Source organism: Caloenas nicobarica, chromosome 11 (assembly GCF_036013445.1).
Source record: "Caloenas nicobarica isolate bCalNic1 chromosome 11, bCalNic1.hap1, whole genome shotgun sequence".
NCBI lineage: Eukaryota > Metazoa > Chordata > Aves > Columbiformes > Columbidae > Caloenas > Caloenas nicobarica.
The window spans coordinates 6515372-7085586 of record NC_088255.1 but is presented as its reverse complement, the minus strand read 5'-3'; the positions used below and the strand labels follow the sequence as shown (position 1 = coordinate 7085586).

Here is a 570215-nt window from a genome sequence, read left to right as displayed (position 1 = left end):
TATAGCAACCCAGTTATCCATGCTCTCACCCTCTGTCAGTAACATTTACAATGTATGCATAGTTTCCTTCATGATATTTCTTCTGTTCAGATAATTTTTACTATCTTCACAGAAATTCCACATACTTCCCTTAGGGATCTTATTAATTTTCACCCAACCTCCCCAGCTCCAAACTGGGTAGCAACCAGAGAAGGCGATAGTAGCCACATCGGGATTGGACCAACGAAAGCGTTAACAGCTCCCCAGAGATGGGGATAGGGAGCATAATTTTAAAATCAAAGTGAAATACAGTTACGAGGCAATTTTATTCTCTATTAACCCAATCAATGGAAGGTTCCCATAAACCATTAGCAGGGAGTTCAGATGCAGAAGGTGTCATGTGGGGTTAGATAAAGATGTTTCTGTGTTCATTAGTACTGACAGCTCAGGGAAAGATAAAGAAGGAGAGAAGAAGGGTGAGAGGGAGGAAAAGGAAATTCAGGATTGGGACACAAGGGGAAAATAAATTACCTATCAACATTAAAATTGTATAAAATTCCTGTGCAGATGTGACAAGATATACTAAGGCAGTGTATTAAGTCACGCATTAGGGGCAGGGAATTGTGTGGGCCAATATCCCAGGCCTCACCCTGCTCAGTGGTGGATTTGGGGGTGACCTTGCCATATCAAATTCAGATTGATACAGTGTAAGCTGTGGTGATGAAGGGATGACTGCGCCCCTGCTTGTGACCCACAAAACAGTTGGGCAGCCCCCAGCAAACACCAGTTCACCCAGCACACAGCAGAGTGATCTGTACCAAAACATATCTTCCCTGGTAGAAAGCCTCTGGGAGAGGGGCTGAGCTGAAGCAGGGAAAAGGCCTCTGCAAGGGTGTCCTGTCAGCCTTTCTCAGTACCATTATGTAGGTCTAACCAATATTATCTAGCAGTTTGTAAGTCTTAAGATTCACATACAATGGCAGCAGCAGTCAACAAATAACTCATTTATAAGAGGAAGTTCAATTGCATCATCCATCCTAAGTAAAAATTCAACGTTTCCCAACACAAGTGGTTTTAATTTAATGAATGGGGAAATCATCCCTTCTCTACTTCCTAGCACACTTATTTCTTCAAATGGATCCAGCATCATTGGAAAGCAGACAGAGAAATGTTAACAGAAATGCTGGGAACTACTTCTAACACACCCTGGAAATCATCCTCAAAGGAGGAAGAAGATAGTGTGAGCACCCCCCTGTTCTTCCACAGGGTGTGGGGTGCTCTGCTTGTAATCTGAGTCTCCCTTTCAGTTCTATATTTAATATTCTCACCAAAGGGGAGACTCAGCACAGTTTCCTTCCACTGTGGAAAGAGGCTAGAGGTGTGTAAGGGCTCTGTAGCTGGGAGAGGAGCTGGAGGAAGCCTGAAGTGATGCTGGTGGTGAATAGGATGCGGCTGGTTCTTGGAGAGATCTCTCCCTCCTCATCTTCCAGAGTTGATGACACTGCTGTAGATGTCCCTAAGGAGACAAGACCTGTCCTTGGCCATCTAGGTGTGTTTAACTTTCCTGGAAACCTTCCTTTGCCCTCCTGAATCCTTTCAGCTCTCATTAATGGAGCCTTCCTGTGCTGTTTACCAACCACATGCAGGCAGCCATTCCCTGGTGCTTGCTCGGGACATTAATAAAATGCCTGCCCACCCATGCAGCCAAACACGAAAGGGGCTGCTATTGACATCTTCCTTTTGAAGCGAAATCCCAAAGCTTTCATTTGGTTCATGTTCCTCCCTGATAAAACTCTCCTGTCTCTGCCTCAATATGTCTCTGCCTCTCTTATCTAGTCTCACTTGGGGGCAGCAGAAGCTCCAAGGCTGATCTGGGGGGTGCTCTCCCTCCCCTCTGGTGAGGAGGAAAAGCCAGTGACCACAGCACATACCAACCAGATGTCTCAAAGGGGACATACAACCATCATTATTGTCAAGGCAATAAGGAATGCATATAGTATATCAGAAAGGCAGGGAAATAGCCAACCTACAGATGCAGGGAACCTTTTGAATACCCCTATGATCAGCTTGCAAGATGAATTTTGGAGACAGAGATCCACAGACAAATCCTGGGCATTGCAGTGCAGCTTTGGGACATGGCAGCATTACAGTAAATACTAAACTACTGTGTTCTTTTGTGAGATAATGTGTTTACACAGACAAACAGACAGATAGATATGCTTTAGGAGACTGACACAACTCAGAGAATCATATCCAAACATTTTCACCTCAGTTTCTGATGTGGTAGTCAGTTCTGCAACTATAAGGCATTCATGTTTCTCAGTATTGCATCTAAACCTGTAACGTACTGTCTGTACAGAAAAACAGCTACTTTGTGAGGCTGGGGCAGCCTGCTGCAGAGGACATGCACACTGTGCTGGCTCTCACCTGAAGAAGTTGATTTTTAACTTTCTTGTTTCCTTCTCTAAAGATTGTGAAATCCTCCTGGTTCTACTTTGGCAAGTGGAAAACCAGAAGAATGGCATCAAGGCACATAGTCAGGACCCGCTTTTTTGTAAGACAGTGCTTTGCAACACAAGGTGTTGTTTGGTAGCATGTTCTATCGGGCATACACTGGAAGAGAACAAAAGATGGAGAGGAGGAAAGAAACCACTAGTTACATTTTCTTGGTACTTCACCATGATCTCATTTCACTTCACTGATGAAAGCAAGTAGACAGAGATCTCTAAGGGATCCTGATCCAGTTCAACAGGAATTTGAACGTCAACACTAGGAAAACTTCATTCTCCATCATAAACACACATGATGTCATTGCTAGATGAACCGTGAAAAGCCCATTCTGGGAATAAGGTGAACATCTGAGACATGCCTAACTGCCAGGGAAAAATTGTGACTCCTTTTAAGGAATCTTGATCTTAAAAATCATTAATACCGTCCATATATTTATGTAGTTGCTGGTAATTTACAAACAGAAGTTATCAGCCCTACTCCCAGTCATTTCCATTCCCAAGATGCCCATCTACCAAAACATGTACCTAACTTTCAGGAAAACTGCAGTTAGTAAGAAGACTTTAGCTGGAAATTCACTAAAAGAGAAACTTGTTTTTAACAAAACCAGGACACTGTGCTATGAGGAACTGAGAGTTGGTGTGGAGTGTCCCAGCCTGTGAACTCGGGAGGAGCTGCCGGGATCCATTCCCACCTCCTCGCCTCGGCACCGCTCCTGTGCTTCAGAAACCCTCCCTGAGCACAGGGAACGTGCTCTCTGATGGGTTGGGAAAGGGCTCTCCGTTCCTACCATGCTACCGCGGTTTTGTTCTTCCCCTGCTGAGGCTGGGTGCATGTTTCCATTGAGTTCACTGATTCAGCAAGATCGAGCCCTTGGTCTTAAATAACTAAAGACTGCAAACTGAATATTGTAGCCATGGCAACAGGCAGCTCAACTTTAAACTCTCTGATATATAAAAAGGCAATTTTCTTTATTTTTTTTCTCTCATCATTTTTGTATTTCCAGAACTTACAATGGTAATAATGGCCTCAGGCCCTAAGCTCCACCAGCCAGCCATTAACTTCATAGAAATGCCTTCTCCATCAGCCCCTATTGTCGACAGCCAGCACCATTCCACAGAAACCATAGGGTCTCACCACACTAACACGACTGGATGTCTCAGCTGTGCCACAGCCCTTTGCAATCCTGCTACAGACCTATTTCCTGATCATGACAAGTGAACCGGGACCCCATTTAGAGAGGCTGCGTGACTCTGCTGTGCTCTAACTTCCACTTGGAAAATGGGGAACAAAATGTCTCTCATCAGACTGATTGCCATTGTGTCCTGCACCCATGAGCTCATGGGGAGATGCACATGCCTCTGCCTTCCCCCTCCACCTCCCGGGCTCATCCCAGTTGAATCTCTCCCCATCCATCTTCCTCTGAGTGGAGCGGGAATACTTTCATGTCTCAGATTTATTTGGTTTCCTGTTTGTGCATCAGAAGCATTGTCAATGCCATCGAGAAAACACTGGAAGCAGTGGAAACAGTTCTTTGTTAGCTGCTGCTAAAGCACAGCAGCCAACAAAGGGAGTTTTTGCATTTTAGGAAATTATTTTACTTTCTCAAATTCTTTCCGAAACTTTCCTTCAAGAGCTAAGGCTGGATTAGCAATACGAATGAACTGTTTAGCATGTGCAAGGTATTGCTTGCTATTCATAACAGGAACAGAGAACCTCAATCCTACATGTAATTTGGTCCTTGACTCTGTACACAGCAAGTGGTTTAACCTCTTTGCGCCTCAGTTTCTCCTCCTGTTAAAAGGGAAAATGATCCTTCCACCTCTTCTAATTGTCATGAGATTCATTTCACTAGTAATGTCTGTGTAGTATGTAGAGACAGCAGGACAAAATGCAATGGTTGCAGGTATTATTATATATCACTCTCAGCAGATAGCAATTTCTACAGTAGGTTAAATTCTGGCCCAAAAAGTACTTGACTGTGTCCCTTTAAGGTCACAAGCTATTATGATGTTGAAGACTAAAATCCTTTGTATATGATCATGAATAAATGAATTGGGTATCACTGCCCAGCCATGTGGGATATGGAAACGATACTGAATATCATCAGCCTGAACTATCAACATCCATCAGCTTTCCCCTTGCTCATCTCTCAGCTGTCGCAATATGAAACCCACTCTCCTCTGGGATTTCAAACGACTGGGGCTAAACAGCAAAAACATTCGGTGACTAAATTTGCCAGAGAAGGTCTCAGTCACGAATGACTAAAAACAAAATTATAGAGCAATCTCGGCTGACTGAGAGCAGAATGAAATGTGATTCATTTTCATCCACCCAGCAGGGACTGCAGGGAAAAAAAAAAAAAAAAGACTGGATTAACCCCTTCCCTGCTAGCAACTCATGCTCCCTGGGCTGATGTGCATGCAGGTTGCATTACTCAAATATTAGGTCTTCTCCTTGTTCTGTAAGGCAACTCATAGCTTTTATTACTCAGGTGGACTAGACCAGTAAGTGCACTGTACTAAAATCATTTTGTGTGGTGTACTTTATTATCACCACATAGAGTATATAGGAACATTACACCCCACTGTCCTCTACCAAGCAAGCCATCACTCCTTGCCCCAAAAAACTTCTAGTCCAAAAATGAAAGACAAAAGCTGGACAATGCCATATGGTGATGGGATAAAATATTTGTCAGGAAGGCAAGCAAAGATGTCAGTGTTGCCTCACCTTCTATGAGATACAGGAGAGTTGTAAGGTGGGGAACAAAAGAAGATAATGACCTGGCTTTTTGAATGCTTACAGGAAGCACCTCGCATGTGATGGACAGCAGAGAAGAAAACACGGAGATCATAGTTTGAAAGCTTGACTAGGAGACGATAGAGACTGATCTCATGGGGATCCATGTGGATGCTCTGGGCAGAAGCCATCATTGTAGGCTGCCTCTCCCATCCCTGCTGCACTCACAGCACCAGGATCACCACTGGGCTCAGCCGGAGCCTCTCTGAGGAAACAAGACTACCAAGGGCGCTGAGTCCCCTTCCTTGTGCAGGAGTCTGGGGCAAATCTCCCCAGGCAATTTCTGCCCATTATTGGAGGGGGGCAGGTGAGACAATACTGGAGTTTAGTTCCTGTCATGACAAACACCATCACCGGATAGCTGTGTGGTTAGCCATACGCACCAGCTGGCTCTCCATTCTGGCTGACCACCTGCTCAATAAACAGATTAAAAGTATATTTGTTGTCCCTAGCCCAGAACAGCTGTTTAAAGAAAGAAATCAAAGTGAAAAAGATTACATTTTTAACAGTAAACATCACAGATGATCTTTTCTTCAGCATTTTCTCTGACACTTTTCTAAAACTAGAGCAGCTAAAGACTGACAACATAGCAAAAAAAAAGAGCAAACAATTAGTACTTTATTAACAAGTCAAAAGCAAAGGTTCTGAAAGGTCATACAGTGATCTCTCCAGAAAAAGTATTCAGGGACATGTCAGTAAGTTGGCCTCCCTGAGGCAGCATTATTCCTGCAGTCAGAGACTGAACTAGGATACGGCAGCTTGTGCAGGGGTCGCTCCCTGGGTGTCCGAGACCCTCCGCGTCAGCACCGCGCTGTGAATCTCTGGTATAAGCACAGCAGCAGCCAGAGTCATGATGCAGCAAGTCAAGCTAATGGATGACGCACGTGATACTCAGAGTGAAGTGGCAGCACAGGTGAAGTGCCGGAGCAAGAGCAATTTACTCGGAGCTGCACAAGCGCTAGACAGAAGGCAGACTTCCCCTGCCATGTTTTGAGAATGCTAGATAGAAAGCTCTCTAAACAACTCCAAGATTAAATCAAGAGGTCAAGCCAGGGGCAGGGTGACAAAGACCAAAGCATCAACTTCACAAATCAACACAAATCAAGAACGTCGTACAGGGTAAAGTAATGGCCTGAGATAGGCTTGGCTGAAGCCAAGTGGTTTCTGCTTTATGCACGCTGTGGTACAACTTCTATGCTTGATTCCATTTCCTTCCATAAATGGAGAAAGTTCTCACAAACCTTAAAAAACCTGTTTTAAAATCGTCCAGGTTTACTGCTGCTTTAATAAATATATAGTTGGTCAGTTTAGTCATATGACTGTGTTTTTCAAACAACATCAGCAAACTCCTTGATTTTTTTACTATTAGCAAGCGGTAGGAGGAAAAAAGATTAAAATACCAGGATTGTAAGTATTTGGGTTTGCTGGGGTGTTACAAAGAACAGAAACCTGTTAATATTGGAAGGTTATGGTCTGCCTGGGCCAAACAAAGCACCTCAGCAGGGCTGTGAGTCTCAGTGGAATCATCAAGGCTGGGCTGGTTCTGCTCCATCAGAGGGCGTAGGCAGAGCTGGCTCAGGGTTTGCGGCTTGGCATGGGGGAGCTGTGCATGGACATATCCAAAGGTTCCCACAAGGCATTTCCGGCTCAAAACTGGTTCTTTTCTCACCTCTCTCTTAAACTACCTTGTTGTGTTGATTAGATCTAATGAAAAATATTTTTTTTCTGTTAGCAAAACACCAACATGCCTCTAACTAAATAATAGTAATTGGCCAAATCCTTACACCAATAAAATGCCTCCTGAACGCCACGATGGTTATCTTGTTCTCTGTGATACCCAAACAAACCCATTAGCTTCAATGGAGCGGCACTTCTATAATGGAGGGGAAAAAAGGAATTTGGCCTAACAAGACTCTTTCAAGAGAAGTGACTGAGTAAAAGGACTGTGAATCTTGCTGATTACTAGTTATTTTAGGAACCATATGCACAGGCACTTTCTGACTCATGTTGCTGTCAATGCAGGGCAGCTGTGCTGCAGCAGACTGAGTCCAGGAGTCTCGTTCTGCATCCGATTCACCGCGTGACCTCCTACAAACCGCTTACCTCTGGGGTCAAGACACGCTGTGTGAAATAGGGTCGACAGTATTGCCCCTCATTATCCAGCGCTTACAGATCCTTGGAAGAGATTGCCATGCCAGGAGTCCCTCAGAGAATTTGAAGGGGCCGGGTGGCACAGCCTGGGCTGGGTTTGACGGTGGGAGGTCAAACATGGTATCCTCTACATAGTAGGAGACACAGTAATAAAAAAAAAAAAAAATCAACAAACACTTCCTAGTGTTTGGCTTAAAATGAAAAGGTATTTGCAATTTCTAAATATATATAGCATTTGCTTTGGTTATAATTTGCTTCGCTTGCTTAAAGTAAAGCCAAAGGATGTAATTAGGATTTCATGCAGATGAAGTTCCGTTATGTTTTGTAAAATGAAATTCATTTCCTCGACCTGGAACCACACACCAGACAACCTGTTCACTGCATGAACAGAAGTTGTAATAGAAATTGTCAAAATAACACCCAGAATCACAATCAGCGTCAGTTCCCCTCACTAATCTGCGCTGGATGGATATGTGCTGAGTAGCATTACTTGACTAAGTGCTTGTTATCCAAAGGGAAAACAAGCAGAGAAGGGCAGTGACCTTCTAGGACCACACAAAATGCCACTGGCAGACAGAGGAAGGGGCCAAGGTGTCCCAAACCCTCTCTAAGAGTCCTAGTTTCTGCCTTCCCAGAAGAAATATGTCACAATTTTTCCTGTCAGACAGTAAGTTTGCACAAAATAATATTTTAACAGAAGATTAAGAGAATAAAGCTATTGATGAGACTGCACTGAATTTGCTGAGAGTCTTCAAAATGTCAAAACAGTTCATTTTTACATCTTTTTGTACAAAATGTTTCTTTATTGCTTTAAAATACGTTTTGCTGAAGAAAACGATTTGAAGTAAAAAAGAAAGGGTGAAAAAACCAACCTAGGAGAAATGGACAAATAACCTGAAAACTAAAGAAAAATGTTGATTGGCTTCCGCAAATCTGAAATTTCAATTTTAGTGTTCGTTGGTTGAGCCACAGAACCAATAAATTCATCATCTTCTCAACTCTGCTCCTGACATTTTAAGCCACGTGCCCTCCATTGCAGAGACCAGTGTTATGAGCTCCACAGCACTGCACGTCCCGTATCCCTAGTGACAACACTGTGCTTGGAGCATCCTGCATGCGAGCTCCTGTGAGCACAGTTCAGTCACCAGTCCCTTCATGGGCCTCCTATGCTGCAAGGAATTAATATTTTCTAATATTTATTAAATAATTATTTTTCATCCACAGCTCACGTGTTGAATAAACACATGGGAAGATGGAGAGCAGCTCCTTCTGATGTCCAAGAACAACTGTGCAGCCAGGTAAACTCTTCTCACATCCTGGTTTCTTATGGACCATGTCAAACTCAGCAATACCAAAACCACACTTGTGCTCAAAAACCACTTGCAAAATACATGGAAACTTGAAATCCAAATGCAAGAAAGATAACCAAAGACATAAAAGACTCAATCTCTCTTTGCATTCAATCTGCAGTCCCAGGGGACCCCAGTCATTTAATTACCACATGAGACTCCAGTGAACATGTGAGTAGAGGCACGCAGTTCCACTTGAAGGAACAGGTATGTGCTCCGAGGACTGAGGACAGGCCACAAACTTAAGGGAAATTTTCAAGACACGCTGCAATTCCTTCCTCTTTGTGCTTTTTCCAGTGTCAAGGCAAACTGTTTTTGTGCAAGGCACTGCATCATGCCCTAGTTAGAAGAAAGCCAGGTAAAGGTGTGATGGCATGGACCGTACACATCCATTCTACAAGTCCTAAACATGAATTTGGGCAGCTGCCCTACTTTGTACCCTGTACTGCTGGCATACAATCAAGGTTGCATATGTTTGCATATATACAGCAATTGCACCTTACATTGCAGATATGCCCTAAAAGTGTTGCCTGAATCATACAAGGCATATCACACCATGTTATGAATGTGCACAAGCAGAGCCCTGGGCTGCTCCCAGGCAGGCAGAGCTGACTGTAATGTCACTGTCAGCACCACTTGGTGCAGCACATACACACCGTGCTGCATTTCTCCCATATATCTGTATCTATATCATCTACATCTATATCACAGATCACACACAAGCCCAGACTACGGAAAAGCAGGACTGTGCCCACGGTACGTGTATATTTATTTCCACACTTTGGGCCCAAGAGTTTAACAGCAGGGATGGTGCAGAGCAAGGGCATGGCAGTGAGGAGAGAACTGAGTCACAGAGGAGGAGCTTGCTGGTCTGACTGGTCAGAGCCTCCTTCTCTCACTCCACCTTGCTCAGAAAATATGTACTTAATTAAGAGCCCTGTATCGTGCACACCTCTCCTGAGAGACGGGCTGGAGCTCCCCATCCAGCCATCGGGCATTTAAGGAGCAGAGGGCTTCGGGAGAGGGATGGGACTTGCTTACTGTTTCACTACCTGCAGCATTTCCATCTCAGACTACCTAATTTAAAGTGTTTCCAAGCCTGTGCTCTCTGAAGGCCTGGCCCCATTCAGTTCACGGACAATGGAAAACAATTTAGGTCTTCCAGCTACAGCAGAGTGATGCAGCTGATAAGAGAACTTCAAGGTTAAATAAACTGTTCCATGGGCAGAGGACTGGGAAAGGATCTCGGCAGAGCTGAGGAGCAAGGTGGGGCAGCGCAGGCAGTGGGAACAGGTGGGATGCAAACGCTTCCCTGAACTCAGAGAGACTTGTCCAAGACCACTGCAAACAGAGGGCTTGGAGACCTGATCCACAAATAAAACACTAGTTTTTGTCATTGCTGTTGTGCTTTCCATAAGGGAAAACACAATACCATTTTTGTTTGGGCGGTACTGTAATAAGTGAAAGGTAAATCAAAGATTTTTTTAATACTTTAATAGCATCTTCCACTCAAAAACCTTGCTGTGCTTTAGTCCTTTCATCTCAGTGATCTACTTGTAAATTAAGGGAGATGCCAAAAAAAGCACAAGAGTGAAATTTCCGTATGAGAGGATGTCTTCTCTGTAACATATTGCACAAGCTTTGTCACACAAAATGACATTCACCCTGCAGGCAGGCAAACAAACCCTTTCAATCAAACAGTCCAAATGCAATGGCATTACATATTTCACGTATTTGCATGCCACATCTACTAGAACTTCTTATCAACCAGTACTATCTCATCACACTACTGTCCACGAGGAGAGTTTATCATCCTCATGTCACGTATAAGAAAATTCCTGAGGGAATAAGCATATTGCCCATGATCTACTATAAAAAGCCTGGGAATGGACCTTACGGGTTACTGCCCAATTCTCCCCTCTGTCAGATATTCTTAGATCATGAACTGTGTGCTTGTCTCTGCTTAACAGGGCCAGATCCTAGAGGAAGGCAAATCCCAGTTTTAGCTGTTATCAGTCACGTAACTTCAGCTGGTCACGGAAGAGGAAAGGCGGATGGTGTACTTGGTGCTTTGACACTTGTCTTAAGACAGCAATAGGGATTGAGCAAGCCTGTATTTTCATATAGCCTGTAATCATGCTATTGCTATTTCTCATTTGATACTTGCTTGCTGCTAGCGAAGAGTAGAACTCATAAGGCACATCCATTCTGCAGGCAGCTGAGATGGAGTCTTGCAATTCAGGCCTCTTGCTCTGGCAGAAATATCATCAGTGTTAAGGAGTCTGGGACTGATACTAGATCACCATTCAGGTGATCCCTGGATCCCTTCAGACAGCTTCCTGGTTTTGTTAATTTTCTCATACTATTATTTTTTTTCTTATAGAGACTCTGATGCAATAACTTGGTCCTTGAGACTGACAATTCGCTAGGTTACTTTGGCACTACATTTCCTAATAAAATTGTCAGTACATTACCTAAAGTGACTATACAATAACTCCTGCAATAAATGAGTCAGGATGATCACTGGCACTGTCCCCACAAGACGACAGGAGAACCATGAGATTGCAGCCTACCCACGGGAGATCTTGCAAATTGCCATAATTGTGTATAAATGGAAAGAAATGCAGAGGCAACTGTCAGTCGAGGTCCTGCTGACTCAGTGCCACCTTGTGTTGTTACCAGGAAGCACAGAAGCACAGGGAAGATCGTCAGTGAGGGGCACAGAGGGTTTCAGAGTAAGAACTCAGCCTACTTTCATCTGTCATGTTCTGGATTCACTCAGAGCAGCCACTGAACCAACCCAAGACGCCTTTCTCCCGCAGGAACGCTATGGCTCTCTGCCATCCAAGCCTTCCTGGAGAACAGCTGGCATCTCTGGGGCACAATGAGCCACAGAAAGGTACAAATTTTTTTTGCCCAGCATCACAGCCAGTCAGTGGAAATCTTTGAAGCAGGGCTTTGGTTTTATAATGGTGACCTACAAAGTCTAACCTCTACTCCAGGCTCCTTTGAGACAGAAATATGTAAGCAGCATTAGTAAATGTCATTACACAGAATTACGAGATGCTACACAGAGAAGAGTCAACTTGTCCATGTTCCTTCCTTTCTTCTGAGTGGTTGGCTTTGCAAGAAGCAGCCCAGGAGGGCCAGAATGCTGTCACTCTTCAGAAGCCCTGCTGTAAGCAACTGAATCCCTTATTTCTCTGCTGGGCTTCCACTGGGGTAGGAACACGCTAACTCAAATGAGAGAGACAGAACTCTATCTGTCTTTACTTTTGTCTTCCCCGAGGAGGGGATGGCTTGTGCAGTCTCACAGCACCGTGGTTCCCAGGGGATGCCAGGTGGTGCTGGGAGGGCACCCGCACAACTCACATCTCATGGGCGAGCTCTGCCCTCAGTAGCACGGACAGGAGGCTCCTGGTAGCCTCCGTCTGCTCCTTAGGTCTTCCTAAGTCACAGATAAAGGAAAAGAAGCTGGGTATCAGCTTTCATTTCAGTTCCTCTCCCCTCTAATTCTTTTAAAAATCTTAAATAGTTTCCATTTCAGCATTCCGATTGTTCCCCTGGGTTAAATTTGCTTCTTCTGAAAAGAAGGATCTGATGACTTTGCCTGGAACTGCCCAGTGCAGGCACCTGTGACTCCTGCCAACATTCCACAGCCCTGGCCCACGCCGTCCCATCGCTGGGCCCACCGTGATCTCCCAGCAGCTCGGCCAAGGTCCTGCACGCAGTGTCCTGACCCAGAACTGCTCCTGTTCTTCCCCTCCTGCAAATCTCCACCCAGCTTCCCCCATACTTCTCCTTCAAAATCTGAATGCAATCCTCCTGTTTACGAGTAAAAAGCCTGCATATGAGTTATGTCAGGTTAGTAAAAAGCCTGCATAAGAGTTACGTTAGGTTTGCTTTCATTTTCTAATATTTTAATTTTACAAATAAACAGAGATAGCTGTAGAGATACAGATACATAAATATGTATCCTTATTTCTTTGGAAAAAATGCTACAGCATCTTTTCTAGCCTAACCATAGCAGAGACCATTAACAGAAAACCTCACTTTTCCATTTAGTACACTTCAAGTACATGGGACCTCTCCCCAGAGTAAGCTTGCTGAAGTCAAACAGGGCTTACAGCAGAGATGAATTTGGCACTCTGTTTTTACTGAGCTTTATAGCAGAAATTCAGACACCTTGTCAGGCAAGTTTCCCCTGAACATGCTGAAAGCGTGAGGCCATGGTCAGGGGAGAAGTCAAAATTCTGCCACCATTTCATTATTATATCTTTTGGATCAGCCCATCTTTCTGACGTGCCCTTACCATGTCATCTTTTCAGTAGAACAGAGAACATTAGCAACTGTCTGCAGAGGAGGATGAGGACACATCTTCCTCACTGTAAGGCAAGGCATCTATGTTTGCACAAAAAAATTGAGAAAACACAGGATAAAACAGTCAACATGAGAAAGACACCCCCAGATCACTGTTTTCCACAGGTCGAGGCCAAGTCTACACAAGTTAGAGCCCAGCTTACCAAAACTCTGCACATCCTTAAGACTCACCCAGGCCCCAATCACCATTGGGATGAACTCCTTTACTACTGTAAATCGCTAATATACATTGGCTTAAGCTAAACTCCCAGAGAGACACCTTGTCTCTGCTGAAGCCAGTGGAAGCTTTGGTATTAGTTCCAGTTACACGAGAATTCCATGTCTCACACCTGGTTTCCGTTCTTCACTGTTATTTGCTGCCAAGGTGCACAGGATGAGAAGCTTTTCACTGAATAATTGCTGCAAATAAGTTGAACCCATAGGAATAGTCCCTTCTAACTGCAAAAGGAGCATGGGGACATGAATAAAACCCTGTCTGATCCTGTTCTTGTAATATTAATCTGAACTCAACAAGTTTGAAACTGGCGAAATGGATCTGAACACTCTGGGTTTTCTTATGTACCTTCTTTTATACAGTGGTTTCTTATTACAGATGCTAAAAGTGAACCTTTCTGCTATGAAACACTGATTTCACGTAGAACTTTCTGTCCATGCAAAAAGAGAAGCTCATTATAATCACCTGAAAAAAAATTCTCATCTGAATTCTGATTGCTCTTGATAATTTCATTTAGTATGTGCTAGTTCATTAATTTACCAAATACATATATTTCAAAATTGCATTTCATCAGGCTTTATATTTTGTCAAGCTGCAAAATAAATTCATAACAGAATCAATCTGCCAAAATGCTGGAGATGGGGTACAAGCCCATTTCACCCAGGGTCTATGTGTCAATGGGATCTCAGCTCAACTTTACTAAATATAAAGAGAGCAGAATGGTCTATGTGCAATATGCCAGCAATCCCCATCTAGCCCTTCCTACAAAAAGATCTATACCAGAGAAGGCCATCATCAAAACCCAAGAGTAGAGAGACTGACCAGGCCTTTAAAATACACCTATCAATTCACCCCTCCAGCAGATACCTCTAGTTCAGGAGCAAGTCACGTTGGAAGAAGAGATGGTGATTGGGAAGCGTCTCCTGTTCTTGTCCATGATGCACAAGTTCTGCCACTAAATAAAGAACTTCATTCCCCAGAACCCTTCAAGCCAGAACCTTTCACCCAAAGTTAATCAATTTTTTAAGTTGAAAGACCAACTTCTAGATGGAAAGGAGGGTTTAAAACACTATTTCATTCGTTCAAGCTGTGCAACAAATGGCCAGCACCTAGGGGGAAAACATTAACTCCCAGGACCAGTGAAAAGACATATAAATCACACAGGGACACATCTTGGCCTAGTGGCTACTAACCCATTGGAGATAAATCTAGGAAAAATCTTCTTGGAGTTTTGAAGATTTTATTTTAAGAGAGAAGAAACAGGGGAAAGCAGTTTATTTGCTGGTTTTTCTTCCAATTCAGCAGACAATATGTCAGTGTTATACAATACACCTTTCACTACATCAATAAACCACCGAAAAATTATCATATCCCTTACATTACACTGTAAAGCTGTTACAGTATTTTGACATTTCAGTAGCAATCTTGTATTGTCCAGGTTTGCATTTACACCTCCTAAGGGTACGAGCTTAGCAGAGTTAGAGGAGATAGAGTATGCAGATAAACTGCAGAGAAGAGGGCATCTAGGAACGCTCTGGGGAGAAAAGGCAGAAAAGTCTCTGCCCAGTAGCATAAATTTCCTTTCAGAGCCCAAAATATAATCCAGGATTCAAGAATCTCACTATCTCCTGTTGTTAGCAAGCCTCTGTAAAACCCAGATGCAAAACGTTTGCCTCATTCTCCTCTGTATGCTGACCTACGAGGAAGATAACCATGTACTCCTGCTATCAGTTACTCCCACAACCCAGGTAGTAGAGGTCCATACAGCATGTATAAATGTTCCCACATTACTGATGAATCACCTACGAATGAATCTGAACTCACATGATGGAATTTCTGAAGTTTCCATTTGCTTTTTTTTAAAAACACATGCACAGGCACATAGATAAGAGAAGGGACTGAAAAAATTGCTGATACTGGTAAGTCATGTATTTAGAAGACAGGAAATAGCAGGTGCAAATTTAACATGAAGACCTAGTAAATCCCACTCCTTTGAACATATTTCTGGTGATCTAGTCCTTTCTTATCCTATCACATACTATTTGCCGACAGAAGACTGACTTACATATTGCACAAGGCAGACCTATTCATCCGCAGAACAGGAGGTTATACTGAAAGAGAATGCTGTCTTCAGGATCTCTGCTCATTTGTTGCCAAGGTGGGAAGGTGTACAGTAAATGAAGCAAGGAACTGAGAGGAAAGGAGAGATGGGTCTCAAGATTAATGTAGCTGAATGTCTAGAGGGATGGATTTTCTCCTGCTTGCTAATACAAATGTCATTTGTACAAATGTCTTGGTTTAAGCAAGACACTTAAACCAAGTACCATGAAAGGTCACTCACTAACTGACTATTCCCTGTTTTCTTGATTCCTGACTTGAGGCCTGCACTGTGATTTACAGACATCCTGAACAATACCTGTCTACAACAACGATGGGAGCTGTTGGCTAAATGTGTGAAGTGCTTCAAAACTCTCTACCGCAATGTCTCTGCCTCAGTTTCCCAAACAGGAACTCAATACATCATCAACCAGAGATGTTGTAGTACTAAGTTAGTTAATGTTTGTACAGCAGTTAGCCGTTATATTGATGTGTAGTGATGTGTGCCACAAAAAAAAGTCTGTGAGAAAATTAATAATTTTCTCTCCAGAGTAGGGTTTGAATTGTGTCCAGCAAATAAAGCCTGGAGCCATATGCCAAACAACAAGAAGGAAATAAAATATTGACTAGCTGCATATTCATAAAGCTCCATCTATTCTGTGCACTGTCTTGAGACAGAACTACTGGGTAAAAAGTAGTATGGGGAGATATATTTTAAAAATTTATTGTATACACAAGAGAAGACTCACGCTTGTGTTTGCCAACTTTGCATTTGACATTGCCTAAGATTTGAAGCTTCCTTTGCAGTTTTTAAGATGTTTGTAGAAGAGCAGGTACCTGTGTGCAGGAGTGTTTCTGCGTTACCCTGAGCAGGACTATATTCAGAACTGGGTCTTGCTTTTAGATTTCAGCTGCATTGGAGTCTATTAATAGTGGCAAACTGTTAACGGTGAGAGGCAACTGATAACTCACTTTAAAACCACAGGTGCCTTCTGCAATCAGGGAAAAATACCCCTTCTCCCTCTGAATTCCTGGCCAGATCTGCTGACAAGGCAGATAAATGCTTCTGAGGGTTATCTGAGCCTCTTTGCCTCCCTCCTCTCCTCAGCAGAGATCCATGTGTTTTCCATAGGAATGCTGTCTGTGCAAGAGAGTTAGAAATCCAAGAGCAAAGGTTTCAGCTAACCAGCTGTGTAATCTGAAGGACAAGAGGTCAGGGTCTCAGGAGGGAATACAGAACAGCACTGAGCATCTCCAGGGAAAGCAATGGCAAGACCTGCACTCCATTTCTGTGCTCCTGACTTGAATGAGCTTTGCCAGCCTCTGTGCTTCCAGTCTGTTGCCCCTTGGACACAGACAAAGGAGTACAGTTAAAGGCATTTACCTGCTGCCTCTATCAGAGAAACAGGCAAACTGCAAACAAAGAAACTACAGCCTGGAAACAGAGAGAAGAAGAAACAATTGGTTGTCAGCTTCTAATTAATAAATTCTCCTCGGACTGTTTCTAGTTCACCTGAGCCTGATCAATATCCATTGGGGAACCTTCCAAGGGGACCGACTTTTAATTTATCTCCCAATTTCCTCTCCAGAGCCTAAGCATCAGATCTAATTACTGTGCCTGTTCACTGGTTTTGCTTTTCTTCCTCGCCTGAATGCGAGGAGGATATTTTGCTTCTTGATGGGGAAACAAAGATGTTACAGTGCAAAGGAAGTGCTCAGTGCAAGAGCCCTGGATGCCATTTCTGGCCTTCCTAATTAAAGGTGAGGGTGCAGGAGGAGAGCCAGAGAAAATGAGACACCAGAGAGACGACACCAAGCATGAGGAGACAAATGTGATCAGACACTAGGAAAGCGCAGACAGGTGTATGGAAGGAAGGACACAGAGAGAACTAGGACACAGAATTCAGTTCTTGGGACTCGTAGACTCAGAGACAAGAACATAAATGAGAATGAATCATATTAAATATGATTATATCATGAGTCTACCAGTTGTTCCTCAATAGCTTTTTCTTGAGTTGTTAGAAGTGCCTGAGCTACTGAAATTCTGGGGTATTTGAGAACCTAATTCACTTAGTTCCCTTCAAAAATCCTGGCTACAAATCTTTACTCCCCCATGTCTCCATGTAATGCATAACAGGGACACTTTCCCTGTGAATACTGTAGGGAAGGACTAACCCATTGAACTGTAATGAAGAAATGAATAACTGACCAGGTTTCATTGTCCTGGCAGTGATTATTAACGATGTGGTATGACACACTCACTGGTGCTTCAGAATTGCAGACAGCTACTCGTTGTAGGACTTGGATAAATCTGGGATACACCATTTTATAGAAGAGGTAACTTAAAAAATTATTTTTATTTTTATTGTGTACAGCTAAACTGAAGCCTTTACCAGAAAGCTGAACCTGCCCACATGTCAGATTTACAGGACCGCTGCACCTTGCCCTTCTTACTTGGGGATTTTCCAACCAGGAAACCAGAAAAGATGCATTATAAACTATGTGGCAAGCGGATGTGGAAACAAAGCAGAGCATTCAGAGTGCTACAGAAGGCCTCAGAGACGTTAGTGCTTTAGCCCTAGTAATGCCAAGGGACCGCTATTTGCAGCTCTATAACCCTCCACTTCAGCTATGAAGCAGTGCTTTTCCAGAGTGGCAGCAGCAGTATTTCCCCTGTATTGTTCCCGTGCTGCTATTCTCGTTCTTTTTTTCATTTGTTGTCTCATGCTGTTACTCCTGTAGCGTTGCTCTCATGGCCTCGAACCTGCTATGAGAATCTGGGACCTCATCGCTGCCCTTCCTGGCTGGTCCCCGAAGAGGGTTTTCCCCTTTCCTTTTCTCTGTTTTTTATTCACTCCTAAAGTAGACTTGTTAGAGCTGATGTATGCTATCAGCTGCAGACCCTGCTAGAGAACATTGTGCATGTCTCATCATACTTTCTGCAACAACAGCCATGACTGAAGTGCCACTATCATCAAGGGTGGTTACTGTGTCAAGTAACTCACCAGAAAAGCAAAGAGCAGTTATCAATAACAGCAAAGCCCCCAGCTGGTTGGGGAGAAAAAGAGTACAAACACAAGCTGTACATGTACTCTTTCTTAATTCATGTACCACCCTGTTGGAGGTGCAATTGCCAGATACCTGCTCAAACCAGACACTTATGGTTTCCATGTTCGAAACTTGTTAAATAGTATCCATTAGTAAGTAGTATGATTTTTGTATACTAGCTTAAGCCTGTTTATGGAGGCTGTTACACTAGCAAGGAAGACCACACAATGAAACGAAAAAAAATAAACAAAAAGATTTGTGCCTTCTTTCATATTCATTTCATTTGGCAAAGAGTTAAAAGGCCTCTTGGGAAAAGCGCTCTTTTACCTGTGCCTACATAATCATGGTATGCTGGCACAATCGCTCTTGCATGATGTTTTCCAACAGTTGCTACAGCCCAAGGTGCAAGAAAAAACATGCTGCTGTCCTTCTGGACCTGGCAGCAAAAGAGCTCAAAGTCTCCGGAGAACACGGAGAACAAGGATGCAGCTGGTGAGGATCAGACAGAGCAATAAACAGATTAAACAGCAGGCAGACAGAAGCTTACCTGACAAACAGCAGCCTAAAGGAGCTGAGAATATGAAAGACAAGAGGTTCATTTCCAGCTGGGAGAGGTAGAGAGGTGTGGAGAGGGGTGATATTTGGTGGTGTGGCTAAATGGCAGGTGCTGCAGAACAGAGCATGCCTGTTCCATAAATGATGAAATCCAGATGAAAATTCAGAGAGAGGGAGAGATGCTGAGCAAGATGGAAGAGGAGAGACAGACAGGGGGAAAAAAGATTTTTAAAAAGTTACTGAAAACAAAAGACTTCATCTAAACCCCACTGAATTTGATCGGAGTGGTGTTCATGCTTTTATCTGAGTGCAAACATGGAGTGAAGACGTCAGCACTCACGACACTGGAGTCTAAAGAACAGGCTTAGTTTCAGCGCAAGCTACTGGAACGAAGAGACTTGAACTGGAGAGAACAAGAACCTACAGTACAAAGCAACCAAGAATCCTGGCCCATCTTCCTCCTCTTGAGCTGATGTTGTCTACGTTTTAACTCTTGGTGAAAAATCATTTTAGATGTCTGAATATCAAGCAGAGCCAGACAGAGCCTTGGCTAAAGGAGCCTTGGGTAAAAGCTCCTGCTTTATCCACTTTGCTTTGCAGCATTTTCTGTCCTCCTGATCCCACAACTTTTACCATTCCATGTCTATGCACATAATTTAGAGATTATGTCAGCAACAGAAAAAAACAAAAGCAAGGCAGGAGGCATGAATGTCTGGCTGGAAGTGAAACGCTGTATTGAAGCTCCTTGTGGATCTCTGTGCATCATCAACAGCAGAAGAAGCTGTTCTTGTAATTAATATTACTGTTTAGCTTACTGAAAAGTGCTGCTTTACATTTATGCATAAAAATGCAGGGTAAGGAAAAGAATCTAAAGGAGGGAGTTCAGAACCTGGCAGAGAGGATTAGAGGTACTGTGCAACAGAAGTAATTAGCACTTGTTAAAAGTAACAGTTGAGTTTGCTCAGCACTTGTACCTAAGTCACCTGAATAACTCATTTAAATAAATACGATCTTAGATTTCTACAGCATCTTTCAAGAATCTGAGAGAATTTAATAAGAACCAATTAATTAAGACTCACAACCCTCTCATGTGAGACAGGCAAGTACTGTTATTCCTAATTTACAGGCAGGATTTGAAGATTTTCCAAAGCATTGGTGGGGATGTAGACACATATTCTGAATAATTTCACCAAAAAAACCCCCGCAACCCACTCAACTAATTGGGGTTCTTAAGAAGTGAAGCGGTTTGGCCAAATGTATGCAGCTAAGCTACGATACACAAAACAGGATGTAAAATTGAGGCTGCCCAACTCTCCAACCTGTTTTTATGGTTTCAGAACAGTCTCTCCTGCTAATGTGAGGGCAGAGAAGGAAATGGAATTTTCCTCCCACAGGGAATTTCAGAATAATTCTTCATTTCAAACTTGAATAGAAAGTCAAAAATCTTGGGAAAAGTATAAATGCTAAGATCTAGACATTTTATATCAAAACAGAATGATCCAACATGTCATTCTGTTACAGCATTTTTAATTTTGAATCAACATTTTGAAACAAACAAAATGAGAAAGTCATTTTATGTTGAAATGTCAGCCCCAAACAAAATATTTTTTTTATGTTTCTCCCAGCTGGAAAACCAATTTTTTTTGTCAGAACTGACATTTTCTCATTGCAAATTTCAGTTTAGGTGAAACCACATTGTCTGATGAGAAAACATTTCTGTGAAAAAATGTTAATCAGCTCTGGAGTGACTATGTTTTCTGTCAAGAAAAGGAAGACATAAAATGCTGACTTTAAAACTCTGAAGAACAGAAGTGTTTGAACACAAAAGATCTGGGAGGCCTCTGAGCTGGACTGACATGCTGATTGGGAAGAATAAGTAAATTGTCCTGAAAAAGAAGTTCTGAATGAAGCAGAATCAAGTAGCCAGATAACTGAATGAAGAAATTAAGTGTCTTTTTTGTAGCTATATAGAAGTTACTTTTTCTACAGTCTGGAAAACAAGGCGGAGTATATAACTGGAGAACATGCACTAGGAGGGAGGGCTACCAAAATTGTTTCCTGGCTCAGAGAAAGACAGCCCCTCCTTGTAACGGACATTTACGACATGTACAAAGTAAATCTAGTAGCTCCTCTTGGTCTTGAACCAGCAGGTGTGCTTCATGTTTTGAAACATACAGGTTTATACCTCTAATGTATCAGTTGTATACAACATAGTTCTTACTCAAAATGCAACTTGAATTTGTAATGATCCAGGTTTACAGGTTGTGTTACATAGAGGCTCGTTAACAGTAATACGTGGTAGTAGTGTTAATTGCTCACTGCCCTGAAACACCTTTTCAGGTAAACTTCAGCTGCTGTTGGGCTGCTCATTTATTTGTTCGGTTACACAACTTTAATATTCCTCTTCATCATCTGTGGTCGTCTCAACTCCGAATCGCTTGCTGCGAATTGAGACTCTTTTGATCACCTGGCCTGCCCCTCACAGAGAAACACAGAACAACGTGGTTTCCATTATACAACCTGGCAGCTCCCTGCTTCTGGAAACCTTTTTAGGTTGAAAATTAATAAAACATTTTATGTTGACCCTTCTATTTTCTACGCCTTATTTTTTTTAATATGCAAGTAAATTATGTTACTTGGTTTTCCCTTGCTTCATTTTTGCAGACAGGAAAGTGAAAATATGGTTGATTGGTGAAGCACGGCTTTTCTTTGCATGGTGAAGTTGCTTTGTCTCTGTCAAACTGCTCTCCCCTACAAAATTTATAATTTTGCTTTTATTTGTTGCTTCAGTCAATCTACTTGGTTCTCAACTAAGGCAGAATGCGATAATGCAGTCACGAAAAAAATCAGTCTGGATGCTCTTATCGTGCAATTCACTGAGTTTGTGTCCTTTCCCTACGTACACTGGCTGTGAGACCAGAGCACAGCAATTCACCGGCCATTGAGTACAGTTCCAAATATTGCCCACAACCAGAACAAAACTCCCTTTCATAAATTTCTTTTTAATAAGTAACACCTTAAATGTAGTTAGGTTGTTTGGCCCCATTACTTATACAGCTGTTCCCTCAGTCTTTTCTCAATATCTTTGTGTTTCTAGCTTCAAAGCATCAATTGCGAGGTTATCCCATTTCTTCTGGTGTTGCCATAGCTTTTCTCACACTAGTATACACCACCATGTATTTAAAACTGGTTTTCTATCTTCTTTATTATTATTATCACAGAAGCATCTAGAAATTCAAATAATACCAAGGATCCTCCAGGCTGGGAATGATCCTTTTTCTTGTCTAAGTAGGCAAGACAATGAGTGACACTGCAGCAAAGCAGCAGGTCAAGTGAATCATAAAACAGATCAGTAGTGGTGCCAGGAATCCCCAGTTTTCCAGCACCTGCTGCATGTTCACTGCTTTCAAATGCCAACAAATTCCTATCTGCAGTTTCTCAACTTAACTGACCCACCACAAACCACACCAGCATGCACAGATGTACGTGTCAGTCACATCCACTGTCTTTCTACACAAACAAAACCCATACTTTGGCTTCAACACACAAAAACTGCCCTTCCATTTTCAAGGACCACCTGGGTGTGATACAGGCCTAAGGCTGGTTCTGCATCTCCTTGCCCAATGTCAGTCACTATCAGTATCTCCACTGAGACTAAGGAGGCTCCAGTGGCTTCATCAGCATGCAGCCATCTCAGTTTCTGAAACACCCTTGCACCTCTCTTATTCATGGAGAGACTTTCACTGAGTGAAAAAATATATTTTTGCTGTCATAAAATGAATCACAAACTTTATTTATTTTTTTTAAGCCAGGTTATTTAGATGTCCTGAAAATTGCAGCACTTCCACACGTGCATTCCTCCATTGGAGACATGTAAATATAAAACCCATCAAGTGGAAATGCATGCAGTCAGGTAGAGACAAGCAATTTTGGTTTGTCACACAATATCCAGCTCCAGGCTGTGAAATCCTGTCAAGCAGCCTCAGCTGCTTTCTGCCCTCAAGGACTGGGCCGGGGGTTCTTTCTGCCTGACACGCACCCACCACTCCTTCCAGCTGCACGACAGATTTCCTCTCCAGCTCCTTATCATTCATCCAAATAATTCTAGCAGAGCTGGGAAAGCAGACACGAGTGAGAGCTTTCTCCTTTAATACTGCAAAAATATAACTAAGTGCACGGACACACAACCGCACTGTATTGCAGTCTTAATATATGTCTCCTTTTGTGGGGTCTGTCTTCCTTGTTAACGTCAAGGAAATGCATATCACTTGGACTTGTCCTTCATATTTCCTCTGCTGGTTCCTACTCTTTGTTTCCTCTCCTGTCCTTTTTAATTGGAAAAAAAGAGAGAAAAGCAGATAATTTTAAGCACAGGCCTATCCGATGGCAAAATGGTTGGCTCAACAGAGAGAATATACATCCCCCTGCAGAGGCACAGATCTTGTCTCCTAGTATAGATCACAACAGATAACCCTGCAGAAAGGTTTTCTTTCTAAGCCTCTGTTTTGTTTGCTTAACAATTTAATATAATTTTTGCTTATTGAGTGCTTGTCTCCAAGACAAATCGTGCTCAAAAGATTAAAAAATACATAGTTAATTATTTTATAGCTTTATCTATATCTTCTGAGTAATAACAAGATTCTATTGTTTTTGGTAAGAAAAAAGGTAAAACATACCACTTAAAAATTATTATTTTTTAAATTTCTGAGCTTTCATTTAACAGCTGTGCTAAAATAGGAATACATGGATGAGCCAGCACTGAGGGATCCTGAGTTCATCTCTGATAGTGTTATGAATGACTGTTTTGGTCTTTAATAATTAGAAATCTTTTAAATAATGTCACCCGCTGTGCTCACCAAGTTCAATCTTTAATTTTTTGTCACAGTTCAGAATGTCAATAGGCCACACCTATCAAGGCTAGTCCTGATCTAGCAAATCCCTTCGGCACACGCACAGGCTGAGTACGGATTGCAATAGTAAATTTGGTTTCTTTTAGTGAAATTTTAGCAAGTTATTACCCTGCTTTAATACCATTTCATATTCATTATCTACCAGTAAGAGGAAATCAAGAGTTTTCCATTGGTATCTGTCCAAACAGTGCTGTTACAGCATTTTTGCTCCTTTCTTACGTCACACCTCTCCCAAACTCCAAACACAGTAGGTAGGAAATGTCATTATAAGATACATATTAGAAAACTTTTAAGAATGCATGGCTGAACATCTGAAACTCTCAGATTAAGTTCAAACTATTTGTGTCAATTCTGATCCAAGGGTATAAATCATGGTATGGCCTTACCACAAATAACGGGTTATTTTTCTCTAGAAATCTTGGGTATGCACATAGGATCTGGTGCTATATAAACTAGTCCTGTCCAGTGGAATAACTGATGTTAAAAGTATGAAAAGTATTTGCCGTCCTTACTCAGATCACATACTATCCTATTCTGTGAGAAATCCCAAGAGGAATTTATAGGATTATTCAATGAGTAAGGTACTATTCATGGTGAGTAAAGGTGGCAGAATCAACTTGCTGCTGATTATGAGCTGCTTTTCCTCACTTACACTGCTGTAAATTTAAATTAACTCCACTCAATCAATGGCGAATAATTGATAGAAAATCAGAGTAAGAGGAGAATTAGTCTATAAGTATGTCTAGAATGAATAAACAGTGAAAATTTGCTGGCATATATAACTCCCCCTTGAAGCTTTGCTGCAAGGTTACTTTTATAACTGATTGTTTCATTCTCAGAAGTGCTGTGCTGCTGCTCGAGAAGAAAATATATACCGAGCTTCTGCATGCTAAAATACCCCATGGTTTCCGTGGTCTCGTGTTCTCTTGTATGGCATGAAAACCCCACCAATCCCACTGAGCTCGGTTCAGGCTATGGGCCATACCCTGGCTAGCAAGGGCTTTCGGTAGCCTGTGAGGTACCCTGGTGTGCCCCATGGTCTGTGGCTGGGTCTTGGATTTCCACTGGAAAAAACTGGACAAGCACAGGAGTGGGAGTGATGTGAACACGGTCCCTTTTTCTTCTCAGCCTATTCAGCAGATGCTCCATAAAAGCAAACAAAGGAGCAACCCCTGTCTGCATCATGCTGAAGCCCCGTTAGGGTCCCATTGCTTCTGTCTTCAGCTGGGAGCTGCTCCTTCCTTTCTCCCCTCTGCTTTATCATTTTTTTGGAGCAAGAACTATCCCTAAGTATATTTGTATAGTAGTTCCCACAACAGGGTTTGGATCTGGTCAATGTCTCTAATTACTACCACAACACTACTATTATTTAATCTGCAGAGACCTCATGATCCCTTTTGGGTAGCAAGATTTTTAACACCCACGACTATTGCCTGGATATTGTTTAATTTTAGCTCCACACATCAGATTTAGAGAATGATAAAATTGCCTTCCTCTGTGATGCTGACCCATCTCCTGTCCTCACCTAAACTCCCGCCATTGCTTTCCCTGGTCCACTTCCCTCATGGCTCCCATCCGCAAGCAGCGGGTCGAGGAGGGCGCCATCACCTCTGGAACTAGCAGATTAAAAGGCAAAAAATTGACAGTAAACTGCCAATGGCTCATTTACTATTGACGGTGAGTCAATCAAAATCCTGCTTTCCCACTGCTTCCTGGCTTTCCCATCTGTGTGAATTCATGACCCGATTTCTGATGTGTTCCACACTGTTACTTTTTTCCCCTCAGAGTTTAATTGCTTCTGTTTCACATTTGGGTGCTGAAAAATTGACAGAAGCTGCACAATTCCCTCCAGCAATCCTATTTATATTGCTGTAACCTATGTTTTGCGGTGATATGATTAGTAATAAAAGGAAAAAAATGAAACAGGAATTAGCATCTCTTTGTATAAAATCTGGTTATCAACCAAGTTTTACTCTAAGGGTCACAAGACGTGTTAATGTTGTTAAAGGCCCACCACACCGTAAGGAATACATCAAGTCCTCACACGCAGGACATTCTGGGAGCAGAATGACAGCAACTTGCCTTACGCCAGATGTAGCATTTACCCAAGTAAATGTCTGTCGCAGGATTGAGCATTCTCAGGCACAGCACACACAGAAGGAGGGAGCGCAGGAGGAGGAAAGTCTCTCCCCAGAAAAGTCATCCTGTCTGTTTCTTCTGTTCTCACTGAGCACATCTGGCTCTTTCCCCTCAGCAGAAGTGCTGAGGTAACAGCGTGTGTGAGGAAGCTCTGGGGAGGACTGGGAAAGAGCTGTGGATCCCCAGTGCAGGGGCAGAGCTGCCCTTGGACGGCTGGAGCGCTCTGGCACCAGCGGGGCCGGGCTCCAGATCCCCAGCAGCCACCCCGGGGACAGGGCAGGGATGCAGAGACTCCAGCCAAGCGCACTCAGAACGTGCTGCTTGAAATGTGGAGAGAAGATTGTGGCAGCAAAGTTGTTGTGCTGTGAATATCTAAGGATGCCAATAAGGCTAATATGTTTTAGAAGACCAATCAGTAGAGCTGAAAAAAATAAAAAAAATAAAAGCTTTTGGGCACAAAAGCCCATCTTGAATGACATTTCAATGCTCTGCTTCTTACACGGTTTGAAATAGACCCAGTTCTTTGTCAGGAGAGTGCCCATGACACCTTCGTCAATACTTTTCTACGATTTTTTCTCTTAAAAACACACCTGAACTTTATTTCCTGAATACTATACATTTAGTAAATAAAAATGGATATATACAATAATCAATTTTTTTTTACTAAAACATATTCATAGTGCATAGTGCACAATTATTTTTATATTATTTTCATAATTATTTTAATTTCTAAAAAGTTGATTGAAATGACGTGGCATGATTCATAACAAATAGGAAGCTCAATAAACCTTGATGGATGGATGTTTTGTAGAAGGCTCTTTTTTTATAAGTCATTTTGCCTGGGAAACCTATGCACAAGGCACTCTTGATCCACTCTACCAAGATAAACTCACTGCGAGAGCAATTCTCCGAGCTTGACTCAGCCTTTCCCGCAGCCACCATTGACTGGTTGATACCTTTAATCCTTTTGGGCTTGCTGCAGAACGCTGGACTCTGCTGAGCTGCATTGTAGGACTGGAGCAGAGCAGGGCCTGTGACAGAAACTCAGTCCTCCAGCCTTTCGAATGTCATTAGACTTTCCCCATATAGATGAAGACTTTTATGAGCAGACCAAATGCTCCATTTTTTTTTCAGTCCATAGGTAATTTTGTCACATAGTAAACCATCATGTGTAGCTGGATAATAGGCAACATGTCAAGACCTGCTAACAAGACCTGCCACTCAGTCAGCATGGTACTGGACATAGGCAGCTTGAATAAGGATGTCCTAATGATGGCCAACCCAGACAAAAGCTCTCTGAAGTGGAAACAGCAGGGGTCCCACACTGGTGAACACTGGGGAGACCAGGCTCGACTGGGCACACAGCTGTGGTCTGAGTATGCCACAGGGATGCCATCAACTTCTGCGTGACAACAAGCACGGGCTGGGAGACACCTTGGCTATTGAGCAGTGGAACGGTCCTTACCATCTTTACAGAAGTTGCAACAAAGTCAAATAAAATAATGAAGAATTGTTTTCCAGAAAACATTCCTTTTCCTGTGAACAATTAATGTTCCTCGCAAACCAACTACCGCACAACTCCCTGCCCTTTTTCTTCCCACAGCTAAAGAGAATCTCTTAGTTGCTTCCTCTTCTACCAAGTCCCCATGAATGAGGCAAATGTCCAGCAAGTCCTCGGCTTCCAGGACTGGAATGGCTTTTTTATTGCTCTGATCAATTTATTAGGAAACATCATTGTCCATAATCCCTCCGCTAAGAAACTGCAATGTAATGCTAATACAGAGCCTAACTCTCTCCAGCAGGCAGCTGCTCCTAAAGGGGAAGAAGCAGATTTATTCTGCCACCCACGGCACATCCCAGCAGGAAGCCTGGATACTCTTATGATTCTATCAGCCTTTTTTTAGCTCTCTTTGCAGACAGTATTTGCTGTGTCATCATGTTTGTGTATGGCTGTATGACCATGCACGTGTCTGCATGTGTCTGTGACAGGCAGACACGATGTGCCCAGGAGCTGCTGCATGTCACAATGGTGACACAGTAGAGCACATTTGCTCCGCCTAGAGCAGTTTTGCTCCTTCCCGCTTCAGCCACAAGGATCTTAATACATGTAGGTACAAAGCAGACTCCTCACTTCATTGCCCAGTAACGTAACACATCTCTCCAACATCCTGAATACAATTTCACTCACAAATGTACAGGTGGACATCCTAATTTACCTTCAACAGATGGGATCTGAGCAGTCTGTGAAAACTTTTTTTCCCCTTCAGAAACAAAGCAACATTACCCACATTGACCCAATTAGAGAGGGATGAGATGGGAATGGGATGAAGAGTCTTGTACTGTTTGGTAGAAAATCAGCACAGCTCAACATGTCTCTGCAAATATTGATACCTGGCTTATGATTCACAGGCATGTATGTAAAGAACTGACAGTATCATTCCAGTTACTAATAGATAGATCTTTCCATTAAAACTACATTGAATATTCTGTGAAAGAAATGAAGTCAGGTCCTGTACAGGAAAATGACTCAATTAGTAAATTATCTGGTCTTTGGTTCTAATGAAGTCTTTGTTTTTAAATCAGAGGTTCTGGTTTCATCCTCCTCGGATGATGACCTGGCCAGGGAATGTCACTACAAATAGACCATTAAGAGAGAATCCTAAAGGTGACTCCTCTAGGCCAGCAAGGCAATATGGTGCAGTAAAGTTTGGAAAGCTTGCAGTGACATCGCCAAAGGAGTGCCAGCTCGAAGCGTACTGGCAGGACTTCAGCCTTCAGTGCTTCCAACCTGGTGCCAACTATACTAAGGAAAGGATATTTTGTCTATCAGATTTTGTGACAGGACTGATGGAAACTGGATTGAAAATCAGCAATTCAGGCAGCTTATAGGTATAGCCCAGGAAACAAAAATCAGAGGTTCAAACGATTTAGAAATGAAGGGTAAGAAAGAAGATCTAATGCTGTCTTTCAAGAGCTATGGATTTCCCCCCACTTCCTTTTTAAAGGCAAACTCCTGTGGCAAAGACAAAGGCAATTCAATGGTTGCACATCCTGTTGCATGGAACTTTTTGCCCCTCTACAAGGGCAAATATTGCAATTTTCTCTAGAAGCATGTCTAATCTTGCAAGCTTTTCTAGAAACATAGGTGTGTTAGTGCAACATTTTCTATTATCTTACTACCTCTCCTTCCTGATATATTCTGATGCACAGATACATCAACAGCACAATTTTGACTTTTCAGGGGCTACAGTGGCACAGCATATAGCCCCCAAGGAGTTGTGAAGAGGTAATGTCACCTTTTCAAAAGATTAGTGTCAGATTGGCAGCTTCTGGCTTTTGTTACATTTGTATTGTTGTTTTAAAGGCTAGAGTTCAGGGTTCTTGTGGGGTTTTTTGTTTGATTGTGGTTTGGTTGGTTGGTTTGTGTGTGGTTTTTTGTTTTGGTTTGGGTTTTGTTTGCCGTTTTTGTCGGTTTTCAGGGCTGAGATCCTGAAAGCTACTCATTCACACACCCAGAAATTCTGTTGGGGTTTGAATGCCCTACAAGGGATGCATATTCTTAACTCTGGAAACAATGCAGTCTAACAGAGACTTTTCTGGGGAAAAAAGTAAGCTGCCAGTAAAATTCACAGATGTGTTCAAGATTCCCTCTGTGAATTTCAGCAAGTAACTTCATCTACTCTGTGCTTTTTTTTCCCTGTTTTTGAAATGTAGGTGATGCTTCACCAGGCTGTTTTAAAGGTAACATTCACAAATGACTGATGTGCTCAATAAACCATGATTGAGTAGTAGAAAACTGACTGCTAATTAATCTGGTCCAGCTTCTGCCAAAGCAAGATTTCCCTGTACACTACATATATATGGGGTTTTTTTAGTCCTATACAAAAAAAAAAAAAAAAAAAAAGACAGATACTCTTTAAACACTGATAACCCAAAGAGTGGTAGAAGTGCTTCTTAGAGGCAAAGAGCAGAAACTAGGACTCCGGGGTTCTATTTTCAGTTCTGCCACTTACTCACTATTTGACTATGGACAAAGCAACTACCCTCCCCACACTTCATTTCATTAAAAACAGATCAAGAGGGTATTGCAAGGTTATTATTTTTCTAATTACCCCAGAGTCCTTGCATTAAAGGCCTTTCAGGAAAGAGATTTTTACAGAAAATAGTAATCCATCACTTAGTTGCCAAGAAATTACTAAACTCTGCAGACTGAACCATGAACAAGCTGTGTCACTGACGCTTATTTCTACTTCTATGTGACAAACACCTGAGCAAATCAGCTGTGGGAGTAAACATAATCAAAGGTTATTAGTTAATAAGTACTAATCTCCCACAAACACTTGTATACTAAAGCACGCACCTTCCAAACACAGGCTCCATCGCAAAAGGAATTTTTGCTAAACGAAAGTTTGTTTTTTCTTGCCTATGGCCCAGTAACTTCCAGTTGGTATTTGAGTATGTGCTAGAAAATATACACCAGGACATTCTGTCAAATCAAAATTCCTTTTGTTTATGTTAATTGTCCCAATTGCTCCAGCACTGTTCAGGAGCAGTGGTGGGTTTGATCTGCTTGGATGACACCACTCATGTGGTTAGTGCTGCTCAGTTTGCTGTCAGCCACCCTGGCGGGCTGAGTGCTGCTTCCCTGTCACAGAGGATTGGCAGAGGATGTGACTTTGGTAGGTCTTGTACCAGAATGCCACATGCTGTGAGTCACTCATGCCCATCCCATCCATCACACTTTACCATATCCTCATTTGTGGAACCATCTTGTTCCACAACAACATGACTAACCTGTATCTTTTCAATGATATGTTTTACACTATGTGCCTCTGAAAACCTGTACTGGCAAAGGGGATTGTGTACAGCACAGCCTGGCATACAGTGATTCTAGGTGTGAATGGCATTTACCTTTTCCAACCCTGAAAAGAATGGGAGTAGAAAATGCTCAGCACTGTGGACACTTCATTTAGGCAACAACTTCCCTCACATACATGTTCTTTCCTTCCCCAGTCCCCGGAAGCAATGGCTCAGTGACCCAGTTCTGCATTTGATGTCCCCACTGTGTGTCTAGTACGTTGACAGTACACCCATGGTCTGTGTGAGGAGGATGCCATGTTAAAACTGTTGAACGTAACACTTTTAAGTTGGTTGCTTCATCATGTTAACAGTTGCACTGCACCTTGTATTGAGAGGCATTCAACTACAGCAGCTGTGCTGAGTCCTTTTGGGGTATAAGATACGGCACAGAAGAATGCTGCAACCATTAGCCAGCACACTTGCATTTACTTCTAAGAAGTTACAGTATCAAAGACACCTACTATCAAACCCAACAAGAGCAAAGGGGTGGTTAAGTGCCAGAGGGACATGGAGGCTTGGGGTAGATGTTATGAAATCTGGGTTGAAATTTTCAAAGTAATTTGAAGAACTGCAATGCCACTGAAATCTCATTCTTGAGCATCTCCTCCCAGTCTTCTACTGATGCTGTGTGCTTCTGGGATATTCAATGTCTAGAGAGAGTATTTTTGCTCACCTTTGTTCGCTATTTGTACAAATAGGATTTTACAAATCACTACTGGAGTGGCAGGTTGAAGAAGCACCGAAACACCTGCCTTTCTTACAGAGCCTGTAGTCTCATTGAAGCTGACGGGGCTACTCACACACTTCAAGTCAAACACACACTTAAGTAGCTATTATGCAAAGTCCCACCACAACTGAAGATTGTGTAAGTGATGGAGTCACCCCTGAACTCCGAGTCTCAGGCTGAAACACTCAGTTGCCAACAAATGTGGGTAGTTTGGGAATTAACGCATCTAGCATCAAATGGATTTCATTATCTTTCCACAAAATGAGATGATGCTAGTGGGCAGTGATTCTAATGCCACTTACCAGCATTAGTTTATGACCATGTGAAAATCTCCTTTCTTGAGGATTACAGTAAATCAGAATTTGTCAGAATTGCAGAGAAGCTGGGGACTTCTGCTTTTGATTTCTGATCACAGCTCTACCTTCCTCCACCAATGAAATAGAAAATGATTAGTCATGTAGTGCCTATTGATTTAGTAGTCTTCATTTTAAAAATTATGTTTCCCAGTATTGTTCTTTTTTTATTATTATTACTGAAGCAAATTGTAACACACTGAATTGGAAATTGGTTAACTCCTTCCTATCTCTGCTTTTATAGCTCATTTTCTCTCTGATTGAACAGAAGCCATAAACTGAGAAGTGTTTTCTGTAAACATAGGAAATAAAAGACAGGCTTCATAAGAACATGTCTTGCTCTGATTACTTGTGCGTCCTTCATTCTCACCATCCACTGTAATTCCTTCCCTTCCTTCCCTACTCTTTTATCATAACCTCTCTATGAGAATATCTATTAACAAAAACACAGAGTAGATAACTGCTGATAGTGAGGTGATTTTGCTAAATTGTGACAGGAAAAATGTTTTCTATTCCTGTGACAAGGAGTGGAATAACAGTCTGGTTTGTGCCCTGGATCAGAGGCACTAGCTAATCTCACAATGTTGCTTCCCCTCCTCTACAGGGACCGTCTTGCTTTTCAAGAAGTATTGGGATAACGTGCAAAAGGAAATCTCAGTCTGTGTCTATGGATGTATAATGATTTCTGGTGAGGTAGGCTCTGGAAAAGGAGAGAACACCACTGAAAGAGAGAAAGTCTGTAAAAGTCCCTGGCCTACTTTTAGCCCACCAAAAAAAGAAGAAAAACGTTGTACAAACAACAGATGGATCTCCTAGGTCATGAAATCCATTCCCTCAAATCATAAGTAATATGTCATAGAAATCTTCTTAAAATCCTTTGACTACCTCCCCAGAAACCGCTTCATTTTCCTCCCTTGAATGATCTATATGTAGTATCTCTTTCCTGCAATATCAACAACAATCAGGCAGCTAAAAATATTTGGATGGGAAAAAAATCAGGACAATAGGATGGCTAATCCGGGCTTTGTACTGGGACAGTAGAACTCAAAAAAGTAAAAAGAAAATAATCTTCATGGAACTAATATGTGCTCGGGGCACAAAAGATAGTGGGAAACACATGGATTTACTCACAGATTCTTGAGGCAAGATGATGCAAGTTCCAATCCATCTTGGACTGAAGGGGTGGCAGATGCTGCCCAGGAGAAAGGAGTGGTCCCCTGCTAGAATGCCACATAAAAAAAATCTGAGTAATCACTACAGAGCCAAAGCGAGTTGGTATGGATGGAAAAGGGCTTCCAACTAACTTTGTGAAAAGGTTGTTGTTTTGTTCAGAGATCTAGGACTGTGGGGATCTTAGAGGTGAACTCTAAGAACAGCAAAGGGTGGCAGAGGAATAGTAAGATGAAGGGTTTGGTTGTGTTTGTGTGCTGAGTTTCCAATAAAACCAGACTCCAAGAAGGATGAAGGAGCAGAAACCTGCAGAATGAATACTGTGCTCACCCAGTGCACTTTGCTGGAGATGAAATAGTTCACCAACAGGTATTAAATTGCAGTCATTGTCCTGGATATTTGTTCAAAGCTTTGTTAAGCTGTTTTTCTTCTTTTCAGTCTTTGCACAGTAACCTTCATTTAGCCTTTTTACAGACAAGGCTGGGACAGTCAGGCATATATGCGCTAACTGGTAAAGCTAAATAGATTTATACAATTGTTAGGTCTGAATTGCATCCACAGCATGTGTGCTCTAAAGATACACACTTTAGCTCAGCCAGAAGCTATGGGCTTGAAACAGGAATTTCTGGGTTAAATTCACTGGCCTATGCCGTGCAACAAGCCAGACCAAATGATCTAATAGACACTTCTGGCTTTAAAATCTATGAATCTGTAAAAACAAGCCATCTATTCTATGCTTTGCTTTTTCTGCAAGCCCATTATCTCTCTAGGCTATCTATATTCAGCTTCCAGTAGTCTCAGGCTTGAAGAGTTTCAGTAATTTTAATTCTACCCCTGTTTTGCACCTCCAAAGCTTTTGCAGGGAGACCTTCAGGGACTGGAGCAAGACAAAGTCCAGTTGCAATTTCAGTTTACCAGTTAAATTGTAGGCTGGGTGACTGCAATGGTATCTGTCATCAGCATAGAATGACAGACAGAGTTGCCTCCTGAGAACAAGCCACCATGGAAACTTGTGTCACTAATAGCTGAAAAAGGCATCAGAAATCTGAGAGGTCTTAACAGCAACGTCAGGCTGTAGCTTCTTCCATTTTTATTTATATATTGTGCTTTTAATTAAATAGGCTTCCAGTTCACCAGCATCTTAATAACAACTCTGTTATCCATGCCCTCCTTAACCCCTTGAGCCAGATTCTTACTTAAACCTGTGACATTTCATTGTCTGCACTGGGGCTACTTGAAATTTGCATACACCTAAGGGGAGAATCATGGGCCTCTTCTCCTAGTCCCTATTTCACCCTCACAAATGCTAATTTGTTATTATTTGTTTAATGCTCTAATTTAACCCAGCCATAGTTTCCACTGCCTCCAGAATCAATATTTTCTCTGTCTTTTGACAATTTTTTTTATTTTATTTTTACATGTGGTCTCCAAAAGGGTATAATTTACATTTAATACCGTGCAATCAAAGACAATGGTAGGATTCCTGTGAGCAGAGCAATCCTGGCTTGCTAATCGTGGCTCTCATGCTCTACAGAAAAATTACAATCCTGCTCAAGGAACAGCGAATACCTGTTCCCACAAACACATGCAGCTTAGTGTTTTAAAGTTGTATCGAAGGAGGAAAATCTATGCCTCTCTTTGCTCAGAAGGACATGACTTCTTAAAGTCTAACCCCCCTTTGGAAAAGGCACCACAAGAAAACAAGATTCCCCAGCTGGGCACAGCATAGCCCATTCTGCATTTCTGCGTTGTTATTTGTGTTGAGAAAGGACAGCTTTAGGTGAGCAAGGTCATTTTCAGCATCATTTTGTGACAAAGACCAGCCATGTAGTGACTTCAGTGGGGCCCTGCCTTGCTAGGAACTGATGCAAGATGACTAAATTCACATCTCATAGTCTGCTGAGTAACCATTATACACAGCAGAGTAGTAACACGAAGTGTACTTCCTGCTATATTTTCCACACTCAGGAGATGACTCTCACGTAATACCTCTGACTTTAAGAAAACAAAAGCAGAGAAATAAGGCAAGGGCTACTTTGGTTTGAGGTGATTCTGCAGGGCTCAAATAAAGGGTAAGCACTTTTGGTGGAATTTGGAGGAACTCTGAGGAATTTGCCCTAAGACCTAGATGAACAGAACACACAACTTCAAACTCATGTGTGAGGACATCCCTAAAACACACAGGTATGTGCGTGAGGCTGTTGGTATCTCCACTGCTGGAGAGGATGAGAGGGCTGAGCTTTCAGATTTGGTGAAAGGAATCTGGGTCCATCACGGCACTGATGCACTTTGCTCTGCATTATTCTCTCTTAAGCACTGTCTTTCCCTACTTGCAATGGCTTTGTTGGAGGACAATTACCTTCAATAAATGAAAATGACCATAATGTGTTAAGGGTCAAGTAAAAAGCAATATACAAAGCAGCCAGAAACAAAGGAGTATAGGGTAGGGAGCAGTCCAGTTCTTCACTTTCCACGAGAACAAAGGCATTTAATCTGCTGCTGCAGCAACAGCTATTCCACTAGTTGTGGAGAGCACCAGTGATGTTACTTTTTCACAGGATGAGACCAAATGGAACAACATCAGGGCACAGCATTAGGGTGGTTTGCTCAACATGTGAGGGCTTACATGTCACGTACATTCACTTGGCAAATGGTTGGAGTTTTGTCAGTGGCTTCTACTCTCAAGCTGTTTGCCACTCTCCCTCTGCCAAAGGTAGCAAGGTTTGCAGCAGAACTGGTGGGAGCTGCTCAGCCTGTTACAGAGCAAACCTCTGGACTTTGTGCACTTTAGGCGGCTCTTAGGCAAACCTGCTGGACTTCACCATGTAAGCTGCGGTGGCAATAATTCTTGGAAAAGGAACCATAAAGACAAGTTGGACAAACTTTAGTATCTTATTTTGCTCCACTCATTTACTAAGTCAACTTGTGTCAAAATGAGGTCTTAGCATATCTGGGAGTTTCTGTTCACACATTCTGAACTCTTTTGCTGCAACCAGTCTTTTCTCAATGAAACCAAAGTTTTTGAATCTTCATTTGCAATTCTCCAAAAGTATGAGATGCCATGCCTTTTTTTCAGTGTCCCAGTAACAAGAGAAGGTCTTTATCTCCTGCTTTTAACCAAATATAATGTGACCTAAAATTGTGTGCCTCCTTGGATTTTCCTTTTTATGTACTCATAGGAATTTACAGAGAAAACAGAGTTCTACACATCAGAACAGACTGTTCTCTTACAGCATCTCATCAAATGGTTGTCAGGGGAAAAAAAAAAAATCTTGGTCCCACCTCAGAAGAGGCTGTCAAGCAATGAAGATGCACTAGCTATTTCCCCTAGTCTTACTGTTCCTGTCCCAGACTCTCTGTCAAGAAGCGTTTACATTGCAAATTGTTGAGAATTGGGAGAACATACCCAGAAAAAGATCACTCAGTATATGCCCTGATTCCTGTATTATTCCCTAGCAATTTGCTACAGACTACTGGCAGGGAAGAACCAGTATCAAACACACACAGAACTCACATTAGGTAACACAAGGGAGATGTAAATAAACTGCAGAGAATCCAGAAAAGGTGCAGCAGAGTTGGTGCAAAAATTTGGAGCTCCTGGCTTTGATATGAGTTTCAGGGAATGGAAGAGTTATCTCTGAGAAAGACAACCCAGGGAGAGAGGATAATGCTCAGTATATAGTGCATTCAAGAGGAACCGAAGGGGAACAAAGGCATGGCCAACAGTGTATCCATGTGCTGCAGACAGACAATTACTCTATCAATCACAGTTAAAGGAGATCTCTACTAGCCAGCACTAACCACAGTCCCTTACCTTCTCTGAGGGTCAGCCACTGTGATCACAGGTAAAGCCGGAGATTTGGTAGGGCAAAAATTGGTATACTGAGACAGATAGGCCAGCATCAGCCCTAACCTCCAAGATCACAGGCTCCTGAAAAAGTCGGGACATCTCTCCTGACTAAAGGTGCCTCGAGGGGACAAGTTCTAAAATTGATGCAGATTAGATGATAGGATACCTGACCTGAAGGGGGGTGGCCACAAGGGCATAATGAGCTGTTCTTGAGAAACACAGGCTGAACCACTTATCATGATGGTTTCATTGCAGGGAACAGTCATGCACTATTAGTGCTGAAAGATTTCCCAGCCCTAACAGCCAGGATTTTAAGAATCTATTTAACTTTGATAGTGTATAGCCCATCACTGGGAGTTTGCTTAAAGGTGTGATTGCTCTTCTTTGTATTGGAACTGCTGACAGATCCCTAACTATTATGGGGCTTACCAGCAGTAACCCATTTAAATAGAAAGAAAGAGGAGAGTGTAAATGGCTTCTGTTGTTTGAATTTGATTTACCCAGCAGCAGAAAAAAGTTCCATGTATAGATACTTGCTACACTATCCAGGCCATGAGTCTGTCCTGCTCTTTGTATACCAATATACTATAAAGTTAGAAAATGCATTATCCTGGAGGAAGAATGCTACGATGATGGGAATTTTGGTGATGGTTGTTTTTGAACTGCAATATGTGGCATTGTAATTCTGTGTCAGTGATTTAAATGCACTGACAGAGTTGGTGACAGCTTAAATGGCTCCAGCCCCCAGCCTTCCCTCACCCCTCCTCCCTGCCTGCAGTTCGTCTCTCTTGCGGATGGAAGGCTGACAAGTTCTGTGCAGGAACAATGGAGAGTGGGAGAGTAGGTGGAGAGACTGGTAATTGTTTAGGGTGGGGTTTTTCTACTGTTGTTTTAAAATATGAGCAAATATGGAGACATTCCACCTTTTTTTGTGCTGAAGTGCAACCAGCTGTGAACCCCATGAGAGACTGACTGCATGGCCATGCACCCTATTGCCCCTGCCCTCCAAGTGGGAGGAATGAAGACAGAAAGAAGGTGACTGAGTGGCCCTACAGGCAGCTTTCATCACCCTGTACCTGCTCTGCAGTGACAGGCTGCTGACAGCAGACAGCCATCTCTCTAAATCAATCGTCTGCTTTCTTGTTCCTTATTCCCCTCCCACCTCCTGCTAGTACGCAGCAGTGCCCAGCACAATTTGTGACAAAAGAGACCCGCAGATGCTGGTTTTCCCCGCCTGTGTTACTGAAGGTTACCCAGGTGTGCTGCTCTGTCTGCTTGTTCAGAGCCACTCCAAGGGATGCGATGGGTCACTACCTGGATCTGTAGGAAGGCTGAAAGACAAAGAGGGCAACTGCTACTGCAAGTGATATAAATGATCATCCCTTCTTTTAAGATGCTTGCAGTGAAGGCTGTCACTTCAACACCAGAGGGGCAAGAAGACTGGCTGGAAAAACACAGACACAGAACACACACTGCGCAAGACTGAACCCCACTGGGAAATAAGGTATCAAAGCATCTTGTTATCACCACACCTATTAATAACACCAGCGACTTCAGGTACAACCTCAGCAACTCTGGAATGGTCTAAAAATACTGAGTGATGGATGGTGCAGGACCACGCTGCTCATTTACATGTGTTAGAAGCAAACATCCACAACTCACTGAGAGTAAATATGTGATGCTGTCATCCCTAACTGGTGGGAATAAAAAATGTATTACCCTGCTCTTTATCATGTGCCCTGACTCTATTTACACTTTTTCTCTCTCATGCATGCTGATATAGATATAATGGAAATGGAAAGGGTATGGAAAGGATATCCATCAGAGAGGGGAAAAGTCATTGACTCAGGTTAATCTTGTATCTTGAAAAAGTCAGTGGTAGGTGAGTTTACTTTGGACATCTAGACCTCAGCACTTCATGGGGTCACTCCTAGCACAAGTTACATACTCAACTTCTTTGCATTAGACAAGTAACTACACAGGTACTGGGTGAAACACAGATGCCTTCTCTAAGACAGATGTAGGAGACTCATGAGTCTGCCACTGTAAGCAGCAGCAGATTTCCAAAGCCCAGATTCATTACATCTAACTTCAGCTACTTAAATTCAGCATCTGAGATGGAAACCTTATCATGTTAGGCTCCTTCTGCAGTCAGGGGAGAAAGAAACACCTCCAGAGTGTAAAGCAGATCTTTAATAGCCTCTTGCTTTCCATGGACCATATAAAGAATCTAGGACAACTATACTAGTAGTTGAAACACCTCAGGTAAGTGTCAGAAGTTACTGGGATGAATCTAGACTAGTATTGCCTGATTTCACCTTGCAGGCTACCTTCTCCATCACTTCTAAAAGGCAGAATCTCCCCTCTGGTTAGTCCACAGTGTCAAAGCCCACCACTCATTCACTGTATTTACAAGCAAGCTCCATATTCCTTAAACTTAGGAGCAAGTCTCCATAGACATCCAAAAAGGCGCATAATCATTTTCCATCCAATTCCTTCTGTTTCAAGCTCTAGGTTGTCAGGCGGGTTAGGCTGTTGTGATAGGGTGACTGCTGTTGACTAACTCCATATGAGGAAAAGTGAGCAGGTCAGTGATTTGTGCCCCTAGCAGAGGGACAGCAATGACTTCCAATGGAGGGCAGAAGGGCTCAGAAGCCCAACAGAATGGATAATGTGGTCAGGGACAATTCTCAGCAAAGGATGACATGGGGAGGCTCTGGGGGGGTTGAAGAATGGGAGCACACAGCTGACAAGGGCTGCTTCTGCTGCATGGACAGGTTGGGGTTACAAACTGCCGCAGACCGAGGGTTCAGCACCTGGCATGTCGAGTGGGGTGGGACTCTGGCCAACCCTTGCCCAGCCATAGCGCTGGGGCAAGAAGAGCTGTACAAAAAAAGCTCTGCCAAACCACCTTAATGAAAAGATTGAGATTAGTGACACTCCCAGCTGCTTGTTTAAAATGACAATGTTTTTATTAGTGCTAAAATAGAATGGGAAAGAGAAGGAGTGTTGTGTAAAGTGTGTGCTGGCCTTTGTGCCTGCTGCTGGGGGTGTGATCAACAACACCAGCTGGCAGCTCTTTGGTTAAGAAAAAAAAATAATACAGTCCTGGAGAATGCAATGTGAACAAGAGCATGCAGGGCACTCAGCGCAGGAAAAACAGCTGGCGAGGGACGCAGGCTGTCAAGGCACAAATTGCAGTCAAAGCCAATAAGAATTTCCTCCTAATGTGCAGGAAGTTCTCTCCATCACTCCAGCCTCCCCACACACTCCTCCTTGGCCCCCCACCACCCTGCTTTCAGTAGCACAAAAGCAGATCCCTGTGCATTCAAAGTACTGGGAGACATGCTGTCCATCCACACTTTGGCCTGGAATACAACCATGGGGTAAGGAGTGCAGAGTTTGGTGGTTCATGCAAGGTTTCAGACTCGGGAACTGGTATGCTGGGAAAACAACCTGTAGAGCAGAAAAATCTCCATGGTCCTGTCCTGCAGACCCTCACTGCCATGGCAGCCTCAGGCTCCCATCCAGCTCTGCAAACGCATTTCACACACTCAGGGCTTTACCTGCCATTTCTGTCCTGCAATCAGATGCAGCTCAGCAGATTTCACTCAGCTCTGCCCTGAAGCTTTCCCTGGTTTTCAGTTCTGCATCACGTACATGATGTAAATCCAGTTCTTCCCTGTAACACCCTCAAGTGTTCTAGAAGTCATTTTATTTTGATCAAAGCCAGTCAGCTATGGCCAAACTATGCAGTGTGCTGTTTGCAATACACCTGTACTGATGCTTTCACAGCATATTTATCACCAGAGAAGATGAGCAATTTTTTTCCCTTTGATTTGAGATACTAATTAAACCTATTTTTATAGAGATTGAGGGCATTCAAAGCCTAAAGACCATCTTTGTTTCCTAAAGCCTACAAGGTGAGAGAGAAGCATGCTGTAAAAAGAGTTTATTAGCTTGGGAATGAACCCCTTCTCTGATACTGACCTACTCTATGACTTTGAGCATCTTACTTTACCATGCGTGACAAATACCAATTAACTTGCTGCATACGCCACTAAGAAGTTGTTAGCATATACTGTGATGAGAAATGAAATGCGAGAACTTCGAAAAAATAAGCTGGGAGCTGAGATCTGGGCTAGAGTGTCTACATGTATCTTTAACTGAGTGATAACTAAGACTTTGAAAGAAAAAAGGTGAGCTTAAAAAATTAAATCAAGAAATAATTGTGCAGCCTTTAGCTCTAGATAATGGCAGCGTGAGAAGTGGGATAATTAAATGATTGATATGATTTCAGAAAGAAAACACACTTTTCCTGGGCATGCACAAGGTTATCTGTGTCATTTAATTAACCTGCATGCAGGAGAGGAATTCTCTGCTGTTATCTCTTGATCCCAGTCCTGTGATGTCTGCTGGGGCTTATTTTTTGTTTTGTTTTCAGAGCTAGGTTGCGGCTTGGGGGTTTTTTTTGCCCCTAGGGAACAGCAAGAGCTGAAGAGATTGCTATGAAACAGAAAATAATTATCTTTTAAAGATTCTTTAGTATGGTACTAACTGGGAATGGTTTATATCAGTTGCCTTGTGTGGTGTACTGATGAGGTTGCTGCCTCAGTTCCTCTCCTGTTGTGGGCAAACAATGACATTTTGCTAGTTCAGCATTGCAGGTAAGGAGGAAGAGCGATCAGTGCACTGTCCTCTGAGCTCCACGATGTGAGCACCAGCTCCCCTCCTGCTATTCACTGTGGGAATCCTCTCATCACCAGCGATCTCGTTCAGTCGCTGCCATGCTCCCTGGTTTCAGCCCTCTCCTACCTAACTCCTCATCCTGCAGCCCTTCCTTTTCCCCAGCACCATTCCTGAACAGGGATCTGTGCTTCTCTCTAGAAACAAGCTCCACTCTTCCCTGCAGGCTGCACCTCTCTTTTCCAGCCTCTCCTCTATCAGGCTTTAGTTTTAGTTGTTCTTGAACCCAAATATGCAGACAGAACTGTGCCTTTTTACAGAGAGAAATATGGGAGTCTCTGCGGAGAGAGCTAGGTAAGTAGGGAGCTGAGGAAAGGACTCTAACATGCAGGTCTGGGCCACTGGTCAAGGCATCAGTCTTCCAGTGAAGTATTGCAAAATTCAGAACAGTCCCAGTCAAACCAGCACAACTCCTTTGCTGTCATCATTAGCAGAGATGCCAATGAACACCTGAGCCATGAAGGCTCAGCTTCCTTCTACCTTCCCTGTGCATGATGGAGGCTCAGCTCTAAGGTGGCATTGCGTGACATAAACCTACTCCTATAGTATTTGTTGTGTCCAAAACTCTGATCAGCCCAATATTTACCTACAAGAAAGACAGGGAGCTCAGGGATTGCTGCAAGAGTGGAAGAGTCTGCTTGAGATTTGCTTTCAAATTCAGCCTTTCTAAAACACATTACAAGCTGTGCATTCTACAAGCCAGAACGTCTATTGAAGACATTAAGTAGCAATATAAACCGTGAGTGTGATGAGTCTATAGACAGTAGACAGGCATGTATAGGGAGAAAGGGAATAAAAGAAAGGGAGAAGACAGACAGATAAATGTGTGCTGTAGAAATGTTTCCTGGAAGAATTTGAGGGTGCTCTTCTATCCTCGTCAGCAAAAACAGGAATACAACTGAAAGCTCTTATATAAAAAACTCCCTCTCCAGTTTAATATTCACCTCTGTGTCTTCCTGTTAGGTGTCTACATAGACTTAGTGGCATCCTGTATTTTTATACTCCCTAACTTTGGTGCATCAGCTCTCTAAGCAAGCCACAGAAATCAAAGGTTGCTTCTGCAAAGTCTCATTCACAGTAAAGGGAGCCAGAGATCTGTTTAAAAAAAGTGACCCCTCCAATCTAGTCTGAATAGCAAGGCAGTGCTGGACTGAGAAGTGGTGGGGCACAGGGCTGTTCAGCTCCTGTTTGTGAACTTCTGTTCTTATTTAGAGATCTTTGTGATGTCTAAGCTTGCTAATACTTGCTTTGTGCCAGTACAGAAACAGTGATGACATCCTTTTGGACATGGTCATCAAGGCTGAGGAATGGCAGTACTAGAAACAGTTTTCAGTGTTTAAAAATAAAAATTTGATGCTATATAGTACACATTCATTCTGGGAACATTTCTTTCTCATCAAATGACTGTTTTTGATGGTGAATTAAAATCAGATCACTGAAATGGTTATCATCCCCACCCAATTGCAGAGTCATTCTACCTTAACAGGCCAGGATGAAAATTGGTGCTTCAGGAGCTGATTCCAGAGCTGATTTGGGAGCAGATGAGGCACCTGCGCCTTGGGGGCAGTAATGTCGGTCACAGGAGAAAATAAAGACAGTTGAGTTAACCACTTAGAGTTGTCTCATCTTAATCTAGCATAATTCTGTCACACTCTTCAGGAGAACCTGTGTTGACCCTCTTCAAACCTGCAACAACCTCTCAGAGGCCAGAAGGAAGCTGAATGTCTTGACAGACCAAGTGTTGGCAATTGCTGAACAGTTTTTGTGGTGAGTGAGGCAACCCCACCGTACTGGATTTTGTATCAATGAGAAGAGTGGGCTTTTCTCTAGAAAGGTTAATAAATTTAACAGCTGGATAACAGAAGGGAAACAGCTATGCAGTGATTTTTGCAAGGGCATGTAGCAAAACAGTAGCAGGGATGGAGTTATAATCCAAGCTTCCTAAGCCCCAGTCCCATCCATTAGAACACATTGCCTATAATCTAAGTGTAGTGCAAACATCCAATTGATAAACTTTTTACAACCTAGATGACAAAGTGCAAACTATAATCTCTTGGATATGTTGCTTTGTGGCCAGGAGAGGATTCTGTTGTATTTTTTTTAAAACTAGAAAGATTAGGCTGCCTCTCCTAGAATAATAAAATAGAAAAAGAGGACAAATTATATTTGTCAGCTCTGTCCACAAACCAGACATCGTATTTGACCTCCCTGCCCCTTTCCTGGGTCCAGGAGAACTGCAGGACTTGCGTGGGAAGTATGGTGAGAGGCAGCCACAGGAGTGCTGCCAACAGTGAACAGTGTGTGACATGATGGGGACTCATCACAACTGTCAGCAGTGACTTAGTCCTGCGGGGCCAGGCTTCTGATGGAGAATGGAGCGAGTCCGAGCTGTGGTGACTTTGCTGTAGCAGGCCCAGTATAAATATGACACAAAGGCCTACACGACTACATAAGACAGGTCCTGATGGAGCCTTCTCCCATCCTGGCAAGCCTGCCCAGAGACCAGTGGCCACCCTTTTGCTTTCCACTTCAAGAAAGGGGCAGAGGGACTGTCCTAAGGCACGAAAGGACAGATCAAGGTCAAGTACTTTGCAGAGCCAGATGAGGCAATGGGATTATTTTGAAAATTCATTCAAGAATCCAACTTATGGATATTCTAGGGGTGACATCTACAGATAAAATCATTGTCTGCCCTGGAGAACAGCAGTCAGGAAAAGGATTATCAAGGAAGTGTATATGAGCTACACAGGCACATTTCACTGCCATGAGATCTCGCTTTCCAGTTCACATGTTCCCAAGGGCTATTTATTCTTTTTAAAAGAATAGTTAGTCAAAACTGGGAGCCTACAGAAGGGAAGAAAAATTACAGATGCAATCAGCTATCTCTTCTGCAGTTGCTTGTATTTACAAGAATAAACAAAGTCCTGAATGTTAAAGGATGAGAGGATCCAGAAAAACAGAGCTGGGGAAAAATTTTCACCTGAGCCTCAGGTGAGATGGAGGATTTTCAGCAGGATTTTCCTGCAAGAGGGGTGCCCCATTAGACTGCACACCCCAAAAGCAGCACAACCCTTTGTCTTCTCTTTCACCCTGAGATCTCATTGAATAATTTCAACTGTCTGGCAAGTCGTAAACCTGCCACAGAGCAGGAGATACACAAAGGTGGTGTGTCGCAAATGCAAGAGATACAGATTCAATGACAGCAGCGCATGAGGAGGCCAAACAAGTGACACACACAATGTGCATGACCTGACACTTGTGCAGGGTGGTGTTCTGGAGAAGAAAAGGCAGACACGTTCAGCCTCCAGCATCCCAGTCGCAGCTCCTGGAGGAGCTGGTTCAGGCTGAAGCACTCACTGCAGAGCGCCTCTGAGAGAAGGTGAGGGGCTTGCTGTTTCACAGTGTATTTCTGAGTTACTGAAATGCTAAGGAAAGAAAAAAACAGCAAAATATTTTACTCAGACTTGGAGATGGAGAGGTAGCAAACATCTCTCAGTTCTATCCCTGCTCTGTTTCCCCCCAGGGCACACCCGTGACATGTTTCAGTGACATCGACAAGCTGGCAGAGCCCGAAACCACCTCCCTCCAATCACCAGCGCTTACTCTCTCAAGCTAGTAGAGCCAGCAATGTTAAGAAAGCAGCTACAGAAGAGCACATGACAACAGAATATAGTTAATTTGCTGCAATGTGATATTTAACCAGAATAAAATAACAGAGCAAGGTCCTAGGTTTTGGATTATTACCCACAATCCCTTACACACAACAGCAGTGACAGTGTCAGCTTCCATATGCTGTATTTCAGTGACACTTAACATGCTAAATGCTGATTAGAATTAAAATGGAAATGACATCTATGTGCATTACTCTGCCATTAATCTTGATGCCCTACGTTTTATGTTGACAGTGGGCTTTTGCAGGCGGAGCCTGAAAAGACATGAGGTTGTAGGGGTTTTTTTCTGGTGGTTATTATAAAAGCAAACAAGGTTCTGAACATTAGCATAACACAGTGAATTACAGGATTCTTGGTATCTCAGAAAGACGACAAGATATTTGTTCTGCCACTTGTTGGACAGAGAGCCCAGTTTCAGAAAATACTTGTATGACTGCGTGTGCAGTAAATTTTTGCCACTAAAATGGAAATTTGATGTGACGTTATCATGCATTTATTCAAATATTTGATGCAGGTGCCTGCAAATCACATAACTACCTTACGCTGTTACTGCCTGTACCATAATTGTGTACACAAGTGATGTTCACAAATGGAGCGTGGTTGATTAGAAAATGAGACCTGTGAGATGAGATTCTTCCTAACTGCAGTGGAGTGGCTGAATAGAGAAGTTCACTTTCAGGAAAAGGTGTGCATTGAACAGAGTATTGCTCCAAGCCTATGGAAGGGCTAATTCACATCAAGCATCTCAGGATCTCAGAGGAATGCTACAGCAATGACACAAGCTCTTTCCACTCATTTTAACAGTGCTCACCCACCACTTTAAAGCTAAGCCTCAAAGGCAGGACAAGAACAGATCCTCTCTTCTCTGGTCTACCTCCTTGTTGACTTCTGCTGAAAGTCCCTTTCTTGGAATAACACCATAAATGCCCCTTTCAAGGGGAGCAGACGCTTTAAAAGCTCATTAATCCTTTAGTGAGAGGTTATCTATCATCCACTGCAGAACTGGAGTGGCCAGAACTCATCCTGGCTTAGACTAGGGCCCGTGTTTGAACTTGTCTCTGCACATCAAGTATCCTCAGCCCTCCTGCAGAATCACAGTTCAGAATGGGGAGTGGGAAATGTTGAAACTGCTTTTGATTTTCCTGAAATCATCACCTCTTCCATACCTTACACTGCCAATGCAATTTTTTCTTTAAAAAAAAAAAAAGCAGAAAAATTGCAAGGCAGTTTGGGTTAAAACTAAAATAAAATTCAGCCATTTTTCCCCTTTTGTCAGTGGAAGATCTGGTCACACAGAAAAAGGCAACAACAAATCTAATGCACTACTATTCCATGAAGGAGACATACACTGTCTGGGTTAAGCGTTGTGCCATCAGGCTTCACCGGGACCAGCTCACACACTGGTAGATCTCCTGTGCTCCATCAGGAAGCGGTGACATGGTTACAGTATTGGAGCCATTCTCCAATCTATCTGCTTGTCCTTGCTAGCAGATCAAATTCAGGAAAATATTTGCACCCCTGCTTCACTTTGCCTGCTCCTGTACATACAGGATGGTGATTTAGGTGCTCAGGTATAAGCACATATATATGCTATTTGCCAAATCATGGCTGAATTCCAGAATCAAGTCTATAAAAATCATCAGGAAATGTTCTGTCAAACTTCCCACGGCTCACCTGAGCTCTGCCCCAAGCCCCTGGTCTCTCTTCTTTCTACAGAAGAATTCCCACCCAGGCTCCAGGCCTGATGGATAGCTTCCCTCTCCCTTATCTATCCCCACAGCACTAAGGCATAATGAGGGGCTTGGAGGGGAGGGAAGAAGATGCCTGTAGTGCCTGTAAAGTTGAAGATAACATTTAAGCTTTGTTACACCGAGGAGGTTGCATTAAGCTTCCTCGACCTTGAGCGAGAGCTGCAGCTTAGGTTCCTCTCCTAAAGACTTTAATAAAGTGAAAAATTGTTTCAATACAAAATGTGATATTGGGACATTGTTCGTGCATATATTGGGCTTAAGTCAAATATTATGTGTCCTCAAATCCAACTGATTAATAATTAGAAGCAGAAATTCTGTCTTTACTCTAATGTGTTTAGGAAAACTGATGGATTTAATTTTTTTTATCAGCCAAACGTAAGAAAATGTAATCTTTCTTAAAGTATCTAATACAACAATGCAGAATAATTAGTTTCTATGAAAACAGGCATAATGGGACAGAATAATAAATCACTTTCTGTTTTGTATCTGTCTGTCTGATGGAGGAGAGATTTGCTATACTGTACAGTGCATGATGCTGTAGGAAATATCAGGCAATAGAAGAAACCTATGCGGGGATAAAGTATTTCCAGCTGGGCATTACAAAGGAGCGTTTCATCTCGTGACAAAGCCTCAGGGATAGGTCTAAGGAATTATCAGGCAAAAAGAATCCCCTCTTAAGATTACAACTTGCCAAAATATGTTGGCCCCTAAACCTCCAATTCTGCATCCTCCATGGCCATTTACTTCAACAGACCTATGTGCTTACATAGAGTTTTACTCTACCCTTTTCTTTCATCTCTTTTGGTGCCTTAGACACACCAATGAACTGCCCTTCTCACTTGGGCAGTGTAAACAACATTTTGTATCCAGACAAGTCAAGGCACAGTGAGATATATTGGCATAGCCAAGGCTATGTGACAGGTAGCTTGCTGCCTGAGCCTGGCTCAGAGTCAAGTTCACTGCCAGCAGACTTAACCCAAAGCCCTCTTAATTTAATTGTGAAGAATAATTCTCAAATCTCAGGAGGAAGTGGGATTCTCCAGCTGCTACAGCTCTGGTTTATTATTCTAACTTGTAGTTTTTCTTACTTTTCTTCAGCTTTCTTCTAGAAAAGGACTGGAATGAAAGCAAGGAGGTTAATATCTTGACTCTTCCCCAGGTACATTCATGAGGTGTCCAAAACAGGCTTGTTGCTGGGCATTATCATTCTACTTTCATTGCCTGCTGCTAGAAGAACATCTCTGTGCTGATTCTGTTTGGGCTGAACTCCACAGGTATGATTTAGTCTGACTCCTTTTACTGCAGGTGAGTTCATTCTGATTTGTCTTGCCAAACCAAACCAGAATCTCTTCCTGTGGGTTTAGTCAATACTTGCACAAAGAGTGTTTTCCTTTCATCCTGGCTTCTGCTGCCCTTCCTGGAAATCATTTTGAGATCAAAAAAGATGGTGGGAAAGACAAGAAATTGGACAAGAAAAAGTATATTTGATTAGCTTCTGTTTGGAGGCATTCCCACAGAAATAATGATCTGAAATACAGTCACATGGAGGAAGCTGTGTGGTTAAATCCAAACCTGTAACTTTCCTTACCCAGCTTGACTCAATTCATATGGAAAGTCCAAGGTCTAGGTAATTCTTGCTGACTCCTCTGGAGCAAAAGTCATGGTACATTTCTCTTTTGCTTGATGGTAAATGGTCTTTGCTTTTAGACCACAACACTTCCACAGACTTTTTTTTTTCCCTTCAAGAAACAAATGCATGCAAGAAGGACTTAACCTAGAACTGGTATGAAACTTGTTCTGTGGTGAAGTACGACATCTGTTTAGCAGTACACAGCAGCAATACACAACAGTTTAGGACTAGAAAGAAGAAAAATGAGCCACCTCACCAAAACCAAAGTGTGAATATAAGTAGATGAATACAAACATTCACAGCATACCCATGTATTCACTGCTATAAGAATTAATCCAGATATTTTATTTCTAAGCTATAAGACATCTCTTCAATAATACATCACCCTCTAGAGATCCGATTTGGTTTCTATTCAATACAGAATCACTCAGGCCTATGCCTAATACTGTATTATCACTCCCAATCCCACCAAAACATACTACTTTTTTCTGCAGTCCACAGCCCAAACCTTTCCCATTTGTAGAGGTCATCTGGGATTTACCTTTTAAAGGGATGCAATCACTACAAACAGCACTGGTTAAAACATCAACAATAACGTTTCCTTTGCAAATAACCAGCAAAGTAATCTAATCAGAATACCTCTGCCAAAAAAAGTATTAATTTCTTCAAAATCCCATGAAAAACAAGGAGAATAGGAACTACGCAGTGACCACACCCCCTAGAAACAAATACCACCTCCAGGTCAGTATAAAACTCCCCACATACACACTGGATAAAACCCAGACAGATAAACCATGTGTCAAAGGTGCAGCACAGTCTGGACTCTGTGCTTCCACAACAGCAAGTCAGAGCATCATTTGTGCTGCTCCTCTGCCATTTCTACTCTGGAGTACCTTCACAGCTTTGAAGTGCCCAAGGTAATAGAGATTTACTTGTAACTGTTTTCTGATGTTACAGATTTCCAGTGTGAAATATAGTGGTTGGGACAGACTTTTCAGAATGTTTCCTTCACTTTGAAGGACCTCTCGCTTTGTTTTTCTTTCTCACTCCCAATGGGAGATACTTCTGGCCCAGACTTGGACTTGTTTACACTTTAAGCAGTTCCCAACTCATGGTAGCTATTCTCAAGCTGTCACAATCATTGTCACAGGAAAATTACCACATAACATACGTGACAAGTCACACCTACACTGCTCAAAAGGCAAAATTATGCAGTGATGTGTCAAATGGATCATATTCATGTATCACCCAACACGTACAGTTCATAAAAACTGACATCTCTTCAGCAGCCAAAGGAAATAATAAATTACAGAGCATGCAGGCTGAGGAACTGACAGCTGTAACAGTAGTTACCCCATTCTCGGGGCACAAAACCAACATCTTCCTTTCTGCACAAAATCTATAGACTCTCTAACTTTAGGTTGTGACAGGTTGTAAAGATCCCAAAGAACATATCCAAGCGTCCATATCCGCAGGTTGTCCCTCCCTCCATCTCTGGATAACTACCTGATCTGCTGTCTCTGAGCAGTTCCCCCAGTGAAGCAGAACTGCTAGAAGAGGCAGACAGGCAGGCTGGGGGTTGATGGCTGCTGAAGGTCCAAGCCTGGGACTTCACAGTGCCAGTTCCAGCTCTCTCCTCTGCCACTGGCTGTGTATACTTTGGTACAAGTCATCTAGACTCTGTGCCCCAGCCCTCCCTCTGTTAAACGAAACAGCAAAACTGTCCTGCCAAAAGAAGTATCATGAGAATAAGTATGTTAAACAACGCAAACACTCATATATTCTAACTTACATTGATGCGTTCTAGCTTAAGCACCTTAGACAGCCCAATAAAGGCTTTACCAAGTATTTGATTAAATCAATAGATGCCCATGGATTTCAGCAGGCAGCGGTTAACCCCCTACAAGATAATAGGTGGTGTCTTCATTGCCTGTACAGCAAATAAATGTTTGTTGTTGGACTTCTTCCTTGCACTTTTCTCTTCCCAAAATACACCTTAAAATGTAAGAAGGATCTCAATCACTAGTAGCTTTGAACCTAGAACTAGGTAGCTGTATCAAGAAAGCGAAATAACAAGCTGCAAGCAGCAAATAGGGGCAAGAAAATACTAGGCTAGAGTAATGGAGGTCTGAGTTCAGTTCTCAGCTCATTCACAGATTTCCTGCATAATCTTAGATGAGACATTCAGTTTCAGTATGCACCAGCTACTCATCTGCAAATCGAGGATGAATAATCATTCCTTTGCCCTTGCTTTCTATTTAAAGTGTACGCTCTCAGGGGTTGAAGCTTCCACTTATTGTTGACAACTCTTCATCAGCTGTGAAATGTTTATCTGAATTGCAGAAAAAACGTATTATAGAGGCAGAATATCTCTACTGTTTATAAACAGTCTAGCCTAGGTCCAGAATAGCCACATGCACTGAGCACAGCCAATAAGCTCTACTAGACCCTGTCACAGGCACAGTAGTTGAAGCATAGCATCGTATTAAGGAAGGAAGATCGCTTCAGCAGCAGATTGTCGCTGTATATTTGGGTAGAGCTGTGCCCTGCTAAACGAGATCCCCTTGACCCAGATGTACTTGAGAGGGTAGTGCAGCAATGCTGGAGCTAGCTCGGTGAAAGTCAGCTCATGTCTGGAAGCACTGGTATTATTTAGGAATTTCAGAAGTCTAGATCATTCTAACTCTCTCTTGCTCCTGATGTGATTATGCAGAGTGCGAGCAATGAGCCCAACCAGGATGCTCAAGAAATGTCTAAGTAAAAGTAATAATGACTACAGAGAAACTCCCACACACAGGGTTAATCCCAGTCTGACGACAGCAGGGAGACAGACATCACCCAAACATTCTATTCTCACTCCCTTCATGACTCCAAGAGACTCTATTCCAGATCCCTCTCTTCCGATAGGAAGACGTAGCAGAGCTAAAGTAAGATGTATTTATTAAAGACCATATAGAACTAAGGAGCCACATCCTCACAGTGGATTCAGGAAGATCGGGCCCATCTATTTCCTGAAGATGGGCTGCATGAAGAAAAAGGAAGCGAAGCTTGAAACACATCCTGTGTGAATGCAGGGTTGATCATGAGCATCAAACCATTTCTATTCCTCTACTACAGGAGATGCAAGAACAAAGAAATGGATCCTGTGGGTGGGTTTAATTTTTTAACAAGTTACCATGTGGCTCTTGTTCCAAATTTTGGGTGTTTATCTTTGTAATGTCTATTGCAAACACTGTAATTTTCCAGCAGCCAGGTGCAATGAAGGCGAAAGTACTAATAATGTGACATCATTATTTTTGTTCCATAGCAACATCTCCCCCCACACCCCTTACACAACAGGTTATAAGTCTGTAAAACTCTGCATTTTACAGTGCTATAAAACTCCTCCAGCTGTTATAAATATATCGTTTTAAGTACTTGCATTTAAAAAAATGAAACAGAAAAATACCACTGAAAAGTTCAATGCTTTTTCTTCTCTGCATTCAATTGCATTAACTTTTTCCCTGCTGGTCTCCCAGACCCACTGCTGGGCTGGCAGATTTCCACAGAAACCAGGGGAACATTCAGGATGCAGGCAGACTGTTTGTTGGTACAAAAGCATCTGTTTTACCATGAGAGACATCCAGTGGGGGTGAACTTTTACTAAAAAGATGCATCTTGCTTGTCTGCCAATATGGCAGGTGAATGTTATCTAGTCAGATCCACAGCCATTGGCAATGGAATTGTAGAGACGGGATCTATTGTGGTGCTGTAAGATGGGAGGATAATATAGTCACTGGTATCAATATAGCTGTTTTCTAATTGCAGGCAAAGGGGGACTGGTGCTGTGGCTATTGATTATAATTCCACTTTATGCCCCATTAAATTTCTCAGTGAATCACTTAATCCCATGGGGAATCTTTAATTTAGTCAATTGTTAGGTGGGGCAAGTCTTCACTGAAGCAGAAGGCAGGGGCAGGGGAAGAGGCAGTGGCTATTCAGCAGTACAGGTACAGGTCTTCTCTAAGGAGTGCACAGGTGCTACCAGGATGGGGACTGGTAGAGTCTGCCTTGGGACAGCATTGGCATTTGCTGATCTCCTTGTTTTCAGTGGTGCTTGTATTAAAAGAGCTCTTTCATTTCTGTTTTGGGTGTGTTCATTCAACTAGTGTCTGTAAAATGATGAATTAAATATGGACTAGTTGAAACCAATGAAAGTTTTGCCACCAATTTAAATTTGGGAAACACACTTCAAGACCAACAGGCATCCATTGAGTCTCTTTTCTGAGCCCAAAGAGAGGAAAATCTCATCCTGAGATTGTGCATTCAGTGGAAACAGAAGCTAACTGTAGCCCTCAATCATTGATGCCTCCCAGAGTGAAGAAAACCTAGTCCCTGGAAGAATGTCGGCTGTTGTTGCTTCTGCTTAAGCTGAAACACTTCAGAGCAAGGACTGGCTCTCACTCTGTACAGTGATGAGCATACTCAGCCCTGATCTCAGCTAAAAATCTAAAGGTGTGGTTAAAACATAAGTAAAACTGGTATTAAATAACTGCAGGTGAGTTCTGCCTGCCACCTCAGACATGCTCTAAGCTGGGAGACTCGTTTTACTGGGCTGTGGATTTTACCATCACCAATCAGGCTTCTGGGGTTTTTTTCTCTTTTTTATGCATGTTGTTATTATTTATATTTTCCTTGCCAGTGCTTGAAGCCATCATGACAGTGTATTGGGTAATGACAGGATAATTGTTTGTTTTATTGATCATTATAAACCATTCTGCATCTCTGCGTGATTTATAGCATTTAAAATACTCTCTCCTTTCCTCTCCATCCCCCTGCGGTGGGGGCAGCTGAGCAGATCAAAAGCCCACTGGCTATGAGCAATCCAATTAACAATGACAAAAAAAAGAAAAACCTTTGGAGATGAACGAATTCTTACACCATTTCTTTGATGGTTCCCTATTGATCGTTTCAAGCCACAAAGTAAAATATGTGAAGCAGTGAGAATTATGAAGAAACGACAGTGCAGGAATAGCGAGGAAGAGGATGGAAGGAATGCTGCCAAAGGGTTTTTTCATTCAGGTTCAGACTTTACCATCCAGATGTTGTGCTGACATACCAGGATGCCAGTGTTAGGTTGCTGGGTCAGGACAACAGGCACTGCAGTGTGCTGGTGCTCAGCCTGCAGTCTGACAGCAGGGTAATGTCCTGCCATGGGCAACATCCTCAGGTCGATTCATCAGAGCAGCCGACAGAGGCAGAGCTCAGCAGCACAGCAGCCCACTGTGACACCACCTCCCTGTCCCACAACAGAGAAAAAGCCAAGGCTATCCGTTACAATTGCAGTTTTATCCAGCCATTCATTTTCTGACAGCTGTACTGAGATACTTTTATTCGTGAGTGTGGCTAACGTTCTAGACGCTTTAGCTGCAGTTTACCCAATGGGCACTTACTCAGCCACCAAATAACCCCTCCAGCTTCCCACTTACACAGTTTTACCCCACTCCTCCAGAAAAAGCATCAGGTACCATTATAAAGACAGTACAGTATTGACACCAAGAATTTTCATGCATTTATACCTGAAATTACAGCAATTTTCTCTGTAGAACCAGGGTTTTCAGCTGCAAGATGTAAGTAGATGTCAGCATGTCATAAGCACCCTGCTATTCACACACTGCTAAACAGTATGAGGTGTTCCAGCAGAATGAGAAGGGGATCACAGTACAGAACAGGCATATAATCATTGAAATAGGTGATGCTTGCCTGGCTCCTACTTGGAAATACCTGATGAGACAGGAATTGGCTCATTTACATACTTGAAAAGTCTCAAGAGTGTTCTGGAGCTGTTGAGGAAATCACTAAGAAAAGAACAGTGTTGGCCATTTTTTGCAGGTTACTGAGCCGCTAGATAGAAATCCAGTAGCGCAGAAGAGTAAGGCAGGGGAGAGCTCTGTGGAAGAGCCCTTTCTCCACCTGATGTTGCCATGTGGATGACAGAGTTGGGGCGCTCCTAGGCTAGTTCCTCTCTGCAGGTATGTCTACAGTGCAATCAGAAGTGTGATTGCAGCACGTCCTGACATCCTTCAGCGAATTCAAATCTAAACAGCATACATGGCAAAAGCGATGCAGACACAGAAGCACAGAATGGCTTTATCCCAGGCAGCATCTCTTTATTAAAGATTAGAGCTTCCCGTGAAAAGCCTGCAATGTGCCCCCATTTTGACTGCCATCTGGTTGAAGACGGCTTGGTTATACCTATATACCACTGTCAAAAGCAGGGAAAAGATTCTGGATGGAGCCTATATATTCACAGCATACACTGAAAATAAAAATAAAAGCTTATCACCACTTTCATTTGACCTTCCAGGATGTGCCACCATAGCATGTCAATATATACATATTGGCTCGTTTTGAACACAGCTCTTAGCTCCCAATCACCCTTATGTTCAGGATGAACATGTCCTTATATGGGTTTAATTGACAGTTCCTAGTGAAGCATTTATTCCTCTCAAGCACCCATGATCAGGGTCAGTCCTGATTTTTCATGTTCCTTTACATTCAAAATAATTTTCTCTTTTTTCCAAGGTTTAATTTTTCTGCCATGAGACACAGGCATGACATAATCAAGAAATCCAAACTGAGCATCTGACAGAAGATTTTCTCTGAAATATAGAACTACTTTATAGCAATCAATAAAGCACTAGAGTAAACCCAAGCCTGCAGTGGAAATTCCTCCAGCTAAAATTGAGCTTACCATCAGCTCAGATGCCATCACTGGAGGACTCAAAAGTAGACATCAGAGAAGAAGGTGTTCAGGTATCATTACACCGATTGCATCTGTCTCTGGTTGCCTTTGAAAACTCCAATCTGCTAAATATTCCATGTCCATTGTTTGTTTCCATCTCCTTGCCCAGGAATTCAAGAAAGAGAAAGGACAACAAATGTTTTTTAATTTCTACAGAGCAGACATATCTGCAAAATCTGCCTGTTGAACAGATGTAACACTTAGCAGCAAAGTGAGCTGATGCCATCAAATGGGAAGAAGCTTTGGAGGGAAGAATCCCAAGCATAGAAGACTCATCCAATTTATTCGGTTGGGCTACTTAGAACAATATCAGAGTCATAGAGAAGTCTCCAGAAACAGCATGAACCAAACCCTGTTGGTTTGAACTCAGTGGAAGAGAAATTTCAGTCCCTTGAATGGCTTCATAATGCATCAGGACACATCAGAAGCAAAGGAAACAGTCTGGCAGAATTACATTAATTTTCATGAACCCAGCAGCCCTAGAAAATCATGAAAACTGCAACATAATGAAAGCCTGGAAGGGAAAAACCTGCACTCTTCTTCACTGCTGGAGAATCTGAATGCGGATTCCATCAAAGGAGAGAGTCTGAGAAACCACAGCAGGAATAAAAATTAACCCTTTGGCTCATGGGACTGCAGGGTGGAGGAGTCACCATTCTCCTAGTTACCAGTCTGCCAAAAGAGATAAACTCCTGTATGAGGGCTGGCCATCTCTATGCAATTAGACCTTAGCACTCTGCGTGACACAATGAACTGCTGTCAGCAGGAATTAAAGAAGACATTTTCCTCTATCTTCACAGTATTCATCTTCTGCCCTCATTTCTCAGGATCTGTCACACCGATTTTAGCAGGAACAGGATGCATGTGTTAGATTGATAAAGTCCTAGATAGGTGAATGATGCTCCCAACAAAACAAGCAAACAAAAATATAGTTCCCTGTTCTTATGTGAAGTGACAAAAATCAGCCCCATGTGCAAACTCCTGCCAGATTGTGTAAATGGGCTTATCCTTTCAGATATTTCAATCCTGTGTATTTTATTCAAAAGTTACATTCCCAGACACAAAAAGCAGGAACCGTCTACATATTACCACTATTGCTCCTGAACAGAAGAATAACTTAAATTCTGAAAACTATCTTAACACATAGGGGTTATATATTAACTTCTTCATGCCTACTTTGTGCTACTGTGTTACAATGAAGAAATTTGTGCCACTGAATGCAAGCTCAGATTACAGTCTGTAGGACCTACAAGTGTACCTTGGTTTCATTCCTGCCGTTGCTGGTTGTGAAGCAGCCAGCAATTAGCTAACAGCAGTAGCTCTTCCGGGAGCTTTGCTGACATCATCTCCAATGCCAGGGAACAAACAAAGCTCTTTTTGCAGGATAAAAAGCACAACATGCATTGAGGTTGTTGTTGTTAAACAAAAATAACCAAGCTAATTTCAGCTTCATTTAAAAGCATGGGAAATAATCATTGCTCAGTGAATGGGAACAGGACAAAATCAGTACAGAGAGAAATCATTTGCGGGGTCATGAGAGACTTCTACAAGCAACGAGTACTGCAACTATTTTTAATATTACTCAACAGTGCCCTTTAAATATCTGCTGCTCCCTAGTACAAGGTTTCGGGAATCTTTCACTTGAAAGAATTTCTATATATGAATATTTCTTCTATTTTCTCCCCTTCATCTCTTATATAACTAACATTTACAGTTAAATAATATCATTATTTATAAAGCCTTGATTGATCAAATTATTTACTCTCCTCAAAAATTTTTAGCCCCCTTGGAAATCCAGTCAGAATGGCAGATCCTTACAGTGCTAGATGTCATATATTTACAAAGAAAGAGACATCTCTGATTTAACTGGCATAGTAAAAATTTTGCAGATGTGCAAGTGAGACACAGAGAAATCAACAGCCTTGGTCCGGTTTGTGTAGAGTGCCAATCACAGAGAAGGGATTGTAGCCAGTCACTGAGCCACTGTCCGATGCCTTAACCACAAACTCAATGTTTTTATAAGACTTTGATCTTAATAACACTGGAACAAGTCCAGAACTACTCTACTGTCTCAGTGCAGCATCCTTAGAGATACCACTGTAACCCTAAAGATCATTTTGTTCAGAATGATCAGCGTCCTGCTCACCACAGCTTACCTCATCCATTTTCCTCCTGGTCATGGCATTTCCCATCTGCTGACCTCCAGAACTGCTTTCCCAGGAGCACAGCGATGGGATTTCTCACGACCCCTGCATTACAAGCAGAAACACTCCTCACAAACAGGTGCTGGCCCTGAGAAAGGGGTACAAAACAAGGCCTCTCTAGACCTCCCACCTGCCCACAAAGCAAGAGTTAGACTCAAACCCTCCAGCAGTACAAAAACAGAGCATGGCCTTGGCCATCTGAGCTACAGGAACACCCTCAGACAGGGCAGGGCTCACAGAAAAATTGTTTTGTCTACAAGCATAATGGCGAATCTCACCAGACAGTCCAGTGTGACTATTCTCCCACTTCCAAGGAAGGAGTGGCTAACCCTCCTGAGGGATGTATGGGCTGCACTCATTTCTTCTCTTAGGGTGACTACTGCCCCTTCTTCCTGCAAAAGCCCCCACTGAGCCTTCCCAGCCAGGGCCCTCGGCCCTCTCCATGCACCCAGCCCATGTGGGGCCAGGGGACTGTCCCCCCAGGGCCCATGTCTGGCCACGCTGCCTTCCCTTGCCGTCCCTCCTCCCAGCACTGCCACCAACTCACGTAGCCTGGCCAGCTTGTCTTCTGTCACAGGTACCTCTGTCTGTCCTCTCCTCAGGTGGTCCCAGGGCAGCTGCTCTCCTTCACACACCCCAGAGCTGCTCGCTTCAGAGCTTCTTTTCTGAAAAGAAACACTCGACACGCAGCCTTGGAGCTCCCCTGCTCTAAAGGGCCTTTGTCCTCACGGCCTCGGAGCTCACGTCTCTACAGGGCCCTTCCCCTCAGAGCTCTCCCTGTGCGGCTGCTCCCCTCACCGTCCTGGGACGCTCCCCTCTCCCAGGGGCCGTTCCCCGCACGGCGCCGCGGCTCTGCCAAGCTGCCCCTCACTGAGGCGGGAAGGGCGCCGCGGCTCTGCCAAGCTGCCCCTCACTGAGGCGGGAAGGGCGCCAGGCGGCTGGGCCCTGGGTGCGTTTGCACGGCGGATTAACCCGAGCGGCCCTGGCACAGGTGAGGCCCGAACGGTGCTGGGCGAGTGGGCAGGCGGGCCACCGGGAGACGGGTCCGGACGGGCTGTGCGGCCTGTGCGCTGAATGCACAGGGCAGGTGTTGGGGGAAAATGACCATGTGTTTATGTAATCTTATGCAAATCAATGTATATTTATGCAGATTTGTGTTAAGTAGATTCTACTGATGCTCTGGTTTCAAATATTGGTAGGTATGTGCTAATACATATAATACATGGTTAGAACTCTCCAGCAAGCCACTGTGACCCGGTCGGTGTTTTATTACACATATAGACAACATGCTGTCTTTTAGGTAAGACAGAAAACGAAAATATCCACAGCTGTTCAAGGCTTTAACAAGGCTGTTAGGTGTATTTGATCTAGTGTTCTGGCCAAATTCCAGTGAGTATAATTATACCTTGTCTGCTTCCTCCAGCTCTCACACCAGCTTTACCTGGTAAAATGTTTTCCTCTTTTCTTTTGGTCTGTGGTGTTAAATATCTATTATTAACCCAGAGACTAATGCATGGGTTAGCTGTTCCCCACGTCTTGAATGCACCAGAACTTGACCTGGGGAAGTTTTGGGGAGCCTGTGTTTCCATCTCTGTGGCTGAAGGAAGATGAGATGTTCAGTGAGATGTTTACAATTTTAATCTGCGTGTTGACTATTCTCCTGCTTCAGTGCTGTCAAGGTGCTCAAAGTTGTTTCTAATTTGCAGGGGAGTTTATGTTCTAAGCCTAGAAATGTTTCTGAATTTGATTTGTAGCTCAATACATATGTATAATAATGCCTGCTTATATGAATGTGTGCAAAACGTAACCAAATAATCAATGGATGTTGTTAAGTTATTGAATTAAGGTTGAGACAGAATTAAGGGGGTAAGGAAAAGCTCTGAAATTATTGCTGTGCTAAATACATGTCTTGAAACATGCAATGGAACTGATTAGAGCTTCCCTTCAGAGCTGGGGCTGACAGGTATCAATATCTAGAAGGTATCAGGAGCTGGATGTGGCAGAGGGCTACAAAAGACTCCATCAAGTTTTGTTGAAGGTGATAGCAGCAGAGCACAGCCACTTGTAAACTGAAGAGAACCTCTCTGCTGTCTCATCAATTGAGGTCGAAATAAATTGTAAACAATACTGAGTCGAGGGATTTGATTTGATTCAGAGTTTCAGAGCAAATATTAAATAGCCTAGAAAGTGGAGTGTATGCCATGTTTTATATTCATAAGAGTGTTTTTCTATGTGCATTAATTTAGTCGCATAATGAGTGACTAAAATCTTCCCTTTCCCCAAAAGCACTTTCAAAAATTGCTACTAAATTTCCAGATATTCCTATGTGCTCTCTAAAAGGAAATAAAAATGCAATTAAAGGGACTGCTAATTTCCTCAGGCCCAGAACACACAGGAGGATGGATCACAGCTCTGTATCTGCTCCCAGTCCGTATGGTGGGTCTGGGCAAATCAGCTCTCCATGCTTGTTTCCCTTTTTGTAAAATGGAGATATTGTCTCTAACCTTTGTAAGGCATTTTAAGACTTAATGGTGAAAAGTGTTGCAGAAGTGTTAGATGCTGTTGAAAGTGTTCAGGATTTTCATTCAAAATTAAAAACTACAAGAGTTTAGATATTAGAAAATAAAGCTGTACTGATAACTTCAGATTCTGTGTCAAGCACTTCTTTTATTTTTCAGAATGGCTTATAAAGTAAACTGTTCTGATAGTATATCTGCAGTGTGTGAATCAGGGCAATGCTTTCCAACAAAAAAATGAGAAATTAGTCTTTGTTTCCATGAATTTCTTCACTGCTTTAAGGAGATACGCTTTGGGTTATTTTCCTTGGGGAACAATCTTAAATTACTTTTTTTTTCGTTGTAGATTTCTTCTGCATCTTTTTGTTGTGTAAGACATTCTTCTAATTTAGAGATTTTCACAATCGGCATTTTATTCGATATTTTTTTAAATCACCTTTTTCAGCTTTTGAACTTCTATACTCTGAAAACATGTTTAAATGAGCCAGAATCCACTGATGCCATCTGAGCAGCTCTCTCCTGTGTAATGGCAATAGAGAAACCCTGAGAAAGGTATGGATTACCACAGGTCAAAGAAGGCTCATTTTCCTGTCTCTACTAGATAACTGGAAATTTCCGATTAGATCTATAGCACTTTCTTCACAACTGAGGCAGGATTTGGGGTAAAATATTTAACAAATAGTCATTGGTATTGACACTTCTCATCATTTTATTATGTCTGGAAATATTAATGTTTTTCTTAAATTGGTATAATCTGGGGTAATTTGAACCTGAGCTTTTATTTTTTTAAGAGATCATATTTCTAAACTTTATGATAACAAAACAAGAAGCTTGCAGATGTGTTCAGCATGTACCATTAGACCTTGGAAGTTAGAAAGTGCTATAAAAAAGCTGTGGTATGTGCACACACATGTGTAACAATTTTGCAACAAATGGAGTTGGTCCCCTGGAAAAGTAAGCTCTGTATTGGTGCTGTGTTCCGTCGTCATGTTCTCTGCCTTGGCTTGTACAACCATATTTGCCTTTGTGCAAGAAGTCGGGGGGAGCTGCAGCATTCCCTGGTATCATCTTGGATGCTGTGGCCTCCCCAGACTCCTGCCCCGGGGATTCTCATCCAAAGGCTGACAGGCAACTTGAATGCTGCTAAGATCATTTTGCCATTTCTTCGCTGGAATAATTTTCGCAGCGATTAAAATACTCTTGCAGAAGTCATATTCTTTTCTGAGATTTGTCTTGGATTACTGCAATGATATGCAATATATTAAAAGGATTTGCCTCATATTGTGATTGGCCTCCATCCTGGCCAACACAGCAGGGTCTGAGCTTGGTTCTCTAGAATTAAAAACTGTGAACTGCTGTTGTGTGAGCTTCAGGCGCTAACAAGCCCATATTCTCTGTGGCTGGGCACAGAAGGGTCTTGTAACAAATGCTCACCTCTAGGTTACACCATGACATTTTGTTTCATCCTTCCCCCACAGGTTTGTTCCTTAGACATTCCCAGGTGTTTACTCATGGAACGGTGTTGCCCTGGGGTGTCATCTGTGACATTTGGGTTTGCCGGAACAGGAAAATGGTTCATTTCACAAGTTTGTCCTTCCAAGAGTTTAAGGACGTACATGTATTAAACGTGAATCTGTCAATCAGTGTGGAAAAGAGTAACACTGAGATGATAGTAATGGTATGCTGAATTTCACTTGGAGCCGAGACCCGGAACCTCTGTGATTCTAGTTCTTTGGCCAGTTCTCTAGCGTTACCTTGGATGAATCACTACAGGCTTCCTCTCTAGCCTAACACACCAAAACATTTGGTGTGGGTCCCAATGAAAAGCAATCGTCTCCTTACATCTTTCGATCTGCTTTCTGAAGGCATATCCCTTTTGGGGTAGAATTAGGAGATGATCATCATGTCTACATAAATCCATTGGACTTGCCTTGGTGTCTAACTTGCATCCAAAGTCTGCCGTTGAGAGCACAGCTTCACGGTACATGGGGTGTGGGTTTTCTGCACGTTTCAGCTGCAATAGGCACATCCATGTTTCTCTGGGTCATATTCTTCCTTGTCCTAGTACAGTTCACTCCTTAATCTCCCAGCCTCATTTTGTCTCTTTGTAAAATCTGACATGCCCCTACTCTGCTGTGGAATGCACTGAAAAGACCTAGATAAAGAGGCTAATAATGCTCTTTATTTTACTCACCTCCCAGGGGTCTAGGAGAGTTAATGTCTGCACAGTGCCTTGGCAAGTGTAAAAGTGCTTAGCTTCATTATATATTGATTTATGTGCAAGAAAACTACACAAAATAATAAAACATGCAATGTACTTAAAATGGACTGTAGGCAGAAGAACATTAAATCTAACCTCAAAACATGGCACAAGTCATCGGAATGAACTAGAGTAAGGGGGGCTTCCCACCAAATCTGGCACAAATGGGGAAAGGTCCTATATTTGGAAATAGCACAGGGCCCAAAGGGGGCTGTGTCTAGATGAGAATTCCCATGTGGAGACAAAGACACGAATTAAATTAGAACATATATTAGAGCTCTGGGCCAGATTCATATCCTCGCTGCAGCAAAGTAAACCAGAGAAACACCAGCAAGTCACTGATGTAACGCCAGCATGAGAGAGAAGAATCAATCCATAGGTAATAAGAGCAGCATCAGTGCCTGCCTAAGGTTTCATCCTGTGCTTTGTCCTAATTATGAGCAGATTAATGGTGTGCTAAAATACAAAACAGATTTATGATCCATTGCCATCTCTCTCTGCATTGTTGTACAGCTGACTCAACAGTGTTCTTGCTCCTTGACTAGAAGGTCAACTTAGGTTTTGCTAAGATAGGGCTGCGGCTTAGATTCAAAGACCTCCTACCTTACTGAATGCTGCTACTAGGATAAATGCTGTACCAAAGTCCCATCTGCTCTCTCTGTGTCCTGTCCAGATGGATATTTAAGACCCCACAGCACATCCTGAATAGAGGATAACCCTATATATCTAGCCAGCATTCTTCCTTCATTAGGAAAGACCCAATCAACTTGTATTTGAAGTCAGTAGAATTTCTTCCATGTTTTCTCACAAAAATAGTATCTTTCCAGACTGAAAGTACTGAACTTGGAATGGGAAAGGAGCGATGTGTGAAATGAAAGGGGCAATATTATGTGCTGATCATTGAAGAAAACAAGGAAGAACACTGGGATGAGAGTACTGCATGCTATTGCTTGAAGAGTATTTACTGGATGCAGTATACATGTAACAGTGCATTGCCTTTGGAGGAAAGAAAACGGGATGAAGCACAGAGCAGATGATCAGCCACAAGATTTCCTGGTTTCTTAGTGTTGCCACTAGTGGACAGTAGGCAAGTTCTTTCATCTCTCTGTGTCTCCATTTCATGACCTATAAATAGCAATAGTAATAATTTGCTGTTTTTCAGCCTGGCTGTGAAACTTGACCTGCCACTGTTAACAAAATGTTTTGACATTCTCAAGGGGGAAGATGGATGGGTTCGGCTGCACCTTCACTCTGCATTGCCAGGTGCCAGAAAGTAGAAGGGGGTCTCAAGAGGAAGATCACATGATACTTCTCTTGCTTCTTATGTATTTCCTCACCCCCACTGCAAGCAAGCAGTTCTGTTCTAGACCTTTTATGCTATACTTGGCAAAAATCATAATATCTTTCTAGCAAAACCTTATTGTCCAACTTTCTTCATCAACCTGTACAGCTCTTTCCTCAGTAGACACTTTTCGTCTTGAGGAATGATGCAGATTTGCTTTGCTCTCTGCATTCATTGCAGCAGCCTTTCTTGGGGCAAAATTCTCATTCGCCTTAAGCAGGAATTTTCTTGAAGAGCTAAGTCAAGAGTCTGAGAGTAACCCATCTGAGAGGAGTTTGCATAGCTCCTCTGAGAAGAGAGAACATGCCACTGGTCACTGCTTTAGGAGTTAGTACCTCGGGGCTGGATCTGTTAGTTTGTCAGTGACTTTCTCAGCCTCCACCAGAGAAGATGCTGGTTGGATAGAATTGACAGTGTAACTTTTGCCCTATGTATAATCCATATATTGTCCCAGAAAAACTTCAGGGTGATGGCAGTAACACAACTTCGTGATAAGTTTTTCTCCATTCTTCTGCACTGCTGGGCTGCAGGTATAAAATCACTGAGCCTCTTTTACCCGATCTCTTTCTTTTTGTGGGACATCAGATGTGCATCATAATGTTCGATACCCCTGATAGTTATATCCACATCTTTCCCAGTCATTTTTGTTCTGGGCTCAAGGTTAACTCAGAATATACTTTTATTTTAGGGACAGTGCGGGGAAAGTAGATGTGGGCATGGCATCCGCAGCCCTCTGGATCCAACACCTGAAACCTCACGTGTCCGCTGGCCCCTGGTCCAGCTGATAGACTGCAGCACGGCTGCTTCTCTTGGCTTCAGCATCTCCCTGCTCATTGCCAAAGCTGGAGCTCTGTAAACAGATCTCATCCTGGCATATGTTATATTGCCATACAGGCAACACTGTTCTAACTGATTAATAACAAGCGGCTTGATAGGATTTGGGGAGGCACTGGAGTAATTAGTAAGATAAGGCCAGGTTTCTTTGTGCTACACTTTCACAGATGACAAAAGCTTTCCCCCTGAAGAGTTTCACTGATAAATCTGTATATAATAATAATAATATTAATAATAAAAGCTTTTTGCTAAAATGCAAGTTAAATATTCCTTTAGGGAATTAAGAGGAAAGGAAGTGTTCAAGCCCTGGTACTGATGTGAGGCCAGGAGAATGGAAAAGGAGAGGAAGATATGTCAAAACCATGCTGCTAGGAAAGGACCTGCTTTTCCATCTGTGCTGACACCAAGGTTTGGGATTCGATCTGCTAATAGCTAGCACATTCATCTTGGCAGGCACGATGGCAGGGCCGACCACTCCGTGCTTACAGCCCGGGCTGTCCGTGCATCACCAGGGCACAACGTGCTGATTTCCTCTGGCAAGAAAATGAGGCGGATTGCTGTTCTAACTTCTGCCCTTCCACAGAGTCACTCCCACTCACACTGATCCATAGATCAACAACATGCAGACTGTGTGGGACAAGTTTCAGCTTCCATGTAGCTGGGTATTTAGCTGCTGCTGGCAGTGGGGTCATAAATACTGAATATTCCTTATTCATCTTCTCAGCAGGCATAGTTTGTTAGCTATAGTGAGAAATTATGAGTATGGGTTTGACTCATGCAGAATAAGTGACCAAGTATCAAAATTTAAAAAAAAAAAAAAAAAAAGACTAAAAGACTACAAATGTTGCCAAAGTGACAGCTGTTCATTTACTAAAAATATATTTTAATATTGCTGGAACTTTTAAAATAATCTAATTTATATGGAATATTCCTCACTAATTGAAGCTGTCTCTTTTTTTTATTAAATAGAAAGGTTACAAAAAAGTATATTGACGTTTTGAGAGCGATTCCTCTCAGGAGCACATTGACGGTTATGAATAGGATTTTACATGATGCAAGCCCCAAAATGCCAACAGCGATATGAGGAAACCTGCAGATGCTTGTAATTGTAAATGCAGTAGGCAAAGCTTTGGGCTATTGCATCCCCTTTCTGGAGATCGTTGTTGTAATGCTCAAAGTGTTGTTTAGCCCTTGGTGTTCTCATTTATTTCCACAGCTTTTTCTGAAAGCAGAAGTTTGAAAAATGAAAGTCTTTCAGGAATAATCACTCTCTAAACACTTAATGCTGCTGTGACAGCACTGTCTATCACTCAAGATTTAACTTTGGAAATCCACATAACATAGCGAAAAAAAACCTTTTCCAATTAGCCGAGACTGGAGGCAGATTAGTTCTCGAATGCAGCACTGAGAGATGCCAGGGTGTATATTAATGGACGACAGGAGCTGACTTCTGACCATAATTCCGACTGCATTGGGTGGCGCATAAAATGAATACAGCAGCTCTCCCGCCTCAAGATGCAGGACTGGCTAGTTAATGTGAGCTACCCTTGGGTATACCTCGTTGGTCTTAGTGATCTACAAACCTGTCAAGTACAAAATATATCATCCTTATTCTTTTATATAGATGGGAAGGTGAGGTGTGGAGAGGTTAATATATTGCCCAAGGTCATACCGTTCTTTTGTCAGACCTAGGAACAGCACCCGGGCCTTCTGTCTAATATTGTGGACATGTGCGCACGTTCAAGTCCAAGCTGCAAAGTCTGTGGAACAAACTTTTCCCCTTTTTTGACGTTTCGTGACTGCTCTTCTGGGATTTTGGAGGTTATTTTTAACCTCAGTATTTTGTGGCAGAGGAACGGGAAGAGTGAGAAGTGGTCTGAGCAAAGGACCAGGGTCTAGGAACTCACTTTTTCTAACCCAGCTCTGAAACAGACTCTCACTGCATCCTGGCCTGATCACTGAGCTTCAATGTCTTCAGCTTCCTCGGTTTTCTGAGACAGCAGCAGCAGACTTGATCAAACCGCTGCAGAAGGGTATTGCACTGGGACTCATTCATGTTAAGGAGGATGACACTATCGCTTTGGCTTCTCCTGCTGATTTTGATAGGAAACATAGTTATATTTTGCACCTCTGCTTGCTTCCAAGAAGCTATTGCACTGCTGAGCAAAGATGAGCCTGCAGTCCCTGTGCCTACTGTGTTGCTTTTATTAGGACTACTACATTAGAGCCCTGGTGACCAGACAAAAAATAGGGCAGACCTGAAATGGTTCCAGGGAAAGGAAGTGTCACAGAGGAGATAAGAGCAAAGCAAAGTGTAGATTCTGGCTTTCACATGTCTCAAGCTACTGTTGTAACTACTGGGCCAGATTCCCAAGCTGTCTGCAGCCTGTTTTTCTTAGGAATGCAGGAACAAGGATTGAATTAAAAGCTGCTTACCAGTGGGAGAATATAAGTCACCAGGCCAGTGGTTTGATTTGTTTTGTTTTGTTTTTTTGGCTGAAGTCTTAACCAGTTTTATACTGATGAAAGATGTGGGATTTAGACTTTTGGATAGTCCACTGAATGGGTATAAATAACATAAACTGTGCAGGTGCTACTTATATAAAATCAGAGAGACCAACTCAAAGAGCACAAGGGCCAGTTTGAGTTGTGTGCATTCCATAATTTCTTGTAGAAAATGCCAGTAAAGACATCAGATAAAATACAATTTTTTGTGTGAATTCTGATTACTGCAGACCAAACTACAATATATGGGCCACATAAAACTGTCATAGAAAACCATCCAAACAGTAGAGTTTTCATTAAATTGTTTGCAGGTGGTTCTGGTGACAGTGGACAGAAACATCCAGGTGTTCTTACTCATCTCTGAGATGGGGCAACTCACTTTTCAATGACTTATTTTACATATTTAGTTAGTATTGCAGTTTCTCACACCACCTGTCCAACATTTACCTTTTTTTTTTTGTTTTGCTTCAAGTTACTGCTTGAGACTTAATCGCAGCAGGCAGTCTGCAGACAGGGTACAGGAACAGGCATTGAGGTATATTCAGGTTGGTTCTCACTAGAACAAGGAAAATTCTCCTCCCCAGTGCCAGGAATGCACACAGAAGTAGCAGACTAATGCTCTTACATTGCCAAGGAGAATAAAAGAAGAGCACATTTGCTGAGAGAAGAAACGGTGATAAATACTACAGGGATAAAAGTATAGTCTAAGGTTAGGTCAGAACATTAGTAGTTGGGCAGTGTGGATCCTATTAACCACTGAACATTTTACAGTAGTTATTACGCATGTCAAAACCGTCAGCTGATTATAAATACTGCCTTCTTTTACACAAGAAAGCTGCTGTCCAACGCTAATATGTTCAAGCCATCAAGTCCCAGTTAGAGCTAGTGACTGTAAAGGTTTAGGCTTAGACGTAACTGTTCTTGCTTTGAGGGCAGGCAGTATGCTAGGTGCTCTCTCAAGTCTCTTCCAATCTTGCTTTCCAAGACTCAGTGGTGTCAGTGACTTTACAATGGGAACTTTCTTGAGTTTCAACAGCAGCGAAGCTGGCACAATAATATTTACATTTCCCAGGGATATAGCAAGAAGCTGAATGTAATATCATCAAGCCTTGCTATTCAAAAAATGTTAGAGCTCTGAATTTTACCAGCTTGGGTTAAAAATGACAAACTCTTAGTTCTTCAGGTTTGCCTGCTGGGTTCTGAAACTGTTAAGTTCACATGGCTGCACAGGAACCCTGGGAATGAGGAAATTCCTTTGTTCCCTAACAGAATCCCTAGATACCACGCAAAATATTACAAAAATTGCTACCACTGTTTGTGCATAAAGCAAATCTGTAAGTGAGGTAGTAAAGAGGTGTAAGTTATTGTATCTAACAGCTGCCATGGGACTGTGGGGGTTTTGGCACATCAGACTTTCCTTCATTCCATCAAATGGCCTGGACAGTGAGTTCCGAGTGCCTGTGGAGGTGCTCTGGGCACCTGCCTGCACAGGTTTAAGGCAGACTTTCTTTGTCCAATGTTCCCCTGAGGGCAGCCAAAACTGAGGAGGTTTGAACCCCAAATCTGGAGTGTGTTACCCACTATAGCAGTTTTTAACCCTGCCAAGAGAGGTGGTCCAAAAGAGGGACATGAAAGTGGCATTCCAGCTGAGATCTTTCTCATGTCATTCTTCCCTGTACAGGTGTCTTCTTCAGACTCCCAAATCCCAGGCTGCAGTCCGTGTCCTCTCGCAGTATGACTGGTCTCCTCCACTGCTTCCCACCCAGCCTTGTCCCACAGCCAGTTCCCAGAGGGCCACCTCCATGCAGTCGCTGCTCCTGTAGGAAGCCATGGACAAACTAAGACAATAGTTGCCAAAGAGCAGATTGTTTTCCAACAGTTCAAGAGGGTGAGCAGTAATGAGACGACCTGTTAATTACTCTTTGATTTTATTTTTGTCAGGAAAGTAGGAGAGAAGGAAACAGATTCATCTGAGCTAGTTTGCAAACATGTGGCCAGCTGTTGTCTATAGCCTACGTATAGTTCACAGAGCTCTGGAGCGAGATGTCTTCATGCCTTGGAGACAACACCATCATGAGCTTTGTACCTTAACCTCAGCCTGCCAAGTCCCATCCAGGTAGATGATGCATACTGGGAGCTGGGCTCTTTTCAGAATGAACATCCCTGCCCACTTTTAAGCAAATCTCTTCATTCACCTCCAGCGTTGCTCCTTAGACAACTGCAGAGGAGCAGTGTGTAGCCTGTTCCTGTCAGCTGTTCAGAAATGTAGAAGTGGGAAAGTACAGTTAATTGATAAAAACACCGTAACTGAGAATATGCAGAAAGATGTCATAACCCTTTTGGAGGAAATCTTCGTGAAGTCTATTGGTGCAAGAAAGGTGAATTTGTGAGAGACAGGAACAGAGTAAAGTTGCGTTAAGGAGGATGGTGATGATGACTAAATAAACAAGCTGCACGCATGCACAATGGATGAAGGTGTCACTGGCTTTTCATAATTGCTGTTCTATAACACCGGTCGGGATCAGGATCCCCTGAACTCAGCTCTGCAGGCTGCCCTTGCCCTGATGAGTTTACAAGCTGAGAAATCAGGTTTGTGCTGATTATGTTTTAAAAAAAAGTGGACCTAAAAAATTACCAGGTTCACATAATTTGCATTCCAGTGGTGTAAGGGAGCTCCCAGTTTGCTGGATACTGACACCAAATTCATCCTTTCTGCAGTATCAGTAACGGGCATAAGCCCAGTCTCTCTATGCCATCTACAACATAAGATTTGCGCTTCTTGAGTGGCACCAGCATTTTTTTTCCTCTCATCAGACCTTTTAGCACTACTCCTGCTAGTTCTCCCTAATGGCTCCTAACTGTGCTAATAAGCATATTGTGTGCAATGTGGCATATCTGCCTTGGGATATTTGAGGTACATAGTAGATGAGGGGCAGCAGACCAGCCAGTGTGAGTGTAATGCTTCGTGTTGCTAGAATTTGTTTGTATTAGAAGAAATCTCATGTTAACCTGGCTTAAAAAAAGTTATCAACCATGTAAGCATCACTCATTTAGTTTAGCTTCAATCTTTGACAAAATTATGAGGACTGACTCTAATCATCAGGACCATGGTTTCAAACCGGGGTGGCAGCATTCACCAAATATAAACATTCCTGACTTACCCTCCTGTGAGAGGAGAGCTCAGCCCTGTGGAGTCTATTATAAAAGACAGTTTGATGGAATAGGCTGAAATAGCAAGATTTATAAATAAAAGAAGATCAAGAGAACTGTACATAAAGCAGCCCATACCAAACTAACCTAATTACTCTCTAAGGTGAGGTCAGAAAGAGAGCTGATAAAATGAAAGTATATGACATTTCGATGTGTTTAGATCTTAGAAAGCCATTGATAAAAATCTCCTATCAAAAGCTTGGACTCTTCGGCTGCTGAAGCTGGATAAGAAGGTCCCATGCCTTGAAACAGAGATGAGCAATGAGGAGATCATTCTTGGGGCCACCAGGTTCTTACAGGGGCAGGTCGCTTGCAAAGACCTTCAGCATAGTTTCCCAGCTCCCCAGCAACTAAGAGCGAGGCTGCACGCAGACTAACAGTGGGTTTTGTGACACATCGGAAATGCTGTTAACTTCAAAGAATCTGCTAGACAATTCCTTCGAAAAGCACAAAATATGTGAAGGGAATGGGCCAGAAAATGGTTGATGGGATGTAACATGGAAAAATGTGAAATGAAGCACTTGAAAATCCCAAGATCACACAGCTGGCAGTGTTTGGAGAAGACATGGAGTGTTCTAGCACTCTCTGGGGCTTGGGATCCTAGTTGGTAGGAGCTAGAGCAGAGCAAAGAAAGAAGAAAACATATTTCGATAAATATTCAGCCATGATGTCGTGAAGCCTAACAGCAGACAGCAAAAGGGGCAATTTGCCCTTGGTAAGAGGGTACGTGCAAGCACCCATGTACCACTTGAGCTTGTGGCACCAGCTTTTCTCTCGCTGGTGGCTTATGCTGGCATATTTTACCTTGCAGCTGGGGGCAGAGGATAGGAATGTGCACACGGCTCAGCTGACGTGCAGGAATTTGTTCAGTCTCCATAACCTTTAATTTGGAGTAAAAGCGTGCATGCACAGCATTGCATAGAAGTGCCTGCCTCCTAAACAGCTCCACACTTACACAGGCCACAAACCTTGGTAGGATTTAGGAACAGAACAGTCTCCCTGATATATCAGTATCTCTGTAGAGCTGCCAGCTGATACTGGGACATAGTAGACCTCCAGTTCATTCCCAGCTGGCTAAAAAATCCTCTCAGATGGAAATGACTTTCATACCAAAATTAACCTGGGCTGGTTTCAGACCAATATCTTAAAGGCGTACAGATTTTCTACTACCCTTTGAATCATCTAGTCCCCCAACAGGGAACTTTAATGCCAGTGCAGCATCTGCTGTAGAATATTTATATTCAGGGCTTCCTGTGTGAAGCTCGGGATGGATGTGATTACTGAATATGCTGGAAAAAGGACAGTTTACTGCCTGGCTTTTATTTCCTGCTATTTTGTATTTCTATGCAAGGAGCTTATATGCCATGTTGTAAACGGCTGGTTTTCTTGTATGATGTTTCTTTTTTTCTCATTCTCTTAATGGGCTTCTCGCTAAAACTGACGTTTCAGCAGCATTCCCATTATTAGTTATGATGCCAGCAAATGGAGGTCTCAGTAGTGGGTGAAATTTAAATTGGGTTTGAAGAGCATTCAAATAATTCAGCGCTTTACTTTCAGTTGGTGGTTCAGTTTGCACAGTGTATGATTTAGTTATTCACATTTTAGTTACTGTGTTGATGTTGTTTAGCAAAGACCTTGTTTTGCCTGGGACCCGACTACAGCTCTCAGCCAGTCTAACATTGTTTACTGTAGCAAGCATGAAACTAATGTTTTGTTCTCTGGATTCCTGTTTGATGTTATAAGCCGAGTCACACTAGCCAGTGCGGGAATCATTTCCATTTTGCTTTATACTGCTCACATGAAAAACAGCTAGCAGTGGAAAAGGACCTATTTCGGAGCATGAATGTTAGGTATGCTTTGCTCTGTTCAGAGTTTGTAGCTGTATAGTATCTTGGATAGGGCTTTACTTTTCATTGCAAAGAGCTATACTAAACCGCAGCAATTTATTTGAAACAGGATATAAGAGATTAAGCAATCAAAGTCTGTGTTGTGAAAGAAATCTGCAAAATTTACACCTTTCACTTGGACATCTTCAGTCATCCTGTGAAAAATCCAGACTGGGAAGAAGTTTTCATAACTGAGGCTTATGTGAGTCTTGGTAAATACCTCCCAGAAAAGAATAAACTTAGCAGTAAATATTAGTCAGCATGGTCTAGACGCATTAGGTTGTGATTCCAGATGTTGACAATAACTCTGTGCATTTATTTTATCAGCTGTAAAATGAAGACGTATATTCTCATTATCCCAGTCCAGCCTGGGAGAAATCCCATGCAAATTCTGGCTTTGTTGGACCAAGTCATTTCCACATCTGCCTTAGCTGTGTGCCAGGGGTTTCATTCAAGACCAGGCTTAGCTAAGCCAGCTGACACAGCTGTGATGTCAACTGCAAGCTGCAGCGGGCTCCGTTCCTCTGACTGGTGACCTGAGTGCATGTGTCAGGTAGCTTCTCCTGGTGAGGAGGTGCCGTCACAGCACAAAGTAATGTCATCACATCACATGGTGCTGTCATGGCATGATGACATTAATTCATCACATCATGGAGCAATGGCTGTTTATCATGATGGAGCAGTATCTCAGGAGAATGTCCAATTACCTCCATATGTACATCAAATCCTCCTGTCAGGTCTGAGATTCTCCTGAATATGGATGTTAGATTATACCCTGTGATATACATGTGGGAAGCACAGAATAAAAATAATCAAGCCCAAATGACATTCGGTCCCATGTATCCACTTCTCTTATCTGAACAGAAGCTTGAAATAGAAAAATTAAATACCATGGGTCTGATTACTCTTTCATTTATGTGCACGTAAATCAGAATGAATTCCACTGAATTCAGCAATAGGTAAAGCATCTGTCTATGAGAGTAGAATCGCACTCCTGAAATGCTGAAAAGATATGTTTTAACCTTTACATTAACACAAAGGGTATCCCAAACTATTAATAGGTTGCATTTCATTTTTGCCCAATAGCCTAATTAAGAGCTAACTCAGACTCACGGAGAAAGGGAAGCAATTTGATTTACAGTATCTTATGTGATTAAATCACCAGGGAAGAGAAAGAAGAATATGAGGTGGAAGCGGGGAAGTTTTAAAACGTATCATTTGTGAAGAATGGAATCTCTTTCTTCTTACAACCCTTTTGCCCCTGTGCTCGCAGCTTACAGAGGATTCACTGACTTTTATTTATTTGCCTAAACTACTGATTTTTCATCTTGCAGGGTGGCTTCAAAATCCAATGTGGACATTTGAAGGCACCTAATGATCCATTCTATTATCCCCCAGGACAAGGCTAGTTCCAGTGATTTCATGGGGAGCTGATTCGGAAAATACCCTTTTCCTCCCTTGTGGTCTCCTAGGCCCTTGAATCATGTTGATATTTGGATGCCTCTTTTCTTTGCAACAGTGTGGTGGCAGCCACAGTCAGCAAACAGGCCTGGAGTGAGGGTTGATTGGGGAAATAGATTCACACTGTATGCAGCCCAAACAATGTACCTATGGAACAGCTCAATTTCTAAGCCAAAGATGAGACCTTATTGTCAGGTAGTTTTAAAAGTAGTACAGAGATGCACAGGATTCCTTGCCCTTCTATCTCAGCATATAATACTGCCATTTTTTAAAAAAATCCCTCCTTATTGATTTTCATTTTGCAATAAACACACTTACAAACTTAGGTAGACTTGAGAAACTGTAAACCAATACCAACAGAAAGTGTCACAGGGCTTATAAAATAGAGTGTTCACAGATATTGTTGTGGAACTAATAAAGAGGCAATTCAGAGTGTAATAAAGCATTGCAAACTTTGGCCATCAACTTCAGTCAGAAGTTGGGCATGCATGAATCTTCGTGAGTGAATCGTGCCATGTGATGACAGTAATGTTTTTCATCTGTGCATCTCAGTGCTTTAGAGGTGTCTAAACATTTTACTGACTGGAAAATTGTGGCACTATGTAACCAAGGAATTTGCCTAAGGAAACGCAAATAATTTCTGATATAATTAGGGCCAGAAATAAGGTCTCCTGATACTCTTAGCTTAACCATTAGACCTATTATCTCTCATAGCCTAGTGCAGAGAAACTATCACAGCAGAACTGCTGCACCCTTTCTTCCTAAAACAACACTACCAGAGCCTAATCCCATTCCGCATCTGTCTGGAGTATCTCTTCCAGTTCCTTTTCTGCAGGATTGAGGACAGAAGGGAAAGTGAGATCCCTACTCTTTTTCAAATCCTGTTTTTCTCCCCTCTATTGCACTACAAGCCAAAGGGAGCTCCATCCCAGCTGAAACCAGGACAGACTTGAAGGCAAAAATATGTCAGTCACACTGAAAACTCCACTCTGCTTTCCTAAACTCCAGGTAGGGCAGGATGTTGCTGTCCCATTGCAGGAATGATGTGGCACAGGAAGAGGATCTGGGTTCTGCAGAAAGAGCATTGCCACCAGAACAGAAAACCCTGTAGCCTTCACTGAACTATGAATCTGGCAAACTTTGAGGACTGTACAAAACAAGTGGTTACCTCTGCCGGGAAGTGGCAGGAGCCATTTTGGCAAGGTGGGAGATTTCAATAAATAGAATAATTAGCTATTTAAAGGAAAGTAGTAAACATATGCTCACCTGAATGCTCATTTGTTGTTCCAAATTTTTCACTGCTGTGACCTTACTTTCATTGCTAGCACCATTACTTAATTTTGCCTTTGTCCGTCATGCAGGCACTCTCACCAGTTTGATGCATAGACTGTGTTACGGCGTGGCAGTGGGTGGCATGGGCACTGTAGAGGGAAGGTGAGATTAGGCTGTGTTTCTTTTTCGGTGCATATCAGTTCTTGCATGCTTGATGCTGCAATAGGGCAAGACCCAGTAAAAGCTGGAACGTGTTTAGAGGGCAAGAGGAGTGGCTGGGATGGTTAAACATGGAATGTACTCACTATGGTGTGCTGGTAACCGGTATTTGGCTTTGTCTTTTCATGTCCCTTTTGTGCCCCCTTACACTCCCAGACATGGAAGGGCCTGACCCACCACTATTCTCTCTGGTCTTTTTGCTACATTTGACACTTGAGCCCTGCCAAGCACTTGCTACGTTAATCCTACGGCTGTGCTTGAATCCTGAGCTACCTTGGCCGTAATTCAGGGAACTGTGGCAGATGTCTGTCTTCTGGAAAAATGCCACAGCCACCCACAGCTCATGAAAGGATTAACCTCGGGAGATGCATGCAATTGCACTAAAGACGTGCAGTGCGTCTCCTCCAGCTGTAATAATGTCCAGTATCCCCATGGGAGGATGCACCTTTTGCAAAGTGCCTCTTTATGGGCTTCTTGTTTAGTCCACATTGTAAGGGTTGCTTCAGAGGTGATTTGACCAGTTTTCAGTGTTCACCGTGGAATATTAACATACAAAATAATGACAGTATGTTGTTGCTGCCCAGTGAGCTGCACACACTGTGATTCACCACCCTTTAGCTTGGAAGTGGGGTGCCCCTTGAACATACCCTTCTCCTTTGGATTTTTCAGTGTTTGCTGTAGCTGCCTGCTTTTGCTGTAACGCTAACTGGGATGAACAGGCTAGAGATATTTTTCTGTCATTTTGGAATAGCCTGATCGGTAGCACTGAGAAGATCGAAATGACATAAGAAGACAAAGACTCTTGCTTTAAAGGAGTATTTCGGATGTAGGAACAGAGAAAAGTGGAGAGAAATAATGTTGGGGAGGAGAGAGAAAAAAGGAGAGAGAATTTGGCTTGGTAGAGGCAGAGAGACTGAGGGAAAGATCCAGGGAATTTGAGGGAAGTCAGCACTGTCACCTCATCTTCAGACTGAAGAGATCAATAAGACAAGGAAGAAAAGGGAAGAAAAGATAAGTAATGGGAGGGAGGATGCAGAGGGATAGGATACAGATTCAAAGGGGAAAAAAGAAGTCTCTCAAAATACCATAGAATTCACAAAGTTTAGGTTATATCATAAAATCAGAGAATTATACAGTTTTCACATCTCGGGAATGAGTAGTACGATAGATTCCAATCCTTCAAATACTAGGTGTTCAAGGATCACCTGTATGTGGCCAGAAAATAAATCAATGGTCATATCAGAATATGTCAACAGTACTAAAATATGCATGGTGAGAAAGAAAGCAAGCTGGCTTGTACATAGGGAACAGCTGTGCAGAAACTGCCTTTGTAGCACTGTGGAGAAGCACCAAGACCTCTGGTTGGGAATGCAAAGAGTCTGCTTTGTAAACCCAGAAACAGAGGCATGTTCTGATTTAGGGCTACTGCAGTTCTGCCTTGATGCTTACCACTTCCACCTCGAGGGGAAAAAAAACAAGTGCCAGAATGATTTAAAGACAGAATATCAACCCACACTGCTGCAGGCTTGCTTTCCACATTTTCTTGCTTTTATAGTTTTAGCTCTTGTTCCAAGAGAAGGACTTTTGTGTGCGTGTGTGTCTGTGTGTGCATTTCCTTCCCAATTCACACGCAAAATCAATGATTGAAATTATTAAGAAAGACATTGCTAGAGATTTTCAGAAGCTTGTGAAGCATAATATCCCTCTTAACTTCCCCCCATCAAAAAGGTAGCACTTTGTAGGGAAAATTTGCTTGTGTCACTTGATCTTTTGTGTCACTTTTCTTTCTAACATTTGCATTCCAGCCAAATACAGAAGGGGGAAGAAAATCTACAATATGAGGCAAACTTCTTCAGAATCGGAAAACCTTCATTTAGTCTCCTGCTGTGCTACAAATGTCTAGTTTGCCGTTGGGAAAATCACTTTGTGTGCCCCATATCTCAGTTTCCTAACCATAGTGTGGGAATTACACTTCATGTTGTCTTGGAAGTGGTGGGAAGATAAATCTGTTAAAGAGTCTGAGATTCTCAGACACTATGATGTGGAGATGAACGTTATTCAAACATGCAAACAGAAGGCCTAACAAATCCCTTTCCATGGATTTTATTCAGACCCCTATCTGACAAACAACCCAAGGGGGGACATGCAAGTCCTGATTTCTGGGTGGGTCTTTAAACTGATGTTGAAGTTTAAGATCAAGGCTGTAGCATGACAGTGACAGAATTTTGCTTTACAGGCAAAGAAGCACAAAGCAGTGCCAATGTCTTTATTTGAAAAACTCACTGATACATTTCTAAAACAGATTTTCTGTAAAATCTGTTGCATTCACAACTACAGAATGTTATGATCTAGCACAAAAGTTTTTATAGCTAGTCAAATATAACAGAGGAATCCCAGGCTCAGGCATATAAAGCCTTTTATACAACAGCCCTCCTTTACAGATTTCCTATGTACAATTCCTGCAAACCAGCAGCTATTTCTGTATCAATTGAGCACTTAAACATTATGCAGGAATGTTGGCAATGCTGTTCTGGATGCAGTAGTACCTATTTGATTAATGGATTATTATTTTCTTGCCCTATAATTGAAACTTAATTAAAGTATTGTTTGGGAGAAAAAATTTGAAACACATGGATGAAGTTTAAATAATTACCACTCACATGTTTAGTTCCAGAGAACAGTGCTCTTTTTTTTATAATGTGCTTCTTTATTCTGTCTCCCAGCTATGTTGCAGTGTGCTCTTTGCTGTTTTACAAACTGTAACGTACAAAGATGGTCATTACTATTCATAGATTCATAGAATTTAAGATTGTAAAGGATGATTAGATGATCTAATCCAACCTCCTGCTTAGCAAACACCAGACATTTCATCCGTTTACCCCCGTATTGAGCCCAGTAACTTGTGTTTGATGAAATTGGATCTTCCGGAGAGACATCTACTCTTGATGTGAGGAATTCAAAAGGCAAATAATTCCTAGATAGCCCTTCCAGTATTTAATCATCTTTACAGTTAGAAAACCCTCAATTCTGTGCTTTGTTTCAAATTTTAATCTTCTGGCTTTAAATTTCAGCCATTGGTTCTTGTAATATGTCTTTGTCCACTAGATGAAGAAGCCCTTTAAAAACCCCTGTGTTCTCATGATAAAGGTACTTATATGATCTAATCGAGTCACCTTTAGGTCATCTTCTGAATTTAATAATAAGAAAAATATATTTATTTTGTAAAAGCACTTACAGTCCTATTGTAGTTTAACCCCATCTGGCAACTCAGCCCCACGCAGCCGCTCACTCAGTCCTCCTTGGTGGGAAGGGGGTGAGAGTCAGAAGAATAAAAGTGAGAAAACTCATGGGCTGGGATAAAGGCAGTTTCATAGGTAAAGCAAAAGCCACACACACAAGCAAAGCAAAACAAGGGATTCATTCGCCACTTCCCATGGGCAGGCAGGTGTTCAGCCATCCCCAGGAACACAGGGCTCCATCACATGTGACGGTTACTTGGGAAGACAAACACCATCACTCCAAACATCCCCGCTTTCTTCTTCTTCCCCCAGTTTGATATACTGAGCATGATGTCTTATGGTATGGAATGTCCCTTTGGTCAGTTGGGATCAGCTGTTCCAACCGTGTCCCCTCACAATTCCTTGTGCCCCCCAGCCCACTCGCTAGTGGGGTGGGGTGAGGAGCAGAAGGGTCCTTGACTCCGTGTAAGCCCTGCTCAGCAGTAACTAAAACATCCCTGTGTTATCAACACTGCTTCCAGCACAGAGCCAAAAGGTAGCCTCATACCAGCTACTATAATGTGAAGAAAATTAACCCTATCACAGCCACAAGCAGCACAAGGCCCTGATGACAGAGCAAGGTCCTGAGGAACTGACAATTTCTAGGGCTCACACCTTAGGAAACCAGAGTTCACTTCTCCTCTGTCACAAATATCTGGTGTGTCCTTGGGCATGTCACTCGGCTCCTTTGTTTCTTGGGTGCTCACCTACAGGAGCTTAACTACCACAAGTTTCTGGGATGCTCACCTACCACAAGTATATATACCAGGAGTATATATATAGTCTGTGTAATAATATGTTAACAACTGTAAAGTGCTGGGGGAACAATATTAGTCGCAGCACTGAGCACGGTAGAAACACTTGACAAGACAGCAATTCTAAATCATTGTCCAACTAAATGAAAAAAAAATCACGTTCGTGTTAGATACGGGTCAAGGTTGAGTATCTCCTGTACTGAACTCTGAAACAAGTGCTGATTACTGTTGTGAAGTAACCATGTTTTAAATTAAAGCAATAGTGAGGCATGACTACATTAGGTAACTGAGTGCAATGCTCTGTGACTTTATACTATGCTGACCTCAGCTGTTTCACCCTCACATCATGCAGAAATATCATTTGGACCCCACAGATAAATGATTCAATGGCAGATGACTTGGAATTGAGCTGAACACGCAGGTTCAGATAAAAGCTGGAGAAAAATACTGTCTTCACCTGTCCCAGCTGCCTCCAAAGTTACTGTAGGACTATTCCTAATTTGACATACTGGCCCATCAGCCCTTTGGCAATGAGGCTAGGTCTTTACAGAGCTGTACAAGTTTACAGTCATGGATAGGGCTTTGCATCCGTGTACTGAAATGAAAAACAAACATGAAGGAAGCCGTTGCAGTTGTGGACTCAGACCGGGCCTTTGCCTTGGCATCAGTTTGGGCAAAGAACCTGTATATTTCGCTAAATATACACTCTGCAGGCCCTCTAACATAAGGCCAGCATAGACGCTGAAACATGCAGGTAAGTGCTCCTCGGAGATGGATGGGAAAGGATTTTGGAATAACTTTAATCTCATGCCTGTGCTGTTTCTCTTTCCCATCTACAGTGGTTTCCTCAGGATGCATCTTTGCTCTGACTTCTTACTCACTCCAGCTCAGAAACTGCGAACATCCGTGATGCTGTTTCCTTTCTCCTTGGGCTCTTAAACACAATGTGGCTTTCCATGACTTGTGGTAAGTGCAACAGTTACTTATTGTTTTTATCAACATTAAGCACATTCTTTTCTCCTCTTTCTGAAACACTAGCATGTGGCACCAAGCAACCCTATACATCCTTAGCTGAGGAGCTCGGGTTTAAGAACCCTGAATAGGAATAAACCTCTGAAGTCAGGATGTGTATTAGCTATTATCATTTGCTCACTCTTAATTACCTCTTCCCTTTATTTGTCTCCCTTGAATGGTATGTCAACAACATTTTCTAACCTCTCACTCAGAAACTGATTTGTCAAGGCTGTAGGTACACATTTGCTTCAGCTACAGGCACGTACTTAGCCATGGGAGGCAAAACTGCGCTAGCAATTACAAGTGTGGATCTGGACTAACTCCATGAAAGTGCTTCAGGTTTAAATTGGCATATTTGTTCTGCTGAACTACTTTTCATGTACCAAGCCAGGTGCTTGTGCCAGTCTGCCTAAAGTTGAAGCCTGTGTCCTGGGACACTGACGCACCTTTGTGGGGGATCCTGTGCAGAGCTGTGCTCCGCTGGGCATGCTGGAATCTCCTTACCTCTGCCCATCAGAAATACATCAGCAGCATTTCGCTGTATATTGCTAAGAGAGGGAAAGGAGTAGCCTGGCTGTCTAATTCCTCTCATAGTGACTCATTCTGCACAAAGGGGATGTGCTTTGTGAGGACAGTGTGGACAACTCTCCCTTCTCACCAATATCCTGCATGAAAGCGCAGGGGAAGGCTGAACTTGGTTTACCTGAAGGAGTAAGGAAAGAAACATGTCTGTGCCGCAGTTATTGACTGCAATGGCTTACATTTTTCCTGTGAAGTCACCAGTCAGGGAAGAGTTAAACTCACACCTTCTCTAGCATTTACCTACATTTGCAAATAAATCAGCCATAAGAACAACTTAGACAGCCTCCTCCTACATGGCTTCTCCACTAAAAGAGTGGGAGAATGGCAGTGGTGCTGCCTGCTTTGCTGCAACCCTGTCAGTATTTCAGGAATTTCGCAGGGTCCTGTATAGATTACACAGCTTTCAGTACAACCTTAGGCTGATATACACTTGCTCTGAGAGCCTACATGGACATATTAATATTGAAAGCTGCTCTGGAGGCTATGGCTGGAACTCCACATTCAAGCTCAGGTTTGTGTGCCTCAGTGGTGCCTGGTGCTGCAGGTTAGACAGTGTTTCAAACAGGTCACAGTGTAGCAGTGCGTGCTGCAGAAAATGGGAAGGATACTCCATGTAGCCATCCTGTCTTTCGCGTCATTCTCAACAGAGTATCAGGTAGAAGATGACTCCACTGACTTGCTTCCCTCCCTTTTAGGGCAGTGTTAATTTTGAAAATCGTTGGCATAAGGCCTTTGTGTTACATAGTTTTATGCAGGCCCTAAACATTTCTCTCTCCTGTGCACAGCTTGGAAAATAAACTTAGAACATTTTAAGGGTGGTAGTAAAAGGAGCCCCCTGACAAATCCATATAACATTTGTGCCCTGAGAGGTCGGCTTGGTTGTGAGGTGGCTGAGACACTCTAACAGCCTGCAGGTGTGAATCAACACTTTTTCCTGCCATGAATCTTGGCTAATTCCATGATTTTGCCCTTTTACATTTAAGACTGTTTCCAAGCGGCTTGCTGCTAACCAGCCTAACCGGGTATGAACTGTAGAGATCACAGCAACAAGTACGACGTAGTCAAAAGCATTCGAAATAACAAAGGAAAACAACCGTGACAAAACTAAAACAAAATGTCCATCTCAGCAGTGCAGGACTGTTCTTTAAAAGTGGGGACATATCTGGCAAGGCTTTACTGTTAACCAACCCAAACAGCAACATTTGAAAGTAATTACTTGACACCTAGAGGTCGGCTCCTATTGTAAGACTGCAAGGTCAAATTTTGCTCTGAAGGATATTGGTACCTGGTTTAAAACAAAACAATTGTAAGGATTTCAGAGTGCTGCGTCTCAAAGAAATAAATCACCTGTGCCATTCTGAACGTGTCGGGTTGCTGTGCCTGCGACAGAGCATTGCTCTGTACACATGCACAGTTCAAGCACCACAGGCTGGACACTCCAGCACTGGGGCTGCTGCACACGTGTGATGCTTTTGCAATTGTAGAGCAGCCAGCTGTTGGGTGCCAGGCATTTGGAAAAGCAGTTGATAGCTGTGGCAACACGCAGTTGTGTTCCTGAGTTTTTCTTACAGGACAGAGGATCAGGTTGCATAATGCAGAAAAATCCTGTGTTATAAAGGATATCTGGCAATTGCAATGTTGCCTCATGGACCCTGGGTATCCTGTTAGGATAGGAACCTGAAATCTGGACCCTGTAGGCCTATATCTTGAGTTAAATTTTATCTATTAGACAGATTCTAACCCAGATCCTCTGGGAAAGAAAGTATGGATGTAACAGACAACAGAATTGGTCTTTCAAGAGTTTGGAAAGCCAAATTCTACACAATGAAGTGTTTACTATCTGCTGCCAATTCTGCCAGCAATGGACAAGCTGTTTATTGTATTGTCGCTTGTTTCCCATGTGTAAGCTAGAGATTATCCACTTACCACTGCTGAAACACACTTGGAGGTTGTGAATTGTAAATTTCTATATGACAGGTCAGTAACTGTGATTTCAACTGTAATAGCCCATGGAAACCTGGCTTAAGCTACAGGCGGTAGGTGCAGTTGAAATACAGGATGCAAAACCAGACCGTGTCCTGAAGGACGTGCAAAGAATAGTCACAGTCTGCACATGGTACAGGAGCTAGAGAGGCAATACTGACGTGTTTCTTAATATTGTATTGAAGCATTAAGTTATTGCACATATTCATCTTTGTGGTGAACACATCAGGTCAGTGTGATACTTTTGCAAGTCCAGCTTTCTGGATCTGAGTGTGGGTTTTAGTACTGACTTCCAACATGAGTTGGGAATGCCATAGTATTTCTCTACCTCATTAAAAAAAGAATTGCCTCTCTGAACCAGCTCGAGCTGGAGTCAGTGCATCAAATCTTCATTGATTCCAGTTATGTATCAGTGCTTCTCACTGCATGAAATTCATGGTGGGTCTGGATGCAACCACATGAGTTAGGGCATCACTTTCGGTGCTCCCAGGATACCAGAAATCTGAGTATGGGTCTGTGTCACTCCAAAATGTTTCTTTTTCCCATCAGAAACAAAGGATGGAGGCAATTCTATCCATCAGCAGAAGAAAACCCCTCCCGCAAACCAGGGCATGCAGTGCTACAGAGAAACAACCTCCCCATGGTAATCTTATCCCCTTCCCAAGCTGGAAGGCTCTTAAACCTTTGTGCTGGAATCCAAACTGCCAGGGGCTCCTGTCCTGCTGTTCTAGGGGCAGGACTGAGGAGGCTTTTCATCTTCAAAGTGCTGAGGTACAGTGTGTGAGGCTCTTCCTCAAGAGATCTGTCCAGACCCTGGCAACCTTGCTAATATCACACCTTTTTTGAACTTAAAGAGGGAAAAGTGGTGCTGGCTATAATTGTCTGGCCCGTGATTGTCCAGGTGTAGGCTATCTGGGGAGGGAATTGGAGAGCATGTGCATGGCATTCCAGCGTCTCCTTTGCCAGCTGTCCCTGTGACTCCCAGTGGTCGGGCTCACCGAAGCCCAGCAGCATGGGTTTGAATTTAGCAAAGATGAAATTCCACTGCAGCTAGCCAGAACACAGCGTTGCAAAATCCAGGCCTTTAGAAGTCTGGCTCAGAAACTCTGGTGATTTTGGGCTGTTTATTAATTCCTTTATTTTGAATTTTTAGCTTGCCCTTTTGTCATGCTCATGAATGCTCCCCAAAGTCATAGCACGTTTTAAAAAAAAATTAATCATAGCTGCTGTTATTATAGTTTAACATAACTGGAGGTTCCCATGCACTGATGTGTCTCCGGGAGGTGGCCCCGGAGAAGAACACGGTACCCTGCCAGAACGGCAGTGACAGATCCGCGGGGGGCAGCACCAGCGGGGGAGATGCGAAGGAGCCCACCGGCTCCCTCGTTGGTCGGGGCGGGGGGACACCCGCCGCGGCAGTGCCCGGGGAGGCGCCCGCGTTTGCCCCCCGCCGACGGGGGACGGGGGACAGACCCCGGGCAGGGGAAGGAGGGGCGAGAGACCGCGGCCGGAGCGGCCCAGCCCGGTGCCCGCCCGCACCTCCCCGCGCGGGGCCGGGGGCGGCGGGACCGGCGGGGGGGGTGTGCGGGGCGCATGCGCGACGGCGGCGGGGCGGCGGGGGCCGGAGCGGCGCGGGGGGCCGGAGGGAGGCGGGCGGGCGGGGAGGAGGCTGGGCCGGGCCGGGCCGGCTGCCTGCCCGCCTATTTGAGGGAAAGTAGCGGTTCGCGGGCGCTCAGTGCCGGCCGCTGCGGAGAGGCAGCGGGCGAGCGGCCGCCGGTCGGTGCGCGCAGCCGGCGCGGCGCTGCCCCCCTGCCGAGGACTGCCGCGCTCGTCGCACGAGTGGCGGCGGGGGGAGCCGCCCCGCGGGGCCGTCTCTGCCCCTTCCCCGCCGCGCCGTTAATGGAAACATGGCGATGGCGGCTCCGACCGGCAGCGCGGCGCCCGTCGCCCCGGCTCTTTGCGGCCACCTGGCCCTGCTGCTGCTCCTCGCCGCCCCCGCCGCCCACGGCTACAGCTTCCCCCAGCAGCACACGTAAGTGCCGCCGCCCCGGCCGGGACCCCCCGGCCCCGCGGCTCGGCCCGGCGCGGTGGCGCATCGCGGGGCCGCCCCGGGGCCTGCCGGCGCCGCGCGGGGGAGCGGCAGCGGCGGGCGCTGCCGGTACTGCCGGTGCCCGCGGCCGAGCCGTGCTGTGCCGTGCCGCTGCATGCGGGCGGGCGCGGGGGTCTCCGCCCGCTCCCTGCCGGCCGCCGGAGCGGCTGGGCGAGAACGGACCCAAAGTTGCTGGAAAGCACAAACTTCCCCGGCGGGTGCCGGTGTGCAGGGCGGCTGATGGAGCGTTCATGTGGCGAGAGGGGGGAAAGACGAAAAAGGACTTTTTTTTTTTTTTTTTTTTTTCCCCCCCCCACCCCGGTTTCAAGCACACAGTGTGGTACCACAGCCGGCCGTACCCACCGGAGTTTGAGTATAAACTAATAATAGATGGATAATTCCACAGGCTATCCGAGCTGGTGGTTCTTCCGTTCCCTCCGGACCGACAGAAATGGGCTGTAATCTATTGAAAGAAAAAGTCGGAAAGCAGCTCGTTTGGGTGAGGGGGTGGGGGACTGGGAGTCGCTGCAGGAAGGATATAAATAGATTTTTTTTTGGAAGAAAGCGAGCATTTTGGAAGTTAATGTTTGGGAATATTTGCTAACACGTTCGGCTGTCTTGCATACCGTGATAACCCCGAAGCCCTGTCCCCTTCCACACAGCCAATGTGAAATCTTGCCGAGATGTATTTTAAGAGGCTGTCATCTCCGTTATGAAATGCTGAGTTTTGTTGACACGAAACTGAAAAATCCAGACGATTCAAAGTAAAGGCTGACACTGTGTCCTTACAGTCTGCGTTTCTGAAGGTGGGGAAAGATTTCAATGACATAGAGTTAATAATAGCAGTGTTGCCCTTAACTTTGTGCTGCCCCAGTGGATGTGCACTGCTTTATGTCACAATTTTCTTGTAATTTTTGATTTGCTTAAGAATAAAAATACTTTATATATATGTCATAGGAAGTATTTTTGAAAGCCTTTTAGGTTAACATCTTTGAGCTCAAAGTACATTTTTATAGGCATGTACTCAGGCCTTCTGAAAAGAAGGCTTATCAGCAGAAGAAACAACGTTGTTTATTTGAGAGAGCTGTAGCTTACCCTGTTAGTATCTGGCTTCACCAAAGGCATGGTTGCTTGCACTCCTTATTTAATCAGAAATAGCTCCCGTTGAAACAGATTCTTTCCGAATTCTTTTGGGTCTTGTATCCGTGTTTCTAAATATCGTTGACTTTTGGGAGCCGATGGGTTCTCTTTCCTTGCTGTCACGTAAATAAGGAAATTCTTTGGAATCAGACCTTGAGAAATGTCTGCCTACAGGAGGAGGAGGAGAGGAAAGGGAACGTGCCGGTCCTTGTCCGAGTACCACAGCCTTATGGCCTGATCCAGTGTTGCTCTTCCATGAATAATCTTTATTTCCATGAGAATCCCTGTAGAAATAAAGGGGGTTATGTACCAGGTGAAGCACAGATAGAGTTTGTGGGATGTTTTTGATATTTCAGCAGCTTTTTCAGGGGTTGTAAGTTGTTGCTTTCTCCTCTTAAATTTGGAGTGCAGAATCATATTATGGAATAAATCTCTTCTAGGTACAAGTTTACAAGTCAGAACTGTGATTTATTTCTAACTGCAGAAAGTTGTATGAGAAGGCTCTTGCACCATGAGACACATACTCAAGAGAGGCGTATAATTTGTAAATAATGCATTGGTCTTCCCCTCCCCTAGTCTGATTATTGTCTATATTGTTCTGAAAAGCTGGTACTATATATTAGCTGAAGCGGTTTTCTTCCAGATAATTTGGTGGGCTTTACTAGGATTTAGTTAGCTCTGTGTTCGCTTATCAGTGGTCTTATCAGAGTGGGCCTGATCCTGTACTGAGAGATGTATAAAGATATATAAAAACTGAACCCAGTGGCAAAGATTCACAATTTCTTGCAAATATGAAGGTATGGTCCTGAAAAGGTCACTAATAATGTGTGTACCTCTGGTGGGAAGCAAAACTGCCTGGCTGCATCGGCAGAAGAGACACAGAAGGGATGCAATCCCTCAGCCTGACCCGGTATCTTCTTGCTCGTTTTATCCCCCTTATGACCTGTTTTGTGAACCCAGAGAAAAGAAGGGTTATGAATGGATATTTGATGATGATGCACAATTGCTGGGCAGTGGGTTAATGCTGTAACATGTGGGCTGAAACGCCCTATGATTTCTGCCTGCAGGCTGGTTGATTGTTTCTTGGGAAGGAAATATTTAATGGGAGTAAGGAGTGCGATGGGAGCTGGCACCAAGGCTTGAACAACACTCCTTAATTGACTCTTCCCCCTATCTGCACCCTTCTTGTTTTTAAAGATGCTGGATATAACTTAAATCTTTTTGAGAGGTTTGTCAGTCAGAAGCTGAGTTGAGCTGATGATATGGGCTGCTAAATTCTTCCTGTTATGAGCCAGTTTTTCCTTAGTTTGGATAATGCACCCTTCTAACAACAGTGAATGATTCAGAGCATTGATTAGAAACCTTGTTTGTCTTTGGAGATTTTTCTCTGTAGATCACTTAAGTCATCTCTCACTACAGGACTCTCAAAAATGAGGCTGCTTTTTTAAGCAGCCTCAGAATTGTTTTGTTCTGACGGGCAGCAGACTGAGTGATTAGGATATTTTGCCTAAGGGGCGGAAGAGAAGAAAATAAAGAACAATTATTTTTAAAAAAACCCACTTAAATTATTGTATTAATTATCATCAGTGGTTCTGTGTTTTGATTTTTGGTTCCATCCCTGATAAATCGTGGGTGTTCCACATTATCTCTCTCCTCCCGGACAGTGTGGTTTTAATCATCTTACGCTGAGCTAAGGAAGGCTCAACTCAGCCAGTTGTCCAAAGGGGTATTTCTCATTGAGATTTAAAATGCAAAATCCCAGATTGGAAAAAAACCCCATTGGAGCGGGTGCGTTAGGTGGTGTCCACTGACTGACAAGACTCCTGTTAGGAATGGTCATGTACAAGAATGTCCATCTGTGTGGTCAACAGGATTAATGGCTGTGGACAGAAAGGCTGTTGGTTGCAGTTAATTTTTTTTTTTAATAGTACACAGAGGAATTCCTGTGGCAGCACAGGAACCACCTCTGCTTGAATTTCTGAGAGATTTGGTATTAGATGATTGAAAGCCTTGTCTGTCAGGGGAGTCCTGCACCTGTATTGCCATTGCTTCCTGTTAGTAGGGATTTTGTGCATGTGAGTGCTGGAGAATGTGGCTGCCAGTGCCACCACCGGGGAGTGGAACAAACCCCCTCCTGGCTTTGCAGAAAGGCTTTTTGTCACTTAGACTTGAAAGAAAATTGCCATCTGCTAGAGGGTGGCGAGCCATTTGCTTCTTGTGAGGAAGCAGGTGTGTGCAGAATTGCTGCGTGCCCGCTGGTGAGGCTTGGCTTCAACACTGCCCTGCAGGGCATCCGTGACCAGCCAGCCAGAGGAGAAAGGGATGTCTGCAGGGGAAGGCACCAGCCTGGGGACCAGGGTCCTGTCCTGCCTCTCTGGCGTGACATTTAGCACTTGTCAGGTGCAGACAGGCGTTTTGGGCAGCAAGCTGGAGGTGTTACCAGTGTTCCTGTGGGACACTGAGCTGTGAAGGTTCCTGCTGAGAACAACAGGTGCCCATCGCCACTGGAAGGTGGTCTTGAGGCTGCCTCTACCAAATTAATTTCTTCCTTTTAGCAGGTTTTGATTTGTACTTGTGTCATTTTACCCCAAATGAGGTTAATGATGCTGGTAGTGATGGCACATCAGGGTTAGCAGGGCTTGAGATAAATAGCTTTATTAGGACTGGATGTTTTGGGGTTTGTGGGATGCCATGTAGAGGAAGTTCCTTGTCTTGTTCTACTGCTGACCCGCTGTGCAGTCAGAAAATCTCTTCTAATTATGGTTTTGATGCTTGGGAAGGGAACTTGTCTGGAAAGGAGCAGAGAAGAAGTGGGGAGATGTCCCTGCTACACTTGGCTAAGCAGAGTCAGCTCCCTGGGAGGGCAATCTACCCTGGTGAGTGACTGGCAGATAACATCGCTCCATCCCTGTGAGGGCTGAGCAGCCACCATGAGAACTGGTACTCTGTGGAGACATAGACACCCAGTGTCCCTGCATCAGTGGCAGAATACATTTTGGGGTGCGCAGAGGCACCCTGAACTGTCCAGAGGTAAAGAACAACCTCAGGGAGAGGACCAGATTTTTTTTTTTTTAAAGCCATTTGCAATATTTCTTTGGCATTTAGAAAATTTTTCTCTATTTGTGTTACTGTCACTGCATGCTTCCTGCTCAGGTATTGCATGGGAAAGGGGCAGGCATGGCAGAGCAGGGCAATACTGCTTGCTTGCTTGTCCTTGTGACACCTCAACCCTATACTCTGCCTGCAGTGATCCCATTCAAGATTGTGGCTTCAGGAGTTTGAACGTTTCAACTGTATACATTGAAAAATTGTTAATTTAAGTTCTCTTGGGAGGGCATGTAGGTTCCCACTGAAATCAATAGTGTTCCTGCACATAGACCTTAAGGTAGAAATGGGCTCGTGTTTGGTGTTTGACAAGCAAGGTTGAGATGCTTCGTTGTAAAGAAGCTTTGTTTGTGTTGTGTGCATGCGTGCAACAGCCCCTTAAAAGCTGAAGGTGGTTACATAGCCTCTAAATGGAAACCTGAAAGTTTATCCTTGAACGAGCTTCCTGGTGTTTGACTTTAAAAGCTATCAGAAAGGCTCTTGAGGGCTCAAGTGCTGGGGCATCTGCATGCTGTAACATTGTACATGTGCACAAACTGTACAATTTAGACAATGCTTTTTTCAGTCAATGAAGTACTCAAGTGGGATGATATAAAAGAAAAAGTCATTACCAAGCAAAATACTTGAGTGAAATATTCAGCAAGAAAGGACAGTATCTGAATGTTTCGATATTTACTTTTCCAGGAGCCTCTTGAAAGCAAAATATGTTTTGTTAGCAAAATTATGTTTTCATCTCTGGGGTGTTGGTAGTACTTTGTTTTAGAGCTGTTCCTGTAATCTAGCCTTCATTCTCAAGTTTATTATTGTTGGGTTGCATGGGGATTGGAGTTGTACAAACTGTTGTTACTGGAGAGTTGGTTTGTATCAACAAGCTGTTGGCAAGGTTTTCTTTAGGCTGAATTGTCTGATCTTTCAGAGAACGCACATGGGTCTTCTTCATAACTTCTACGGTTGTCCTACGACCTTTCCAATTCTGTCTCAGCTGTTATCTTTTGGTCATAAATATCACAAGAAATAAAAGGTATTTACCCAGCGAAAAGGATTAATTTCCCAGCTGTAAAGCAAAGTGTTTCTCGCATTGACGGATGGTGAGTGATTGGGATCTTTAGCCAGATCAGCTTGTGAAGGGGCTGCAGGGCAAGAGACACAAGGATCTGAATGGCAGTCAGGCCAGACAAAGGTTGCACGGTCTGTGGTTTCTGTATCTATTCATTAACTCTGTGTAAGGTTGTTATTCTTGCCTGTGATTAGGCTGCTGTGCCGCCTCCTTAGAAGCTGCTTCCCAGCCTGGTGGGGACGGTGCGGGAGCTGTGGCACAGCACATCTCCCCCAGCACTGCCTGAGCTGCCGTTCAGGAGAGCCAGGATCAGGTGTTTTCCCCTTCTAGTTGAGGCTGAGAACTCCAGAGAAGGTAATTGCTGATAGCAATCAGACTGGGTGCTAAATAGGGATATAAACCACTTAGTGCAATAGCTCTGATGACAAAGCTTTGGGTGCAGTTGCCAAAACAGAAGTTGAGTTTGTATCTCTCTAATGAGCCAAGTGCCTTTGTGCAGTAACACCACTGAAGTGCATGGAATTAAACCCAAGAAGTACAGGATACAACATGATTTCTAGCTCTGATTTGTGTCAAAAGTCCCTGAAGTCCTTGCAGTGAAAAGGAGATCTTTAATAAGAGTAAATCTTCTCCTACTCAACTGTGAATCTTCTTTCATTGTCCATGAAGGGTGGGAATGGAGCTGCTTTCCCATGGACCAGGCTGGAGCTACTTTTGCATGGTGGGTATATCCTGTGAATGAACTGGAGCCCTGGGCAGACTTTGGATTTCTTTGGTGCCAAAACTGTTTTGCTACCCTGTCCCACACTGACACTTGGGGAGTTCATGAATCAATATGGGTTGTGCCAACTGTGCGTAGGTGTATCACTGTGATAGAAAACCTGGATGATAGATTACAAAAGGCACGTTCATTTACCTGACAAGGTTGTCTCTCTTGAATTATATATGAGGCTCCACAGCACGCTAGTAGATTTTGTAAAAGCAATGAAGTCCTGGTAATGTGAGCCTCTTCACTGCAGCTTCTGTAGTGGAGTTTTGCTGAGAAGGTACAGGAGGTGGGGGATGGAGGAGGAAAGGAAGAAACAGGCAGCGAGTGGAGGGATGGAGAGAGACTGCTGTCTTCACGTGCAAATGATGAGGTGTGCAGAGCAATGAGGTGCAAATTAGTTAGATCATGCTGTGCGTTGGAGCAAAAATCTGTGTAGCATTAGAAAGCAACTTATGCTTCAGGGAATGGTGGGGGGAAAGGATGGGGAGCACAGACACAGGGGTGGGGAAGGGTGAAAATCTCATTACCAAAATGCTGGCAGCTTCCTGTCTGTAAGACTGTTGTTTGCAGGGGTGGTTTCTTTAAAGTGTGTACTCATTTTGTTGAAGTTTTCTTATTTGAGTTCCACCAAACCAAGGATTAAGCCAGAATTGGTTGGAAGGCTCGTGGGTGTGCTGCCCTGCGAGAGGAGAGCAGGGGGTTGCTGTGTCTGAGCTTGTCACTCAAGCTGCTTGAAAAAAGCTTGTTCTTCTGTAAGCCAAACTTTGCTTGGGGCTTGGTTGCTTCCTTGGACTCCGGAGTCTGCTGGCACTCTGTGAGCAGAGCATGTGGCTGCGGACCAGAGGGGTTTGCTCAGGATAACCTGGAAGATGTGTGGCCCGCAGGAGCATTAAATCAGTGTTATCCAACAGAGAGAGCCAGGGCCATAGGAGCCCAAAGCATGGCACAGTGTGCCGGCTTGCCTTCATCCCTGCTGCAACATCATCTCAGAGCTACAAATCAGTGATGCAGGAGGCATGGGACAGGTTCCTGGTGTAGCTGCCACTGCGTACCTGATTTGTTGATAAATAGAGCCTCCCCCACGCTTTCAGGCTGCCAAGCCTATTGGCCTTCCCAGCACAAACAAAGTTACCCCTTAAACTGTTAAATTGGTGGAAAGAATTGAGAAAGTGTTGTATCCATCTCTATTGTGTCCTCCTCCATTGAAGTGATAAATGAGGATATGATTCTCCTTATAAACACCAATGCGTTTTGACTCATAGCAGAGCTGGGTCCTGAAACTCATCGCCAGCTGCCAGTCTGTTTGCTGTCAGTCTGTTTCTTCTCCAGTGGGCACTTAATATTCTTCAGTCCAGAAGAATTCACTATTCAAAGTCTGAGTTCAGATTCATCCTCCAAATAAGAAAACAAAACAAGGGGCATATTTCTAAACATTCTTCAGAGCCTACCTTGCATAAGCTACTCATGCTTCAAAAATGTGTAAAGCTCTCACTGATCTAATTTCTGTTGAATCAGAGATATCATTGTATTTGAATTCTCATCTCTGATAGATTTTTATGTCATAATATCTCTTTATTGTTGCAAATGAACTCTCTACAGCGTGACACAGTGAGGGTCATGAATGCAGTGCCTTGTCTGCATTTCTAATGTATGGTGGGTTTCACAGTCAGGTTTTTTGCAGCAGTAACATGTACACCAAAATAGAGACAGACTTAAGCCAAGCGAAGCACCTAACGTTCAGCTTTATCAGGTGTTAAAGATTGAGTCAGATGCTGGGCTGTGAGTGGTTGAATGTCTTTTTATTGCTCCATAACTAACGCAGCAGACCCAGGAGGAGCCAAAGTACCATTTCCTCATGTCTGAGGTAGTCTTATAAATCAGAGGTCTCTACTTAAATGTTCACTGTAGTGTCACATTCTTGGGATCAGCAGGGAAAAAAAAGTGTTGTGTGGGCTCATGTGCTTCCAGGACCTCTGCAGGGGGAGGGATGCCCGTTGCCCAGGTGAAAGTAAACCTTCTGCAGCAGCATGTCATGCATACCAGCGGGGAAAAAGGGGTGGAAGAAACAGCATTTAATTATTCAAGAGCCACAAGCTGAAAAGAGTTTCAGGACAGAGCGCCAGGCATGCGTTGCAGCTTCATGGGCACTCTGCTTTCTAGTCCTCCTCTGCCTGCTCTGGGAAGGAGGGTAGATTACATGAGTATGAAAAAAAAAAAAAATCAATATTTTTCTCTTCATGCAGCTCTTGGTTTTTATTTATTCTGGTTTTGTTTGCTGGGAGATCTTAATTGTCTATCAGTGACCACACTGATGACATTATTTTGCCTCCCACAGAATGGCAGCACTTCCAAGAGCACAGGCCAAACGAGCATCAGCCCCAAAGGGGCCCTCTCTGCCCCTCTCTGTGCACAGGTGGGGATGTTCTCCTCCCCTCCTTGGCTCTGTGCTATGAGGCTGCTTGTCGTTGAGCCATTCTTCCTGCTGTTGGGTTTGTTACCATGCAGAAGAATTTGCTGTTGTCAGTCTTGCCTGCTGTACTCTGCTACAGCTACGCTCGGTTTAAAAGCTGAGAAATACTAAAAAATTTTTTCAAGATACTGGGCCAAATTCACCCAAAATGTAATGATGCTGTGGGATTATGCTGGGGACAATTTTCAGGCCTTTGTCTTTTAACTTTGAAATATTGTGGTGGTTGTGGTTGCTTCTGATGTGATTTTTATTGTGAGATGGAGAAAAGAAATGCATCTAACACATCTGCTATCTGCTCATGCTTTGGTCCCAGTTTCTAAATAACCCCATTTAGCACCTGCCTGCCTGTTTGACCCAGCAACAAAAATGTTGTGTTGGCATTTCTGACATCAATACCGCCTTTTTACCCATCATCTTAAGGCTCAATTGAACCCTTCTGTGTCACTTGCTCCTCTCTGTATTTGTTTGTTTTGTTCTAGTCTTTACTTTAGAGAAAAATCTAACCAGCTCTGTCTCACTCCCACCTCCTGCTGGGGGCTGGGGCTCTCCTTCCTGAGAAGCAGCTCCTTCCACAGGTGAACCTTGTACACCCAGCTTCCCCCGGCCTCCCCGTGCTCCCAGACGTGAGGATGGAGCAGCTGGGTACCAAAGGGCTCCTACAGCTGCATCTTGGCACGAGGTCTCATTTCACCTCTGTGGCTGCTGAGCTGGCTCGGACCATTTCCCCCTCTTGAGCCCTGTCCTGGCAGCCTGACTGGTGCCAGCACGGTGTCACTGAGGCATGGTGTCACCCAGCCAGAGGTGAGGCTGCAGCCCCAGTCTGGGGCTCTGCGGGAAGCATCGCCGCTGGCAATGCTGCGGTGTGGGAGTCTTTTCCTGCCGTTCTTCTCTTGATACCACTCCAAGTAGTGGAGTCTTTTGCTGAAAGCATTGCTGGTTTGTGCCGTTTATGAATGTGATTGTGTGCGCGGAAAGCTGCCTTTTTATTTTAAAAGGGCCACTTAATAAACGTCACTTATTTGGTGATTCTTAGGCAACTGAGTGCATGGCCACCCTGGGAAGTGGCTGCCAGAGCTCGTCCTGTTCTCCAGAGTCACAGCTGGCTGGTGGAAGACTAGGTTTGCCATTTGCCAGAAAAAAAGATGTGGTGTTTTCATGGTAGCTTGTGTAGTATTCAACCACCATTCTTAGTTAAATCTGCTTATTGCTGTGTTTGGGCCATTTCAGTTCTTATTAGATCCCACAAGATAGCACGAGGGGTTTTGTATGTGAAGTTTTTTCTAGAGAAAACAAAGCAGCTGCAGAAATGAAAGGTTTAGTAAATGGTACCTGTCCTTATGAAGGAATACCAGAGTGATTGCAGTGTGGTGGTGGTGAGCTGAGAAGGGACCTGCTAAGGGCTGCGGGTGAGATGCTCCAGCTGTTGCATTACCTGAGGCCCATGTTGGGGCTACAAGTAATGCGTGTACCTGCGGTTTCTTTACTAAACAATGTATGTCCCTTGTTGGGTGAAGGATTCATGTGCAAAGCCTGCTGCTTCAGGAGCTGGGTGGAATTTGTGGTGAGAACGCTGTTTCGTCCCGCACCACAGTGGCTAACCTGCTGTACTGGGGGAGCTGCAGTTTGTTGAAATGTTCTGACGTTTATGACACACACTGCACAAAGTCTAGATCCCCCGTGCAAAGCAAGAACTATTCTAAGTATATAGTATTTTTTTTGGTCTAATTTTCTTCTTGAAGCTAACCTTGCTTCCCTATTTGGCTTGGCTACAATATTTATTACAATGTCATTCCTTCTCATTTTTTTTTCAACTGCTATGACGTTCAGGTTTAATATTTATCTTCTAATAGTTTCTGAATAGCAGAGTGCTTGCATTACTGGCAGTGACGTATAGTTAATCCTGAGCATAGATAGCTGAGAGGAGTCCAGACAGAGACTTCAACCCTTGGTGACATGCTTGTGACTGAGGAAATTAGCTTGGAAATTGTTGTTTGTTAAAATTGCTCCTGTGTTAATCTTGCTGTGATACCACAGCTTCTGGCAGTATGTGGGTTAGCAAGATGCTGGTGGCTGAGAATGAGGTCAGGTTCTCACTTTGGAAGAGTCTCAGCAAAGACCTTGTCTTACACCTTTGCTTTGAGGGGGTTTACAGTGAGGAATTTGGCCCACTTTTCCGTTGCCAGGCCTATCTTCCAGGTGTTCTCTTATCCCCAGCTGATCTTCTGGCCTACTTTCTATCCACTACATGTTAAAAAGTGACCCACCTGTCAATCTTGGCTAGCATCAGGAGCAAAGCTTGTGTGCCTCAGGCTTGTTCCCTGGGGAGACAAGTAATTCTTTCATGGTGCCCTTTGGATTGTCTCCCATCCCCATCCCTCCCCATTGCTGTATGAGCATCTTGTCCTGTTCTCCATCTTCCACTCCTTATAATGGTTTTATACATGCACTTTGTAATAGCACTTGCACTTCCCTACTGATCATTTTGCTCATGAAACTAAGGCTTCAGAGACTCCAATATGTCAGCAATGGAGCAGGAAATGCAACCCAGATCATGTAATTTCTCCTCCTCTGTTCCTCCAAATGAATCCAGGCTCTTTGTTTCGGGATGAATATTTCTTCTGCTGTGTAGTAACAAGACATCAAATTCAACTGCAAGAACAGAGATGTGGCCAGGAGGATTTGGACCCCAGGGACAGTATCTGTCCCTTTGGTGTTGGGGGAGTGGGAACTGTTCTTGTAGATGAAAAGCTCCTCTGAAGGACACTATTCTCTGGCAAATGCCTGGACATCAAAGCCTGGGCAGTGCTGTTCTCTGTAAAGTTAGGCAGAGGGTGACAGGACTTGCTGCTGAGTGCTCAGCATGCTCAGCACTGGGCTTTTGCAAATTAAATGGGTGCCCTCTGCTGCATAAGCCCTACGTTGGCTGCTTATGCCATGTAAATTACAGTCAGGCACCTTTCCCAAGAAATGCTCTCTTTAAAATTGCGTTTTTGTGCTGATGATGCACTCATTTAGAATTGGATCTCTTGTGCTCATTGCTCCCTTGTGGCAAGCGCTCACTGGTGGGATAGGCTACTTGGAGAACTGTAGGGCAGTAGCTCCTGACCATCCCTTGGACATTTATCCCCTCGGATGGTACCTGAGATTCATCTGAACATTTCCTACTCCCTCTGGGTGTCTCAGAGAGAATTTCTAGAGGCCATTAAGCTGGGTAATTTACATGCTTCTTGAGCCTGTGCCTAGGGAAATATATTTCACAGGTAATTTCAAATCTCTTGGCGTGTGGAAGAAGTCATTATTCTAAATAGAAAGGGGCTGGTGGTGTCACAGGTCCCATTGAGAGGACCACATTAGAGACTGGGATTTTTCTCTCTTGCAGAAAAGAGTCCAAGGCATTATATTCATAGGGGTTTTGGATGTCAGATGGTTTTGGTTTTAATGTTAATACTCATATAGAAAATCTGAAAAGAGAATTATCTTGTAATGCTAGATTTCAGTTACATATGAGCATCTTGTGTGTGAGGGCTGGGAGGAGACCTGCTTCAAGGTATCTGTAGGTGTATGAGTGCTTTGGTGTTTGAGTGCTGTCTTCCAAGGGCAAACATCAAATTTAGCATCAGGAGTTTTGAGTTCTAGTTCTGAATCTGCTCCCAAAAGTCTGTCTGGATTTGAGACTGTCTTCACCTATGCAGCTTCATTCTCCTCTCCTGAAAAAACTGAAAAAAATTGTCAGACATACTAGGAGGATTTGACAGTTCAATGTTGACCCGTCCCTTAAAAATGATGTTTGATGGGCTGTTGCACTATCTGTGCTTTAATTGTGATATTGCAATGGTGAGGGCATGTGGACAGTAACTATGGTCATTGCACAGCAAAGTTGTGAGTGCACCGCTGGCTTATTAGCTCGAGGCATCTGTGCTCAGGCTCTAGTAGAGTTTCCTGGTGACCCTTCACTTTTGAAAGGAAAGACAGATGTTGCACAGTTGTGTTTTCTTGCAGCAAGAGGAACTCCCAAGATGCTTGGCACAGCATCCTCATTCTTAAAGATGCTCCAGCACAGCGTCCTCCTTCCCTGTGGTCCTCCAGGACAGGAGGTACATCAGTTCTGGTGTGAAAAGCTGGCTGGGGAAATTGAGCCTGATGGACCAACATCTTGAGCATGTAGTGTAAATCCTGTAGTACCTTCTGAGTATTTCCATTGTGGTTCACTCACCTCCACTTCAATAGGCTTGTGTCCTTTTCAAAGGAAAGGTGGTATGTATGTGCTTTTTTCCTGTGGAGAGAGTCATGTTTGTCCCAGCTGGACAGGGAGAAGGAGAGGGGAGGTGACCTGTGAAAGCTGATAGTTTCATCCCTGTTGCTGTAGCACTCTGAGTGATGCAGCAGCACTGGAACAAAACTGAACTGGGCTTCATGCCTCCACTATCCCTGTATTGAAACGTGTCTGGATGCCACCTAACAACAGGAGAGGTCTTGCGGACAGCTTTTAGATGTCTATCACAAAGTAGTGAGGTAATGGCATAAAAGGCAGTAAACTTTTTTTTTTAACACTCTCCACCTCCACCCCTTTTTTCCTTTCATTGCTGAAAGGGAGTAATACAATGAAGAGCTTCTGCAAATGAAGGCAACTGCATATGAAATAACAGGGTTCTGGGTGTTTGGCTGGTGAGAGATGCGATGAGTGAGCATCACTAAGTGCTTTATAATAACAATGATTACAAAGCTCTCTTAGGAGCCAGGAATCTCTCAGGTAGGGGGATGGTGGGGAGAGGGGTTGTTTAAGATGGGGGGTTTAACTATATAGACATCTAGTGACAGTGACACCCAGAAAGCCCCTGAGGAATGTTGCATAGATGCTGTTAGAGGCAAAAACCCCAGGAGACTTGGATTAACATGGTTAGTGACAACGGATGCCCCTAAATAGCCCTTGTATTGTAGCAGGAGGTCTTTATGGCAGAGGTTAATGACATCTTGATAAGGAGAGAAGTTGTAGACACAAATTCAGCAGAAGTCTGAGGAATCTGTAGTCCCCTATCAGACTCCTTGATATGGCTTGTGTCTGAGTCATCAGATTATTCGTTGTGTGCCTCATCTGTTTCTGATCAGCTGAAATCTATAACAGGAACGGTGGATGCTGAAGCCAGTCCTCAGGTGTCCTGTGGCCACTAAGGGTTACCCCATGTGCCATTTTCAGCTTGGCCATGTTCGTGTTTTGCTGCAACTCTCTGTAGCAGCTTGACTCCCCCTGGCAGTGGGAGCACCATTGCGTGAACAAGAGCACACTGGGAAGCTCGTTCTTGTTGGGGACTCTAGTCAATCCTTTATTTCCTGGTTGCCACTATGGCACAACGTCTCTCCCTCACCCTTTAAACAGCACACTAGAGAAATGAGAGACTACTACAGTGTACATATTCACAGCTCCAGCCAGCCATCACATGACACTCTGTTATCATGCTTTGCCCCATATCTTGACCAAACTCTACAGAAATGACCCAAGCAAGGGGAACTGTTTTGCTTTGTCCAGTATCTTGCAATTTGCGTAGCCAGGAGATGGTTGTTGTGAACATCTGAAGTCTTGCAGGAGCCTACATCAGCTTGGATAGTCCTGCTGTTGCTCAGCAATGATACAGTAGCATGGGGCAACTCATGGCATCTAATCACAAAGCTGTTTGCATATGCTTTAGATGACAGTGTTCTGGTAGCACACAACAGAAACACTACCCAGACTGTCGTCTTCTAGCCAGCTAGCCTGATGTACTCAAGTGACAGTTTCACTATTTCTTCAGGCTGTGAAAAAAAGCTCTCCCATATCGAACCAAAAGTGCAGATTCTGCAAAGTGTGGCTGTTTTGTCTTCTGGGGTTGTTCAGCCTTCCATCTGGTGATGAGGATTTACTGGAATGAACAAGAAGATGCAACAACTATCCTACTTCTGTCTAGCTCCCAAGAGAGTCATGAATTATACACAGAATAAACAAATAACCTGATATGTCTGTCATTATATCATAAAGGACTTTAATAATTCATGCAGCTTGCAAAATCCTTACTAAGACCTACCCTCCATAACCTTATCTTTGTCATGGGGGATGGGATCTCTTTAGCTTCCGTTCAGATTGTATCTGTAAAACAGAAGGAGTTGGTGAGGAAGAAGGTTTTATCATAAAACTTCATCTGTATAGTGGGCTGCAAAGTGACGTGCGAGAGTTATCAGCCGTTGGGGTCTTGAGGGATGCTGACAATGACAGGTGGCGGGTGAAATTTATGCAGGTAGTGTGCTTCATAAAATTGACACCTATTCACTTATTTATTAATTCATTATGTTTCAAGTCCAGATTTGTGGCAGGCTTTGAGATCAGGAGCCCGGTTCTGATCTTCTGCGATGAGAGTTGCAAACATGGTGGAACCCACATGCTTCTTTTGCTCCTGATGCACATCAGCAAGTGTGCCATAGAAATCTAGTTTCAAGATGCAAAATAAGAGCATAGCTTTCAGAAAAGCAGGGAGGCTAAGGCATTAGGTTAGCTTTGGCTCTGAACAAAACAGTTAGTTGTTTTGGGTAGCATGTTGCTGGTATCGCCAGTACAGCTGCAGTAATGGAGCCATTGCCTTTGGCTTATTTTGCTGGTGTTACAGTCCTGGAGTTGTGTGCTGGTGCTTCTGCCACCGTCACATGGGAGGTCAAAGCACATGAGCGACACACTAGTTCCCATTTGCAGGATGATCCCCATAGCAGCAGGAACAGTTGATCTGGATCTCCAGATGTAAATTCAGTAACTTTATTCCTGTTGTAAGGCAACAAAATTCGGTTTTGCTTATGCAGTTGGTAAGTGGCTTGATTAGACTCTCTGCATGGCAGAGGACTTCTTGCTGGACTTGTTCTGTCTCCCAGTTGAAAACAGCCAACCAGTGTACCATCTCGAGGCGCCCAGTTCTGCTTCAGCTTACAGAAGTATGAGTTGGTGGCCATGTGATGAGATCAGATTTACCCTTTAAGAGTGCGAGGATTAATTCTTGCACATATTCAGTATATTCATGGATCCTCATACGGAGAGCCACCAAATAACTCTTAAAGTCCAAGTATCCATTGCAAGATGGCTGTGTCATTGGGTGAAGTCCTGCAGATGAACTCTGGGCTGATAATGATGGGAGGAACTCGGTGACGGGGTTCATGGGTGGAAGAGCCTTTTGGGAAAGTGCTCCTCTCTGACGTACGGTCTGCAGAAGATACTTTCTGTGGTGGCTTTGCTACTCGTTCTTTTCATTGCTGTGCCAATGAGAGGTGCATGCCCGCGTTTGGTCAGAGTGCAGGGGAGCATTGCGCAGCACTGCCAGGCAAATGTACCAGCTAAAACACTCAGTGACTTCTCCTTCCTCTTTCTGTTGGCAAATCATCCACCAACAGATTGCAGTTTTCCTCAAATCTACTCTTAGGCATTAAATTATTCACTGAAATGTCCTCCGGCTTCCAGCTCCTTTGCATATCAAATACTCCAAATCAGCTTTTTGTAAAGTTTGAAATTCAAGATATTTTGATTGGACACATAGCTCTCAAAGAATAGTTATCATGGTTTTTGTCATACTGGGAGGGCATTTCAAGTGGGGTCCTGCAGGGATCTGCCCTGGACATACTTTTATTCAATAGTTTTATTATTAACTTAGGCAATGGAATGGGAAATTTGCTTATAAAATTTGCAGGCGACACTGAGCTAGGAGGGGTTGGATGCAGTTTGGAAGGCATTATCAGAATTCAAAATGATCTAGTAAAATTGAATGGTGAACTGGATATCAGCAAAATGAAATTCAGTGAAAACAAATGCAAAGTGCTGCACTTAAGATGGAGAAATCACAGGTACAAATACAGAATAAAGAATATATGCCTGGGTAGCAGTGTGGCAGAAAAGATCTTGAGCATTATCATGGATCACAAACTTTTGAATCGATGAAGTGCTGTCATAGCAGAAGGGCACATTTATTCTGCAGTGTACAGTAGTTTCTTGGACAAGACTGGGGAGGTGATGTTTTCTTCCTCATAGAGCACTGGGTTTGGCTTCTGTTGGAGTACCTGATCTCACTTTTTGGCATGAGCCTTTGGAGATGTAGGTAAACTGTAGAGAATCCAGATCATGGCAACAAAAATGATGAAGTGTTTAGAAAACAGTGCAAAAGAGGGAAAGCTGGAAAAAACTGTATTTGGAGTAGAAAAATAAGGACTTGAAGGGCAAAGGACCCAACAGAAAAATGATCGTCCAGTTCTTAGGAGCCTGTCATAAGAATTTTTCAGTGTCTGCTGTAGGTGGGATAAGTGGGAAGAGGTAAGTGAGATTTAGGGTGGATAAGAAGGGAACTTTTTTACCACGTGGTGAAAAATGGAACTGGAAAAAGGTCCTGTGGAGATCTTGAGTTCACCTTCAGCTGAGGATTCAAAGAACAGATTAGTCAATACTTCATGCAGAGGTTTCAGGTGTTTAGATGTCCCAGTGCAACTAATGGTGGAAGAGGAATTCCTGGAGCCCCTGTCATTCCCCCATGTCTGTGAATGACTGAACACCTACTACATATTTGGTTTCTAGGTGGAGTTAGACTTTAAATCGTTAATGCTTCTGTTTTCCAATAGAGATATGGTATTTAAGGAATAATTTTCCTATTGCCCTAAATGTCATTGGTGGCAAGTTTGTGGTTACTGTTGGTTTTCCCACAGGTACCTGCAAGAATATTTGTACTCGAGGGCTGTTTATGAAACACAAATTTTCTATGTAATTGTCAGACTATTTTCCGCCACTTTTTGCCCAGCTGTATCAGGTTGGCGAAACTCCCAAGTCATCCTTTTTATGGTATTGTAATACTTGTTAGGGCATCAAACTGGGATCAGGATGGATCTGGTAGCAGGTTTGGCAGTTGCACTTTTGCACTCTTTTCCCTTTTTTTTTTTTCCTTTTTCAAGACATACCCTGCTGCAGAAAAATATAAAGATAAAGCAGACAAAAGATAGGAGAGGGAAACAGGTGTGGAAAGTTAGTGTTTAGAATGAGGACAACAAAGTAATTTGGTGACAGAACTGAATGTAGAACACACTATGCTACTCTCTTTCCCCTTCATGTTTCTTAAAAATCTTCCTTGGGATATAGTTTTAATAATCATTTGTCCCTTCCTTCCCTACTATAGTAATGTCAAAGATGCTTTCTTATTATAGGGGAGACCAGATGGTAGAGGTGAATAATGTCTTGATAAATATTAAGAAAAGACTAGTCCAGCAGGCAAATTTTTCCCACCTCTCCTGTATATAAACACCTGTGTGCATACTTAAGTTAAAAAGGAGTCATAAAATGACAGTGTGGGAGGCTTGATAATGTCTGAAAGCATGGTCAGTAAGTTGTTTATTTTGAAGGAAACAGGTGCTCTCTGGAAGTTGTACCTTAAGAAAAGAAAATAGGCAACTTGTTTTTCCTTGATGGATAAATATTGGCTCATGTGGGGTTTTACAGCCTAGGTATGTAAGAAATTAAGAAAAGTCAGAAGGGACATGAGCATCCACATACACGCATGCACGTGTGCACACTGACACGCTCTATTATAGTTAAAGGATTAAGCATCTTGAAGGAATAAGCCAATTATAAGAAGTTCCTGCACAGCAAAAATTAGACAACACAGTAATTAATAACCTTATTAAACAGCAATATTTGGGCGGTGAACCAAAGCGTATGAATCAGAGTGAAGCATTCTTGGCTGAACACACTGCATGAAGTGTAGACACTTGTACAGAACACTTTCTGTGTAGAACCCAATAAGCTTTGAGACAGTAGATCTGCTTAGCAAGTAGGTTTTTCCTCTTGTCCTTTCATGTTTGTGTGAAACTTCCTCTTAGTTTTTGGGCCAGGAAGGTAGCAAGAGAAAAGGACTGAGTCTCCTATTATTTTTCATATCCCTGCTTGCAGCCAAACAACCACTAAAAAAAAGAAGTGTCCTCAAGCAGCAAACTAATTTTCTTTCCTCTTCTCCTTTCCCTGTACTTTTGCAAGAAGCTGCTTGCAATGAGGCTTATATGCATTAGCAGTCTGTGTAAGTGCCTTCCCCATCCCAGGCTAGATGTGCAGAGGTGACTGCAGCCTGGGAAGGGTCTGTCCCATGTACCCGGAGCCACCAAGGGGCAGAGGGACCCTGTGCTGAATGGCAGTGGCACGTCTGTGTGGTGCTGGCCACGGGCTTGTGGTGCCCGCCTTGTGCTGGTGTCTCGTCTGCAAATGTTTTCAGCGTCTGTGCAGAAGACCAGACCTCCAGGCTGCTGTCTGTTGCGTGCACCAGTGTGGGAGGATGTGGGCCAAGAACAGCCTGTCTTTCCAGGCAATCCCATTTTCTTCCGAAGGCACGCAGCTGGGGCAGTGGTGTACCCCCACAAACCAATGTAGACAGAAGTCCCAGCCACTGCTTGGGTCACCTGAAGCATGAAATGTGCCCTCGCCTTAAGGACGGGTTGCTGGGAGCAGGGGCAGTGCACAGGTACCCACTGAGCAGGAGTGGGGCAGGCGGGATGCTTTGCCTTCCTGGCCCCGACTGCAACGGCAGTGATGCATCTCCTGATGTGCTGCTCATCACAGTAAATATTTTTGAAGCTCTGCTGCTGTTTTTAAGCCTACTTTATCTCATCTTTAGGAAAAATCAAATATGCAAATGCTGAAATCAATTAGCATTTTTGTAGTTTTCTTTGGAGAGGCAGTGATAAATGGTGTTGTGTTTTCAAAAATCATTTATGTCCCTTGTTAAATGTTGCATGAGAGGCTGTAAAATATACAGGGAAAGGAAAGAAAAGTTGTTGTGTGGTTTTTTTTTCTTTCAATGCAAGAGCTTTTTAGTATATAACATGAATGTGTGTGATCAGGCTTGTGCATACAGTAGTGTAGAGATGTAGGTTGGCAGTCTTGTGGAGACTCCCCAGCAGAACCAGCTGAGGTGATGGTGGGTCCCTGGGGTGTGCTGTACATGTCCCTGCTAAAGAGGGGACGGGATGACAGGGCTGCCTTGCCTGTGGTTTCTGTAGGCACTTGGTAAAGTATGATCCCAAATACTTGAGCTCAAAGTTTTTCTCCTCGCACGCATTAATTCACGCTAGAGGACACTGAAGTGGTGGTCGGTTTAAGGAGGAGACCGCGCACGTGGCTCATAAAGGGGCCCTGGTGCCGTTCTGTGAGCAGCACGACATCCATGCTCGTGGCTTCCCAGGCTGTGCATCAGCTGTTTTCTTTATGCTTTATTTGTAAATGCCATTTCGCAAGAGCAGTAGGGCATTCCAGGCTGCGTGTTTTGAGGAGTTATTGCTCCTCAAGCCCTGTAACGCCACCTGAGGCGTGCAGTAATGGCCCAGGAACGCAGTGACTGTCATGTCTTATTGCTTACGGCTTCCATAGGAGACACGCTTCAGAGAGAAATCTCTATGTTCATAATGGGCTATCAGTTTCTTTACCCTCTTCATCCTTGCTATGGTCATCTTACATAAAATTTGAGGTGCGGTGGCCGTGGGAGAGAAAAGAGGCAGAAGGCCAACTGAGAGAGAATAATGATGTTTGTTTTGTTTGTTTGTGGTTTTCTGTTTGTTTTTTTAAATGGTAGCTTTCAACCCAGCATATGGCAAGTGAGATGAAACCTCCAAATTCCAGGATACGGCTCACTCTGAAGACCTCTGGTCATGGACATTAGCAGGGCTAGAGGGACATAGTAATGGGTCAGATACACACAAGGGCTTTTGCCAGTGGTGTGGGTAACAGATATGCTAGCTGGAAAAAAGAATTTTTACTACTACTGGCAAAAGCTCTCATATAGCCATACTACACCAAAAAAAAGCTGCTTCTACTATTATGTTTTTTAATCTAGAAACTTGGTGTCAGCTGTGCAGAAATCCGCTCCCTCCTTTTTTGATAGTGTAATACCTTGTGGTGGTGGTTGTTTTAATGGCAGTATCTAAAGTATGTACTGCAAGGCTTAGCTGGACTTTCTGGGAAACTGCTGGTCTGTAAGGTTAAAATCCAGGTATCATAAGGCTGCACAATTAAAGGGAATTGCAGTCTTTCTCATCAATGAAAAATCTAGCAGCTTTTCCCTAAAATAGTAGTACTTCTTGGGGTGGAGGCAGGGGGTGGAATAAGTTTATTTTTTTTTTAAACAAATTTGACTAAAATTAAATTTTAAATCCCAGCCCAACTGAGCGCTTAGTGTCTTTTTTGCATATAGCAACAGAGTAATACTGATGCCTCTGTCTTCCTCTATAACTGATCCTCTCTGAAGGCTTGGCCATACGTGACATTTATGCGGATATGAGGAGCTGTTAATGTTGATGGATACAGCTCAAGATTGACAGTGATTTCTCCCTTGCTGTGGGGGTGTGGGTGTTCCTGGAGGGAGCTGACACAGTCGAGTGTCACTGATCTTGCACAGAGCTGGAAGTGAAGGAAAGGTGTCAGCTCCAGAAGTCCTCAGTGGTGTTTCTTGGACCTGTGGCTGAATACGGGCATATAATTGATTATTTTTCGGTTCACCGGACAAACTCTTGGGGGGGAATCAGTTTTGGTGTTTCAAGGCATTTTTTAAATGAATAACTTGTTTAAAAAATAATATTTGGTGAAAATATTTAAGGTGATTTATGGGTAACTTTGGACACCCTGAATAAACCTTTGATAGCGTATAAAATGTTTGACTGAAAAAGCAAAGAAAAAAAAAGTGCAACCCAAACCCATACTCAGCATGGTTTATGGCCCATTATCTTTACACTGGCCATCCCACAAAAGGCTTTGCTTTCCCTCCTTTGGCAGAAAGGTGGGTTTGCAGATGTCGTCACCCATTTCCAGCCAGGCCCCCATGGGAGAAAAGACAGTGTTACCTCTGCAGGAATGTGGGAAATAGTGTAAGTTATGATGTGAAAGATTTGGCGTGCTCAGCTAAAACTTGTTTTCATCCATAGCCTCCATGTTATTAACTGGCATGAATTTTGCCTGTGTGAGTAACGCGTGTCTGTCTACCAGTCCCTCCCTCTGTCGCCCTTCATCCCCCACCCCTCACAGATGATGCTTTAGCTCGTCTCAGGCATCTTTCTGCTTTGATATTTCTGCCCAGCTTTTGGGCCATGCTGTGTAATTCAGAATCTGCCATGGCTTTGCTTCTTAGCGGGGTTTCTTTGCGCCTTGATCTCCAGCAGAGCCTCTGCCATGGTTTTGCATGTGGTGGGGAGCGAGCATGTGCTGCCTAGGGAAGGTCTCTTTGCATGAGGAATTAAATCACTTTGTGAACCTAAGCCGAGTGCTAAACCCCCAAGCTGCTCTGCTCCCCCCGCCATCACTTTGCCATGATGCTGCCTTAACCTTCCACTCCTTGTGCTCCTTTCCTCTGTTCCCTGGTGGGGCATTGGGGGGTGAATGTTGCTGCAGAAAAAGCACCGACAGCAGCGCCAAGTGGTGTAGAGGCTTTTCCAGGTCATGTGGGAGATTTGACATTTGCGTGGCCAGTGGCTGGAGTCAGGAAATCTCATTAAAAGGAGAGTTATCAAGTTCTGTGGATTTAGAAGAAGGGTTTTTTTGTTGTTGTTTTAATTTGATGTTATTGCTGTTAAGCGGAAATTTGCGTGGTTGATTAATGGGTGCTGGAAGGGCTGGCAGTCAGCTCGCTTGCGCTGCAGGGGTGAGGATGGAGATGCCATCGGCATCTCCTGGCCCTTTCTGCTGCCCCGGAGGTGGCTCTGCCCATGGTGGACCTGGCAGAATTGGTACCTGACTCAGGCTGGGCTTAGCTGAATGTGCAGAGCAGCTGGGCCCGTGGGCACTGGATGCCCCATGCTTGGCTCCTGGCTCTGCCCAGGTCCCTCCTGCAGTGCCGCAGTGACAACCCATAGTCGCAGCAGGACGGGCACCTCTGGCCCTGCCATGGCTCTGTTTGCTCTCTGCCACAGAATCCCGCCGAAGCAGTAAGCTGTTTTCTGTATGCCGCAGCACTTCGACCTTGTTAATTGCTCTGGGCTTAAATAATTATTCACTGCAACTGTTTATATAAGAAAGGGGGAAAAAAAAAAGTGCCTTGCAATTTTTGCTGTACCTTTTTTCCCCGCTTTTCTCTCTGTGGCACCTCGTGCCTAAATTTTGAAGCCTTGAAGTTTATAACCTGCCCTAGCTGTAATTCCCAAAGCCACATGTTCTCGGTATTCTGCAGGCACCCAGTGCTGCAGAAAGAGAGCAGTTACCTTGGCTGAGGGCACTAATTTCCTCCCTCTCTCTTCAATTGCTTTGCTTATCTGCAAAGTGTCAGGGCTCTGACTCTGTCTTTCTCTCCCTTTCTCTTTCTCTCCGTCTCTTGCAGTATGCAGTACTGGGCCAGGAGGCTGGAGCAGGAGATTGATGGAGTGATGAGGATATTTGGTGGAGTCCAGCAGCTCCGAGGGGTAAGCTGTCTGTCTTTTACCTGTGCTGCCTGCCTTGGGGCGATGAATGTTCTCATCTGCAGAAATCACCTGTGTGAACACTCCAATAAGTCACCTTCTCACCTCCCTCCATGTGCAGGGTCATGGCTGGCGGTGCTTCTGGTTGTTGGTCAGTTTGATGCATTTATCAAGTGTGTGGGAGTGTGTTTTGTATCTGTCTGTCTCTTGGGCTGCATGTTGCTGCTATCTGAGCATGTACCTGTGGTTTTCTTTCTGTATGACACACTAAATGCATCTTAAATCCAACTAACCTTTCCTCCAGGGACTGAAGGTAGTTTAATTTGTGTTGTAATTTTAAACTTCTGTTGACAAAGCAGGAAATGTTCAAAGGATGATTTCACTAGCTGTTGGAAGCTCTGTGTTTTTAAATATACATTGCAGGTAGAACTGTAATTCTTGTTTGGCTTCTGTTTGCAAGTGCCACAAACCAAAACCCTGATGCTGGTATCTACCTCCTGCTCCCTGGCTGCGCACCAGGGCCCAGGTACGGCGGGCTGCAGATGCCAGACCTCCTCTTCTCCTGGCAGCGAGGCTCTGGGTCAGGCTAGGGCACTTACAGGACTGCTTCGTTGTGATTTATTAGGTTTGTGCATCAAAGAGTCTTTAAGACCCTCCCTATTTCCCCTTCCCAACACTGTTGTACTGATCGGTTGTTTTGAAATTTAATAATTTGAAATTAGGATTACAGTGTTAATCTAAAGAAAATGAGCTTCTCTAGCATGAAAAATTTGCTGCCCCAGAAAGAAAACATGGAGTGTATTTGTGTTTTGTTATGGTAGTGGCATGTTTTTCTCCAATACCAATGATTTATGGGTCTCTTACTGTCTGTCTTACACTAGTAGCTATGATGGCTTCAACAGGACTGTTCATGTTTTATACTGTGGTTGTAACCCATTATCTAAACATGGAAGTGGCACTATTTTCTTCTAAATGCATTTCAAAATTATTTTCACTGAAGGCTTGCAAAACTCTTCATAGTTCACCCATCCATTTGCGTTCATATTTAGAGCTCTAGAATGGTGTATTTGGGCTTTGCTTGCATTCCTTTCAGCTAAACCTCAACTGGATTGGTAAAACCTTCATGTGCAGTATGGAAAACATATACACCACTTTGGTTTTAATAATTTTTTTTGGTTGTGTCTGTGTGTTTATGCATATTGGCAGGACCTTAGAACTGTAGTCAGGGATGCAAGTTTTCCAGGCAATACACGGGTACCACAGCCAGCACGCTCTTTAGCAGAGCACATTTTAAAAAAAAAAAAGACTGCTACTACATATTGTACATGTCCTCTCTTACAATTTATTCTTATTAGCTTTGATTTTGCTCCTTTGCATGTTAAATAGGTATATCATGTAATTTTTTTAATGCTATAATTAAATACAAATTAGACCTCCAATTTGCCAGCACTTGACTCCTATTGGCCAGTCAGTCAATTACAGGTAAGAGAGCTTCCCACTTTCCCACTTTTTCTGTTTAATTCTTTTGACAGAACATAGTGCATCACTTTAATGGATTAATATCAGATAAACTGGCTGCAGAGGGACTGAAGGGTGGTTTTTTTTTTGAAATCTGTTTTGGAACTTTCTTGTGAAGGACATGAGCTGTGCATGACTATTGTATCTGGTGAATGCATAAACTACCTAAAGCCAAGATATGAGCTGCTGAAAATTCCAACATACAGCCACTAAAACACCAGAAAGGACTAGCAGATGCTGTCTGTGGATCCTCAGGTGGGAACTTGGGATGTGGAGTTCAAGTTTGACTCATAACTGCAACATCAAGTGAATGACACTTCACTGGCTTGTGCGAACTAGTGTAGCTTCACTGGTGTGAAATAGCCCAGAGCGCTTCATCCTGCACTCACAGAAAGTCCTCTTACCCACCAGTTGCACACAGGTCCATCTGGGTTGCTGAGTGGAGATGTCTAATGTCATAAAGTGGTAGTGTACCCACTATGAGGCATCAATTAAAAAAATAAATCCATATTCCACTGCAACCACAGTGAGAACTTGGAGGGGGGCAAATAATTATTTATGCTGGGGCTTGGTCCATGCTTCTCTTCTTGTAAAAGGGGCACCTGGGCATGAGTTGGACTTTGTTGCTCACCTCGCTCCATTGTCATGCTGGTTTGCAACCAGGATGCAGGTGCTGGTGCCCAGTACCAGCCCGCAGAGCTGGTGTGTCCTGACGGCGCGTGAGCAGGCGCAGGGGAGAAGGGGGAGCTGAGGAGCAGTGGGAGCTGAAACATCCATGTAGCTGGGAGTGAATCGCACCCCTGGGGTTGCTCAGAAAGGTTTATTGTTAATATAGGTCCACATAGGGCAGGAAGGATCAAGAAAAACAGGGCAAATAGATCCTGATTTTTGCCAAAAGTTGCTGATGCTCTTTGGGAGTGCTCCAGCATCACTGAAGACAAAACTGGCCCGTCTGAACTTGGTGGTTTCTGCCTTGGAGGTGGTGGGTCGCACTGCCAGCTCCTGTGGGTCTGTGAAGCCTGTAAGCGCTGGGGGTGGTACTGTGCCAGAAATGGATCTTCCCTTTCCAGTTTAGGCCTGTCTATCATAGTGACAGACCAGTAAATAATGATAAAAATACCCTCCTCTGAGGTTTGTCAGGTTTACTTATTAATATATTTTTTTTTCTTGGGTTGCTGTGAAAGGATGTGGACCTGTGCTTTGGTTATTGACTGAAATCATATAACTGTTGTGGCATATGAGGCATGAAATTTATTGTCAGAAATATGGTGTCCAGGAGCATAATGGTGCTGAATATTTTATCTTTCTGGAGTGCTGCCCACCCAAGAATTATTTTTATTTTAACTCTTCAGTCATTTCTTAGAATTGGGGTACTAAATGTCAAATGCCCCTGCTTCCCTCCTCTCCTGTGGGCTGGACAGGCAGTCACCTCGTACACTTCCCATGGGAAGATTACCCAAGCTCATACCCTTCAGATGCTGCCTTGCTCAAGTGGAGTGTTTTTCTGTAGCAATTACAGAGAAGGATGAGAAGCTCTGAGATGCAAAGGGCTGTGAGGCACCACCTCACTTCTCTCCTGAAGTCCGGAACCTTGAAAACACTGAGGTGTAAATATCCCCCTCAGTCAGATCAGCTGTGGTGGGGCTACCCATGTGTCTGAACACGGTGGGTTTGGGGCTGCAGGGAGGACTGCAGCCTTGCGGAGTTGATTCTCTGCCCAGTGAAGTCAGTGTTCAGCCCTCAGGGTGCCTGTGCTGCAGCATCGTGCTGGCTGCCCGTTTGCTCCAGGCGTGACTCAAATCCCAGCACTCAGAGATTAGGGCATGTTGCTTTTCCTCGCTGTCCTTGTCTCCCTCGTGGCTCACCAGAGATAATTGAGAGCACAAATCATCGCTAATTTAACTATGACTGGCACAATGATATGTGGAACCCTGAAATGCTAGTTGAATAGGTTGAAATTCTTCAAATAATTATTTCTAGAACAATGGCTATTGCACTAAGAATCCAAGTCCTTGACTTCTAGTGACTTTCTTTGTGGCTACAGTGGATTCTTCATCACTTTGCAGGACAAGAAAATGTTTGATTTCGACATTTCCTGCTACACTGCACTAAATTTCTGGGTTTTTTTCCAGTTGTTTCCAGTGTTTTGGCACAATAACAGTTGTTGACTTTAGCCAAAAGTGGACGAATTTGTTGTGTTTCCAGCCTAGATGGTTTCTTCATGTTGAAAAACCTGCTCCAGGGTAGACTCTGTGGCCGAGAGGGATTTCCCATGCTGGTGTAGCCCTGTCCCAACCTACCGCGTCCTGCCGTGCCGGCGCTGGCGGCAGGACCCACGGCAGCAGAGCTGTGTGTGCCACTGGGTTTTGTGCCTCGCCAAGCAGCTCCCCTGGGTGGTGCGTTAAACCCTCCTGGCCGCAGAGCAAGGCTGAGGTTGTAAGTGTCCTCTGGCTTGTTGTCTAACTTGTGTTTGATCCTGTGTCTCCTGAGGTGAGCAGCTAGCTGGTCTGACCATCTCCTCCTCTTCTAGTACCTTTTGTCTGTGGCTGCCTGTTTATGGGCTTGTTTATTTGCTGAAAATTACTGAGGAAACCAAAGCTTTCAGAATGAGATGGGGGGGGGGGGGAAACTAAGCAAAAAAACCCCTAACCCTTTTCTGCGCTGTCTGCCTTTCTGCTCTTCTCTCAGGCTGTTTTTCCTGAGGACTGCTTCAGCAGCAGGGATGAGCGCTCGTCTAAGACATTACAAGCAGCGATGCAGCCTTGCCCTGTTCGGTGGACAGGCTTTAGCAGGGGCAGGGGGAGCGGCAGAGCTGGACCTGTGTCGCTCTGCTCTCTTCTCCATGGTTTGGGTGAACAGAGCTTCAAGTCTAGCAAGCTGGTTTTGTTCCCTCCTCTCCTTTCCTCTGGGCTATTGAGGGAAGTCAGGAGATAACGTCTGGATCTGCCTCACCAGCGTGTGACTGGAAGGTATAAATTCTGCTGGCCTTGCTGAGGAAACACCCAGCCCATAAAGGTCCAGATGGCCCCAAAGCAGAGCTCAGGCTGGGATGCGGGGAGCAGCCAGCTGGTGGTGCTGGGTGGGCAGCGAGCCCCTGCGAGAGCCGTGCCTGCTCCGCAGCCACGCGACTGCACCGGGGGAGCATCAGCCCAGGGAGAGGGAGCCCTTTGGGGCACAGCCTGCTGCGCACAAGGCTGTGAATGTGGCAGAGCAGAAGTGGCTGGACTTGGTCCTTGTAATCAACATCTTATTTTACCTCAGTGGATTTTTCATTTCTCTGTCTTATTTTTGCTTGTTAATTTCTGCTGTTTTCTCAGCGTTGTTTTGCCAGTTTGGCATCTCTGCCTGGCAGAAGTGCTGCTGTTCATTCATCTGGTCTTCTGTGAAAGCAAACGACAAATCCTGCTGGCCAGGGTTTGGGGCAGAGTGACCAGGGTCTGTGCAGGTGTCCCCACCTTTGTCTGCCTCGTAGCATCACCTGCAGCCTGACTGACCCTTCTGCTCGGTGCTGCATCTCTGATACATCACCTCTTCTTTCAAAGCATGGCCATCCTTGACATGAGGCAACCACAGGTGAGGAACTGTGGTTGAGCTGTGCACAAGCAAGAAGTTGGATTAAAGAAAAATAGTATATTAGCAGAGTTTTGGCTTGGATCTGAAGAGCTGAAGTGGCATCCACCGTGTATATGACTGCACTCACTGGCACTCCTGTGATGGGGCCTTTGCAGTACTGAGTATTTCATGTGGCTGTGTGCGTGCATCCCTTACAAGACTGCTGGTACAGAGCTAGAGAGTCTCTTTAATGCCAGCACTAGGAGGTAGGACATGCTCTTATCAAAGGAGCTGCCAAGGTTTGCTGTTCAACTTTTTTGATCTTGGGTAACTACTGGCATAATAGTAACATAGCCTATATCTTCCAAGTTGCTGTGGTATTACATGATGTTTAATTTGCTCTTTTGTTTTCTCTGAGTATAGAAGCACCTGCTTATTCAGCAGGGCTGGAGAATTTGGAAAGTATTATGGGATTTTAAATGAATGATGCTAGAGAATCAGAGCCCCCCACAAACACATTGCTCTGCATGCAGTCTGAGGAGCCTGTCCTCTTGCAAAGGGCTCTGTCAGATGGACCGGTCATTTACAGGAGGACAGTGATGTGGTCCTTAAATGTGGCGGAGCTGGCAATAAGAAGCTAATCTTCTGATATGAATCCAGTGCTATAAGCTACAGTTTGGACTTCAAAACACTGTAGCAAAGTGCATCTGGCCTTTTCTGAGGAGTCAGCCCCAGCCTCTGGAGTGGGAGACGAGTGATGCCCAGTGACTGCGCTCAACAGAGGCAAGAGAAGGAATGTGAGCCCAAAGCCTGGGCAGCACACACAGCCAGCTGCTTCTGCTACAGCAGCGCTGAATGTGCCTTCTTCCAAATGCTGCGAGGGAGAAAGGACCTAATGGAGTTTTCCAACAGCTAGTACCCATCTGGAGGCTGACCGAGAGTGTGGACTCTGTACCCCACTGAAATGATGCCTGGCTCCATGCCCCTGGTTCCCCAGCTCAGGCATTATCTGATCCTTGCAATTCCTCCCCCTCCCCTGCCAGCGTGCACACAGCTTGCTTCTGCACGCCATCGCTCTGCCCTCCCCTGCTCCTCATGTTTGATAAGAGGAAGTGTGCGATGCCAGATAAACACATTCCTCTTCCAAACTGCTTGGGTTTATTTTAATCCGCCTGGGCCGTTCAGCAGCCTCAGCGCTCTGCTCAGCACTGAGTGCAAAGCCAATAATATATTATCAAGGAGGAGCATTTAAATGTCCTCAGCCTCGCAGCAGCTTGGTTGGAGACGGGAGATCCTCTGCCACTCTTCGCTTGGGCCAGTGTCTGCCAGCGTTAGACCCTTATACCCATCGTCTCACTTCTCACTCTTTCTCGCTACTAGAACCATATTGTATCCGTACTGGGAGATGTCAGAGAAACATATGCTCCAGCTTTTCGTACATTTGCATAATTAGAGTAATGTGTATGAATAATTTATAGCTGTATGTGGCTGCTCAGTGTGTGACGTTAGCACCCCTTGCTAAATCCCTTCCAGTGGGTGGTGCAGATCTTGCACCAGAGCCATTGTGCTGCTGCAGTGTGCAGCCTGTCCGCAGATGCAGGAGCCCAGCTTTGAGATATCGGGGTGCACACATATATGTGTGTGTGTATATATTTATCTGTCTGTACCTTTTTTTTTTTTAATGAAGAAAGATGGGCTTTCACAGTTGTAGGGGAAGAGCAGGCTAGATGTCTCAGAGGCTGAAATGCCTTAGATTCTTAGGCTCAAAACTTGCTCTGTTTATGCAGAAGCTGTGAATTAAAATGTTCTGCAATGTTTGGAAGCTGAGGCAAGGATTTTTCCAGCAGGACTCAGGTGTGACTGGTTTGTTAGTTTGTGTGCCAGGTTTATGGGGTTCTTTGAAATGACTTTTTCAGATCATAAAACTTAGCAGCTTGTAGGGGAGAGGGATGAACTTGGCCGTACTGTGTCATAGAGCCTGATCTCAATCAGTCAGTCAATAAACACTAGCAAAGTATTGTCTATGCACTGGCTCACTATTTACCAGCTCTTTGGTGTGCAAGTTCTCATACTGAAAATCCCAATGTTCCAGGTAGGTTTTCTAAAGGAGTGGTCAAATTCTGGTATTTATGTTCCAGTTAATTTTATCTTAAACTATATTTGGTTCTTTCCAAATGTTTGAGCGCCTTGGCTGGAAATCGCTATGTAAACTGGAATGAAGTGCAGGCGTGCACACCGACTAGCTCATTAGTGTTATCCACTGGGAAACTGAGGCAGGTGGTAACAAACATGTGGTGCAGCCTGGGCTGTCCTGCATCGTGTGCATAGCCAGCCTGTTCTCAGAGGGATGTGTGTTTAGAAGGGTCGGAGCCATAGTAATAGTCCTTCAAGCCCTTGCTTTGAACCTTTTCGCTTTACAGAATTACTTTGTATAGATAATACACTTGCAGCTTAGGTGGTGAGTTGGCAGAGTCAGAGGCAATTGCTGTTGAGTTTTATGGAGTAATTTCTGATTTGTATTCCTGTAAGTGACAAGCTAAATGAGCCCAGCATTCCACAGTTCAGGTGCAGGCATCTCCTGAGTGTGCTGCTCTGCACTTCATGTCCAAGAACATAGCTGCTGTACCAAACCAGTCAACAACCATCTTTGTAAGATCCTCATGAATATTCAGTGAAACTCTTATAGTTGATGGTGTTACCTTTACACAGCCATGTGAGCCCATGTGAATGATGAGTCCTTGGTTGATGTTTCTGGAAACTGCCCTCAGCCAGGTTGTCCTACCCCTGACCAAAGCAGCCTGCAGGTCTCCACGTCCATTCCAGACTCAATCGTTCCCTTCCGACTGCATTTAAAAACAAAGCAAGGCAAAATCCAAACCAATATCCAAACCAATCCTGCCAGAATGCGGGATGAATAACTATGTGGAGATCGTTAAAGTTTGCCTCCTTAAAAACATACATAGATTATTCTTTAATGGAAAGTTAACTGTTTTATTATTCTCTCCAGATGGTTCTTTTCCTTTACATTCACAGGGGAATTGATATAGCCTGGGATTCAGTCTCCTGTGAGCAGAGCTGATAACCAAAAATGCAATGCTATTGCTGATCAAGATACAAAAGAGTAGAAAATAGGTATATATGTATTCCATCATAGTTTCAGGTTTTAAATGTTATTTATAGGCTGTAAGTGCCCCCTCAACTTGAAATGCTGCAGACTGTGGAGTTTGCATTTCTCTTCCTGGTAGGTTTGTCAAGCAAATACTTGGTATTGGATGCTGCCAAATCCTGGATTTCATGTGGCTGATCAATTGCTTCCAAATCCTAGACTGTGGAGGAGCCCGCAACTGTCAGTGCTGAAATATGCAGCTGTACTCAAAGGTTTAAAGAAGGAAGCTGTTCTTGGATAGTCTGGGTTACTGTACAGAGGATGCAATAAGATGTGTCGCATCTCCTTTGTTCTGTATGTAGAAATGCAGGAGGGCTTGGGAAGGTGGGGAGAATGCAGAGGAGGGAACTTCTCAAGGGCACACTTGTGGTTTTTATGCTCTAGTGTGGCTTCAACCTGGTGGATTGCAGCTGTGAGCTTGCATGTTAAGCGAGCGTATTTATCGCTTCTCATTACAACAGATCACCTTTGACATACAATGTGAATAACTTGAATGGGCCCCTGATTTCAAACACCCAGTCATGCTGACCTGTTGGTCTGCAGTGATTCAGCTGGGTTTATGGGTATTTATTTCCTTTTAATTATTTAGAGTTAAAATATTATTGTAAGGGAGGGAGAGAGAGTGGAGTCTGATATTAGATCAGCTTTGTCTTCCTTATTGAAGTCCAGGTGATGTGCTTATATTGGTGAGCTTTGCTCGAAGACTGAGGACCTGTGCTATGATTAAAGCTGTTCTTTGGCCTTGCTTCATGGAAAGAGACGTCTCTGCTTTCAGGAGGAAGAGTCTCCCAAGAGGCCACAGGTTTTGGTAACCTTCAGGGTTCTGTAGCTTTCCAACACTTGTATCTTTTGCAGCCAACTTTGATGCTGCATACAATGAGCTTGTAAAAAAACCCCACTCTTTTGTGTCTTAGGGATAAGCCAGTCCCTCTCATAGTTTGTGAGGTTGTATCCAAAGCAGAGGGAATGGAGGGAGAGAGGAAGATGAACAGGCTAAGGAGGAAATGTAGCAGGAAGGTGATGCTAATGGTTATGGATTCTCCTCTCCCTTCTGTTGCTTTCAGGCGGATCAGTGTCAACTAATGTAATTGGAGAATCTCGTCTTTGTTTGGATATATTTTGGAGGATTTCTGTTTCATTTTGGGGGATTTATATTTGTGTCTGGTCCTTGTGATTCAGTTATTCACTGGGCTTCAGATTTTATTGACTCTTTTCCCTTTTCTAACTGACCTTTCTCACCTGTGAGCATCCAAGACAGATTTAGTATGTGTCTGTTCAGCACCTACCATAACCAGTAGTGTCATGCTTTTTGGACACTGACCATGGTATAAATATTAAATAGTAAGTAAGAGCACTGTGAAAAATCCTGTCTGAATGAAACACGAGATTTGCCTGTGGGAAGAGAGGCTATGAATGAGAGGCACAGCTATTTCTATTGGGGCAATTCCCTAAATGTCTGGGCAATGTGTCTTGGACTAGTAGCAGGATGTAGATGTTTGTGTGTCAGAGTTGGCTCTAGGGATTGTTTAAGCAGTAGTGTTAGGGATCATCTGTTGGATGCCCAAGCGAAGCCTTTGCTTGTAGCTAGGAGGCAGAGAGCAGATTTTCAGTTCCCTGCTGTGGCTGTAAGGCCAGGTAAATAGAGAAAGAGGAGACAGCAGGAGGTTTATGTGACTTGAGGAGCAAAGAAGATTGTAATGGTAAATGTTGGATTACTTTTAAAAACAAGTAGGTCATTGAAGATACCATGGTTGGTGAACACAAAAAAGAAAGACAGGCAGATTTATTCCTTGTTCTGCTAAAGATTTGTTACACTGTAAAGCTCAATTCACTGCTCAGCATGCTGTCATTTTTGATTGTGGAAGTTCTTTCTATTTTTGTCAGTGGTCCGGCAAGGATGATACTGGACCTGAGATTAGGGACCTGGGATCTTCGAAGGTGCCTTGGTTCCCAGTTCCCCTTGGCACTGTGAGTGGGCTGGGCCTCACCATAGTGCTTGTTAGGAACATCAGCTGTTGTTTCCATTCCTTGCTCTAGCGGGGATTTGCATGTGACCCTATGGTGCTCAAGACAAAACATTTAAAATTCAAACTGTCTGTCTTCTGCCCTTTTTTTGCGGAGTGCTAGCATGCAAGAAAAACATTCTTCTCCATACCTGCCTTTTGTAGAAGGGAAAGGATGGCTACTTTACATCCAGTGATAATTATTTGATATGTGGTATCTACATAGAGTATTCATAGCATCTATGTGGTGTATGTCTGATTTGGAGTATAAGTGATAGTTCCAATGTATTCTTAAACTCTCAGCGTCTTGGTGTTCGTTGAAAAATAAATCATAGCATGATAATACAGTTCTTACATCTAGTGCATTTCATGGCTGATTATTAAAATTACTTGCAAACAAGTTTGCTCTCACATCTCCGTACAGAATAGAAGGAAAACATCACAGTCCACTGTAAGTAGGTAAATAGAGGCTTGGGTGAAGAAATCCTTACTCTGCACTGTGAGTCCAGTGGAGGGCTGGGGAGGGAACCTGTGAATCCCCACTGCAAGGCTTATCTTCCAAATGTCATCTTCATAAACAACTGTTCAGTTTGTCACTTCTACTTCATTACTACACTTATTCACACTGAGCAACGGATCCTAGGAAATACCAGTGAGAGAAACAAACTTTTAGCTTTGAATTCTCCCTTAGGAAACTTATTTCTGGCACGTTTCACAAGCAGCAGCATCTTGTTTATATTCATTGGGTTTATAATGCGGTATTTGCTCTTTGGCTCTCCCCTCAGCTCCCTCCCGTGAGCAGGTGATGTGCCTCTGTCCTTGCCTTGCCTCTGCTGTCGGTGAGTGCGAGTTTGGAGGAGCTCGAGCAGCAGCCGGTTGCTGGCTTTCCCTCCGCCTTAGATGCGTGCTAGCTCTCAGACAACGTTCTGAGGTGCCTGAAGCATTCTGTGGAAGAAAATTAATTGGTTTTGACAAACCACAGCAGTCCCTTGGGTGCTTGGGAGTGCAACATTTATTGAAACCAGACAGGAAATCAAAATGCTCTGATGTTCATTCACCTCCACTGTAGCTGTACCAAAAAAAAAATCCTTAACCTTCCTCTGGATTTTTTACTCTGACATTTGGATTGCCCACTAACTTTCTAATAAAACCTCCTTTTTCTTTTAAAAGTGAGTTTAGTGGTCATGAAAGATGCCCGCATGACAGCCCAGGGAGTAGATGGTGTCTGTTTACCCACAGAGCAATTGCAGCATCAGGGCAAACATACTTGCCGTTATATTTCCACCTTGACCTGCAGCGTCCCAAAGGACAGCAGGGAGCTGCAGTTTTTCGGCACTTCTAGACTCGGCCTCTCTGCTTATACAACTCAATAAGGAATCAGGCTTCTCCTGCTATTGCAAAACAGTATTCAGGAAGGATATTTCATCACAGCTGTAGATAAAACAAATTCAATGCAAACTTCAAACTGAAAGCACTCTGCTAGCAGAAAGCATCTCCTAGCCCTACTCTTCCAGGAGTCTGGCCTGTCTTCCTAACATATTGGTTACAATATGATTCATTTCCAAAACATATGCTGATATCTAGTGCAAGTTACAACAATTCTAGCTGTCAGAAGATGATACCTATATATGTGGAAGGTGTGTTAAGGTGCACAGCCCTGGCTGTGACTGTGCCTGCAGCGATGGGGATGCCCGTCAGTTGGACACTGGCCTGAGGTCACTGGTCTGCTCCTCACAGACTTGCTGATATGACTCATTAACTTACCACCACATTTGAATTCCTGCTGGTTCACCTTTAAAAAAAAAAATAACCAGCAATGTTTTTCATATGACTCTGAAGGCAAAACTAGGAAATGAGCGTAGCAGTTTTTAAACAAAAGCTAGTTACTGCCCAGGTACAGCCACAAAATAGGACTGGTTTTGGTTTTACACGGCGTGTCCCCCTTTCATGCCTGTGGCATGTGATTTCTGATAGGACTGTGGAATATTTTTGGAGGTATTTTGCTGCCTGTGAATATCCACACGAATGATGTTAGTATGGGAAACCATGAGCTTTTAGCCTGTAGGATTAGAGTTATTGCGGGTCCTAGCCTCACAGACGGGAAAGAGTACTGGAGCCACAGGAAAGGATTGGGGTAAGGGTTCACAGAGAAATGGTGGAATGGAGTTACTCAGCCTTATTGCAGCAGATTTTGGAGGCTTTAGCATGTGTTTTGGTTTTTCCCTGTTGTCTGTCACCACAAGATTTATATGGGTGTAGCAGGGATGAGCACTCTGAATTCCACAAACAAGTATTTGGGGGGAGCTGTGTGTTAGGCAGAAGGTCCTGAGATCCTTGTGTGTGTTCTTGGTAGCTGTGAGTGCCAAATGGAGGTGGAACACCAGGCTGAGAAACCAGCCATGCCCCAAGACTGGTTAGAAACCCTGCTGGTGGATTGAGGGTCCTGCCCATTGCTGGGGTGACAGACGTGGGGAAGCCATGGGGACAGAGGAAGCATTTGCTTCTACAGTCTTGCTGTGAATTGGTTCTTTATGCTTATTGCACCCAGAGACGGAGCAGGGATGTGTGGTGTCTGCAAAAGGGACAGATGGGGACACCAGCCTCAGCAGGGCCTTGAGACAGAGCAGGAACGTGACTGCGGCAGCAAGCGGAGGAGCGGGGATGGCTTCTTGCTCTGCGTCATGGTGAGACGGTGAGAACTCCTTAAGCAATTAATTAGTGCAGCTGGGAAGCTGAGCTCAGTGCTAAAGGTGATCTGTAGTTTTACCAACAGATATGCACACAGGCTTTATTTTTCTGGCTTGGGGATCTAGCTGGGGGCTTGTCTTGGTGGTTGTTCATTATTAGCTTTTAGAAGCATTGCAGTATCTTGTAGAACAGCTTGTAGAAGCATTGCCTTAAAAGCTCAGTAATGTGGGAGGCCACAGAGGGGGTCATCAGAGATCCTAAATGCAGCTTGGGCAGGTATGGGTACTGCAGGAGAAACGCTCGTGTATGTGGGCCATGGCAGAGTGGTGCTTCATGCTGTTGGACCGCACCGTCCCACCCCTCTGATGTGAGGTCACTTGGAGGAGATAGATGGGCACCAGCACTTGGGACCAGGGTCAGGGTGTGGATGTTCATATGGACAGGGGTGTTCAGAGGTTTGCACTAGAAATGACTGTGACCTGAATGCTGGCAGAAGCACGGAGTGACAGCATTGCTCTCTGGAATTACTGCTTGGGTTTCTTCTTTACCTTTTTCCTCTTCTAATGATTCTGCTTTCTGGAATAACAATTATCTACTTTGGATATCAATGTCTATAGGAAACTGGCTCTAGCTAAAATTCTAAATTAACTGCTTTAAAGCTTATGTCCCAGATGTCAGTCGTGATGGATACTGTTGAGTAGTTTCTAGCTAGAAAAGACTTTGAGCAGTGTCATTTTTCATGAGAGAACTTCCCATATGCTTCTCCAAGAGCCTTTTCTGGGCAATTAAGTGACATGCTGTATGGAGAGATAACATGGATTCAGAGAGCCTTTGCATTTCATCTTCTGTGACATATCGTACACACAATGAAAGTGGTCACTGTGGGTTTGGCCCTTGGTCTCAGTTACCTCTACAGGAGCAGGGTTTGCCACTCCAGCTATCACACAGAACCAACAGGACTCCTGCAGTGTTTCTTGTATCGGCATGACACACCGTGAAGTGGGGATGTGCGAGGATCTCTGGCAGGGGGATCTCATCCTAAGGACAAGGGAGCTCATGGGAGGGCAGAGCACTCAGCCTTGTAGGGCACCAAGGCCCTTCAGCTCCTGAGCCGGTGGAATGTCTGGTAGCAGAGACAATGCTCAGGACAAGGTTTAAGTGTCACAGGAATGGAGATCCTCTGCAACTGAATGGCACCTCCTTTTCCTTTCTTATTTAACAGACTAATAAGCTCTTCTCACAACAAGCCTTTGACTGCGTAGGGAAAAACAAAGTGTGCTGCTGCTGCTCACATCTAGAGCAACAGAACAAAAAACATGGGGGAAAACTCGGTGAAAAATCATCATTCTAGATCCATGCAGGGTCTCTTGCAGCCCTTGGCAAAGTACAGCATGGATTTTGAGTTGGGAGGCTTTTAGCCCCCCACAGAGAACATCTTCTGGTAGCACTGGTAGCTGCAGTCAGTTTGGGACCAGAGGTGGGGGCTGCCTGGGTCCCTGGGCAGCTCCATGCCCCGTGCCATCTGCCCCTGTGCCCCCTGGGGAGCCGAGCCCTCTGTTTGAGATTTTCTGTGCTTGATTCCTCCATGCCAGTAGTCCTGAGGTTCCTGCTGCTTTGCATTACAGCCCCGTCTCAAGAAATCCCAGCTCCTGGGGTCAAGTGCTGAGCGTTTGCTTCTTTATCAGATATTTACTTAGGAGAATTTCATTATACTGAATCTACTAGCTTTGAATAAATTCACATGCAGTAAATTTATTCTTGTTCTTTTTGAAGGGACTTTTATGTTAGAGAAAACTTTGAAAAAGACCATTTGTAGCAAAAGCAATTACTTTCCTGGTAATTTTGTATGTATTTTACTGCAGATACTGCATTTCTGTTTGACTATGAGCTTTCTCCCAAGTGCCACTGCTGTGCTGGTAGTGGAAGAAGTTAGATGCCTGAATTTGTGGTGCCCCAACATGTTCACAGATAACACTGAATGTATTTGTCTGTGCACTCGTTTGAACAAACTACAGCTGGCTGAATAAAGCAACAGGTTGATCTTATCAGAGGCTGCTTGTGGTTGCTTTCTGTGGAGTGTGTAGGGGTTGGGGTTCTTTTGGGGAGGTTTGCTTGTTTCTTGGCCTTGGGTGTTTGGTGTTTGTGGGGTGGTTTTTTTTGGCAAGACCAGCATGTCAGCTTCTGGTTGCTGGATTTCTTTAGCCAGATGGTAGAGATGGTCTAACACGACACGGGAGTGGGTACCTCCAAAGCCTTGTCACTCAGTTCACGACCATCCAGGAACCGTACTCTGCAATATGGATAAGCTGAAATATTGACAAAAGGACCTACTATATGATTTGGAATGATAACTGAATCCGTTTTAAAAAACCCAAAACAAACTATCAGCAAATAACTTTCAAACGTGTGGTAGGGGCAAAGGTGAATTCTTCACTTCAGCAGCCGCTTCGCTCCAGCAATGTGCTGTAATGCTGTATACACAGGAACCCTTTCTGGTGCCCCAGCTGCAGCCCCCTGCACACAAGATCATCTGCTGCTGCCACCTGACCAACTTCAAAACAAAGCAGGAGTAAAAGTAAGAATTTAGGAAGTTTGGTTTGATAATCCAAGTCTTCTCTTCACTGGTTTATTTTGCACATTGTGCTTTAAAGGAAAGAAAACCACCAGGTAAGTCATTCAGCACCTCCATGTTGAACAGAATAAAAATACTTGGTGGTTCCTATGATTAAAAAACAATGCTTTGGGGCTGAAGGCTTGGTTTACCAAAATTACCGGTTGCATAGATATTGATGATGTGATAATAGCTGTCCATCCTCCATTTAAATGTGCTCTTAGCATTTCCAGAGTGCAAGCATGTGCATGAATCCTTTTGAAAATGGACAAGGGAAAATTGGGAGGATATGCAGAAAAGAGAAGCATGTTCACACTAAAATCCAGGAGAGCAGAATTTTTTTTTTTTGCGCAACATGAATGTCTCATTAATAAGATTTGTTTTGTTTGGAAGTGGTTCATTGGCTAGTCTAAAAAATAAGAAGCAAAACTAAAACCTTGAAGAAGTGTAGGTCCTTGTTAGCTTGCCAATTCTATATTCCATGCTGGATTATTGGGGTTTTTTTGGACAGTTATAGTACACATGTCTACATAGTTCATCAGAAGCCAAATATTGTTTTTTAAAGGGAAGCTATTATACAAAAAAAATCAATTAATTATAAAGTATTGCTGTTGCAGTATATAACACTTGTGCAGAAGCCCAAATCTGAAATGAACAAGAAACTTGTCATCTGTACAGTCTTCAACATCCCAGCCTAAGCTTTGTGGCTAGCTTTAACTATTGGAATAGGCTGAAGAGAAAAATCATGTGGTGACTGCCCTATTATTGCTCTCATGAGGTAGACCAGAAACATTTATCTGAGTATTTCTATGGTGTGAGAACATCATAGAGCTCTTTGGGCTGTTCATTATCCAAGCCAACCACTTGCATCTGGAAGAATTACACATCCCACTTGGTTTTTGACCTTTATTCCTCATGTAACATTTGGTTTAGGATTTTGTGACAAATAGAAAACTGATTTCTGGATCAGTTGGTCTGTGAAGTTTCAGTTAGTCCAGACAGGGCACGAACTTGAGCTGATTTGCTGACTTTTGTGATTTGGGCAGAAAGTAATTGGTAAGAACATCTGTTGTTGGGTCCTGTCTCTGTCTTGAGCTTTTTCTCTGAGTCTGAGTGGGTCCTTGGCCTCTGTCCATCATCCCGGTGTGGAAATATATTAGTGGACTTCCCTCCCACAGTGAGGATTTCTGAACTCATGTTTGATGAATGCTAGCAACACCTGCCACAGAGAAATCTAGGGACCAGTTGCATACTGTTGGTTATTTTTAAGAGGAAACAAAAAAAAACCCAAGCACACTGTGAGCGTTTTGTAATTCATGTTTTGAAGTTGACCCTCAATAGGTAGAAATTAGCCTGAACTGAAAGTAAAGAAAAACTTTGGGCACAACAGGGCTTTGCACTACTTTGCTAGTATTCATAGAAAAGTACATTTTGGCAGATTTCTAGTTACAGCTTCTTTGTGAGCTATTATAACCCTCTTCACAGAGATCCAGCAAACCTTGGAAAAATCACACATGTGAACTCAAATTCCCCCCCACAAGCTTCTAAATGGGGGTTTAAGGCTCAAGCTGCTTCTAGTTGTTGTGATCTTCCTTAGTTTTCATTATTTTTCCTCATGAAAGACTGAACAGAAGTGAAATTGGTGCTGGAAAAAAAGGTGTCCCTATTTCATAAGGACCTTAAGAGCAGCTGTTGAGGACAAACATCAGCCTAAGGAGGTCTCCAGAGGTTGGCTTTGACTGAGGTAACCTTTCTTGCAATACCATTCCTAATGTGGATCTCTGTTGGCTATATGTAGTAATTTCTTCCTTTGTATTTGTTCTGGTACATCTCTAGGGCTGCTTGTATGTGCTGTAGAATATTTACCATACTTCTTCCTTTCCATCTATTTTGCCATGGTTTTATAATACGTATTTGTTGCAGATCTGTTATCTTCTAAATGGGTGGTATTCCTCCTAGTTTCTCCCATTCCCCTTATAGCAGGTTTTTGTTTCTCAAATGTCCTTCTCTGAGCGTTACACCTGTGAGCTGAGGGTACTTGAGCTGCATTTGCAGTTCTTCTCATGGTATTTGCAGCGTTGGGAGCAGAAGGGGCAGGAGTGGTACAGCAATGGTTGCCTCAGTACCCTCTGATTCTCACTGGTGGCTCCTCTTAGACATGTCTGTTGTCCAACAAATATTTAGGAATTTAGCTACGGTAGCTACAGTCTCAAGCTTGTTGCATGTGGTTCTGGCATATCTCCCCAGCGAATCCTTCGTGTTTGCTCTTCATTTCTTCTGTCCTGACACAAGCTGTTATCAAGCAGCATCTTGATGCTCTGAGATGTCTGGAGGTGTTTTAGGAATCTTGTTACTCCTACTTCTTCATTACATCTCTTTTGCTATATAGGTGATACCATAGTAGAATAACACCTCATGGTGGAGACTGTTGATTGTTTTGGCGATTACCACTTGATGGATTTGTCGTTGCTTTTTTCCTGCTTATTTTTTCCATGCTTTGGATTTACATTAAAATGTTTTGGTCAAATATTGAGGCACCCTAAGCCATGGCAGAACAAGTCTTCTCTAAGAATAATGTTAGAAGTCTTGTTCAAATCTTCTTCTACTTCTGCCACCCCAAGCCCCTCTTGGCCCCTGTACCACCCCACCCATTTATATGTGCAACTCCAATGTTTCTGGTGGCAGATAATTTCTTTTATTTGTCAGCTAGAGCTCTCCTGCCTGTCTTGCCTTGGGTCTAGAGAATCTAAGTAGCTTTTAGGCTGGTCACAGGAATTCCATGGCACTGACTTAACTGAGAGGTGGGGGACTTGTCCTCATCTCTGACCTGTTGTTTGCTCCGGCCCAACAGGAGGGTGCAGCATTCAGGACAAGTCTTTGTCACGTCCGTGTGTGCAGGGGAATCATTCTTGCATCTGTTCTGCCACCTCTTCTGATGGGCAGCTCACAGCCATAATTTCTTTAAGCAGAGGGCCTTGGCAAGCGGTGGATCAGCAAGATTGTCCACAGTGTCCTCGGGATGTCCCTGGGTGTCAGCCAGAGCCAGACCCCGCTGCTTTCCCGGGGACCCGGGGCCGTGACACCCGCCTGCCGGCCCTGGGAAGGGAAGAGATCCAGCTGACCAGGCTCAGTTACTTTGTCAATGAGGATAAATAAAGATCGTAGTCCAATTGTTACGGCAATTCCAATGCAGCAAACTTGAGGCACCTTTCCAAGGCTTCTATGTTTATACCTCACTTGTTTAAAGCAAAAGGAGGCAGAGCAGCTTTTCCCAGGCTTTCCGTGTGTCCCGAGCAAAGTCCCCCGCCAGCTCAGACAAACTGGGCTGGCTGATAGGTGTCAGTAGGACCATCCCTCATGCTGTGTCCTACTGGTACACTCTGTGTCCAGCACCATGGACTGAAGGCTGGTAGTGGCTTATAAAATAATAAATATGTAATAAAAGAATAATAAACACCTTCTTGGCACTATAGATCCTATGTGTACAGCATTGACTTCAGCCCCTGTACAAAGCTTTAGCCAACAGCTACAGGCGGTGATCCCTTGTACCAAAACTATGGGAAATCAGAAGCCTTTCATTAAAAAAAAATTAAAAATCTATGTTCATAGTCTTTTTAATGTGAAAATACAGCATAGCATCTGAGTTTGTACTACTTAGAACTATGGATGAAGGAATTTTCTGAAGGTCTGTATGCATATCTGAACAAGATTGTTAATCATCAGGTCCTTTCAGGAATTTCTTTTTTTTTTTCCTGTGTTCCAATTGATAACAACAAGATAATGAAGACAGATTTTCCATAGATGTAACTCAAAGCTTGGTACAGGCTCTATTTGAGGCAACCAGGTCATAGTTTGGTTAAATTATTAAAGACTGTTGCATCTAATTACTTGGGTACAACCAAGTTAAGTCAGCAGCATAGCACCTACAAAGCGGGGCCTAACCTTATGTTAGACCTCTTCTGCAGGTAATTTGTGTGCACCGTGTTTGTTGTCGTGACCGTCGCAGATGAGGAGTGTTCCCTGGCTGCTTTCCCGGGGGGCACATGTGGCCGTGGTCTCTGAGGCAGAGCTGCCGTGTCCCAGCGCTGAGGAGGGAGCTCCCAAAACACAAAGGTGTCGAGTCTCCAGGACTGAGCTCTCCCTTGTCGCCTCCTACACACAGACCTGTGTTCAGCTCACTGCCAAGTCATAAAATCAATTACAAATTAAAGGCCAGATTCATGAGTTCACTTCAGCTGCTCGAGTGGTACAAACCAGCTGCAAATTCAGCTTTTATGCTGCTGTTACTTCCCCCAGCTTTTATATGTTTTAGTAGCTTTGCCTTTAGAAGTGTTTTTTAAATGGTTTGAGATTGATGTGTAACTTCAAAGTACTAACAATATTGCATTGCAAATTCCTCCTTGGGCTAGTTCGTTCTTTTTTTTTTTTTTTTTTTAATAATTTTGAAAACAAAGCATATTCTTCAGGGAAATAACTGTGCTGAAGTGAATGATGTTTCAGAGCACACGTCAGTGCAATTTGTACAGAGCATTTCAGTTCCAATGGTCAGTTCTAAACTCAGGATTTGCACAGTTAAGAATGCCATTATGATGCATGGTTCTATTAGGTTAAGGAGTTCTTGGATAAAAACAAGAGAAATCTCAATTCTGCCATCTCGCAGACTAGTGCCATTTGTCTACACAAGTTAGAATTCATTGAATCATGTGAGAGTTTGATTTTTTTAATATATATTAACTGTGATTATTTCATTGTTATCTTCATAGTGAAAGTTTCTCCTCTGTTGTTGTCTTTTAATAGCGTTAAGCAAAAACATAACAATTATCTTTAAGGTTCAAGAACCCAAATTAAGTAACATATTTCAAAACATAATATATATTTTTTTAAAAGTCCCACATTACATAACTACTACAATTTAATTTTTGGATGGTTTCATTGTGCATTTCAGATTGCAGATATTGCTAGCATTTCTAGTGTTAAAACATCACATTTCCTGATTTCATTGTGCATGTTCTTGGACAGTTGCTGTTAAATATTTCATCCAAACTTACTGATGTGCCTGCTCTGCTTTATAATGCTTTTCTGGGGACTAATGACAAGTCCTTAGGATATGTAGGGCTTTTCTCATGTTTAAATTGGTAAGTACTCTTCCTGCTTAGCTCTACCTTAACATCTGTTTATTGTAACTGAAAGGTTGTAGTGGGCAAAACTGCCCCTGGGTCTATAGTTTCTCCAGCAGGTCCTTAAGCTGTTAACTGGTATTAACCCGCAGTGTCTGGGGGTGTGTGGGTAGGTAGGTTGGTGTTTCTGTAGGCCACACAGCGACATCGAGAACACACAGCCCTGCACAGACCAGTGCACTGCTTGCCTGAATTGGAATGGCTTTTCTCTGGAAGCATCCTAGCCGTGGTTTGCAGGAGTTTATAAATGTCTGTCTCCATATATCTGTGTAAGTCAGGTATAAAACCATCCAACAGGTCAAATCAGAAATCAGATACAGAGAGTGGACAAGGGAGGAGAGATTGTATAATCCTCTTTGCTGGAACAACTGGAAATCTCACTGTTTTCCCCGAATAAGCAGTATGCTCTGTCAGCACGACAATAAAGTGCGCGTGCATATTCATTACAACCTGTATGACCATACATTTGTATAATTAATCAGGATTGGGGGAAAACACATTTGCATCTATGCAAATGGTCTTCCGAAAAATGAAGCAAGGCGAGATTGTTCCAGGTAATCATGACAGTTCTTGCTCGGTGCAGCAGGTTGGCTGTCGGCACCGTGAACTTCCATGGGGCAGATTAAGGAAGGGGATTTTGCAATTAATTGATGAGTCCAACAGCCTTTGTGCGCCAGCGTGCCTGTGCCCGCCCAGGGCAGCGGTGCATGGTTGCAGGGCAGGAGGTACTTGCGTGCCGGCGGTGGGTTGTGTTGATGGTTGCTCCTTTGCTCTCGGGAAGATTAACCTATTTTTAGATCAAACTGCTGGTGTGAGGCCACAAGAAACCTTCCATCTTTTAGATATATGGAGGTTGCCAGGCAGATCTTGAACACTTTCTCTAAGCTGCGTTTATTTGTGTTTTGGCTTCTTTTTGGAAGCCGAGTTCCCTGTATCTCCTTGGATAGGACCCTCAATATTGAAATGGGTCTGGAGTTTGTCAAGTAATCTAGTTCATTCAACATTTGGAATTGCCATGCTAAAAAAAAGTAATTTATTTTCTAATTATTCCCTGTCTTGCACAACCGTGCATCGCTGAAGTGTCGCTATTTAAAATATTTATCTCTCTCTGCTGCGTGATCTGCTTGAAGGCCATGAAGGGGCGATGAAATAAAAGCACTCATTTCCAACGCAGGCACATTACTTTGACTTGTCTTGGGCTGTTTTGATGTCTCCCTGTAAATACATTTATTTTTCATCAGGATGTTTCTGGGTTTGTGGCATCCAGGAAAGCCAAAGCCATTATGCTGTTCATCTGTTACAGGCAAAATGAAGATAAACAAGTGTAATGAACTCCTGCCGAAGCCATTTCTCTGTCTTTCCGTTCCTGCAGATGTGTGCGTGTGCGGGTACAGCCTCGCTCATGCAGGCGGGATGGGTGTGAGCTGCTGTTGGCACTTGCGTTGCTCGTTTGCAAGGAGGATTCAAGCTCCAAGTGCGCTGTAGCCCTAAGGCTTTGCTGTTGCGTCTGGAGAGCTCAGGTGTGGGGCATCACACGCACCAGCCTTCAGGGACCTGTGGCTTTTAGCGTGTGATCTTGCTCCTGCAGCACTTCCCTCCACCCCTCTCCAGTGTGTTGCAAGGATAAATACATCGGAGATGGAAATGTGAGGATGTAGTGTCTGTGTGCTCCAAGTAGGTACTGATGGGGTTGGTGGTGGGGATTGGAGGAACCTGCAGAAGATGACTGCTTACTGTGGGGGTTTGATGATTAAGGTCAAGTTGGACGGGGCTTTGAGCAACCTGATCTAGTTAAGACCTCTCTGCCCATTTCAGGGAGGGGGTGGACTAGATGACCCTTGGAGGTACCTTCCAACCCAAACCATTCTATGATTTCTTGTGCAGGCTGGATAGCCTGATCCCAGCGATGGGCTCCAGAAAACTATCAGAGACTCTGTGCCATGGTAGCAAATACCCAGTACCACTGGAGATTGGTGGATAGGGAGTTAAACACAGAGACAGGAATATTGTTTGGAGATCAGGGAAAGCTTGGAAAGGATAGAAAGTAAGCTGCAAAGAGGCATGAAGATGAGAATAAAAATGAAAGCGAATATTGAGGTTTCTAGGGTGGCAGATATGCTCTTTCTTCTTCCCAGTCTTTCAATTATTTCGCATTTGTTTGAGCCCTTCCTCCCGCACCCATCCCCACCCTCCCAAACTAACTTGCTCATTGAGTCTGAGTGAGTTTATGCTGAATTTTAAAATAACTTCTTTTTCTCCATCTCTAAACTGCTAATCTCCCAGGCTGAGGAATCCTGGGACAAAGAGAGTCTGCAGAGTGGAACTCTGTAAAATTAGCTTTTGCAGCATTAGTGTTTGCACAGTTACAGGCTGAAGACCTTGCGCCCCCCCACCTGGCAGCCTGCCCCCTTCCCTGGGGAGACTGCACCGCAGCACAGAGCGAGCTGCCCCCCTCCTCTTTTTCCTCCTCCTCCTCCCTAGCAGCCATCCCCCTGCTGCAAGAGGAGCGGAGAGGTTTGCATCCCTTCAGAGAAAGGTTTAATTTGCATTGTCTCTGGCTCATCTGCTGATACTGGAACGTGTTCTCTCTTAAATACAACATAAAATTGAAATTCTGGTGCCGGTGTCACATCGTGGGGGTGATTAGTTGAGAAGGGCGGGGGATGTTTTGGGGGTGAAGGCATTGAGCTGAGGCTTGGTGCATGTTGTGCATTGCCGTCTCGTGCTGTAAGCCCCCGTCTGATCTTGGGCAAGCGATTTGATCTGGGACCTCTCCGTGCAGGGTAGGGGCCGTTTTGGGGCCGAGGGAAGGTGCGGAGGTGAGCGTGGCCAAGGCTGGTGTCCCGCTGTGGCACCAGGGCGGTGGATGGATGCAAGCGGCTGCAGAGCTGCCCAGCGCCTCTGCCGGGGTGCCTGAGTGAGCAGAGAAGCCAGAGCACCTCCATCCTCCTGGCTTTATGCTCATAACCGTGAACCGTGCATTGTCTCAGGCACCAAGAACCCCCCCAGTCCTCTAAAAACGTGGCCCTCTGGCTTTTAGAGAACTAATGAGACTGTGCATGTGTTTTCTTTTTATGCAATCAATGGGTGGTGCCCTGAAATCTACCTTTGAGCTCCTTTTGACCATTTTATGTGCTCTCTTATGTCCGGTTTTGGTATAAGAACACGCCTTTCGAGCAGCTTCCACCAGTTCTCACCTCTTGCTACTTGCTCTCTGCAAATCACCTGCTCAAACCCCATCTCCACTGCCTGCGCCTCTTTATTCCTCGCTGCTGCTGCTGTTGTTTATTAACTGGCTCTGCATGGCATCTGGGGAATTTGTGCATTGGAAAAGCAAAATGAAGTTGTGTTACAGCCTAACACATGTAGTAAGGTACTCACAGCCTGCCAGGCCTGGAGCAGAATCCAGCGCTGCAAACCCTCCCCGCTTCCTCTCCCAGCCCCGCTCAGCTGATTGCCTTCTATTTTTCCTTGTGGTGTTGTTATTAATAATCATATACCAATCTCCTCTGACAATCACAATCATTTCCTGGGAGAGAGCAAATCCAAGTCAACCACATCCAGCGCCCCAGTGAAATGATGCTGTGTCTACCAGCCTGATGAATGCCGCTTCTGTCTGTGCCCTTTCTGCACGTGGAGCACTTGATGATGCTGGAGGTTTTGAGCTCCATGTGTTTCTCAAGCAAACTGGCTACAGGGAGTAGACATGGCTGCCAGAGGGATTTAAGGGGATGGTGGTTTTGGGGGAATAACCCTGAGAAATAACATCTGGCTGTTCTCCTGGGTGCATCTGTCTGCAGAGATTGGGTGCGATGAAAGGGCTGTTCAGGGAGCTGTGTCCTCAGTCTGTTCTGTGTGGTTAAAGTCTCTACCACTATTGCATGGTTGTAATTGGCTTTGCAAAACGTTTTTTGGGAATAGGCTGAGCCGCTGCCCTGTGTTTCCCCTGTGTCTGTTCCCCCAGTCTCCATCCTCCTGCAAGCCAAGTCCAAGGCAGCTCTTGCTCACAGGTTTCCTGCTGGAAGAGATTTCCAGTGGCAAAATGGGGGTGAAAGCTTTTTCCCAGAGCTCACCAGTTTCTCAGTTAGCCCTCTCTTGCTCTCAGCTTGGCTTTGTGGGCTGCCAGGTTTTTCTACCAGAGCAATTTCCCTTGTTGCAATTCTTGACAGCACCACTTTTTCTCTGAGAAACATTGGGCTGCTGAACATCTAGCAAACTCAATTGGCCTGGATGGATGGGATGAGACAGAAAACACCCTTTCTCAAAGGAGTCACTACTAAAGAAAAGGTGGCGGCTGCACCTTGCTGGGGTGAAAGATTGTGCTTGGGTGGGAGGGAGAGCAGGGTGGGGAACCGAGGGCTCTGACCTGGGGTACCCCTATGTCTATGGCTCTTCTCCAGGAGGCCTTGCTCTGCAGCCTCCCTGGCTCTGTCTCTTACTGTGTTTCAAGACAACTTATTGTCTTTTTGGCTGATGGGATTAGCACAGCTGTGCACCATGGGCAGCTGGGGTTAGTGGGCACATGTTCCATGTGCAGGGGGCTCGCCGGGGGCTCGCTGAAGAGAGGTGCGCGGGAAGGGCAGAGCTGGGGGGTGTCTCTGGAAATGAGGTCAAGAAACCCTCAGGAGCTCAGCTAACCACAGAAGACCAGGGTGAACTGGGGCACCAGTTGCATGACTGTTTGGCAAAGATGACAGCCTGTGGCTTGCTCAGTTTGCTCTGGGCTTAGAGAGTCTTCATTTCTTTTGCCTTTATTTTTCGCTGTTTTGTAGTTGGATTCGAAGTAGAAAGCCCAGACCTGATCTCCCCAGGCGCTTCCCCTGTGACCGAGCAGTGTTCCTGCGAGCAGAGGCCACGAGTGGGTGCAGGTCGCCGGTGCTGCTCCGCACCCTGCACACCAGCAGTGCCCTGGGTAGCGTCTCCCTGGCCACCCGGCTCCTCTCCTTCCCCTCTTGTTCTCTGCCCAAGCAAACTCTGGCATATATTTGTCTTTTCTGTATTTCCTTGTGGATCTTTCTATGAAATATTGTGAAGTGGGTCCCGTTTTATGTTACAAGCCATTTATAATGAGATTGGAGAGAGATACAGTGTTTGACTGCAGTGGCTGTTAATTTTAATATACTATGAATCTCGAGGTAGCTTTTTTTTTTCTTCCTACATTGAACTTGCACACTGCTGCTGCTGCAGTCTGCATGGGGAACATGTCATGTGAAACAAAAAGGCTTAATGAAGGACAGAGGGAAGAATCGCATCAGTATTTTATATAACATGAGTTTTATTTAAACATCTAGAAATTGTGATTTCTGTTTAAGATTCATGATTTAGCAGCTCTAAGAAAAAGTTTAGCAGCAGTAAAAAGGACAGAGGGTGGTTGACAGAGGCCTTAAAAATGTACCTGACTCTGCTGTGCAGAAGATGAAGTGCGGTGGAAAATACTCGTCCCTGCCGCTCTGAGCAGACAAAGTCCTTCACAGGTGAGGGATGGAGGAGAGAGCACATCCACAGCACAAGGCCACGGATGGCAGGTTAGTGCTACCGAATATGTTCCTTAATGCTTGCATGAGTTGGGCAGAGAGCAGTGAAATGAAAGCGGAAAGGACAGGGCAAAGCGCTCAGGACGTGGAAAGGAGAACTCCGAAACTCTTCAGAAGATGCTTCCAGTAGATTCTTGCCAATGTTGTAAACCAAAATAAACTGAAAGCCTATGTGTGTCTAAAAAGCATGAGCTGTAGGGGAACCCCAAAGTGGTACTGAAAGGTTCACAGCGGGGATCTGAGCAAGCTCTCCGTGTTCACTTGGCTCTGAGAAGCAGCTTCTGGACTGAAGTTTACTGAGCTCTGGGAGTAACAAACAAGGGGGCTTGGGTTTGTTGTTTTTTTAGGGATATGTTTGGTTTTTATTACAGCTGTTGAGCTGAATGCCTGCTCTCAGACTGCCTTTTAATTCAGAGAGGGAATGTCGCCATTTGTGTTCTGTTTGTCGGTTGTCCGTGAGCAGCAGACTGTAGATGCAGCCGCATTTGATCATTTGTCAACTTTTCCTTTTGTGCTGAATATCTGATAGCATTTGCTGAAAACTCGTACCATTTATGCTCGTTTGACTAGCTGCTGCAACAATTGCAGGTGATGAAAGAAGGGAGACTGGGACATGGCTACCACACATCTGCGATTGAATATTTGTCAACAATAAGGTACTCGCTAGGTTTGCAAATAACAGACATCGGGGAAAGAGGTGGTTCCAGTCTTCACATGCAATTACTGGTTCCCTGAATCTGTGGGCAGACTGAAAGCATATTGAATTGCCTTTGCAGACCTGCGCTGGGAGGTGTGTTTCCCATCAGCAGCTGCCTCAGAGGTGTCAGATCCAGAGCAGCCCCACACGTCCTCAGTGTGGTGGTGACCCCTGGAGCAGAAACCCTTGGGCAACGTGTGTGGGATCTGGCTTTGCTGCTACAGCCGTTGAGGATTTTCATGGAAGAGAGATGGGAAATAGCAGGTCTTTTCTGTATCCAGTTCATGTACTCTGCATGTAAAATTCAGCTCTACTGAACTCACCCGCACGGAGTGCTGCTGGCAGGGGGGTTCTGGGTTTGGGGGTCTGGGGAAAGGTGGCCCCACTTGATGGGAGAGGAGGACCCCCTTTCCCTGTCTCCTCCCTCCTCTGCTCAGAGCCTCGCTGGAGCCTGAGCAGAGCTGTGCTTTGACCTGGTTCCTGCTGTCAAATGCTTCCATTTACTCTGGAAAAAAAAAGAGAAAATCTTCCTTACTGGCTCTGAGAATCAAACTCCCAGGAGGAGCCGGTGACTGTGATGTCTCCTTGCCCTGCACAGGACTTGCATGCTCCCCAGGCAGACCAGGCTCTGTGAGCAGCAGCGAGGCAGAGGTTTTTTTGTAGGGTGGGTTTGTGGGTTTTTTTCCCCCCACTTTTTTTTTCCTCATCAGAAGCTGAGTAGCGTGCTTGCACATGGCATATCAGGCCTCTTGCAGCACACTTCATTTAAAAAGCTAATTTGTAATTGCAAAGCAATACACATGCTCCAACAACCCCCTCCTCTCCAAAGCAAACAGAGGAATGCCACAGAGAAATAAAATAAAATGGGATGAGAATTATCCATGCTTGCTCTACTCTGCTGTTTGTCTGCTGGGGGAAAAGAAGGGGTGAAGCAAAGTTGCTAAAATAAATATAATAAAGAAGAAGAATAGAAAACCGGCCTCTAATGTACTTAGTGTTGCAAGTTGAGATGGAGATTAGCCCCGCCTGTCTTCCCATGTAGCACAGTGGGATCCCAATTGCTGAGGGATCGAGGTTGTCTTTTTCATACTTACCCTTGTGCAGGCAGGTGTGGGTGGTGGCAGGAGGGGGTGACACAGGGGTGACACCAGCCTTCCCGCCCTGCAGCAGGCAGCTGTCAAGGACTGAGCTGCCGGCCAGTGCCCGGCCAGGACCGTGGTTGAGCTCCTGCTGCACCCCTTGGTGTCCTCAGTGTATTTTTTTAGAAGGGAGCAAGTGTTTTGTTTTGCCGTGTGTTAGACTGAATCTGCCCCTCTGGCTCCTCAACGGCCTCCGCTTGCATCCATTGTGTCCCTGTGCCCTTTGCGAGGGCTTTTTTGGACCGAGGAGACCAGCTGTGTCGCGGTGTTAACAACGCAGCTGCCGCCCACCTCTGCTGTCCCCTGCTCCCCGGCTCTCGCCGTGCTGTGCATCCTCCTTGCCGAGCCCCCCAGCTCCTGCTGAGGGGACGGCAAAGGTGAACCTACTGTTTGGGCTTTGCTCTGCGGAGCTGCCAGCTCCGATTTTTGTCATCTCTGCTCTGCCTCTCCGAGTTCAGCGGAGGCATTTTCAAAGGCGTTTGTCATGGTTCCCAGCACAGGTTGGAGGGGCAGGGAGCTGAGGAGCCAGCAGCTCTTGTTGGGGAGCGTTTCAGGGTGGAGATGTGAGGTAGGGGCCAGTGCGTGCCAGGATCCTGTCACTGCCAATATCTTTTACAGCAGCTTTTTTGCAGCATCAGAAAAGCAGGGTGGAATTAGGCCATGTAGCCTGTGGTACGAGCTCTGCTTGTTGGTATTGTTAATGGCTCTGCTCGGAATATGCTGACTTTTTCTGAACAAAAGCTAAAAAGCAGCCTGTACAAATTAATCATTATGAATACTTTGCACTTGCTTAGCTATGCACACAGCCGTTCAGGGTGGTAAATACCAATTCCCTTGCTTGATCGCTGTGGAAGCTCAGCCTCTCTTGGATGGCAGCAAAACCTTGTACTGGGAGCTCTGATGTTTGGGGGCAGCCTGGGAAGTGTGGGACAGCAGCTCTTCTCTCTTCTCCCTCTGTTCCTACTCAGCCTGACTCATCTCTCCCTGAAGATCGTGTAAAACACAAGTAAACCATTTGAAGCTAGAAGAAGTTACACGGATGCTGTGCTGGCATGACTAAGATGAACCCGGGGAGTTCGTCTGATGTCACTTGTCACTGACTCTGCAGTTCCTCTGTTATTTGGATGGAAGGCTGATTTACAGAGAAGTTTGCTCTGGCCCTATGTTTGTCTGACTCTAGTGAGGTCAGGAATTTCTTGTGATTGTGAACAGAAGTTTATGCCTACTAAATTGGTGGTAATGAGGAGCTCTTTGCGTCTCAGGTTTTGAGATCTCCTGGCAAGGTGGAGAGGCTTCGCGCAGCCCAGCCAGCAGGAGAGGACAGTGTACTGGTCCAGCAGGAGGTTGTCGCAGGTCATGGGTATTTCATCTGGCTGAATTCAATGGGAATCCAGCTCTGACACTCCGGGTGCTGGGCCCCCAGGAGGAGAGCAGGACTGGTGCGACAAGCACCGATGCAAGATCTCAGCCTGCTGATGTGCACGGCAGAGTGTGGTGGTGTGCACGTGTGGTTTGCAGAGCACGTGGAGGTGGTGGGTTGGGTTGTCTTCTCCTTGGGTTGCACCTTGTCTGTGGGTTTAAGTGCAGGAATGTGCTGCCAGATGACTGGCAACAACCAGCCCCAGCAGCCTGGTACCTGCTCTACTGGCATCCCTGGCTACGTGGGGCCATGAACTGGGGGGGAAATACTCATCTCTTACTTGTGAATTTAGTCTCTCAGCCACCAAGTTCACTAGGCATCTCAAAAAATGAGTTCTCGGCCTTTCCATATTGTGACTTCCTCCACTCCAAGTACTACCCGTGTAATCTCCTAAACATTTCAAAGCTACTTGAAACAGCTTCTTGCTTTACTGCTTGCCAGATTCCCCCCCAGCTGCCAGGAAGAGAGTCAGCAGCCGCTGCCTGTTCTACTTGAGAAATTCAACTGCCAAGTGGTTATTTACGGCGGGCAGAGGAATGAAAATGTTAAATGAAATCAATTGCTGGCAATGTGAAAAAAGGAAGAGGGGGAGAAAAAACCCCAAACCCTTACAAAATCAGGATTATGCTGGTTGCAAGCTGCAGCCACCTCAAAAGGATTGCAGACAACAAACAGCAAAATGATGATGACAGAAAGCCGTGCCCATGTTAACCCAGCTTTGTGCTGACTCCGGCTTTTGTATCTATTTAATCTCCCTATTCTTGTCCAGTTTTGTCCCTCTCTTGGCAGTTGGTGGGGAGATGGAAGAGTTTTGTGAAGGAAGTTAGATTGTGTTAAAACAGTCGTTTCTGTTCATTTCAACATCAGGCTCCCTGCCTGGATTCAACCTGGAGGTAAATGAAAAATTAAAAACTAAATGAGCCCTATCTCCCTGATGAACATTGAATTTTGCCTTAAAAATAGGAGTGTCTTTACTTCTCCTAACTTTTGCAGGATGGTGGGAAGGTTACCAGGAAAAGCTGCTGGTTGCTTTAGTTTTGGCTGGATCACGAGTCAACTTTTTTTTTTTTGGAGTCAATCCCTTCCTTTACACGGAAGCCTCAGGCTTCCCTGCTGCATCTCTACAGAGACAAGTGAATCACAGCACTGCATTGGGCAGCGAGGCAATTAATCAGCCATTAAAAAGGAAAACCTGCTGTCTTATAAACCAATTAGAAGGGAACCGGTTGCTTGTGTAACTAATGTAGTGGGGTTACTAGTAAGTTAAAGACCCATTGTGGAGACAGGAGCTGAAATATGTCTCTATTACAGGGATTTAAAGAACATGTTGAAACTACCAGAGCACCAGGTCTTCCTCGAAAACAGGAATCTCAACTTGCAGCCATACGTTGCAGTAAACGCTGTCCCTTCTGCTGGCCTTGCAGTTGGCTGAAGATTTTTAACTTGTGATGATGGTTTTAAAATTCCCTGTTCTCTTAAATCTTCACCCAGTTTCTGGGTGCAGGGGTGTGGAGAAGACGAGGAGGATGTATGGTGGTCTAGCTCATGGAGATCACCTCTGAGTCAGAGTACAAGAGCTGAAGCACTTTTTCAGGGAGCTTTGCTGCCAGCCAGAGCGGGGACAGGGAACAATGCAGGGATGAGGTCGCTGAGGTGCTGCAAACCCTGAACCAGGTTTTGGTGCTCTCTCCGTTAATGCAGCACCTTTTTTAGCTTGTTTGCAGTATGAGACTGCTTGCAGGACATGGGCTGATGCTTTTGCATAGCACTGCCTTTGTGTTGGGTCAGTGTTGGCATGGGGCAGGGTTGTCATCTGTGGGCATGGTCTGTGTCACTGAGACAGCACGTGGCATCTGTGGCTTCTGCAGGGCTTACTCCAGCAGCCACTGGAGCAAACCTCAAGTGTTTAGCTGCTTGCATTGGGCTTTCAGTTCTTGGCAGTTCTGCTAATGTCCTAATTTGAGCTGCTTTTTCCTGACACCATACTCAGTCTGCTGGCTGCTGAGCCAAATAGAGCAGGGGGGTAACCTCAGCCTGCTACCTGGGAGCACTGAGCTTGGATTTTAGGAGCAGCTCCATGCTCCATCCATCCTGGCAAGGACCCGCAGGGGTGGGACGAAGTGGGTGTCCCAGCTGCAAGGAAGGAAGCTCCATGGTGAGAACATTCTCAAGCCAATCCAGTAGTTGCCTGTTCAATATGTTCTGCTCTTAGAAAAGGTGTGATTGCCATCACTGGACTGCTAAAGTAACAAGATGTATGCTTAACTTTACCTAATATACTGTGCGCAGCTACTTAGGAACAGTGCAAACTAGATAAATAAATCATGTCTTTGCTTCAGTCCTAGATTTTGCTTCTGCTCCATCGTAACATGGGGCCTATTAATTTCACTGGGAATGTGGGACTTGGCGTTTGCTTACCTTATGCTTATATTCAACAGCATTAATGCGCAGAATTTTAACAGATCATTCTAGACCAAGGTAGTTGTTGCTAATCTGTTTTTGCAGTTCTAATATGTAGGAATAATTTTAGACTCTGTCTCGCTGTTTGTAGCATAAAATGTTGGAAAGGCAGTGTGGGGTGGTGAGAAGGGCACTGGGTGCTCTGAAGCTTGGTGACAGTAGGCAAGATGCTTAACTTTTTTGTACCTCTGTTTTCTTGGCTCACATCATTGCATAATGTGTTGGGGCAGCGGAGGGGGCGGGTTGTGACTTTTCTTGAGAGCAGTTATGATGACTAGGAACATTAGCCTGTCCTGCCCACTGATACCATCTTGTACCAGTCTGAGTATGTGGTGGCAACACAAGCTGTACCTGTGCTTCATCAGCGATGCAGTGCTGCGCAGGTCAGAATATCAGTCTGCGACAATAAGATCCCTTTGCTTACTCCTGAGGAAATTCTGCATTTAGGACAAGTTCTAGAAGAGCTTTGGGCTGGTCCTGGCCCCACAACAGACCACACACTGTTGTGTAAATGCTTCACGTCTGGTCAAGCAGAGTTGCTTCTTCCTCTCCCTTGCTTTCCAGATGAGTTGACCTCCTGTTCCTGATGTAGCCTACGATTAGGTCAGGAGCTCCTCAGTCCCAGTTCAACAAATTGCATCCTAACCAAACAGAAAGTTAGGGCTTACAATCAGCAGGGCTGGTGTGTTTTGCTGAGTCAGGCCTTTAATTATGTCAAGCTTATGGCAGCGCTGCATCCTGAGCGAAAGATGCCCTTGTGATCCATCCAGCCCTCAGCTTGTCACCGGGGAAGGCGTTCGCTCCAGTTGAAAGGCACCTCAGCTATAGTTGTCTGAGCCAACCCTCAAATTGAGTTTGAAGTCATTAAGTGGAAAAGAAAATTTTTGTGACAAGTGATTTCCCTGAGCAGGTGACAAACGATAATGAAGTGGGGCGGTTTGGCTGGAAAGGTTTATGACAGCAGCTGTGTTCCCTGCCTCTCCTGCGAGCAGCCTGGGCGGGAGAGGATTCGTGGAAAACTGTCCATGTAGCTGCAAGATGTGTATGTTGGCCTTGGATTAACTTGCCCAATTTTTTCCCCAAAATGTTTCTGGAGATCTTTTAGGAACAAAGACAGGATGGGTGACTATTTAGTTGCCATTTAAGTTGTACTCTTCTTCCCAGCAAAGTAGTTGGTTGTGAAAAGCTTGTGAGCAAATGGCACCCTTGGAAAATGGTGTAATGTGAGGATTCCAAGTTATTTAGATGCAGTATTGTTAGTTATATCTACACAATTTCTATCTCTTGCTTTGGTTCCTGTGGGACAGACACAGCCAGCGTGTGTCTACAAGAAGACACTGTGTACGTTGGGTACATGGCAGTTGGCACAGCTTTAGCAGGTGGCTGTAGAGATTCATTGACGGGGACATCGTAGCTGCCTACAGAGCTCTTCCCAAAACAGTGAGATGTTGCAACGCTGCCCCTGCTCAGAGCCAGGGGAGAAAAGGTGTGAGCAAGGGCACCAGGACTTGCAGCATAGGGCGAGGTTTGGGTAGAAGAGCACCGAGAAGCTGGTTTTAGAAAGCCGAAGTTATGCAGTGTAAGAGCTGCTACTGGCAGCAGGACAAGCAGTTGTATCATATTAATGTGCAGGTAACCGAGTGTGACAGACCACAGCGACAATGCTTGGAAAAGTGGTGCAGGGGGTGAGGAGAAGGCTGTCCTGGCTGAGCAGCATGCGGGTGTCCTGGCCAGGACAGTGCCTGGCTGTCTTCAATCCCACTTCTGTGCTGTGTAGGCAAGAGATCTTATCTTGGCAGCTAGTGGTTAAAAATTAAGTCCTTAAAATAACAGAGATTGGGGGGAGGTAGTGGTTCTTAAAGCAGGTGATGTTTGTAGTGCTCTGCTAGCCAAGAGGTTTTTGGGGCGTTCCTCGGAGGTGGCGGGTGCCCTGCTGAAGGTGAGGCTCGGAGACCTGCAGGCCAGATGCTCCTGATTTCTTTTCTTCCCCTGATTGCTGGTTATGCAGTGTGTGGGTGGGTTGTTTTTTTTTTTTTTTCTTAGTACAATGCCAACCGCTGGCTGCACAGTGTTGCGGATTTAAGGGTGATGTGCTGCATGGGGGTGCTGCTGGTCCTGCCCAGGAGGACCGGGCGCATTGCTGGGAGCAGCCACGTCCTGCGGGTTTGCTCACTTGTTGCAGAGGAGCCTGATCTCTGTGCCACCTGCTCAGGGTGAACTGTCACTGACCAGCTCCTCACCCTCTGGGCTTCCACAAAAGGTTAGTGATGAATCACCCAGGCTAGACACTGCTGTCTAAGGCCACCAGCTGCTGACCTTCAGGACAGTCAGATTTATACCTCAGAGTAGGCATTGAATTCCTGATGCATGGAGCAGTGCTGAGCTGGGAGCTGCTTGGTCCATCTGTCCTGTGCCAGATTGAATTCTCCATCTGTCCACTGCTGCTCACATAGGCTGGGATCTCCAGCAGCATCCCACAGGTTGGGGAGGTGAGGGGTGATGACCAGCTGTGGGAGCCTCAGTGTGATGATGGACCTCAGTTGCCTTAACCAGCCTCACCTGGGACCCACACCCACTGCCCCAGCCTCAGGAGCTTCATTTGAGCTCAGGTCCCTGTGTTTTTCTGAGCTATGTTGGAGGTGTGCTTGTCCCTGGTGTGCTGGCTCCTTGGGTGGACCCCAGACCCACATTGCAGGTCCTGGTTGCAATGCTGCCTCTGACTGGGTCTCCTGGATGGACCTGGGAGTGACACTGCAGGTAGCCTGGCCTCTAACTCTGTCTCCTGGATGGACTTTGGACCTACACTGCAGGTAGCCTCTACAGTTTCATCTCTGGCTCTCTTTCTTCTTGCTCTTGATGGAGTTCAGTGGGTGGACCCTGGCCCTGACTTGTCACCTTGCCTTGCCTGGGACTGTCCATGGGACCTGTCACCACCTGGCCCTGCTCAGATTTGGTGGGGCTGTGCTGGGTAGGCAAGGGCTGCCCTATGGTCACCTGTGGTTCCTGGCTTGTCCCCTACATTGTCTTGTATGTGTAACATCAGGCTAATTCACTGCTGCTGTTGAACCCTTAGCAATCTGATTTGAAAACTTGCTCTTCTTGAGCTTCCACCTTCACAGCTCTCCCTTGTCCCTGGCCAGGGTTTCTGGGCTGCTGGTGTTTAGAATGGGGTGTAGAAAGGCTTCATGTTCTGGTTGGAAGGTGTCTCCCGGCAGAGGAGGGATGAGGATGTTACTTAAAGGGCTGCCAAAGATTTAATACGTGAACTAGGAATAAAGAAGGGATAATTTATTGGAGGCACTAGGTATGCATAGCACTGATCTGCACACAGGGCTTGAATGTGGACTGGGGGAGGGATCAACAGGAACGAATGATGCCAGCTGGAGACACCAGAAGCTTTTTAAAAAGAACTTGAAAGCAACACAAAACCCAACACACTTGCATATTCCAAGCGATGCACGTAAGCAAGACTCACTTTTACATTTTTCAGAGCAGATTAGCGATTTTCTAATTAGGGAAAGAGCCGAATATTGAGCACTGAAATGGATAAGCGACTTTAAAAGAACACAGAAAATTGCAAAGTGAAATCACTTAAATCAACCTTGTCTCCTCCTCCCTTCATGCTTGGTATGCTGTTTATCTTGGCAAATGGGGAGAAAATAAATTCCCTGGAGGTGGCACGTACACATCGCTACCTGAATGCATCAGACATATCTGTGCAGAGAAGTAAAAGCCCTAAACTGCAGATTTTTGAATCAGCCTTCTGGCCCTGCAGAAGTATGAGGAGGGCTACATCCTGGGCTGGGGCTTGGTCTGTCTGTTGTACTTGAGCAGCAGCTGTTTGCTAAATTTTGATCTGGCTGTGGATTAAAGACATCCCGGTTGTTGAAGGTTGTTTGGCCCTATGGAGTGGTTCAAAGCTGGGCAGCGTGTGAAAGGGCAGAACATTGCTTGGGTTGTGATTCTGAATGAGCTCCTGGCGCAGCCTCTTCAGCGTCTGCCTGGGTGCTGCCAGGCGCAGATCTTGAGACCCAACATGTTGCTGACGCTGTGTGTCTAGAATGAAACATACTTTAAAGGTTTAAAGCTTATTTTCCTTGCCAGGTCTGAAGCTCTTCACCTTCTCATGCCTTAGATTCACCATCCACAAAATGGGGCATAGCAATGGCCAAAATTGGATTGCACCAGTGTGGGTCATTGGAAGGGGCCAACACAAGGTACTCTGGAGAGGTGTAAAAGACAATTTACTCCAGGAAATCTTTCCTTAGGCCCTTGTTATCCCAAAGATAAAGGTTAAGGACATGTTACGAACTGTGAGGATGCGTGGCAGGGAGTGTATCTTGCTGTGCACACAGGCAGCACTCGGTGCGCTGCAGCCACTGCTGGACCATAAATAAATGTTAGTGGGCACTCTCTCTCCCAAAGCACCTATCGCTGCTGCTATCCATGTGGAAAGAGAAAAGTAAATAGATTCTTGGATTGTCTTAAAGGCAGAGGGAATAGGATAGGATCAGTCTATTGGATTTGTTGAATAAACTACAAAACCCAAGATATAATTCTCTGCAGACACAGGGTAATGGACTATGTTGTATTTTGCATTTCAAGCACCAGAGCATTCCAACTGAGCTGTCAAGAACTGGTGGGCTTGTTTGAATTAACCATGGCTTGAACTGGGCGCAATATTTTTATGACTTATTTATGCTCCAGTAGAATTTATGCCTGGCTGCAGCACATGTGGTGCGTTCCACTTGCCCAGGGAGGTTTTCTCTCTGCCCCACGGTGCTTACAGCAAGAATTACATACTGGGGAGTCAAAAAGCTGCTTTTGTCTAAAAAGCTGACTGTGCATCTTGGATTACATCAGTGGTATTGCAGAGGAAGGAAGGTAGGTTGCTCCAGCATAAATCCAGCCAAGATCACTCCTGTGTTTTGATTAAAACTTCTATCCAGAAGCCGTGCGTTGGCGTGACCTGCTTTTTTGGCAGCTCTGCGGAGGCTGAGGACACCCCTCTCACCCTCTGGTTCTTACCCCTTGTCTGGATGAGATGCTCAGGCGGTAAGATGTTACAACCCAGAAAAATCAGTGTTATGCTGGCATTGATGCTGCTTGTCCTCTTCTGTGGTCTGTGAACACAAAAGCGCTGTGCTCAGTTTTTCCCCTAAGAGGGTAAAAGGCATCAGGAAAAGGCTGTGTGCCCATTCAAGGGGCCCTTGGTACTGACCTTAAAGATAAGAGGGATTTGTGCATACCCTGACAGCTGTGGAAACTTTTCCTTCCATTCTCTAGATGAAGATCAGAGGTCATGAGATGAGAGCAGAGAGGCTGGCGGTGGAGCAACCTGTTGGTTAATTCATGGGGTTGGCATTTGGGGAATCCAGCTTCAGTTCCTACGGGGTATTAGTAAGTATTTGGCTGAAAGAAAACATAAAGAAACTGAAACACACAAACAACATGAGAAACAATCAGCCCTGCAACAGGCTGTAGTTTTAAGCCATCTAAAGAAGTACCATTATACCCTATGGGTTGTATCCAAGTTGGAAAACCTTTGCTGTACCTCAGCAGTTGCCTCATGTGTACAGAGCACATAGCACCAATAATATAGGTAGTATCTTCTTGGGATCTTGTAAATTAGGAGGGTCTCAGAACAGTGCAAATTCACTCTAGTGTTTGTTCCCATTTCCTGCTCCAAAACAGCTTGAGAATTGAAGATTTCAGCTGCATGGTTTGCTCTCTGATATAGGGCTGCAGTGGGCACTGGTGTTACTAGACAGCTACTGTCACAGTGCGTTTTGTGGACAAGAGAGCATGTTTTAGTTAGTTGTGTTTTCCTTTGTCTTTGGGAAAACAGATTTACAGTCTTTGTGTGCTGATCCTGGCAGGTAGCAAGTAAAGTGGTACTCGCTGTTGAAGGCCTGTATCTCAGGTGGCCTCCAGAACAGCTCCTGTCAGATTTACACCCAAGATAGCTGCTTCTTGCCGTACATGACTGGTGTTGCTTTAAGGAAAGGTCAAACTGTTTCACGAGCTTCACATCTGTCCCCTTTGCTCTTTCTGCAGAGGAAACACAGCAGGTGGGTGCATCTGCTTTGGGTTTCATTTGTGATCTGTGAACCCTTTGAGGCCATGGGTTTGATGCCCTTCTGCTAAGTACAGCTTGCTGGAGCACATGTCTGATGCAGCCTTGGTCATACAGACAGGCCCTCTGGTGTGGGCACTCAAGAGTCCATGGACTAAAGGACCTCTTTGTGTGTGCTAGTCCTCACTACCACGCATAGGGTGTATGCTATGGGAGAGGGGACGGCTTCTGTCCCACAGGAGGTGGCTAGAGGGACTTGGGGAGTGTTCCTGGTGGGGCAGCTGTGCCTCAGCTGTGTTCCTGGGTGTCCCTTGCAGGCACAGTGAAATACTGCAGCTCTGCACATGCCATGTTGTAAGTGCCCGGCACCAGGAGCAGGATTCTGCTGTGCTGGCCTCAATAGACCATGAGCCACGTGGCAGGAGATGTGGTGGTTAGGTCAGGAATGTAGCAGGGCTGAACAAAACCCTGAGCTGCAGCAGAACTCTTGAGCTGTAGCAGCCTGCCCTGTCAGCCTGCCTTCTCTGCCACCTCCAACCTGTGGATTTTCATTAGATATTATATCTGTCCTGATACATAAAATAAGCCAGTGCCCATTCTCTGGCTCTGAGGGCAAGTGGCATCACATGGTTCATGACTTCATGGCTGACCTTTCCTCCTCCCCGACAAGTAACCTCATCTAGACTTGTCTGTTTCCTAAAATGTACTGGGGAGGGGGCCAGTGGGTCTGGGCCATGACTGCTCTGGTGTGGTTGGTGGTGGGGCAGTGCTGCAGCCTGTGCCGTGGTCCTCTTTAGCTACTGGTGTAGAAAGAGCCAGCAGCTCTCCAGCAGTACTGAGTCAGCAGGTTGGGGTGAGCTTCTGCACATCAGCAGGAGAAGACACCCTCGTGGCTGGAGGTGCAGGACTGGGTGCTGTTCAAAGGTGTGCCCTGTGATCTGCAGGACCTTACGTTGCAAGGATAACCAGTGTCATTTTTCTCCAGTAGCTGAGATGCTGGCTTGCAAAAATCAGGAGAAATATGGCACGGAGGCGTTCCAGCAAGGTCTTGCCACCTCTGTCAAGTAGCAGCCAACTTGCCCGACTCAATGCCTAGGCAGGAAATAAACTTGCTAAATGAGTATATTTACTGCAAATGAATTTCTACCAAATCTTGTACATGCAGCAAAATCCTCTTAGATGAGCATCTGATAAAGGATTAAAACTATTAAATGATTAAAAAATCCCCTCTGCCAAATGGTGAAATATGCAGATTATACGGTGCTTTGTTGTTTTGTTTTTCCCCTTGGCTTTGCTATTCCCACCCTCCTTGCCCTGTTTGAGGGGAGGGAAGAGAGGGATAAAGGGCTCTGCTGCACCCCTGAGGCACAAGGGATGCCAAAGAGGCCTAGGGTGCTGGGGGAGTGATGGAAACTCCATCACCCTGCAGGAGGAGGAAGAGGGAAAAGGTCTCAAATTTATCCCAGCTGGGTGCTGTGTTCTACTTTTCCAGGAAGCAGATGGATTTCTCCTTAGTATAGAGAGCTTTCCTCGTGGGAAAGACTGGGCATACTGGGAGGCTCCTGGGAATTTGGAATCTAAAACTGATTAAGCTGGTTGTGCAGGGAACGAGACTAAACCCTACACAAGGGCTATTCCAGACATGTCCACATGGGTACAGTCTCATATGTAGTCCTCCCTTCATGCAAAAAAGGAGGATTGCTTTCGGGCAGCCCCTGAGGTAGCCCTCTTCACCTAAGCTGGCAAATCTCTGGAGAGGAACTTCTCCATTCATGGGTGGGAGGACCATCAATGCTTCCTTCAGCTTCAGGATGTCACTTTCCTTGGTAAGCTTGTCTGCAGAAATGTCCTGGAACTCACTAGCCTCCTATTATTTGTAAGATCTGGGTTGCAGGTACTGGCAGGTGACCTTAGTGGAGTTGGATGGCAGCAGGCAGGGAAGTGTGAGGCCATTTGCATTGTCAGAACTTCATTTGGCTGTGACAAATGCATGTCACTGGTCACCTCTTGGGTGGGCATCACCAAGCATTCAGGGCTTGCTAGGAGTTGTCTTAGCATGCAGTTTTAAGGCAATGATTGGGGCAGCAATCAAAGACCAGATATCAGAGGAACAGTGTCAAATATTCTATTCTATGAGGGGTTCAGCTAAAGCTCTACCTGATGCTCATCATGTTCACAGGGCTTGTGTCCCTTGTCCTCACCCTAAACTAGAAGGTGTGAGAAGACTGCCGTGTTATGGTCGTGTGTCTGGGGTAACTCCTAGTACCTCTGGAGAGGAATGTTTGGTGGGAGAAGGGGTTGGGGCAGCGTACAGGCCACCATTGTGACCCTGAAGGTTGAAATGAGAATGAAACATCAGCCTGTCTGCTGTGGAAGGAGCTCTGCTGTGGGCTTGCACAGAGCCAGGACTTCCCTCGGGCTGCCGAAGGCTTGTTTTGCACTGAGGAGTTGGACCCCAGCAGCCAAGGGCTGCTGCCCAAAGTACCTGTTGTGTGCTGGGTATGGGCCCTGTGCTGCTGAGGAGGTTTTGGGGTCAGGCTGGATGAGAGAACCACTTTGTTAATGTAACCCTGATTAGGCAGTCAGGGAACCGCTTCGGAGCCCAAGTCATTAGGAGCTGTCAGCAGCTGAGCGTTCAAGTGGAAGGATGGTAGAGAGGGAAGGAAGAGCCAAAGGGGCTGTTGCAGCAGTGGTGTCAGCTCAGTATTTATGAGGGGAATAAGCCTCTGTTGTTTTATGGCCCGTAATATGCTGTTTTCTCTGGGTCTGTTTGATTAGATAGGATTATCTCAAGGGCTTGGATAGCACATCCATTGATTCCTGCTCACTTTCATGGGGATATTCAGCAACCCTAACCTACAGCCCTTGTTTCCAAAACGCTGAGGGACGGCCTCTGCTGGGGGGCAGCCTGTCGCAGGAGGGGCTGTCTGGGAGTGTGCACCCCCTCTTTATTCTGACTCCAACTCCCCCGCTTCCCTCTCAGTGGCCTCTGTTTTGATTCCTTTTGGGCCATCACTCACTGTCTCCCAGAATCAAGAGCTGACAGGATGATTCTGTATTCTGGATGTTTTGGGGAGAGCTGGACAAGGGCAGGAAAGGAAAGAGATGGGAGAAGAATTTAGAAGCTCTGCGGGGTGACAAAAAGACCAAAAGGCTGCCATTTCTAGCTGGTGTAGCACCGTGGGAATGAGTTGTGGTCAGAGACATGAAGAGGTAGGGACCATATTTAGGATTATTGGGCATGTGATGGGTTTTCCAGCTTCCTGTGCCCAAGTCCTTATTTAGCATTCATCACCCATGTGGAAACCTTGTAAAAATCCTGTCCCAAACCCTTGGAAACTCATCCTTGTGGGTGCCAGAGTGCTCTGGGTAAGGGCAATGTGGCACTGGCAGCAACATCAGGTGGATAAGCCTGACCAACGTGAGTCAAAGTATTTGAGGGCTCCAACAGAGACCAGCCTTCCTCATTTCCACATGGTAGCTGCTGGGAGAATCCTGGAATGAGATGGTAAATTGCTTTTTAGCTGTTGTCCATATAGATTGGAGGCTGAGGGGTTACAGAACAGACCTTTCCAACAGGGTTACAGTCTTCTGGCCATGTGCAGAGAAGGGTCTTTGTGCTGTGGAGGCTGAAAACAGGGCAGGAGAAAAAGGAGCATGAGAACAGGCTTTGCTTTGTCCTGGACTATTAGACATGAGAGAAACCAGTGCATCTTCAGCAGTGTTGGAATCAGTTGCCATGAGGAGAATTGCAGAATACTTCATGTTGCTTAGCGCATGAGGGTGAAGGCAAGGACAGCACAGAGATGTGGGGGTTGAAGGGACTGGAAAGGGTTTGGGCAGTGATCTTGTTGGAAGGATCTTGGCTTGTGTTTCGGTTCGCGCTTGCCTCAAGGCATTCACCGATGGGCGGGTATCTTCTGCCCCTTCCCTGTGCGTGGGTGACAGTGACTTGTGAGCAGAGGAGCATCCAGACCTGGTGGCTGCCGGCGTCAACAGAGGGGCTGTCTGCAGGAGAGGCTGGCGTGAGCTGCTGGGGCCAGCAGCACCTCTGGGCATCTCTGGTAAAGTTCAATGACTCTGTTCCACTTGGCATCACAGAGCTGATGAACAGGGGGCTCTAAAAGCACTGTCTGTGTTAGCTGGTCTCCTCTGGAAGTGGGGACAAGGAAGAGCTGGGAAAGAGGAGCAGAGTGCCCACGGCATGGCAGGAGGAGGGATGCGAGTGGCAGAGAGCTACTGGGTTTGGCCTGAACTGGAGACCTGCGGGCAGAGGAGCTGGTGCGGGCAGAGAAGCTGGTACAGGCAGATAGCCGTGATGCTGCAGTGCAACTTGAGGTCACGGAGCAGAGTGTGGAGGAGCAGGTGGCAGGACCACTCAGACCATGGGGTTAACTGTTCTTCCCTTGGAAGCTGCATTCCCTTTAACCTTCTGCTTCATTTTTTTGGAAACCTTTGAAGCTTTCTTCCCCTCTAGCTCATCTGAAATGGAGATGCCTTTTTTTTTTTTTTTTTTTTTTTTTAATTCGGGGGAAGTGCTTGCACTCGACTCCTGCTGGGGGAAAAAAGTGGTGGAGCCCCGTGCCTGCTGGTCCCCACTCGTGCTGTGCCCTGATTAGCGACTTGTGCCGGAGCACATCAGCACATGGGGCAGGGCCCCTTGGGAGCCACAGAGAGAGGGAGGGGACCATGGAGATCTTGTCCCTCGCTTTAGGGAGACTTGCTGTCTGGTTTACCAGTGCTGGCGGGGCATTGGGGCTGCAGTGCTTGCTGCCGGCTCTGCCGTGGGTGCCTGCCTGTGCCCCGCTGCCTTGCCTTGGTGTGGCTTGCCTTTCACAGCTGGCTCTGCTGCCTGGGCTTCTTTAGCCTCTTTTGCTATAGTGGAAGCAGGAGCCCAAGCAAAGCAGGCTTTTCCTTCCCTCTACCTGTCTGCCCACGTGGGCTGAGGAGCTGGTTTCTCCCCTCGGTTGATGCTTGTGATGCTGCCCAGATATTTCTTCTGATAGTATTCAGAAGGTGGGACTTGGATCAGACAGAGTGAACAGATTGGGAGTTAAGCTGAGCCCTGCCAAACTCATTTCAAGAAGGCCCTTGAGGTGCCATCAGCAATGTCCAGCCTGTCCTAGCCCTTCGGCGTTGGCTGAGGAACATCCAGGGTTTGCCACTGCAGTAGTAAAACCTCATCTTAGGCTCCCAGTCAACCCCTTAAAGCACCGAAGGTCTGGAGGCAGTAAAAGCAACTGCCAGACTATTTCAGAACTCACAGTATAAGCCGGGGGCTCAGATGGACACCAGGAAACCTGCATCCAGTTCCTGCAAAAGAGTTCCATCCCCAGGGAACGAAATAATAACCTGTAAAATCACTTTACTCCCAACCATTGTGAATGTTTCTACCATTAGTACTAAAAATGGTCCTATAGCAACTATAGGCCACCTCCTTCTCCTCACTTCCACTTCAGTAATGAAAACACTCCTTTCTCTGTATCTCTCCATCCTGAAGAGTTTTAATCAAATAAGCCTGGCACACACGCTCCTGAAAGGAGGATCCTCTCTCAGCCAAAATCTATGCCTGTTCCATTTTCTTCTGATTTAATTTTCCAGAGATTAAGATCCTGCTCATCTCCACTCTCAGAACTTGGCTGCTTTCGTTTTGTTTGTTGGTTTTACTTTCTCTCAGTGGCTTTGTTTTGAAAATCCTAAAACCCCAAGGGTGCTGATTCCCAGGGACCCAGCCGGCTGTGAAATCAATAGGAGCTGCGCCCGCAGCTCCTGGCACTATCTCGCCTGCGCTTGCCCTCCGCTCCTGAGAAGGGGCTCGTTGTCTTCCTCCAAAAGGGCTTTGGCTTTGCCGGCACATGTTGCTGCTGAGGAGTATTTCTTGTGTGAATGTGTTTTCTCATAGCAGGGGATGTCTCCTGGCTGCTGTCTCCTGCTTGCTCTGCAGAAGGTCTCTCTTTACTGCCACCTTTGGTTTAGCAACTACGTGTAGCCTTAATGGCAGTAAAAGTTTCACCCTATTGTGCTAAAGCTGGGGCAAATTATATGGATTTGGGAAGGTGGTTGAATTGCAGATTAGAGTGGTTGAGGCTGGCAGGGACCTTGGGAGATCGTCTGGTCCAACACCCCTGCTCAAGCAGGGTCACCCAGAGTAGATCACTCAGGACGATGTCCAGATGGCTTTTGAATATTTCCAAGGAGGGACACCCTACAACCTCTTTGGGCAACTTGTTGCAGTACTTGATCACTTTCACAGTGAGAGCAAAAAACATATTAAGTGTTTCCTTATGGTTTGATGGAACCTTTTGTGTTTCAGTTTGTCCATTGCTTCTTGCCCTGTCACTGGGCACCACTGAGAAGAGCCTGGCTCTGTCTTCTTTATACCCTTCCTTCAGGTATTTATAGATTCCCTCTCAGCTTTCTCTTCTCCAGGCTGAGCAGTCCCAGCTCTCTCAGCCTTCCCTTGTATGTGAGATGCTCCAGTCCCTTAACAATCTTAGTGGCCCTTTTCTGGACTCTCTCCAGTAGTTCCATATCTCTTTTGCACCCGGGATGCTAGAACTGGACTCAGCACTGCAGGGCTGGGCTCACCAGTGCTGAGCGGGGGGAAGGATCCCCTCCCTTGATCTGGTGACTCTCCCTAAGGCAGAACTGGATACTGTTTGCTAAGAAAGCTGCAAGGCACATGGCTGACTCATGGTCAAGTTGGTGTCCACCAAGGCCCCCAGGACCTTGTCTGCAAAGGGAAGGGGAAGGAGTAAGGGCCATATCTTTGAAAGTCACTTCTCCAAAGGGTGGAGCTGTCGGTCTTATGCCTGGAGTTCCCCTTTGGCTTCCACAAGGTATGTTTGATGCAGAGAAGACTGTGCACTCGGGGGAGAACACCTCTTCCATGGGAAGACTCCTGTGTTTGTGGTGATAGAGCATTCCTAGAGCTGACCCCTAGGCTGGCCCTGCGGCCTGTTGTTTGTGAGGAGTCTGGAACGCCCAAATATTGCCAATGCTCTTTGCAGGCTCTGCAGATGTCTGGGGTCAGTGGTGACAAATTATGTAGATTCCTCCTCCTTCCCTCTATCCTTTCTTGTTTCCATTATCTGCCTTTTGTAGAGGCTGTAATTTATTGCATTTTGCAACCTTGTAATTTATGGCTTTTTTTATAATTTTTTCCGAGCTTTCAGAAGTAACGGCTCCATGTACCCCAGTGCATTTCATTGTCACACTTGAGGCTTTCCCACCTCCCCCTGCACTTCCACTCTTTTCTTGTAACTTGCCTGTTTACTTGCTAAATTATTATTGTGCACTCAATAAAAATTGCATTTAAAAAGTGATAACTGAAATGACATTTAACATGGAAAGCACTTAAACATAATTACACTATATGCATTACATCATTTTGTGACAGTTAATAAAAAAAAAAATCTGAACAGGGTTTTTTTGTTGTTGGGGGCTGTAGGGAGTGAGTGCTGGCATTTCAGCACTTCTAGAAACATTTTTTTTTTATTTTCACTGGAGGGCTTTGTCGTGGGTTTTTTGTGTCTCCTCCTCCCTTGCTGCTTCCGCAGGTCTCCTGTATCTGGTGCAGTGGCGTAGGGCGAAGAAGTCAGTCCTGTCCTTTCGAGGGGTTCAAGCTGGTACGACATGCTCAGGGTTTGATGTGATTTATTCCCAGCCAGAAGTTTTGATAGGGCTGGTTTGTTTAGATCAGTGACTCGAGCAGACCTGCTGCAGAACTGTGCCGTTGCTTGTGTCAGCACCAGGGCTGTGGTAAGAGGGGAAAGGGTAAAGGTGACAGCCCCACAGCAGTAGCAGTTGCATGCTGGCCTGGTGGTCCACTTGTGGAGGTCAGGGTGATGGTGGTTGTCAACAGGGCTTCAGCTCCTGATCGTGCCCTGCAGTGATTTCTTCTGAAGGAAGCTGCTGCCGGCTGTAGCTGAGAGCTAAACAGTTAATGTCCTTGCTTTATACTGTCCAATGACTTCTACAGAAACAGGGGAAGTGTGCCAACCCCTCGTGACCCCGTGGCTCATATCCTCACTGATACGAGCACTTGATTATTAGATTACCTGCAAATCGCAGCTCCTTGACCATCTGCTGTGCGAAACTCCTCAGCTCAAGCCCAGCATCTGTCCAGCCCAGCCGTGCAGACTCTGCTGAATTCCTGAGCAGACCAGCTCAGCTTCCCAGCCCTGGTTTCTTCTGCCGTGCCTTGTCCCGTCCTTTTCCTACCTAAGTGCTGCAGAACTTCTGCATATGAAATGCTTCATGGGTGATCCTTATTACTTGCTCCTCTTCTCCAGAAAGCGAGATGAGCCTGGTCAGGCAGTCATACGGGCTGCAAACCAGCTCTGTAAATCAGGTCCCTATCTTGTGTGGGGAACTGCAACTGGAGATGCCGACTGGAGGTCCTGCATAACCAGGATGGCTTCCCCAGTAGGAGCTGTGGTCTTCTTCGTCTGGGAGCCCTGAGCTGCCTGGAAAAGAGGTGGTGGACCTCTTTCTGCACCACGAGCGAGGTGAAGAGATGGGAAGAGGGACCTCAAGTAGCAGGTCGCGGGGAGATCTGAAAGAGCATTTGAGATGTAACAAACAAATGATAGGAGCCACAGCACTTGACATTTCCAGGCTGCACGTGAGAGGGTTTTGGAGCAAGTTGAGGTAGACAGCATGTATTTTCTGCAGTGCAGAAGAGTGGTCTTTAGGAAGCAGCGTCTGTGGCAGGTTTTGGGTACTGGTCTGCGAATTGGAAGGGTAGTGTGCTTGTGGGGAAGTGAGCAGATGACAAAAAGGAAACATGCCTTTATTTAAAAAAGAAGGGGAAGAAAAAAAGAAACAGTGAGTACATTAGTGGCCATAACTCTCCACCGTGTCTGGAAACTGTGTGTTGCTTTTCGGTGGTGGTGGTGGTGTCACTTGCCCTTCAAGTTAATAAACTGCTAATCACTTCATGGGTCATTTCATTCAAAATGTTCACTGAAGCATCCTGAGGTTGAGATAAAGGAGTTTTGTGAACTCAGGCATTTTTTCCCCTTTTTCTTCAAATGCACACATAACTAGAAACCATGCAGAGGCAGTAATAACTACTATAGCTGGGAAACGAATCTCCTGGAGAGATTACTCTATGCTTTTTCAAGGAGGAAAAGGCATTTCTGGTTGCTTGTGTCTTTTTTTATTATATTTCTGAGTTGAGCATGAAAAAAAAGAGGAAAAAAAAATCTATCGATAAAATCCTCATCTGCTTGACAATCAGCCTCATCTGGGAACTACTTGGTGTTATCTTGGCTTAATTCATTAGGAAGAATAAAAAAGGCATTAAAAATGGACATCTCTATTGAGAGCACTTAATTCTTTCCAACAAGAGTCAATTATGTCCTATTGAGTAAGCCCCATGCAAAGCCACTTACTGGTGAAATTCCTCAGCCTGATAACAGGCCTGGAAAAATAAGGCAGAAGGAGGGCAGAACCCTGTGCTAGCAGGAGACGTGAGAAATACATGTTTCACTGTGGATTTACCCATCGCCTGAGGTAGGAGGCTGGGCGGGAGGGCTGGTGACATGAGGTCTGTGAGCTGCAGCTGGGTCTGTCGCAGAGAGAGGGGACAGCAATTCTCCCGTGAACTCAGCAAGTGGCTGGGAGCCCACTTTAGCTTTCCTAATGGTTTTTATGGCCAAGAGCGTGCTTTTTTCTTTTTCCCCCCATTTCTCTTGCGCTCGTTTCAAAACAGCTCTTCAGTTTCTAAGGTAATGTGGCTGAATGCTCCTGCAACGCGTGGCAGAGGATGCTGCTACACTGTGGGCAGTCTGCTTTCTGAAAGGAGACTGCACTGGGATTTTTGTTGTTTTGGTATGGGGTTGTACTGGACCCCTCTGAGATGACAGCATGTTCTCTGCCAGTTGGCCCACGTGCTCAGGACGAGGCCACCAGCACAGAGTCGGGGCACCTAGCTGGGGCAGGGAGCTGTGCGTGGGTTTGATACTGAGAACTGCCGTCCACCTGTACGAGACCAATTGTTTTAGTCCATGGGATGTTGCTGAGTTTCTCTTTTCAGCAGGAATTAATTCCAGCAGCCCCGTTGCCTGTGTTGTTCAGGAAATCAGGTACAGGTTCCTCTGGCTGTGTAAGCCATGGCACTGGGTACACTGGAAACGCAGCATCAATCACTCCAGGCAGGGGATTTTTCTGATGACAACAGAAGTTTTGTTAAGTTGGATGAGGAGGCTTATAAATGGTACAAAAAATGAACAGCACAAAAAAGAGAACCAAATTGTGAAGAGTGTTTCCTGCCACAATTTTTGTGGTTAAAATTTGGCAATGCTTTAAGACCATATGTCGATCATCCAAACACACAGATATATGTGGTCTATATAATCACCTAGGGTTTATTTATGACACAAAACCAAGTCAGCACTATTATTTATGAATATAATTGCAAACCTGCTTTTCTGCTAGGTGATCAGCTAAACTCTGCTGCAAAGCTGCCTCCAGGGTTGCCCAGGCTGGGGTGCAGGGATGTGCCTCAGGACCGCAGGAGCGAGCAGGGTGCTGCTGCCGTGCTCTGGGGCTCGATCTGTGATCCACCAGGCTTGGGAGAATGAGCTGCAGGACAAAACCCTGACATTTGGAATGTGAGGTAGAATCCTATGGCCCTAGGAGATGGTAGTTTGCTTTTTAGAACTCGCTCCCCAGTTTTAGGAGGAAAGTTGTAAGGTAGCATTAAAAAGCACCTGCTGCATCGCTATCAGATGTCTCACCATTTGAGTTTAAATGTCTCATCTGAAAGAATTCTCAACCAGGTTTCCTTTAAAGCAATTGAAGCTGCTTGGATTTCAGCTGTTGCTGCTGCTGTTATAGTCATGCTAATTAACATTCTGGGCAAAGGAGCAGAAAGTGGGGAAGGGAAATGCTTATGATTTGTAAATGCCACTTTGCTCTTCTGGCAGTGTCCCTCCAGGGAGAGGATTTCTTTCTTCTTGTTCTTGTTTTCCTCCCATCCCTCCCACTGTCTTGGAGTAAAGCAGGTGGTTGGGCATACGTTTTGCCTTAAGCATACACACAACTTTTTACTGTGTCTACCTGTGTAATGGCGGGTGACTCTGCATGGATGTGAGGGCACCCGCGTGCGTGCAGAGCAGGGATGTGTTGCTTTGAGCGTACGTCAGCCTGTGGCTGCTGTGTGCGTGAACCTTTACCAAAGGAGGCGGCATGCGACAGGCTTGTCCATGCTACAAGTTTCCCGTTCCCTTGATGATAAGCTACAAGCAAATGGGGATGAAACCAGAAATTGGCAACATGCTGTCAGGAGGGATTAATTTCTATCCCTGATTGACTTTATGCTGGAACAGCAGGAGTCTAATACTTCACCGTACACAGTGCCTGATGCAACATTTTCTTACACCGAGTAGATCTGGATCCACCCCTGGTCCTGCTCTCCCCTGGTTGTGTTATCTTAGATCCAAGTGGCAGGGCCATTTCTCTGGATGCATAATGACAGGCTGCATATGCATTTCCTAATACTGATGGAAATTACTGATAAAAATCAGGGCTTTGGGGGTCTGGCTTGAGCCGTATAAGGGTTTTGTTTCTGCTTGTAGTAGTTTTGATGCATTGGTCAGTCCCTAGGGGATCCTGGTGGAATATTAATACTCTCCGTTCATGTGCTACATTTCCTCTAAGGGTTCCACAACACTTTGCAGAAATTAACAATAAATTCTTTCAAAGCAGGTCAGTGAGACCATTTGCACACGATCGCGCAGGCAGGGTAGTGCAGTGTGTGTGGCAAAGGGGGAACATGGACCAAGTCCCCTTGTTCAGCCATAAGTGCCAGATAACTGCTCCCTGCGGATGCCTAAAGCTTAATTAAGACGGCACGCTGTCCTAGGGAGAGTGCAGGCCTGGAGCTCAAATAGTGCTTTGTGTCTACGCACAGTGCCCCGGCAGAGCTGTGTGGGGACCTGTTCTGGAAGAACAGATGGGTCTGGAGCTCAGTGGTGTATTTGTGAGTGTGTGTTCGTGTGCAGGGAGAAGGGGCTGGGGTGGCAGGGACTGGGGACCTCCAATACTGGGAAAGGACTGGAGAAGGAGAGGACAAGGCAAGTGGGGATGCAAGTGTGTGTGTGCAGATTTATGTGATGGTGGTTGAACAGATCCAAGCGAGTACTTCTGGGGTGCTGGCTCTGTCTGGCTCGGCTCTGGCTTTTGCATTGTGGATGCTTCCCTGCACCCTGTTATTCCTGGGGTGCAATGGGGACTTGGGAATTGAGTTCCTCCCCATCTGTGGGACAGACCTCCTGCACTCTTAGCAGCGTACACAGGCAGAGTTTGTTGATCACTAGGAGTGATGCTAGGATTGCAGAACAACCTGCTGTCTCCTCTTGGGCCATATGGAGAGCAGAAAGTCACAACTCATATCAACAGGCTTTGCAGAAGCTGGTTTGCCTGGCCCCATCAGAGAAAGAAACAGCCTCTCCTGTGTTCCCTGTCCCAAGCCTGTAACAAATCTCCTGGTGACTCATGTTATTTGGATGGGTCAGATGGATCAAGCAAAGGGTGGATGTTTTCCTTTACCTGGGTCCTTCTCTCATGTCAAGGATCACCCTTCCTAGGGCTGAAACTGACTTGTTCTGGCTGATAGTAGGGAAAGGGCAGGAGAGCCTGTGAGTCCCCTCTGCACCTTTCAGGGCTGATGGAGGAAAATTTTCCATTGTTAACTCCAGAAAATGCTGACCAAGCAAGTAGTGGCTGGTTTGGGAAGGAGGGCGCCCAGGGAGGTTGGCGGGAGGTGGCGCAGCAGGGAGCAACTTCTGCCTACGGCCGGGCAAGTGAGAAACCTTGTGGGGCCTGTGACGGGTGGATCCATGGGACACTGACCATCTGCTCCCCGTGGAGGATGAGTCCATGTCTGGTCCTTCCCACGATGACAGCAGGCAGCCCGTGCCTTGCTGGCGTGTCACAGCCTCAGCCAAATGCGCAGCTGACTGAGAAGGAGGCTGGTGCTGGGGGGAGGGCGATTTGCTGCTCTGCTAAGAGGTCCCTGCTGTATTTTCTCTTTCATGCGAAGGGCTTTTCAGCAGGCTGTCAGGGCTGGGATGTCAACACCTGCATGCCGTGGGAGACTGCGTGCTCGCAAATCCTGTGCGGAACAGCCTGGCATGGAGGGATGCTGCAGCAAGCTGGGTTTAGCAGTTGCGTCTGTCTGACAACTGCAGTTTTTCGTTGGCATAATCACATATTTTAGAGCTTGTGAAGATGAGGAAGGTGGAGGAACAGGAAAGGGTGGGGTGTAGGAGAGATGGATGTCATGGATGCCCTCCATTGCTGCAGTTTTGTTCTTGCACATTGCTGCTGATCTTTGCCTCCTGCTCCATTCCAGGGCATGTTGCAGTACTTGCTGCCCTGTGCTCGTCAGCAATCAAATCAGGACCAGGGATCTCAATATTCCTCAAATCTGCTCTTGCAATTCCTGTCTGAGCACTCTTGTGCTGTCTATTCTGCCCTTCCCTCGGAAATTGTGTGCCTTACTACGCTCAAGACTTGGGCACTGGTTTTGCTGTGGTTTTTCACTCCACCTCACTCCTGATCTGTATTTTCATTTCCTACAAAGTTTTGGTTTTGGGCATCTGATCAAAAGTGTCCAGCTTTGACCGATGCCTGGATATTTTGGGACTGTTTCGAATAGCACCCTGGTGAAGGCTATATCAACGCAATTTCCGAATTGTCACCTTACTTGTAGTTTAAACCCAAGACACTTGGGTATGAAAAGCATTAACTTGTGCAGAAAGAACAAATGAATTTTCAGCCTACAAGAGTAGAAAGTAAAGTTGGGCAAATCTTCAGATATATAATGAGGCACAGTAGCACAAGGGAGAAGTGCATGTTCTTCATTAGTTCTGGATCTTTCCACCAAGAACATGGTTTTAAAATGCGGCAAGGAATTATCAGTTTAGGCATTGTAAAAAGTTTTCAAGTAGGATTTTGAAGTACTGAAGCATTTTGTCTTGTGAAGCATCAAAATCTCCATCATTGGATGTCTTTAAGAACAGGTCAGTGGTGCATGTTAGGAATGAGAGAACTGTGATAATTATGTTAGGAATGACACATCCATGATACTACTTTCCATGGGGGGTATCTGAGCAGGCTGGGACCACAGGAGCTGATGAGATACCTCCCAGCCCTGTTCTCTGTGATGTGGCAGAGGTTTCAGAATCTTTTAGCGGAGTGTCTCCCTTTGGATGTCGGATCTCTGGAGGCTGCCTTCAGAAGAGGCATCCCGTGCGATCTGCGTGGGTGCGTATCGGTCCTGCCCCTGCGCTGAAAACAAACCTGGGCTGGGTTTCCCAGCTGGAGGGTTTGATCCTGCTGCTCAAGTCTTGTTGGTGAGTCTTTGGAGGTGGGACAAAGTTGAAAACAGCCGACAGGGCTTTGCTGAGGGTCAGCTCTTTATTAGTATCCAGGCATGTGGTATATTTTGTTAAAGTCTCAGTTTCTGGACCCCACTGGCTCAGGGAGCCGGAGGCACTGGCAGGAGCAAGGGTGAGTGTGGAAATGCATGGAGGAAAGCTGTCTGCAGATCTGTTCTCCATATCCTCTGGGGACAAGGCAAAGCTTTATGAGCCTGTGCCATAACAGAGAGGACTTTGTATTAAACCTAAGTAACAGGCTGGCTAGGAAAACCCTGGAGGACATCAGCCAGGGAAGCCTTGGCTCTCCACCAGCAGTGGGAAAGAGGAGGATTTTGAACAGCACAGGTTAGGTGGATCCTGCATGAGCCAGAGGGATGGGCTGGAGTAGTGGGTCTCTTCCAGCCTTGCTTCCAAGGAGCCTGTGCATTTACAGAAATGCAAGCAGTGCTTGAGATTAGGGAGAAAAGCTTGTAAACGTGAATCCCTGAAGATCAGAGAAAGCCCCAAAAACCTACATCAGAAGGTAAATCAAGAGAATTGCAAAGTTGCTCTTCTGAAAGTTCAATTTCTTTAAAATAGATCATTACTCTGCAGAAAACTGTAGAGGTAACCATTGACAGTGCTGACTTTTGCTGGCCTAGATTTCAGTCGCTCTAGCTCTAATAAGAGATTTAGTTTAATTCCATGTCAGTGGAGTTATCCCAAATTTGCATCACTGCAGCTGAGAGCTGAATTTGGCCAGTGGTAGCCATCAGTAAGAATAAAAGGCAGTGTGAGGTAGTTGTTACTCTTTTTCTTGTGTAGTTAGAAGGAAAGCTTGAAAAATATGTCTGGGAGCTTTAGTGTTAGAGGCTGCACAGCCTTTTTCCACAGCCCTTCTTTCAAAAAGCAGCAGCTTTTCTAGCACAGAAGATAGAGCCGTTTGGAGGAAAAGGCCTGGTTATTTATTTAAAGTCAAGTCTCTGAGGATCTGAGAGTCTTGCATCGGTGAATGCAGAGTGAGGGAGGGAGCCAGGTGTGCTTGCAGGGCTGGGGGAGCAGCCTTCGCCCAGTGGCAGCCCTGCCGGGGCACCTGTGGTGTCAGGCTCTGGCACAGGAGCTGGGTGAAACACTTTCTATCTTCTCTCGGAGCACCGGTGGTCCCAGCCTCATCTTCCTCGCTGCCAGGGAAACTGAGTCTGGTGAGATCCCACTTGGGCTCTGTATTAGCTTTTCTAATTTCAGTGTCCTAAACATTTAGCCTTGGAAAAGAAGCAGCACAATAAAGGAAAACAGAGTTCTAAACCATCTGGCAACTGTGAGAAAGGCAGAACGGCAGCCACACAGAGTCCAGGGATGATCCAGAAGGCAGAGAAGTTTCTTGCTTTATCTTCCCCTGACCTTCTTCATGTTCTTCTCCCATTCATCTCACTCACGTGCTCTCTGAAGGTATCAGTCCCAGTGCAAACCCTCCCTGCCTACCTGGGCATCCTGCTCCATTCCCCCTCTCCTCTGAACGCTTGTAAACGTGAATCCCTGAAGATCAGAGAAGGCCCCAAAAACCTACATCAGAAGGTAAATCAAGAGAATTGCAAAAGTTGCTCTTTCTGGAAGTTCAATTTCTTTAAAATAGATCATTACTCTGCTCCTTCGGTGTCCCCATCCTCCCCACCCCTGTGCCTGTCCTGTGGTCCGTGTGTGCTGCAGCAGCCTGTGCCTGTCTGCCTCCGAGACCACTTGAACCTCTTTCGGTTACACTGACGAACCATTCCAAAATTGATTTTAATCCTTGCTTATAGGTAAACCAGGGGGAAATTGAGTTCTGTTGAACCGATATAAATCAAGCATGTATTTCTGGAAGAGCTTCACGTGGCAGGATTTGCACCGCTGTATCAATGCAGCTTTTTTGCCTGACCTATCCCTTGCTTTGGTACAACATAATTTAATTCTCTTAGGCACAATGATGATCCATAGTGCGAAGGCACTGATTCTGATAGAAATAGTATAAAGATGAAATATAGCAGACTTGTACATCTTTATCTGTGATGACATCCCTTCTAAGGTATTCTAGGTACAATTTTAGTGATGCTGATCTGAAGTACAGCTGTTCTGTATAGGCATGACTTAATCAAACTGGTTAAACTCTTCTGCATATATCACAAAGGAATGCAGTTGAGGTACCTTTTAAAAATACTGTTTTCCTTATTAAAGCTTTTGTTATGCTCCACATAACCAAGAGAGCAGCCAGAGTCAAGGATCAGGTTGCGGACTTTTTTGTTTTGTTTCTGTTTTACTGTTCAAGAGTATATTTTGAGAGAACATGTGATCTCTGAATGCATTTGGGTATTTGTCTGAACTGCTGTAGCTATTCTCTCCCTCTTATCCATTAGCCTAGCAGGCTTGGGGGGCTTGTGCCTAGACCCAGCAGCGTGACCCGTGCCATCCAGGCAGCTGCGGGTGTGCAGAGGCAGTTCCTGCCCTGTTTGAGACCTTATGTTTTCAGCTCTGCAGTGGTTTATTTTTGTATCACTTTATCTGAATAGAGAAGGCTAAGTTTGAAGTTCTGTGGTATTGAATTACCTTGCAGAAGATTCACTCTCTGCAGACACCCAGGCAGGTCTGTTTCTTTGAGAGCTCCCTGTACAAGGGTTTGGGCTGCTGAAGGCTAAAAGCAGCTTTCCAGGCCAGGCCAGGTTTTCTATAATCCAGGCTAACCATGCATAGCCCTTTATCCCTGCTAAATTATGCATAGCAGTCTCAGGTCTGCTTTGGGGCTGGCAGGCCTGAAGTCTTGGCTGCACAGGCTCTCGATACTGGGTTGAGCGAGCAGAAGTCCAGCCGGTTCCGGAGATGTGAGTATCGGTGCCACACAGAGCAGAATGGGCAGCACTGGAGCGGCTGGCACCTCTCCATCCCTGGCAGAGCAGGCTGCCTTCCCTCTCATCCCCTACGTCCTCTGTGGTCCTGCTGCCTTCTAGCAGGCTCTTTAGTGAAGGAAGGAGACCGTAGTTCTAGGGTTTGTTTGCTTTGATTATAGCTGACCATCCCCAAGGAGCAGCTAAACTGCGCGCTACCCTGTCCTGCTTCTGCAGGAGAGCTGTGAAGAGCTGCTGAGGGGGTGCTTGCGTTTTATTAGGGAGATGGGAGGAAGGAGCGTGGCAGGGAGATGGCACTGCGCGAGGAGAGAGGGAGATGGGGTTAGCAAATGTCACGCTGTTTGCTCCTGCGCGCTGGAGCACGTCTGCAGGCCGTGGGAGCAGCGGCTCTCGCCGAGGACATGTGGAGGTTGTGGCCAGGTCAAGGTCTGTGGGATCTGGCTGCTCACACTGCTCCTGAGGGGCAGCACGATGGGCGCCCGGGCTGGGGACTGTGGTCACAGAGCCGCATCCTCAGGGCTGCTGGTATCCCTGGTACTGGCTCTGGGAGCTGCCATGGGGTAGATTTGCAAAGCCCTTGCTGGACTGCGGCACCACTGCTCACCTGCTGCTGCTTCCCTTTGCCTTCCCTCCTCTGGACTCTTCGACAGGGAAAACAGGATCTGGCACCTTTCTGGCTGATGGCTGCTTCACCAGAAGGCCATCCCTGTGCCCTCTGCCTGCCCCTGTCCCCCTGGTCCCTGCAGTGGGGTGTGATCTGCTCTGTAGAACGCAGTACGGGCAGCACCAAGTGTCCTGGCGAGCTGTCAGCTGGGCCGGTATCGCTCTTACCACTGCCTGCTTGATTATCCCTGACGCCGCACCGAGGCTGACATCCTCCTAATGTAATATAGACACCATGATGATTACCATCATTGCAAGAACTATAAGCACCAGACGATGAAATTTAACAACAGTAGGCGCAGCAGGGATGAAGGGCGAGACGGGAATCGTGCTGTCTCCACTCTCTGCCTGTGGCCCTGAGCAGTCTCCATCTGCCAGCAGCATCCCTGGGGTTTTGCACTCCCTTTCCTCCTGGCTGCCCAGCCCCAGTGCTCCTTGCTTGGCCTGGACCATCTCACTGTGCTCTTGTCAGTCGCCTATGTTACTGGGAAATCCTTCTCTAGGCTCCCTCTTTGTTGGAGGGATCTGCTCTGTGTACTCAAAGCACAAGCAAGTCTGCTCCAGGGTCCCTCCTGTTCGTCTTTAGTGGTACCCTGAGCTGTGGGGGGACGGCAGGACACCACTGTAGGTGAGACAAGACTCAAAATGGGCCAGACTGGTGCTTGTCTGGTGGAGACCAACAGATGCTGAAGCTCCAGAAGCACTAAATGAGCATCTGAGCAAGCAGCACTTCTAAGGGCAGGTATCCTGCTGCAGCATTTGTTGTATCAACAAATTTCCTTTGCAGAGACCATATCAGGTCACTGTACAAAGCTGATCAGCATGGGCTTGGCTGCAGGAGCTTGAAGTGTCCCCCTGAACAGAGACCTTCTCTGCCCCCCATAACAATGCCAGGTGAGAAAACATTCATTTTCTTGGTGACATGGCACAGTCCCATCTCTGGGGCACGAGGGGTTGTCTCAGGTGTGCAGGACTGTCATGCCTGCAGAGGTGTGGTTTGGTCTTTGGCCTCATGCACCTGCAGCCACCCCTGCTTTGGGCTGCGACGCTCTGGGAGCAGGAATGCAGCCTGCTCTGCTGCTGTACGTAGTACTTTGCTCTTTCGCAAACATGCCAGGTTTGCACTGTGATTAAACACTGGTGTTTGGACTGCAGCTGTCCAAACCAGGTGTATTGGATTCATACAGGGAGTAAAAAAGAATAATAATTTCTGGAAGATGACTGTTAGCCAGACCAAATGCCTTTGCAGCAGGAACCAGAGTGCCGCAGCCTTTCCCAGTGGGGCTTGGCCCTGAGCAAACCTCAGCTGGGGTCTGAGCTGTGGGTACAGCCTGTGTCCTGGCCCTGTGGGGCTGAGAGCTGCTGGGGTTACCTGCTGCCGGGTTAGGGTTCAGCCTTCTGGTGGTTGCTGTTGTTTTGAAGCGGGGTGGCAGGGAGAGTCTTGGCATGGAGATGGTGCTGCGCTGCTCCAGTAGCAAACTTTTGGGGAAGGGCTTCTTCCTATGGGATATGAAAGGGAAGAGATCTGGTTTGCATCGCATGTGTACACGTGCACCATCCTAACCCTCCTGTCAGTGTCCCTCTCTTGTCCTGGGCTAGGAGGCTGGAGACTGGCCCTGCCGCTGTGCACGGGAGGCCAGCAGCTGTGGGAAACGGTGAGGCTGGGGCTGGTCAGATAACTCGGGCTTTCTAGGGGTGCCCAAAGGCACACATGTTGATGGTGCTATACAGGGAGCTCCCCAGGGTTTAACGATTTTCCTTCATGTTTTGTTGTCAGACACTTTGACCCATGGGGAGGTGCTGGGTCCTCCTGTGGCGGATTGTCGAGTGGTGGTTCCTGCGCTCGTGGGAGCAGTTCCGCACCCTTTTCTGTTTCTTCTTGGGCTGCCCGGTTTCATGATGATGGGTGTGCTCACAGGGAATTGGGGAGCAGCAAATGCTTTCTCTGAACCCTGGCAGCTCCCTGGATTTATAGGCACAGAGGGAATTAATAGCAGAGAGGAGCATCATTTGTTGTGCATTAGGAGCAAGGCAAACAAGTGAATTTAGAGAATGGATGTTCTAAGGCAATATCAGATCTGCCTCTCTGGTTACACAGTTGCTTCTGTGAACCTGTGTTGGCAATTGTTCGTGTTACCTGCTTTTGAGCAAGGCTACTTAGCACTTAGTCACTGTTTTAGGTGATCTTCTCAGCTGTTTATAATTACACTATGCATAGAAGTATTTGGGATGAAACTTTTAATGTTGCAGGTTTTCTTGAGTTGCATGATTTTCTTCCCCCTCCATCTGCCACCTTTTTTTTTTTTAATTTCGACACAGTACTTTCTGTAGTTTTGCCTGTGTTAATATTTCCCCTTGCTCTTGCCACTTTACTAGTTGACTCACAGCATCTGCTACTGGACTCTTCTTCCCACTACCATACTTGCATCTTCTGGCTTCTGCATCCAGCTTCACCGCTTCCCAGACTTTTTATTGAGGTTTATAGTTCGTACTTTGGTCTCAATCCCCATCCCCTGCATGCAACAGCTTCCTTCTCTGTGCTGCCTGAGGGTTAACCCCTCTGTAGGTAATTCAGGGACTCTGTGCAGCCCCTCTCCTGTCCAGTAGCATCAAGTTTTCCAACCCTGTTGGGCAGACCTAGTGCAGGGGCATTGCTTCTTGTTCTAGCATGGCTGGAGCATTGCAGGATTGGGCTTTATCTTTGTGTTCCTGCATTGCTTGCTCTGCCTGTTGGGGGGTACATGCAGACTGTGAGGGGATGGGGTGTGTTCACAAAGGGATTGCAAAGTTAAACCCAGTCTACCAAGGGCATGCAACCTGCACCCCCATTCTCCCCAGAGTGCTGGTACAGCTGTGTGTGAGTGTACCTATGTGGAATCAGAAGCAGCGGTTTCTTGACTCTGGGGTCACTGCTGTTACAAATTTCAAACCCAGGTCCCAGAACACTGGATCACAGGAGAATTTCAATGAGAGTGGCTTTCTAATCTGGACAAAACGAAGGGCTTTTGCCATTGCTGAGGAATGGTTGGGATGTCTTTGGCCAGAAAATCACCCCTTCGATTCAACCTAAGGAAAAATCCAATATGGGAAATGTCACCTTAGATAAGTAAAATCCTGCCAAGTTCTGAACAACTCAAAGCAAAATGCTACAATGGAGAGCACGAAGCTGTCTTAATTGCCTGCAGCACTACTGTTCATTCCCCTGCCTGTCTGGTATGTTCTTGTGCTCGTATGGTCACTGTTAATTCATACTGGATTGTTCTAATTAATGTCGATGAACTGTTCAGCCAAGAAGACTGTGGAGCTCTGCAGCTGCAGAGAGGGCTGGAGGAACATCTCCTGGGTTATTTTTCTGTCTTTTCCTCCCTTGTGGACAGGCACCGTTTCTGCCCATAACCAATAGGAGCCAATTTTCTGTTTCATAATAGGAAAATACTAATGTCAGGACGCCCTCCTTACCCAAAGCTTTCTCCTTGAAGATTGTTCCTCTTTGCTTTCCTAGTTGCCACTGCTCAGCTAGAGGTAGCACACATCTTCCAGACACATTATTTTGTTATGCTGTTACTTACCAAAGGGAAAAAGGTGTATGAGAGAATATTGCTTTGTGTTGAGCTTTCCTCGCTTTAACCCTTTCTGTGCTGATGTGGGGTGTTTTTCTGTAGTGCAAGATCTTTTGTTGTTGGCAATAGATGCTTTTCGGTCTGAAGCTTGGGGAGTGATGGAGCTCTAAAGTGAAGAACACCTAGAAATCATTTCTGCTGGAATCTGGGGATGCCTCTAAAATGTGTCCTTTCACTGAAGCATCCTCTTTGGAGTCACTGTGCTTACATAACTATCATCTCTAATGAGAGAGGTGTTGCTGAATTGAAGTGTGGGTGGTTTGGGGTTCAAAATTATTTGGGGGGAAGCCCTTGAAATCAGGTTGGCTGAAAACTTAGTGCTTGGAGTTGCCCCTCCTTGAAAACTGGCACGTCAGGAGCCTGTGAGAGCAGCCTTTTGCTTAGTCTCTGAGTGTACTCCTGTGGCTTCGACCTTGGAAACCACTTTGTTTAACCATGAAAGGAAAGGGAGAGCTGTAGTGGGGGGTCTCTGCTCTTGAATTCATCCCCAGCTGCCTTTTCAGAAAGGGGGGCATCTCCTGCTCCAGCTCGTTAACATCTGAAGAAGAAGGGTAGAATAAGTTACTTTCCAATGTATTAGGAGGGTCTCATGCTTTTCTTGAGCTGTGCGATGTGGTGCTGTCCAGATCCTGGGCACCCACCTGCCCGTAAAGCCCTGGGTTTCACCACCTTTATTTGAGCTGGCTCCACCAAGAGAAGCAGTTGTGGTGTCAGCCTGGTGAGTGTCTCTAGCCAAAGCTCTCCTTAGTCCCGCCAGCACAGGGTGAAATGTGATGATTTTGGAGGTATGCCCTTTTCCTAGGGAAGCTGGTTCTTTACTGGCTGCACGTGGGTGCTGCTCCACCATGAGAAGTGGTTTCTACACCATGTGGTCTTTTCCTTTGTGGTAATGGTCAGGTGTGCAGCAGACCAGCAGTTACAGGCAGAGTATTCCACCTCTAATGATGCTCTGGCAAAGAGGGAGTTTTTGTCCCATGGGAAGCAATGATTCAGCTCCCAAGGATCATGCAAGCTTGGGCAGGTGCCAGACGTGCTTAGCATGGAAATCGCAGTTAAGCATGGAGTCAGCTACCTCCCTGGGGAGGTCCAGCTCTCCTTGGAGGGTTTTCTGCTGCCGGATGTCTCTGGGTCTGGAATTGCAGGTATTTGCAAGTAGCCTGAGGATTCAGAGAGAAGCACAATCCTATTTGCTCTGTGGTTTTCTTTATGTATCTTATTTAAGAAAAAATAAGGTGTGAGGATATTTTTTCCCCTAATCTCAGATGGTTGGAAAAACCTCTTTTACCTGGTGTTGGATGCACCCGAGCTTGCAGACAGACCAAGTTCACAAGTCAGAAAATTATCTGAGGATGTGACTGGGAGGTTGGTGATAGCAAAGTCTTGTGCTGGGACTAAACCCTTCTTGTTTGGGCAGCGCTGATGCCACCAGCCCTCCCCTTGGGGCTGGCTTTGTCCCCTGCAGTTGTGTGATGTGGCTTGGTAGGACAGGCCCACAGGTCACAGCTGCACGTTTTGGGTGCCAACATTCAAATCCAGGTAACTGCATCTGCCCTTTAGGTTAATCCCAGTACAGGTCTGTGCCTCTCCCCACCACAGCCTGGCCAAGGTCTGGACTGGTTGTAGAAATCCTGATTTCCTGAGGGTGCCACATTACTATATTTTGCTTAGAGATGAGGGTTTATCCTACTTGATGTGATCCCCTTGCTCCCGTTCCTGGTCCCCGGTGCTGCCAGGGGGGGCGGGCAGCGTGGTGGGCAGCTCAGCTTTTGCGCACAAGGAGGGATGCTTGTAGTCTGCAAGTGTGAAGGAAGGCAGCTATAAAGCCAGTGGTGTGGGTAGCAGGTCTAATGCATCTTTTTTTCTGGTTGCAAAGCTTTTCTTCCCTTTTCCCCCTCATTTCCAAAGCTTATATTGTCACCTAATCCACATTGCTAAAATTCTACTGTGTTAGAGGATCAGCTTTTCTGTGGGAAGTCTGCTGCACTTCTCTCTCATATTGACTGTCCTTCTTTCTTTTGTTTTCCTCCTTAGATCTACAATGAGAACAGAAACCTGTTTGAAGTCAAGGAGAATGTGCCCAGGAAGTTGGTGGAGAAGGTCGCAGGGGACATTGAGAGCCTCTTGGCCAAGAAAGTCCGTGCATTAAAGGTAAGGTGATGGGCCTGTGTGCCAATCTTTTGTCTGATATATTCAGTTCAAGGAAGAGGGTTTATGCTGGTGTGGTGTTATGATCTCAGCTTCGAAGTAAATTCTATGTTTGTATGTCCTTTCCTGGGAACTCTATCCTGCAGTTGGACAGATGCATATGGAGTATGTCTGAGGTGTGAGGCAAGGATTTATCATTTAAGGATCTACTATAGTTATTTTCTTGGTTTGTTTGTTTTTTTTTCTCCTTCCACCATCATGTTAACACCTGGGTTGCTACTTACAAGAGTATAAGTAACAGCAAAAGCCCGGCAGCAAATTCGACCCAGTCACTTAACTGGGGTGCGGTGAGTGGGAGCAAACGTGCTGCAGTGTCTTTGCAATAGCTCATGGGAGCGTTTCAGACAAGTAGGGCTGTTTTCCTGTTTAGGAGAGGATGCACTGAGATATTTGTGCTGGTGCCTGGCACTTGAATCCTATGATTGAATGCGTCTATGAGTTGCCCTCGTGGGTGCCTGCATGCAGTTCCAATCTATTGTCCTATTTTATAGCACTCCTTTAAAAATGAACTCACTTTATCTGTAGTGGAACAAGGTAACCTGCTCGTGGTGTTGGCTCAGTAAAACCTGGCAATGACTGTAACAAGGTGGCATCTGCTACTGGGACAGAGACAAGCAATTGCCTTCCTGGATGCCTGGGTTGGGGTGTGGGAGCCATGTGAGAGCTTCACTTCCAGGAGCTGGTGTGTCCTCTCAAATACCTGACAGTAGTGAGCAGCTCGAAGTTGTGCAATGGATATCTGGCAGTACGGCCAACTGGACATGACCTGCTGCTTGATTAACTGGAAGGGCTTCTGCAGGGCTATAGGCAAGAGGCAGGCTCGGAGCAGGTAACATAACTGTCGTGTCCACGTAGGGACTGTAGCCAAAAAGACTGTCGGTCATCCTTCAACCTGATCGGCAGGAATGGGAGCACAGGAAAAAGTATTGTGGGGAGGGAAGGGGATTGCAATAACTGAGGTGTAACTGAGGTGTAACTGAGGCATGAGAGTTTCCACGTGACCTATCTCCATGGCTGGGTAAGAAGTAGTAGCTCAGAGAAGGTACACAGAAGGAATCACAAGACACCTATGTGGGCCAGAGGGGTCTCAAGACCTGACAGGATCTGAGTCAAGGGTGGTCAAAGGCTGGCCTGAGTGTCAGGATGGTATGGGGTTGTCCGCAGTGACTGACAGAGATGGGAACTGTAGGGATTTGGGTGAAGAAGATTGTTGTGTATTCCGTTCTTGACTTTGGGCAGTAAAGATTAGGCCTACTTGGGACTCAGACCAAGTGTTTTAGCTTGAATGGAGGGAGCTGAAGTGGGACTAAATGTGTGGGCATATTGTCACCACTGCACTTGGGTTTGTGGAAGTGAAGAACAGGGAGACCAGTTCTTTTCTGACCATGAGCTTGCATCCTGTGTTAGTATAGTTTGCGTGCGTGCTTGAGCATGCATATATACGTGTGTGTGTATATATATACCAGCTATTAAATGTTCCAAAGTTGTGTGCCACCTATAGATGCTGCAGAAAGACATGGGTGACAGAAGTCAGTTGTGAACTTGATATGCACCTGGCCAACATGTGGCTTCTGTGGGACAGGCAGGGTAATGACACTGAGTTACACAGCGAGACTGTGCTGAGTGGTTTCCACTCTGCCATTTGAATTTCAGCTGATCAGTCAGTCACTGTGGTTTTTAATGGCCTTTGCTCTGACTCACACAGACTTGCAGAGAATTTGTGTACCTTCTGGTGCTAGGTCAAGGGTAAGACTGCTGCCTGTGGTACAAATAACCTTTTTGTCTTGCGATTTGACTTCCTTTTCTTAAGGTTTTTGGGCAGGACTGGTCCGTGTGTTGTTAAGGGCTTATTTGTTGCTGGACTTGATGCAGAGGGGAGATTCGGGCAGCACTGGTTAGATTACAAGCACTTGTTGCTGTTTTATTTTAGTGGAAACGATGATCTGTTGACCTGAATTAGTCCCTTCAAGAGGACTCCTTCAGAGCTCAGTTGTTGGATGGAGCAATCTCTTACATCCAGCTTGCCTAGAGATTCTTGGCATCTTGGACTGGAGGTACCGACAAGAAAATATGGAAATGGAGAAGTTGATGGGAGGAGGAGAAATAGGATCTTCTGGATTTCTTCCACCTTGTGCTAAGCTCCTTTGAAGCATGGGACTCCCACAGCTTCTTCCACTCTCCAGCCTGTGTTTTCTTCTGTCTCAACTCTCCCCTTAGTTGAATCATCTCTCCTGGAGTAATTTCTTCCCCTTCTCTCATGACTCACAAGAGTGGTGATGACTTCTGGAAATATATTTTTCAGCATCTGAGTCAGGTGGGACTCCAGGTATCAGCAAGGGCAGGTGAGGAGGGAGAAATGGATCCTCTCCTTGAAGTATCATATGAATTGCTGCGTCACTCATGTACTCACCCTACTGAAAAGATGCCTCCCTGTCTCCTCTGCTGCAGGAGAGAGAAGAAATACTGCCTGTGCTTTGGTGGGACTTTGTAGGAAGGTGCTGGCTGGCCTTTGGGCACACACGATGGACACATGCCATTCTGATTAGGTGGTGATTCAGTCCAGCCATGAAAGAGCCAGTTTTCCTCTAAGTCAAAATATTAATGTGTCTTTATTGAACTGTGTGCAGAGCACTTATCAATAATACATAGTTTCTTACCTTGTGTGTTGCATGTCTAAGAAGCAGAAATCAAGCACAAGGAAACGAAAAGCAGCTGTCTGGCACTGACAGCCATGGTGTGGGCTGTGGCATCGGTCTAGCACTAGCAGGACACTCTGGTTTTCCATGTGCTTTTCGGAGGAGAGCCAGAGCTAGGGATGTGTAGCAAAGAGGATAATTGCTTGCTAAAATAGCAGTCATCTACAAGGGGCTGGTTATTTGGATGCTTTCCCTCCCGTTTTGTTCCAGACCATCATATCTCATGACAGTCTCATCATGGGGCAGAAAAATACCTAGGAAGGATTTTCACAATCCCCAAATGTTCCAGCTGGCACTAGAGGAAAGCATCTACAGCTGGGTCCTGGGGGACTTTACCCCATGTCCCACACAGCAGCCTCTATGTGACATGGAATTTTATCGCCACTAACTGCTCTTCTCCCCAGAATCCTCCGATGTCCGTTCTCCATGATGACTTCATTGCTTCAAGCCTGCCCTCAGAGTCTCCTTTGGGCTCTGTAGTTCCAGCTGCCTTTATTCCCAAGCTTTGCAGAAAGGGAGATAGAAGAGGTGGTGTTCAATACTAAAAGTACAGCTGCTCTTGGTTGAAATGGAAGTAAAAGATATTGCTAAGGTGGTGTAACTCCTGAAGGAGATTACACTAGATTTGTCCAGTGTATTGCATGGTGGGGAAGTTCCAGGGATCTCACTCCAGGTGAGGTGTAAGGAAACAGTACGTATGTTTCCAACTGGGTAGAAGTTTAAGGGGCTCTTCTTGTCCACACTCATGAGCTTGCCCTTGTTAGGGCTAAGACAGACATCTTCCTTCATGTGTGGAAAGGAGTGAAGCAGTAGGTTGCCAAATGACTACAGATCCCTGCTGTGTTTTCCTTGTGCTGGGAGTCACAGCTGACTGGCTCGTGGATCGACAGCAGAGACTAGAATTCAACAAGTTGGTTGTTTGCCAAATAGATTCTTTGCCACTTCTCTTTTTTAACTTGAATTTCCTATATCTTCTTTGATCTTTTGGTGTGTTCAGACCCCTGCTTGCCATTGTATATGCCCAGAGAGACATGTGCAGGCTAGGACTTCTTGGGGAGCTTGTTTAGGAGACCAGCCATTGGAGTTTGCTGATGGTGCAGTACTGAGCGAGCCAGGGCAAAGCCATCACCTGGACGTGAGCATGGGGCAGCAGCCGGCTCTGGATTTCCAAACCCCATGGATGTTTTTCTTTCTTCCTCTTTTTCTTCTCTCAGCAAAGTCTGTCTGGGATTCCCCGGTTCACCCATGGTGGTAAGACCTTCCCTTCCTCTAAAGCCTCAGTGGCTTTATTTGCTAAGGCTGGTGAAGAGGAGCCAGTTCTCTGTAGAAAGGAAAGGAAAGGAAGCAGCAAAGATAAAAGGCACTGGAAGGAGCCTCCCTTGACATCGCATCCAGCCCCGTGCTTTCTCCATGAACACAAGGGCAACTCTTCTTCCTTTCCCTGTGCTGTTGGCTGTTTTCACATCATGCTCTGCCTGCAGACCCAGGCTGCTCCTCTCTGCTGCTCCTGGCCACCAAGGAGACCTTGGCAGCCCAGCCCCGCTTCCTCACCTCTGCTGGCAATGTCAAGTAGCGTGGATTGAAGTGAGATGAGGCTGCTGAGGTGATGAAAAACTTCAGAAATGTCAGTTAAAGCAGCTGAGGGGTTGCTGCACCATTTCTGCTGTGCAAGCCCAATGCCTCAGGAAATTCTTCTGTTGCTGCAAAAGCATCTCTGCAGTGAAAAGGTGGTGGGGAACAAGAGGAGGTCATTGCTTGTGGGGCAGGATCTAGGAGGGTACTTCCCCCTCCCGCTCAGGTCTATGGACACCCCGGATCTGTTTCTTTTATAAGATGAGGTGAAGTGCATGAGTGATGCCTCTGAGTCTATTATTTCACAAAGCTTTGCAGACTGGTGGAGAAGGGAGTTGTGATTTGATGAAGGAGGAAGCTGAGAGATGGAAATTTTAGATCCTGGGGTATGTTTTAGGCTCGTTTCTGCTTTTTATACAGTTCTTGTGAAGGCTGCTTTTGGATGCTGATGGCTTCATCCTTCACATATTTAACCACAGACAATTTGCTTTGCCTCCTGCGAGCAGCACATCCAACAGTTTACCGAGTGGGTTATGCCCTGAAGTGAGCTATTTATGCACCGTGACTGGTCTAAAGACTTGCAGTCTGTGCTGGTGGTCTTCCCCATCTCTAAAAAGAAGCCTCCTGATCCATAAAACATGGTACGAATGTCTGCGGGCTCTGGTATTGCCCCCATGGGATGCTGGTGGCATGGCCGGGCAGGTATTTTTTCCAAAGAGCTGGTTTAGTTTTGCCTATTGTACATCACGGGCAAAATCCTTTGGTTTAAGGTGAAGTTCATTATAATTCATAATATGCATGTATTAAATATATTTATGTCTATTTTATATGCATGTGTGTATATACGGTAGATTGGGTACACCTTGTGTGACTCTGGTGATGAGAGAACTAACAGCACTTACCAGTAGTAGAGAAAGGTTTGTGGAGTTTGTTTATCCTGTTCTTGTGGAGTTTAACTGTATGTTTTTGTTGCTATGTGCTTAGCTCCAGTGCGGTATGAGCATTTGGGGGAAAGGAGGGCTTCGGTAGGAGAGTTCAAGGTTCCTGTTCCTTCAGATAAGGTGTAGGAACTCACAATAAATTTCACTGAAGACTTCCAGGTTTTCTTGTAACAAAAGTAGGAAAGGCTACGCTTGGCATTCAACTTTTTCTTTTGGCAGAAAAGTGAATACAAAGGACAAGACTGGGATCATCTTTGTTTTGAAAGCATACTGCAGGGGGGTCTGGCTGGGTGTCCTGTGGCTGTGAAGACTGGGTGAACATTGCTCTAGGATTTTGTGGCATTCCCATTTTCCTTTGCCTTGGATCCTGAGGTGACTGGAACCACTTTGGTGCATGGTTAAGATGGTTGATCTGGAGATGAGAAAGACTTGGGCTTTTGTACTGCCTTAACAAAATTTCTCAGTTTTGTCTCTAATTTCCACCCCCCACCCTTCATTTGGGGTTTTTCCATTTACTGGTGTGTTTTCCTTGCACATTCCTTCTGATGACAGTGCAGTTAGTACTTAGCTGTGCTTTAGGATCCTCTGATGGGAAGGCAAGGTGGGAGCTTGCGTTACCATGAAGTATTTACCAAGCTGCCTTCTGGGGGCAAGAGTTGGTCAGCGGGGGCACCGCAGGAGGTAGGAGCTCAGGCCAGTTGTGCATTACTGCACAGTGCAGTAATGTTCAGCTGGGACTAGTTCCAAGCTCCAATTGCATCTGGCACAAGCATGTATCAAGAGTGCAGAGGGGATTTAATTGGACAGGTTTATCCCCTTAACGATTCTGATAGCCCTGAGATTTCCCTTGCAGGTATGTGGTGAACGAAGTCTTTATCAGCTCTTCTGCTCCCTGATAGGGACAATAAAGGGTTTCACTTGTCTAAAGAGCTGCAAAAATCGGCGTGTAGCAAAGCATCTCAGCTCAGTTCAGAGCATCTCCCTGCTCCCTTCTCTTGGTGATGGAGGCGCTGACCTCTGTGGTGGTGTGGGCTGGTATGAGACGGGCAGTGCGGGCACGGCAGCTTTCACTTCCCTCCGACACTGTTGGAGTGTTGCTGTCCTCTGGTCTTGGTGGCACCTGTTCCTCAGTGTGGGCAGTGAAAGGGGTCAGCATCCAGCAGGAGCAGCACTGGGGTTGTACTGGATTTCTCCTCCGTTGCTGGCAGTGCAAGGTCCTGTTGCCATCTCACCACCACGCTGAGCTGTCTGAAGAAAGTTCTTCCAGGCCAAGTCGTTGATGTGTTTAAGTAGGGAGGTCCCAGGGCAGTGTGACAGAGCCCCGGATTTTACCTGGTGGGCGACTTCTGGGCATGCCAGAAGGCCACCAGTGGCCATACCCTGGCCTGCTGGGTCCCAGACCAGTGTCCAAGCTAAGGGACATGTTACTTGTCTTGCCTAGGCAGCAAAATGGGGGAGGAAAGAGGGGAAAAAGCATAGTTCAGGTGAGCTCAGATGCAGCCCGTGTTTTGGTGGGATGTGGGCTTCATCGCCCTGTTCCAGCCACACAGCCACGGACAGGAGCTCTTGTATTCGTGAAGGAAGGACCACAACCAACATCAACCTTGCACGTTCTGAAGTACAAAACATTTAAAGGTATGATCTCTGTGCTTCGTTAATTCATAGTGACAAATCCACCTCTTTTCCTGCTTCTTTGCTAATTGCTGGTTAGTGGCGTTTGGTTTTAATTCTATTTTTAATTTGCTCCTAACCAAATCCTGGCCGACTTGTCCCCATTTATTTATTTGTTTGTTTGTTTATTCATTTGCATTTGTGTGTATGTGTGTGTCTTCTCCTGCCTCATGATTGTTCTTGTGCTGGACCTGTTCCAGTAATCCAATTTGAGTCCAATCTCCCAGGTCTGGAATTCTAATTTACAGATTGCAGAGGGGAGCCGAACAATGCTCACACACCATGATGGGGCTTTATTGTCTAATCTAATCAGGGACAATCAGATGTTTGTAACAAGTCTATCAACACTGTATTGGGCCAGTTTGCCGAGCAACGTAACCAGCTTTCGTAATAGTGCTAACGCGATTTAGGGCTTCCTGCACTTTCATGCAGATTATGTTGAACGTTTCCCTTTCTTCTCCCGTGGACGCTTGGCAGCAGCCCAGCCCAATGAGCTTTACAACTTGGTAAGCTGCTTGGTGCACCCTGCGCTGCAGGGGCTGCTGCTGCCCCCCCGGCACTGCTGGAGGCTGGAGGGCTCCTGGGACAATCCCCTTTGGGGTATCCGTGCAAGGTATGGACTCAGCATTGTAAATGCATCTGGAGTCACGGATAGGGGAGCAAAAAGCGATAGCCCCAAGCTGTTAAAATATTTGGTAAATCTCCATGGCAGGTCTATAGCCCTATACGCACGCTGTCAGCCTGCAGGCGCCGGGGGCTTGCCTGGCTCTTGGTAGAGAGCAAATGAAGAAACCTTTGTCCTCTCTTGCCCTTGGCAAACCAAGGTGGCTGTTTCTGGGTAGTCACTGTAAGAAGTCTGGGCAGTTGCTGTTCAGAGGAGATCTCTCTGGGGTTTTTTTGGGATGCCCTCTAAGGGCCTGGAGCAAAAGAGGAGGCACAACTAGTTCTGCAAACAAGCTGATGTCTCTTAATGCAGCTCTCCAACCCAGAGCAGAATTTCTTTACTTTTGCTGTGCAAATAAATAGTTTCCTGACTTTCCCCTTCCCCAAAACTGAAATATCTCTCTGGTCCCTTACCCTCACAGCTAGCTGTCAGCCAGGAGGTGAACTTACACTGATTGTCATGCTCCACATCTGTACCACTTAGCTCTGCGCCCAATGCCTTTGCCCAGGGATTTATTTTAGTCTTACGGATTCTTCCCTGCCCCAAAGCATCTTCCCTCTGGCAGGTGCTGTGTGCAGCAGTCGTCCTCGAGGCAGGCACCTCGCTGTGAGGAACCCAGAGCCTTCTGAGACCAGGTGAAGAGAAGGATGAAATAGTCCTTAAAGTGTGTTTTACTTCCCTTCCTAAAACTGTATTGTGTATTTGATAGCAGTTTGCATGTTGTTTTTCAGTTTTTCCTGGTTTCTCCAGTGCAGGTAGCAGAGGTGGAGGTAACTAAAGCCATTAGTGTTGGCAAGGGATTTGCAGCAGTTGTAGCTCTCGGCTGTCTCAAAGATTGGATCTGTCAGCTTGGTCCTCACCCCCTTGAGCTCCTGAGGCCTGTTAGGGCTGCTTCATTCTGTGCACTAGGGCATGCATTTGGGGTTGGTTGAAAAGGTAAAAGAAGATGGGTAAGACTTGCTGCTCTGGCTGTATAGACAGATATAGACATAAAAATGGTGAGTGATGCAATAAAGGGGTCTCCGAGGGAACTGGTTCTGGGGAAGAGAATTGCCATTTAATTCTTTATAAAGCAACCTTTAAACATGGTTGGGAAGAAATGTTTGCAATGATAGCAAAATAAAAGAAACCATGTCACTGAAAAAGGGATTTATTTGAATTTCCTTGGTTAGTTTTGGTGTGAGAAAGTGCATTTCCATGGCAGTTCGGTAGCTAGAGTTGCTTCTGCACCCTGTCCTATGGCTTCATAATCTGTGTATGGTGGCAGAGGGTGAGGATCTTTATTTTCCTGGGGTTGCCTGCAGTTTTGCAGGGAGTGTGTACCCCTGTGTTTATGGATCTGTTCAGCCCCTGCCCTCCATGCTGCTGTACATCCTTGAAGAGCCATCTGAAGCCCAAGATCTTGGGCAGAAAAGGCTCTCACCTATTTATTTTCTTGTTTTGTGCTTTTCCCCGTGAATGTTTGAAATGGAACATCTGGGATGGAAGGCTCTTAATATTGAATACGAATAATTGACCTGGGAAGAAAAACGGAATCATTTTGAATTCAATTCAGGTAGAATGAGGATTTTTTTTTTTCTTTTTAAGGGTTTCATCCCCTAGTTGAACTAAAATTAAATTATTTGTATAGCTTTGTTCATGGACAAGTAGCAAAGTTAAAGACTCTAATGACTGAGGGGGTGGAGGTTTGGTCCTGTAGGTTAATGAACTTGCATGAAGCTTTTTTGTCTCAAAAGCTCTCCAAATCCCGCCTTCCTTTCCTAAAGAAAGTGGATTTGGCAAGTCTCATTTCTGCAGCCCACGGAACGCAAATCAGCCTTGGCACGGTTCACCTCGGGGGGTCTCTGCAGGAGAGTCCTATGACCTGAACAGCTGGGGTGGCTGGAGGTGAGGTGACCATGGTGTCACGAGCGTTCAGCTTGGCTCTGGTGCTGGGCTTTTACACCGGAGCAGCACACCGGCCTGCTCGTTGTCTCCTAGTGCCGTATCTAGCAGGGACCGTGCTTTCTGTTCCACACAGCTTTGCTTTGCATCCGCTGCAGCTTTAATGGCAAGAGCCTGAAACCCATCAGCATCCAGCCCTACCCCATAGTAAGGAGCTATTATAGATTCCCGGAGCAGCTGATGTCCATTAAATGTTTGAGTGACACTACAACAATGTGTAAAATATCTGTGATAAGGATGTAGCAAATCTTAATAAAAAATAAAAAGGCGACAAGAATGTAAATTGCACATACTCTTGTGATAAAGAGCCAGAGATAACATTAAAGAGATTGTATCAATTTAATGCGAGTTTAGTGCCAAAGCTTGGGATCCGCTCTGTAAAGAGGAGTTGTTGGGAGCCCATCGTATTCCAGCAGACAGTGCTCAAATTGTCCTGGTCCTCGGGACCAGCTGTCCCTGCAGCCACTGTGCTGCATGGAAGCCGTCTGCTTGCAGGGGATTAATGAAAACCTTTCCTGCCTCTATAATAAAAATAACATTCCTTGGAAAAAAATAAAGTGCCCTTCTGCCTGCTGGCCTTTGGGTCCCTCAAAATGCAATTAAAAAGCAGCTTAATACAGCCTTGTGATGAGAAATCTGTCAGCGTCCACAGGCAATCTGAAGTGAAAGCAAGATGAAACAGATGCGAGCAAAATATTTAACCGTGCGCCTGCCCGCCTGCCTGGCGGCGCGTGTGGAGCAGCCGGCTGACCTGGGACGTGCGGGGCTGGAGCTGGGTCAGCTGGGGGAGCTGGGCTGCAGCAGCGCCTGCGAGGGATGGGAGCCCAGCCTGGGCTTTGCGTGTCCCTGCCTGAGCCCCCCATCCTCTGGGATGGTGTTTCTGCTTCACATCCTCGCTTTCTGCCCCTCCTCTACTATTGCAGATTTGTCCGGCCCTGAAAGTGGCCGAGGAGCGCGGTGGTGAAGGCTGTTTGTTGGAAGTGCCCTTACAGGGTCGATGGAAACGGCAGCTCCCAGTGCCGGACGCCAGCAGCGCTGCCTGTCTGTGCCCGAGCGCTGTCTTTGTGCTGCAAAACGTGCCGTCGTCTTTGGCCGTCATGGGTTTGCCCTGTGTGTGCTGCTACTGGTAGGAGGCGCGAGTTGAAATCCCACCTCAGCTCGACACAGAGCTGCTGTAGCAACAACAGCTTTACTGGAGTGGTGCTGGGAGCCGTGGTGCGTGGTGCACGCCAGTAGATGGCACAGCTTTTATATCCGCTAATTATTGAGGGAAAGAATGTCGGTTCGTGCCGTTCCTGTTGCTAATCTTAGCTGTGCCTCGCTCTTTGCTTGCACAAATGAAGAAGTCTCTGCTGGTGTGCCTGTAATTGAGGAAGTCAGGTGAGATTACAGGAGAAGATGTGGAACTTCGCAACATTGGGGGGCAGCGGGCAACTACGATGGGGAGGAGGAGGTGAGCAACCGTGTTCTTGGTTGCGCGCAGAAGCAGATAAGCGCACTTCAAGGTGGTGGTAGTTTGGCTTCCCAAGCACATTCCAGCAAGTGATGAATTCCCTTAGAACAGATATATTTGACTGCTCCAGCTTTATGTGTGGGGAAACTGAGGCCCGGGGAGATCACACTTTGTCTTTGATAGCCCTGGGAACAAGAGCTGTGCTTCCTAATTATGTTCTGGGACTTTCAGCTACAAGGTGTCCTTCATGCACGGTTACTACAATAACATCTCCCTGAAGCTCAAATCTCCTTCTCTCTGCTCTGTTTGGGTTTGGCTCTATTGTTCCCTGGCCTGATCAGGCTTTCAATGTGGAAATTTTTTTAGCAGAAAATATAGAATGCGCCTTTCTTAAGGGAGTACCAGTTGAATGGACCCTTAAATCTTCTCCCTGTGTGATGTTGCCCTGCTGTTTTATACCTCCCCTAAACCAAAGCAGCGCTCTGGCCCATTCAGACTGGGCACGTGGACCTTGCTGAGTGGTGGCCACTGGAGTTGGGAGAGTTGCTCGAGGGCAGCAAGACAACCGTGAAACAGAGAGGGAGGCTGCTCGTCCCCCTGTACCCCTGTCCTGGGAGATGTGCAGAGACCCTGACGTTAGAAGCAGTCTTTCTTCCTACCTGCTGCCTGCTCAGGAACTTCTTTTCACGGCTGAAATTGATTTTTGCAAGTGGATGGAAAGGACATATCCCAAATCTTGAGGGTCTGGAGTGCGTGTGGAATATAAACCAGAGTGTATGTATGTGCTGCTGTAAATAGAGTTGTCACTCTAAAAGAAATGGGGTTTCTAATGCTTGTCAGATCATTTTAAAACCATTTTTATTACTAGATTACATTATAAGATAAAGTTTATTGTAGCAAAAAAGAGGGAAGGTGTAGGATTTGACTTCAGATTTGGAAACACACTTAAATTATGAAGAGTCTTTGAGCCTTAGCTGAGGGCATACATTCTGCTTCAGGGTGTTACTCCAGGGCATCTCCTGCCCAGCGGAGTTAAAGGATGATTTCCTGATTTCAGGGCAAACTGTCCCTTAGCATGTCACCTTTTATAACCAAGCAATGACGTGCCATGTGGACATTGACACAGAATTTTCAGCTCACAAGTCTGTGTCCTACTTCTGAGGCAGAAACCCTTCCAGGGCATCTGTCCCAGCTGGGAGGTCCTGGGGAACACCCCATTCCTGGAATGTGCCTTTAAAACAACAGCCCTAAGGATTTCTTGTCAAAGCTGAGGATCAATCCTGGTACATGTTGACTTTATTTCCTTTCCTCTCCCCCGTGAGAATTGCTCCTAAAACATTTTGCTCTAGTTATGCTCTTACTTTTAGTGCTAAGTCTGCAAGCAAAAGAAAACACTGGGTATGTGCCAAGTCTTTTCTTAGCTCTTCCTTGCAGATACCAGTAGCATCCCTTCTTCTAACTCAACGCCTTCCATATTTTCCTCCAAGGTTTACCTAGTGATATCTATCTACCTTTGATAGATATCAGTGAAAAAGTTGTTCTCTGTTGCCTCAGCTGTTCGTTTGATGCGGCATGCCAGAGAAAACAGCAGTCTCCTTCTCCCACTGGAATTTGACTTCAGAGTTCTGTTGTTTCGCATCTACCTTCTCCATCCTAGTTCAGACAACTACAGAGCACATCACAGACCAGATGCTGGAGGAAGCAGTTGCTTTGCGAGCACCATCTGAACGCTGTAGCCGCTCACACTGTGCAGAGCGAGCGTGGTGCTGAGATGCAAAGAGAAGAGTGATCTGCGACTGGGGAGGGATGTTTGGATGCAGCAAACCTCCTGCTTCCAGGCCAGCTTGTGGGTTTGGTCAGAACTTGGCTTTTTTGAATGTTGCACAAATATTTGAAAGTCACTCGGTGTCTGGAGTGGTGAGAAGATTTTAACCCTTAGCTTTATGTGAAGCTATGTTTACCATAACCTCGGCCTCTGCAGAACCAGGTTTATTTTGCATATAGACTAACGCTGATAGTCCTCACTGCCTTGATATTAGTGATTTTCTGTCTCTCCTATCCCCCTAATCAAACCTAGAACCTCTGCAAGGTCCCATTCTGAGCAGCTGCTTCGCTCCTTCTGTGCGGAGCATCCCTAAAACCTGAGCTGTAATAGCATCCCTGCTAATTATATCACTGCAGATTTATTTCATGGTAATATTATTACTGGCCTCAGGCATCAGCACTATCATTGGGAAACATCGAATGATCACAGCTCCTTAGCTGCCTCCATTAAACCTGAGAGAAGCGTCTGGGCCTGTTTATAAGTTTGTCTTTTGATGAGAGCCAAGGATTGATGAGCTGGTGGATGCGAGGTTTGCAGAACGTGCCCTGGAGGGATGCTTGCCTCGTCATGGCAGCCGCGAGGTGCAGATGGCAGGATCGCTAGCTGAATGCACACGCAGCCTGGGAAGCGGGGAGCAAGGCAAGAGCGTCACCTTTATCTCTGCAGGGCAGACCTTGTCCTCTCCCTGGCAGCCGCATCCGGGGCGGCTTGCGCTGCGTGCGGGACGGCTCCGTGCTCCGGACCAGCGGTGTTGGTGGGAGCTGCGCCCGAGGAAAGGGTGTGGTTTTGAGTAAGCAAGTTGTCTTGTGATGCTTTCTGCTGAAAGTCTTGGAGGTAGGGCAGAAGAAAAGGCAAGAATATCAGTGCTGGGTTTGTTTTTTTTTAAAAAAAAAAAAAAGGGAAAAAATAGTTTAGGAGTTTTCTCTGTTTTTCTTTGCTAGAAATAAAATACTGCGGCTGGTGTGCTGGGTGCCAAGGCGTTGTGCTGAGAGCTGTAGCGTGCAGTGCTGTATCCCCAGGGCTGTTCTGTTCCTGGGACCCAAGCGCGTAGCTGCTTGGTGCTACGGGCTGCGTCCCTGCGGAGCACAGCGGTGGGATGACGGTAGGTCTGTAGAGGGAAGCAGGTGGTGCTGAATGCCTGATATGCACGCTCTGGCTTTTGGAGGATATACTAAAATATTTCGGAATATGTCCCAGTACCACGCAGATTTATTGCGAGAGAGTTTTTGTCTGCACCTGAAACCTGGTTTGACTTGCAGGGATGGGGTGACTGTCTTCCCCCAGCCAGTGCCTTGATCTTCCCCATGGATGCCTGTGATCCCCATACAGGCCACCTGAGAGAACAGCAGAAGGTTATCGCAGATCCGAGTTTTAGCTGATGTGGAGAATGCAAGGAGATAACTTATCAAGGTCCCTTTCAAGATCTATAAGAGTAGATCAGTTGTTATTGATTTTAATGTGTCTGTCTGTGAAGTCCTTTTTGGTTAGGGTGTGAAGTGCTCCAGCATGGGGAAGAGTGGGCCAAAACTTGACTGAAATGTGGTCAATAAATTACATGCAGACAAAAGGCACTTACATTCAGACTGCATCAAGTCTCCTGGTAATTTCAGCAAAACAGTTGGAGCAGAAATATGCTGATAATTATTTAAATTAGGCTCTGAGCATTGAATTTTTTTTCTTCAAGTAACAGCACTTCAGCACTTGTCCAGATGAGTGCTAATTCACCCAAATGGAAAGGTTTATTAAACATGCCAGCCAGTGCTTTAGTAATATTTAGGACAGCAATTTTGCTTTATTATATCTCTTAACAAAGAGGACACAGGCTTCTTGATCCAGCATCAGAGCAGTTGGGGGATGTTGGGCAAGGTCCATGTCAGCTCTGCCTGGTCTTCAATTAAGCTGCATCTTTTTTGCTTCAATTTTGCCTTTTTGCCAAGTGCAAACCTGGGACCTTACTTGAAAAAAAAACTTCACTGACTTGATCAGACTCAGGGGTTCTCAAATTCTAGATGTCTGGCTTTGGAAACATTAAAAGATTAAACTGAGTTTGCTCCAGAGAAATGGGCCCTGAGCGACGTGCTGAGGAAGATGAGCTTCAGCTCCTCCTGCTGCCCCTTGCTCACTCTGGGACACATTTGACAACTGTGTCATTTTGTGGAGAAATTCAGGTGCACTAAGACAATCCCAGACCGTCATTTGCTTTCCCTCACTGATGTGTCACACGCAGTTCCTGGTCTCCACTGTCACCATGTGTGTTGTCACACAGATGTGTGTACAAACTGGTAGATACAGATGAACCTGAGCTGGAAGCTACCCAGTGCGTTTAGCACTGTTTCACTACCAGGGCTCTATCTTGAGGTTGTACCATTGTGGTACACTGGCTTTGCTGTTACCGTTAGCACACTATTTGGTTTATATATTTGAGAAGATGCTTCACAAAGCCCAATGGATTGAGATTCTGCTAAGACATCCAGGAGAAGGCTTCTGCTTCTGTTTGTCTGTGGGTGCAGATGTTTGGTTCTGTGGTTTCTCCCAGGACTCAGCTGGGTAATTAGGATTATTTGCACGGATTAGAGATAATATAGAAGTGTCTTAGTCTGAGAATTTCCTCACAAAGGGGATGGTTGTATGGTGCAAGTGCTCCTTGGAGATCCATCCAGGAGAGAATGACTTTTAGGTTTTGAAATTTCTCTGTGTCCTCCAGAACAAAGACTTACTGCCTCCTGTGTGTGTGTGTGCTCACCAAGGGCATGAGGACAGAAATACCATATAGCGTAGCAAAATCTGTGTTCTGCTGCTTGTATCTTTAAGACTTTGTCCAAGGCAGAGAGGCAGGGACAGGATTTTGAGAAGGACTTAGTTTTGCTGCCATCAATGTTTTAATAGGGGTTGAAGGAACAGTATCGTTTGCGTACGTCATGTTCATTGATAACGGTATTTCTCCATCCTCTGATTGTTGGTGGGAACTGTCATTTTTGCTATTATATAGTAGATGTCTTTTTCTTTACTGGAAGTTTTTCTTCCTTGTTCCTCTCATAAGTATCTTCTTTCTCTCTGTCTCTTTCTTTTATCTTTTTTCTCCCTAAGACTGCTATGTTAAGTTATTGTACTATAAATCTTGGGAGTGTCTGGAGCTCTGGCTGTTTGCAGAAGATTTGGCAAGGGAGAACCTATTAGAGATCTGGGTTGTAAATTCTTCCAGAGCACAGATGTGGGGTGCAGCCAACAGTGATGGGAACATTTTGGATGGATTCCAGGCACTTGGTCTGGTTTTGGTACCGTCAGGTGAGCAAGTGGTGTCAGAGCAGTGAGTGCAAAGGCTGTGGCTGCTCTCATGTGCCAGTGAAGGTGTTGAATGTCCCAGAGGAGAAACAGAGAAGTGAATCTTCTCTTGAGTTGATGCAGAGGCTCTCTAACCTCTACAGAGAGCTGGAGTCACCTCAGACAGGTCGAATACTGTTGTGTCCTGTTCTGCTGGAAATGCAGAAGAGATGCTTAGAGGAAACATGCGTTCTCCGCTCCCCAGCGTGGGTGGGCAGGAGGCCAGGTCTTCTAGGAACTGTTGTTGATTCCCATCCTCCTTGTGCTCCAGGAAGGGCAGAGCACTGTGCTGTCACAGCCCATGAGGGGTGGGCAGTGTGCGCCTGAGGGAGGGACCTGGTGCAGGATAATAACATTGCGTGGAGGTGGACACCTTGCTACTTGCAGGAGCAACAGTACTGCCTTATCCAAATGTTTGGTGAGACCAGAGCCCTGCTCTGCTGCTTGTCTGCCAGCTGCCACATCCCACCAGGCAGCTCTTCTCTTCTGGTAAAGCCTACTTTCACCAAGGTTTGTGAAATACAGCTGCTGCAAGGTGTTTCGGGGCAGCAACCAAGATAGAACCCAGCCACGGCTATTGATTTCCCGTCATGCTGCTATTCACAGTCCTGCCAGTTGCTGGTAGGGATATGAAATTTTTAGAATGAGGAATATAGGTAGAAGTAATTTGAGAGGAATCTCTCGCTCTGCATTATTTACAATATGTGGGGTTTAGGGTTTGCTCTCCCGTAGAGAAGTGCGCTCTACTGGAGCCCCAGTGTGCCATGGACCGGCAGCCAGTCTTGTCCATCCACAGTAACTGGGATGTGGGGAAGCAGCTTAGAGGAATCCTCCCAGCTTATCCATCTTTAAAAAATGCAGAGAGACAGTCTAGGGTTCAATTTTACTGTTCTACCACCTTTCTCACCACCCTGATTGGAAGTGCTTAACCTTCTCTTCATTAATCAGTTTGAATTTTATCTACAATTCATCCTCGATGAAGACAAATTAGATGGAGTCTGCTGCTTCTGTCTTGGGCTGAAAATGATGGCAGAGCATGCAGAGTGTCGCAGGTTCATGTGCTGCAGCTTGGATCAGAGTGACGCTGTATTTTTGGTGGCTCTGTACTGGCAAGGCTGGAGGAGTCAACCATATCTTGTGTGCTCGGTTCCCAACAGGTGCTACAGGCAGGACTGGCGCATGATGTTGTACCAGTGAATGCCAGGTGACATGTAGTTGGGGCGTCACAACCCAGAACATCAATACAAGTCAGTCACCAAGTCAACGAGGTTGGCAGGGACCTATGGAGATCATCCAGTTGAATCCCTGCTCAAAGCAGGGTCACCTGGAGGAGGCTGCCCAGGAAATAGGCTGCTCTTAGCGAGGTTGCCACCTTCATCCTCATTTTACCAACAGGGAGAGAAAGCCCTGGGTAGTGACTTGGCTGAGATACCTGGAAGGTGAGTGTGGGTGAGTGGGGTGATGGTCCTGGCACACTGTTGAGAAGGTAAGAAGGCCTTGAGGCTGCAAGGCTCATACTTTTGTGCTTGCTGATCATTTCATGAGCTCGTGATTGCAATGGCACTGTCTTTCCATTTAGGAAATTTTTTCAGGAATCTGTAAGACTTGAAGAACATTAAGATCAGTACGCAAATGAGTTGGAGAGGTTTGTCGTCTTCTCTGAAGAGCTCCTTTACTGTTGGATGGTTTTGTATGGGGATGAGTGGAAAACAAGGAATAAGGGGGATAAAAGGCAGTGAGCTGTTTGTAGAGCCCTTGGCCCGCTCGTTACCGGAGAAGGTCACCTTTCTACTGAGATCCTCTGTAACAAGGACTCTCGAAGTTTTTTTCCACCAATGATCTGCTGAAGTTCAGCAGATAGGGTTGCTTACATGGTCCTGATGAGTGCATGGCCTCCTGGTCCATCCTGCCTTGTCCATAGACCAATCTTACAGCTCCTGCCACAAGGTTTCCTGGAAAAATTGGGTGAATAGCTGGGCACCCTGTTAGAGTCCAGCCAAGACACCTTCTCCTGGCTGGATGTGGAATGAGCATCCCACTGGGGGTAGCTCTGTCCCAGCCAGCCGGAGAGCATCTTAAATATCTGATGAATCTTTCATGGCATGATTTCAGCCATACCCTTTCCTGGGAAGACGTAATGACTGCAAGGTGCTCGCTTTTGAGCTCCTTCATCTATCCAAAACCTGCAGGCCTTCTGGATGAGACTCCCTCCTGATGGCTGTGGCTGACGAGTCGGGGAGCTGGGACTGATTTGCTCCAGTATTGCAGAGAGCTGCCGGCTAATTTACCTAATCCCTAGCACTGAGTTAAAACGCAGAAGTGCCGGCTCTCATCACTCTGCAGCTGCAATTTGCATTGGGAGGGAAAGGGGGGAGCACGCCTGTGAGAGACGCACGGCTCTCCACTCCTGCTCTGGGTGCAAAAGAAATTATAATCTCACATTCTGCTTTATTTTCTCCTGTTTGTTTATTTCTTCTCTCTCTCCCTGGTGAGGGCAGATAGCATAAGAGTTAACCTCCAGAGGCATCGGTGACTCCCTAGCAAGAAAACACCAAGATTTGCAAGCTCCTAATAAAGTGAATTTCAGCAGTAGTGACAATACCTGGAGAACCTTGTCTCTGTTAGGACATAGACATTTTGTAAAGTAAGCATCCTGAGTCCCCGGTGTGTCGTCGTCTTTGTGGACCTGGAAGGTTTTTATAGCCCAAATCCAACTCCCCCTTGCAAAGCACCTCGCTGTGCTTCTTGTGGGGGGTTCGGGACCTGGTGTGTGAATCTGTTCTTCACATGGGGTTGCTCGGTTGATCCATGGCAGGTTAAAGGCTTCTCCTGCAACTCATGAAAAAGAGGAACACAGTGAAAACCAGAACAAAACAGATTTTGCTGCACTGCTTGAAACAGCTTGTGAGCTGGAAGTTTGTCCCTGCAATCCTTTATGGTTGCCTTCTGCTGTGACTGGGACAAGAGCGACTTGGTGTCATGGAGCAGCTCCATAGATGAAGCCTTCTGGCAGTCTGGACCTGAACCGCCTTTGCACTGCTGCTGCTGCTGCTCCAGTCTAGCTGCTTAGCGAATACTTTGGCACTTGCGGGTTGCCTCATTAGGAGGAGGAATTAATGATGGAACTGGTGATGCACTTCTCGCTTCAGAGATCGCACACCAAGACTGATTTTGGTGATACAACACCTTTGCTCACGGCTGCGTGAAATTCTTGCTGGAACGGTGCTCAGGAAGCTGTTCTTAAAATCCTGGGCAATATAGCAGGGTTCTGGTCTAACCCCCTGCACGAAGCAGAGATGGTTAGATGTGTTGGTCAGAGTCTTGTCTGTTGGGTTTTGAAGATCTCCAAGGGTGAAGCTCCTGCACTCTGGGTCCCTGTTCCACTGTTGACCCACCTTACATGATTTTTTTTAATAATTTGTCGTGTTGTGTCCGCTGTTTTTTATCCTGTCCCTGTGCACCTCTGAAAAGAGTGTGGTTTCAGCATACTCTAGAGGCATGTCAAACTGCTCACACTCTGCTATATTGCCCTTCCAGCACCTGCAGGAGTGGTTAAAGCCCTTGTGAGTACCAAAGCCTATCTGTTCTTCTTGTGTAGAGACTTTCCCTTGGGTGATCTCTTGCTTGTGCCTCTTTCTTCCTTTGTTCTTTGGCTCCTTTACCCCATTAAACCCGTGGTTTTGAATTAACAGCCAGTGTAACCCTCTGCCCACATACTTCCATTTCTGGCATGCCCTGCCTACAGAGCCTGTGTTTTAGGTGATGCCCTATCTTATTTCCATGTTCCTGCTCCAAAGAGATTACTTCTCATCCTCCTTTGAATCAGGAAAAAAAATGTTATGCAAATAGCTTCAAGCTCAGCCTTTTGGCCCTGGATTGCAACAGGGAGCTGGATGTCAGCGTGGACTTGGGCTGGGCAAGCAGAGGACACTCCTGCCTGGTGCTGATGCTATGGAGAGACCCTCCTGCCTGCTCCGGTGCTCACTTGTCACCCGGGGAGATGGTGTAGCTGTGCTTGAGCACTCCTGTTGCCCGGTGTTGGGGGATTGAACACGGGAATGGCTTGCCCAGATAAGTAGTTGAGACTCCATCCTTGTGGGTACTCAGAACTCAACAGGACATAGTCCAGTGCCAGTACTTGGTGGCCCCATCTTAATGAGGACCAGGACTTGGACATGTGATGGTCTTTTTGTCTGAGAGAACTAAAGTGGGCTTTCACACTCTGAACTGAGGAGGGAGGGTTGGTGGTGGTGCAGGAGTGGTAGAAGACAAGCTGTGAGTGGTATGTAGGACACCCACTCCCGATTTCCAGCCAAGCCGAGCTGGAGGAGGGAGTCTTGCAGATGACTTTGTTGCAGTCATCAGGAGAACAGCACGTTTCTGACTTGCTTGAGAGGCCTTGTGCAGATTTAATGTGCCAGAGCTAAAATAATACTTGATTTGTTAAGCTGGCTTTTTTCACAGTTGTAGGAAATAACCCAGCCATTCAGCTAGAGCGGCAGAGAGCGCCGATCAGCATTGGCAGGGTGGGCGAAGCTGACTGCTGTCAAGATGCTGTTTCTGAGGAGGCTGGTGGAAACAAGGGAGTCGGGGTGGTGAAACTGCACCGTGCTGGACCACACTGGGCAGAGCAGCCACAGCAGGGAGCGCAGGGAAACTCAACAGGAGCACAAGCACTGCCAGGCTGGTGACAGTGACCTGTAGGATAGCGTGTTAGAGAAGTGAAAGAATCAATCTGGCTGATTTTTCTGGTAAATTCGAGAGATGCCTCCAGCATATAGGAGTCACACCAGTGTGGGTTCACCTGGCCTTTCTGGTGGGGCATCTGATGGACTCAGAGTATTTTCCCCAGTGGACTGTGGCAGGGTGTCTGCTCTTTAGGCATGGAAATTTATTTAAGATTTCCTTTACTGCTTTGCTAAATCCAGAGCTTCTGCTGTAGTGAAGAAGGGCACTTAAAAAAGAAAAAGTCATAAAATTGAATTGTGCAGAATCTGGAATATAGCAGGAGTAGCCACACCTGATCCATGGTAAAGAGGAATTTTTCTGTTCTCTGACAGGCTTCCTCTGCATGTTCATTCTGCAGCTGAAGTGAGCTCTTTTTTGCTGTCATTCCTTGTTGTAGTCTCCTAATTGGGTTGTTACGTTCACTCCTCCACCGCTGCAAGCATTAAAGTGCAGCGAGTCCCATTAGATAGCCCTTTTCCATCTACATTACCTACTTAAGCGAATTTCAAATTAAGGTTTTGGTTTTTTCCTACAACTTCAGCCTTTCTGATGTGCCAAGTAACTTGTGTGTTAGAAACGCTGGTCTCATGGGTGGGGGGTTCCTGACCTCCCTCTCTTCTGGTCAAGGCATGGAGAAAGGGGCAGCTCCTTGCAGGAATGCATTTGTTGCATCCCGCTCTGATTTGGTCCTTTGGACATGTTTCGTATGGCAGTTTTGTTGTTATAACGGGAGGATGAATGATTCATTGCTGTCTCACAGCAGAGGGGTCAGTGGTCACCCACAGACATATCTTATAATCATCTGGAACTTAGTCTGCTGAGGTATTGCTAACCATCTGTAACACATACTGCTCATTTCCATGCCATGCTCATAACCCCTGCTAATTATTTATAAAGGGTTAATTAATAGGATTCTGCTCTAAACAGTGACCTAGTGTTCCTTGTTTCTGGTCCTTCAACTAAAGTAACAACACTCTTACTGAAAACAACAGTAATTTATTCTTGAACAGGGGTTTTGAGGTGCTGTGTCAAAGCTCCACGAAAAACCAAATGTGATGTCTTACCTCTTTCCTCTGATCACTGATTTTGTAATTTTATAAAAGAAAGCAATCAAGTTTGTCTCATTAGATTGGTGCTCATCGTTCAATTCCATTATCTTTTTAGGCTTTTCTCTTAATGTTTGTTCCACTGTTTTAGTAAGGCTTGAAATTAGACTAATTCCCCAGATCACTCTTCTTTGAGTTTTAAAATGTAGATGAAACGGATTAAGATTTTTGAGTTCTGAAAATCAAAGAGACAAAGTAGAACCATTAATGTGCTGAAAGAGACCGTTTACCTGGTCCTGTTAGCCCCTGCTCCAAAAGCAAGAGCAGGGGGCACCCAGTATAATTAAAAGGCAACAGGACAAGGGGTGATGGTTTTAAGCTAGCTTCAGGCTGGACATGAAGAAGAAATTTTTTAAACTGATGGTGGTGAGACCCTGGCCCAGGTTGCCCAGAGAGGTGGTAGATGCCCCATCCCTGGAGACATCCCAGGCCAGGCTGGACAGGGCTCTGAGCAACCTGAGCTGGGTGAAGATGTCCCTGCTCATGGCAGGGGGGTTGGACCAGAGGAGCTTTAAAGGTCCTTTCCAATCCAAACTATTCAATGATTTTTCCGATTCTACTACAAGTTAAAGGAAACGCTTTTTAATATAGCTTGTAGCTAACTGATAGAATTTGTTGCTCAAAGATTTCAGCAAAAAAATCTAGCAAGATGCAAAAAAAGAGGGGAAGCTTGTTATAAATAAGCAATTAGCTCCAATTCTGCAGTTGGTGTGATAAACCTCACTTGTGTAGTGTTGCAGTTGTAACAGCGGGTTTTCTTGAGTGATGGAGGCTTTCAAGATCAGTGTGAATATCTGTAAATTGAGCTGAGGAGACAACAAATAGAATCATAGAATCATTTTGGTTGGAAGAGACCCTCAAGATCGAGTCCAACTGCTATGCCAACACTGGCACTAAACTGTGTCCCTAATAACGTCATCTATGCATCTTTTAAACCCCTCCAGGGATGGTGACTCCACCACTGCCCTGGGCAGCCTGTTCCAATGCCTGACAACCCTTTCTGGGAAGAATTTTTCATAATATTCAATCTCAACCTCCCCTGCTGCAACTTGAGGCCATTTTCTCTTGTCCTATCACTTGCTACTTGGGAGAAGAGACCAACACCCTCCATGCTACAACCTGTACATTTATACATTTACATTTATCCAGTCCTAAAATGACATTCAGCCCTTTGAAGGCAATTGTGAGGCTGATGTGGCCCCAGGTGAAAATGAGTTTGACACCCCTGCTCTAGAGGACCTCCCAAGCAGGTATCTCCTGCTTTACTGAACTCTAAACTGCTTTGTAGCTATGAAGTAAGATTGGCAGGGAGGAGGAGTATATTTTATTACATCTGCCTTAGTGGCTGAGCCCCATAGCTACTCTGCCTTTTCAACTCTATCAGCTATTTGGATATAAAATATACATTTGTTAATCACTAATGGGAAGATGAACAGGAGAGATGAGAATAAGCCTGTTGCTCTAATGGGAATTTTAGGCATAAGAGATGTGCTTGCACATCTTCAGTGCTGCTTCTCTCCTTACACTTCATTATTTCTTTATAAGCCTTCTCCTTTACAAATGAAACAGTTTCTTAAACAGCAGTAGTTTTTCATGCATTTTACCCATTCTGTTTATCAAAAGATGTTGACCCCTACATTTCCATCTTTTGGGATAAAAGTAGTAACTTGTGCCAATTTGGTAGTCTGTGTGTGGAAATCAGTGTGTCTGTGAAATGCATATTCTCTTTGATTGCCTGCATTTAAGCCTGATTATGTTCAAATCACCCAAACATCTCAAAGTGCTATGTGAAGTATAATAATCTGTCATCAGAGGCAGGCAGAGAGAAGGGGAAACAAGCCTTTAGGTTTCGGTAGAACCCAAAGAGTTTTCACACATCAGCTTTTCAAACACCAGCCTGTTGGGAACATCGTAGAACCAAGAGCCTGGGTCCTACTTGACAAGCACCAAATCTTGCAAGTCTCTGAAAGGGGTGAGGCTTTAATGCAAGAATATGTTTTGCGTTTTAGCAGATTCACTTCAAGAGTTGCTAGTGTTGCACAATTCCCTTGCGTGATGCCAGATTCCACCAGTCTTCACTGATATGAACCATGTGACGTTCCAGTTGGGTGCAATGAAGATGGATACAGGTCTTTTGCTGGCCTCCAAAGAAAATGAAGTCATCCGCCAGGCTGACGCCTGAGTTGCTGCTGGGCGGTGTCTCCCAGAGACCCTGCACTTGGCCTTTGCCAGACAGATTTCTTGATCCGTTTCCCTCTAATAAAAGCATGTGGGATGCTCTAATCATGGTCAGATGGGGTAAAAACCCTCCTGCTGCCTTGCTTTGTCTCAGCTACAGTGTATGTGCTTCTCAGCATCCCTCCACAGAGTTTTTTTTTCTACAGCTCTCCTTGCCTGGGAGGCAAGTTCTGCACCCCTAAAATTATTGCCTCGGCTTCTAGCCCAGCAGTCCATGGCCACAAAATCTAAATGGCAAATAAAATAACTTATTTACTCTCTAGGTTGTGACGCTGGCAGTACCTGGCACCCATCAGGAGGGGACATAAGGGCACTCTGTTATTCCCCTCCCCTGCAATCCCGCTGTGGCACAGGGATGCCCTGGGGGACTGCTGCATCCAGACTGGCCTTGAATGTCTCCAGGGATGGGGCATCTACTTGGGCATTCTCTGTGGGCAACCTGAGCCAGGGTTTCACCACCCTCAGCATAAAAAATTTCTTCCTCGTGTCTAGCCTAAATCACCCCTCTTGTAGTTTAAAAACATTACCCCTTGTCCTATCTTCCGTAGTGCTGAGACTATTGCATGCAGAGTCCCGTCAGGATCTGGGATCCCTCGATGCGCAGGTACCATGGGAGAAGGAAGGGCTGGAGTGGGAGCTATAGCTCTGAGTCCCCGTCCTCCCTCTGCATTTGTGTGGCTGCTGGCGATTTAAATTGTCAGCTGAATGCATTCATCCATTTAACTCAAAAATAGGTTTGAAGAGAGGAGGAGGGTGAGGGCAAAGCCCTTCCCTGGAGTGGGATGTTTGCCTTGCAGAATTCCGGCTTTATCGTTTCCCAGTTAAGGCCCAATCATGTTTTCAGTGGATGGGAGTCCCAGTCCTGCTTTTGATCAGGCTGGAAGGCCTCTGGGTTGGGAGCTCTCTCCTGCACACGTGTGTGTGTTTGGCTGCACGGACACTGCCTGGCACAGCAGGTCTCCAGCCTGGGGAGCTCTGGGTGCTGTCACAGCACAGAACCAGGGCAGCACTGGTGCACTGCGCGAGCACCACGAACGCTGCCTGCTGGTCTCCAGGCCGCTGTGCCTGGAGGTTTTCTTGTCCTCTAAGAAAGCACAGTTGTTTGCAGTTTTAGGGCTGTGCTCTCAATCTCTTAAGTAAAATACCAAGAAAAGTGGCTGGTGCTGTTTTTTTCTTCCTGTGCTCTACTGATTCTGTTTAGGGCTATTGTGCTGGATTTTCTTGCTTTTATCCTTTTCTTTTTGAGTATGTCTGCCTTTTTCCTTTCCCTTTATATTGAGATTAGTCCTTTCTGTTGTAGAAATTAAAATGCCACATCCCCGCCAGTCTGAGACTGAAGCAAAACTGAGACTAGAGAATAGTTTGTCTAATTGAGATTTGAAAAATATTCCTCAATAATGCTTTCAGCTATTATGCATGGGAATATTTTGATTACATGGTATGACAAGCCCACATTCTGCCATTGCAGGATCAGAGGACAAATGAGAGCAGTATTTCCACCAAGAGGTGTCTATCCTGAAGAGCAGGTGGCTTGAGGTGGAAGCTGTGTTGCATGTGCACATACATCACTGCTTGGTGTGGAGATGTCTACCATGATGTAAGACACTGTCAGGTTTGCTTACCCACACTGGGCTTTTTTTTTCTTTGTGCTTCTGTAGCTTTTAGCACTGCTGAGCTCCAGCCCTTTGGGGATTTTCTGAGCAGCAGGGAAACACCCCCAGTGCCTTTGCACCTCTTGCACTGAGGGTGCCTGGAAGATGAACTGAAGGTTTTCAGCGTGAGTCTACAAAAGACAAGTGAGAAAAGCCAGCCTTGTATTATTAAGCTTAAGTTCCCTGCCTGGAACACAGAGCTCAGCTGGAAAACTGGTAGGAGTCTATAAGTCAAAAAAAAAAGGCTGGAAAATGCTGCCGCGGTGCGAGTGTCCAGCATGGGCAGGCAGAAGGGGAGAACTGTCAGCAGGAATATTCTGGGAGTATTCATGGAGTTAAACATGCTTTGTAATGTCAAAATACAGACGGATGTGGAAAGACTAAGCAGCTAACAGCTATCTCAGTTGTCCTAAATCTGCAGTTGAGCTATAAACGAGCGAAGCCCGCTGTCCGTCGGCAGCTTGGCTGGGCAGTGCCTGGCGTCCGCGCACGGCTGGGCTGGGCAGTTAGCGGCGGCGGCAGCTGGCTCGGGGAGCCAGGACTCGCTTGGTGACAGACAGTTAATGGTGAGGCAGCTCTGCCATTTGGGCAGAGTTCAGATGGGTACCAACCCATGAAAAGAGCTAAATTCAGAGAGAGAAAAGAGCGTCTGGTTTCTTGACACCATCAGGTGCTCTGCAAGGGACAGACAGGAATGGGGACTGGTGAGGAGAAGTGAGTCCGCTTAGGTTTGAGGGTGAGATGCGGCTGAGCCATGGCATCCCGGCACTGTGATGGATGCAGGGGGTGACAGGGAGCCGCCTTGCTGCCCACACATCACCCATGTCCCTTTCTGCTCCCTGCAATGGGAGAGCCATCAGCTGACAGCTCATAGGCTTTGACAGCTCCCTTGTCTGCTTGTTATTTTTTTCCTGAACATTTGAGTGCGGGTGCTACTCTGGACATCAGGGAGTTAATTTGTGTGCGAATGCAGAAGAATAACTAAGAATCTGCTGGAGGCAGCCCCTGGCAGAGCTGAGACCAGAGCCTCGATGCCTGGAGTGAAGACCTGCAGTCCCCAGAGTCAGCTGCCTCCTGGGCGGCTGGACCAGGATGATGGGCTTGTGTCTCACGTCTGACACCAGCCCCTCTGGACCCTGCAGCTTAATCTGGCATTTGTTAGTGCTGCATTTTTGCTTCTAAAACCAGCGCCTGTGCATGCCTGCCTGCCTCTGCCCTCCTGGCAAGGCTCTGCTGCATCCAGGTGCTGTGCTGCAAAAGAAGAGGCTGAGGGCTTGCAAGCCTGAGGGCTGAGCAGTGTTGGAACCATTTCCCATACACTCTTTAAAAATAAATGTACTTGCATGTATGGATTGCATTCTCTTATGGAAAAAAGTGTCCTTAATAATAAGTGTCTTTTTTCCTACATCTAACTGTCCCAGCGCTGTGTGCCTCCAGGGTCCCCAGCCTCAGCCCTTAGTTCCTCTCTCCAATGCCTCGCTTCCTTGCGGGAAAGCAGAGATGGAGTTGTCGTGAATGCCACAGCAGGGAGCACTAGTGCCTGCGCTGCCTGGTGGGTGCAAGGTTGCAGACCCCCCTCTCCCCAGAGCCAGGCCTGGCACTCCTCCGGTCGCCCCAGCGTTGTGCAGGAGGCAGCACGGGTAACGTGCTCAGCTGGGCAGCTGAGAATGAGTGAATCCATGATTTTTGCCTCCTTTTTTTTGGCTAAAAGGTCAAATTTACATTGAATATATTTGCGTTCCACACGGTAAAAACAAATGTAACTGCTTGAGTGCATGCAAGGGGCATTGCTGCTAACTAGGGCACTCAGAAGAGCACTCACTTATGTCTGGAGGCAGGCAATTACTCTCAAGTATTGTTCTTTTTCGAGCAAGCCTTTGCAGGGCGAGCGGAGGCGGGCACTGCAGGGAGAGGGACGGTGGCAGCACAGCGGCTGCTGCTGCAGCGTTCAGCTGCTGTGGGGTGGCAGAGCTGGGGCTGGGCTGATCAGGAGGCCACCTTGGGGGGGCTGGAGGTCAGTAACCCTAAAACACAGTGATGGGCAAATGGCTGAAATCTGCTGGAGCTGCAGGAGTTGGGAAGTGCTGAGCATCATCAGCTTCTACTCCAAATGAGGCCTGTGAGGCTTTTCTTTTTGACCTACAGGCATTTGAAAAGGAGCTGCAGGAGGATGCCGGAAGAAAGAGGGATGTCGCAGCCATGGGGAGGAGGCCAGGGTGCAGAGCCAGAGGCAGCCGCATCTCGAGGCTCTCCCCAGATCTTCAGCTCTGCCCTCCTGTGTCACTCTGCAGCCCCTGCTCTCCCAGCTTTCTCCTATTTGCAGCTTTCTCTCTCAAATCATCCTGCCTGCCTCAGAGCATGGAAACTCATCCTGGTCAAGGAGTGCAAAGCCACCGTGCCCTTGTTGTTCAGGTCTCCGTGGAGAGTTCAGATGGAGATGGAGAAGGGGTGGCTCTTGCCTCTCCCCCAGCCCTGTGTGTGCATGAGTGTTCGGCGTTCCCGTCCTGGCAGGCATCCCTCAGCATTGCCCCCTCCAAACGTGGGTTTTCCTTGCGCTGAGTCTGTCTCCCTGCCCACGCAGCACCTGACAGGCTGGAGCTGAACCAGAGCCCTGAAAATCCCCGCTGGGAGCCGGGCTCCGGCAGGCGTTAGCCGTCTCCTGCTGGGCATGGCTGGTGGACGACTGGGGGCTGTATCTGTGGGGCCATGCTGCTGCCCTGTACTACGTGTCTGAGTGCGGAGGGGTTGGTCACCAGCCCAGGGGCTCTCCTTGGCAGTTTGGGTGGCCGTTCTGCCCGCCGTGCTTTGCCTGCCACAAGCACAGCCCTGGCAGTGCTGGTTGTGCAGCCAGGGAGGAGGCGACAGGGCTTTTCACACGCGGAGCACGGCTATGTGATGGGTCGGTTATCCCTGGTGCTTTATTGCCTCTGTCCAGCTTCAGCCGGGATACAGCCATGGATTGCACATACTCATCATATGCCTCCACTCACCTCACAGAGACGTTCATTGTCCATGTGCACCAGGGCTGTGGTTTTGCAAACAGCTAAACTCACGGGTATTTGCCAGTAAGCACTAGGTACTGGCCAGCCAGCCTGAGCCCTCCTCGCGCTGGTGGCCCCTTCCCTGAGCTGCCTGGACTCACCAGCTGAATGGAGGTGCCCCTTGATTTTTTTTTTTTTTTTTTGCTTGGATGGTTTTCTTCCAGCCAAGCACACTGGATCCTTTCTCGGAGGCAGCATGTGGACGAGGCCAGCAGAAGGGGAAGGGAATGGGATCATCCCTTCTCAGCAGCTTTTAAGCCATATCCATGTCCATAACCAGCTCAAGAGGGATGAAGAGAATTTCGCTGCTTATTAAAACAAGGAGACAGGCAGTGGTGGACCAAGGAGGTGGCATCTGCTCCACCAAATGTATGTTTGCATCTCCAAGGAAATGAAGCTGTGTTGCTTATAATGTAGAGCCAGACTATGTCCTGGGTGGGAAAGAAAGGGAAACTATTTTGGGAAAGAGAGAGGAAATCTCTCCACCATCCTCAAAGGACTTAGGACAGGAGATAAATGCAAGTAAGTGTCGTAGAGGGAGAGGCAGACTTCACTGCAGGAGATGAAGTGTAGTTATATTTTATTTCTTCACCAGTACCTTTTATAAACCCTCCTAACTGTGTTTCCTCTTTTTGTAATTCTATCAGGGTTTTTCTGTTTTATCTTAATTTGTCCAAATTAAATGTGATTTCCAGATAAATGAGTAAAAACAAATCATTCTCCATTCAAAACTGTGGCAAATCTCTGAACCAGAGCACTGAGGACCTGTTAGCAGTGTGCCCTGGTGGGAGCTGCACAGGTGAGGTAGAGAACTGCTGGTGCAGGACCAGAGGAGAGGAAAGAGTCTTTTGGTGAGCGGGGAAGCATCTCTGATGTGCATTGAGGTGCTCCATGCTGCTAGATGCTGGTGATGGCCAGCAGGAAACCCAAAAGCTTTTGAGGAGTTAGTGGCTGTGCCTCTGGGCCAGGTGTTCAGAGACCTCCACCCACCTTTTGGTGTTAGTGGCTGTGGTAAGGAGTGAGCTCTGCAGCTGCACCAGTCTGACTCCAGTGCTGGGTCTGGCCATGGAGCACGAAGAATGTTGTGCCAAGTGCTGCAAGGCTTGTTTTGTGTTAACCTTTCCTCGCTGTTGCTTTCATGCTTGTTTTGCACAGTCTCTGACTGCTGAACAGACGCCGGTTACCCCCCGGGACCCCTCTGCGGGCCCAGGGCATTGAGCTGGGATACAGGTCTGAGAGTGGAAGCTGCACCCCAAAGGTGAAATGAATGACAGCAAATGTTCCCAGTGCATGTTCTGCGCTGCATGTGCTGCTCTGCAGGGACAGGTCTGACCCCAAGGCAGCTGCAAAGGGAAAACCTCCCTGAGAGCAGCTCCTACCTGCTTAGCATTAAGCGATGTGGGTCTCAGCCCCTCTTCCCCAGTCATTACACAATGATTTATGATATGTGCAATGTGCTGTTCTATGGATAATGCCCTTGCTGCAGTTCAGTGAGTTGTTCGTTGGGTTGATTGATTGTATGATACTGTCTGGGCGCTATTTGAACCTGAGGATGCTGCTGATGCTCCTCTGTCGCAGACCATTGAGAGAAGGAAAGCTGTTCACGTGCTGGCGGTGGCCATTTCACAGCACTGGCTGTGGTTTGAGGATCGGCACGTCACTCAGAGCTGATGGAGGTAAAATCATGGGGGGATAAACCCATCAAACGGGGACTGCCTGGCCCTTGGTCGCAGCGCTGTGCTGGGGAGCCGTGGCTTGGGTCCTGGCTCTGCTGCTGCCTCCCAGGCAAACTTGTACGTGTTTCTATATATATAAAGGGGCCTTGGAGAATAAAGCTCTCCCCTGTCCTCTACAGTGAGGATAAATTCGTAAGTGACTGAAAATTTCCAGCCCTGCTGTGAAGGACCTTGGAAATACCTGGAAAGGACAATAAATTTCCAAGCTGTGAGCATTGCTTAACCTAAGCTGCTTTCCATGGTCTCTGCACTGCAACGCCGTGGTTTCGGAGTCACTCTACCATTTGTCCTTCAAAGAGCACAGCAAAGAAAACAGTTTCTTTCCCAATTCCAGCATTTATTCTGCTGGCGATGGTCTGTTCCACTCATTTTAGATAGCGTTTCTGTGCTCCATCTATCAGACCTCTGGGTGCCCCAGAATCAATCAGGAATTCAAGCCTTGTGCCGGCTAATTGCGCGGCTGTTTGGTGGCTGGGAGCTCTTCCAGCTGATGGATGGTGTGCATGGAGGTTTTACTCCATCTGACTGACACCCTGTAAGCAGCACAACCATGCAAAACCAGATGTGTTGTGGGGGGTGCGCCCTCGCTGCGGCTGGGGGAGCGTCGGGCTGTCACCGTGGGAGCTCTGCTCTCGAAGGTGTGCTGCGGGGCCCAGAGCACTGCACAGACTCGTGTGTGATGCCGAAATGCCAGGACGGACCCTGCAGTGGTTTGGTGGACTCGGCAGGGTGTGAGGAATCAGTGGTCCTCTCTGGTGGGAAGGCAGCGAAGAGCAGGTGTGCCCTGACAAAACTAATTTGCAGCCATCCACAAGATGCTGACCGTGATGGCAGAGGGGCAATGCCCAGCTGGGTCCATCTCCCAGCCTTTTAGAAGCTGGGGTCAGTGGCTGGACTCAAAATAACTCCGAGGTCTGCATGGCCTCCAGGGCTGCCCACAGCTGCCCTGACCGATCTTCTCATAGCCCTGCATGGCTGGCTGGTGGTGATGGCCCTGCCACACCGTAGAAACACCTTTTTGCTTCTGTACACAAATTTGGATGGGAGCACAGAGCATGCCCAAGTGACAGATTTACCCTTCAGAAGAACTTCCATTTTACAGGTTTTACTTGATGTGTCAGGCAGCTCCTCGGATTGTAACCTGAAAGGGTGTTCTAGGAGATGCTGTACTCCAGGTGACGTTTTTAATCTTTCATCTCTTCCAGCTAATGCGTTTTGCTGATCAGTTTGCCAGGCAGAGTGGCCTCGCTGGCAATGCCAGGGCTGAGTTCCTCTCCTGTCTGCCTCTCATTCTGCACACGCTGCCACCCAGCTTAACAATTGCGCTTTTCATGAATAATTTGTTCTCTCTGCATCAGGCAGTCGGTGTCACTCTGCAGCCGCTGGCTTTGCGGAGGGAAACAACCGAATGAAGGGAACAGCCGGCCATGCCGGTCCAGGCCAAGTCTGCCCTGTGCCTTCCTGCACTCAAACCAGAGGCTTATTAATTTCTCCTTCAAAGCAGTGTCCTTTGCTGCGTGCACGCACACGGTGTGCATCTCCTTCTCAAGGGGTGATGTTTCAGTGTCAGCAGGTGAGTCAGATGTTGTGCCCTTCCCCAGGAGAGTGCCTGGCACCCGTTTGCTCCTCACCATGATGCATCTCTTGTGGCGGTGCATTGGAGGGCAGTGAGTGACTGAAACAGCCCTTGCTCCTGTTGTCCTGGCCTGGGAGTTTGCTCTCTAGTTATCCTCCAGGTCCCAAGGCTGACACAAATTGCCTTTTGAGAAGGACACCCACTCTGACACCCCGGGGTGGACACTTTGCACTGGATGCTCAGCTCTCCCAGGTGCAGCTTTCCTTGGGGAGATTTCTCCCAGCTACAAGTGAGTCCCATTGCTGTGGTCCCACCCGTTGCTGTCTGCACAGCTTTCCTGGGGATCAGCTGCATCCCCAGGCAGCCGAAGGAGCTAGTTCAGCCCTCATCCTTCAGCAGAGCAGTTCACAGCTTCCATGAACTGTGTTGTTTGCCCTGGAAAATTCTTGTTAGCCCTCTGCTGTTAGCAGAATCACACAGAATTTGGATGTCGGTTTTGCTCCTTGCAGTTGTCCGAGCAGCTTCCTGGTCACAGCAGAAATTGATTCAAATTCTCGTCTTTGCTCAGAATAACGGGGGAGGCAGCAGGTCAGGCAGGGGGCTGGCAGGGCTCTGGGGGGATGCTGTGCCTCAGACCCTCAGGGTACAGGTGTTGGGCAGAGCTGTATCTCAGAGGGACATGGTGCTTGCCAAGTCCTTTATTAAGAGACCAGCGCAGAGTTGTTTCTCCCAGTGTGTTTTCTCCCTTCTTGTTCTAATGTTTCGTCACAGCTGGCCTTTAGAGACATTCTTCCTTCCAGAAATATTGGAATTAGCCTGTTAAAGCTACCACCTTTAAACAGAAAGGGTGGAAAGTAGAGTAATATTCCCCTGGAGTACCAGCGCCTGCCTCCATCCACGGGAGCCCTGTCTCTGTCCCAGCACTGCCTGCCACGCATCGGCACCCGACCCAACATCCCTGAAAGTTGAGATGAAGATTTCCCATGGACCTTCTGGGCTTCCAGTTGGGCCCTAGCTCATTTGTGTAAGTGTGGCACTGGCCAAATGTGATACAATCATGTTTTTACAGGTGGAGAAACTGGGAGAGTGGCTGAGTCGGGATATGGATCCAGGCGCGTGGGAGCTCGGTGCCCAGGCTCTGCACTCCCCAGGAGAGGGAGCTTTGCAATCTGGAGGGTTGAGGTTTCCTTCTACCATACAGGGCTTTGAACCAACAATTTTGGCCTGAAAGCCTTGCTCTTGCCTTTTCGATGACCTGAGCTGCTGTGGTTGTGCGGCTGGTTCGGAAGCTCAAAGGCAGCCCAGCGCTATCGGATGCTTCTTGGATAACGGCCCGTGGGCTGTCATGTCTGTTGGCTTGTGATACTTGGTGCATGTTTTCAAATACCAACTGGAGTTGTTTGCAAATGCCTGGTAAATCCCAAAATAGCCCCAATTTGCTGATTTTTGTGAATAGCATTCAGCCCACTCCAGTGACAATAGCAGCCTGCTGTTGTGCCTCGCCGGAGCTCTGCGGAGGTACAATAGTGAGAGGGGTGACAAGTGAGGCTGGGCGAGCAAATGTTATTCTTCCAGCTTGCTGCACAAACAATGGATGCTATTTGTTTTGCTGGCTTCTAGAGCATCTTATTTGTATCGGCTCTGATTCTTTCACTGCATTCCTTATTTTTCTTTTGTGGCTTTCCACTCTTGAGGATTCATTGTCCTGGTGAAGCGTGGTCCCGTTTGGCTGGTGCTCTGGAGCTGGAGGACAGGTGCTGGGGTATGAATCACCTCTGATCGCCCCCCTCCTTGTGCGTGGGTGGGATGTGGGGGAGATACGTCTGTGAGCATCCCTTCTGCTAACCCGTAGTGGCATGTCCCCAGCTCCCCGGGCTCCCTGGGCAGCCTGGTAAAGCAGGGACTGCTTTCTCCTCTCGCCTCAAGCTTCTCTTGCTATGCTGTTTACATGCTGGAAAGTTTATCTGCTGCCGTTTCTTCCCGGAGTCCAGCAATGCGATGCTGATGAGGAGTGACAGGAAGGTCACAGCGCAGGGGAGGAGAGGGTGGGGGACGTGCCCCGAGCTCAGCTCTGTCTCCCCAGCCCTGCTCTGTCTCTGCTGGGCACAGCCTTGCCAGGGCAGTGGGGACATCCTCAGCTGTCCTTGGGGCTGCTGGAGGTGGCAGCCTTCCCTTTCCCCAGGGTCTGCTTCATGTGAGACAGCTCTTCATGGTCCTTTATTTATTTATTTGGTTTTTATTTCTCATCCTGCTTCTGAGTTGGTGGGTGCGTGTGATGAGCCTGAGCGAGCTGCTGGGGACAGGCAGGTGCCAATAACTCTGGCTCCTCTCCCCTGAGCGGCTGATTTCCCTGTCCCACCACTCGCCCCGTAGGTCCTGTGCTTTCATTTTCATAGCGACTGCTGCCAAGTGGGGTGTGCTGCAGAGGAGGTGGGCAGAGCTGTGCTCCTCCTGATACTTGCTGAAAGAAACGGCATTGCTTGAGTTGGGGAAGCGATTTGGGGAGGGAGGCAAGGCTTCCCATGTGCTGCCCCAGCCATTGGGCTCGGCAGAGCCAAGAGACTGCCAAGCCACAAACCCCGTTGTGACCATGGGAAACGTGTGAGTGTGATGGAATGGGTCTTGTGCTGGGGGTCAGGTGAAGATGGGACCCATCACAAAGCCCTGGGATGCTCAGGCTTTATTTATTTATGATGGGAAGGGAGTGCTGTGCTCCCCTTCTCCAGCGCCGTCTGAAGCCTCAAACCATGAGTGGGATTGCAAAGGGTAAAATTCATTAGCATCTTAAAAATAAAAACAAAAACATTGCTGTCTCTTCAGATTTGCTGTAGGCTGATGGACTGCTGGTCCGCACCAAGTAGTGGCTGCCCAGCGGAGACCTCTCTCCGAGGCTGGCTGCAGTAATTGCAGGGCATGGTGCTCAGCATTCATATCCAAGCTTGGCATCTATATCGAATCTGAAAAGAAGTCACTATATATTTCATTAAACCAGCTGCTGCTGCTTTTATTTGCTTATTTTGAATGATGCTGTGTTCTGTTGAAAACCAATTTGTTTTAGAAAAATGGTCTGTTTCTGTTTGGTGCCCGTGGGCCCTCCTGCCCCATCCCTCCCTCCTGGGAGACTCTCAGTAGTGGGGGAGACCCACCATCCACCCACGCTGCAGGGAACGAGACAGGAGGAGGTGGCCCTGTGGGTGACGTCCTGTCCTGGGACACACATCTGCATGTCCTGGCTGTGCAACAGTCTGTGACCTTGAACAAATCGCCCACAAATGGTTCAGTCCCCCCGTTACCTGTCTGTAAAGGACAGATGGAGCAGCAAGTTTGGAGGTCCCTGGGTTGCCATGAGCACCTGTGGGTAGGTGGGCTGTCAAGATTGGCCCGTAATTTGGCCAAGATGAGGTGAGTGGGCTGGCTTCACCACTTTTCCTGCTGAAAAGCTGCCTACAGTAATTGCCTGGCCTGCCGTGCTCAGCTTAGTTAGGTCTCTCTGACCATGACACGGTCTCAAAACAACAGCAAATGAAACCTGTTAACTTTCCAGATATAACCCTGCCCCACCTCACTGAATTCTGAAGTTGTGGGAATTGTGTTTTAAAGCTTCATGCCACAACTGTGTTAGCAGCGTATTTTCCTTGTAAAGTGGAAGCTGAGATTCTCAGATCATCTCATGGCCAAGGACTTGTTGGTTTGCCGAGCGAAGCCCCCGTCCTGGGCAGGATGAAGGGGATGCCACCAGCTTGGATGGGCTGGAAGGAAACCTCCGACAGCCGAAACCTCGCATGCTGGTTACGTGGGTATCTGTTAACATACGGCAATTAGGAAACTTATTTCCAGCTCGCTGTTTGCTGTGACAGATTCCTGAACCCCAGCCAGCGCTTTGCAGGAGGAGCTGTCGTGGAAGAGGATGTAACGGGAATCTCGGGCTTTTTATAGTGCTACCCGTTCTCTCTCGGCTGCCTGCGGGGAGCCTGATGTCCCCAGCACCCCATGGGGTGGGTACGCACTGCGGGGTGGGTGGCTGGCGCTGGGGTCAAGGCGGGGGACCTGGTGCTCAGGTCAAGGTGGGACCTGGCTCCGGAGTGAGGTGGGAGCCAGTGTTTCTGCTGGACGGCAAGCCACGAGGTTGAACCAAGCTGGTTGCCCACCCATCCAAAACCTGCCTGTGCCAAGTTGCTCTTTCGGAGGGTGCTTCCCCATCCTCGCAGCCGGCAGCTGCCCGACTGGTTGCTGCCTGTAAGGGGAGCAGATATTTGGGAACTTTTAGGAGTTGGTGGTGATTTTGATGCCTGAGCTGTTAAGCAACTCAGCTGGAGATGTGCAAGCATACCTGTTCTCAGACTGAAGTAGAGTTCTGCTGGGCACATTAATCCAGGTCCTGAATCACTCGATTGCCCAAAAGTTTCTAGAAAAGTCTCATCCTTGCACCTGAGTGAACAACAGAGAGACTGAAAATTTTATTTCTTTTTCACTTTAAGGCTTTAGGACTCTCCCAGCTGGCTGTGAACACACAACCAGGAGAGGAAGAGAAATCCTCTTCTTTCCCAAACAGAGTCTGTCCCTCCCCACTCTTACTGTCTGCTTATTCCAGTTATTCATCTCTTGGATACCCCCATTTTTTTAAAACTAGCCCCTTCTTTAAGCCTTCTGCCCCCCAGGCAGGGCTGGGCTGGAAATGGGCAGCCCAAGGGCAGGAGAACAGGAGCAGTGCTGGTGGGAATGGGTCAGGAGCTGGGGCTGGGACCTGCTGCTGCAGGAGCTGAGCAGTATGGACACACGTACAGGAAGCGGCAAGGTGGGAATTTAACTGTTTTAAGATTTTTTTTTTACGATAACTTAATTTGCTACAAGAGCAAAGGCTGGGTAGCAAAAAAGGAGAGGAAGCAGATCTCAGGCTCTCAGACTGATGATGGGAGGTGGTTTTGGTGGTAGTTGTTACTCGCATGGCGCAGCACTGTCTGGGGAAGTGCTGTGGCTCGGGCCAAAAGCGTGGTCAGGTATTTACGGGGAGGATGGATGCCTGTGGATCGTGGGTGTCCATGGATCCAGGTGTGGGAGTGAGGAGGAGCTGCTGCTGGAGACCAGCAGATCTCCTGGGGCAAATCAGGAGCTCAGGGCTGCAGGAGGCGTCTCAGATCAGACCTTCCCTGCCTTTAGATGCAGCCTCCTGGACTGGGCGTGCTGCTGCTAATCTTCCCTGGGGACAATGCGCTCTGCAGTTTTGGGAGAGATGAACCCAATTTGATATCCCCTGTTGTCCCTGCCTCCTCTTGCACACAAAGATATGGTAACATTTGTGAGAGAGAAACAAAAAGCATGGTCAGAGTGTGGTCGAAAAGTCCCTGGCCCTGCTCTCCGTCCTCTGCTTCTTTCCATGCCTTTTCTCTGCACCTCAAGGTCATCAGGCTGTTGCTTTCCACAAATTGCGTTTTCCATTCCCCCTCTTGCTCTCGTGTTCAGCCAAGTCCAGCTGCTGCACAGCCGCCGTGATTAAAGCATCCAGGCTCTCGCCGCGATGGCAGAATACCTCCAAGTGTTGCTCTCCTTAATGTGCTCAGCCTTGTTGCCCAGTGAGAAGCCGATTGACGCTGCAGATCCTGGTGGGCACCTGTTAAACACCCCCTTGTCCCAAACGCGCTGGATAACGAGCCCTTTCCCGAGGGCATCTCCCCCTTCCGCGTGTCTGGTTGCACTCTCGTGTTCTCCCTTCCCCTCGGAGCGAAACCTCCAGAGTGCGAGCACGCACCATGTGGTCTGCCCTCCATTAAAGCGCATTTTCCTGTTGATATTTCAGAGATGGAAATGACTGCAGTCCAGAGCATTTAAATTAGGAGTGATGGTCTAGGAATGTGCTGTCATGCTGGTTACTGAGGGCTTTTTCAGCATGATGCTGAGATTCAGAGATGCCGGTTAAAGAGCGTCCCTCTTTCATCCTGACTTTGTGTGGTGAGGGCATGGAGAAGAGCAGGCTTTACTTGGCAGAAAGGCAAAAGGGAAGAAATTGTGGGGGCTGTATTTATTGCTGTTAACTCAGTGTAGGATAAAAGACCAGCTGGATTCATAAACTCTGTGTAACCCACCTTGGGGACAGAGACATCTTGGCTGTGGTTCGGGAGGGAGTTTTCATTAGGAGTTCATAGTTACAGCCAGAAGCTTGTGAGACCAGAGCTCTGCTGTTGCTGGTGCTCTGTGACAGGGTGACAAGACGGGGCCTGTGCAGCTCTCCTCTGTGCTTTCTGGGGGTCCCCAGAGAGCTGAACCCCATCACATCAGCCCTGCAGCACCACACTGGGGCCGAGGGGATGCCAGCCCGTGCAAAGCCCCAAACCCTACCAACCTCTTCCCTCTGCATCCTCCGGAGGGTAAGAACCCATGGTTAATAAAAGTGAAATATAAATTGTCATTAATTGTTCTGGTCTCCATGACTGAAGCATAAATGTTGCAGTGACATCTGTCTGAGCCAGCAGCTGGCTTTCATATAGGGAAGGAGTGGCAGCAGTGTTTTGGGAGGGAGCTGCTGCTAGATCCGACTGGTCCCCCTTGCTGGGGAAGCTCAGCATCCCCCTGAGTGTCCCCCGCGTGCGGCACGGGAGGATGGGACCGACAGCCCTGGCAACCCACAGCGAGGCAACTGCTCCAGAAGCTCCTCCATACTTCTCTCTGCAGCTATGGTAAAACAAATTAATAGTAGCAGTCGTAATAAATGCCAGCCGAGCCATGCAACAATGTAGGGCATAAATCCCAGTGCCCTTGCTGGGCTGAAACTGCTGGTGCAAAGGTTGGGAGCAGCCCGTTAAAATGCGTATCCTCATTAGTGATGCAGAAGTGGTGTGGTTGTAGCCTCTTATCCTCATTGTCTCCCCTTGTATTATAACCAGAGGGCTGAGTGTCACCCTCCCCGCCCCAGGGGGGATGGAGCTGACTCAAGCGGTTTTGGGGAGCAGCACACAGCTTCCCAGAGAGGCAGGGAGTGCATCTCATTCTCAGCATCCCAGCGGCACAAGTTGACTGTACCCATCGACAGATTTCCTTCCAGTAGTCTGCAGTCTTTTTGCTCCTTAGCACTTTTCTTTGATTTTCTACAAGGTTTCCTTGATCCACACCCCAGCTTTCATTATGAAATGGGTGCTTTTCTATCCAGTGCTTTATTTTTGTGACTGTGGCATGCACACTATTGCTCACTTAGGAGTCACTAGTGCTTTTGGAGGGGGGAATAATCAAGGTTGAAGGGTGGAAACATTTCTTTGTTCCTTTTTTTTCCTTCTGTATTGGTAAGGCTCTGCTGAGGATGGTGCTGGAGAGCCGTGCCGGGCGGGCGCTCCGCGTGCGGCCGTGCAGCCTTCGCCCCGGCGTGCAGCCGTGTGTGCACCGGGCTGTGCGTGCCGCTCGCTGCACGCTCACACAGCTGAGCTTCTTTCTGAAAGGCTCAGCTGCTTAATAGCAGCTGCTCCTGTGGTTGGAATTGTTCTTCATGCAAGAACAAGCCCTGATCTCCTGCTAGAGAAGGTATTTAGTGGCAACTGGTTTTTGCCCAAAGCCTTATTTGTGCTACCTGTGCCTGGAGACACCGAGAGCAAGGGCTGCTGTTTTACCTGTCTCTCTGAACACCGTCAGAGAGCTTTTTGCAGAGGTAGTTCCCTGAGGATTTTGCTAAGTGCTGTTCTTCCCAATAATTTTCCAAATGCCATTCGTACTCCAAGTAGGGTTTTATTGCAAGCATTAACAGCACAAAGAGAGTACTGTGGCTCTTTCTTGAGTTAACTACAAGCAGCTGTTCTGGTTTGAAACTCAATTTCCCTCTTTTATGCTAAAGTTGACCATATTTCTTAAGAAGATCTGCTTCTGCAAGGGAAAGGGTGTTGGGGAGGACCGTACTGTTCTGTACCCATGTCTGGGCAGCCTGTTTCTCTCTGTGCCACCCCAACTTGCCATGCCCAGAGCATCAGTGGGGCAAGAAAGATGAGTCACATTGATGAGTGGGTTTGTTTAGCCTTTTTTTTGGCTAAGAGCTGCTTTGACTCTCACCAGCTTTTCAGCCAGGCACAAAGCATGGCAAGTGTCACTGACATTGTCCTTGCTGACCTGAGCTGCTCCCACCCCATCGATGTTCAGGTGGAAGGCTCTGCAGCTGGCGGCTCTTCCCCTGGACTCTGGCTGCAGCCTGTTACAAGCCTCCTCTCTGATTAGTTTGCACTATCTTATTTTTGTTAAAAGTAACAAAAATTGAAGCCCAGTCCCTGTTCTGCGATGTGAGTAGCATTTAAAGTTGATGATGATTGCAGTTCTTTTAGCCTCTTTTGTTGCATAGGGTGGTTTAGTATGTTTACCCACAGTATTTTTGGCGTGTGGGTTTCACAATTTGTTTAGCAATGTCAATACCATCTGGAGCATCATCTATTTAAAGTACATTAGAGAGATGAGGAACAACCTATCATATTTTTCCATAGGGTGCATCAAGATTGGAAATGAGAGTCATTCAGAAAGGTTTAATGGGAAAGAGATGTTCGTTGCACTGCACGCTCATCTCTTATCGGGAGCGGTTACGGCTCTGGTGCCGTTCCTCCGCTGCTTTCCCTGATTGTATTGTGCCGCTGTATAATATCTGCCTTGAAAAGCAAACAGAGCTGTCTTAAAGGTAGGAGGAAGGGACGGCGCCTTTGACTTATTCCCCTGAATTGAGTAGGACGGTTGCAGGGGGTTTATCGGTGGAGAGGATATCAGACGTGGTCCGTGATGAAGGCTGCGGGGGGGTCTGTTCCTCCTCTGCTCACGGAGGTTAATGGGTGCAGTGCAGGGATTTGATCCCAACTGTGCTTCTGGGATGCTCTGAGCTAGACCTGCTGCTGAACAGCTTTGCTGGTGGCTGTGGACCTGGGAGAGGAAGGGGTGGGCTCCCACGTCGCTCATCTATGGGCGTGAACACCGAGCCCTGGCTCACGGTGAGCTGCGGCTGCTGAAATGGAAAGCTCTGGTGCTTCTCTGTTGTAGATCCCCTTTGCTTTGAGTAGCACCAGGGTTCAGCCCTTTTTCGGAGGCACTTACAGAGCTCAAGGGACCGTGTGGGATTGGGATGGTGCTGCCTGTCTTCACCAGCAGTGCTGGGGATGCAGAGAGGGTCTCGGCGATGCTGCCTTCAGGTGTCCCAGAAACCCTTGGAAACACCTTCTCTGTCTGACATGGAGGTGCTGCCTGTGGCAGCTTCCTCGGGAACACACACCTGGGGCTCTGCGAGCCTGCAAGTCTGGCGTACTTCTCCTGGTGCTGGGACCACATTTGGCAGGGGTTAGTGTCACCGTCCTTCCAATTAGATCATGGTCTCTGATCTTTACAGTAGCACCAGTGGGACTGACAGCCCCAGCCCAGAGGGGAGGGAGCGCAGCGCTGGGCTCGGCTCTGACGGCTGTTTGGCATCACTGACAGTTCGGTGACGGCTGTAATTCCACCCTGTGAACCCTCGTAGGGTGTTGCGGGAGGATTAGCATGTACCTGTTATTACTGACAGTGAATCATTTGCAAGCGTGAACCCTCCTCATCACACGCTCCCATTCCCATTAACTTGGGGGATTTGCAGGGGACAGTGAGGCTCCAGATGCAACTCATGTCCTGGCGAGAGGAGCAAAGCCTCCAGAGGAGCTGGGGACAGTGACCTGGGATTGCTTTTAGGCTCTCTATCTTAAAAAGCTGGAGATGATTATTTGACACCTATGCATCATTAAACCTGAGCAAATCCAGGCTGCGGGGTCCCTGCGGCACGCTGACCTGTTGGGTGCCTGGTCCCAGCTCAGCGAGATGCGGGCGCTTCACCATCCCCATCACCTCTCTGCTGCTTGCAATTCATAAACCACTACACTGCTAAAGGGCACTCTCCTGCTCTGCATCAAATGAGAGTAATTGAATTTCCCTTTCCCTTTGGTATTTAACATTATTTTCAGGTCGTGTTGGCATTAACGAGAGCCTGGATGCAGTTTGCATAAGGATATTTATAGGCCCCTATGCAGATGAGAAGCTTCGCCTCCTCGCATCGTGTGCCCAGCTCGGACGAATAAATTTCACATTGTTACTTTGAACTGGGTCACCAGAAACTTCAAAAAAGATATTCCTCTGATCATTTTGATACAGGTTACTTAGCAAGGGAGATAAACTAGTACTTCAACGCAATTGTAGGCAGAAATGGATTTGCAGAGCCCGAGGCAGTGTTGGGGTGGTGGAAGCTGTTCCGATACACACTCTTCAAAGCTTCCTGTATTTTGCCAGCCTTAGCATTTTTAGTCATTTTGCTGGCTGGCATTTGTCTGGTAAGAGTATCAAAGTGCTCCTGCAAACGGGCGAGTGTTTTGCCACAGCCATTCGGTCAATCCTGCACTTGTCAACCTCTTCCTCTTCAGGAGGCTGCAAAGAAAAATCTTGGGTGTTTTAAGCTACAGGGGTTTTGCTCTCTTGTAGAGGACAGGCTGCAATTAGTTCTTGCTGCTGGATTTGGGGAAGTCAGTCTGTTTAATTGAGGAACTTGGGTTAGACCTTTACCCTGGACGTTGTGGCTCCAGCCCGAGGTGGCTGGCAAGGTGGGAGTGCCAGTGGCCCACGGGAAACCTCCCGGCTCCTTCTCCAGCCAAAGGAAAGTCAACATCCCTGGTCTGAGGAAAAGTATCCATTAGCCCTTGCACGTGCCCGCAGAAACCCTCTCCTGCATACCTGCATGCAGATAAATACCTGCCCTTAGGTGGAAAACTGAAATTGAGATCCAGGTAGTAATTAAAATAATCATATTGAGCTTAAACAGAATGGTGACCCACTGAAATCTTGGCGTGCCGGATGCACATTCATCACCCCGCAGCCTGAGGTCCTTCTCATTTATTCTAGCACTGCCAGAGTGTGACAAATCCGTGTGACTGGAGCTGGAACGCTCGCCGGAGCAGGGGGGGCAGGAGCCAGCGCTGCTGCACCCGCACCCCTGTGCATCCGTCTGTCTGGCTCTGCTGCCCGAGGAGGATGTCTGTCCTCCAACCTCATCCACTCCTCTCCTGTGGCTAAAAAGGTGATCCAAACCATACTGTGATACAATCTCTCAAAACACTTGTTAAACCATTAGTGTGCCTTGGTTTTATTTTGGGGTTGTGTTTTTTTAACGGCTTACTGAGATACTCAGATGATTCCATCCAGATCCCAAATTTCAGCCTTTTTGCACAGCTTAAAAGCAAAAAATGACAATTTCGAAGTATAGCTGTAAAGTCGTGGTGAGGTATCAAATACAAAGGCCCCTCCGAAATGAATTATGCAGATGCAGATCCTGCACTAAGAAGGCAGAGCAGCACTGGGAGAGGGGGGGATTGCTTTCCTCTTGTCCAAGAAGGGGAACAACATCCCCAGGGATTAGATGAGTCACCCAGGTCACCCAGGGGGATGAGAGCAGAGCAATGAATTAATTCCTGGACTCCCAAGTTCCAGCACTTTAATTAGGAGACCATCTGACTAGGATTCAGTGCTCAGCCATGGGCAGGGCTGGTGAGGGTGCAGTTGTGTTTTGGAAGCTGTTTCGCTCCACAGCTTAGCTTTCGACACAGCGGTGTTATCTAGTTTTGAGGCCTTTTGCCTGGGATGGGATAATAAATCATGGTTAACTTTAGATTAATCATTTCTACATGTCTCTGCGTGAAGATGGCACAAATTTCCCCACTGGGTTTCTCGTAAGTTGAACCAACTGTGTGAAGAGAATATTTTCCTATCAAGGAAGCTAAATAGTTCATCTGTGCCCCTGGCTGTCCTAATATGTTTGAGAAGTCTTTAAAAAGCCCAAGAGAAATAATTCTAGATTATTGAAAGCAATTTGTCTTGTAGAAGATGAACGTGCCGGCATTTAGCCGTGTCTCTGTATTTTGTGTCTCTGATTTCTCGGGATGTAATTGTAAAATCTCGTTTCCATCCTGCCTGCTCGGAGCTCCCTGCCTGTGCGCTGCCGTTCTTGCTGCCAGCGCTGAAGGATGAGCCATCGCACAGGAGGTGATGCCTGCATGTGAAACGTGTCTGTCCCTGCCCCAGGACAGAAAAGATGAGTTGAGTGCCACAAAAATGATGAGAGGGATGGAACACCTCTGCTGTGAGGACAGGCTGAGAGACTTGCAGTTGCTCAACCTGGAGAAGGAGAGGCTCTAGCGAGACCTTATTGTGGCCTTTCAGTGCTTAAAAAGCACCAATAACAAAGATGGTGGCAGACTTTTTAGCAGGACCTGTTGCAATAGGACACGGGGCAATGGTTTTAAACTAAAAGAGGGAAGATTCAGGCTGGACATGAGGAAGAAATCTTTTAAACTGATGGTGGTGAGACCCTGGCCCAGGTTGCCCAGAGAGGTGGTGGATGCCCAATCCCTGGAGACATCCCAGGCCAGGCTGGATGGGGCTCTGAGCAACCTGAGCTGGATGAAGATGTCCCTGCTCATGGCAGGGGGGTTGGACCAGATGAAGGTCCCTTCCAACCTAAACTGTTCTATGATTCCATGACCTCATGGGCTGAGTGCCAGGCTACTTTCTGCAGCCGTGCACTGACGCACTGGCGAGATGCATTTAACACTGCACCTCTTGGTCTCAAGCCCATCACATTGTGCTGGACGGAGGTGTGTGCGTCAATGTCCTTCCTCTGGGAGCACATCGAGCTGCATGATTTCTGGGGTCAGCTCCGACCTAGCCGTCTCCTCCCAGAGGGCAGGGTCACTGCCACTTGTATCTGCCCATCCAGAGGAGGATTTACTATCTTTTCCCACAGACACAAGCAAGGCAGGAGCCATTGCTATGCCCAGCTCCAGGACCTGCCCCACTTGCTCAGCTCCAGCTCCCTTGGCATGATATGAGCTGTTTGTTTGGTCCCGTGAGGAGATATTGAATTTATCAGGACAAGCTCATTCCCCAAGCAGTGAGCTGAGGGCTGTCCCCACAGGTCCTGCGTCCCCTGCTGTGCCGAGGGACATGGTGAGGGTGGCCTGGTGGCAGGGCCAGCCCTGCTCTCAGTGCTCGCCGAGGGGACGGGGGGCTCATCTCTCTGACTTGTGCTGTACAAGTAAGTGCGGATGTTTGAGGTTTTTTTAAAACATGTTGCAATGGGTGTTCCTGTGGTGTCAATCAAACAATGACATTTTCCCAGGGCGAAGCTTGCTGAAACACCACTGGCGAGCAGCAGCCTCGTGCAGAAGGGTTGTTCTGCCTGGTTTTAAACAGCTACATGTTTAATTAATTAATCTTTTATATCCAGGACAGTACAGTGTGGGCAGCAAAAGTAAAACTTTGAGCTGCAAGCAAATAAGTAGGTTTCATGTCTGGGGACCCACAGGAGAGAGAATGGGATCAGCTGGTCTGAGTCCTGCATCTGCATCTCGGTCCGAGATCCAGCATCTTGGTTCAAGGTTCAGCATCTCGGTCCAGGCTCCTCTGTCCTCGCAGTGCCTGTGGCTTCAAGGCCAGGCTTTGTGGAGCCGTACCCAACTTCTTGGCAGGACCGTGTCCTTGCAGGCTTACCCAGATCACAGCTCAGCAAGCTGGTAGCTTGCAGTTTGAGAACAGCCAGAGACTGGCAAAGGGTCTGAGATGTTCCTGTAGGGAAGGTTCCTCTTTAAAACAAATCTGGGAACATGCTCAGAGAGTTAATATCTGGTCTCTTAAGAAAAAAATAAAAAACCAAAGAGGGCTCGCTTCTTCTCCCCAGCAGACTTTAATGAAGGCTCCTACAGAGTGTGGCTTAATCGCTGTGAAATTATCGCTTCATCTGTGTGATATATCTCTGTGTCTGTATCAGATCCCTCTGAGCGGTTCGGCTGTCATGTCAGCTCCGCCACGCTGCCGGTTGTGACTCGTCCGGTCCCCTCCCTGCTCCCCCCTTGCGCTTAAGATGACATGGAGGGAATTTTTCAACAGACATAAGATGGTAATCCATGAAGATGGATTTGTGTGAGTCTAACAAAGGCCGAGACGTTGACAAACGAAGGCCTTGCCTACATGAGGACTGGCTGCATTGGCAGTAGAGCACGTGTCCTTGTGGGGATGCTCTGGCCCAGGGCAGAAGCTGGGCGTCCCGGCAGAGGTTGGCCAGTGCTGCCCGTGGGCACGAGCCCTCCGTCCTGCTGCAGTGAGGGGCTGCACGGCTTTACTACCAGCAAACGAGGCTTCTGTCCCAAGCTCTTGGCTATTCTCATGATATATGGCATGGGAACACAGCATGCAAATCTTATGGGGCAGCAGGGCAGGCTGGAAATAGGATAGAGTTTCTGCCCTGCATCTGAATTACTTTGCTGTAGTCACTGTAGCGTTATTTTTTTAATTCTTCTTGGCTGTGTGCAGCTATACGTCTCCTGCTCAGAATAATCCTATTTGTGTTGCAATAACAATAGAATTACTGCAGTGAGCATCAAAGCCTGTGTAGGTCATAAGCGTTTTGTTTCATAATCTCAACTTGGTGATGATGATGATGACCTTTTGCTGTCTGCGTTTCTGTGTACCTGTGTCTCATTCTTATTAAATATCCTTGCATTGAAATCTCTTGCTAATCTAATCTCCCCATGCGGCTGCTATGTAATTATCTCATTTTGTAAAATATTGCATCTGTCATTCTCCCCCCTGCCACACTTTTGGAGCAGAGGGAGGGTGAGGGAGACAGGGAAGAGAAGAAGCTGCTGGAGGAGGCAGTGCTAATCCCACTTAAGCGACAATTTGCACATTATCGGTTTGTAGCTGTGGCCGTGCATGGCACTTCTGAAGGACCATGTTCCCATCACCGCAGGAGGCCAGAATGGATGGCATCGAGCAGGAAACATGTCCACTGCGGGGTTTTGCTTGTTTGGGGGTTTTTAATAGACTTTCAGCTTTCTGGGTTTGTTCCTGCCGTGGCAGCTGCCCATTGAAGCTCCGACACTGTTTCCTCGTACGGTTCCACAGCGAGGATGGAGAGCAGAGCTGTTCCACACTGACCTTCCTCTCCAGCACAGGTTTGGTGCCACCTAGAGCTGCCCTTGGCTACTCAACCCTGGAAGGGACTTGATCCTCCCTGAAACACTTTTCAGACTTCTTCCCTGTAAGAGCCTCTTGTGCTGGAGCCACGAAGCTCCTGTGCTGCTCTCGGTTGAAATGAAGGTGGTTGCTGACCCAGCGCTGGAGATGGGCACCAGCAGCCCAGGACCCAGAGGCCCCCTGGGAGGTCATCTCTGCAAGGTGGCACAGGGCCCATCCATGCAGAGCCACCCACTGATCAACAATGTGAAATAAAAAAAGTGAATGCACAGCCGTTGTGTTCATCAGGAATAACACAAAGCTTTGGGGAACGAAGAGCCACGGGGCTCCGCTTATGTAAAACGTCCCCAGGGAAGGACCAGAGCGCATCTGCTCTGGCAGGTCCTTTCTAGAAATAGCAAGTTTAATTAATCATCCTGTTTTCTTTTCTTAAACTATTTAAATTCTTTTTTTCCCCCTCAAGGGATAATATGTTGCTGCCTTTTAAATAAGTGCTGCAGTTGTAAACTCCTGCCATACTTCTGTCTGGGACCACATCTGTCTCCTGGCTTGGAGCACATCTGTCTGTGCCTCCCAACCCATGGCTCCCCCATTGTTCTGGCACAGTGGGAAAATCTGTATTTCAGAAAGGAATCACATGAATACTTCCAGGCTGCAGAGGGTGTCAGATGCAGAGCCCTTTATCTTCTAAAGCCCCTTATCTTTTAATTCTGAGACATTTTTGTCTGACAGTTCATAAATTAAAAATGTTTCTTAGGTGACTTTTTGCTCCTGTTTCATATGTATTTCATGTAAAGACTTCCCAGGCATTCGAGTTCTGTGAAGAATTATGCAAAATGAGAAGCTCTGGTTTAATGTTCTTATGGGATGCACTTGGCATGCTACAATCCATGACACTAAAATCAGTGACTGTGCACTTTAAAAATATCGAGCTCTTTAGGGGGAGGGTTGTGAAATTTTCCTGTAGCCCAAGTGTTGCCTTGAGAACACATCAGATGTGTTGATTTGTCACACTGAGCTCTGAACTTCGGTGACGTTCATGTTCTGGCCCCGACCTCATGCTGCACTGTGGTGGCTAAGGGCAATTTTGGTGTCGCAGTGATCTCTCTAATGATGCGGTAATACCTTGAGTGCTGGCTAAGGACATTCGCACCAGATGTCACAGGTGTTAGCGATGTGTGCTGGACACGTGGGTTTATGGAGAGGTGTCTGTAGTACACCTTGATCATCTCTGCAGCGATAGACCTCTGGTACTTTGCCAAAGGGGTGGCTGGGAAGCAGGTGAGATGCTGCAAGTGCTTGGGTTGCATTGCTGTGCTGCTGAGCCCCAGGTCTCCTCTGGTGTGCACTGAGAGCTGGGCCCCTTGGGGACATGCTGCCTGGCACTGCGTGGGCCACCACCTCTTCCCCAGGGCGGGGGTGATGGTTACTGCTCCGGGCACGCAAGGGTGAGTCTGTCCATCCACGACCCATGGCCCATCTGCCTCTCCAGCAGCTTCTCCAGTGCCCATGCAGTTGGGTTTATTGTTGTTTTTCTTGCTCCTCTCAATATTTTTGTTGTTTCTGCCTCCTTCTTCCCTCTCTACAACATGGTCACAACCTCTGGTCACAGATGGTTTTCACCATCACCTTCTTGTACTGAGGTTTATTTTCAGGTGCTACGTGCTCGTCTGTGCCCCGTTTCACCTGCCCAACCTGCCTATGTTGGACATTTCCCTTCCCCATGCCCTTCCCATGCTTCTCCCCCATTTCCAGCTGTCACTCTGAGAGTCACTCTCCTGCCGGGCTGCTGCAAAGGCATTTTATCTCTTCTGTCTTTGCAAATTAACTTCTCTGCTTCAAAATACCCCCTTGCTGAGGCCTTCTGCTGCTGCCTTCAGGTTTCCTCCTGCTCCCTCTGCTCTCCCCGAAGCGCATTGCTCCATCTTGTCTTGTGGGCCTACACCAGCCCCAAAAAATACTAGCGGAGCTCTTAAATGACTCCTACCACTGGTGGCTTTTTGGCTGTGCTGTTTCCCTGCACAGCACGCCAAATCCATCTCCCATAGGCAGCTTTTTGCACCTCTGTGAGATTTCAGGTAAAATATAGCTGCATATATATTGATAAGACGTAGGGAGCAGAGAGGGCAATTGAATTGCCGTGAGTGGAGCATGCATCAGTGTCCCTGACAATCCCATAATTAGCTGGCAGAGGAGAGCGATCAGCAAAATGAGCCCGGCAGCTTGTTTGCAGGCGTTAGGGGCTGACTCCCATGGAGTATTTGCTTTCTGCCCTGACATCTGGGTCTGTGAAGAGACCTGATGGCTGCTTCCACCTAAAGTCACCGTCACCTTGGAGATCACTAAAAAGGAGCAAACGTGCAGGCAGCAAATCCTGGCGCAGGCACTGGCGGTCCTGACCTGCGCAGAGCGGGGATGGGACGGGGGGTGTCCCCACTTCATGGCTGTCTCACCCCTCTCGCTCTCAGCTGGGCTTGTTTGCAGGTTTGGGGGGCTCAGGCTTGCAGCACAGCAACAGCACCCCAAAAACTCATTATTGGAGACTCTGGGTCACTCTCCTTTCCTTTCTGTCATGAATTTTCTGCGTCACTGGCAATGTGTGTCTGTGCTGGAGGTGCCTTTGCCTTGGAGCAGGGTTGGGGACACAGGGTAGAGATGTCCCCACCCACCATGTGGGGCAAGTGCAAACAGACACGTCAGCAGACACGTGTGCAAGTGGGGTACGACAAGGAGGGGTTTGCGCAGCATTTGTAAATGGGGGAAGGTGGATACTCTGGGTGAAATATTCCTGCTTGGGTTGTCAAGAGCACTGTGCTACAGTCCCTCAGCACTGTGGAATAAGAGAGATGATGTACAATTGGGTGAGAGATTAAAAGGTACACAGTACGTTTTCTTGGTGCTGTTGAATTCCCTGTAGCATCAGTCCTGTTTGGTGTCTTTGTATATGGTCTGGGAAGGAGAACAAGACACCAAAGGAACCTGGTGCTCCCGGCTTGTCCTGGGTGGTGAGAATGGCTCAAGTGCAAAGAGTTGCAAAGGACGTCAGGTCGCGAGTGGCTGCCTGGTAAAACAGCAGACAAAATCCAGCATCATTGAAGATCGAGTGATGCACGTGAGGAGAAAAGATCCTCACATCCGTAAGCAGTGCCAGGCTCTGACCCACTGCTGCTGGCAAGGAGTCATGTCTTGGAGTCAGGATAAACACTTCCACGAAAATATCGACTCAGTATACCATAGCAGTCAAAAAGCAGATTGAATGTAATGAGTTTTTAGGAAACAAAGGGAAAATGAAACCCAGAAAACAGTTACAGACTGCTGCATAAATCTACAGTGTGTCTGCATGGCAGATAAATACTGTGTGCAGCTCTGATTCCCTGCTGCACAGAGCAGCGGGGAGCCGGAGCAGGGACGGAGCAGGGTGACAAGGGCGATGGACATCCATACAAGGTGTGGCAAGGTCAGCGATGCTCAAAAGCTGTGGAGGGGTGTCCAGGCGAGCGTGGCCAGGGCTGTGCAGGCAGGGCTGGGCGCTGTGAGGTCAGCAGGAAACTACTTTTCTTTGTTTCCGCTAATCAGATGCTGGGGCATCAAATTAAATTAATAGATGACAGGAGCAGAGCAAACACACACGGCTCCTCTATAGCAGGTGGAAGAACAGCAGAACTGGCTGCCAGATGAGTTCAGAAATCTTCCAGGAGTAATTAGACAAATTTGTAAAAGGAAAATACCATTGAAAGTATTGCTGGCACTGCCAGTTGTGAGCTAAATCTCTGCACCACAGGATGCGGGAGGTCAGGAGGATGCGGGAGCATCAGTGGGTGCTTGCGTCACCACATGACATCCCGGTGGCTGTGCTTGGGGACATGGTACTGAACTGATTGAAACTGGTTCATCTCTTCGCTGGGTGGCTTCCCCCTGCTCTGTTGGGGATGTTTGCGCATGTTGCACAAATGGAGCAGCAGGTTGGTCGCCTGCAGCGCAGAGAGCTGAGCTGAGCCAGCGTGGGGCTGGGACAGCAGTGTGACATCCTGCTGGCATGGCTGGGAGTCCTGCTGGGGCCAGGGTGGCTGGTGGTTCTAAAATCCCGGTACCGGACAGGTGTGAGGGTGACAGTCACAGGAGGAGTGGGGGTGTGGAGGTAGTTGAGCTCCCAGGAGGTATCTCTGGAGAGAAGGCACCACTGGAGGAGCTGTAGGTGGAAGTCGGAGCTCTGCGTGTCACCAGGGCGGCACTCAGTGTCCCTGTAAGGCTGGAAGGCACGGGTTGCATCTCAGGGAAAGAAGGTCATTCATCTTCTTGTTTTCCTGGCTTTGTGAAGGTGTGTTGGACGGTTAACTTCATGTGAAGGAGCTGGATAGTCACTGAGAGAGCTGGAGAATGAGAAATACCACATTAGCATCTTCTGTTGGTGGCTGTTGGTGTTCCTTGGCCCTGATGTCCCGCTTGGTGCTCGGTCAGGTTGTCACTGCTGCTGGCATTCCAGAGGGAACAGGAATACCAGAGCTGTGCAGGGAGGGGGAAAGCAGAGCAAATAAACAAGGATCCCAACTTAAAATCTCTCCAAGTGTGCAGTGTTTTGTGACTAATACTAACGTAATTGCTGTCATGCTTTTAACATAATGCTTTTATCTCCCAGATAGATTCCTTCTTCTGGTCATTAATCTCCAGGGTTTCTAAGCGAGCATTGCAGAGGTGCAGCCGTTGTGCAGAAGTGCGGGCAGAGGTGTGTGGAGCATCCAGGAGCAAACCCGGGACGGGGGCTGCAGGGCACCTATGGGGCTGTGCTCCAGCTTCGCCCTGAACCCATGGAAATCCTGGGGCTGGACAAGGCTATGTGTATTCTTTATGGTTGCTTTTCATCTCCATGTTGCCCTACCCTGCTGGCCCATAAACCCACTGCAAAAGCCATCTGACAGCTCCCTTGGTGTGCCCAAGATGTCTCCATCCTCTGCTCAGCATCCCTCCACCCCTCTTTAACCTTAAGGAGCAGCGCTCAGCAAACAGCTTCTCCCTCTTTCTTGGTTCTCTGAGGCTCGTAGACACCAAGGCCAGGAGGCACAGTTGCAGCCATCAGCTCTGACCTCCTGCCTTACACAGGCCAGGGAATTTCACCCAGTAATTCCTGCCTCGAGTCCATACCCTCTCTTGGAGCTGGAGAGCACCACGTCGGTGGGCCTGGTGGCGATGTGTCTGTATTTGAGATCACACTGGTCTCCTGTGGGATGGCCTGCTGGGGTTTTTGCTTGCGGTTATTTTCCCTTTGGGCTTTCTGGCCTGCTGTGAGCTGGGTCAGATGAGTGGAGGTGCAGCTGTGCTGAACCTCCTGCTGCTGGGGGAGGACCTGCTTGCAGAAACCTCCTCCTGGAAGCTCCTTCGGGTGAGACCCTCCGTGTTGGTGTCACTGAAGGCTCCAAGCCCCATGGAACGGCTGCTCCGGCAGTGGCAGAGCTGCAGAGGGAGAGGTGAGGAAACCCAGGATGATTTCCAGGAAATCATCTTGCTGCCTCATTTATTTACTGCAAAGGTCTCAAAATATCACCTGGCTCCCTGAGATGCCCTCCCACGTCAAGGGTGAGCAGCTTCCCTGTGGTTTCGTGGCTGCTCAGGAGGAGCAGCCCTTGCGAAACCGCAGCCTTGCCCAGCGCTTATTTAGTGTGGCAGTAAGTAATGCCGGTGCCAGCCGTGCTGCATCCTGCAGCACAGGGATGCACTCAAGACATTGGCAAGTCTGAGCAAGGCTTTGACTGTGAGGTCTGTCGTACCTGCTGGGCCCGAAGCGATCCGTACGCTACCTCAGGAGCAAGGCATGTCATATCCCTGCCTGCAGGCACTGCGAGGGCAGGGGCTGTTGGGGGCTGAGGTGAGAGCTAAGCACACAGGGCATGGGGAAGGCAGCTCAGCTGCGTGTGCCCATCCTATTTGCTGTATGTACTGCACGCTTCCTTGGACTTGCCTGGATTTCAAAGGAGGAAACCAAGCCAACCCCAACTTCCACCTTTCCCTGCTCCCCCATCACCCATGTGAATGAAAGTCTGGGGTGGTTTTCCCTGTCAGGCGGAATCTCATCCTGCACACTGCTCCCAGCATGTCCACAGCCGGCTGTGGCTCCGCACCGGGGCGGTGCCAGACCCGACTGAGGCTTGTGCCGGAGGCAGTGATACACTGCAGAGTATTTCTGACCTTTCTGGCCTACAAGTTTTTCCCTCCTTCCCTCCACTCCAGAGAGTCGAAAAGGTTTCCCCTTCTTGAGTCCTTCATAGAATCATAGCATAGTTTATGTTGGAAGGGACCTTCAAAGCTCATCCAGTCCAACCCCGTAACATGAGCAGGGACATCTTCACCCAGATGAGGTTGCTCAGAGCCCCGTCCAGCCTGGCCTTGAATGTCTCCAGGGATGGGGCATCCACCACCTCTCAACCTGGGCCAGTGTTTCATCACTCTCACTGTAAAAAATTCCTCATGTCTAGTCCTTCCACCATTTGGAAACCAGCCATCCCTGTGGATCGCAGCGAGGGCACAGGGATGCAGAGCAGACACCTGCCCACCTCCGTCCCCGGGGCTGGTGGCTGCAGGGTCAGGCCGGGCTGTGCTACCCGGGGCTGGCCGGGCTGGCAGGCACTGGAGACAGCTCTCCTCCTTTGATGGAATGCTTCCGACCGCGCAGTCAGAACGATTTTGACATTTTGGGGAAGGAGAGAAATCTCACCCGGCATTGTGCATGGTTGGCAAAACTGTTGCTGACAACATGAATAAAGGTGGACGGTTCTCAATCAGATTCTCTTTGCTATTTATTTCTAATTTGGACATATTGTCAGCAAGCCATCTCTCAGATCAGTTTGGACAATTCTGTATGTGAGTGTCACGTTATGCTTGAGCTATAATGATATTTGTGGCTTTCAGCATGTTGTGGAGCAGGAAGGTGAGTTGTCTTCTTAGCCTGCAGAGTCCTGCAGGGATCATTACCGGCATCACCGCTTTTTTTTTGGGTTTTGGCAGCTCTTTGTTCCTTGCACTGCAAATACAGCCCATGCCCGAGGGAGTGGAGAGCCTTGGGGGCTGTAGCGGCAGGGGGATTTCGAGCACTCTGCAGCCCAATGTGCTGCGAGGGATGATGTGGGTAGGTGGGAAGTGGATCCTGGGCAGCAATTTCAAAGAGGAGCAACTTTTCCAAATCTTACTGGGTGTGACAAAGAGAGGAGGTCTTTGCTTTGTCTGTGGCCATCGAATGGAACATTCAAATATAACAACCTTTACAAGGCAGATGTCATTGATGAAGCACCAAGAGTTGGTTTTGCACTTGTCAAAAGGCCAGTCTGGCCATCACTGGGCATGTTAACAGCAGTGGGGACGTCTGTCCTGCCCCATGCATGGACGCCCTGACAGATCTGAAAGGAGGTTGTAGCATGGAGGGTGTTGGTCTCTCCTCCCAAGAAACAAGTGATAGGACAAGAGGAAATGGCTTCAAGTTGCACCAGGGGATGTTTAGATTGGATATTATGAAAAATTTCTTCCCAGAAGGAGTTGTGAAGCAGCATAACAGGCTGCCCAAGGAAGTCGTGGGGTCACCATCCCTGGAGGGGTTTAAAAGAAGCGTAGATGAGGTTCTTAGGGACATGGTTTAGTGCCAGTGTTGGATTAACAGTTGAACTCTATGATCTTGAGGGTCTCTTCCAACCAAAATGATTCTGTGATTCTGTGATTATATGTCACACTGCTCTGGGGTACTGGTCGCAGCAGCCACCCCGCTTCCCCCTTTCACTCTTTGATGTGCAGGTGGCTATTTCACTGAAGTGGGAAGCGGGCTGGGAAACACTGGGCTGGGAGTGCGCTGACCTTTGTTTTCAGTAAGCATCCCTGAGACTCTGTTATCCTGACTCTCCCTAATGCTCTGAATTAATTCAGATGAGATGGGAGCATTGTCCAGCTCTGTGCGTGTCATTGGGATGATCCCCTCCATTGCCTGCTCGAGCAGACAACACCCCGGTCACTGTCAGATGTGACAGGTCGCTGTCAGAAGGAAGGTTTGGTTTTAGAGCAAGTGGGAACTCGTTGTCCCCTGCCACAATTTCTACACCATATGTTGAAGTGCCCCACAGGAGACAGTCAGGATTTAAGTGGCTGTGAGCCTGTCCTATCCAACACATCCCTGCATGGACCCTGTGAGGCCACCAGTGCTCAGGCAAGCCATCTACTTCATCATTAGACACGTGAGGGGACAGGTCAGGGGCCCTGCCGGAATGGCACCTGCAGAGAGATGCTTTAGATCCTCTTGATTCCTGTGTACGGGTTTTGGCTTCCCCACCTATAAAATAAGGGTGCTTTCCTTTTTTTCCCCTGGTGCTGTGCTATGTTAAGGGTCCCCCCTATGGTGCTGCAGATAGTACCAAGTGGTCCTCACTGCTGGGTCTGAAAGGGTAGGAAACCATCACCTTCCTCTGCGCTTTGGCAGCGGTTTCGGTGCAGAGGGGGCCGGGCATCCATGGCCCCCCATATTGACAGCCCAGCCGCCGCAGCTGCTCCCCCCGGCTCATTCCTCTCCCAGGGCTGCAACAAGTGCATGCTCCAAGGGGGTGATTGTGTTGAGTATTTTACTTCTTCTTCAGTGTATGGTGCCATATGGGAGCATGCCATCAGTCAATTACAGCTTCTTTTCATATCTAAATAAAATGATTTGTTAATCTGATTGAGTGATCACTGCATGGCCGGGATGCTTTTCCTGCAACGGTGAACAGCTTGCACGCTCGCAGAGATGGATGCTGAGCCAGTGCCACTGGATACTTTCTGGGGTTGTTTTCAATTTAGCTGTGAATTGAATGAGAAGAAAAATGTTTCTCTTGGCAACTTGATAGGCGCTAGCTCTTCTGACAGATGTTGGAGTTTATTATCCCACTGGGACAATGTTTTGTAGTTCAGAATTGCTAATTGCTCCGAAGGCTCAGTGCTGTGGGAGGTGCAGGATGTGGCTGTTGGCAGGTTGGATGCCACCGGCACCTGAGGACCTGGGGTGACGGACACGGTTGCCTTCCCAATGATGGCTTCTGACCACGGCCACCAGCCCAGCCTTGGCTCTGCGTCCCACCAGGTTTGCCAGTGGGGCTGTTACTGGGGTCCCTGGGGAGGGTGTTTCGGTGGGGGTCTCCCTGTGCCAGCATCCATCGCTGCCCTGCTCTGCACTGTTCCTGGGTGACACTGGCTGCAGGCAGGGCTGGCAGGCATGCTGGAGTACATGCGGCACCAGCTGGGCACTCCAGCGTGTGGGACGTTTAGCCCATGTGGCAAAGCCCAATAGCTGGTATAAAAGGTGCCTGGCAGCCTTTCCTCTTGTGCAGGTTTTATCTCAAAATGGGCTTATGGTCCTCAGCCACCTCATCCGTACTGCGATATGTTGGGATATGTCTGGGCGCTGCTTGCAGGTGCTCTCCCTACTGTGACCTGGGTGCCAGCAGCAGGAACGTGGTGCCCAGGGCTGCAGCACCAGCCGGAGCAGCAGCACCTGCCTCCTGCATCCTGGCTGCCCATCCCCAGCGCTGGTTTTGCCCTGCTCCTTCCCTGTAGCCTGTTGTGCTGCTCTCGTACCCGGCTGCCTTGCCCCTGCCCAATGCGCCCTGCTCGCCCCGCACCAAACACCCCGGCCTGTGCTGGTGGTGCAGGCGCGGTGCTTTGGGTCATGGCAGTGAGGCCGGGAGCCTGCTGCTCCCTGACAGTCCTTCCCTTCAGTCCTCCCCATGTGCTCCAGCTGGCATTGGTTGGAAGGTTTAAATGCACAAAAGCAGTTAACAGGAGCCATGAGCAGGTTAACATAAATTATTTGTGAGCCCATCCTCCCGAAGTGGAGCAGAGCTGCAGACGGAGGTGGGCACTCGCGTCTCCAAACATCAGCACGGTGGGCTCAGGGCAAGACCACTCCAGCGCTGGCGTTGGGCTGTTTGCTCTGCTAGCTGGGCCATGCAGGTGTCACCAGAGCTGCTCGGGGCTGGTTTAGATGAGGATTTTGGATGGGAAGCTGTGCGAGCAGCTCTGATAGCAGCAGCAGCAGCTTGCTGGAGTGCCTGCCCCTGGCAGAGACATCACTGGGCTGTGCTCCTCCCTGCATCAGAGCTGTCTCTTTGCCCTTCATGTGGAGGGTACTGAGCACTGTTGGGACCCTCAGCTTCGCTGTTTGCAGTGCCTGACATGCCTCAGTGCAGGGAAACTGAGGCCTGAGGCTGCACGGCCAGTCCCAGGGTGGGAGCTGCAGCTGGGAGTCCCGTGGGTCCATGCAGGCAGCAACAGGGATTGCACCTGGGAAGCACATGCGTTTTTGAGTTTTGGACCCCTGCTTGCCAAACTGCTCCAGGATCCTGTCCCAGGAGCAACCCCTTTCTCCACAGCTGCCCTAACACCCCTCGCATCCCTCTCTGCTGCGTGACGAGAGCTCGGCAGCCCGTGTCCTTCCTTCCCATGCCCTTGGAGACAGAAAAGCCTTTTGCAGAGCAGAGCACAGCAAGGGCAGAGCGAGGCAGCCGCCTCGGGGTCACCCTGCAGTGGTGCTCGCTGCGCCGCAGGTGAGGTTGGGGTCTCTGCAGAGAGCTGGGGTGGCTGAAGCGTGGGGGACAGCAGGCAGGAGCACAGAGCCAGGGGTGGCAGAGGCTGCCCAGGCAGCAGGAGGGCAGTGGGCAGCAACGAGTACCCACCCCTGCTCCGGTCCCACGTGGCATTTGTCCCTGAGTGCAGTTACCTGGGCTGTGCTCCCCCCATCCTGCCTCTCAGCAGGAGCTTCATGGCTTCCCCATCCCCATCCTGGAGCTTCAGTGGAAGTGCCTGCAAGGAGCTGGGCTGCATCCATCTTTCAGACCATGCTTTCCCTTCCCAAAGGGACTTTTCCTCTTGTCTCTTTCTCTACTATTTTTATTTTTTTAAGCCTCAGCACAATCCGTTGCCTGTTCTGGATGTGGGATTTGTGTATCAAGTGGGATCTGGCTACAGGCTCTTATTTTACCTTTAACTCAGTGTCTGGGTTCAAGCAAATAACTTACCCCTCTGTGCTTGGTGTACTTGTGGGTCAAGCGAAGCTGATAGTGGCTGATACAAAAAGCACAGAGCTCCCTCGCTATATGTGGCAGCATCATAGCCCAGGGCTCAGGTCTCCAGTGTAAGTCACCACCATGGTGGTGCATGGGAAGAATGAGGGCTGGGGTCCCTGAAAGGACCTGGCTCCTCCGCAGCCCCCATGCTGATGTCCCTGCTTCCAGCCCTAGTGTCAAGATCAGAGCATGGGACGTGGAGCTGTTTTACATTTGAAGGTCAGTTGTATTCAAAGCCAGAGGTCCATGCATCTTCCCTGTTCGCCGCTAATTACAGCAGGGATTAGTCCAGGCTGGGGTAAAGTCCCTCCCTGTGGTGTTAATGATGAGAATTAAACCAGCTCTGGCTCAGAACCCAAACCCCAGGCCCCAGCACTCCTGAGCCTCAGGGAAGCCAGAATCTGAAACTTGGCTCCAAGCTTCCAATGTGTGTCTAATTAAGGCTGAAATAATCGAAACGAGGGGCATTCCCACTCCTTCTCAACACTCCTTGTGCCTTCACGGAGTTGGATCCTGGCTGGGTCCTCCTTGCTGCTGCTGGAGCCAGGCTGGCTTCTGCCTGGGACTCTGGCTGGTAGGAGACCAAAGCACATTGAGGTTTTAAGTGAAATGGAGAAGAAATGCAGTCCTATGTGTATTTTAGTCAATATAAGGGTTTGTGTAAGATGTTTGGGGAAAAAAAAAAAAAAGTATCTTAAAAATGGAACCTAAACAAGCTGAAAGAGCTTAAATAAATTGGTCTCTCTGCCAGTCTCCTCCTGCCCCAGTCCTGGAGCCTCAGCTCCTGCTGCTCCATGGGGTGCCGGTGCCCGGCTCCATTGCGGGCAGGAGATGTTCTCGCTGGGGCAGGTGGTGCTCGAGGTCAGGCTGCTCGTCCTGGTGTGTGCCGTGAGTCTGTGCCGTCTGTCCATCCTCAGCAGAGGGGGGTTCAGCTGCAGCCTGCCGAGTGCTGCCGGTCACCCAGCCGCGGGCAGGGTGCAGGCAGGAGATGCCCAGCACCAGGTAAGCCTTGCAGCCCTGTGCGCCCTGCCTGCTGCCGTGGGGTCGTGCAGGAAGGTGTCAGAGGGGCCAGGACCTGGCAAGGCTTTCTGCAGGGTGCTTTGTCCTTTGGCCCCTGCCCCTGCTCCCCCTGCTACTGTGGGGATGACCCAGGCTGCTGGCATGTTGCTGTGTTCTGTCCCCGCTTGACCTCTGCGGGGTGGGACCTCCCCCCTGCCTGGCCCTGGACAGGGACTAAGCCCCCTGCTCCATGGGAGGACACAGCAGGGACGTCACTTCACCTGCAGCAGAGTCCCTGGGGAAGGCTGAGGGATGAAGCGGAGCTGCCTGTGACACCAGATGTTTGTTAGCATTGTAACAAAATAGATTTTCTTGCTCACGTGCCATCCCAGGGACTGAAACACTGCTGGAGCAGCAGCATTTCCCCGGCTCCCTGTGTGCTGCCAGCACGTTTCTGATGTGCTGCATCAGTCTGTGATTCCTGAGGAGTGGCGGTGCCTGGCGTGCCAGCATTTTCCACAGAGGGACCATTGGATCTGGGCACTTAGTGCTTTATTTTAACTTCTGTCAGGGCTGCAGAGAGGGCAGAGATGGGAAGAAAGGCTAAGAGAGAAGTGATGGAAATCTCAGCTGACTGTAGGAGAGATGGAGAAGGAGATTGTAGTGTAGAAGTCTTTGATTGACCACAGTACCATTTTGTGGCTTTTTCTCCCTCTCTCTGGATAAAGCTGCACTGTGACATCCATGCCATTAAATAGGCCATGTTCAAAAGAGAAAATTGCTGCTATTTTCCCCTTTTACTTTACTGCCATAAAAAATTGATCCCACATAGCATCCTTATTTCAAAGACTGCTAAAAAAATACAAAATTCTCATTTTTGTTTCTGACAGCTGCATAAAGCGTTCTTTAAATTAAACGGACGTGAAACGTAAAAAAAATCTCAGCCCTCCCCATCACCTGAAGTTTTTGCTCCAGAAGATGCCCTTATTTTGAGAAGTGAGTGGTGAGAGAGAGCGCAACTGTGCCAATGTGAGAAGGGATTTGGTTTCTCTCTTTTCTTGTGGCTGGTGATCGAAATTAAGATTTTGCTGGTAGCTGGACAAGAGCTGGAGCAGCAAACCCCCTCACTTACATGAGCTGGGACATGATGGACATCCTTCAGTAGCAAAGTGCTTTTAGAGGGTGATGGCAAGGAGCTTGCACTGAGGTGGAAAGGCAGCAGGCTGGGGAGCTGGGGTCCGCGGGGTAGTTGGGGGCAACAGGCTGAAGGATGCTGGACAGAAATAGGGCGTTTGAGCATGTACAGAGGTGGGAGGATGATGGGCAGGAGGAAGACGAGAGGAAGCCCAAAAAGGGATTTAAATGGAGAGCAGGTCATGGCAGGTACTTGTGGAAGGAGGAGATGGAGCTGGCTGAGGTCAGGACTTGGGCAGCTTTGAGTCAGTGATGATGGAGCCTGTGAGGACGGGGTGGAGTGGGATAAAGGGGAATGTGGACCTGGCAGAAGGGGGCTGCAGAGAGCAGGGTACCGGGATGTCTGGTCAGCTCAGCTCTCACTGAGTTAATTATCTTAGTAAGAATCATCCTATTTAAACAAGATGCTCTTCTGAAAAGGAGATTAAGCAGAGGGAGGTTTTGACAAAGCACTGAGCAGGGCGCCAGGACTCCAGCAAGCTGCCAGCTGCTGCTCCCCCCTCCCCGCCTCTGTCTCTGCTCCCTCCCCGATTAACCACCAGTCTCCTGTGGCCGCCAGGCACGGGCAGCCAGACCACCGGTGCTCTTCCCGGCAGCAGGGGTGGGTGCCATGGGGCAAAGGCGGTGAGGATTTGCGGCTGAAGGGTGGCCCTGTGCTCGCTGCCTGACTTGGCTGGGTGCCCCGAAGGTCTGCGATAGTGGAAACGATTCCTGGGGAGAAGAGTGGTGGGCACGGTACAAGGTAACCCTGATGATGACAGGTGGGACGAGGCTTGGCAGGAGGCTGGAGAGGGAAGGTGACAGCACAATGAGCTGTTTGAGCTGCGCAGTCTGTGAATGGCGTCACCAGAGTGAGCGGGGCCATCGGTGGGGCTATCAGATGGGCCACCAGATCCTCCTCATGTCTCCTCCCTGCTCTCATCGACATCTGTTTGCCTTTCGTGTCCAGCAGGTCTCTGACTTATGAGGCTCTTTCCTCCACCAGGATCTTGGGGAGATGATGAAGAGTTAGATGAGCTCTCCATAAATAGCTCTGCCATTAAAAACCCTCAGCTCCTGTTTTAATGTTAGCAGGATTAGCTGTCTGCAGAAGTATAGGCTTAAGACTCGGCGGTAAGCTTTGTCCTGGTAATATGTCTCTATTTGCTCAGGCTTGATTTCTCCAGCCAGCCTGGCTCTGAATGCAATAAATTTTGCTCTTCTTTACACCTCAGCTGATGAGTTATTCTTTGGAGCCTGTGTCCTTGGCTAGCCAGAGACCCTTCAAAGCTCCGTTTTGTGCTTGCTTACTCTGAAACCAATGAGGTCCCTTCAGAAAGGACCAGGATGCATGTAACTGTTAGAGTTGAAGGACGTTACTGGTGCAGTTCTCTAATCTCCAGATTAATCTTATTTTTGATTAATGGCCAGGACACAAAAGGGGATGTGCTAGTAAAATTTGTCGGGGTGCCACATGCATAATGTGGGTAGAGGAGTGTCAGGCTGTCACCAAGGAGCCCCACGACCTTGAGGGCTGGAAAAGGCAAAGAGGCTGGGATGGCAGGGTGACATGGTGCAGAAGGGTAACACAGCATATGGGTGAGCACAAGAGCTGCTTCTGCAATAGAGGATTGACTGACCAGAAAGTTGGAGCTGTGGTTGTTGCTTGTAGGGCGACCATGAACTGCTGACGTGATGTGCTCGTGGCAAAAGCCCATGGCATCTACAGGAGCTTGTAGGGGAGCTCCACACAGCGAGATGGGAGGTCAAAATGCTGTCCCAACAGGGCTCCGGTGAGCTGTGGTCTATGGTGCAAACCTGTGATCAGTAGCCATGTGTACAGTGTGCTGCCCTGGGAACCCCAGCAGCCTGGGAGCAGCTCCCTATCCTCCTCGGCCATCCTCGCAATGGGCTGGAGCTTCCAGGGATGGGGGAGAAGGGGGCTAATGGGGGGACCCGTCCCTGTTTCACCTGGGGTGTCTGCCTGTGAGCATGGGTCAGAGCCCAAAGGTGGGGGGGGAAATACAGTTTTTCTTGTAAGTACAGCAAGGGGGTTAACATGCAGAGGGAGAAAGGTTGTTCAAGCTCACATACAGCATCAACCCCGGAATAATGAGAAATTTCCAGTGGATACCTCTGGGCCACAAACCTGAAGGTTTCTAACCACCAAAGGAAGCTGATTCTGGAAAATCACCTTACCAGCCATCGCAGAGGCAATCGGCCAACCTGTCTTCAGGCAGGTTCATTAGCGGTTTCCAAAGGGGTTCCCACAAAGCAGGTGCCTGTGGTCGGTGACCCCGGGACACCTCCAAGGCCACCGATCCTCCAGCCCCCCGCGAGCAGAGCCAGCATCTGCCTCTGCAGCTTGCTGGTGTGGCTAGGGCCGTGCCACATACTGCCTGCTTGTTTGGGGTTTAATTTTTTTTTTTTTTTTCACTGCAGTATAAACCCGGTGTGTCTTTAAGGCCATGCATGTGTAGGGGGATTTGCTGATGGCTCATCTTTCTATCAGGCTTTTTCAGCTGAATGTCAGTTTATTGCTTTTGCAAATTGTCTTGTGCCTACACAGAACCGGCTGCCTCAGCAGAGGGCTTTGCCAACAACGTGCTCTATAAAAGGGTTATTAGGATAACAAGAAAGAAAACAGAAACCTTTGCAGAATCATAACAGTATAGCGTAGCCCCCCTCTTTCCCTCTCCCAGTTTATTACCCTCAAGTGCTTCTGAGTTGGACTTCAAACCATTGCGCTGCTGAATATCAAGAACAAGGTTAAAGTACCCTAGACAGGAGCTAACTCTTCGGCAATTATCTGGTCAATGGCAGAGCACCGATCTGCAGCTCGACGTAAACATCATCAGGAAAATATGCACAGTTTGCAAATTAAAAAGCAATTCCATCGTCTCAACCCAAGCCAGGAGCCTTCTGGTATGATTAGGGTCTCACCGGTGGAGCCGACCAGAGCATCCTTCAGGCCTCTGACGTCAGTCCTTCGTCACCGGAGCCTGTTGCTGGATGTTTGTGTTTTATCTGCAGTATTGTTGTACGAGTCTGGGGGGCATGTTTTACCAGATGTTTTTGTTTTCCAAAAAACCTCACAGATTTCACTGTTAAAAGGGCAGAATAAGGCAAGAAAAAGCCAAACAGTCCCTTGTGATACTTTTGAAACGATACTGTGTTTTTCTAAGCTTTATGGAGAAGGAGACATAAGTGAAATGTTCTGGTTGACACACCACAGATTTGGCTTGTTTCTTGTTTTTCTAACTTTTGGGGTCAGCTTCTATAATAAAAAACCTTCTTGGCTCTGCTCATCTCAGCTTTTTCTCTTCCTGTTGTGCCTCACAGTGCTCTGCAAGAGGGGAGTTGTTCTCTCTTGTTTGAAGCCAGCTGGGACAGACAGAGATTAAGTGCCTTGACGGAGGTTGCAGAAAGCAGGAGCGGAGATTATGTCTTTGGGCCCCCAAAGTAGCAAAGCGCTGGACTCAGCTGCCTCTTTCTCTTGCCCATTTTCTTCAGGGCTCAAGAGACTTCATTGCTAGTTCTGGGCTACACGCTTAAGTGCTGGGCTAAGATTTTTGGAGGTGAGTCTTGGAAAGTGTCATGATCTGGAGGGGATTTGCATAAGCACAGGTTGCATGGTTGGACTCAGAGACACATGGGGCAGTTTGGTGTGTGAACACAACACCGTAACCAGCTGCCCGTGGAGTTCCCCGCAGTTTTGTAGGTGACTCTGCAAGTCTGCTTTCATTAAACCCAGGCCTTTTAGTGGAAAGACAGTGGCAGTCACCTCCTTTAGCTTTCGCTCTTCCCCTTGCTGTAGAGCAACCTGAGCTGTCTGAAGCCAGAGGACTCCCATCCTGGCAAAGACGGGACACCATCTTATGTTAAATTCTGCTGGCTCCTGCTTCTGTCTTTCCCAGCCCCATTATTTGGGCTCTGCTCAGCTCCATCTTTCACTGTCCCCATTCACTGAGCTCTTTCTTTTCCTTCTTTGCTTTTCCCCCCTTTCTGCTGAGGCCAGGAGAAGCGGTGTTGAGCTCTGAACGGGAGGCAGAGCCAGCATGGGTTTTGCATGCTGGGTACCCGGCATCAGTGGATGGAGGTGATGACGGGTCTGAGCGGGCAGGGTGCCTTGCCCCGGACACTGCCAAAAACTGGTGTGTGTCTCCTGCCCCAGCGGTGCCTGTGAGACCGGCTGGTGCTGGGGCTCCGTCCCCTTCACAGCACATTCCCAGCACGGCTCAAACAACAGCCTCCTAAAATGGGAAGCAGCGCCGCGTCCCCGTCCTCCTAGGAGCCTGCAAAGGCCACCTCCTGTCAGCTCCGATGTCCTGTTCCCATAGCAATGCTTTCTCTCTGCTGCTCGTGGCCAGTGAAACGCATGATGAGACTCAGACATTGTCCTTGATGCTGCCAGGCTGTGACAGGCAGGGCAGGGAGGGACGGCAGCGCCGGCCGCTTTCTGATATCCTTTGCTGGATCACCCTCCAGGTTGGCTCCAGTGGTGGAAACTCCCACTGGAGCATTTCTTTTCGAGATGACAAATAACCCAGCAGCCGGTACATGGGTAGGTGTCAGCGGGAAGGAGCTGTGCTCGATCCCCAGGGCTGAGCTGCCAGGAGCTCCCGGAGCTCCTTGCTCCAGACCTCTGCTCCGACAGTCTGGACGGTGCACGTGGTGACAGTCCCTTGGGTGCATGGCTGGGATGTGGCGCAGGATGACGCCAGCACCTTCCCAGCGAGCTCAGCCACAGGAGGGGCGCCAGGGAGGTGTCTTCTTGGGGCCAGAGCTTCCAGAGGAGGCACCTGCCCTGGGCATGTTTCTTGCTGCACAGTTTCTCTGCACTGCTGAGCATTCCTCATTTTTAAAATTGTGATTTTAAAGTGGAGGAAAGGACCTGGTGCCTTTGGGTTGGTTGCATAGGGAGAGAGTTTCTTTAACTGTCAGATCCCTCTAGTTAGGCTGGGGTGAGGAGCTCAGAAGCTGCTTTGCTTGGGGTGTTTCTGCTGGGAGCAAGCCGCCCCCTCCCCAGCTGCAGGTCTGCAACAAAAGACCTGTCTCAGCTCTGCACCGGCCCGTGTCACCTACACCATGTTCCCCGCACAAGCCCAGGAGGTGCATGAGCATCAGTGATTGCGCTGGGTGAGGATAAGCAGCTCGGCACCACTTAAGCTGGGAATCAATAGGGGATTAATTGGTATTAAGAGAAACACACGCTGCAAAGGGAGGGTTCGCCCTTCTCCCGAAGGTGAGGGAAGCCACAGACGGGACGTGGGGAGTCCGCGGTAAATGCTTCACACAGGTCACCCTTCAGCACTCAGCCACCAGTGTCCACCAGGAGCTCACGAGAGGGACGCTGGTGTCTCGGGAGGGCGGCAGGGAGCTGGGAGCAGTGCCAGCACTGGGCAACCACTGTTTGCTGGAGCACCTGGATATGGCCGGACTCCCCTTCACCTTTCTCCACTCAGAGTTGGCCCCCGTGGGTGCTCTGCCTCGAGCAGTGCTTCGTATTCACAGCGCATTTTTTTCTACAAGGGCTTTTAAGGTGATTCCTTCCATCTCTTTGGTCTTTTTAAGCTATGGGCCAAGTGTATTGCCACTGACGCCAGCGTAGCTGTGTTAAATGCTGTTGTGGTGGCTCATGCTCCTCCTCTGCTGGGGAAGATGGCTCTGCCGAGCCTGGTGGTGGTGTGCCCGGAGAGCGGGGTCACCGTGCTGGTGGGACTTGGGGCTGCGTCCTGCTCTGCTGGAGATTAATTTGGAGAAGAGACTTTCTTGCTTTCCCTCTCCTAAAATTGCATTTTCTTATTTCTGGGGTTTATGGCTATTAAATCCATATTATACACAAACTGTAGTGAATTTGGAAGGAAATGATACCGGGATGGTTTTTTTCTTTCCTATGTGTTTCGTGCTGATTCTGCAGGTGCAGAGCAGGGCCTGGAACCAGCCGGGTGCTGCTGCCTGCTGCTGTTTCATCTTGTTTTACTTTCTGGGGAGAAAACAGGGAACAAAAAAGTTATTCACTTTTCTCTGGGAAAACTCTTGATGTTTTTCTAGTAGGTCTCTAATACTAGAGATAACCTTTCATTCAGAGTTTGTTGGAGGAAATCGGTTATATTGGATGCCCGGGTGTTAAAATCTCCTCTAGCCCGCTTCCTCCCTTTGTGCATATAGTTTCTTCTCGCTGTTATTTCGGTAGCTTCTCCCTCCAGCCAGCCCTCCCTGATGGTGTTTGGAGCCATTTGGGTGTAAGCAGTGTACCCCATCCCACGTCCTGCTGTGAACAACTCCCAGCCCACCAGACTGTGTTTTTGAACAAGAGGGAGAGCGGGCAGCATCTTCCCGTATCCCCATGTTAAATGGCAAATGGGTCGCTTTCCATTAAATGTGCCACACATTTGAAAAAAAAAACAGAATAGAAAGGGAAAACCACTGGGAGCGATATTGAGGTTCAGTTTATCTAAGGCATGGGCTAGTTCTGCTTGCCTGGGTTTGATGCTACATCAAGCACCAGCTCAAACCGTAGACCTACCACAGAGAAACTGCACATGTTTGAGCTCCTATCCTCTTGTAACTTTGTACATATATTGTTTGCTGGGGAAATGCTCCGTTTTGGGAAGCGACTAGAAATGTTTACAACAAATTATATAAAAATCAATAGACTTGCTGCAGATGGGTCTGCCTCCCCATGGGTGGTGAGCTCCAGAAGACATCTCGGTGCTCTGCTCCTGTGGCTTCTGCCTCGGCACGGTCCCGGTAGACGACAGGTTACCCCTGGAGAAATGATAACACCCTCGTGTTCCAGTTTATAAGGTAGCAATCAGATCAGGTCAGGTTTACGATCCACCTAGCTTATTACCATCTCCATTAGTAGCTGCTAGCAGATGTAGGGAGAGGAGGATTATTACTCTTGCAATGCACACTTAGCTGGCAGATTATTGAAATTTCTTTCTAATCCTAAGCAGTTGCTTGGGAGGTATAAATCCTTGAGTGATAGTGCTTATATTCCTCTGTACTTTGATCTCAGCTAGCACAACCGATGATACTCTGATTAATCTGATTTTTGTTCCTTAAAAAACGTATCATGTCCCTGGCATCATGAGGCGTTGAGTTCCACAGGGAACTGTGTTTCTCATCATCAGATCTGAACATTTAAATAATTGAGCTCAGAGGTACCTTCTCTCTTACATGGAGGTTTATACATCTGTGTCCTTTGAAATTCATTTCTTCCTTTAAGTGAATCAAATCCTCCAAATGTTTTCAGTCTATCGCTGCCTGGGTTCCTCCCATGCTCCCAACATCTGCATTGCTCTTCCCTGCCCTGCATCTGCCTCTTCCCCTGGCTCGGCACGGCAGAACCACGTGTGGTGTCACAGATGAGGGACCCACTGATTTATAGACCTGCTTGCTAATATGACAGTTTTATTTGCCGCTCACTTGTGAGCACAAACTAGCATCTTTAGACCATCGCTTCCGCTGAGATGTTTCTGCTCCAGAGTGCCTCCGTCTCTTCCTCTGATGGTTGGGGTTAATTTGGAGCCGCATCAGCATGCGTGATGGGTCTTAATTTTTCTTACCCCAAAGCGGTACCTTGGATCTGCTTGCCCTGAATTTCATCTGTGGTGATGCTGTTGAATTCCCTGAATGAGCTGACTCCTTCCAAAGCTACTTGCACGTGTAACTTGAACCATCTGACATTTTTCCCCCCTGTAAGGGATTTCCATCTTCTCACTGCACATTTGTTCCCCCTTAGGATGCTCTGCTATTCCCTCCTACAGCCAGGATTTTGGTGCTGCTGCGTTGGAAGACATCCTTCTCCTTCACCTCATGTGCTCTTCCCCATCCTCTTTCATTTCTCCTTCCCCAGACCGACCAGGCTTAACTGAGATCTGTTGCAAAGAAGAGCGTGCTTTGAGATTTGTTTGCTTTTCAGGAGGTGAGGAGGCCCCAGCAGTGAGCAGCAAATGCACTTCTAGAGATCCTTGGAAGAAAGGCTTTGCCGCAGGTTTTCTCAAGTCAAATCTCCACCTTCCCCTGAGCTTGTTTTCTTTTCCCTTTCCTCCCACTTGAACAACAAAAAATTTGGACATGATGGGACAGGTCGAAATGGATGGCAGTGGTTCTACTAGACTGCAAGCTCGGCATGGCTCAACTCTGCCAAGGTATTTTAAGGGAAGACAAATGCCCATCTCACAGTGCCTTGTACAAATGAGGTGGCGTCACCCCGGCTGCCCCTCGGCACCACTGGGCCCCGGCTGGCACTGGCTCGGGGTCCAGTGCCTGGCAGTGGTGCTTCAAGAGGGACACATGAGCCGTGGCAGCGGTTTTACTTCTGCCCCATGCGGTCCCCATCGCTCTGGAGCCTCCGGCTGCAGGAGCCGCATGATTCCCAGGGACACTCAGCTCAGCAAAGCCAAAGGTTTATATACCTGGACTCAAACACAAGATGGACTTGTGTTTATCCTATTTCTCATGATTTTGAAGGTCATCTTCTCGCCAGATGAGAGGAGCGTGAAGGGTGTTCGGTTAGCATTGCTGGGGTTAGCCAGTGCTTGCTGTGATCATGCCGGCGGCAGCAGCGTGATCGGTGGCTCTTGCATTACTCTGGATTTCGGTGTTGGTGCTGTCCTGGTCACACCGCGGTGCTGATGTCTAAGCCAAGGAGGTCTCCAAGGCTCCTTTCTAGGGCCCATGAGGGTCACAGCAGCAACCGCTCAGCCACGTGCCTCAGCCCTAAAGTGGGACACGAACATGTCCTTATGGATGGTGTTGAATCAGCACCTCCACACTTCTTATCCTGCTGTAAAATCTTTGAAAGCTGGTGATATCTTGAACTAGAGATTTCTTCTGGCGCCAGCATTTTGGGTGCTCATGCACTGAATGGCAAAACAGCCAAGAGTCCCCTGCAGCCGGTTTGGCGGGGACAGCAGTGGGACGCAATACCTGCAATGCTCAGTTGGGATCACTTTGCTTCTGCTTCACCACTTGCCCAGCGCAGCCTTCAGCAGGGCTCAGGCAGGGACACATCTGCGCAGCACCTATTTATGTATTTTTTCCTCCCCTCACTCCTCAGAGAAATCAATTCCATTCCCCAAACAATGGCGAGGGCCTTGAGGAGATATTGATCTGTGGCAGAGCTGGAGAGGGGAGCATTTGTGACACAGAGATGCTCTTTTGTAAGTAAAAGATAATTACCAGATCATGGGGACACTTGCTGAATAGGATGACATTAAATAGGCATCAGGGTGAAGGGCACCGAGTGAAGCATTGGAATCGCGCTGTCCTCCCCGGCAGCTCCCGCTCCTCCTCCCTGCTTCCCTCTGCCATTTCTCCTGCTCCCCACTCCTCCTCTCCTTTTGTCCCCCAGCTCCTTCCAATTTCATCTCTCTGTGCACTCCCAGTCATCCTGTCTCCCCCAGATAAATACCAGGTGACGCTACCTCAAATCCTTTCTCTCCAGCCAGGGATCCCTGCCGTGGTGGGGATGCGCCCAGAGCCAGCCGGCTGCCGACCCTGACACCAGAACAGCAGAAGGGGCTGCTCTCTGTGCCATGGTTATCCAGGTGCTTCCAAATTCTGGTCTATTTTTTTAAGTGATAGCAGGGAAAACAGACCTCTGCAACAGCATTGACCACTGTAGCGATGAACCCCATGGTGATTTTTAGGACTGTCCCCACACTGTGAAGCATCAGCTAATGGCTCTGGAGTGGGAGCGGCTGCTGGAGGACCCAGAGCCCAGGTCCTGGCTTGTGCTGCTGGCGCTGGGTTCCCCTTGGGAGCTGATGGTTGACTCTCCATATATTGGTAGTAGCCTGTGGGCTTGGACCACTTGTCTGCCTGTGCTGTCTCGAGGAGGCCCCAGGGTGCTGGAGGACACAGGGACAAGGTGTAGCCATGACGTGCTGTAGCTGCCTGGGTGGCGGCACAAGTGGAGCTGGGTGTGCTGGGGGGGTCTGTAGCTCCTAGAGCAAGTGCAGAGCTGGAAAAGAGGCACTCGGGAGCCTTGTCTCCTTCTGGTGCTGCTCCCAGGACCTCAGCGGGTGCTTTCCCCTCCAGAGCAGCACCTGCTACTGCCATGAGTGACATTCCAGTTCAGCTCGTGGGGGAGCTGCAACAGATTTATTGCCTGGGCTCTCCAAGGCATCCCCCTCGCCATCAGCCGCTGGCTCCAGAGTGCAAGTCCCAGAGCAACAAGGGCCTTGGCACAAAGCGTGTTCCCAGGTGTCACGTTAGCAGGCAGCTCTACTGCTTGGGCTCGGTGTTGCGGGCACTCGAAGCTGTGTGAGGTTGTTCGGTTGCAGGGCTGGATGCCGATGCGATTCAGTGATGACTGGGAGAACCGCTGCCAACTGCATCTCATGAACTGGCACAGCACACTGTGAAAAAAAATACAACTCTAAATACTATGTCGTAAAATGCCCCTTTTTATGTACACTGACACTGGTAGTATTCTCTTAATTACTTGCTGATACACTACAAATGGATCATGGTGCATTTTGCAAGATTAATGGATCCCTCGTGGGATGAACCACCCTCAGACCACGGGCTCTGCAGGCCTGGGAGGGAGGAGAGAGGGTCCTGTCCCTTTACAGGGGCAGCAGGAGCTGCGTGTCCCACCAGCCATCATTGACTCACCAGGTCTCATCCAGATGGTTCATCAAACCTGCCACCACAGTCTGAATGCCAGCAAGGTCTGTGCTCATGCTTAAAACGCCTGGAGAGGCATGATCTCTGTCTTCATGTCTGTGCGGGCAGGTGATGCTGGGGCCCTTCAGCCCCACCCCTGGCTCTGGAGGCTTCTTTTGATTCCAGCACATTTCCAAACCCCCCTCTCCAGCACTGCGGTTCCTCTAAAGAGGAAGCGCTTCCCAGCTGTTACCAACATGGTGTTGGAGACAAGCGAGCGTTTTCCTTTACTCTCAGGGCAAAAGGGCTCTGGTATCTGCGGGTGTGAACTGATAACAGCAGCGGCTCCGTCCAGCCCTCCCCTTGGCTTCTGCAGGCATGGGGCTGGCACCTCCGGCCGGAGTTGCTGCCATTATTTCTGCCTGGTTCCTGCTGCTCCCGCACAGCACCTTCAGGTTTTGCATCTTTGGGCTTTGCACCCTTGGGTTTTACCTTCTTGGATTTTGCACCTTCAGGTTTTGCACCTTCGGATCCCAGCCGGCGAGGCGCGAGGCCGAGCCGGGTGTGGGAGCAGCACGCTGTGATTTCTGTGCCTCCATCAGCGCCGGCTCCCTCCAGCAGCCCTGTGTCTCAGTGTTATTAAGTGTCTCGGTGTTATTCCCTGCCATCACCAGGCGAGAGCTGGCTTCGCAGCCTGACCGGCACCGTGCAAAAACAACAGAGTAGGGAACCTTGTGCCTTTAAAATAAAATAAAATAAACTTTTTTTAAAAAGGAAAAAAAACCCATTACCATTATTGAATAAAATACCACCAATTTTAAAAACTCTTTTAAATATTGTTGCTGTATTTCCAGCTGTTAAAATCTTCTGTATTTAGTTATCATAATAACAAAGTGCTGCAGCTGATTTGAGCAGCGGGGAGGCAGCACCATTATTCAGAAGGATTTTAAATGGTCGGGTTTTCTTCCTCGCAGTGGTGCTCTCTCGCCTATTAGAAGTCTCTTTGTTGCCTTGGCACCTCTGGCCCGGGTGGCGGAGGTGGCACCCGCACATTGGCGGAGGGACCCGCCACCGCTTGGCAACGCGCTGATGCCATGTGGCTCCGGCAGGACGCCGGGGAGCCAGGCATCGCGGGCGTCTGCGCAGAGCGAAGCAGAAAAGCTCTGTCACTTTGGCGGGGAGGTGTCACGCTGCAGAGTCAATGGGGAGAAGGAAAATGAGCGAGCGAGACCTGGGCTGCTGCTGCAGGGAGGGCTTCTCCGCTAAAGCGAGCCCCTGGGTGCTGGGGGAGGTGGGCATGCCTGCAGGTAGGTCTGTCAGCGTGCCCACCTCCTGCAGCACCCAGGGGCTCGGCTCAGTTGTGCTGTGTCAGCAGTTTGACCAGACCATCCCTGTCCTGATGGCGGAGGCACTGGAGGTGGTCAGGAGTGGGCGCATCCTGGGGGTAGGATCCTCATGCTCACCAGCTGAGCGGGACGAATCACGTTACAAAGGGTGCACGAAGTCCCGTAGCTTGCTCCTGCCCTGGAGCACGCCAGGTCCTTGTTGCTGGTGGCAGTGGGGTGCAGCTGGACCCGCAGGATGGGCAGCTCCGATGGGGGATCAGTGATTTATGTAGGTGAGATGGTTGCTGAGCACTTGGTTTCCTGACCCCAAATCTGTGGGGATGGAGAAGAGGGCAGAGGCACCTGGTGTGGGACACTGCTGCAGGGGGTGGGGTGGCTGGAGAAGCAAGAGCAAGCTGAGGACAAGGATGCAGCACTTTTCCTTACTATAGAAAAATGCTATTTTAGTACTGCCTCCCCAGCATGGCGAGCGCTGGCAGAGATGTGAAAAAGTGTACAAAGGCTCTCAGAAACACCTTGAGTGGCCGGGCAGAAGCAGGCTGCTACCGTGCAGCTCTGGGGACCGCAGCACCGAAGAGGCTGATGAGAAGGACCTGCAAGTGCTGTGGGACAGCCAGCACCGGCAGGGACCTGGGGGGAGGTGGCAGAAGATGCCAGGTTCAGGTGACACAAGCTCACAGTGCTGCTGGCCAAGCAGCGGACAGGGCTGGCAGCGACCTGGCCTCTCACCCATCGTGTTTCAGGTACCTTTCAGGTACGAAAGCCTCGTAAACAAGAGTAACCATATTGTCCCCAGGCCCCACCATGGCGGTGTGTTCCCCAAAAGGTTACCTCCAACCAGCGACACATTGTGGGTAATGAGATGCAAATTGATAGCGAGACAATAAGGCTGTCTTGTGAGCCCTTCCAACGGGGGCCAGTGTTTAAAAGTCAGCCTGATTGCCTCGCTGGCAATTTGCATAGCATTAACCAGAGAGATTTTCTTTTTAAACTTGAACTTTTTTTTTTTCCAGAGGTCACCTCAAACTAATTACAGCTCCAGCGCTGCTTTACAAGAGCGCTCTGCAGCGGCAGTGGCGGGGCCTGGAGTGTGAGGAGGAGACTTTCCCAGTACGGGGAGGGGGGAGGCCCCATCCACATGAACTTGGGTGGGTTTTCGTGCGTGCACTGAAATTGTTTAATAGCAGAGCCTCATTGCGTGCCTGTGGGTGCCAAGCAGTGTGTCTGCTGTGGGAGACGGCAGTGGCAGGGCTGGAGCCCCAGCAGACAAAAGGGGTTGATCCCCTGGGTTATCTCCAGCACAGGCACAACGTGGGTCTCACCTGCAGATGCAGCTTCGCTGGGCTGGAAGGAGATGGGGTGACCCCACTGCCTGCTTGGGATGCTGCAGTGAAGAGGGTTGGAAGAGCCAAGCCTTGGGGTGTTCGCGCCTTTTCCTTCACCGTGGCTTAGTTCACACAGTGATTTCAAGGTGTTTTCTTTGAAGCTGGTGTAAAAGTGGCCAAGGACTGTCTACAGGACAGAGCCATCAGGCAACTGGCAGCACATTGTAGTGGCTCTTCAGCAATAACCTGGGCCATTTGCTTTTACAGTTGAATTTCACCTGGGCTGTTAGTCTGGGTTCAAACTGGGCTGGAGTCTGCTTAGTCTTCCACTTGGACTAAGATGATCTTTGTAGGTCCCTCCTACCTGAACTTTTCTATTCTACTCTACCCTATCCTGTCCTCTGGGCAGCTCTGCCAGTGGGTCTGAGCAGCAGCCTGGAGCAAAGGCAAGCGGTGAGCAGCTTGGGGGGAGCCAGGGCTGCCCTCCCTTCCCCAGCAAAGCACTGCCCAGCAGGCAGGAGGCTCCTCAGAGGTTCAGTGAAGCCAACGAAAATGGGTGGCCAGGCAGGGCTTTGGTGGAGTGCCTCTTGTTATCCAGGCTGTCTTCAAGACATGAAACGTGTGCTCCATGCTCAGCAACCCGGGCTGGAGGTGGGATGGTCCTTCCAGATGGCGTCTGTCGGCCACAATGCTCGGTGGATGGGTTTGTCACCAGTTATGCTGTGATGGGAATGGTCCCTGCGCAGCAGCAAGTCCCTGCTGCGGGAGACAGCGAGTCAGGGCGGCAGCGGGTTTGAAGAGCCAGCTGGACAATTTTATGACCATTAATATCATTTGTAGTTATGCAGGCCATAGCTATGATACAAATAATTAAATCTCATGCTTCATAGCCTCAGCTGATCGCTTGCTGCAGTCAGGAGTGAATCTCCTACGCAGAGCATGAGCGACTGATTAACTCTTAGAGAGGTTTCTTTATATCTTCTTCTTCTGGCTTGTTCCTCAGTTTCTCTTCTCCTGGTTGCAGCTATGAGGCTCAGCACCAGGCATTCCCTTCTCCTCCCTTGCAAAAGCCCAGCAAAAGAATTGTCCTCCAAGGTCCCTTGGCGTGGGTAGAGGCAGGCCAAGTCTGAGTCTTCCCCAGGCTCCCTGCCAGCCCCTGCTGTCTGCCCAACGTGTCCCATCACCCTGCCCAAGGTGGTGCTGGGGACCTGATGCCTATCAAATTCCCCTCAGTTCTCCCTGCTGCTGTTGTGAGAGGCTCAAGATGCTCAGAGGAGTAGCCTGCTCTGAGAAGGCATCCCAGCTCCTGGTCTGCAGGCACATCTGCCTGCTGAGGAGCATCCTCTGCTCCTGCCGTGAGGTCTTCAGGCCATTTTCTGGTTTGCCTCACAGCTTCTGGCAGTCCCCAGATCCTGACTCCTTGGGATCTTTCCCTCTGGGCTGCTATGAAGCACTCGTCATCCCCTACCAAGCCGGTGTGTGGCCATGGCCTCATTTCACAGCATTCTTCAGCCTCCTCCTCCTCCTCACCTGGAGAGGCTCCTCCTTCCAGGCTGGAGCCAGCTGGATACACACACATTGTCTCCTTTCTCCATAGCATCGTTCTACCCCGATTTTTAGCATGTTATCTGAGATATTAGGCCCAGGAGCAGAGCTCACAACACTCCTCTGGGTTTGTCAGCCGCTCTGGCACCCTTGATATCTTCTCCATTCCCTGAGCAGCCCCTTTATGGGACAATATCCCAGCCAAGCCCAGAAGGTTGAAGATCAGCAGCGCGATAGCAGCAGGCTATTGAGCATCCTTGGCTTACAGGTCACTGTGTCACTGTCCTGTTTAGCCGAGGACAGCAGGGCTGCTGCTGCTGTGGCTCTGTGCCTCATCAAGGGAATCAGGGTGGGGAAACTAAGCAGAGAATATTTTTATATTTTTCCTTCTTTCTCTTTCCTCTATTTTTTTTCCATTCCTAAAGATTGAGTATAATCAGAGCTAATCAGAAAATTATGAGCTGTCTGATTGCTGATTAGATTCCTAATGTTAATATAGTCAAGAAGCCTCTCTTAGCGTTGTATTTTAAGAGAAGTGTAAAAATAACGTCTTAGAAGGAGCGAGCCAGAGCTGCTGGAGCAGCAGGGAACCCAGCGCTGGCTCCGGTGAAGGAGAAGGGGGTTTCACCACTGGCAAGAAGTTCAAGCCAGCAGAGAAGGAAAGAACGGGACCCACCCAAACTCTAACCAGGTGTGTTGGCTTCAAGAGGGCTGCAGAGCCTGGGAGAAGGATCATAAAACCAGCCCTTCCCATGGGTTAGTCCTTGCACAGAGCCAGACCTAGGAATTTTGCTGCTGTGCTCTGGGAGCGGGCATGCAGCTTTCTCTCTCGCTTCCCTTCCCAACAAGTTGCATCTTCCTGGATAATTTAGTTCATTCATCTACCAGCGTCATGGCCCGCCTCATCTGCTTCTGCAGGCAAGGGGCAGCCTCAGGTGATGGCGAAAGGGAGCCCAGGGTGTACTCAGTGCCCCCGAGTGGGACCGGGACGTCCAAACCTGACGCTGAGCAGATGTCTGAGAGTGAGCATCGGGCAGGGGATGTGTCAGCCAGAGTGTGGCACGGTCTGGTGGAGTCACTGAGATCACAGCATGGGAACTGGGCCAGGTTTTATGCTCTTTCATAGAATCATAGAATAGTTTGGGTGTGAAGGGACCTTCAAAGCTCATCCAGTCCAACCCCTGCCATGAGCAGGGACATCTTCACCAGCTCAGGTTGCTCAGAGCCCTGTCCAGCCTGGCAACCTGGGCAAGTGTCTCACCACTGTCAATTTTAAAAATTTCTTCTTCATGTCTAGTCTGAATCTCCCCTCTTTTAGTTTAAACCCATCACCCCTTGTCCTGTTGTAACAGGCCCTGCTGAAAAGTCTGTCCCTATCGTTCTTGTAGGCTCCTTTTAAAGAGAGATGCCCTCTGGGTTGCTGGTGAGCACAGAGGATGCTCCCACAGGTGCTGCTGAGAGCTGGGGGAAAATCCTTGTCTGCTTGTGCTTGGCTGAGCTGTTGCAAAAAACTTTAGGGCCCTCCAGAAGCAGAATCGGAGGGAAACACTGCGTGGTGGTGGTCCAGGCTTGAGATTTTGTCGTTTTTCCCCATTCAAGCGCTGAGGATTGATTCGCAGTGTCCCCAGCGCTGGGCTGGTGCCTTGAACTGTGCAGGGAAGCTGCCAGCTCTTTCCACAACTTTCCTCCCAGTCCCCATCGGTGCAGCGATAACTCTGCAGCTGAATGGCAGGTATTATGTTCTGGTGCACTAATGTTCCCATTAATAAGCTCCTCGCCATTCACCGTGTGTTTTACTTTGATTCATCCCGATGGCAGTGCTATATAATGGACTATATACTGTAATCGTCCCCCATTGTCACCACTTAATAACTTAGTATGATGTTATCGCAGTAATTCGTATATTTTTTTGCAAACTTTGATGAATTGTATTTTGTTCTTAGTGAATAAAAAAAAATCAGGGAATGGTGAAAAGAGGCAGAAGTTAGACAGAAGTCTGCTCTAATTGCAGAGCGGGCTTAATAATACAAATATCTGCAGCCAACGTCCGGGCTGCTTTTGTTTCTGAGCCTCCGGGAACAGGCCGCTGGGCCAGCTGGGAAGGAGCTGCTGTTAAATATCATTTCTTTTTAAAAACATCTTGATCAGCAGGAATTGGCTCTGTGCTTGGGAGATTTATTTTCCTGTGCTTGCTCTTGACAAGCCCAACATCAAACAGAGCGGATGGGATTTATTTTGATGTCCATGGGCAGGGGTGAGGGGTGATATCCGTGGGGTGGGTGCAAGAGCCATGAGAATGGTGGTCATGGCGAGCAAAAGAGTGCAAATGGTGGTCGTGGTGGTGTGCATGGCTTGGACATCGCAACAGCCCCAAAATCTACATGTAGATTTGGGGAGGAGTTTGGGCCCCAGGTTGAGCAACAGAAGAAGGAAGAGCTGTGCTGGAGCCTGCACGAGCATCTTCTCCAAATTAGATGTACAACATCTCACCAGGTATTCATGGCTTCCAAGTGTTTGTCAGCATCTCTGAGTGCTTATGGTTCCATGTCTGGCAGGGGAAGGAAAAGTCCAGAAGAGATCAAATCCTGAATGTGATGAAAATCAAGGCAGGGAGATGGGTGCATGGGCTGGAGCGCCCGGGTGGGAGGCAGGGAGGGCTCCTCGGCGTCCACAAAGCAGCGGGTAGGGACCTAAATGAGTTTTTCCCTGTAACACATGTCCTGACCTTTTTTTCAAAATGAAATCTATTTTATTAATTTTTTCTTTTTTATCAAATCCGTCCATGAAACATTAAAGATATGACTGCAGAAAAGGTCAAGAAACGTGTAGTTGTTGAAATCTTGTTCCAGTTGATGGCTTTTTCCTTAGGAGAGCTCTTCCGCACCTTCTCCTCCCCCACCTCGGTCTTTAAAACAAAAAGTGACAAAATCGCCTTGAATTTTGGATTGACCAGTAACGCTGAAACGTGCTCCTGAAGCAGGATGGAGGGAAGGACAGTGCAGGCTGCCCAGCAGTGATGCTGCCCTCAGGGAACCGCAGGATCAGGCCAGCATCACCATCTTCTGAGCTGGAAGTGGTTTCTCCTGATGAATGCAGACTCCGAGAAAGGGCTGTGGGGTCTCCAGCCGGGTCAGAGCAAGCCGGAGGCCAGCACAGCCAGAAATCCTGCGCCCCAGGGAAGGGAGAGGCTCCTTGTGGGGGCTGGGCTGCAGCGAGGGCACGTCTTGGGTGAAATGAATAAAGATGAAGCTCAAGCCACAGGCGCAGTGGTGAATGCGCGTTGAGTCCCTCTCCTTGGCTTGGGTGGCTCCTTATTAGCTGTGAGAATGGGAGTCAGTCATGTTTGCTGCAGCGAGGGAGCTGAGCTCTCGTTACAGGGGCTTTATTAGCACCAACGCTTTCTGGGTGCCGCGTCTGCCAGGCAGGAGCTACATGCCTGGGTTTGCTCCAGGAGGTAAGAGCGCTCTCCTTACAAAAGGACCAAGAGGAGGAGAGAAATAAATGAAAATAAAATAATTGAGTCAGGAGTGGATCTGTATTGAAGCTCATTGGGTAAATGGTATTAAAGGAACGTCAGGAGTGTGTGGAAGCCAGAAAAGAGAGAGATGCAGTTGAAGTGCCCGAGAGTGGGCACCAGACCCCCTTGCATCCATGGTGGTTATTTGCTGCTGTTTGGTTCCTTCTTTTACAGCAAAGAAGCTGGGCCATGAGTTGGGCTTGCTGTGCTGTGAAAATGCAGAGCCAAATGACACTTATAATTTAGGCTTCAACCAAGAGAAAAGAGTTGAATGGAGGGCAAAACCAAAGCAAGAACCACCCTGCCCAAGTCCCATGTTAAGATGGCAAGAAGTTGAAGGAGTGGCAGCTGGGAGGCTTCTCCTTGCTCTGTGGAAACGCCAGGGATGGAGGGGTGAGCGTTGGGGTCACCATGGGCTGTCGCATTGGGCAGAACCATTTGGTGACCCACGGAGCTTCCACCTCCCTGGAATTTCCCCCTGGTGCCTGGAGCTGCTGGGGCTTGATTGCCATTTTTCTGAAAGTTTGAGCAAAGCTGCTTCCAACTACAGTCCTTTTTTTTTTAGAGCAAAACAACCACTAAAAAGTCCTTTACAGGGTTTTTTGCATTGCAGTTGCTTTTCTTTGGTGTTTTAAACTGGCAGTTTAAACTGCACTGGTCGTGTTTCTGTTGCAGTGGTAGCAGGGGCCCGAGTTAGTGATCAGCGTGCCCGACCCCTCTCAGGCTGCGGGAGGGTTGCTAGTGGCATTTCGGGACACAAGGGAGACACCACACCTGCCTGCGGAGGGTTTCAAGCCAGGAAGTTTTGGGGCTCCCCTTGGGGCTTGCTGGTGGCACAGGATGGTGACATTTTGGTGCATCCAGAGGAGATTTCTGCACGCTGAAGATCTGCCTTACCATAAAAGCTTAATATCGGAGGAGCTCTCGCTGCACCGTGATGTGCTGTATGGAAATCCCTGCGTGACAGGAGATAATAAACGAGGTGCTTTTTAAAGCTTGCACATCACAGCGCAGCAAGAGGTGATGCCTTAAAATAAATCGATGGTAAGTGGTTTCCAGTGCAAACTTTGTAACAGGCTCTGCTTGGATGAAAGGCAAAGACCTGAAGGGGGGGATTCCAAAGGCACAAAAGGCCTCATCCCTAAGGAGTGGTGAGCTGAGCGCTCGCCAGGATGTGGGCACAGCGGCCGGCTGAGATTTGGGTTCCCAGGGATGCCCTGGCCTGCATCTCACGGGAGATTCTGCTGTTGGTACCATGCAGAGCATTAGCAGGGGAGGGGGAGCCGCTCCTTCAGCTTCTTGTCATCTTAACATGGGACTTATTTCTCTGAAATAAGGAAGGATAAGGATAAAGAAGGATTAGTTTTTTTTTTCTTTGAAGACTCTGGCTGCTAAGACCTGGCTGGGCAAATTCCTCCTTCTCCTGTCCAGGTGGCAAGCTGTATCACTTCCTTTTATTTTTTCCTTTATTTTTTTTTTTAATGTTCCCCCAAGCTCTAAGTAAAATTGATTTTTAAGTGAAACTATCACTTATAATTGCCACTGAAATGCCTTGTGGTTATTGTAATGGATTTTGAACTGTGACAAGCCCTACTTGATGATCATAACTGGAGCTCCACGGATTATTTGAGTGTAGTTTAGGGAGCACCGTTGGATTGAATGATTGGACTTTATCTGAGGAGGAAACGGGGCTGGAGCAGTAGGCTGAGATGCTGACTAATGTGTTCGTTGACCCTTCCGACACCGCAGAAGCTGAGGCTGCCCTGGGACCTCGTGCTGTAAAGTGCTGTCTCCCGAACCCCTCCGTGGGAGCCGTGTCCCTCCAGCCTGCCAAGCCCACCACCCACCCGTCCCCTGGGAGCCACAGCGCTGGGACGGGGGAAAAGGAGAGGGCAGGAGCGTGGGGCAGCCCTGCCTCCTCCTCCCCAGCCTGGCGCACCTCTCACCGTTGCATTTTCCCAGGCCTGACCTTCTAACAAATGCATCTTGATCTGAATTATTTCTGGTCATCTGAAACCTTATTGCACAGCAAGCGAGCTGCTCATCACCCAGCAAATGAGAACCGCAGGGGAGGGAGTTCCCAAGCCCTTCCAGCCATGGCAGAGCTCCGGCACACCCGCTGTGTCATGCCAGGATGCTGAGTTTGTGCCCAGCAGCTTGCCCACCCCATCCACGCCATGCCAGTGCCACCAAGCACACGGCAGGACCGTGGCATTTGCTGTCCCCAAAGCAGACAGTAACAAGAGCCGTGGGCAGCAGTGCTTGCCAGGATTTTAGCTCTGGTGTGTGCAGCTGGCAGCCCTCCCGCTAGCAGCCGTGGTGCAGTTACTGGGGGGCTCAGACTGGGATGGGCAGCCCTGACACCGCTGAGTCACATCTGTCCCATCTGCAGCCAACAAATAGCACTGGAGCCACGTTTGTGGAGTGGTTTGTATCCCTCACCCCTCTGGGTGCTGCTGACATGCCCCAGCCCTTCAGCATCTACCAGAAGCTGGCTATCAATATTCCAGCTTCATCCCAAGGGAGACTTTCTTCCTTGCTAGACAGGATTTTGTTTAGTCAATTAAATAGCTTGAATTTAACTGGTCTCGCTACTGTGTAACTGGTAGAAACTTCCATCAAGAACAGACTGGGCTTTCTGTGCCCCACTCGTGTTGTGAGCTGATGCTCCAGAAGAGAGTGAGAGGTGTGAAATGAGCACAATTTAAAGCTGCTGAGCTTGGATTTGTCACCCAGGACAGCCTTTGAAAAGCCATTTACATCCTTTGTTTTCTTCTCACCATCAAACACTCCCTAAACTTTCGGCAAAAAGGACGCCTGATGTGCAGTCCTGAGTCCTCTTCCTTTTGAGAACACTAATGAAGTGAACATGAAGGTCCCGATAGCAGCTCGCTGCAGCAGCTCTATCACCTGCCAGCCCCAGGGATGGTTTGGGTCAGGCTGGGACCCGAGGAGGTTGCTCCTGCAGCTGGGGGACAGCAAGCAATGGCTGCCAGGGCACTGGCCTGGCTGAGAACATCCTCCATTACCATCTCTCCTCTCTCAAAGACTTGCATTGTTTGGGCCTGCTGGGGGATGTCCTCTAGTTTCTCACCTCTGCCTTTTTCAGAGCTGCAGGGCAGAGTGTGGGTGTCTGGAGCAGCATTCCCACCCCGCACTGCTGTCCAGGGCAGCCCGGGTGTCCCTGGGCAGGGACAGCATGAGAGCCGTGAGTTACTGAGACGGTCAGTAAAATGATGGAAGCTGTGGCTTTGGGTCTCATCCCAGGCTCTCAGGAGCGGGTGCTGGCCCTGCCACTGTCTTGCGTGGGGTCTGCCATGGCTCTGGCTCTGGTTTTGCTCCAGGTTTAACCCTCGCTGCTGGCAGGGCTGGCTCTGCAGAGGTGTCCCCCTGCTCACCGCCCTGCCAGACCCCAGCAGCGAGCACCAGCTGGTACAACATTGGGGTCTGGAAGCCCTTGGAGGATTTACCAGCTGCTGTCTAGTATTCACTGGGGCTTTATTTGCCCTCCCATGGGCAGGAGAGCACCAGCAGCCAGTGCTAGCTCCAGCTCCATCTTCCCCCAGGGATGAGTTGGATCTGGGTGCCAGAAGAGTACATACGGGCTCTGGCCACCCCTTTCACTCCGCGTGGCCAAGGGAGTTATTGACAAACAAGTTAGTGCTCCAGCAGAAAAACGCTGCAGCGTGTTTGAAGCTGCCTCCTTGATCAATACTCAGCCGTGGCTGAGCCCGCTGCTGACTGGATTTCAGATGACGGCTGTGGGGGTAATAAGAGCCCTGGGATCAACTGTCTCGGAGATTATTAGAGGATGAGATGCTTCGCTGCTTTACAGTGTTTACTCAAGATTTATATTCCCGCTGTGTGTGTAAAGGGGTTGTTGTCTTTTGTTACTGGTTGATCATTTTTTGATAGTGGTGTGCGCCGTGCCATTAGGCTTTGCTTAGGAGGGTGTGCAACGAGTTTGGTGAATGGGGAGAGGAGGGGCCGGGGATGAGAGAAGGGCTGGGATGGGGACACCCTGGAGCTGGCGGCAGGAGGTGGGACTGTAGCATGGTGAGCAGGTGCCCTCTGCTCCAGTGCACACAGGCAGAATGGGATGGAGATGCACGAATCACACGGACTGGGCTTTCGCCTTTCTGGATGCTCTGCAGTGACAGATGCAGTTTTGGCGTGCCCCATCCATGGAAGGGGGGTTAATGCCAGAGGAGAGGTCTTGTGCCGTCCTCATTCCTCCATTGTGGAGGAGGAAGAGCTGCAAAAGCAGCTCCCGGGGGTTGTTCCTGCCTGGGGCTTGGGTTGCTTGGCTTCATTGTGTTTGTTTCTCACCTTCTCGTCTTAAACTTTTACCTGTGTTTTCTCACTTTGGGAGGAGAGCTGGGATGATGAGATGCTGTGTGCATCTCTCTGGCCCAGTAACGCAGGGCTGTTTTAATCTCCAGCAAAGATCTCTCCTCCCAGCTGTGTGCTCAGGTGTGGGAGGTTAATACGCTTCACGCCGTTCGGGAGGCGCTGAGATGAGGGTGATACCAGTGGCACAGAGGGAAGTTAAATGAAGGCTTAGCAGAAGCAGCTCCCTCTCAGAACAAATGCTCCTGGGCACATCAGCTGTTGTGTAGTGGCCATCACTGGGCCCTTCCTCACCAGCTGTGGCAACAGGCCAGGGAAACCATCCTGGGTCCCTGAGGAGCATCCCTCATCATCAGCACAGGTGCGCCGTGCTCTGCTTCTGTGGGAAGGCTTGGGACACAGGGACAGCATTGCTGCTGTCACACAGGGCTGCTCAGTCTCCTCTTGCAGGGTGTTTGCTTTAATCTTGTTTTATAAATTCAACCTTGGCCTTTGGCCTCCCCGTCTCAGCTCTGGTCTCTGCTCCGCTGCCTCCCAAGTTAAACCCATTGATGTGACTGAGGCAGGAGCAGCCAGGGCACACGTACTGCCTTGTGGGGGCTGGGAAGAGATAATTAGCAAACTTTTGGACCAGTTTCTCTTGGAAAGCTGCTGTGCAAAAAATTGGAGCAATGCAGGAGAGCCGTGGATGTGATGTGGGAGAAGGGGTGACAAGGTGGGTACTTGCTACCTCAGGGACAGCCCCCCTGTGTGCTGGCTCCTCAAGCAGTGGGGATGCTGCCAGCAGGGATGGTCCCCTCTGCCCAGAGAGGAGGTTGTGGTCCCTGCCTGCGCCAGCTCCCGTGCTCAGAGTGTTTCCCACCACCTGCTGCCCAGCAGCGTTGGGGCGTCAGTCCAGCTGCCCCCCAAAAGGTGCTGCTGTGGATGAGCACGTGTGGGTGAGCTGTGCTCAGGATGGAGTGGATGATTCTGTGGGCAATCAGGGCTGAGAAACGAGGTCCTGGAGTGAAGCACAGAAATAGCAACAGCCATGCATTTGGAGGTGCCATTCTCTAGACAGACCAAATGTCACCCACCTCATCTCCCCCTCTCCTTTCCCATGAGGGTAGGCGCACACCCGCCTGTGCCGCTCTCACTATCGCCTGCCCGTCCTGAGCCCATGCCATCCCAGAGGTTCCATAATCCTGGGCGAGCTGGTGCGCTGAGCAGGAGCTCCTGACGGATCTGCCCGGGTGAGCAGCGAGGCGGAGAGGAGCGCCGTGCAGAATACAAAAGAGGCTGAGGCGCGATAAAGCCCAGGCAGCACCTTCCCCCTCGCAGACTCTGCCATTGGGATCTCCAGACACCAATCCCTTGCAAATCTCCTGCTGGCCTTTTATGACCTGCAGAGTCATTTCAATTTGGTGTTTTCAGCCTCTAAATCTCCTGTCCTTAGCCCTCAGTGACTTCTGGGGAAAGAACTGCGCTCCTTAAAGTGCCATGGCCAAGGCAATCCCTGCACCAGAGCCTGCTGGAAATTTGCAGCTATTTCTCACCCATGCCTTATTTTTAGTAATTTCTCTAATTTTTGTTGCTGTTGGAACCACACAATTGGCAACTCCAGGTCCAAAGCCCCCAGGAGAATTCAGTGGCTGCCGTGTACAGGCACGAGACCCCTGCCCAGCTCCCTGGCACGCTGCCTGCATCCCGGGCATCTCGCAGTCCCTGCACGCAGCGCACCTTGAGACGGACTGATTGATCTGTAACACTTGAAAAATAATGGGTTAATCATTATTAAGGATTAGAAATAATCCTTGAGCTGTATTGATCACGATAACATTATTCATGATGAACTCATTTGGCATTAATGGGGACGTCCTGCAGCAGTGCGTGGCTCCGCGCAGACCCATTGCTTTCCCGGGGGAGGATGTGGCTGGGGAGGGGTTGCTGGAGCAGCAGCACCTTCCCGGCCCTAATACACATCTCCAGGCCCTGCTTGTGAGCAAACCTGTCCCAAACAGCCCCCTTAGGGACCCAGTCCTTGCTGTAGTGGTTTTGGAGCATCCGAAATCCAGCTATCACCCATCCCATTCATACCAGCAGCCAGTCTCTGGGCAGGGGCTGGCTGGGGCTCCCTCTAGCACCAGCCAGGGGTGGGATGTGAGGCTGTTCCCATGGGAGCCCCCCAACACAGCATCGCTTCAGGCTTGTTCCCCAGCAGGGACGGAGTCGGGCAGAGGGTCCCCTGCCGCAGAGCAGGCCGGCTGGCTGCTGGCTTGGTCCCTCTCTCCTCCCAGTCCCTGTCTCAATCACAGCACAAAATGCCTTTAGCAAGGAAAATGCTGCAGAAGCAGCAGCTGGGGGGCTCCGGGAGCACTTCTCCCAGGGTGGGTGTCCGGCGGCAGCCAGGGGCCAGCACAGCACCCTGCCATGGGCTCCCTGTCCCTGCAATGTGCTATTTATCAAACAAGAACATCTGGATTGATGTTTTTTTTAAAAAACAAAGTTATGTCAACATTGACTTTGACAAATTGATATTTTCCAGAGGAAAAATATCTTCTGTCGAAGTGTCGTTCCTGGGTGTAGCCGTCCCTTACTGCACCATTTGCAACCCTCCAGGCACTTCACACAAGACGATGAATAGTTAAAAGATGTCCATAAATCTTACCCCAGCCCATAATAAACAAACACGCTCTTATCAAGTATAGAAAAATGCATATTTCATCACTGCTGCCTTAAACGCGACTCAGAATACATGCTTGCCTTTAATCAGCCTTCTCAATATGTAAACAGAGTGCAAAAGCTTGGGGGGATGAGGCACAGAATTGGGCCACAGCTTTTCTAGGTGGCTCTGAAAATTAACATTATTTGGCTTTTCTGTCCATCTCCATGTTGGCTTCTATTCTTTTCGCCCTGCCACCAGAGCCATTGGTGTTTTGCTTGAATGCTCAGCTCATAGCTGATCTTTCCCCTTGGATGCTGGCCGTTGAAAGCAAGCACTTTTTTTTTTTTTAAATCAAGACTGAAAAAAGGAAAGAGAAAAGATAAACCAGGAAAGTTTCAACTAGTGTATGCTGAGATTATCTAGTGATGGATATGTGTTTCTCCGCATGTGAAAAGAACAAGCTGCGTTCTCCAGCTGGGGAGGGCCAGATTTATGATGTCTTTCACCACTCATCGCCTTACATTCGAGTACCTGTGCTTTGCTGTGCTCTCGGTAACACACCACCCGCCGTCATTGCCCTGCGCCTGCCACGCTGCCAGGGCTGGTGCTGCCAGGGCTGGTGCTGCTGTCCTGCAGGCAGCGGGGCTTCATTTCCCCCGAGCATTGCTTAGAAGGGCTGAGGCATTTTGCATCCCCTTGTGCTGATGGGAGTGCTGGAGAAATTGGTGACAGCGGGGATGGTGACTGCGGCATGTGTGGCTGTGCCCAGAGCTCCTGCCCACCTGTCCAGAGATCATCATCTTGTGTGCATGCTCTTATAGCCAGGCACTCTCCAGACCCTGGGGAATTAAATTCCCAGGGACGTAGCTAGACTTCACTGCCACCTGGATGGGCTTGCACCAGGGTGCCAGGTCACTGCTGAGCAAGGAAGTGCTATTTTGTTCTGTGATTTGTGGTTCACAGTGGGAAGATCAGGCTTCTAATAGCACTGGGAGTCTTATGTGTGTCTGTGTGGTGCTCCACAGGCTGTGGTTTGGGGTTGTTGTTTGGCCCAGGATGTCACCCTGTTGTCAGTACCCCTTCCTCCTCCTCCCAGCTGATTTGGGGGGTTGGAGGTGGCCAGGGCTCCCCTCCCTCCCTGTGCTCTAGCTGCCGGCATCACCTGTGTGGAGCAGAGCACAGAGCAAAGCATGTCCCATCCTGCTGGGAGATGCAGGGAAACATGGAGCAGGCGATGCAACGGCGCCTGCTGTTAGGCACATCTTTGCTTGATGTGTCTCCCGCTAAGTCACCAGGGAGCCTTCCTGGGCTGCGACAGCCTTGCCAGCCTCATGGCTAATTAACCCGGTACAGATCAGCCACTCAGCCCCTGGAGCTGAGACCTCCACAGTGTGTGTTCCCCAGGAGCCTCGCACAGCTGATGGCTGGTGGGGAGCAGGTGGGCTGTGCTGGGTGCTGCGGGGCTGCGGAGATAAACTCTGTGCCCCTGTGAGTGGCGAGGTGCCTGTCACCCCAGGGTCCAGCTGGCCCCCGGCTGCACGGGCTGGCTCAGATGCCATGTCACCTCCAGCTGGGCTTTGGTGCTGATGGGGTGCACAGCCCTGGCAGGCAGCTGCCTGCACCCCCTAGGCCTGGGGCTGGTCGAGGGACAGAGGGAAAACTCTGGGTCACTTGTTTTGCTCTCAGCTTTGTTTTCTTAGTGCTGTAGAGCAGATCCTGTTGGAAAGCCTGGAGCTCCTGCCCTGTCTGTCCCCTTTGGCTCCGTTAAAGACCAGATTGCAGCTTCTCCCCAGCTCTGCCTGTATCCCCAGGACTGCTGGGCTTCCAGCCCTGCCCTGCTGCACCCTCCGTGCTGACCGGGCTGTTCCGGCTGAGCCCGAGCCCAGTTAAGCCACCCTGGTGCTGAGCATCACCCCATCCTGCTCCTGGCGAGCCCTCGTTCCTCTGGCTGCACCAGCGCAGGCAGCAGCCTGCCCATTCTGCCTGTGCTGCATGCCCATCCTGCCTGCCCGTCCTGCCTGCCCGTCCTGCCTGTGCTCCATGCCCATCCTGCCTGCCCGTCCTGCCTGCCCGTCCCGCCTGTGCTGCATGCCCATCCTGCCTGCCCGTCCTGCCCATCCTGCCTGCCCGTCCTGCCCATCCTGCCTGCCCGTCCTGCCTGCCCGTCCTGCCCGTGCTGCATGTCCATCCTGCCTGCCCGTCCTGCCTGTGCTGCATGCCCATCCTGCCTGCCCGTCCTGCCTGCCCATCCCGCCTGTGCTGCATGTCCATCCTGCCTGCCCGTCCTGCCTGTGCTGCATGTCCATCCTGCCTGCCCGTCCTGCCTGCCCATCCCGCCTGTGCTGCATGTCCATCCTGCCTGCCTGTCCTGCCTGCCCGTCCTACCTGTGCTGCATGCCCATCCTGCCTGCCCGTCCTGCCTGCCCATCCCGCCTGTGCTGCATGTCCATCCTGCCTGCCCGTCCTGCCTGCCCGTCCTGCCCGTGCTGCATGCCCATCCTGCCTGCCCGTCCTGCCCGTGCTGCATGGCCATCCTGCCTGCCCGTCCCGCCTGTGCTGCATGCCCATCCTGCCTGCCCGTGCTGCCTGCTGCCTCTGGAGCCATCAGAATGGAGACGCTTGTGTCTCCTTTGAAGCCACATGAGCTTTAGCAGGAGAAGGTTGTGTTTGCCCCAGCCTTGGGCGAGACTGGCGGGGCAGCTCAGCCCTGAAGCCCCCCGCTGCAGGCAGCAATTGCAGGCGGAGCTGCCGCCTCTTGTAGCTGGTTCCTCTCCTGCTCGCCAGCTCCCTGGGAGTGCTGGAGCGTTGCAGATGGACTCAGTGCCACCGAGCCAATGACCCTGAGCATGTGACAGGGTGAAGGAGGGCACGGGCAGGTGGAGGGGTTAATCTGGCTGGGCAGCTGTACACCTCTGGTCCCCAGCACTGTGGCATTTTGAAGGGCTTTTCAAAGCATTTTTGAAGGGTCTGCCCTGCCCAGCAGAAAGCTGTGGGCTGTTGGCACAGGGACCGGGGTTTAGCCCTTGCCCTGCTCCACAAATGAGGCTGCTCATCTCCTGTGGTAACAGCTGCGATGGCTCAGCCCAGGTTGAGCCCGAGCAGCAGCAATTCCTCTAGAGACACGGGCTTGCTCTGGGAAAGGCAGGAGCAAGCAGAGAAACACTGGCTGTCCATGCCTGGGACATCCTTCTCCAGGCATCGCTGCCTGCATGCTGCCTCCTGCCCTCTGCCTGTGTGGCAGAGAGGTGTTGGGGTCCCAGGGGATCTCCAAAACAGAGGCTGGGAGGGTGCTGGGGTAGCACCCACGCTCCTGGGTGGATGTGGGCCATGCCCAGCTCCTCTCGCTTTCCTCAGGCTCACTTCCCTTCTCCTGTTTGCTTTGCAGAGACTTGCCAACGCGGCGGAGAAGTTCCAGAAGGCTCATCACTGGCAGGACAACATCCGGGTAAGGCTCTTTGCGCCCTGGCCGCTGCCACCCCCTTCCCTGCTGGCGCTGAGCTCCACGGAGGCAGCAGCCTTGGGGATGACTCCTGGCACGGGAATCCGCTCCTCATCCCATCCCTGCTCCCATCCCTCGCTGCTTCCTTTCCTCCTTGCCCGTGTTCTTGGCTCCATCAGGAGTGACCGCTGGCTGTGCCACGCTGCTCGGCATGCAGGCTGCCCCAGCACCACTGCCTGCCAGTGCTATCGAGGGCAAATGAAGCAATTTTGAGCTCATTTCCAGTGCTTGCTCTAAGAACGCAGGAGCTGAAGGTCGAGTTGGCAACTCAGTGCTGAGGGTGTGGAGGCCGAGGAGATGCTCACCCCCCGGCCATCTCTGGCAGCTGGCGGGTTTGGTGCTGAGGGGGGTCTTGTGTGGGGTGGTGGCAGTGGCCATGGTCACGCTCCAGCTTGTCCATGGCGCCTGCCGGCAGTTGTGGTGGGGGCTGCTGCTGGGGGAAGGAGCAATCTGGGCTGGGAGAGGGAAGATGCGAGTTTAATGATTGCATTTGACTTTGTAATTCTGGCAGTGATAGCGCTCAGCGGGAGCCTGAAGGATTCTGCCTGGAAATGCTCTCAAATTATAACAATAATACAAAAGGAAGGAAAGATTGTTTTCCTTCCAGTGCAAACTGAGTCTACAATAAAAAATACTCCTGAGCCACCCAGCACCTTCCTCTGCATCAGGCTGGATCTTGCCTGGCCCCAGGGACCCCCCTGCAGTCACTGAGGGGACAGGCTGGGGACAGCCCCACTGCCAGATCTTGCTGGTGTGTTTTGGGGGATATTTCTGTGACTGCGATCCGCTCAGGGAGGAAAAGAAGGGAAGACCTGGAGCCACATCCCCTCTTGCAGACCCTCCTGCCATTGGCAATGATCACCAGGGTTTGATGTGGAGAGGAGGAGACAGGAGGAACAGAAGGGAAGGCAACGTGATGAGCTGCTTGGCTTTTGTTTGCTGTGTGGCTGGCGTGGGGTGGGCACTTGTGGCCGGTTCTCATCGCATCGGGAGCTGTGTGCCACAGGCACCAGCGAGGCTGAAGCTCGCAGGGGCCTCCTGTAGTAGACGCAGCCTCACTCAGGAGAGGTGAGGTGTCCCTGCCAGCCCTCCCGTCCAGCAGACAGCCGTCACCGGCACCAACGGTCACCGAGACCTTTCCGTATGTGAGCACTGCCAAACTGCTGTCACCTCTTCCCAGGAGGCTGATGGCAGGGAGGTTTGGAGGACAACGGGGTTTGGTGATGGGATCACTGGTGCCTTGCCAGTGTCTGGAGCAAGATCTGCCTCTGTACTGCCTGCGGAGCTGGTCTGGAGTGACCATGTCCCTGGAGGGCACAGCAAAAGCTGGATCCTCCTCTGACCAGCCCCCAGGGGCAGCCCCGGCTGCCAGGACACCCTTGGCCACAGGCTCAGGGCTGCAGCACCGGCTGGGCCATGGGCATCACCACAGGTTCTCACCTCCATCCTTAGTGCTGGCCAGATCATGTGTCCTCTGGGTCATGAGCCCCAAGGTGTCGGATACCCAGGTAGTACCCAAAGCTTGGCCGTGGACACCCTGGTGACATCGTGGTGGCCCCATGCATCCTGCTCTGGGCTGGCATCCAGAGTGGATGCCCCGTGGCCATGGCACAGGCAGGGTGGGCAGAGATGCAGCAAGATCCCTGTGTTTTGCAGTGGTCCCCCAGCTTCTGCTCATCCCCGGCTGCAGAGCCCCTCCACAGCCCCAGAGAGCTCCCCATTCACCCAGACCCAGCTGCCTTCCCCTGTGAGGGGATGACAGTTGGGATACAAAACACACAGAGAAAGGCTGTAGCACTGGGAGACTCTTGGCTCATTTTGCCATTCATGGCACAAACCTTTCAGAAATCTACTTTTGTAGAAAAAATATTTTTAATAGCACTGTTTGCAACCACTTAATCAAGGTAATTAGGAGCGAGTCAGCCAGAAACAATATGCAGCCATGCGTCACCACAGATCTTGCCACAGCTTTATCAGGACAGCCCAGACCTGGCTGGGACACTTGATGGACTGGCCCAGCTCTGCGCAGAGCACCTGGAGCACTGGGCGTTTGCTCCCTCCAGCAGGCAGCCCTGCCTGCCTCAGTGCTGCCTGCCTCAGCGCTGCCTGCCTCAGCCCTGCCTGCCTCAGCGCTGCCTGCATCAGCCCTGCCTGCCTCAGCCCTGCCTGCCTCAGCCCTGCCTGCCTCAGCACTGCCTGCCTCAGCCCTGCCTGCACCAGCCCTGCCTGCCTCAGCCCTGCCTGCACCAGCCCTGCCTGCCTCAGCCCTGCCTGCCTCAGCGCTGCCTGCACCAGCCCTGCCTGCACCAGCCCTGCCTGCACCAGCCCTGCCTGCCTCAGCCCTGCCTGCACCAGCCCTGCCTGCCTCAGTGCTGCCTGCCTCAGCCCTGCCTGCCTCAGCCCTGCCTGCCTCAGCGCTGCCTGCCTCAGCCCTGCCTGCACCAGCCCTGCCTGCACCAGCCCTGCCTGCACCAGCCCTGCCTGCCTCAGCCCTGCCTGCACCAGCCCTGCCTGCCTCAGCGCTGCCTGCCTCAGCCCTGCCTGCCTCAGCGCTGCCTGCCTCAGCGCTGCCTGCCTCAGCCCTGCCTGCCTCAGCGCTGCCTGCCTCAGCCCTGCCTGCCTCAGCCCTGCCTGCCTCAGCCCTGCCTGCACCAGCCCTGCCTGCCTCAGCCCTGCCTGCACCAGCCCTGCCTGCCTCAGCGCTGCCTGCCTCAGCCCTGCCTGCCTCAGCGCTGCCTGCACCAGCCCTGCCTGCACCAGCCCTGCCTGCACCAGCCCTGCCTGCCTCAGCCCTGCCTGCACCAGCCCTGCCTGCCTCAGCCCTGCCTGCCTCAGCCCTGCCTGCCTCAGCCCTGCCTGCCTCAGCGCTGGTTACCGGGTGGAGCAGAGGGACGGAGGGGCTGCATAAATGGCTCTTGCTGCTAGGATTGAACCACCTTTGCCATCCTTTGTCTGTGAACCAGCAGGGCACGGTCAGACCTGCGTCCAGCATCAGTGACACTGGCTCTGCTGCTGCCCCTGGCGTGTTGCTGGTGCTGACACGGGCAGCGGGCACGGATGGTAGTGGCGCAGCATCCCCAACTCCTCCTCTCCTCCCTTCCCAGCGAGCGGCTCATTCTCTCTGGCCACAGCTCTCCCCTCCTCTCCCAGCGCGTCGCGTCCTAACCCCATGCTGGAGTCGATGACAGATTGCACCGAGTGCGGTTATTTTTGTGTTTCCATGCGAAGGCGCCGGCAGATGCTGAGTGTTTGCGCTGCATTAGTGCTAATGGCAGCACCGTTAAACCTCACTGCAGATGGGTTGCTATGGAAGTCCAGAGAAAAATGAAGCAGGAGCAGGAGCCCGAGCAGCTGGGAGGCTGCTGCCAGCAATCACTCATGATCCATCTCTATGGGGAAAGTTTCTTTTTTCTCCCTTTCTTTTCACCTTTCCCAGCCACGCACCAGCCGTGCTGGCCTTTCCAAAGGGGCTGAGTTCAGCCTCCTGCTTCAGGGTCTTTGCAAAGTGCTTCCTCCTTCCCAAACTGCTCCTCATACTGTCCTGCCTTGTCCCTGCTCCATGTCCTTGCCCACCCTCAGGCCCCCACATTTCCCAACCAGGCCAGGCTGGGGCCATGTCCCTGTGTGTCCTCAGAGCTCCCCTGCATGCTGGAGCACTTTCCTTGGCCGAAAGCAATCATAGAATCATAGAATCATTTTGGTTGGAAGAGACCCTCAAGATCATCGAGTCCAACCATTAACCCAACACTGGCACTAGCCCGTGTCCCCAGGGACCTCATATCTGTGTCTTTTAAACCCCTTCAGGGACGGTGACTCCACCACTTCCCTGGGCAGCTTGTTCCAATGCCTGACAACCTTTCCGGGAAGAAATTTTTCCTAATATCCAATCTAAACCTCCCCTGGTGCAACTTGCCCCGAGGTGGCCCATGCCACAGCACCAGTGCACCCCTCACATTGTCCCTCCATCTCGTGTCACCCCAGGGCTGGGTGGCAGCTCAGAGTGACACAGTGGGCAGGGACAGGGGCACAGCAGGGCAGGCTGCAGTGCAGGGCTGTTGTGTCCCCCTACGTGATTTGGAGGGGAGAGAGGCCGTGTACTTCTCCCCCAGCACAGCAAGGGTCTCTGGGGATGCGCATCCACCCACTGCCAAAGGCTGGTGGAGCCCCGGAAAGGTGAGAGCTGCATCCCAGTGCCATGGGATGGGCTCCCGCCACAGGGTACTGGGATCACCCAGCACTGGTGTGATAAGAGACCACAAAAAGCTCCCAGTTTGCAGTGACACGGCCAAACAGTTTTCCCAGTAAGAGGCTTCTGGTCTCAGGCTTGTATCCAGGGTCTGCAGGGCTCTGGGTGCTGCAGCTGGGACAGGCTGGCTCTGCTCCATGCAGAGCCATGGGGATCTGTCCCTCGAGGCACATCAGGGCTGTCCCCTGCTCTGGATGTCCCCAGCCGTGTCCCCTAGCCATGGCAGCAGTGCTGAGCCCCCCGTGCAGACCATCCCCAGCAGCAGATGGCGGTCCCAGGGCTGCAGCCCACACCGCAATGCTATTTACCAGCTTTCCATCCTCTGTTTGCCACACTGCTCAGGCAACAGACCTACAAAATGTACCTATGAAAACACTGAAAGGTCACATTGAGGTTTTTGCTGCCATCCTTTGTATCCGTCCTCACTGACAAGCTGCCGTGCTGCCCGTCGGGCGTCCCAGCCGCCACCGTGTTCTCCCAGCTCCTCTCTACCTGTGTGCTCCGCCTTCCTGCAGGGTTCTCCAGTGCCTTGGGTGCTTTTCCAGACCTTCAGCCCCACCCCAGTGCCACTGGTGGGGGCTCAGGTGTCCCACACCCCCACAGCACAGGGGAGCAGCAGCTGTGTGACCCGAGGGACACTGTCAAAGGCTCGGGTCTGTGCCACCAGCCACGAAACAAGTCCCAGGGCATTGTCATCACTGCATGTTGGTCTGCTGGGGCAGCCAGAGCTATTTGTCCCTTTAAGGGACACTCCAACGCTGCGGAGAGCCATCCCCGCATTTATGTGTGCTTGGCAGGATTATATAAATTGCCTTTAAAAGTTGACTTCTTTATAAGCCATTTTCTGCTTCATAAAATGTTTATTACTGTTGTTTTTCTCACAGTTCTTCTTCCTCACTGCATTTTCCATCGCTACACTGGGAAACTCCCCCCTTCCTCTGCCTGCTGCCCCACTGCCTTCTACCTCTCCCCACCTTTCGGATGCTGGAGATGGATGTTTGAAGGGTCAGAGCCCAGCAGGCCCTTTCTCCCTGTGAAGAAAAAAATAGCTATACATTGAGCTATGGATGTAAGAGCTGCTGGGGATAGGGTTTAACTGCTGGGCACAGCACAGGTGGTTTTAGGGTGCAGAGATGTGTGTGAAGGTGGCAGAGGGAGCGCGAGCAGCCCCATGCCGCTGCCCCATGCATAACCCCCGCCTGCAAGCACACAAGCAAACAACAAAGCCCAGATAATTTCAAGCTCCATTAGAAACGAAACTCTGGGGGAAAAAGGATCACTGTTTGCTAAATGGGGAAGGACAGGAAGAATAACAGAGATTTCACTCCCGGCTGCCTGAGAAAGGTGAGGGATAAAGCAGGGGGAGGTGGCGGCAGGGCTGGGTGCCCCCCGCCCTGCACAGCCCTGGGTGCCGCATCCCTCCGGGCGCAGGGTGATGCCACCGGCTGCTCCGTCCAGCGTCACCGCACTGTGCCTGGTGTGTGTCCGCGGTGCCCGGGACGTCACGTGTGGGCACCAGTGGCTATTCCTGCGGGTTTCTGTGGCGATGCAGGCAGGGCTTTGTGTTCAAAGCGACGTTAGAAGGACGAACGCCAGCTCCTTATCCCCCTTTCATTTTTCTCCTCCTTTAATTACAGATCCTACTTATCGGCCAAGAACAGAAAGATCGTTGCCGTAACCTTGCACTTGCCCTTGTAGAAGGTTTACCTAAAAAGTTAGAAAATAAAATCAAATGCTCTAATTTGCAGTCGTCTTGCCATTTCAAACCCAGTTTTCATTACAGCACAGAAAGTGCATTGAAGCTGTGTTTATAACCCCCTTTTAGATAACAAATCACATTTTCTTTTGGCTGGCGAGTGTGTAGAATTGATATTTTTTTTTTTCAGTTTAATGGGTTTGTGTGTTCAGGAATGATCTCCATCAACTGAGAGTCTTTATTGTGTTTGATATAATGTCAGCTTTCATTACGCTTGGAGAATTACTGTGTTAAAGCACCAACCTTGCTGCAGCGCCATTCTGGCCGCAACACAGAACACAAAAATCATTCACAAAAACCCCATGTCGGTGCCGTTCCCTCTTAAAAACCAAGGATGGGGTTCGAGGGGGCCCCCCTCACCTCCACTCTGCAAGACGGCCGGGCCACCCATGCTGGTCCCATGGGTGTAGCGGTTTGGTGCGGGGGCTGCCAGCTTTCCTCCCAGTGCTGCCATCCCATCCCATCCATCCCATCCATCCCATCCCATCCCACCCGTCACCAGCAGGGCAGGGGGTCCCTGGCACCCTCTGGCTCTGCATGGGTGCTGGTGTCCCCGCGGTGCCTGGGTGCAGCGGAGAGGAGAGGCGGCCGCGTCTCATTCGAGGCAGGCTCAAAGGAGCAGGAACAGATGGGAGATGCCATGTAAAGAATAGTCGGAGAGGCGTCATCAGATAAAACATCTTACTGGGGAGATGAAAAAACTGTTGATGGGTCACTTAAATATTTCCCCAGCTCTGTCAGAGAGGCAGTGGGAGGAAATTGCTCTTTAAAAAAAAAGATGCCAAGGCAGATTATGATGGCTGTTCCCACCTGTCCTGGGTAACATGGTTGGTCTCTGCAGCTGGATGGGGTGCGAGGGGCCTCGTGTGACAAGGGCAGCAGGAGAGGCACGGTCCCCAGCAGACTCATCCCGGGTCCATCTGACAACCCATGATGGCTTGGGCCAACCGTGGATATTTTCCTCTTCCTAGGGACTGGCAAAGGATTCATCATGATGCATATGGACAAGGACAGCTCTAGCGCTGTGGAAATAAAGGGTGCAGCCCCTACCAGGCACTGCCCGTGTTTCTTATGATGGCCAGAGCCTGGTGTGGCTGTGATTGCAGGGAGGAATTTCTCCCAGGAATTCATCTGGTCCCTTTGGGAGCCTGTTCCTGGCTGTGGCCCTTGCACCGCCCCGTGGCAGCTGTTGCAGAAACACTTTCTTTGCCTTGTCACACAGCCGAGAAGGCTGCTGTGCCTTTGGTAGGACGGGGAGACCTTGGGCTGAGCCCTCACCTGGCTGGGACCTCCAGCCTCAGTTGCCAGCTGGAGCAAACTGGCCAGCACGGATCCATCCCCCGGCATGGCCATCAGCACATACCATCCCGCTCCTCCCATGGACTTGGCAGGGGCAGTGCTGCAGTGGGAACACACTGTGTCCCCCTGCTTGTCCCCTGCTGCCACCTGGCCTTAGCGCAGACACGAGGCTGCGGGTGCTGCAAGCGCCATAGGAGCTGCGGGAGCTGCAGGATATCTTCCATAATACAAAAGGTGCAACTATAAGCAAAATCTGTTGCTATTTCTGTGTGCTTAGTGGTTTGGGAATGTGGAGAACTCCCTAAATATTCGCTGCCTGTTTTAAGTGCTGATGGCAGAGGGAAGAGCTATGGGTGAGCTGAGCCACCGGTGCTGCGCGGGCACACCAGCTCCTGTTTGCTGTCCCCACCTGCTGAATTGCCCAGATGGAGATCCCCCTCACCTGGCTCATCCCCGCTTCGGGGTGCCATGGGCTGGGATGCTGGCCCTGCCTCCAGCCCCATCCAGCAGCTGGCAGACGGGCAGACGCCAGCTTGGGATCCAGCTTGTCTTCCCCACCACCCTCTGACTTCCTCCCAACTGCCTGGAAGGGAAACCGCCACGGGATTTGGCTCTTCCAGAGCCAGTTAAATCTTGGAAGAGATTTCCTGACTGCAGGGATCACCTGTGCCACTCAAGAGAAATGAAACCCACAGCTGGAGGGCTGTGACGGACCAAAATCCATGCAGTGCTGCAAGAGCTGCCTGCAAAATCACCCTGAGGAGCTGCAGCATCCCCAAGGCACGCGATCAGCAGGGTGACTTTTACAGGATGACAGTGTGAGTGATCCTGAGGAGGACAACAGATCCACGGGAGAAGCGTTAGCCAGCTCAGATGAGCCTATAGAACAGCTATAGGGGCAGAGCGAGCCATGGCCCCTCTGCCGTGTCCTTGCTGGCTACGTGTCCTGGCTGATGGGCCAGAGCAAGGAGCTTATCTGCCCCTGGCAGCCCCTTCCAAGACTGTTTCAGGGTGGTGGCAGCTGCGTGTGTGTCGTGGTTTGATCAACACCTCATTACACTGCTGACTTGGAGGTTTGGGCCAGGGTCCCTCTGTCCTGACATCGCCAGGCTGTGGTGAGATAGCAGAGCACTGACCTTCCTAGCGTTATTTTTAGTTGCTGTAATTGGTTTAGGTGAAAAAAAGACCTGTGTGAATGCTGTAGCAGGGAGGGGTGTCCCTCACTGCCGACATGAGCCCCCTGTGCCCGTCTTTGTCCTGGGTTTTGGCTCAACCCCAGTCTGCCCGTGCCAAAGCAGAGTCTTCTCCTGAGCTGCTGGCAAGGCTCCAGCTCGCAGCTCTCCAGAAGTGCACAGGGTCCCTGGAGAGACTCTGGCACATGGCATCCCTGGAGCCCCATCCAGGAGGTGCCACCTGGGTCAAGCCCTGGCTGGGGGCTGCCCGGTGACACTGAACCATAAGGGTTTGCTGCAGACATGGGAGTTGCTTGGTGGCTTTGCTGGAGGAGCCTGGGCAATGGCTTCAGTGGTGTTTGCAGATTGGGGTGCAATTGCACTGAACTCCAGAATCGGTTCACCATAACTTGCACTGAGGGTTCAGGAGACTGAAATAACCCCGTGCTTACCCATCAGCGGCACGGTGCTGGCAGTGCCATTACACAGATGTCATTTGGCAATTACTGCGCAAGAAAACGGGCAGTAGTTGACAGGTCATCAAGGAGTAGCACCCAGCATCCTCCTCCCCTTCAGTATGAACTGGTGAGCACTTTCTGCAGCTCATCTGCAAGAGACGGGGCAATGTTTTGCCGTGAAATCCCTTGACATCTTCACCTCCTTGTTTTCTTTATTGGTATTTATTCTGAAAGGCTCTAGCAATATCAGTGCTATTTACACAGGCAGGGTGCTGGGTTTAACGTGGGCTGGAGGAGAAGGAATAGAGGATTACGTCAAGAAGGCAAGCATGGCTTAAAAAACAAATATCAGGGAAAGGAAATTGTAGGGCCCCTTGTTGCCTCTCAGGAGACCTCTGGTATCTCCCTGGAGGGTCTCCGAGGGCTCTGTCCCTCCTTCCTGGAATAAATTCCCACCAGCTCCACTGTCCGGGGACATGGATGCCCTGCCAGCTCCTGTGGGCTCCCTCACACCCCATGATTACCCCCCAGCATCCGCGGGCTGGTGGCGAGGAGAGCAGAGCTTGGCATCAGGTCAGCATCACAGGGCCGGGGCCACGGTGACACTGACTGTCCTACATGTGCCATCTCATGTGCAAACCTCAGTGATGGCATGAGAGGGGCCGGGATCTCACCTGGCTGCTCCTGGGGTCATCAAGGCTTGAAAAAGTGCATGGGAAGGGCTCGGTGATCCCTGGGGACACTAGTGGGAGCAACGTCCTTCCAGGAGGTCTGCTTCCCGTGCCCTGCCATGCCGTGCCATGGGAGCACTGGAAATGGTGAAAACAGGACCAGGAGACCAGCTCTCCCCCCCGAGCATCACCTCGCCACCCTCCTCCCCACTGCAGGAGTGGGGCCACCACGTGTTGGAGGGGATTCGAGGTTTTCGGAGGGGCGGATGGAAGATAAAATGAATAACAAAGCACCTTCTGGATGGCTGTTGTTAGTCACACTCACTTCTGATTAAAGATCATTAAACATGAAATTAGCTCGTTTGTGTTACGGGTCTCCCGGGGGTTCCTTTAATTAGGAGGTGCAGATGGCCAGGGACCCAGGGAGACACAGTGCCAGCGAGGGGCAGGGGCAAGTGCAGGGCCGGGAGCGGTGCAGGGAGGGCATCTGAAGAGAAATTAATTCTTTTTTTTCCCTTTTCTTGTTGTTGTAAACCCCTCAGCATTTCACAACAAATCACAGATAATTAATAAGTACATTCCCTTAATGACTAGGCTTTTTAATAGCAAAAATTGGAAGATGCTGCGTCTATATTTTTTTCAGTTCCCCCTCTCGGTGCTGCCTTATTGCTGTGATTCAGGTCACAGAGCCCCTGGTGGGGACTGGTCCCTCTGCCCCGGAGAATGCTGAAACGGCCCTTCACAATCCTCATCCTGCCACTGGTGCCCCCAGGAGAGCAGCATCACCACTCCAAAGGCTTTTCCACCCCTTGGTGGTCTTTTTCTGGAGAAGCCGCAGCAGCAAACAGCTCTGGGGAGCAGGATTGTGGCTCAAGGACAATGCTGGTGAGGGGTTGGTGACTGCCAGTTCCTGGTGCCGCCAGGGCAGCAGAGCGGGTGGTGCTGGCTGCCTGGCGAGCCACTCCGACCTGCCGGTCCCTTTCCCTGGCAGAAGCCCGTGGCCAGGCTGGGCTGGGTGCCATGGTGCCACCAGCACAAGCCTGTGGCGCGGCTGGGCTGGGTGTCACGGTGCCACCGGTACAAGCCCGTGGCCAGGCTGGGCTGGGTGCCATGGTGCCACCGGCACAAGCCCGTGGCCAGGCTGGGCTGGGTGCCATGGTGCCACCGGTACAAGCCCGTGGCCGGGCTGGGCTGGGTGTCACGGTGCCACCAGCCCCAGCATGAGCCCATGGCCGGGCTGGGTGCCGCAGAGGCTGCAGCAGAGCGGGAGCGGGGAGGACAGGGATGCAGTCAGCGCTGTTAAGGTTTTGGTTGGGTTCCTGATCTGCACCCAGATCGCTTTCCTTGTTAAACAATGACAGCAGTAATCGTCCTAAGGCACTGCCGGTGTGTGCTGGGGGAAGGCTGGTCTGCGTGGTGGCTGCTGACTGCTGATTGAGTGACAGACATGTTAGTGCTGCGACGGCTGCTGGTGCGTCTGCATCGCGCTTGCGTCCCTGCACGCAGAGCAGAGTCTCCAAGTGCCCTTTAATTACCCCTTCTGATGGCACACGGAACGCTGTTGTGACAGCATTGCTGCTCTCCGAATTGCCTCTTTAGGAGTTTCATCAGCTGCCTCGCGTCCTGACACGCAGGGAAGAGGAATCTGAGCAGACCTTTCTGCCTAAATAGGCTCTAAATACCCTAAATTAATGACGTGCATTTCTCCGTTGAAGTGAGGACCAGTTTCTGTGTGCAGGGATGGGAGCTCTGCCGGCTGCAGGGCTTCTGCCTGCTGTGCTGCCTGCCACGCTGCCCGTGCCCGCCTCTCCTGCGTCTCCTGATGCAGCGGGACTGAAGCGTCCTGGGCACGGGGACATGGTGCAGCCTTGCTCCCGGTGGCAGCACAGAGGCTGCAGTCATGCCAGTGGCGCTGTCACAGGGCTGGTGGCCGCAGTGGAGGCCATGCATGGCCCTGCGCTGCTGCGGTTCGGTAGCAGCGTGAGCAGAGGGAAGCGTGCCAGGCGATGGCAGGTCCTTGGAGGGTGGATGAGGGGGATGCGGGCTCCCGGCTGTGTCCCAGGGACAGCGTGGGGTGGACAGGCTTCAGTCCCTAGCGATGTGTGGCTTCCAGCGGCATGGCAGAGGTGCCGAGGGGATGAGCAAGGGATAGGGAAGACGCGATGGGGACCCTTCTGCCATCCCTGTCCTTGCCTGGCACTGACTCAGCTCTCCCTTTTCTCTGCAGGAGGAAGACATCGAGTACTACGATTCCAAGGCTGACACCGAATACGTGAGTACTGTCCCTGCTGCACCACTGGCAAAGCCAGTGTCCTGTCCCGGGGCTGTCCCAGCACCGTGCCAGGGATGCGTGGCACAGCCTTTGTTACAGCCAGCGTAACGAGGCTCTGCGGTGGGCAACGACACAGCCCACAGGGGCATCTGTCTGCCGGCCCCGGGCTCAGCCACAGGCAGGTGGGCAGGTTGCTCTGCTGCCTGCAGAAGTTTCTAAAATTAAAGCTGACATCTGAAATTCAAATGAAGAGCAAACCTTTAATTAGAGACTGAATCTAATTCTCTGCCCCCCTCCCCGCACAGCCATCCTGTGATTTCTGGCAATCAATTCTCTAAATACAGACCCGATAGCTCCGCTCTCCCGGTGCTCCCAAGGGGGCTGGCATTTGCCAGCTCCTCCGCATGGTGACGGTGACAGTGACGGCACTCAGGTCCGTGCTGTGCCACGTGTGGCAGGCTCTCCACCGGCAATGGCTGCTGCCCTGTGACACCCCACTTTGCTGCAGGTGACAGATCACCCTGCTCCTGCAACGTGCAGTGCCATGAGATCCTTCCAAAGCAGGCTCGCTGGGTCGATGTTGCTCTCAGCACAGTGCTGCTGGGGAGCGGGTGTAGCGCCGTGTCCTCAGAACTCATTGAGAGCCCCAAGCAGAGCAGGATGGGGGTTTAGAGGCAGCCCAAGCCAGCACCGGTGCCCCAGGACCGGTCCTTGCCCCGAGACAGAGCTGGCAGCAGATATGCCATCAGGGGACAGTACCACAGCCGGAGGGGAAGACCAGCAGCGCATGGCATTGGCAGCAAGCTGCCCGCAAACCGCATGGCCTCATCTGAATATAGCACTTGGGTGACCCTGTGAGCCTTCAGAAGGCCCCGTGCAGAGTGGACGGGAGGATCCGGGCTTGATGGGGTCCCACCAGCTCAGACAATGTGCCCTGCGCCGAGCTCTGGCTCTCCCGTCACCCTGCCTTGGGGATGATGCCCCAGAACTGGGGGCAGGCTGGAGTGGAGGATGGATGACTTCAAAGCAGAGTTACTGAGAAAACACCAGTGCCATTGTCCCCCAGCTGGTGGCAGGAACACTCCTTGGCAGGGGAAACCAGAGCCACGGAGAGTCTGGGAGGTGGGAAAGAGCAGTCAGGGAGGTGCTGGGACCAAAGGGGAGGACGCCAGCTTTCCCGAGCAGGTCCCCCTGCTGAGGATCCTGTTCATTTGGAACAGAGGACATCTCCTGTCCCTTCCCCAGCCAGGGGGAAGGTGCCAAGGAAGGGAGGGGAGTATCCTGCTCCCTATGGCCTCTCCAGAGAGGATGTAGCTAATGGGCTTAAAAAACATTAAAGCAGATTTTGGATAGAAGCAGCGGAAAAACTGGCTGGTGGTCAAGGGAGAAGGAGACAACCTGGGGGGCAAGGCAGGTCCCTGCCGAGGGCATGAGGGGCAGGACAGATGCATCCATCAGGCTGGGCAGGGGACAGAGGAGCTGGATGTCCCCGTGCCCAGTGTTACCTTGGCTGGTCCTGGCTGCTCATACCCAGCCGGGCAAAGGGAGCTGCCAACTCCTGGCTGTTGGCTATGGGACGAGCCATTTCTGCAGGTGAGGGGCACATCCCTGGTCATGTTAGGCAGGATTAGGAAACAGGAGGCGTCTCCACCTCAGAGCTGTGCCCACCAAGCCCCCTGGTACACAGGACACCGGGGAGACACCATGCACCACAGCATGGTCCCCAGCCAAGGGAGGTGGAGTGTCATCGGCGAGGAATAGCCTTGCAAATCCATCACCAGCCGCACCAACTTCAGTCCTCCTCTGGGGAAAAATCAAGCAAAACTGGGAGTGCGCTCTTGCCTGAGGTTTGTGGGTTCAGCAGGAAGAGCACTTCCCCATCAACACAGTTACTGCATCCCAATGAAATCCCAGCAAATTTAATTTCAGCAAAAATAATGAAGAGAAAAGGAGATGCTAAAATAAAAAAGGAGGGAGATGATACCTGAAGGTCTGAATGGAACTAAATAGCCCTCTTTCCATCTTTTCTTCATTTAGCTTCAATTTTTGTATTTAAATAGAGCAGGATCTAGCTGAAATTGAGTTAGTTCTGATGGACAATGCCTATTCAACCTAACTGGGGCTTATTCACAAGCCTTTACGCCGGCTTTATGGTAAGAAAGAAATGAGCTTCCTATTCATTTTGCTTGCACCTCAGCTCCACTATCTTCCTAAACAGATTTCGGATTTCCAAGTGGTTTTTAACAAACGAGAACATCAGAAAATGTTCCTGGAGGTCCCCAAGGCTCTCAAAATGTTTGCAGAAGCAAAGTTTTCACCTTTCTCCCCTAGCAAGGGCTGTGGGGTTTATCCACGGAGAAGTGTTCAAATCAGCAGATGCACGCTGATCACACGGGTATCACAGGCAGAACAACGCAGAAATAAAGTGATTTTCCATCTTTAGTAGTGTGTTCACGGCAGGGTATGATGCTTAAGTCACAACTGAGGCCAAAATCCCCTGGGGTGTGCCATTCTCTGGTGGGAGCTAGTGGAGCCTTGCCCAAGACCATGGTACGGGCTTTGTTTTCTGCTTCACATCAGCCAGGAGCTGTTGGTTCCCAGGCTGTAAAGCAGCAGACAAGAGGTTTTGCTCTTGCTGCTTGTCCTGTGGTTGGAGAGGTGTACCTGATGGCATTACAGCATCCATCAGGGCCTGGCAGCCATCCCTGGGGACATCGTGCAAGCCCTGGTGCTTGTCCCTGTCCTCTCTGCAGGTGATGAGAAGTGGGATCGTGTCGTTTTGTCCCCTCCAAACCAAACATTGTTGCTTCTCCCCTGCAGGCAGATTGCAGGTGCGGGTAGGGCGCACCCCAAGTTCAGCCCCTCAGCACCCACCCACCTGCTCGAGGTCCCTGGGGAGGTGACAGTGACACCAGCCTCAGCACCCTCCAGCGCTGGTCCCCGCTCAAGAGCTGCAGTGAGGAGAGGGAGGAGGGAAAAAAAAGCCCCTGAATGTCACCAGCAGATGAAGGGTGTTGGAAAATTTAATCTTCCAACTTTCTCCACTAATGTGACATTTGGATTTCCTCCCGATAAGCTATCAGCCCCAGAAGTTTCTTTCTTTTGCCTTTTTTCTTTTTTTTATCTTTTTTTCTTTCCCTTCTTCTCTCCTCTGGCTGGTAATTTAAAAATAAATGGTCTAGAAAGATCTCTAAACAGTACCTTTGGCAAAGATTAAAAAAAGTGAAGGGGGATAGGGGAGCAGGCTGGCAGGAGAGGCTGATTGTTATTTATAACCTGGGCTGCTATAAAAGCAGGAACGTGGCTGAAGAACACACCGTCTCCCTCTCTGGCGTTAAATTGCCGCATTTCAGGAAAAGCTGAGATATTTAAGAAGGAGAAAGGCCTTTTTGCATGAGCCTGGAGTTTCTCAGCCAGGGGGCTGGGGGCTGGCATTTATATTCATTATTAGTAGTAATCACGGCGTGTTGATGTGAATATTTCACCGGCTTTTCTGGACTTAGCATGGATGGGTGTCCCTGGGAAATTTGAAAGGATGTGTTGGGATCTCAGTGCATTATATTCTTGCTGGGGCGTGTGAGGGGCAGGAGGTGGGACGCAGGGATGCTGCTGGGGCGCTGCAGGAGCTCTGCAGGTGCCAGAGGTAGTGGGGGGAGCACTGTGCAGGGAGGCTGCAGTTGCCCAGCTTCTCCAGAGCTGCAAACACCCAGCCAGTAGCCCATCGCGGCCACTGCAAGCCGGATCAGCCCCGCGTGTGTCATCGGTGCTGCCGGTTCAGCCGTCATCATCAGCTGTGATGGCTCGTTCCCATGGAGATGAGTGATGAGCGGGGGTGTCTGCATCCACGGGAGCTGCCTGGCCGAGGCATCGCTGCTGCACCAGGTCCCATCCCCGGCTCGAGCCGCAGCTCCAGACCCCAGCACTGTTGGGGACCCCCCGGCAGTCTTGTGCTCCCCTCAGCCAGCACCGTCTGGATGTGGTGAGGGCAGGTACTTGTTGAGAGCGTGGCAGCCTCCAGTAAAGCTGTTGCGTGGTGCCAGTGGTGCCCACTGGGTGTTGGGGCATCTCTGGGTTTTGCCCCCATCCGTCATTTTAGGAGACTCAAGAGAAAATGTTGTGGCTGGCAACCCAGCTGCTAAAGCACTGGAGGTGGCAAAAGCTCTTGGCGTGTGATGACTTCTTGCTGAAGCAATAAATACATATAATATTGATTTATTGCCATGAAGTCGATTTCTAATGGTGTGTAGCAAATAATGTATTCAAACTGTAGCATCTATTTGTGTTACGTTGTACATATTGTAACAGATAAATAGATGTTTCCAAGTTCTTTTGAAATGTAATGATGAGAAATGCTGCAAAATCTGGCTGGGGGCCTGCTGAGATGCTCTCAGTTAAACCAGTGTAAATGCTGGGGAACTTGAAGCATCTTCTCCTTTGCTCTAATATAAATTTAATGCTGAATTTCTTCCTCCAGCCTTCCCAAGGTGCCTCCTTGTAGCCCCAACCTAGCACCAAGATGCTCCCAGCACTGCCTGGCTTTACCTGCCTTCATCTGGGTGGAAATTACCCCATTTCAGGGGCCAAATTCAGCCTGTCTTACACAGGAATAACTTGGTCGAGGTCAGGAGATTTGTGGATAAAGGATAAATGTAGCTCGGATAACATCAGCTCTTTTCTCGGGTCTGTTTGCCGTACAGGTGTCAGTGATGCATGAAGTGTCCCACGTATAGATAGCTGTATATTTGTCTCTGAGATCTATACACGTGCCTCTTTACAGCTGCGTGAATGAGAGCAGCCAGACAGTGCCCAACCTGGCAGAATACAAATCAGCCCCTCAGAAGTGGGTGATAAAATGGAATAATGATAAACAGAGGAGCAGGATGGGCTGGACCCAGGCAGGGTGCCCCAATGATTTGAGATGGCGAGTGACAGGGAGGTGTCACCAGGACTTTGCTGGGCTTGGAAATAAAGGAGTTAGGCATCAAAGCAGTTTTTGGCGCTGTAGTTGCCCTCAAGTACTCGGATGCATCCTGTCTAAAAGCTGTTTTCAGCAGGTGCCTCTAAATCACCGGCTGGTGCTCAGAGAGTTTGGCAGGGACAAACTATTATGTGTGCAGCCACTTTCCCCAGGGACCCAGAGCCCCACGTTAGTGGCAGGTTTGGGGCTGGGCCTGCTCTCCAGCGAGCCCACAGCCTGGCACACATCACAGCTTTGCAGGGGATCTGGCAGTCAGTTTTGTACCTTTTCTCTGAACTTACATGAAATTAAGAGCATAATCTGGATTTCAGTCTTGGCAATGTGGCTTAGGGAAGGTGGGGAAGGTCCCTGCCCACCTCCCACTTGGCTACTGCAGCTTTAATTGAGTTCAGCATCTTTCTGGGCAGCTGGAGCCCCCACACCAGGATCAGCTCGCGGTGTGTTTACACTCACAATCCATTGGCTGGAATTAAAGCCCAAACATCGCATGTCAATCCTGTTACTCTCCTGAGCTGTGGCGAATGCTTTGGCCACCCCTCGCAATGTCAGGGGAATGTCACCACCTCGGTGGCCGGCCAGAACTGGCATAGGGGTGGTGATATCCCAATGTCATTTGCAGAGGGGAAACGAGGAGGAGGCCTAGATAGGTTTTAAACAAGCTTTGTAGTTTATTTCCGAAACACATCGTTTTCCTTTAAATACATGACTTTTCCCATGAGAATTCAGATCTTTTGTCCCCTGGGTTTTGCCGAGAGGAGCCTGGCCGGTGGATGAGCTGCTCACACTGGGCCATCAAGGACAGCAGGACGGGACCCTCCCCTACCCCTTGTCCCCACAGGTGCCAGGGTGCTTTGCCATGGGATGTTGTGGGGCATCCCTCCCAGCAGCATTGCAAGAGCCCTGCCTGGAGCTGCTCGCAGCTGGCGTTTCTGCAGGGCTGATCTCCGCTACCACAATCAGACAACGCCCTTACATGGGCTCCGAGAGAGGCACTTCATTGGATGGGGGGCACAAAGGCAGAGGCACCGAGCTGCTTCTTGAGGGGAATTCGCTCCCTCACTGGGCAGCTCAGCAGCCAGATGCCCTCCTGCTCTCCTGCCCCCCCTGCCCCTCTCACTCCCACAGCTGGGGCCGTGGGAAGGCAGGTGGAGCCGTCCTGCACCCCAGATCAGGCTTGGCATGTCCCTGCCCCTCTCTTGCCTGTCCCTGCCCATGGATGGGGCAGGTAGCTCCGTGCTCAGCCCTTCTGTAGTGGGGATGTAGCTCCAGGGACACGAAGGACAGATGCTGCATCCTCATCCTCCTCCTACCCTGAGCATCTCACAGTGGCTGCAAACCCTGGCTGCTGGGCTCATGTTGGGATGCGGCAGCCTGGGGCCAGCACCTTCTCCTGGGTTTCTTTGTCCCTGGCGGGATGGTGGAGGTGATTTTTCCCAGTGAGGCCAATCCATTCCTCCCACTCGCCCACACGTCCCTGTGCCTCAGCTCTAGCCCTGCTTGCAGCCCCCCGGCTGTCCTGCCTGCACCCCTCAGCCCAGCCCTGCCTGCCGGGGAGTTCTGCCCCCGTGCCGTGCTGGCAGCCGGGCCTCGGGAGGAGAGGGGGGCTGGAGAGGTGAGGCAGCGCATTCCAGCACCGGCAGCGGGGAATTCACCGTCTCTCCACCATAATTAAATATTGTTTGCATTGCTTATTGACAGAGCGCTAAGCTGCACTCCGTTTTAATTTGTTCTTTGATAGTTGCCTTTTGTCACTAATTGATTTTCAAGGCTTTTTGGAGGGGTTTTGGGGTTTTTTTGTCTGATTTAATACTTGCCGTGCTACCAAAGCCAGGGAAGCAACGGTACCTGGTGCTCGCCTTTGTGCCCACCCACTCCTGACCCCCGCTCCCATGTGCCACTGGCACAGCCAAATCCAGCGTGGGAGCCAGCAGTGCCAGTCTCCGTGGGGGAGCATTTGGTAATGGGCTGTGGGTGGCAGCATTCCCAGCGTGTGTCCAGGGCTGGCACCCCTGGGTGACCTCACGTGCTCTTCTCCTTCCCCAGGACGATCCCGACGGAGAAGAGATTGAGAGGGAGAAGTCCAACTCCTTGAAGCTTGAGTTCACCGATGATGCCAATTTCAAGACCAAGGTTAACTATTCCTATGCTGCCGTGCAGATCCCCACGGACATCTACAAAGGCTGTGAGTGCCCCCCATCACCCGCTCTGCTCCTCTCCGTGCTGCCAGCCCAGGCTCAGCCTCTGCTTCTCCTATTCGGAGTGCTGCAGCCCCAGGGACCGTCACCCCGGGGTGTCCCGCCTGGGTCTCGGTGCCAGGGCAGGCTGGTTCCCAGCCGGGCAGGCACTGAGAAGAGGCAAAGTCACAGTGTCAGAACACAGGTGACAACATGTCCCTCCCCAGGGACCCTCAAATAATAGGATGAGAGGAAATGGCCTCAAGTTGTGCCAGGGATTGGATATTAAGAAAAATGTCTTCCTGGAAAGAGTTGTCAGGCATTGGAACAGGCTGCCCGGGCAGGTGGTAGAGTCACCATCCCTGGAGGAGTTTAAAAGACATGTAGATGAGGTTCTTATGGATGTGATTTAGTGCCTCAGTTACGTTAACGGTTGGACTCTATGATCTTGAGGGTCTCTTCCAACCAAAATGATTCTGTGATTCTATGAAAAGCTCAGCCAGGGCCAAAGAGGCAAATCAGTGATCAGGAGTTAGGGAGGGATGGAGAGCAAAGGAGAAATGGTAATTATGGCAGAGGATAGAGTTCAGTTGCACCGATGTCGCCATGATCACCCCTGTAGAAGGGCTCAGCAAAGCTCAAGGAGGTTCAAAGCAGGAGCCAGGGACAACCAGAGGGATGGAGCAGCCCTGTGCGGGAGCAATGACAGAGGTGGCAGCTCCCAGCTGGTAGGAGACAGCACTGAGCAGTGGGAGAGGGCGAATCAGGGCTGCTTCCTCGCTGCCTTTGGGCTGGTGGGTTCTGAAAAGGAAGCAAACACAGGTGAAATCCTGCTGGCAGGCAGCGAGGGTATTTGCAGGACAGTGCTATGCTGCCCCAGGGCAGCCCCCGCTGCCGGGAGCGTGCAGGGGGTGCCAGCCCCGTGGCCATGCCTCTGCGCTGCCGGAGGGTACGGGGTGCTCCAGAAAGGGGGACCTGGTCAGTGAGGCAGCCCGGGAGTGGGAAGGGAGGGATGGACGGACGGGTGGACATATGGACAGGTGGGATAGGACCTGCCACACCAGCAATCAGTCCTCACCAGGAGGTGACACAGACCCTGAGCTCCCAGAGCTCTCTCCTGCCTCACCCTGCCGCGGTGGCACATGGTGACAGCGGGTCTCCATTTCCCTCTAGTGGCTGCTCTGCACGGAGCTGGGGACTGCTCCCGGCTGGAGATCGTCTTCCAGCACCCACGGCCGCATCCTGCACCCAGCCCCAGTCCCTGCTGTTGCGGGGTGCCCCTTGTCTCCCTGCACTGCTGAGGGCACCAACGTCCCACCAACATGCCTTGTATTGGTGGCACTTGCCAAGGGCTCCCGGGTGGTCATGGTGGTGACGGTGTCTGAGCTCGCTTTCCTGCCCTGAGCAGTGCTTTCCCAGTACACGGGCTTGTTACCAGCGAGGCTGTGCTCAGAGCTGCATCAGTGCGATGATTTCACTGCGGCGGCAGCAGTGGATTAGAAATTTGCAATTAGTTTTATTGCCCAGCTAGCGCAGGCCAGGCAGCTAATGAAGCACGTCATGGAGCAGGGGGGAGCAAGCAGGGTGGGCTGCGTGGGATGAAATATTCATTACTCCTCACCCCTGCTCTCCAGCCGATGCCATGGCTGATGCCCTGCCATGGCCACATTAATCACCCTGCTCAGCCGTGGGATGAGAGCAAATTGGAGATGAACGTGCTCTGGGAACTCGCAGCTGTTTGGAGAGGGATGCGGGAGAGTGTACGGGGTCGTGAGGGTCGCCATGGACAGGACACCCTCCAAGAGCCCCTTTCCATACAGGGTAAGGGGACACTGCCATGGTCACAGGTGTGCAGGGGCACAAGGATCAGACCGTGCCCAGCTACATCAGGGTGCTCTGAAAAGCCGGGGTGCAGGGCAGGGTGCGCAGCTGCTGCACCCCAGAGAGCAGGTTTGGGGTTCAGGCATGGGGCCACCTGTGTGCCCTCTTCTGCTGGGGACACCGGTGAGTGTGGCCAGTCCCTGCAGAGCCATGGGTGAGGAGCATCTCCCCAGTAGGGCCCGGCAGAGAGGCACTATCACTGCCTGGCAGCTAATTAAACCACTGCAGAGACGCCCTCCCCCGTCACCCCTCACTACACACACAAATTACATCCTATATGTGTTTTATTTACTGTGCCATTTTTAATTAAATCTGCAATCGCTTGCTGGTGGGGCAGGGCTGGGCTCACCCTGATGGGGATAGGGACGAGAAAGGGACAGGGATGAGATGTGGACAGGGACAGGGGCACTGGCAGCTCTGGCCTCGATGGAGGGGGACAGGAGCCATCCTGAGCATGGACACAACCTCCCATCCGATGGTCAATAGCTCATTGCTCTGCACGAGATCGTGGGGCTGTGTTTGTGTGTAGGGGCTGCACCCATGCCCAGGGGTGGTATAGGGGCTGTGTATGTTCACAGTGGGGGTATAGGGGCAGCTTTCATGCACAGGGATGTATAAGTGCTGCGTTTGTTTGCAGGGATGGTTTTGGAACTGCGTTTGTTCACAGGAATGATATGGGGGCTACATTCATGTGCAGGGAGGATATAGGAGCTCCATTTGTGCTCAGGGATGATATAGGACCTGTGTTTGTGTGCAGGGAGGGTATAAGGGCTGCCTTTGACACCAGCGTGGTGTGGCTGACGAGCCCCTATGGGCTGGGGGTGCAGGTGCTGCCGGGGCTGTCAGGGACGTGTCGGTGCCCAGCATGGTGCCCGGGGTTGCTCCCCGCAGGCAGGAGCCTGGCAGCCTGCTTGCAGCCCCTTCTACTGCAAAAAACCATGTCCCATGACAGAGCGAAACGAGAGATCGTCCTAAGAGCCCAGATAACAGAGCTGTGTGCAGGCACGGTGCTGAGGAATGGCCGAGGAGACAGGGATGGAGTAAATCACAGTTGGAAGGCACAGCTGCCCACGGGAAGAAGTCTTCTCCAGCAGCGATGCTGGGATGGAGGGATCCAGGGCTCACGCCGGGTGAAACCTGCCCATGTCCTGGCAGCACCTCAGGGTGGTGGCAAAGGCTTGAACAGGTGGTGATGGTGTTTCAAGGAGGGACAAGTGTGGGAGGAAGCATTAGGAGAGCTAAAGACACTGCTCAAACGTACGCTGGCTCCTCTGCAGCACCGCACTGGTTGTTCTGCCCAATGCTGAGGAGAGAGGCTGCTCCTGGGAGCTTTTGCACTCCAAAAATGCACTGAGGGTCCCCAGGAAGGAGCAGCGCCTGGCCTCGGGGTGCTGCCGCTGCCCACTCCTGCCTGCGGTGGCACGGCTGCCTCCTCCACGCCGCAGTCCCAGGACAGCCCAGCACGGGCTGGGGGGGGCTCCCTGGTATTTGGGGTGCCCCGAAGGGCCCTGTGAGTGCAGAGAGGTCCCACTGTCACCGAGGCAGCCCCCTCACTGGGCAGCCAGCCCCGTACCTGCCTGGCCGTGCTGGCCCCCCCCGCGCTCTGCCAGCCCTCCTTGATTAATCACAGGCTGGGGCCGCCGGCAGCTTATCTTTTGCTTTAATAGCTGAATAATTTAAAAGTGCTGTTTGCTGGCATCTTAATTGCTTTTGCATCAGGTGCGGGTGCCAGCGGTAATGCAGAGCGGAGCCCAGCAGGCTCTGTGCAGCCCCGGGAGACACAACCCCTTGGTTTCCCAGCTGGTGGCTGTCCCCAGGGAGTGGGGCTGGCATGGTGGCAGGAGGGGCATGTTGTCTTGCTGGGAAGAGGGTGAGATGGCAAGCTGGCTGTCCCCAGCAGTGGCTGTCCCTGCCCCAGAGCCAGGGGACGGAGATGGTAAGCAGTCAGGGGAGCCCTGGAGGGTGGTTCCAGTCTCTGTGCACAAGGGACATCAGGCTGATGCTGGAGCCCTGTGGGGGGAACAGCTGCAGCGGGAACAGCTGCAAAGCCCCTGTGGCCTCCTCCATGGGAAGGGGAGAGGAGAAACACCACCTCTCCCTCCCTGCCAACATCACAGGGACACCATGGTCCCTGTCACAGCAGCTCAGCTGCTCCCCCACACCCACCCGCCCACCCTGGGCTCTGTCTCTCACAGCCACTGTCATCCTCAATGAGCTGAACTGGACGCAGGCACTGGAGGACGTCTTCATCGAGAATCGGAAGGAGGATCCCTCCCTGCTCTGGCAGGTGTTCGGCAGTGCCACCGGTGTCACCCGCTACTACCCCGGTGCGTGGGGAGGCTGCTGGCTGGGGGTCCCTTCTCCCTGCGAGATGTGGACGAGCATCTCACAGCACCGGTGCTGAGGGCTGCCTGGCACATGTAACCACACTGTGCCAAAGGCCAGCAGCGTGAGCTCCCCGTCAGAGCCTGCTGCTTCCTCGGCCATGTGCATCCCTCTGCCCTGTCCCCTGCATCCCCTTGTCCCCTCACTCACCACCTGCCTTCCCCCACAGCCACCCCATGGAGAGCCCCCAATAAGATCGACCTCTACGACGTGCGCAGGCGGCCTTGGTAAGGGGGTGCAGGGTGGGGAGGGGGGTCATTTCACCAGCCCTTCCTGGCCAGGAGCAGCCAGCTCCCTCCCCTTTTCATGTCACACATGGTTGGCACTGGAAAACGGACACCGTAACACAGACAGAGGCATCCAAGCTGCAGCTCTCCGCTCCCACTCCCCTCCCCACTTCTTGGGAAGGTAGAAAGGGATGGAGGGATAAATCCTTGGATACAGATCAAGCATGGAGAGCTGCCCATCACCCTGCTCCCACCTGCAGCCGTGGCTGCCAGCGCTCTGTCCCAGCCAGAATTCCCATCCAAACGGGAAAACAGTTGGCTCTCGGAAACAGTGAGCCGGGAAGATGGAGAGAGCAACGGGCAGGCGGTGCCAGGCTGTGGTCAGCGAGAGCCACAAGTGGCCGTTTTGCTGCGCACCCAGTGAGGCGGGATTGAATCGCGTCCCTTCAGCCCAGGCTGAGGTCTCAGCTCTGCAGCACTAATTATCCTGCTGCCCACGGGGCTGGGGGAGCTGCGGCCCCGTCCTGCCTGTGCTTGGTGCCTCAAAGTGCAGGCACGGGGAGGAGAGTGGGCACGGGTCTCCAGCACACACCTGGGGAGCCCTGTAACCCAGGGGAGCACCCCCTGCCCGTCCCCTGCCCCTTCCCCTGCCCACGCCGGGAGCTGCCCCCTCTCCTTGTCAGAAAATTAATGGCCCTGCTACTATGGTTAATTGTCTTTGATTGCTCCATATTAATTATTAACTGCTCTCTGCCAGGGCAGCCAGGTGGGTTATTGGCAGAGAGGGGACTGACAGGCCGTTTCGGGGGGGCTGCTGATGCGTATGGGGGCTACCAAGCCCAGCTAGCCCAGCTGCCTGCCCACCAGCCAGGCTGGCCATGCACTCACCCATCCAGCCACGGAGCAGCAGCACCCTTTGTGCTGGGGGACAGCACAACCCCGGGACACCCCTTTGGGGTCCCCCCCTGTCCTGGCGCTGTGCGGCACGCAGCCCTCACCGCTCCGCTGCCGGGCCCCCGCCTCGGGGGGGCCACAGCACCACCGGCCTGCCTGCCCCCGTGATGGATAGTGCCATTAACCACAGCTGCCACCGCCGAGCCCAGGGGTTTATCTGAGCAGGGCAGCCAGAGATGGATGCGTTGCCACAACCCAGTACAGGCAGCATCATTGGGCTCCTCACTGTGCTGGCAGCCCGGCCCCAGGGAGTGCGGCAGGCACCGAGCCCCCCAGCCCCCACCAGCCAGCAGGAAGGCCACAGGCAGCCCCCTGCCCGTCCTGCACCTCAGCACGAAGGGGTGATGTTGAGGGACACAGCACCCACAGCAGGAGGCCCCCACCTGCCAGCATCCCACACCCCACATCCCACCTGGGTAATTGCTTGTAATTAGGGAACATCAGGACCTGGGATTAGCAACCAGAGCTTGCCCCTTCCCCAGTCCTCCCCAGTAATGGTGAGTAATTGATACTAATAACTCACTAAATAATTATTGTCAGGCCTGATCCTGATCAAGCCAATAATGAGCCTTCCTTGGACTTCAGCCATGGCAGAATCAGGCCCCGCGTGGTGGGGCAAGGAGGCTGGGCTGTGCCCAGGGCCAGGATGGGTGCTCAGCACCGCGCCGGCGCTGTCCCACACAGGATGGCACAGCAGAGCTGGGAGCAGGACCACGTGCTTTGAGGGGCGAGAAAGGGTTCCCTAATTGTTCTCAGGAGGGAAGATTTATGTAGTATTATTATTTTTCCTCCTCGTAGCTAAAAATAACCTAATCAGCCTGGCCTTTGAAGCTACCAGGGGGGTAAATAGCAACTTAATATGGATGTGTGTGTCAGCATAATCAGCACGCAGAAAAGGGCCAGCGATGATAGAAGAGTTTAGCATTTAGAGCTCATTAGGCTGATATGGTACTGAGCGGCAGGTCACTGGCAGTCTGCCGTGCCGTGGCACGTCCTCGCCTCTGCTGGCCCACCACCGCCTTGTCCCTGCTCCTCGCCGTGGGTGCTCTCGGCACGGCTCTCTGGCTGCCCGTGCCCTGGCAGAGCTTTGTTCTTGGGCTGCACTCAGCAGGTTCTGGGTCCCCCCAAAAATGAGTTGACCCCGCTGACCCCTCTCTGCGCCCCGCAGGTACATCCAAGGCGCCTCCTCCCCGAAGGACATGGTCATCATTGTGGATGTGTGAGTACACGTGTGGGGGCCGTGGCAGGGCTGAGCCGGGCCAGGACGGTGGCACAGCTCCCTGGGTGCTGCTGTCCCACCGGTGGCCCTGGGGAAGCTGTGTGGGACAGCACTGGAGGGACCCCCATGCCCCCTCACTGCTGAGCCCCCAGCACCCCTCTCTCCTGCCAGGAGCGGCAGCGTGAGCGGCCTCACCCTCAAGCTGATGAAGACCTCGGTCTATGAGATGCTGGACACCCTCTCGGATGATGACTACGTCAATGTGGCCTCTGTGAGTGCTGCGGGGCGGATGACAAGGCTGTGCCCCCCAGGCAGCTCCCAGCTCCCCACCATGGGAGCTGTTTGCCCCCAAACCCACCTGGCGGGGGGCTCTGCAGAGCAAGAAATGCCGTTTTTTTTCTTCTTAACCACCCACCTGCACATAAGCAAGAAAATGGCCACTCAGAGCTTGGCTGTACGAGCTTCCCCCAGCACGGGGTGCTTGTTCCCAGGACGAACCCAGCCACCCGCTGTCTGTCACCAGCCAGTGACCTCACGCAGCACAGTGGCCATGCCACCGCATCTGTACATCAGCCCATACCAGCCCTCCCCTGTCTGGCTGCAGGCATGCCGGCACTAATTAACATGTCTGGCCCAGCTCCTTTAGCCGGATCGCTGCTCCTCTAATGAATGGGCCCTATTGCTAGCAAATGAAGCCGTGAGAGGCAGCACCTGCTCCCGTTGCCAACACGGCACGACATGGCACGGCACGGCTGCTTGCACAATCCTGGGTGTCCCGCAGACGCAGGGGTGTAGCCGAGCCCTGCGCTGGTGGCACCCACTGCCAGCACCCACGCTGGGTGGCTTCGTGCTGGATTTGGCCCAAGCTAAGCCCCGCTCTCAGCATCAACCATCCCTGGGCTATGGGACACAGGATGCTCCAGCCACCTCCCACCTATGGGACCTGAGTGTGGTGGGTGGTTTGTGTGCACCGGGGGCTGCCTTAGAATCCCTGTCCCCTTTCTGTGACCTGCTCTTGTCCCTTTTGCCTCCCAGTTCAATGAGAAGGCAAAGCCAGTGTCATGCTTCAAGCACCTGGTGCAGGCCAACATCCGGAACAAGAAGGTCTTCAAGGAGGATGTGCAGGGGATGGTGGCCAAGGGCACAACCGACTACAAGGCTGGCTTTGAGTACGCCTTCGACCAGCTGCAGAACGTGAGCTGGGGGCTGGGCTCTGGGCCAGGCGGGGGGACAGAGCGCACCCATGGGTGCTGGCGGCAATCGGAGAGCACCCTGCTGCTGCCCCGGGGGCTTCGATGTGCAGGGCTCCTTGTCCTCTTTTGCAATGCAGGGTGGATATCCCACCCCCGCCATGCTGTAGCCAAGGTTTTATGAGAGTGGCTGCCCCTCTGGGTTATTAAGAGCGAGCATGGCTGGGCAGAGGGGGCCAGATCCAGCTGGACACCGTGCCAGAGGCAAAATAAAGATGAATGGTGCTATTAGGTGCCGAGCGGCAATAGCCACAAGATCATTTCCAAACCAACAGTATCCCTCCTTCTGCCTGTTCACCCCGGCCACCCTCAGCCCGGAGAAACAGTCCAGGAAGAGTGATGGTTGGGGGCCAGACCTCCTGGCCACATCCAGCCCCATTCCCAGCGCTGCTTGCTCTGGGTCTGGCCTCAGGCACTGTCTCTCTGCCCCACAGTCAAACATCACACGTGCCAACTGCAACAAGATGATCATGATGTTCACGGACGGCGGTGAGGACCGGGTACAGGACGTCTTTGAGAAGTACAACTGGCCCAATAAGACGGTGAGAGGCTGTGGGGCCGAGTGCCGGGCTGGGGCCGCTCACCAGGGAGCGAGACGGCTGCTGCAGCTCCATTGCCAGTTGCTGCCTTGTTTGCCATGAGCGACGGCACCAGCCTCTCCTGGTGACAGCTGGCTCCTGCGCCAAGACATTGCCCTGGCAATGGGGCGACTGACATGCCGGTGCAGTTTACAGCCAGCTCCCACTTTGGCATGCGGGAGACACAGGGCCAGGTACCCCATGGGCTGCCAGGGGATGATGGGGCTGGCAGCCCCCCCCCCGCTCACAGCCAGGAGGGTCCCCATCGCCACCTGGCTCCCCAGGACCTGGAGACCCATGGGGTGGGGAGATCCTAGGCCAAGCAGGACCCTTGGAGAGCACAGACCCCTCCCTGTGCAGCAGTGCCCCAGCGCGATGACCTCCAGTCCCACTGGAGTAGATGGCTTTGGCCGATGGGGGACAGGACTCTCTGGCTCTGGGCAGGGAGACAGCAGCTCCTGCCTGCCTGCCAGCACAGCCAGCGTTCGCAGGAGCTGCCTTCTGCCTTCCTGCGCTTGGGCACAAGCAGTACGGTCTGCATGGCAGAGGGCAATGCCACACTATCCCTAGGGAGGTTGCCATCAGCTGGGTGCACCTGAGAGTGGAAGATCGGGGTGCCTGGCAGATGGTCCTCACCACCGCACTCTGCCGCAGGTGCGGGTCTTCACCTTCTCGGTCGGGCAGCACAACTATGACGTGACCCCGCTGCAGTGGATGGCCTGTGCCAACAAAGGTGAGCGGGGCTGGCACCCAGCCGCAGGAGTGACTGCGGGGTATGGGGCTCCCTCCTCCCACAGGGGCTGGGACTGGTGCTCCGGTACATGCCACTGCCAGCAAGGTGCTGGACAGCAGGACAGACAGCAGGACAGACAGACTGCCAGATGGGCAGCCAGCCAACTCTCCAGCTGCCTTTCTCTTTCTTTTCGAAGGTTATTACTTCGAAATCCCCTCCATCGGCGCCATCCGCATCAACACGCAGGTACGGCAGGTCCAGGCAGGCAGAGTGCAGGCAGGCAGTGCTGCCGGCAGAGCTGCCCTCCCGGGGCTGCCCTCTCTGGGGGTGTCCTCAGGCAGCCCCAGCCCCGCTGCAGAGACCCCAAAAGCTGTCAGCGGGTATGGCAGCGAGCTGGGGAGCCAAGCTGAGCCAACAGCCAGGCCTCGCGCTATTGAAATAAGTAATTCATCTTCTGCAGCTCCCTATGGACCTGCTGCCTTTTGAGTGACTAATTATGAAACATCAGGCGCTAATCAGCACAGAGTAGAACCGAGTGCGGGCAGGGAGGGAGTGCAGGCAGGGAGGGAGCAAGCGCAGGCAGGGCCAGCCCCAGCAGAGCCAGGAGTGTCCACCCCACACCCCATACCCCTGCCCCTTTTCTGCCCCTCTTCTTTATCGGATGCATACGAGGTGTCATGGTGGGCAGCTACTGCCTCGGGAGCCCCTGCCCTACCCGTGCACGACCCATGGCGAGCAGCAGCTTGTTTGCATCTCAACAGGCCCTTTTGGTTCCCAGCTGGAGCCGTGACCCTTGGGTTCTGTAGCTGCCAAACCCCATCCCCTGGCTCAGCCTGCAGCTGGGGGCCACCACCAAGCACCTTACTAATAATCCCTGAGGCATGCATGGGGACAGGGATGTCAGCAAGCAGTGCAGGGAGGCATCCAGCTCCTACGTCATGCTTTTCTTCCGTGCTGTGTTCCTGCAGGAGTACCTGGATGTGCTGGGCAGACCCATGGTCCTGGCCGGGAATCGAGCCAAGCAGGTTCAGTGGACCAACGTCTACCAAGATGCCCTGGTAAGGACTCCCAGCCCCAGCGTGTGGGTGGGGACACCAGCCCCAGGGTTCCACACAGCACATGCCCCCATCTCCCTTGCCAGGGGGTAACCCCTTTCTGCTACCCACCCCAGCTCTGGGTCCTGGGGCTGGTGAGGGGCCATGGGACACCCTTCTGTTCTTGTGCAGGGGCTGGGCCTGGTGGTGACGGGCACACTGCCAGTGTTCAACCTGACGGAGGACAGCAGTGACAGGAAGGTAGGAGACTGTGGCTCCCACCACGCTGGCTGCACTGGGACCTCTGGCTGTGGGGCCACAGTGGGGTGGGGAGGCTGCCCCAGTGCTGGACACATGGCTGAAGGGGGAAACTGCCACCCCTGGGGTGCTGCCTGCTCTGCACCCCCTCCCTGGGGTGACATTGGGGTGACTGCCATCCCGGGACCTGACATGGCCTTGGCGAGCTCTCCTGGTTCAGTGGGGACAGCTGGCAGTGGCAAGTCCCTGGGGGGGGTGCAGTGTCCCATGGATGGGCTAGCACGTCCCACCCTGTGCCGCTGCAGTGTCCAGATCTGACCCACACGTCCCCGGAGGGAGAAGAGGTCTGTCCACCTGTTTCCCCATCCCTGTGGTGGCGGTGGCAGGTGACAGCCCTGCTCCCATCCGTCTCCCTCCCTGCACTTCCTTCCAGAACCAGCTCATCCTGGGCGTGATGGGGATCGACGTGGCTCTCAACGACATCAAGAGGTTGACGCCACGATACAACGTGCGTGGGGGCCCTTTCCCCTCCCTCCCTGCCCTGTGCTGCCCAAGCCCAGCGTGGGAGCCCTGAGCTGCCCCCCCAGCACCCCGTGGCATCCCCAGCAGCACTGGCAGCAGCAGGGGGCAGAAGCCATGGTTGCAGGCAGGGAGGGATCACAGCTGGGTGATGCTCTGGAACCCAGAGTAGAGCTGAAACCCTTGCAGGGGCAGTGGGGAATAAACTGTACCAGGGTGGGGAGAGGTGCAGTGGGGAAAATCCAGAGCTGGGAGGAGAGATGCTGTTGGCCTGAGAATAGAAATAGATGGATAGAGAAGGCTGAGCCCCAGGGTGGGTGTGGAGCCAGCACTGCCTGCAGAGGTGGGGGTGATCACACTGGCGCGGCACAGAGCTGCCTGGCCGGCCTCATCCCTCCTGTCCTCCCGCAGCTGGGGGCAAACGGTTACGTCTTCGCCATCGACCTGAACGGCTACGTCCTGCTGCACCCCAACCTGCAGCCCCAGGTGAGGAGGGGCCCAGTGGGGTGGCAGCAGCGGGGGTTGGCCAGGCCCTGTGGGGGACACGGCTTCCTGGGGTCACTAGGAGCTAATTGCGGGAATTGTGGTGAGTTTGTCTGGACTCACCAGCGGCTGCGGGAGCCCTGAGCCCCTCCCCGGCTCTCCCTTTCTGCCTGCAGATCATCAATTTCCGTGAGCCGGTGACACTGGACTTCCTGGATGCTGAGCTGGAGGATGAGAACAAGGAGGAGGTGGGCAGACCAGGGGGCAGCTCTTGTGGTACAGGCTGGCCCCCCCAGTCTTCTGCTGCAAAGGGCACTCAGCCTCTCCATCCTGCCCTGGGAAGTGCCTCATCCTAAGGGCACCTGCATAGTTCCCATGGGGCCATGGCGGGGACAGGAGCTGGGTCACTGTTCCCTGGGTGCCAGCCCAGCTCCGCTTGCCCTGCACTCCCCAGCTTCCCTCCCCCTGCCCCAGAGCCCCCCAGGCTGCTCGCCCCTGCACCCCACGGGTCCCAGTGCCACCCTGCTGGGGTGGGCGCCAATGGGCACCTGGCCAGGCCCTGTTGCCCTCAGTCGCATCCTCTGTGTCCCCCAGATCCGGAGAAGCATGATTGATGGAAACGATGGGCAGAGGTTCATCAAGACCCTCATCAAGTCCCTGGACGAGGTATGGCTGCAGCGGGAGGGGTTCACAGCCAAAACCGCTGCCGTGCTGAGCACCCAGCCCCAGTGGTGGGGAGTGAGGGACCGTGTCCAGCACCAGGCTTGGAGCTGGGGTCCTGTGCCACCACGCTGGCAGCCTGGCCATGCCACAGAGGCCTGACTGGCTCCCTCTGACCCACAGCAATACATCGACGAGGTGTTCAGGACCTACACGTGGGCCCCCATCAAAAGCACCAACTACAGGTGAGCGGCTCTGCTGGTGCACCCCATTCCCCTGGCATTGGCTGGACCCCCACAGCACAGGGTACAGGTTCACACCTGCAGGTCGGGAGGTCCCCAAGGCCACCAGGGACGTGTCCCATGGGCTGTGGGGTTGCAAACGTGCCCTCGGATCATTGCACATAGCCAGTGATGGTCTAGAGGGCACTGCCAGAAGTGCTGCCTGCTGGTATTCAGCACTGCGGAGCCAGGCCACAGTCCCTGGGGCTCAGGACAGGTGCTGCAGGGCTGGTGTGTGAGATGCCCAGCAAGGGACACCCCTCTCACCACCTGCCTGCACAGCCAGGAGCTCATGCAGGTCTCTGCCTGCTCAGGGGTGGGTGACAGTGACACGCGCCTGCTCTGCAGCACTGGCAGTGCCGGAGGAGGAGGAGGACTGTATTTATTGCCCAGTTTGCACCAGTTTGGACCAGCAGATCTGTAAGAAAGACCCTGGCGTCATCCTGTCTGTGCTGTCCTACTCATGCTGCCTTCATCCTGCGAGGAGCCACGTGGTCCCCCCACTATACCCTCCTCCTCCTCACCACCCAGCTCGGGAGGGGCCAGCGAGGGTCATGGCCACTTCCTAGAGCTGCCATGTGTCCCTTGCGCAGCTCTGGTCCTGTCCGCCACAGTGGAACCCCTCCGGAGCCAAGCAGTGCTGCCAAGGAGGGAACAGTGACACAGGGTGACATTACTGTGGCTGGGACTGTGGGTTGGTTTGTAGAGTGAAAGGTGCTGCCGGGGGCCCTGTGCTCCTGTGGCTCCGTACAGCAGCGAGGATGTTCCCCAGGGTTCCCTGGGACACCGTCAGCACCGGGTGCCACCAGCACTAAACAGAAAAAAGTCACCACCCTCCTCTTGCCGCCTGTGCTTTGGGGTGCCACCACCTCTGCCCTCTGTGCTGGTGTGCCACCAACTTTGCCATGCTTTTTGGGGTGCCACCACCTCTGCCGTGCTTTTTGGGGTGCCCAGTCTGAGGTGCCAGGTGTGGATGGGACTAGCTGGAGGGGTGGCTTGGGGGGCAAGTCCAGGTCCCGGTGGCTCAGGTGGATGTGTGACATCTCATGATGTCCGATGAGGGTCAGGCAGGGAGCCCCCCCCACTGGTGCAGCATCTGGCACAAATACCATCACCGAAGGCCGCTGGCTGCTGCAGCGGCACCCAAGAGCCCAGCTCTCCTCGGCAGCGTGTCCTATGGGTTTGGCAGCCACAAAACCACCTCCTGCCGCCTCCTTTCCCACCCTTGTCCTGCGTGCCAGAGCCCTGGCTGGTGGGTCCCTCTCCTCCCTGGTTCACCGGTAGCCAGTGCCTGTGCAATGGTTGCCTTTGGTTTCTCCTCACTGAGAAGGTTTTGTCCCTTCTTCCAAGGGCTGTGTCTCTTCCTGCCTTCCTCCCTCCCTTACAAGGATGTCACATCCCTCTTCCACGTGCATCTCCCCTGGTTCCCAGGCAGGTGTGTCCTGCCTATCTCAGCCCTGACTGGACAGACTCGCCACCTCCTGTGCTCAGGGGTGCCACCAGGATGACGCTGGGTGCTTTGGGGACAACCCTGAGTGCCACCAGGATGCCCCTGGGTGCCCCCAGGCCAGCGCTGGCTGCAGTCCCTGGCAAGAAGGACATGGCAGGGTGTGCAGGAGGCCAGCGGAGCCACTTGCCATGGGTTAGGTGCTGCTAGGGGGTATCAGGCAGGGGCTGGGGGCTGGCCAAGAGCTCTGGGTGGGTGTAAAGCCTTACAACACCTCTCTGCTCTCCCCCTCGCCGCAGCCTGGGGCTGGTCCTGCCTCCCTACAGCACCTACTACATCCAGGCCAACCTCAGCGACCAGATCCTGCAAGTGAAGTGTAAGTAGCCCCCAGCTTTGCCCACCGCCCATTCGCCCTCCCGCTCGCCCTCATGCCAGCCCGCAGCTGTTGGGGGGGGAAACACGAAGCAAAAACTTGCAAAAAGACATAGGGATCATGATGAGAGGCAAAAAGAAAAAAGTTAAAAATGAGAGGCATGAGTAGAGATGAACAGAGAAGGAAAGGAGCTGCCTGCTGGGGGAGCCCCAGGGTGCTGGGGTTTGGTCCATACACTTTGCACCCCAGAACCCAAGCCCCAGGCTGCAGGCAGGCGCTGCCCGGCACAGGCAGGGGCTGAGCCGCTGCCTGTCGCCTCCTGGGGACAGGGGCTGAGGCTGCAGCAGCCAGCTAGTTTGGGAGCCTGGGGAAGTTTGCATGGATTTCTTTAATTTCCTTTGGTTTATTATGATTCTTTGGTTTAAGCCATTTATTCTTCTTTTTATGAGTTCGGTTTCAGTTGGTTTCAATTTTCATTTGGAATTACTCTGTGTACGTGTGTGTTAGCCTGGCCCCCCCTTTCTCTCTCTTTCTCTTTCCCCTGACCCCCCCAAGCCTTTCTCCCCCCGCAGGTCCATGCTGCTCCTTGGGACCCTCTCCCCTGGGGTAGAACCGGACCCTTCTCCTTTCCCCCCCAGTTCCCCCATTTCTCCCCCTCGGCCGCCCCGGTGGCTCGACCCCAGCCCCGCTCCAGGCCTGGCCCCTGCCACCCCCGCATCCATCGGCAGGAGCCCTGTGGGGACGAGGCCAGGCTGTCCCTGTCCCCGGGAGCGGGGACCGCGTGCCCCCCGCTCTGCCCGCCGTGCCATGCATGCCCCCAACTCAGGGAGGATATTTCGATATCAAGACTGTTGCAACTGTTTGCTACTGACGCTCATTTTTCCTTTGGAGTATTGAATATATATATATATTTCTCTAGTTATATCTTTGCTTTTTTTTTTATTCTTATTTCATCGTGGCCTTTTCCTTTTGTTACTGGGTTTTTCTTTCCTTTTCTTTTTTTCATGTCGTTTTTTGCAAGAGGTTTCCTTTTGGTATGATTATGATACACAATATTTTTATTCAAACGGCGATTGAATAAAATATTGTTTGTGCCCCCCCTTCCCCCTTTCCACCCAACCCCCCTTTTTTTTTGTTTGTTGTTTTTTTGTTTGTTGTTTTTCTTGCTTTCTCTCTATGGTGGATTCACACAGTACCAAACATCAAAATGAAGGGCAAGTATTTTCAGTCTCAGACCACTCACCTTCACCACCCTGTCCCCTGCCCCGTGTCCAGTCCCCCCCTAGCCCCCTGCTTGCCCATCTCCCTGCCCGTTTGCCACGCCGAACCTGCAAACCGCCACCGACTCGCCCTTCCTCCCTCCTCCTCCTCAACCTCTCCTCCAGTCCCCCCTTTATTTGGAAGCAACATGTCTTGTTCTGTCCATGAGAGCTTTGTCACGATGACCCCCCACTCCCTCCCTGTGCATTGCTCCCAAACCTGGTTCGATATCCTTCAAGAGCCAATTTTGTATGAAACTGCCGGTTTTGATCCACAAGGTTTTTCGTAGCTAGTTTGATACCCTGCTCTTCCTCACCCCCAACCCTCTTCTTGCTCCTCTTCCTCCTGCTCACCCTCCTCCAGCTCCTTCTCCCCATCCTGGCTCCTCTGCTTCCCCCCTCCCCAAGACAACTCAACCTGAGGGATAGGGCTGCGCAGGGAGCAGGGGGCTGCGGGGGGGTGCCCAAAGGTGGCGGGGGCATAGGAGGAGTTGGGGACACAGTCCTCCACCACTTACCCTCTGGGACAGGCTTTTTTGGGGAAGCCCCCCAAGCAGAGCCAAGGTGGGGATGGGACCACCCTGGGGCAATGCCACCCCACTGCATGGGGGACAGCGAGCCTGGCCCTGCAGAGACGTGGGTTGGCTGAGCCCCAGGGCACCGCGCTGCCTGTCCCCACAGCTGTTCGGTGGCCGTCCCCGCTGCCCCAGGGCCCAGCATGGCGTGAAGCCCCTGGCAGCTGCAGTGTCCTGGTGCCAGCCGTGCCCCACGGGAGCAGCCGGGTTTGAGCCCAAAGTCCCACCAAGGCAGGTGGGGGGTGCTGAGACAGGTACCCCCCTGCAGTGGAGCGGGACGTCACCCGTGCAACCCCGGGCAGGATTTGGCCCATGTGCCCACAATGCCCGGCTGCTCACCAGAGCAGGAGGGGCCCAGTGGGGCCAGACCCACAGCTCCTGTGCAGCCCCACGGCGGGCAGGGGACACCCCGGCATGCATGGTCCCCAGGGGACCCACCCCCACACTCTCTCCCGCACACGCACCCCGCACGGCACCTGCACACCAGAAGCACCCGCTCCCCAGCACGGGCAGGGGGACGGCTGCGGGGGGCACGGCAGCGCAGCGGGGGGCAGGGGGGACAGGGCCAGGTGGGCAGGACAGCGGGGAGGTGGAAGTGTCACCCTCAGCCCTGTTCTATCAGCCTTGAGTTGCCTCTTCCCAGTGCCCCTGCGATGGCAATGCTGATGGACCAAGTACGAGTGTTTTGTACTCCTCCTCCTCTTCCTCTCATCGGCTTGTACCCAGCCCCTGCCTACGGCAAACAGTCCAACCTCTGGCTGTGCCGTGCAATGCACGGGGGGCCGGGGCGGGGGGTGTGAGGGGGTGGTGCTGCCCACCGGGGGGTCTGGCAGCCCCGGGATGTCCCGTGGCATCCCCCTACACACCCCCTAACCCGACTTGCCCCTGCAAGCTGAACCCCACATCCGCTGCTCCTCTGCCGGGGGCGTCCCCAAGAGGCACCCCAAACCCTGCTGAGCTGTGACCTCCCTCTTAAAGCAAAGTGAGGTGCTGGGCTGGTGGGTGAGCGTGGGCCCCTGTCCCCATTGGGGTCCCACCAGCCTGGGGAGGGAGGGGGCCGGCAGGGGTCTGCGGCAGAGCCCGGCAGCGCATTGCACGGCACTTTGTGGGACGGGCAGCCTCTGGTTGGACTGTCCTCAGCAAGGTTCCCCGTTTGGCCATGTTGATGCCTGAAAACTCCTTTTTTTTTTTTTTTTTTCCCCAACAACCAGCTGTTCTGGTGATCCTCCTCCGTCCAGGAGTGCAGCATGCGGTTCCCTGCCCTCGCCCACCCCCCCGCGAGAGAGAGACGCCCCCACGCCCTCCCAAACATGCATATATATACATGTGCGCGCATATATATATGTGTGTGTCTGTGTGTCCCTGCGTACACGCCGCCGGCTGCGCGTACGCAACCACCTGCAGCCCGCAACCGAGCAAATTCAAGCCGAGATGGGCAAACCTCTCCCGATTTGGCTGTGACGTTCCTTCCCGTGCGGTGCCAGCGACAGCAGAACGGCCTTTTCCTTCCTCTCTTGTTACCAAGAGCAGCAAATGCCTTTTTTTTTGTTGTTGTTCACTCCCCTCTCTCTCTGTCCGTCTCTCTCCCTCCTGGCCCCCCGGCGTCCCTGTCCCCCCTCCCCGCCGGATAACCTTCCCTTTCTGTTGCAGATTTTGAATACCTGCTGCCCAACAGCTTTGAGTCGGAGGGACATGTGTTCATTGCTCCCAGGTAGCTTTGCGTGTGCGCTTGCCGAGGTGTGCATCGGCCCCGGCCCCGCTGCCGACCCCCGCATCGCCCCCCATCCCCGCCTCATCCTGCCTCGTCCCCCCCTCCCCATCCCCTGTCGTGTGTCGTGTCCCCGCTCGGCCAAGGGGGGGGCTGCCGCCGGGACCCCAGCCCTGCTCTGCCACCCGGTTGCATCCAGCACAGTATATATGCACCCGGTAGGGCCCAGCCTCTGCGCGTGCATATATAGGTATAGTTTCTGAAAATCCCCCCGCCCCGAGCAAGGGGCCGGCGGTGGCATCATACAGTCGTGCTGGCTGCGGGAGGATAGGGAGAAGGAAGGGTAGGTTTCGGCTCAAATTCGGGGTGCCCAGGGGCCTTGGAGAGGCTGCTGGCCACAGGCTGCAAGCAGGGATGTGAGGACAGTGTAGTGGCCCCCGGACAGACAGACATGTCCCCTCCCCTGGGCTATGCCACGCAGTATTGTCACCTAGCAGGGACAAAAGGCCATCCCTCAGTGGGCTGTCTGGGGAGCCCCACAGCTCTGCCAGCACCCTTCCCACTGTTGCAGTGCAACCTCTCACCAGCCCTAATTAACATTACCAGCTAATCACATATGTACTTAAAACAGCCGAATGCCCTGTTAGTAAGCACTTTATCATTGCAGTTCTTGGGGACTGCAGCAGGTTGAGTTACAGCACAGCCACCTGTGCCACCTCAAGTACTCCCCACACTCCCTCTGCACAGCAACCGTCACTCACGCCAATTCTGGGTCAGCCGGCCCAAAATGTACAGTTATTGTGCAGTCCTGGCTTTTCAGGGGGAACTTTGTTCCCGGGCAATGCATGGGGCAGTGGGAGTGAGGCCCAGGAAATGTGGGAGCCAAGGCAGAGTATTAATGACAAACAGAAAAAGCCCGTTATTAAAAAATTGGCCCATAGATGTGCTACAGGAAGAGATATGGAGGTGATGTCCAAGCCCAAGGAGTGGGTGTTCCCCCGCCTTGCAGTGACAGGGCCAGTGTCCAGCGTGGGGCTCTGTGACTGGTGCAGCCAGAGAGAAAAGTGAGCTTTGAAAATCAGGGCGAGCCCTTCGGCGCCCCCAAAGCAGCTCTGCCAGCCCCCTCCCCGCCGTGGCTGCCAGCCCAGGTGCGAGCAGGCAGCAGGAGAACCGTGTGCCGGGGGGTCACCGGCACCCAGGGCGACTGTATGATCTGCCGCCAGCGCTGCCGTGCCCACGGGCCACTGGACATTTTCAGAAACCATATATCCCCCGTCCCTGTGGGTGTGTGAGTCCCTGTATCCGTGCGTGTCGGTGGAGGTATTTAGGTGGCTGCTCCCCCTGAGCAGGGGGTGGGGGGCTGGGACAGGCTGGCCAGGGTGCCCCAGCTTTTTCAGCTGCCCCATGGGCACGCTCCCTGCCACCTTCAGGCATTTGTCCTCTTAACGAGGTTGTTGGCAGAGGCAGGAGCTCGTGGAGGGGACAGGAGCAGGGGAGCCCTGAGCTCACTGTCACTGCCTGTGGCCGCACCGCTGAGACTGGGGGAATCGCAGCACCTGGGGATGGCACCAACCTGTTTAGAGCCTCACGGTGACCGACAGGTTCTGGCTGTCCCTGGCATCAGCAGGGCTAGTGCTCTGCACTCCGGGTGGTCCCAGAGCAGAGCGAGGACACAGCACCCCCACGCTGCCTGTCCCAGGAGGGGCTTGGGGCCAGCGATGGCCATGGGCAAGTGCCTGCCTCCGCCAGCCGGGCCTCCCCAGCACCTTACTCTCTACCCCTAAGGGTGCAGACCCGGCTGCCGAGCGCCCGCCTGGTGCCGCCGGCACAGCCACGGGGGCTCCCCAGGCAAACCCAGGCTCGCACCCACGGCAGAGCCCCCCGGGGTGCCGCAGGGGCAGGGCAGGGGGGCCCAGCCCCTCAGGTAAGTATGGTGGCAGGGGTACCCAGTCCCACCAGTAGCCCCGCCAGTATGGGGTGAGTCAGGCTCAGGGTTGTACCGCTCTGGACAAACTGGGATCCATCCAACCTGGCCGTGGCAGAGTTGATGACACCTCGGTGCCTGTGGCGGTGATGGACCCGGTGGCTGGTGTGATGGCCGAGCCAGCAGTACTGCAGGAGCAGCGGGCTGGGTGCCAGCCAGTCCGCAGAGATGCCCACAGCCAGTTGTCCCAGCGGGGTGACGCTGGCAGGAGTGGTGGCATGTCACCACCATCGTGTCCCCCGGCAAGCCCAGGTGCTGGCAACAGGGCTGGCACCTGCCCCACCGTCCCCAAGCGGGAACTGACCTTGCCTTTTCCATCCTCACAAACGACAAACCTTGTCCCTCAAACCCCAGAGAGTATTGCAAAGACCTCGACTTGTCGGATAACAACACCGAGTTCCTGGAAAACTTTATTGCTCTCATGGAAAAGGTGACCCCAGACTCCAAGCAGTGTGAGTAGCCCGGGACGGCTGGAGGGGGGGGCTGGAGGAGTGCATTGCAGGGGATGGGAGCGTGGGGGGAGATGGGGTGGGGAGTGAACTGAGCTGGGCTTGGGGACCCAGGAGCCACTGTGGAGTGCGTGCCGCTGCTGGAACAGGGTGAGGGGACATAGGTGGCCCCCACGGGGCTGGCCCTCACCTTCTCCTCCTCTTCATCTCCATCTTCCTCCCAAGGTGACAACTTCCTCCTGCACAACCTGATCCTGGACACAGGCATCACGCAGCAGCTGGTGGAGCGGGTCTGGAAGGACCAGGACCTCAACACGTAGGTGGGGGCAAGGTGGCCCAGGACGGGCAGCGCTGTCTGGAGACAGAGGGAGGTGGATCAGGGGGTGAGACGGGCTATGGGGATGGGACAGGGGCAGAGCAAAGCCCCACTGATGCCCGGCATGCCTGACCCTCTCCTCGCAGGTACAGCCTCCTGGCTGTCTTCGCAGCTACTGATGGGGGCATCACCCGCGTCTTCCCTAACAAGTGAGTGTCCGGGGGGGTGTACACGTGCCAGGCCCCACGTGATAACATGCCTGCTCCCATGGGGCCATCACTGGTGGCACCAGAGCTGAGCGACAGCTGTGGCTGTGGCTGCTCCCCACCCAGAGCTGCGGACGACTGGGAGGAGGAACCAGAGCCCTTCAATGCCAGCTTCTACCGGAGGAGCCTAGACAACAAGGGCTATATCTTCAAGCCGCCCTACAGGGATGGTGGGTGCTGGCTGGGGGCAGTGGGGGGTGGCACAGGCTGCCACTGGCCCCATGTCCCCCCTGATGCCACCTGTGCCCTCTGTAGATGGCTACCAGGGGCTGGACCTGGAGAACAACACCATTGGGATCCTGGTGAGCACCGCTGTGGAGCTCAGCATTGGGGGCAAGACACTGAAGCCGGCAGGTAGGCAGGGGACTGGGTGCCCTGCTGCCAGGCTGGGGGGTCCCTGTCCCCACCCCAAGCAGGAGCTTACTCTGCCTCCCCACTGCCCCAGTGGTGGGGGTGAAGCTGGACCTGGAGGCCTGGGCTGAGAAGTTCAAAGTGCTGGCAAGCAACCGGACGGACCGCGACCAGCTGGGTGCCCGCCGGGTATGTCCCTCAGGGCTCCCGCAGCGCTGGCACGGCACAGGGATGGGGATGGGGACAGAGAGGGAGCTCTGCTCACTGGGGATATGGCTGGGGAGTGCTGCCGGGACACGGTGCTCGTGGCCCCGCTGGGCTTGTACCTCCAGCTCAGCCCTGCCCATCACCCTGCTTGGAGCAAACATTTCCTTCTCCTGGGGACACCACCCTGCCTGTCCCCTCCTGGCCAGAACAGCTCGGGTGGGCGGGGGGGTGGAAGTTCCTGCTAACCTGTCCCTCTGACCTGGTTTCGGTTGACAGTGCGACCCCTCGACCAGCTGTGAGATGGACTGTGAGGCGAACAACAAGGTGGGTGGTGGGCAGGGGTGAGGGCAGCAGGTGGCAGCAGGTGGGTGGACAAGAGGTGGCTGGGAGGGCTCTCTGTCCCCTGCCCACCCTGCTCATGCTGTCTGGGTGAGTGTGCGCACCCTGTCCCCTTTCTACTCATGGAGCTCGGGCAGCCTCTGACCACCCTTGCAGGGACAAAGACTGGGGGTTGCCCCGTGGACCCTGAGGGGGCTGTTAAAGCCCCCAGGATGGGTGGTGGTTCCTGCTCTCTGCACCCAGCATGGGTGTTCCCAGCACCAAGATGCTCCTGAGCAGCCCACAGGCTTGGGGACACTGCGCTGCCCCCGCTGCTGGATTGGTCACCCCCCTGCCCTGCCTGTCCTGCCTTGTCCTGGGCATGACCAGGCAGTGGGTGACGCTGCCCTCCTTCCCCAGGACCTCATCTGTGTCCTCATCGATGACGGGGGCTTCCTGGTGCTCTCCAACCAGGAGGACCACTGGTACCAGGTGAGCAGTGCCCATGTGGTAGCTCTCCTGGGCGTGGGATGCCAGCAGGCACCTGAGACCTCTGAGCTCACGTCACCTGTGGCGTGACAGCCCCGTTCGAGTCCCCACTGAGGGAGACCCACGGCAAGGTGTCGTTTGGATGCAGACTTGGTGTCCCCATCCCAGGTGGGCAAGTTCTTCAGCGAGGTGGACGCCAACCTGATGTCCGCCCTCTACAACAACTCCTTCTACACCCGCAAGGAGTCCTACGACTTCCAGTCCATCTGTGCCCCTGAGGCCCAGAGCAACACGGGCGCTGCACCCCGCGGTGTCTTCGTGGTAAGCGCCCATGGGGATGGTGGCTTCCAGGTGGTCTGGGAGCTCAGGGACCTGCATGGGTGTCCCCAGTGCCCCACATGGGGACCCCCTGGCTCACTATCCCCTTCTCGGCCCACAGCCCACTGTGGCTGATCTCCTGAACCTCGCCTGGTGGACCTCAGCCGCAGCCTGGTGAGTCCTGCCATGTCCCCTTCCTGGGGGTCACTGGTGGGTGGCAGCAGCATGTCCCTGGGGCAGGGACAGCTGACGTGGCTGTGTTTTCCTTCTCAAGGTCCCTCTTCCAGCAGTTCCTGTACGGCCTCACCTACAGCAGCTGGTTCCAGACGGGTGAGTCCCCGGGGAGTCCCGGGCTGGGGTGGGCAGGGCATGTGGCAGGGGCACGTGGGGGCGGTCTGTGGCCTCCGGCCCACAGTGCTGTGCTGGCGCAGAGGAGGTGGCGGGGGACAGCATGGAGGCCAGGGAGACGAGCTGCATCATGAAGCAGACGCAGTACTACTTCAGCACTGTCAACGCCACCTACAATGCCATCATCGACTGCGGCAACTGCTCCAGGTGGGTCCATCCCACCATGCCACCACCTGGGCAGGGTTGGGGACAGCCCTTATCTGCCTTTGCCAGGAGCTCCGTGCAGCTGCCTGCGTGGAGGTGATGGGAGATGACCTGCAGCACTCAGGGCACCCGGACATTGGGGACAGAGTGCAATGTTAGCGACCCCATGGGCTGGGAGATGATGGTGACATCCCCAGAGCTTCTCCAGATGGGACCAAATGCTGAAAGCACATTGGTGCCAGTTCCATGGGCAGCCCCTCAGCACAGGGACAGGGATAGGCATGGAGATAGGAGATGGAGATGGAGATGCTGGAGATGAAGATGCTGGAGATGAAGATGGAGATGGGGATGGGGATGGGAACAGGGATGGGGATGGGAACGGGGATAGGGATGGGGATGGGGATGGGGATGGGGACAGAGATGAGGAAGGGGACACCGCACTGACTCCGCCTCCCCGGAGCCACCCACTGGCAAGGCCAGCACCAGGAGTCGGGGGGGTGAGGGCACAGGGTAAAGTGGGGTCACCACTGCTCCCCCAGGCTCTTCCATGCACAGAGACTGGCCAACACCAACCTGCTCTTCGTGGTGGCCGACAAGCCCCTCTGCAGCCAGTGCGAGTCCATCAAGCTGCTGCAGGCAGAGGTAAGAGGTATCCTTTGGTGGTCTGGCTCTGTCCTCCTCCAGCTGCGGTGGCAGAGGTGTGGGGCGACCAGTGGGAGCTGGGGGGCTGGCAGGGTGGAGGGAGCTGGCCTGTGGCCCAGAGGGGCTGGGGGTGGCTGTGGGGCACACCACATGCCCCCACTGCCCTGTCCCTGGTGGTTTCCTTGACCTGCAAAGCCCCACCGAGGGACCCCAACCAGTGTGAGCTGGTGGACAGGCCGCGCTACCGGAAAGGCCCCCACATCTGCTTTGACTACAATGCAACAGTACGTGGGGTGCAGAGGGGACAAGGTGGAGGGAAGCCCCAGGGGGCCGCTGGGCAGCCAAGCCAGGGAGTGTCCCCTTGGGGAGGGACGGGGGCAGTGGGTGTCCCCTAGGGAAGGGAGCAGAACCACAGGGGCCTCCCCAGGGGAGCAGAGCTGTAGGGTGCCCCCCCAGGCATATTGGAGGGGTGGGTGCCCCCTCCATGGGAGTGCGGAGCTATGGGGTGTCCCCCTGGGAGCAGAGACATGGGAGGACCCAGTGGGGATCGGGAGCCTTGGGGTGCCACCTGGGGAGATCAGAGCCATGGGGGTCCCTAGAGGTGATGCCATAGGGTGCCTTCCTGGGGGGAGCGGAACCATGAGGGTCCCAGAGGGAGCAGCACCATGGGGTGTCCCCCAGGGGCAGTGTTTGGGGGTCCCAGGGCAGGGGATGCAGCAGGGTTGCAGGGGGTGGTGGGTGCCCCTGCGGGAAGTGCCCCACAGCCCCTCTCCCTTTGCTCCCCCCAGGAAGATACCTCAGACTGCGGCCGAGGGGCTTCCTTCGCCCCCTCCCTGGGGGTCCTGCTCTCCCTGCAGCTGCTGCTCCTCTACTCCAGCACCAGCCGGCACCCGCTGCCCCCGGCCACCTGCCTTTAGCCCCCCTGCCTGCCCCCACCACCTCTTTTTTCTTTCAACCTTCATCACCTTCCCCAGCCCGGTGGAGTGGGAAAGACATCCCCTCCACCGCCTCGGGGACCCCCGTGATGCCTCCGGCCGCAGCCAAAGAAGAGTTGGGGTGCAGGCAGGGGCTCCCCGGCAGAGTGGGGACTGGGGGGTGCCCCGGCGTCATGTCCTCCTGGCCACTCGGACTCAGAAAGTGGTGTCAGCACCCCCCACCCGCCACTCCCCCATCCATCTCGCCTATTTTTTTAGCCTGAAGATTTTAAACCAGATCTTTCTACATCGACTTTCCAAGATTTTTGCCTGGAGACCAGCGGTGTTTAGTGTCAGCAATGAGGACACGTGGGAGAAAAAAAAAAAAAAAAAAAAAGGAAAAAAAGGGAAAAAAAAAAAAGAGGACTTGACTTGACTGTATGGGTCAGTATTATTTGTTCCAGTGGGTACCGGTGCCCCCAGCCCCCCCAGGCATGCGGGCCCCATCCCTGCAGGCTCGGGGCCAGGGGTGGGCAACCAGGGGGGCAGCCGGCCCGAGGGAGCCCTGGTCCCCGCTCCGGGCTCAGTCGCTCTCCTGCATTCTTGGGCCCAGATATTGGGGTGAAAAGGAGGGAGGAAAAAAGCGTATTTTGTTTCTTTTCCGTTCTGCAGATCACTGTGAAATCCTGCCCGCCCCCGCTCTGCCTGCCCCTCCGGCCGCCCTGGCCCTGGCAGCCCTGCCAAAGAAACTGCCACCTGTCCCCAAGGGGGATGTGCCACATGTCCCCAAGTGGGGTGTGCCATATGCCCCGCAGCAGGATGTGCTGCACATCCCCGAGCAGGAGGTGCCACATGTCCCCAGAAGGGACATGACAGGCCCCCATGCCTGTCCCACGGGGCACCGGGCTGCCGGCTGTGGTGGGGAGCTGCTCCCCGGGTGCTGCTGAGGTCCCAGCTGGGGACACCCAGCACTGGAGGACACGAGGTGCTCCTATAGGGTTCACCTGAGGTGCTCGGGCTCACACCAAGGCACTCAGGTGGGGGCAACCCCCCTCCAGCCAAAAAGCTCAGTGTTGAGGAGGCAGACAGAACAGCCCCAGCACCCCACTGCACCCCCCTGCTCCCCACTGCACCCCAGCTGGGACAGGTGCCACAGGGCTGGGGGAGCCCAGCATAAGGTGTGGGGTGCCCAGCTGTGACACCCCGGGGTGCTGCGGTGCAGGGGGTGCCGTACCCACCACCCATGCCCCCCCGCTGTTCCCGGCAGTGCCGGGGACCCGTGCCCAGGCAGGCAGCCCGAGGGACCCTCACCCCCCTGGTCACCCCGCTCAGAGCCACCCCATCGACCAGTGCTGGGGGAGCCCGCTCGACATGGCCAACCCGGGGGGGCTGGGGAGGGTGCCAGGCACTAATTAGTGCTGGGGTTAATTAATGGTCATTCTGCTTGTAGCTTTTTCAGTGTGTGTTTGGTTACTGTCTCTGGGAACCGTGTTTGAACAGATGGCTCTGTGTTACCGGGAGTGTGTGTACTTCTGTAGTCTAGTTAGGTGCTCTGCCAGAAAACCACCACTATACATACCTATAAATATATACATATATAGTCTATTTTAAGTTAAAAAAACAATGAGACGAAGGGGCAGTGCGGCCCTGGGCCCCCCACCCCCGTCCTGCCAGGGTCGCCTCCTGCTCAGTCCCCACCTGGAAGCTTCTTTCTGCTCATTCAAAGGCGTTGGGTTTTTAATTTGTTTTCTTTATTTTTAATTTCTTTGGGTTTGGGTTTGGGTTTTTTTGTTTGTTGTTTTGGGTTTTTTTGGTTTTTTGGTTTTTTTTTTTTTGTACAGAAGAGTTGTAAAACTTCAAAAACCAACAAAAAGACAATTTGTAAGATATTGTGTGTGTGACTCCTTGTAAAATATTTTCAAATGGTTTATTACAGAGACTCAGTTATTAAATAATGTTCATATTTTCACTTCACAGGTGGTGGCTGCGTCATTGCCCGGGTACGTGGGCAGGGCCGGGGGGGACACGGCACCAGGGGCGGGGGGGCAGGCAGGACATCGGGGTGCTCCTGCCAGCTGGGCCACTGCCTTCACGCCTGCCCGCAGCTGTGCTGTGGGGCTGGGGGACAGGGACACGGGCAGGACGCAGGCAGGGCACAGGCAGGCAGAGGCGGGGGGCGGGTTCACAGACACCCCCACGCTGCACAGGAGGGGCCGCACAGGGGCTGAGCCCCCGCTGCCCCCCCCTCCAGGCTCCCCCATGTCCCCGTGTCCCCTCAGGTCCGTGTCGCCCCTTCCCCACGTCCTGTATCCATGTCCCCTGTGCCACAGACCCCTCACCCCGCCACGCCTGTGTCCTCCTGTGTCCGCGTCCCCGCATCCATGTGCCCGTGTGCTGTGGGGTCAACGTCCCCGAGCGGCCCCCGTGCCTGGCCCACACGTGTCCGTGTCCATTTCCTGTCCCCCCCCCACCCCTGGCTTTGCGCCCCACACGTCCAGGCCCCCGTGACTGTCCCCCTCATAACGTACGTCTGTGTTCCTGTGGCCGCCCCGCCCACGTGGCCCGCAGCCGCGGCCGGACTACATGTCCCAGCGTGCCCCGCGGCGGGCCCCGGGCCCGCCCCCAGCGGCCCGGCCCGGCCCCGCCCAGTGCCGCGCATGCGCAGAGCTGCTGTTTGTCCGCGCCCGGCCTGGCCCAGCAGCGGGGCCCAGCAGCGGGGCCCAGCGCGGCCTGAGGCGGCGGCGGGAGGGGCCGGGGCCTGGTCGGGGGCTGAGCGGGGCCCGGCGGGGAGGAGGCGGCCCCGGCGGGGGCGGGGGGCAGCCCCGTCCCGCCGGTGGGGGCGCCGAAGATGCGGCGGTACCTGCCGGTGGCCCGGCAGCACTTTCTGGCGGCGCTGGCCGGCACCAGCGTGGTGGTGAAGTCGCTGAGCGCCGCCGTGGTCCTGCTCTACCTGCTCTCCTTCGGCCTGGACACGGCCTACGGCCTGGGGGTGACCCCCGGCTACCTCCTGCCCCCCAACTTCTGGGTGTGGACGCTGCTGACGCAGGGGCTGGTGGAGGAGCGGGCCTGGGGCCTGGCGGCCAGCCTGGCCACGCTGGGGGTGGCCGGGCGGCTGCTAGAGCCCCTCTGGGGCGCCCTGGAGCTGCTGGTCTTCTTCGCGGTGGTGAACGTCTCGGTGGGGCTCCTGGGGGCCCTCGCCTACTTCCTCACCTACGTGGCCTCCTTCCACTTCGCCTACCTGTTCGCTGTGCGCATCCACGGTGGGCTGGGCTTCCTCGGGGGAGTCCTGGTGGCCCTCAAGCAGACGATGGGGGACAGTACCGTCCTGAAGGTGCCCCAGGTCAGAATGAAGGCTGTCCCCATGCTCCTGCTGCTTCTCCTGACTCTGCTGCGCCTCACCACCCTCATCGAGAGCAATGTACTGGCCTCATACGGCTTCGGGCTCCTCTCCAGCTGGGTCTATCTCCGTTTCTACCAGCGGCACAGTAGAGGCCGTGGAGACATGTCCGACCACTTCGCCTTTGCCACTTTCTTCCCCGAGATCCTGCAGCCCGTGGTGGGTCTGGTGGCCAATCTGGTGCACGGCATCCTGGTGAAGGTGAAGGTCTGCCGCAAGACAGTCAAACGCTACGACGTGGGCGCCCCATCATCCATCACCATCAGCCTGCCAGGAACAGACCCCCAGGATGCCGAGAGGAGAAGGTACCACTCACCCGTTTCCACGGGGATCATGTTTACAGGCAGTGAGGGTCAGGTTTAAAATCCAAATATGGAGAAGTGGGTAGAAGTGCAGGGTGCTAAGGGGGAGCCTTCTCCAGGGGGTCTGCTGGGGGCTGTCCTCCCTGCCACAGAGGTGGTGGGGAGCATTTCAAGGGGCTGGTAGGTTGTTGTCCCACTCTTCCCAACGCAGAGCAGTGCTGAAAGTGCAGGGGAGGAGGAATGAAGAGATCCTGGGGAAGGAGCAGGCGGGGTTTGGGGGTCAGGAATCCCTATAGGAGGGGGATGGTGGCAGTCCCCACGCACGGCAGCCCCACACCCATCATCCTGGTGCAGGGGAAGGTGCTGAGTCAGCCCCACGCACCAGCCCCCAGCATGCCCGCTGGCCTTTCCAAGGCTCAGCAGGAGGATTTGGCCAAGGCATTGGCACTGCACTTGCCCCTGTCCTCTTTTACACCTTTTGGCCCCTGTTCCCAGAGAGGCCTCGTGTGCTGACAGCCTCCAAGTGCTCCACGTGGCACAAGAACTCTGCATGTGTAGTCTGAGAGCGTGAGTGGGTGTTTTCGGGGCAGTCCTAGGTGTGCCAGGTCATCTCTAGTGCTGCTGAATCCCCCATGTCCTGCCAGGGAGAGGCCAGGGACGGCCTCGCACAGCACCCCAATTAACCCCTGCCTTGCCCATTGGACCTGGGGTTAACCTGCCCATCTGCCCTTGCCCCGCAGGCAGCTGGCCCTGAAGGCCCTGAACGAGCGGCTGAAGCGCGTGGAGGACCAGTCGGCCTGGCCTAGCATGGAAGATGAGGAGGAGGAGGCAGCCGCGCCAAAGGCTGACACCCCGCTGCTACCTGACCCCGGTGCAGCCGGGAAGGGCGCTGGCCAGGAGTCCAGCCTCATCACCTTCCAGGACGCCCCATCCCAGCTGTGACCAGCCAACATGCTGCCCCCTTCCCCGCCCTGTCTCCATTGGAGAGCTGCTACCCGCCTCGTGTACCCCCCACACAGCCGGGACGCTTAGCAGGGAGTGGGGACTCCTCCCGTGGCAGAGGCAGGGGGGCTACCTCATTCCAACGATTCGTTGCCACCCACGGCCAGCACCGGCCACCCAGGATGACGACGCTGCCGCCACCACAAGGACAGGGGTTCTTCGAGGCGCTCCCCTGGGCGCAGGGCGGGCCATGGCACCAGCATCCAGGAGGGGGACATGGGTCTGATCCCTGCCCTGAGGCCGATGTGCTTGCCCATGCGGGAGCAAAGTCAGCAGCACTTTCTCATGTCTCCTCTGCACTGGAGCTCGGCCGGAGCACTCAACACTTATTTCCTCTTTTCTGAAGGTAGTTTTGTCCCTAACCAAGGGAACAGGAAGGCTGGCGGGTTTCTTTTCTGAAATCCCTTTCCTGTGGGGAGCCTCCCCACGGCCCCAGCAGAAGCTCATCCGAACTGGTGAGAGGTTTGTCAGGCGAGGGGACAGGCTGCAGGGCAGGAGGGGGCTGCCCAGCCCCTCTCAGCAGTGGGCTGGCAATGCCAGCTCTGGGCTTTGCGTATTGGGCGTTCTCTCCTCTCTCCCGCCTCTGAGACAGCCCCGTGAGGAGCCATTGCCCTCGGCCACTCCCTGGCTAATCCGTTTGTCAGATTACACTAGAAGCTGGAATTAATTTTTATGGTGGGGCTCTTGCCGCTTCCTCCAGCAGCAGGTTTTCTTTCCTGCAGGTAGAATATGGGGTCACCCTTCTCTTTTCCTCTGTGTTGCTGGGCTTTTTTTTTTTTTTTTTTTTCTGGATGGAGAGGATGCTTCCTGCGACAGCCTCCTCACAGCTTCTGATCCCCCGGGCAGACCCCAGCCCGAGATGCGGGTCAATGGTGTCATGATTATTTTTTTAAAGGACCACACAAGAAGGTTTTGTCAACCGGGAAAAAACGTTTCGTTATCAATAAAGAGTTCTTCAAAAGAATTGGCTCCTGCAGCAGCACATGGGCAGGGGGCACAGAGCAGCCCCTGGGGGCTCTGGTGCAGAAGCCTGGGGAGGGGGTTTCTTCCCAGCTGCTCCTAGCAGTTTGAGAGAGACTCTTTGCAAGTAGGATGTGGGAGATCTGCAGCAGGGGGATGTCTGCCAACACCCCAGAAGTCCCCTGGGTAGTAAAGAGGGCTTGTCGTGCTGTAGCTGCCTGAAATCTTTATTGAATAAAAGCTCTGGATACAGAGGAATTTCCCAGCCTGGGAGCTCTGGCCCTGTCGAGAGCAGGGTATGTGCTGAGGAGCAGCCATGGGGCCACTGCAGCAGACAGAGCCTCGCGCTGCCCAGCTGCCCCAATGGCGCACAGGCTGGAAGGCCAGCTGTCGCCCCGGCGAGGCAAGGAAGTGACCTTCTGCCTTCCTGAGGGCTGTTTCGCAGGCTGGCTGGAAGGCTCGTCCTGAGCCCTGCTCCCCCTGTGCTCGCACTGTTCCCTGTGCCCCTCAGAGGGACAAAATGCCGGTTTGCATCTCAGCTCATTAATTTGCTTTGTAAAATGACCCCCACGTCCTGCCAGGCTGAAGCATCGCTGTCCCAGCCTGCAGGAAGGATTTGTGCGTGGTGATGGGTGCTTGGATCCGCAGCCATCAGGCAGGGCTGTTTGTACTGGTCACAGAGAGCCCCCAGGCTGTGCCATGGGGATGGACACCTTGGGTGCTGCCACCCGGCTTCAGCTGTCCCGTGGCTGAAGCCACAACTGTACCCTGTGCTTTTACTGGCCAAGCTGCCTTGGTGGCAGGAGAGGCAGTGCAGTGCCCACTGCAGCCTCCTGGGCGAGCAGGCTCTCCCTGCCCTCCTCACCAGGAACGTGCCAGCTCCTGGCCTGCCTGCTCCAAAGCAGCCCTGGGTGGTAAGGGGAGGAAAAAGAAGCAGGAATCCTGAGTGAACCTGCCAGTTCCCAGCACCGAGCACCAAGCTGCTGTGCAGACCAGCAGCGTTACTTGTGCTGGGAAATGTCCCCACCAAGGCAGGCATGAGGTGGGCAGCTCCCACCTGCTTCATGTCGCGCACATTGTAGCTGCTCCCCAGGGACAGGACACTACAGACAGTCCAGGACTAATGAGATGAGTAGGTAGAGATCAAGTTCTAAAGAGACCCTGTGTGAGCAGGAGACCCCCATGGGGGGCTGTGGGGACAAGCCCTGGCCTCACTGGCTTGCGCAGGGGAAGTATGGATCCGTGCTGGGCCCTCAGTGCTGGCTCCGCTTGCGGTACAGGTAAGCGTTGCTCACCTGGTTCATGATAACCAGGCTGGTGAGAAGGGGACACAGCATGGCGAGGTACCAGGAGACGCTGGTCACCGAGGTGGTGAACCACAGAGAGCACATGCCCAGCATCAGGCTGGCACAGCCCAGCAGGTAGCCCACCAGCCCTGAGGTTGCGTGGTACAGCTTGAGCTTGGCTAGCGTCCAGTTCTTCATCAGCTTAGGGTAGAGCAGGAGCACCCCGCCCGCGCACTGCCCGCTGGCGTACAGCACGGTCAGCAGCCCCGTCAGGCCATGCCAGGTGGCGAAGTGGGGCTTGCCGTTCAGGTGCTTGTTGTAGGTGATGATGCCCAGCCCCAGGAGGGCGCAGAGGAGGGCGAGCAGCTGGAGGGCCCAGTGCACCCGGACTTTGACTTTGCGGGAGAACGAGCGGAGCAGCGAGGTCTCCGGGGAGAATATCAGCAGGGCTTCCGTCATCAGGAACGAGAACTGGGAGACAGAGGGCAGGGGGATTGGCACGGCCGCCGCCACCCCTCCGCCACGGCCGGGGGCAGAGCCGGCAGCGGGTCCGCCTCCCCCGGGGCTCTGCCTCCCACCGCCCACGGAAAGCAGAGGAGCCTTGTCCTCTCCGCCAGCTCCCCGAGGGCGGTGCCCGTGGGAAGGGGGCAGTACGGCGAGGTGTCCGGTAACCGGGGCGGCGGGACTTACCGCGAGGGCCATGAGCAGCGGGTGCCAGGAGAACAGACCTGCAAGGGAAGGGCAGGCGCTGAGCTGAGCTGCGGAGAGGCCCGGCCCCCCGCCCAGACCCCGCTGCCCCCGGCACTCACTGGATCCAGGCCGCGCCAGCACGGCCACGGCGGTGGGGAAGCCCAGCGCCACGAGGTGGGCGGCGGCGCCAGCGGCGGCGCGCAGGGAGCGGTACAGCCGCGACTCGGTCTCGGCCGTCAGGGCCATGGCGGCCTGTGGGGGAACCGCTGCCGCCGCCGCCGACACGGGCGGGCCGCCGAGGGGACCCCGATTGGTCGAGACGGCTGTCCGTCTGCGCTAGGGCCCGCCTCCGCCGCGCCGCTCCGCCGCTGAATGGGTGGTATGCGCTGTCGTTCAGAGAGAGGGCCCGCCCCCGCCGGCGTGGTGTCAGTCCCTCCGGAAGGGCGCTACGGTGGCCGGCTGAGTCCTTGCCGCATGCGCGCTGTGGGCCGCCAGCGCGCCGCTGCCGCACCGGGGCCTGAGCGGGCCCTCCCGGGGTCGCCATGGGCGGCAGGATTGAGTGCGTGTTCTTCAGCGAGTTCCACCCCACGCTGGGGCCCAAGATTACCTACCAGGTGTGGGGAGCGTCTGGGCCTGGGTCCGGAGGGGAAGCGGGGCCTGAGAGCACCTGCCGGGTGCCGGGGCAGGGCCTGGGCGGGGGGCGTGAAGCTCCTTCCCGCTGGGGGACTGGGAGCGCCCACAGGGGAGAACAGGGGAGCAGGGGTGGAGGCCACTCCCCGGGGGGACTCGGGGCTGGGACGGGTTCGGCACCGCGTGGGGCTGGAGCGGGGCCCTCTGCCGCTGCAGGTCCCGGAGGATTTCATCTCTCGGGAGCTCTTTGACACCATCCAGGTGTACGTCATCACGAAGCCCGAGCTGCAGAACAAGCTGATCACCGTGTGAGTGTTGGCAAGCCACCCATCCTTCCCCCGGGGGGTAAAACCGCTGTCCTCACGACTGGGAGAGTCTCTGCCAGCAGGAGGTGCCCGTGCGGTGATGTGACAGTGCCAGCATCAGCTCTGGGTCACAGAGATTCCTGCCCCGTGGTCAGCAGGTTCATGCCGATGCCCACAGTTATCCGTGCAGAGGGGTTGGGTACCTGATTCTGTGGGTGGCTGGAGCTGTATGTGGTTCTCTGCTGTCCTCAAATCCATGAAATTCAAGCAAGTCTTTGGAGCTGTGCAGGTTTTGAAAGGAGACTGTTCTGTTCTCTCATAGGTGACTCTTTTTCCGCTTCTTTAGACTATGCTTTGCACTCTGAGCATTTGGGGATTAGACATCAAAGCAGAGGAGCCAGAGCTGACCAGCCTCGTGCAGGGCTCAGGCCTCTCTCCGGGCACAGGTGCAGGTTGTACTTGTCTCCCTGCAGGACAGCCATGGAGAAGAAGCTGATCGGCTGCCCCGTCTGTATCGAGCACAAGAAGTACAGCCGAAATGCTCTGCTCTTCAACCTGGGCTTCGTGTGCGATGCCAGAGCCAAGGCCTGTGCGCTGGAGCCCATAGTGAAGAAGCTGGCTGGCTACCTCACCACCCTCGAGGTGAGGCCATACCCAGTGCCACGGGAGGCTGCCCGCCTCACGACCCACCCCACAGAGTCACCAGTGTCTTGGCAAGTGTTGTGCGGCACTGGGCGTTGCTGGGGTAGCGGCCAGGTTTGTGGCAAGGAGGGAATTGTGCTGGTTTTACCCATGCACCGCTTGAAGTTTAAGGGAGAACGGGATCCAAGATGTGCGGTTCCTGTAGCCAGTAATCCTGCAGGGAGGAGCTGACTCGATTTTCTGCTCTCTTCAGCTGGAAAGTGGCTTCATCTCCAATGAGGAGAGTAAACAGAAGCTGGTGCCCATCATGACCATTCTGCTGGAGGAGCTGAACGCCAAAGGAAAGTGCACCCTTCCCATAGGTACGGCAGCTGCATCATCCCTGGCCCTGCAGCAGGGGAGGCAGCTGGGCCATCCCCTGCCCAGTTCAGCTCTGCCTACGCTGCTCCTGGCAGCTCCCTGCCTGTCTGTGCTTGGAGCTGGAGGGTGCCCGAGCCAGCCGTGCCCTGTGTGCCTTGAAGGGCGGGAGTGATGGGATTACAAGCTGCAAACACCCACCTCTATGCAGTGTGGTGGTGTCCTGGGACTGGGGGTCGTGAGCTCCCAAGGGAGCAGAGGTTTCTGTGGGGACTGAGCACTCCCTCTTCCCTGGCCAGATGAGTCAAACACCATCCACCTGAAGGTGATCGAGCAGCGCCCAGACCCCCCCATCGTACAGGAGTATGATGTCCCCGTCTTCACCCAAGACAAGGACGACTTCTTCAACTCCCAGTGGGACCTCACCACACAGCAGGTCTGTGTGCTTGACCGAGTACAGTGCACTTTGAATGGGATCTGTTTCCAGCCTGCCCAGAAGCTGAGGGGAGTCGGGCTGTCCCAGAGATCACCACGTTAATGAGCACAGTTCGGTGCTCCCCTTGTCTTTGTGCTCAGGCCTGCAAGTGACCCATTCTCCCAAAATGTGGATTAAATGCTGCTGGGGATGGAGTGCCCCCATCCCAGCATGCTCCAAGATGCAGGAGAGTTTCTGGGGCTTCGGAGTGATGCCTTTGGCCTCTCTCCCCTCTTAGCTCTTGCTTCCTCCCCTGTTAGATCCTGCCCTACATTGATGGCTTTCGGCACGTCCAGAAGATTTCCGCAGAAGCCGACGTGGAGCTGAACTTGGTGCGCATCGCCGTGCAAAACCTGCTGTGAGTGCGGGGAAGGGGGCCTGGCCAGCCCGCGGGAGGGTGGTGGGTGCTGGCAGAGGGTCTCTGACATTTCCCTGTCTATCTGCAGGTACTATGGGGTCGTCACGCTTGTCTCCATACTCCAGGTGGGTCAGGCCATGGACCATGGGGCCGCGAGTGGGATTCAGGGAGCAGCTGCAGGATTGGGATCGCTATGTGGAGGGAACAGCGGGGTTCGGAATGGGCAGGTCTGTCTCTCAGACCCGTGGCTGAGCAGAGCTGGTTTTCCCTTGTCCTCCAGTACTCCAACGTCTACTGCACCACACCAAAGGTCCAGGACCTGGTGGACGACAAGTGTCTCCAGGAAGAATGTCTGTCTTACGTCACCAAACAAGGTAGAGAGATCCTGTGCTGCTGGCAGAAGCAGAGGGAGGGGAGGCTGGAGGGGAGGCTGACTAGTGACTTGTCCCCGCAGGGCACAAGCGAGCCAGCCTCAGGGACGTCTTCCAGCTGTACTGCGGGCTGAGCCCTGGCACGACGGTGCGAGACCTCATCTCCCGCTACACCCTGCAGCTCCAGAGGGTGGATGAGAGGTGGGAGCCAGTGCCCTCCTGTTCGGTCCCCAAGGGAATGATGACACTAGGGGTGGGGGGAGTGAGTGTGGGGGAGCAAAGAGGGGAAACCCAACCTCTACGTCTGCAGGTGGGGATACTGAGGCAGTGGTGTGGCGTGGTGAAACCAGGACAGAATAGGGAGAGTTGGAGTGTTTGAAGCCTCAGTGTCATGGTCCCAGTCTCTTACCTCCCCATCCCCAGGAGGCTCATCCAGTTTGGCTTGATGAAGGGCCTTATCCGTCGGCTCCAGAAATACCCTGTCAAGGTTGCCCGGGATGAGCGGAGCCACCCAGCCCGGCTGTACACGGGCTGCCACAGCTACGATGAGATCTGCTGCAAGACAGGTGAGGATCCAAGCCACTCTGTCTGGCTCTTGGGGCCGGTGGCGTGCAGGGGACTGCCTGTGTGCCCAGGGCCATATGCTGATTTGGGGCTCTCCCTCACCCCTTTGGGAGCTTTCACACTGCAGGGAGATGAGACTCTGTGCTGGGCTCTATGCTGAACTGGGCTGCCAAGCCCATGCTGCTGAGGCGGGGTGGTTGGGGGACCCAGCCAGCCCCCCGACACCGCTGCTGGGCACCCCAGTGACACCCCACTGCCTTCCCCCTCCAGGCATGAGTTACAAGGAGCTGGATGAGCGCCTAGAGAACGACCCCAACATCATCGTGTGCTGGAAATGACGGCGGGAATGGCAGCCGGGGGCTGTGTGTTCCCCGACGCGTCCTCCGTGTGTGTCTCCGTGTGTCTCCCCAGAGCTCTGCACGCCGCCGCCGTCGCTCCTCCGCGCCGCCAGGGGGCGCCAGAGCCTTCCCCGCGCCGCCAGTGGCCCGCAGAGGCTCCTCCGCTCCGGCAGGGGGCGGCAGAGCGGCCCCAGCGCTCCCCGTTGCCATAGCGACGCCGCCGCCATGGCCGCTCCCGGGCCGGCGCCGCTGCTGCCCGCCGAGGCCGAGGCGCTGGTGCAAGCGCTGCGGGGCACCGAGCTGCGGGACACCGGCGGGCAGGGGTGCGGGGGGACCGGGTGTGGGCGGGGAGGGCCCCGGTCCCCGGTGTTTAGGTGGGGAGCACGAAGAAAGGGCTGTAAATTTGGGGTGTCCCCGCTGAGGCTGTGTGAGGTGGGGGGAGAGGACGGACCCGTTTTTGGGGCCTCCCTAGAGGCTCTGGGTGAGGAGAGGTCCCAGATCTGAGAGTGAGGGGGCATCCACAGAAGGTCTAGGGGAGAGAGGAGGGGCCCTGGTTTTGGGGTGACCCCAGAGGGTCAAGGTAGGATGGAGGGAGAGTAGGGACCCCAATTCTGGAGCCTTCCTGGAAGGTCTGGGAGAGAGAGGAGGGTCCATGTGGCGTGGGGAGGCAAGGAGGGGTCCAGACCTGGGGTGTCCCCAGAGGGTCTGTGGGGTACGGGCGTGGAGAAGAAGACCACCAGTTTTGGGGTGTCCCCAGTGGGGTGTCTCATGGTGAATGTTGCTACAGGCGTTGGGGCTGCCACAGTTGGAGCTGCTGCTCCAGGGAGCAGAGGCTCAGGGGACAGTGTGGTGTTTGGGGGTGCCTGGTGGGCTTGGGGCACTTCCTGGAGTTGGGGGCACGAGGAGCAGGTTTTCCTGGATGAGGGAGCCCCTCCAGGAGCACAGCAGAGCCCCAGAGCCAGTGGCCAGAGGTCTCTGGTGCTGATGTCCTTGCTGGCTGCCCTGCAGATGGCTTCAGCAGCACGAGTGCGTGGAAAAGCTCAACATGCACGCCATTCTGAGCGCTTCTGCGGGTCAGGAGCAGCTCCTCACTGAGCTGCTGGTCAGCTACGCCAAGGTGAGGTTCCTCAGGTGCAGTAGTGAGCCCCATGCCAGGCCTTCAGCCTTGAGCCGGGCTTGTCGTGTGGACAATGTGCAATTTTGGAATAAAATGATGAAGGATCTGCTGTATCACTGGCAAAGACTTTGGTGGTTTGCCAGTGTTGCTTTTAAAAAAAAATTAAAGGTCAAACTGGAATTTTTGCTTGCTGGTTTCTGTTTCTGGAGGTTGTTGTGGTCCCTTTGATGCACCAGCCCTCTGGTTGCGGATCTGTGCACCATGCCCGAGGTGTCCCAGCCACAGAATGTCCCAGGCTGCAGCGGGACGTGTGGTGCCCTGGCTCTGCCCAGCTCCTCAGGGTCATCTTCCCCCTTTGCAGCCTCAAGAGCTCTCTGTTGAGGAAAAGCTGTTGATTTCTGAGCAGTGTGAATACAGACTGTATGCCCCAAGGCTGCTGTCCTCCTTCAAGTGACTCCAAAATATGAGCAGTAGCAAGAAAACTGGTTCCCACTCTGGCACAGGTCTGAACAGCTTCACTCCCCCCATCCCTTCCTTGTCTAGATTCCTGTTCTCATTGGGGAGCTGATCTCCGTGGAGATCTGGAAGCACAAGATCTTTCCTGTGCTGTGCCGGCTGGAGGACTTCAAGCCGAGAAGCACCTTCCCCATCTACGTGGTGGTGAGTAGAGGGGGAAGTGGGAACAAGCCTGGAAATTCGGTGGACACTGCTACACTTAAAAATAAATCTCACCCAGAAGATCTCAGAGCTGGGGATTTATGCCTCACCAGGCTGAGAAACTGTGCTGGACAGTGTGACACAGTGTGAAGCACCTGGTTTCCCAAAGCCACGAGCAACAAGCCCATATCCTTGTCCCCAGGAGGGACAGGGACCTGCTCCCAGAGGAGCGCAACTCCATGGAGGGCTGCACCCCTGCCTAATCCTGCACGGGGGCTTGCCAGAGCTCCTGGATGTGGGAAAAGCTTGTTTTGGAGGTGGATGTGCTCCTGGTTTGCAGCTCCCAGCGTCCCAGTGCCACCCTTGCTCCTAGGGCAGCAGCACCCTGGGATATTTGCCCCCCTGAGCACTGTTTTTCTCTGGCACCTCTATAACCAGAGGAGTCTCCAAGCTTACGTGTCTCTGGGTTAAGAAAAACATAGCTTTATCTTACTGAACTTCTGGAAGCAGTGGTTGCTTGGGCTGTTCTTGGTAAGGGAATGATCTTGGGAACTTGGCTTCCCTGTAGAGCAGTGCAGCCCTTGACCTAAGGGAAATCTGCCTGAGGTTTGGAAGCTTTAGCCTATTTTCAGTCCAGGGTGACACCTTACTAGGGCAAGGTGGTGTCTTCCCTGGGCAGCCATTTGTCTGCAGCATCACCTTGAAGTGGTTATCTCATGCTTCCCCGCCTTGGGACAAGGCTGTCTGCCCTGTCCCAGGGGCTGTGAGCAGTGCAGCTGTGCAGGGCACTGTCCCATCTCAGGCAGTGGCTCCATGCCAGCGCTGAGGGCTGCAGCTTGCCCAAGGGCTACGGTTGTACTGTCACTGTAGCACAGAGACAGAGCCCTGAAGAGCCCTGCCTGCTAGTAAGCGTGGTTCTCCATCAGTGTCTTGTAGCATCGTGGGCATGTTAACATAAATATTAGTATGAACTGTGTGAACTGGAGTTGTTTCAAAGATTACATTGCTTGTATTTGGCTCTTTAACTTGTGTTTGGCCACAACTACATAAGCAGCTTCTTAGAAGAGCCCTTTTCCCAGTCCCATTGCCTGTGTCCTCGGTGCTGGTGACCACTCTGCTGTTACCTCACTCTTGCCATTTTCCTCCCATAGCTGCATCATGAAGCCTCCATCATTAACCTCCTGGAGACAGTGTTTTTTTATAAGGTAAAAGGCAGGTTCTGCTTTTTTCAGTGTAAAGCCCCTGGGGTTGGGAAGCCATGGCTGTGAGGCCTGGTCCTCTGTGAAATTCTTGTTGTTGTGAAGGAAATCTGCGAGTCAGCAGGGGACAGCATTCTGGATTTAATTGATTATTGCCACCGAAAACTGACCCTGCTGGCAGCTCGGAGCACCAATGGACAGATAGTGACCCCGGTGGAGCTTCGTCCTGAGGATCTGCCCAGCCCCTCATCCGTGCAGGTGAGGAGAAAGTCCTGTAGCTCACTGGGGACATGTGTGATGGAGGATGTGTGCTGCCTGAAGAGGCACAGGAAGCCCTTCCCATAGAGAACCCTTTGGTTGCTGCCCCAGCACCTCCTGCCCATCTCAGAGGGCATCTGGTGCTGGTGGTTGTCCACGCCAGCAGCTCAGCTGGGTCAGCAGCTCAGCTGGGTCAGCAGCTCAGCTGGGTCAGCAGCTGCACCCGCCTCCCTCCAGCCCGCAGCCACTCTCTTGTCCTCACCTGTGACAGTGCCAGCCTGGGGCTACCTGCAGGACACGGTCTGAGCTGGCACTCTGAGTCGGGGGATGCTGGGAAGTTGCCAGTTACACAAACTATTTGGTACAGAGGTTTGGCTATTTGCTGTTGCTCTTAGAAGCTGTGTGCATATGTCTCCCCAGAGCTTGTGAAACCACCTTAGTTCAGGCTGCAGCCGGAGCCAGCCAGGGTTAACCATGAGAGGGATCCCTCCCTGAACCAACGTATAAGACAACTAGGAATTATTCTAATGTGTTTCCCCCGAGCTTCCTTGGATCTCTGAGAAATACCTCCTCTCTGTGCTGGTCGGGATCAGCCTGTAGCTGTTCCCAGTCAGGTGTTTCAGGGCTGTCACATGCACCTTCCCAGTGTGGGAGCACTCTTTGCTTCTGCAACTTTGCTTCTCAGCACCTTGAATTCTCCTTAAGCTGCGCACGTCTCGAGGAGTGTCTGGAGAAGCGGGGTTAAAGTGACAGCCTGCAAGCTTGGCCGTACCTCCCCACATTGCCTCCATCCTTTGGCTTGGTGCCCCAGCACGTGCTTCTCTTCCAGAAAAGGAAGGAAGTGGAGGGCTCTGGAGCACAATAGAGATGTTTTCCAGGAAATGTTTTCCCAGCTGGGGAAGGGAAGGAGGTGTCTGTTAATGCTTTGACATGGCTCAAGTTTTAAAAAAAGCCAGCTTTTTCTGGCCAATGGGGTTCTAAAAAGCGCTCGTCTCCCAAGTAGCCTGGTTTCCTCTGATTCATTCCAGCCCCTCCTGACTCTGCATACAATAACCCCCTATGAAAAAGCTGTTCCTGCTCTCTCCCGTCCTGTAGAGCCTGTTGTCCTTTGTGACTGTGTATGGTGATAACCCCTGCAGCAGGACCTGTTCTGCTGTCCCCCACAAGCACAGGCAAAAGATGGTCCCTGGCTGAAGGCAGCAGAGATTAGGTCTGGATACCCAGAGGAGCTGTAGGAAACAGCCTCACTGAAAGAGTTTGGAGAGGGAGGCGGCAGGGGGAAGATCCCAGGCGGATTTCTGAATAGCATGTGGGGCACCAGCACGAGGAGTGCAGGGCTTCTTACCACAGGAATTTGGAAGGGAACTGTTGCAGTGTCGCTTTAGAGAAATATGAGTTGCTGAGGTCAGCGCTGATGTGAGCTGCTGAGCGCCTGGGAGTGAGGAGGCGAAGTTCTGCCCAGGCCAGGGAAAAGGACTTGGCACCTCTCAGCCTCAGAAGAGGCTGAGTCAGAGCGTGGTTGGGCTGTTGGCCTGAGCATGTGGGGGACGAACGGGGTGTCCATGCTTCCTGGGAAGGGGAGGAGGGCGGGTGGCTGGAGAGTGTGGCGTAGCTGCAAGCTAGGGTAACCACAGGCAGATATTTTAGCTGGAGGAGAGGCAGATCCAGGAGGGATGGATGTAGAACTGCAGCTGTTCCAGGGCCAAGTTTCTCCCTCCTCCTCTGATTCCTCCGCTGATGATGCAGCTCCTCTCTCCCTCAGCCTCCCAGGTCTCTACAGGATCGTGGGCCACAAGATGATCCCAGAAGGGGAGCGAGAAGTGGTCTGGGACTGGCCTCTTCCAGGGGGTGTCCCTGTGCAGGGGACACCCATGAGCTGTTAGGGCTAGGGAGATGAGAGACAAGCAACAGTGGGCTGCAAGCACTTCTGTGGCTGCCCTGGCACCGTCGATATGAGAAGCAGAGTTGGTTTTGCAGGGCTCTGGTTTCCTCCCCAGTCTGTGGTTACTGATGTGCAGCCAACAGGCTGCCTCCCTGCAGCTCCCGGGAAATGGGGCCTGAAATCCTGAGGCTGCACATGTCCCTCCACAGGAGCTGCAGCAGCAGGCGGAGACAATGGAGTTTGAGATTTCCCTGAAAGCTCTGTCCGTGCTGCGGTTCATCACCGACCAGGTGGAGAGGTAGGTACCCAAGACCAGCAGAGGACACATGCTGAGCTCTCCGGTTGAGATTCCTGTGGGTGCCTGGACCCCACTCAGCAGCTGGCTGTGTCCGTGGTGGCAGTGGCACTGCACCCCAGGGGGCAAACACAGCAGCACTCCACCCTGCTCCATGGTACTAGTGCAAACCCAGATCATGGGTTTTTTCCTGTCTCTCCCAGTTCCTTCAGGGAGTGTTTGTATTTGTTCTGTCATTTGTCTGCCCGCACCAGTTCACCCTTTCTGTCATATCTCCAGTCTGCCCCTGAGCGCGCTGACACGGATGCTGAACACCCACAACCTGCCCTGCCTCCTTGTCGAGCTGGTGGAGCATTGCCCCTGGAGCTGCTGCCAAGCAGGTACGGGTCATGGCCCGTGGCACCCGTGGTGCTGTGGTGGGGTGCTGGGACCTGCAGCCACTGACAAATCTGCTACAGGAGCCCTTGCAGAAACCTGCTCCCCCTCAACTCGCCCCTCTGGCCCCCTCTCTAGTGCTCCCTGCCTGAAGCTGTTCTGCTCGAAAGCAGCTGCCGCGCAGCTGGGCTGGGGACCCGGCAGCACTCCCGAAAGCCGATCCTCCCCAGGGCTGTATCTCTTCTGGGCTGATCATGGCCAGGATGGGAGCAGGAGCGTAAGCATGTCTGCCAGCCCCACCTGCTCCTCTGCGGAGCCCTGTCCTGGACGCAGAAAGACCAGCATGCCAGCCCCAGCCTGTCTGCACCTTTCTGGGACAGCGCTCAGAGCTGGAGGCAGACGTGGAGCAGACTCTTCTCACAGTGACAACTAACGATAAGACAAGGGGCAATCGGTGCAAACTGGAACATAGGAGGTTCCACTTGAATATGAGAAAAAAACTTCTTCACAGTGAGGGTGACAGACACTGGAACAGGCTGCCCAGGGAGGTTGTGGAGTCTCCTTCTCTGGAGATATTCAAAACCCGCCTGGATGCCTTCCCCTGTAACCTCACCTAGGTGTTCCTGCTCTGGCGGGAGGATTGGACTAGATGATCTTTCAAGGTCCCTTCCAATCCCTAACATTCTGTGATTCTTTGGTTCTGTGGGCAGTCCCAGGCAGCAAAGCAAGTGCCCTGAAGCTGCTGGTTGCTGAGCTTCACTCTTGCTGAATGCCTCTGATCAGGTTGTGCCCACGGGCTGTCGCCTGCACCATCAGCCCTGCCTCCTGCACCTCTGGGGCCAGGCATACCCCCAAGCCCACCAACTTCCCCACCGCCTGCCTCTGAGCAGTGCTGAGGCAAAGCTGGGGCGTGGGAACCCGCGGTCCCCTCCCCAGCCCGGCACCAGGGGGTCACAGCGCGGGCAGGGGAGGAAGAGATGCTGGGAAACACGCGGCTCTGCGCCTGCCGAGAGGAGCTCGGCTGGATGTGGGAGCTTTCCTCCTTCCTCCGGCCAGGAAACACATCCCTTCTCTCTGCCTGTGTGCTGGGGGTGTCAGAGGGAGCTTTGATCCAGGGCCCTGAGGGAGGGACTGGAAAGAAACATGAGTGCAAAGGCATTTCCAGGCTGGGCAGATGCAGGTTTACATCCCCCTTCACCTCCCAGAGCAGCACAGTAGCTCCTGGAGCTTGTTTTGTCGCTTCTGTTATATTCATGTTACTTCTGGCTTTCACGGGCAGAAGAACCTTCAGAAGATCAGATATTGGCCATGCTGATACCCCTGAATGTGCCTCTCCAGACACCGTTGCTGCAGCATGGGCTCCCCCACCTTTTACCAGCGCTCTACACTCCTGGCCAAGTACAGAGTGATACATCACAGGGATCTTTCCATTCCTGCCAAGGCCCTATTGTTTTAATACATATTCTTTATGCTTTTCGTGCTAATATATTGTCTCGGTACCAAGAAGGCTGCTAAGGCTGCTACATGAAGCAAACGGGTGGGGAAACTGAGGCAGGCAGAAGCAGAAGGGCAGAGCGAGGAAGAGAGTGCAGGCCAGCACCCTAACCTCTGGGGGCTCCTCCTTTGGGTGGCACTGTCTCTCTCTGGAACGATGTGTTTTTCTATCCTTCAGGCAAACTCAAGAAGTTTGAGAATGGCACGTGGCACGTGGTGCCCCCTGAAGACCAGGTGAAGATGACCAAACTCGATGGGCAGGTGTGGCTTGCTCTCCTCAACCTCCTGCTCAGCCCTGAATGTCAGCGCAAGTACCGCTTCAATGGCTTCAACAAGAGCCAGCTCCTCAAGGTAGGACCCTACATCACGAAGGCTATGGGCCCTGCAGCACAGAGTAGGACCTTGCCAGCATTTGGCACCTATGGGCATCTCTCCCTGTCCTTGCTGTGGGCTCCCAGCAGCCAGTGGTGGGAGTGCAGCGTGGTCTGTCACTGTGCCAGCAGCAGCAAAGCTTGTGTTTGCAAGTGTACCTCATGAGAGCCCCTTGAGTCATCCTGCCAGTGCCTCATAGATCCCTGCTCTTGCCATGCTGCTTCCCCAGCCCTGGCTCCCTTGTCTTCACCCCTTTCCGTTCACTCTTCTCTTCCCCTCCATGGCCACAGCTTCGTGCATTCCTGACGGACATCCTTATTGACCAGCTGCCCAACCTGGTGGAGATGCAGAGATTTCTGAGCCACCTCGCAGTGACAGAGCCAGCTCCCCCCAAAAAGGATCTCATCCTGGAGCAGGTATCCTGTGGCTCTTCCTCCACCTCTCCAGCTGCTCTACTTTGAGCCTGATAGCTCCCTACCTCCTTTGCCTCCCACCAAGCTCAGCTCTGGAGAGGTGGTACCCTGGTAAAGCAAGCAAGCACTCATTTCACAGTTATACCCTTATTGCCAGCAAAATTGTCCATGGATGACATGAGACCCTTGTCCTGCTGCAGCAGTGGCCGAGCACTTGCATCTAAAGGCATAAGTGCTGGGTTATAAACAGCTCTCCAGATTGCATTGAGTCCCTGGGGTGGTGGCTGCGTGGAGCAGAGACAACCCCTGGCTTGTTTTGACAATTAACTCTTTATTTAGCATTTATCAGTGTTTTCCTGCTGAATTCTGGACTCCCCAGTAACGAGTCCTTGTTACAGCCCTGTCCCGGGGGTGCTTGGCACACTGCGTACAGAGGGAGGCCAAGGTCTGGTGGCAGAGGCCAGAGTCAAATTGGTCCCAGCTGGGGCTCAGGAGCTGGGCTCTGAGAGTCTTCAAACAGCATAGGCTCCTTAGGGTTTTTAATCTGTGGGGTGGTAACGGCTGGAGCAGTGTTTCTATTGCCTTCTTGTGAGCTGGGGTGAGAAACTGTGTGTGTGGGCAGATGTGCAAAGAGGCAGCTGAGGGGAGAGCAGAGGTTCTTCCCAACGCTGGAGCTGCAGGGGCTCCACGCCACGGAGCGAATGGGCAGATCGGGCAGTGGCCGCTTGTGCTGTGGGGAGGGAGACCAGGCTCCCCCCGGCGTGGCTGACCCCATGGCCCCAGAGAAGGGTGATGTGCTCTGGCTGGTGCCGGCTGCGGTTGAGCCGGGGGCACAGCCCATGCTGGGAGCTGGGAGCTGGGGCTGGGGGAGGCTGCAGACCAGCAAGGCGAGCAGCTGCGGATGGCAACAGGACAGAGGTGGTTGTGGATTCGCTCTGTGTCCCTCAACTGCCAGCATGTTGGTGGGGCATGGACAAGCAGCTGCCATGCTGGGAACCTCATCCAGCCCTCACCCAGGCTGCTTCCCTTCTGCTGAGCTCTGTGTTTGTGATGGTGCTGCTCCCACCTCCGCCAAGTGCTGGGGCTGAGCCTGGCGGGTGGGCAGGGGGGAGCCAGCGGGAAGAACACACGTGGGCTCCCTGCTCCACTCAGAAAGCGGTGAACTCACTCCCTGTCGCCGAGCCAAGCTTTGAAAAGGCCTTTTTCCATTTGGCTGCTCCCAGAGCAGCCTCCTTCCCTTCCAGGCCTGGCTATTTTTACTCTGCTGGAGAAGGCAACGCTGTTTGAAGCAGCATCATCCTCTCCAGAGCCTGAACTCCTTGCGCCACTTTTGGCTGGAGCTTTCCTTTTCGTGCTGGCCAGCTCTTCCCTGGGTGTTATTCTTCGGGGAAGTGACGAGTGGAAAAAATCTGCTCAGGCAAACGGCTCTGGAGCATGGGGTTCATGCTGCTGTCGGCACGCAGGGCACTGAGATCCCAGGACTTTCTGTTCGGGAGCCCCAGCCTCAGGGCTGGACTCTCACTCCCAATTGGACCCTGTGGTTTTACCTTGTTTCACCTGAACACTCATTGGCAAGTGGATCTGTCCACTCCATGTACCCAAAAGCACACCCTCATTCCCTGTGTCTTCACCTCGTGCCCAGGGCTGGCTGCACCCCCGTCCCCCAAATGCCTCTGTACCACAGCGTGTTCAGTCTGGCTGTGCGCACCCCTTCCTCCTACTTTGCCTTTCCCACCAGGTTCCCGTCATCCGGGACCACATCCTCAAGAAGAACGCAGGGAAGTGGGAGGCCATTGCCAAGCACCAGGTGAAGCACGTCTTCAGCCCCACCGAGGAGGAGCTGAAGCTCCAGGCACGCAGGTAAGGCCCTGGCACATGCACACAGGATGCCCAGTGGAGACAGTATTCCCATTAGCAGGGGCTGGAGCTCAGCACTGGGAGGACAGAGCGGTCTGTGGTACTGGCTGGGGATGTCCCCTCAGTGGCAGGGCGCAGCAGGGACAGCTCGTCGCTTGTCAGCTGTTCACAGTGAGCAGCCTCACCCCATTTCTGCCCACCACAGGTGGGCACAGACCTACAGCTTGGACATGATGGAGGCTCTCGCCCCTGACAAGCCCCGATGCAGGGTGTGTGGTGTGGAGGCAGCCAAGCGGTGCTCTCGCTGCCGGAACGAGTGGTACTGCACACGGTAAGGGAGCTCTGCCACCCCCCAGTGTCCCCTGCAGCACCCTGGTGTCCCCTGCCGCCTTTCGGTGCCCCCTGCTCCTCAGAGTGCCACACACCTCACCAGAGGATGCTGTGAAAGGGCCAAGGGAGGCTAGGGGTCCCACTGCTGGCTCTCCACTTGCCATGTACCTCTCCAAATCTTATGGTGGGGCTGATGTGCTGGGACATTAGTGGAGGAGATACTGGTGAGTGCTGTGTCGCTGCTGTCAGGTGCCCACACCAACAGCAGCCATGAGTTGGGTTTCCCGTGGTGACACTGTCTCCCTCCCCTGCACCTTAATGGGGCAGGAGAGGAGGAAAAAATTGCCTGTGGCTCTGTGGGTGCGGGTGACAGGCCGGTATGCGGCAGCTGGGACATTAATTAAATCATCTCTGCTGCTAAACCATCTGGCAAGGTCTGGTTAGAGCCGTGTCTTTAAACCCTCTTAACCCCAGAACTGGGGGCTGCATCCATTTCCCTGTTGGGCTGATGCTCAGCCATGCCAAATCCACCCCAGCGCCCGGAGGAGTGCACTGCTGGGGTTTGTCCTTGTCACTGCTTTGCTCGTGGGGCTGGACAGGGCCCTGTCGTGTCCCTGCTTGAGCTGTGGGCGCCCTGCGTTGTGGCAGATCCCCTGAGCGATGGTGCTCCTCTCTGCAGGGCATGCCAGGTCCAGCACTGGCAGAAGCACAAGGCTGCCTGCAACCTGATGGCTGGGGCGCTGGGGAGAGTGGGCAGCCCGTAAGAGAAGCAGTGACTGACATCTGACCCACGGGGCGGCCTGGCAGAGGTTTCCCCTGTGTGCAGCCCAATGACCACAGAGAAGCCAGCAAAGCCCCTTCTGCATCCTCCCAGCCCCAGGCAGCGCTGCCCAGACTCTGCTTCCCCTCTCCCACCTCCCCACCACGCAGCCTTCTCCAATAAACCTCTTCTGCACCCCAATGCTGCGCAGCTCCTGCTTTTTTTCTCCTAGCTGAAGATGCTAAACTGTGAACCGCTTCCTCCCCTTCCTTGCACCCAGGGAGAGGGGTGTGTGGCCCTTTTTTCCCTCTGCAACAACAGAAAACCCAGAGAACCCAAAAAAAGAGTGTGGTAACCCCTGTGGTTACCAGAAGGGACAAGCCCTCTGCAGCCGAGGCACATGACCCAGGGGAGTGAAGGGCTGAGAAGGCCTCTGTGCTCTCTCTTATCTTTTGGCTGCTGTCAGAGCGGCGGGGGGAGGCAGAGGATGTGGTTAGCAAGAGCACCTCGCTGTAGGAAAGCAAATGGGTTTCTTGAGAGTTCATGATCTGCCGTCTCGCAGGGACAAGTGCCCCCACCTCCTCTCAGCTGATGTGACATGAGCACTGAGGGCTTAGCCCCCTGCCCACCACCATCTATCTGCAGGGTTTACATCTCTGCTGAGCCTTGGGCTGCATCCCCACCTCTCCCTGGACAGCAGCCGCTGCCGAAGGGCTGGAGCCTTGGTCTGAGCACAGCTGGGAAAGGTTGATGGTACACCTCCTCTTCTGATAGGGTGCCTGAGACCCCTTCACCCCCCAAAACAGGTTTTGTACCAGCACTGCTGCTGCAGGAGCCACGACAGCAAGCAGGAAACCATTTCAATCCAGCTGCAGCTCCAGCCGAGCAGTCCTGGCTCGGGAAGAGGAGTTTACTCTGAACCCGGGCTGCTCAGCTGGGGCTGCAGCCAGATCGAGTGTAGAGGCTTTCCAGGGGGGCTTTGGCTGCTTGTCACCCGCTGCCAGAGGTTCCCCCAGACCCCTTCCCCGCTGGGAAACTGAGGCACGGAGCGAGGCTTGCCCCGGTCCTGGGAGAGTTGGCGGAACAAGCAGGGCTGCTGGAGCGGGGCCCCCGCTTCCACAGCAGCGGCTCCGGGAGCCTCATCCCCGCCTCCAGCCCGCCCCGCCGGGCTTGCTGGGACCGGGGGAAGCGGTCGGGACCCCGGGGCGCTGCGCGGCTCCCCCCCGCTCCTGCCTCAGTTTCCCCCGCGGTGCCCGGACGGGGCGGCCCCTCCCGGTCCCCGCCCCGGCCCCATCCCCGGTGCCGGCCCCCGCCCCGCCGCCGCGCAGCGCCCGCGGCCGCCGGGCCATGGAGCTCATCGAGCTGCGGGAGCTGCAGCCGGAGCCGCGGCTGGGCCGGGGCCGTCTGGAGCGGACCAACGCCTTGCGCATCAGCCCGGCCCGCCGGCTCGGTCCCGGCCCCGGGGCGCACCCCGACCCGCGGCTGACGGCGGCACCGGGCGCCGGGCACCGCTTCGAGCCGCGACGCCGCGGGCTCCACACCTGGTGCGACCTCTGCGGGGACTTCGTCTGGGGCGGCGGCAGGAAGAGCCTCCAGTGCCGCCGTGAGTACCGCGCCGCGCCCCGGGCCTCCCCACACCGGGCACCCCCACCGGGCAGCGGGCATCCCGCCACCGGGCATCCCGCCACCAGGCACAGAGTGTCTCGGCATCGGGAGCCCCCACCGGCCATCCCAGTACCGGGCACCCCCATCAGACATCCTGCCACCGGGCACAGGCCTCCCGCCACCAAGCACCCACACCAGGCATCCTGCCACAAGGCACAGGATGTCGCGGCACCAACCACTCCCACCTGGCACGGGCATCCCATTACCGGGCACCCCAAACAACCACCGGGCATCCTGGCAGTGGGCACCCCCACTGTTCACCAGCTGTCCTGGTACTAGGCACCCTTACAGAGCAGTGGGCATCCCAGTACTGGGCACCCACATTGGGCAACGAACATGCTGGTACTGGGCACCCACGGCAGGCACAGGTGTCTTGGTACCAGTTACCATCACCAGGCACCAGGCATCCAGCATCCCAGTACCGGGCACACACACTGGGCATCCAACTACTGAGCTCCCTCTACTGGGTACTGGGCACACACGTGGCACTGAGCATCCCAGAGCCAGTCACCTGCACTGGGCACAATCATCCTGGCACTGGGCATGGGCATCCTGGCACCAGGCACTCACAGCAGGCACTGAGCATCTTGGTACTGGACACCCACACTAGGCATGGGCATCTCAGTACCAATTACCCCCACCAGACACCAAGCATCCCGGTATTGGGCACCCTCACTGGGCACTGGGCATCTCCATACCGGGCACCCCCACTGGGCACCAGACACCTGCACTGGGCACTGCTCATTCCACCGCCACTGCTCAGCCCAGGCAGGGAGCGTGGGCACCGTGGTACTGACCAGCCACTTGGCACAGCACAGAGTGGCAGGCAGCTGGTGCCAGGCACGGTGGCATCCCAGGCACTTAGGTACCAGTACCAGTAGCAGTGCAGGCAAGGGTACTGGGCACCAGTACTGGTACCACACATCAGCCCTTGCCCCAGCAGGCACCAGTATCCTCCCTGGCACAGCCACCAATCCTGGCACCTGGGGCCAGGCCCCAGTGGTGATACTGGCCCCAGTGGGAACCCAACATGGAGCACTCTGAAATCCCACCAGCCTGATATGGGGTGCCAAGGGATGGGTGGCCCTGCTGACCCCCATCCTGCTCCCGTCCCCAGACTGCAGCTTCACCTGCCACTACCGGTGCCGGGCCTTGGTGCGACTGGACTGCAGCGGCCCCCCGGGCACCGGCGATGAGAACGATGGCATCGAGCAGGCACTGGAGAAGGACACCAACGTGGTAGGGCCTGGCCTGTGTCTGCGAGGGAGAGCGCGGGTGGGGGGCAGCCAATGTGGGGTCTGCCTGGGTTGGAGGGGTGGCCACGCTGGGCAGTGCCACACTGTGCTGTGTAAGGCCATGTCATGGCTGGCTGTACCAAGCCATGCTGTGCTAAGCTATGCCATGCTGGACTGTGCTGTGTCAGGATGTGCCATGACAGGCTGCGCTGAGCCGTGCTGTGCTATGCTGGGCTGTGTTGAGCTGGGCTGGGCGGTGCTCTGCTTTGCCATGCCGTGCCGTGCCGAGCGGTGCTAGGCTAGCCTGGGCTGCGTCTGCTGTGCCACGCCGGGCTGTGCCGTACCGTGCCATCCCAAGCCATGCTGAGCCGGGCCGGGGCACCGGCTGGTCCGGGCGGGCGGCGTCGGGCGCGGGTGAAATCACCGCCGGAAGCGGGACCGCGCCGCGCCGCCCCCGGCCCGCGTCAGCCCCACGGCCGGGGCGGGGCCGGGACGGGGACCGCGCTGAGCCGGGACCGCGACAGCACCGCGGTCGGCACCGGGCTGAGCCGAGCCGGGACAGGAGCGCGACAGGGACCGGGCTGAGCCGAGCCGGGACAAGGAGCGGGACCGCGATAGGGACGGGGCGGAGCTGAGCCGAGACGAGGACTGGGACCGTGCTGAGCCGAGCCAAGATAGGGACCGAGACCGGGCGAAGCCGAGCCGGGCCAAGGAGCGGGCTGAGCCGAGCCGGGAGCGGGGCCGGGAGCGGGCTGAGCCGAGCCGGGAACGGGCTGAGCCGGGCCCCAGCCCGCGGGCCGGCCGGGCTGGCGCGGGGCCGGGTGTGCCCGTGTGCCCGCGGGGCCGCGGGGCGGGCGGGTCGGGCTGTGGCCGCCGCCGCCGCGTCCGTGCCCGTGGCCGGGGCGGGGGGCGGCGGGGCCGGGGGCTGCGGGGCGGCACTGGCGCTGCGGCGCGGCGGCGCGGGGGGCACGGGGGGCAGCACGGCCAGCAGCGGCTACTGCAGCCAGGAGGACTCCGACTCCGAGCCCGAGCTCTTCTACACCGCCCGCACCTCCCTCGGCCGCCGCCCGCGCCGCCGCCAGGTCGGTTCCCGGGCCACCAGCCGTGACGTCATGGGAGACGGGATGACGTCACCGAGGAGTGCACCCCCCACACACACCCGGGGGCAGGGTGCTGGGGGGCAGCGAGGGTGGGCTTGGTGTGGAGCCAGTTTTTGTCCCGTCGTGGGGAAAACACGGGGCGTGGGCGGTCCTGTGTTGGAGATGGGGATGGCCCTGCTGTGGGGCAAGTGCGAGGGAAAGTGTGGTCATCCTGTGGGGCAGGGTGGCCCTGTCCACTTGGACGTGGTGCTGTGGGGCGAGTGGAGCTTTGCCGCTTGGCATGGCAGCCCCACGGCCTCCCGGGGCTGCAGCTGCTCCAGACGGGGTGGACAGTGCTTTGGGGGTGCCAGGGTGAGCCCCCTTCGGGCAGCCTCACAGCCGCCCCCCTCCCGTGGGGACCCCAGCAGTATCTGGCAGAGGCTGCATGCCGTGGGGCGGCTGTTTGGTCCGGGTGCTCCCCAGCCCCACGGCACTGTGGGGACACGCGCAGCTCCGCAGCACGATGTAAATACTCATTAGTGGGTGCCAGCAGCGGGGACACCGAGCCAGGATGCCTGGGTTCCCGCTGTGCAGGGCTGGCACTTTGAAGTGGGGTGCCGGCAGCATGGGCGGGCTGCACCCCCAGCCTGGCCCTGCCCTCCTACCCTGAATCCCAGGGCGTCCCCATGGGTACCCAGCCTGCCCCACCGCCCTGGTGCCGGGCTGGCAGCTGCCGGCACTCTGCTTCGGGGATTCCTCTCTGATCTGGGGTGCTGGGAGGCAACACCCGGCCCCCAGATGTCTTTGCAACAGGTTTACCTATCCTTGTGGCCCAGGGGATGGGGTTGAGGATGAGGGCTGGGGGGGTGGCTGGTGGCAGTGCTGCTGTCTGTGCTGGTGTCCCTGGAGCAGGGCTGGGGCTGTGATGAGCTCAGCTGTGCTTCCCCGACACGGCCCCACTAAGCGCCAGCTGGGCTGATGCAACTCTGTGCAACCACCCGCCCGTGTGTCAGCTGGTGTTCTGGGGAGGGCTGGGGGACAGCGGGATGCTGGGGCGGGCAGAGCAGTCCCCCCCAGCCACAGTGCTGCTACAGCCCAGCCATTGTCGTGCAGGATGAGCCCAGCGAGTGGGAGAAGACAGAGCTGGACCAGGCGCAGGTGGAGCAGCGGATCAAGGAGTACAACAGCCAGATCAACAGCAACCTCTTCATGAGCCTGGTACGGGGCCAGCGTGGGGCTGGGGGGGTGGTCACAGCACCCTGCCCTGGCCCCACTCACCCACATGCTTCCCCCCACCCTGGTGTCTCCCAGAACAAGGACGGCTCCTACACCGGCTTCATCAAGGTGCAGCTGAAGCTGGTGCGCCCCGTCTCGGTGCCGGCTACCAAGCGGGTCCCCTCCCTGCAGGCGGGGCGGTCGGGGCCGCGCACCCAGGGCGTGAAGCGCCGCACGTCCTTCTACCTGCCCAAGGGGACCGTCAAGCACCTGCACATCTTCTCACACACTCGCGCCAGCGAGGTCATCGACGCCCTCCTCCGCAAGTTCACCGTCATCGACAATCCCCGCAAGTTCGCCCTCTTCGAGAGGTCTGAGAAGGATGAGCAAGGTAGTGCCCTGGGGTGGCCCTGTCCCTGTAGTAGTGGCTGTGTCCCTGTGGTGGCAGCTTCCCCTGGGCAGCAGTGACCCTGTGGTGGTGATGTCCCGAGGGTGGTGGTGTCCCCCACAGTGGTAGTGTCCTCCCTTGCAATGGTGTCCCCATAGTGGCAGCTTCCCCCGGCAGCAGTACCCCCATGGGGTGCATCCCTGTAGCTGTGGCATCCCTCTTGGTGGCAGTGTTGTCCCCCATGGTGATGATATCTCAACAGTGGCAGCATCTCTCTAGCAGCAGTGTCCCCTGTGGCAGTGGTGTCCCCACCATGGCAGTGTCCCCGTGGGGGTGTCCCCCTGTGACGGGTGGCTGCTGTTGCAGTGTACCTGCGGAAGTTGGCCGACGAGGAGCAGCCTTTGCGGCTGCGGCTGCTGGCCGGTCCCAGCGAGAAGGTGCTGAGCTTTGTCCTGAAGGAGAACGAGACCGGGGAGGTGAATGTGAGTACAGGGACGGGGAGGGGACCCACACCCACACCCCCCAGGGGACGTGGCCGTGGCGGGGGGGGACCACGTCCCTGTTGTGATGGCAGCCCACGTGCCCGCAGTGGGACGCCTTCACGCTGCCGGAGCTGCACAACTTCCTGCGCATCCTGCAGCGGGAGGAGGAGGAGCACGTGCGCCAGCTGCGGCACCGCTACGCCCGCTGCCGCCAGAAGATGCAGGAGGCGCTGGCCACGCTCACACCGGGGTGACCGCGCCAGCCGCGCCAGTGGCCAGCCAGCACGCCAGGACCCTCGCCCACCGGCGGGTGGGACACCGAGGAGGGGGGGTGGAGAGGGGCACCCCGGGACCCACTGGGCTGTTGCAGCCCCCATGGGGCTGGCCCAGGGAGTGGGTGGCCCCTGGGGAATTGAGTGTCCCCAGGGAGTGTGAGTGTCCCCAGGGGAGTGGATGTCTTCAGGGGAGCAAGTGTTCCTGGGGGGAAGCAGGGCATTGAGCACTAATAAAGGCATTTGGGTGATGAGGTCTGGCTTGTGGTGTGTCCTTGGCCCGTGGAGCGGAACGGGATGGGGTGGGAAGGGCCACGAGGAGCCCCCCGTGCCTTTGGGCCGTGGGTCCTGGCACATGGTATTAGGCGGCGACGGGGCTCGAACCCACGGCCCTAGGGTTCCCGCCAGGCAGGAAGGAGCATACGCTCCGCGCCGGTCTCACGTGATGCAGGCGCTTCCGCCCTCCGGGGTCACGTCCGGGGCCATCGCGGGCGCCGGAAGTGTCGCAGCGCAGCGCCGCACGCAGGGAGGCGCTCGGTCGTCGTCGCCGGGCGGCTCCGGGCCGCTTCCCCCCCCGGCCCCGCTCCCGCCGCCCCCGCCGCCGCCATGGGCGCCAGCGGCTCCAAGTCGCGGGGGTTGTGGCCCTTCGCCTCCCCGGCGGCGGGCGGCGGCGGCGCCGAGGGCTCCGGCGGGCAGCAGGCCCTGGCCCGGGCGCGGGCCGCGCGCGCCGCCACCCCCTTCGTGTTCACACGGCGCGGGTGAGAGGGCGGGGGGTGGGGGCTCCGCCGCGGGGTCGGGCCGGGCATGTCCGAGCACCGGCACCGGCGGGGCGGGGGGACAGGCCCTGGCCTTCCGGGGGGCGGGGGAGCTGCCCCCGGCAGCGGGCGGTCCTGCAGGCTCGGAGGGCCGGGCGTGCCCTGCCCTGCCCTGCCCTGCCCTGCCTGGGGAGCCGGCTGCTGTGGGCTGGCTCTGGCCTACCTGCCTCCCCTTTCCTCTCGGTAGCTCCATGTACTATGATGAGGATGGGGATCTCGCCCACGAGTTCTACGAGGAGACAATCGTTACCAAGAATGGGAGGAAGCGCGCCAAGCTGAAGAGGATCCACAAGAACCTGATACCTCAGGTAGCGTGTGGAGGAGGGTGTGGGAAAGTGAGTGCCAAAGCGCCATGGTGATAGCTGAAGCCCTGGCTTTGTGGGAGCTCCTGCACATGGGCCTTCTCCCTCAGGGCATCTTCTTGCCAGGAAGGTGAAGGCTTTCTGCTCCCCCTCAACTTCTGCCTCGGAGCCGTGGCCCCTGTGCGTCCTGGCTCATACCCGTGTCACCTAGTGAGGCTGTGGCAGGAGAGAGAGAGCTAGTGACGTTCTCCAATCCCCCTTGCCAGAGAGAAGCATTGTCCCAGCCCTTTAGAGCTGCCAGGCTGGGGAATATTGCTCAGCTGGGTGTGTGTTATGGGACGCAGAGTGCCAGGCAGCCCTGCACAGCCATAGCGTCCCATCACTGACCACCTTCCCCAAGGTGTGGGGTGCTGCGCTTGCTCAGCCAGTGTGACATTGTTGCAGAGGGCCAGGCCCTGGCTTCAGGAGCAGCAGCCAACGACCATCACCTGCTGACATGAGGACACATCTCCCCCCAGGCCACTCGGTAGTGGCAGTGGTGTTGACAGCTGTGCATTTTGCACCTCTGTGCAAAAGTCTTCTCTTAAAATTGAGCATCTGGGGTGAAGTTGGGCAGGCACTGGGACACCAGTTGAGAGTCTTGGTGCAGGAGAAGGACAGCCTGCATGTACGGAAGTTTCTGGGGGCATAAATGGAGAAAAGGGAGGATCAAACCAGGGTTGGAGAGAGACCCTGCAGGAGCCTTTCCTAAGTAAGCAGACAGGCAGGGCTCTAATGAGCACCTGGGGTGAGCTGTTGGTGTGCTCTGAGGGGTGAGCAGCCCCCCCCGGCAGGATGGGACCCCTCTGAGCGCTGTGCAGGTCATTGCGGGGAAGGATTTAGCACTGCTTCCCAGGCTGTTGTTCTCACAGGGGCAGGTTTGGGCTGTGGGACTGTCTCCTGGCCCTCGTGGATGTTGGAAGTCTCAGCTGAGAGAGTGGAGAGAGCAGATACCGGCACTAAGTAGCCCTTTGCTAGCCCAGGTTTTTCTCTGGCTCTGCGAGCGCAGGCCCAGCCCCAAGCCCCTGTTCCACGCCCAGCCCCCCACCTGCCAGCGGGTCCTCTTGGAGCTGCTGTAACAGGAGAAGGCTTGGACGGAGCATGGGAAAGCTGCCTGTAGCTGGCATGGAGGGAGCGTGTATTCAGCAGCCTCCCCTCTGGATAGAAAGCTGCTTTTCTTGTGCGCCAGCTGCCCTGGCTGCTTGCTCTCAGAGAGCTGTTTTCATTCTTTTAAATCCCGTGAATGAAAGGTGCCGGATGAAAAGCCCAGACGGCCAATATCTGCCAGTCACGCACCAGCTGCTGCACGGGCAGTGCCTGGCAGAGCAGCTCCCTCCTTTCTCGCCCTGCTGAGCTCCAGACCCGCCGTGTGTGGCAGCCAAGCATGCCTCCCTTGGCTCTCCAGGGATGAGTTCGAAGGACAAAATGCTTTCACTTTGCATGCTGCTGTTCACGCGTACCTGGTGACACAGTGGCTTTACGGACTCACATTCCTCATGGGCATGGTGTCCTTTGTCATACAAGGGGACTTGGGTCATTGTTTGGTGGTCTCCTCTGCTCATGTCTCTGACTCTTCTTTCAGGGCATAGTGAAACTAGAGCACCCTCGCATTCACGTGGATTTCCCGGTGATCATCTGCGAGGTGTGAGGCGCCAGACGTTGCTGCCCGCAGGTGGGAGGCCCTGCCCCACCGGCCCCAGTCGTATTCCCACCCAAGGAGGACTCTGGGCGCGCAGCGGGGACGGCGGCTCTCCCCTTGCCTGGAGGCGAGGCAGGACGGAGCAGACCAGGCTGGGCTTGGCTAGTGCTCCTCACAGGAGATGGGTGACCTTGTGCAGTGACTGCTTAAAAACATCCTCCCTTGAGTCAGAAGACTAATACTTATTGTAGCCTCTAGCTGATGTTTGATGGGTAACTGGAACTGCAAATGAGCTGCTGTGATTGAGCTGTTAAAGAGAGAGCGAGCCTGCACTTCTCACTGGAGGAGTCCCTGCTTCTCAGGTATGCGGCCCAAGGAGAGCCAGGGCATGGTACTGCGCTGCCCGGGGCCCCGAGACCCCTGGGGCCCAGTGGTTTGATGGCCAGTGGTGCGGTGTGTTGCTTGACACGGGTGTTACGTGATGCTCCCTAGGGTGGGTCTGTCGATGGAGGGCGAAGGCCAAGAAGGGCGGGTCTTGAAGCACATTCAGCTGGCTGCTGCGCTCCCCTGGGAAAGGGGACAGGGATCAGATGCTGCTATCTTGGACCTCAGTCTCTTCCCGCTGTACGTTTCCCCGCTTACGGTGGCTCTGAGGAGTTTGGCTTCACTGCTGCCTGCACCCCCTCTGCCTGCAGGAGATCTGTGTGGTCTGAGGCTGCTGCTGGTGGCAGCGAGGTCCCCAGCTCTGCAGTGGACTCACCTCCCCCATTAGCAAGCTGGTTCCTGCCAAGCACTGCCCTTCACCCGCTGCGGGGCCGGGCTGCTGGGCAAGGCGCCTCATAACATCCTCACCCCCTGCTCTCGTCCTGAACTTACCTCCTGGTGGGGTGGGCCTTGACAGAGCCGAGCAGGAAGGAAATAATCTCTTCCTTCCCTGTCCCCCAAAAACAATCGGTCGGTGTGCCTGCCCTGGCTTGGAAATCTCCCTGGCGATGTGAACTACAGTTCCTCCCATGTCCCAGCTGGCAGCAGGAGGAGAAACGCGATGCACTTTAAAGGGAGGCTTTCTGCTCTGTCTCTGAAGGTCCTGCTCTTTTCTCCTCTTTCCTCCTGCTTGAGAAGGTTGAGGTTGCTGTGGCAGCACCAAAAAACCTCTCACCCCTGCGCACGGGCCCCGGGGTCTCAAGCCAGCTGCTACAGGGCCGGGGAAAGGCCTGACCCGTGCTGCCCCTTGCCAGTGCTAGGAGCCAGTGCCACCCTGCTTGGCTGCCCCGGAGCAGGTGAGTGGCAGAGGACCGGCCATGGGGCAGCGGGCACAGCTTTATCCTGGGTCAGAGCCTGCTCCCTGCAGCAGCCGGCTCGGCTTTCCTCCTCTTTCGTCCCACAACTTATTTACTTTCTAAGCACTTCAGACGTTCGCTACCTCGATTTTTAATTTAAGCCGCTGGTACTTGGCCGCCAGCCCTGTCGGCGTCTATGTTGGATGTATCCATCCCCACGCCCGCTGAGAGCTGCCCGGGCGTGGGGCCACATTCCCAGCTCCGGGGAGATAACAGTGGCGTGGCTGTTGCTGTCTTCCTGTCACCACCTCTTCCCTCCGTGTCCCCCCACCCGCTGTTCCCATTGACCGGAGCGAGCACGGAGGATGAAGTGGATGTGCTGGCTGCTGCCGAGCAGAGAAGCAGGGCTCCGTCAGGGAGCTCGTTTACACTGTGATGCTGGGCACTTCTTTTGACATCTTTTGTTCTCCTGCTTTCTTGAAAGTCTTGTCTTAACCCAGTCCGCCACTGAAGTGTTTCTTGTTCGCACCAACTGCTCTTGAGTTTCTCCTGGTCCGGATCTCACTGGGAAGGGCATCCTTAGGGCTCTGGAGAAGAGCAGGAGCTGCTGTCTCCAGCAAGAGGAGATAAAGCCGTGGCTGGGCTGTCTGAGAGTGCAGGAAGCTGCACAGAACCCACCTCGGGTGGAAGGCAGAGGAGGAGTGGGGAGGGGGCCGGTGCTGTTTGCCTGCCCTGACGGGAGCCCCTTCCCTGGATACCAGCCAAAAACTGGCTGAGAAGGCAGGGCCTGAACCCCAGGGGGAGCAGAGACTGAGACCGGCTTAGCGAGGATGCTTTTGTCCTCCCTGGCAGGCTGCCCACCCTTCCCCCAGGGTGTCAAACATGCTTCCCCCAAAAAAACACTCCTTCTCCTGCCCCACCGTGTCACTGGAGTGGCAGCGACCCTTCCCAGGCTGCCAACAAGCTGCGTCCTGCCCCGCTTCTTCCCAGGCTGGTCCCCCGAGCTGCCAGCCCCCCGGACCCCCTCCCCTCCGCCAGCCTCCAGGCCTCCTGCGGCAGCAGGGCCTTGGGAGCACCTGGAGTGATCTTAAAAATGTGAAGGTCGCTGTAAATAGTATCTGTGTCCACTGTGGTGTTGGAGCAAGAAAAACAAAAAAGGGAAGTTTTCCTTTCAGTTGGGTTTTTTTTTGTTTTTGTTGTTTCGGGGGTTTTTTTTACGATTTCTGTGCAACGTTGTGCTTTCCCATGTGAATGTGTAGCCAAACCGTACTCACCAACACTAGGCTCCTTGCTCCTTTAGCGCGTGGGTTTGGGAAACATACACTATTTATGGTCCTTCCTCTGCCTCCCAGTGCATCTGTCCACTTTTGTTAAATTTCAATAAAATTATTTGTAGAGCCTGCAAGTCCAAGAGCTGTCTTGATGTTGGTGAGCCAAGGGGTGTTGGGCTTTGCCATGCCAGTCTGTTTGCCACCTTTGAGCCCCTTGTTTTTTCAGGAGTGTGATGTTCGTGCACATGTGGCTGAACTGGTGGTGAAGGAGCAAAGTTGGGGCCACTTCCAGGTGCTCCAGTTTGGCACATGGTGCTGGCAGGCGTTGGTGGCTTTGTTGGGCCATGACACTGCTCATAGTTGCCGTGACACCCTTTAAATATATAACTAAAGTGTGTTTATGTAAATATATGTAATTTTCTTGTTCAGCTCAGGGCTGGAGCTCAGGCCCCTCTTCTGTCTGTGTGGGGAGGGAGGTCTGCAGGGAGCCAGGAGGCAGCAAGGGTGTTGCAGGCAGCCCAGCTCCAGCTAGCCTCTTCCCATCTCTCTGCCCAAGCCCTGCATTGGGATGGATCTGCCTATCTGCTCCTTCGTCACCTGCCCTGCCAAATCAGTACCTCATTAATCACCGGGGTCTGACGACTTTCTTGAACCCAGCGTGACCCCATGCTGGGATGTCGCCCGTTCCCTGAGCGGTGCAGGCTGTCCGTGGGGTGAGCGTGATCTCACTTTGTGCCCCACATCCTGCCCTCAGCAGCCCTGCAAATGTTTTCCTGCTGCCACTACCACCTCTCATCATTTCCTCCATGCAAGCTGGATTGGAAACAAGCCGTTGATGAAAGCTGTAATGAGAGTGAGCGATGCGGCGTGTCCTGCCAGCGCTTTGGTTTATGGGGGACAAGGCTCTGGGACTTTTGCCCATCGGTCTATAGGGGCCCCAGCCCCTGAAAGGACAGATCATGGTGACCTCAAGGGGGACTGGGTGTCTGTGAAGGCATTAATGACGCTAAACAAGGTGGTGGCTGTGGCTCGCCAGCCCCATGAGCAGCTCCATGTCCACTGGGGCCACCCCAGTCCCCTGCTGCTGCCTGTGAGGCCGGGCTGTGCCTGCAGCCCCCAGCCTGGGGTGGAGGCAGGTGCCCACCTCCCCTCCTGGCCCCGCAGTCACTCTGTCCCCAAGCTGAGCTCCTCTTGCACCTTGCCCGGACCTGTTCAGCACGAGCGGATATGACTAATACCCCGTTATCCAGCACCCATGAGGGATTCACAGCCGCCCGGCTGCCCATGTGGCCACCTCGCCTGCTCGGCTCACCCTGGCCGCCCATGCCCCTCTCCGCTCTTGTGCCCAGCTGAGAACAGCTTAACATCACCTCATGCTCAGTGGGGTGAGATGAGAGAGAGGAGGCTGGGTGCATCCGGCTGCCCCCTCCCAAAATGCAGGGTATTCCCTGTGGGAAGGGAGGAAGGAAACCGAGACAGGTGATGTCAAGCCCTCCTGGGGGGACAGTGGTGAGAAGCTATGTTGTGCTGAGGACTTCCAGCCCTCCCCGCAGCAGAGCTGTGACCCCTCCAGCCACCCTGCAGCCGGCAGGGCTGGTAACCTTTGGCGCGTGAGACTGTGGAGGATGGAAAATTTTAGGCATTTCTGCTGCTGGCGAAGGGAGCCTGTTTACTGCCCGGAGGGGAAGGGCAGCGCCCGCCAGCGCTGGGACTTCTTGGCTCCCTGTGATCTCTCCCGAGGGTTTTGGCAGCCAACGCCTGGCCGCTGCCTGACCTCCCCTGCCCCTCTCCTGGCCAGTGCCCGGTGTTGCCCACAGGCCAGGCCGAGCCATGGGGTGCAGCCTGGATTCGGAGTGGCCAGCCCGGACACTGTGCCTGTCCCCAGTGGTACCGTGACCCTCGTGGTGGGAGCTTCACCGTGAAATCTGGCACCCAACTGGGTCCCACTAACTGGAGCCATCTGTGGGTGCCCGCAGCCCTGGGCTCAGCACCGGGGCCTGGCACCAAACAATGCCGGGCTTGGTGCTCCCACCCACTCCCCGGAGAGCCGGCGGGCAGCTGGGGAGCGCTTCCGCAGATTCAGCCCCATTTCCTTCCCCCCGGCCCGGCACACCCTCGCACTCCAGCACTTCCTCCACGGGGGCACCTTGATGGCCCTCGGCCCACCAGGGCCAGCCCCGGCCAGAGCAGGCAGGGGACAGGCAGGACATGGGGACGGCCAGTCCTGCTGCTCGTCTGGGGGGACTCACCAGAGCCTCGGCATTGCCCTGGGAAGGAAGCCCCCCCGGTTCTGCTGTGCCTGGAGTCCCTCTTGTTCCCCCCGGGCAGGAAACCCAGGGGGCCGCGGCTGAGTCAGCAGCACCGACTGCCCCGGCCCCACACAGGACATCCTGCCCAGCACAGCACGGCCATGTGAACAGCACCGCCTTGGGGATACCAGCATGCCAGGGGTGTCACCATCCTAGGGGACACCACTGCTCTGAGGACACCACTGTCCTGGGGACAGCACCATTCTGGGGTCACCACCATCCTGGGGGCACAACTGTTCTTGGGTCACCACTCTTTTGAGGTTACCACCACTCTGGGGACACTATCCTGGGGACACCACCATTCTGGAGTCACCACCACTCTGGGGACACTGTCCTGGGGCCACCACCATTTTGGGGTAACTATGACCATGGGATCGCCACCATCCTGGGGTCATGGCTGTTCTTGGGTCACCACTGTTCTTGGGCCACCACTGCTCTGAGGTCACCACCACCCTGGGGACACCGTCCTGGGGTCACCACCGTTTGGGGGACCCTCCCTCCCAGCTCAGCTCCGCAGCCCCTTGCGCCCCGCGGCGCCCCCTGCCGGCGCCCCTGTGGCCCCGCCCCGCCCCTTTCCGCCGCGTAGGGGGCGTGGCCTCCCGGGCCGTACCAAGCACGGCGGGCTGGGGGGTGACGCGCATTGCCCGGTGCCGCGGCCCCGCGGAGGTGTGTGTGTGTGGCAGGGGGTCCGCCGCCGGTCTGCTCCCCCGCAGCCCCGCGATGGTCCGCGCCGCCACTCCGGCTCGCCGCGGGCGGGGCGGGGCCTGCCGGGGCGGGGAGCGGCGCCCCCGCGGGTGGTGCGCGCCGGGAGCTTTAAAGCGGGTGGCGGGGGGAGGTGGTGCCGGTGGGAGCTTGCGGCGGGGCATGGCGTGAGCTGCGGTGAGAGCCGGGCGCGGAGCAGAGCGGGACGGGCGGCGAGCGGGGCCGCGCCCCGGCGCTTTGTGTGCCGGTGTCGAACAAAGGCGGCGCCGCGCCGGCACCCGCGGGGGCGCCGGGGAGCGGCGGGGGGGTCCGAGAGCGGGAACGGGGGGAACTGGGGTCAGGAGCGGAACCGGGAGGAGCCGTTTGGGACCGGGACTCTCAGGAGCCGGCCCCCGAAAGCGCCGGCAGCGCCTCCCGGCAGCCCGCTGTCCCGGGTGGGGGCTGTGCGGAGCGGGCTTGGGGCAGGGGCTGCTTTGGGAGTGTGGGCAGAGCCACCCCCTGCCTGCACCCTGCTACTGACCCCCCTTCTCCCCGCTGCTCCCAGGCCCCCCTTGGGCAGGATGCGTGGGGGCTGCACGGTGGCCGTGGCCGTGCCCTGGCTGGCCCTGCTGGCCCTGGCCCGGCAGCCCCCTGAGAAGCCGTCAGCCGCCCCCCTGTTCACCCGCCGACCCTTCCTGGTGGCCTGGAACATGCCCACCCAGGACTGCAGGCCCCGCTTCCAAGTGTCCTTCGACTTCAGCCTCTTTGACCTGGACGCCTCCCCCAATGAGGGCTTCGTGGGCCAGAACCTCACCATCTTCTACAAGGAGCGCCTGGGGCTCTACCCCTATTACAACCACCAGGGTGTGGCCGTCAACGGCGGCGTCCCCCAAAACAGCAGCCTGTCCGAGCACCTCGCCCGCCTCCGGGATGGCATCAACAAGTACATCCGCTCGCCCGCCAAGGAGGGGCTGGCCGTCATTGACTGGGAGGAGTGGCGGCCCATCTGGGCTCGCAACTGGAAACCCAAGGACATCTACCGGGAGGTGTCTCAGCAGCTGGTGTACCAGCGGCAGCCCACCTGGTCCCGTGAGGAGTTGAACAAGCAGGCCGTGTTTGAGTTCGAGTCGGCTGCCCGGCAGTTCATGGTGAGCACCCTGCGCATGGCCAAGAGCTTTCGACCCAAGCAGCTCTGGGGGTTCTACCTCTTCCCCGACTGCTACAACCATGACTACAGCAAGAACAAGGAGAGCTACACTGGGCAGTGCCCAGATGTGGAGAAGACACGCAATGACCAGCTGGCGTGGCTCTGGAGAGAGAGCATGGCCCTCTACCCATCCATCTACCTCGACTTTCTCCTGGCTTCCACCCCCAACAGCCGCAAGTTTGTGCGGGCCCGGGTGATGGAGGCCATGCGCATCTCGCAGCAGCACCACGACGGCTACTCCCTACCTGTCTTTGTCTACACCCGGCCCACCTACAGCCGCAAGTTGGAAGTGCTCAGCCAGGTAGGGCTGTGCCACTGGGAGGTGGTCATCCCAGGCACCTGGGCTCTGGGGTGGGCTGAGCTGGCTCCTCTGCCCCGTCCCATCTTGGGCCACAGAGGGAGATGGCTCTGGAAGCCAGTGGCTGCTCTCGTGGTGTCACCAGCACCCCATGGTTTGGCTGTCCACACATGGGTTGAGGAACAGCATCCTTTGGCATGGGGCTGGCCTGTTGTCCCACCATCCAAAGAGCCATGATGCGGAGCCCCCCAGCTCAGCCCCTCTGTGGGTAGATAATTGGGTACCCCAAACCACCCCTGCCACATGGGCAAGGTGTCTGGCAGCAGGACTGGCATCAATGGTCACCATCACCAGGGAAGTGCCTGGGAGGTGGCACAGGACTCCTGGGTCCCAGCAGCTCACAGCCCCTGTGGTGTGCTGGCTTGGCCCCGGAGGAGAAGGGCGGGGAGGGGAGCCTTGTCACCACAGAGCTGGTACAGTCCCCTCTCCTCGTGGCCTGGAGCAGGGATGGGTCTTGCCCCCCTGACTCTGCAGTGGGCTCTTTGGGGCACACCATGTCGGCAGGGCGTGGGTGCTGTGTGGGATCTGTGGGCACTAACCAGACTCTGTCCGCACAGGCAGACCTGATCTCCACCATTGGAGAGAGCGCAGCGCTGGGTGCAGCTGGAGCCATCTTCTGGGGTGACTCAGATGACACTAAAGACCAGGTAGGTTGGGGTCAGCATGCACCTGGGTATGTAGATGATGAGTGGAGGTTCACCTGCCCCCAGTGGCTCAAGACAGGGATGTCTTCTCCAAGGGGGTGCTTTTCTCTCTGGGGCAGCCCAGCACAACCCTGATGTTCCACTTCTCCCAGGACTCGTGCCAGATGATCAAGAACTACCTGGAGGGGGACCTGGGCCGCTACATCGTGAACGTCACGACAGCGGCGCAGCACTGCAGCACAGCGCTGTGCCAGGGCCAGGGCCGCTGCCTGCGCCAGGACAGCACAGCCGATGTCTTCCTCCACCTCAACTCTACCAGCTTCCAGCTGCGGCACCGGGATGGAGACCACCCCCAGCACCCCCTCTTCTGGGCCGAGGGCCAGCTGTCCTCTGCTGACATCCTGTTCCTACGGACCCACTTCCGCTGCCACTGCTACCAGGGCTGGCAGGGCAGCGGCTGCCAGGTGCCTGCCAGCACCCGCAGCCATGCCCCTGGCCCCCTGGCGCCACTAGGACTTGGGGTGCTGTTGCTGCTTGCAAGCTGGCGCTGATCCTGCTGGACTGAGCTGGCGCCCCCCCACACCCCCTTTATGTGGCAGTGTAGGGGACTTATTTAAGATATCCCTACCCTGCCTGTGTGGCAGCTGGTTATGGGGGGCTGCTCCTCACTGTGTGGTTGCCCCACTTCTGCACTCCCTGCTGTGGGGCAGGTGCCCCCCATGGAGATGGAGGGCAAGGTAGGTGGGTGAGTAGGGGGCTGTCTCCTGTTATAAGGAGAGGGATAGGGGTGGGGGGGGCAGGGAGCGGGTGCTGTGTGGTGCTGACCCCCTGTGCACTGCCCCACACCGAAGTGCTTTACCTCAAATAAAGCTGGGCAGAGTGTGAGTGGGGTGTGGGGTGATTTTGGGGGGAGGACGACACACAGGTCACCTAAGTGTTGCCTATCCCTGCTCCTAGGCATGGCCTCCGTGGGGTGGGGGCCCCGGGGGTGGGTGTGCAGCTGTGGGAAGGCGCTGCAGGGGTTGGAGCTGCCGGTGGTGCCGGCGCGGCGCCGGGCGGGAGCCGCGGGATGCGGCCGGGCCGGGCCGGGCCACCCACGTGGAGGGCGCCGCGGGACCGCCCCGTGGCCACGCCCCCACAGGCACCACCCACGCAAGGCCCCGCCCCGCGCTCGGGGCGCTCCGGTGGGGACCGGCGCGCGGTGCGGCCGTTGGGTGCGCGGGGCGGGGCGGGCACGGCCCCGCGGGACAGAGACACCCGTGCGCAGCGAGTGTTCCCCGCGGTGCCGCCCCCGCTCCGGGGCTGTGTCCCGCCAGGCCCTGCGTGACGCCGTGAGCTTCCTCCCGCAGTGCCCTCCCTCCTGCCGTCCCATGGCGGACACCCTGCCCGCCCCAGCGGCGCCCGCCCAGCGCAGCCCGTGCCCGTCACCGTGGCCTTGCCCCCCCTGCCCCGCCCCTGGGTGTTTGTCTTTCCAGCCCAGCTCATCGCGGGCCCGGCAGCGGCTGTTGACTCCGCGCATTCCTCCCGAGCCGGGCCCGCTGCAGCCCGGCATTGACTGGGCCTGGGCTCCGGCTGCTGCTGACTTTGGAGACTTCACATGAGGAGGTGGGAGAGGTGGCCCTGGGTGACCGGCACTGCCTGGGGACGGGGCTGTGGATTAACACCGGCCCCTGCTTGGGCTGGGGTAAGAGCATCGAGGTCTGCTCAGGTCTCAGCTCTCCTGAGGCAGCTCCAGGACCATCCTGCGCCCGCTGGCACCATGGCATTGGGGTGGTCCTGCTGCGTCCTCCTGCTGCTCCTGCCCACCCCAGCCCGCACTGTGGGGCCTGGCCCCGTCCTTACCAACCGCCCATTCGTCACCATCTGGAACATCCCCACTGAGAACTGTGCCGAGAAGTACAATGTCACCCTCAACCTAGAGGTCTTTGATGTGTTGGCCAACGACCAGCAGTTCTTCATCGGGCAGGACATCACCCTCTTCTACAGCAAGGAGCTGGGGCTTCTCCCCTACTACACATCCAAGGGGGTGCCAGTGAATGGAGGGCTCCCCCAAAATGCCAGCTTGGAGGCCCACCTCCACCAGGCTACCTGGGACATCAAGGTCATGCTGCCCAGCCCTGCCTACAGTGGACTGGCTGTCATCGACTGGGAGAAGTGGCGCCCGCTGTGGATCCGCAACTGGGATTCTATGGACATCTACCGGCAGAAGTCGGAGGAGCTGGTGCGGCAGCAGCACCCACAGTGGTCCCCTGAGCTGGTGAACAAAACGGCCAAGCAGCAGTTTGAGCATAGTGCCCATGCCTTCATGGAGCAGACCCTGCAGCTGGGCAAGACCCTTCGTCCTGATGGCTACTGGGGTTTCTACGGCTTCCCTGACTGCTACAACGACAACTTCGACAGCCTGCCCTACACCGGGATGTGCCCGGTGGTGGAGCAGCAAAGGAACGCGGAGCTGCGGTGGCTCTGGGAGAGCAGCCGGGCACTCTACCCCAGCATCTACCTGCCCCCCCGCCTCAACAGCACTGACAAGGTGCTCGCCTATGTCCGGCACCGTGTGGCCGAGGCTTTTGCTGTCTTCAATGGCAGCATCCCTGTCCTGCCCTACTCCCAGATCGCCTTCGACTGCACCGTCAACTTCCTCTCCCAGGTGATGGGGACATGAGGACAGTGGGCACCTCTCAGGCTGATGGATTGTCGCGGGGGAGTCTTTAGTTCTGCCGGGGTGGCGCGGGGACTTTGGGCAGCGTTGACTTCTCCTCTCCCCTTGTGTGCAGGAGGACCTGATAAACACCATCGGGGAGAGCGCAGCTCAGGGCACCGCTGGCATCGTCCTGTGGGGCAGCCACATCTACAGCAGCTCCAAGGTGAGTGTGGCAGGTGGCACCACGCCACTGCCCCTGGGGACCCCCCCATTCCCTGCCCACGCAGGGCTGTGACACCGTGTGCCATTGCAGGAGATGTGCCTGAGGCTGAAGGACTACGTGGAGGGACCCCTGGGCCACTACATTGTCAACGTGACGGCCAGCGCCGAGCTGTGCAGCCAGAGCCTGTGCTCCGGCCGGGGCCGCTGCGTGCGCCGGGAGAACAAGCTGGGCTTCCTCCACCTCGACCCCTTCCGCTTCACCATTGACCTGCAAGCCGGCAAGCCGTGGCTGGTGGCACAGAGCCTGGAGGCCATCGATGACACCGTCCGGCTGGCCGAGGAGTTCAGCTGCCAGTGCTACAACAAGTGGCAGGGACCTCGCTGCGACACGCAGGGCTTCACCGAGTGACCTCCTGCCCTGTCCCACTCGGGGTGAAGGCAGAGTTAACTTTCGAATGCTCTGTGCAGTAACCGTGAGTAATGACAACTACTTGAGAGGTTCAATTCAATCACAAATTTACTAAAAACACAGTGGAATTACAGCAAAGAGTGGCTTGGCAAAAGTTTGTAACTATATTATAAAACTTAACAAAACTTCAACAACAAAACTCACAATATTACCCTTATGTGCCCAGAATAAAATCAGAGAGAGAAAAAGAGAGATGAAGGTAACAGAAGTAAGATTTCACCGCTCTGAAGCTCAGTCAATCCAGTGATGGTCTCTGTAGTTCTCTTGGGAGTGGGTGCGATGAAAGGTCATTAATGTCACACAGACACACCTGGTGTCCTGAGGGAGGTTTTATACTTTATTCCGTTTGCACGCGAGTTAGGAGAGGGCAGCTCATCTCCTCCCTCTGCTTGCTCTTCATGTTAATTAAGGAGATTGTTCCAGAAATAGGTCAGTGGTCTTGGAAAATAGGTTGGTGATCTCAAAAGTGCCTAGAAGTGAGTAATTTTGTCTTCTAGGGGTAGTTGGTGATTCATTATTTCCCCTGGCTGGTCAGTGATGGCTGAATGACCCTGCCTTGGTTCTAGCCCAGTAAATCAGAAATGAGGACTGAGGCTGTGGTAAACCTCAAGGAAGAAACACTGTTCATGCTTTTATCTCAAAAATGTATGCCTTTGTTTTGCAAAGACCTTGAGGAACAGACTTAAGTTCTGTCTCCACAGCACTTAATCTATTCCTGTCAGAAGTTGCAAGACCCAGTGGCTTAAGGCATAACATACACGATAAACGAGGCCTTTCTTTTGCAAAGAATAGGGAGGCCTCAAGGGCATCACATCTTCCCCCACCACGCTGGGGACACCGGAGTGGGCAGGGTGACACCACCCAGCACCCTCACCAAGGGGTTGGGAACCCAGCTGCAGGGGTGCTAATAAAACCAGTAGGCACCAGCAAGTGTCTCCTTCTCTTCTGCTGTGGCACATTTTGGGGTGGGAGATGTCCCTGCTCATTGCAGGGAGGGTGGACTAGATGACCTTGAAAGGCTCCTTCCACCCAAATTATTCTATGATTCTGTTTTAAAGTGATCAGGAGAAGGCATGACATGAAACGCTGCTTCCCTGGTCCAGCTTAGATGAAGATGTTGGCGTCTTCATAGAATCATAGTATCATTTTTGTTGGAAAAGACCTTTAAGATCATTGAGTCCAACCATTAACCTAACTCTGCCAAGTCCACAAGAAGAAGATTCAATTTAAAAAGTTTCAGCTTCAAAGGCTTTTTAAAAATACTGTTGGAGAAGTGCTTACAAGACTTCTGCCCAACATGTGAAGTTTCAGATAGCAAAGTTGGGGGAGTTACTGGTCAGATGCCACCTTGGCTACCAGGTACTCACGGTGGTTGGGTAGTTCAGATAGCAGATCTGACAAAGCATATCCTGGGCTGATGACCTTGTGTATTTCCTTGCTGCACCCCAGTGGCTGTTCTTGCTCCAGACAGAGTTCATGCACCCGCTTTGGAGCCCAGGGGCTTGGAAAAGTCATGGGAGGAGCAATCTGTGTGTCCTCTGCAAGAGAGCTCGTTGCGGACCCAGATGTCTGTAACACCTGGCTAAGTACCATGATGTACCCAGATTTGTGTGTTTTTTAAAAGGAACAGTTTCATTTGGTGCGTTTTGGTCAGATATGTATTCCCGCTTTGTTTGGCTTCTAGAGGAGTTTATGCAAACATGGAAAGCTCTCAAAGCACATGCAAGATCTCTGATTTCTGAGCTCAGTTGGAATGTTGGGCAAAATGATTCAAGTGCTTGTGGAGCTGTTGCTTCTACTTTGATGGGTGAGATATAAACAGCCTGCGCTTGTGCTGTGCAAAGAGGACAGGACAGCTGGAAAAGGTTTATGTCCAAAAAAATTTATTACTAACTCTACTAGGCTCTGTTTCTTACCTACTCTATTAAGCTCTATCTATTAACAACACTACTAATTAGATATTATTGACATCCTGCCAACTCTCTGCCCTCTCCAGGATGTGCTGCACGGGGTTCATTGTGCAGGACTGGGGCATCTGCAGGTGCAGGTGGGGCAGTGGGGTGGCCTTGGCCCCAGCAGAGCTGAGGCTGCTGCAGATGGTGGAGGAGCCCGAGCAGCAGCCTGGAGGCCACTTGGGGTTTGGGCGCCGGGCGGTGGCAGAAAGCAGAGGGCCAGCGGGGGGAACCTCTCCCTGCCGGGTGCTCCGACGGGCCACAGGATCGTGGGAGCAGCTGCCGGTGGAGATGGACGGGCGCTGCCGGGGCCGGGAGCTGCTTCAGCCCATCGCTTGGTGGCTGGAGACGCCTGCGTGTTGTCCCCCACAGTCTGAGCACCGGGGCTGCTGGAGGGGCGTCCTTCGTCCCTCGCCGGTACACGTGGGGCTCTGCGTTTGTGGGCGACTCTCCTCTGGCACCTTTCCAGCAGCTGGGGATGTTCTTGGTTAAAGCTGGGGTTGTAGTAGTAGAGGATCTAAAAAAAGCAAAGGAGAAGAGTGAGTTGCTACCATCCCAAGACTGGAAAACCCCAAGCTATGAGAAGTAAGTCTCTTAATTGCAAAATACGAGCAGGGGTATTGAAAAGGACTCTGAAGGGTGTTTGAAGCCTGAAGCTCAGGATAAAATGGTATGTGATGGTTCTACTCAGTCATCGCCTCTCCTGTGTTTTTGCTGTCTGGGAGCAGAGCAGTGTAGGATTTTCAAAAGCATAAGAACTATTATCAAAAGCCAAATACTGCTATTTTTCAGCAACTTCATTGTGGAATGAGCAGGCAGGTAATACTGTGGTCCTTAGATGGATCTTCTCAGCATTCAGCAGGTGCCACAGGAAGTTTTCAGATTTGGTACAGCAAGACATGTAGCAAAGATATATTAAAAGAAATCAGGTTATGCTGAGTCTGTCTTTCCATTTAATGGTTCAAACTCAGTGGATATAACCAAACTGTATTTTATCTCTGTTTCTACTAGTCAGAAAGACTAACTCAAACCTTGGTTGAAAATGACCTGAGAAGGAAATTAAAACTAGACTGCTCGCTACCATCCCCATCTCCCGTATCACAAGGCCTTATGTGATGTGCAGGTCTGTGTCTCCCCCAGGACTGTTGTGACCGTGAGCCGATGTGCAGAGCAGCTGCGGTACCTGGCTGTGAGCGGCAGCTGCTGCTTCTTCTGCCAGGAATTCGGGCAGGGAGGCAGATCTCTCGAAATCCTGTTGTATTTTGGTGAATCCGTAGAGATTCAGCTGCCGAATGAAGCTCTTAATGTTCTGCGTGGCAAAAACCCGCAGAGATCCTCTGTTGCCCAGCACCTCTTCTTGGAAGAGTTTTTCATTGATGGCAATGCATCTTCCACGGTCACTCCACCAAATGGACTGAAACCGGTCGCTTTCTGCCATTTTCCAAAGCTTCTCTGGAAAGCGAAGGGATGACAATTCATTGGCTTCGCCCGCCCACTTGCTGGAAACAGGGGGGACTTGTTTGGTCTCGTGTCCATCGCTGGTGGGTTGGACATCCCGCTCCTCCTGTCTTGCTGTCCCAGCAGCGTCACAGGCTGCTCCTTCCCCCTGTCCTGGAGGGCCAGGAGAAGTCATCTCTGCCGACAGCCCCGGCCCGTCCGGAGCAGAACGGGATGGTGTTTCTGCGGCAGACGGCTCCCATTCCATTTCTCTCGTTCCAGCTGAACTGAAGTTTCCTTCACTGGCCACTGCCCTGGACAGCCGGGCCTTGTCCTGCCCGTCGGCAAGCGAAGGCCAACTGGTGCCGCCTGGCTGTGGGTACCAGTGGGACATTGTGAGGTGTCACCGTGATGCCTGTGCCATATAGTGGTGACATCACGGCGTGACATCGTGGTGGCGTTTGAGAATGGTGCCCTGGCAGCAGGGAGCCGCCAGAGGAGAACTTGCTGGAGAGCACTTGTTGCTTTTCACTCCCGTGGCCACCGGTGGTGGGACCCCAGAGGTCATTAAAGCCGTGTTGAAGGGCTGTAGGCAATGAGAGGACCGTGCTGTGCCTGGTTGCATCCAGGAGTGGGTCCCCAGGGAGAGGCAGGGGTGGATGTGGCTTTGGGCATCCCAGTGCCCCGCTTGGGAAGTTTTCCAGCTGGGCACCTCTGACACCTCCAGAAATGTCCTTATGCTCTTTGCCATGCTGGTGGTTCTTGAGCTCTTGATTCATAGCCCTTGGCAGAGAGTAGGGAGTGTGCTGGTTTGACTGAAATAGAGTTAATTTTCTTCATGCTGTTAGAAACTCTTTTTCGTAGCTAGCACAGTCATTGTTTGGATTTAGTGTGTGAATAATAAGACAGCACCCTGGGAGAGAGTTAATGTTTTCTTCAAGCAGCTTTCCGGTGGTTTTTGAATTGGTATGAAGAGAATGTAAGAACTTACTGGTATCTTAGCTGTTGTCTGAGAGCCCAAAGTCTTTCTGGGCTTTTTATCTGCAGGTGGAAGGCACCTGGGAAGCAGGGCACAGGTGGGGCAGACCTCGGCTGACATCCAGGCTGATCAGTGAGAATATTCCACGCCATTAGTGCTGTGCTTCATATGTAATGGGAGTTGGGTTTTCCGACTTGTTTGACCCTTTCGGTTCAGCTCTGTTCTGGATGAGTCCCGTTTGAGAGTTCTGTTAGTTCAGTCAGTTCCCTTAGTTTGGCCTTTGCCATTTTGCAGTTGGTTTATGGGCCTTTCTGCCTTTTTGCTTTCTCCCTGGGATTGGCTGTTCGGGACCAGGGTGCTCTCTTCCCAGGACTGGCTGCTCAACACAGATGGAGTTTGTGAGGAATTGCATTGAGTATCACTTATTTTATATATTTTATATATATATATATTATTACTAGTATATTAGTATTATTTTGTTATTTCATTAAATGCTTTTTGTCTCAATCCATGAGTTTCTCGCTTCCCTGTCAACTCTATCCCCTCCTTGGGGGATAGGGGGGCAGTGAGTGAGTGGCTGTCATGGTTTTGGTTGCAGGTTGGGGTTAAACCACGACAGGGCGCAGCAGGGCTGGGGCTGCAGCTGGTGTGCAGTGCTGGGTTTGTGGGGTCCCTCCCCATCCAGCCACTGCTTCTCCTTCCCCGCATGTCACCCTGACCAGGTCCCTCCTGATCCCCTTTATTTCCCTCTGGGTTGCCCAGCGATGTGGGGAGGTCTGTTTCACGAGCTGAATGAAAGCAACAAAATAGAGATCTCTTCCTGTTTGCTGCTGGTTTCTCCTGCAGACAGGGAAGGGCTGTGTGATTTGCAGAGCACTGCTGCTGCCAGGGCAAGCACAGGGAGCTGCATGTCCCCGGTGCTGGCGGGAAAAAGGATACATGTGGCGGGAAAAAGGATACATGTGGCGGGAAATCGAGATCACGTGCTACTGGCTGTCGTGTCACAACGAATCACACGAGGCGCGGACGTAGTGACGTGCTTAATGCATAGGCTGGGCAGGGAAATAATGAATATGTAACAGGTTCCGGGGGTGTCGGTAGGGGTATGTACGAAAGGTTGTACCCTCTGAGTACCTCAGCCAATGGGGAAAAGAGGAGGGATCTTGCGGCCGGGGAATAGGATGAATAGGGGGGTTATGCCCCCACTATGTTTTGAGACCCCACAGGGACTCTCCCTTTATTCAAATAAAGTGGGTTTTTTTGTGTTTTACTCCTATGTCTCGTCTTTGAACATTTACCTCTAGCAAAGCTAATTTCTGCATAGCTGGGGACTCATCCGGGATTTCTCCACCTTCTGGGGATAGCGGGCAGTGAACAGAACCGATGGCACACGCCACTGAAAATTTTTGGTAAACAGTTCCTTTCTACGGCTGCTGGTACCCTGGATGATTGATGGGGTTCCCAAGACTGTTTAGGAGACAGGCAAGTGGGGGTTGGTGAGTAAATAAAGAGGGGTTAAGTTAAATAAAGGGATTTAAGTATAAAAGGTGCTGGTTCTCACAAGTACATCCAGGAGAGGTGAAAAGAACCGAAGGCCAGACCATAAGAGTGGGAAAGGACTATGGGTTGCCCACACATCTAGCAAAGGAAGGGAAGATCTTGTTTAAAAGGAAAGACTGAAAATTTAAAGGTCCCTTGGCTATGAAAAAAGGTTGGTACCAAAAGGTAAAGGGAAAAGGTAATAGAGTAATACGGGATTCTAATAACATAAGAGGAGATTCTAATACTGACTAGGAAGAATCCTCTCTTAGGGAAGACCTTGGTTAATCATAAAAAGATCGGTACCTTCTAGGACAACAGCAAGTAAGAAGAATACGTGGCCACAAAGAAGATTGGTGAATCCCCTAGAAAATCACCTGCCAGGGAGAATCTACTGTAACCGGTAATGACCAAAGGACAACGGTAGAAGGGTAATGGTAACTTGGTACCTCCGTGTGTGTCTGTGTGTATGAGGGACTTGTAATACTGTCTTGGAAGAAATCCTGCCTGTATGTGTGTGAATTTTGCAAAGTTTTAGTGCCTGAGCTGCTCCAAGAGAAAGACCTCTCAGCACTGTAACAAAGAGAGGTCCAAGCAGCAGCAAGCCAGAGAACCCCAGTGCTTGACAGCTTTTATAACAAAGTTTTGATACCCTATCTCTCTAAGGAAATCTAGATTGACATTGAGCACAATTGGGCATCACTCAGAGGCTAAGCCCAGCCGCACCTAGTCCCCAGTAATGTACTGAGGTCAAGCTAGAACGCAAGGGGGTTTAGCTTCTGCCAAATTTTTCCTTTAATACAACAATGCTCAAAACAAGTGAAAAGAAGCCTCACTCTGGTACAGAATTATTTAGGTATTTGTAGTCGTAACTATAATTACAGGAGGTGTTAAGAGTAAAGAGGAAAAGAAGAATATGGAGGGGAACAGGGGAGGGATGGTCTGACAGTACCTCCAGATGGTCCATTAGGGAGGATGATGAAATTTTGGAATAGTCTAAGACTGCCCCCAGAGATAACTAAAGTTACGGTAAAATATTGTTATTTTACATGGCTAGAATACCAATTAGCTAAAGGATGTAAGTGGCCCCCATTAGGCAGTGATGGTAAATCAGTATGTCAGTATTTGTGTCTATATTTAACAAACACCGAAAAGGGAATAATCAAACAAGGATGTGGACAATGTGGTCAAAAGGGACAATGGTAGCGAATGAAATAACAAAAACAGTGGGATTATATATAACAAAGGAAGAAGGAGCAATGAAAAGAAATAAGGAAAGATGGGACACTTTCCGGTACTTACCCCCTCTTATGTATAACCTCCTCCTAACCCACCTGAGCAGGTAGAAGGACCAACAGGAGCATCCTCATTGTGTCCCTCAATACCGGATCCGGAGAGGTTGGATTTAAACTCCCAAGTGAGCCCAACAGCCCCTCCGGGTGATAATAGTAAAGGGGAGGACGATTTGGAAATAATTTCTCCATATAAAACTAGTAGAGGAACACAGTATGTGTTGTGATGTATATTTAAAACAATATGTGGCCAGAATACTGTGTCTCATAAAATCTCTCAGCTGCTACAGACTCTACCCCTGGACTTTGCAGCCCACAACATCTATCCTGGAGACTGGGTCCCTGTTAAAGAGTGGAAAGAAGCACTGCTGGTGGCAAAGTGGCAAGGACTATATTGGGATGGCAGCTCTTTCTGAAGGGCAGGAAGAAAGAGGGAAGGGAAGCTGCTCCACAGGGACTTGCTGTTTCTTCCCCCCTGGGGCCAGGTGTCTCCCGCCTCCTCCCTGGCCAGTGCAGCGCAGAAGCATTAGGTGTACAGGAGGAGCCCTTGTACAGGTGACACACATGCTTCCGTTTTGGTAGCAAAACCCTGTTACCACGAAATCATTTCCAAACATCCATTTTCAAGATGCACACTCCAGGGCACAAATGTCTTTCAAAAAGCAGCTACTGACACCAGTGACCTTGCTAGAACAACCTGTGCTTGTGAGTACCCCCAGCACTCCTATGGACCCCAACGATAACCGCTGTTTGATTTCTGCCAGAGTTACTATAGCTGACTTGCTCATTTCTTTTTACTACATTGAATAAGGATATGAGAAGGTGCTAATGGAGACATGATTAGACCTTTGGAGTCCCCAGTCACGGCTTTCAGAAACATGTACTGGGCTATGACCGAGCTCTTTGCCAAGCTGGCGGCCCCTGAAAAAATAAGTCCTAATTGGGTTTTGGCCCAGAGTGAATTGTTTAATCTAATTCTTATAGAGATATCTTGGTAAATGTTGGGTGTAAATGTTGTAAACAATATTATCTTAGTATTTTTTGTATGTGGAATGTGATTTAAGTTAAAGAATGCTCAAACATGCTCCTCCCAAGCTACAGAGAATCTGATATTTGCCACCTATTAAATGCTGAAATTGAAAGCAAAGTTCACCTTGCTATTCACACAAAGCAAGGGACTATGAATTTCAACTCCTCTTTGTGCCTGGAAGGTATCACAGCCGTGTGCTTGGAGCTTTTAGTCATTTAATACCCCTCAGGTGTCCAGTTTCTGAATACCTGGCACATGGTTAGGGGCTGGTTTGAGGCTTCTGCTGGGCACAGAAGTTTGTGTTGCCAAAATCCAGTAACTGAACTGAGCATGGAAATGGTCATCAGGAAAGAAATGCTTCCTCTGGAGTTGCAGAAGGGTCCAACACTGTCAGAGGCTGTGTAAGCACTGCAGGAAGCCTCGCCTCCAGGTGCTGGCTTGCAGCCTGTCCTAAATAAAAGTGAGGCGGGAAACCTGAACCAGTCCTGGTTTTTATTGTTGAAATTATGCAAGCTTGGGCATGAACATAGTTTGTAACCTTCAAATAAGAGTTCTAAATGTGTAAGAGGGTTTGTTTTATCCATCCTACTTACGGTAGCTATTCCTCAGTCTTTGTCTCTTACAGTGGATCTAAAGACCAAGACACTGGATTTCAGGTAATCTAGCTTGTTTTACTCCAGACTCCAAGTAACAGAGACTAGAAAGACATGGCACATCTTAGGAGCATTGAGCATCTGCTGGGTTGTTGGTTTTTTGGGGTTTTTTTGGGGGGGAGTGGTGCGGGGAGCTGGTGAAAACCTGCACTATGCTTTGTAAATGTGTAGTGCTCTGCAAGTCCATCTGCATGGCCAGAGTGAGCCCAGGCTGGGCAGGACCTGCTGGAGAGGAGCCAAAGCAGGAGGTGACAGCAGCCACCCCACAGCAGCCACCCTGTGCCCAGGCTGACTGAGAAATGTGTTGTGCCCAGAGTTCACTCGTCCACGCAAAATTAATTTCTAGGCTTCTTCCACATCCTGCTGCAAGAAATAAGCACAGTTTGTCGCTTAAAGCTGTCCTTATGTTGCCTAGCTTTTCATTTCAAGAATTCAGTATTTGTTGTCTAGGTAGTTTGAGCCACATGTTATTTCCAAATAATTTCTCAAAAGTAGTTACTGTGGTTAACTATCCCAGAGAAAACCGAACTGCCGATTGCTCTGAAATAAGAAAGATCGTTTTGTAATTTAGAATGAAGATGATCATAGTGAGAAGCCTTTAAATGCTTCAATATGAGTAGGACATAAAGTAGTCTAACTGAAGGGCAAGGTGTAGATTAAGGCTTGCATAAAACAGATGGAAGAAAGCCCTCCCAAAGAATCCACAGGCTTTTCAGATACAAGTTGAAATTATAGGCCTGTTAATTAGCTAATAAGAAAAGTTCTCATCTGCCTTGTTCCCTGACAAAAAATGTCAAAATCAGTAAAACCAGAGAAACTTCCCACACTGCTAAAAGTCTGTTTAGTCAGACACTAAAATACTGTTTTCAGTCTTGTATTTGCATTAGTAGCCCATGCCCATGGTTATACAGCCAAGAGAGTGGCCATATTTTGAGACCTAAGGAGTTGTTTTAGGTCCCCAGTAGTTATCATTTGCCATTGCATTTCACTTCATCTAAAGCTTTGGACAGAAGCCCTAAAACCCAAATGAGGAGAAGGGGAAGCAGGTTCTTGCAGACGGCTTCTGCTGCAGCTGCCTGCTGAGCTGCTCCTGCCACCTTTGCACTCAATGTACGAGGGCAAAGCAATTCTGGAAGAAAGAAATCCTTCCCAAAAGCAGGTCACAGAAACTGTATGGCTTGAAATTAAATAGATGGCATGTAGGTTCTACAAAATTTTATTCCTTTTATTCCATTGCAGTGGAGGCTCGTGGCACTTGAGTGCTGATCACTAAGAGCTCAGGTTGCTTCGTATGTGTGCAAGAAGTACTGACTCGAACACAAGATCTTCTGGCTCCCGGTTGCCTAAAATGAAAGTGGCTATTCCATATAGTCCCTTTGTATTTGGGTTTTGTGTTTAAAACCCACCCACTTTTTACCTTTTCTCTTGCTCAGGTGTTTCTAGGGAATATCTGAAAAGATCTAAAAAAAAGATGTAAACAAGATCTAAAATGGTCTTCAGGGGCCACAGACTCTGCTGTTGCCCTGGATTTGATGTACCTTGTTTCAGAGCACTAGCAGGGATATCAGACGTCATTCCTCTGATTCACCAGATCGCAATTTCAGAAGTTATTGGGGGGGGAGGCGGGAAGTAAACCCTGAAGCAGGGTTTGCAGGCTCTCAGCAAGCGTTCAAGCGTCCAGCACAAACAGCAGACCCTGCTTCAGGTTATATAAACAAAAATGTCTCTGTATTTGGAATCTTGTTCTATGCTCCATAATTTTTTTAAATCTCTCAGCAATGGGGCTGGGCACCAGAGCAGGACTGTCACCACAAAAATGCGGGTGCAGGAGCAGCTCCTTCCTTGCGAGTGTTTCCAGTCTTGCACAGGCAGTGCTGGTAGGCGGGTTGCAAGGGCTTCCACATTTTCTGTTGGGGAAATGTGTGGTTCGTGCTTTTCACTGCAGTCAGAACCATCAGAGGCAGAACACTCCTGCTATTTGCAGTATCTTGGCTGCTCTGATTTGGCAGTAACTCATCCCCTAGATATTTTGCACCCCGGGCTTTTAAAAACAGGCTAATCGGTGTCGTGTGCCGGCATTAGTAATTCAGCAGGAGTGTTATCAACAGCCAGAGTAAGGCCTTGTGAACTGACGCCAGTGAAGCTGTTTGCTTGTTCTGTATAAAACACCTTGCAAACTAATTTTCCTCCACTGACATGTTAAGCATAAAACCACACAGTGCTTGAAACACTGCTTTAATCTGCTGATGCAGACTTAAAGCAAGCACTGAATATTGTAGCACAACTGTTTGCATGAACTGTCCCGCATTTGAATGTAACTCTTGTCAGGAGGAAAAAATCTGATTTGACAGGCTACTGGTCATAATTCCCAATTGAGACATAAATAGCTGTAATCCTCTGTGCTGTTGGGAAGAGTTCAGGGTCAGTTTTGACAAAAATAAACCAAACTGGAATTGAAGTGGGAGGGAAAAAAGCATCTTTGGGACTTGTCCTGGTTTCGGCTAGGATAGAGTTAATTTTCTTCCGAGTAGCAGGTCAAGTGCCCTGTTTTGGATTCAGTATGAGAAGAATGTTGATAACACACTGATGCTTCAGTTGCTGAGGAGTCAAGGACTTTTCAGCTTCCCCTGCTGGTCTGCCAAGGAGCAGGTGGGGAGCGCATGAAAGGTTGTGAGGGGACACAGCTGGGACAGCTGACCCAGACTGGCTGAAGGGACATTCCATACCATATAACATCATGCTGCAGGAAGAAGGAAGAAAGCAGGGATGTTTGGAGTGATGGCGTTTGTCTTCTTAAGTAACCTTCACGCGTGATAGAGCCCTGCGTTCCTGGGGATGGCTGAACACCCGCCTGCCCATGGGAAGTGGCGAATGAATCCCTTGTTTTGCTTTGCTTGCGTGTGTGGCTTTTGCTTTGCCTGTGAAACTGCCTTTATTTCAACCCAGGAGTTTTCTCACTTTTACTTTCCCAAGTCTGTCCTCTGTCCCGCCAGGAGGAAGGAGCAAGCGGCTGTGTGGGGCTTAGTTACCAGCTGGGGTTAAACCATGACAAGACTGTACCTGTCCTTAATGCAAAGCATGCATTCTTTAGCATCTTATTTGTTTTAATAAATACCAACTGATACCTGCACACAGCAGATACCAGCTGAGATAACAGGGAGTTCAATAGTTAAGGCCCAGCTTTTCTCAACGTGACAACAAATCTGTAAAGAGAGTAAGAGGACACAGATAACTTGCAGCATCCAGCATAGCAAGTTGTTGGAAGACTGACTTTTGCCAGAATATAAATGCAGTCGTGGTGCATGCTGCAGAACTACAGTGGCTATCTGAACATAAATATCCTAAATACTCTAGGGAGTGTGTGTTGTGCAAAGCATCAGCAGAATGTATGCAGTGCCAGAGGTGCATTTGCTTCCTTGTCTTCAAGGCAGCTGGGAAAAGGGGTGGTCTGCATTTAATCTTATTCTCCTTTTATAAAAATAGTGAAGGCGGTGACCTTTGAATGTGGTCATCTGAAACCAACCCGCTCTCCCTGACTGCATAAACCAGCCCTTGGGGCACGAGCAACTCTTCAGATTCACTAGCCTAGAACAGAAAAGCCTCCCTAAAATGAGCTACCCCTTTCTCCCTCATTTTTGCTGCCCTATCAAAATCAGTTAGATGGAGCAGATTTTCCTGTCAAAAATCCATGCTGCATTTAATCCCACTGAAAAATACCTATTCTGCTTTTTATTTCATGTACTAACACTTATTCACTTTGCTTTGACAATCCGCTTATAGAATGTTGAATCAGTAATTACATTCAAATTGAATGAATTCATTTGAAAAGCTGCATTTTCCCCGTCATTGTATAAAACCTGGTGAGCCCAAGAAGAACCACCACCAAAATCTACCAGCAGCTTCAAGATATTGGTCAGAAGGGTCATGAAACCTTTTCCTCTTCAGTTGTGGTTACAAGGCATAATATGAGTGCTAGTTATCTGTTAGCTATCAAAGTAAGCCTTACCTTTGTTTTGTAAGAAACTCTTTCTACATATGCATGTTTATATAGAAATACCTGCTGATAACACAGAGTAGAGGGATCTCATCTTTAGGATGCCTCAGTCTGGGTTCTTGGTAGATAAACCAACGTAAGAGTTAAAATAATGAGGCAGTTAATTGATGAGTAATCTCCAAGTGCAAGAAAAGGAATATACACCGGAGTATTCATTTCTATCATGGTCTGAGCATGTAATTTATTTCTACTACACAGACACTAGTGGAAAGAAGGGCAACACCAATGCAAGCAGTTTGCCAAAAATGTGTTTAATATGATGTTTATACAGCCTTTTTATGTGCTGCCTGTTGTAAAGGGAGGCTGTGATGAAAGATTTTTTTTTTTTTTTTAATTTCTCGGTCAAAGGTTATGGAAAATCTCAGTTGTCTGGGATCGAGAAGCAGCACTTGACTACAGCTGCCCATACAGAGAACAAGCAGCACAAAAATAGCCTGACAAACACTCCAGCAATGCACGTAACAAGATTCCCCCCTTGCAAAGAGCCTGAGAAAGGCCAGGCAAGCTCGTCGGTCTGACCAGACCTGAGATGAGAATTCCTACTCAGCAAGATAAGGCTTCCCAAACAGCTGAAGTCTCCAGTCCCGGGGTACCTTAACGTGTTCCTACACTTCAGGATGAGTCCACCTCATTTTGGTTTTTTGAGATCTTATAAACTGGGCAAGTAAAATAGCTCAGAGAAACGAAAAATTAAGTACAGCACGATTACATGAATAATTGTATTAACTTTTGCTTGCCAGTTCACCAACTGATGTGTTTCAGCCTTTTATTCTTCTCCTGCACACTTAAAATTTATCTGGGTAAAGAGTGCAAAATATCTTTAAGAAAAATAGTCATGTTGCCTGGCTCAACCAAATGCAACAGTCCTGCACTTGCCCAGTTCCCAAGAGATTTAACGAAGGACCCAACAGCTTAAACTTCCCAATGCTCCTGACTGAGGAACTCAACCACAGCTCAGGTAAAATAGTTACAAAAATCCCATTGATTTCCACATCTTTAAGTTATTGTCATCCAGGGATAAAAGTTATTGGCTCACACTAAAAGAGGAGACAATTAAGCTGCAAAAATGAGAGTGAATGGCAGTCGAGGCTTGTCACAGCGAAGTTGTTCTGATATGCCTGGTTAGATGCTTTCCCTTGCCAAGCTGTGTTTTTGTGGTCTTTCCTGTAGTCCTGGGCAGTTGAACTTGGAGGACACAAAAGCACAGGGCAAAAGATTTCCCAAGGTCTCTAAGTGTAGAAATGTTTCCCAAATGTAACTTTTTTTGAGAAGGGCACAGGACGATGTCAAACACTTCCTGAATGGATGACCCTGCTTGCTCAGTCTGTCTGAGCACAAGCTGGGACCAAATATCCCAGGCAGAAACTTTGTGAGTACTTACCTTGAACTCTTCTCTCCTGCTGAGCCCTCCTACGTGCAAATACATTATCAGATTATTTTTTTTTCTGTGAATCTGTTCCTAGTTGCGCTTACCTAATTAACTACACCTCCCTAGCTTGGACAAAAACTCAACCACTCAATCAGTGGTTGGCTGCACAGATCTTGAGTGAAACTCAAGATTTTTAGCAATTCTTGCTATTAATACCTGTACTGGCCTATCAGCAAATTAATGTGTTTTGCTTTTAAGAACACTTAAGTCTTCTGCAAACTTAGTATCCTGCAGCACAGCTTTTCTGGGAGCGCAGCAGGCTGCACAACGCCAAACCGTCTGGGACAAGAAGGGACAAGCCTGGTTGCAAGCAGACAACAGGAGCATCGCGGGGGCCGACGGCAAAGGTTTGTCTTCCCCCCTTGAAAAGCTGCAGAGGAGGTTAAACGTGGCGAAGCAGAAGACAAAAGCCATGAAAAGAAAACACAAGAGCTGTGCTTGACCTGCAGCGCGGCTTTGTCCATCAGCCCATGCTGGGTTACAGGCTGCCCCCGCAACTGGAACTCGGACCTTTACTTCTGCCAAAAGAGGAATCAAAATTTCTGGCTGTTACTGAGCTACTTCTTAGCAGCTCGGTGGAGAGGGGTGTCACTTTGAATCCTTTTACCAACATTAAGCAGTTAGGAACCCTTGCAGCTCTGTATTTATATAGGGTTTTCTTCATCTATAAGGCCAAGGACTGGAGGGTGACCTAGTGCAGTGCCCAGCCCCCCCAGCTCCATTTCTGGCCCTGCCTCTCTACTCGCTGCTCATGCTGCTTCATGCCAACTGCAAGAAACCTCTTTTTCTAAACCTTTTTTTTTTTTTTTTAAGGAAACACAAGGATAAGTTTTCACTAAGTGCAGAAACTGTGACAGGTGGACATAATAGACAACTTCCATCTCCATGGGGCCAAACATTTGCACAGCAGCACCTCAAGAAGCTGTTCAGCTCTCCAGGGGATGCACAAGGAGCTGGATCTTACTTTGATGGTTCCTCAAAAGAAGAAAAGGTCATTCCTCAACTTCATGGCAACCATTAAAGTTTTTGCTCCCCTACTCACCTGCTTTTCCTAAAAAATCAGATTTCCAGAGTTGTGGGTTTGTTTTTTTTTTTTTTCCCATGGTTACTGCTTTCTTTTGATACCGCCTAGGACTGGAGCAGTGTTAGGGGTTCAGTTGCTCATCCCGAAGAAACTCAACCCTCGCTGAGTCACCATACACACACTTCAAGGAAGCGATACCAAGCACGGTTCTGACCTCAGCCGCCGCGCTTCCTCATTACAGGAGGCATCATCATCTGGAGATAAGTGTGCGATGCTTCATGTTTACAAAAAACCCCACCAAAAACAAAACACCACCTTTCTTTCATGTGGTTTAATTTCTGTAAGTTATTAACATTGAAGAAGCTGCACTTTGTCAACTAAAGGTTTAAAATATCAGGTGATCTGCAGGCAAGGCCAGCACAGGTACAGTGGGGGCTGAAAGCAGGTGCCCGAACAGCAAACATAGACTTGATCTCACTGAGACGGACCTTGGGAAGCACAATGAAGAGGTGTAGGTAGCCTAAAAGACAGCCTGCCAAGGTCAAGAAAAATCACATGTGAATTTCAATCGAAAACTAAAAAAATCTTAATTCAGTTGCCTATATCAACCATTTTCATCTTATGGGGAAATTATCCTGTTTTTTAACTACTAAGCCGTTAATAGACTGATGCTCTCTTAAGTTTCCTACATTTTCTTTTTGGCCCCTCTTTCACTAGTAGTGGTGTTTCCCCCTCCCAAACTTGTTTGCCTATCTCCAGAGGCCAAATGCTCTGAAGAACAGGTAACAACTCTCTCCTGAGCACAGTGCTGCCTCTCCAGCTCCTCACCGCAGTACAGGACATGCTTATAGGATGATAACGTAACTCCAAAGCTTTTACGCCTACCCGTTTATTTCCTACCTACCTCAAATGGACAACCTAGTAAAATTACAAAGCAGTTTATGAAGCCAAGCCATAAAAATAATCAGCCCCGTCTTGAACAAGGTAACATACACACTTAAATATCAACATGAAGACAGTACAAAGACCTAGAGGATTGCTGTCACCAATCTTGAGCTGCCAAATTGTTTTCAGGACTTCTGTATGCATGGTGAGAGCAGACAAAAGCTCTGGCACAAAGCAGGTGGGTGGCTGCACCCTGAGCGCACTTGCAGGCTGTAACGGCCCTGAGTTGCTTCTCCTGGGACCCCCTCGGCTCACCGAGAGGGGGATCCCAGCCCTGACTCGATGTCCCTGGGGACATCAGCGGGGTGTGCTGCTGCTGGGGCCACCTGTGGCTCCTGCTTGTCCACTCCCTGGAGCAGCCGCACAGCTGCTCCTGAGCTTGGCTCAGTGCTTGTTGCTGATAAAACACCCTTTTCTCGGGAGATTGTTGATCCCTGTCTTCTAGCAGGTTGGTTGCGTTGATGCTTGGGTCTGCAAAATGGCTACAGTTGCTCCATTTCCCTGTTAAATTATTTGAGTTGGTTTTTCTGGCTTATTTAAAAAACATTAAACTCCCAAGTAGGAAGGGAACGAACAGCTGAAGCGCCAGGAGCGAGCCGGCAGCGGCGGCGCCGAGGGCAGGGCCCGCGCCGACAGCCGCTGCCCTGCGGCGGTGCCGAGCCCGGGGGCGGCGGTGCCGAGCCCGGGGGCGCCCGTTCCGCACGGACCCCGCCCGCAGCCGGGGCCGGGCGGGAGCGGCGCTGCCCGGCGGGGCGGGGGCTGCCCGGCGGGGCGGGGGCTGCCCGGCGCCGGTCTCCGCCGCTCCGCCCCGCGCGGGGCGCGCACGCCCGCGGGCAGCTCCGCGGGGCTCCGCGGCCAGGACCCGCCGCCTCCGCCGCGCCGAGCGGCTGCCGGCGGGCTCCCCGCGGCCGCGCACCGCCGGGCCGGGCCGTCCTCCGCCGGAGCCGAGGGGCCGCCGCAGATGTGGGGCGGCCGCCGCCGCCGCGGCTGCCGGCAGGGCCGGCACTGCCGAGGTAGGAGCCCCGGCCGCCGGGGCCTCCCGCGGCCTCCCCGCCCGGAGCGGGGCTGCTGGGTTGGGGCTGCGCGCCCGCAGGGGCGGTTCTTCCCTTCCCACCCCCGGCTGCCAAGCGGGGGTACCCACGGGGCAGCCCCCAGCCCCAGAGTCCTCACGCGTGCCGGTTGCGTCGGGGCAAGGCTGGAGGGGAGATGTCGTGGGTTTGGGGACACCCCGCTCTGCGTTTTCCCTCCTGGCGCTACCGAGGAGTGGGGCTGACCGGCGTCCCAAAGCCGGGGAGGTGGGAACAGCCTCATGCAGAGGATGGTTTGGGAGATGTGGTGTGGAAAGAGGGAATCGGAGTGTACCAGCGGCTGTTTGCCTTCTGAGTTATTTTTGGAAATTGCTGCGAGGGACTTCTTTGGTTTTTTAACTGTCTGTGGGAAGGTGTATTTACGTTGTGCTCCTCTGAGCATTGATGCTTTCCTTTGGCCAAGGAAGGCTGTAAAAACAGTGTTCTGGCAAACTGATCCAACCAGTTAGTTGTTTTTTTTTTCGTATTTCTAGTGGCAACACCATAAAAAACCACGTAATCTGTGTCTTTATCTTGCCTCGTGAGATTTGGCTGCTGGCTGGTTGGAGCCGTTCCTCCGAAAGGGCTGGCTCTCCCTGAGGACTGAGGGGCCTGGCGTGTTCCTTGGGCGCTTTGTGTAATGCAGGATGACAGCTCTGACATAAGGGCAGCAAAACTTTTAAAGATAGACTCAGTCTTGGTTACGTTCGAGGTTTGTTTTTTTTTTTTTCTCCTTTCAAGGAAAATTGCATTACACAGGCTGGAAGATAAACCCGGTGCCTTCCAGGGCTGTCGCGCAGCGGGATGAAGCAGAGATGGAGGCAGAAGCAGAGTGGTGCTGTACACGGGTCTGTTAACGGGACCGGGGAGCCTTGGCCTGGCACCCGGGGCTGCCTGGTGCTGTAGAAAATAGGGTGTCACCGGGTGCAAAGTGGCCGTGGCTCCAGCCTGGTGACTCAGAGGATCGCTCTTGTTTACAGTTATTGCTTTGCTTCTGCTGGCATTACAGTAGGGGCAGCTGCCTACTTCGTCTGTGTCCAACTCCGGCCCAGGGCTTGGAAATAGATTTCAGTAAGTTTGGCGGTTTACAAACCAGACTAAGGGGGGACCTTGATTCAGCTGTTGAAATGCAGCAATGTGCCACCGCTTGCCCGTGGCTGAGCTGAAAACCCTTCGTTGTTCTAAGGGTCGCTCGTGTGATGCTTGCGCCGGCGCCTTCGATCAGCAGCGGTTTGCTGGCGGTGCCAGGGACACTGCTCGCCCTCCGCCTTCCCAACACCTCGTAGCCTGGCTTGGTGTTGACTCGGTAGCAGGTCCTGTTGTGCTTGTGTGGCTCTTCAGAGTGTGGAGAGGGGAAAAAAAACCCCAAACGTTGAAGAGACTTGAAGACTCCTGAAGATTTTTAAGTCTTTAAAAACATTAATTCTGAATTAAACATCTTGCTGAATGTCGAAGAGAGGCTAGGTAACATGAGTACACTTCAGAGCGATCCCTATAGGGTCGATTGATTTTTGTAGTGCTCTGCGCAGACCTGTAGATGGGACTGAATAAAAAAACAGTTGTGGGATTCCTGGTGCTTGTCCAATATGTTGTGGAGCAGTTTGCGAAGTTTCCAGTAAGTTTGCCTAATATGCGGCCTTACTCAGTTGCAAGGCACTCCCATAATTATGGCTGCAATTAAAAGCAATAACATCCATTTACATAAGGTGCCAGTTCTTTTAAACTGGCGCATCATCTAATGAGAGCATTCGTGTAGGGATAGTTATGCAGGACGAGGGCCCAAAGCTGAGAACTTGTTTCAGAACTTTTTTGAGGTCATCTCAAGGAAGGATCTGCTTTGAAATAGGACATTTTGTTAGCAGAAAGTACTAAGTTATAAATACAACTTTTAGTAGGATGTTGTTGAATTAAGGGCTTTTAGCACACTCTTTTTTTTAATGTATCATCCATCTAATTTAAAAAAAATCAGTTTTGTTGCACCAGTATTTTTCTCCATTTGATTGCATCAATGTTCCTTCTGCTTTTATGAGTAAGAGATTTGGTAAATCCAATTTGTGGATGATATTTAATTGCTGATGAAACACTACAGATGTGTACTAAATTGCTCACTGAAGTTGCATGTTGTCCTCAGGGCTTAACCTCTGTGTGTGATGTCCACAGATTTTTCTTTTAGATAAACATTAGACTTTAAATGCTAGAAAGCATTGTGCATTTGGAGAATGTTTCAGCTTTCTTCTGAAGGAACTGACTTGGTGGAGTACTCTCAGCTTCTCACTCTGAGTTTTTATTTGTTTTAATTTACTAAATACAGTGCAAGCTTGTGTCCCCTCACCCTGGGTGGGGCAGGTCCTTGGGAAGATTCACAAGGTGAATGTAGTAGAAAGGGTAAAAATTCTCAAAATAGAACCGAGGAAGCACCAGCCATGGGGCTGAGAAGCGCTGGGCTCCTTAGATCTGCTCTGGTTTTCTCCAGAAGCCTTTTTTTTCCTATTTTAAGTCAAATAATTAGTCCGTTAGCCTTTAGTCACAGATGTAGCACTTGAGTGGTCCCCGAGAGCCTAAGAGGTTAAGTAATGGAATTGTATAAGGGAGTAAAAAAGAATAATGAACTCCAAACTGACTAGTCTCTCTAGCGGGGCTCTCCCAACAGCTACAATTAAGCAATTTAAGTTGATTCCTGGTTTTACTCAATTTTTACCAGGCATTCAAAGTGAGGATATGGGAAAGAGTCCCACGCTGCTTCACACCATTGGCTGTTTTCAGAGTGGTGGGTCTATTTTGGGTGCTGTTTGGTTGTGCAGAGGGGTGGGCTTGGGGGGAGCGCTGGCCTGGCTGACTCCAACAAGATACCATACGGGGCCAGGCTGGCTAATAACCAGGCTTGTTCTTGGGTGCCTGCCAAAACCTGGCCCTAAATATTGTAATCACATGCTAATTGTGAATGCTAATCTCCAGATGTACTTAACATGTTACCAGGTGAAGTACTGACCTTGTAGCAGCGGGGAGGTGCTGTGTGCAATGTGGCTGTTTTAAATAAAATCACTGTAACGTGGTGGGCCTGGGGATTTGTGTCCATGCAAAGAGAAGAAATACTTGTGTTTTCACATAAAATGTGTAAGTGCCTTTATGGTTGTGTTTTGATTATGTCAAACAAACTCATCTCTCATTTGAGGAGCTGGTGAATGGGTGTCTGTTGTCATCTGCAACGTTTAAGGATCCGAAGCGATGCGCCGGAATTAATCCTGCAGTCTTTAAGCGTGTAGCTGCCATGGTAGGTCCTGAATGCAGATGATGAGTCTCCTAATTGCAACTGACTTTTATCCATGTGATGGATAAAAGAGATGTTTTGTAATGTTTTTATCAATAAATGGGACGGGTTTGTCATGAGTGCCCTTGTGGAGATAATGTGCCTGTTACAGCTTTAAACTTGTATGTGTTGGTATAATGTGAGCACAACTTAGATATCTGAAATGACTGTGTGGCATTAGTTTTCAGATGATTCAGTACATTACTATCTTGTTTACAGGCCATGCACAAATAGGAAGAGATAGGAAAGGGTAAATCAGGATGCGTTTTAAGTTGTTACTCTTTTTCACTCTGAAGTTGACCACTTGACTTGTTCCTCCATAATTATTTTTCTGAATGTGAATTTTATTTTCTTTCTGCATAGTGTCAAGCCTGTGCCATGGTGTAGGGGCTGGCTTCATGTGTGGTGTGCCTTGGCACTGGGGACGGCAGAGCTGTGTGCTCCAGGCTCCCTGGCAACTGATCTCTTCTCAGCTGGAGTTAAACCAGCCACAGATGAGCTGTGGGGTTGGTCTGTAGCTGTTTAGCAATACCTAAAAGTGACTTAGATTAGCTGTTTCTGCCTTGCTTGGAAGAGCCACTTGCGGTGTTGCATCTTTTGAAATGGATTCAGATGTGAATGGTTTCTCCATCTGCAGACAGCAGTGGATTTTGTTGGGTTACTCTGTGCTGAAGCTGCAGAGGCTTGACTTGATCCTGCCTATGTTTTAGGTGCATAGACAGGAAGGTTGCCTTAAGCAGTAAGAAATCCTCATGGCTGGATTATATACAGTGTGCCAGTGGGTAGTTTAAATCAAAGGATGCAAAGGACAGTATATTTGTGGTGATTTATTTATAGTTAAAAGCTTCCATGTGATTGCACACACCCCTTTTGACATAAACTCATCAAGGAGCACAACAAACATGAGTTGTCTTAATGCATCTGAAACTGCTTCTGACAACTATTGCTGCCACAACAATATTTGGATTTAAAGCTAGCTTTTACTTCCTTTAGAGTTGTTGGTTTTTTTTTTTAATGATCATACATCCCTGGAAATCTAATTGATGTTGTCAGTTAATAATAAGAAACATTTATTGTTTGTGGGAACCCTATGGATATTCTTAAGCATGGAGCTCTGCAACATTTACTTTCTGCATTAAGGAGGGGGAAAAAAATAGGAAGAGCTTTGTAGTTTTTCTACTATCAATGTGAAACTGGTTTCCCCAAAACAATGGGGAGATTTCCGGGGTTCGTGACCTCTTGCAATTAAAATTTCAGCTGGTTTGTGAGAGGCAGGCTGGTGGGGCGAAGGAGGAGGGGAAGAAAGCAGCAAGGCAGCCCTTGCCATGGAGAACACAAGCGTTCCTGTGCAGCTGAACTCATTACTTGTTTGCAGGAGCCTGATCTAGCTGTTTTCTTTCTTATTCTCAGAAATGCTTCGTTTGGGGATTAGAATACAGGAACTTATATTTCAAGCAGTTGTGGAAGAGATGTCTCCCATGGATTTAGGCCTTGGGGTTGCGATTGCTTTTTCTTCCCCAGGTTGGGTCAGTTCAAGGACTGGGGCTCACCTGGTGTCCACCTTGTGTCTGATGGGACACGTCAAAGCCCTTTGTGTAGTGGGAGTGCTGGCAAGGCAGCTCTTCTCTCTTGGTAGCTATTTTTCAATAAAATGTAAGAGGCTGCTGTTTTTGAGACTCTGTCCTGTGTCAAACAGGGTTCAAATCGGTCAGTGACTTCAGATGTCCTTGGTGGTGGGCAAGACCCGAGGAGGACACAGACCGACCCACCCTGCGGTGGCTGGAGCCACCAAGCCTGGACAACTGGTGTTTCACTGGCGCTGGTCAGTGTAAGAGGGCTGGTGTGCTTATTTGCTTCTGATTATTTGTGGTTTTCCATCTTTATATCCCATATATATTTTTCTTTCAATTTACATTTAAATGTTTGAATGTGTATTTACACATTCTGGGGCCAAAGGCTCTCACGTGCTGTATGTGATGGAGTATGGCCTTCTGTACATCTGAATTGATTTTTGTAATTTATTTTCTCTAGGAAACTTGTGCTGAAACAAAATTATTTTAAGGAATATAAATAGAATTCAGCAGTGTTTTGTGTTTTGTTTTTTTAATACAGAAGGTTTCCTTGCTAATATTATGCTGGCGACTCTCACTTGGTAAATGCTCCCCCTTGCAAGAGTTTTTATTTGTAGCATTTGTGTTGTTTAGCCTGTCTGCACTCCATAAATTAGATTATTTTGGCTGTTGTAATTTTATTATCCTTATTAAGCGTCCTCATCTACACATTGATCCTGTTAGGAAGCTGATAAGCCATCTACCTCTACTTGTAAAATATGCAGAAAATGAGAAATCTGCCCTGGGGACTATGAAGCCTGAGATTCACCAGTGATTTGGATCTCTGTGTGTCGGGCTTCCCCCCCACCTCTTTCACTGCTGGGTTTTAGACTACATGACAGCATTGCAGTTTGCCAAATTAGGATTAATTTTGCTGTTATTATAAATTCTGTAATCAATAGCTTCTGAGAAGCTTAGCTCTAGTTTGCTTGCATTTTTATTTGGATGAATATGCTGCTTTTTCATAAAGCTTAAGAGTATTTGCAGAGGCAGCTGGTGTCACATATATTGCGAGGTTTTTTTCTTCCTTGTGTCAGTTTTCCATGCTGGTTTTCCAGAGGGATTTATTCTTTACTTTCAAAAACCTGCTTTCTTGCCTTCATTTCCTATGGGACATGCATGAAACCAATGCAACTGTAGGTGTGGACAGGGGGCTGTGGGGCCAGTCACTGCCCCATTAACTCGTTTGCTCTTGCTTGTGTTGCTGTGGGCTTTTTACTTGGTGACCTACTTATCCTATATAGTAGTATATGCTGCAGTACTATACTCTGCCGTACCTTTAACTTCTGTACTCAATTTTGTTTGTTCCAGCTCTCAGCCAAGTGTAGTCTCTCTTACATGAGGTTGTACAACCTCAGCCTCTCCTGTACTTAGTTTGTTTTGGGTGCTTCTGTCTATTCACTTGTTATTTATGTCACTGAAATGTTTGAAGACGCCTGTTTTGTTCTCGTTCTCCGTGACCTCTCTGCGTGTAACATCTTGCTGTTCTTTCTTTCATGATAATCTTCCCCCCATCCCCATCTGGTGTTTCCTACTCCTCCCACAATTTGACCTTGTCTTGCTTTTGTCTCCCCATGCCCTATTTCAGGCGTTCACATGGCTTCAACTTCTATTATGTGCCGATGACTCAGAGATGCACTCTGCACCCCTGACGGTTTGTCACTGGCTCAGCAGCCGTCTTCCTCCTCGCCTTTTTCTCTTCAGTTTCTCCATCGGGAGTCATTCAAGCCCCAAGCCCTGGATGGTGCTTCCTAAGTTCTCTTTATCTCTTTGTCTTTTAAAATGCTGCCTGCCCGATAGGTAGCTTCATCCCAAAGCCTTAATGATTGTTTTTTAATTAATTTGGTTTACTTCATGCATTTGGATCACATGCAAATTCTGCATGCTCTTTATTGTTAGTATATTTCTCCTTTTCTAGTTCATCAGACGACTTTTCAAATGAGTGTAACAAGGTTATAGAGATGTTTTTCTTTAAAGTGTCTGTCCTGAAAAACTCTACTTCTGAAGTCAGTTGACAGCACTTGGTTTTAAAGATAGCATTAAGTGTTTTAGTTCCACTCCGAGAAGGAATCTGCCCTTGTTTTGCTTTTTTTTTTTTTTTTTTTACATTTAGCAACCCAGATCTAGCTGTTATAAACAAGTGGGACTTGTGGCATCCTAGCTGAATGAAAGGATAAAGGATACATATGCATCGTAAATGTCAAAATATCTGATATAAAAATGGCTGCAAGTGAGCATAATTCAAAAGCCTTTCAGCCTGGAGAAGACTTTTCTGTTTTATTTAAAATTGCTTGTGCTCCCTTTAACTCTGCTCTTACTCATAACAGTAAACTTGAACTCGGAATTGGGAAGGTTTTCCTAATACGTTGGTGTGACCGGAAAGGAAGAGAGTTTTCAGGTGATAGAAACGCTTTCAGACTGCTTAGCAGAGATCGCTCTTTTGCAGATTCAAAAGGCACAAACATCCTGCTGGATGCAAGTATGTTTTTGCTTTTCCTCCTCTTTCAAATTTATCATGCCTTGGTTTTCCTGGGTATCGCTGCTGTATCACCCTTCCAAGGAGGAGGAGAGCGTGTGGGGTGCGCCCACCACCCGTCCGGAGGGTGTGCAGGGCTGTACGTGCTGTCGCTGTAGTAACAACATCAGGTACAACCACAACAGCGTGTAGGAGCGACCGTCCTAGGCGGACTCACCATCTCAGAAACGCAGCAGGTTCAGTTGCCCTCTAGACCTGTGAATGTAAATAGGCAATTTGTGCAAACGCGGTGTATTTTAATGGCCTCTTTCTGCACTTCTTGGAAGCACGTACCCTCTCACCTAAGGAGTTTGAAGTCCCTGGTATACAGTGAGTTACAAAGGGTTTTTTAACACTGAGTTATGCTCGGGAAACATGAATAATGGATGCTATGTTTCCTTTATGTTTCATCATAACAGGAAGATTTAAAATGTTGCTTAATGTTATGACTATGGCAATAGTTTTAAGCAATACCTGAAAGCACCACTTGAGAATCTGGCCTATTTTTCAAGGAAATAATTTCAGTGTTTTCTTAGAGGTGGTGGGAGGTGGCTGCTTGGACCAGAGGTATAATGGATTAATGATTTATCTGTCAGATTTAAAGAATACAGTTAATGCAGACCAGCCTTAAATCTGTGCCTCATGTTAGATTTAACATAGGAAACTTCCTTGCGTGACAATGGCATCTTATTGATAGGGTTTGTCTCCAGACATTAGTTTCTCTCATGTTTAAAATAAAGCAATTATTTCTTCTGAAATGCAATAAACACCTAAACTAACATGTTTATATATTTAGAAATAATAAAAGCACTCTGGCCACACTTTCAAGAATGTTTCACATAATGAAAGAACAGTGACAGTGTAGCAAGGTGTATTTTTTTATGTAGTTGATAATACTGTGGATGTGAATCTCGGTGTGTTCTCTGGGATTCTCATGCAATCCACATGTTGTTGAGAGGACGTTCTGCTGATAACCTGTGTCTCCCCAGGTATTCTGAGATTGTCCGATAGGTTTTATATGCATACAATACAATGTGTGGGTTCTGTAGAAAGTGATCCAAGATTTTATTGGTACAATTCTTACAATAAAACCCCTTGTATAGCCAGTGTTTGCTTCCTGATTGTTAGGTCGTCATGGTTTTGATAACATATTACTGTGCTGGAATCAAGCTGCACGTAAACACTAGCTGTAAGGGACACATCAGTATTTTGCATGCACAATGAATAATAACTATTAAAATGTTTCAGTGGATGATGAAGAAAATACAATGAATGCTAATTAGTGTGAGAATTAGCCTTCTCTCCAGCCAAAGAAGCGTGGTACGACGCTCCTGAGTGTGTGAACGCTGTCAGATCTTCCCTTGTATCAGCAGTGTTGGTGATTGTTAGAAGAGATGGGAGCATGTTTTCTCACTGATTTACTTTATACCAACATCTTCTGTTTGGATGAGTTATTTTCCTTATCTATGCTAAGGAATATGATTTTGTTTCAGCTTAAGGAATCTCTCTAGTATCTGTATTTATACATCTTTGTGGAATCTTGAATGTTATTTAAATCTATTCCTCAAATAGCACTGAAGAGATTTCTTGTTCTTAGTAGCAGCTTATTGTTGTATAAAGCATGATTATGTATGTGGGGTTTTTTTAAATCTAAGAAATCTAATAGTAAAATGAACTCTTACAAAATAACTTCTAAAAGTGTGTATTGCTGAGGGGAGATTCTTTTTTAGTTTTGAGTCCTTAATGGCTTTGCTTGTCTTTGAGGTAGCAGTCTACTTGAAGACAACTGGAATTTTTTCCCCTTAGGTGGTGATAGGAGAGAGATTAGAGTGGATGGTGCCAGTAATAAACTTATTCGTTGCTCAGAAGACATAGAGTAAATGCTAGGGCCATGTAACACAAGTGCTGGTCCTTGTGACTTCAGTTGATTTGGAATCAGGTCCTAAATGGAAGGACCTGTGGAGATGGTATGGGGAACCTGCTGAACTTGTCATGTGGGATGCTTGAAATCTTTGGGGACTTAGTGGGCTATTTGTCACTTTTGGTGGGTTGACTCCTGGGATATTGGACTGTGGGAAAACAAAAAGGATGGTACTTTGGGTTGAGGAGAAGACCATAGGCAATCCTGAGGAGATGGGAAGTCTTCATTTAAGAAGCTGACGTAACAAAAATTCCTGAGAAACTGAACTGAGAAGGTATGAATCAATATATGTCATTTTGCTGATACAGTATTACGTCTCTCTTCCCTGATTGCTCATTGTGCTTGCTAAGCTCTTCGTGAGAAGGAGCTCATTCTATTATCTGTGGGAAGCTGTGTGGGAAATTTTTAAATCCATGAAACATCTCTTCTGCAGGATGACTGTTCCCAAGGCATTGTCTTTGTCATTGTCCAGGAGCCGAGGAACAGCCTGGGAGGAAGAGCCACCTTTTTGGTTGCTAGTGCAGCTTCCTTTACCTCTAGGTTTCCTTGGCAATTGAAGAGCAAAGTTGAGTTAGGACTTGCCTTACAAAGGTGACAGCATACCTGGCAGACAGGCATTGTGTTTCAGGTAGCTTGCTGAAGATTCTTCTTCCACAGTGAGGAAAAACCTGCCAGGCTTGATCTGTACTTCAGGAATATGGGAATTACCTGGGGGAGGGAGCAGCCTGTCCCCTGCTGAGGTGCTGATGTAAGAGATGTGATTGAACAGGCCAAGTGTTCCATCTGCTCTGCTGTAGTTTTGGTCACTGTGGTGGAAACTCAGTGCAGTTACAAGTTTGGATGCTGTCATTACCCATAAGCATCAGCTTTTCACTGTGTAAGAGCACCGCACCAAATGCTTGGTCAAAACAAAAAAATCACTACAGCCAAAATCCAGTTTTGAGATGTTGAAGTGTTGTGAGGGTGAAGCATAGTTGTGTGTTTGGTCACCTACTCTTCTCATTGGCTCGCAGTGTTTTAATTGCTGTGTATATTAGATAGCTGTCGCTGGCTGTCCTCGGGTGATGCTCCCAGCTGCACCGGTTTGGGCCAATGAAGGACTGCCATGAGCCTGCCAAAGGTATATTTGATATTGCTTTTTTCATTAGAAGAGAAAATCAGTTATAAGTTAGATAGGAATTATCCCGTATGCTTTATGCAGATATGATGACACAGTGTAGCACGCTGCTGTAATAGCTGGTCAGAGCCATGTGGAAATGGGTAATGTTGGTTGGATGTTGAAGCTGGATACATAAGATGTGTGTGGATGAAGAGTGTGCTGGTGCATCTGTATTTCTCAAATAGTGTTCATACGTAATGATCTTTTCAAATTCTGCATTCCTCTGTGCCTCCTTAAACCCTATGGAAACTAAGCTGGTGATGTGCTGTGTAGCTCAAGTCTTGGAGTTGTCGTAAGCTGTGGGGCATGCAGCTGTCTCTAGGTACCTTCTTAAAGGGGGATGAGGACTCCGATGTTTCCTCTCACCTTGTAGAAAATGTAGATACCTATTTTAGGATGGGATCATTAAAACTAATTTCTGCTTGTTATTTCAGAGCAGTAATCTGCCAGTCGCAATACAGAACACCTGGATTGAGGTTTTTGCCAGTTGTGTGTAGAGATCGGGTGCTATTGTTTTTTTCAAAGTGATAAATAACTGATACTGCAGTGCTGTGGAAAGAGAGTTGCTTTAGAGAAATTGAAGTATTAGGTCAATGATGAAATATAACTTCGTGTGTAATATCTAGAAAGAAATAGAGGTATTTAGTTTTGAGTGTGGACTTCCCCCCCCAACTTTTTTTTTTTTTCCCATTTCATTGAGAAAATAGTTCGGGATTAGTAGACAGGCTTTCCTTCCTTGTAGCGTTCTGTAACCTCTGAGACTACCTTGGGTGCTTAGAAGCCGCGAGTTGGTGTATTTTAGCGCTAGCATTCTGCGAAGCCGTGTGCCTCCTGGCACGGTGTGTACAGCGCAACCCAGCCGCGCGTTTCTGCACTACAGCAGTCAGTTAATTACTTCATTCTTCCAGCGGCACGGTCTGGGTACAGCCCATCTGCTGCTGCAGCTCCGCCTGCGCCAGCGCGCTTCCACCAGCCGCGGGGACACGCTCCGGGGTGTGTGTGTGTGTGTCCCCCCCAGCGACCCCGGGGTGTCCCCCCCGCTCGGGTGTCCCCCCCGCTGCTGGGGCGGCGCGGAGCGCTGTGCCGAGGGCAGGTGCCTGCAGCCAGCCGCCAGGGGGCGCTCGCGGAGCGGCCCGGGCGGTGTCAGGGCGCCGCCTGGCGGGCGGGGCCGGTAGCCCCGGGGTGCCGCTACCGGGCGGGTTTCCGCGGTCCCCGGGGGGTGCAGAGGGAAGGGGGGTAACCGCCACAGCGCCGGCTCTCTGTGGGGATGTCCAGGCTGTGCACGCAGGGTGACAGACGGTTCAGGACGCTTCCAAGCGTCGATGGTTTGCGGGGCCCCCTTCCTTGGAAAGCACCGCTAACATCACAGGTGGCTCTTTTTAAACATCGGCAATAAGAAGGGGAAAATGGGAAGTTTGTCTTTTAGCGGCTTTTTATCTTGGAAGTTTTGCTTTTTGTTTCAGGAACTTCCCAGAAAAAGCTACTTTGTGTTGTAGAAAACAATTACCTTGCAAATATAATAGGCCCAGGCAGGATCTCTCATCAAAGCATATTTTAATAACGATTTTGCAAGATCGGGTGTTCTACCTAAAGGTAGGCATACGTAATAGGGCAAAAAGCCTCTGCTTGTATCCTCTCAAATCCCGGCCATAATTTCCTTCCTCTGTTCCCCACTGGTTGAGTACTTCAGGGTTTACAGACTACCTGATGCCTGCCTCAGTTTACATATTTCATTCATCTAATTCTAACAACCCTCGTCCCCTTATCAATCTTTTTAGAACATGGATTCCTGGCTTTTTGGCTAATCTTCCCCCTACATGGAATTTTTTAAAATACAGGTATCTGTTTGCATTCTGGGATTAGTCCAAAGAGACTTTGTTTTTACATTAAGGGTTCATAGTCTGATGTCTCTTGGTCCTTCTCCTCCTTACAGTGTTATGTGACGAGCAGGACCGGGACGCTGTTGTAGTCTGGTCAGGGTGTGTGGCACTGAAACACCTCATGTGCTTGACCTCGGGGCCTGGCACAGTGTGGGGACTCCTTTGCAGCCATCCTGCGTACATAAAGCACATGTTGTGACCTCTGGCTGTCTGTGTATCCTTTAGTCATTTTACAAATCGCTTGGGTCTCTGTGATGGAGAAGGGTTTGTGAACTGTTTTTTTCTTTTTGTGAGCTGTATCTGCTGTGCTCGAGGTGGTGGGGATGTGGGTACCTGGAGGTCTGAAAGTCTCCTTTTATTCCAGGTAGTGAGCTGGAGTGATGGTGGAAAGACAGGAGGCAGAAATGTTGGGTGATTCGTAGGCTGTCAGACTACGAAGTGATATCTTTACTAGGGAAATGAGACACATCAAAGTGACTGGCAGGTATTGTGGAACTTGTATTATGTGGTTACCATATGATACAGCTTATTTACAGATACAAAGTCAGGTTTCTGTATGATCAAGCAGAAGCCTTGGTTCAACCTCTTATTTTTCCGTGTCTCAGCAATAATTAGCGCTTGCTGTCTGTGTTAAACCGTAAGAGTTTCCTCTCTTGTCAGGCAGTCGTTTGAAAAGATTAAGTATAACTCTGTTACTTGGATCAAGCTTGTTCTATTTCTGTGCAGCAATTAATTCTCCAAGACTGTCTTTGCCCTGGATGTTTTGCCTCTGCAGAGAGGTGCTTTTCCAGGTAAGCTTTCAGCTGAGCATGGCCCTGAGAGCAGAAGATTTGCATAAAAGCCTTCCGAGGAGTAAAGGCTTATTTGTGGTTTCCCTGTAGCAAACAAAGCTGAGTCCCCAGCACTTCACCTGCAGGAACCAGCCCTGCTTCTCACACTTTTGTATCAGGACAGCGGGTGATGACAACATGATTGTCCAGAAGCTGATCTCTATCATTTATTAGGAATCTAAGGAGCAATCTTTATTTGTTGTGTCTTTTTCTAAGAATTGAATGCAGTGCCCTTGAAAACCATGTTTGGAAACAAGGCTTCAGGAGTGGCACAAAATTTATGTATTCTTTTTCTCCGTGTCCTCGGTCAAATAGCTCATTATTGCACTGAGGTTATTAAAAACAAATCAAAACCAAAAATCAAGGAACAAACAAAACACACAAGACGCACACCAAAAAACCCCAAACAAAAAACCAAACCAACCAAACAAAAACCCAAACAAAACCAAATAAATTTGTTATTATGCTGTTGATCAAACTTATTTGTTATCAATCAAGCTGAAATCTTTACCTCACAAAAATGAAGACTAGCAGGTGTCCGTCCACACCTCTAATGTCATTACAAACACCTGGACAAACCTTTATTTAAGTTTTGGGCAGGTACCACTGGTTTCAATCTGCCTGAACAAGAAGGGAATTCACTGATGGTATGCTTGGGGGACAAGACTTAGAAATGTAGTAATTCACCCTTGCAGACCTCTGAAAAATGTTCTTGTATGAACAGCATCAGGTCAGTGTTTTCAACTGTGAGGTGCGGGTGTGAGTGGAGTTCTTGTGCTGTGTGTAGATTTGCAGAAAGGAGGTACAAACTTTTAGACTGTAAGGACATTTTCTGCTTTATATATATAAAGCAAGCCTGAGAAGTGTCTTTTCTAAAGTCGGTGTTCCTGTTGTTCTCTTGCTTCTGTTAATATTACATCTCTTGTGAACTGGAGGCACTGCTAGGACAGCTGGAGCATCCTGGTGTGGTCAGAGGGTGAGGTGGGTACCTCCTGATGCTGCACTCTACCCTGGAGTCAGGTGTTGCAATGTTTTTGTGTGCACGGGAGACAGGCTTCTGGGAGTAACCGGGAGCACAGATTAGACTCAGTCCTGCTCACAACTCTCTTGGAAGCTGTTGGAAGTAAATACATACCTAGTTGGAGAAACCAAGAAGCTTTTAGGTGTTTAAAAACTCTCTCTCCCTGCTCCTGGTTTCTGACCCTTGTAATGTGACTCCTCTGACCACTCTGCACCTCCCTGCCTTGGCTATCAACTCAAAACAAAATGAGGGAGAAAATGCTAGTGTAAAAATATAGTGCAGGCGCCTACAGCTGAAAACTGTAATCAGTCTTGAAGAGAAGGAAATCAGCTTTGAGGAGAGGGAAGGGAAGGGCAGGTCAAGCAAACGTGGTTTTGGAAAAATAGCGTTAACTCTCCAAGGGGTGTCTCACTAAATGTCTCTGAGAACTGATTTTTCTGTTGTTTAAAAACTTCTATTGTAGCTTGTAATGGAATAGAAAAAACTAAAATCAATCCTCAGATGTTCAGTCTGACTAGTATTAAAAAAGAAGTACTGACCTTCATGTGTATTTAGGCCAGTGTCATAATGTCTGAGTGCCTGACAACGAATAACAATAAAAATGTGTATTGCACTTCACTGCTGTATTTTCAAGGTGTTGTATTTATCTTCTGTAAAACATATAGATGTATGTGCTAGTGAAATATTCAGCTTTTCAGTTAAAAAGCTGGTGCAGTTGCTGTGAACGCAGCAGCTGGCTGGTGTATTCAGCCGCGCCACTGCTCTTACTGCAGCACAGATCTTCTCAGGGTACTTTGTCCATAGTGGGTTTTTTGGTAGCTAAATAAGATGTTAGAAACCTATTGTTTATGTATGGTTTCCTGCATCGATATTAATTTAGCCTTCAGGCCACTACAGAGTTTAATTGGAAAAATACATCATTCAGTGCATGACTTAAAAAACACATTGAATGCTCCCTGGACAGGCTATTTTTAGGGTTTGAGAGTGTGATGTTCTCTGCAGCTTTAGAAAATGGAATCACCTGCTTGTCGGTGCACAACACCGGCTGCCCCCCGGCCCTTCCCTTCCTCCCCCAGCCCGCTGCCTGCCCCGCTGGGTGATGTGCGGGGCAAGCTGTGTGACACGGCCCCGGCCCGCCGGGCCGCTCCCCCTCAGGGCCTGGGGACGAGGGGGCTGCGCGAAGCCTCTCCCGTGAGGGAGCAGCGGCGCCGCCCCGGGCCTCGGTCCTCCCGCCGCGGGGCGGACACGGGGGCAGGGAGCCCCGGGAAGGGCAGCTCCGGCCCGAGGGCCTCGACCGCCCGGGGCAGCCGCCGCAGCGCGGCCCTTCCCTCAGGGGGGCCGCGGGGCTGCCGCTTCCCGCGCCCGGCCTCGCCCCCGCCGGTCGGAGAGGCGGTGCCGCCCCGCCCGCCGCCGCTGCAGTGGGAGCCGGGAGGCGGGTGAGGATGGCGGCGGCGTCGCCGGCGCGGGAGCTCACGCAGAACCCCCTGCAGAAGACGTGGGAGCCCTACGACAACGGGCTGCCGGCGGGGCACAGCGCCCAGCGCGGCGGTGAGCGGGGCGGCGGCGGGGGGAGCCCCGGCGGGCGGCAGCTGTCAGCGGGACCCCCGCGCGGCCGCGCCTCCCTCGCCTCGGTGGGGCCGCGGCGGGTGAGCCGGGCTCCGCGGAGCCCCTCCCGGGGGCGATGCGGCCTCAGCGGGGTCGGGCCCCGAGCGCCGGGCCCTTTGCCGGGGCTGGAACGAGCCTCTGGTGCGAAGGGCTCGTTCTGCGGGCCCGGGGCCGGTGTGCCGGGGCTGAGGGGGAGGCGGTCAGGGTCGCCTGAAACGCCGGGAAGGCAGGACATCCCGGAGCTGCTGGGTCTGCGCCCGACGGATGGCGACAGCGCTTGGCTGGGAAGAGTATCTTCTAGTTGCTTTTGTTGGTGTGTTTCTTCTTTTCTTCTTCTTCTTCTTTTTTTTTTTTTTTTTTTTTTACGTTCTGGATCTAAGGAGCGTTTACATTCGGTATGTTCTTCCTGAAGAAAGGCCTAAGAACGTCACTGTATTTTTTTTTCTTTTAAGGTCAGTGCTGTATCAGGCCATCTGTTGTATGAGTTAATGGCTTTCCTTATTTTGAGGTGCAGCCAACCAAGTCATCAGCCCCTGAAGACTTTGGCATTTGTAAACCATAGTTTATTAAGAAACTTTTCCTCACGATTTTTTTTCTCCCCTTTTTTTTCCCCCTTACTTAAGTAACTGAGATTCAGTACACGGCAGTTTCGCAGACAAAAGGGGCTTTGTCGTGTGGGATTGTTTTTATTTGTCATGCAAAGAGGCTGACAGAGCTGAGGGCTCTGCTGCGGCGGCAGCCGTCCATGGGCTGCTGCCCTGGGCTCTGCTCTTGCCTTGGTCCAACCCTCGATAAACAAAATAAGCCCAAACTTTCTTGGTTTCTGCTAGGTGCTAGGCAAGCAGGCATGTGTTTCTCTGTGAGCTCCAGCATCTGAAAAATAGTAGGTGTTAAAAGGAGATGAGTGCTGAAATAGAAGTGTCAGAAAGAGTGTAAAATTGCTTTTGTAAACACGCTGAGGAAAATGCTACATTTTGGCCTTAATGCAGCATCTCCTTTCCAAATAAAATTAGTTATAGCTTTGACATAGACACTGTTTTACAAAAAAAACCAAACGAGGAACAAAATTATATATAATCTGGTGAACATACACAGTCTTCTTGGCAGAATTATTTGACCTCTCTTGACTACAACCTTAAAGAAATTATTTTACTTTTTTTTCTTTTTGCTAGGATTCTATAATGCGTGATGCCCAAGACCCCAAGAAAACATTTTGCTAAAAAAACAACCAAACAACAGTTTTGGAATTTTTGTGGTGTTTTTTTTTTTTGTAATCCTTTTGCTTTTGCCCACATTTACTCTTGAATTGTGGCGTAAGGTGTCTGCAGTTATTTGTGACGCATAAGAATTACAGGCACCCTCGAGAGGAGCAGAGCTTACTCTTCCTTGCTAAAACCATCTCTCTTGTTTCAGCAAACTAAGAGCACACTCTAACTTTTCCCATGCAAGGGGGTTGCAGAGACATTTATCCTCTGATTTCCTTGTATCACAGGTTGCCCCTGCTCCGATGAGCCGTCCTGTAGCAGCTCGGGATGGGCTGCCCGGGCTGGGTCATTTGGGGCAGTGCTGGCTTGACCAGTTCCAGTGCTCTGCTTTTACAGGTAACTGTTGACTGGTACTGCTGAAAAAAATACTCAGATTGGGAGTGGGTGTTTTGTCCTCAAGATTAGCTTTCCAGTGAGAGCAGTCAACCTAGTCGCTCTGATGTCTTCTGAATATCTAGGCTAAGCAAGATGAACTCTTTTGGTTTTATTTGATTGGTCTCCTTTGGTTTTATTTTATTTCCTTGTCCATGTTGATGACCTTTATCTTTGCTATTTTTAGTCTTACTTTATCTTTCTAGAAGGTGGGTGAGCAGAATTGTGCGTATTTCCAGTCGAGGACTCCGCAGATCCATCTTTAAAGGGACTTATCTCTGTTAGGGATTTTCTAAAAGTTGTAGCAACTGAGTGTGGGGAAGAAGAAATCTGGTGAGCTGTGCCAGCGTTTGGCTGTCATGGGGCTCTGAAGAGCGAGTTCTTTTAGCCTGTGCCTCTTCGAGGAGTTCTGGCCGTGTGCAGCTTACTGAGCAGACTGAGCTTTTACAGCTGGTGAGACCAGTAAAATTAAGTTAATTGTTCTAAATGTCCTTTCAAACTAAGACTCAGGCAGAAGAAATGCACATTTTTATTAATAACTTGCACTTACCTTTTGTGAAAGATTTTTGTCTGTATACAGGTTGTAGCAAAGCTACTCTTGGCATTGGATGTCACATTGCTTCAAGCTCTGTGAATCCAGCAACCATGGACATAATAGCAAAGTTGAAATAGTCAAAGTTGTTTTGAAAGCCTAACAGAGGTTGTTTATAGAGTGAGATAAATAATGAACTTCCTGCAATTAAACATTATTTTTCCCCCTACGACAGTTAACAGCTTTGTTTCCCTAAAGCTGCTGGAATTTGGTCATTCTAATAATTATTTGCTGTTCGTACACCAGTATGAATGTACACCAGGTCCAAAAAAAAAAAGTATCAAATGAAGATTATCTTTGCTCTAAAGAACTCTACCCTCTGAGCTCACGCTGCTTATGTGTATTTGTACCCCCAGCCTCAGGAGCTGAAGATGGAGAAGGTGAGTGGGGTAAGGACAACACCCGGCTGTAGCCTGAGCATGAGGATGTGTGATGGCGCTGTCGCTGTCGGCATCAAGGCTGCGGGAAGCAAAGGGTAGCCCTGAGAAAATGGATGGCAGGCCTGCCAGGAGCAGCAAATATGAATTGTGAACCCCTTGTACCAAGGTGATGTTAGAAACTGGTGATTTGGACAAAAGGAGGAGAGGCAAATTGGAAGATAATGGACTTCTTTAGTTATAGGAGCAGTATGGGGAGCTTGTCCTGGAGGAGATGCAGAAGGGTCACTGATTATCACCATTGATCAACAGGAGAAAATGGATTACCGATAGTTAAATTGGATAAGTGATAGGGGAAAGCACGTAAGGTGAACCTTATTTGGCAGGGTAGTTGTGTTGGCTTATGTTGTAGTTAAAGATATTTGTGTATGAGCCTCTAAATAGTATAGTGATTTTTGACAACAGGCCTTGAGTTGGAGGCCATAAAAGCAGCAAGAATCCTCTGTAAGCTTCAGCTGGCTAACTGTTGCAACATGATAAAGAAAGCATCTGACCTTAAAAAAAATCTGACTTAAAAATTTAACACAGATAAGGAAAAAGCAAAATCTCATTTTGGATGAAAGGAAGGGATAGCTGATAATATATTAAATAGTAGATGAACTTGAAAAATACCAACTCTTGTGTCTGATTTCATATGATCATGTGAGTTTTGAGGGCTGATGAAATGCTGCACAGCTGATCCATATTGTTCAGTGTCCCACTTTGGTTTCACAACCTTCTTTTGCATCTTGCTTTATTTCACAATAGAGTTTAAGAGGGAAGAAATGAGCATGCAGTTTCTTCTTTCTGTGACTGTTAGATCTTAAACTTTAGAAGGGTAGGCACTCATAATTTTACTCTGAGCTGCAACTTGCTGTGTTGTTCAGTAGTGTATAAGAAGTTTTTAACTGGGGTAACTACTTTGCTGAAATGGCAATGCTTGATTTTAATGCGCTTCATCACTTGGCCATTTTCTTTCACTGATTGGTATTTTGGGCATGTTTTTTTGTGTATTCCCGCTAAGTGAGGGGATGCAACATACATTTATTTTTGATACTGCTGTTTACAAACATGCTATTCTACATGTTTATGTTACGAACATCTATTTTAAAGAAAAAAAAATCGTAAGGTCATAGAGCATCTTTAGAAAATGATGGCATATGGCCCTGTAAGTTTTGTTTTGCTGTTCTGAATGTGTATGTTCCTCTAGCAAAATTAGTGTTGGTAGCGCATCCACAGGTCAGACTATCTGAAATCCTTAAGAGTTACATATGTGAAGCAGTGTTAAAAGATGAGTTTGTCTGTTCAAGACTACATTGTGTAGAGAGTTTTCTGGAGGTAAACCAGACAATCCAGCTGTGATACAGCTGAGATACAGCTGTGCTTAGGAGTCTGCCTTGGCTCTGCAACTTGCACCTGTATAACTACTTTTGTGTTGCAGATTGTTTTTCATATAAAGTGAATGATGGTGAGGTGCTGTGAAAAGGAGAATTGAGCATTATGTCACTGGGAAAATATTAAACGAAAGAGACTTTTTTATTCCAGGAGTTAGATATGTGTGACTTGTGGTATGTTTGCGTTTTTTATCAGTCCACTTCCTCATGTCAAAATTGCTTGCATTTCTTCAAAGGAAGCTGTAAGTCTCGAGACACTGACATTTTGAATACCGTCACTGGAATGCATGTTCCTCCCCATTTGCAGTGAGTGTTGGCAGCGTTTTGTTGAGAGCTGTGGTTCAGTCACATAAAGTGAAATATAATTAAATTATTTTGAACTTTTGAGTATTTGATACACCCTCAGAACTTTGCATTTTGTTCTGGTCTCGGCTTCTTTACTGAGCTAATGAGCAAAACTAAGCCTTGCTAATTACACAGGATCGTAAGGAAGAAACCAAAAACCCGTGTCTGCTGTCCTGAGTCTTATGTGTGTTGTTGAGAATGCTACACTGAAGTACAGAAGAAATAAAACAGTTGCTTTGTGTGTTTTTATTTTCAGCCCTGTCATTTAGGTGTTGCCATCTGCTATTTTGACCAGCAAATGTGCCTTCGACTTCTACCTGGGAACACCCAGGTGTGCTTGTCACTAAGCGCTGCCTGTGTAAGTGGCGTGAGACCGCAGCCATCACTGGCCATCAAAACCAGAACACCAAACATGGTTTAGTGCCCCAAATTTTAGATTGTGAGCTGGCATCCTCTTGTTGCAGCCCGCGGTGCTCTCAGACCAGCTCGGCACTGGTAGGTGGTGTTTGCCATCTCACTGTGTACTGGGTGGGACTGGGAGGTTCCCAGGGCTGTGGCGTTGTGCAAAAGCAGAGCATTTGAGATCACTGGGATCAGCGGGATTCCTCCTGGCATGCAGGGCATCTGTCTCACTGGTATCTCCCTTTAAAGAGGAGAAGCACTCTCGGTCAGCTGGGCACCTAATCACAACAGGATTCCAACTTGTTTGATTGGGTTCAGCGGATAATTCCTCTGGTTTCTGCTGTGTGGTTGCACGTTAAATAGCGGTGCGGAGAGTGGAATGCAAGTTAGGCGTGCATGTTAGACTATGTACGCGTAGTAGGGCTCTAATAAAAGCAGTGATGCTAGTTTTTTTACTCTCCTTGAGGAAATTTGCATAAAAATGCAAGTGATGCCAGACTTGCACACTGACTACTTGGCAGTGGGAGGAAACGTCCCTCTGACATGTTGCTGTGGCGCTGCTGATCCGGTTTGCTGCTCAGTGAGAAGATCTGTTCCAAACCAACGTCGGCAGTAGGGCCGAGCTTAGAGAGGGCACTTCTTGGTGTAGTCTGTGAGGCAACCGTTGGAGCAGACTGCTGATTTCTTCACAGTACCTTCCTATCCCTTAGTTTTGCAAAAGGAAGTTTTGCTTTGGTATAGATCTATTGTTACATTACCAAAAGACAGATGTTCTGTGAGAAGGCTAAATTTGTGTGGCTCACCCCAGGTAAGACAAACAAACAAACAAAAGCGGAACCAAAAAACCCCCCCAAATGAGGTGATCTAGGTATAATGTTAGTTGATGAATTCTGTCCTGAATGGGTAGAGAAGCCTGTTGGCGCAGTTCCTTGCGGAGCAGGTGAACCTGAGGCAGCATACAGAACCTTTCTGTACGGATCCTGCTTTGTCTTCCCAAGTCTTGTTTCACTGCTTGCACTGGAAAATTGTTTAAAACTCAAGCTAGATGTTTCAGGTGAAGAACCTTTCAAACTGGCTTTGAAGAACAACAGCTTATCTTAACATTTCTAGGGGCTCAGTGATTTCTCTCATCTCAATCTTTTATTGTCCTTAAAACTAGAAGCAAAGCTGTTAAGCTTAGCAAGCACTGTACTCTTTGCACTTTGTAGTTTTTGCTTCCCCAAAGCCTTCCTTGCCCCTCTTGGGGTTGGGGTTCACTGGCCTGAACTTGGGAAAAAGAGGAAAAGGGACACAAAAACCTTATTGCTCTTGTTTATAGGCTTCTGCTCAGAGGCACTTACGCTGAGGGCTGTTACCAGTGTCCCCCTGGAGACATGGACGTGTTTGGATGGATCTATTTTGTTTGCATTCACTTCCCTGAAACTTTCATTGCATGGAGCAGTAGACTCTGTTTCACAGGTTTTGAGGTTAGGTGCAGCTTTTGCCTGCTTCAGCATTGAAAGTGATATGTTTTTAATGGTTTTGGGGTTTGGTCGTTTCTTTTGCTTGGTGTGTTGGTTTTGGTTTTTTTTTTTTTCCAAAGTGTGTTTTGAGAAAGCGCATCTCTCTTTGCTAATCTGTTCTTTTTCAATGAATTTACTATGTGGAATAGCTGTGCCAGATTTGTGCAAGCGACTTAGTGGGATGGGACTACTGTCAATCCAAGATTTGGGAATCTTGGGCAATCACAGCACTTCATGTAACAGTTCAGTCATGCTTTACAGCCTAACACTGATGTTTAGTCTTTTGGAGTGAATTGGCTCCTCCTTTATCAAGACACTGAGAAAATTGTTGCACATGTGGATTGTATGGAAATTAATTGCCTTTGAAATGAAGCAGGGAGGGAGCTGGTGATATCTTTGCGCCACTTTAATATCTTCTTTCTTTTTAGGCAGTTCCTTGTAGCTGCGATAGATTCATGTAAGGTATCCATAGTTTTGTGCCATTAAAATGTTCAAAAAACTTGTTATTTGAAAGGAATGCCTCAAGGTTTTCAGATTATACATATAACTCCTCTAACTTCATACAGTGTTTTTTTAATTAAACACACTGCCTTTGATTTAAGAGTATTTTTGCATGTATTTCTGTATACCAGATTATTGTACTTGATTGCATAGAATACTTGTGTTTTATTCTAGTAACCATAGAAGAACAGTCAAAATAAGCTCTGTTTCAAGAGATTTTTGTGTTAATAATATCTAAAGGAGAAATAATAAATAGTGATTATCTTTGAACTTGTTTCGCTCAAAAACAAGAAGAGGTTGAGCAGTGTTAAGATCTTGTCTTAAAGATTTAAAAATTATCGAAATACTATGTACACCTTGCAGTTTCCTTTCAATGCAAGCACTGAACTGAGGTACATGGGGGTATAAGATGTCAGTGTCCTTTTTTTTTTTTTTTTTTTTTAAAAATATGTCCTAAAACATGTATGCAAATCCATAGACTTCTTTGTCTTCTGCCGGTGCACGATTCACGTGTCCAGCATTGCACTGCCACTGACGCGCCCTTCCAAAATTCAGCACAGTAATAAGAAGCCTGGTTAGGTCCCCCATAGTCCTAAAGAAACCCCCTGAAGGAGTGAGACACGGTGCATGAGCTGCTTGAACGGTCACTTCCTCAGAGAGCACACGGCTTGTCGTTTTCCACCGCAATATAAGCCTTGGCTTTGTGGGAATGTTAATGGTAAATCCTGATTTTCTGTTTTTCTGTTTCAGTATGTATGACTAATTGCCCTACTCTGATTGTCATGGTGGGTCTCCCAGCAAGAGGAAAAACCTACATCTCGAAGAAGCTGACACGCTATTTAAATTGGATTGGAGTGCCTACAAAAGGTGATGGATTTACTTTTGTTAACGTCAGAAGGACAGGGCAGATGTTAGGTGTTTTATAAACCTCATTCCCTGTAATTTTGTTGCCAAGTTTGTCTACTTAAAATCTTTCTGCTCTGTTAACTTATTTTTAAGCAATAGCATACACAAGCTTTCTGTTCATTTAGATGTTCATTAATCAAATCTGGTGACTGTTCATTTACTTCCTTGTTCTGGCAGGTGCCTAAATCAACTTTTTACTCGTCCCTTAACACTTTGGTTCTTCAACTGTCCTTTTTTTTTTCTTCTTACTTTTTATGTGGGTGAAAGGGAATCTTGTTTACAAGCGGAGAAGCAGTCAGCACTTCTGGGTTAAAGTTCTGACTTCTCTATCTTATTTTGTTTATGAACTTTGTGCAACCTGTAATTCTCTGTGTAACTCTGTTTAACTGCATTTGTGGAATGAGTTACAGCTCTCTTTGAATGTTAAGAGCCCAAGGAACTGAAACAGCCTGTTGGTATCACTCTCTTAAGGACTTTACTTGTGTGTTTTGAGCAGAAAGGATGGCTCAGATTGGCCGTGCCAAGGACCTGCCTGTCCTACCTCATTTTGGAGCTCCTGGGGTGTCTTGTGGGCCCAGATTGACAAGTAAACAAGACCTAAATCCCCTTGAGGTTCTGAGCAGCTGTCTCCCCAGCCTTCTCTTTGCTCTTTGTAGAAGAAAAAGAGAGTTCTAGTGTTCTGTGACTCGGTGTCTGGTGCAGTAATGGTAGCTTTATAGTTATGACTAGTTAATCATTTAAATAACATTCAATATATTAGATCATACTAAAGTGTAGACTTTTGGCTTGTTATTTAGACGTGTTTCCTAGTAGCTCTAGGAAATCAAGATGAAGTATATATATATTTAATCTGCCTTCTAGGGTATAGCTTTTTGAGTTGGTGTTTTCTTAAGCTCTTAGAAACTTGTTGAATATGCTTTATTTAGATGAGATGTTATGGAGGATACATTATATTGTTTGAGTATGAAAGTTTACAGGATTTAACTTACCAATTGAGTTTCGACTGTTTTCACACAGGATCACCCCTCTCATGAGCAGTATCAGATACTTAGGGACTTCAGTTTTATCCCTTAGGGTGAGATGGAATAACAATCTAAATAGGTTAGCTGGCATTCAAGCTGATAAAATGTGTGTGATATAACCATGCTGTTGTGTTAGATACATATCTAGCATACATTTGTGTAGATGTGTACATATGTCGTTGTGTTGAGCATTTTACTATGTGAACTTTAAAAAGCAGTAATCCGGTATTGGGCAGCAAAAAAGATATTGTACACATCTGGCTTATGCTTGGTTGAATATATCACAAATATGTTAAAATAGTTATAGGAAAAGTTCCATGGGCTGTTGTGAGCAGCACATCAGAAAATACATGTGCTTGTGCTTATTAAAAAATAGAGCATTTCTGCCTAATTTTACAAAAATATGCAACCTAGAGTTGCCATATGAGCTTCCATTCTAGGTTGCTGGCTATGGTTTGTCTTTGCTAGAAAGGATGACTTGGGATTTTCCTGGTAAACTACAGACCCTTTCTGTTGTTCGTATCATCAGTGATGATGCAAGTTTAGCACGTTTATTGAAGCCAAAGTCAATCTAAAATATCTCAAATAGATGACACATTGCCTAACGTGTCCAGTTGATTAGGATTGAATCGATATATGTTAAGTATCAAGTAGCCCTGACATCTGTTACCCTTTGGCTCTTAATGTCTTAAAATTAGAGTGTGCTTAATGTAGTAAGTGTTCTTATTCTCTGAGACAGATGGCGGAAATTATGAAGTTATGTAAACCAGAGAAAAGATAAATGCCATCTTATCACATACATGAAGCAAGCTGGAGAGTTCACGAACAGAAGGTGGACGTAAATAGCCCAGGGTTGATGTTAGTCAAATCATTTCAGCCATCAGTTCTGTGTTTTCCTTTGTTCCTTCCAAAATCCTCTGTCATCTGGAATGCGAAATGGTTAAAAATACAGAAGACTTTTGTCTGGGTTTTTGGAAGGAAATCAGGTCAGTTAGATGCCTGAATAGAATAGTGTTGCAATGTGGTTTTTAGATACTAAACTTTGGGAAGCTTTTTTGAATAGTGCTGGTTGTGTGGTGGTTGTCTGACAAGTAGTTATACCTTGGCAGCTTCTCAAACAGAATACTTCAGTTTGATCTAACGTTAAAAAAAATGCTTTGCAGCTCAACAGAGAAAATCTATAGGTCAGAAACAAGTTAAACATTAATTGCACTTCGGAGGCCTACTTTCAGTTGTCAAATGAAGTTAATTATGGTACAGTGTCATTGTCTGCCACGTGGCAAAACAGAACTGCCTTGCCCTAATCCCATATCCAATATTGTGACACGTATACGGCCATAGACCTTATAGACCTTTGCTCGGATAAGGAATCGTTTTCTTTGACCACTGTTAAGAAATCACAGTAAGATTAGATTCAGTACTGATGCTGTGGGTTGGTGTATGGGTAGTGTTGTGGGGTTTTTTTTTTTGTTTTTTTTTTTGGTTTTTTTTTTTTTTTTTTCCCAACGTAAGCATTTTTAAATAAATGCAACAGAGGTTGCGAAATAGTATGTACTGATCCTTAAGGTGTATTAGAGCAGAGTTTGGAAAAAATGTTTCCACAACTTGAATTTCAAGTTTCATTCGTCAAAAGCAAGATTGGCTCTTCCTTGCTTAAAGAAGAGCTGAAAGTTTTGGGAGGTGCTGCCAGAATATTATTTCACTGCACATATACACAGAAGAAAAAGCTACATTATTAGTAGTCCTTTATAGGCTACTGAAATAGACTTCCAGCCACCCCTGCAGAGGAGGAAAAGAGTTTCTTTTTTCAGGCAAACCTGCAAACAGAGGCCCAGCAATACAGTCAAAATTCTCCATTAAAGCTATGTACAGCCCAAATGTTTTTTTGCCATTTCCATGATTGTTGTTGTCTTTGTATTTAAAAACAAACTCCCCAAAACACAAGAAGAAGTATGATATGTTGGCTTCATACATGATAAATTATTTTGTCCTTGCAGGTAGTTTGGTTTCAAAGCTGTCATTTGTCCTTTTTACATGAATACTGTTAGTTCCCACTAATACTGGTTTCTTCTTGGCAGAGTTTAATGTTGGTCAGTATCGTCGAGATTTGGTGAAAAAGTATAAATCTTTTGAATTCTTCCTGCCTGACAACGAAGAAGGCTTGAAAATCAGGAAGTAAGTTTGAAAGTGTTTGGCTGTGTGATGCTAATTGTACTAAAATGGTACCCTCTGTGATTTGCTCTTGGAGACTGCCTTAATTTGCATTTTTGTATGCTCAAGACCCTTACAAGACAGCAGTATAAAATGACAAGGAGAAGAAATTCTAGAGGAGGTGAAAAATTGATTTGTTTAGATTGCTTAGAATTTGGGATATTTTTTTCTTAATTGCTTCATTTCAAGCATCAAAAATGCAGAGAAGGTAAATACTTGATTCCTTTTCACCTTTCAGTTGACTATGAGTGTTGTTATGGCTGCAGATGTTCCAGGATATTTTTCACTCAGAGCAAAGCAGTTTTAAAAAATAGTTATTATTTTTCTTAACTTTTTGTAAGGTATCAGCTAATAGATGCGACTCTGCTCTCTAATTTCTAAAATGCCTTTTTAGAACTCCTGCGTGAATAATAAAGAAGAAAAAACCCACATAATTGCTCTTCTTTTTGGTTTGCATACTGGAATTTTTCACTTGGAGGGCTTTGGATATATTTGTTGTTACCCGTTCAAACGAGCGGGAATAAAACTCTATTATTTTCTCCCTGAAATTCTGTTTTTGGCCGCCATGCGGGTGTTTCACACAGTCAGTCAGTGCGCTGCCTCGAAAATTGCCATATTTTGCTAATGCTGTGCAAGGCAAGGTGAGCACCAGTGTGAACATCTGTGCCCAGATGGAGCACTGGAGACTGCCCTCTTGCCTGGAAGGAGGTTGTGCTTTCATGTGGAGGGAAGAACTTCAGAACAAAGAGGATGTCAGAGCAAGAGGGAGCTGCCTGTGTTTTTTACAGATCAAACAGGAAGGTCTTCTGATTTTCTTGACCATTCATTGTCTTTTTTTGTATGTTCAGGAGAACGTTTAGGATAATGCAGTATGAAATGAGAAGAAACACATTTTAGAGGAATGGAAATGCAATTTGTTCGGCTACTTAAAATACAGAGTGTTTTTTTTTCTTAATTGCTTCAGCTCAAGAATAAAGAATGTCTGGACTTTCTTACTGTCTGGACTTACTTTTGTGGCTCCCTCTGCTCGTCCTCTCTGTTCCCTTTCCCCTTCAGCAGCAGTTGAGTGTTGTTGATGTCAGGGAAGAACAACTTGCTGAAGAACCTCCTAATCCTTTGTGACTGAAGCGTAAATACGAGGATATGAGGTGCATTAGCCTTGCAAGCCCCTACCTTTTGCTTGGAGGTGGAGCCAAACCTTTAGTGTGCCTCTGTGTCACCTGTTAGACTAAATGATGGGGAATGTAACATGAAATGCGCTGTGTGAGCTAATCTGCCTATTTAGCAATGAGTAAAGAGGGTTTATATTTATTTAGTGAAGAGTTGACTGATGAATCTCAGTTCCTGACATCTATTAACTTGCTAATGTGGAAATACTGTCAGGAAAGCCTTCATTTTTCTTTTCGGATAAAGCTGTGCATGCAGAACATGGTAAATGTAAGAAAAGAGTTATGCATTTCAGTCTGGAAGTCAAAATAGAGGAGTAATGCACAGAGAGGCTGTTGAAATGAACAGGGTTTTATGCTGGTACTGCAAAAAGTCCGTACTCACTGGAAATAAATGGGGCTCTGTTCTACTAATGAGTAAATCGTGCACAATGTTAATGTGCAATTTTTACACAATAGTTCAAAAGAGAAGAAGTACTTTACTGAAAAATAGTTGTCTGTCCACTCTAACTTAAGGCCACAAGGTAAAAGCCTTAAGTTGATTGATTTTTCCCTCTTTGCGAATCAAATTAAGAAGCAAATATCTGTGAATAGGTAATTGGGAAAAGGGTTGCAGGTGTGATTCGGTGATGTTACTGTAGATCAGTGAAAGTTTATCCTGGTCAGCTGAGCTGATGGGTGTTCTGGAGTGATGTGTGGTTGTGTCAGTTGCACAGAGGATCACTGGGCTGGCCTGGCCTGTTTTGAGGCAGGTGGCCATGGCTGTGTTTCCTTTGCATAGCTTGATTGACCTCTCTGGGTTTTTCCCATCTTTTGGGGGGGAGCCGATTAAAAAATACGTGGTTTTGAGAGAGATTATTTAACATCTGCCAGGGTGCTTTGATCACAATGTACAAGTGCATTAACAAAATGACTCGAACTAGCATTTGAGTTTTGCTCTCTTTCATTTTTAAGACAGTGTGCCTTAGCAGCGCTGAATGATGTCCGGCAGTACCTCAGTGAAGAAAACGGGCACGTGGCTGTAAGTTTCTTGTTGAAGACACATTCTTGAGATGTTTCCCTACAAAACAGTGTGTGTCTGCTGCATAATACACAGCCTGAGTCATTCCAATATCTCTTCAGTAGATCAGTTTTTTTACCTTTTGGACTTGTATGTTAGGTCTGCCTGTCGCTGCACTTAAGTTCAGGGTGGTGAGGCTGTATCGAGCAACCGCCTTTGTGATTTGAGTGATTAACTGAGGAGAGGAGAGGGTAGCACTAAGAAAAATGCCTCCCTTCTCTCCACATTATATAATGTACTGTTAAACACGTCAGTTGTTCTGGTTGCACTTGTGTTTGATTTGATAGTCTGGTGTTTCAAGTGAAAGGTAAAGACTTACTGAACAAAAAGCATCCTGGGCATTGCTTGGCAGTTGTGTTACTGACATGAGAAACCTCTGAAGAGAGCAGGAGAAACTCAGAGTAAATCACTAACTATCTGAGTATTTAATAACGGGATGCAAAACACCAGCTGTTCAACTATTGACATTGCGTATTCACATTAGTAATATTTTGTGAATAGCATTGTTTTTCTTGAGACTATTGACATGACTCTGGTATTTTCATTAACTGATTGGGGACAACCGTCAACTGTAAGTTCTGCTGGGGACATGAGGTAAACTTTATACTTGGGCAAACTTCATATTTGGTAAAACACTGGTGTATACAGAGCTAAATGTAAGTTTTTAGAAAAATGACTGCATATGTCTTGCAATTCATGGGCAGGACTTACAAGTCTTGCAAATCTTCTTCCCTTTAAAAGTTTTACACTTGTATTTTGAATAGCATATTTATTGCCACATCTTTTTTGTGTAGTATAAATGCACTAAAAACCTGTGCATTAGTATTTAATGCTGATATGGGCCAGGAGGAAGATTTTGTCCTGTATTATGTGTTAAGCTCAAATTCTTGTTGCTTCTTCCAAATACAGCATTCTGTTAGTAGTGCTTTCAAAATATTACTCTATTTTAGTATTTAGAAAATTAGGTGTAAAATAGGAATATATTTTGTTTTCCTGTTGGGCATGTTGGGGTAGCAGGGTAGAGGGAAGGGGAAGTGTTTTCATTGCTTTCCTTCACATTGAGGGACTTGGAACCCTTATTTTTGTTGTTACTAACACAGTGCTTTTCATGGCTATGATGCTTTTTAAATTTCTCTCTCTCTCATTCCCTCCTGTAATTATTCCTAGGTCTTCGATGCTACAAACACAACTCGAGAACGTAGAGAAACTATTTACAAATTTGGTGAAGAAAATGGATATAAGGTAAATCAAAGGCAAAGGAGTTCTGAGCTAATACCTGGACAAGTAAGGCAGTGATAGTTTTGCCTGTATCTGAGTTAAGTGCACTAGCATATGCCACGTCCTTCCTAGATGTTTAGTCAATAGTGCATTTTGTGTTCTCAAGCATTATTTGTGATTAAAAGTCACCCAGTCATCTTTACTGTTTGTACTGTTTGGAGCTAATCTCTTTTATGCCATGGCTTCAGTTTTGTCATGCTGCACCTGTAGTTCTGAGTGTACTGTCAGCAAGAACTATTTAAAATATGGTTCTTGGCGCAGTTCAGATTTTTGCTACAGGGAATTCTGTGTTAGTTCTGTACCAACAAAAAACTTTCTGTGGCTTTCTGCCTTCTGTCTAGGATCATTTTGCATTAGCTGTTCTCCAGTAATCTTTCATTTCCTCTAAACTTGTGTCTCCATAAACCTTTGATACAGCAAAACACAAACCTCTTTCTAAGTGAGGCTACTCCATTAGCTGAAAGGCTTCTAAATTATTATTTCAGAAGCCTTAGTTACTGTTTGTGTGGCTGAACTTGCATCTTCCGCATCCTCAATTTTTATCACTGCAAATTTTTTTTACTTATAAGCATTGTTGGGGAAAAAAGTACAGAGCACGATGCTTCAGGGAACGATAAGCCAATGGTTTGTGATGAGAAGTTCTGGAGAAACCTGAGTAGATAAAGGGAAGTTAACTCGCGGCCCTGTTAAAACAGGGATTGGCATGGAAGTGGGCAACATAGTGCTTGTGTGTGTTGGTTTCCAGAGGTTTTATAATGCATCTTCCTTCTTCCCTCCTTCTGTACATGTGACTTCCCGTTTGGACCGAAGACTTTTTTTGTTGAGTCTGTATGCGTCGATCCAGAGGTGATTGCTGCAAACATTGTGGTGAGTATAGAAAAGTCTGCTTTAACTGCTTTTAGTCACGAGGTTTAAAGTAGCTCAGTATTTTTAGAAGTACCTTACAAGAACTTCCAGAAGAAAAAAACAGTAGCTCCCATTGATGGAACACTTTTCACTTCTTTTCCTGTCCATGTGTATACTAACTCAGAAGTTTAATTCTATAAAGAATAGCTCTTTTGCTTTACATGTATTTTAATTAACTTCCCCCTTCTAATTTTTTCAAATTCCATTAAAAATGGAAAGAAACTTAGGTACTACTCCTGTTTTTATTTTAAACAGCAAGTGAAGCTGGGTAGTCCTGACTATGTTGATTGTAGTAATGATGAAGCAACAGAAGACTTCATGAAAAGAATAGAGTGCTACAAGAACTCATATGAGACGTTAGATGAAACTCTTGACAAGTAAGTGATGAAATAATACTGTGATCACAACAAGGTTATTTTAAGATATTTCCTTAGAGGATGGAGCATCCCTTGTTGGAGATCAGGGCTTTCTAGTTTGTTTAATGGCTTGAGCTCTCTTTGGCAAATTAGAGCTGAGTTTGGAGGTGTAGCTGGAAACTTGCCTGCTTGAGGAAAGTTGGCTAATGAGTCTTCTCTGGAACGATGTTCTTTTTGATATACCCGCTTGGGGAATAGTATGGTTCTTCTGGAACAGAAATTATTCCAGACTTGCTGTAGTGGTTGTTATTAGTTTTGGGTGGGGGTTTTTTTAGTATGTAGTGATTTGTAAGTATGAGTGATTTGTAAGCATAACTTCATTTCTTGATATGGCTAAGATTAATTTCTAACACATTGGTCTTAAAAATGTGACTTCTATTTGTTTATTTGTACTTGCAAATTATCCTGCAGATGCAGGGCTGTGAGAAGCTTTCATAGCTGGATTATTTTCCCTCATGCCAAAGAATTTATCTGTTTCTCATTCACTTTCAACACTTGAAAGGGATGCACCATGTGAGGAGGAGCCCTGTTCTCTTGCTGCAGTCCAGGATTTCGGTGTGGGTTTTAGAGCTGCGCTCATACCAGGTGCTCCTGGTTTGTTTCGGGACCAGTGCTATAGAGAAGGCTGAGCTGCATTTTAATGTAATTGAGCGTAAGTGTGAAGCTGGTTCAGTCAGATCAGCTCACGCATGTAATTTCTGTCATGGACCTAATGGTTGTGCCTGGGTGCAATAGTAATGATTAACTCCAAAGAATGCTATCAGAGATGAGGATACTTGCTTCTCATCACCGCCATTTGGTTTTATTATAAGTTTGCTTCATTTATAGTGGTGTGATGTCTCAAATGCATTGCTGGAAACCAATAGTGCTTATTTTCAGCTTATTAGATTTTCTTCCCCCTTTAAACTAGAGGCTACTTTGAAATTATAGCTCAGATGATAAAGGATAAGCAGTGAAAATTGAAACGGTAACCTGTCTGATGCTAAGAGAAGGTAGTGATGGGTTAAATTACAGTACCGTTAATAAGTAGTTGTCGATAGAGTAGTTGAGAGAACATCTTGCTTCAGGCTAGTCCTTGGTCCTTCTGATGCTGTAGTTTTTCTGGAAGGATTAACTGGGATGGATAAATAGTGACCTGTGCCTTTCGGCTCCTGGTGCAATCAGGCAAATACTTGCTGTGGGGGAAGTGTTTGTAACCTGGAGAAAAATACCCAGTGGTGTAAAGTATCTGGATATCTTATTGCAGCTACCACAGTTGAATGACTCCACTGAACTTTCCTGTCAGTGGGAGGGCTGTTTTTGTCCAAGAGTAGGATCCAGATTTGAGAGACAAAGTGCAAGTAAAGGGAACAGAGAAGAAAGGGATGTGAGCAGCTTACGTGTGAAAGGAATAGAGTTCATCCTGTACCTTTGGAGTATTGCGTTATTTCTTAGGACTAATGCATATTCCATGGGAAACTGAGGGCTTGTTTCTTGCTTCTGCTTGTTGCCCCTTTGTTTTATAATGGGAGAGAGAGTGGGAAGGTTGTGGTATATGCTAATAGAAACTATGTGAAATCTTACAAATCTTTTTGTTTGCTCGTGAAAGGGATCTTTCTTATATTAAAATTATGGATGTCGGAAGGAGTTACCTTGTGAACAGAGTAATGGATCACATCCAGAGCCGGATCGTATACTACCTCATGAATATCCATGTGACTCCTCGGTCGATCTACCTCTGTCGGCATGGAGAAAGTGAACTCAACCTGAAAGGGAGAATAGGAGGAGATCCTGGGCTGTCCGTCAGAGGGAAAGAAGTACGTACCTCCTGAACAAGTGTGACTGAGTTTTGTGTATGTCTATGCATGTGTGTACGTGTCATTACAGCTTTCTTCCTCTGCACCTTTTTCCTCTTAATGTGTTTAAGAAGGATTTTTTTTTTTAGTTGCGTATGTGGGTAGTGGAAACTGGATGTACACACTTTGTGTGTTTTGATTTGGTACATGCTCCTTACATCTCAATTCTGTGGGCTGAAATTTCCTTTTTATCCTACAGCACAAAGCAGTTGTCAGGCAAGCTTTATTTTTTAACTGTATTTTTGTAAAATCCTGACTTGTTGGGTAATTGGGAAGGTTCATAAGTTAAAGCTGAAAGGAAAATTCCTGGAGGTAAAGACGGGAGCTGCAGAAAACTTGTGTCTTCCTTGTACTCCTTTCTTTCCCTCCCCTGTCCCTCTTGGCTTAGCAGAATGTGTTGTATTTTTTAGCAAAAACTTCAACAGAGTCTTTTGGAGAAGTTCTAATGAGTTTACAGAGGCTAGAGCCTTTGTGTTCCAAACTGAACACAGTGTGTTGGCTCTGAGCCCTCATCCAGTGTCTAATGTTTTTTCTTGCAGTTTGCCAAAAGCTTGGCACAATTTATTAATGAGCAAAATATCAAAGATCTGAAGGTTTGGACCAGCCAGATGAAAAGGACAATTCAGACTGCTGAAGCCTTGGGAGTGCCTTATGAGCAGTGGAAGGTTTTGAATGAGATAGATGCAGTAAGTTCTTGTTTTCTAAACATCTGATAAATAGCTTTGTTTGCTAGAGGATGAAGTACTTAATTTTGTAATTACATGCCTTTTATGGGATAGAAAGTAATTTAAGCTGGTTCTGGAGGCTGGAATGATTGTCATTAATTCCTGTTAACAAGGCTAAACGTTTTATTAAAATTTGCTGTAATTAATTTAGGCTTGGTTTGTCTTTCCCAGTAAAACTTTCCCCTGTAGAAGCCTTGATGCTAATAAATTTTTGGTCGGTGGAGATTGTAAAGAAAAAAGCTTTGCTAGTTGGCACTTTCCAACTGCACTTGTAAGATATGTGAGCAGGTACAATAGATAAAATGTGGCCTTGGTCAGTGACCTTGCTTGCCCATGTATGTAACTTCACTTGTATAGGGATTTAAGGATTCCTTCTAACCACATCTGAGTCCAGCAGAGTGTCCTCTTCATCATTTGTGAGAATTTTAAGTGTCAGAATAACAAAATACGTTGTTAAAAGTTAGTTATATATGATTTTATTTGAGTGATATCTGCTTTTTGCACAGCTGGAAATACATGTTTTAAAATTATTTTTATTACTTATAGGGAGTGTGTGAAGAAATGACATACGAAGAAATACAGGAAAATTATCCACTTGAATTTGCACTGAGAGACCAAGACAAGTACAGATACAGATACCCTAAAGGAGAGGTATGCTATTTTTTTCTCTCTTAAGGTGCAGGGTTTCCTTGTCATCTTTAATACATGTATGCTGCCTTTAGGAAGAAAGCAAAAAAGAAAATTAATAAGAAGGTTGTTCACTCTCCAGGGGGGAGCACATAGGAGCTTGCAAGGATTGAGCTCAGACCATTTAATTTAATTCAGGTCTTGAAAAACAAAACAATGGATTTAGAAACACAGTTGAGAGCTTTTATCTTTTGGGCATCGTTTTTGTGCTGGTCCTGCAGTGATAAAGCAGGAAGAATGATTGTGAGGTTTCAAACTGTTGCATATGCAAACATACTGCCAGGATTGCCTTTTTCTATCCATCCGTGCTGGAACGAAGGGCTGTTTTGCATGCGGCTCTGGCTGAAACACTGCGGAAATCTGTAGCCACGTTGGTCTTTCACTTTAGTAAACTCCTTGCCTCTGGGAAAATAACTCGTGACAGCTTTTCCAAAGCAAAGCCATTGCAGCGCAGCAATGACCAGATGGTCACAGGCCCTTGTGGGTGCTGCAGGCCGGGGATGGGGCAGCAGGGCCCAGGGGACATTGGACCAGCTGCTCCATTTGTGTCCTGGGAAGCTGTTCTTGTCCTGAGAAGTCTCTGAGGTCTTTCCTCCGCAGTCAGGAGTAATCACTGTGCTAAGGGCAGCCTGTGATAAGAGCTGGGGTGTTGTGGCTGTGACCCTTGTCTTACTAATGAGGCAGTCATTAAGCTGCAAAGTTCTCCTAATCCATGTGAACAAGGAGTGCTTGTTTTTCAAACTGATGCCATCCTCCAGGATGGTGACAAGCATTCCAAGCCACCTGTGGCTTTGGGGTGACCAGTTGACCTCAGTGGTTTGTCAAAGGCAGTTTCTGTGTCACAGTAGCTGTCACAGGGTTTGCAGAGCCAGGCTGGAGCCCGCTGGGTCCCTCTTGCTAAGGTCTGGATCAGTTGTGCTCTCCCCAGCTGGGCAGCCCCCACGCCTGCGCTGGCACCAGGTGAGGCCTTTCTGCTCTGGTCCTGCCTGCCCCGCTGTGTGACGGGCTGTGTCACCCTGTGTGCCAGGCAGGACACGTTCTGCAAGTATTGTCTTTACTGTGCATGTGAAAATTACCTTTAGCACACACATGTGGAAGTCCTGCTGGTGACCCGCAGCAGCAGGGTCGCTGTGCGTGCTGCACGGGCTGGGCTGCAGGAGGAATCGGGCTGCCTGGCATGGTGAGACTGGGTGGGATGGTGGCTGCCATCACCAGACCAGCTCATCAAGCTGTTAGCTTGCTTTCAAAGGGCAGCCTGAACAAGTCAGGCTTTGTGAACGGTTTGTATGCTGACTGTAGGCTGGGCTTCCCAGATTTTTGCTTGGGAGAGAGATGCTTTTGAAGATGAGGTATGAAAAATAGTGTGCAAGACTTAACCTGTACATTTGCAGGTGCTGTGAATTAAATTCTAGGGATTTTATGGAAATTCTTGATCATAGTGACTAATTTAATACAGCTTTTCCATGAGGGAGCTGTGTTTTGTTATATGGATGCTCTTTGATAGTCTGGAAGACCTGCACTGTGTTCTTAATATAAGAAAAATTATCACTACAGTATTTGTGCACTAATATAACATTTAGAAGATGAGTAATATGAAAGTATGATCAACTGTATGTACGATTCAAAGAGTTTTCCCTTTTTAATGTGCTGTGTATTTCTGTTCCCCTCCCAGTCTTATGAAGATCTTGTTCAGAGACTGGAACCAGTAATTATGGAACTTGAAAGGCAGGAAAATGTGCTTGTCATATGTCACCAAGCTGTCATGCGCTGTTTGCTCGCATACTTTCTAGACAAGCCTGCAGGTGGGTCTTCCTTGATACATGACAAATGATCTAGTTTTTGAAAATTTACTGATTAGAGTTCCAGACAGCGAATTCTAACAATTTCTTTTATCATCAGAGGGGGGTTGTGCTAGGCAAGTATGCAAATGTATTTTTTTCCTATTCGACCTCCCCATGTTACTTCGTAGGTGGTTTTTATTGAGCTGCTTCTCACCTGAGAGGCTGTAACGTTTGTTTTTCTGCAGCTGTTTGAATAGCAGTGCTAGGGAAAAAAACAGATACACCGTCGGATAAAAAGAGGCTTTCAAGTGGTTGACCTGTAAGATAACAGAAAAGTTAGTGTTCTTGTAATCTGTATTTCATATGTAATTTGTTGTTCAATTTCTCAGAACAACTGCCTTACCTGAAGTGCCCGCTGCATACGGTCTTAAAGCTGACGCCGGTGGCTTATGGTGAGTGATATTAAGTATATATAATGTGTAAGTAACTATACTGTTACTCACGTCTGTATTATCAGTACACTTTGTGAAGCATTTCAGTTAAAACACATTTCTAATTTATTTTGCTATAAAAGAGAATTGAACCCTTAGGTTTGACATTGCATGTATGTCTGTACAGCTTTGTTAGAATCAACGAATCCTTTGGTTTACGTTTGCTTTGCGTTATGCCAGACAATAGGTATATATTAGTGAAGGCCTGAGACTCCCAGAGGCTGTAACTGCTAGTGGACAGTTTTCGTTTGTACTCAGTTCATACTGTCTCACTAATTCCTCTGGCAAACCTGTGCCATTTACACATCTGGTACAGTAAGATCTCAGGTTTTATTATGTGTTGGAGGGTGTTGCTTTTTTGAAGACGGGCCAACGTACGTTTCTGTAGGTTTATCATCTTACAAAGGATGTTTCCCTTACCCTTAAATAAAATTGTTCTCTTTCCTGAAGATTTTGTTTGTGAACCTTCACACAACCGCATGAACTTCCCAAGTTGGCTGTTGGCAGCAGCTGTTACCAGGCCCTGGCTCAGGGGCCTTAACTGAGATTTGCGTCCAGCTCGTAGAGTGTGTGGCGTGGGTTGTAACGGGTTTCAGGCTGATAGCTAATTACGTTTTGCCTGTGTTTCAACCTCAGTGTAACGTGTGCCTGCCAGTAATGTTCTTTAAATGATGGCTTAATTATATCTTCCTATATCTTATTACACTTTAGAAGATTATTTATAGACGGAATTATCTGCACAGCTTACCAAGAAGTGGATTGCCAAAAAATGCTAGTTGAGTTATTCATCGGAAATGCAAAGCTGTCTTTGATTATCAACTTTGAAAAATAGTAGTCTAGACCTGTTTTTTGTTAAGTCTCTAGTGAAGTTGTGCCAAAGTAAATAGCTGTTACCCTGCAAAATCTGTCTGAAGAGATTTTTGTTGTTTAATTGCAGTGACGTCCTGCAGTAAGTAATAACTGTCTATGCTTTGGTGACCTCTGGTGTTCCCAGCCTTGCATGACAAGCTGGAGTTTTGAAAATAGAACACCTAAAACTTGTTTTTACACGTTTTATGGGGGTTTTTTGTTTTTGTTTGTTTGTGTTTGTTTTGGGGTTGTTTGTTGTTGTTTTGTTTTTGTGGGGTTTTTTTGTTTGTTTGAAGTGGGAAGTTGGATGACTGTTCATAAATCTTAAGAGAACCTGGATGTTTGCAGTGTTTACTCACCCACCGAATGAGAAAGGAGAAGAAGTGCTATGAAATACAGTCCCTGCCCTTTTGACCCCAGTGAAAGAAATGCCACGGTTCTTTTTTGAAGTGTTTGATACGTATGTTTGATGAGCACATTTCAGCCGACCTGCTTTTTGGGACTTGGCCATCCGAAAATAAAAGGCCTGTGTGAACTGTTTATATGTGCAGCATTATTTCAAGCCGTGTCCCTTGGCTGCAGTGAGGGTGCAGGGTCAAACACGGTGTGTTAATACACCCAGCTGATCCTGTTCTGGAGTGACACCTCCCCAGGGGTTGACTCTTCCTGGCATTGGGAACCGCTGTCACTCCTGCCCTGCGCGTCTGAGCTTTAGTAGGGGAGCGTCTGTTAAAGCCTGAGAATTGGATTAGGATAAGCGGGACTTTGACCCCAGAATCCAGCGTAGCGGTGTCTGTGTGGGCGCACAGGAAAGACAAACCGCATCTTGCTGTGGAACTTGCACATCGGCAATGAAAAACGAGTTGGGAATATGCACGTTGCAGTTAACTGTGGAGTAACTCATGACCCTTTAGTTTATATTGAAAGCTTTCCATATGATATTTTTTCATCTCTTAAGCTCAGCCGGCGGTAAGGACTGCGAGGTCTCGGTGGAAGCACATCTGCTGTGTAATGCGTCCTTAGGAGCGGCCACAGCCAGGGCCCAGAGCTTCTGCTCGCTGTGGGGTCAGCAGGATGACCAGGGACTCTTCCAGTGGGAGATTCGTGCTTTTCCCCCTTAAAATCTGTTTTCTTGTTGACTATTTTGCAGTGCTGGCCCTCCTGCAATGTTTGTGACAAATGGGGTTTCTCAGAATAGGTTTTCCTAAGGAAAGCCAAATATTTGTCTTATTAATTTATATTAGTTTTTTTGAAAGTGCAGTGCTTTTCTAAAGAAGGGCTAGAATCACCTTTTCCTGGCATGTAGTAGTTTCATGAAGTGGCATGTAGTAATTCTGCGGTGCATGTTGTGACTTTAGGAAGTAAGTGAGCAGAAAAATCTGAAAAACTATTGGTGATGGAAGACAGACTCTGTGGTATGTCAGAGGAATTTGACCATTAATGAAGGTTGTGCAGGGTAATGCTACTTTGTAAGAGTCGTGTTCATGCGAGGTGAGACAGCGTTTTGGCAATTCGATGTTGCTTAAAACGATGTGGCCTCAGTGTATTGAGTAACTGTAATTCTCCTAAGTGGGTCAGCTTATGCTACCTACGTAGTAGTTGTCTCTTCTGACTTCAGTTTTCCTCACTTCTCTGGAGTTTGACAGTTTTTGGGTGGAGAGGAGAAGTCCTTTCCAGAAGTCAACTTTAAACTTCTGTTTAGTTGGGAGTTAAAACTCTGGTTTGCACTCAGAGGAATGGGGTTGCTAATAACACGCAGTGTACCTTCTCGTAATAATTTTCTTGTTTTAAAAAATGAAAGTAGCGTTTATCTTCTGCATTACAATGAAATTCTAAGAAGTTGAGGGTGTTTAAAAACCAAAAAGCTACAAGTAAGAACTTTCTGACTGAATGTTGTTCATGTATGTTTAACCATGGGAATTTGTTTCAAAGACAATAATGATAAAGCTAAGGTGAGAATAGGAGATGGATTATCTCATTTGGAATAATGTTAATCGTGGTGGAATAGATTTGTTCTAACAGCTTTTAAGTATTCAGAATTTGGGAGATTCTAGTATAAATCAGAAGGGGAAAATGATTAACCTTTACTAGCTCAAAACCGGATTGCATCTTTACTATAAACACACTTTTAAAGCCAACCAATTCTAAAAATGTGTTTTCTATCAACAGGATGTAAAGTCGAATCTATATTCCTGAATGTTGAAGCTGTGAACACACACAGAGATAAACCTGAGGTAAGAATGGTTTTCAGATCAGATAACTTGACATAATGTACTATCTGAGCTGATTTCCATTGTCTTGTGGTTAGAAATGACTCGATAACTCAGCTGAGCGTATTTAATTTTACAAATCAAGCTTTACTACTGGTTTGCTGTTTAGGGGCTGTGGAGGAAATCCTTTTTATTGAGCAAATTTATATCTTACGTGCGAGCTCTAGCAAGTAAAACGGGTCATCGTCAAAAATTTCTGCTTCCCTTGCAGATCCTTGTGCTAATGCTCCGGGGTATGGCACTGCTTCCGTGCGGAGGCTGAGCCGTGTGCCCACTGCTGAATTAAAAGTCAGTTTGATAACCTGAGAAAAAAGGGCTGTTTGTGCTGGTTTTCAGAACAGTGGTTTATTGTGAAAAGGAATATAGCGATAAATGTGTTTTTATGTGTATTCAGTAAGGCACGCAACAGAAAATGCGTTACTTATGTGAGGGTGCACATTTGTGGCAGTCGTGCAGAATTCATGCTGGAGGGGTCTGCAAAGAAGTTTTGTTTTAATGACTTTGGGTGTTTGAGTTCTGCAAACACTGCCTTTTGGTTGTTCATAGCCAAGATGTTTTCTGGTAGACAGTCGTATTGTGTATTTCCTCTCTTCTTCCCCTTTTTCCTTCTGCTTTACCACTTTTGTGTCGTAGTTTGGTTTAGGAAATCCATTCTGTTTTCTCAGTGCCTAAAATGCGTTGGAGAAGCATGGTGAAAATAGAGAGGGTGTCTCCGAGCAGGTGGTACGTTATCTGTGTGAAGGGATGTAGATCAACTGAACATCTTTAGTTTGCCTTATAAAATATTAGTGCTGAATTTACAGCTTGCTGAAGTATCTTGGGAATTGCTGTTGGAAATGCCACTTTTCTAACTGAAGATATTTATTTTGGGGTGAGAAACTCCACCTGAATTGCTAAGTGACTCTAATTAGCACGTTTAGCCAGTGATGGAGCCGCATTGACATTGGGTTTGGCTGGTTGTATTTCAGGTGCATGTAGAGGGTGATGCAGAAGTTGTATTGTAGTGAACACAAAGACACAAAGCTGTTTATTTAGAACAGAAATAAATCGGGTTAATGAATTTTAAAAAAGAAAAAAAGGACCAGAGGCATTTTTACCGAAAGACCCCAAACACTCTTATCCCTCTGTCCCCGAAGCAGTGCAGTGGGGGTGGTGGTAGCTTTTCATGCAGTGGGCTGAACGAAGGACTGAGTTGATCCTGTTCTGTTTAAACGCTGCTCAGAAAGGCTGTGAAAATTTCAAAGTCTTTCAGTTACATCCCCTATGAAAATGTTAATTAATTCTGTAAAATTTTCCAATGGTCTGTTGAAGTCAAAGCATTTAATGAAATACAGTGTCACAGATAACAGCATCATCAAACAATGAAGCTGTTTGATGAAGTGTGCTGTTCTGTGCCCCCACAAGTGATTTGCAGCGGTGTTTCAGAGCAGCGCACTCCTGGCTGCAGCTGAAAGCGTCTATTTTCACATCGCAGGAATGCGGGGAAAGCACCAGACTGGTTGTGGTGTGTGTAAACTTCATTGTACCATCAAGATTTGTCTGAAGTGGACTGAAGCCTCGTGTTTGTCAGCATTGTAGTGACTTAAGTTCCTGACCTTTTCAAATGAAGGAGTCTGTAGTCTTTTAACTGAAAATAATTCTGGGGAGTTACTTTAGCTGTTGCTTGGGTTCCCTCTTTGGGCCAGAAGACAAGCACTGGGGTAAGATGTCTGCTTTCCATCTCTGTCTGAGTGAATGACAGACAGGGAGACGGCTCATAGCAAGAACTGCAGATCCCCTTTTTGCTTTTGTGGATGGAAGGGGAGAGGGAGATGTTAGTGAAGCTGAGTTTGCTTACCAGGGTGTAAAACAAGTACCACTCATGAAACCGATCAGCATGAGGTTTCAAGAATTGGCAAAGTTTGGCCTAAAATGGGCCAAATCTTAGACTGAGATCTTGGAAGGAACTTCACAACAGTTTATCAGTCTTTCTTGGTTGAAGGGAGAGCACTGACTGCACATCTCTGGTACCGTGGTAGGTGTGACTCCCGCGCCGGGTTCCGCACGGCTGCGCTTCCTAATGCGAGAGTTTGGCTGCTCTGCTGTTCTGCTTTTGCTTGGGTTTGAATAATTCGCTGCATTGAATGTGATTTTTTTTTCTCTACAGCCTCTGCAAAATGAGGTGAGATCTAGGTGGTGTGATCAGTCTTGAATGGTCAGGGTGTCTGGGAAGAGCTTGTTCTGGTTTGTCAGGTGTAGTCCATTGCCTGTAACACAAGCAAATGTTCAGATCTTCCCTTGGGGAAGAAGTGTGTGGCACAGTTAACAAAGCACTGTAAGTCGCTCAGTGGATAGCAGTGTACGTGCTGAAGGACGTGTTTCAGTGATTCCAGCTTGGGCCTGTGGAATGTTTCCTCCTAAACACGAGTGACCAGAGCTTTCAGTAATACTATCAGTGTGGGATCAGCGATTACTGTCCCTGTTTTCCTGCTGTCTGGTTCTGGAACACCAACCAGCTGTCAATCTGCTGTGTTCTTGGGCCGTGGGAGGTTAAAAGAAAATCTCTGCTTTGAAGTAAATGCAGCTGTGTACTTGTAAAGGAATCTGATTGGTGTTTTTGTTGCTCTTACTGCTGCATGGTAAATATTCTCCTCTGTATTTTTATTATTATACAGAATGTAGACATTTCCAGACCTCCTGAGGACGCTCTTGTAACAGTCCCTGCTCATCACTGAATCCCGTGTGCTGATCAACTATCGAACTTGGGGTGCTGTTTTCATCCTACTACTTCAAAATAAACAGAAAAGCTAATAATTCCAATCACTTTGAAATAAAAAAGCCTCACCCAAACCCAACAATTCAAAACCCAAACCAAATGTTTGTACAGCACATGACTTGAAAAAAAAAATCAAATCACAATAAAACTATATTGCACTGGTTTATTTATTGTGGATGTTATCAAACACTGATCGGCTGTCACTGCATGCTGTTTTGGGAAATTGCTGTAAGTTAAAAATCCTGCAGCATTAAGTTTTATTGTAACAGCCAGCAATCTTTTAATGTTAGTTGCAGTGTGTTTATTTATGAAAGCCATGAAACACAACATCCTCTGTGAGATAAGAAAAAGCTGAATTTTGATTTCTAGGCACCAGTATTATCTATTTCAGTGCCCTTGGGAGTGATTGGACTGCTACGTAGCATAAAATAACAACCCATAGTTACTGTAAAAGCTTAATCCTGCTGATCCGTAGCTCTCGTGCTAGATGTGCTAATTACTGATGTGCTCTTTGAAGAGAGTAGCAAGTTTTCAGTTAGTTCCACAATCATTATTTGAGGTAGAGCAATGTGCATAAATATTTTTAATATATGACTTTTCTTAACAGCTGTTCTGCATTAACTAGGCTTTAGGGTTTGTGGGCTGGTGCAAGTGATTTTAAATTTCCTCTTCCTGCTTCTTGTACAGATGTGGGTGATCGAGCATTTACAGCTCTTCTCTGTGTATTTTATACCCAGATAGAACCAAATAATCTCCTGGCCACAAAACCTCCTGGCTGTGCCACTTGGTGTTTAGTTAAACCAGTGTCCCAGGATGGGCTGGGACTGGGGGAAACCTGAATTATTTTATTCTCTCTGTCATCACTGTGACATGGGAGTGTTTTGTCACTTTTCAGTGTTTAATTGCTCCAACCTCTTGGCATGTGCTTTGCCACAGGAGATTTGAGCCTGCCCTACCTGCTTGCACATTAATTAGTGAGTCCAGTTGCTTTTATCTGATGGTTGAGGTGACATCCCTGGGAGGTCGCGGGGACACTGGCCATAGTCGGGTGCTGCAAACCACACTGAGACGGCTCGAAATGCTGTCACCTCCACGGGCCATGACTGAGGAAACACTGTGCAGGTCTAAACTAAACTCACTATGTTTTTGATAGAGCCAAATTCTGCGCAGGCATCGCTGTGGAAAAACTGGGTTTTGCTGCTTGAAAAAGGATGTCGTGGGCTGTTGGAAGGGGTGGAGGGGGAAGATGTAAGGGGCAGAGCGTGGCTGGGGAGGAAAGCTGGGCTCGCTTGATCTGCAGCTGGCAGAGGTGGTGCAGGGAGGGAGAGCGGCGGCTGGGACCCTCCGTCCCCGCCAGGACCCTCCGTCCCCGCCAGGACCCTCTGTTTCCACCAGGACCCTCTGTCCCCCCAGCTGCTGCCAGCCCGATGTCCTGGGACTGTGGGTGCCTGTTCTCTTCACTGAGCATAAAGCTCACTGTGCTGATGGGTGCAATGGAGTGGGTATTTAAAAGCAGTTTTGCGCTCTAAGGGGTCTCCTATTACAGCAGAGTTGCTTAATAGTCCTGTCTGGCTGATTTTCATAGTAAAATCAAGGCCTGATGTGAGCGGGAAGCAGCAGCGACTGTTGGTGGCACAGCTCACCAAGGGACAGCAGCTGGTAAGTACCAGCTTGTCGATCTGTGCTGTCTCTTTCTCCCTTTATGCCGGTGCGGGTTGTTCAGCTCTGCAGGGCCCTTATTAACTGCATCTGCTCCGCTGTCTGTGTGGGTGCAGTGCCCTTCAGAGCCCCCTTCCCGAGAGGAGCCTTCATGCAAGATCTCCCCATTTTGGTGTGAAGATCACATCAAAATAAAACCTAACTGGCAGACTTTGTTCTGTTTGGAAACCCATAACTCTTTGTTTCTGTGGGAGGCTCTGTTCTGTAGGAAAAAAAAAATGAAGCAGGGAGGAGTGTAACGAGGAGAGGAGGAACAGCAGTATAGAACCGTATCTGGTTAATGTGTGTATTTTGAGTGTCTGCAGAGAGGACTGGGTGCGATGGACCCTTGTGCCAGGCACCGAGAGACCAGTCTGCTCCTGCCCCGGCGAGCCCTGAGCCAGGGGCTGCCTGTGTGTCTTCCTAGAAATAGTGTTTAAAAAAGGTGCGTGTTGGTTTTATTCCCACTCCTGCATTTCCTGGGCTCTCCAGACCATGTTGCAGCTGGTGCGTGGTGGTGGTTGCTGCTCCCAGGGTTTTGTGCAGCTGCGCTGGGGCCCTGCCCAGCAGCTGCAGGGACACCTTTTGGTCCCAGAGTCAGGCTCCAACCTCGGCTGTGTTTCTAAGCAGCAGCTCTGTTCTTGTTGCACAACTGTTCCTCTTGATGCTCGTGGCTATTCTGGAAGCGGGTGCGATCCCAGCTGCCATGATCTGATGTGAATCCTGTAAGTAGGAATCCATGTACCATTAGTGAGGATATTAGTCTCTAAGCCCCAGTTCACCTGGTTTTGCAGGTAGGTATTCTGTTTGTCTAATTATGGTTTATCCTGGATGGAGTTTTCTTTCTTCAGCATGACGGTTCAGTGTTCACTTCTACAGCCTTTTCTCCTTCACATTTATTCAAATTGAAGCACTTTTTTGCTTTCAACTCTTTTGACTGTGTATTGATATTGCCTCTTGGGTCTGTTGCTAAGATGCTGCTTTCATCTGATACCTCTCAGTGATGTAAATAAACTGTATCTTCTGCCTTGTCCTGACCACCTTGTTTCCTTTCAGTTTCATGTTGGAGCTGTCTGGTTCTTGCTGCTTGTGGACTAATTTCCAGCACCTCTGGATTCCTGTGTATTGATGCTCCATTTCATGCTCCATTTAATTTTCTTTGAATCAACAGCAGATGCTCTGCTTAAAATATTTTAGCCAATAATCTTGGAGTGCCTGTGGAGACACCTCCACAGTCCTAAGGAGTTTCTGGGTATGTTGCTAAGAAAAATACAAACAAAGGAAACAAATGCCAGCATGGTTTTTTTCCTCCATTATAGCCAGGCAGTGTGTGACCTGTTTTGCTCAGCACTCATGTTTTTAGGCGGTTGCAGACACTGTGTCCTTTGCTGCAGAAGAGGTACCTGTAGGAGCTTCTTTGTGAAACAGGGTGGTTGTTTTCCATCAAAGAGAGGTCAGAGTGGGTCGGGCAGTGTGTGCTGGTGGCTGCACAGGTCTCCAGGACTTGGGCAACTCATTCCGGCAGCATTTGTGTGTGTGTGTGTTTGTGTTCTCGGAACCTTGGTGTAGTGTTGATAGTGGAAAACTGGGTGATTCACCCAGGGGCTTGAAGGCTGATGAGAAAGGAACAGGCTGACACAAACGCAGGAGAATTGGTGAGCGCAGAAGTGGTGTGGGTACAGTTAACCCCCAAATCAAATCTAGCGCTGGTTATCTCATATTTTCATAAGAAATGGCTGAAAATCCTAGAAACTGGGGTTGGGGAGGGGAATGACTTGCTTTTCAGGTTTATGCATTTTGGCTGTTGGAGCCATGTGTGTGCTGAGCGTCCACCTGGCAGGGTGCTGGTGGGGCTCTCCTCTCCCTTCGGCTGGACTGAAGAGATTTGTTCTGAAAGAAAACTCTGATAGGGTTATAAAACCACTGAAACATTATCTAGTATCAGTGTGACATCTGCCAACATGCCCATGTATCCTGAAGTGCATTTAAACTTCTATGTTACCAGCTCTCTAGGGAGTTACTCAGAACCGTTCCAGTGACTTGGCTGCTCACAGAAGGGATCAGAATTCGCTTTATAGCTGTTGATGTTAAGGATTTATTCCTTGGAGTGTGCTGGAAACAGGAGAGATGGGCTTCCCTCCCCTCCAGCTTTTATCAGCTCTTGTGTGGTTCATGACCTTTGCTGTGTGGTTTTGTTCTTTCTTAACACTATATGCATAAAGACTAGGAGGTACAGTGAAATAGAAAAATGTGTTTAAAAACAGTGGTTAAGGGAAATAAGTCTTAAAAACCATAACATTGTGACCTGCATCTGGTGTACAGAGAAACTGGTTGTCCCAGCAGACCTGGTGTAACACGTGTCCGCGATGCTTTTCCCCGGCAGCACAGAGCCCATGTTCGGGTGCCTGAGGGACTCGGGCTTTGCAAAGCGCGTTGCGGCCGGGCCGAGGTCTAAGCCCGGCTCTGACTTCCGCCCATGGGCCGGGACCTTTCCTTTTGTCTTACAAAACATTTCGAGGAAATAAGCATTAAAACTTGCTCATCTTTTGCCTTGTGTAATAGCCATGTGTTAAGCAAACTACAGCTGATCGTGAGACTTGCTTTAAAAACTTTTTTGTCTTTTAATTTGCAGAATGTAGGTGTGGATCGCTCAAGAGAAGAAGCTTTGCGGACAGTGCCCAACCACCTATAGCTCCGGGTCCGGGGCGCAGCCCTTCCCAAGCGCCAGAGCGTTCAGGAGCAGCTCAGGTCCCGCAGAACGGAGCCGGCGTCGCTTCAGACATTTCGAATGTGATTTCAGCTTCTTTGGAGAAAACCTGCAGTTCTGGATAACTCCCAGTGCCGAAAGGTATCAGTAAAAAGATTTATGGGAAGCAGAGTAGAGTTGGTTTTAGATTTTTTGGTATGTAAATTTGTGCAGTTTCAGTGGTTTTTATTGTTCATCTGTGGATACTGCAAGACGGTTAATTGCCCGTGTCAGTTTTACTGCCAGATTTTAACTAGACTTTACTTCCTTTTTTAAGTGTTTCTCTAAGAGTTCCTCCTACTTTTACTGTGAATGATTGCCTAGAATTACATGGAGATGTTTTTTTCATGGCATATTTAACATACATGAAATTCTACATTTTGAGCATTGGAGCCTTCATGTTGCAAAACTACTTTAGACGGGAAAGGCCGTCAGCTCTGATAGCGCTTGCGTTTTAAACTGAGCTTTGGTTTGCCAACCACAAGTTTGAATTTTTCTGAAATGGGGACATTTCCCCTTGGAAAATAAAACCATTAGAGCTAGATTGGCTACCTGAAATATTCTGCTGTTTTAGCAAGATTTTGGCATTTTCCAGGGCCCAGCTGTATTTTGGAGGACTGTGAAGGACACAGTAGTAAGCTGTGAGTACAGCTAGAGCAAGTCGTGCCTTCTGCAGTTACAGGAGGGGATGAGCAGCTTTTCTGAGAATAAGGGAGGGGAAAAGGATTTAGGTTGTCAAGAGCTGGAGGAGCTGCTTGTCTTTAGCGCTGTGATTTATTTTTTTAGGCAATTTTTGGAATGAATTTCAACATAAAGTATATGTTTCTCTTTTATAGCCACATTTAAATATGTACATCAGGAAACAGTACAGAAAGGTTAGTAGGTGGAGTTTAACCCTTCTAACAGCTCATGCCAGAAAAACACCAGGTAAATTCTGAAATTATTTTTAACATGGCACATGTGCCTTGGGTTTTTTTGTGTTGTTTTTTTAAGCATCTTCCAACATCCTAGTTCTTCGCTGCTCTTTTATACCTTGTGAAACTCCAGTGCTAAAAATGGAATTTTCTATGTCTGTTGAGGCCTTTTAACTGTACTAAATCGGTGCGTATTTTGTATCGGCGTTACCGGACAGCAGAAGCGAGCGGCCAGCGCTGCTGGCCCCGAGCTCTGAAATGAGACTGTTCTTTGGTAGCTGGACTGTGTTTTTTCTAAGGACTTCTGCTCACCTAATTGAGCTTATATTACATACGTATATTACATACGTTTGTGGGTTTTTGTTTTGTTGGGGTTTTTTGTTTGTTTTGTTTTTAACTCCTGTGTGAAATACTGGGCCCTTGTAATGTAGTTTTGCAGGCAAAGGCTAAATTGTCTTTTGTTTGTGCAGGGTTTATTAAATAATGTGCTGCTGTTGTGGTTTGTTTTAATAAGCTAATGTCAGCAATAGACTCAGCTCTGGAAGTAAGCCATACCATATCGCTGGCTCCGATTCCGAGGAGGAACGCGTAGGGTACGGAAGGACCAGAAACCCCTCGCTTCAAGTGCTGCTGTCTAAAGCTTTGTGCGTGTGGTCCCTGTGTTCGGTAATGCCCATTTCAGATCTTTATTAATTCAGTCATGTCCGTAGTCATTGTGTGAGGAGAGACCACACAGTGCTGCTCAGAGAAGTTAATTTATTGATGCGTAGTTAACACGGGCACCTTCGTGGCAGAAATGTAGAAGTGATTTCCTGTCCGGCTTCGCTGTGTGCTCGGCGTGGCAGAGCAGGGCTGAGCTCCAGGCAGCCCTCGCTGCCCCAACCTTCACTGTCCAACCGTGACCAGCAGCGGTCAAACAGTTTTTCAATTAAGAAAGTCAGAGTTTCTCTGTAGTTACACAGGGCAAATCCCGGGAGACTGTATTAGAAAAGCAGGGTTTTGCCAGCAGACTGTGGTACTTGTAGAGCTTGGACCTGCTTGGAGGAACGTGGAAGGGAAGGTTTCGGTACCGAGAGCTGAGCGCCAGGGCCGCTGCTCCTCACGGTGTGAGGCATCTCCCTCTCTTCCTTTCTTTCTTTTACCTCTCCCAACTTCCAGAGTTGCTGTACAATTCCTTGAGGCTCAGTGTTTTATGTATAGTAGGTATTTTTATAGCCTGCTTTTGAATATACTGTGATGAGTGTTTTACTAAGTCAAGTGTTCAGTAAAAAGAATTGTATACAGGTGTAAATAAACTGTTATGCTGATACTTGAAGAGAAAAAAAAAATAGTTGTCTGTTCTGCTTTAGGAAGGTAAAAATCACTGATGGCATCGGCCCTTTCTAGCTGGCAAGAGCAAGTGCAGACAACAAGTGTAGATTTGAAGCGAGTGATCGGTTCTCCCTGGGGTGTAACCACCTTTCTGGAAAGGCACTGTCAAGAATTGCAGATTTTTGTCACTGTCTAAAAGCTGCCTGTGTCCCCCACCCCCCGATGGAACCGTCACTGACAGGGGAGGTGACAACCCTCGTCCTGACCTTGTATATTTGTACCCATGTTTATTTTACTGCCTTCTGACTGTTAATACACTTGCTAGCTCAGATGCAGTCTTTTTCTTACATTGTTGGCCTTCGTCATAACCTTTCAGACAAATGTAATCATTTGACCTTTAATCCAAGTAATAAAGATCAAATGCTACGACGTGTCCTGATGGGTGTTTCTTTCTGTGCCTGTTTGCAGTAGCTGAAGTGCCGGGTGAGTGTCCTGCAGGTTCCACAGCTGTTGGAAGCGCAGGAATTGTACCTTGGTTAAGAGAGTTTACACAATAGGCATAAGGATTAAGTTAGTTTACCCCATTGGTTGCTTTACTCTCACAAATAACTGTAATCTAAGTAACAATCTAGTAACTGAGGAAGATGTTGGAAGAAGCTATGGAATAAATACAAGTCAAGATTTGCATGCACAGAGGAGAAAGGTAAGACTATTAATTTTACCTGGTCATTGATGTTTTAAGATCTGATTCATTCTCAAAGCTACACTCTTCTTATCTTGTCTTCCAAATGCTGCTTTTTAGAGAAAGCTGAAACCCAACAGCAAAATGCAGCAAAATGCTGCCTTCTGGTACCAATGTGCATGTATGGGTTAGGTAGCTGGCATTACATTTGCAGGGGTACTTGTCATTCTGAAGGATAAGGACAAAATTAGTTACTACTTTGTGGTCCAGAATTGTGTACTGAAATTTTCATGTCTTGTTGATCACTGTATACTCTTGGGTGGTAACCAGTTGTATCTGCTGAGTGGAAGCAGTGTTTTCATTTTTAACTCTACTGTATATTTATGTTTGTGTGCGACGTAATTTTTTTTTTTTTTTACGTTTTAGAGCTTTTAAGCTGCTTTCTGGACAAAATTCTTTAATACCTCCATCTCCCTGTAGTGTGAGGATGACCTTGTGTAACTGCGTTGGACAAACTCACCAGTACATTTTTTTTCCTGCCAGCTCAGTGGTTGAGAAAAATGAAATGATTTGCAATATCAAAATTCAGCAGTTTGTATTGCCACAAAGCAGGACATGGTTCTGTGCCCTCTGCGCAGCACGTAGAAGGAGCCACAGCTGCTGTATGAAAAACAAGCAACTAAAACTGGAAGGAAGAATTTGTGCTTGGTGGTTCAGCAAGTGGAACGAATGCTCCACGCTGTTGTTACCTGACTATCTTCTAATTTTGTTTAATTCTCCTAAAATATTTGTTTTATTTTTGTAAGTGATCAGGGCTTACAAAATACTATTTTTTACTGTAGTTTAAAGACAACTGGAGTTTAATTGCATATTTCTAGAAACAAGTAATAAAACCATGAATGAAAGTTTAATGTAACTTTCTTTTAATTGAAGACAAATAAAAGAACCAAGGGCTCAAACAGTTTTAAAAAGACATCATCTGTTCCCTAATGTCTTCTCTCGAGCAAAATATACAGCATATATATATAACATAACTACATTCAAGTACCAAACAGAATTTACATTTTCCCAAATATAGAAAATAATGCACATGATTCACATACCTTAAACCCAACCATGCATAAAAGAACACTGCCAATAAATCAGAAGTTTGGCATAATTAATCACACCACTGTGTATTGTTCTGAAGTACTGACATCGTTGGAACACATAACAGTTCAGTTTCTAATGTTTAACCCTGATTTTAAGTCTGACTGTTCAGAGACTTACTTGTCTAAGATCTGTTCAAATTTGGGGTTAATAAAAGAAAATCCAGCAAATGCAGACTGATCCATGGACTCGATCAAGTTTTTGTCGCTGTAAGACAATTTTGGCTTCTCACTCAGAAATTCTCTGTCAAAGTTGTTGTAGTCGCTTGCTGACTTCTGTGTTAAACAGAGAGGGAAGACAGTTGGAGACAAACTTTGTCATTTCTTCCAGAAGAAATTGCTTTAATGCGCAAGGTTAGGAAGTTATTTCTTGAGCTCCCTCCCTCCTTCTCCCCTTTAGAGAAAAAAACCCCTCCTTTCTTGCCTGTTTTAACAACACTATAAGATTATAACTGGGCAATTGCTTATTGTTAGTTGAAAACAAATATTAGCACCAAGTGGCTTTGGAGAAGAACAACCACCTGGATTTGTGATAACATTTCATAGAATTACCCAAAACTTCTCTATTGACAAAAACAATGCAGCACTTAGATTTAATCACATCATTTCTTGCCATTTTAAATTATTGAAAGCATTTTACAGCCTGTATTTGTTCAGAGAAACTAAAGCAATGCCTTACAGCAGCTGCTTCGTGTCTGGGTAAAATATTTGTGTCTGCTGTTACTAAAGCCCGTGGTTTACACTGCACACCTCCAGAGGTGACTGTTTGTAGGATCCTCATGTTTGCAGAGTTTCCATTTCCAGGAGAACCTGCACCATGAAGCTGCCTGTTCTGGAATGGGACAGGTCTCTACATTTTGGAGAGACTGCATTACCTCCAGATCACTTTGCTTGTACCAGTAACAGGGTGGAGGACAACCGGTGTGGATTTTTAACCAGGTGAGAGCAGCAGCAGCAGCCGCCCACGGTAATAACAGACTGTGAGTAACAGGCTGTTCTTCACAGGTTTTTATCAGGTAACATTAAGTATGTACATTACAAACAGTTCTAAGTTCAGTAGTATAGAGAATGCATCTTTTTGCCCACTTGGAGACTCTCAGAGGAGTTTGAAGAGTACGTATTTAATGCCTGCCCAGAACACCCTCAGGCAGTTACCAAGTGAGTAGCCCCAAGTTCATGGTCCTTCTCCCACACAGCATTAACAGAAAACCACAAGAAACTATCAACATTTTCAAGATGGAGGCATATAAAACATAATTTTCCAACGATCTAAAGATTCAAGAAGAATGGGTATCAGAACTACTAGTTGATTTTCATGAAGATTATATTAATAAAGAAGCTCCTTGAGCAAATATAAGCAAACAGTCTTAATAGGAAGATTTCAGGGCAGTTGGAGGAATATAGTGCACCCTTTTTATACCTGACCCACCCAAGAACAACGGGGTTTGAGATACATAACTCTCATTTATAAAATGTAAGGAGAAACAGGGGGATAGTCTGAGCAAGTTAGAGTCATCAATCCATTGCTCCTAGGCTGACATTTGCAGTGCTGGTGCAGAACAAAGAATAACCCACATACCACTTTCGGCCTGAACGGAGGGTCCACCTCCCTCTTCTCCAGCGCCGTCCAGTTGATGGTTTTGAAGAACGGGTGGTCTCTGATACTCCCAGTGACCCCAAGTCGTCTCGTTGGATCCCTTTCAAACAGCTGCAAGAGAAAACACCCGGTAAAGCCTCCTGTCTGCTCAAAAGGTAGGTGGCACTAGAAGAACAATGGGTGTACTGCTAAAAGAACAAAAGTTGCTAACAGTAAACAGACCATTAGTAATTAATCTTTCCCTTCATTAAAGTAATTTGCTTTCTGATAAACAGCTCCTTTTAAAAGCCCAGATTTGCATCCCCTCCGCCACATGCAGTGCCGTGACCCACTCATTGATCATCAGTCCTACCTTCTCCAATATATCCTTGGATTCCTTGGTAATCCAGCGTGGGTAGTGAGGAGTGTCCACTCGGATTGACTCAAACAATTCATCTTCATCATCCCCATGGAAAGGGGACTGTCCAATAAGCATCTCGTACAGCAGGACCCCAAATGACCACCAGTCCACAGAGAACGTGTACCTCGAACCTTGCAGGATCTTAGTCCACAGAGGTGCAGAGGAACAAATACAAGTAATTAATAAAAGGCAGCAATAACATACCAAAACCAGAAGAGTGATTTTAAAAGAGAATATTTAACTAGGGTATTTTGGGGGTGGGAGGTGGAATCAGCAATCTGAGAAATTGTTGACACTGCTGCACAGCTGGAGTTTTATCCTTGGGTGGAAATGTGACCAGCTCAGCAGACAGGTCTGTGCTCTCATTCAGAAATTTTCTCCATTTACTTTAAATAGCCGTACACTTGGAAAACATCTTTGGTGGTTTCTTTATAAGATGAAGGGAGAAGCAAGTACCAATGAGAATTAGATTATTACCAAACAGACTCCGACTTCTTTTATAGCTTTAGAAATCAACTACCTTACTTGGCCTACTTTGCAAATTGGATTAAAAACCAGCTATAACAGGGAATTTAACTTAGTGAGATTTCCCCTTAGAAGCTGCTTTTGCTTTGAATTCTGGTTGTTTGCATGGGCACAAGTCTGTTCAGCTGCAGTGCATATACATCCAGGTTTTAGCTCCGTGTGTGTTAGCTGTCAAGGCAGAAGGGAAAAACTATTTGTTCAAAACCTGAACATTTTAACATTTCAAAAGAACGTTTTATTTTGTTTTTTAAACTTGCAGCTATAGAACATTTAAAAATCTAAAGTACCTTCTGCCAAGAACTCAGTTGTTGTGTGTTTTTTTTTTTTTTTTTTTTCCCCTGTGCTAATTAGACTTCTACATTATTGAACTATTAGTCTACAAAGGGATGATTAATCACAAGGGCCCTTCCAACATCAGTGTATCACGTCCATCCCTGCAGGACATGGCAGTGGACACTGACCTCTGGAGCAATGTAGTCGGGGGTCCCACAGAACGTGCTCGCCTTGTTCTCACCACCAACATTTTCTTTGCACATTCCAAAATCAGCTATTTTGATGTGGCCTTCTTTATCAAGCATCACATTGTCCAGTTTTAGGTCCCTGCAAAAAGCATTTTAAAAAAAAAAAAAAAAGTAAGGAAAAGTGAGTCACTTTTGTATTCAGATCCAGTTTCTTCGCTGATAAACATCTACTCTTCATCATACAAAAAGGCTTTTCAGGAAAATAATCATCCATCAACAAAATATGTCCAAAATGGTACTTTTGTACTTCGAAGGCAGTGCAGAGAAGGGAAGAATTCTCTCATCAGGAGGCTGAGGTGTATATTTTGTGTGTGACCTTACAATCCCCTACACGTGCTCTCAGATCCAAAAGCACACCCAGGGCTTCTGTTCCCCTGGGAGGAGGTGCCAGTTAAGCCCCACAGCTGGCAGGGCTGCAGCTGTGGTGCTCCTCCAGCTGCGGTGCTCCAGCTGCGGTGCTGTACCAGCTCACGGCACAGAGGGGCTGTTGGATCCTTAGAGCCCCTGGCAGAGTCACAAGTGTTTGAAGCCTGCCCGGCTTCTAACACCACCTGTGACTTGTTCCTAGTTACACCATGTGTTGTGGCTGCGGTCTGTGAAGTGTCCTATTCATGTCTTTTTTTCAGAATAACTCTACTCAATCCAGGAAGAGCTTTTTAACAGCGGTTTCCAAAAGCTACGTTCCCTCCCTTTGACTGTGGTGCATTTTTTGTCCATCTGGCTGCAAAAGCACATACCAAGGAGGGCAGGCTGGAGAGAAACTGAACAGCCCTTCTGCTTACCAAGGAAGTCTTGAATAGAGCACAGAATTTTACATGAGAACAGGGCAGTCTTTTCTCCTTGGTAACTTAAGTTCCCAGTATTGGCTACTTAAACTGCTCAGATGATGAGCTGCAGCTTAGACCAAGAGTCCCTGATCTAATGCAATGCACCACAAATCCTTCCAAGTTTGGACAATAGCTACTGTTCAGTCAATTGAATATATATTGAATACTGTTCAGTAAATTGAATATATTTGAGATGGGGAATACTGATGGTAACTTAGGGTACTGCTACAAGTTCTAAAATCTTCTGTATGGATGTGCACTTACATGCAGCGCCTACCTAAACTGCTCCAGTCAGGTTCTGTGATTACACTGGTAAATATCCTGTGTGGACAGGGGAAAAAAGAGGTACCTTTGGTTTTGCTGGAGTCTTGTTGGAAAATGGTACTGTGTCTCAAAAATACTTCATACTCTGAAATCTCTGTCCAGGCACATTCTAACTGAATGTAGGGAAATTTAACAGCAAACCTAAAAATGCTCTAGAAAATCTGAGATGAAAGGAATTTGTGCTATGACAACATTCCTGGAGTTTGATCCTTTCTTGTATAAAAACCTGCAGGAGGCAGTGGAAATACAGTTGGGTACGTTAAGGACATTCCTGGGTTACGGCTGTCTCCTCTGAGAGCAGATAGGCTTGTAACAATCATCCTTTGTCACCAAGGAGGATTCCTGTAACGTCCATCCTCTTTACAAACACTTTTTCTGAAATACTAGTCTCTAATTTCAGAAATTTGCTTTAAAGGCTGGATGCTCCAACAGATGTTTCCTGTTTCTATAAAGGGAGGTGGGCAATACCAGCTGTTTTGGGGTACATTTACTTAAGTTACCTTGAGTAACTTGCTCGTAAGTGCACAGCCATTGCCCTTCCTACCTGTTTGCCAGAGAGGTAAGAGCTACCTGAGCAAGTAGTTACCAAACAGTGCTCTAGAGCTGCGAGCGGTGTAAAAAGGCTGCAGAAAGGAAATTAAGAAAAAAATCTACATAAAAATAAACTTCCAATCTCTCGTAGCGTGGGTTATTTACAGTAAGAAGTGGCTGATCAGGATCTGGCCCCTGATGTTTCAGCCTGGTGAGGCAAACGCAGATGATTGTCACCTCAGTGCTGTTCACAGGGCCGGCAGGAACCGAGAGCCTTGAGGACCCTCTCCCTTGCCACCAAGCTAAACAGACTCATGATTTGAAGGCACCGTTTAAAATAACTGAAACAAAACCACTATTGTGTAACATTCCATCATTCTGGTTGCCAAGGAAAAGACACAGATACAGATTTGTTTCAGGCGTGTTAATGCCCTTGGAATAACATCAGATCTGACAGACGGTGTTTGCTTGTCACATCCATCAGTAATTCAAACATGCATGAAGTGCTAAGACAATCCACAGGTCCCACACTGGAGCTAGTTGGTACTCACCTATAAATAATGCCTTTGCTGTGAAGGAACTGTAGCCCACATAAAATTTCAGCTCCATAAAACCTGAAAAGACCAAAACATCTTGTAATCCGTCTTGCTCAGTTACAACAGTCAATGCAGCCGGCCAAAAGAGCTGCCATAAGCTTCTCTTCATGGCGTGAGAAGTGCTGTACGTTTCTTTAAATACAAATATACCTGTATTTGTATAGCTGGGTGATATAATCTGTGTTAATACATGTGTTAATCATCTGTAGTATCTAATGCCAAACAGCAGAGGGAACACTACAGCAACTTGCCTTAATGCTCCATTCCACTTCCATGAGGGAACAGTGGCCCATTTCTACTCTTTAATGGTCTGTGTATGTTCTTGGTGATACGCATCTGCATTTTGAAAGACAGCTACTGGAAAGACGCTCCCTGGGTTGCTTTAGGAGGGACTGGGCACCAATGGCTCAGTTAGAAACACCTCACCTCCCTCCCTCTGCACCTGCCCCATACAGCACAGTGAACAGTAGCATCACTTCAGGGGCATTCTCAAAAAAAGGAGGTGATAAACCAGAGGACATGAAGGGAAATGATCCCACCCAGTCAGTTTCCTTAGTATAGCACCCAGTAACAGAAGTAGTTTTCCAGTCTGGTTATACGGCAGCACTGGTGTTTACAGGTAGGTCCACTTCCCTGCACTTCCCAGGTCTTGCACGCACCCATTCAATGACACAATTAAAACCCCCAGGCTTTTGGGTGAAAAAGGTAGAAACTGACCTAAAACTAAAGAAAATTATTGCAGGTGAAGTAACAATAATACAGTATTTTTGCATCTTTTAAAGTCTACGGCTTCAGTGATCTTTAAGCCATAGGTAACTGATGCAATTGCACTTGCTAAACAAGGGGCTTAGTATCTTGTGGAACATGCAAGTTATCCTTCTGTACCATCATGTCACCTCAGCAATACTAGTAAGTAATATTGTGTTGTGTTTTTTTTTCTCATGCTGTTTTCCAGTTTTTCCATCCAAATACCATCCTGAGGGACAAGGAAGCTGAACCTTGTGCTTTCATTGCTGGCTCACGTTGCAGTTTACTTGGCATCTCTAGGTACAAGCATCCCCTTGTAAAACATCACCCTGCTACATAAATTAAGAAAACTTAACTCCGCACATCATTAAGTAAGCTGCTTCATTGCATTAAACCAGTGTCTAGAAATGCCTTTTCAATTATCAGCCACTGAAACTGGAGTGAAATACTGCAGGTAAGTGGTGCAGAAGTAGAAGCAGTAAAACCAGAGAGACTGAAGTCACTCAGAGATGGGGACTGAAGGGTTGTGGACTTACGTTGCTCTGTAGAGATCAAAACGCCCCTTGTCTTGTATGTGGAACATCAGGTCTCCCCCATTCAGGAACTCCATAACAAAGAACAGATGTTGCTGTTTCCAAATAACCAGAGAATGGAAAAGTTACTGATGCTATTGCAACCCCATATAAAGTAGCGATGTGGCTACTGGGGACCGAGGAGCTGCTTTCCTCCTCTCCTGAAGTATTTTTCTATTTCATGCACGCCTAAGAGCATATGAGGCTCCTACAGATTTGAATAGCCTGGCTGTGTATTATAAAGCTAAATAGCTGATGTTGTATTCTGTGGGTTTCTAGACATATATAAAATATATAAAAACATATAAAAATATACATTTACAAAGACTGACCTCTCACAGTGATCTTTCCCCCCCGGCACTGAGGATAAAGCTAAGATCAGGGATTTAAATTAAACTGCCTCTTATTCCAGATTGCACAGATGCTTTTTATGATCTTATTCTGTTCTCATCAACACATGTGGGGGTCCATACTCATATTTACTTTCCATAAAGCCTGTGAACTACTGCACAGAGCACAAGAAAAGGAAATTTAATTCTTGCATCATGAAGTTACTTTTACTGGACTGCTGGTAACAGCAGCTGTTAAAAGGCTCTATCTGTTGTGTTGCTGTTGCCACTGGGCTTTTCTTACCTTTGTCTGAAACGTGCAGTAAAGATGCGTGAGAAATGGATTTTCCCATGCAAGTGCGAGGACCCTCTTTTCCACCATGGTACATTCCACATCATCATCAATTAGCACCACATCTTTCTTCAGAGCTTTGATAGCAAAGAATTCATTCTTCCCTTTCAGCTCAGCAAGCAGAACCTACAAAAAATAAAAGATGAGATTACAGCACACATAGGAAAGACTGTTGCTGATAATATTCGTAAAGTCAAAGGTGTTTATAGCAGGTGCAATGACAATTAAGAAAACATTTAAATGTGAAAGATGAGTGAGATTTGGGAAGGTGAAGTTGCTGGGCACAGAGATGAGATGGGGCTCAAGAGGGCAGTTTTTCTGTCTTGTGAGTGTTTAAACAGAAGACATGTGAAGCCTGTTGCTTCAGAAGAGCTGTAGCTTCAGACAGCTGCAGACACAACCTGGGGAGGTCAGGCTGTTCTCCCACAGGAGCATTATGAGGCTGCTTCTATATGGAGTGTGTGAACATAACGCATCCTTTTGCACTTTGGTTCATAAAGGGCAACTCCTCTGCCTTGATACTAAATAATTGAAAAACTGTTGTGCATTATGAATCAATTTTGAGTTTAGACAAGATTCAGGCAATGAACTTCTAGTGTCTTTGACAAAGATGGCTATTATTCAACTCTGATAAAAGATTATCTACCCAAGTGGCTGTAACAGCAAAACCTTTCTACTTAATGGAAATAGCTCATCACATTGCAGAGATCAACAATGCAGACACCTTAAACTCCATAAGTTTGTTACATACCTTTCCAAAACTTCCTTTCCCTAGTACTTTATGGAAGACAAAGCTTTCTATGTTGAATTTTCTCCTGGTTGCAATTCGTGACGCTGTCTTGGCTGTGCTGCCCTCCCAGAGTTTATCGTACTCGCTGCTGTCTGCTAATTGAAACAGGGAGTTTAAAGTTCAATATATGCAGAAATACTGCCTGACTCAGATGCTCTGCTAAGAAGTCAGTAGTGACATGGTATTTCAATGCATCTGCTGCTGGAACACTGGCAAACCTAAACGTAAGGGCCAACTCCTGTATTTTATATCAAAGTTTAAATTACTCAAGTGTACTTGGAAGTGTTGGACTTGAACTGAATCTGCCATTGTTTCTGATGCTGAGTTTAAGCAACACTTAGGCATTGTAAAAATCAAAAGCCCTAACTCTCCCGTACGACTAAGATACAGACCATAATTTGTAGAAAAAGATACTTTACAAGGACTGCTTGTGAACAAATTATTTCTGTTAGCAGAACAGGACAGCCCCTCAGCCTAAGCAGAGAGGCCATAAAACAATCTGATTTATGCCTGATGGTCGCCAAGAAGCATGACCATACAGGTTAATCCTGATTATATCCTAAAATTAATAACTGTACTTTTTTTTTGACCTTCGCTGGGTCACCACGACAACTGATGATAATCATGACATGATCGTACGTACGCCCCACAAGCTGCCCAGCATCTGTGATAACCCGGGGAAGAATCACAGCGGCTGCACCCTGACTTAGTATTAAACTAGACCTACTTTGCAAGAGTTGGTTGGGGTTTTTTTTTTCCCAATCTGTTCTAGTGAACCAGAACAAGTATGATAAATAATATAAAAATAATTTTCTTACCGGGTATTTCAACAGCATTAGCTCAATGCATGGATGAATATATAAAATCCTGTACCACTACAAAACCACCCGTTATCTCTTACTGAGCCTGGTGAGTTCCATCTGGTAAAAAGTTACTTCTACTGTTGCATATATTTTTGCATAAGTTATCATAGGCTAGCAGTTATGAAAACAGAGCTTACAGAATGCTAGAACTCTTTAGCAATAGTGTAAAAAAACCCCTCGAAACCTTATTCTGAGCCTCTAGAGACAGGATTCCAGGTACTACTAAAACTATTTCAGCTGTTTAATCTCAAGTAGTGTTTTGGCTACTTATATTCTAAAATAGATAGCGTTTGTCATTGGTTGCTAATGGTTTGTGAACAAATCACGACAGTTAACAATGTGCATGACACTTCAGTTACAGGAGGGAGGGAAGGGGATTTATGTGCATATCTGGCTGGTGAGACACCCTCCAGTTCATCACGGGGAACTGCGCTGCAGTGAGGAAAACAAGTGCTTTGCAGAAAGGTCAGTAAGGTCATGGACTAGAAACTACAGGTATTTATCAAAAGTTATGTAAGCTTTTTGTGTGGCCAGGAAAAGGTAAAAAGAAATATATGCGTATATTTTTTTAACAGTTCTTCTTAAAAAATTGTCTAACATAAGGCAAGAACAAATATGTTGTTAGTTTGTGTAGCCTGGTAGGTAAATTGCTAAATTAAGACACTGTAGCTTTTCTTACCTGTTGTATCTCCTCCTGGACCTTTAGGTTTCTTATCGAAATCTTGATAAATACCAACATTTTCTACAGATCCAGAATCAGACTTGCGTGTAGATTTCTGAGGAGGGGACCATTTGAAATTATATTTGCACTATTGCTTTATAAATATTTATAACAATAGCTGTTAAATGTAACATGATGGCAGTATAAACTATTTTTTATTATTAATTCCTTGCACAGATCTTTTCTCAAGAAGTCTGGTTCATAGACTATTTAGCCACATTCTTTACAGCTTCAGATCAACCAATTATTTTTTTTTCAGTGAAGGAAGTAAAGTAAGTCACTGAAATTCCTGAACAGTCTATGTCGTATTGTTCATTGCAAAATTATTAAAGGTATAATGGTTTGAATCTGCAGCGGAAAGAAAATGTACCCTTGGACATATGTTCATTTGAAACAGGAATCACTGTCACACTGGGCAAGCTGAAGTCACATCTGTGCGTGACATCCGTCTTTAGCACAGGGAAACAAATTATATGTGTGGAAGATCCCTGAGATCAAATTTTAGTAATGAAAAGATTGAGCGCTTTTGTGTTGTGAAAGAGCCGGTGCAACAGCTCTCAGTTTTCAAAGTAAATATCCTGTGAAAGCCCAGGAACACTCGGCTCAGAGGAAATACTGTTGGCTTTTGTCATATATTTTCCTGTTTTATTTCAGAGCTTGTGTCTGAATCTTTATTGCAAGTCAGAAGTCGACCACAAGACACAGCCATGCTGCAGCAGGAGATGGACAATGTAACTATGGGACCAGTGTTAATTCCAGAGGAGTTTTCTGTGTGTATATATTAGATTAATAAATTTTGAGAATATCTGGTATGTTTCTCCAGATTTATTTAATTTTAGCATTCAAGTGGAATTCTAAAGTTGTAGCATGGAAAAAACAGATTTCAGTGTTATGATGCCGCTGTTTAAACAATTAAACAGAAAGGGAGAGAATAACCTTGGCACCACAGAAGAACAAAGTTGGATTTCATGAATCCACACACCTTTTAAAATATTCTTTGTTAAGTGGGATTTTTTTTCCCCCCAATGTCAACTTTACACTATTGACATCCTTGTTAGTCTCTTTAGAGTTCAAATTAAAAAGAGAAAGCTGTTTTCCTCCATTCCAAACTCAGTTCCCCATAAAAGTGATACAGAAAAGATGAAGCAAAAACCCCAAAATGCTCTGCAAACAACTAATCACCTGAGAAATGGCAATAAAGCATACCTGGCTAACTTGATTTAATGCTTCAGCTAGCAACTTCTGGTTTATTCCACATAGGTTTGCCACCTTCGTCTGGCATTTATGATGCACGTTCATCCCACATTCTAAAAGAAACGTAAGGATGGTTACATAAGCATCAGGAAAATACTGTCTGACATTACAACAAAAAGGGCTGTTTCTCCGTGCAGTTCAGAAACCTTGTTATAAGGCCAGACTGGACATGGATCTATCACTGGTAATAAAACTGCAATTTTAATCTTTGACCCAATGAAAGCTACAAAAATTGTTCAAAAGGAAAAAGCTCCAATCATCATTATTCTCAAAACCTGTTACAATAAAGATCATCTTGCCTTTTTATGGGAGAATTATAAAAATGGTATTTACAGTAAACTCTTTCAGTACAGTAATACCTTAAGTCAGACTCACCAAATTTCAGCCATTCCCAAAGCAGTAATTCTGATTATACTCAAGGTCACACCTCCACAGCATGTTTTCTGACTGCATTAGAAGCTCAACTTGGCTGAGCCGTCACATGAGCCAAGTGCCTCTTTGTCCCTCTCTAGTACAAAAGCTTTTTCAACCGCGCATGGATGACATGAATCCCATTCTATGTAACACACGTACACAAATGCAGTGTGTAGCAATGGCAAATCTCTAGTGGGGGGCACAGGGGGAGAGACTACACTGGAGAAGCACAGAGTGGTCGCAGCTGCCCTCCCTCCTCCTCCTCACCTTCACACTTGAGCCCCTGTCTGACCAGCCCCCAGAGCAGGCTGCCGCAGTGGTCGCAGAAGTTCGGGCTCATGTAGTTGTAAACTTTGAAGCGATGAGGCATGTCGATTTTGAAACGTTCCTTTTGAAACTGAGGACAGACAGGGAAAGGAGGTGAGGCGCTTTACCCAAAACAGGATCAGCTTCTTACAGAAAGCAGCTTGTGTACTACAGAGCTGCAACAGTTTTATCTTGGATACCCCAGTTTTAACAGCCCTCATCTAGCAAGGAAAGAATCTGCCCATCAAATACTACCCACCCCCTTTTAACTACTCTTCTTGCTTGAAACTTTCATCCACTACATGTTACGCGCAATCTTCAGAGAAGACAGTAACTTGGTCGTACGGTCAAGCAGCTCCCAAATGGACTTGGTCGTTTCTATACAAGATTTTTTTAGTTCAAGAGCGTTTAACTACATAGTTATACTCTAAATGTGTTGTTCCAGCTCTTACCATTGTGTCCCTGCTGTTGGCTGCAGTACCAGTACACCTCCCAATGATTTTATCAATACATTTCTTATGAATAGCAGCATTGCATTCTTCAAGACATGCGCAAGAAAAAAAATAAAGGATTCCTTCAGATAATAAATATGCAGGATGAGGTGTTCACATTTCATAGCATGATGTGAAAAACACTCCTTTCCATCATACTATATACACCAAAACCTTTATTTTCTATCAAGATGAGGATCTTTTTAAAGCAGCTTCTCCCCATTTTATTTTTATATAACCTCTATTTCTAAACTAAATCTGCCTCCATTAGGAAATGCCAACAACATTTGATAACAGAAGGACAATACTACGCTTTGAGTTTACCCTTTGATACCTCCCCACTGTTTGGAGTAATGCATAGAGATCTATGCTAAGTCAAAAGTGCTTTACGATTCAGCTATAAAACCCATCGATAATTGTAATTCATTTCAGAAAAGGTTTCATAAAAATTGGTCTGGAAAACGAGTGCAACTTTTCAACTGCACTACACACTTACGAGAAGAATAGCTAAGTCTAAATCTTGATACTAAAAACTCAGATAGGCATCATAATTAGACAGCCTTAGGTTATCATGCAAAACTGATGTTTAATATCTACTACTACCATCTGAAGCGATGATGCACTGTGCCATGCACATTTTCAGAAGATTTTTCAACAGTAACTATTAAATCTACAGGTTAACATGGAAAATGTGGAAAGCAGTAGAAGAAAAGAATGTAAAATTAACTTACGCCTACATTTGTATCCCTGCTTGTTGAGTCCCCTGAAAAACAAATGATAAAGAAGGAAATCATAAAAGCACTTTGTTGTTGTTGTTGTTGTTGGTTGGTGGGTTTTTTTGTTTGTTTTACCATGTCAACCAATCAACCCTTTGCCTGTGAGAATATTTGCTCCAATTCAAGAACTGGTCTAACTTCTGCTATTCAGAATCCTCTCTCAGGAATGGAAGCTTCAGAAAAGAAGGTAGTGTGATTTGCTAGACCAGCAAATTAGGAGGGAAACCCAGAAAGAAAAGGTTTCAATCATACAAGAAATCCTCCTCATCTGACTTACTACAAAAATGGCCTTACTATGAAAGAGATCCAGCTTCTTGCTCACGATGGGTATTTACTCTGCTATTAGCCACTGCACATTTTAATGTTTGAGCATCACTTTCTCAGATCCACTCATCTCACTCTCTTGTAAAAGAATGCTGCGTATTACTGGCCAGATCTCACTAGTGATGCTGATGAAATTTTTGCCAATAATTTCAGTTGCAAAAATGTTGAAGTTCTACTTTTTAATATAAAAGAGACAACTGTAGTTGTTATGTATAACAATACTCTTAGTAAATATATTATTTCCATTTCCAAACACATGTGAACTTACATGTCATGTTTAGTCTCAATATACCTGAAGCAAATTTTGCAGTAATTTAGCCTTTGGGGGTGGGAGAAGCTTAGCATTTCCTTCTTACCATACAAAGTCCTTGCAGACAGAGCAAAAAGTAGGTTGTCCAAAGAAGGTAGCAATAAATTCATGATTTTTGATGTACTGGATTTTGGCTTGCTTGATAGCTCCTCTCCTGTTCATAGTTACTGTTGCCCCTTCTTCCCTTAGTGACTGTTTGCAATCTAGGGGGGAGACAAGACATACTTTCAGTACATAAAGATATTACAAAGATTAATATCTGCTTCTCCAAAAAGTTTTTCTGTTTCAGACTTGTCTTTCTATTTACTTTAAACCTGCATTCTGCAGATCGTCAGCCCCACAAGGGTGGAATACATGCAGGTACCGCTTCCTAAGGCATCTCCGTGTCCTTGTTTGCGAGCGCTTCCCTCTCCTACTCGTTCAGAAGCAGCTTTCAGCAAATGAGCTGAAAGGAAGCAACAGGAAAGGAGTGCAGTCTTGCTAGAGAAATGACCACCCCAGTTGTGTCTTGAAAAAAATACAAGCTCTTATACATTATGTGGTTTATGTGCAAGAGAAATAAATGTCTTATTGGAAGCAGGAGGGTCTTCTCCTTCAGCAGAAGCCTTCTCATGCTCCACATGCCCTCCTGAAGCAGGACTATGGCAGAAACACACGTGAAGTGCCACAGGACCTCCCGTCCCACAGGGCCGTACCACTGTGACATGGGGTTCTGCCAGCCTCCAGAATCATAACCAGTGAGGACAAATGACATTTGCAATTAGACATTTCCATTACGCCATTTCAGAAAAACTTTGATTCTATGTCTGCCAACATGTCCCAGTCTCATGCCTCTCCCCTCATAGCCCTCATGGGGTTACAGTATAGAGCACTATATAATATGAACTATTATTGCTGTAGTATTATAGTGTATACTGTAGCATATAAGACCATATACATAGTAATTACATGTAGCTTTAGCCAAGAAATAAAACAACAAAAAAATTCTCAGGCTCCGAGTCTGGCTGGCTCACATAGGTCCTTCATAACGGGTTATAGTTATTTCCACACATTTCCAAGGAAACGGCTCTGTTTCTCTTAAAAAAAATGAGTCTCTTATGGTGCAATCTTTCAGCCACAACTCAGACTATATAGTCTTTCTTATACATTTTGAAAATATTAGGAGTTTGTAACAGAGGTAACCCCATGAAGGTGTATCAAAGAGACTGGGTAACCAGTAATTTAACCCTAGGACACATTTCTTGTCGATAGGGAGGAGCTGTTGAGGGACAATCCCATCCAGCAGGAAAAGGTAACATCTTGAATCAGCAACAGGGAGCTGATCAACTGCTCATGGCATCAGCAGCTTGTGGGTTTTAATCTAGAAGAAATGTGGACATGGCTCACAGGTTGAAAATGCTGCAAAGTTCAGGGTAACTGGAGATTGCCATTGGCAGGGTGGGAGTTTCCACAACAACTGAGTAAGGAAAAAGCCAGAAGAGCATTTTTTCGCATTGTCAATACAATTGGTTTTTATTTGCTCCACTGTATTGCTGCCTTTTATCGACATCGGTGGGAGCTTTTCTTTTCATACCGATAAGAGGAGATTTGTCCCCTTTGCCAAGCTGCGGTAACTGCAATGCCCAAGCTTACTGCAAAGTCACCCAAGAGCCCTGTTTTTCTTGTTCACTGCACTCAGTTTTGGTCATTTTATTAGCTGGCTGCCACCACTGCTATTCCAGACCACTGAACCTGGAATACAATGTACCATTTGATACCATTTTGAGTCTGCTGAACTAATTTATCAGTCACAGCCAAGAGCAGCCAGACTGCAGCAGCATGTCCTGCCTTAGAAAAGAAGGACAATGTCAGCACAGAGATTAAGGAAAGATTAAGCTTATTAGTGAAAAGAAAGATCAAAAAAGGTCCCCGGGTTTTGCCACTAGGTACTAATGCACTTTTCTGAGTAACTGGCCGTCTGGTTCAGAGAAAAACGCATCCTGCCTCCCCTTGAAAAAAGCTCGCACATGCACTGACACCCTGGCGCTATGTACGCCACTGAGTTACCTCTTCCCCTCCAGGAACAGGATTAATTTTTCTGCTGTTCCAACAGGCTACTGAGTTCACCCAACAAAAACTCACATCAGCTCCTGCACTTGAGCTTGTCCAAGTCTGCAAACAGTCCTATCTCTGTTTAATCCTGCTGAGCAAATACACACACCTCACCCACTGCGCCTCAAATGCTTCAAAGGAAACCACACACCAAAGTGTGTGTGCAAGGAAAACAACATTCTTGAGAGTCAGTCATACTTCATACTGTTTGCTGCATGAAAAGGATGTCTTCATAAGGGTGATTTAATTAGTAACAGCAACAAAACGGAGAAAGGTGTGTTGCTTTATAGAACGTATTCTGAGAGGACAACCCGTGATGGGGCAAATTATGGGACAAAAGCCTTCCTAAAGTCTGTAACACAAGCAAACCAAGTGTTTAGTGAGGAACTAACAGGATTCACCAGGTGAACAGGACACAGCTTCTCCTCATGCTGAAATACCTGTAGCCATTTAGTATTGCTGATACTGTGTGCAAAACTCTCTGAAAAAACTTGATTGGTACGTGGGAAACTGTGGTCTTTCCTTCCTGTCCGGAAAACTGATATAAAACTTAATAGAAATATGTGAGACTGCCATCTATTTTTTGAGAGGGTAATTAATAAACCAGTCACTTAGTTTGTACAAAGAAAGAAAAAAAGAAGACCCCCCCCCCCCCCTTTCCTTAAATGTACTTTTTAACTGAGAAGAATCCTGGAGCACAGAACTTCAAAATCTGCATGTGAGAACACAAAGTTTTCACAACTAGCTACCTTATTAAATACCTTTGCCAAACCCAACCAATATATCAACATACAGCTGAAAACATTTTTGTATGCTTCAGAAGGAACCAAGAGGTTTGCACAGCAGCTGTAAGTCAAGTGTACCTGAAGCTGAGATGGCTCCAAAATAACAGCATAGTCATTTCGATTCACTATGGGCGTGCTTAACAAGTGATCTGTAATGTGTAAATTACTTTTAATCTGTATTGTTCCAGCAAAGTTTTACGATGTTCAGCCAACCATGGACTTAACTGTGGAACAGAGGCTCTACTTCAAAGATGCATGAAGAATTAACAATTGCAAGAAGTAAATTTCCCAACAACTGTACAGATGCAGGGTGGAGATTGGAGGGAGGAAGAAACACAAAGGGAAATGCCTTTGCTTCCTCCTCCCAAAGGGAAGGATTTCACCAGATGAAATGCTTGTCCTGGGCCAGCACATGGTCAGAAACAGTCATGTATAAACCAGCTGAATCAGCAACTAGAATCCAGGTGACCTCTGCAGCCTGGACCTGAAATTAATTATTTTGGAACCAGCACACACCATTAAACATAATCTATTTCCTCTATTGAGAACTGTAGTTAATATTTATCACTGACACATTGTTCATGTATTTCACGGTCCCTTCTCAAAACTTGCAGCTGATCTGACAAAAGCATCCAGAGCTCCACTGTGCCGTGTATTCATTAAGAAACCATTAAGCACTCTTGTGAATTGACAGTGCAGTTCTCCAGACGCACTGTAAACACACCACTGTTTAATTGCAGTGCCAGTCCTGAATATTTCACAGTCCTTCCAGCCGCTAACATAACGTGCAATCCATAGCCTGGAAAACATTTGCTAAAACAACATTGCTAGGACTCTGCTGAACTGTAACAAACCTCAAGGCGAGATGTCAAATTGTCTCAACTGAACCTGCAAAATTCAAGGACAAAAGAAAACAACCTTCAGAATAACCCTACTAGATTTTTTTAAAAGAAAGAATAGAAAAAATATTTACCATCTTCAGAGTTCATTTTAACTTGCTCATTTTGCAGGTCTGTTTGTGAAGAGAGGAAAGATAATAGCTCTGCTCTCAGAAACTGAGAACTGGAACTTCAGACAGGGACAGGCAAAACATTTTCTCAGCTACCTGGCTGCTCGAGTTGAGATTTGCCCGAAACTTTATAATAACTTACAAAACCTACTAACATTTCTGTTCAGTGTCCCCTTCTGCTGTTCTACTGCCTTGCGCTTGCCTTTATTTGAAAGTTAAGCATGCCTTCAGGTCAAGAAAAATATTAATCTCATAGAGCAATCATTAAAAAGGAAAGCTTGTTCCTCACAAAGGGGACTTTGCTGGTATGAGCTGTCTCAGAGGAAAACTGCTCTTTAACCTGGCCCTGGAGAGGATTGCTTTACAGGTCGTTTGGACGAAAAACTACATCTGCAAAACAAACAAACAAACCAACCCCATGATTTGCAGAAATACAAGTTTCCCAAAAAGTCTACATTTCTGTGACGAGAACTTGCTATGCTAAATCATTCTGAATTTTGTGATCATCACAACATTTCATTTACAGACACGCTATTAATATTGCTATGTATTTTTTTTTTCCAAACCATCTCCTCCATTCTCAGAACTTGTGCATTATACACTTCTGAGATTGAATTAGCAATGCCAACAATTTGCTATTTTACAAGCCCATACTATTTGCTCTTAAAACTGGCAGATAATCTCAAACGACCAATCTTGGTCTCAAGCAGTTATAGTACAAGCTTTAGCAAAAGTGGTCAAAAACAGTGCTAAAAATTCCTAGTAGCACCTTCATAAAAAGGTAAGTCTACTACATGTACTAGTGTATGCATTTCTATGTAAGAAAAACTACAAGTATGTTATGCTCTTACCCATGGGACATGGACTTCTTGTCTTGTCCTGTAAATGAACGAATGAAGTCCTGCCTTGGCCACCACCGACCAGCACCGACCCTTTGCAGACACGGAGCTGGGCGGCTCTGCCGCTCCCTGGCGCATCTCTCTACTCAACTAGTCTTTCCTAAGCATTAATAAAGTCAATGGTCTTTTAGAAAAGTGCTAAAACAAAGCACCAGAGTTTTAACTGTCAAGAAGAAGAAAAGTCCCTTAGAAACCAGACTAGGCCTAATGTAACAGACACTTACTAAAGGAACAATAGCTATACAGAGGCTGGACATGAGGCTAACGTCCTTGGTTTGCAAGATGGGCAAGCGGGATGTTCCACTAGATTAAAGAAAGAGCTATGTGGCTCTTGCCGTGTGGTGGAACAGAGCAACAAAATGCACGCTCAAGAAACCAGGTCACGACCAGACACTTGTAACTCAAGGGGCACCAGGCTGTGAAGAGCACCAGGGGCCAATGGAGACCCCAGATGAAGATCCCTGAATACCAAGAAAGGACTTCTGACCAAGGGCAGGATTATGTAAATAACCTACATTTAAGGCATGAACTAAGTGGTAGAAACTAATGAATATGCAATTGGTACATGTAATAAATACAAGTCACGCATGTGCTTGATTAGAGGGGTGATGTTCACTGTGTCCAGCATGCTGAATCAAGTGCCTGCTTTCTGACACTTTCAAAACAGCGTTAAGGAGTTTTTGACGACTTTTCGGTATCATAACAAGCTCTGCCTTTCAAACCAGGAGAAAAAAAATCCCACGTCCACACTACAGCCTTTGGAACACTCACACCATCTGCAGAGTTGCTGTGCTAACACAGCCCGGGCTCGGCCGTACAGAGTACTTTTTATTTTAAATTTCAGTAAGTGTTTTGGTTAACACCCGATATCTCATTTGGTGTGGTAAAACAGGGAATAAACTGGAAAACGGGTTCTCATTTTTCTTTTTTAAATTACAAAGGTACAGTAAAACCAACCTTAAAAAATACAGCTTCTAAGCCAATTTTCTTGTGAACATATAAACTGTATAAAATTTTCTCTGATCTACACAACACGTTAACTACCTTACCAGCCAAATACACTGCCAACTTTATGTTTATGAAATTACTACATCTACAAATGTTGGAAGAAAATTAACCTGGAAAATGTTTTTACTGAGGTCATGCAATCACACTTGTAGATGCAGATTAAAGCAGATGCTCGGTGCCACTGAATAACTATCACATCTGCCAAATTTCTAGAAATGGTATTTTCTCAGTTAAATGGTTAAATCACACCAACTTGCCAATTAAAACTGTAAGACCCAGTTCTGGCTTTTCATCCTGCAATATTATTATTTACTAATAATGTGATGATCCTTCCCCAACACACCTCATCCATAGAGAAACTTTCTTCAAATCTTAATTTAGACCTAGACAATAGGCAGACTGTGATAGCAAATCTGTGATTTAGTCTTATTTTTCACAAATGTCTCAGAAAAAATTCTAAAATCTCATGCTTCCCCAGAACTCATCTCAACACACACAGAGAAAAATATGTTCAAAATATACGCAGCTCTCTGGTTCATGCTCCTTTTCCAGAAGTCAGTTACTTGAGATATCAAAAGTTGACATGGAAATTACTCACCTTCTGATACATCTAATAGCATTTTAAGGAAAGAATTCACTAACCCTTTCTCCAGGAAGCTGAAGGCAGCAAAACAGCAATTCAGAATTCAAAACCAAGACACAAACATAATTCCAAAGCCTCCAAAGCTGCTCATACCGCACAAGACACTCAGCAGCACAGCAAACCACCTCTGTGGTCCTGGGTTTTCTTACTCAATAAGGTCATTAACTATATTTGAATAAACAAAGATCAAGCAAAGCATTAAACGTATTGCAACTCCCACCTATTAAAACGAAAGCTGCTTTACAGAATTATAACCTAGTTTCAATACTAGTAGGAGAGGAGGAGGAGCAGAAAGAAAACAACATTCTGAAATTAAAATGGAGGTCAACACCCTGTTCTCGTGTTTCAGAAGGAAAACTTTTAAATTTCCAGTACAAACTTATTTTCAAGTCACAGAAGACAAAAACGTTCTTTGACAGCTCTAAGTCAGGGCTCTGCGGTCCCTGTTTTACAAGGTCTAGAAAAAAAAAACCTCCTCTAAGACTGCTAAGCCTTTTCATCTGTAGCCCTAAATGAAATGCCCAGGCCCCAATCTACAAAAATAATATACCAATGAAGAGTCTCAGTGTAGTTGACCATGGAGCAGATTTTAATACCAGTTTATCCCATGAACATTTTTCTCTAATAATAAATCTGATAAAGGAGCAATAAGACGCTTACTTCTCAATACTGCTGAGTTCTCTAGAGATGGCAGAATGTTTGCTACTTAGAAGGAAGGTCTGAAAAACAACAGCTTTAGTTTGCAAAACAAGCCTAAGAAAGAATTAATCACTTTTGCAGAGTGCCTGGAGATTTTAAAACAAAAGGTAGCACCTATAACTCAAAGATACTAATGGTAGCGATACCTTCAAATAAACGAGGGAACAACTGAAATACCAGTTTCAGAACAAGCCTTTTTTAGTATTTTAGAAACACAGCTACCCTACAGTTCTGCACAGAAAAGCGTGTCAGAGAGAAAACAAAATACTATGTGCATAGGAAGGAATGTGAACTGGCTCTGAGCTTTCAACTATTAACTCAGGGTTTTAGCAATGTGAAGAATGGAAGTTAATACAAACATTCTTGTAATGCACTAACAAACTTCTCTGCATTTACACTGGTAACTGCTAATTTAGCTTGAGAAAACGTTTAGAGCAGTGCAATGATGAGCCAAAAATCACTCCATGTTTGTCTATTTAGCAGTACACAGATAGTGACGGGAGGGAGGTCTGTAATTTTGAGGAGGATTAGTATGTTAAAATGTATTGATGTTTGATGTCAGACTGAGGCACTCTGCTTCACAAAATGTAGATGTAAAAATGTCTTGAAAGGGAGTTTCCACTGCTTCTGTGGTTTGGTTACCAAAAAGGTATTGGTGACTAATTTTCTATAAATCAGAAGGTAAATAGGAAGTTGTTGCAAAGTAGAAGGCCTAACAAGTGCATTAACACACGAATATCAACTGCCCAATTAAAGTACGATTGCATGACTTAAACAATCTCTTTGGTACTTAGGTTTCCTCCACAACTATCTGCAATCCCTAATAAAGGCAATGAAAAGAATTGCGAGAACACTGTATCTATTTTTAAATTATTTCAATCAATAACTAAGTACAATTATTTTAGTACTTATACTGCACAAGTACATAACCTTCCTACTAACAGCTAATGGCAAATTATGGAAGGTTTTCACTTATGCCATCCCTACTGTTCCTCATGTCTGTGTGGAGAGGAGGAAATACACTTCATCCTCATCAAATAAGCAACTGAGAATGCTGAAGCTGGTTTTGTAGAGTTTTGGTTGAGAAACTTTTACTTTTCCTGGACAAACGGATTTCTGTATGTCTCATTAAAACACAGATTCTCATCATACCGCTGCTCCATGGAACTGCCTTGCACAGGAAAGCCACGACAAAGACAAGATGAATCTTTCGTAACGTAATGGCTCATGACAGCTTCAATGCAAACTAGAATATTACTGGTACATAAACATAGGCCTTTCGATCTTTAGAGAAACGCTCTTACTTACAGGCTCTTCAGAGTCTCACAATTTTAAAAAATTTTGCTTAAAGTGTTAACTTTTCATAAAGGAGACCAAAATAATGAGCGTATAGGCTGTTTTTTTGCCATCGCAAAGATAAAATGTCAACTCTGAAATGTCACCTACTGCATATCACATTCTATCTTTAGTAGCTTTTCTAGTAACTGCTACACAGATTGCACATTTGGTAAAACAATGTATAGTATCTTCGCAATTCACTTGTTCTGCGAGAGCAGAACTATCTTCCCTGTATATCTCTCTGGGGGAAAAAAAACCCACCAATGCTGTAAAACTTACTGCTTACTCTTCACACTTATTATTTACAAACACACAGTATTAAACCATGCAAGACTGACAGGCTAATATGGCAGACCAGTGCAATTCCCAAGAAATTATAGTTTCGTGACTTACAGTATGGGAAAGTTTTAACCACTAAGCAAGTTGTGAGGTTTACATCATTTCCATTAGGAAAGAATTCCACAGATACGAAAAGCCCTGCCAAAATATTTGGCTTTATTACTATACTTAAAGCTTCCTCTCTAGTAATTTTCTTCTCTTACCTCCTAGTATCTTCTCCAAATAGCGTGTGTAGATTTCTGACATAGACAGGTTGTTCACTTTTTAAATGGACATGGCAGAACATTGACTAGATTTGCATTTTAATACTTAACCATTCACTCTTTGCCACAATCCATTTCCATGATTAGTGACTATGGCATATGAATCCCAGGAAACTCAGACCCAGTTCCCCAATCCACCAAAAAAGTTTCCCACGTAAGCTAGAACAAGAGATTTAACTTCCTGGCACCTAAAAAGGAACTGATAATATATTTTCTATCACATGAAAACATTAGGACAGACATATAAAAGACCAAAAAGTGGCTAAATGCAACAGCAATACAGGGCACAAAGGCATTTAAAAATGAACAGATGCAGCCATGACTCCACATAACAAAAATACCCTATACAAAACAAATTAATAAAACTAGAAAATTCTACTCAGTATACTGGTGATTATTTTTGTAAGCAACATCCAATGTTCTACAAAAGGAATGTGAAAAAAGTTTTATTTTTACATAATTGACTGAAAATAAACAGTTGACATTACCTATATCTTCCAAAAAATACTGCACAGCCATCAGCACCTTCCCCTGAGGTTGTAGGTCAAGCTGTGGAGAGAAAGATACCAACAGTGAAGTGTGTGGTGACTGAAACTCTCAGGAATTTAAACAGCTCTTTCTAAGGAATCAAAGCATAATATTCAGTAAATATTGGACTACAACCTTCTTCCATATCTCACTGCTGCAGCTGAACCAGCGGCTTTTACTCTATTGCTTTTACTAGTGTGCTGCATCGCTTTGACATCTACCCAAAAGTTCAGTGCAGTCAAAGTTCCCATTGCTTTTGCATGTCCTTTCCCGTTTCTGCAAAGAAGTTTCTTGGCTTCTTTTTTTCTACTACTAAACTCAATTTGCACTGGAACCCAGTTTCATTAGAAAACATCTATACAAGTCTTTATATGCTTATTGAGAGCACAAACCACAGAGATATCAAATACTATTGCCTGCTCATCCTGCTTTAGCCCACCCAATGAAAAGATCTTTTGCTGTAGGGTTCATGTTTCGGGAAAATTCAGAAACACTCCAGTCCATTTGAAGACAATCCTGTGTGTGAGATTTTAAGGAGACCCGCTCACATCTAGCAAACATTTCCTCAGCATTAACTGTGCTCCAAATACAGAGCTGGACAGTTGCTGTATTAGCAAATACACATGGTTTCTGGGCAAGCTGTCTGGAGTACAGCTGTACGTGCAATGGGATGATGGGCAAGAGTGTTTATAGCATCTATGACCCTTGCAGACAGCTCTCAGCCAAGTTATAGGATAGCCTGATTTCCTCTCTGAACCTTATTTCTGTATTTGGAGAAATGCTTAATATCTGAGACACTAATTAGAGTTGCTTCAAGATGATAGATAGGGTTCTCTGGGACAAGAATGCCTCATCACATTCTCACAACCCTTTTTGTTGCACCAGGATCTCAGCAACTTCAGTTGGGTCTGAAAGTTGAAAAAGAAGCTAGAGAACAGGATTTTATAAATCATAATTAAACCCTCAATTTGTAAAAAAATTCTTTACAGCATATCAACTAAATGAATGAAACAACACTTTGGCTTTCCAGATTTCTGGGCTCAGGGGTTTGTTCCTCCCTGCCTTCGTCCCTTCCCACTCTCTCTAGATGTATAAAAATATTTTATATTTTTAATTTTCTATTTATTTTAGGCTTACAGTGCTAATTGAGATTCATTCACATTACTTAAAAGTTGTTGTTTGGGTTTCCGTAGTTTGACAACTAATAATAACTGCTGGCGTTTAGACTAAACATCTATTTTCTAATTTTAAATCTACATTAGATCTTTACCTCCCTTGTTACATTTCTGAGATCGATACTCAGAATTGTGCTCAGTATGACACAGGAGGAAACGACACTCTGCAAGATGTGATACCACTTGACTTCATGTATGAACAATTGTTTGGGACATGAGGGCATGAAAAGATTCCAGGAAAACAAAATGAGGATTAAAGGATCCCCCTTACAGCAGCATCAAGCCAACTAAGATTCATTGTTAAAATAAATAAATAAAACTAGAAATTCTAATGCCTTGGAATAAGCTTTACCTTTCTTTCTCTCTGGGTGAATTATGATGATCAGATCCAATTTAAATGTCTGCTATTTGCTATAAAAATTGCTAGGCTTTATCAATAGGCACTGAATGCGATATATGCCACTATTTCAAACACTAGCGCCATGGACTTCATTGTCAATTTCTCAAACTTTGATTGTACGTTACCTGCTTCAAAAATGCTGCTAAAATAATTGTCTTACAAGCCCTGCCACACATGCCTAAGGGATCAAACACTCACAGTTTAAAACGCATAAGGCATCTGTCCAGCTTGAAAGAAACATAACTAGGTCAGCAAGTCTAAGGAATTAATCTTCTTCCTTACCCAGAATTCTGCTTTGCCATTGCCTTTCTTGCACCGCTCTGCCAGGACCGACACACCTACAGTCACTTCAGATAATGGCTCTTCTGCTGCTTTCATGAGAACAATCTGAATCACTCGTCCTTCATAAATGTGGGCATCGAAAGTTGATTTCCATTCTGGATACATGGTAGGTTTCCTCTGAACTAGAGTTTTTCCTCTCTCTGAAAGCCACAAACAAAGGATAGAAACTGTAAAAAGGAAATAATGTAGGTCTAGTATCTAAACTCAACAAAATAAATCAAAAGATAGAATCCTTGTACTGAAACATAAAGCAGATTTAGTATTTATTGTACTGTGATTGGGACAAAGTTTAAATATTCAGTTCAGACATTCATGACGTGGAAGGCAGAGCTCACCCTGACAAACAGGGCACGCAGGGGCAGTGAAGGTGTTAACCTGCAGCCATGGAGACCAGGAGGGACAAATCCTGTTCTGGAATTCAGAAACTGGTTTAGTCAGGTGCAATTTGACAGGAAACTGTGCATGGCTGCTTTCCGGTAGCCATCTCCGTGACGTGCCGTCTGATCACAGTGAATACCCGCTGCTATAAGATAAATTAAGATATGTCTGACGCTGACCTAGTTTAAACTGAAACCAGTGGCTGAGAAATGAAAAGCTCCACATTTCATTAATCTACTTCCAAGTTATCCCAACATTTCACTTCTATTCATAAGTTACTCTCCTTGTCATGGTACTCTCGGCCACGACTGCTGCTTTTTAAAGGATGTTACAAGGCCTCATCTGTCTTCTCTTGCACATGCAGACCTTGTGTAGTTAAAGGATAAGGAAAAGGCTGAAAGGACCTCAAAAAAACCCTCCAAAATCTTATTTTTGTGGTAACATTTACCCAGCCTCTCATAAGAGCATCTCCGCAGCCACCTTCCTTGGGAGTTTTACAGTGCCTGACTATTCTTATCAGATTGATTTGCTCCCTAATACACAGTTTCAGCCTCTCTTGCTCTCTTGCTACCAGTTAAGCTGTTTTTTTCCTATCCTTACCTCAGGCACAGAAAACAGCTAGTAACTGCACGATCTATAACAAGCTTTAGCATATTTCTAGATCTGAGTCTCTCGGTAGTCCCATCAACACATCCAACATGATGCTGCTTCCTACGCAACCACAGCCAGCCCTTCACTGCGACCCTGGCACACGATGCCACCTCCCCAGTTTTTCTCTGCGATTTGCTGCCAAGCTAATTATTCCCTGTTTGTGCTCAGGTAACAGAATATAATTTCGTACATTTTGCACAATTTCCACTATGTATCAAGATCATCTGCTGCAATAAAAAGTGCTTTCTAAGTGTGTCAGCTTTGAATGATCCATTTTCCCTGAGTGTGTAATCTGTTCTGATGACATCAAGACAGCAGCCAAGCAGATTAAATAGCTTCCCCAAGAAGCTGCAGTGTGGTCTGTCTTCTAAAATTAGCAATAAAATTTACATTCACTTCAGTGAAGGTCGAATTAGACACTTGTTTAATAATCTTTCTGGAAATTCAAGGCAAAGTTTGTGTTCATTCATTAATAACTTGCTCAATGCACTCCACTCCATTGAACTGAGTTATCCAAACAAGAGCAGCGAATAGTGTCCTTGTGCTTCTTTATTAGGGAATGTCTGCCAGCAACGGCATTACAAATTACAGCTCTGCCAAGGAGACCCGAGCCTGCTTGCCAAAGGGCATTCGGAAATGCTCAGAAACAGCCACCTGAGCACTTCCTCCATTTCAACACAAACTTGAATATTCCTCCTCTACTCAGTCAAAAGCTTTTATCTTGAGTTTGGGGAACTCTGCAGAAAGAAAACCTCAGACTCGTAGCAGTGCTAACCTGCTTCCAGAGCTGTGTACTTTGTATTCTTAACTAAGGAAGAATTTGGAAGTACAGGGTGTTTCAAAAAGATGGACCCACTGCCTCGATGTTGGATAGGTCACACAGGACCCCAAGACTTGGTGCTACACTCTTGGCCCCCAAGATCCCCAGACATTACGCCCTGCGACTTTTTCTTGTGGGGATATGTCAAATACAGTGGTTTTGTGCCACCGTTAGTGACTAATCTGGATGACCTCAAAATATACTGCTGTGAAATTGTGTCCACCTTTTTGAAACACTCTGTATTTTGTTGAAAATATATGGGGAAAGCTCAAACAAGACACAATTGAGCAAATACTAGGATGGACAATAAAGGCAAGGGGGAATTAAAAGCAGGCGCTCTCGACAATAGGGCTTTTACACTAACCTATTTTTTCGCTTGCTGAAGTCAGACCTGCTCATCAAAAAAGGTACGATTCAGGAGGCATCCTTGGGAATATGAGAAATTGCACATATTTGCAGAACCTTTCACAATCATTTAGGGTTTGCGGAAGCAGCAGCAGTTTACAGAATAGTTGGTAAGACTCTTGGTAGGATTGTTAGAGGGGAGAGAACTATTTCAGTCCGTTCACAGGACTCTCCCCATTCCCATGTGCCAATTAATATCTGCTTTGATCAGTTACTTTATATATTTTTACCCTATGTGAAACTGAAAGAAGTCATCTGAATTACTGGTAACAACTTCCAGCCTGGCCATGCTGCTTTTGTAATTAAAATCATACTGATACAAGATTTGTCATAGATTACACTGCCTGCCTGCAAATGAACATTTAAGTGTCAACAAAGAACAGCCTTGAAGAAGAACACTCTTCTTACCCCTCCTGTATTCAGGCTCCTTTGTTTCTCTGCTAACACTACTTACTGGCTTCAAAACATTTTACGTTTGCAAACTGGCCTGATGCCTAATCATTAGGCAAATGATTTTCTTCTTCCTATTTAATAAGTTTTTCCTTGATCATGTTTCAGCATGCAAATTCAACAAAAGTGATTCCAGATGTTGTCAAACTGATAAGGGGAACATCAGTTTCTCTTCCTGATTACCCCAATCAGTCACTGCTCCAAGGTTCACTGCACTCTACTCCCCCATTTTAAGTACTTCAAAGACACATGAAAGCAAAGAGGAGAAATGTTGGGCCAATTCTACTTTTCAAAGGGAGACAGCTAAAAAAAAAAAGTAGATTTATTTAGACTACATCCACCTCTCCCCACATTCAGGCAGCTGCAATGTTTTCAACACCATTTTTTCAGAGGTCCTCCCAACAGACTAGGAAAACACTTCTTTGGAGCTTAACACATTTGCTTGATAACAACATTTTATGGAAGATGCGTTGCACCTTGTGTTTGAAGTCTAAATGCAGCTTTTACCTCAGCAATAAGGGGAAAGCCCAACCGTTTGTGAAGAAGACGACTCACCCTTTCCTGCATTCTTTGATGTTTTGTGAAGGCCTAGAGCCACAATGCAGGATTAGACGGCTGGAGTCTAACTCAGTACGGTAATTCCCTCTCATCTTGTTTGGCTACAGTGATGTATTCTAGCTAAATGTCACAAAATAGAAACCTCTGGATGAGCACTCTGGCTGCAGGACAAGAAAGCACTAATAAAGAAGTCTTGTTTTAAGGTGGAGGTAGAGACAAAAGTAATTGTTATTTCTCCCATTCTAAAAGAAAAACTCACATCGAACTGCTTGGCATGACAGGAACATCAGGACTCACTACCATTCACAGACTAAGAGGGACTGCAGTATTTCTCAAAAACTTATTTAGAAAAGCATCATAATTTATATCTTCACCTGTAGTCAATGCTTCCTTCATCTTGATAGCACAGAAAGGCTGCGGTTGTTCCCCTTGATTCTGCGCAGGCCCCAGCTCAAATGAGTTGAAAGATATCCGTAAGAAGGGGGCCATTGTCCACAATGATACACAACCTAAATGGAAAGATGGAAATAAAAATCACAGAATAAAAGACCTGGTTGGAGACTTATAAGAAAGGGATACGCATTTCTCACCAGCCATCACAGCTGATAGAACTCATCCTCTAAAGTTTCCAACTCTTTAATGTGGCTTTGAGACCGTGAGCCTGTAGTAAAACTGGCATGTACTGAAACAAAAAACTTAACATTTACAATCAAAGGCTGAATTTAAGACACCCTTTTAACCATATCATTTTTAAAAAGTAGCAGTTATGCCTTTTACTTAGACCTTGCTCAATTTTTAAACAGAGAGACCCTACTCATTAACACACAAATATACAAGCATTCTTATTAAATAAATAGTTCACAAACTAATAGACAGATTGTTTGGGTTTTTTAAAAACTTTTTTTTTTTCTTCGCACTTGGAATGAAGGGTGAGTTTTGTTAAACATGGGAGGAAGAGCGTTGTCTGTTCCACATGCTCCTTTCCCAGTATTTTTCACAATGCAAGGAAGGAGAACTAGAATCAAAATTAATCATCTAAAGCTCACGTTATTTTGTTGCTCTTTAGTTACATATTTTCTTTTTTGATTGCTACACAGCCTCAAAAATTCCCAGATAGAATTCTAAGCACTTCAGTGGGCAATTTAATGATAAAAGGAACACCTTTGGTTGATTTTATTTTTAAAGATTAACTGAGAAACTACTGAACCTACATACAATTTCTGGACAATGCAGCAAAACCCACTACCAGATGTACAATAAACGCAACATAAGCTTAAGCATGATCAAGTAATTGCACTGCATATGAGCACTTGATCAACATTAACAACCTGAGTAACTGGTCCGTAACACGTGAGTTCACAATTACTTTCTCAGATAAATGCACAGTTACAGAAATTTCTGAAACATAGAGATTTCAATGGATAAGTGTACATTTAATTTTTCATCCTTAATGCGGAAAACAATATACATTCCAAATACCACCAAACTGAAACAAGTATAACATCACATTGCTTTCAGGTGGCAGCGTTACTAGTCCTAGGAAGCATCCCAGCACTAGTGACTCAAACCATGAGCCTCCACACCTGCACGTATCCCGCAAAGGGAAGAGGGAGAGGTATAAAAAGCTCCGGCACTACTGTGTCACCTGGTTTAAACTGTCAGGAATAGCAAGAATCCAAACCAGCTGTAATTTCTAAGTCAGCAAACTGGTGCTTCACTACAGTCTTCCCTCATTCTTAACTGCTCCTGAACTTGGAGCAGATTTCAGTTTACAATTCACAGCACCCTCAGCAATGGAGTTACCCTGTAGCTTCCACGTCAGTATTGCTCTGTGAAGCAAAAGGTTAAGAGAAAGGAATACTAGTGTGATCAGAGAATGAGGGATGTGGAGAAGGACGGATCGGGGAAAGAGTTAACAAGGTAACAGGAAGAGATCATGAAAAAAATGAAAGAATTGAAGCTGGGCTCAGCTGGCCTTTTGACTGTGGACTCTTAACCAGCTCAGTCAAGCAGCACTAGGAAGAACATTTCAAGCAATCCTGCACATGCTTGCGTTTTTTAATGTAAAGACATTGACCTGAGAAGCAATTAACATTCCTCTTAGATCTCTTAAGGCCCAGAACAGTCATTGAGATAGAAGACTGTGAAATTAGAGTCTTTGCAGCAAGAAGGCATATAGCTCCTCACGCCATTGTTTGCACATCACGCAATGTCCCTATGCGGAGACCATTCGCAATAAATGGAAAAGTTTTATGACTCCCTAACATTCATTAAACTAGTTTTTATTAACTGTTTTCCTGCTTTCTTTTCTGTAGAGTGAGACAAAGCTAGAAAGCAGGTTTAGGATTATTTGGCACCATTGCTTATCTCACTGAAGAGCCGAGAGCCACCACTATAATTCACATTCACGCAGACGGTCGTACAGACTCGCAGGGAAATAACAACCCTTTCCCACGAATGCACTGGTTATTGCAGCTTGGAGCACCATGTGATGAGACTGGAGATTGCAATGACCTCACAAAGAAAGAAAAACAGACAGCTTTTGTAAAAATTAACAAACACCATCTGATGCCTCATTTTCAAATGCAATGTAAACACAATGCTCATCAAGAGTTTTAATGAGGAACATATTTTAGCTGCTCAAGAGACCTTGTGCTCACTATGTTTGGAACTACCCTTAAGTGACTAGCGACATGACTTGCTAACACCACATCACATAGAGTTACTACTCAATAAGGACGTCAAAGAAATGAGATTTCATCATCGTTCACCTCTGGGGTAACAGCTTTAAGACCCAATTAGGCCATAGGGAGAAACAAGCTGGGTAGGTCAGCATGTAGCTCTCACTGGAAAGTTTATTTGACAGAATCACAGGATTGCAGAGTAATTCTGTCTGGAAGGGACAGCCCAACTAGAAGTCACTATTTCCAGTAAGTCTGGGACTACACTAACAGAAAATTGGAAAGCACTGATGAAGCTAAACCAACAATTGCACTGATTTCACTCAGACCATCGGACTCAAGCCAGTGTTAGTCCTGAAACAGAATACAAGGCTTTGACATCTACTTCTTTAACTCCAAACTAACAGAAACGGGTACAATGCATATGCATTTTGAATAACCCCACGATCTTCCTAATTTCTGACGGCCAAATATTTTGAAGACCACATTTTCAGCTCTCCTTCTTAGTTCTGAATATGGTTATTTTTATTAGTTTCATTGTATTTGGCTTCAGTGCAATCTCAAATGCTCACTCAGAAATGCTACACACAAGCAATTCAGTTAGGAGAAAACAACAATATCCCAGAATTTCTGATGATGTTCAAATGCGCGAGATCACTGTGAAAACTAGATGATGCCTTTTTGCTTTTCCATTTAACAATAACTTAAAAAAAATCCAAAACAAACAAACCAACCAACCAACAAAAAAATTCAACAGCTTACTTTCCCATAACAAACTACTTTTTCTTGCCAAATTTCTCTACCCTTACACATTATGCTTTTTTCACAAAAGTAGAGATTTTAAGGGGCTTCATGCAAAATCTCACTATATGTGATAGACTATACTGTGATGTGGGGAGGCTAAGAGAGAAAGAAGGGTTTGGATTTGCTCCTCAGATTGGAAAATTCCAATCCTTGTCTATGCTAAGATATTGCATTGAGATAGCTGACAAATATCAGCTGTATTGCTGTAAACAAAAAACATACCCCACTAAAACTGTTTTTGGCAGTGAAATTCAGTGAAAGATTCATTTTAATTCAACAGTTTCTCAAAATCCCTGCTGAATACACTCATCCAAAGTTTTGTCACACGTGAAAAGCAAAACATCAAAAGTAATACACACATTTTGCTTGTTGCATTTTAGACAAGAGTCCCTCAAGTCTCCTTGACTATTTCAGAAGTGACAGAACAAGAGCTGACTCTGGTTTTAAGAGCTGCATCTGTCGAGAACTGAAGCTGCTATAAAACACCACCTATGAATTGAGGAAGATTTTACAATCTGCTCATACAATCTGTATTGCTGCTATGAAGTATTAAAGCCAAACTGTTCTCCCTAAAGGGTGTGATTTTATCCAAACCAAATGGTGGAAAAACTGAGAAGTGAACTCCAAAAATACCGCAAGTCTAAATTACAAGTTCAATATCTCGAACAGTTTCAAAGTCGTGTGCAATCTGAAAAAAAAAAGGCTAGGGGAAAAATCTTCTCGTAATGTTACTGTAGATGAAGTACATGGTGATGACCCCACTAATTCAGCGTAGACCATCAGACATCGTTCAGCATACTCGTTTTGCCAAGGATCCCTGATCTGCCCTCTTGCAGGCTAAAATCACATTCTACACTGACTGGGATAGAATCTTCAAAATCCACAGTAATTTCCATGAAGCTTTAAAATTGAGAGCTTTCAGCTATTTAATATAGAAAGAAAATCAACCGCATTACTATCAACTATAAAACACACGGAGCAAGAGGGGAAAAAGTTGAAACATCTTCACATCATCAATGTCAACACCTGCTGGATGAAAAAAGATTCAGTTTTCACGTGGCTGTATTTGTAATATGGAGTGTTAAAGAAATCTTCAAAGGACAATTTTCACAAGATTCGCTAGCACAAAATTCACATTAGATTACAAATCTTCTCCATGGAGACATGAGGGACAAAGGGTAAATTCTGTGGCTTAGCGCACAGCAGCTATCAGGGACTGGTCAGAGTTCCTTTGTTGCTGTAATTCTGTCTTGTTATAAACAGCAAGGGCAAGCCACTTCTAACACAACCCAGAAACAAAGATGCGGTTGTGACTTTTGCACAAAGTGGGAAGTAACATCAAAGCAGTGGATCATCTGGAGGAAATGCTGACAGTGGCCAACAGCAGAGCATTGAAGAAATGCAAAAACTAAGGGGCCCAAACAGAGCTCAAATGGTTCCATCACTGATATGGGGCTATATATCTAAGAGCAACACAAATGAGAAAACTCCCCTGCTGATTTGAACCTCTGATTTCCCTGTAGTAGTCTGTAAAACATTTTGCAAACAGACACAAAGCTGCACACGTGGGTCGTGGCTTTTCCGTGCTGTCTCACAGAACGCTCTGGACGGCACATAGTCCCTGCCTTCTGCTTGGCTCCTGGCTGAGGCTGCTCCAAGGCCACACAAATGCTTTGGAGGACACCAAACAAACACCAACACTGGCAGCCAGCCCCACGCACAGCTGACCCATGGGTGTTCTTCCCTGAAAAGATGCGGCAGTAACTTTTGCTTTTTTAAGATGCGAAAATATAGATTATTTCCAACTTGCATGTAACTTTTTTTACATAAGGGTTTCCTGTCCTCCGTTTTGGTAATGGACAAGGTGTTCAAGAAAGATAGCAACAACCTATTGCCCAACTTATTGCTCTCACAGTACTTTCGGAAGCATGAGCAGGGCCTCCTTCCTCTTTGTGTATGGCCTAGAAAGGTGATTATGCTACTTGCACGGTGATCATACAAGAAAGCTTGCAAGCAGAGATGCTGGGAGTGTGATAAACATCCTTCACCTGTGCACACTGTTAATGTGCGTGCTGTGTTTTTATTATTCCTGTGTATGCTGCCTTATGCTTACATGACAGAAAAACTCACAGGAAGCAGACAGGTTGGCTGTGGTTCTTGAAGAACCTTTACAGGTATTCTTTCAGCTGACGATCAAAATAATCCCATCTGCAAGAGAGAAGCAGCAATACCTACACTCTAGGACATTTAACGGAACCAGAGTAATGATGATGGTAACCACTTCCTACATTGCACACCTACAATTATTCTACAGAGAATTTTAGCGTGTTCTGTTGCAAGTCCTGGCCTCCATTTGATGCTCTGTCTAAAAATGAAGTCAGTTTAAAAGAGGCTTACTGTATTTGCTGTTATCAACCTTGTAAAGAAGATATACTGCAGCATTCTTTATCAGTTGGACTGCCCTACACTCTACCAACTATTGCACTACTGCTACCCAACTAAAGCCTGAAAAACATACTTATAGCCAACACCAAATCACTACACATCATGATGCTGAATGCTCACGGCTGCCAGAGATGGCAAAAAACATTATCTGCAGGTGCTGCTTTGAAAGCTTAAAATCCACAGAGGGTTTGAAAAGTGTTCTCCAAAAACCACGGCTAAACTTACAGGTTGCGTGTAAGTCCCTCCAGGAGAAGGATAGTTCTCCAGAAGTGCTGCCCCTGTATCAGCATCACTCATGCGTTTATTTAGGTTTAGCCATTAAGGTGCAACTATCTCCTATGAATGGTTTAATTTACTCCAGTTATTAATTTGATTCATCTGTCTATGGAATTCAGGAATGGTAAATAGAAACATGGAGCTTCTCAGCAGCTATATTGATAAATTATCTTATGGAGAAGATTTTACAAATAAAATAACAATTTAAAAAAATTAGAACTGCGGGACTACACACTTAGGAAAGCAAAATATACTCATTAGGTAATATTTAACAAAATGCAGTTATCGTTAGGAAGTCTGGCATGAAAAGAGCATCTTTAAAACAGCCCAACAGCCCCATCACCTACAATGTCTGCAGCAATATTTCTGAAACAATGTATCTTCATAAAATGTTTTAAAACAACTACACAACAGGACTAGGAAAAGTGAGAAAAGATGACAAGAAATTTAACACTACAATTCAATTTACTTGCTGTTAAATTTAAATTTAAATGAATTTTTTTCCTGGTTCATAATTTCAAAGTGACAATTCCATACACTAAATTCTGGTGTAAATTATGCATGTTTTGGGGGTTGCTTTGTCTTTTTTTAAAATAGTACATGTAGAGTTGTTCACAGAGCCCTACAAAAACTTAGCTTGGAAAAAATGTAGTTACCATTTCCTTCTTTCCCCTCCCAGTATTTTCTTTCTGATACTTCTGCTTTTGTTGGGTTATGACAAGACTAGAAACAGAAAGAATTACATAATAAAATCTGTCACTGTTTGTGTTGCAATAGTCTGGAGAAAATCCATCTAGATAAGCCATGTACCAAGAGATGTTCCTTGGTTTCATCCCACTTGGCCAGAAGCACAGATAATTCCGAGCTTCCATGCTTTTTTGCATGCTCAGCAGTCCCAAAACTGCCTCAATTTACAGCTGCTGTATAAATTGTTCATATTTTCCCAACACTCTCAAGGCCAAAAAAAAAAATTACTGATGCTTTCCCTATCATTCTCATAAGAAACTTTTCAAAATATGAGCATCAGAAACTTTCTTTCTGAACAAGCCAACTCTTTCAAATCTTGGCAGTGCAAACTCCTGAGAAGCTTGCGGGGAATGCAGACAGTAGGCAGGAGCTAAAGCAGACCTGATTTCATGGTTTTTTTGGAAGACATGCAGCCCAATATATTTGAACATAAGATAACATATGATTAGCCCAGGAACAACAGCTGACTGTTCTTAAAGTGGCTTCAAGTCAGTCAAGGCAGGCAGATCTGGGTTTTACACTAAAAGATCAGTAAGTTGATGAAATTTTGGACTCAAATAGACAGCAGGACAGGCTGTTACGCAGCATATGCTGCAAACTAAAAAATGGCATTTTACACTGAATGTCCTTTTTTAGAAAGGGAAAAAGAACATTGGGAGCAACAAAGCTGGCTTTTTTGATATTCCAGAACTACTGCTTGGGGAGGAGAGGGGGGAAGTACTGTCAGCTGCTTTTTCTTTAGAAATGCATATGAAATAGCCAGTCAAATGCCCTTAAAAACAACGACAACTCCCAAGTTCTCCTTCCTCTTTGAACAGACTAAACAGCAGAGGAAAGCACTGTAGACACACTGTTTTTCACCACTGCCAAACTCAAGTTTGAAACAAAAGTGCAAATGAATCCTCTTCATTAACTTCAAACCCAAACATTGGACATTAAAAACATGCAAGAGAACGAACACTGCCTGAAGCCCAAAGACTGTGCTCATAATTTCTGACAGTACAAGCTGATATCATTTGATAAGGAGCAACTGCAGCAACATGGGAAGATTAATACAAGGGCTAGCCAGATACTTGTGAAGCTCTAGGTGAGTGAACAATTCATTAATACCAAATCACATCACAGAATGGGAGCACGTCCAAAGGAGGCAAATAATGAATAAGTTTTTTCTCTATGCATGCATGATTTAAGACTAATTAGGAAGCTTTTTTTTTTTTCTTTTTTGACATGGGGAGTAAGTAGAGAGAGGTGTCTTTCCCTGAAATTAAATAGCACAATCCCTTCTGTGTCAGAGGAAAAAACCTATTAGGTGAAAGGGATGTTGCTACACCCCTTCCTCCCTACAGTAACACAGACTGGAACTAATCATAGAATGTCTTGAGTTGGAAGGGATCCACAAGGATCATCGAGTCCAACTCCTGTCCCTGCACAGGACAACCCCACAGTTCACACCGTGTGTCTGAGGACGTTGTCCAGTCTCTTCTTGAACACTGTCAGGTTGGGGCCGTGACACCTCCCTGGGGAGCCTGTTCCAGTGTCCAGCACCCTCTGGGTGAAGAACCTTTTCCTAATGTCCAATCTGAACTCCCCTGGCACATCTTCCTGCCATTCCCTCGGGTTCTGTCATTGGTCACTAAAGAGAAGAGTTCGGTGCCTGCCCCTCCTGCTCCCCTTGTGAGGAAGCTGTAACTGCCATGAGCTCTCCCCTCAGTCTCCTCTTCTCCAGGTTGAACAAACCAAGCGACTTTAACCGCTCCTCATACTGCTTGTTCTCCAAACCCTTCACCAACTTCGTAGCCCTAACTAAGCTATACACCAGTTCTGGCTCTGTGGCACTGAACAGAGCCCTGAGTGCCTTCTGTGAATCTGAGCCCCGAATAGCTCTGGGCTCCCACTTCCTCAACAATGTTCAAGGAATTTGCCACTATCTAGTCAGCATGACTAAATTGCAAAACTGTGCATCAAGTTTACCATGTGACTCTGAGTCCTCCAAAGGAAGCATACCATCCTGCAAGAGGGTTCATGGACTTTTTTGTAACAATCGGTAAACTGGTAAAGCTGAGCTACTCATACAGCTTTCAGAAATACCAAAGGAAAGGAAAATAGCCAAAGAAAATCCAGCATTTTGCACAATATCTGTCTAGGTATCACCATAATCAAGTGGGCAGGAATCCACACCCAGGCATACTCCATTAGCATCCTTTAATGGAGGAATTACACACCAAGCCCATCCTACAATATTGTCCTCACTCTTGCTGAGTATTTTCATCTAGGATTCAGTATAACATTTGAGATTTTCTTTCTGATATATAATTACACACACAAAGCTGCTTATTTTCTGAGCAATTATAAGTTTCCTGGAAATTGAGATATATTTCCCAGAAAGATTAACATAAAATGCCAACAGCATATTTTGAAACCAAACAAAAAACAATATGACAACACTTCAGCTAAACTTTTACAACTCAATATAAATATACACTGCCTTTTTCTTCCTAACACTGGAGGTTTGTTTCCTCCTCTTCCCCCCCACTTCCCACTGAACAGGAAAACCTTTTTCCCCTTAACAGTGAAACAGCCAAACACCATAAAGACAGTATGGCAATTATAGTTTAAGAAAAAAAGTAATTTGGACATTTGTCTTATTTCCAGTATACTGGGTTAATATCTCTATACAAACAATGAAGAAGCAAAAAATGGAAATACAGAAACTGGGTGTTCAACAGAAGTAAGATTTCTAAAACATTCCAACTAGAGAATAACTTTTGAAACACTTTTGGAAACATCAGCAGGTTATGCAGTCGAAGTGCCTCTCACAACACAAGGCTCCAAGCCAGAAATTTATCCTACTCCCAGCACTATGACCTAATCCTCCAAGTATCTGGAAAGCCAGAATATTCATTAGCCGAGGGAACTGTATCATCATTCATACAGGCTGGAAATCTGCAGCTCAGATGACCTCGTCAGAGGAAACACAATTCAGTTCGGGGATGCATGATTTTGATCAAGGCTTTTAAAGTAAAAGGACATAAGATTTCTGAACCAAAAATTTTGCTCATTAACTGTGTACTGAGTTGTAGGAATAGATCCAGTCCTCCCTCCTGACTGCACCTGGCATTACTGGGCTTGTTGTGTTTGCTTTTTTGAGAAGCCATTTTTTTCCCTGATGGTCACAAACACACTCAGTCACTTCAAACAGACATTAGACAGCAAGATGCACCAAATCTGCCTTGGTGAGTATGATGCTTCTCCTCCTCGCTATGTCCTGGTACAGACAGGCCGCTCATGGTAGGCAGGAATCGTCCTCTTATCCTGTTGGTTTTTTTGCTAATCACCTAGAGTGTGAAGGCCAAATACCACAAAATAAATATAAATAACCAATAGAAGTCAACCTAATCAAGACTTTTCCTATGGTTTAATAACTGAAAATAAGCAGTCAAGCCGTACATGGTTACATGCATCACCACTTGTGAAAGCATCTCTTGCTTTCGCAATGAAGAGAGAAGCAAGCACAGCTGAGTGACACGGAGTGATCTGTATGATGATGCTAAATGATGAATGGCCATAGGGATCAATAATGAGAAACTGGAAAAAAGGAAACGTGACTGAAATTTATTTGTAATTAAAAGCATTTTCTCTTGCTGTAATTTCAAATTTCAGGCTAAGACTTCCAAAATCAGAAAAGAAAGTGGAACCACAAGTGATTTTTAACTGTCCCCCTCAGAATCACTTTCTAGAGGAAATGAATATTTAAAGCTGTACAGTAGACCCTGCATTCTCAAAAATATAGAAGAAACAGACACAACTCATCAACAAGTTAAATTAAAGCATGAAGGGATCTTAAGAGAAATTTGGGTTATTTAAAGGTAGCACAGAGTTTATGGTACAAGTTGTACTGCAAACTCAGGGTGAGATACGCTTTCATACCATTTTTAATTCCTTCCTTTTTAATCCTCCAGCTAAGTTAACAGCAAACACTTACTTTTTTTACTTTTTCCTGAATTTTGTGGTTTAAACGTATAAACTTAACACTCTGTGATGACACGGATGCCGTCCTTATCTAAACACTATGATGTCTGCCTGCTAATAGCCATATTAAGTGATTTTTCCACTAAATTATTAAAAACATATCATTTTAGTACCCTTATTAGGGAAGGAAACCTTTAAGCATTGGTATGTCTGGGACACAACACAGTAAACAAGAAAGAAAAAGCTAAACAGAAATCCCTGGAGCTTCAGATGAGCCAGAATCTTGTTTGCGGAGATAAACACAACTGTACATGCTTGACTATTTTGGGTTTTGAGAGAGTAACAAGTCCTGTGGACTGGGTGCTGTCAGTAACACCCTCTGCCACCTTCCAGAAATATTGCTCCTACTGCCTGAAAGACCCACGTTTCTGGAGGATGAGAGCAGATCAAATTATTAGATGTGCATTGTCTGTCATGGCTTTTTCCAGCTTCCACTCCAATGCTCGTCGTACTGAAAACTGGAGAACCATTTAAAAATGAGTTGTTTGGTTTGTATATGCAAAACACTATACACACAGAGAAGTATAGAACATACCCAAGAACATCACTTAACAACACGGCAAGTCAGCATCTGTGCTGTTACTTTATTGGCTTACTGCGCTAATGAACATACTGATACACAACGCACCAATTTCATTACTTGTCTAAAAATAAAAACTTTCAGGAAGAAAAGACATATGCAACTGACTTGCAACGGTACCCTTAGATTACCTACAAAAGCAAGTGAACATAAACTCTTTTGATAGCAGTTGTGCTCTCATGTCCCAGTGAGCCCACAGAAGCGATGGAATATTTAATCCTTTTCCTACAGACAAGCTTTCCAGGCTCATTATGGCCTATCATTTCTCCATCAGTAAATGGATAAATGAGTTAAAGTCTTGGTTACTTTCCTTGCACCTTCCAATTATTTCTGACTTTTTGCTGTACAAGTTCTTTTGCCATAAAAGTGCTTCTTTATATAATTTTTACAGCAAACTTTTGACAGAAAATCACAAACTGCTGTCACAAATAGCACCTCCTGTACAATGCCGTGGTTGGGAAGCATACCATTAGGCCATGCTATTTCTATTAGATCATTAAGTTAAAAAGGATGGCGTGTGGCTGCTACTGGCATGGAAAAACCCATGAGGAAAACGAAACAGCTGCAAACCACAATGTTCCTAAGGCAATAGCATAGACCGTGTGTACAATGCTCTTCCCAATCTTCACAGGGCAATCCTGGTTTTAACAGGGACAGGCACATATCGGACTGCAAGTGTGGCAGTGAAGCACACGGGAACCTAAATGCTCCTAGTGGTTCCAAATGCAAATGCTCTCACATGCAATTAGAGAAGATCCCTTTCTTAACTCTCGGCATGGAAAGACAGCAGCGGAGTGGGAAATTTTTTTTTCCACATGGTGTCATTTGTTTGAGTAGATCTACCCTTAATGGTCTGCCCAGTTCTGCCTCCAAATCTTTCCTCTGTGTATCAGCGCTCCCCACACTGCCTTGATTCTTTCCCTCCTTGAATGCCAAGCAGCTCTTTCATACTATTTACTATGCAGCTTGCTTAATCACAGCTTACTTAATTGCCCCTGCGTTTTGTATATCTGAAATACCCATCACTTCCCTGCAGTGGCCGTATCCCCGTCTCACACATGGAGACGGCTCAGCCCTGCGAGCAGCGGGTGCTGGCAAGGAGCTCATCTGGACTTCACAACAAGCCACATCTTCAGCCCCAAGGACTCCTTTCCACATTAGGGTTTGCAGCGCGTAGCTGGCCGCGAGATGCTGGTTTTTCCCCACAGGACTAGATGTTTACTTCCACTACAGCGCTTTAAGTACATAAATCCTCTTCTAATAGCATGTGTTCCATGTTAGCAATTACTGCGAACCCACAGACATGGGATGTGACCAGGACTGAGAGGCAATTCACGCAGCTGAAAGGAGGTTAAGTAGATGCCCATAACCCACTTCTTACGAAGTTATTCCACATCATGGGTAATTTGAGAGTCCCCTGTACTGAGTAAACAAAAGTTAAATCAACATTTGCCCAATGAATTTCAACTCTGCGGGAAAGAGCTGCAGACAGCTGCATTTCCAGCCTTTAATATACAACCCCATTCTGCCTCTGCGGGAACATTAAAAAAAAAAAAAATTACTCAGACCTGAAACACAGCTATATTGAAAAATCTATTTGCTTGTATTGTGAAAAGCCTTAATTAAAAAATAGTTTTGTAAATATAATTTTTATGCTCCTGTAATGTATCTCCTTCTCCAAAATCTCATTTTCCAATTAGAGCATTAGGGTTTTCTTAACTGTTCTACAACTAAGTCCATCTCTAAAAGCACAGCTATGAAACTTACTTCTGACAGAAAAATGTCAGAATTATAAAAAACAGCACTTAAAATTAATCTCAGGAAATGTGAAGGGAGAAAAGAACCTCATATGATTCTCTTGTAGCTGTTGGTACCCTCTGCTCATCTAAGATGTGTACTGAGAAACACTGGTTATTGGTGAGATGTGCAAATATATATCATACACGCAAAGATCAGATGTCCTGAGGAAGAAGAATAATTTTCATAATTATATCCCCACAGTAACATTTTGTTCCTCTGAAGGTCTAGGGTTTTTCCAGTTTTAAAAAGTTATGAGAAAAATATTCACATAAAGCAATTATGATATTCAACATATATTCATGGACTATATTAAAAATTTGATGTAATCTTGACTACCAAACACATACAAACAGTTTTATAGCAGTTTTATAGAAATATTTCCCTTGTTTTATTAATATTACAGCATGGATTATAGCAGGGTATTAAAAAAAAAAAAAAATCGCATGTAGTGACAACTTACACATCTCAAGCAAGTGATACAGACTGTTCAAGCTGCTTTAATTTCCTTTTCCAGAGGAACACTGAGAAAAGAAAATGGAGAATAAACCCCATTTTGCTGACTTCAGACATTACCCACAAAAACTATGCAGAAACATCTAGAACAAAGCCTGCATCTGCCCTACCATTCTTTATAGGCCAAAAGGATACTTAGAAAATAAATCAAGTTCTTCAGGAAGAAATTGGAAAAAAAAAAAAAAGGTGAATAGATTCTTTCCTGTCATTGCAAATCTTAACACATTTTTCTAGCAACAGCATTCATTTACAGTGGAAGACAGACAGACATCCAACTAGCATAAGCAAATTAAGAGAAACTGAAAATAATTCCTTTAAGAAAAACAGTGCTTATCTTTTATCAACCCACATCAATGCATTGTATTAATCACACAGCAAAGTGGATTTGTATATTGACCTTTCTCAAAATGCTTAACATTAACTAAAAGTTTGAGCGCAGTGCAGATGAGCATTGGTAGACTTGTATAAATTGGGGCATTAGGAGTTGCAAGAGTTTAAATCCCTAGTTATTCCAGACTTTGTTAAAGTTTCCCAAGGTTGTCACCTCTGAAAGACTCATACAACAAGCAACAAATACTCCAAGTATTTAGTACTGTTCTGGGGCAATGATGCATAGTTCAGGTACTGCCCAAGAAACAGACTCTTCACCCACCTTGAAAGTAGATTTGAGCAGTTCTAAAGTTTTAAGTCTTTGAACAAAAAAATTAAAGTAGAAGCATTTTACGCATTAATCTCGTACTGTTGCAGAATACAAAAGCAGTTTAGGCGACTTGAACAGTACTAGGGAAGAGTTATTTCCACAGTCACTGTTTATAACTTCCAACACCACTTTGAAATTTAGGATGAGCAAGTACAATAAAATTGTGTCTACAGAAGAAAAAGCACTATTTAGTCTGTGGTTTTTTTTCTTGTCAGTAAATATTTTTGGGCTCTTGGTTAATTCAAATAAACATTCAGTATACCACACAATGGAAACATTAATTTCTGGTCTCCAAACAGAAAACTGTGAGATTCTCTAAGCAATTTGCAGTAGCAAGTTTAAGAGATACAGTTAAAATTCTTCTAGCATCATCTGGTGATGTTACACAAAGAAATGATTATTCCAGAGGCCCATGCAGACTCAGAGCTCAGTGGAACACAGTATTAGATTTATGATCTTTGCATGGGAGAGTCAAAAGACCAAGGTTCAGGCTTGTGATCCACTTACTGCTGACCTCCACGCCTCCACTTCTGTTTCCTATCACCATCCACCTACCAGAAAATGAAGCTGACCAAATGGACGAAGGCTTGTCTAGCAGCAGCAAGAATGCCATCATATCTAAGGATTATACCCTAAAGTCTTAAAAGTCTTACTTAAAAGTTTTACTATTTTTTTCAAAAACAATCAACAGGAAAAGTCAGTATTATACAGGGTGTTTCCAAAAGATGGACCCAAATTGTTATAGTACTGCTTTGAAATTGTGTTCATCGTTGTAAAACACCGTGTACTTTAAGCAAGGTGTCTGGATGGACAGTTACAGGTTCCTAACAGCAATTCCACCTGCTTTTGAGGCAATGTGTTACTGAATTTTTCATCCTGACTCCTATAGGAAGGCTAATCTACAGTCTTTCCATAATTTTGGGAAGACGTATTACACATACAGGTTAATTAATTTTCTTCCATGATTCAACAGGGGAGAACAGTATTAGGATTCCTCCTTGATCTGAGTCATTCTTGTGGAAACTCCCAACTTCCTCACTTACTCATAAACCAGGGACCAAGTGTGCTGAGTAAGTATATAGCTCAGAATTGCAGAGACAGGTAATCTGCCATTACAAATACTTATTAAAAATTCCAGTGTCCTCTTTCAAAGCCCTTTTTCAGATCTGAAAGAAAATCAGCAAGCTTAATTTCCAAGAGGCACTTCAAGCAGTTTATAGACTGCCTACACACCTTTGAGATATGTATTTATAAAATTATAAGCAAGAATAATAGACTTTTTTTTTCCAAAATACGTTCCTTGCAAGGGCCCTGCAACAAATTTGTTCCAAATAGCCTGAAAACCAAAAGTGATTTTACGATTATGGTAAAAGTAAAAAATCTTCCAATGAACTCAAGAGCCATTTAAGCTATTTGGAGCTCAGTATGTCAATTCCATACTGTGAGGGTTATTTAAAACTCTACAGCAGCCAGCAAAACATAGCAAGAATTAATATAATATTATTTTTAAGATGGCATTATACAAAATGTACATACTGGGTCCGCTTCAATTTCTTTCATAGATTTTCAATGTGAATCCTTGAAAAGCACTTTGTAACAATTTTGCTGGGAACTACTGTTGCTCCAAATGTTTCCGAAGAAAGATCGTGATCAATATCCAGTGGAGCCTGGAGTGATGGTAAGAGCTGTACAGGGGCTGGGTGGGTGGGTGTTGGAACCACCAAAAAGGACAATCTGTGGAAGAGTTGAAGAGCAGATGAATGTAACTGCATGTTAGTTTTGGATGCCAAGACTATATGCCAGGCTTGATGTAGATGTTAATAGCACCTTAACTGACAAGTTCTCAGTTATGTATCTTACACAGTGTTAAGTAAAACCTGTTTATCCTGCAAAACTGCTACTCCACAAAGCTCCAAGCTTCCCCTAACAGTACCTTCACAATAAATAAGTAAAACTAGCTAAATATAAAGACTGATGGAGTATGGAAACACTCAGAGAAGTGGAAAAAAAGAAATTAAAATATAAATATAACTTTATGATATCTTCCTGATGTATTAATCAGTGTCAGCAAAGTCCATTTTAGCAAGAGTTTCTTATGTTCTCTACTCAACTACCTGGCTAGAAGGTATCTGAAGATAGTCGCAATTCAGAACAGGCGGCTGGCAAGACCAGGCTTAAAACGTGATCATTCTTTTATCTGTTATCTTAAACACAAGGGAGGGATTATTTTGATAGAAGTTTTGCAACACCTCATCCAAATCCTTTACCTTGAGGAACACTACAGCCGAAGGTCTTTGGTTTTCATCCTGGCACAAATGCCCAGCTTGCCTTTGTTTCTGCAGGCATCTCCCAAATAGGAAACAAGGAAAAGAAGCGTTCTTTCAGGTTCCGACATTCATTGGACTCACTAAAACAATGACTGAAACCTCATTTTCACATCCAAAAATAAACAAGAACCGGGAGAGATTAGATTACATAGCAGCAACCGGTGATTCCTACTGCTACAGGGAGGGGGGCGAGTATCCACAAAAGGAGACAATGTCCCAAGTTGAACTGTACTGTTTTCCTTTGAGTTTGACCTTGAATGCACCATGACCTTGAGAAATGCTTTAACTTTTCTGGTCCTTAGTTTGCTCTAATAAAAGAAGATATATATACTTGCCAAAGTGCCTTAGTTATGAAGGCTGGCGACACAAACTGTAATATTGACAACAGAATTTGTTAACATGATCTCTCAGCTCGGCTTTGAACAAAGAGCTCATATTTAGCAATGAAATTTCTAATTTCTAGATGAAAATTACTTATGTTGAGCCAATCCCACAAAGAAGAGTTACATGGAAGAGCCTGCACTTTAAAATCCAAATTGTCAATCACAGTCATATCTACAAAATGACTTATCACAAGTCATCTAACCAGTGGAGGAATCACATCTACAGAGCCAGCTGTCAAAACACAGTTCAGCTCTATGGGAACGCACCAAACATTCCCAGACACTCTGCCTGTAAGTTTACAAACACTCCATAAATAATGTTTAAGCATCTAACAGGAGAGATATGCTCAAACATTACATCCAGGGCCAATAGCATATGACTTAAGACCACCTAACAGAGATAAAGGACATACTAATAACCAGAGCTCCTTAAGAATTCAAGCTTGTTTCCTCATTGGTATCTAGTAGGTGAAATAAACATTTTGGACCACACGATGTGCAGAGAGAAGTCAGCAACAGCCAGCTCACAGAGCAAAGAGGAGAAATGTAGATGCGTAACAAATGACTCAAACGTTCAAAAGCTATTAACAGAAGCGTTATGACAGCTTAGAAAACTGCATGAGAACTGACTGCATCTAGTGGGGCGAGGGGGAAGCAACATGTGGGAGAGAAAGGCGAAGATAAACTTTAAAATTATTACTTCTGCTGCTAGCTTTCACCTCTTTCGAGACAGTATGTCTGAATCATCCATGGGACAGACTTGGATGGCCTGGATTTTGGGATACAGACAGCACCTTTAAGATTTTTCCATCCCCAACAAACTACCAGATAGTAGGACAGCAAGTTCTGGATTATCAGAGATTTTAGTCTGCTTATCTTTTCCAGGTGAAAAGCCCTAATTAATTATATTTAGAAGAATTATTTTCCTCTCATCACACCTGTGTTAGCTCCCATCACTTCTAAGTTTAACCACTCCTTTTGGCATAGCTTACAGACATAAATGCTCCTGCGCAAGACAGCTATGGGAGTACACGGGAACACGCATTTATTGAAAACGCATAGTCAACAACATCATGAGTGCACTGATAGGATACTAAACATTTTAACCTGGTAATCCCTACTTCCAAGACCTAGGAATTAAGGTGATGGGGGTGGGGAAGTTATGGTACGACTTGGGAAGCAAGCACTCCACAATTTAAGGGAATAAACAGCTCATGTGCAAGTATTTTGACCTTCAGATATCACCAACTTCATTTCCCGCGCTCCTTCGAGGTGGCAGCATCTGTCAGAATGTGTTCCTGGGACCACGACTCGTCGCTTCAGTTTGGCTCCTAAATATCTACATTTCTTAGGAAGCAATGCATGCCAAAACACATGCCAGGAACAGATATGATGGACACAACATCCCTGACTAGAATCCCAGTTCCTCAGTGGGTTCAGCAAAACCAAACTGTATCATCTTTAAGCTTAGGGAGTGGAGTGATGGGCCACTCCTGCTGCCCTAAGGGAGCTGAAGGACAGGAGTGGTCCTGGGCCCCCAAGAGCTGGGGCTGTTAAGCCACCAGTAGGACCTTCCTGGTGGCAGCCAGGCTAATTCTACTGTGCACATGCACAGCAGGCACCAAACCACACCTGTATTATTAATAATAACCCATCATCTGCTGCTCCAGGCACCGACCAACTTCACCAAGGACAACCAGGCAGCCTGTCTGCGGCCTTCGAGCCCTACACAAATCTCAACCCCAGCAGCTGCAGAAACTGAGGAGGTGCTTTGCTTTTGTTTTCTTCTTCATCTTTGTTCAAAGCAATGAGTGGAGAAGTTGATCTTTACCCTTCATCACTCATCTTCCTGGCTGCAAATCTCCCTGTCCAGCCTTGCTGTCTGGGTTCCTTCCCAAGCTCCAAAACCTACAGCTGTGGCTTCTAGAAGCATTTCTAAGTAGAGGAAAACAAACAAAGATTTTAAAAGTTAAATAGAAATAATAATAAAAAAGTATCATCAAACCAGCAAATCACTTTTGCTGTGGCCCAAGGAGTTCTACAAAAACTTGACACTTCTGGAACTTGAAGCTGATTTAAGTAACTTAGTTGACCGTGTCTTTATGCTGCACATATTTTATATGCAACACATAGGACTAGATTTTTAAAAGAAAAGCTTAATTTCAAAGGTTCATAGTACTCCCATGGAAGAATGTGCCATTTCCTGAGGCAAGGGCAAGTTCAGATTTTTCAGAGCTCTGCATTTTGATGTCTCACAACACTATACCAACGAAAACACATTTCGGGGGGGGGTGCGGAAACGGTTAGAATAAAACTTGGTAACATTTGAGATTTTTTGGAGGATGTCAGGAGTATCATGAACAGAGCTGCAGTCATTTTCATTGCATTTGTAGTCTGTTGCTCGTGCAAGAATTCTGCATGGACAAGCTAACTTCAGCGGCAGGTCTTTCAGCTGATCTTTTTCTTCCACAACTGCTCCATTTCAAGATATTAGTCAAGGCCTTTTTTTTTTTCATTTTTTCTTTTTTCTCTCCTTTATCTTTTTGTGAGGGCAGCTGGGGGATTTTTGTTTCAGAAGGAACAAAACATTAAAAGCAGCAAGCCAGATATTTACAGTATTTTTAAAACTTCCACTGGGTGCTGATCGTTATTTGAGCTATGGGATTTCATTAGATGGATCACTGACCCATTTCCAAACAGTGGTTCCCCTTTTGCCGGGAATCTGAGAAACGGTGCCTTATGAGAAAACACTGAGCAACTTTTCTGGAAGGTGACTGACACTCTGTGTCTATCCCACATGCATTGTTTGAATATCACATAACTATTTCAGTGTGGCATCAAGAAGATAAAGATACATCTAACTACACGCAGTTTAGCCTATATAAGCACATACTTCTTTCAGATTGCTCCTCTTCCTTTGAAACTACATTTTTGAATGATGAGACAGTAAAAAGATACTATAATGCAGAAGTAGTTAATAGGTAGTGCCTGTGTTCTGTGTACTTATGCATACAATTACAAATAAAGTTATGACCTCTATTACCCAAATGATTCATTCAAAATAGCAATAACAGCCTCTGACACGAATTACAGGCATGACTGCTAGCAAACTCCACTGAAATTGCTCAACATCTCTGATTGGTATATGTGTTTTCAGTTACTTAAAACTATGTCTAATTTTATTCACCACATCGAAGCTCCACAGACTTGGCAGATTTTCTGCCTCGAAGAGACAGAGGAGTTTCTAAAGTTTCACCTAAAAACTTTCAGCTCTTTATTAGGACATGACTAGAAATCACCTGGAATGTACCTTGGAGACAAAGGTATAGTTTAAAACAAAGCATGAGATTAACATCTTGAATAGATGAGAATGTTCTACTTTTCCTATAACAATTTCCTTCCTTTAAAATGAGGATCATTCCATCTCTCAATGACACTGTGAAAATTCTCTGAAAAACCTTGCATGACTCTAATCACAAAATAAAAAAGACAAGAAAATTACTGACACTATCTTTAGAGCAGTATAAGCAAGCACACAAAAAATCAAATATAATATACCATTCCCACAGAATTAAAGGACGAGAACAACAAAAAACCCCACCTTCCTCCAGCCTTCACATAATTTAAGGAAGCTACCACATAACTACAGACTGGCCCAGCTGAAGTTTGCATGTTAATCTTCATTTGGGCATTTTCCAACATTTCATAAACTCATTTTTCTGTTGGGCAATGGGAGACGTGATACACACCCAGTGTCTGGAACTGGCATGATTTAGCCCAGTGGGTCCTTCCAGCGTGTCATAAAATAAAAGGACACCTGTTCTACCAAAGGACAGAAGGACATAATTTCTATCCCACTGTATTCCTTGTTCCCAGTGACCTTGTCAGGCAATTATCTTCCTTTATAAGTGGAAATCTGGAAGCTTGCCACTTCGAACAGCTGCATAATAAATGAAATTGTCTGCCAAAAGTACTCACCTGTCATACCTGTCTTTCATACTTGGCAAGGATTTCATTCTGTCTTCTAAAACTCTTGGATACAGACTGCATCTATGCTTGTGCAAGACAGAAAGAGTCACATCACCGGAAGAGTATCTGGGATTTTTCCTTGAATACACAAGGTAGTAGATGAATAATGTGCTAACCCAGCAAGTCAGCATGTTTGTCCTTCTCAGGAAGTGCAATGCAATCATCTATCCTTCCTACCCGTTTCTAGTACAGCCTACCCACAAAATTTTAACTCAATAAAGTTAAACCCTATTAACTCAAATAATAAAGAAGAAACATTTTGCTGACTCACTGTTTACCTCTTTTTCTGATTTTTCTTTGGTAGTATCTTCCCAGACTTTTTTGTTTGTTTGTTTTAGACAGTCTACAACTTTAAAGACGTAGGCTACTGCAAATCTAAGTCCCGGTGACTGAGTTCTTCAGGGAGCAGGCGCAGTGCTTGAACCCACCAGGAAATAATAGCTGACAATTGAGCAGAATCCATCTAAATGAGCCTTGTAGCTTGAAACCTTTTCCTGCTTTTCCAGATAAACTGTGCAGAGCTACAGAAGACAAGCTTTGCACATTGTAAATGGAGCAGCAATCAAACTGCACCACATGGTTCTCATTCTTGTGAGCATTCACAGTGAAGTCAAGAACAATTATTTGAAACAGTACATGTGTCTCTTGAGAAGGAGGCACAAGCTTCTTGCAAATACTATAGCTTTATCACACCTAGATATCCCAAACTTGGACAATAACTAGAATATGAATGACAGAAAATAAGTTGGAGGGCAGACAAGAGGGGAACACTTATGTTTCATACAAAGCATCACCAGGAATCATTTCCTTTTTCACAGACAAAGAGCCAGCTTGGAGGCAGAACACTAAATTATTAAAGTTGTGTCTTCATAGAGAAGAGTTAGGATTTAGCAATAAATATAGCTTTGCAAAATGAAGCATATGCTTGCACTAATCTAACAGAGATCTTTTTCAATTCAATTCCATAAAAAGTTATATTAGCCTTTGAGAATAATCAGGACATTGAATGTTTCCACAGACACTGGGGAAAAAAACCCTAAAACAAAACAAAAAAATGTAGATTAAAGTGTATAGTAAAGTTTCAGCCATCAAACTCTGGAGCCATAACAAAGGCTTTATAATCTAAAAAAGATTAAATGGTTGCCATTTTAGAGTGTTTCTGTGAGTGAGAGATAAATGAGAACATGGTAAAGGTCCAAAATATACCAGCTGAATAAAACCCAATCTGTTACATTTTCCAAGACAACACTCTGCTCCATGAACTTTATGAGAAAAAGCTGGTGAGTCTAGCCAACTTTTCCTTGAACAGGAAAACCCCAGCCCTGTATATCAATGGCAAGAGGAGCCAAAGAGTGTAACAAAGACCCTTTCAAACATGGGAAAATCTAACTAAGAAGGACAAAACGGCTACTGTGAAAGAACCAAAACTTTCATACCCTAATACATTTCCAAAGGTGGGGTTTTATAGGAATACATGACTTTATTTGCATACCCTTACACCTCACGCTAATGTCATATCAGTTCTTTTAAAGTATTTCACTAAATAAAACAAGTGTAAACTGTGACAGACTCAAATTAAGAACCATACACACTTGCAGAATTGTTTGATCACAGCACAGTTGCTTTGAATTTTACACCGAGTATCCACAGCTCTGTTGACTTCACAAAGCATTTTGAAAGGGAAAAACCGCCAGCTATAAGCAACTTCAGAATGTCAGCTCCCTGTACTACCCCCTGTATGGCCAACTGCTGAAAAAACGCCCATTGGGAAGGTTAATACAAAATGTCAGCAATTAAAAGAAAAATCTTTTAAGTTGCTCCTTTGAAGAGCTTCAGGCAAGCAAACTAATTATTGTGACAGATCCTGGTAACGTCTGATTGCAAACTGCAGAGGACTTAACAATACACAATGGATTTTGTTCAGCAGGAAAGAAGTGGGAAAAAACCCTCTAGCAGCCCCATTCCTTTAGGATGATTAAGAGACTTAATTTTGTGCAAAATACATTTTACCACATCTCATTTTTTTCTCTGGAGTTGTATCATCCATTTCTGAATAAACTAAAGTTGCACATATTTTCAGAGAGCACAAAGCTTTTTGGAGTTTCATGATTCGAAAGATTTCACTGCAGACCTTCTTTGTATAAAATGTCTTTTAAAGACAAAAGTATTGAACTGCAGATTGCTTTTCAGCAGAGCACAGAAATAAAAGGCAAAGGATAAGAAAGAGGAGCACAGGAATACAAAGTGAAAAAGTTAAACATGAGTTCGAAACAATTCTGTGAAATATGTTCTATTAAGATTGATGTCGCCAGAATATGTCATGTGAAAATTTGTTTGAAAGTTCAGAATTTGAGGTTTCAAGTTAATTTCTCTCTTGCTTAAAGCAACATCAAAATTATGTTTTGCCATTTTTAGACTTCAACAACAAAGGTTTGTTGTTATTTGTTTGTTTGGGTTTTGGTATTTTTTGGGCACACACATCCCTTAACAGCTGCCAACAGCACTGGTTAAAACAATTGTAGCAGAAAGAAAAAAATATTGCCTTCATTAACATTTAAATCAAATGGACTGTCTGGCTAAAGTCAGGGAAATTTAGTTCTTGAAACTCGAGCTTGCAGCACAAAGTACAAATGTGAGAGTTTTCTTATTTCTATGTCAGTGATGGTGTTACTATGCCACCTAAATTATGACTGTATTTAGATTGTTGCAAGCACATCTACAGCAACGGAAAAACTGGTTTAACTGTCTTCAATCTGTTTTTACTCAAATATTGCTCAAAGTCTGGTGAGCCCAAGTAACTCAAGTCACTATCTAATTCCTTCCTGATATGCTGGGCTGTACAGTATCTGAGTACGTGGAGGCAAACCAAAGTCTAACAGCAAGAGATAAACGCGGTTGTCTTTGCAACAGGAAAAGGCTCCAGGCAGAGTGAGGTACGGAGTTTTCTGGCTTTTGGTTGGGCTACGGAGTAAAACTGCATTTTGCTTTCCCTGCTGGGTTACTTCTAGCACTGTTAGCACTGGCTGTAAGTAACAGGATGAAGTTCATCTGCGATCCCCTCTCAGGCCCCTTGACATCTCTCCTGGGTGCAGCTGCAAGGCCCTTATGCTGCTGAGAGATCCCTTAAGTAACATGCTGGCCACATCACGGCTACCGGTTCAGCACTTTCTACTGACCTATAAAGAATGCAATGTTTTGATTTGCATAGTTGGAACACACAACCAAACATCTTAAAAATTATTTCAAAGTCAAAGCTTCTTTAAAAAAAAAAAAAAATTCTTTTTTTAGTATTTAGCAGCATCTGAAGACACAGAGCCTGCCCAGAGCACAAGTGTTGTGCTACAAAAAGCCAATTCAGAACTTAGACAACTTCAACACGCAAATTATTTGGGAACCATCTTAGAAATGCATCTATCAAATGCATAGTCAGAGCCAACCAGCCTCTGGATTCCAGGACCGCGTGGTGCTAAAGTTCTTTAGCCAAGCCCTCCACCTCCAGCATCCAACTCAAGTTGAACACAAAGTACAAGAGTGACAATTCTATGTAGCATAGGAATATTGGGAAAAGGTTAAGAAAAAATGCTGCAACAACTGAAGTGTTGCATTCCATATAAAGCCTCAGAGGCTGAGAGGACAGGCTTACATCTAATTCGATCTACAACTTGTGGCTGCACCAAACACGCAACAGGGGCTGCCTGTAGCTTCCACCCTCCCTGTTACCATGTTCCTTCTCCAAAGGGAAACGGTTCTGCTCACCGATAACTAGAATACTCCTTTCTTGCAGTTTACCAGATCAGGCACTCAGAAGATTCAAAAAGCAAAATTCTGTTTAGCCGATGGGGAAGATTTGCAAGCTCAGCCAACCCTAATCTCAGGTGAACATGAGGATGATCTGACATTGCTCTTCTGGTTTTATGCAATTGCTCCCAGAGAACAGCAGTCAGCATCGGGACACAGCTCTAAGTGATACTGAGCGAGAGCCTAACTCGAATCTGTGGAAAGATTAAATGACCCAAAAAAGCTTTTCTAGCTTCTTTTCTGAGATGACAAAACCCTCTCTCAGTTACTCTGCTCATTTTCTCCCCATCTTATTAACAACCTGCAGGGGGGCAAAATATGTGAATTCTTAATGTAAAATCTAACTTCAAGGAAAAAAAACCTCAGAAACTTTATAATACATCATAAAACCCTAAAGAATGCACAAGAAAACTCACAAAGTCTCCAGACTATTTGCTTTCCCCCAAGATGTTGGCAGAAACATTTACCTCTTCTTTGTTCCAGCCCTGATGCAGCATTGTACACTGTCAATTAGAGGAGAATTTCTCCAGTTTCCAGCAGAGAAGGGCTCAGGCCGCGCAAGGCTGGGAGTGGGTGTTGCTTTGCAGCACACACGGCTGAGCTCAGTGTGGTCAGTCCTACAATGCTAGATTTGAGCAAAGGGAAGGAACCCGGACAGCTCAGCACTTGCCCTGCGTGAGATGGGGCTGGCAGTGAAGCATGGAAGGCGACGGCCCCCAGTAGGGTCCTCCAACCAGGCACTCATGGCCAAGCTATTGCAATAGGAAAAACAAGCAAACAACTGAAGAAAACATAACGCATTACTCATGTTCTTCTGGGGAAGGAACAAGCAAGCAATTTACCCAAGCTACATGACACATTAAGGGGTCGAGCAGTGACAGAACAATTCTGCTACCCAGTACACAAGCACCCTTGCTGTCACATCTCTTCAGAGTCCCACATCCAGCTCCAGCCATTTCCCCCCGCTTCCCTCCATTGCTTCATGCATTGAGCACAGATGGTGGATAGAGCCTTGCTGTGGCATTTATACACAGGCTTTAAAAGACTCGGGAAGTATAAAAACTGATGTATTGCAAAGTATATATTTTTTGTAGCTTGACATATTTCCTAATAAGTTACTTTGGGAGTAAGCAATTCAGTATAGGTATTAAGTGTACTTCCAAGATCATAAGTACGCTCTTCTTCATTTACTTGCTGCAACCTCATTCACTAGAACTCCAAGTAAGAGCTAAAGAATCGCAGGAATAATACCAAAAGCACAGAGACACAAAAGGGCATGTTTTTAAGTTGCCTTTAACTCCTATTAGGCAGCAGGGTGCTCTTAGTAACTAAAGCAAAACTAAACGCAGCAGAACAAGGATACATTCTTCCACCTTGGTCTGCCTGGGACACCTTGCCAGTAGCAAACATTTTCAATTACATAAATCTGGCATCCTTTTTTGTGCTTTTAAGAAGATAAAATGCTAGATATGGCTGTCTTTCATTTGAAGTATTTGAACGCTCATAGTACTGTCTCACCACAGTGTCTGAGAAGTGTTAAGTGAACAGCCGAGCTTGGAGAGCTGTTAATTCAAAACAGAGCTGTGGAACTCTCATGGTTTGTGTAAAGCAAACAAAGAAAACATCCCTCTGTTGAGAGACTCCCTCAAAAATCTTTTTAGTATTAGGATGAGCTTACTCACTGGAAAGCAGCACCTAGTAGTAAAAAAGAAAACACCCAAACCATAATACAAGTAGATAGTATTTTTATCTAGAATAGAAATGGTGCAAAAATCTTTCCATAGCCCCTCAAATAAGATTTGTCAGTGGGATAAATCTTCAATAAAGCAAAAAACCTCAAGAATTCAAGTGTATCATCACTACATGTGTGTGTATGAAAAGGTTTTAAAATAATTTAGAGCCTTTTCCTTACTGTCTATAGAGGTATACAGCAATTTTTCCAGCAAATGACAATCGAGTAATTGATAGTTAAATTTAAGGAACTGAAAATATTTTTTTTTCTACTAACTGACTTACATCACAGTCACCACTGATGTTATTATAAAGTCTTGTACCAAAACAGAAAAAAAAAAGGAGACATTTTCTATTTGACTGTGTCCCTTTGACAAAAGTGAAGGCATGCTATGTCATGGCTTTCAGAGTATTTTTAGATTAAAAAAAAGATTTCCATTTTAGGTCATTACAGCCAAAGAGCACTGCTGATAAGTAAAATTAGTTTTGTTATCCACTAGATGAAGCTCAACTCCTTGCTGCTCTGATAATTAATTTCTCATAATTTATTTCATATGGACAGAAGGGACAGACACGTTTCTTCCTGGATATTTTTCCATGTAGAGTCCTAAATAATTTTACAACTTTTACCTATCAATCAAGTTGAACTTTGCTCTAAAAGCAGTAGCAGAACTTGTAACCACACAAGTGGCAAATCAGTTTATAAGCGTTTAGAATGATTGCATTTGCATAAGCTTTTGTATTTAACTGCATCAGTGTAAGAACAGACAAGGCTTAGCTATGATAAGCTGACTCAATTTGGACATGGCAAAGCTGTTGAAATGCATTTATTATAATGTTATCCAATTTAACTAAATATATTTTGGCCTAGCTACATTAAATACCTATATAAGACCTCATTTTCTTCAGGAAGCAATGGGGATTAATTGGCAAGTTAGTTATAATCACATATTCTAGAAGATGAACTGCTAGTTCCTCCCTATGAAAAAAAAAATCATTAAAGACTTCTCCAGCTTTTTATGCAGCATTAAGCATTTACCCACAATGTAAAGCACTGGGAAATGCTGGAAAAGCCCTATCAGTGTTTCAGCAGCTTAGAAAGAAAAAAACAAACAACACAACAGTAATATTTTGTTGTTCTTAAAGTATGTCAAATTATGCTCCAAGATCCAGGAAGAATTATCAACCTGACTTTTGGTTTCAGCACTGATACACATACTTCTTACAATTTAAAAAAATAGATTTAGCCTATTCTCTACTCCATTTAGAATTGCAGTAATTTATACATGAAAATATTCCCATAAATATATACTTCATTTATGTTTTATTTATAATTATATATTTACTAAATGCACAAATGTGTACTTCAGTTAAGCAGTACTTGGAATCTAGTATGCTATTTTAACAATATATGCTTGAAACTCAGCTATGAATAAGACATACACTAACTACACAAGAAGCGTGCATGAAAGTAGTTTCCAGTCATAACTTGGCCCTTCAAGGAAATAGATATTAGGGTTACAATATAGATTAAATTTTTAAGAATCAGTGTTGAAGACTTCTTGTCAAGATTTGCTTTTTAAAAGTAGAAAGGAATGCTACTACATGTCACTTTCAAAATCAAAATACAGATCTGAGAAGCTGAACACATTGCTGCAAGAAATTACCAGGTCCCTGCTTCAAAGTTTTAAAATTAGGCTTACACAATGCAAAGCTCTAGTGACAGAAAGATTAGGGTCACAGTTATTAACCAGTAAGAGAATAAGGAAACGAGGAACAGAACAACACACAAAAAGTAGAGGAGATTGAAACTAAAAGCGGATTTTAGTCACAAGAGGTCTTTTGATTCATCCTTCTCCAGATAGGATACACAATAAGAAAAGAACTCAGCATAAGGAGAGACAATAAAAGGCTGGCCTGTTTTGGCTTCTCTTCCCATTCCTTAAATACATATCTGTATAAACTTTCAAGCAAATAAATATTTCTCTTTGCTTCAACTGCCACCCACTGGAAAATGAAAGCAACATTAATTCCAAATTGCAATGCCCTAAATGGGTCAGAAAACCAATCTGACACATACTGGTACAGATTTCATTAAAGCTCTGGGATTGCCTTGAAAATCTTAGTGGCGCTGCTAGAAGTACACAAGCTTGCAAGTTAAACTGAAACAGAGGGCAGAACACAGCAACCAGCCACAGCTCCACTTCTCCCTGCCTCAGTGCCGGCTGGTGGGTGTTTGGGTTTTATTGCCAAAGTTTTGGAGAGAAGTCGGAGTCCACGAGCATGAAACGGGGCTGGCGGCTGCCCTCTGACAAACGTGGTGCAACGAGCACGAGCAGCATCGCGTAGCCTGGCAGTTCTCATCGCTGCTCCTGCTGCGCTCCCGCTCTGTCTCTGTGCTCACATCGCTGCTCTCCCTGGCTTGCTCTTGCCTTACAACAGTGATGCACCAACATCCTGGCCAAAACGGCAGCTTGGGCATTCCAGCTGTCCCTCATCAGCGACCCTCCTGTTCCCTTCAATGGACACATGAGGTGTCTGTGGTGCAGATCCAGTAACTTAAATCTTTTCATTAATAGAGCAATGTGGAAATGCTTGCTGAAAAAATAGCACAGGCTGCAACTGAGCATTATCACCCACTGAGATGAAGATCGCTCTAACTTTAGACAAAATAAACATATACTTATACCAAGAGTATCTAGGATAGCATCGAGGATGGGACCAGACTGCTTTCAGTGGTGCCCAACGATAGGATGAGGGGCAACAGGCACAGACAGAAGCACAGGAGGTTCCATCTAAGCATGAGGAGAAACTTCTTTACTTTGAGGGTGCCAGAGCCCTGGAACAGGCTGCCCAGAAAGGTTGTGGAGTCTCTTCTGGATACATTCAAAACCCACCTGGACACATTCCTGAGCAATCTACTCTAGGTGAACCTGCTTTATCAGGTGGGTTGGACTGGATGATCTCCAGAGGTCCCTGCCAACCCCAACCATTCTGTGATTCTGTAATATGAGGTATTTGCACACAAAAGCATGCACGTCACATGCCATGACAGCAGTATAACAGCGGGTTGCACAAATGCAACAAGACTCACCCTTATCTGGAACAGACTGTCCCCCAGACATGCAATTCTGGTGAACCTGCACTGAGGCTGCGATGGCTCAGCCAGGGAAGTCAGCAATCTCAGCCCAGACCATTGGGCAAGCAAACCTGAATGATACAGATCCACCCTGACTTCCCGGAGAAAAAAACCTACTCCTATTAAAATGAGACCAAATAAACGGGGAGAATTAGATTTCAGAGAACCTTCCATATTCAAGATATTCTCAAGTGCATATGCAATGAAGCAAGTTTTGCCAACAGAATAGCTACTCTGCAATTATGGATGAGCTGTGGGATATAAGTTGGTTGCAGATTCCCTCACTGTAAGTGTCTGAGGAAACCAGAGGAAGGGAAAAAAGCCTTAAGAAGCTAATACAAGCTCTGTGGGGATTAACAGACCTGTAAATACTTTGGTCCAAATCACACTTTTCTTCAAAAATGTCTGCAGAAAAAAACTACCAGGAAAAAATATCTGGCAATACTCCATCACGACATTTCTCTTCTGCTGCCGTAAAGGTGGGGAGTCCCACAGTGGAAGAACTTAACTCGCACAAGAGACGCTGCTTTCAACAGGGCCGACTCAGGGCCAGGATATCTGCCAAAATTGCAATACTGCTTTGAGCTGTATCTTCCTGTGCTCTGGTTTCCCAACAGGATTTTTTCTAGGCAGGACACAAGTGCTGTCTACTGACCCCTGATTTTATCTGTCCTCCCCTAACCCTTGAGCTAGGTTTGAAGGAACAAGGTAACTGCGGATGCTGAAGTCTCCTTTTTAGCTGAGAGAACGGGAGAAGACATGTTCAAGAGCTGATGGCTTCACTGCATTCAGATCAAAGCAAAACTGGACACATATTAGCTCTTAAGTTACCTGGAAGAGTTTAGGTACATATTAAGAAGCTCTTGCCCATGGGATGCTGCTTCTTAGACAAACTTGTCAAACAGAAATCATTCAGCTCCTGTTAGTTATTGAGGAACAGAGGCAAATATAATACGAGACAGCTTGCATGATTTCCTGACAGACAAATCTGCTCTGGTATTTGGCAATCAGCATCCCCAAGTCATTAGTAAGAATATTTGAGGTTCAGTGAAGGCCATAGTCATCAGCCAACGGACACATAAGGAAACAGCTATACTCCTGTTGAGCAATTCACAGCTCAGCACAAACACAGCGGTAACAGAGCAGCACACCGAGTGGGAAGAAATGCGATCATCATCGCTCAGGGAGTGCAAGAACTGGTCTATGAAAAAAAGAAAGTTTCTTTCAAAAAACCCCAATTACCAATAATGTTGCAATATTGATATCTATCAATAGCATCTATAACCAAATTTATTTCTTCACATGCAGACATACTTGTATGACTGATGGTTTCCAATCCTATTTTTTAATTTAATCTATAAAAAGAACAGAGTTCGTTATCAAAACAAAAGATCCCGGCAGCACCTACTTGATGTAAGACAGCCATCTGTGCTCTTACAGGAATATACATGAAATATATATACATATATATTTTTAAATAAGCAAGAATAAATCTTACTTTCCCAAGTATTTTCCAGTAAAATATTCTGACACACAACTGTGTTCTTCAGGAACTGAAGTATTTTCCCCAGTTCAACAGGCACTAATAAAATCAGCATGGTAAAAACACACTCATTTTGGTTACAGTCATGCCAGCAAAATGCATCCACCCATAGGCATTACAAAACATATCATAAAAATCTTGAGATAAAACATACAGGTCGGTCAGTGTCATATTTCAAACATGACAGTCTTTCAAAGTTATTGCACTATGTCTATTCATCTGAATTTTCCTTTAAGAGCGTATAATGGGCCCTACTTGCAACTGCCTGGACCAATTCTATATTCCTACCAATTTTTTACACAGAGGGCTTTTTGAAAAGGAGGGACTGTTTCTTTTATGACAGAAATACAAAATTCCTCTTTTGTTCAAACAAGAATCAAATATAGTCTCCTCTTAGAAAAGCACCGTTCAGCCATCAAACGAAGTGTTAGCAATAGCTACATACACTGGACTTGTACTCACTGGGGAATTTTCCAGAAAAATCAGACTGCAGAAGCCAAGCTTAACCTTGAGTTTGGCTGCTACACATTTTTGATCATATTTTCAAGTATCTATCTACATGTTTAATCTTAAAAACATCTGGCCATAAGTTAAAAAAAAGCTTTACTATCAGAAAGACAAGCCTGGTATCACAACCAAAAATCCTTCTTCCCTTAAGCTGTGCCTAATATTGAATATTGATACATTCGATGCACTGAAGTAAATTAGATATAATTGGTATGACGAGGAAACAAAGTAGTACTGACTAAACACTCAGATTTCATGAGTTCCTTAGGCAGAAAAACCATAGCAAAGCTTAAATTGCACTTACTCAAGAAAACAGAGAATATGATAAAGAATGAAATGTACAAACAAAGATTTTATTATATCTCTAATAAATAGCTGTTGATGGGGAAAAAAAAGAATTTGAAACACTCAGAAAGTAACTTGACACTTGAATGCTAAAAAAGCATGCAATTTTCTCTCTGTCTCTGTTCTCTCTCTGTCATCTCATCATTACAAGGTTGTCAGACAACAAACAACTAGGCTGAACCAACACAGGTCTAGGCTTTCAGCTCCAAATCAATAGCATGCATGACTTCATAGCTCAGGGGTGGGGAACAAAGCTGGGGCTGAAGTTTAGATTTACTGCATATGTTTCAAGATACGCTGTATTTATAGCGGGTAGCCAGGATTAAACCGAGTCTATAAATACTTAAATAATTTATGAGACTGCGAAAGACTAAACATAATGCAAATCAAAACCACAAATGTACATCCATTTTAGAGGTTTTCAGGCATCCAGGAGATGAAAAACAGGATACTAATTCAGACAACTCCTCTGAGCCCAGCGAGGTGTAAAGGCCTTCGGCCCCCATGCACCTCCTCAGAGAAGAGGGGCACCTTGGCTAAGCTGCTGGGGAAAAGCTGGTTTTAGCAGGGTCTCCTCGCCATAGACACATCCAGTGCCCCCTGCAATGATCCCTTGACCAGTATTGGCTCTCCCAGGAGTGATCCCAGCACCGCTCTCACCACCAACGGGTGAAAAGTGAAGCTGCTTGGTTACACTTCAACCAGACAAGACCTGGCTGATCAAACTCTCCTCCCTTAGCAGTCAGGCAACTATCATACAAGGGTTAAATGCTTAATGTGCATCAGTTCCATGAAGTTATCTGTGATAGTCACTCCCAGACTTTATGGATCATGTTTATTAGTATATGAATACCACTGTGCTTAAATATCCTTAAGTAAACTTTTCCAGATAGAGCATTACACTCAATAAAGAAATTACCAGGAAGCACGTTAATTTCAGTAAGAGGATACCGTAAAAAGTATTCTGCGGTTCTATGCGCTTTCTTAGCTTGAGAAATATTTTTAAAGAATTGATTTTATGGCCTGCCTCTTTGACTTGCAGCTATTGATACGCATCTGTGCTACATGACTCCCATCTGCAGGAACTGTCAAATCAATCATCAATCAGAAAAGAGCAACAGCTAATTTAATAGGTTCAAAACATAACTTCATGGATGTCAGGCCACCTGTCACTGAAAGGTAGACATAATGTTCCACTTGCATAAATTTTCATTAAAAAAAGAAAGTGAGAAAACTTGCACCACTCTCACCAAGGACAGCTTGCGATGTCCTCAGTATTCCTGGGCCAGATCTCTCATTTCTCACCTTTCCTGGTGTCTGTGGTGACAGGAGCAGTTCCCAGCCACAAGGGCAGCAGAGGCAGCCCACTGCTTCCTACAGAGCAGACTTTGCAAAAGTACTCAAATATCATAAAAAGCTAATGGAGTAGCTCTGGCTTAGTGAGGTAATGCCTCCTTAAGAAACAACTCTCTTAAATGTAGAAGTAACTGCCTTTTAAATGAAAACATAACACAAACCATTTCAGCGTTATTTTACCAAGTCTGTAAAGAGCTCTCCCAGGCTCATCTCTGTTAATTGCATCTTTGTAAAGCACAGCCAAGAGGATGGGGAATGATTACATTTAACGTGCTACCCAAATAGCTCGGAATGGGCACAAGCAGTTTTCCTCCTTTCCCTATTCCTGCTCATCCTTTGGCTCCACAAAAAGCTCTATAGAACCAAATTCTGCACTCAGATTATGCAGGTAAAGGAAGATTCAAAGAAAGATGACAAGTTTTGTCATGGAGCGAGGAAAAAATTTTAAAACTACTGAAACACAAACTGTTTTGGTGTTTTTTACGCAACTTTTGGACAGAACCTGATAACCAGGATGGAGGAGCTGCATTAATGCAAAGATAATTCCAGAGTAAAAATCACATTACCTTTCTCAGCAGCGGATGATTAATAGAGGAATTTGGTTCCTAATGAAGTCAGCCAGCCCCCAGACTCCACTGGTAAATCCCTTCTTGTCATCTTTCACATTCAGTTCTGACTCATCTGCAACAAACATTTAAATCCCTAGCCTATCCATTTTTTCCTCCATCCTTTTTACAGTGAGTTTATACTTCATAAATGTAATTTGTGGGATGGTGGGCTACAGATACACAACGCATTTGTACTGCAGCACGAAGAGACATGGCTGAGTTACCTTTAGTGAACTTAAATACCTGTGTCAATGAACCCAATACAGGCACATACCTCAGTGCTGGTGAACACCTGTGAAGTATTTACACTGTACAGTCCACACTGAGGCTTGTGCCACTGCAGCTTCACTGTGGATTAGCTGGACCAAAGCGAATTTTGATACATGCACAGGTGCTACAGTCCCACTTCCAGCCGTGGTGCAGCTGTGGAGCAAGAGGTGGTGACGGGGCTCCTCTTTTTGGGAGCAGCAGCCGGAGCTGAGCCCCAGCTATGGATGGGAAACGCATCCCCAGGGTGGAGGATTTGCTCCTCTGCACAGATGCAGGGTGACAGGGACATCCTTCGAACAGACACCAGGATGGATGGTTAATTTAAATTATCAGGTCCCGAAGAACTCAATTTGACATGAACTTTTAATTGTAATGACTGTGGGTTTTAGACAGCCAAGTAAACTCAGAGGACGGAAAGCTTCTATGCTTTTCCCAGGACATCAGTTATTTTAACAAAATATGTCCTCTTTCCAGGCTTTATGGTTATTTCCTTGATCTATATAGCATCAAACAGCCAAGTTTTCTTTGAAAGAGTCTTCTAAAGATTTCTCTTTAACAAAAATAGCTACAAAATATCACAAGTTTTCTAGTTTAGAAATAGTTTCTAATTTAAAAATAACTCCTTCACAGAGTACCTTTTCAATTATGCTCCGTGGTCAAAAAGCCAAATTTATTATATAACGCTTTTTCACCATTCAATTCAATAAGAAAATTTAGACCCTACTGTATAATTATGCCTAATAAAAGGACAGGTTATAATTAATGAAATACAAAATGGAAAGAAGTCTGAGAATGAGCTCATCTCTGGTCAGAACAGTATGAGCACCTTCCTGATCAATTATCTCACACACATTCACCGAAAAGAATTCCCTTACATACTGATAAACCATACATACATCATAGCTGTGTAACAGAGTATCATCTTCTATACTTTTGCATCAGCCACTGAGTGGCAGCAATTCCTTCGTAGCATGAAAATTTCAAAGTACTGCTAACTCTTAATTCTTTTATGCTACCTCTAGATTTTCTTATGTTTAGCATTTCACACAACCATACAAATAAAGCCTGGAGAAATACCTTGTTATATATTTCACTTTTTAAATTACCAAAGTTTCAACAGTTATGTACTTTATTCTGATAATCATACTTCCTTAGAAGTTTGCTATATTAAATTTTACGAAGAGAGGACTTTGAATAAAGCTATGTGGATCAAGGAAATTGGAAATACCAGCATTTAATAATTTCTTTAACTAAAGCACAGACCTGCATTTAACATGAAACCCAAGGTGAGGGTGAGAAACTTTAAAAACAAATAATCTAAATCTATGTTTTGCAGCCTTATGTTTCGTTCTTTCCTCAGTATTTGCAGGTTCCCATAGCAGTGTCTTGGGGCGACTGAAATCTATCAGTCCAAAGACAGATATCTAATTTCTTAATACAGCGATTTTCAGGAACTAAAATAAACAGGAAATACTGCATATACACTTTTTTGAAACTAGGTTTATGAATTATTGCTTAACCACTTAAGAAGCACTTCATAGGCTCTTATTCAGAAAGCTACATTGGTTATATTTGGTTACAGCTTCCTACTTGATCAGTACAATGCTGCATGGCATTATTTGATAGATGGAAAGCCAACGAGGTTGTTTGCTGGCTTATTACATTGATACTAGAATAATGACTATATGAGGCCAAGGTCAAAAAAAGCTTTAAAAGAAACTAAACACACAAGTGTATCCAGGACTTTGATAAAGAATATTTGTAGAGATGTTAAACGTTGTAACTCAGGCTTTAAATGAGTCTCTAAAACTAGAAAAATATCTAGCATGAGAACTGACCATGCCACACCTGTCTTGTCTGCATATTCAGTTCTGTCTTCAGAAACACACAACTGTCAAGAGATGGGACATGGGGCAACATCATCCTTGCACTCAAACCTCCTGCAAGAGCTCCGAGGTCCAGATCAACACTCTGCTCTGCACTACTTGAATAATCTAGAAGTGAAGTGGTGCAATAGTCAGAGCCCACAAGTAAACAGATGTCAGACGTAACCACGGAATGCCATAATTCAATTATTTTAATACTTCATACCGTAATGCAAACAAGGAATTCTCTAGCGATGAACTGAAAACTGTTTTTTAAGAGATGCACGCCTGGCATGTTCACAAAAGCAACAGGCATTCCTGCTCCTTCATGTCTTATTGTTTGTTGCCATTCAGCTGGAAACCCGACCGTTTAAAATATCGTGCATTTTATCTGCTACAAACTCTATCGCGAGGGAGACAGAAACAGAGGATCAACGCGGCTGGGTAAAAACAACAGTTAGTATTATCAAACCTGGTATTTCTGCTACGAGGAAACTCCGCGTCGCTGTGAAACACCACACGGACCTCGTTCCCTCCTCACACGGGGCACAACCCTCTCCCCCCGCCGACGCTCCGGCCGGGACTCACAGACCTTCCCCGCGGACCGGCCGAGCCGGCCCCATCCCGAGCAGCCCCGAGCTCCCCGACGGGGAGGTTTGGGCAGACAAAGCCCGCGGCCGGGCCGGGCCCCGCCGCAGCCCCCCGGCCCGGGGCGCGGAGCCCAACATGGAGGCGCGGCTGAGGAGGAAGCCCCGCGGCAGCCGGCGCCCCGGGCCCGGAGGCAGCCCCGCCGAGAAGCGCTGCCTGGCCCGCCCTCACGTCCGATCCGCCGGGACACACTCCGGAGCGGCGGGCTGAGCCCGGCGGCGGCCGAAGCGGGCGCCCGTGTCCCCGCCGGGAGCCCCACGGAAGCCGGCGGGGCCAGAGGGAGCCGGAGCCCGTCTCGCTTCCTCATTCACCCCGCGCCAGGCGGGGCAGGAACTGCCGAGCGGAGGGAGCCTCTGCACCAGGGGCAGGTACCGGCACTCACCCGCGTCCAGGGAGCCGTCGGGGACCGCGGCCACCACCGAGTTTCGGGCGCTGTCCCGAGAAAGCGACTGAGTAAGCGACTGAGGGAGGGAGCGATGGGGTCCCCGCCGCCACGGCCCGGCCCGGCCCGGCCTCCCCGCCCCGCGCTCGCTCCGCCCACGGGGCGCAGCTGCGGGCCGCGCGCTCACCTGCTGCCCCGCCCCGGAGGTGCTGAGGAGACGCTGGTGGGGGCGGCGGCGCTGCCTCCTCACCCGCAGCGGGGTGGTGGTTCGCGGCGTCCCGTCACTTCGCCGCGGTCCCTTCCTCTCCCTTTTTTTTTTGCGTCCCCTCTCCCGGTCGAGGCCGCCGCGTGTGGAAGCGCCTCAGCCCTCGCCTGCGCGGCAGCCCGGGGAGCCCTGGGCTGGCCCGGCGCCAGCGCCGCGTACCTCGGCGGGCGGTTTGGCCGCAGGGCCCCGCCGCTCCCTGGCGCGACGCCGAGGTGGGGAGGCCGCGGCTGCAGCGGTGCTGGTGCTGCGGGCGCTGGGCTGCGTTTGAGACGAGGAGATTACTTACTTAGGTTTTTTTGGTTTGGTTGCTTGGTTTTTGTTTGGGTTTTTTTATTTTTTTTGTCTACTTCTCTTCAAGACATGAAGAGCACCCGGGTTTGAGGAGCTGGAGCTCAACGGGTGAGCGCTCAGAGCGTGCCCCTGCTCGGTGGGCAGCAGCACCCGAGTTTCCTCACCTGTCTGCCACACTATCTTACAGGCTTTTGTTTCACTTGTTCTGTGGTGGCTTAAAAGCCATAGGTGTTGTTTTAATAATGGGGCCAAAGCCCGGCAGGCCGTAGCTCTGGGAGCACTGCTGGCATCTCAGCGACTTGACCCCAGAGGTGGATGAAGTTAGAAGCCTTTGCGGGGTTCTCAGGGTCCCAGCCAGGGCTTTCCCCCAGTTTGCACTCTGCTCTGAGTAGAGGAATTTGTTTTTCCTTTAAGCCTTCAGTGCTGCAATTGTCAGTGTTAAAATGAGATGGTTTAGGGATGGGTTACAGCACAGGAACAAGTGAAGTCTAAGAACCGGAGAAAACGCTGCCACACTACTGTAGGAAATCCAAAGCCGACCTTTGTCATAATTTTTTAACTCTTACAGGTCAGGTGTAGTTACTCTAATATTTTCATCTTAAATGCTCTCATTCTGTCCTAGCTGAAAACAGTGATGAAATGCCCAGTGTTTTTTTGTGCCTCTGTGGTGACTGTGGGTGTTTCTCCAGGCAGGTGCCGGCCCATGGTGTGCAGCTGAAGCTGTCGGAGCGATGCTGGGGACTGTGACCTAGCTGTTGGATGGCTGCAGAGTGATCTGTAAAAAGCCATATTCCAACTGCTTGGTGTCCGGCTTCTTTCCAGAGTGTTTCACTTGATATTTGTAAGGTAATGTGTAAGTTCCTCAGCTGTTCTGTCTGACATCAAATCTGAAAGGCTCTAATGTGTATGTAAATCAGTCTTGTCAATAGTTTCTTTATGCATGGAGAGTTTAATTTGAAGTAACTTTTTTTAAAACAAAATTACCATCAGCTGAGAACTCTAGTTGATATAATCACAGTTTGGGTGAAAGCAATGGAGCAGAGTTCTCTTGGCTCATTTCCTTTTTACGTCTGCTGCAAATTAAACCATGTAGTAGTTTGCACAGATATATGTTCTTATGCATGTTTAAATGTGTGTTGTGTTTTTTTTTTTCTTAATTGGAAAATATAAATAATATTTTCCTGTTTGGGACAGGATATCATCTGACTAACTGTAATGCTGTCATAAACTGCATGAGGACCCTCCTTTAAAATTATATAGATTGTCGTTAATGGCGAAATCTGAGGAACTTTATATGCATGAGCAATTCATGAGTGTTTTGTTATAAAAGCAAAACTAAAACTAGTTTGAATGAGAGGGGGGAAAAAGCAGAAGCTAACTGTGGCAGAGCAGTTTTCCCCATTTCAATACTTCCAATGAAGTTTGGCAAAACAGAAAGTGCTTTAAAATGCATTTCATTTAATTTCATGTTCTTTGGGTATTTAATGGAATGTAAGTGGCCAGAGAGAGTCCATTTTGGTTTGTGACCTTACCATATAATGTTGCAGCAAGCCATTTGTTAACTACTGTTGCATTTCAATTATTGAGAGCATCACTTTAGTCCAAGTCTTTCTGAAACAAATAGTCTTTTCTCATTTGGACTGTGAAGATTTTGCGAAGCCTAAAGAGATTTCCGTCTTATGTCTTTGTTCAGTCAGTCAATGGGTTCAAGTTGAATTAGAACTGAGTAAACGTGTAAAAATTTGATCCACAGGAAATAAAATGGAGGATCGTCTCAACTAAACAGAAATGTGGCTTTAGAAATTTGAGGTGTTTCCTGGTACTGAGACTTTCTTGCTGACTATTTTCCGTAATTTTGCTTTTAAAACACAGCAGTGCAAAATGCGTGGTAATGCTCTTACGTTTGGATATTGTCTTTCATCAGACTAGATTCTAATGCAGCTCAGGAGAATTTATTAACACATTTTAGAGGCAGTGGAGTTGAGGAGATGAAAATCAGTTCTTATTGAACAGCTTTTAGCAGTGCTCTGTTTCAGCTTCTAGGTAAATGGTAAGGCATGCTGGATTTCATTGAGATTACAGGGTAACTATTGGAAAACAAAAGATCAATCACATGAACAGGAATGTGGAGAGGGAAGGGTACAGGGATGTGGACTTGACTGTCTGTGATCCATTTTTCTGAAATATGTGTGTAGATATTTTGTTTTAAACCAGCTTGGGACTGTTTTTTTTTTTTACATTTTCTCTCTCAGGTAGCTGGATGGACAGCCCAATACCTACCAAATCTTTGGTAAGGCACTGCTTTGGTACAGGAAAACTTTTGGGAGGAGGTGAACTACCAGTGTCTCTTACAGCTGCATTTTCTCCTGTATTTTCCCATCCAAAAAACCTGCTTTGCCTGGAGCCACTTAATATTTGACATATGACATGAAGATGGTATGGGGTGATGTGACTTTGAGCCCTTTCATGTGCATATATGTTAAAAAAAAAAAAGAGAATTCTGCAGCAAGCGAAAGTGAAAATTTCATAGTGAAAGTTAAGACCTTCTTCCCTGGAGATTTCAGAGCTAGACTGGTACCAACCAATTTTCCAAAAATTTTTAATCACCTTTTGTGAACTCAGCCACTATATCTACAGTACCTGTAACCCTGAGCAAACAAACCTCACTTTAATTCTTATGGCAGATACCTGATTTGTGCAAAGATGGTTACTTACGCAGAAGTGTCATTTCACAACAGAAAACAATCATGGCCGTTATTGCCAAGTTTTTTTTTTACAGCGCTGCTTTGTAACAGGACTTCGTTGGTCTCTCTTTCCCAAGCTCAACCACCAAATGCCTGCTCTCGTTTCCTCTTTTCTGGTAGTAGTGGGGGTGTGAAGAGTCTGGTGGTGATGGGAGTTTCCACTCATTACCTTCTACATAGGTCTGTGGTCTACTGTGTAGATTAACTTTTCGAAGTGTTTTGAACATAACAGATTGTCATTTATTAAACTTTTTCTTAAGGTTAAGGTCAAAGGCTTGTGTTCCCTATAATGCTTTTCTTCCAGTTTTTCATACTTTTCTCCTTGAAGGACAGGAGCTCTTTATGGATTAGGAATTACCTAGATACTGAATTTGGTCATATGAAGGTCTGGCTGCCACATACATTTGGACTGATGTCCAAGTGAAACAGAAATTTACCTGCCTTTTCTGAAGTCTTGCAACTTCAGAGATCCTTTTGATAATGATGTTAATTTCTACTGCTTATCTTTGCAATTTTTGTATTGACTAAGGAAAGATTTCTTCTTTGTATTAGTTAGCATGACATTTATGGTGACCTGCAGCTGAGTTCGTCTTCCATGATTTTTGAGGGTTTGCTTCTGTGCATGTTGCATGTGAACAAGCTGTTGTGCCTGTGTAGAGCTGTAATTTGCTCAGCAAGCCTATCTGCAGATGAGATTGGATAGGCACTACCTTTGGGAGAAGCTATCATCTCTTCATTTAAATTTATTGTAATTTAGAACTTGCAGTTGCATAATATTCTGTGCTTAGTAGACTTTAAATAAAAGGATGGATTGCTTTTGTTTTTCGTGAAGGATGAGATGTGTAAGTTAGTGAACAGTTCTGGAGAAGATTCTCATGTCAGATGCAAGCATGCGAATTTCTACATATTTGTACAAGCAGCTTATTGCAGAGTGGTTTTTGTTATCAGATGTGAGTCTTAAGAATTTGAGATTAAAACTGAGATATGCTTTATGTCCCAACCACTCTGCAGTTTTACTCATTTGAAGGAACTTTTGTATATGATTCATTTACAAACCAGGCAAGAAAATAGTTTCCTGACAGTTTTGCTGAGGTGCCTGCCTAGAGCACTGCCAATTCTTGCAATGTTTGATGTTTTTAAAGCCCTACTTCCCTGAGAAAGTAATTACATTAAAATCTTGGGCACTTTTTCCTCTTTCTTAAATAAAATCTCTTTTACATGTTTGTATAGAAGATTTGCAAATGTAATCTAGGAGTTCCTAAAAGATTGAAAGTCTGGGCTACATATAAAAATAACCCCAAAATATGTCAAGGTCCGCTTTCTTTTGTTGAGGGTAGGAGACCGATTCCCACATTTTTAATGTTTGAGACTGTAGTGGTAGAATTAGTTCAATCTGTGTTTTTCAGAAGAATTTAAACTAAAAGTATTATTTTATGGTATGTACTGCACACACACCCTTACACTGGGTTTCAACATGCCAGCTGCCAGTGCTGATTTGAGCAATATAAGTGTTCTACTTCCCCTTAACAATAGCTTTGCAAAGTTATGATGGTAGAACAAGAAAGTGTATGTATTGATGTAATTTTCTCACTCCCCACAGTCCTATTTGTAGTTGGTTTTACATTTCTGTGAGTATTGAAGAAAGAGTTGTGCTGTGAAAGAACACAAACATAATTTTCTGATTTATTGGTTTGTTTTTAAGTTCTCTCTTGAAACAGCTCCATTTGATTTTTTGGTATTCATGTAAGCCTCAGGAGATGAAGATCCTGCTTGTGTACAGAACAGAGGCACCATAGAGAGAGACAATTCACACTGCTGTGCACTGGCTTGGGCAAAGGGAAGTGATGGTTCATCTTTTTTTCTCCAAATCCCCTTTGATTTGCAGTTGAACTTGTCTCATCGATCAATGGGAACAAGCTGGAGACCATCCAGTCAATTAATTTAGGCCATCACATGACTCCAGCTGGTAGTACCTTTTACTTTTCCTGCTCAACTGAGAGGAGTGAAGAGTCTTAGCAACTACCATGTAATCACCTGAGGCAGACAAATCTGCTGAATATGGCTTTTGCTTTAAAGGTCACATGTCAAGGCTGTCAGTTGAATGATATCATCTGATGAAAAAGTAAGATATTAGGATAATGCACGTAGGTTTTGGTTTGATTTTACCCCCATCTCATTTATGGATATTTCCAGGGATTACAGTTGCACTGTGTTCGTTGTGAATCTTGGAGGATTAGAACAGGACGTTAAGGCCTGCTGGTCAGGCTGCGGCTCTGTCGCTCACGGTGGCAGCAAGGTCTGGCTTTTGGGGACAGCGTGTGGATGCTCTCTGCTCCTGTCGTGTCCCATCAGGACCGCTGTTGGCAGCGGGGAGGGGAAGGACTGCGCTGTCCTGTGCCACCGCAGTCAGTGAGCGGGGCAGGCCAGGCCAGGCACAGCAGTAAGAGCTGGACCACCCCACCCCTGGGACAAAGGTCTAGCATTATTTTTCAGATTATTGCCAGATGGTCAGAAGTTACTAATTAAAGTTTTTTCTTTTCATCTGTGTAAATGGTTATCCAAAAGTGCAAACTGCCATGGCATTAATGTGGTCTGTGTGGTGTGGGGGTTTGTTTGTTTTGTGGGGGTTTCTTTGTGCTTAAAATGCTTTACCTATACAATCAGACTGTACAAACAGTAACATGGATCAGTCCCATGCTGTGACTGGAACAAGGCTTTGTTTGCAGAAGGAAAAATATGTCCTATTGTGATGTGAGGATATGAGAGTACCTGACTCCTAATTTCATTAGTTAGTTGTGTAATTTGGAAGCATAGTTTGCTGCAAATTAACAGCTTACTTTTGGCAGCTAGCGCTACTAACATTTAATTCTCAAGTATCAATCCTTTTCTACTTGGGCTGTAGGCTTGGGTATTTTCTCTTGTTAAAGTTATAATTAATAATATTGTCTTCATATCTTCCTGGCTGTCCATCTTAATCTACTTGCCTGTACTCAGGCATATGCTAGTTAAGACCATTATTGTGTTACGGTTGTAATTTAGTAGGATTTATTTTTATTGGTACGCAAGTGCTGCTATCAACAGCTGAGCATAGTATCAGTGAAACAAGATAGTATGCAAAATAAATCCGAGTAGAACTTTAAAATGAAAGCAAACATCAATAATGAAACTACTGACTGTGTGTGTTTGCACAGGAGGAGGGTGGAAGATCGAAGTCACCTGCCCAAAGTATGTGGCAGTTTTGTTGAACCACACAGAGAGAATTTGGTGTAGTTAATGTCTAGGGGTCATGGCAGACATGTTGAGTCATGCAGCTTCAGAGAGCGATGGTAACACGCTGCCTCTCTTCCCAGACTGCATGGCGGTTAGAGAGATCGTGTTTGGTGGAAATAGCAGTTCTGCATTGAGCTTGCCAAATAATGGGTGAACCAAACTCCTGTTACTTGTGCTTGTTTACTGCTCTTGGTAGCAGGGTGAAAGGCAGGATTAGATGTTGCCATTTAAAAACTGGCAAAATAATAAAGGCACTGAGAATATTTACTCTAGTTTTTAGTAATAGGCTAAAATTTGATTATTTCCCCAAGGAGTTAACTGTATAAAAATAAATCGAGGCTGCTAGCAGCAGAATTGAAGAGGAGAAACGCAACTGCAGCAGAGTGACTTTGCAAACATGTCTGAAGGTAGGTCATATTGTTAGGGCACTTGAGCCAGTATTCCAGACGTATTTCCTGAATAAATTCTGCTTGTGTATCTGACCTCTTTGCAGGTGGGGCATTGGCGTAACTCAGCAGTCTGTTTTGTGTCTTGTAAAAAAAAGTTAATCTTGGGGGTGTTACAATTCTTCTATTCAGAAGAGGCTGTAGAGTTGCTGCTTTTTGATGCAAGTATGATGTATTGTGTCTGCTGAACTCTATGGGTGGCCTTGCTCTTCTGTACTTGCAAAGTGTTTATGGGGTCACACCCTCATTTCTGGTTAGTATTGATTTGACCCTATAAGTTTTTAAAGATAATGCCACTTGGAAACATTTTTAAGTATATGCAATTTAAGTCAGTTGGTCTGAGTTCTCTTTTATTTTTCTAAACTAATTATTTCAGGCATAATTAAATATTTTATTATTTACATGGTATTACATCTAATTAAATACTTTGATTTACATGTTTTATGTTTACAACATACCTGAATATGTATGATTATTCATGCCTGGATCATATGCAGCACACCTGAAGGTGTAGGATGTTTTAGTAGGCTTAGTGTCCTAGACCACCCCAGATACTTATTTTCCAGTCTGATATGAAATATGATTCACTAGCTGTCATTCTCATGATTAAAAAGGTCCCTGTATTTTTTTTTTTGTGACAGAAAGGTAAATGGAAGAATGATTCAGATGTTCAAATATTAACTAGCTGCCTTCTCATGCTGTCAATGCAGTAAACTTCACTCTATTGTGAAAGACAAATAGGTGTGATTTTTCTGTATTGGTTTCATTCCTCCAATGGTTTTGATGTGCTTGAAGACTGGAACAGAACTTATAGAGGGACAGATGTGCTATATTTCTGTTTTTACTCTGCAAAAGTTTCAGGTGTGTGCTTGGAGGCGATTTTTTTCATTTCGTTACTTTTGGCTGTAGGAAAGGAGATATTCTACATGTGGATTTAGAACTGTAGGAAAGCTTTTATTAGCTGGTTATACAGATGGCAGTGATATAAATCACTTGAAGGAGGAAGAGGTAAGAGAAGAGGTAATAATTCCCTTCTGTTTATCCAAACTGTCTGTTTTGAGGTGGGCCCAGAGCAGAAAAGATGAAGTCAATCCTGGTCTAGTTAAAGATGTTTTTCCTGCTCACATTTTTAGGAAAAAGTATAGGTTCAGAACAACTCCAGAGCAATTTAAGGACTTCAGAACCATTGCTTATTCTCCATTAATGATTTTATATCTTCCTCCTCAGCAGTGGATATTTTTAAAGCAGTAGAGCAAATTCAGGTTGACTGAAGGTCTTATATTCTTCATTTGAATGTACACGAATGTACTCTACAGAGGAAGCAATAAGTATCGCTATTTGTGAAAAAGAACAAATTAAATTAGTGGGGTGTGTGTGTCCAATTCATGTATTTACAGCTGTCATTTAGGAAAGTGCAGATCAAAATTTAATGTACTGTATCTGGGAAAAAAGCCCCCAAATTGCAAAGAGATAATGTGACTTAATAATTTCCTTTTAGGATTTTTGTGGGATCAGACTTCCTAAACATACAGATATTGGATTGTCAATCTATAGTATTATTGTGGTGAGGGTTTTTTGTAAGTTGATTATAAAGCAGAATTATTTTAAAACCTGCCTTGAGCACTCACAACTTCACAGCTAGTTTATAGTAAGACTAGAAGCAAATATTCTAAAAAGTTTCTTGGAGGTAGCTGTGGTGATGTTCCCATTTCAGTTGGCCTTCTGAAGGTAATTGGGTAAACCTGACATTTGGGAGTGCTTTCCTGAATTTGACCTGCCCTCAAAACTGTTGTATTTGGCCTTTTATTGAGGAAAAAAAAAAAAATTAGTCTCAATCTAAGCAGAAAGAAAAGGAAAATGCTGTATTTGAATTCTCACAGTTCTTCTGGATAAAATCTGTATTCTCTTTATAAGGTTTATTTTCTTCTCTTGTCTAAGAGGTAGGAGGGTAAATGCGCACACAGGTATTTTAATGTCCTTTTTTTGATGTGGATTTATCTCATGGGGTTTTTTTTAGGGATAATAAACCATAGGCTTTGTTTTTTAGAAGAGCAGGAGGGAAAAATGTGTCTTTTAGTCATCATAAATCCAAAAAGACAAAAATAACCTTCATCTGTTTGTGAGACTTAAAGCATGCAAGCGAGCAGCCAAAAGATGATTGCTTTATGTGAGAGGTATAGCAGCAATCCTGAACTGCACTTCATTTAGCATTGTAAGAAATACAAAGCTGTTAGTGCCATTTTAGGCACCCTGAGAAATTATGATGGTAGCAACACTGACATTCCTTAGGAGCTCCAAAAAAGAAATTTTTTTTGTTTCTTTAGATAATTATATTGCATACATATATGTGGTATTCTAGTTTCTCATTTTAGGATTGAATAGAAAGGACTGAATTTTTAGTGTTTCAATGACTTTCATGTTGGAAAGCGGGTTGCAGGGGTCTATTCATTTCAGATTCCTTTTTTTAAACAGTTCTTTCCTAGGCTGTTTCTTTGCATTAACTAGAGGGAGAGTGTGTTGCTTAAAGCATGTGGTCAGAATGCCTCATTCAAGTATCCCTTAAAAAAAAAATCTATTTCTGTAACTACAATACTGACTTCAATTGTTTGCTAACAAGTATGTATAAAATCAGTTTCACTCAACTTATTTGAGAATCGCCAGAAGGTCTGAGCAGAGCTATTTCTGTATGCACACGTACTTGGTACACAGAACTTACAAGGTGAAGGTGAGGCGATTTTTATCTTGTGTGGGTGCTGGTTTGTGTTGTGGGTACTTAGATCTTGAGTGTGACTTAACTGGTTGGGTGCTTTTGTGAAGTAAAAAAAACCCCAACCCTGCTAAATATCTGCCTACTATCTGCGTGGTTCTTAACACAGGGCGAATGGACTTAACAGCTCACAGCTGCTTAAATGAGGAGTCATGTCATCCCCTATCTTCTTGTTCCTGTCTTCCTGCCTACTTGTTCTCACTAAATACCTTGTGCCAGCTTTGATGCTTGCTGGAATACTCCATACTTTGATTTAACTCTTTAAGGTGTCGGCAGACTGTCCCAGAAAAAGAAGAAAACCAAACCAAACATGGTCAAGTTTCTGCCTCTTTATTGAGTAATACAGGCCCCATTAAGGATTTCTGTGCTTGGAGAGATGTAGGGTAAGTGGAAAACACAACAGGAGGAAGGCAGTGAGATTTCTGCTTTTTGACAGCTGGAGCTGTTATGATGATCCTGACATGTATGAAAGAGCCTGACCTTCAATGATTTCATTAAATTAGATTTCAGTCGCATGTGGAGTTCAAGTGGTTAAATTTGCTTTTGGCCCATGTCTTTTTGGGCATGTGCAAATAAACATGCATTTGAAGTCTGTAAGTGCATACTAAAGTAGAATCATCCATGTAGTCACAGACACTGCAATTGCTGCTTTGAAGTTAAGTGCATTTGTATGTCTCCAGGTGTGAGTCTTCAAGCTCATCAGAGGGCCAACTGCTGCGTTTCATTGATCCAGCTGTAAACACCAAACTTTAAATAGTGTTTTCAGGAGCCAGCTTGCTTTTCTTGTTAATCAAGTTCTGATTCCGGGTATGTGGAGACAGGAGGAAGAGGATTTTAAAGTGCTCTTCCCATTCAGAAACATGGAAGCCTTGAATTTAGAAATACTAATTCAGAAAATGGTCACAGCCACCTTGTATCTCATATTGAAAAGATTTCATGCCTTCAATCCTACTTCATGTATCAGGAGTACCAAGAATTCACCTTTTGAAGCTGAGAGCTTGTTTGAAAGAGGCTTGTGATATTGCAGTGAATTATGGAAGTAAAGTTAAAAAAGCAGAAAGCTTTAATGTCATCCTAATCAGAACTCTCACCTATTTTGTTTCCAGGCAGTAATGATCAGGTGGGGCTCAAGCACTGAGGTCTGCTCTGAGAGAGAGACACATGCTTTTGACTGGATTCATTTGCACATGGGTCCAAATGTTACAGCTTGGATCTGTCCTTTATCTTGTCATTTTCTTCTCTGAGACTTTCTCTGCTGGTTTGGTCCTCTTGGCAATATCCTTCAGTTGGATATTTGTTATATTATTATTTTTATGCTTCTGTTTTCCTCTACCACTTTGTCCTTATCTTTTCCTTTTACTCTGCTCCTATTTGCTCTTTCTTTTACTGGTATTTCTTAATAGGCAATATACCTTTAGCTTCAGTCCAGCTTCTGGTGGACAAATGGTCACAAGGCAGAAATTTGCAGATGACTTAAACAGATGTTACTGTCAGAGCCAACATATTTAACTCTTAAATTACTGTTAGGCATAGTGTCTCTAGAGCTCGTGAATATTGCCAGAATGTGGCAGGGAGCTTGTGTGGCTCCTTTTCAGATTGCGTTACTTTAATCTCAACCTGATGTCTTTCAGGAGAAATGAAGTCTGCTGAGAATAGATTATATTGTTTTCACTGCTGTGTTAATTTGTAAGCCACAGCTAGTGAAGATCTGTACTAGAGCCAAAATGAGATGTCTGTGTTGAACTAGTTGAAGGAATCCATCCTGTATGCTCTCTAGCAAGGTCTGAGTGAATTTATTTTTAATCAATAAATGCAAATTGTCACTGTTGTTTCGCTTCCATTCCAAAAATGAAGATGAAATGTCAAGATATTCAGAGAAGAAATTGTGTGCTCTGGAGCATCTTATTTGAATGTAAATATATTGTTTATCCAAGGTGTTCTTCAAATGTTTTAATACTGTGATGCTTAAATTATATTTTATCATAAAGTTTTTATTTTAATGCTTAATCCTTTATTTAATCAGGGAAATTATACAAATAATTAGTAATTTACAAGATATCCTGATAAAAATAGAAGCACATGAATACAGTCATCACAAACTAAAAATGCAAGAATATGACTGATTCTTCTCAAGTGAATTCTTGGTAAGTGCTTGTCAGGTTGTAGAAAATGTACAATTTCAGAGTTGAAATGCTTTAGTAAGAAATGAGTTAAATACTTGGAGTGAGCTGATCTGTAGGCACAACAGGAACTTGACGGTATAGTAGGTGGTAAGATTCATTTATGAAAAGTTGTAATGGAATTCCCCTGGAACTATATATTCCACCTACTTGAATGCACAGTAATTCAAAAGATGAACAGTATGCAGCAAATGCAAAGACATAAAAATATTGGCAGGTTATTGTAAAACATGGGACTAAGTATATGACTAAGCCACTGTCTGTAACAAGCTCTTAGTAGTTCTGGTCTATATTGTGGCTTATATATGTTGAACTTCTGTTGTTCTCCTCTTGTGTAATAGCTGTTCATTTTTATTTGTCCAGAATACCAAGCCTGTCTATATTTTGATTTAAAGCATGGGGTCTGCACATAACAGGGAGTGCTACATATCCTTTTTGAGATGAAGTCCTATTTATTGTACCTGATAATGGTGGTGATGTGTTTGAATGATATTTTTAAAATTACTGATTGGGACGATGGAGAGAGCCTAACAGTTGGTTTGGGCCACTTTGAACAAACTTCCTGTTATTACTGGAATTTTAGTACAGTATTCAATGTTCATACTGAGAATATTTGGTATGCTTTGTAACCTATGTAGACCTGATGAAAACTACATAGTGAAGACACATGTAAAATGTGATTGCACATTTCTAAAGCAACCATGTCTGTTGGTTTTGAGGGGCTTATTACTTGTCTCCTCAGGATATTACATCTAACTATGTGAAATAGTATTAGTTGATAACATTTTTCTGGTCAGTGTGACACAATTCATTAATTTACTAAGTTGTTAGCAATGAACTTAGTGTTTCAGCACATGCTTTGTCAACAGAAGTAAGTTGATACAGTTTGAAACTTGTATTTCTGAAAGACATACAAAGGTTTTCTTTTTACAGCAGTGGTAGTACATTGTCTGCAATGACAAAGTGGCGTAGAAGAAGAATTCGTTTTGTTATGTTATGCTGAGCAATGACAAAATAGAAAGGAAAGTGATTAACAGTATTTGCTAGGATGACCTAATTAATTTCATTGGGTATAAAAAAACCTACATTGTGTAAATCAGTGGATAAAGAGAACTTTTTCACAGCCTACTTTTTTTTGACAAATCTTTATTTTTTTTCTATGTGCAAGACTTGCTTAAGTACTTCTAAGGGAGCTCATAACATTGGCTCAGAAATGCATTTTTAGCAATATTGGAAGGGGGAAAACTCTGATTCCGATTTATTTTTCTTGTGAAAAGTGAACTACTGATGACTGTAAGGGTCAACTGGAATGTTGTCCCATTCAGCACACTCTGGTTGCTCTCTCGGCTATTAACTGTCTCTGCAAATTGAGGGACACATCTCTGAGCATTAGGAATAATCATCATTTTAATTTAAGCCCCTTTTTAATACCAGCAAAATGCATCATGTTTGTTTTAGATACAGCAATTGAAAAACCTTCAGTAAATAGTGCTGCCAGGTAGGGATTTGTTGCTAGGAAATGCACTCTGCTTTCCTCTTTATAGCTTCATTAAAAGAAAGTTACAAAAATACTTAATTGAAGATATTGCAGGAACATAAAAACATTAAAAAAACCCCCAAACAACAAAAACCAAAACAAACAACCCTAAAGAAACTCTTGGCATAACTCTTTTGACTTGACAGGGTGCAATTATAATTTTATGTCTTAAACTGTGATGTGATTGATAAAGAGTTATTGCAGATCGTTCTGCTTTTCTTGTTTTGATGTGAATATAAAGCTGTTGTTCAAATCTTGGAAATTGACATGGGCTGTAAGTCTTGGCTCAAATTTCAGTAGCAGGTACACTTTTCTGAGAAGCTTCATAAATAGGCGATATTGAAGTATGTGATGTTGATCTTAATACAGCTAATTAGATTTTTATTGTCATCTACAATATAGTATTGTTGTGAAGAGAAACCACATAGACTGATAAATCTCCTTCTTAGGGAGGCTTCAAATTGTCGTTTTAAAGAACTGAATATACCACAGCACAGGGGCATCCCAACCTTATTATGAAGATTTCTATTGAAAATCTGTCTTCCTTCCAGACATGTGTGAATGTGCACTAATGATGGTTATTACTTTCAGATGTCTGTATAAAACTGTACAGCATTTCCCCACTTTCAAGTTTTAATTCACAATCTGCTGAAAGTTTTGCTGCAATCCAGAGAGGCACAGAAGGGACCTACCAGAGGTTCGGTGCATCTCTGACTTGAGCACTACCATGTTTTGCTTTACAGTACCAATTAATGTGTGTAACCAGTGCAGTAGGTAATTTAATTGTCATATTTCTGGCATAAGCTAATAGAAAGAAGTTTGTTAGTTGTCACATGGAATAGATTTAAAAGGTCAAACTCATATTTTCTTAACTTGCCAGCTAAATATGCTGTTACCGGTTCAGTTTGGTGAAGTTGGGGGTGTTTTTATCTAAGCATATATTAATGTACACATTCCAGAGTGTGGGATGGTAGGGGTGATAGGAGAGTATAGCGGTCAGTGTGGGAATAATGGTGCAGCTACAAATGTGGGAGGAATAGCTTGTGCTGTTGTCCCTTGTAACTGGTTGTGGCCAACTAATACACCCAAAGCAAACCCCAAACCTCTACATAAAATAATATTTATGACAGATTCTTTAACAGAATATTTTCTCGTGGGTCTAAGATTAACAGATCTAGATCTGTTAATTTCTAAGCATTTTGACTTGAAGGGTTGGAAAACTGAAGAGACTGACTTTGGTAGGATTATTAAGAGTCCGTTAATTAAGTTGACCAGAGTAGCAGTTTAATTGGTGTCCTCGTGCTGATTTCTTATGTCTTCATATCATGTTTCTACCCTGTTTTGAAGAAGTTTTTGGTAGTTCAGAACATTTTTAAGAGAAAATAAGCATGCTGTTCGTTGAGGTTCTGATTTCTGTGTTATTTAGCACTGCAGATGAGGAAATGCTGGTTGCACCAATGCTGTCTCTGATTTGGGAGGAATTGTCTTCTGTGAACCCAGTAGAATGGAGTGTGTTTTAGAGGATAAGGTGTCTGGAGACCAGGAGAGCTGTTATGTGATCACTTGCTTTCTCTGCAAGATGAAAATAATACCAGCTACCTATTGTTTTAAGTGTATTACTGTCTCTAGAGGAAATATTTCCTTGCTGTTATATATTAATGACTTAGGTTCAGCTACAGGGCAAGTAGAATGAACTGCAAAGATAAACCATGCCTGGGTCTGCAATGGCTGAAACTGCTGAAGTTTTGAGCTGCTGCTGTTCCGGTGTGATACCTGTATTTCTGATTATTAGACTGTATTTTAAGGAATGATAGAACTCATAGTTTGGGAGGATATTAAGGTAGCAACCTTTAAAGATCAGCCAACCTTGTAACCATAGGTTCTTTGTATAAGCAGATCTTGTAACCATAGGATCTTTGTACTTGGTAGTCCTACCTTATTCTTAAAATCAACATAGATTTACAACCTATTCTTTTAAAATAGGCAACTGAGAAATGACTGAGAAACATGTGAATGGTAACGGAGAAACATGCAAATGTTGCTTAGCATTGCTTAAAAGATAGCTTGTGTTAGAAAAGGTGTGGAATATGTTAACAGTTGTCAAGGATTGTAATGAATATGTAATTTTTCTGTTAATATAAGCTATGTACGACCAACTGGTCGGCAGCGGACCTATGGAGGGAGACCTCGGTCTGGCCCTGGTACTGAATAAAGAAATGCTCTTTTTAAAACCCCAAAACGTGGTTTTAAGATATTATTAATTTGCTGATTTTATGATATCAGTGTTCATCTGTATGGCACATGCTCACAGAACATGCTGTGTCTAGTTGCTGATAAACTTGCATTTCAGAATAGCTTGCTACATATGGAGGATCTTTGCATATATAGCATAAAGTAATTTGACATTTTCTGATTAAATTTTAATTTAAATGATTATATACTTAAGTATATGGATTATAACTTGTTTTTATTAGTTAAATCTGTTGTGTTGTATAGAGTGCAGGAATGTAGTGGGTGCTCAGCTCTCTGCTCTCTCTTGTGGTGTGGTCCTCTGTTTATTACAAGTTTATGATCCGTCACTTATAAGCTTGGTAGTTTCAAACTCTGTTCTGGACCACTTACTGTCCCAAAACAAGTTCTGATGAAATTTGGCCAGCGTTGAGTGGAATCCTGAAATACTGGGGTTTCCAGGCTTTGAGTCCAGGAGCTACAAGATACAGGAGAGGGTCTGAAAAGCACAACTTTAGGCAAGGGATCTTAACTATTATGTCAGTATCGAAGTCCAGTTCTGGACAACGTTGTGGAACACTCAAGTGACGCACTTGAGTGTGTGCTCTGGCTTTCAGGGTCATTGTTCCTCCAGTGAGGAACAAAAATACTCTTCACTGAGGAAAACCATGATAAAGAGCAATTGGAATAGAGAACAGTGGGCTGTATCAATGTTCAGTTCTGCTGAAAACTTCAAAAATCTTGAAACCTAGAGTAACTTTCTGAGCTATTGTGCTTTACTAGCTCAGGCATGTGAAGTAGAGGTAAGGAACTTCAGATGCAAAATCATTCATGTCAGTAGTCCCCAGGGAATATGAAGGAATGTAGTTCTTGGTGAAGTCAAACATCTTTAGACAAAAGGTCATGCATTAGTGACCTTTTCTTGTTGTTTATTTGCATTATAAGTGAAACATCTAGAATGAGATGCTCTGTAGAAAATTATCTTAGACAGTGGTGTTCTGGCATGTATTAAAATGCCTTTAGTATTTTATCCATGAGGAAGTTTGAAGTGAAATGGAAATACAGTGCAGAGCTCACTTACACAGCTGTTGAAGATGGTCTTCTCTGTCAAGGTCTGGTTGTCCAGGGTGTCAGATTTCATCACTTGGCTTGTAACTCTCTACAAATCATCAATTGCAAAAGCAGAATGATTTCCATCATGAAGCAGAAGCTGCTTATCTTTGTCTCACAGAATGCCTTAAGCTTACAATTCTGTTGTTTTCCCTGAAGGGAAAACTGTCTTACGTAGTTATTGCAACTGTAGCTGCGGGGGGGAGGAAGTTTTTCTTTTACAGCAGCAATGTAATAGAAGGAATTGTATTTATGTCCCGCTTAAGGGACATAAAGGTAATTAGATGCCTTGAGATAAGTTGTCCTTGTGAGATGGGTATCTTGATGAATCAGAAGGTTGAATCTCATTTAAATATTTAGGCTCTTTTGTGTCCATACTGTTGTGCTTTCTTTCCTTGTCCTATGTTCTTTCCAGGCTTTCTGTGATTCTGTCTGTTACTGGTTGTTTTTTGTTTGTGGTTTTGTTTGTTTGTGGGTTTTGTTTGCTTGTTTTTTGTTTTAGTTGTTGAATAAAGTTTTGGAAGAATGGGACGAAATATTTTCCCTTAGTGAGTCTGCAATTTAAACATTATTCTTTTCTTTTGGTAGTGCATAGAAGAGGTGAGGGGAGTTAATTGAGCCTTCCTGTGGTTAGGGCATGTTTTACATGTCCTTGTGTTTCACGTCTTGTGATCAACTGCTGTTTGGTAAGAGGCTTTACTGAATAGTTCAAATAAATCCCAAACCTCATAAATAAGGAGCACAGTGACTGCTTAACAAGAAATGCTACTGTTTTCCTAATCCTATTATGTTATTTGCAAGGTACCCTTGATTTCCTGATCACTTATGTGGACCCTTTTATTTTCTGTTTGTGCTTTACTATAAGCAGAAGTATGTTTGAAATAGCAAAGGGAAAAAAATAAAGATGTTACATTCAAATGTGGTGAGCATTTACAGATGTGTGGCAGAACATATTTTTATTACATGAGTCTTCCCTATGGTATTTGCTATCAAATGACTGCCAAATTTCAGCTTGAGACAGGAACAACATCACAGCTGATAACTTCACTGTTCAAATTATTAGAAGCCTAGACTAAAAAAAACTTATCTAAAAACATATGAAAAGCAGGGTTTTCTTTATTTTCTGAACCTTTGGGGTGTGTTTGGGTTACCTTTATGCTTTTGTCTGGCTGGAAACTTCTTTTCAATGACAGCTGACATTCTCATGTGATCATTTAGATTTGACACCTGAGGTTTTGGGAGGAGAAAAGTCTTCAGTTATTAATGTTGATTCCTGTAGTTGTGCCTGAAGGAGTCCTTTTCACCTAACCCTGTGTAAATTCTTTAACTTGCTACAGAGTCTGACAGAAATGTTTGATTAGGCCAATGATTTTAAACCCCAATATTTTCACCTGGTTTTTGTATCCCGTTGAAGCAGAAGTCAATAGGGAGATTAGTTATTGTTCCCCTTGAGTGGTTAGAGTTGGCGGGAATGCTTTTATGAACCTCAGTCAGATTAAAATTAATGACTATATTTTCTTTATCCTGTCTGTCCAAATTGCTGTGGAAGTTTTATATTGTGTTCTGTTCCTATGCATGGATATGTCTGATTAGGAATACTTAATTTTAATGAAACGAACTCAGTGGCATTGAAAATTACTTTTAATTATTGACATTAAAACCTCGTAGCAAAACATTATGACCAAATGGAGGTTTCCTATTGTGTAGAACTCAAGCTCTGTACAGTGCTGTGCAGTGAGTTACCAGGGACCAAGCTATAGATTTAGGGAGCTGAAGGTGACAGAGGAGATTCAGTGCTGTTAGTGACAGTTTCATCCTTTGATTTCAATGATGCAGAGTAACTTCCTTTAAAAACCATGATGGTTCTAGAGGGATCGAGTGCTGAGCCAAGCGGGCGACCTGCTGAGTTGAAGAGTGAAGAAAATCTCCGAGTTTAGCATGCACTTCAGATGGTCTAACCTGTAGAGGATAAGCATGAGGATTGTCTAAGGCAAAGACTGATGCATGGCAATTAGGATTAGAATCCTCTGATGCTTTCATAGCAAAGAATAGTGTGAACTGTAATGCAAGTTAGCTGTGATAGACTTTGGCCATATAAGTGTACAGTGTTACTGTCCTGATTTTCACCAGGGGGATCGTTCTGTCTCCAGTTTTGGTACTTGTACAACATTGTTTCTCTGCTAATCAGGCCACGTGCTGTCCTCCACACCAGTGGTGAAATAGGCACCCACGTCTTGCTCTGCGTGCATTTGACACCTTTTAAGGTGCAAGTCAATATACCTTGGAGCAGTTTATAAGTTGATATTTTCTGCATTTAAGATTTTTCTTTACAAGGAAAGTGGTTTTTTATTATGCAAAAACCTCAGACTATTATAATCTGAACAAGCAAATAATGTGATAACACATGAACTGCCCTAGCCATATATATCTTCATAAATGCATTGTTATGTGTCAAGTAAGTATGGAAGTGTTTCTATCTCTGTATATGTCAACAGTCAAGAGACTGGATTTAGGGGACAGTGTAATTTACTACTATTAATATAGTACTTAACTTTGAAGAACATGTACTTTTTCCATCGGTGTTCCTTTAATCAGTTTCTGCAACAAAGAATTATTTTAAATATCTCAAGTTATATGAAAGAGGAAATTCCCAGCCAAAATACCTGTCATACAGAGTTTCCTAACTTCCTTGTTTGTCCGACAGTGATGCAGTCTGGTTGATGATGCTGTCTCAGGTGTAATTCTTGCCTTTTTGTTGTTGTTGTTCCTGGTTTCATGTGGTTACACCTGTTGATAAACTGATTCTCCTGGTAAGGGATTTCCATACTGTGACTCACGTGCAGTGTAGGCAATGTGACAATTACTGGAAGATGCCTGTTAGTAACAAGTAAGTGATATCTACATTTTGTTTATACCTTCAGCTGAGAATTCCAGCAGATTTTCTAGATGTTAAGCACTGTAAGTCCTAAAGCCTCATCTCACTTGAGAAGTAGTCACTCTAGATTAAATGGAGCACGTATTTAAATGAGGATTCAGAGATCTTATGTGGGTTGAGGAACAAAATGTGTAAGCTAATGCTCATACTCTCTGGGCAGCAGTTGCTGCTGCACCTGAAAGCAGTTTTCTACCTGCAGCATTTCTCTTCCCACTGCCTGCTCAGCTGCTTGCTTGGCCTAGAATGGTCTGGCCTTGCAGATTGAGGATTGTGTCCTTGAACATGGAAAAAAGCTTCCAGAACCTCTGTGATCTAAACTTCTGAGATCTCTGTAAGACTTCTCCTTTATGCCCATGCTTCGCTTGCACCACATAATAAAATGTGGCTTTTTCTATCTCTGCTGCTGGCTGATCGAAGCCGTTGTTGACACCTCAGGGTGTGCAGCAGTGACTCTCACTAGTGGCCGGCAAAGTGGCACCAGTGCCATCATCCAGATTGAAGAGGTTTTTCCCACATCAGGTTAGAAATCTGATGTAGTATTTCATCGAGGAATTCCTGACTAACTCTGCTGTGTACCTTGTTTTCTGTTCAAATCTACTTGGTTTTCTTAAAGTCTTATATTAATTGCCCTGATTAAAACAATGTCAGGAAAAGCCTGGAGTAGAACCATGGAGTCACAGTCCTGTGCTGTCTGTTCTTGTCATTTACATCAATCTCAGTTTGTAAAACTGACTGCACACTCATGGATTGTCCTGGACTTGTTTTAGTGGAAGGCAGCAGAATTTTTTGCTCCATTTCTGTTGATTCCTGTAGTCTAGTTCACAGACTATCCGAAAGTCTTTAAGGTAAAAGAAATAAAGAAGGACAAGGTTGGTTTGTGTTCAGATGGGTGAAAAATCCCTCCTATTACTTGCAGACCCCTTTAAGCAATTGGTTTCCCAATTAATCTTGATCTAGACCAGATGTTAACACACATTGCTGAGGAATTAAGGACCCAAGCAAGTCAGGGGTTTTTTTGGCCTTACCTGATTTTAACTCATAAGCTATTTATTATTCATAAGACAGGCACCAAAGGCAGTCCTCATTTGTGCACTGAATTAATTCCTTCTGTTTTCATTTATATAATGAGTTATTTTCCATTGTATGCCAAACAGACAGAGCTTTATCCCTCTAGGTTACATCTTTCTGCTTTTCTTTCTGCTCTGAATCGCTGTTGGAGAGAAATCACAGACTGTGTCCTGGCAGATTCTGGTGACTGTGCCGTTCTGCAGCGCGGGGAAGCCTGTGTGACACTGGCATCCTGGAGCTGTGTCAAACACACCACGGGTACTTTGTAATTTGAAAGCTAAAACTGAGATCTGCCCAAGTATTTGCAAGCAAAAGCCAAGAGGTAGAAAAACAGAAAACAAAACAAAGCCAGCCTTTTAAGCAGTGTCAAGAGGTTTCGTAAAATTTGCCACAGGCAAAATCTGCCTTCTTCATTTTACAAGATGTTTGGTGTTTCTGTGAAGTCAGATATTGGAGCTCTCTGCCTTTGATTTATTTATTTATTTATTTTTTTGCTCCCCTGGAAATAGAGAGGGTGACTTTATATATAATATGATGGTTTCAGAAGGTTAAGAACCAAGCATTTCACTGTCCTGGATAAACCTGGCATCGAAAATATGTTTGTACAGCTGTCACCTTTGTCCCTTAAGCTATTCTCTTCTGTGGTTAGTGGGTGTTTCTCATGCGTCTGTCAGATGACAGCTCGGGAAGGGACACACCTTGTGGGAAAAGATTCTTTAAGTCTGTGCCCTTTTGACACTGTTCTGAGTGGAGCAATGTCCAGAAAACCTTTCTGAGAGAGTTCTTTTCTGAATATAAAATATTTTTTTATCAGACAGCATCTGAAAGGCAAATGTGTAGATCAAAATTAAGTAGCAGGAAGACATTTGGTTAAAAAAAATGAAATGACTTTTTATAAAATGCATTTATGTATGTACATGCTAGAAAATGATTCAAAATTAAATCTATATTGTCTAGACCTTTGTGCACAGTTGCACAGTGCAACCAGCTTCCAGCTAGATTATTTGTGACAGTAAGTTCCTGAAAGTGGATTCTCAAGCCTCCTGTATCAGTGGTGTCAACTTCATCTGTCAGCAATAAAAATACAAATTGGTGGAGTTAAGCAGTTTGGCCATTAAGGAATAAAATCAGAACTAATCCCCAGAATGGAAGAGCTTTTGCCTGTTTATATTCTTATTCTGTTTCTCTTTCCATTTGAGGTGACTCCTCAGAAAACTTATTTGGGATACTAATTATGTACCCGTCTAGTGTTCCATCACCCTATCCTACTTTCTTCTTGTACAACAGAGGTTAAACACAAAGCTCTCTATCTTTGGGATTTCTGCAAAGATGCTTTTTTACAGAAAGCAACACCTAGGAAAATAATTGAGAGTATTTGGGACAATTATCTACTTTTTCATTCCAGTGTCCTGGTTTTAAAACTGTTCTACAGTACCACTGTGTGGAAGTAGTGGTTTGGTAAATAGAGATGCTTAGAAATAAGTAATTTTTTCTCTAATATCACAGCTACCAATAGCATGCTTCTTTCTTTAGTTCTGCTTTCATATTTTTCTAGACAATGACAAGCAAAATAAAAATGTGAATATTCCAGTGATACAGGTGGTGAGTCCGTGTTTTCTTTTTTGTAGTTTAGGGGTTTTCTTTCTTGCTTCCCCCCATGCTGGTCTTAAATGCTGTTTATCCATTGACACACAGAAGAAGGAGAGGCAATCGTAACAGGATGCAGAGCACTTATCTTCAAGATGATTTTGAGCAGTTGAAATCACCATTAATTGTAGCTAAGCAGTGGAACTTTTGATATCACCAGGAGTTTTAGGCCTGGTACATTTTTACAAAAGCTAGTATCTGTGTTTTCCACTAACAGAGAAGGAAATTGATGATATGTAGGGGATTAAATGGAATAATTGTCTTCATATGCGTTTTGGCTGTTCATTTGCAAATGCACCAGCTGTGATTTGTTGGAAATCTCATTTTTGTATATGCTTTCAAAGAACAGTGGAAGGCCCAGGTTAATGCAGTCAGTGCTGTCAACAACCTGAGATGTTACACATGAGTTTTATTAAAAAGCTTAAAAATGGGTTGAAGGGTTTCACCTAGTGGGCTTTTAGCTTTGTGGTGATTTAGTTGATTAAATATATATATATATTTAAGCCCTTTGGTTCTGCTAAAGCCTGGCTTGGTAAATGATTCCATGTAAAACTCAGGATTCATTACCATTTGAAGTTTAATTTTGGAACATTTTACCAGATGTGTAACCTGCTGCCATTTATTTGAAACAAGGGTCAAGGTTCAGTTTCTTTTTGAAAAAAGCAAAGACATTTTCTGCTGTTCTGGACAGATAAATATATGTACTTAATTTTAAGTGATACAAAGGGCTCAGTTGGCCTTGCTGTTGCTTTCTGAGAATTTGTTTTGCATGACTGGCTGTCAGAGGGGCTAGGAAAGCAGTGCTGTCAACTGCCCTTGTCAACTTGAGTTGTCAGCCCTTATTTAGAGTCAAGGGTTATACAGATTAATCATGTAATCATTAGCTATGCTCAAGGCAAGTAGTTAAGGAGGACTTGGATATCACTGGGTAAATAATTGCAGGGAAAACTTGAGCTAATAAAATGTCTCTGCTGCTGGTGAGTAGTATGACGTCAATCAGCAAATCTGGTTCAGGTTCCTTAACGATCTCCCGTTTTTCAGCCCTTGAAGGAGGGGTGTGCCCATTGTCACACACTGGTGACTAAGCCTTTTGGAGCACTTTGTAGGGCTATAAATACAGAGTGCGCTATTTTGGTTGCAGTACCTGTGAAATGGATCTAGAGAGAGTGAGAGGGAGTTCTCTGCTGGTACGAGCAGTATTCCCATCGACACCTGTTCTGAGGTTTCCACTGTGTCATGTGTGCTGTGCTACTGAGCTGCGTTTCTGTGCAGTTCCATACTGCAGAGGCAACCAAGGCTATTTTGGTTTTTTTTTTTAAATTGTTACCTCTAAGGCAAATGTTAGCCAGTGAGAGTTTCGAAAGGACTTTGGCATGATCTGGAGGCGGAGTGCTTCCAACTGTTTTGTATAATATTTCAAACAGACCAGACCTGCAATGAAGAACATTACTGTTCTTTGCACTATATATTGTGTGTGGTTTTAATCGCTGCAAAATGCCAATTACTATTTACAAGCTTATAGAGTGTAGGCCAGCACAGTCAACAAGACTTTTTTGGATGTGGGATTATCCGTACAGATGTAAAAGTGTCAGCAAACATTATAGATGATAGTAAACCTGGTTAACTTAATGTGCCAGGGTAGCACTCCATAGATACTGTGGGTGATTTTTTTTTTTCTTGATCCTTTAATTTTTATTTTTAATTTAGTTGGAGTAGCTATAAGGGAAAAAAAGGAAGTAGACTTTTCTCTTACTTTCTGTCGTCTTACAATATTCCTGCCTGCCTCCCCCTTAAATTTAGCACATCTGCATTCCGAACCTTTTACTAGATTGACCGCTTCTGCGGGCACAGTCAGGCAAAAGGCCCGGTCAGGAGAACTGGCCTGCAGGGCTGCTTTGTCTTACTGCTCTCTTTAATGAGGTACAATCTTATTACAGGGTGAACACTGCAAGGCTGTTCTGTGAGCACTGTTAGGATAGACATGTTTTATGTTGCCAAGGAGAACAAAGTAAAATGTTCTCTTTGTAGGTGTTGAGCCTTGCTCTGATGCTCTCAGCTTTGTGAAGGAATTTCTAAAAGCTCCCAACATAGATCCATGTGAGCAGCTTCTAAATTAAATGCCTGCGTACCCATCTGCAGCTTTGAACAGGTTGTGTACACCTTTAGCAGCTTCTAGATCCTGAAATAGAAAAAAGAAACAGAAAAAAGTTCATGTTTTTGGCTTGGTCACTGTGCCACGTTGGGTTCTTTTTGGCAGCAGGAGCTGTACCAACTGCAAGATGCGAGAATCATTTGAAGTCTTTTAAGACGGGTTATGTATCTGTGTTCCAGGAACTAATAAGAGGATTCAACAGTTATCCTTAAAGGAATCTGAACTATGGGACATTTGAGGAGAGAGCCGAGGGACTGGTGGGAACAGTGTTCTGGCAAGTGCAGCTGCAAAAACAGAAAGCTGTTTCTCTCTGAAGATTTGGAGGAAAATATCGGTGTTTCCTTTCGCAGCAAATCTTACTTAGAATGTGTGACTAGAAAAGAGAAAGACAAGGGAATCTTTACCCTGCCCAGCAGTATTTCTGAAGGCAGTTTGTTAAAGCTTGTGATTCATATGATGTTATCATGGATTATTTTTTCTTTATTTTCTTCTCTTCATTTCCGTTCTGGCATCTTAATGCTGGGTGGGAGAATTTCTCTCTGGCTCCCACCATTTCTTGTGGTCTGTAGTAGCTGAAACAAAGCATTTGAAACTGTTAATGTTCTTAATACACAAAAAAAAGGCTTCCCTTGTCATCTCTGCTGGAGGCCTGTACTTCAGGATTCTAAGAGGAGGTATTTCTGTGCTATCATTATCTTTAAGGTTCATGGTGCCTTCTTCCCTGTATTGAATGCAGCTGCATTCAATCTCGCCCTGTTCGTATTTTGATACCAAAGTGCTAGAACAGGTATGTATGGTAAAGGAGGGATGGAAATTAGCCCTACCTGAAGACACGGGGGAATGAGACCAAACCCAAACTTTGAGAGAAATGAATGGCTTTACTCAAGTCCCATAAGCTCTCCTTTGTGTTACTTTGGCCCTAAACCTTTCAGAGCAGCAAAATGAAAGCAGGTTTTATTTCTGCTCTCCACAGAATCCATTCCTAGAGGAAGGAAGAAAATGAAAAACAGAATTGTGTTTTTAAATTATAGATTTCTGAAGTAAAGTGCCAGTGTCACTGACTGTATTCAACAACATTATTAGCTGGAGGAACAGAGGTAAAAGCAAAATAAAAGGGAAGAATTATGCCTTTTGCCTTTCAGACCACATGATTATTTAAATGGTTAGTTTAGGGCATTTTAAAGCTAGGAATTAAGAAATTATTGGAGTGTCACTAACCTTCTATAATACTGAAGTCACAGAGGCTGGTTTGTCAGTGAGTAAAATGGAGCCTGCTTATTTTCAGTCAGAATGTGGGAATGAGCTGGAGGTTTTTATCCTATTCTCTGAGAATATTGTCTTTCACAAAACAAAACACATGATCTAGCAATTTTAGTACTTTCTGATCAAGTGAGGCTGTGGACTTGGGCAGCAGAGATCACAAGGTTTGTTATAGAACAAGGTACTTACTGTGCTGTGCCTGTACTCCTTACTCACTTAAATCAGATTTCCACCATTTAGTACTGCAAATCAAGATGGATAGAGTTGTTATCTCATGAGCTACTGGCTCGGTTGGCAAACCTGCCCTGACGGTCAGCTTGCTTGTTCTCCCCTCAGTTCAGCGACTATTCGCATGTTGCAGGGACTGTTCTGTAGTGTTGCTCTATCCTGGACTGAAACTGCCACAAAAAAGTATGTGTGTAAAGTGTGTGTATGTGGTTTTCTTTGTGTGGTGGTGTATGTTGGGGGTTGTTTTGTTTTTTAACCTTGGAACCTGTCACCAGTCCACTTTACAGCCCATCTCTGTGAATAGTTGTCCTGGTATTATGTAAGTGAACAAGTTCTGTCCATAGCCACACACGGGCACAACATGACCCAGCTCTAGGTGCTTAAACCGACTGTGCTACTAATGTCATGAAACTGTGTGAGGCCTTTACTGAGAGTTCATGGTATTGTTTGAGTTTCTGTTTTTCAGAGAAGGTTCTCACTGTATCTTCATTCAGTCACTGGAAAACTCTCTCTAGAGCTGCTGGAAAACATCTGGAAATCATATTGTGTCCATTACAGCATCCTACTGTACTACACTGAATTTGAAGAATCCTTTCTGTATTTAGAAAGCAGAGCTTTGAGCTCTACTATTTGGAGAGGGATATTGTGTCTGTCAGAATAATGGAGATTAAAATATGCTACAAGGAAAACTTGTGACACCTCAGATAAGGTATAAATTAAGAAGTAACACCAATTAATGGGAAACTGACATTACAGAAGGCATTATATATGAACATTTTTCATATTGAGATAGGTAGGGTCAATGCGTTAGCTAAAATGATACATCAGTTTATAAGGTGTGCTCATGATAAACTGTAGTCTTAGAGTGGTTTTTTTGTTGGTTTTCAAATTGTTGCTCCTTAAATATTGAGTATATATTTAAGGGGATCAGGTCACCTATCAGAGTGAATTTTGGGAAGAGTTTGACTGTAGTGAATACCATTCTATTTCTTTTATAATTTGATTTGTTGCAGCTATATTTTAATATAAGGGAGGGACAGTTCCTGTTGTAGATGGCAAGGTGTCTGTTGTTCGGAAGCACCCTCTAGAAGGCCACCTTGGAAATCCTGACAAAGGCTTAATTCCTCATTCTCTGCAGACTAATCTTTCTAAGCTTCTTCCATAGGAAAGGAAGTTGTTTTGGGATTTCAGATTAACTCAGTTTTTGTATGTCACATTTTATTTCACGATGGTGTTTTTCATGCACAGGTATTTTCTACTCACTGTGGTTCCCAACTAATCTGTCCCTGCTGGCCCAACAGTGCAAATCCATAAAACACGAGTCATACTAGCAGGAGAAGTTCTAATTTGAAAATGTGGATTAAGTTGTACTTTTCCAAAGGTATGAATTAAGAGTATGTGGGCTGAAGCTGGTACTGTTGCAGCATTGAGCCAGACACAATGAGGGCAGAACTTGGGCTAGTTTGGCTACTTTGGTTTCCTGTTGAGCCAGCGTCATGAATACTCTAAGCTCTGCTAGGATCCCATTGTGGTTATCCCAGCATCTGTGTAGGCAGCTGGAATTGAGCAGAAGATGGGGGGTAGAATACAAAATAGCCCGAGGTGCACAAGCAAAATACCTTTTGTTTTCAGAGTATCCAAAAGCCAGGGCATCTCTTCTTTTTGAGTTTTCTATTTCAGGAGCACTATGAAGAGGCTTAATGGCTTTCTGCTTGTTCTCTGTTGTATAGTCATACAGTTCATCCCTTCCTGTCTTTTCCCCTGGCATTAGAGAACAGCTTCTTGCTGTTTGTGGAGGTACTAATCAGTGGGTTACATTAGCACGACATTTCTTTATATATAGTGAGAACATTTCACGATGTGTATTCTGTTTCACCACACAGAGTGCATCACACAGCATTTGTCTGTTTAAAATGCAATTAAGGACTACAAAACCTGATAGATCAACTGCCTGGGGAAATGAAGTTTACTTTGTTAGGAAGCAAAGAGAGAACATTGTGAGTGGTATGTTCAAAGTGGGGATTTTTTGTTTGTTTGTTTTGTTTTGTTAAAGAAGAAAAAACTAAACTTCAAGTAAAGCTGAACACCAGCCCAGCAGCAGAACTGTTCATTTGGAATGTTATCAGCCACTGTCAGGGGATTGTCTGAGATGTCCAGCACTTCAGTAGTGTTCAGCATCTGATTTAGGCCATAAACACATGCAAACTGATACTGGTACTTTATAAACTGTAGCCTAACCTTTTAAAGGATCATTGTTCCCTGCTAGATTGACTAGAATTGCCCACCCTTCATTTTGTGGTAGTTTTACATATTCACTGGAATAAGCTTTACCATTCTCATCCACTCTCTTTCTCTCCCTTCTTCCCTCCCTTCCCTGCCCTGAAAGAAATCGCCTGCATGTACTTTATGGTACTGACACCCTCTTCCTTCCGTATTTTTTTGGTTTTCTTTAGCAGACTTTATATACTTAATTATGATAATGAGAAATAGTGTAGGAAAAATACTTGCTTATGACTCTCAGACTCAGCCATTTTCCATGAAGTTTACGGGAATGGAAAATCCAAATCTGTTTTCTGGAGTCTACCCTGACAATTCTACTAGTTGCACTTCATTTATTTCTTAAAAAAAAAAATTCTTAAGAAAAAAATATATTACTGCTAAACCTTTAATATATCACAAAATCATTAGATGTTTTAGATGAAAGATTGTCTTGTAGTTCAGTAATCTTGATTATAACATGATAGGAAGCAGATCTGAGATGCTGAACTTATTTGAAACTAAATACTCTATCATCAGCTTTGAACGCTTTTGGTCATGTTTAGGTGTTTTTAGTAAGAGTAACAGCTGAGATAATATTTGTAACTTAATATTCTGGCTAAAGTCTAGTTTAGTGATCTCTGTACACATACAGAAAGAAATTTATGAAACTTTTTTCTACCTTTTCACAAACTACTTGTTCCAGCAGACTTTTATTTGATGCCTTTCAACTTCATAGATTGCCTTTCTGCCTGATTAATTTCCTCAGTTAAGATAGCCATGGATTCCTTGTAGAGTCACACACCAGACTATGCTATTTTTATTTGTTCAGGGTAGTCATGTAATAGAGAAAGATGAACAGTATTAAAAATTAAAGAATTCTGGACAGACTTCAGCTTTGGTTTCACTTCATTAATTTACCCTTATTCATCCTATATATTGGATGGCTTGGTATGGATCTCTTATGCAATCTGTACTTATTTTTAGCTGCCAACATCTTTAACTGATTTTCTGAAGTTTGAAGAAATATGATAGCAAAGAAAGAAGAAAATAAGAAGCTATAGTCATGGATGAATAGAAGGATGTATGATTATGATTGGAAGGTCATTTATGTATTTGAAACAAGAATTGTCCCTAGGTATGTTTGAATTGCTCTTCATTACTTATTTCTGTTGCTTCATTACTTGTCTTATTTACTTCATTACTTCTTTCTATTACTTTAAAAAGCATCTTGAATTAGTTATGAAACCTGTTCTTTAAGTTCTTTAAGTAAAGTCTTTGTACTTGGCTTTCAGCTCTCCATTTCTAGCAGTTGTGCTAATGGTTTTGCAGAATAAAATGTTTTAGAACTACGCTGCCCTTAAAGCAGCTAAGCCTCTGTTGTATTGAACAGTCCCAGGTACTATGTTACATAGCAGGATGTGGACAAGGTCATGGTTAAATGCAGAATAACTGTGGAGAAAACAACATGTCTCTACTGCAGAGTTGAGAGCACATGATTAATGAGATGGAAGTTTTTGCCAGAGTTGGGCTCTGCCAGCCCGTCTGGTTCCCGCTGTAGGTTACAACAATCTCATTTGCTCCGTTTTATTGGCACACATGAGACACCTAAGCACGGTGCCATCGCACCCCTCCTGCTATACTAGGATTGTTTCGACCGCAAATTACAGGGACATGACTGACCAAGAAGGGCAGGGCTTGGTCTCTTGTACCTTTTTATGGCATTGCAAATAGCTATGCAATCATCCTGGAGTAACTGTGCAAGAATACAAATTACAGACTAACCCAGGCTGCTGGTGTCTCAACAGAAGCACTTGTTTATCTCAGCTTCACTGTGCTAGTGGTTTCACAAGAGACATATGGACATGAAGAGGATGCTGAAGGGTCAAAGGGGTCTTGTGTAGGTGTAAGGTGCATTTCCTAGGGGATGTTGGAGTTACCGGTGGAATGAGCTACCTGAAAATAAAGCGTATGTATTGTATTGGTGTACAGCAGTTCAAAGACAATAGAAAGCTGCTTCTCCAATTTGAACTGCAAATGAGTATGGGGAAGCAGACAGTAATCAATGGAAGTTTAAATTTAGTCAGAAGAATTATTTGTTTCTAGAAAATGCCAGCCAAGCTGTTTCTCTGCTTTCTGATCCAGTGCAAATGCTAAAGCGTCATCTGCATTAGAGTCCTTCAGGAGTTATTACAGAAGTAGGAAGGAGAGGGTCACAGATCCATGGGTGAAAGTTCACACAAGTGGTGAAGTCTACTTGGTAAGGGTAAGAAGTTTTAAAAAACAAACAAACGAAACCAACAAAACAAAAAAACCAAACAAATGAAAAACCCCAAAACTCTGACTCTCAAACTACTAGATACAGTAACGGTCTTAAAGGAAACTGGTTGCTCAGATGGTATTGGTAGGTCATGGTCTTCTGATGTTTGTCGTAATGTAATGGTACATCTCTATAAAATCATTAACAGCATCCATTGTATAGGAAGGTGAAATTTCCCTCTCTTGCCCTAAGGTTAGTTGGAATAAGAAGAACCTTTTCTGTCCCCCAAAGTACAAACAGAAGGGCTGATTTTTCTTCAAGCCCTTGGGAAAATCGGAAGCCTGTCCATGAAGGTTGGGTAGAATAGCACCAGTTCAATCCCCTTGTGAATGGTGGGAGACTCCAACTCAAAGATACAGTGTGGTGATGCTGCTAGGGATGACACCCCACTTGAAGTCTGAAGCATCACAAGCCAAACAATCAACTTGAGAAGAAAAATCACAGAATCACAGAATGTTAGGGATTGGAAGGGACCTCAAAAGATCATCTAGTCCAATCCCCCTGCCAGAGCAGGAACACCTAGGTGAGGTTACACAGGAAGGCGTCCAGGCGGGTTTTGAATGTCTCCAGAGAAGGAGAATCCACAACCCCCCTGGGCAGCCTGTTCCAGTGTTCCGTCACCCTCACTGAGAAGAAGTTTCTTCTCACATTTAAGTGGAACCTCTTGTGTTCCAGCTTGAACCCATTACCCCTTGTCTTACTGTTGGTTGTCACCGAGAAGAGCCTAGCTCCATCCTCGTGACACCCACCCTTTATATATTTATAAACATTAATGAGGTCACCCCTCAGTCTCCTCTTCTCCAAGCTAAAGAGACCCAGCTCCCTCAGCCTTTCCTCATAAGGGAGATGCTGTTGGTCTGGAACAAACCAGAAGGATCTTAAATGATTTTGCTTCGAATCTCCTGGTGAGTTTTGCCTCCTGTTGTAAGACTGTTGTAAGACTGCAAGCTGTTAGAATATCTGCTGCCTGTTTTTAGGATTAAGACAGCACAAAGGCTTAAAGCATTAAAATTTTCTTACATGGACTTAAGTTCCGTGGAGAAAAAGATTCTGTCCTCCAGTTTGTGAATAATACTTTGATTTCAAGAACAGACAGGCAAATAGCTGGAGAGTGTGGGGTTACTTCTGGTTTCATTTAGCTGTATTTTGGAGATGCACATTATCTGAAAGATACAGTTGCATATTGGGATCTTCCTCTACTGTAATGCACTTGAACACACAGAACAATGGAATTTTGCCCATTTCTCATGTAAACTGAAGCCATGGAAGTTTGAAAGCACAGCTCTTATTCTGTAAATTATCAGTGCATGAAGCATTATCCAAAACAATTTATAAAGGAATTTGGTATTAATTAGAAGTTTCAGTTAGAAGTTACTAACTCGACCCTATATTTAAAATTTCTAGGAATTGGAGAGGGAGAGAAAATGATAGATAAACACAGTTGGGAAAAATAAAGCCATTTACTACTAGCATTTTGCAAAAATGTTTAAATCTTCTGTCTTTCCTCATCTCAAAGGTATAAAAATAGGTCTGTTAACTTTTAAAACAGTGCATACAGTAATAATCTAGATCAGCAGCTTTCGTGAAGCTTATGCTGTGTTTTGTTAATGCAGAGCTTCTGGCAGGTGTGGGGAGTACGTGTGTGTGAAGAAAGTTGTTGGTGTTGCTTAGAAGCATACTTAATTCTGATGTGCTTTGTGCTGCTCTTTCCTGCTTATGTATCACTATTTTAGAAACTACGTTTTATTTATCCTTTTTATAAGGAGCCAGCATCAGTTTCTCCGAACATGAGTGGATCGGGTTTCTACTTAGAGCCTCCAACTTGATTACAGTCACACTTAATTCTGAGATGGTTTCTATTGTGGTACTTTGGGAGTGTTCCAGTTTCTTGAAATTACACAAAGATATAATTCATAATTCTGATGACTGCAACAGTAAATGAATCATTTGTTTGGTTGGAGGGATAGGGAACAAAAATTCCATATAGAAATGTAGCCAAGCAGAGAGAAGGTTGAGAGATGCAGTGATTTATAGCATTACTAGAACAGTATGTGAGGCTACATGACCTTCAATAATATCAAATGTATTGCCTTGACTGTGACATCATTATGTTTTAGATCTCGCAGTCCCCAGTTTCTCTGTAAAAGATATGAGTGTATTGTCAGCAGTTCTTAGTCCATTCTGGTTACACCGGAACACTTCAGCAAGATTTTGCCAGTCACTACTATGGGAGATGGTCTATTTTGACTCTTAGCTGAGTTATTTCTGAGAACAATCATCCTTTAAAGCACAAATGTTATGCTTTGTTACTATTCTCAGGTACTGTTTTTTGTAGAAATCTTTGTGGGGCTTTACAAATGCTAGTTCAAACTCTAAGTAACTTCTCTGTTTATTTAGAACTAAAGATTTGTGGCAAGACTAGCTTTTTTAGGAGCAAATGTACATCTTTCCTTAAAATTAGCTATTCGGCTGCTATATGAGAGTTGAGCTGGCCCCAGCTGATCTGGCTGAGCTGTGGTCTCCACACATGTCCTGTGTTTGATTGCTTCTGTCCAGCTTTTTTGGATGTTTACAGCTATTGCAGGATTTTAATATCTACTTATGTTTCTGTTGGCTGCCTGTGCCTTCATAATAGCATGTCTCCCCTTGTGATCTTTCAGGACTGTAAGTGGTCCATTCTGACCTTAACTGCATCGTGCAGAGGTGAAAAATCTCAGGGAAACAGCTGATCTCATGAATTATCTGGTCCTCTTTGGTATAGTTGTGATCTTCCATCAGTTGTTTGACTTGTTTACTTCCAATTTTGCCTACATGAAGGAGGCTCTCTTGTGATATGCTGAGATTTTGAAAAGAAAGATGTAACAAAGCTAGTTAAGACTTTTATCTGAAAAATATTTCTAATTTCAATAATAAAAAGCATGTTTGTGTAGAGCTTACTATGGTAAGAGTCTGCATGTAGTTCATATAAATAACTGTAAAGCAAGAAACACACGTGTTGTTTTCATTACCTTCAATTTATCATCGGATGTTAAATCACTACTATATGGCAGCTCCAGAGGCTTAAACAGTTTTGATAATATGCGATAAGGGAAGAATGCTGCAGTCCTTATCAAGCGTGTGAGATTTTTGTGAGTAACTTAGGCTAGAAGATACTACATTCCAACTGGAAAACTAAGAAGTTCTAATAACTGCAGTCATTAGCAGTGCTGAGGAACTTTATAGAAAATGACAAGTGTTTAAATCAAGACATCTTGAATAGCTATTAATATGGATCATTATCTTCTTGCTTCTTTTGCATTTTCCAATTCAATTATATATAATTATTTTATTAAGTTAATTGAATTATATATGATTGCTGTAATGCAGGCAACAAAATCATGAGCACTGAAACGACTGTGTAGTTACAGAGCAATGTTTAACTACTGCTCTGTTTCTTTCAGCAGTTCAAGCCTGGAGTAGCTCTGCGAGCACAGCACTACACAGTTCTGTGGGAGAGGTCTTGGTGCACATGCAAAGCTGTCAGCGCACAACAGCTAATTCAGTGTCTCCTGCAGCCCTGTTCTGGTAACTGATGTAGCTGCTGTGCATAATGCAGAGCAATCACGTGCCACACAGTGCTGGAGAATTTGTCAGTGAAATTTAATAGGATAAATGAGCTGCTCTTAAAGCTGTTTGCCTGACAGTTTTTTCGATTGTTAGCTCAGAACCCTTTGATAAAACAAGAACCTGGTTTACTAGACACTAACAGTAGCATTGATATATATTGAGTAATATTCTATTAGGACTTCTTACCTTTATGTTTACAAATAGAGATTTTATCCCAGTCACAGTATGGGGAAATCTCTCTGCATAAAGCTTATTGATGCTGTTTGATTCCTGAAATCAGTACATTATCAAACGTTGCAAGGTACGTGGCAAGTATCATCTGCCGTACCAGGGCTGTTCTGTGTGTCTCTCAAACGTGGAGCAGCAGATAGTCAGGATGCTTTGTCCACGTCTGTTTGAAGAGGAGAACTTTACAGTGGTGACTTAAATGAAATGAGAAGATGGTGTTTTCTCCAGTGTCTCCGGGATGTTCAGGTGTGCTGTTTTTCTCCATCTAAATATTTCTTGTCCTTTTTTGAAAAATCAAATTTTTAATTTCTTTTGTAAAGACTGGATTCTGCTAATAGTGGGTTTCTACAGGAATTTTTTTAGCCGAAGTGTCCATAACATGTATCGCTACAAAGAAGTGCACAAAACAGCTGAGAAGATGAAGGAAACTGGTGGTGTTCTTTTAGTTGAGGTCATTTGTTCTGCGTTTTCAGTTCTAGCAGGGACAGCAAGGCAGATGATCCACATCTGAGAAGATGTCTGCATTCCAGAGACAATTTCTGTACACTGTCAGACTTGGGAAGTTCAGGTCCAGATGACTGAAAAGACTCAAGTAAGCGGTTAGATGAGTGATTGCAGTCAGAACCATGATAGTTACCAAATTAGCCTTGCTTCCTTTGAAAAAAAAAAGAGGAAGAAAAAAGATCGGTCACGAAACATAATACCAGATCTCTGATGTTCTCAAGCCTCAGAAATGGAATGTGACTGTAAATGCCAGTTTGGGCGTTGTCGATCAGCCCAGTCCCCAAACAGGAAGGCATTGTGGATCACTCGTACTCAGTCCATCACTCCTGCCGTTGCTGTCACTTCCTATTGGCTTTATAAAGAGATCTGCTCAAGAGAGAGAAACCTTTACAAAATGAAGTCCCCTTGTCCCTCTTTCTGAGCTCTTGCTTCAAAACTAACAAGCTTTGTGCTACTTTCAGGCTGCAAAATATGTAATATATCCCATACTGAGCTTACCGTGACACATAGGATGACTTTTATTCTTGTAACAGCCATGCTTCAAGAAACCTCAGAAATAAGTGTTTTCTTGTTTATCATGAAATCCAGTCCTTTGTAATAGCTATCAAAACTGTTAATCCTTCCATGAAGCAGTTAGGTAAGAACTGTGGTTTCCATTTAAGGAAAAAAAAAAAGGGCACTTTTCCCAAAAGTAATGGAGAGAAGCAGCAGATTCAGTAGTAGAATACACCCCCTGAGAGTGCTTGCTAGGCCCTATAACTTCCTTTTAAAACCAATATTTCTGCATCTTTTTAAGTCATTAAAATAAAAAGCAATACCAAATTTACTTGGCATACTTGTATTTTTTAATGTAAATTGGATTTTTTCACCTTCCTAACTTGAAGGCTGTGGGATTGTTTCCAAACAGTCTGATGCTTTAAGGGTCAGGAGCCTTATAAAGAACAAACAACTGACTAAATTTTGCTTTTACTTACACTGGGTTCATGCCAGAATAACTCAACTGATGTTACTGGAGTTACTTATCCTCGTGCAAATCTAGAGTAATAGAATAAACTGAACTCTTATCTTGCTGCAAGGAGAACAGAAAGTAAGAAATGTATGTCAGGTGATTTTTTTTGTTGTTGTTAAGCTAGGTAACAATTAAACTGTTCTTATGTGCTGGTTGTGCTCTGCCTTTAACTGTAGTTGTCCTGAATTTGTGTTGGTGTTCCTTGCGAATACCAAGACCTCAGAGTTTAAGAAAAAACTCCAGAAAGGCGAGTTGGCATGGCTAAGATTCTTCTGCATTGTGGGAAAACATCCTTAATGAACAAACCAGATAAATCCACTTAATCACATGATCTTTGACAATCATTTACTGTCCGTTTGTATCCATTTGCTTTGACAGCAGCATGATCCTGAACAGAGGAGGCTGTTTCTCAGTGTATCTTCATTCCTGCACTTTTTCTAGGATTTTAAGCAGCAGTTTCTCTCATGGTGCAAGTACTTCCAGTTGTGATTGATTTGTAGGTTAATGTTCCCAATTTTATAACGACCCCTTGAAGCGGGTCCCAGTTGACTGCCCACTGGAGTTGTAGGGCCACGATGTGTAAGTGTGGCTTCTGCTGTCACCCCGGTTCTGCAGTAGAGTCTGGGTGTGAACAAACAAAATCAAATTGTAGCATCATAAAGCAAATAAACATCTTACTGTAAAAAAGATACTTTAGTCATGTGAATCCTTCCTTATCCTGCTGTTTCTAGACATTTTGAAGTGCATTGCTGAGGGGATTAGAACCAGAATAATTAGGTTGGTAGAGAGATCAAATCCAACCTCCCACTTGAAGCAGGGCCAACCTTGAGTATCTAGGATGCAGAGAAAAAAATGCCTTTTTCCTTTTCTGAGTTGCAGGGGGCGAAAGGATACAAACTTGGATGTTTTGTTGGAACTATGACATCTGCTTTTACCTTGTTTTCCTCTGTTACATTTAATCTCATGTTCAGACTCTGTTACTTTTCTTGACAAAGAACATCAAAGAAGATGTTTAATTACAGCTGTCCAGATTGCTGTAACTTTTTCATTTCAGCAGTAATAGAACCTGTTAGTGAGAAGGACTACTGGACTGAAGAGTTTTACGATGTTGTCTGGATTTTTTTCCCCCTTGTTCTCAAACTCTGATGCACTTGAGAAAGCATCAGTTTTAATTATTATGTAAATAATAGAAGTGGCAGAATGAAAGTTCAAATTTAATTATGTAAATAGCAGAAGTTATAGAGAATTTTAAAAATGACACTGTGGTGTCCTGTATGCTTTAACAACACCCCTTGGCATTTTTCCAGATTGCAGCTGACTATAAAATACAGTCAACATGGTTTAGAAAATGCATGCTACATATTCAACAGCCGGAAGGAATCCAAGCTGGCAACCTACATTTACATAAGTTAATAGTTCTCAAAAACAGCTTTGGTACAGTGGGTCTGGAATTAACTTTCTAATAATTGTACAACTGCCCAGGCAACTGGAAAATTTGACTGGTATGTTTAGACTAACAGTGGAATATGTCTAATAAGCAGAGCTACAGACACGGAAATTTGTCATTTCAAAGTTTTAGTTGGATCATGTATGGATTTAAAAGTTCAGACCTGTTCAATGTCAGAGTCACCCTTGTACATAAGTCGTCCAGCCCTCCCACAGACATCAAACAGCATCAGTAAGAAATAGCAAACCAAATAATTTTTGCTGAAGGTGCTGCGTGGTCTTGGAGGAGTCACTAAAGCTCATGTCACAGTTCACTTCTGCACTAATTGACTTGTCTACTACCACAGGCTGAACTAGTTTATTTATTAAAACTGGATATGAGTGTACATGCAAAGAGATGTTGCCGTTATGCAAAGAGAGGTCCATATTCAACCTGAATAAGAAGAGCTAGCTGTCATCAACCTTACTGACCCTCCTCCCAAAAATGGTTTCTATCTAAAGATGAAGCACGTCAGTAGGCTGGAGTATCAAGGCAGGAGCAAGGTTGTGGGTGTTGAAAACAGATGCAGCCTGCAAAAATATTTTAATAACATGTTTTTAATTTTGCATGAGAGCTGGCTACATATTTGGACTGTGTCTTGGGAGCAAAGAGAAGAGCCCCAGGCTCCCACCCACACTTGTTTATCATGAAACTCTTTGACCTTCTCTCCATAACAGAGGGGGGGAAAAAGAAAAAAAAAAAAGAAAAAAAAAAAGAAAAAAAAATTTTTTTTTTTTTTTTTTTCTGTGGAGCTGAGGTGGAACTTTAAGCAGTATCTCAGAGCAGTGATGCAGGTGAGGGGCCTGCTAAGCCTCTATTTTTTGACAGATCTCCAGTGTGGCTATATCTGTACAGATTATTGAACAGTAAAGAGGGAGAGAAAGGGAAGACTATTTTCAGAGTCTTCAAGAACCTGTTTAAACAGTAAATGTCAGATTTTCATACATTTTTGTAGACACCAACTCCAAAAGGAGCTGAAGAGGAGAAGGCAGGTGAGATTCTGAAAGGATTTCTCACTGCTCAAGCTTCAGGTCAAACCCAGATACCAGCAGCATCCTTAGGGTCAGGCAAGCAGAGCTGTAATTCTCTGAACCATTTCCTTACCTTCAAAGCTGGTGATGGTTTATGAATGTATAAAAGGGTTTTTAATCCTAGTGACACTGCCAAGAATATCTAAACCCTGATAATTTTATTGAGAATAGATTCTAACCCACAGTTCTTGTCATCTTTTATTTTCTGATATGCAAATTCAATGCACTTTTTTTTTTTTTTATGGGATGCCATTGAATAAGGGGTGTCAAAAATATTTTAAAAATATATAGTGCTCAGGCAAGCTGTTTCATATCACTTACGAAATTTTTCTATCCTGCCTTACATTAGGAAGCATAAATTTGATTCATTTCTAAATACAGTGAAATGTCTATCTCCTGTATTGCTTTTGTTGCTTTTTTTTTTTTTTCTTTAAGATAAACGGAAAGAAAGGGCTTTCTCCCAGGAGCTGTCTTGGAAAAATTAATAACAAATGTGCTTTTAGCTGGAAGCAGAAGCTTATGGAGTAGGATGAGTAACTCTAGAAGAGTGTAATATAATCAGCTGTGCTGAGCATTTAGAGTTTCTCCATGTGGATCAGATGCAGTTTTGCGCCTTGTGGTTCAGTGGCCCGTGTACAGCCTGTCAGTTAAGACTGAAAAGATACAATATGTATTTGTTCCTAATTAGGCTTAATGTTAAGCTCACAGCCTTGATGGATCTGTGTCTGACAGTAGGAAAATATTGTAATAAGGAGTGTTCCGCAAATGCTGCTGTTACTGGTACCCTTACAAGTGAGTGTGTTACTGTGGTTATGAAAATGTACTGTATTCTAAGTGAAACTATTGCCTGTTGATTTCAGCTGGGTGCTCTGTGACTGGAGCAATTTCAGTCTGCTGTTTGGGACATTTCAGAGTAACGCAGTCTGCTGTGTGCCTGGAGTTTATTTGATGTATTCTGCTCTTTGCTCATGAGCTAAGCTCTCACGTGCCCTATTGATAGTCCATGTTGGCAAGCCAAATAAGTTACCAGCACGAGGTGCTTTTTACAATATGAAAGTGTCTGCTTATGATTTACATTCTATCATTAGGATAAAAGAAATCACACTCTTAACTGACTGAAAGGTATGCAGTCTGTAAAAGTAGATCAGTCTTTAGAGTTTTAAGGTACCACAAAAAAGAACAGATGAAAACTTGAGCAGCCTTGGTACAGCCTTACCAGCAGCAAAAGAGGAGGGGGGGGTGGGAAATCCCAGTACGTGATGCTTGCTTGCTTTATTTATTAGAAACCCATTCATTCCCCTGAACTGCTGTGGTCTAAACTCTTCCCACCTTAACCATTGAGTATTCACAGTGGCTGGAACTAGCATGTCAGGATGTCATTTGAAAGTAATAGAAGTTTTGGGTGAAAAGAGGAGCTTTATGGATCACAATATTGCATTGAAATATTAAAGATGTTTAAAGGCTTCCATCTGGGATCCCTAAATCCATGAAGATTCTGCACGGAAATGTTTTAAAGACTTAATGAATTATAAATAAGAAACTTACCTCATTCATTAAATGTAAGTGCATGCTCACTTGTAGATGCAGATACTCAAGCTAATGCTAGAAAATAAGTGTTATAAATGTGTGGTAAAAACCACGAATATCACTCATATACCACTTCTGGTGGGAGAAAAGGTGTAGCCAGAATGTGAAAGATGGGAAGGCTAAAATTTCGCAATGGCGACGTGAGTTGAAAAGTTGGGAAACTATGAACAAGTTACAAAAATAAATAGCTGCTCTGGTGTTGAGCTCCGTTCTCAGACCCCGATCAGCGCTGTGCTGAGAGTTCAGTGCTGGCAGTGAATCAAACATTTCTTCCCTCTCCAGCACCAGTAGTCCTAACATGCCTCTTCGGGGAAGAAGTGTTTTTTCACTTTGAACATGTGGCATTGTCTTGAGCTAACTGGCTGCCTTATGAACATTTCCAAAAAGGATAAATAAGTCTTACATTGAAGAAAGCCAAGAATGCAACTTCATTTCCTCTTCCAAAGTTTAATCTAAAGTATCTTATTTTTTTGGTACGGACTTAATTTGGAGCACATATGTATGACATATGTAACATCAAATAGTTACCTGATGTTCATCAAAACAGTAGGAACAAAATAAAACAAAACAGTGACTTCAAGGTATTTATAGGTAACTGTACTGACTGGTAGGAATTTGCATCCAGAGCTGGTTGGTTTCAACTTTGTAACAGTAGACTCTGTGAAGAGAAATAGCCAGAGCAGTGGCTTTAAAATTGAGGCCTAGAATTTATGAATATTCAGTCACCTTTGTGTATAGTGTATAATATAAACATTTGAAACCTTAAAATACAGTCACTCTACTACACATTTTAAATACTGTTACAAACTAGCATATTTTCCCGTGCCACTGGGTAGGCATCACAGTGTCATACATCATATTCCCAATGAGCACAGTGCATTTCTCTGATTGCAAACCAATGCTGTTTTATCTTTTGGCAAATGAAAACCCCTGAGTTCTGGTGAAGTGATCTTTGTGCTGTTGTGGAGATGCCATAAAAATGTTGAGAAAACAATGGCACCTGAAGTGGCTTGGCATTTCTCTGCTACAAATTCTATATGGCAAGTAGGTGGATTTGTGAGTTCAGCATTTAACACAAAGTTACATGTAAATGGTAAATAGTCAATGTCTCTTCCTTCACTAACATTGTGGAGCACAATAGGACAGCTCTGCTAAGATTTCTCTTCCTGAATACCGTTGCAGATCTGTTTATCTCACAAAATGAAGTGCTTGCTTGTGCACATCGTGTGAACTTTAAATAGCTTGGGACTGGTTTTGCTTGAAAATAAGGAGTAACTTAATTGATTTATATGGAGTTAGCAGTGTAAGGAAAATAGTTTCTGATCCTGTGATATTTTTTTTTCCTTTAAGGTGGTTAAGTGTAATTTAAGAACAACAGATTGCATAACTCTATGACACTAAGAGCAAAATCAGGTTGTTGTGGACCTGCTGCTCATTACCTAAGTGCTCAGATTAGACCAGAAGCTCAGAGAAAAAAAGCTCTAGTAGATGTACTTGTTTAAAATTTTGTGACAGAGTTCTGGTCCTGAACGTATCTTGGCTAACCCATTCAAAGCTTTAGGTGGAAACAAACCCATTTCTTTTTGCGTACTAGGCTTTGCGCAACAACAGCTGAGGCAGAGGTGTATGTCTGGTTTTGGTGTTCTGTTCATAACCTCTGGCAAAGGGCTGGTGTGAGTATCTTGGGACAGTTCCCTTTTCAATCACTTCAGCAAAGTCCACCTAAGAAAGGTGATGTAGGAAAGAAGCTTGCTGGACTCTGTTAGTGACTCCTTCTGTCAAAGAGAATCTACTGACTTTTCAGCTGAATTTTCATAGCTGGTGAATTCCTGCATCCAAGACTTCTGTAAAATTCACTGTATTTGCTTGATATCTTTAATTTCATTTAAAATTACATGAAGAAAGTAAAAACAATCATTTCTTTCTGCAGTGCATCTTTTTAGGAGCAGCCATTTCACATTTTTTTGACAGTGTTCTGCGTGCTTCGTTTTATTTTTAATGTAATGATAAGTCAAAGTAAACTTTACAGAATTGCAGGCCCAGATATCTGAAATACAATCATCCATCAAAAGCCCTGTGTGGGACAATTACAGCCCCCACATCCTCCCACAGCAAACCACGATTATAGAAGAATGCTTGAGAGCTGCAGCTGGGATTAGACAATGTAAAGTACTCTTGCTTAAGCCTTCAAAAAATCACCTGCTTACAAGTCTTAGTAATGAGACAGGTGAGATTAGTTGAATGCATGTTCTACATTAGTACTGACGTTATATATTTCACAGTTTATTTCAGCATCTATCTTAATGATGTCTGTTTAAATTAGATAGATCCACATCTCTTATGTGGTTTTCGTGTTCTTTACAGAGCAAATATAGCTTTAACTATTCCTTCATTATCAAATACAGTGCATATCCAATCCCTATTCCTCACTGTTGAGTGCTCAGCATTGCTTTCCTACCTGACTCCTGTTCTCTTTCCTTCTCAATTTCCTCCTTGCTTCTTGAAAGCCAAGAAAACCCTTAGTGTCATCACTCCTTCCTACCCCTTTCCAGCAGTTCTTCCTTCCTACCTGTATTTCCACAACTTGCTCTAGGATCTGATTTTCAGGTGGTGCACACCTTATTGTCACTTACATGTACATCAACCAAGGGTAAGTTAGCTCTAAGATGTTGCTCTGGTTTAAACAACGGGCATTGGGATTTGTTAATGTTCTGCACAGGCTGCAGAGCCCCGAGGTGCTGGAAAAAATCCTCAGCAATAAGCGATCGAGTCCAGAATCTTGCTGTGCTGTACGCAGACCTTACGTGAGGCTGGTGATGCTTCTGTGAGTTTCCTTTACAGGGAATGCTTCATGGGGAGCCTGAGCTCTGGGTCAGATTTTTCTGTTAGTTTACAAATTAATTTACAAAGGTGTATATAGAAGGTAACAGTTATTTGTTGGGGGCAATAATATTACTAATAATGATAGAATCCTTCAGGCACATCAGTGAGAAAATGCATGCATTCATTCCTTTGTGTCCTAAAGTACATCAGATGAAAACTTAAGCTTTAGATGTATCACATGGAAAACCATATGGCCACTTCCATGCTTGGAAAGACATTTGACCTGGCTAAATTCATTTCTCAGCAAGCTCGTACTTGCTGACTGCAAGATTTGGGGATTCTAACAGGAATGTAGACAAGGCTGTCATGTCCTTCAGCATTTTTAGCATGATGTAGGTATGAGCACAGGTGGGCAATTAAACACTTTGTGCTTCATTTCCCCCTAGATGTCAGTTATCATTTCACTCCCACGACTGGAAACAAATCTCAGTGTTGATGGAGCACCCACCTCTACGTTCCACAGTCAAATGTGGCACGGCAGCATCTGAAAATGTAACTCATTTTCTTTGTGTCAGGGATGCTTTGGCACTCTTGCCTAGCCCAAAGGTGAAGTATGTCTAATCCTTGCTTATTGACATGGATTTTTCCTTTAGAACTGCACTGCCACATATCTGATGTAGATAACATTTTTGTTGTTGCTGTTGTTTTGGAGATTCTAAGGGACAGAGAAGAACATGTTGTCCTCTTGTGAAAGTGGAGAAGTCTGCAGAGAAGTAGTGAAAGGTAGCAAATGGTGCTGAGTAACATTGCCTTTGTTCACAGAGTACAGTAAGAAAACAATATTTAGAACTGTAAATTCTAGTACAATAGAGAACAAACTTGATAAAGAAAAAAGCAACAGGAACAACTCCAGAAAATATGTGAGATTTTTGAGTGGTCCTACAGATTGATTTTTGTTGTTGTTGTCGTTTTGTTTTAATTTAACGGAGAGTATGGATGCTGTTTTAGTGAGGTGTTTTTTTTTTTAAATAAAGAAGCGTTTGCAGTAGAATCACACAAAACTTGGGTGTTCTGAGTCTAAATTGTGTGGTAAAGCACAATTGTATACAATAACAGACTAATTTAACATGTACAGCACAGATAACTTCCATGCTGTGCTATAAGACATAAAGGATAACGAAGTCCAGGTTTGCTTATGACTCAGGTGCGGAGTCTCCAGGCTGACTTTTGAGTGTCCTTCAACTTGGCTGCAACAAGCTGACTTTTTAAAATCATCCCCTCATTTTTGTAAAGGTAGTCTGAAACATGGTTCTGAAAAGTAAGAACAAAGATGCTCTCCCCTGAAAAGTTCATTTTGCTAGCGTGGTATTATCTGATATTACTTACCTCTTGTCTAGCAAAGTTTGGTGGCTGGAGGAAGGGAGTAGGTCTTACTTTAAGATTCTAAAAGGAGCTGAATTTTCTATTTGCTTCACAGTGTGGTGTGTTTTTTGTGTGTTGTGTGGTGGTGGTTTTTTTTTTTTTTATTCCTGTCCAACAAAAAGCTGCTTTTCCATGGGAGCCTGAGAAGTGCTCACTCCAGATGAAAGGAAGTGGAATGCATCTGAGACAGCAGCCAAGTTTTGATGGCTTTTTCTTGCTGATGGTATGAGCAGCTAAATCTTTTAAAAAGGCGATGTTGCTTTCCTCTTAGCCCTATCAGCTATCCCATCCTTTCTGAATGTATCATACTTGATCATCTGCCAAAACCTACCTGTTTCATCAAATTCTTTTAAGAACAAATCACTCTTCTATGAAGTTTGAAGGATGGTGTGCAGCTTAGGTTTCCCCTGGTACTTTCAGGTTGGTTTTGATCATCACCTTAGCATACTACGTCAGGTTCCCTTTACGTGCTGCTTGGTGGCACAAGAGGGACGTGGCAGACTCGTAGAGCTAGTATAATATTAATGCTTTATTATGTATAGAAACATTTGTGGCTGTTGCATAACCTCATGGGCCCATGGTGGTGCTTTTCCACTTAAAATAATCACTTGGCTCCATGTGCTTGAGGTGCAGAGTGTCTCACGTTTTAGCAATATAAAGCAGGAAACATGGGCAAGACCCTGTGCTAGTCAGTTTATGAAGCTTTAGCAAAATCCAGCTCATGCTGATAAGAATTACAAAACTGAGAGCGTTGGGCTTCCTAAGTACAGTTGATGTGTGGCATACTATCTGCTCATACTAGTGATATTTCTTACCCATCAAAACCTGTTGGCCTGTGCTGAGTTCTGGACACTGCACCTGACCAGTTCTGGTCCCTGACCTCTATGGTTTGCAGGAAAAAGCTCCTCTCAGTGAAACACAGAAATTTGTGGTCTCTGAATCCCTTTACCTGCAGACAGTTCAGGCTGAGGCAAAGGAACACACAGTTGAATGTTAACTTGAAATTGTTACCCTTCATAGTATCTCTGTCTCCTTCCAGAAGATAATGCCACATTGTAAATGAAGTGTGTTTGCCATTTAGACCTGGTAAGGTGTGAGCAGGTGTGAACTTTGTGGCAGTTCAATTTTAAGCACTTTCTGAGTGAGAGCTGTGGGGAAAGAGTGTGCACTTTGTGCGGAGTGAGGATATAATTTGTTCAGTAATTATATAATATGATAAATTTAGCCATATGTTTAGATGCACTATCCATTTATTTGAGCACAGAAACCTTAGAGCAGCAGGGATTCAGTATTCAGTATTCATACTGTTTCATATATTTTCTTACTAAAATTCACAGGCATGTGTATTTTTCATAGTTGAGCTTCTCTTTGTTTTATAGTTGTCTGTTGTGACTGGTTTTGAGGAGATGCTTATTAGGATCTATCACTAAATGGACTAATGACCCAGATCATCCAGACAGGGATTACTCTCGACATTTGTTAGCCAAGGAGGCATGAAGGTTCCTGATACCTGTAGTTCCAGCAGCCTGAAGTTGTCACTGGAATGTCACTTCATAAAGGACTTCGACAAACTGTCTCAGATAGGGAACCAGCGGAGTACACCTAAACATCTGTGCTAATGGTTGTGTTTATTCAATACAGTTGTTCAGGAGTTGCTCATGATCAAATAATTGAACTTCTTGAAGTTATTGGCAGGTACCCACAGAGAAGGATCTGCACTGACGTGGGTTATCTGGGAATCAACTGTTGCAGCCACTTACTGTGCCCACAGCAGCCAGCCCTGTGTCCCAGCCAGCTGGAGCTGAGCAAAGCTGCTGCACATGAAGAATCCTCGCCTTGGCCCTCAGCTGTCACTGTTTGTCATCTCAGGTGAGCATGCAATCAGTATTACTCATAAACTGACTTCACAAAAGCGTTCCTCACGCTATACTGTAGGTGATCAATAGAATCAATGGCACATGTGTGGTGTCTGTTAGCACAGAGCTCAATGAGAAGGCTGGGAAAAGTAACAAACAGCTCTCTTTCTACTTCTTGCATTTCTTTGTTTTAACTTTTTTTTTCTCGTTTTCTTTCCCAGAAATGTATTTTCCTCTGCACTTTGCAGATACCACTTTGTGGTAATAGTTTTCTCCCCTCGCTTTAACTCCATTGACAGTAATTTCAGCACAGTAGAACAACTGAATGTGTCTTTTGTTAAAACTTTAGACTTTGTTTACAGAGATAAGTTTTGGTAGTTAATGCACAACATGGGTAGGAGTTTGTCCCTGTACCGTGGCCAATTATCACTTCTTATCAGAAACTGGCTCTGTTTTTCCTCATATTTCCACCACCTACAATTTCAAAGAATACTTTATGGCATACATTGTACAGAACATTCTTCTCAGAGGAGAAAGAGCTAAACAGTTTCAACGGTGTTGGAAAACAGGTTTTAATTTTTAAACAGAAAATGTATTAAATCTGCTTTAGTTTGTTGCCTAGTTTTCTCAGCATCAAAAAGTGTTTATCGCTTAGCTTTTTCAGGAAGCTCCTTGCTATTTATTGCTCATGTTTCTGATTCTTCAGAGGTTGCAAACTTACAGGAAAAGACGATTTTTTTAAAAAAATTGTGGTAATTTCTTCCTATTTTCTTCTTGTTATCTTCCATTTTTCCAGAAATACTTTTTACTTTTATACGATTGAAACTCTTACTATTGCATCTACATGCTAATGTTCAGACTGGCTAATATAAGAACCGCCCATATATTCCAGTAGTTGTTTTTTATCAGCAGCTTTTTTTGTGAAGTGATCCCAATTGCCCTTCTAATAGAAAGGTGTGAAGAGCTATTTACAACTAATCTGGTTAGCTAACTTTCATACTTCGCACTTTGTATCAAGGGCGCTACTTTCCTGTGGTAGTACTGTCTGTCTTCGAGCTGTGTATCTCAAATCTTTCAGACTATGCTGTCACTTCATACGTTTACAACCATCATCTGTTGCCTGCAAGTCTGTCTCTTTGCTTTCCTTCCTTTTAATATTTCAAGTATGTCATGTTTTATTTTACTTCATGTTACTTGTGAGGAATAGTCTTCTATCTTGTTTAGATTTTAACCATTCTCCAGCTTGCTTTTGACGCAAATATATTTTAATAGTTCCCTCCATTTCACATTATTAACTGGAATTCTTAATTACTGTAATCTCTCCTCAAAGTGTAACCCTCCACATAATTATACTTTATATCTCTTCAGTTTTCCAGTGGATCCAGCAGGTGTATGAGCACTGATTCACATTTTCATTACTCAGCTCTTATGGTAGTAGCAAATTGCCTCAATCAGAAGTCATCCCTGTGAAGAGGTTGCCAAGGTGAAAACACATTGAATTTCTGTACATGTAATTACATGTGCAAGAGTGTTCATGCATAATTTGAAGAGTTTATATAAAGCAAAGTATGCATTAGTAATTTTTCATCTTCATGTTGGATGTATTTTGGTGATTTCACTATCTTTGCCAAAGATAAAGTATACTTAATTTGTATTGGAGAAAGAGTTTATCTTAGATGCTGTAGCTGTGATCAATAGTGGTCATTTAAAAGTCTAGATGGCAAAGGAATCTTAATTGGACCCCATGTAATAAGGTCAAGTTGGCTGTCAGTGCCGTGTAACTGAAGGAATTATTCTCTCTGATACTTCAATTTGTCTTTCATTACAGTTGTATAATTCCAAGTCTCAAAGATGAGAAGTCATGCAGAAAATCTGTGACAGTTTTTAGACTGCTTCTAAAGCCTTGCATACTAAAGATCTATAAATGTTACTAAATTAATGAGTAAAGGGAATGTCATGGAGTATTAATGATAACAAAATGATATTATCATTCTCTTTTTTTTTAATGCAGTTACAGAGAGTGAATGAGAATATGTAACGGGAAGACTGAATTGATTAAAACCTCAGTGCAGTTTGTGGGAACTTCAGTTTGAGCTGCCTGCCATTAAATACTGAACTCTTCATTGCTGTTCAGCAAAATCAATACAGAGCACAAGTCTGTAGTGAATTTTGGGTCTGCAGCAGTGATACAGCTTGACAATAAAAATCAATGCCCAGTCCTAAAATCTAGCATTTAATAGTGTCTGTGGTTTATGTATTTTGATTCTTGTGGTCCATAAGGCCATCTATTAATTTACTACCTCTGTCTGGATCTGGGGAGGTCAGTGACTTAGAAATATGTTATTTTCTGCTTGTTCTGTGTTGTGTATGGGTTACTGCAACTAAAATCCATAACTGTTGCTTGTGAAAATGTTGCTCGAGGCCTTTGGCCGTACACACCTCAAGATAAAATGCCATTACCCAGGTAGTGAATAAGCAGGAGTGTTCCTTTCACAAAACCAAGCAGAGTACTCCATGGTTTATTTTTTTAATTTAGTCTTATGACAGTAATAACCACAAGTTTGTGTTTATGTGGGTTTTTTGGGGTTTTTTTAAGTCGGTTTTTAATATAACTAACTTAATTAGTCAATGTTTATATACCTTGTAGAAATATCAGGACTGGAGGCTGGTTACAAATAGATCCTGTGTCATCTTAGAGTGAACTATTTAACAGCGATGTATGAGATATGTGAGAATTTCACTAATTCATAATTTAGTAAACAGGCATTTTATAATTTGTCTGAAACCAAATTGCAACTTCATCCATTAGTGAAGATTTAAGAGCTCTGTGCCCCGAGCTTTCATTTCAGCAATAATTCTTTCCTTTCCCCAAACAACCCCATACATATTTAGGAATGTTTTATAGAAGCGTAACTGTGTTCTGAATATTTCACAGTGAGTCACAAAAATTGTTGCTACTAACTGGTTTATTTTTATGTAGGCGTACAGTACATTTTGTCCTGTGCTATATTATCTTTGTGAAGTATTTTGTATGTGATGGAAAATAAGGTGCTTAAAATGTAGATGAGCAGTTGAGTGCACAAATCTTGAACACTACTGGGAATCAAGCCTGGTGTCTTGACTCACAGCCCTCTCTCTAACCAGTAAGTGATATTTCTTTTTGAATGGTGAACTACTAAACCCAAACTGAAATAATCAGTCTTTTGCAAACCTAGAACACAGCCAATTTTCAAGTTGCCTCAGAAATCTTACACTCATTTGCTAAGTTGCAGAGCGCACTCAAAAAAAAAAAAAAAAAAAAAAGGGAAGGGGGCAGGGGGGAAGTTTCTATGTCCATACATGGTAAAAGAATTTCTGAGAATTGTTTTGGAATTACTGCTGAATCACTCTTAAAATACTTGGGAGAGATCTCTGAAAAATGCACAGTGATGTGAAAAAATCAGCTGCAAATATCTGTCCTGCCACCAAAACTATGTCTCTTTTAAATACAATAATTAATACATCCAATTTTCCCACTGTAAATTCTACAGACCAGTTGCAATTTTTATTGTCAGATAGAAATGTAAGGTTAGAGAAGTAGTGTAGACATTTACCTGTGGCTTATTTAATTTTGAAAACTGCAAATACAATGCTAATGTAGTAGTGTGCATGGGTAGTCCTATGCAAAATCAAATCCTTTTGCTGCTTTTTGTTTTGATGTACTCGTAAGCACTGATAGTGTAGCTATGGCTGGTGAAAGTAAACCATACACAGAAATAAACACAGCTTATTGTCCTAGAATAGAATCATAGAACAGTTTGGGTTGGAAGGGACCTTCAAAGTTCATCTAGTCCAACCCCCTGCCATGAGCAGGAACATCTTCACCCAGATCAGATTGCTTTGAGTAGTTACAGCAGAGAAATAAATATTCCTGATGATGTGGCTTATTTCAGTTGTTCCAGTGATGACAGAACCAGGGCAAAATTTTGAAAATAGGATTTTTGTGTGTTTTTACTAGGCCAGCTTGTTTCTCTTTGTTAATCAGAGAATAGAATACCTTTCCCTTAAATTCCTGCCTTTCTTATTTGCAGATTAATTTAAACAGTAAAGGAATATTCTTGCCTATACAGTCTGTTTCTTCAGAATTTGTCTGCATAGTCTGATGCAGCAAACCCTGTGACACGTACACAAGTGTGCAATGATGTATGTGTGGCAAGTAGAACCTAATTACGTCCTCATCTCTTAATCTAATCAACCTGTACATGGTAATTCCCAAAACATAACTGGATTATCAGCACAGTCAGACTTCTATCCAGTCGCAGTTTAAAATGAACGAAGTTACAAGGCAATAGGAAAGGTACTTAATTGTGATAGTAAAGACACTTAAAACTCTCTTAATTAGGCAGTTTAATCAGAACATCTTTGAAAACGCACTGAGTTCTGATGGCTGTAGACTGAGATTCTGGTTTAATCCTGTGCAAATATCTTCTTCCAATCTGAAGGCAGACCTGTTTGCTTCATAGAAGAAGGTTTTGGTTCCTCGCAGCTACTTTACACTGAGGGGTGGGCGAGAGTCCTTTTTTCTCTAGTCTTGTTTTAGTGTGTGGTTTATTTTTGGTATGTTTTTAACATTGTAGGATTGTACAGAGAAAGCCTACAAAGGCAAGGCACTGCCGCATAGTTTGTAGCCTGGATAAACCTCCGAAGTTTATAGTCTCTCATGTTCTAACACTCTTTCACTTGTGGTTTGTGTTTTTCACTTCTGTCAACAGAATGTCAATCATGCTGAAGGACTCTTATTGTTGCCATCCACCACCTTCTGTTTAGAAAATAATTATAAATGTTACAATTTTCAGCAGTTCCATGGTAGCAGCTTTACAACAAAAAAGCAGAATTTGATAATAAGAACAATTTTTCAGATCCTAGGGCTATACTTTCATCTGGGATTCTTCCAGCTAGGAATGAGAGATCATCCAAGAGGAAAGTGAGTTTTACTGGTACATACTAACATTTTCAGGGTACTGACTTGGCTGCCATCTAATGTGTCAGGTTCAGACATGAGTTACTTCATCTTTAAGCAATTGCCCCAGAACACAGTACTGTTATATACTGCTGTGCAGCACTGAACTTCAGTAGAGATCAATGCCGTCTCCAGATTGGTTTTGCAGTGATAGTACAGATGCTGAGAACACAACACACATGTTCCTCTACAGGCAAAATATAATCTAGTAACCTTGTAATAGTCAGAATCAGTAGTTCACTTTGAAGCCTCTGTAGGTACTGAAAAATCAGCTTAATGACTGTGTTATTGAAATGTTATTACGCCTGCTGATTTCACACTGTTAATGAAAGAGCTTCCTGAAACTTTTCCAGAAATTGCATCCAAGTCCTAAGTGCCTTCAGCTCTTAAGATCTGCTATATCCACAACACTTAACTCTTACAGAGTAACAGATATTTTTGGTTTTGTCCTTTCAACAAAGTCAGCATAATATCTCACTAGATTAGAATCTGTTTAATGCTTTTAAAGTTGAAGTCCACAAGTATACTAGGGTGAATGTGATGACTTGGGTGACTGGACAAAGTTTGAGACAGTATATGAGGCTGCAGCTTTGACTTTTTGTTAAACTTTGCTTACAAAAACCAAAGTTTGTTTGCAGAACTTTATATCTTTGTTAACTACATAAATTACTAGAATGTGCTTCAATCCGTATATACCACAATTTCCAGGTACTTAAACCTTGCAGACATGGTAATTTTTAAACTCCCATTTTAGATGTGTAGCTTTAATTGTGAACTGATCTCTTTCCTAAATAGTGAGTCTTCATTAACTTTGATTCACTAATTCCAGATCCTGCGCAAGCTGCAAGTGACGATGAGATGCAGATCCTTGCAGAGTACCTGATGGTTGGTTAAACATTTGTGAAAGGCTTATTTTTCCAGACATGGGTAGGTTTGTGTTTCTTTTAGCAACATCACTGATGCCAGTATCTGCCAAGCAGCCTGCCTGAAGTCACTGGCTCTTGGCTGAAGTAACTTCTGTTGTGAGCAGTGACAGTGAACTCGCCTCTAGCTCTCAGGGCTGAAAAAACTGCAGAGAAGGGTCCCCTGATTCTGACAACTAAGTGTAAAAATCAAAACCTGGTGGATTCCGCCTCTGGAATATGTGGTGGCTCATAAAATGCCCTGTGTACTAAACCCAAATATTTTGTCCTTTCAGAGTCTCAGCCTTTTCAGTCTGTTTCCCAGTTTGCTCTTGGTTCCTTCAGTATGTGTCTTCCCCTGGGAGAACTGAGGAGCTCTGCGTGTGCTCACTCTCTGCTTGGGGATGCAGCGTTACTGGGTCCTGTGAGGTCTTGATCCCTAATGAGTCATTTGTCCCCTCTCATGTTTTGCCTTAGAGAATGGAAGGTTCACACAGATCCTTTTAAGGAGCCAGCGTGCTCCTTCAGTGATGGAAAGGAAGACAGCTGACAAGCTGTAACTCTTAAAACTTCTATGCTGGTTTTTTTTAAGAGGAGGACATTCACTCTTAGGCGCTCTGCTTTATTTCAGTCTCTAAATGCAATTTGCAGTTTCACTTAAATACGCTTTATTTCCTTTTCTGCCCTGCCAAGTTGTAATGCTTGAACAGTAGAAATACTGTGTTTTCCCCAGAGGCAAATACAGTCTTGTGAAGGACAAAGTATCTGGGAAACATTGGGATGAAAAGGAAGTTGAGGAATCGCATGGCATAGTTTTCAAATAAAAATCCCAAGACGTTTTTTAATCTTACAAAGCAATGTTCTGCTCCATTCCATCCACCCACCATGATTCATTTACTTTGCAACTTGTAGTTAATGATGTAGATGTGTACTGTATTGTGTGCTTATTGAGAATATGCAACTTAAGTTACATTATCGGTGCTGAAAATACTAGGGGAAAGCAATGATAACAATAAGGTCACCTGATGGAATACAGTGCTGTTTGTCGCATCTGGCTCTCATATTTCTATATGCTTGTTTTCTACAAGCATTCTGACAATTAATGAATATTGATATAATGCTCAGAACGTGCGAAGGATTGGATAGAGTAAGTGCCAACATGACCATCTGCCTTTTGGCAGAACTAGATGGACTCAAAAAAAGCATGTTTGGCTTTTTAAGTTGTGATCTTTTTAGGGTGTAATATTTTCTCGAAGGAACTAATAATGAAGTAATATTTTGAGGGCTATGAGCAAGACCCTTTTTGTTATTTTTGGTACACATATTCAGAAGAAAGTGGTAACAATGCATATTCAGGCCATTTTTACCTGTGTTGACAACATAGGTCACAAATTTTCTACTGTTCACAACAAAATTCTGGCTAACGTGTACTGCTTATTAACTGTAAAAATCCTCTCATGCACTTCAAAGGGAAGACTGGAAAGTCTTGCTGTTCCATCTACTGTCTAGCCATCTCACAAATTGCATTGGAATAATTAGACTGAAATTCCTATTTATTCACAAACCAGCAGAGGATGGGCAATAACACTGGAAACTGTCCCAAAATTGCCTGATTAGTTCTGCTAGTTATGCTGTCGGCACTCAGTCTCTGTAGTAGTCCAGCACTGCTAGTTTGTACATCTTGCAAGTCAGATTTACTTTAGCAGTGGTTGCAGAGGAGAGTTGTGTGAAACACCACTCTCCTGCCCCGTGTTACAGGGTGGCTTTGAAAATAATGGCACTTCTTGGCCTCACGCTGCCTTGGCATTCCCATCTAGTTTTGCTTTTAATGTTTTCCACATATGGTTGTGAAATCCAGTGTCTGACTTATTTTCTAAATATAGCATAATCATTCTTTTAAAAATGATTGATGCAATAAGTCTTATTTGTTTTCAAGACCTTTCTTTCTCCTTTTGCAATATAATGCGGTATTGAACATTCTTCTATTGTCCATTTCACATAGTCACTTTTGAAATAACTTTTTTCTTTTTATTTGTTTTACTCTATATTGGGAAGTATATATTTTTCAGTTTTGAAATGAAAAACATAATAGCAAAGAGCTTTCCTTGCCCAGTGGATGAGTAGCCTGTTTCCCACTATTAGCATAGAGCTTGGTTTTTCACACAACTGTGCTGCTTAGTTTGGTAGGATTTACAGAACAAAAGCAGTGATGATGCTATTAGCAAAGAGCAAGCTTACTGTATTCTTAGATGAATTTTGAGGGTTTTTTTTCCTCTTCCACTGCACTACCCAGCTGTAACCTCCTGTGTGCTTCTACATTAGTAAAGTGATCCAATGCAATTACCTTTAAATGAATGATTTAGTGTTCTCTCTCTTTAATGATGTGAGATTTTTGACTCGAAGGTGAAAAGTGACTGAATGTAAGTCTGGATTGTGAAAAAGTGAATAAAGTTAATGAGATTTGTATGTTTGGTTGGGTTTTTTCCTCTTTTTTCCTCCCTGATGAATCTTCATTTGTTTGTTGTCTACACAAAAAGCAGGAAGCAGCCGATGACTTTAGGAATATGCTTAGAACAAAATTGGAGGATTTGAACAGCTTTCACTGCTTTGGCACTGTTTTACATAGTCAAATTTACAATTACTCATTACATAACTATTCTGAAGCAATACCACTAGTGTAGATTTCAATTTTAGCGGCCTGTAACATCCCTAAACAGCTCCCTTTCTTTTGGCACAGGAAAGAATATATAAATAATGTCACATTATGGAAGCAAACCAGGAAATGGCACTTTAAAGCTCTATCCATAAAGAGAAGCAATTATACAAGTCTGAAACCAGCAGTCACAACTGACGATGGTCTTTACAGAGCATTCAATTCTTGGGTGGTGGTGGTGAGATACAAAAATATACACTTATTTTTAAATTGCCCATTTTTTTTAAAGTCGGACTAAACAAGCTTCATCTTGCTAATGTAAATGTTCTTTTGATTAACTAAAAGCACATTTGAAAAAACGATATGCAAGGCCAAGAGCAATTTTGAATAGACTGGTAAAAAATCCAGAATTATATAATGAGAATGAATGTTTACTTTGTCATTGCAGATCACCAAGATACCTCAGATTTTGGGTTTATATTATTGCAAATTATGTATTCTGTATCAGTATAATGGTATTAATTATGTTGTTTAGAATGGTTAGAAGAGCTCTCGTTGTTGATAATGATGTGCAATTAGTGCCATAAAGAGCTGGAAAACTGCCAGAATTGCAGTAACAAAATAAGGATAATTTCTTACATAATTTCCCGGCTAGCAGTTTCCCAGGCTGCAGTAAACCTGCGTGTAGCATTCAGAAGCATTATTGACAATATTACAGAATGAAGCCTAGTACAACGTAATATCTGAGAGAGGATGAAGTGATTGAAGTCGAAGTCTGAGTGTCAGTGGAATAGCCAGAAAGGACATGTATCCCTAAATGTTTATAGAGGAATGTTGCAAGGTTCTCTGTGGCTGCTGGAGAGCATTTCAACAGGTAATTTGCCACTAACAATTTCTTGCTTTTTCTACTGGACTCTCAGCAAGACTGATCAAATAAAATAGTGAGTTTTGCATGCAGATGGAAAGGAACTTGCTTCATAATAGACACAAAGTTTTAGGAGCATGGCGTGGGCAGAAGAAGATATGCATTGTTGGTTTAGTCCCAGACATGTGGTCAGATCCTTTTGTTTGAACCTCCCCACATTCTTCAGGATGTGAGTGGGAGTATTCTACTGTACATGAAAACCTTAAAATGACTCCTGTGACATCTCTTACAATGAGCCTCTGATATTATTGGTTTCTAAGAAAAGAATTTTAAATGTATGGTTAGGTAGGATGGACACGGAAATCTAAAAATGCATGGTCAAGTATCGTGCTTTTGAAACCTGCTTCTGAAAGAACTGTGGTGTGAACCATGACCTATAAGCTGAAGAGTAAAGGTAATAGTAAAGAGATGATGGCTCCAGATTAATAGTGTGTTGTGTGCTGTGCCTCTAGCTTTTGAACATAATGCTTATGAAGTCGGGAGAATGAAATTTCTTCCATTTAGTGTTATTTCTCTTCTGATGCAGGTAATAGTTGCAAAGCAACAGCAGAATACCAGAGCCAGGGCATGTCTTTCCTGACCAGGCACATACTATCAGTATTTGTGAGAGGGATATCCAGCTCCTTTGATCTGGAATGAGCAGTTCTTTTCAGTGCTTATTCAGAGTTTCTCCCCTTTGGTAAGGACAACAAATTTCTTCAAGAATTTTGAACTTAGATAAATGTGGGAAGGCCTACTTTTGGGTTTTGATTGGGTTCCTCTTGCTTTTTTACAGCCTGTAGAGTTGATTGTGTTCATTTTCAACCTCACTTCCACTGGGCAAGAAATCAAACTGTGACCCTTGTTAGGAATGCAGACATTCTGGTAAAATGGAATATCTGGTGGGATTTATATCTCTTTTCATAGCATAAATTCTTAGGAACATAGGAAGTATAGCTAATATAAACATATCAGCATCCAGGTGCCCATGTGGCCCTGATACGATTATCAGGGGAAGGAGACAGCCCATTAAATGTGTCTAGAGTGCTTTCCTTGTCACGTTAAACCTTATACCTCCCATATTTATGAGTAAGCTGCCTAATAATTTATGCCCAAGTGTCTTTGCAGGACTACAACCAATGTTCTTGCTGGGATGTTGGTGTGGTCAGGAGTGCATTAAAGGATGACAGCATTCTCTCTTGTAACAGGCAAGTTTTCACCCTCTGCAACTAAACCATGAACCTGCAGAGCGAGAGAGGAAGCAAAAACGCATAGCACAGTGAAGGCAACAGTTGATTATTCCTGTTACCTTTGTGGTGTTTTTTTTCCAATTGTGGATTTAGCCCAATATACTGGTTGCTTAAAGCCCCAATCACCCCCACAACCAAATCTTAGTAGTGAGAGTAGCTATGTTAATTTTTTTTTTTTTTGTTTAAGTTACAGATACAGTGTTGACACACCATGGTTCAATTGTAATACGGTTACACATTGGCTGAACAAAGGAAAGGTGGGTTTTTTTCTACTTGGCTGCTTAGCACACAGATTGAGTGGTTGGCAAACCTGAAAAAAGAAATTTTTAAGAGGAAATACAACAGAACAGCTTATTCAGTAGGGAAGCAAGAGGGGAGTTTTACTTTACAATCTCCTTAAGGGGTGAGGTTGGGGAAATCCCCTAATGTGATTTTGTTAGCATGACACAGGATCTTGTGTTTGAAGACTTGCAGAAAGCTTTCTCATGTGATGACTAATTTCTCTTGTCTTTTTTATTTGTTCATCACCAGACCTGTGATGTTTAGGGACTGCTGGTGTCCTTAGACCTACAGTCATCCTATGTTTGTATGTTCCATATAAGCTTACAGACTTAAGCAGCTGGAGTAGCCATGAAGCTAAACTTGGAGAGTTTGTTCCTAATGAACTGAGAACAGCAGGACTTGTCATGGTCAGTTGCCTCATGACCTTGGGCCTCCTTGTGCTGGGAGAGAATAGTTGTACTTTTGTCTGAAGAGAAAGACGTGCAATGAGTCATGTTTTCTATTGAAATGGAGGCAATGAAGCTTGGTAATTTGACTATATGGACATTTGGATTAGAGACAGAGATAATTCTGACTCTCAGTATTGTTCCCCTATATTGAAAAAGTTGGTTTTAGGTGACCTCCCACTAAAAGGTAAACAGACCTTTTGGGAGCTCTCCTTTTCCCTTATTTGCAGTTGAGAGAGGTCTGCTGGGCACAGTGTTAAGTTCTGCTTCCCATATTGCTAGTGAGGATTTTTTCTAATTGCATTTCAGGTTTTTGTACCGAAAGTGAATTTAACTGTTAAAGTACAAGGTGGGAGTTTCTGAAACTGAATAGGTAAACATATGCTGACATTATTTTATTTAAGAGATTCCTGGCTTACCACTAAGGAATTAGAGGGATCCAAAAAACGAATTTCACTTAGCTGTAACTGTCATGAATGTTAGAAGACATCCCATAAAGGGGGATGGAGATATTTTATTCTATCAATTTGTCAAACTAATCACTGTCTTGCTCAGGGGGATTATTTCAGTGAAGAATGGAAGTCAGCTGTCAAGGGAGACAGAAATGAAGGATGTGAAGAGATACTTGACTCATAATTAATTTTGTTCTGCAGGTGATCATGTACAATATTATATAATATCATAAACGTAACTTGAAGGCAGTGTACGGTGACGCACAAATTCTGTATTCTCAGCCTTTATAAGGCGTTCTATTAACTGATTCTCCTAGATGCTGAATTATTTAAAGCAGAAAAAACACTTCCTCTGTTTTGTGTCCGATATCCTCCTGGTTAAGTATAACTCTTGCATGTCTCCAACTACTTCAGAAGTAAGTCTCCAGGTGACTCGAAGGAGAAAAGGGAAGAGAAACATTCGGTGCATTTGCAGAATCCAGACTCCTCTAATGTGTATTTCAGAAGCACTTGCCAGTTGAGTTCTTTACCACGTTCACTGAGTTATTGTTGCTGTTGATTTTAAAAGTGTTAAGGCCATTTCATGCACAAACAAGTCGTGCTGAGGTCAAAGCAAGTTTAATAACATAACTTGTTGAATTCTGAAATACAGGAGGATCATTCAGCATGAGTTCTCAGCAGCTGTGAACTGTTTTAATGAACAGAGCCTTATTTTTATATGACTATTACAGAAAACAGTGCTTGTGAACATATGTGTTTGTATAGCAAGTGGAAGACTCTTTTGCAGGCTTTCTGCACCTCTGTGTCTTTCAAATACATTTTTCCTCAAGGGAGGTAGCCTGGAGTTTATGGAAAGATTTTGTATTGCAAAGACACCAACCTTTAGCTAGTAGAGATTTTTCAAGTGCAAGTGCTCACAGCTGCAAAATCTGTTTCTGTAACTTTACTATGGCTATTATGCTCCAGAAAACTTCTGTAATGCATTAGTCAGCACCAGACGGGCAGCAGCAAGTATAGCTGTGAAGTTACAGGATGCATACATATATAACTGTCAAGTTACAGAATGCATAGGAAGAAGGAAAAACGTACGTGTTTTGCCTCAGCACCTACTCATCACTACCCTTATAATTTGGGTTTCTAGGTTACAATTTGAGATGTACTACTCCCCAGAAACAGTAATTATCATAGTGAGAGTTGAAGTTGCATATATCTGGCTTGAACAATAAATGAAGGCAATTAATATTTTTAGAACATGAAGGAAACGATCCACTAGAGAACTTCTTATTCATGATTATTGCTGACATTATAACATTTTTTTTAAATTATAAAAAATTATAAAAATTATAAACTTTCTAAAAAGATGGAGAGATGTTATGTTATAGTTTTATCATTTGATATATTGATAGGCTTTCAAAACACACAGCAATTAGATAAATTGTCTATTTAGTGTCCATAGTCATGGGCTGATACAAAGTTTCCTAAGCCAGTTGACAGGTGAGAAAGAGGCTGTTAGGTCATGGTGAAAATGGGTAGGATTTCTAGCCTTGAGGAAGGCACGACAGACATCATCTTCACTTGAACGTAGTTAAATACATACAAGGAAATGCTTAGTATTTAGAATACACAGGACAATAAAGATTGTACAGAACTGGTCATGTACATGTTTAAGGAATGCACCAATTTACAGGAATTTTAAGCAAGAAGCTTGCCAGTTCCAGTGATAAAACTACTGTAATTTTATTACTTCTCCCAGATTAAAGAACTTGGAGGTTTTTTGTGGATTTTAGAATGTCTGTTGAGCGTTACAGACTTTTCAATTGTAAAGAGAACAAGAAAACTGTAAAGATTATTGGAAGCAGACAGCATTGTGCAGAACACTCGATTTTGTTCTTCTAATCAATATGTTATTTCTTAAAGACTGCCTAATATACTGTAAAGTGTGCAATATAATCATTTGACACTGTCTTTGAAAACTTAGCACAATTGCATCCCTAGTATTCTATTATTTGATTTGTATATTTGCTGCATTGTTTTTGTTTTCCTTGGAGTTGAACATTGGTTTACATTACATTTTATGTATAAGAAAGTGTCAGTCTTCCATACACTTGATACATAAAATCTTTCAGTAAATAGAACTTGAATTTAAAAGTGAAATGGATAAGGCAGCAAAACCAGTTGGTCAAATTACATCTAAACAGTGCATTAAAGGCCAACACTGTGAAAACACGTGAGGCAAATTTAACACTAACACTACAAAGTCAAAGGCTGCTTTGGAAAGCTGAGACAATGCATTTTTTTCAAATGTATTAATAGCATATCACAGAAAAAAGCACTCCTCTGCATTCTTCAAGAAGCCCCTTTACTCTTCCATCTCCAAGAAAGGAGGTAAATTAAATCCTTGCTGAACTGATAATGCAGCCAGGGGAAAAAAAAAATGCAAATTTTTGTTTAACCATGTAACTTGCAGAGAGATTAACTGGGTCCAGGAGGCCTGGGGAAAGTAGTCCGAAGAGCCCTCTGGGGACACTTCGGTTGGAGGGAAGAGGAACTGGCACAGCAGTAACTCCTTGTGGGTCCCTTGCTCATGAATGGCTTGTGAATCTCTTCTTTTGCTTCCTGCAGTTCTACACTGAATTGGAAAATGTGTGTCCTCAGGCCCAGGTACCTCCCTGATGTGAGAGAAGAGCTCACAGAAGGGAAGAAAGCTTAATGAGATTTAGCGCCTAGTCTGGTAAGTCTCCATGTGACTCCTTGCTTTGATCCCAACCTCACAGTTGTTTCTGCAAAGGAACAAGCCTCATAAGATCAGGAACAAAAAGACAGATCTCTTCCATGCATTACTTTTAAAAAGAAACAAAGAAAATGAAAACCAAGCTTAACATAATGTGTCCTGTGCTGGCGCAAGGCTTCTGAGCAGTATAGGGAAACTATTTTACCGCTCCAGGAATAAAGTATTTTGTCCTCATTAATGAAATGGCAAAGTGTGGACTTGTAGCAGAGGCAGAGCAGTTTTTTTAAGCATCACGCACCCTATAAAGTGTGGGGGTGTTGTGACAGGTGAGCTCTGCAGATCCACGACTGCACAGCTCCAGCTCTGCTCATCTCCTTCACTGGAACCCACACATGCAGCCATGAGGCAGAATCATGCTGCGGGCCCGAGGGATGGGAGGAGGAGTGTGTATCCATCTTTTAATGCAGTCTGTGCTGTCGAGAGGGCCTGCAGCTCTCAGAGCTGCTCCTTCAGCTGCAGAGGCGCAGAGCAGCGTTTGGCTGCTCCCTCTGGGTGTCGGGATCTCGCGTGGTCTCTGTGCACTGGATCATTGGAGAGGATGCCGTGGAGGGGGAAGGTTGCTCAGGCAGCACCAGGGTTTCTGAGTATTCGTTTTGCTTGTTTCTAAAATTGGTCCTGACTGCAAAGCTACAAGCTTTTTCAGCAGCTGCAGAAATCTACAGTCTCTAGCTCACAGCCTGGTCTGTCATTTTGTGTTGTATCATGCACTGTTCTAGGAGGAATCAAGCAGTAGGAGAGAACTTTGACTATGATCTCATAGCACAGTTGGTTTTCTAACCTGATTCCTCAAGGCACCTTTAAAGGAAAGGAAACCCACAAATAAAATGAAGATATTAAAATATATTACCAACTATAAAGTGCAGTGTTGATTTGGGTTAATAAAATGCAAATTTGCTATTGATCCTTTTTATTTGCTTTGCTGATTTGGTTTGCTTCTGCAGTGAGATCTTTGTTTTAGAACAGATAAGAAATCACAACTGATGAGGCTTGATTCAAGGTCTAACTGCTAATTTTATAGATTCCCGCTTCCCAGTCTTGCTTTGTCATTAATTTGGGAATTTTTGTCCCAAAGGAAATCAGCTATAATATTTCAGCTGAAGATGATTTCTCTTCTGAGGAAGTGATATTATGGAAGGTCTCTAACTGCTCTTAACAGACTTTAAATTTTCTGGGCTACTATCAATTTATATAAAGGTTGTAATTTGAAGTCAAAGTCCACCTTCCCTCTTGAAATACTTTGTTAACAGGGTAATGAAATACAGTATCTCAAGTGGAACACAGTTCCTGAGCACCATGACATACAAGATTTTTAGTTTAGAAAGTCTGAAGAAACAGTCCCAACTCATTCTAAGGTCTGTATATGCAACTGTCTGGTCTTTTTGGACTAGCTTAATTTTGGAGTAGATTGAAGAGGTTCTCTCTGCCGTAGAGGTTCCACATGCCTCTAGTAATAACAGTGTGTTCTGTGCTGGAGGAACATCCAGCCTAGTTCAGTTGCAGATGCAGCCTAATTCTGGAAGTAAAGACCTTCATCGTAGTTAGTTTCTCTTGCCTTCTTTGCTGTTAAGGAAAGTCAAATCTTAATAGAGTTTGCTGCCACAAACAGTTGGCTCAGGACAACCTACAGGGGTTATGGTGAGAGGATGCAGGAACGTTCTAAGTGAGCATTGCCTGCTGTGGGAATTGGAGAGCAATTGTTCTGACTGTGTATTCTTGTGAAGCTTTCTTGACACTGTATGCCAGTTCAATAACTTGGTCCTCCTTTAAGTTATACCTATTCTCAAATTATGTTAAAAAACAAAAAACATTTTTTGTCAGCTCAGTTGTTAAGCCTGCTCATACATAGTTGTGAATAAAATCAAGTTAGCAGATGGGTCAGTTTGTAAGTTTGAAATGCTGCTCTTACTCTGGTTTTGACTTGTGATGTGCCACATTACTATTATGAGTTGGCCTATTCTAACTGCTGTTCTGACATAACCTGCAGTGGAATCTGAAAGATGCCACTGGAGTGAAAATCCTCGCTTTCAGTGTAACCTGGAGCATGCGCTGAGCGACCAGAGCAGTTGTCTTGCTGCCTCGAAGGCCGTTTGCCATCTAGTGGCTTAGATGCATTAGTGCCAAGAGGGTGTAAGTGGAAAAGCCGGTTCCTATTAAAACCAGTTGAAGTTTCTCCTCTTTTTCCACCTCCCCATGTTTTGTAGCTGTTTCTGTTTCAGCTTTATGAGGTGACAAGCCAAACTGTCCAACAAATCATCACTAGTTGTCACTTTTGCCAATGGCAGATGCCTGAAAAGGTTGGACTGTTGCCTCCAGTTACCACACTAGTTTCTCCTGTTTTATTCCTTGAAGGTTTCTACTTTTTTGTCATGAAAATATTTGTGTATCTATAGAGAGAATAACATGAATCCTTACAGTAGTGTTGGTAGATGCTGCATGCTTCACACTCCTCAGATGCCCCTGTGCAGCATATCTGGTAGTTTGTGGTGGGTTTTAATCCACACAGTTCAGCCACCCCTATTGACATCAGCACAAGCCATAACGTACTCTTCATTTCTGCTGCCACCGTTACTGCCACTAAGAAAAGCCCTGAGCCTGAGCTGGAACAACATTTTTAATTGCCTTTTCCATTTGAGAACTGGAAAACTGCCTAAAGGAGAGGGGAGGTGGTGATGTTTCCTCCCCTCTGGCTGGAACACCTTTCTATAACCCCAAATCTCTCAGATCTCTTCCTGTCTCTGCAATTACCAACACAGATCAGTTTCTTCTCTCTGTCCCCATCTCCCCATCTTCATGATGGGATAATAATCTTTTTGTTAGATTTTTCAAGTTAGGTGTTCCAAATATTAGTGTCACACTTAAAAGAATTCATAGAATATACTCCTCTCTCATGTACATCCACATCTATACATCACTTCCACATTGCTTAAAGAATGTTACCAGGAAAAATGACCAAAAGAAAAAATCTGAAAAACTTCACTCTGAACATGTAAGGAATAAAGTGGTGGGTGTGATGCCTCAGAGGTGGAGAAAATTGATGTGGTGATGGCTTCTTTGCTTGAGCTTGAAGAATTTTGGTTGGTTATTTAGCTTTTCAAGATCCTGATGTAAACCATTGCTGTTCATATTCTGTCATGAAGTTGTAATCAAGTAAGACTCGGGTACTTCACCCTGCTCTGAAAACACTTTAACAGCTGCTGTTAGACATGAAGTTTTTAGTTCAACTGTAGCATTGCTGTGTGACTTCTGAGCGAAAAATACAACTATCCTTTTGAAGGGAATGTTCTGTAACATAGAAAGACACAATCTCTTTATATATTGCTGCTTAAATAATAATCTGAAATAGTCTGGAACTACTGTGCTCATTTACATGGAGTCTGAAGTCTTACCTATTTGGAAGACTTCAAGTCAGTGTATTATGATATTCAAGCCTGTTACACTTAAATTGCATCTTTTTCGTATTTGAAGGCTTTTTTTTTTTTTAGACACACAATGAAGTGGGATGCTTTTTTCTTGCTCTTGGTGTTGTACTTCGCTTTTGATTTCCTTTCTCATTAACTTAGGGAAGACTGCTGGGTTTACCCTCAGTTTAGAAAAGAATTGGTGAAACTTCCATGGAGATTTTTCAGAAATCTCTGGAAAACAGTGCTATTTAATATGATACACGGTTTTGTGGGTGGCTCTAGCGGAATTCCAGCTTGTGAAGCAGAAAGCTGGCGCTGAACGCTAGTTTTGGCACCTGAGCCCACCGGAGCGCCCGGCTATTCTGGAAGTTAACCGCTTGTGTGCGAAGCGCTCGTGAGAAGGAGCCGCTCACCGCGCTGCCGGTGGAGCGGCCGCCGCTCCCGGCGCGCTCCGTGCCCGCGTTCCGCCCGGGGGCCGGGCCGCTCCCGGCCGCGCTGACGCCATCGCCGCGCGACGGCGCCATTCGCTGCCGGCCCGAGCCCATGGACGTGCTGGGCCAGACCACCCGGCTGGCGTCCTCCAGCGCCCTGCTGCAGGTGCGGGGCCGCCCCGGGCCGCCTCCCCCCTCCTCCTCCTCCTCCTCCTCCTCCGCGGGGCCTGGCGGGAGCCGCCTCAGCCCCGCTCGGCCCGCAGGAGTTTCCCGTGCGGCTTCCCCCACAGGTGCTGTTCCGGGCGGTCACGTTCGGGCTGAACGCCTTCACCCTGCGCTACCTGTCCAGGGAGCTGCTCGGCGTGGCCAACGTCAGGTGGGCGGCGGCTGCAGCGGCCCGCGGGGCTTCTGCTGGCGGGGTTTGCTGTAGGAGCTCGGGGTCTGGGCTCTGCATGGCGTGTCGCTAACAACGCTTTGCTTAACGCCGCTTAACTTATCGTGAAGTGTTTCAGAGTGTTTAACGGTTGAATGTCCGCGAGTTTCTGGTTTGGCCTGAACCAGAGCCGTTGCTGGCCTGTTTTCCGTGTTAAACCGTCAGCTTGTTGAGGAAAAGCTGGGCACGGTTGTGTATTGCATGCTGTTGCTATACAATACATTTTGCAAATGCTTTTTTGGTTTATAGCACCCTTCAAGTATTCTATTTGAATAATCTCGTGTAACTACTTCCCTCCTTTTTTAGGAGATGGTGATAATTTACCTCTTAGCACCATATTTGCTTCACACACTTGTTCGACTTGTTTGTCAGGCAGTCCTGCATAACAACTGTCAGTGATGCTACTGCATGAAGGATTTCAGAAGTAGTAGGTAATGAAATAATTTTGTCTTTTTTTTTTTTTTTTTTTTACTTTACCTCTTTTAGGCTGACTCTGCTGTATTCAACAGTTGTCTTCCTGGCCAGGGAGGCATTTCGCAGAGCGTGTTTGAGTGGAAGTACAAAGCAAAACTGGACCAAAACAATTAATCTATTGTGGCTGACGTAAGATACCTTTAAAAATTTACTTACTTAGAAATTATGTCTAATTCTTGTCTGAGTGCTCACAAAATTAGAGCACGTATTTATTTACTGAGGTAATTATTTTAGCATTGACCCTTTAGTAGCCTCAGGCATGTTTTGGGACTAATGCAGGACGCTGGTCAAGTCTGTTGCGTTAGCACTTATGGACTTGATCTCTTTTTGGAGTACATGGGAAAGTGCATTGCCAAAGGTGTTATCAGGAGCCACTTGTTCTGTCATCTTGCCTGGAGTTTCATTTGTGTTGTAGCTGTTAAAGGAAAATCCTCTTGCACAAATACGTAGTCCTTTATTTTTTTTTCTTCCCTCTGTCTGCTCAGTCTTGCTCCTTTATTACTTGATTGTATTTGTGAAGCTGCTTTAGAGATTTTTTTTTTTTCCTCAAACTATTTTTTTTGGTGTCTTAAGCCATGATGCAGTTTAATGGCATGGAAACATAAATGTTTGTCTTGCATAGGAGGAGTCTGAAAGGGTGAAAGAAAGGATTGGAATTAAACAAAGGGAGCAAACAGGATGACTACTTTCAACTGCAGTGCCGTTTGTAGGAGAAAGTGGATAGCTTAGAGTCTATGTGAAGCTGCAGCCAGAGAGTGTAATAGCACATTGCAGCTAACTTGTTTCTCCCTTCTGGTTCCTGGACCCACTTCCCTGCCACTTACACTCTGTCAGATCTCACAGCTGTGCAGCCACAATTAGGTGGGTTGAAGAGTAAGTTTACCTGTCTGGTGTGGCAGAAAACTAGCCCTGCATGAAAAAACAGTGGTCTTCCATTGGGTCACCCTGCTCACCTTCTCTGGAACTGCGCAGCTGTTAATTAGATCTGGCCCAGGAATGGGAGGTTGTGCATCATTATCTGCACCAGGTACAAAGAAGCAGGATTGTCCCTTCCAGGGATAGGCTTAATACTAATATTTTTAAAAGCATTAGATATGTTCTCTTCACTGTTATTATAATCAGTTTTCTGATATTTGACAGCCTTTCAAGTGGGCATTAAATGATAGTTAACAATGACTGTGTGCACCTTTTAATTTTTTTTTCTTATAGAGAAGTATAACTTTAAAAGAAGATTAATGCTCTTGAAGGATCTGAAATACGTCTTAGCTTGATTTCAAATACCTTAGGGATCTGAGGGAGGGGTGAAATAGATCCTGCCACAGTGATCTAAAACTTCCTGCACTCTGCCAGAAGCTCGTGTTCCTGCGGCAGTGTCAACAGAAGGTAACGCACATGTGCACAGCTGTGCTCAGCGTGGCTTTTTAGCTGCAGTCACTAATCAAAGTGGCTTCGAGCTACTGTACAGCATTGTGAGCTGGCGTACCGGAGGTGCAGGTGTGCGTTTCCTTCTGCTCACTCTGCTCTCTGGAGAACCAGTGATTTCTGAAGGAGTGAGTTGAACAGTTGGAGTGGTGGCATCATCTTCTGTTACAGCAAGATCCAACGAAGCTTGTCTGCCAAACCCCTGGTAACCACAGGCTATAAGAATTGCAGCAATGAGGGGTTTACAGTATTCTGTGAGCTGATATGGGATCAGAATTGTTCATTCCTAGGGAACAAGAAATGCAGATAGTTGACCTTATGTTAGATTCTTGAGTAGAAAATCAGCAAGTCAGTAAAATGTTTTCCTTGTCTTGCAAAAGAATACCTTAAAAATGTTCGTTATGAAAAATTATTCTTGGTATTGTGACAATAGAAATTATTTCCTCAAGGCTTTTTTAGAAAATTATTTTGGTAATATGTGAAATTTTAATCTAATGGTCTCGGGTGTTTTTTCTGCTTAAGTAACATATCTGTTGCTTGTTTTTATGTTAATTTTTTAGAGTCCCTCTTGGTGTTTGTTGGTCTATTTTCTTGGGCTTAGTTTGGCTACACTTGCTTGAAGTACCTGATCCATCTGTGGTTCCTCATTATCAGGCTGGTGTAGTGGCATTTGGTCTTTCTGCAATTATTGAACTTCTGGGAGAACCGTTCTGGGTTTTAGCACAAGCTCATTTGTTTGTGAGACTTAAGGTTAGTAGAGTCTGGGGGGCGGGGTGTGTGTGGGGAATTATCTTTATTGAAAATAATGGATTCCTGAACTAGATCTTTGTATACTCAAGTATATAAAAAAAAGAACCTGTGTGTACTGTTCAGGTGTAATGTAGATATGAATTTGGACGTGTTAAAGGAAGAAAGTTGGTTTATTTAGAAATTATTACCTTAGTGACATTAAATACTTAATTGTGAGTTTTAATTGGAGGGAGAGGCACACAGCTCCCACAATTTTGCATTTTGATTGTTGGTGTGAAATTGTGAAATGTACCAATTGAGAACATGATTGTTTCAAGCAAAATTTTCTCCCTCGTCACATACAAAGGCCTGAGAAAGTGCAATGGTGGAATTGTGAAATGAGAATAGAAAATTTACAGAGAAATTACAGTCTAAGATGGTCAGTTCAGCAGAAAGAAATTCTGTGATAAAGTCACACTGACCTTGAAAATCTTGTATTCCTACATAAACTCGGTGTGTGTAACTAATGTATTTTAAGTTTGTGTATGCGGTTAAGTTGGCAGAAAATAAACCTTCTCTATTTTCTCTTTTTTAAAGGTAATTGCTGAAAGCCTCTCAGTAGTGTTAAAATGCATTTTGACGGTTATTTTAGTAGTGCTTTATCCTCAGTGGGGCCTCTACATTTTTTCTTTGGCTCAGGTAAGTTTCCTTCGTTCTCTTTTTCTATAAATTCTTGATTCATCTGAATTTTTATTTGCTGCTGTTTGACATTTAGCTTGCTAAATAACTTTGAGGAGGTGAGAGAAAATTTTTCTGGGAGGTTTAAGATTCAGCACCTGTGATCAATATTTTCCTGATACTTGTTATTGACTTGGCATTTTGACCTCAAGCAGTTTAATAGATGAAAACGAAAGCACCTTGTTCTGTCTGTGAAGGCACGTTGTGTGCAAATGAGGTTATGTTATTTTGTCGGCTTTGTGTCGACTCTTTTTTAATGAGTTATACATTCAAATGCTTGAGGACTTCGTTTACTACCTGGCTTCAGAATTAATGTTAGACTTTGGATTCTACTGTGTAGAAGATTAGAATCATATGTAATTTTATCAGCCTGTACCACCAACCTGTGTCACCTTATCAGGAGGTGCTAATCATGTGTGACATGTACTTGCAGTAAAACTTTTTCTTTACCACAATGCAGAATGGATATATTGGCACCTGAAAGGCAGGGTTGAGGCCTGCGCAATAGCATTTTATGTAGAAATGAAAATGTGATTCACCTCAGATGTGGCCATTTGATTATTTTTTGTTCAGTTTTTGCAGTGGCTGTAGTAGGTAGTTCATAACTGGCCGAAGAAAGAGATGTAGATGGTAGCTACTCTGTCAACTTGATTCTTGGACTGAGTGAAGAATAAATTTAAAATTGGACTTTAAATCATTATTCTAAAAATGCTGAATAGAATAGAGAGCAAAGAGCTATGATAAACTACAGATTAAAAAAATCTACTTCTTGGGGGGATTAAAGTCTTTACCTAGTTTAAAATTTGACAGGAATAAGGACTACTCACTACATTTTGTTCCCTCTGAATTTGGAACTCAAGTATGTAATTCTAGCGTGTGATTCTGCATTCGTAAGTTAATTTTATATCATTGGTTGTTTTTCTTCTCTCCTCTATCTTTCCAGCTTTTATATGTCAGTGTTCTGGTAATGTGCTATGTAATTTATTTTATGATGTTTTTGGGGTCTCCTGAAGCAACAAAGAAGTCATTTCCAGTTGCTAGAATGAAAGCTCTATTACCTAACTTGGTGGAAGATGAGGTAGGTTGATTTTAGGTTTTTCTTGAGAGAGTTTTGAAAATTAGTTTGAGATAGTGGAGTTGAGTATTTTGAGACTATCTCTGCACTGTAGAAGATACGATTGATTTTTTTAAAAATCTGTTTGTGGTTTGTATTAATAAAATCCTTTTCAGAAAAAAAGTTTATGAAGCTTGACCTCTTTGTTGTGGTGGGCTCATTGCTGACTTAGCTTTTAGTATCTTTGCACAAACTATTAACTGGAGAAAGAACATCTGCAGTGTGCAGGGGAATGACCAGGTGTTACTGGATCTGAGGCAGTAAAGAAACCAGAAGCATCTTGCCATGGATTTCGGCACTTTGACTCTTCCAGAAAATAAATGTGGTACACAGCACCCTACAGATACTCCAAGATCTCTGATGTCATCTCAAAAGAAAATAAGGCAAAGAAAGAGGTGAAAAGACATAGGGAGGAAGCAGATGTTCTGAAAAAGATCTGCAGCTTGAAAAGATAAAGGTGGTTATTGGTTGCAAGACTTGTGGGGACAGTTTGCAGAGCAGTAAACAATTGATATCTACAGTGAAGGTGGAAGTTCTGTTGGCATGTCAAACAACATGGGGTTTTTTCCTGTCTCTGAGTACTTTTGGCAGGAAGCTTGTTTGAGTACTTCATTTGCAACAGCAGTAATCTTCAGCAAGGGAAAAAGTATTTGTCAGATCAGAGTGATGTTGGTGCTTGAATTTAGCAATATTTTAGGTTAGTTGTTTGTAGCTATGACATTGTGCATTTTCCTCATCAGTACATTTAGAGCTAGCCTAGGGTATTGTACTGGCTTTATTTTTTCTATTTCTACTCTGTAGTTTCAATAATTTTTCTAACATGTCAGTACTACTTTTTTTGCAGACCTTTGTTAACTGGAAGGAAGCACGGTTGACTTGGAGTTTCTTCAAGCAATCCTTCTTGAAACAGATTTTGACAGAGGGTGAGGCTTGCTCTGGAGTTGTGATGGAGAAAGGCTCGTGAATGCTCTTATAAAATTGACTTAAAGCTTGAGAAAGCTGGGGGATGTGTGGGCGTGTGACTTTCAGAGATCTGACAACAAATGTTACCAACCTGAATGAAGTTTTTGAGGGTGTTCTGAATTAGGCGCTGGCCCCTTTGACTTTCTCTTGAATGCTTAATATTTGAAGTGTCTGAATAAATATTGAGAAAGATTTAGGGACTTAAGAATAAGTTCTTTGTTTTGAACTTACAGGTGAACGATATGTGATGACTTTTTTGAACGTGTTAAATTTTGGAGATCAGGGTAAGTGTGATGGTGTTGTGGAATGGTGACAGTTTTCTTAGTCGCTGCTCTTCATATGGTTCTGAAAATGACTTAAAGTGTTTGAAGATAACTTGAAAATTTGGGAAGATTTCAAAGCTTTTGTGACTTTGAGATACATTGTGGAGAATAACTGTAGATGTAGAAAAGAATTTCATTTAAGATCCTGGATTTTTTCTTTTGATCAAAACTTTCCAAATGGATATGGGATGCTATGTATCTTGTTCCTTTTTTTAAAAACAAACAAACAACTTCATTAGTATCTGATGTGTTATAGTTGCCTGTCTGCAGTGTAATTCTGTTTTCCTTCTGTTTTCTCTCTTCCTTTTCAATCTTTGTTAGGTGCTACGGTGACAACATCATTGTTTGTCACGTTGCATCTCAAAACTCTTATGTTCTGTAAAAGAATTCGGTGGTTATGGAATAATGTGTGGCGGTAGCCATTCAGATGACTGAGTTGTCAGCACCTTGGGTCTTTATGGCTTTGGAAAGGAAAATAGACTGTAATTGTTGGCCCACTGTTAGAAGTTTCTTGACTAGTTTAAATTATGTTTAATTACTGGCAATGGTACGTTCCCCCGTAAATACCGAGTATATGTGCTTGCTACCAGTAACTACGGCTGCTCCTGATCCTCCCTTGCAGAACAATTGAGCTGCCTCTTACTTGAAGGGTCTTTAATAGGACAATGTGTACAAACATGCTTGTACTCTCAAAATGTTGGGAAATCACAGAATCACAGAATGTTAGGGATTGGAAGGGACCTCGAAAGATCATCTAGTCCAATCCCCCTGCCAGAGCAGGAACACCTAGGTGAGGTTACACAGGAAGGCGTCCAGGCGGGTTTTGAATATCTCCAGAGAAGGAGAATCCACAACCTCGCTGGGCAGCCTGTTCCAGTGTTCCGTCACCCTCACTGAGAAGAAGTTTCTTCTCAAATTTAAGTGGAACCTCTTGTATTCCAGCTTGAACCCATTACTCCTTGTCTTACCATTGGTTGTCACCGAGAAGAGCCTGGCTCCATCCTCGTGACACCCACCCTTTTTATATTTATAAACATTGATGAGGTCACCCCTCAGTCTCCTCCTCTCCAAGCTAAAGAGCCCCAGCTCCCTCAGCCTTTCCTCGTAAGGGAGATGCTCCACTCCCTTAATCATCTTTGTGGCCCTGCGCTGGACTCTCTCCAGCAGTTCCCTGTCCTGCTGGAACTGAGGGGCCCAGAACTGGACACAATATTCCAGATGAGGTCTCACCAGGGCAGAGTAGAGGGGAAGGAGAAGTTGGTTCCAGGCCCTATGAAATCAGGCAGAACCTTATTCTGTTATTTCCCTGTGAATATGTAAAGCACTTATCCCTATGCCTGACTTCATAGGCTCTCAGTGGCTGTCCTTTGTGTACACGTGTGTGTACATAGGTGTCTTAGCAGGTTTGGAGCAGTATCTTGCAGAGAGTGGAAGTGCCGGTGAAATGTCATGTGGGATTGCTGTTCCACTTTGTGAAAGTAAAAGGAAAGAAGAACCTCACCCTAAAAAGAGAGCTCTCTCTTCTGGATCAGTAAATCCTTATGTTCCTGTTCTCATCCAGTGAAATTCATCAGGAACTTTTACCTTCCTCTACAGCAGGAATTTTACATGTGACTTGGTGCTGTTACTAGACTCACATCTCTGTAGTTGGTGCTTTTGTCCTGCCTTTGCCATCGAGGAGCAAGCCGTGTCATTTTGAGCTGTGGTTTCTGGGGCTGTCAGAATTTTTAGGGAATACTGCTTTAGTGTTGCACTAAACTCTACTTGTTTTCTCTTTGTTCAGTGGAAATGTTAAATTAGAATTAATGTCATTGTTAAGGATTTGAAATGGAAATGCATGTAAAAAATACAGATTGCTACTATGTTGTTGTTTTTGTTTATTTTTTAAAGGTGTGTATGATATCGTGAATAATCTTGGTTCACTGGTGGCTAGGTTTATCTTCTTGCCTATTGAGGAGAGTTTTTACGTCTTTTTTGCAAAAGTGTTGGAAAGAGGCAAGAATGTAAAGGATCAGAAGCAGGTATGTTTATTTTGGGTTAATGGCACATCAAATACATGATTTTTGTTACAGATAAGTTGCATCACAGAAGTGTGACTGATAGAAATGTGTGTTTAAATTTGAGTATAAAGGCTGTTAAAATTGAAAAGTTAGAGAACAAAGATGTTGAGTGAGGCTGGACTGAAAAGAAAGTAGGAAAAATGCTAATGAAATAGAAACTAAGATATGCAATGGCATAATACTGCCTTGTATTGTAACAGAAGTTAACATCTGCTCCAAACTGTGTGATGAAAACCCTACTGTACCATGTATTTCCACATAGACTTAGAGCTTTTGAATTGTATGTGGAGTATCAATGGTTAAACAAACATGAGCCTTGTTTCACAGAGTAATATTTGTGTGTGCTCTAGATAAGAAATTCTTGATCAGTCACGAAGTCAGCCTGGGCTTTTGTTTGATACCGTGACAACTTTTTTCAGTAATTCTACTACTTGCACATCAGCACACAGTTAAATAAATCACATCTTATGTTATTGGTGGGCTAAGAAAAGCATACGTATATGTATATTTATACATAGTGTACCGGATATGTATAACTGACAAAATGATTGAGTTTTCAGTCAGTGTGGTGAAATTACATCAGAAGAACTACAAGAACGCTTCTTATAAGGAGGTGATAGAACCGACAACTTATTTGTTCTGGTGTGGCCAGTCCTGTGCAGCAATGAAAACCTGACCCTGCCGCCGACTCAGCCCGTGGCCTTGGGCAGGTGCTGTCTGTGCTCGTCTTTGCCATTTACTGACTGTTGAACAGGTGCAAGTACTGTTTGCACATCTCCTTGAACGGATGTGTTCATGGCTAATATTTGTGCAGAATTTGTAATGTTTGAAACATAGAAAGGAATAAAACATAAAAATTGTTGGAAGTTAAGACCAAGTGTATGGATAATTCAATAACAAAGGATAAGTTTCACACCTTTTTATGCTGTGCAAACTTTGATTTTTCTGTGAGGTAGCTTTTCTGCATGAAAATAAGTAATATATGGATTCCGATTCATGTAATTGACTACAATTTTCTTCTTTTTCAGGATGATGTTGCTATGGCTGCAAATGTATTAGAATTGCTGTTGAAACTTGTGCTTCTGATTGGCCTCACCATCACGGTTTTTGGCTTTGCCTATTCTCAGCTGGCTCTGGATATTTATGGAGGCTCAATGCTCAGTTCTGGAACAGGTAAAGATTTATAGAACTGGCAAAGAAGCCATTATTTAAAAAGAGGAACTGCAGCTATTATGCATTCTTGGGTAAAATAGCAGAATTTTTTTTTCTATAAAAATCCTACTGAAATCAGTGACTTAGTTTGTCTGAATCCAGAAGTCTTACCTTTGTAATCACATCTTCAATATGTCGTCAGCTTAAGCTAAAATATACTGAGGAGCTCTAAAGAAGTACGATGAGGTTTGGGACTCTACCTTCCTGTAATTTCACATTGTTGGAAAAGAAAATTTTAAAGGATTGTTTGACTACTCCATGATGTAAAATTATAACTCCAGCTGTTTGAAACAACAGCAACTTTTCACACCCTCCCTTGCCCCGAAGCTATATAACAAAGCAGCCTAGAAACAATAATATTTTTTTTTAATAGTGCTAAACCACATGATGGTAACAATCTTGCTATAGTTGTACATATCGAGGGGTAAGTTTTACAAATCTGTCCACAGAAGCAGTCAAGGAATTTGTAGGTCACCTTGGATTTTCAGGAGAGAAAGTAGAGGTTCGTTTAATTCCTTCATAACATAAACACACAAATTGTAGCCTGGAGTTTTCTTGGGTTCTTCCAGTGCTTTGTCAGTTGACCTGTGGTTGCTCCTGCTAGAAGAACCAGTCTGCCTTCTGTAGCTGAGCCCTGTGGAATGTCTTGGTTCCTATCTGATCTGTCTTGGGTGAAGATCTCGTGGCTCCTCCAAGGAGCTTTTTTGTTGCATTTCTGTCTGGAAGCTTTGTGTGTGCGCCATCCTGGGAGAGTTCCAGCTTGCACTTCCCATTGACATCTGTTACAATTCAGAGAAAGCTACAGGGAATGTGAAAGCATGTGACAGGATATTGTGATGAAGAAAGCTGCACCTGGCAGAGTTCTGTACCTTCAAACCATAACCTTAGAATATGGCCTATTGGGTATTAAAATCACTTGCAATTACCTTATTCAGTGTTAAGATCATTTGATATATATCCTAACCCCATGGACACTTTCCTGTTTTTAAATATTAAGCATTTAGATATTTTTGCTTTAGACCATTGCATGTTATTTGGAAGGTGGTGCTTGATTTCTGTAGTGATTTTAAGGAAAACCCTGTGTCCGCATAACCAAGAAAAAAATGTTAATAACTTCAGTCTTTTGTTTTGAGTTGTCTTACCACTGGTTCTATCAGATTTGTTTCTGATTTTGAAAGCAAATGTTGTGAAAGATTGTCATTCTGGACCCTGACAACCAACTTTTTATGAAGAAAATGTTTTCTGTCCCTCTTTCTCTTCAAGAATGAATGTCTGGGCCTAATCTTTCAGACATGCTTACTTGACTGAAAAGGACTCTGTTTAGGAATATGGATGCAAGTCAAATGACTCACAAGTAATTTTATTTTGTTTTACATAACTATAATCTATGAAAATGCCATGTTGAGCATGTGTACTGACTTATTTTTCCAGATATTCATGGATATATATTTTTTTTAAATTTGAGTGCTCTCTAGTCTAATGTTTTTATGCAAACTTGAAAGTCTTCAGCTCTGCCTCACATCTGCAGTGTATTTACTGCTCACTGGGCAGTTGCCCTTTAGGACTGAAACAGGAGGAGACTCAATAATATGAACTACATTTCTGCCATCAAGAAGGAATGAATATTCATGGATGCACACTAACCTGCACACTAACCTGCACACTAACAAAGCATGGGATTTTTTTTTTCCCACTGTTATAGTTTCTAAAGGACAAGAAAAAGATTGTCTGAATGGAGGATTTTAAAAGTTGTGTATAAATGATCTCTGACCCATAAAAATCTGAACACTGTTTTTCATCTAGCACAGTTTTGAATGTTTCGGGCAGCCCCTCTGTTTTTCTTAATGTTGGGTTCAATATGTACTTTTTATTGCTTCTAGTACTTCATAATGACTATTGGATTAATTTCCACAGATTTCTGTACCATAGAATATTTGGGTTATGATAAATATTAATTTTTATTTAGGAAATATCTTTTACTAAAATACTCTTTTTGATGGATATATTTTCTGTTACTATAGTAACTGCTATTTTGGGGTGTTTGGGGTTTTATGTTGCTTTGTTTATTTGTGTTCTTGTCAAGGTACCTAGACAGGAGAAGTGTTCAAATGACCTTAAGTTTTCATTATTAGTGATAACATTACGACTTATCTCTTAATGAGTGTAAAAACAATGTGGTTTTACAAAAGAAACAATAAGCTACTTCTCATTCTGTGTTTTTTAGGTCCGAATCTCCTCCGATGTTACTCTTTATATGTCCTATTTCTTGCTATCAACGGAGTAACAGAATGTTTTACGTTTGCTTTGATGTGCAAAGAAGAGGTAGACAGGTAGGAAATAGTGTCTGCAGAATATTCCTGTAATTAATCTGCATATGGTTCGCTTGGAGTTCAGTACAGAAACAGAACAATTGTTCTGCATGGGGATGTGCTTGGAAATGCTTTTTCTCCAAAAAGCAAATTTCTTTCTGCAGTCACTTCAAGAGCTGTGTTTCTTGTCTCCAGAGCCAGGTACAACAGATGGGCGAGCAAACATGCACTGCTTTTGTTTTTACATGCTTGTATTTGTTGATAAACATTGATTGTCTTAAACATTTATTTGTAATGACCTTATAAAGAGATTGGTCCATTTGAAATCAGCATAAAAATATCCTGCCTTACTGAAAACCAACTCTTTATTTAGCTGTCTGCCTGTAGATTTAGGTGTGGATGTGACTGTTTGAAAGTTTGAGTCAAAAGGTCAGAAATAGAGAAATAAAAAGATTGTTAAATTATCTTTTGTTACATCACTAAGTGGAAAAGTAATTTCAATGGAAAGTCTTGTTTTGTGTAGATATGCACTTGATGCTCTAATTTTTAAGGCAGACTATCACTTAAAACTCATTAAAATTTCGCAGCTGTTAAAATTCTTCATACAGAGTTACTGTATATCAGGTGCACTTCTGAATGATCTAAATTGTGGGTCTAAATTCAATGGTTTATCTACCTGTAAGCAGGAGGTTGGACTGGATGTCTTCCTGAGGTCCCTTCCAGCCTGGATTGTTTCCGGACTCCGTGTCCATCCTGGGTTCTTGTCTGTGAAGTCTGGTTGCCTTCCCAGTGCCACCATCAAGCTCTTTTCATGTGCGCAGCTGCTGTCCCTTACAAGGCCTTACCAAATTAATTTCAATGAGATCTACTTTCCACAGCAAAACTAGTATGTTTGAGACTTAGCAAGGGCTGCTTGCATGACCCTTTTAAAGTGTGAACTTGTTTGCAAAGGCACTGTTTGGAAAAGAAACTAAATAAAGCATCATCTTGTTGAACATTCTTTTTGTTTAATACACACCTAAAATAAAATAGCAAAAACTCCACAAGTTTTTACATTGCTAATCATTCTTCCTGGATTTGACTTTCTCAAATGAGTAGGCAGTTGCCGAGTGAAGTAGAATTTCCTTCACATAATGTAGTTCTTGGTTTAATTTGTTCGATCTATTTTCCTTTCTTTCAGTTAGTTGTTTTATTAACATGTCTGTTCTGAAATTTGTCTTTTTTTCATTAGAAGATGGTAAGAGAATTTCTGTTCCTTATTTTAGAAAATAAATTGTGGTATTTCTTCAGACGTAAAGTTAGTAAATAAATACTGGAACTGTATACATTGTTCATTTTTTTCCTAGGTACAATTTTGTTATGCTGGCCTTGTCCTTCACGTTTCTGTGCATCTCTTATTTCTTGACCCACTGGCACGGCAGCGTCGGCTTTATCCTCGCCAACTGCTTTAACATGGGTATTAGAATAGCTCACAGCACCCACTATATCTACGACTACTTCAAAGAAAGTACCTACCGACCTTTGGCAGGCTTGCTTCCCTCACCAGTTTTGGTGCTTGTTTATATCATAAGTGGAGTAATCACTGGTTTCTCTGAGGTAAGTGTCTTTTTGACAGTGAAAACAAGATCTGAAAGTTAATGCCAAATGACTTCTGCGTCCACGTGCAGAGACGTCATTAGCAATAAAGGCTGATGAGGGTAGGCCGGAAGACTCCCATTACAGGCAAGGCAAGATACAGTAACCAGAGATTTTATCTTTGATACAAAGTTAACTCTGCCACCTGTAGAAGGTGTATCCGACAAGTAAAATAAAATTTAACCCATTTCTGCTGCCTGTAGATAAATCCATGTCCTTAGTTCTTCATAATGGAAATTTTGCAGTAGCGCAAATAACCTGTTAGTAAAAATGCTGCAATAAAGTGATAGAAGAAAACCAACCAAAACAAGAACAGAAACAAAAATCGCCGAGAGCGTATTTATTGTATTTGTTCAGACTACAAGACTGTACTCATGCACACTCCTTCGGAAAGAGAGCTTTGTATTTTGGAATGGGAGATTTCCAGTGGGGTTTTGTTAGAAAACCAGCCTAATACTTGCTGCAAAGTAGCAGACTTGTGTAATAGTGCCATCAGAGTTTTCCTAATATTTCAAATAACATATTTCTGCATGTAATAGTAACTGCCACATTTACCAGGTGTCTACTGAATGCTCATTTTTTGCCTACAGAATTTTTCTTAAGAAAGCAAGTGTTGTGACTACCAAAGACGATTTATTGTACATCAGTGCATGTGGCAAAACCGCGCTGAGCTTCATGGTGGTGTTAGCATGGTTGAGAGAGGTGTTGGACCTGATTGTTTACTGAGGCAGTAAATCTACTTTGTGCTGACCAGTTTTCCTGCACTTGCTTGTTTCCTTTGTTGTAGGTGATGTTCTGCTGCGATAAGGGCTGGATGGCAAGGCTGGTGCACATCAGCGTGGGGGCTCTGTGCTTTGCAGCAACCATCGTTACTATGTTCTGCACAGAGACCAAGCTGGTCCACTTTGTCAGAAGCCAGTTCCTCTCCCGGTATATGAAGAAAGGAACGTGAAATGTTCATGTGCAGAACAATTCTTGCACATGCTTGCAGTAAAGGGCTGTATTTTTTGCCTAAGATCTATATGGAGAAGGATTTCCACATGTGTTTTGAGTCCTTGTTATTGGAGTGGCAATGTAGAAGATTGCCAACTGAATATTATTTTGTCTTCTGAACAGTGAAAGAGATGAGTAATTTTCTCTTTATGCATCATTCTTTTCTAACCTTCTCTTCAAAGGTCTCTTTGGTAATGAAAGCAGAGCTACGATACACCCTTTTGACATAAACTAGTTGGCAGATTTCACACAGAGCGCCCGTTGTTACCAATGGGATACGTGTACGGAGGAGTCATATGGCTTACATCTTAACATGTAATTAAGAATGCCCTTATTTGCCATGGTGGGCTGCTTAACTGGTTAGAAAATAAATGGTCTGACAAAAAACAAAACAAAACCAAAACCAACCAACCAAACCCTGAACCACCAACCCCAAACAAAAACCCACAACACAAAAGCTGAAGAAACCACTAGAGCAAGGACCAATAGCACTGTAGCTGTTCCTGAAGCAGAACCTAATGCAGTGCAGGGAGATTGAGGTGTCAGGGTTTTGAAGCCTGAAGCGGTGAACAGGAGGTTTTTTGTTTACAAGGAAATTAATGGAATACACAGCATGTGTGTAGTAACTGTAAGATTATTTCATTCATCATCTCATTCGTTTACGAGGGTATTGATTGACTTGTCAAAAATACTCTGAAGCTTCAGCTAAAAGGAAAAAGGGCTTTGAGCAGTGTTTTAGAGAAGGTGTGAAGTACGGTCACTTGGATGCTGAAGTTCCAGAAGGTTAATCCTAAAGCTTCTTACTTTCACTGCATTGTTTTTGGTTTTATCAGAGATTTTAAATCCCAGCACAAACAAAATTGTCTCAATAAAAATGTTTTTATCTTGTCTGTGAAGTCGAATGTTAAAATATATTTAACAAGATTTCTTTCAAGGATTCATGCATATCGAAACTTTGATTATTGTGTAGATATTGCTTCATTTTGTTGCAACTAGTTTACCTCATGTCTTGGTACTTGTTCAGTCTTAAACTTGAATTTTTTTTTTAATCATTGAAAATTTGGACATTTAGAACTTGTAAAATTAGATGTTAGGCTATGTTAGGTTCACTAATAGTGTATTTTGTTGCCGGCCTAAGATCTGAATTTGGCAGTTTCAGAATGTACAAGTGGCAGGTTTATAATTATCAGTGTTCTTTTGCAGTGTTTGGATGGACCAAAACATGTCAAGCGATTAAAAATGTGTGCTCAGACACAAACAGTTGAAAGCTTTTTATAATGGTTTACATAGCATCTCTACAGATCCTCAGACGGCTTAAACATACGTGACTGTCATGGCATTGTGGCAACTGTAGCTCTGAGTGTGAAATGCATTCTGCTATCAGTGTCTTCGGTTTGGTTCTGTTAGAAACATTTTCTAAACTCTGGTAATTTTCACTTGGAGAATATCACCAGAGATACTTTAAATGAGAATTTGGTGATTAAAACGTTATCACAGAGAACCCAGAATGTAACAGAGGAAAGGAAAGGTGCACGCTCTCAGCTGCTGGTGGTGTTTCTAATGCCTGGCTGGAAGGTGTGAGATATAGAGACTTGCTGATTCTTCTGAAGTTGTTATGAAATCTATCAAAACAAACACTACGTTTTTCTGTCCTGTTAAGTGAATTTACTAGTTCTTTGCTATTTAAATTTTTATCTTCTGAGTTTTCTTGCAGCTGCTTTTCCCATTTCTGTCAGGTAGGGAGTTTGTTATGAAGTACAGTTTCACATGTTGCAGGGGTTTGAAACTTCTTCGTTATAAATTGTCAATGCATACTGTTTCTTTTCCTTTACTTACTTGTTCATAATTTTAAAAAAATAGCCAACACAGTCAGACATACAAACTTTTTTTAGGATCTGTCTTTTTCTGTATGACTTTGGGACCTTGCTGTGGGAATACCTCAATTTGTACAGTGAACTTTAGTAGCTACTTGGAATGAAAGATTTTGTATAGCCCCTGCACTTAACAGAGATGGAAGAACTTTTTGTACAAAATGAGCCTGGCATCCTGCTGTCTTGTCTGGTCTTCTGATCCCAGCTGTACAGTAACGTTACTTCTACTGCAAGTGTCATAAATAGGCTGATGTGGCATCTCACTGTTCGAATAGTGAGCTGTCTAGTCTCATATCTTTTAACAAAAATACTGTATATGCATTTAAAGAGAAGTCACATTTTAAAACTAATTGGCTTGATTTCATATTGGAAAGTCTTATACCTCTTGCACCTCAACAAGTAAAAAGGCAATTTTCTGTGAAGCAGGAAGACATTTAAGGTGGCTTAATCATTGCTCCTTTGCAAATTAAGGGCACATTCCTCTCTTAAACTTGATCTGTAAGCAGTTCAGTGATGGTTGGCTGGGTTTTGTAGTGGTGTGTTTGTTTGGTTGTTTTAGTGTATTTTATGTAGCAAGAAACTGCAAGGAGGGACAGGTATCTGAAGCTGTCTCCTGGTTTCTTATTTATCTGTGTGATCCTTAATGTGAAAGCTGTTAATTGCTTTATTTACGAAGAAATGAACTGTCACATTCAGAGATTGAGTTTGGGATTGAACTTGACCAAATTCCCCTTTTGTTTGCAGTTACCTGTCAAAGGCACAATGGGGTGCTTGTCTATAAATTTCATGAAGCTGTTCTGCATTTATTTTCTGAAATCTGTTAGTTTAGGCCGAAGGAGAACGAAGCTGTTTTACTTTGGAGAAAGTTACAATTTCATACATCATGTGATGTGGGGTTTTTTTAGTAGTTGGATGAATGACATTTGAACAACTGTAAGATAAAATGGTTATATAATATGATAATACCAAATAAAATTTATTTCCCTTACATTTTGTTTTGGTCTTCCAGTTGAGGCTTATTTGTATTTTTGGTACAGTTGATGCTTAAATGTGGTTGGATTTTCTAGGATCTTCTATGTAGAAATTCGTTTATCAACATAGAAACTTAGACACTATTTCCTAACACGCACATTGAGAATATTTACTGTAGTATTTTTGTAACAAGTGGTATCATTATAGTCACCTTTTTTCTCTTTGCTTTTGTTGAAGTGTATGTTTGTATGGATGGCAATGACCAGGTTTATTTGTTTGATTTTCAAACGTTGTAGCATTGTGATAAAAACCATTTAAGTGGCCAGGAGCAAACTTGATGTTTAATGAAGTTTATTAGCTGAATTATGCTGCAACTGGCAGTAGTAGGGTTAGGTACTAGCCAATTGTTCAACTGTTTCTTCTTTTCTACTATTGTAAATATTTTATTTGTATGTAAAGTGGGGGGGGGGGGGTTGGTTTTCATATTTTTTTTAAAGAAATTAGAAGTTCAAACATTAACAGTTAATCTGCTTTAGTAGTCATGAAAAGTAACAGATGTGAGCTGGAATACTGGCAGCAGTTTAGTAACCGTGCAGTTTAGTAACAGTTTAGTAATGGTGATGACCCGTTAGTTTGTTGGAAGGGTTGTGTGAGGACCTTGAGGTCAGCCAGGCCTAATTTGCTGGATTCTGGACAGTGCTGAAATCTGAACTTTGAAATTATTTTTGTGGATTTTTTTATGTCTTGCTGTTTGAATATCATAATTCTGTGGTTTAATTACTCTTTATTTTAAATACTATACTGAGGAGAGTGGATCTGAGGCTTTTCAAACTATATAATTGCATCAATAGATCTGCTGAGATGTAATGATTTTGTTCGGCGCAAAATACATAACTCATTTGCATTCTGTTAGTGCGATGTAAATGCTGTTCATTTTCATTATAAGCTAAAAATGAAGCTCGATGCTCTCCGCATCTGATGGACAGCTGCGCCATGGATAAGTGCAAGGCTGCTGAAAAGCGTTAGCAGCTGGGGGATCCAAACTCAACAGGGCTAGGAGGTGCTTGTCTCTGTTGCAGTTTGAATTACTTGCACACGAAGATGCCCGTGCTCTTTAGTTTGTAGATGTGAATTGTGGTTCCTGCATTACCCTGCCGTGCACTAGAAGGAGGAATGAGCCCTTTGCAGCTGGGCTGTCTGTAGCTGCACACCGCCAAGGTGAGCTTCGTTCTTGGAACCTGAGTGTGCAGCTGAGGTAGGATAGTTGGTTTTCCTGTTGTTTTACCTTTCCCCCACAATTCTGGTTTTTGTTTTGTCAGATTTCCAGTTTAGCTGTGGTAAGCAAGCATCTCACAGAGCTTGGTGTGTTGATTTGCCAGCTAGGGTTTGTGGTTCCCAGGTATGCATGTCTTCAGTGTGACTTATTTCCAAAGACTTTTATATTCTCTCGCTGAACTGAGAAAGTGGAAAGGAGGACAGACATGTTATATCTGTGACCCATTTAAGACGACTGAAAACCAAAGCTGTGTCAAGAAGGAAAAAAAGAGGCAGCAGTCTATAAACAGATGTGTGAGTAGCTCTAATCTGCTAGTAAACAAGAATCATGTTTTGTTCTTTGTGATACACTTTGGAGAGTGACCTTCATAAAGGGAAGAATGTAACTGAGCTTGGGAGAAGACTGCAGAGTTTTGCCCGTAACTTTCTTGAATGCAGGAATGTTTCAGACCTGCTCCCTCGTGTCTCCTGGGGAGAGGGAGGAGTGTGAAACCTTGCACAGATGCTGTTCCAAAGAGATGCTCGTGCCTCACAAAGCAGCCAAGGCACAGTTGTGTTACCTGTGAGAAAGGAGCCTTGTGATCACTCGTTAATATCTTCATTTCCTTCCTTTTATTTTTTTCCCACCTTCCTGACAGTTTCATTCATCTGTTCGCAAACCATTCACAATCAGCTCCTGTATGTAAATATATCTCGTCTTTATTTGCTGAAAAAAATCAACCCAGTCAGTCTTAATATAAAATTGTGGTGGCCCACCAGAGTCCTGTATTGGGATGGGATGAGGAGCATGTTGGTCAGCTTGGAGGTTTTGTTGTGGCCAACTTGCAAGCCCTGAAAGCAGGGAGTGAGGAGGGAGCAAATGAAGGTTGCACAAAATTTGAATTGTGGCTCCATTTTGGTTCTGGATGCTTGACTTGGCTGTATTTATGTTTTCCTAATGGAATGGCTTTTTGGGAATGATTTTATAAAACAAGAGTCATAAAATGCACTTATGTGCCTTGTGTTATTTGTGTAATGATTTTTAGCAGTCTCTCGGGGGAGTGGGGTTTATGGTATAAGGGAAGGAAGAAGGGAAATGTGGCAGAGTACGGTACATGTGTGAGGAGCAGAGTGTCCCTCTGAGGAAAGGTCTTTAGTCTTTGAGTTGCTTCCATGTCTGAATGCATTTCTGTCCCTGCAAATGAAACTCTAGAGTATGTATCTGCAGAAGTGCTTTACTAAGCAAGTACTATAACATCTTTGGAAGAAGCAGACTATGCCCATGAAGTACAGCTTACTTTGCTACAGACTGCTTATCATTCTGATTTGCTAGTCAAGTAAGCTTTTATTTCTTTATTAATTTAAAACAGTGTGTGATAATGTTCTTTAACAGTTCTCCCATTTGAGGTTGACTGCATGTTAGCCTGTGGAAACTCTGGGTTTTACTCTGGTTCCATCAGAATTGTACCGATGTTTTTAGTATTATTTTTTTCCACCCCTCAGCTGACCTTGTTTCACAGTAGCTCTGCACAGGTTCATCTGGGAGCTCTGCCGAAGCACAGGACTAGGACCAGGGAAGTGCAAGAGCTTCGCTCACATCCCGCTCAGTGCGGAAAGGTTGGGTGAGGGCTGGGTGCACCTCCACTGCGCAATACAGAGCAGGTGGTGCGGCCCATGGGCTGGGGCTCGTGCTGCACAGCTGTGAGCACCTCAGCTCAGATTTCTAAGGAAAAATTGTGAGAGCTGTGAAAAGCTCTGCAGTTAAGCCATGCGGGATAAGAAAGGGTAAGAAAAGGTGGATTTGAAATCAGAGGTTGAATTATTGAAGGAATGGAAATGGAATCAGAGTGGAAGAACAGAAGAAAAGTAGTGCAGAGTAGTGTGCATGTGCTGTAAAAAGTTTTTGTTTAGCATCTGTGGTGAAGTGAATCCAGACGGCGTGTAATCAAGGAAATACGAAAGGCTGGACAATAAAAACTCAAGCTGAGATATTAGACTGGCAGTTGGAAGAACCTTAAGTAGCTTCAGGGTGGTAGCTAGAAGCAATATCATGGACTAGATCGTTCAGCTTGCTGGAGGAGTCGCTGGGGCTTTGAAAAGAGCATTGCAGGAAGAGCAAGGTGTGGTTGGATTTGGCAGTGCAGGATTTAGACAGGAAGACCGTGCAGCTCCCAGAGTTCAGAGCGAAAACTCTGCCAAGAAAACATGGTAGTTCTTGGCAGTTACTGTCGTTCTTTGCCTGTTGTATTAGAATACTGCCATAACAATTATTTGTACTAAAGACAAAGCTCATCTGTTGTTTGGAAAGGGAAAAGTGGAACCAGTGAGTGCTAAGCAAATGGAGAACAGACTTAACCAGATCACAATGTTATTTGAGTTTCCTGTCTAGAGTATTAGGGGAAAAAAAAGAGTAAGAAGTTTGTCTGGATGCAGTTAATGCCTTACAGAGGTAGGAGGCTTGCTCAATAGATAACTTCATCAAATTAAAAAATAATACCAATAGTAACACGCTAGTTTTTCTTCAATGACAGCATAATATTTCTCTGTCATTAGAAATGACAAGCACCAGTGATGGAGTATGAACTTACCGTTAAAAATGTCACTGCCATGGAATATTAGCTGAAGGCGTCCCTTGGCTACAAACAAGCTTTATGAAGGAAGAAAAAGTTAAATGAGCTTTACCGTCCTAAGAAGAAAACAAGCACAAATGTAAGTTATAGCTGCTCATGCAGAACTTGAGCAAGTCACTACATGCAATTACCCTTTGCCTTTAGCACTGCAATTAATAGATGTTTTGATGCCATATTTCAGTTATCAATAAATCACCTGGCCATTAACAAGAATAATTGTTTCCAAATGTCACAACCGTTATCAAGTTCTGTGCCATTTGTTGCCATCGCAAACTGCTGATGGTTTTGGGTAGGTTATGATAACACGCAATGACTGCCAAATACATTTCACCCAGCTGAGTGTAAGCATGTATGCCAAACAATTATGTGTGTGTTTTAGGACATCACAGACCAAAGGAAATGTTTCTGTTACTACTCAGCAAGTGTTAAGCATCAGGGAAATCCAGTTTGCACTGGTGTATTTATAAATATTAAGGTAGCAGTTCTCCTGAATACCTTCCGGAGACCATTTCTTATGCAAGGCCAGGAGTAGCTTGCAGATTTGCCTCTGAAATAAATTCGTAAAACTATATGGATTATTTTTTGTTACCTTGTTATTTGATCTCTGTGACAAGGTGCAAAGGATCTTTGACTGTGACAACTTTTGCAAAGTCAGGATTAGACAAGGGGACTGTGATAACCTTTGGCCAAAGCAATAGTGCTCTGCGTCTCCTGGTGGGCCATGGCACACTGGTTATAATGTAAAAATGTGCTGCTGTTTTGGTATACATATGGAGTGACTCTTTTCCTTACTTCCTTTTAGATCACAGAGAAATTGCATAAGGCTCTATATAGAGTGCATTTGCTGAACAGTATTGTTTCTGGCAAATCAAGACTGATTTTTATTTTTTAAAGAGTGCTACAAGTTTCTTCATTTCTGTGCAAGTGAAACAATTCATTGCCATTTCCCTTTTTTTTTCCCCTCCAGAGTGTCCCCAAACTGGTATACACTGGTTCTTTGATAAACTGACTGCCAACCACTGCCAACAGCATCATCTTGGCAAAAAATAACAACAAAAAAAAATCAAAATCGCTATATGTTATGTCTCATTGTTCCCACTCTTTGCTCTTTCTTGATGCCATCTATGTTTTCCTTCAAGTTCTTTTGCTGTATGAGCCATGGGACCCCAAGGAGATCTTTTTTGTGCACTGAACTGTTTATGTGCATGTTCCAGTTTATCCTTCAGCTGAGTAGTGTATTATTTGAGCAAAGTCTGTATATAGCGATTCTGAACAAGGTTTAGATACCATCAATTGCACTTCAGTACCTAATTCTGGACTTAAATGTTTGTGTACAAAGTGTGAAGGTGTTCATCTGGTCACAGCAAAGAAAAAGCAAAGACTAATTTTAAAAATAACTCCCTGTTTTGGCCATGAGTTTCAGATCATAAGTTTTACAAATCATCTGGGCTTGAAGTGAAGTCTGAAAAAGAAAGGATCAAAGCCAGGAGGTGCTAAGCAAATATACTTTTCCAATAACAGATGGATTCTGTCACCTGAATTGAAATATACTAACTAAAACTCGTTCCCTGGTAACTTTGAACAATTTATGAAGGGTTTTGACTGGTTGGTTGGGTGGTTTTTTTTCCCTTGCAGCTGTGAATTAGGTGGAAAAATACTGCAGCTGAACATAATGTTGTTTTGTTACTAGAAAATTCACTGCTGGCATTGCATTCAGCCTAGAAAAGCAAAGAGGTCATGACACAACATCTGTTTTGTGGAAAGCATACTTATTACAACCAGTAATACTGTGAACACTGGAGTGGAAAAAACTCTAGAGCAGAGATGCTGTAGTGGTGCCTTTTTGACCACTGTTCTATGGTTTGCATTAGCTGGATTTCCCCTGGATGTGTGTTTGGAAGGTAAGTTTGAACAAAATACTCATGCTGCTCAAACATAAGGTGGAGCTGTTTCTTTGTGATAGAATTTCCACCTACTGATCTCCACAACTCAGGTTTGTGGTTTGGTTTATTTTCTTACCATGTTTTCAGTGTTGCCAGTGATTTTACAGGCGGTAGTCTGGAGGCATGTGACTAAGGTTTCTTCAACTCCTGGAATTTGCTCTTGGATTTCATTTTTAGTTAATACAATCCATATGAGACATTAAGGGCTCTCACCCTGCATTTAGCTTTGGTTAATCCCCCTCACCCTATTGCTAATCTGAATTGATTTTGATTCCTGTACCGTGCTTCCTTGGGCTGACAGTGACTGTGATAACAACTTCTTACCAAGGAAGACCTTGGGGCGATTGCCTTTGTGTGTCAGAGACAAGGGAGTCTCTGGAGTTTTCGAGTTTTTTGACTGTATCACAATACAAATCTGTTATTTTACACTGATGCATGTGTTTTTGTTTTTGTGGTAGTGGTGGTGTTTGGTGGTAGTTTTTTTTGTTTTGTTTGTTGTTGTTTTTCAGACAAAGCATTCAAATAATTAGGAGAAGCTTGTATATAAGTTGTTTATTTAAAGCATCGACACCACTGAACATGTGCTTTACCTGTTTAGATACTGACCGGTTTTTCATATCTTCTTCTAAAGCCAGACAAAGATAATTCCAGCCTCAAATAAAGCTGTGATGCTGCAAAACAAGAAGTGATAGTGACTACTTGGAGCTGCTAGGGAATTTCTTTTTTCTGTCAGTCCTAACATGCTTGTGAGAGTTCAAGGAGTGTCTGGATGATGCTCTTAGTCGTATGGTTGAGTTTTAGGTAGTCCTGTGAGGAGCAGGGAGCTGGGCTCTGTGATCCTTACTGGGTTCCTTCCAACTTGAGATATTCTCTGATTCTATGAACTGTGCCACAATGACAGCATGGGGAATTCTTCCTGCATCGAGGGTGGTCGCCCATTTTACATAGGAATAAACTTGGCCAGAACAACAGATCAGATCACTGACAGGCCAGCATGGGTATCCAGACAGACGGTGGCTTTTTCATTCTTCCCAATGACACTACTTTTTGTAGCTGTGCCAGCTGCTCAAAACACCACTACTTGCTAGGTTTCTCTAACAAAAATATTAGTGCCTTAGTAACAGTAAAGCAATTGAACAAATATTTTTCCTAGAATGGCAGTTATTCTCTGCCTGTCCTGGTCTTCGGTGTAATTTCCAGGTTGTCTGGACTCCCTGCAGAAGCCTGCCAGGTGCATTCTCGTTTTTACTTGGGCTTCTTTGGAGCTATGGTTCTTTGGGTAAACAGGGCAAAAGTGCTTTTGCCACTGGAATTTGGAGACTATCGCACCTGCTGCAGAGTCAAATTCACTTCCTAAAACGTATTTAACTTAGTAGTCATATTTTCTTAAAATGTGTCTATAGCCCTGGTACACTTAGAGGATTTGTGAAAAGATGCCAAGGGTATTTTCATGTGGATAGTTCGCTGCTACCTGTTTTTTCATTTAAAATAGTATCAATAGAAATAAGTCACACATGGAATGTAACAAGTTTGTTAATCAGCTCTAAGCATTATCCATTTCACACAAACCACAGCTTCTGACAGTGCAGGAGTGACAGTTCCCTGTAGATGGCATCGTCTGGATTATGATTAAAATCTGTTTTGGGGAAAAAACATGTAAAGAATACCTTCCTTTTAAGAATCAGCAAATAAATAAGTACTAGTCCTGCAAACACAGAGGAGATTTAATGGGGGAGCGGACTCTTCACTTGGTTACATCTAGTAGTGTCTGCTGGGATTCACAGTGATGCTGCTGTTTTAACAGAGATGATCTGTGTATCTACAGCCTAGAAAAAAAATCCAAATGATGCTCTGCATTTTCCTGTTATTTGCTAAAACAATCTCAGAAGTGAGACTTGCTTTTCTTTTGTTGCTCCCTCCCTCCTTTGTCCCTTTCCTGTCTGTACAATCCCCCTTCTCTTATTCCTTCACTTCTTCTTGCTTTTTTTAAACAGAATTCTAGTTAGCTTGCCCAAATACAG

General features: G+C 46.7%; 12 protein-coding genes across 18 annotated transcripts; 10 read left to right on the top strand and 2 right to left on the bottom strand.

The window, feature by feature from the left end:
• The first annotated feature begins 84723 nt into the window (after nucleotides 1–84723).
• CACNA2D2 (calcium voltage-gated channel auxiliary subunit alpha2delta 2) lies at nucleotides 84724–303066 on the top strand. Its single transcript, XM_065642425.1, has 38 exons — nucleotides 84724–85024; nucleotides 107953–108034; nucleotides 169635–169751; nucleotides 258931–258990; nucleotides 270874–270918; nucleotides 277940–278078; nucleotides 282147–282278; nucleotides 282506–282563; nucleotides 284686–284736; nucleotides 284908–285007; nucleotides 285772–285930; nucleotides 286421–286528; nucleotides 287219–287297; nucleotides 287494–287543; nucleotides 288266–288355; nucleotides 288524–288592; nucleotides 289023–289097; nucleotides 289520–289594; nucleotides 289768–289839; nucleotides 290186–290257; nucleotides 290435–290496; nucleotides 292279–292355; nucleotides 295837–295897; nucleotides 298233–298330; nucleotides 298553–298643; nucleotides 298790–298852; nucleotides 298976–299079; nucleotides 299165–299263; nucleotides 299355–299449; nucleotides 299744–299791; nucleotides 300206–300277; nucleotides 300443–300595; nucleotides 300714–300766; nucleotides 300867–300922; nucleotides 301024–301147; nucleotides 301684–301793; nucleotides 301982–302070; nucleotides 302575–303066. Exons 1-38 carry the CDS (start codon nucleotides 84900–84902, stop codon nucleotides 302701–302703), a joined length of 3342 nt encoding a protein of 1113 aa, XP_065498497.1. The 5' UTR covers nucleotides 84724–84899; the 3' UTR covers nucleotides 302704–303066.
• Nucleotides 303067–305468: 2402 nt separating this feature from the next.
• On the top strand, nucleotides 305469–308507 carry TMEM115 (transmembrane protein 115). Its single transcript, XM_065642892.1, has 2 exons — nucleotides 305469–306402; nucleotides 307140–308507. The coding sequence occupies exons 1-2, from the start codon at nucleotides 305549–305551 to the stop codon at nucleotides 307339–307341; spliced, it is 1056 nt and encodes a 351-aa protein (XP_065498964.1). The 5' UTR covers nucleotides 305469–305548; the 3' UTR covers nucleotides 307342–308507.
• A 74-nt stretch (nucleotides 308508–308581) lies between these two features.
• On the bottom strand, nucleotides 308582–310609 carry LOC135993216 (transmembrane reductase CYB561D2). The gene is made up of 3 exons (XM_065642894.1): nucleotides 310457–310609; nucleotides 310338–310375; nucleotides 308582–310118 (listed from the first exon to the last, which is right to left on the bottom strand). The coding sequence occupies exons 1-3, from the start codon at nucleotides 310581–310583 to the stop codon at nucleotides 309615–309617; spliced, it is 669 nt and encodes a 222-aa protein (XP_065498966.1). The 5' UTR covers nucleotides 310584–310609; the 3' UTR covers nucleotides 308582–309614.
• Nucleotides 310610–310829: 220 nt separating this feature from the next.
• NPRL2 (NPR2 like, GATOR1 complex subunit) lies at nucleotides 310830–314390 on the top strand. The gene is made up of 11 exons (XM_065642511.1): nucleotides 310830–310951; nucleotides 311184–311275; nucleotides 311746–311914; nucleotides 312168–312276; nucleotides 312571–312707; nucleotides 313007–313104; nucleotides 313193–313229; nucleotides 313385–313478; nucleotides 313559–313676; nucleotides 313899–314041; nucleotides 314310–314390. The coding sequence occupies exons 1-11, from the start codon at nucleotides 310880–310882 to the stop codon at nucleotides 314375–314377; spliced, it is 1137 nt and encodes a 378-aa protein (XP_065498583.1). The 5' UTR covers nucleotides 310830–310879; the 3' UTR covers nucleotides 314378–314390.
• Nucleotides 314391–314587: 197 nt separating this feature from the next.
• ZMYND10 (zinc finger MYND-type containing 10) lies at nucleotides 314588–325527 on the top strand. Its single transcript, XM_065642510.1, has 12 exons — nucleotides 314588–314700; nucleotides 315386–315494; nucleotides 316038–316154; nucleotides 317303–317356; nucleotides 317456–317608; nucleotides 319700–319788; nucleotides 320065–320165; nucleotides 321833–322005; nucleotides 322317–322442; nucleotides 324178–324299; nucleotides 324502–324627; nucleotides 325306–325527. The coding sequence occupies exons 1-12, from the start codon at nucleotides 314603–314605 to the stop codon at nucleotides 325388–325390; spliced, it is 1353 nt and encodes a 450-aa protein (XP_065498582.1). The 5' UTR covers nucleotides 314588–314602; the 3' UTR covers nucleotides 325391–325527.
• Nucleotides 325528–326733: 1206 nt separating this feature from the next.
• Nucleotides 326734–331968, top strand: RASSF1 (Ras association domain family member 1). Its single transcript, XM_065642484.1, has 6 exons — nucleotides 326734–326989; nucleotides 328169–328290; nucleotides 330479–330583; nucleotides 330677–330971; nucleotides 331335–331450; nucleotides 331558–331968. Exons 1-6 carry the CDS (start codon nucleotides 326734–326736, stop codon nucleotides 331702–331704), a joined length of 1041 nt encoding a protein of 346 aa, XP_065498556.1. The 3' UTR covers nucleotides 331705–331968.
• Nucleotides 331969–332313: 345 nt separating this feature from the next.
• On the top strand, nucleotides 332314–337194 carry TUSC2 (tumor suppressor 2, mitochondrial calcium regulator). The gene is made up of 3 exons (XM_065642916.1): nucleotides 332314–332480; nucleotides 332725–332845; nucleotides 334461–337194. Exons 1-3 carry the CDS (start codon nucleotides 332329–332331, stop codon nucleotides 334524–334526), a joined length of 339 nt encoding a protein of 112 aa, XP_065498988.1. The 5' UTR covers nucleotides 332314–332328; the 3' UTR covers nucleotides 334527–337194.
• Nucleotides 337195–340024: 2830 nt separating this feature from the next.
• Nucleotides 340025–343021, top strand: LOC135993006 (hyaluronidase-2-like). 2 transcript variants are annotated; one of them, XM_065642556.1, is made up of 4 exons: nucleotides 340025–340043; nucleotides 340624–341566; nucleotides 342181–342270; nucleotides 342420–343021. In XM_065642556.1, exons 2-4 carry the CDS (start codon nucleotides 340640–340642, stop codon nucleotides 342816–342818), a joined length of 1416 nt encoding a protein of 471 aa, XP_065498628.1. In that variant the 5' UTR covers nucleotides 340025–340043; nucleotides 340624–340639; the 3' UTR covers nucleotides 342819–343021. The 2 variants fall into 2 exon arrangements, with proteins under 2 accessions (XP_065498628.1, XP_065498627.1); XM_065642555.1 differs by lacking the exon at nucleotides 340025–340043 and adding an exon at nucleotides 340229–340256.
• Nucleotides 343022–343776: 755 nt separating this feature from the next.
• Nucleotides 343777–351215, top strand: LOC135993044 (hyaluronidase-1-like). 2 transcript variants are annotated; one of them, XR_010606802.1, is made up of 4 exons: nucleotides 343864–344914; nucleotides 345042–345131; nucleotides 345222–345603; nucleotides 348692–351215. XR_010606802.1 is itself a non-coding variant. In XM_065642629.1 (3 exons), the coding sequence occupies exons 1-3, from the start codon at nucleotides 343865–343867 to the stop codon at nucleotides 345537–345539; spliced, it is 1458 nt and encodes a 485-aa protein (XP_065498701.1). In that variant the 5' UTR covers nucleotides 343777–343864; the 3' UTR covers nucleotides 345540–351215. The 2 variants fall into 2 exon arrangements, 1 of the variants encoding a protein (XP_065498701.1); XM_065642629.1 differs by having other exon boundaries at nucleotides 343777–344914; nucleotides 345222–351215.
• An 11560-nt stretch (nucleotides 351216–362775) lies between these two features.
• LOC135992900 (6-phosphofructo-2-kinase/fructose-2,6-bisphosphatase 4) lies at nucleotides 362776–410580 on the top strand. Of its 3 annotated transcripts, none has more exons than XM_065642323.1 (14): nucleotides 362776–362946; nucleotides 386388–386504; nucleotides 389644–389740; nucleotides 391897–391963; nucleotides 393170–393244; nucleotides 394091–394147; nucleotides 394442–394563; nucleotides 396191–396398; nucleotides 396977–397123; nucleotides 397709–397813; nucleotides 399522–399651; nucleotides 400020–400082; nucleotides 403140–403204; nucleotides 410326–410580. In XM_065642323.1, the coding sequence occupies exons 1-14, from the start codon at nucleotides 362895–362897 to the stop codon at nucleotides 410383–410385; spliced, it is 1365 nt and encodes a 454-aa protein (XP_065498395.1). In that variant the 5' UTR covers nucleotides 362776–362894; the 3' UTR covers nucleotides 410386–410580. The 3 variants fall into 3 exon arrangements, with proteins under 3 accessions (XP_065498395.1, XP_065498393.1, XP_065498394.1); XM_065642321.1 differs by lacking the exon at nucleotides 362776–362946 and adding an exon at nucleotides 378681–378791; XM_065642322.1 differs by lacking the exons at nucleotides 362776–362946; nucleotides 410326–410580 and adding exons at nucleotides 378681–378791; nucleotides 405895–406156.
• Nucleotides 410581–414302: 3722 nt separating this feature from the next.
• PRKCD (protein kinase C delta) lies at nucleotides 414303–480466 on the bottom strand. Of its 3 annotated transcripts, none has more exons than XM_065642291.1 (18): nucleotides 480352–480466; nucleotides 443220–443354; nucleotides 439524–439723; nucleotides 437627–437687; nucleotides 428111–428267; nucleotides 427386–427417; nucleotides 426616–426701; nucleotides 426125–426254; nucleotides 425396–425496; nucleotides 424148–424244; nucleotides 422567–422700; nucleotides 421768–421941; nucleotides 421099–421190; nucleotides 419771–419833; nucleotides 417478–417616; nucleotides 416444–416632; nucleotides 416074–416202; nucleotides 414303–414770 (listed from the first exon to the last, which is right to left on the bottom strand). In XM_065642291.1, the coding sequence occupies exons 2-18, from the start codon at nucleotides 443332–443334 to the stop codon at nucleotides 414612–414614; spliced, it is 2058 nt and encodes a 685-aa protein (XP_065498363.1). In that variant the 5' UTR covers nucleotides 443335–443354; nucleotides 480352–480466; the 3' UTR covers nucleotides 414303–414611. The 3 variants fall into 3 exon arrangements, with proteins under 3 accessions (XP_065498363.1, XP_065498365.1, XP_065498364.1); XM_065642293.1 differs by having other exon boundaries at nucleotides 422567–422697; XM_065642292.1 differs by lacking the exon at nucleotides 480352–480466 and adding an exon at nucleotides 479794–479815.
• Nucleotides 480467–545228: 64762 nt separating this feature from the next.
• Nucleotides 545229–560550, top strand: RFT1 (RFT1 homolog). Its single transcript, XM_065642611.1, has 13 exons — nucleotides 545229–545285; nucleotides 545410–545495; nucleotides 546039–546155; nucleotides 548009–548198; nucleotides 548775–548876; nucleotides 549859–549993; nucleotides 550874–550952; nucleotides 551226–551276; nucleotides 553206–553336; nucleotides 554404–554548; nucleotides 556812–556917; nucleotides 558243–558492; nucleotides 559319–560550. The coding sequence occupies exons 1-13, from the start codon at nucleotides 545232–545234 to the stop codon at nucleotides 559481–559483; spliced, it is 1611 nt and encodes a 536-aa protein (XP_065498683.1). The 5' UTR covers nucleotides 545229–545231; the 3' UTR covers nucleotides 559484–560550.
• Nucleotides 560551–570215: the final 9665 nt, after the last annotated feature.

Coding starts and splice junctions, on each gene's coding strand:
- CACNA2D2 (XM_065642425.1), top strand. CDS start 84,900: ATGGCGATGGCGGCTCCGACCGGCAGCGCGGCGCCCGTCGCCCCGGCT. Junction 286,529..287,218: donor ACAACTGGCCCAATAAGACG/GTGAGAGGCTGT, acceptor ACTCTGCCGCAG/GTGCGGGTCTTCACCTTCTC. Junction 290,258..290,434: donor TCATCAAGTCCCTGGACGAG/GTATGGCTGCAG, acceptor TCTGACCCACAG/CAATACATCGACGAGGTGTT.
- TMEM115 (XM_065642892.1), top strand. CDS start 305,549: ATGCGGCGGTACCTGCCGGTGGCCCGGCAGCACTTTCTGGCGGCGCTG. Junction 306,403..307,139: donor CAGGATGCCGAGAGGAGAAG/GTACCACTCACC, acceptor CTTGCCCCGCAG/GCAGCTGGCCCTGAAGGCCC.
- LOC135993216 (XM_065642894.1), bottom strand. CDS start 310,583: ATGGCCCTGACGGCCGAGACCGAGTCGCGGCTGTACCGCTCCCTGCGC. Junction 310,376..310,456: donor GCTGGCGCGGCCTGGATCCA/GTGAGTGCCGGG, acceptor CTTCCCTTGCAG/GTCTGTTCTCCTGGCACCCG. Junction 310,119..310,337: donor CGCTGCTCATGGCCCTCGCG/GTAAGTCCCGCC, acceptor TCTGTCTCCCAG/TTCTCGTTCCTGATGACGGA.
- NPRL2 (XM_065642511.1), top strand. CDS start 310,880: ATGGGCGGCAGGATTGAGTGCGTGTTCTTCAGCGAGTTCCACCCCACG. Junction 313,230..313,384: donor CGCTTGTCTCCATACTCCAG/GTGGGTCAGGCC, acceptor CTTGTCCTCCAG/TACTCCAACGTCTACTGCAC. Junction 314,042..314,309: donor TGAGATCTGCTGCAAGACAG/GTGAGGATCCAA, acceptor TTCCCCCTCCAG/GCATGAGTTACAAGGAGCTG.
- ZMYND10 (XM_065642510.1), top strand. CDS start 314,603: ATGGCCGCTCCCGGGCCGGCGCCGCTGCTGCCCGCCGAGGCCGAGGCG. Junction 324,300..324,501: donor CTGAAGCTCCAGGCACGCAG/GTAAGGCCCTGG, acceptor TGCCCACCACAG/GTGGGCACAGACCTACAGCT. Junction 324,628..325,305: donor AACGAGTGGTACTGCACACG/GTAAGGGAGCTC, acceptor TCCTCTCTGCAG/GGCATGCCAGGTCCAGCACT.
- RASSF1 (XM_065642484.1), top strand. CDS start 326,734: ATGGAGCTCATCGAGCTGCGGGAGCTGCAGCCGGAGCCGCGGCTGGGC. Junction 330,972..331,334: donor GTCTGAGAAGGATGAGCAAG/GTAGTGCCCTGG, acceptor CTGCTGTTGCAG/TGTACCTGCGGAAGTTGGCC. Junction 331,451..331,557: donor ACGAGACCGGGGAGGTGAAT/GTGAGTACAGGG, acceptor ACGTGCCCGCAG/TGGGACGCCTTCACGCTGCC.
- TUSC2 (XM_065642916.1), top strand. CDS start 332,329: ATGGGCGCCAGCGGCTCCAAGTCGCGGGGGTTGTGGCCCTTCGCCTCC. Junction 332,481..332,724: donor TTCGTGTTCACACGGCGCGG/GTGAGAGGGCGG, acceptor TCCTCTCGGTAG/CTCCATGTACTATGATGAGG. Junction 332,846..334,460: donor ACAAGAACCTGATACCTCAG/GTAGCGTGTGGA, acceptor CTCTTCTTTCAG/GGCATAGTGAAACTAGAGCA.
- LOC135993006 (XM_065642556.1), top strand. CDS start 340,640: ATGCGTGGGGGCTGCACGGTGGCCGTGGCCGTGCCCTGGCTGGCCCTG. Junction 341,567..342,180: donor AGTTGGAAGTGCTCAGCCAG/GTAGGGCTGTGC, acceptor CTGTCCGCACAG/GCAGACCTGATCTCCACCAT. Junction 342,271..342,419: donor CAGATGACACTAAAGACCAG/GTAGGTTGGGGT, acceptor CACTTCTCCCAG/GACTCGTGCCAGATGATCAA.
- LOC135993044 (XM_065642629.1), top strand. CDS start 343,865: ATGAGGAGGTGGGAGAGGTGGCCCTGGGTGACCGGCACTGCCTGGGGA. Junction 344,915..345,041: donor CCGTCAACTTCCTCTCCCAG/GTGATGGGGACA, acceptor CCTTGTGTGCAG/GAGGACCTGATAAACACCAT. Junction 345,132..345,221: donor ACATCTACAGCAGCTCCAAG/GTGAGTGTGGCA, acceptor GTGCCATTGCAG/GAGATGTGCCTGAGGCTGAA.
- LOC135992900 (XM_065642321.1), top strand. CDS start 378,686: ATGGCGGCGGCGTCGCCGGCGCGGGAGCTCACGCAGAACCCCCTGCAG. Junction 389,741..391,896: donor GAAGGCTTGAAAATCAGGAA/GTAAGTTTGAAA, acceptor TTCATTTTTAAG/ACAGTGTGCCTTAGCAGCGC. Junction 391,964..393,169: donor AAGAAAACGGGCACGTGGCT/GTAAGTTTCTTG, acceptor AATTATTCCTAG/GTCTTCGATGCTACAAACAC.
- PRKCD (XM_065642291.1), bottom strand. CDS start 443,334: ATGGCCCCCTTCTTACGGATATCTTTCAACTCATTTGAGCTGGGGCCT. Junction 422,701..424,147: donor TCCAGGAGGAGATACAACAG/GTAAGAAAAGCT, acceptor TGTTTCAATTAG/CAGACAGCAGCGAGTACGAT. Junction 421,942..422,566: donor GGAAAGGAAGTTTTGGAAAG/GTATGTAACAAA, acceptor TATTTTTTGTAG/GTTCTGCTTGCTGAGCTGAA.
- RFT1 (XM_065642611.1), top strand. CDS start 545,232: ATGGACGTGCTGGGCCAGACCACCCGGCTGGCGTCCTCCAGCGCCCTG. Junction 545,496..546,038: donor CTCGGCGTGGCCAACGTCAG/GTGGGCGGCGGC, acceptor TACCTCTTTTAG/GCTGACTCTGCTGTATTCAA. Junction 549,994..550,873: donor CTAACTTGGTGGAAGATGAG/GTAGGTTGATTT, acceptor CTTTTTTTGCAG/ACCTTTGTTAACTGGAAGGA.